Source organism: Dermatophagoides farinae, chromosome 4 (genome assembly GCF_024713945.1).
Source record: "Dermatophagoides farinae isolate YC_2012a chromosome 4, ASM2471394v1, whole genome shotgun sequence".
NCBI lineage: Eukaryota > Metazoa > Arthropoda > Arachnida > Sarcoptiformes > Pyroglyphidae > Dermatophagoides > Dermatophagoides farinae.
Window position 1 is genome coordinate 4,247,829 of NC_134680.1, and position 495,813 is coordinate 4,743,641.

General features: G+C 30.2%; 103 protein-coding genes, 2 long non-coding RNA genes and 1 other non-coding gene across 151 annotated transcripts; 51 read left to right on the forward strand and 55 right to left on the reverse strand.

The window, feature by feature from the left end:
• Nucleotides 1-874: 874 nt before the first annotated feature.
• LOC124490906 (uncharacterized) lies at nucleotides 875-5,949 on the forward strand. Of its 6 annotated transcripts, none has more exons than XM_075730717.1 (9): nucleotides 875-1,298; nucleotides 1,443-1,818; nucleotides 2,952-3,078; nucleotides 3,451-3,525; nucleotides 3,765-4,096; nucleotides 4,245-4,340; nucleotides 4,837-4,908; nucleotides 5,002-5,120; nucleotides 5,176-5,949. In XM_075730717.1, the coding sequence occupies exons 3-9, from the start codon at nucleotides 3,059-3,061 to the stop codon at nucleotides 5,536-5,538; spliced, it is 1,077 nt and encodes a 358-aa protein (XP_075586832.1). In that variant the 5' UTR covers nucleotides 875-1,298; nucleotides 1,443-1,818; nucleotides 2,952-3,058; the 3' UTR covers nucleotides 5,539-5,949. The 6 variants fall into 6 exon arrangements, with proteins under 6 accessions (XP_075586832.1, XP_075586831.1, XP_046909438.1 ...); XM_075730716.1 differs by having other exon boundaries at nucleotides 881-1,298; nucleotides 1,443-1,603; XM_075730718.1 differs by having other exon boundaries at nucleotides 1,116-1,351; nucleotides 1,443-1,603.
• LOC124500271 (uncharacterized) lies at nucleotides 5,878-10,188 on the reverse strand. 3 transcript variants are annotated; one of them, XM_047064327.2, is made up of 5 exons: nucleotides 9,955-10,188; nucleotides 9,465-9,754; nucleotides 9,222-9,355; nucleotides 8,381-8,596; nucleotides 5,878-8,318 (listed from the first exon to the last, which is right to left on the reverse strand). In XM_047064327.2, exons 2-5 carry the CDS (start codon nucleotides 9,500-9,502, stop codon nucleotides 6,160-6,162), a joined length of 2,547 nt encoding a protein of 848 aa, XP_046920283.2. In that variant the 5' UTR covers nucleotides 9,503-9,754; nucleotides 9,955-10,188; the 3' UTR covers nucleotides 5,878-6,159. The 3 variants fall into 3 exon arrangements, with proteins under 3 accessions (XP_046920283.2, XP_075586828.1, XP_075586829.1); XM_075730713.1 differs by having other exon boundaries at nucleotides 9,444-9,754; XM_075730714.1 differs by lacking the exons at nucleotides 9,222-9,355; nucleotides 9,465-9,754; nucleotides 9,955-10,188 and adding an exon at nucleotides 8,666-8,868.
• Nucleotides 10,189-10,389: 201 nt separating this feature from the next.
• Nucleotides 10,390-12,886, forward strand: LOC124500272 (RCC1 and BTB domain-containing protein 1). The gene is made up of 5 exons (XM_075730715.1): nucleotides 10,390-10,432; nucleotides 10,558-10,601; nucleotides 10,655-10,914; nucleotides 10,980-11,112; nucleotides 11,191-12,886. Exon 5 carries the CDS (start codon nucleotides 11,590-11,592, stop codon nucleotides 12,841-12,843), a length of 1,254 nt encoding a protein of 417 aa, XP_075586830.1. The 5' UTR covers nucleotides 10,390-10,432; nucleotides 10,558-10,601; nucleotides 10,655-10,914; nucleotides 10,980-11,112; nucleotides 11,191-11,589; the 3' UTR covers nucleotides 12,844-12,886.
• LOC124500270 (uncharacterized) lies at nucleotides 12,870-17,922 on the reverse strand. Its single transcript, XM_047064326.2, has 4 exons — nucleotides 16,443-17,922; nucleotides 15,904-16,383; nucleotides 13,786-15,843; nucleotides 12,870-13,715 (listed from the first exon to the last, which is right to left on the reverse strand). Exons 1-4 carry the CDS (start codon nucleotides 17,497-17,499, stop codon nucleotides 13,039-13,041), a joined length of 4,272 nt encoding a protein of 1,423 aa, XP_046920282.1. The 5' UTR covers nucleotides 17,500-17,922; the 3' UTR covers nucleotides 12,870-13,038.
• A 1,336-nt stretch (nucleotides 17,923-19,258) lies between these two features.
• Tom7 (Translocase of outer membrane 7) lies at nucleotides 19,259-19,780 on the forward strand. The gene is made up of 2 exons (XM_075730721.1): nucleotides 19,259-19,543; nucleotides 19,615-19,780. The coding sequence occupies exons 1-2, from the start codon at nucleotides 19,374-19,376 to the stop codon at nucleotides 19,625-19,627; spliced, it is 183 nt and encodes a 60-aa protein (XP_075586836.1). The 5' UTR covers nucleotides 19,259-19,373; the 3' UTR covers nucleotides 19,628-19,780.
• A 28-nt stretch (nucleotides 19,781-19,808) lies between these two features.
• Nucleotides 19,809-20,348, reverse strand: LOC124491274 (uncharacterized). Its single transcript, XM_047053910.2, has one exon. It carries the CDS (start codon nucleotides 20,346-20,348, stop codon nucleotides 19,809-19,811), a length of 540 nt encoding a protein of 179 aa, XP_046909866.2.
• A 666-nt stretch (nucleotides 20,349-21,014) lies between these two features.
• Nucleotides 21,015-21,876, forward strand: LOC124491273 (SRR1-like protein). Its single transcript, XM_075730720.1, has 2 exons — nucleotides 21,015-21,735; nucleotides 21,806-21,876. The coding sequence occupies exons 1-2, from the start codon at nucleotides 21,078-21,080 to the stop codon at nucleotides 21,874-21,876; spliced, it is 729 nt and encodes a 242-aa protein (XP_075586835.1). The 5' UTR covers nucleotides 21,015-21,077.
• A 203-nt stretch (nucleotides 21,877-22,079) lies between these two features.
• Nucleotides 22,080-23,907, forward strand: LOC124500448 (glutamate receptor ionotropic, kainate 4). The gene is made up of 4 exons (XM_047064523.2): nucleotides 22,080-22,344; nucleotides 22,443-22,622; nucleotides 22,696-23,214; nucleotides 23,290-23,907. The coding sequence occupies exons 1-4, from the start codon at nucleotides 22,294-22,296 to the stop codon at nucleotides 23,827-23,829; spliced, it is 1,290 nt and encodes a 429-aa protein (XP_046920479.1). The 5' UTR covers nucleotides 22,080-22,293; the 3' UTR covers nucleotides 23,830-23,907.
• Nucleotides 23,832-34,161, reverse strand: LOC124500447 (uncharacterized). The gene is made up of 5 exons (XM_047064522.2): nucleotides 30,309-34,161; nucleotides 27,631-30,245; nucleotides 27,470-27,555; nucleotides 27,002-27,339; nucleotides 23,832-26,932 (listed from the first exon to the last, which is right to left on the reverse strand). The coding sequence occupies exons 1-5, from the start codon at nucleotides 33,514-33,516 to the stop codon at nucleotides 24,141-24,143; spliced, it is 9,039 nt and encodes a 3,012-aa protein (XP_046920478.2). The 5' UTR covers nucleotides 33,517-34,161; the 3' UTR covers nucleotides 23,832-24,140.
• Nucleotides 34,162-41,892: 7,731 nt separating this feature from the next.
• LOC124491038 (guanine nucleotide-binding protein G(q) subunit alpha) lies at nucleotides 41,893-52,656 on the forward strand. The gene is made up of 9 exons (XM_075730722.1): nucleotides 41,893-43,812; nucleotides 43,879-45,641; nucleotides 49,835-50,019; nucleotides 50,087-50,241; nucleotides 50,302-50,430; nucleotides 50,506-50,635; nucleotides 50,708-50,861; nucleotides 50,929-51,036; nucleotides 51,108-52,656. Exons 2-9 carry the CDS (start codon nucleotides 45,524-45,526, stop codon nucleotides 51,188-51,190), a joined length of 1,062 nt encoding a protein of 353 aa, XP_075586837.1. The 5' UTR covers nucleotides 41,893-43,812; nucleotides 43,879-45,523; the 3' UTR covers nucleotides 51,191-52,656.
• Nucleotides 52,657-53,945: 1,289 nt separating this feature from the next.
• On the forward strand, nucleotides 53,946-55,645 carry LOC124491039 (WD repeat-containing protein SL1-17). The gene is made up of 5 exons (XM_047053632.2): nucleotides 53,946-54,223; nucleotides 54,279-54,415; nucleotides 54,486-54,816; nucleotides 54,874-55,154; nucleotides 55,254-55,645. Exons 1-5 carry the CDS (start codon nucleotides 54,221-54,223, stop codon nucleotides 55,417-55,419), a joined length of 918 nt encoding a protein of 305 aa, XP_046909588.1. The 5' UTR covers nucleotides 53,946-54,220; the 3' UTR covers nucleotides 55,420-55,645.
• Nucleotides 55,427-57,551, reverse strand: Hdc (histidine decarboxylase). The gene is made up of 2 exons (XM_047053629.2): nucleotides 55,632-57,551; nucleotides 55,427-55,554 (listed from the first exon to the last, which is right to left on the reverse strand). Exons 1-2 carry the CDS (start codon nucleotides 57,457-57,459, stop codon nucleotides 55,481-55,483), a joined length of 1,902 nt encoding a protein of 633 aa, XP_046909585.1. The 5' UTR covers nucleotides 57,460-57,551; the 3' UTR covers nucleotides 55,427-55,480.
• Nucleotides 57,552-57,722: 171 nt separating this feature from the next.
• On the reverse strand, nucleotides 57,723-59,862 carry AIF (Apoptosis inducing factor). The gene is made up of 2 exons (XM_047053630.2): nucleotides 58,613-59,862; nucleotides 57,723-58,544 (listed from the first exon to the last, which is right to left on the reverse strand). The coding sequence occupies exons 1-2, from the start codon at nucleotides 59,673-59,675 to the stop codon at nucleotides 57,835-57,837; spliced, it is 1,773 nt and encodes a 590-aa protein (XP_046909586.2). The 5' UTR covers nucleotides 59,676-59,862; the 3' UTR covers nucleotides 57,723-57,834.
• A 139-nt stretch (nucleotides 59,863-60,001) lies between these two features.
• hgo (homogentisate 1,2-dioxygenase) lies at nucleotides 60,002-61,728 on the forward strand. Its single transcript, XM_047053563.2, has 2 exons — nucleotides 60,002-60,256; nucleotides 60,312-61,728. The coding sequence occupies exons 1-2, from the start codon at nucleotides 60,236-60,238 to the stop codon at nucleotides 61,602-61,604; spliced, it is 1,314 nt and encodes a 437-aa protein (XP_046909519.2). The 5' UTR covers nucleotides 60,002-60,235; the 3' UTR covers nucleotides 61,605-61,728.
• On the reverse strand, nucleotides 61,606-62,050 carry LOC142597502 (uncharacterized). Its single transcript, XM_075730723.1, has one exon. The coding sequence runs from the start codon at nucleotides 61,951-61,953 to the stop codon at nucleotides 61,726-61,728; it is 228 nt and encodes a 75-aa protein (XP_075586838.1). The 5' UTR covers nucleotides 61,954-62,050; the 3' UTR covers nucleotides 61,606-61,725.
• A 47-nt stretch (nucleotides 62,051-62,097) lies between these two features.
• On the forward strand, nucleotides 62,098-65,483 carry LOC124491093 (E3 ubiquitin-protein ligase AMFR). The gene is made up of 3 exons (XM_047053705.2): nucleotides 62,098-63,800; nucleotides 63,876-64,618; nucleotides 64,674-65,483. The coding sequence occupies exons 1-3, from the start codon at nucleotides 62,616-62,618 to the stop codon at nucleotides 64,774-64,776; spliced, it is 2,031 nt and encodes a 676-aa protein (XP_046909661.2). The 5' UTR covers nucleotides 62,098-62,615; the 3' UTR covers nucleotides 64,777-65,483.
• Nucleotides 65,484-66,707: 1,224 nt separating this feature from the next.
• Nucleotides 66,708-77,864, reverse strand: LOC124490257 (uncharacterized). The gene is made up of 4 exons (XM_075730515.1): nucleotides 76,970-77,864; nucleotides 69,740-71,555; nucleotides 68,105-68,164; nucleotides 66,708-67,499 (listed from the first exon to the last, which is right to left on the reverse strand). Exons 1-4 carry the CDS (start codon nucleotides 77,699-77,701, stop codon nucleotides 67,162-67,164), a joined length of 2,946 nt encoding a protein of 981 aa, XP_075586630.1. The 5' UTR covers nucleotides 77,702-77,864; the 3' UTR covers nucleotides 66,708-67,161.
• A 28,427-nt stretch (nucleotides 77,865-106,291) lies between these two features.
• On the forward strand, nucleotides 106,292-107,577 carry tau (microtubule-associated protein tau). Its single transcript, XM_047052730.2, has 4 exons — nucleotides 106,292-106,869; nucleotides 106,953-107,054; nucleotides 107,139-107,228; nucleotides 107,300-107,577. The coding sequence occupies exons 1-4, from the start codon at nucleotides 106,785-106,787 to the stop codon at nucleotides 107,575-107,577; spliced, it is 555 nt and encodes a 184-aa protein (XP_046908686.2). The 5' UTR covers nucleotides 106,292-106,784.
• A 1-nt stretch (nucleotide 107,578) lies between these two features.
• On the reverse strand, nucleotides 107,579-110,920 carry LOC124490506 (uncharacterized). Of its 2 annotated transcripts, none has more exons than XM_047053026.2 (10): nucleotides 110,350-110,920; nucleotides 110,130-110,247; nucleotides 109,890-110,053; nucleotides 109,792-109,825; nucleotides 109,573-109,709; nucleotides 108,965-109,503; nucleotides 108,308-108,897; nucleotides 108,066-108,247; nucleotides 107,920-107,997; nucleotides 107,579-107,823 (listed from the first exon to the last, which is right to left on the reverse strand). In XM_047053026.2, exons 1-10 carry the CDS (start codon nucleotides 110,431-110,433, stop codon nucleotides 107,689-107,691), a joined length of 2,061 nt encoding a protein of 686 aa, XP_046908982.1. In that variant the 5' UTR covers nucleotides 110,434-110,920; the 3' UTR covers nucleotides 107,579-107,688. The 2 variants fall into 2 exon arrangements, with proteins under 2 accessions (XP_046908982.1, XP_075586679.1); XM_075730564.1 differs by having other exon boundaries at nucleotides 109,890-110,046; nucleotides 110,126-110,247; nucleotides 110,350-110,728.
• A 211-nt stretch (nucleotides 110,921-111,131) lies between these two features.
• Nucleotides 111,132-120,327, reverse strand: LOC124490503 (M13 family metallopeptidase neprilysin 3). Of its 3 annotated transcripts, XM_075730724.1 has the most exons (15): nucleotides 119,970-120,327; nucleotides 119,545-119,891; nucleotides 118,777-119,489; nucleotides 118,606-118,707; nucleotides 118,396-118,521; nucleotides 116,753-117,198; nucleotides 116,476-116,666; nucleotides 116,275-116,407; nucleotides 112,590-112,792; nucleotides 112,413-112,502; nucleotides 112,266-112,338; nucleotides 112,167-112,189; nucleotides 112,015-112,108; nucleotides 111,741-111,934; nucleotides 111,132-111,650 (listed from the first exon to the last, which is right to left on the reverse strand). In XM_075730724.1, exons 1-15 carry the CDS (start codon nucleotides 120,043-120,045, stop codon nucleotides 111,375-111,377), a joined length of 3,087 nt encoding a protein of 1,028 aa, XP_075586839.1. In that variant the 5' UTR covers nucleotides 120,046-120,327; the 3' UTR covers nucleotides 111,132-111,374. The 3 variants fall into 3 exon arrangements, with proteins under 3 accessions (XP_075586839.1, XP_046908980.2, XP_046908979.2); XM_047053024.2 differs by lacking the exons at nucleotides 116,275-116,407; nucleotides 116,476-116,666; nucleotides 116,753-117,198; ... (3 more) ...; nucleotides 119,545-119,891; nucleotides 119,970-120,327 and adding exons at nucleotides 113,069-113,637; nucleotides 113,701-113,822; nucleotides 113,886-114,092; nucleotides 114,167-115,449 and having other exon boundaries at nucleotides 112,590-112,989; XM_047053023.2 differs by lacking the exons at nucleotides 116,275-116,407; nucleotides 116,476-116,666; nucleotides 116,753-117,198; ... (3 more) ...; nucleotides 119,545-119,891; nucleotides 119,970-120,327 and adding exons at nucleotides 113,069-113,637; nucleotides 113,701-113,825; nucleotides 113,886-114,092; nucleotides 114,167-115,448 and having other exon boundaries at nucleotides 112,590-112,989.
• On the forward strand, nucleotides 117,232-118,450 carry LOC124490509 (immunoglobulin domain-containing protein oig-4-like). The gene is made up of 5 exons (XM_047053030.2): nucleotides 117,232-117,772; nucleotides 117,840-117,937; nucleotides 118,011-118,068; nucleotides 118,151-118,252; nucleotides 118,312-118,450. The coding sequence occupies exons 1-5, from the start codon at nucleotides 117,575-117,577 to the stop codon at nucleotides 118,360-118,362; spliced, it is 507 nt and encodes a 168-aa protein (XP_046908986.2). The 5' UTR covers nucleotides 117,232-117,574; the 3' UTR covers nucleotides 118,363-118,450.
• Nucleotides 120,328-120,559: 232 nt separating the features above from the next.
• On the reverse strand, nucleotides 120,560-123,181 carry LOC124490507 (L-sorbose 1-dehydrogenase). The gene is made up of 5 exons (XM_047053028.2): nucleotides 122,527-123,181; nucleotides 122,090-122,446; nucleotides 121,461-122,036; nucleotides 120,994-121,392; nucleotides 120,560-120,912 (listed from the first exon to the last, which is right to left on the reverse strand). Exons 1-5 carry the CDS (start codon nucleotides 122,831-122,833, stop codon nucleotides 120,722-120,724), a joined length of 1,830 nt encoding a protein of 609 aa, XP_046908984.1. The 5' UTR covers nucleotides 122,834-123,181; the 3' UTR covers nucleotides 120,560-120,721.
• Nucleotides 123,182-123,308: 127 nt separating this feature from the next.
• On the reverse strand, nucleotides 123,309-135,646 carry LOC124490508 (guanine nucleotide-binding protein subunit beta-1). Of its 5 annotated transcripts, XM_075730728.1 has the most exons (10): nucleotides 134,434-135,646; nucleotides 134,194-134,380; nucleotides 132,806-132,877; nucleotides 129,095-129,973; nucleotides 127,417-127,562; nucleotides 127,018-127,311; nucleotides 126,826-126,955; nucleotides 126,679-126,750; nucleotides 126,404-126,620; nucleotides 123,309-126,316 (listed from the first exon to the last, which is right to left on the reverse strand). In XM_075730728.1, the coding sequence occupies exons 4-10, from the start codon at nucleotides 129,149-129,151 to the stop codon at nucleotides 126,210-126,212; spliced, it is 1,023 nt and encodes a 340-aa protein (XP_075586843.1). In that variant the 5' UTR covers nucleotides 129,152-129,973; nucleotides 132,806-132,877; nucleotides 134,194-134,380; nucleotides 134,434-135,646; the 3' UTR covers nucleotides 123,309-126,209. The 5 variants fall into 5 exon arrangements, with proteins under 5 accessions (XP_075586843.1, XP_075586846.1, XP_075586845.1 ...); XM_075730731.1 differs by lacking the exon at nucleotides 134,194-134,380 and having other exon boundaries at nucleotides 135,024-135,646; XM_075730730.1 differs by lacking the exons at nucleotides 134,194-134,380; nucleotides 134,434-135,646 and adding an exon at nucleotides 133,359-133,443.
• A 1,715-nt stretch (nucleotides 135,647-137,361) lies between these two features.
• Nucleotides 137,362-140,615, reverse strand: LOC124490135 (protein tyrosine phosphatase non-receptor type corkscrew). Of its 5 annotated transcripts, none has more exons than XM_075730727.1 (7): nucleotides 140,190-140,615; nucleotides 140,070-140,132; nucleotides 139,256-139,988; nucleotides 139,082-139,178; nucleotides 138,896-138,988; nucleotides 138,169-138,821; nucleotides 137,362-138,113 (listed from the first exon to the last, which is right to left on the reverse strand). In XM_075730727.1, the coding sequence occupies exons 2-7, from the start codon at nucleotides 140,099-140,101 to the stop codon at nucleotides 137,778-137,780; spliced, it is 1,944 nt and encodes a 647-aa protein (XP_075586842.1). In that variant the 5' UTR covers nucleotides 140,102-140,132; nucleotides 140,190-140,615; the 3' UTR covers nucleotides 137,362-137,777. The 5 variants fall into 5 exon arrangements, with proteins under 5 accessions (XP_075586842.1, XP_046908552.1, XP_046908553.1 ...); XM_047052596.2 differs by having other exon boundaries at nucleotides 138,169-138,828; nucleotides 138,900-138,988; nucleotides 140,190-140,613; XM_047052597.2 differs by having other exon boundaries at nucleotides 138,169-138,828; nucleotides 138,900-138,988; nucleotides 140,070-140,141; nucleotides 140,190-140,613.
• A 346-nt stretch (nucleotides 140,616-140,961) lies between these two features.
• Nucleotides 140,962-142,870, reverse strand: LOC124500545 (Cell division cycle 42). Its single transcript, XM_047064629.2, has 5 exons — nucleotides 142,343-142,870; nucleotides 142,121-142,277; nucleotides 141,838-142,020; nucleotides 141,567-141,764; nucleotides 140,962-141,490 (listed from the first exon to the last, which is right to left on the reverse strand). Exons 2-5 carry the CDS (start codon nucleotides 142,223-142,225, stop codon nucleotides 141,401-141,403), a joined length of 576 nt encoding a protein of 191 aa, XP_046920585.1. The 5' UTR covers nucleotides 142,226-142,277; nucleotides 142,343-142,870; the 3' UTR covers nucleotides 140,962-141,400.
• A 182-nt stretch (nucleotides 142,871-143,052) lies between these two features.
• On the forward strand, nucleotides 143,053-146,257 carry Wdr33 (WD repeat domain 33). Its single transcript, XM_047052731.2, has 7 exons — nucleotides 143,053-143,541; nucleotides 143,611-143,811; nucleotides 143,867-144,018; nucleotides 144,090-144,314; nucleotides 144,401-144,634; nucleotides 144,712-144,822; nucleotides 144,896-146,257. The coding sequence occupies exons 1-7, from the start codon at nucleotides 143,260-143,262 to the stop codon at nucleotides 146,001-146,003; spliced, it is 2,313 nt and encodes a 770-aa protein (XP_046908687.2). The 5' UTR covers nucleotides 143,053-143,259; the 3' UTR covers nucleotides 146,004-146,257.
• Nucleotides 146,258-146,410: 153 nt separating this feature from the next.
• Nucleotides 146,411-149,055, forward strand: Pgd (phosphogluconate dehydrogenase). The gene is made up of 5 exons (XM_047064634.2): nucleotides 146,411-147,136; nucleotides 147,198-147,273; nucleotides 147,378-148,070; nucleotides 148,128-148,322; nucleotides 148,382-149,055. The coding sequence occupies exons 1-5, from the start codon at nucleotides 147,120-147,122 to the stop codon at nucleotides 148,856-148,858; spliced, it is 1,458 nt and encodes a 485-aa protein (XP_046920590.1). The 5' UTR covers nucleotides 146,411-147,119; the 3' UTR covers nucleotides 148,859-149,055.
• Nucleotides 149,056-149,239: 184 nt separating this feature from the next.
• LOC124500548 (uncharacterized) lies at nucleotides 149,240-151,335 on the forward strand. The gene is made up of 4 exons (XM_047064633.2): nucleotides 149,240-149,483; nucleotides 149,554-150,956; nucleotides 151,030-151,153; nucleotides 151,211-151,335. The coding sequence occupies exons 1-4, from the start codon at nucleotides 149,447-149,449 to the stop codon at nucleotides 151,255-151,257; spliced, it is 1,611 nt and encodes a 536-aa protein (XP_046920589.1). The 5' UTR covers nucleotides 149,240-149,446; the 3' UTR covers nucleotides 151,258-151,335.
• Ost48 (dolichyl-diphosphooligosaccharide--protein glycosyltransferase non-catalytic subunit Ost48) lies at nucleotides 151,272-153,049 on the reverse strand. The gene is made up of 4 exons (XM_047064635.2): nucleotides 152,805-153,049; nucleotides 152,623-152,733; nucleotides 152,172-152,554; nucleotides 151,272-152,103 (listed from the first exon to the last, which is right to left on the reverse strand). The coding sequence occupies exons 1-4, from the start codon at nucleotides 152,938-152,940 to the stop codon at nucleotides 151,417-151,419; spliced, it is 1,317 nt and encodes a 438-aa protein (XP_046920591.1). The 5' UTR covers nucleotides 152,941-153,049; the 3' UTR covers nucleotides 151,272-151,416.
• ND-75 (NADH dehydrogenase (ubiquinone) 75 kDa subunit) lies at nucleotides 153,049-155,803 on the forward strand. Its single transcript, XM_047064630.2, has 5 exons — nucleotides 153,049-153,510; nucleotides 153,598-154,032; nucleotides 154,101-154,472; nucleotides 154,540-155,159; nucleotides 155,224-155,803. Exons 1-5 carry the CDS (start codon nucleotides 153,186-153,188, stop codon nucleotides 155,710-155,712), a joined length of 2,241 nt encoding a protein of 746 aa, XP_046920586.1. The 5' UTR covers nucleotides 153,049-153,185; the 3' UTR covers nucleotides 155,713-155,803.
• On the reverse strand, nucleotides 155,771-156,623 carry LOC124500553 (uncharacterized). Its single transcript, XM_047064638.2, has 3 exons — nucleotides 156,454-156,623; nucleotides 156,241-156,378; nucleotides 155,771-156,166 (listed from the first exon to the last, which is right to left on the reverse strand). Exons 1-3 carry the CDS (start codon nucleotides 156,527-156,529, stop codon nucleotides 155,934-155,936), a joined length of 447 nt encoding a protein of 148 aa, XP_046920594.1. The 5' UTR covers nucleotides 156,530-156,623; the 3' UTR covers nucleotides 155,771-155,933.
• A 531-nt stretch (nucleotides 156,624-157,154) lies between these two features.
• On the reverse strand, nucleotides 157,155-161,953 carry wap (DDB1 and CUL4 associated factor wap). The gene is made up of 4 exons (XM_047064636.2): nucleotides 161,091-161,953; nucleotides 160,819-161,022; nucleotides 160,242-160,758; nucleotides 157,155-160,169 (listed from the first exon to the last, which is right to left on the reverse strand). The coding sequence occupies exons 1-4, from the start codon at nucleotides 161,307-161,309 to the stop codon at nucleotides 159,997-159,999; spliced, it is 1,113 nt and encodes a 370-aa protein (XP_046920592.1). The 5' UTR covers nucleotides 161,310-161,953; the 3' UTR covers nucleotides 157,155-159,996.
• Nucleotides 157,336-159,594, forward strand: Nprl3 (GATOR complex protein Nprl3). The gene has a single exon (XM_047064632.2). The coding sequence runs from the start codon at nucleotides 157,336-157,338 to the stop codon at nucleotides 159,475-159,477; it is 2,142 nt and encodes a 713-aa protein (XP_046920588.1). The 3' UTR covers nucleotides 159,478-159,594.
• Nucleotides 161,954-162,125: 172 nt separating the features above from the next.
• On the reverse strand, nucleotides 162,126-163,412 carry RpS27 (ribosomal protein S27). The gene is made up of 3 exons (XM_047064637.2): nucleotides 163,244-163,412; nucleotides 162,672-162,780; nucleotides 162,126-162,578 (listed from the first exon to the last, which is right to left on the reverse strand). The coding sequence occupies exons 1-3, from the start codon at nucleotides 163,247-163,249 to the stop codon at nucleotides 162,439-162,441; spliced, it is 255 nt and encodes an 84-aa protein (XP_046920593.1). The 5' UTR covers nucleotides 163,250-163,412; the 3' UTR covers nucleotides 162,126-162,438.
• Nucleotides 163,413-163,435: 23 nt separating this feature from the next.
• Nucleotides 163,436-166,576, forward strand: LOC124490130 (RING finger protein 145). Its single transcript, XM_047052591.2, has 5 exons — nucleotides 163,436-163,545; nucleotides 163,628-164,474; nucleotides 164,546-164,824; nucleotides 164,884-164,960; nucleotides 165,021-166,576. The coding sequence occupies exons 2-5, from the start codon at nucleotides 164,279-164,281 to the stop codon at nucleotides 166,419-166,421; spliced, it is 1,953 nt and encodes a 650-aa protein (XP_046908547.1). The 5' UTR covers nucleotides 163,436-163,545; nucleotides 163,628-164,278; the 3' UTR covers nucleotides 166,422-166,576.
• Nucleotides 166,577-166,657: 81 nt separating this feature from the next.
• Crk (Crk proto-oncogene, adaptor protein) lies at nucleotides 166,658-168,488 on the forward strand. The gene is made up of 5 exons (XM_047052592.2): nucleotides 166,658-166,960; nucleotides 167,044-167,320; nucleotides 167,382-167,561; nucleotides 167,641-168,111; nucleotides 168,178-168,488. Exons 1-5 carry the CDS (start codon nucleotides 166,929-166,931, stop codon nucleotides 168,295-168,297), a joined length of 1,080 nt encoding a protein of 359 aa, XP_046908548.1. The 5' UTR covers nucleotides 166,658-166,928; the 3' UTR covers nucleotides 168,298-168,488.
• A 270-nt stretch (nucleotides 168,489-168,758) lies between these two features.
• On the forward strand, nucleotides 168,759-170,717 carry LOC124490956 (cell division cycle protein 20 homolog). The gene is made up of 2 exons (XM_047053543.2): nucleotides 168,759-169,246; nucleotides 169,305-170,717. The coding sequence occupies exons 1-2, from the start codon at nucleotides 168,923-168,925 to the stop codon at nucleotides 170,568-170,570; spliced, it is 1,590 nt and encodes a 529-aa protein (XP_046909499.1). The 5' UTR covers nucleotides 168,759-168,922; the 3' UTR covers nucleotides 170,571-170,717.
• Nucleotides 170,665-171,350, reverse strand: LOC124490957 (uncharacterized). Its single transcript, XM_047053545.2, has one exon. The coding sequence runs from the start codon at nucleotides 171,294-171,296 to the stop codon at nucleotides 170,727-170,729; it is 570 nt and encodes a 189-aa protein (XP_046909501.1). The 5' UTR covers nucleotides 171,297-171,350; the 3' UTR covers nucleotides 170,665-170,726.
• An 11,241-nt stretch (nucleotides 171,351-182,591) lies between these two features.
• Nucleotides 182,592-186,785, reverse strand: LOC124491188 (uncharacterized). Its single transcript, XM_047053814.2, has 8 exons — nucleotides 186,260-186,785; nucleotides 186,109-186,183; nucleotides 185,488-186,021; nucleotides 185,220-185,411; nucleotides 184,908-185,124; nucleotides 184,544-184,643; nucleotides 183,803-184,432; nucleotides 182,592-183,171 (listed from the first exon to the last, which is right to left on the reverse strand). Exons 1-8 carry the CDS (start codon nucleotides 186,314-186,316, stop codon nucleotides 182,838-182,840), a joined length of 2,139 nt encoding a protein of 712 aa, XP_046909770.2. The 5' UTR covers nucleotides 186,317-186,785; the 3' UTR covers nucleotides 182,592-182,837.
• A 338-nt stretch (nucleotides 186,786-187,123) lies between these two features.
• LOC124490183 (uncharacterized) lies at nucleotides 187,124-196,157 on the forward strand. 2 transcript variants are annotated; one of them, XM_075730736.1, is made up of 7 exons: nucleotides 187,124-187,490; nucleotides 188,689-189,393; nucleotides 189,457-191,345; nucleotides 191,442-191,954; nucleotides 192,018-192,203; nucleotides 192,262-194,749; nucleotides 194,824-196,157. In XM_075730736.1, the coding sequence occupies exons 2-7, from the start codon at nucleotides 188,742-188,744 to the stop codon at nucleotides 195,462-195,464; spliced, it is 6,369 nt and encodes a 2,122-aa protein (XP_075586851.1). In that variant the 5' UTR covers nucleotides 187,124-187,490; nucleotides 188,689-188,741; the 3' UTR covers nucleotides 195,465-196,157. The 2 variants fall into 2 exon arrangements, with proteins under 2 accessions (XP_075586851.1, XP_075586850.1); XM_075730735.1 differs by lacking the exon at nucleotides 187,124-187,490 and having other exon boundaries at nucleotides 188,158-189,393.
• A 5,561-nt stretch (nucleotides 196,158-201,718) lies between these two features.
• Nucleotides 201,719-204,038, forward strand: LOC124500442 (uncharacterized). The gene is made up of 4 exons (XM_075730544.1): nucleotides 201,719-202,141; nucleotides 202,246-202,384; nucleotides 202,487-202,892; nucleotides 202,985-204,038. Exons 3-4 carry the CDS (start codon nucleotides 202,811-202,813, stop codon nucleotides 203,794-203,796), a joined length of 894 nt encoding a protein of 297 aa, XP_075586659.1. The 5' UTR covers nucleotides 201,719-202,141; nucleotides 202,246-202,384; nucleotides 202,487-202,810; the 3' UTR covers nucleotides 203,797-204,038.
• Nucleotides 204,039-204,740: 702 nt separating this feature from the next.
• On the forward strand, nucleotides 204,741-206,847 carry LOC124500541 (uncharacterized). Its single transcript, XM_047064626.2, has 2 exons — nucleotides 204,741-205,029; nucleotides 205,092-206,847. The coding sequence occupies exons 1-2, from the start codon at nucleotides 204,918-204,920 to the stop codon at nucleotides 206,702-206,704; spliced, it is 1,725 nt and encodes a 574-aa protein (XP_046920582.2). The 5' UTR covers nucleotides 204,741-204,917; the 3' UTR covers nucleotides 206,705-206,847.
• A 1,853-nt stretch (nucleotides 206,848-208,700) lies between these two features.
• On the forward strand, nucleotides 208,701-210,286 carry LOC124500469 (uncharacterized). The gene is made up of 2 exons (XM_047064543.2): nucleotides 208,701-209,373; nucleotides 209,435-210,286. Exons 1-2 carry the CDS (start codon nucleotides 208,935-208,937, stop codon nucleotides 209,752-209,754), a joined length of 759 nt encoding a protein of 252 aa, XP_046920499.2. The 5' UTR covers nucleotides 208,701-208,934; the 3' UTR covers nucleotides 209,755-210,286.
• Nucleotides 210,165-211,282, reverse strand: LOC124490261 (uncharacterized). The gene is made up of 2 exons (XM_075730566.1): nucleotides 211,149-211,282; nucleotides 210,165-210,993 (listed from the first exon to the last, which is right to left on the reverse strand). Exons 1-2 carry the CDS (start codon nucleotides 211,249-211,251, stop codon nucleotides 210,476-210,478), a joined length of 621 nt encoding a protein of 206 aa, XP_075586681.1. The 5' UTR covers nucleotides 211,252-211,282; the 3' UTR covers nucleotides 210,165-210,475.
• Nucleotides 211,283-211,666: 384 nt separating this feature from the next.
• Nucleotides 211,667-233,100, reverse strand: LOC124490262 (uncharacterized). 7 transcript variants are annotated; one of them, XM_075730738.1, is made up of 6 exons: nucleotides 221,891-222,370; nucleotides 220,294-221,803; nucleotides 219,672-220,078; nucleotides 218,308-219,474; nucleotides 217,891-217,930; nucleotides 213,412-213,718 (listed from the first exon to the last, which is right to left on the reverse strand). In XM_075730738.1, exons 2-6 carry the CDS (start codon nucleotides 221,760-221,762, stop codon nucleotides 213,559-213,561), a joined length of 3,243 nt encoding a protein of 1,080 aa, XP_075586853.1. In that variant the 5' UTR covers nucleotides 221,763-221,803; nucleotides 221,891-222,370; the 3' UTR covers nucleotides 213,412-213,558. The 7 variants fall into 7 exon arrangements, with proteins under 7 accessions (XP_075586852.1, XP_075586854.1, XP_075586853.1 ...); XM_075730741.1 differs by lacking the exon at nucleotides 213,412-213,718 and adding an exon at nucleotides 214,976-215,069 and having other exon boundaries at nucleotides 217,891-217,927; XM_075730737.1 differs by lacking the exons at nucleotides 217,891-217,930; nucleotides 221,891-222,370 and adding an exon at nucleotides 232,606-233,100 and having other exon boundaries at nucleotides 211,667-213,718.
• Nucleotides 233,101-233,694: 594 nt separating this feature from the next.
• On the reverse strand, nucleotides 233,695-239,211 carry LOC124490678 (uncharacterized). The gene is made up of 5 exons (XM_047053218.2): nucleotides 237,167-239,211; nucleotides 236,187-237,099; nucleotides 235,646-236,122; nucleotides 234,296-235,586; nucleotides 233,695-234,227 (listed from the first exon to the last, which is right to left on the reverse strand). The coding sequence occupies exons 1-5, from the start codon at nucleotides 237,695-237,697 to the stop codon at nucleotides 234,011-234,013; spliced, it is 3,429 nt and encodes a 1,142-aa protein (XP_046909174.1). The 5' UTR covers nucleotides 237,698-239,211; the 3' UTR covers nucleotides 233,695-234,010.
• A 4,339-nt stretch (nucleotides 239,212-243,550) lies between these two features.
• Nucleotides 243,551-249,013, reverse strand: LOC124490679 (ATP-dependent RNA helicase DDX42). The gene is made up of 5 exons (XM_075730744.1): nucleotides 248,191-249,013; nucleotides 245,963-246,304; nucleotides 245,107-245,869; nucleotides 244,885-245,032; nucleotides 243,551-244,802 (listed from the first exon to the last, which is right to left on the reverse strand). The coding sequence occupies exons 1-5, from the start codon at nucleotides 248,916-248,918 to the stop codon at nucleotides 243,742-243,744; spliced, it is 3,042 nt and encodes a 1,013-aa protein (XP_075586859.1). The 5' UTR covers nucleotides 248,919-249,013; the 3' UTR covers nucleotides 243,551-243,741.
• On the forward strand, nucleotides 246,421-248,978 carry Rtca (RNA 3'-terminal phosphate cyclase). Its single transcript, XM_047053222.2, has 2 exons — nucleotides 246,421-246,783; nucleotides 246,841-248,978. Exons 1-2 carry the CDS (start codon nucleotides 246,440-246,442, stop codon nucleotides 247,670-247,672), a joined length of 1,176 nt encoding a protein of 391 aa, XP_046909178.1. The 5' UTR covers nucleotides 246,421-246,439; the 3' UTR covers nucleotides 247,673-248,978.
• Nucleotides 249,014-250,127: 1,114 nt separating the features above from the next.
• On the forward strand, nucleotides 250,128-250,884 carry LOC124490682 (uncharacterized). The gene is made up of 2 exons (XM_047053223.2): nucleotides 250,128-250,414; nucleotides 250,479-250,884. The coding sequence occupies exons 1-2, from the start codon at nucleotides 250,215-250,217 to the stop codon at nucleotides 250,696-250,698; spliced, it is 420 nt and encodes a 139-aa protein (XP_046909179.1). The 5' UTR covers nucleotides 250,128-250,214; the 3' UTR covers nucleotides 250,699-250,884.
• Nucleotides 250,782-253,213, reverse strand: LOC124490680 (gastrulation defective protein 1 homolog). The gene is made up of 2 exons (XM_047053221.2): nucleotides 252,535-253,213; nucleotides 250,782-252,468 (listed from the first exon to the last, which is right to left on the reverse strand). The coding sequence occupies exons 1-2, from the start codon at nucleotides 253,127-253,129 to the stop codon at nucleotides 250,880-250,882; spliced, it is 2,184 nt and encodes a 727-aa protein (XP_046909177.1). The 5' UTR covers nucleotides 253,130-253,213; the 3' UTR covers nucleotides 250,782-250,879.
• A 363-nt stretch (nucleotides 253,214-253,576) lies between these two features.
• On the forward strand, nucleotides 253,577-256,423 carry LOC124490878 (deubiquitinase DESI2). Its single transcript, XM_047053443.2, has 6 exons — nucleotides 253,577-254,098; nucleotides 254,164-254,505; nucleotides 254,581-254,653; nucleotides 254,788-254,884; nucleotides 254,953-255,094; nucleotides 255,153-256,423. Exons 2-6 carry the CDS (start codon nucleotides 254,467-254,469, stop codon nucleotides 255,726-255,728), a joined length of 927 nt encoding a protein of 308 aa, XP_046909399.1. The 5' UTR covers nucleotides 253,577-254,098; nucleotides 254,164-254,466; the 3' UTR covers nucleotides 255,729-256,423.
• Nucleotides 256,392-257,980, reverse strand: LOC124490877 (tubulin-specific chaperone E). The gene is made up of 2 exons (XM_047053442.2): nucleotides 257,238-257,980; nucleotides 256,392-257,160 (listed from the first exon to the last, which is right to left on the reverse strand). Exons 1-2 carry the CDS (start codon nucleotides 257,903-257,905, stop codon nucleotides 256,425-256,427), a joined length of 1,404 nt encoding a protein of 467 aa, XP_046909398.1. The 5' UTR covers nucleotides 257,906-257,980; the 3' UTR covers nucleotides 256,392-256,424.
• A 305-nt stretch (nucleotides 257,981-258,285) lies between these two features.
• Nucleotides 258,286-259,742, forward strand: LOC124500601 (uncharacterized). 2 transcript variants are annotated; one of them, XM_047064692.2, is made up of 3 exons: nucleotides 258,286-258,606; nucleotides 258,665-259,198; nucleotides 259,274-259,742. In XM_047064692.2, exons 1-3 carry the CDS (start codon nucleotides 258,456-258,458, stop codon nucleotides 259,627-259,629), a joined length of 1,041 nt encoding a protein of 346 aa, XP_046920648.1. In that variant the 5' UTR covers nucleotides 258,286-258,455; the 3' UTR covers nucleotides 259,630-259,742. The 2 variants fall into 2 exon arrangements, with proteins under 2 accessions (XP_046920648.1, XP_046920647.1); XM_047064691.2 differs by having other exon boundaries at nucleotides 258,359-258,606; nucleotides 258,659-259,198.
• A 1,828-nt stretch (nucleotides 259,743-261,570) lies between these two features.
• LOC124490360 (tubulin beta-4B chain) lies at nucleotides 261,571-264,371 on the forward strand. The gene is made up of 4 exons (XM_047052837.2): nucleotides 261,571-262,394; nucleotides 262,525-262,956; nucleotides 263,044-263,877; nucleotides 263,946-264,371. Exons 2-4 carry the CDS (start codon nucleotides 262,632-262,634, stop codon nucleotides 264,125-264,127), a joined length of 1,341 nt encoding a protein of 446 aa, XP_046908793.1. The 5' UTR covers nucleotides 261,571-262,394; nucleotides 262,525-262,631; the 3' UTR covers nucleotides 264,128-264,371.
• Nucleotides 264,372-266,876: 2,505 nt separating this feature from the next.
• Nucleotides 266,877-275,530, reverse strand: Sptz (zinc finger FYVE-type containing 26 spastizin). Its single transcript, XM_075730636.1, has 3 exons — nucleotides 270,107-275,530; nucleotides 267,847-270,045; nucleotides 266,877-267,700 (listed from the first exon to the last, which is right to left on the reverse strand). The coding sequence occupies exons 1-3, from the start codon at nucleotides 275,438-275,440 to the stop codon at nucleotides 267,050-267,052; spliced, it is 8,184 nt and encodes a 2,727-aa protein (XP_075586751.1). The 5' UTR covers nucleotides 275,441-275,530; the 3' UTR covers nucleotides 266,877-267,049.
• A 365-nt stretch (nucleotides 275,531-275,895) lies between these two features.
• Nucleotides 275,896-276,082, reverse strand: TRNAL-CAA (transfer RNA leucine (anticodon CAA)). Its single transcript has 2 exons — nucleotides 276,044-276,082; nucleotides 275,896-275,941 (listed from the first exon to the last, which is right to left on the reverse strand). It is a non-coding gene; the product is annotated as a tRNA-Leu (tRNA).
• Nucleotides 276,083-276,544: 462 nt separating this feature from the next.
• LOC124489819 (uncharacterized) lies at nucleotides 276,545-278,535 on the reverse strand. The gene is made up of 3 exons (XM_047052210.2): nucleotides 277,999-278,535; nucleotides 277,213-277,896; nucleotides 276,545-277,158 (listed from the first exon to the last, which is right to left on the reverse strand). Exons 1-3 carry the CDS (start codon nucleotides 278,314-278,316, stop codon nucleotides 276,763-276,765), a joined length of 1,398 nt encoding a protein of 465 aa, XP_046908166.1. The 5' UTR covers nucleotides 278,317-278,535; the 3' UTR covers nucleotides 276,545-276,762.
• A 1,064-nt stretch (nucleotides 278,536-279,599) lies between these two features.
• sip3 (septin interacting protein 3) lies at nucleotides 279,600-282,592 on the reverse strand. The gene is made up of 5 exons (XM_047052984.2): nucleotides 282,106-282,592; nucleotides 281,741-282,035; nucleotides 281,567-281,670; nucleotides 281,259-281,485; nucleotides 279,600-281,191 (listed from the first exon to the last, which is right to left on the reverse strand). Exons 1-5 carry the CDS (start codon nucleotides 282,247-282,249, stop codon nucleotides 279,880-279,882), a joined length of 2,082 nt encoding a protein of 693 aa, XP_046908940.2. The 5' UTR covers nucleotides 282,250-282,592; the 3' UTR covers nucleotides 279,600-279,879.
• Nucleotides 282,593-282,632: 40 nt separating this feature from the next.
• Alg13 (Alg13 UDP-N-acetylglucosaminyltransferase subunit) lies at nucleotides 282,633-283,553 on the forward strand. Its single transcript, XM_047053012.2, has 2 exons — nucleotides 282,633-282,850; nucleotides 282,917-283,553. The coding sequence occupies exons 1-2, from the start codon at nucleotides 282,758-282,760 to the stop codon at nucleotides 283,346-283,348; spliced, it is 525 nt and encodes a 174-aa protein (XP_046908968.2). The 5' UTR covers nucleotides 282,633-282,757; the 3' UTR covers nucleotides 283,349-283,553.
• Cog3 (conserved oligomeric Golgi complex subunit 3) lies at nucleotides 283,295-286,401 on the reverse strand. The gene is made up of 9 exons (XM_047052983.2): nucleotides 286,160-286,401; nucleotides 286,022-286,093; nucleotides 285,882-285,943; nucleotides 285,233-285,808; nucleotides 284,473-285,176; nucleotides 284,329-284,414; nucleotides 284,047-284,257; nucleotides 283,568-283,977; nucleotides 283,295-283,480 (listed from the first exon to the last, which is right to left on the reverse strand). Exons 1-9 carry the CDS (start codon nucleotides 286,274-286,276, stop codon nucleotides 283,382-283,384), a joined length of 2,337 nt encoding a protein of 778 aa, XP_046908939.1. The 5' UTR covers nucleotides 286,277-286,401; the 3' UTR covers nucleotides 283,295-283,381.
• Nucleotides 286,402-286,484: 83 nt separating this feature from the next.
• bai (Transmembrane emp24 domain-containing protein bai) lies at nucleotides 286,485-289,303 on the reverse strand. Its single transcript, XM_047053010.2, has 3 exons — nucleotides 288,845-289,303; nucleotides 288,447-288,768; nucleotides 286,485-288,351 (listed from the first exon to the last, which is right to left on the reverse strand). The coding sequence occupies exons 1-3, from the start codon at nucleotides 289,043-289,045 to the stop codon at nucleotides 288,230-288,232; spliced, it is 645 nt and encodes a 214-aa protein (XP_046908966.2). The 5' UTR covers nucleotides 289,046-289,303; the 3' UTR covers nucleotides 286,485-288,229.
• Nucleotides 286,632-288,046, forward strand: AP-1mu (adaptor protein complex 1, mu subunit). Its single transcript, XM_047052998.2, is given in 2 exon segments — nucleotides 286,632-287,483; nucleotides 287,485-288,046. Coding segments are annotated over 2 exon segments (1,275 nt in total). The 3' UTR covers nucleotides 287,908-288,046.
• Nucleotides 289,304-289,384: 81 nt separating the features above from the next.
• On the forward strand, nucleotides 289,385-289,847 carry Dpm3 (Dolichyl-phosphate mannosyltransferase subunit 3). The gene has a single exon (XM_047053013.2). The coding sequence runs from the start codon at nucleotides 289,572-289,574 to the stop codon at nucleotides 289,845-289,847; it is 276 nt and encodes a 91-aa protein (XP_046908969.1). The 5' UTR covers nucleotides 289,385-289,571.
• LOC124490263 (uncharacterized) lies at nucleotides 289,833-297,056 on the reverse strand. 2 transcript variants are annotated; one of them, XM_075730638.1, is made up of 4 exons: nucleotides 296,702-297,056; nucleotides 292,931-296,625; nucleotides 290,625-292,866; nucleotides 289,833-290,543 (listed from the first exon to the last, which is right to left on the reverse strand). In XM_075730638.1, the coding sequence occupies exons 1-4, from the start codon at nucleotides 296,904-296,906 to the stop codon at nucleotides 290,038-290,040; spliced, it is 6,648 nt and encodes a 2,215-aa protein (XP_075586753.1). In that variant the 5' UTR covers nucleotides 296,907-297,056; the 3' UTR covers nucleotides 289,833-290,037. The 2 variants fall into 2 exon arrangements, with proteins under 2 accessions (XP_075586753.1, XP_075586752.1); XM_075730637.1 differs by having other exon boundaries at nucleotides 289,833-290,570.
• Nucleotides 297,057-297,189: 133 nt separating this feature from the next.
• Nucleotides 297,190-298,092, reverse strand: LOC124490489 (uncharacterized). Its single transcript, XM_047053009.2, has 2 exons — nucleotides 297,821-298,092; nucleotides 297,190-297,749 (listed from the first exon to the last, which is right to left on the reverse strand). The coding sequence occupies exons 1-2, from the start codon at nucleotides 298,002-298,004 to the stop codon at nucleotides 297,262-297,264; spliced, it is 672 nt and encodes a 223-aa protein (XP_046908965.2). The 5' UTR covers nucleotides 298,005-298,092; the 3' UTR covers nucleotides 297,190-297,261.
• A 155-nt stretch (nucleotides 298,093-298,247) lies between these two features.
• Nucleotides 298,248-299,487, reverse strand: LOC124490481 (uncharacterized). Its single transcript, XM_047053000.2, has 2 exons — nucleotides 299,436-299,487; nucleotides 298,248-299,355 (listed from the first exon to the last, which is right to left on the reverse strand). The coding sequence occupies exons 1-2, from the start codon at nucleotides 299,449-299,451 to the stop codon at nucleotides 298,250-298,252; spliced, it is 1,122 nt and encodes a 373-aa protein (XP_046908956.1). The 5' UTR covers nucleotides 299,452-299,487; the 3' UTR covers nucleotides 298,248-298,249.
• Nucleotides 299,488-300,184: 697 nt separating this feature from the next.
• P32 (complement C1q binding protein P32) lies at nucleotides 300,185-301,361 on the forward strand. The gene has a single exon (XM_047053008.2). The coding sequence runs from the start codon at nucleotides 300,346-300,348 to the stop codon at nucleotides 301,102-301,104; it is 759 nt and encodes a 252-aa protein (XP_046908964.2). The 5' UTR covers nucleotides 300,185-300,345; the 3' UTR covers nucleotides 301,105-301,361.
• Nucleotides 300,206-303,076, reverse strand: LOC124490484 (putative E3 ubiquitin-protein ligase RNF144A-A). Of its 2 annotated transcripts, none has more exons than XM_047053003.2 (4): nucleotides 302,922-303,076; nucleotides 302,549-302,810; nucleotides 302,026-302,451; nucleotides 300,206-301,968 (listed from the first exon to the last, which is right to left on the reverse strand). In XM_047053003.2, exons 1-4 carry the CDS (start codon nucleotides 302,939-302,941, stop codon nucleotides 301,450-301,452), a joined length of 1,227 nt encoding a protein of 408 aa, XP_046908959.2. In that variant the 5' UTR covers nucleotides 302,942-303,076; the 3' UTR covers nucleotides 300,206-301,449. The 2 variants fall into 2 exon arrangements, with proteins under 2 accessions (XP_046908959.2, XP_075586761.1); XM_075730646.1 differs by having other exon boundaries at nucleotides 302,549-302,862.
• Nucleotides 303,077-303,459: 383 nt separating this feature from the next.
• Nucleotides 303,460-306,394, forward strand: LOC124490482 (uncharacterized). Its single transcript, XM_047053001.2, has 4 exons — nucleotides 303,460-305,043; nucleotides 305,115-305,348; nucleotides 305,438-305,587; nucleotides 305,657-306,394. Exons 1-4 carry the CDS (start codon nucleotides 304,477-304,479, stop codon nucleotides 306,119-306,121), a joined length of 1,416 nt encoding a protein of 471 aa, XP_046908957.2. The 5' UTR covers nucleotides 303,460-304,476; the 3' UTR covers nucleotides 306,122-306,394.
• Nucleotides 306,158-308,013, reverse strand: LOC124490474 (ectonucleoside triphosphate diphosphohydrolase 5). The gene has a single exon (XM_047052992.2). It carries the CDS (start codon nucleotides 308,011-308,013, stop codon nucleotides 306,637-306,639), a length of 1,377 nt encoding a protein of 458 aa, XP_046908948.2. The 3' UTR covers nucleotides 306,158-306,636.
• Nucleotides 308,014-309,361: 1,348 nt separating this feature from the next.
• LOC124490487 (very long chain fatty acid elongase 7) lies at nucleotides 309,362-313,581 on the forward strand. 3 transcript variants are annotated; one of them, XM_075730648.1, is made up of 2 exons: nucleotides 309,362-310,163; nucleotides 312,495-313,581. In XM_075730648.1, exon 2 carries the CDS (start codon nucleotides 312,580-312,582, stop codon nucleotides 313,474-313,476), a length of 897 nt encoding a protein of 298 aa, XP_075586763.1. In that variant the 5' UTR covers nucleotides 309,362-310,163; nucleotides 312,495-312,579; the 3' UTR covers nucleotides 313,477-313,581. The 3 variants fall into 3 exon arrangements, with proteins under 3 accessions (XP_075586763.1, XP_046908963.2, XP_075586765.1); XM_047053007.2 differs by having other exon boundaries at nucleotides 312,537-313,581; XM_075730650.1 differs by lacking the exon at nucleotides 309,362-310,163 and adding an exon at nucleotides 310,533-310,544 and having other exon boundaries at nucleotides 312,537-313,581.
• On the forward strand, nucleotides 311,391-312,398 carry LOC124490264 (very long chain fatty acid elongase 4-like). Its single transcript, XM_047052735.2, has one exon. It carries the CDS (start codon nucleotides 311,580-311,582, stop codon nucleotides 312,396-312,398), a length of 819 nt encoding a protein of 272 aa, XP_046908691.2. The 5' UTR covers nucleotides 311,391-311,579.
• Nucleotides 313,582-313,990: 409 nt separating the features above from the next.
• Nucleotides 313,991-315,560, forward strand: LOC124490485 (ATPase ASNA1 homolog). Its single transcript, XM_047053004.2, has 2 exons — nucleotides 313,991-314,180; nucleotides 314,266-315,560. The coding sequence occupies exon 2, from the start codon at nucleotides 314,286-314,288 to the stop codon at nucleotides 315,309-315,311; it is 1,026 nt and encodes a 341-aa protein (XP_046908960.1). The 5' UTR covers nucleotides 313,991-314,180; nucleotides 314,266-314,285; the 3' UTR covers nucleotides 315,312-315,560.
• On the reverse strand, nucleotides 314,266-317,900 carry LOC124490471 (uncharacterized). 2 transcript variants are annotated; one of them, XM_047052990.2, is made up of 4 exons: nucleotides 317,585-317,659; nucleotides 316,647-317,396; nucleotides 315,726-316,575; nucleotides 314,266-315,655 (listed from the first exon to the last, which is right to left on the reverse strand). In XM_047052990.2, the coding sequence occupies exons 2-4, from the start codon at nucleotides 317,378-317,380 to the stop codon at nucleotides 315,605-315,607; spliced, it is 1,635 nt and encodes a 544-aa protein (XP_046908946.1). In that variant the 5' UTR covers nucleotides 317,381-317,396; nucleotides 317,585-317,659; the 3' UTR covers nucleotides 314,266-315,604. The 2 variants fall into 2 exon arrangements, with proteins under 2 accessions (XP_046908946.1, XP_046908945.1); XM_047052989.2 differs by having other exon boundaries at nucleotides 316,647-317,900.
• Nucleotides 317,901-317,943: 43 nt separating this feature from the next.
• LOC124490468 (uncharacterized) lies at nucleotides 317,944-320,976 on the reverse strand. Its single transcript, XM_047052985.2, has 3 exons — nucleotides 320,061-320,976; nucleotides 318,981-319,987; nucleotides 317,944-318,918 (listed from the first exon to the last, which is right to left on the reverse strand). Exons 1-3 carry the CDS (start codon nucleotides 320,545-320,547, stop codon nucleotides 318,376-318,378), a joined length of 2,037 nt encoding a protein of 678 aa, XP_046908941.1. The 5' UTR covers nucleotides 320,548-320,976; the 3' UTR covers nucleotides 317,944-318,375.
• Nucleotides 320,977-321,164: 188 nt separating this feature from the next.
• On the reverse strand, nucleotides 321,165-323,217 carry LOC124490473 (bifunctional peptidase and arginyl-hydroxylase JMJD5). Its single transcript, XM_047052991.2, has 2 exons — nucleotides 322,980-323,217; nucleotides 321,165-322,914 (listed from the first exon to the last, which is right to left on the reverse strand). Exons 1-2 carry the CDS (start codon nucleotides 322,998-323,000, stop codon nucleotides 321,349-321,351), a joined length of 1,587 nt encoding a protein of 528 aa, XP_046908947.1. The 5' UTR covers nucleotides 323,001-323,217; the 3' UTR covers nucleotides 321,165-321,348.
• A 1,212-nt stretch (nucleotides 323,218-324,429) lies between these two features.
• On the forward strand, nucleotides 324,430-327,991 carry LOC124490477 (sialin). The gene is made up of 4 exons (XM_047052996.2): nucleotides 324,430-324,518; nucleotides 326,562-326,717; nucleotides 326,777-327,283; nucleotides 327,341-327,991. The coding sequence occupies exons 1-4, from the start codon at nucleotides 324,474-324,476 to the stop codon at nucleotides 327,989-327,991; spliced, it is 1,359 nt and encodes a 452-aa protein (XP_046908952.1). The 5' UTR covers nucleotides 324,430-324,473.
• On the reverse strand, nucleotides 327,456-328,197 carry LOC142597491 (uncharacterized). The gene is made up of 3 exons (XR_012832209.1): nucleotides 328,083-328,197; nucleotides 327,736-327,959; nucleotides 327,456-327,672 (listed from the first exon to the last, which is right to left on the reverse strand). It is a non-coding gene; the product is annotated as an uncharacterized LOC142597491 (long non-coding RNA).
• A 166-nt stretch (nucleotides 328,198-328,363) lies between these two features.
• On the forward strand, nucleotides 328,364-331,799 carry LOC124490265 (sialin). 6 transcript variants are annotated; one of them, XM_075730642.1, is made up of 6 exons: nucleotides 328,364-328,445; nucleotides 328,518-328,662; nucleotides 328,763-329,084; nucleotides 329,343-330,111; nucleotides 330,187-330,693; nucleotides 330,756-331,799. In XM_075730642.1, the coding sequence occupies exons 4-6, from the start codon at nucleotides 329,908-329,910 to the stop codon at nucleotides 331,545-331,547; spliced, it is 1,503 nt and encodes a 500-aa protein (XP_075586757.1). In that variant the 5' UTR covers nucleotides 328,364-328,445; nucleotides 328,518-328,662; nucleotides 328,763-329,084; nucleotides 329,343-329,907; the 3' UTR covers nucleotides 331,548-331,799. The 6 variants fall into 6 exon arrangements, with proteins under 6 accessions (XP_075586757.1, XP_046908692.2, XP_075586758.1 ...); XM_075730645.1 differs by having other exon boundaries at nucleotides 328,405-328,662; nucleotides 329,343-329,486; nucleotides 329,784-330,111; XM_075730644.1 differs by having other exon boundaries at nucleotides 328,424-328,662; nucleotides 328,763-329,624; nucleotides 329,784-330,111.
• LOC142597492 (uncharacterized) lies at nucleotides 331,676-333,819 on the reverse strand. The gene is made up of 4 exons (XR_012832210.1): nucleotides 333,556-333,819; nucleotides 333,178-333,479; nucleotides 332,242-333,109; nucleotides 331,676-332,114 (listed from the first exon to the last, which is right to left on the reverse strand). It is a non-coding gene; the product is annotated as an uncharacterized LOC142597492 (long non-coding RNA).
• LOC124490476 (putative transporter slc-17.2) lies at nucleotides 332,155-333,950 on the forward strand. Its single transcript, XM_047052995.2, has 3 exons — nucleotides 332,155-332,512; nucleotides 332,573-333,082; nucleotides 333,161-333,950. The coding sequence occupies exons 1-3, from the start codon at nucleotides 332,312-332,314 to the stop codon at nucleotides 333,809-333,811; spliced, it is 1,362 nt and encodes a 453-aa protein (XP_046908951.1). The 5' UTR covers nucleotides 332,155-332,311; the 3' UTR covers nucleotides 333,812-333,950.
• A 161-nt stretch (nucleotides 333,951-334,111) lies between these two features.
• LOC124490478 (sialin) lies at nucleotides 334,112-335,943 on the forward strand. Its single transcript, XM_047052997.2, has 3 exons — nucleotides 334,112-334,563; nucleotides 334,623-335,132; nucleotides 335,193-335,943. Exons 1-3 carry the CDS (start codon nucleotides 334,387-334,389, stop codon nucleotides 335,853-335,855), a joined length of 1,350 nt encoding a protein of 449 aa, XP_046908953.1. The 5' UTR covers nucleotides 334,112-334,386; the 3' UTR covers nucleotides 335,856-335,943.
• A 6,929-nt stretch (nucleotides 335,944-342,872) lies between these two features.
• LOC124490491 (uncharacterized) lies at nucleotides 342,873-356,327 on the forward strand. The gene is made up of 3 exons (XM_075730640.1): nucleotides 342,873-345,904; nucleotides 354,362-355,342; nucleotides 355,408-356,327. Exons 1-3 carry the CDS (start codon nucleotides 343,273-343,275, stop codon nucleotides 355,833-355,835), a joined length of 4,041 nt encoding a protein of 1,346 aa, XP_075586755.1. The 5' UTR covers nucleotides 342,873-343,272; the 3' UTR covers nucleotides 355,836-356,327.
• Nucleotides 348,025-350,638, forward strand: LOC124490469 (uncharacterized). Its single transcript, XM_047052987.2, has 3 exons — nucleotides 348,025-348,114; nucleotides 348,185-348,740; nucleotides 348,964-350,638. The coding sequence occupies exons 2-3, from the start codon at nucleotides 348,263-348,265 to the stop codon at nucleotides 350,178-350,180; spliced, it is 1,695 nt and encodes a 564-aa protein (XP_046908943.2). The 5' UTR covers nucleotides 348,025-348,114; nucleotides 348,185-348,262; the 3' UTR covers nucleotides 350,181-350,638.
• Nucleotides 351,537-352,785, forward strand: LOC124490480 (uncharacterized). The gene is made up of 2 exons (XM_075730647.1): nucleotides 351,537-352,062; nucleotides 352,109-352,785. Exons 1-2 carry the CDS (start codon nucleotides 351,597-351,599, stop codon nucleotides 352,717-352,719), a joined length of 1,077 nt encoding a protein of 358 aa, XP_075586762.1. The 5' UTR covers nucleotides 351,537-351,596; the 3' UTR covers nucleotides 352,720-352,785.
• A 714-nt stretch (nucleotides 356,328-357,041) lies between the features above and the next one.
• On the reverse strand, nucleotides 357,042-359,585 carry Aasdh (Aminoadipate-semialdehyde dehydrogenase). Its single transcript, XM_047052981.2, has 2 exons — nucleotides 357,390-359,585; nucleotides 357,042-357,318 (listed from the first exon to the last, which is right to left on the reverse strand). The coding sequence occupies exons 1-2, from the start codon at nucleotides 359,583-359,585 to the stop codon at nucleotides 357,187-357,189; spliced, it is 2,328 nt and encodes a 775-aa protein (XP_046908937.2). The 3' UTR covers nucleotides 357,042-357,186.
• A 139-nt stretch (nucleotides 359,586-359,724) lies between these two features.
• On the forward strand, nucleotides 359,725-362,090 carry Ilk (integrin linked kinase). The gene is made up of 4 exons (XM_047052993.2): nucleotides 359,725-360,033; nucleotides 360,226-360,561; nucleotides 360,660-361,551; nucleotides 361,635-362,090. The coding sequence occupies exons 2-4, from the start codon at nucleotides 360,473-360,475 to the stop codon at nucleotides 362,013-362,015; spliced, it is 1,362 nt and encodes a 453-aa protein (XP_046908949.1). The 5' UTR covers nucleotides 359,725-360,033; nucleotides 360,226-360,472; the 3' UTR covers nucleotides 362,016-362,090.
• A 201-nt stretch (nucleotides 362,091-362,291) lies between these two features.
• Nucleotides 362,292-363,443, reverse strand: MED7 (mediator complex subunit 7). The gene is made up of 2 exons (XM_047053006.2): nucleotides 362,908-363,443; nucleotides 362,292-362,838 (listed from the first exon to the last, which is right to left on the reverse strand). Exons 1-2 carry the CDS (start codon nucleotides 363,328-363,330, stop codon nucleotides 362,383-362,385), a joined length of 879 nt encoding a protein of 292 aa, XP_046908962.1. The 5' UTR covers nucleotides 363,331-363,443; the 3' UTR covers nucleotides 362,292-362,382.
• Nucleotides 363,444-363,548: 105 nt separating this feature from the next.
• LOC124490470 (uncharacterized) lies at nucleotides 363,549-366,743 on the reverse strand. Its single transcript, XM_047052988.2, has 3 exons — nucleotides 365,692-366,743; nucleotides 364,911-365,633; nucleotides 363,549-364,831 (listed from the first exon to the last, which is right to left on the reverse strand). Exons 1-3 carry the CDS (start codon nucleotides 366,287-366,289, stop codon nucleotides 363,771-363,773), a joined length of 2,382 nt encoding a protein of 793 aa, XP_046908944.2. The 5' UTR covers nucleotides 366,290-366,743; the 3' UTR covers nucleotides 363,549-363,770.
• Nucleotides 366,744-367,642: 899 nt separating this feature from the next.
• On the reverse strand, nucleotides 367,643-369,116 carry LOC124490495 (uncharacterized). The gene is made up of 2 exons (XM_047053014.2): nucleotides 368,206-369,116; nucleotides 367,643-368,144 (listed from the first exon to the last, which is right to left on the reverse strand). Exons 1-2 carry the CDS (start codon nucleotides 368,392-368,394, stop codon nucleotides 367,794-367,796), a joined length of 540 nt encoding a protein of 179 aa, XP_046908970.2. The 5' UTR covers nucleotides 368,395-369,116; the 3' UTR covers nucleotides 367,643-367,793.
• On the reverse strand, nucleotides 368,677-377,258 carry Dap160 (dynamin associated protein 160). 3 transcript variants are annotated; one of them, XM_047052979.2, is made up of 10 exons: nucleotides 376,896-377,258; nucleotides 376,192-376,805; nucleotides 373,708-376,083; nucleotides 373,502-373,630; nucleotides 373,059-373,434; nucleotides 372,779-373,003; nucleotides 370,586-370,989; nucleotides 370,411-370,517; nucleotides 369,381-370,339; nucleotides 368,677-369,316 (listed from the first exon to the last, which is right to left on the reverse strand). In XM_047052979.2, the coding sequence occupies exons 2-10, from the start codon at nucleotides 376,495-376,497 to the stop codon at nucleotides 368,784-368,786; spliced, it is 5,415 nt and encodes a 1,804-aa protein (XP_046908935.1). In that variant the 5' UTR covers nucleotides 376,498-376,805; nucleotides 376,896-377,258; the 3' UTR covers nucleotides 368,677-368,783. The 3 variants fall into 3 exon arrangements, with proteins under 3 accessions (XP_046908935.1, XP_046908936.1, XP_075586754.1); XM_075730639.1 differs by lacking the exon at nucleotides 368,677-369,316 and having other exon boundaries at nucleotides 369,444-369,670; nucleotides 369,727-370,339; XM_047052980.2 differs by lacking the exon at nucleotides 373,502-373,630 and having other exon boundaries at nucleotides 376,896-377,256.
• A 176-nt stretch (nucleotides 377,259-377,434) lies between these two features.
• LOC124490496 (uncharacterized) lies at nucleotides 377,435-378,391 on the forward strand. The gene is made up of 3 exons (XM_075729969.1): nucleotides 377,435-377,568; nucleotides 377,638-377,881; nucleotides 378,319-378,391. The coding sequence occupies exons 1-3, from the start codon at nucleotides 377,481-377,483 to the stop codon at nucleotides 378,389-378,391; spliced, it is 405 nt and encodes a 134-aa protein (XP_075586084.1). The 5' UTR covers nucleotides 377,435-377,480.
• Nucleotides 378,392-379,951: 1,560 nt separating this feature from the next.
• On the forward strand, nucleotides 379,952-385,466 carry LOC124490854 (ATP-dependent translocase ABCB1). Of its 2 annotated transcripts, none has more exons than XM_047053417.2 (9): nucleotides 379,952-380,271; nucleotides 380,331-380,687; nucleotides 380,793-381,202; nucleotides 381,276-381,447; nucleotides 381,512-383,326; nucleotides 383,390-383,694; nucleotides 383,753-383,893; nucleotides 383,966-384,461; nucleotides 384,545-385,466. In XM_047053417.2, exons 2-9 carry the CDS (start codon nucleotides 380,646-380,648, stop codon nucleotides 385,091-385,093), a joined length of 3,930 nt encoding a protein of 1,309 aa, XP_046909373.2. In that variant the 5' UTR covers nucleotides 379,952-380,271; nucleotides 380,331-380,645; the 3' UTR covers nucleotides 385,094-385,466. The 2 variants fall into 2 exon arrangements, with proteins under 2 accessions (XP_046909373.2, XP_075586767.1); XM_075730652.1 differs by having other exon boundaries at nucleotides 379,983-380,109.
• Nucleotides 385,467-387,761: 2,295 nt separating this feature from the next.
• On the reverse strand, nucleotides 387,762-397,319 carry LOC124500654 (protein still life, isoform SIF type 1). Its single transcript, XM_075730651.1, has 13 exons — nucleotides 396,008-397,319; nucleotides 395,376-395,916; nucleotides 394,743-395,299; nucleotides 392,627-394,669; nucleotides 392,446-392,555; nucleotides 391,927-392,378; nucleotides 391,734-391,846; nucleotides 391,536-391,673; nucleotides 390,324-391,470; nucleotides 390,018-390,258; nucleotides 389,777-389,949; nucleotides 389,229-389,560; nucleotides 387,762-389,162 (listed from the first exon to the last, which is right to left on the reverse strand). Exons 1-13 carry the CDS (start codon nucleotides 396,022-396,024, stop codon nucleotides 388,697-388,699), a joined length of 6,330 nt encoding a protein of 2,109 aa, XP_075586766.1. The 5' UTR covers nucleotides 396,025-397,319; the 3' UTR covers nucleotides 387,762-388,696.
• A 2,520-nt stretch (nucleotides 397,320-399,839) lies between these two features.
• On the reverse strand, nucleotides 399,840-401,953 carry LOC124490590 (cytochrome P450 3A56). Its single transcript, XM_047053114.2, is given in 4 exon segments — nucleotides 399,840-400,653; nucleotides 400,655-401,032; nucleotides 401,034-401,419; nucleotides 401,495-401,953. Coding segments are annotated over 4 exon segments (1,647 nt in total). The 5' UTR covers nucleotides 401,892-401,953; the 3' UTR covers nucleotides 399,840-400,167.
• Nucleotides 401,954-402,464: 511 nt separating this feature from the next.
• LOC124490588 (Na(+)/citrate cotransporter) lies at nucleotides 402,465-405,769 on the reverse strand. Its single transcript, XM_047053113.2, has 6 exons — nucleotides 404,089-405,769; nucleotides 403,863-403,976; nucleotides 403,709-403,789; nucleotides 403,340-403,634; nucleotides 402,950-403,252; nucleotides 402,465-402,885 (listed from the first exon to the last, which is right to left on the reverse strand). Exons 1-6 carry the CDS (start codon nucleotides 404,907-404,909, stop codon nucleotides 402,625-402,627), a joined length of 1,875 nt encoding a protein of 624 aa, XP_046909069.1. The 5' UTR covers nucleotides 404,910-405,769; the 3' UTR covers nucleotides 402,465-402,624.
• Nucleotides 405,770-409,209: 3,440 nt separating this feature from the next.
• Nucleotides 409,210-415,661, forward strand: LOC124491224 (uncharacterized). Of its 6 annotated transcripts, XM_075730656.1 has the most exons (9): nucleotides 409,721-410,208; nucleotides 410,488-410,755; nucleotides 411,333-412,301; nucleotides 412,366-412,752; nucleotides 412,835-412,931; nucleotides 412,982-413,675; nucleotides 413,747-414,263; nucleotides 414,367-414,509; nucleotides 414,614-415,661. In XM_075730656.1, the coding sequence occupies exons 3-9, from the start codon at nucleotides 411,569-411,571 to the stop codon at nucleotides 415,085-415,087; spliced, it is 3,045 nt and encodes a 1,014-aa protein (XP_075586771.1). In that variant the 5' UTR covers nucleotides 409,721-410,208; nucleotides 410,488-410,755; nucleotides 411,333-411,568; the 3' UTR covers nucleotides 415,088-415,661. The 6 variants fall into 6 exon arrangements, with proteins under 6 accessions (XP_075586768.1, XP_075586770.1, XP_075586772.1 ...); XM_075730653.1 differs by lacking the exon at nucleotides 410,488-410,755 and having other exon boundaries at nucleotides 409,210-410,208; XM_075730655.1 differs by lacking the exons at nucleotides 409,721-410,208; nucleotides 410,488-410,755 and adding an exon at nucleotides 409,210-409,348.
• A 1,946-nt stretch (nucleotides 415,662-417,607) lies between these two features.
• LOC124490268 (uncharacterized) lies at nucleotides 417,608-420,218 on the reverse strand. The gene has a single exon (XM_075730500.1). It carries the CDS (start codon nucleotides 420,126-420,128, stop codon nucleotides 418,629-418,631), a length of 1,500 nt encoding a protein of 499 aa, XP_075586615.1. The 5' UTR covers nucleotides 420,129-420,218; the 3' UTR covers nucleotides 417,608-418,628.
• A 1,208-nt stretch (nucleotides 420,219-421,426) lies between these two features.
• On the forward strand, nucleotides 421,427-424,524 carry LOC124490660 (amine oxidase [flavin-containing] B). The gene is made up of 5 exons (XM_047053196.2): nucleotides 421,427-422,464; nucleotides 422,531-422,766; nucleotides 422,835-423,643; nucleotides 423,727-424,087; nucleotides 424,150-424,524. Exons 1-5 carry the CDS (start codon nucleotides 422,392-422,394, stop codon nucleotides 424,330-424,332), a joined length of 1,662 nt encoding a protein of 553 aa, XP_046909152.1. The 5' UTR covers nucleotides 421,427-422,391; the 3' UTR covers nucleotides 424,333-424,524.
• Nucleotides 424,525-424,670: 146 nt separating this feature from the next.
• On the forward strand, nucleotides 424,671-426,754 carry LOC124490661 (amine oxidase [flavin-containing] B). The gene is made up of 3 exons (XM_047053199.2): nucleotides 424,671-424,828; nucleotides 424,913-425,154; nucleotides 425,236-426,754. Exons 1-3 carry the CDS (start codon nucleotides 424,774-424,776, stop codon nucleotides 426,568-426,570), a joined length of 1,632 nt encoding a protein of 543 aa, XP_046909155.1. The 5' UTR covers nucleotides 424,671-424,773; the 3' UTR covers nucleotides 426,571-426,754.
• On the reverse strand, nucleotides 426,593-432,983 carry Ptpmeg (protein tyrosine phosphatase Meg). The gene is made up of 9 exons (XM_075730658.1): nucleotides 431,829-432,983; nucleotides 431,516-431,752; nucleotides 431,117-431,432; nucleotides 430,688-430,896; nucleotides 430,422-430,610; nucleotides 428,001-430,353; nucleotides 427,837-427,936; nucleotides 427,368-427,766; nucleotides 426,593-427,306 (listed from the first exon to the last, which is right to left on the reverse strand). Exons 1-9 carry the CDS (start codon nucleotides 432,132-432,134, stop codon nucleotides 427,027-427,029), a joined length of 4,389 nt encoding a protein of 1,462 aa, XP_075586773.1. The 5' UTR covers nucleotides 432,135-432,983; the 3' UTR covers nucleotides 426,593-427,026.
• Nucleotides 432,984-433,370: 387 nt separating this feature from the next.
• Nucleotides 433,371-434,468, reverse strand: LOC124491134 (ATP synthase subunit s, mitochondrial). Its single transcript, XM_047053749.2, has 3 exons — nucleotides 434,306-434,468; nucleotides 433,857-434,243; nucleotides 433,371-433,784 (listed from the first exon to the last, which is right to left on the reverse strand). Exons 1-3 carry the CDS (start codon nucleotides 434,401-434,403, stop codon nucleotides 433,673-433,675), a joined length of 597 nt encoding a protein of 198 aa, XP_046909705.1. The 5' UTR covers nucleotides 434,404-434,468; the 3' UTR covers nucleotides 433,371-433,672.
• Nucleotides 434,469-438,919: 4,451 nt separating this feature from the next.
• Nucleotides 438,920-444,576, forward strand: LOC124491196 (protein obstructor-E). The gene is made up of 5 exons (XM_047053822.2): nucleotides 438,920-439,380; nucleotides 442,270-442,503; nucleotides 443,041-443,229; nucleotides 443,622-443,784; nucleotides 443,947-444,576. The coding sequence occupies exons 1-5, from the start codon at nucleotides 439,320-439,322 to the stop codon at nucleotides 444,104-444,106; spliced, it is 807 nt and encodes a 268-aa protein (XP_046909778.1). The 5' UTR covers nucleotides 438,920-439,319; the 3' UTR covers nucleotides 444,107-444,576.
• Nucleotides 443,949-450,871, reverse strand: LOC142597493 (uncharacterized). The gene is made up of 4 exons (XM_075730661.1): nucleotides 450,651-450,871; nucleotides 449,405-450,557; nucleotides 449,058-449,344; nucleotides 443,949-445,867 (listed from the first exon to the last, which is right to left on the reverse strand). Exons 2-4 carry the CDS (start codon nucleotides 449,658-449,660, stop codon nucleotides 445,226-445,228), a joined length of 1,185 nt encoding a protein of 394 aa, XP_075586776.1. The 5' UTR covers nucleotides 449,661-450,557; nucleotides 450,651-450,871; the 3' UTR covers nucleotides 443,949-445,225.
• A 1,315-nt stretch (nucleotides 450,872-452,186) lies between these two features.
• LOC124490925 (uncharacterized) lies at nucleotides 452,187-488,640 on the reverse strand. 2 transcript variants are annotated; one of them, XM_075730659.1, is made up of 15 exons: nucleotides 487,717-488,640; nucleotides 484,742-486,070; nucleotides 474,057-474,569; nucleotides 469,247-469,540; nucleotides 466,103-466,408; nucleotides 465,325-465,810; nucleotides 465,170-465,265; nucleotides 464,604-464,936; nucleotides 464,303-464,362; nucleotides 464,095-464,237; nucleotides 463,406-463,559; nucleotides 455,146-455,201; nucleotides 453,091-453,608; nucleotides 452,399-452,431; nucleotides 452,187-452,281 (listed from the first exon to the last, which is right to left on the reverse strand). In XM_075730659.1, the coding sequence occupies exons 2-13, from the start codon at nucleotides 485,397-485,399 to the stop codon at nucleotides 453,144-453,146; spliced, it is 3,564 nt and encodes a 1,187-aa protein (XP_075586774.1). In that variant the 5' UTR covers nucleotides 485,400-486,070; nucleotides 487,717-488,640; the 3' UTR covers nucleotides 452,187-452,281; nucleotides 452,399-452,431; nucleotides 453,091-453,143. The 2 variants fall into 2 exon arrangements, with proteins under 2 accessions (XP_075586774.1, XP_075586775.1); XM_075730660.1 differs by lacking the exons at nucleotides 452,187-452,281; nucleotides 452,399-452,431; nucleotides 453,091-453,608; nucleotides 455,146-455,201 and adding an exon at nucleotides 459,798-460,159.
• Nucleotides 455,613-459,666, forward strand: LOC124490924 (protein argonaute-2). Its single transcript, XM_047053507.2, has 4 exons — nucleotides 455,613-455,972; nucleotides 456,035-458,320; nucleotides 458,379-459,079; nucleotides 459,146-459,666. The coding sequence occupies exons 1-4, from the start codon at nucleotides 455,834-455,836 to the stop codon at nucleotides 459,461-459,463; spliced, it is 3,444 nt and encodes a 1,147-aa protein (XP_046909463.1). The 5' UTR covers nucleotides 455,613-455,833; the 3' UTR covers nucleotides 459,464-459,666.
• Nucleotides 488,641-495,813: the final 7,173 nt, after the last annotated feature.

The window sequence follows — 495,813 nt, forward strand, 5'->3', positions numbered from 1 at the left end:
AAAATTTTGAAAAATACAATCATCATCATCATCATCATTATTCATTGCAAAAAAAACACTAATGTGGCAAATATGTTAATAAAAGTGGAAAAAAAAATAAAATCACGGAAAAAACCTGTATGAATTCTTGTTGTTTTCATTTTGGGCCGCAAAAAAAAAATTTATTCTCTCCAAAATGACATCTCATGTATGTTCAGTGCAAAATGGGAATAAAAAAGAATTTCAAATAAGAATCAAAAATAGCTTGCCAAAATAACATATGAAAGAAAAATTTCTAAATAACCGACTGACTGATTATATGATTGGCTGAATACATTTATTCGTTTTTTTTCTACAATCATCATCATCAATGACATATTATTTTGGCATCAATTTGTCAACAACAACAACAACGACCCGAAAATGGAATATAACTAATCTATCTATTGCAGTAGTCAGCATTTGTCTAGTAGTATGTGTGTGTGCGTGTGTGTGTGTGTGTAGCAACCTGCAGCCAACCGAATCGTCAATGAGGGGGGGGGGGAAAAAGTAAAACAACAAATTAATGAATGAATGAATTTGACAAAAATTCAATGAAAAAAAATAACTGTAAAAACAGATTAATAATAAACAAAACTGTATCGAATAAAAATGAATGAAAGATTCTGTCTTTTTTTTTACTCTTCAACAAATAAATCGCTGATAGTGGTATAAAAATTTAAAGTCATCATGATGATGATGATCACACACACACACACACACAGACACTTCACCCCTCAACCAGTATTTTGTATCCACAAAATCATCAAAAATTCACGTTTTTTTTTCTCTATTTTGGCTTCCCCCTTTTTTTTCATTCATCCATTTATTCATCATCATCCAAACACCACCCCACACACACACACATACATACACACAAGAATTCACAAGACATCAACATCATCGACAACTACCTAAACTATTTCAGTTGATTTTTACATTTTTTTTCTTGTTTGTTTGTTTGTTTCGAATTCTTATTTGTTTTTGTTTTTTTTTTTTTTTTTTTTTTTTTGGTTATGTTATTGGTTAACATCCAAAACAGAAATAACTGAACAACAACAACAACAACAAAAAACAGGGCAAAAAAAAATGCAAAAAAAACAACTGCTGTTAGGTCACAAGTTATATTCACACACACACACACACACATTCAAATGTTGTAAACGAAAAAAAAACAGACAAAATACACATTTGCTTGGATACAAAAGAATTGAATATTTGTTCAAGGGGAATAATCATCATTATCAACATTTTTTTGAAAGTCATTCATTCATATAGTAGTAAGTTTCTTTTTTTTCTGAATATTTATTTTTTCCCAAAAATAATTAAATAGGTAATCGATTCCCATTCAATATCCGGTGGTGGTGGAAACTATTTTCACTTTTTTTGTTTTGTTTTGTTTTGTTTTGTTTGTGTATATGTAGGTGTTTTTGTTTCGCATGATTCGATTTGTTTTTTTTGTTCTATTTAAATTGTGATCAATTAATTAATTAAACGACTAATTAAAAATTGAAGAACAATTTTAATTTTGTGAATTTTTTTTTATCAACAAAATAATATCAACTATATAGTGTTTTTGTCGTGTGTAAGTGTGTTTTTGTGTGTGTGTGTGTGTGTGTGTATAATTGGCTATTTTGTTCCAAACAACAACACATTCCCATTCTATTGTTCCACCGTTATTATCCATTGAATCCAGCTCCAGAATCCATTCAAAATTGATTCATCCACAAACAGCACCTATTTCCTATTGCTTTTTTTAATGTTTTCATTTTCTCACAATCGTTTCATTCGTGGCTAGAGGTGTGTATGGCTTGTTTGTTTTTTTTTTGTTTGGAAATATCATTCATGTAAAAATTTGTTGGCTTCTCAAATGTGCTATTTTTTTACATAAACATTTCATTATAATAAACTCAAGAATCCATCAAAAAAAAAATCCAGAACTCCAAGTAATAGAATAATTCACAAAATGAGTGGGGTTAGGTAGATATAGAAATCGAATCTTTAATCTAATCATGACTGAATATATTCATAAAGTGAATATATATGAAATCAAATCATGAAAGTAGTGTGAATTGGATTTTTGTTTTCTTTTACATTTATTTTTTTATCCAGATATTTTTTTTTTTGATGGATGGCATTTTCTTTTTCTGGTTTGTCATCCAGTGTTTTTTTTTCATTTGGTTCTGTTTTTCATTTACCATATCTCTCTCTCTCTCTCTCTCTGTGTGTGTTTTCCAATCTCATTTACATGATTACATGATTATGAAAAAATTACTAAAATCCAATAAATTTTTTACATTCCCCAAAAAATTATTCATGATTTTTTTTTCTGTTACATTTGGCGTCATAAAGGTTGTTCAGAATGTAAATCCTTTTTTTTCACATTCATTATCAATTTATGTATTTCTAAGAGTGTAGAATTTTGAAAAACATTCGAAAAAAAGCAATCCATATTTTTGGTGTTCATACTACTTTTTCCTTATACAATTCACCGAATATTTGCCTAAATGTCTAAATTCGAATCTATCTATGTATGTATATATATAGTGTTTATGTTTCATCATCACCATCATATTGTTTATATAATATTCAATCCATTTGCAATCAATCCTAGCAATATTTTTACACGTTTTAAGCTTTTTTTTTAAATTTATTTATCCTTTCATCGAATGTTTGCGTGTCTTACTCGACGACGACGACGACGATGATCATCATTTCAAAGTCGACGATCAATTTCAATTTTCGTTGTTCTGTAAATCCAATTGTTTGAATTTTTTCTTTTCACATCTTCTCTCCCCTAGATTATGTGATTGAAAATAGTAATATCGAATGATTTATATATATGTTTAAATTGAATTGAATCTTTTCTTTTTTTTATTGAAAATTTGTTTCATGTTGTTTTCTTTATTTTTCATTTTTGTTTGTTCAAATAGATAGTTCTCATCTAGATTATTATCGTCTTTATCAACAACAACAACAACAACAACATCATCATCATCACTAAACCCTCTCTCTCTCTCTCTCTCTCTATCGAACAGAAATGGCGAAATTCAATATCAAGTAAGTGTTGTCAACAAAAGCAGAATGTTTTTATTTATAAAAAAAAAATAATCCGATGAATGAATGTATGTGGAATTCCAAGTATTGACAACGTATAATTCAAATTTACGGCCGGAAATGTTAAAATAAAAAAAAAGATTTCAATCATATCTAATAGAATCATACATATATCATATTTCATAAATAATATTCGATATTGTAATATTGAAGAGATTGAAAATATTATCGGCAAAAATCGGATTTTGTTGTTGTTGATTTTTTTTGTGAAAACAAAAAATTTATCTGCTAGTTTTGTTTTGATTAAATTGAATTAAATTCAAAAGAAAACATGTATCAAATATTGATCATCATCATTTATTATTATTATTATAGGGAGATGCACATTTTTGGCATGGGTAATCCATTGCTTGACATTACGGCGACAGTTGATAATGCTTTTCTTGAAAAGTAAGAATTTTTTTTATCATTAAATTAAATTACTATCATTAAATAGAACAAGAATTGATGCTGACACGTCGAAGATGAGCTCGTTAATTCTTGTTGTTTGTTTATACAATGCAAGTACTTTTATTTGCAAAGTTTAAACCGGGTTATTTTGAAAAAAGTTTACTCACACACTAAACGACATAATGAATTAGCAGAATAGGATGTTATGAATTTTTTTTTGTTTTTTTCCACAAATATAGATATGGATTACCGAAAAATTCGGCCATATTAGCCGAAGCTAAACATGAACCGATGTATGAAGAGGTAATTAATAAATATGAGATTGAATATTCAGCAGGTGGTGCAACACAGAATACGATGCGGTATTGTCAATGGGTTGTTGGTAAAAATCTACAATTAACAACATTTATCGGTGCCGTTGGTAATGATTATTTTGGTAAAATAATGGAACAAAAAGCCAAAGATGATGGTGTTAATGTACATTATCAAAAAGTTGATGATGCTCTTACCGGTACCTGTGCCGTATTGCTTAATAATAATGGCAAATATCGTTCACTTTGTGCTTATCTTGGTATTTATTATTCTCAATTATTATTTGTCCAAATATTCATACGAAATTCTTTATCTTTCCCATTTTATTATGTTTCATCTTCCGACAAACGGCATTTTTCTGGTGTTCATCTTATTTTCAAAATATATTCCATTTCATTTCATTTTAGGTGCTTGTAAAAAATTCGATAAACATTTTCTTCTATCCAATTCGGTATTTGTGGAAAAGGCTAAACTTTATTACATTAGTGGTCATATGTTGCCAGGTAAATATGCTTTTTGTGTGTGTGTGTGTGTGTGTATTTGTTCACCTTTGAAGAAAATTTTGTTTTTTTTCTGTTTGTTGATATCTAATAACATTGACAGTTTATAGTTGAAATGACGTGAATCGAAAACCATTAACCATTATTTTTTTTTCTTCCAAATTTATTAAGATAAATTAAAAATTGACCATTTCTTTGAAATGAAAGGGCGATGATGTTGTGTTGAATTGAAAATATAAATAATTAAAGTTTTTGACGTTTCATTTTTTTTCTTGAATTCTGATCAAATAACAATGGGTGTAACTCAAAGTTTATTTCATAAAATAAACAGTGAAGAAGAAAAATTGTTTACCATGGTATACCAATGTCAATGTAAATGTTAAGTGTGTTTGCGTGTGTTCGTGTTATATGGTGAATTTGAGAAAAAAGGAAGGAAAATTCAGGAAATATTTTTTTAAAATTCTTAACGAAAATCTTTTTTTTCATTTATTTAAAATAGTATCACATGAAAGTTGTATGCATATTGCACAACATTCAATGGATTGGGGTAAAGATTTTTTCTTCAATCTAGGTATGTATAATAATAAGAATGAAAATAAATTCCAATTTCTATTCACTTTTTATCTTCTTTCTCACCTTTTTTTTTCTTTATCAATCAATTTAGCTGCTCCATATGTAACACAAAAATGTCAAAAAGAATTGGAAAAATTAATGACATATGTTGATTTTTTCTTTGCCAATCTGGATGAAGCCCTTGCATTTGCCACAATGAAAGGATACACTGTAAGTTATTCTGATGAATATTTTTGTTTAAAATTACATTTTCATTTATTACTAGACAAAAGATCCGAAAGAAATCGCCAAACTTATTGCTAAAGAACCGAAACAAAAATACAATAATCCACGCATACCAAGCCAATATAAAGCTGGCCGTGTTGTTGTCATTACACAATCGGAAAATCCGGTCATCATGTTTAAATCCGATTGGTCCGATGTAAAAGAATTCCCCGTACCACAATTATCAGAAAAGGAATTAAAAGATACAAATGGTGCTGGTGATGCATTTACCGGTGGTTTTTTGGCCATGTATATTTGGGGTAAACCATTGGAACAATGTATTAATTGCGCTATTTATTGTGCAACTGAATGTGTTAAACAACAAGGCTGTACATTGCCTAAAACCATGTCTTATAAATTCTGAACAAACTAAATCAACAAGATATATATAAGATTAAGATTATGATTGACCGTAACCAAAAAAACAAAACAAAAAAAATGGTATCTAATATCTAAATCGTAACTAAATTCGAATATATCCATGACCCCACCCAAATGTTTATCAAGACCAATACAAAAAAAATAAATGAATGATTCCCATTACCCATTGATAAAAATGGAAATAACCAGTTTCCTCAAAAGATATAAAAACAATCAATTTTATCAGTCCATCAGATGAACGCACCACTTATTACACAGACACCAAATGAATCGTACATTTGATTGATAATCTTAAACGTTAATCAAAAAAGACGAAAAAGAGTTCAATGGACAATGATTTCTATATTTAATTACACGTTGTTGTGAATGAATAAAAAAAAGTCGAAAAAACATATGATGATTTGTGTTGTAATTAATTGAATTGTGTAAATTATTAAAACACACACATGTGGTCAGATTGAAATGATAATAATGAAAAAAAAATGTTTGACATTATTATATATGACAAAATAATATAATACAAAATTATCATCATCATCATCATCATTGATGATGAAATCAAATCAAGGTTAGGTTATTTTTTGGTTTGATGATCGATTTGTAATCAATTCGTAATCCATTCATAATGATTGAACCGATTCAATTGTTTCAGAAAATTCGATGTCAATTGCAATAAACGATTTAATCGTATCAATTCTTCTTGTGTTTTTGAACGTGGCCTTTGAAATAATCGACTATGTTGATGTGGCTGTTCCATTGGTCGTAATATTTCTGATAATGTTATTATCTCTTTCGATATACGATCACGATATTGTTCGAGTGCTAATAATAATCCATGTTGAATATTTCGTCGTTCATTCGAAATTTGACAACGATAATGATTTAAACGAAACATTCGTTGCCATAATGTATGTATATGTTGTGGTAATAATTGTGACCATTGTGATTCGATACGTTGTTCATCATTATCCATATCGAATGAATGTGACCACCGATCACAAGGTTTTATTTGTGTATTCCAACCTTCATTATTGGATGGCCAGAAACGCATCCAAAACGGTATGTTCGATGGTCGACCATTTGATTGTGTTGGATTACGCGAAGGTATCGTTTTGGACGGACCAATTGTCGTCATCGTTTTGGTGGAAATCGTTGGCATCATTGTTGTTGTTTTTGTAGCCGTCGTTGTGGATTGATCCCAATCTGAGACGGTTGAAGCCGATGATGATGATTGGTCAGTTTTGGCAACAGGTGAAACTGTTGTCATCGGTACTCGTTCTTCTACTGATGGTGATACCATAGTTGTCGATAAAGTAGTTGTTGGCTCTTCTGTTTCCATTATGACTGGAGCTTCTGTTGTTGTTGTCGATATTGTAATTATTTCGACCTTATTAGTTGTAGGTTGTTCATTAGCTCTTGATTCATTGTCACCTTCGATTACAGATATTTCAGTTGTTGTAGGAATCGAATCTGTCGCTAGTTCTGTAAGAATCGATTGTGTCGTAGTTGTGGTCGATGAAATAGGTTCCAACGGTGATGTTACATCCGGTTCTTCCATTAACCGAGTGGTCATTCCCATATCGATGGTATGTGAAGAAATGGCTTGATCGGTAATAAACTCTTGATCCACTTCTTCATTAGCCATAGTTGTCACCGTCTCAGTTATTGACATTTCATCTTCCGGTGCAATTACAGTCGAAGAATCGACACCATTATTCTGATCAAATGATGGAGGCATTTGTCGATCAATATCAAGACTGTTTATCTCTGTTTTTGGTTCCACATCTTTTGACATTGATGTCGTTGATGCTGGTGATTGAGTAGAAAATGCTGTTGCTGGTTGTTCGTAATTTGTTGTTCCATCCATTCCCGAAGTAGTCGTTATGAGAGTTGTGACTTCATCGACCGGTGTCGCCGTCGTCGTTACAGTCGAATATGGTGGCATTTCCGTATCCATGCGTAATTCTGTTGTCGTTTGCATTGGGAAAGGTGTCGTGGTCATCAAGTTAAAATCTGTGATCAATGAATTTTCAGTTGTAGTAATCGGAGCTTGTAGTTCTGTAGTTTCATCTATTGAATTGACCGTGGTCATTGATTCGGGAGATAATGTCGAGATTTCCGAAGTCGCTGTCCGTTCTATGGTTTGAGTAGTAGTTATATCAAAAACATTCATCGTAGTTGATTCTTGTTCATCTTCAGTCGATGATGATTTATCATCAGATGAGGTGATTGAGATATCGGTCGAAATCGATGAAGTTGATGAACTTGATAGCTCAGTAGTATCCATAGTAGATTCAGAACTGGAAATACCAGCATCACTCATGGTTGTCATTTGATCATCGATCATCGTAGTCGTAGAATCATTAATCGGTTCAGGTGTTGATGATGATGATGGTCCAGGTACATTCTCTGTTATTGTCATTACGGATTCCTGATCAACCGTCGTAGATGGCATCAAAGTCCATGATTCTTCCATGACAGTAGAGATTGTACTTGGCAATGTTGTCATTGGAATTTCAAAATCAACTGATGAATCTGTTCTATCCACTGGTGGTAATGATGATGATTCAGTAGTGGAATAATCAGGCGTTAGATTATCAACATCAAATGATGGAGTATTCGATTCTTCAGTTGTACTTGCTACTGTCGATGACTGCTGCTCAACATCAGTCGATGGAATTGAATTTTCATTTCGATCTTCAACGGAAATAATAATCGATGATTCTGTTGTCGATGTCGATGATGGCAAAGTTGGATTTGAATCTAATGTATAATAGAAATGATTATAATTATTTTTAAGATTAAGATTTTTTAGAAAAACATACAAGATTCCATCGGAAACGAAGTCAAAGTTGTCAATGAAGTCGAAATAGTAGTGGTAGTAGTAGTAGTTAGCTCTTCATCCGGAATAGGTAATTCGACACGTTGTCCCAAAGAACGAACATCGATTTGATCGATATTGGATTCTTCGGCATCATCATAATTCTCATTATTATTATCTGAATCGATGACAAAATGTTCTTGTTCATTTATCGTAAACACTGTGAAAAAGAAAAAATAGGATTAGAATGGAAAAAGATTTTCTCACAAAAATGTTTCAATAAACCTACATGGAAATGTGACTGAAAAATTAATGAAAAAAACATTGACAATAAAGATGACAACAAAAAATTGATTCATAGCTGAAGAATAAGATAAACGAAATCAAAGAAACATGTGAAATAGAATTCCCTAATCGATCGGTTGAAAATTGAATACGAAGAAATTAGGATTTCAACTGTGTGTTTGTGTGAGTGTTAGCGTGTTTTCACTGGTTATGGTCCAAGTAATAATGGAAAATCCAAACAAAAAAAAATGTAATGATCATAATTTATATATATGAAAAAAAAACTTGTTTCTTGTGGTTTTTTTTCAGCCACTAAATAATCATTACTCATCATAATTATTGAAAGTGAACAAAAAAAAAATTTTTATTCTCATCGGTATTGTTAATTGTATTGACCAGTGTACACAAAGGTCATTTCAAAAATGTGTAAAAAGAGGTAAGAATATCAAATAATAAAAAAGGTGGATCATACCAGGCACACACTCAAACACAGGGTTTCAACATAATTATCAATGTTAAAAAAGGTATTTGGTTTTTTTTGTTTGAACATTTTTACTTACCAAAATTTATTAAAATTATTTTGATCGACCATAAAAATATGGCCATCAATATGGCCAATTGTATAAAATGTATTAATCGCATGAATGTTTGATAACGAAATTCAACACCAAAACGGTATCGTTGTAGTTTTGGCCTTTTTTTGTTGTTGTTGAAAACCGGAAAAAAATAGAAAAACAAATAAACAAAAAAAAAAACAGGCAATTAGAACATGATGCTTATACTTTTTAAAAATGATGATTTACAATGGAACCAGAATAAATTTAAAACGTGAAAACATCATTTTTTTTCGTTTTTCTTATGAGTTTCAATTGGAAAGTAATGACGAGAAAAAAGAAAACCAAAAAAGCTATTAATTATTGTTATATTGTATATGTGACCGTGGTCGTTGTTGCGATGATAATTATAGATTTTCACTTTGAAATTTCAGTCTAAAATATCGTCGTTGTCATCGAAGTCTTAATGACAGGAGTATTAATGTGGTGTTTATATTATTATATTATCCCCCTTTTTTCCAAATGTCACCAAACGAAGCCTGAAGCCAAAGATTTTGCCATTCATTTCGACATTTTTTTATTTTTCCAAACATTAACAGGTAAATTAAACGTAAAGAAAAGGGGAAAAAAAGAAAAATTAATTATCAATCAATCAATCAATCAATAAGAGAAATAAAATCATCAAGGCAAGGATAATTGTGTCACAAACACACACACACACACAGTTATTATTACTTACCCATAAATAATATTGATGATCAATTAAAATTCGATAATATGATAAATTAATTGAGAATTGTGCGAATTAATCACAATGGACCAAGGTCAATTATCATCAAAATATCCATAAATTGATGGAACATGTTCCACATATGACATATTCTCTATATAAACATTCGAAAATTCGAATCTTTTTCTATCTATCTAATTGATGTGATGAATTGGAAATTTAACAAAAATAAAAACAAAGTTAAAATTAATTTTGTTCTGTTTTTCTTCGTTGTTTTTGTCTTTGTTTGTCCAAAGTTGACCATGATTATGATGATGATAATTGTTGAACTTTTTGTTCACATTTTTGACACACACACACACAACAATAATGTTGAACTTTGTCGATTTGGTTGTTGTTTTTTTTTCTGTTCATCTCTCTCTCTCCCTCTCTCAATGTGTGTGTGTCTGTGTGTAATTCTTTGATTCTGATCGAGAAATTTTTCAAGGTATGTTTATTATGTTTATTTATGGAAAATAATTCGTTCCGCTTTTCGAATGTTGTTGTTGCTGTTGTTGTTGTTAATTAACTTGTGGTTTATTTTCTTATTCTTTTGTTTTTTCTTTTCCATAGTTTTTTTTTTTGGTTTTACTATTCATGCGAAAAATATTCACATGGTATGACATTGACAATATAATCAGATATATAAATCAATATCGATTTTTTGAAGGGCAAAAATGTCGAAGGCGTTTTTTAACAGATGATTATCATCATCATCATAAACATAATGATGATGATAAAGTTGAAATAAAAAAAAGAGAAATTTTTATGGACATGACCTTGACATTGAACATTATTATCCATTATTCCCATTTATTGACCAAAGTTTTCAAAATGATGATAATGATTTTTCGGGACATCGACTTTAAAAAAAAGCGCGAACACAAAAAACACAGCACGACAACAACAACAACAACAATCAAAAAAACCGTAAGCCATAAATTATTTGTCAAATTATACCTGTCACATTTTTTTTTGTTTTTGTTTTTTCATAGACAAATAGATAATTATTCTGAGATTTGTAAGAAGAAAAAAAATATTGATTGACATATCTCCGGAACTGATTGACTGATGACCCGAATTTTGATGGACAAAAGAAAAAAGATCCTATCTATAGAATCTGAAAATGTGATAAACTTTGATATTTTGTTCGTTTTATATTTGTAATATAATAGAATTTTTTTTTCTCTTTCACAATAATAATAGGGATTGTAAATGTTGGTATTTGGCCAAGACCAACTTTTCCAATGATTTGTGGCAATATGTGTGAATATACATTTGAATGGAATTCACGACGACAACATATGAATTGATGATGATGATGATGACGAAATAATATATAAGGAGCAAGGCAAAAAGATTATTCTTTTCGTTGTTGTTGACATTGAATGAATAAATGAATGAATGAATTGTAGAACAAATCTTTTACTCTTTTTTTGCCAGAAAATATTCTATATGCTAAAAATGACTGTTTGTTTTTGATTGTTATTCTGGTGATAATGTCACAGAATTTCACAATGATATTCTTCTATTGTCATTTAATCTTTTGTTTTCATTCATTCATTCATTCATAGTTTTCATCATTTTTAAATTTATTCCTTAAAAATGCCCTCAAATATGGAACCATCAACTAAATATCATCATACAACTATGGCCATATGGAAACAAGAATTTGAAACCTTTTCGACAGATTTCATTCATACAATTCAAGCATTTTGTCGTATACATTATCGAAATGATTGTGAACAAGATTGTCATCTTGGTTATATTATACATACAAAACATAAACGAACATTTATTTTTGGTGAAACATTATGTCGTTGGCTTTCATTACGTTATGATGATCCTTGTGAACTGCAAGAATTACGTACGTTGAATGGAAAAATTATCAAACAAGTTGATTATGGTCTTGATTTTTTTGTTATACTCACCACTGATGGTTGTGTATATCTGGCCAGTTCTGATCCATATTGGGAAACTGATCGACAACTCAAATGGATTGACACCGGTTCCAATCATATTGAACAGATTGCCTGTGGACATGAACATTTACTTTTATTACGTTCTGATCAACGATTAATGGCTATGGGTTGGAATGGCCTAGGTCAAACAACCGGTACGGCTGAACATTCACATCGATCATTAGTTTATACTGGATTAGAAAATGTAAAAAAAATTGCTTGTGGTTGGGCACATTCATTAGCATTAACCTATACGGGTAGAGTATATTCATGGGGCCTTAATGAATCTGGTCGTTTAGGATTGAATGATGAAATTAATCGTAATACACCCAATCTTATTGAATTCGAGTGTGATGAACAATCATATCAAATTAAGGATTTTGTTGCCGGTGCTGCACATACATTATTCCTGATGGAAAACGGTACTGTATATGGTTGTGGATGGAATGATAATGGTGAGCTTGGATCACCTGATTTTGATCAATACGAATTATCACCAATACGATTACCGATTGAAAATGTAAAAGCCATCGCAACCGGTTGGTCATATCGTTTTACGATTGCATTCACTAACGATCATCAATGTTATGTATGGGGTGAGCTAGGACAAGACACAATGGGTACAATTAGATTATATCATCCAACAAAAATTATACCCAATCTATTATCATCATCATCATCGTGGTCATTTTCAGCCATATCATCACTTTATTTTAATCCACCATTGACATTTGGTTGGTGTCAACGTTACACAATGAATAAACTAAAAGTTAAACAACCAAATTTTAATAATAAATATTCACAACAACGTATTGAATGTGATCCTGAACATGATTATGTTAATATGATGGTCAAACGTTTTTCAATCACATCTGATCATTCATTAACATTTCCTTAGAGATAGAAAAAAATAATAAAAATTGATTTGAAAAAATTTTAAATTTAAGTTATTATTGTAATCCATGAGTTAGAGAGTGAGAGAGAGAGATAGAAAAAATTGAAAATATGAGTAAAAAAAATGAATCATCATCATTTGATATATAATGTAAAAATGACTAGCAATGTGTACAATGTAAACATTTTTTGTTTTGTTTCATAATCGAATCGTTACAAAATCATCCGATGTTGATGCGGAAGACGATGATGCGGAATATGAAGATGTTGATGGCATTTTACATAACAATTTTTCTTTATGATAACATTGTATACGTTGTACACGGCTACGACGGCTATTCATTGGATTTGATTTGATTATTAATAACCATAATGCTAAACAATGATAAAATATGGCCAATATGACCAACATGGCTATACCATAAAGGAAATTTTCCATCGTATTTGGTATCATTAGCTGATAAAGAATGGATTGAATTTCATGTTCAAGACAGCGTTCACCACCATAGATTAGCCAAAAATCTGATTGATTAACGAAACGTAATATGGAAAAATATGATAATAATCGTTGAAAATAATTAAGCTGTTCAATTGGATTGAATGCATTTGAAAACATTAAAAATGTTGAAACAAATGATGCTAGACATAGTATCATTAATATAAAATGGCCATTTGTAATTAATGCAACTAAATGGCCAATTGCTTGAAAACTTATTGATGCCAATAATAGGATTAAAACTTGCCAACAATAATAATGATGTACAGAAACGATTGAATAGATATCGGTTACATAGACGAATGCCATTATGATTGGAATTAATGTTATGGTTTCGAATAGAAATTTCTGTAAATAGAATACACCACAACTATACCATCCTATGGTGAATGGGGAAAAAAATTCGTTAATATAATAAATTATTTAAAATTCGATCATCATCCCACTTACCATTATGATGTTCATTAAGAAAATATTTTAATTCATTTATAAATGTAAACATTGTTTGCATTGATAATGCTAATGTAAATAGAATCGGTACATATGCAATATAATAAATTGAATTGATAATCTGTTTTTCTTCACGAATTTTATCTGCTGTTCGATTCGCTGAACAATAGGCAAGAAAATCATCTTCAAGATTAAGACAACCACTTGGTTGATTTATATTCGAATTGAAGAAAACCACTAATGATGTACCGATTGCCATATAGATGAATATAAAAACTAACCATTCTTTCCATTGATGTCTGATGATATAATGTAAATAACGTTGTGATAGAATCCACATGGAATATAATGAAAAACGAATACGATTAAATTGTACACCATCCGGTATGGCAATCGTGTCCGTTTGAATATCTGTTTGACGAATCAATTTTTCACTTCGTTCAGCCATTTGTTGGACAATAGGATTATTACCACCAGTGCAGGAATATTTTATTAATTGTTCAATTGGAAAACGATCTCGACCACATTCAGGTACGGATATTTGATCAAGATATTCTTTGATTCGTTCGGGTTTTCCTGAATAAATACATAGGCCATCACGGGCGAGTACATAACAATGATGAAACATCATTAATAATTCGGTATTTGGTTGATGGATACTGGCAACAATACAAATATCTGGATGACGATTAACTAAATTATCTAAAGTTTGAACAACAAGTCGAGCTGAATTTGAATCCAATCCACTGGTAGGTTCATCAATACAGATCAGGTTCGGCATCTGTATCGATGTTAATTCAAGGGCAAGCGCTAAACGTTTACGTTGACCACCGGAACAATGTTGTACCATTGTATCAACAGTATCGGTTAAATCAAGTTCATTGAGTATTTTCATAGTCAATTTTTCATGATCAACAAATGTTTGATCACCAGCACCATCGAGATTTTTCATATGACAATTCTTTAGTCTTGATGCATAGATTAAAATTTGTCCAACAGTAAGGCCAGGCATTAGATGTCCAGATACTTCTTGTGTAATGAAACAAGTACGAATTGGTACATATTTACTCATATGAAATTCTGTCGAATCGGCTAATCGTGTTTTCATACGGCCATTCAATACTTTAAGCAATGATGTTTTACCCGAACCAGATGTACCCATTAATGCATTTATCGTACCGAATTGTAGCTGGCCGTTAAGATTTTTCAATATTAATCGTTTTGATCGATTAATCGATGACGATGTCTCATCATCCGACGGTACAGGTCGATTTTCATAGATTGATTGAGTTGCAAATACTGATAATGATCTCCATCCAATAATATGACGACCGCGTAAAAATTGTTGTCGATGATTATAGATGTTTTTCCCATTTATATGAGATCGATCAAGAATTGTTTGCTCTTTTTCATTTTGATTATCATCCACATGATCATAATCAATTGGAATGGAATGAGCGAAACGTTTTTGTCTTTCAGATTTCTGTACAATACGTTTATCGATGAATGTAAATCGTAAATACATTAAAATGAATGCAGCAATACGTAAAGCCGTAATATTCAATGATGAAGGCAAAAGATTTGCGTAAATGTTATCTGGATCAATATTGAAATCGTGTAACATATATGAATATTCTGATTCTGTGTCACAACGATCAATACCATAGAATGCAAATAGAACACCATCGGCTAGATAACGGATTCCTAAACAATGTGATATGATCATCAACCATGGTTTATCCATTATTTCCAATGTAATTGAAATGCCATTCATCAAAATCATATTTGAAAATACTAATTGTAGACAAATGGTCATTATTTGCATATTATCCATGAATACAAGAGCGGCTAATTGACCATATGATTGAAGATAAACCATTAGAAACCAGTAATAGAGGATAAAATGTCCAATACGATTCCAATTAAAATGATAATCATCGATGATAAAATAACCGCCGGTAAAATATATGACCATTGTTGAATTGAAAATTAATGTGCTCATCTGAGCTAATTGTCCGAATTGAAATGCAAAGAAAAATGTTGATAAACTATACCAGCCTATGTAGAAAATTAAAAAAGATTAGGGTTACGTAAATCATTTTATCTACATTTTTTTACCATTTCGATGTTCATTAATAAAAACTTTTAGCAATTCAACAAGAAAAACGGCACTAAAACCAATGGCAGAAGCGGAAATGAGTATGAATAGAACCTGTTGATATACGATATAGGTGCCGGTAAGTATACCATCTTCTAATTCATCTTGACATGTACGATTATAGCCATCAGGATCATGTGGTCGACAACCATTTGGTAAAACCATATCACTATTAGTGGCGAATCCAGCAAAAAAGACAAATAATGAATTCGCAAAAAGCATGTACAATAATTTTCTTATATCAACGATGAATATAAGTTGTAAAAGACGATACATTTGAATACAAAGATCATCTAAATTGAATGATTTTGTATGTCTAGGCATTCCGTTCGGTACTTGTACAAGATGTTCAATCATCGAATCATCATTCATCATTATCATTTCATGATTAGTTTGTTCAAGGGTATTGTTCGCTAATTCACGAACTTTTGCGTTGATACCTATTTTTAAATTTAAATTTTTTAGATTCTGAATTTAGAAAAAATCACAATAAACTTACCATTCGAAGCAATGCGAAGAAATTCTTCAATAGGTGAACGATCATCATCCATTTCCAATTGTAATGTTTGCAGTAGATATGAACGCATTAGATTTGGTTCACCCGAATAAATACAAACACCACCTTTAGCTAATATATAAAGATGATCGAATAACATTAAAATTTCCGAACTGGGTGCATGTATTGAGACCATTATTGTCAAGGAATTATTCAATGATAATCGTCGTAAACATTGCATGACTAATAATGCAGCTTCACTATCCAAACCGGTGGTTGGTTCATCAACGAATAAAAATGGTGGCTTTGATTCCAATGACATTAATTCCTGTGCAATGGCTACACGACGTTGTTCACCACCGGAACATTGTTCAAATTTTGTTTCCAGTACTCTTGAATCGAGCATTAATTCTTCCAACACCTGGCGAATATGTTGCCCGGCTTGATGACGTTGTCCGAATGGATTTTTAAAACGAAATGCATAATAAAGTAATTCTTTGACAGTGAATGAACCAAAAACTATTTCATGTACTGATTGTGGTATCGATCCTACTAATGTCATTTGCCGTTTATTTGCCATAGTACATCGTTGATCAATTATTGAACGATTTAAATAGATTTCCGTATCGGATGTTATGTTTGATTTGGAAACATTACCGGTTAAACATTTTATCAGTGAAGTTTTTCCTGCACCACTTGGTCCCAATAATGCATTCAATGAATTTTCACGTAATGAACCATTCAAACGTCTGAGGATAATTTTACGACGACGACGTGGCCAACCAATCCATGATGATCGATCACCGCCACTGCCATCATCATCAATATACCATTCATTCACTTCATAACGAAGATTTTTCCACCATAATGCAATCGGTTTTCGATTAATATCTGATGATTGTGTAACTGGTTGTTTTGGAACGCCATTTTCATTCAATATGAATGTTGTGTTAATATAGTATGATGATGATGATGATGATGATGAAGATGATGATGATGATCGTTGTTGATCTTCCAGTTCCTTCGATATCATTGTTGTTTTGTTGTTATTTTTCATCATTGGCACGTTTTTGGTGATTGATTGAAAATTGACTTGAATTTTTTTTTATGGCACATAAACAACCACCCACACATGCACACACACACTGAATAAATGAGTGATCACAAATGTTTATGTTGTATTTGTTGACTTTTGTGAAAAAAAAACAATTGATTCAATGTATTTGTGGATTTTTTTTGGTCATTCTTATGGGCATATGGAATCTTCTTCTTGGTCGTCGTCTTGTTTATATCTTATGAGGACCATAGGAAAAAAACTTTGTTGTATTTTGTTAGTAGTAGTGGCATTCAAATTTTTTCAAAAAAAAAAAAAAAAAAAGAAAAGACCGGATTTGTCACTGGTGATCGAATGATGATCGAATCGAATCGAACCAAACAAACAAACAAACGAACACATACACACACACACACACACACACACACACACACACACACACACACACATAGCAACAAATGTAAAGTTCAAATGAAAAAACCAAAGAAAAAAAATGGAAAAAAAACGGAAAAAAATTTAATGTTATGACCTCTTATTGTTATCAGTCATGGCATATAATGAGGATAATTATTTATATTCTGACAAAAAACAAATCAAAATGCCAAATACACATAAATAAATAACCAAAAAAAAAAAATTGAAACAACATTTAACGATGATAAACAACAACAACGACAACGATAGACTTTCAATCTAATCTAATCGAATTGAAACAAAAATCGAATGTTTCAAAGAAAAAAATAGTGAACGAAAAAAAAAATTGCTCCAAAGAGGAAAAAGAAAGAAAGAAAAATGAAAAAAAACAACAAACTCGACTCTCATCCGTTATCCAATTGGACGAAGAAGAAAAAAAATAGTTTCTCTTTTCATGAAAAAACAAAAATTTCATTTTTTAATTCATTATTTTTTCTTCTTCTTCAAATAATCTCCATCATCATCATCATCATTATCATCATCATATGCAATGAGTAAAAAAAAGGAAAGAGAGATTATATTCACATATTTTCAGTGTATGGCTATTCACCTTTTTTTTCATCTTATGATCATCATCATCATCATGATTATTATGGTAAAAAGAATGAAAAAAAATGGAAAAATGAAAATATTTATCATCATCAATAATATATGAGGAAATGATGGTTCCAGAAATGTTCAACAAGTGGTGGCTACATGTTAGGACAACAGCAACAGGTTTTCCTGCTTAATTTTTTTTTTTTTGTATGAAACAGCAGTTTGTTCCATTCAATTTCATTGGTTCGTTTAATGTTTGTTTGTTCGAACACATTAGGATCATCATTGAAGTTGGATCCTTCCTGATATATAGTATTTTTTTTTTTTTTTTTTTGATCTTTGCTTTTTCTCTTTGTCGTTTTTTTTCTTCTCAAATCTAGCATCCTTGAATTGAGCTTTGAGTTTTCAAGTGAACTTGTTGTTGATCACAATGTTTTTTTTTTTTTTGTTTGATCGTTCATAAGAAACAAACACTGTTGTTTCAGGAATAATTTTTGTCCTTTTTTCAAAAAAAATTAAAAAAAATGACCATTAAAAAGATAATGAACTTTACGCACACGAAGAAATAAACCTTGAATCGAGTACTTTTTTTTGATTAGATAGAAAAAAAATTCTTTAAATCACGAATGGATAATTGAAATGCGAATGGCGAAAAAAATATATATTTTTAGAAATTGAAATTGAAAAAAAAATTCCCCGGAAAACTAAAACTTGATGTAAATTCTAACTGGGAAAATTTTCGGAAAAATGTTTCATACTCGCAAACATATCATACACGCTTGAAGTTCGAATCAAGTTGAATTTTTGGATTTGAATTTTTCTTTAATCAGTTTCATTAAATTTCACATTGAAATCGACATTTAAAAACGATGCAATTAAATTTTCAAATGGAACCGGAACCTACCGGTGCACGTGCTCGATTGAATAATGTTCTCAAAGTTTGTCGTGTTGTTTATCAATATGGTTTCATTCCATATGTAATCTATTTGGGTATTAAAAAAGGTTCTGATCCTGGTTTGCCCGAAATCACTCTTCGAAGGTAATCGATGATAATGATTAATTGATTGATAATTTAATTTTTAAAATGAATTTTCTATTTTATCTATACAGTGTTTTGTGGTAACGAATTTGGTACTTATCCGAGAAAAACAAACAAAAAAAAACAATTCTTTTTGGATTTCCATTATGAACAATTTTTCTTTGAATAATTTCTGTTAGTTATAATAATAATCATATGTGTATCATAATTACAAAAATAAATAGAAATACACTGATATAATTGAAATTTGAAAATTACTATTTGATCATTCGTTCATTTTTTGTTTATATACAATTAACAATTTATCTGGCATATCATCTAATTTCATTTCTAATCGTTTCAATTGCCAACCATCATTATCATGACAATCAGCATTACCATCGTTATTGTTGTTGGTCTTATTTTCTATTCGATATTCTGCTTCGATATGTAATGCACCATTTCGTTTGGTTCCATGAAATGGTAACCAAAAATCTGCATGATTCGTACCAACACGATTACGTTGTTTATCCACTAGATTTGGTGGTTGTATTTTCAGTGGTTCACCCACTAATCTTAATGCTGCTTCATTACGATTTACTTGTTCGATGGCCATCGTACAGAATGGCCGTTTTAATATAGAATATTGGGTATATTTAAGTGCAACAATACATATTGTTGAACCTATCACACCGATAGCCGATGCTGTAATTACATAACGATTTAATGGTAAACGTAGCAGAAATCTAATCATATTTATGGAATTATCGATTTTTTTTTTTTTTCTCGATCTCGATGATTCCGAAATCCAACTAAATACACACATTTAAAGCCGGCAATGTTGAAATGGAAAAACACAGCCACACGACCACACGTTTTTTTTGCTTTCCTCTTGTTGTGTTTGCTCGCTCGCTCTTTGTTCATTCTCACGTTGGATTTTTTTCATTTTGCCGATTTTTTTCTTTTTTTTTTTGGTAATAACTTTATTTTCTATATCCCCCGTATCTTGGTTGGTTCCCATCTTTGAAAGTACTAAAGGGAAACCGTTTTCCCTCTTTTCAAGAGATTCAATTATGCGTGCCAAGTGGCGTAAAAAACGTATGCGACGTTTGAAACGTAAACGTAGGAAGATGAGGGAAAGGTCCAAGTAGACTGGTGGCATCTCCACATCGATCATCATTCTTGAATCTTATGATTCCAGAATTCCATTGATCCAAAACCCCTTAAACCTTTGTATTTTTTCTCTTTCAGTTCAAAAATTTATTTTCAATTTCAAAATTTAAAAAACCACAAAATTTCAATTATCAAAATTTTTTGAAACTTTTTTGTTTCATTACTATTGAATTTTCTTACAATCTTTCTGTGTTTTTGTTTGAAAATTCGCATTTTTTTCCGATGAATAAAAAAATTTTAAAATGGTTCATATTGAACCAAAAAAAAAAAACTTTTTTCGATTTATTGGATATAAATAGTGTGGTTGACTCGGTAGAAATATCCATTCGAATGAATCACGTGAGTTCTGTTCCAAAAAAAACAGAATAAAAAATTTTGCACCATGAATTTAAACATGGAAGATGATGGCTTTAAATTGGTTAAAAATCGTCGCCGTAAACGTTATAAAAAATCTATCGATACAATCAGACATGAATACATGAATGATATTGGTACACTGAATCTAAATAGTAAAAATGATATTGTCGAAAAAATCCAAAAATGTTTGTATGAAATATCGTTTTTTGTAAAAATTTTTGATACTAATCTGAAAGAAATTATTGCGTCTCATCACCATCATGATAATCGTCCATCCCGTATCGATCAGATTGTCTGTTTTGGCTTGGGTAATTTTACCCGTTCACGATCATCGTTATATCAATTTGCCTTACTCAAACATTTAATGGAACATGACGAATTCATTCATCCTTCAGCCAAATTCATAATCTATGATCCAATATTTACAGAATTTGAACGAAACATATTGAAATCGTTTGGATTTCAAATACTTCAAAATAATAATAATTGTCGTTATACGATTAATCGGTCATCATCTTCAAATGAATCAATTATATTATTTTTTATGCCACATATGGATTATAATCATTATTATAATGTATTGGATTGTAATCGAGAAAATATCGATCATATTATTATATTTGGTAATAGTTTTGATAATTGTATGAATGAAACATATTTCACTGAATATTCGACAGATTTACGTCGATTTCTTCAGCAAATCGGTTCCAAAAAATTAAAACTGATTGAACATCATTTATTTGGTAATAAAAATGATCATTTTTATAATGAAATTTTCTATCGTCAATCATTACAACGACTTTTTTTCATCTCAAAAACAATGATTCCTTCTGCGTCACACAAGAATTAAGTTGTTTTATATTCACTATATAATTTAATAAATGAACAACAACAACAACAATAACAACGATAACAAAAAACAAGAAATCTGAATAATTATTATTCTATCATCGATTGTAAGTTTATTTATTGGATTGAATATTCGAATCATATGACTGATATGTAAGGAATTTTTTTCTTTTGATAGATAATGTAAAATTATTTTGAATTGCCGGATAAATCAATCAATCAATTTTTTTCTAATATTCTTTTTGTTACATATTTTTTTTGTTTGACAGCATATCGATTTATTTTCTTTTTTTTTTTTGGTCGCTTGAAAAATCATTCAATAGATTTTGATTATATGATGAAACATAATAGTTTTTTTTTTTGGCTAATGTGAAGAAATATGAATATTTTTCATGATGAAATCTTTGCTTTTGAATCGTACACTTACGATTGCCTATTCGAATGTAAGTGATTTCTTTTTCGAATCGAAATTATATTATTATTATAATTTTTAATACTTGAATTGTAAAATGAAATTGAAATTGTTTTTTTTTCTGTATAGACACTACCATATACGGGAATTAATCATGATCATCATCATATTGGAATTGAATATGAACTATTGAAAACATTGGCCAATATATTTCAATTTAAAATGATTTTCATTGATTGTGAAAATGATTATGGTATCAGACAATCTGATGGAAATTGGACCGGTATGATGGGCAAAATATTTAATCATGTAAATTATTGAAAAATGAAAGTTTATCTGTGAATGTGATTGTTATTTATTTTTAATTTTTTTTCGTACATAGGAAGCTGATATCGCTATCGGTGGTATCGTCGTTACATATGATCGAATATTATCAATGCCATTTTTATATCCACATTGGATTGATAGCCTTACATTCAGTACGACAATTCCACATAAACGTGTTCCGTTGGGTCTTTTTTTTCAGCCATTCACACCGATTGTTTGGCTATGTCTTTTCATTTCGTTAATATTGTTTCCAGTATTGAATCTATGTTATCAACATCCACCATATGATAATTATGCTTATAATCTTTTTTGGATCAATCTTTGTTTATTATTACGACAACCATATAATGGATTGCGATCACGATTAAATTTATCATCAAAAATGACCACAATTATATGGATGATATCATTGATAATGTTGGCAAATATTTATTCATCATATCTTTGTTCAAAATTTACCATACCCGATTATAATATGATTGATACGACAGATAAATTAGCCGATGAATGTGATGATAATCGTATTACACCAATGTTAACAATGAAAACGATGGTATATTCCCTGTTTAAAACGGTAAAAATGTTCGAAAAATTTTTTAATTAATTTCATAGCTAATTATTTTCATTTGTGGATAAAAATTCCAAAAAGGATTCATCGATTCGAACAATCAGATCTGTAGCGAGAATATTACGTGGAATTATGGATCAATCCGAAGGTGAACGATTAATTATTGATCAAACACAAAAAGAACGATATGCCCTAATATCATCATATGATCGGATAAAATTCAGCGAATTAAAATTTGGACCAAAATCATTCTATCTACCATCACCAAGTGGTGACAGTTCATTTTTTCCATTAATTGTTAGTTTTCCTGTACGATTACCCAACGATTATATTGAACCATTTGAAATATGGATAATGCGTATTACATCATCTGGTCTGATGGAATGTTGGAAAAATCGATTAACAATAGCCACACGACAATCACTCATTATGAATAGAAATATTAAACATTTCAATTCACAAATGGACAAGAATATCAATACCAATACGAATAAAGATTTTAATCTCAATCATTTTGAACGTCTTGTTCAATTATTTCTTCTGTGCATAATAACATCATTTATCATTTTTATGAATGAAATTTTTGTTTATCGACTAAAAATTTTAATCAAATCGCTGTGATATTGATAGAAAAAATTTGTTTTCTTTTAATTTGCCAATACAAGATTATACAATACAAATAAATTATTACAAAAAAATGTTTTTTTTTCTGTCACAAAAATTCGGCAAAATGTTAACCTATAGAGATAGCAGCGTTGATTTAGATGAAATCAAACGACGATATGTATATTTCATAATAGAAAGATAAAAAAAAGATAGAAAAAAGTGAGGAATAAAAAAAATTATGAACGGAAATGTTCCATTATTGTGCGGATATTAAAAAAAATGAAAACTGAAAGAGGCACAAATTTAAAAAAAATCAATGAATTAATTCAATGAAATAAGAGACTAGATGTAGTTCCAGTGGTTGATAATGTTGTTAATGGAGATGATTGTGACTGTGGCGGAGGAAGATTTGAATTCGAATGAACCATCATCGATGATGTTTGATCCATAATAATATTATTATTATCGACCACGGTATTTTGATTGTTATTGTTCAACATTGAATCAGTAAATTGTTGTTGTAAACTTCGTGGTAATGAATTAGATTTCGTACGATTCAATTCTAACGATGGAGGACGATGATTACCAGGTATTTCATCCAAAATCAATGATGATAGGCCATTATTATTACTAATAGCTGCGGTAGTTGTATTGGAATTATTATTAATTTCAATGCCAATAATTGGTGCAGGCCTTGATGTAGTCGTTTGCTGTGATAATGGTGTTGGTGATGAAAGTAAAAGATTTTCAAATTCCAGACCATCTAATGTAGTAAAATGAGCATTACTAGTAGTTGAAGGTGGAATTGTTGGTGGAGGAGGTGGTGGTCGTTCAATTGGTGGTCCAGGATCAATAGTTTGATTTACAATAGGTTGTTTAGCTACTATTGGTATGATTGGTGGTGTTGAACAAGATGAACGTCCACCACCATTAGAAACTATTGTATTATTATTGGTAGCTGCCGAAATTGATGATGATTTTTTCATCGGACGTTGTGGTAAAGCAGGAGGCGGTGGTGGTGGTGGTGGTGGTGTTGCTGGAGGTCCAATACTACTCGGACGATATCTACCGGAATTCAAAGAATTCGAACGATCTAATGTCGAACCAGAAGATCGTGGTGGTAATGGTGGTGGCGATAAAGTGGTAATGACATTTATATCATCATTATTATCACCATCGACAATTGATTCAATTAGATTTCCTTTATGACCATTGTTATTATTATTGTATAATGACATAGCTATTGCTGACGATGGTATCGAAAATGAACGATTAATTCGATTGGATAATTGATGTGGCTGAACACCATCGATCATATCGATAGAAGCTGCACCGGTTGCTGTATGGCGATTCGGATGATCATTAACATTAACATCACAATAATCCATACTATCATCCACTGAACTTTCATTATCAGGCAATAAATTACAAAGATCAAGATCAGTATACTGTGGTACGGAATAAATACTATCTTCGATTGGTGGCTGTTTTACAATCAATCGTGGTCGATGTTCAACATTAGAATTGTGACGTTTAATAACAACTGGATGTTGTTGTTGTTGTTGTTCACTAATGATAGATGATGAAGTCGGCGGCAATGGTGGTAATGGTTTATTCTTTAAAGATTTTGTTCCCGGTGATTGATGATTATAAGGTGGTTGAGACGGTGGTTGCGATAGTGGTGGTGTACGCAATGATAAACGATCATGATGATGTTGATGGCTGTGGTGTTGGTGATGATTATTATTAGGATGGTGGGAATGATTTGATTGTGACAACGTGGATGGATGGGCAATGATTGCCGTTGCTGTTGTTAATGATGAATTTGATGAAAGTGATGATGTGTCCGATGATGATGATTGCGATGATATCTCACCAATGCTTACATTATCCGAATGATTCGTACGTTGTGGTATAGGTGGTAATGGTTGTGATAATATTGATGGTCTGTGGTGATTTGATGCATTATTAGGACACCATAACAATGCTTGTGATGTTTCAATATTTGCCTGGTGTACAGTGGTACGCATTGTTGAGAATCGTTCCAAAAGTCTAGTATGTAATGGCCGAACTGCTGTCGGTGCTAATCGACCATGAAGCTGTAGACCAGATTCAACTAATTGAATCTGTTGTGCAATACGATCTTTTAGACGGGTTACATTTGTTGCTTGATCCGGATTTGCTGAAAGAAATTCTGATCCAAGAAACGCTTCAATATATTTGGCAACACCACCATTAACAGCTGCATCCAATATGCCTTGTAAACGCATCGATAATGGTGCAATTGATTCGGGTCGATTAGCAGATTCTTGTCCCCCACCGCCATAAGTGTGAATTAATTTGGATAGTTCAGAATTTTTATTCTCGATAGTTTCACAGGCATTTTCGATCGGCGATAAATATGAGACTAATGTGCTTGTCACTTTAAACATACGTAACATTCCTGGCAATGATTGTTCTGTCGTATAGATAGTTCGTTCAATCCATAATGATTTAAATTCATTATTCGGATCGAATGGTCCACGTTGAATTGGACGATCTTGACTGAATTGTCGTACGGAATTTGTTTGGTAATATTTTAATACTTGATGATCGACCGGACCAAATAAATCGGCCGATATGGGTAATTCAGGTATTGGTTTCACCGAAAATATCTGTATATATTGACATTTTGATTCGGTGATATTTTCATCGGTCGGTATAACTTTTGTCAATAATTGAGCATCAGGAAATTCTCGTTGAATGCGATGGGTAAATGATGAGATTTTTTCAAATTCTAGACCACGAAATATGAATGTAGAATTCTGTAGAAATGATGGAAATTTTAATCCATAAAATGACACACGAAAATATTCATTATCAGGTCGATGTTCGGTGAGTATTTTGTCCAATAATTCAGCATTTCGTTTCAATATGGCCGATAATTTTCGATATTTGAAATTACGTTCATAAACCTGTTGTAATTCTTTACAAACACGAATACCTTCTTCCCAGCAATGACCTTTTTCAAAATAATTTAACATTGTATGACAAAGTGATTCTTTACGTGATGATTCTGTTGACCATGTTAATTGATCAGCTTGTAATTTCAAAGTGAAACCGGCTTCAGCATAATTGCCTAATGTGAATAATAAAAAAAATTGATTGATCATAGTTGTTTTTAAAATAAAATCCTAAACACACATACCAAGTAAGGTGTGTATATTGGCCAATTTTTCCAAATATCTTGACATGATTGTCTTACGATTCATTGAATCAATATCATCCAAACAGAAACGTAATAATGTATATGTACAGATCAAAAGACGATCATTACAGCCGATATCGGGATCTATACAGTTTTTTTGTGATGATTTTGTTGATGGCGATGATGAAGACATTGTGACGTTTGTAGGTGACGAAAATTCACGTTTCAATTCATTATTATAATCAATTAATAATGTTAAAAATCTGGATACAGATCGAACTAGTTTTAATCCATCCACCGACCAAACTGGTTTTTGTACATCAATCATGTCCGTTAAACTAATGAAAATAAATCAAAATAAAAAAGCAATGGACGGTAATCAAGTAAAAGATTTAAAAAAAATATCATGTTAAATAAATCAAAATGTTTAATTAGTTTTTCGTTTGATTCAGCTATTCACAAACTTACATTTGAGTGAATAACTCTTTGAATTGTTGATCACATTCAATTCGGTGAGCGACGACATCCAATTTATCCAGGAGAGCAGCTTCAACCTGATAGAAAAGAATGAATGTTGAATAAATCAAAAAAAGACATTTGAAGAAAAAAAGAAATAGCGGTGGATATACCTGTTTAAAATTAGCATTAGCCATATAATCAACCATTAACATATCGTAGAAAATCGGTATCGTAGCATAGCGAAGTTCCGATTCCGGTATCAATGTTACATCAACAAATGGTCCAACTAGATTTGGTATGAATGTTATTTTAAACGGTCCAATTAGTTCCCAACAGGAAACTAATTCCAATCCCATTACGATACGCATATCGCAACCATATACATCCAATATGAAACGTTTTTTTGCCCATAACGATACCGATGATACGAATGGCGCCGACGACGATGGTGATGATGATGATTGTTCTAATTGTAATCGTGGCTGGGTTAGAAATGCAATGGCTAATTTAAAATACATTCGCCATATTGTTTCATCAAAATGTTCATGGCCAAGAAATTTTTTACACATAACAGTTGTACGTAACATTGTAAGAGAATGTAACATAATACGATTGATGGCCATTTTGATTTCAAGCCAATTATCCGAAAAATAATATAATGCATTAAGAAAGACGGCGAACAGATTTAATAATAATTCTTTACATTGAATTGTTGTCCGTTTTTCAAATAATTTTTCAAAATGTTTTGCTGACATATAATCGAATAGTACCATTAAACATATTATCATTGATCCAAGATAATCATTCATTTCTGTAGATGATATGTCCATTTGATTATGACCAGTTATTCTTGTAAATCGATGATGATGATGATTGTGATGATGATCAATTAGTAAATGATCAAATGATGTTGGTACAATACCTATCAATTCGATTATATGTTCAACAATCGATTCGACAGCACCGAATGATAACATTTCAATTTCTCGTTCATTCGTATGACGTTGCTGTCCTCCGACGACACCAGCACAACGTACAAGACATGGATCAAATTTTTCAGAATTATCAATTAAAAATGTAACAATATCACGAAGAATATTTAGAGAATATTTGGATTCTCCGATACAAATATTCAACATTCGTATGTACGTGTCCAATAATTCTAATCGTGCTTCATCGTCAATCATCCATATGTATGGATATTTAATCGATTGTTGTAGTAATGATAATTTTGCATTAATAATTGTTGATGTTTTCTTTTTCATCGCTGTTGGTGTTGATGAATTTGTTGGCGTTACCGATGATGATGATGATGATGATAATGAACCGGAGGGTGAAAAACATTCGGATAAACGATTATTTGTTGATGATGATGTTGTTGTCATGGAATGATTGTTAAATTGAACTAATGATTGAATTAATTTTGCCATTTCAAATGGTTGAAGAATTTGTGATAAAAAATCAAATGCATTTGGCATAGAATTTAATGCTGCTTCCTGTATGGCAACAATTAAATAATCATCTGATGACTTACATTTACTATTAAGTAATCGTTGAATTGTTTCAAAAAGTGAAAGTAATTCCATTTTGAATTGATCATCACTTTGTAGTACGGAATTTTCGATTATTAAATTATCCGTTATGGATGCACGAGTATAAAGAATTCTGGATTGAACAATAATTTTCAATATCCAATCTAGAACCGATAAACAACGTAAAATGAATTCTAAATCACGTTTCGTAACGATTGTCGATGATGATGTTGATGATAAATCGATAGAAGATGATCGTTCATTATTCGTGTGTTGTATGGAAACAATGACCATTTCAACAGAACGTCGTACACAGGCAATCAAACCCGTATATACTAATGGAGCTGAAAATTGTTTTTCAATATATTTTTCCAATGCTGAACGATAGGATACAAATTTTGGATCATTAAGTGTTTTGAAAAAATCGATTAATACACGAAAAATTAATAATATTCGTGATGATGATGATCCAGATGAATTATTTAAATTGACAATATTGGTAGCCGTATTGGTGGTTGTTGTGGTCATCGTAAATAAAGCAAATAATGCATCAAGAATATCTTCAAGAAATTTTACCATTTCTTCACCTGGAACACGACTCAATCGTTGCAATGAATCAAATACCTGATCCAATGGTAATGATGACCATTTTAATAATGATAAAATATCGGAATTTTGTGTCAATTTAGAAGAAATTAATGCTGTTTTTACATGAAACATTTCTTTTGATGAACGAGAATTCAATAATGATTGAGTCGATAATGATGATAATGACGTGGTAGTGGTGGTTGTCGTTGTTGAATTCAATGATAATAAACTTTGTGAATTCATTGATCCTTTACGATCTTTTAGATGATTTGGACCCCATGGAATTTGTTGCAGATAGAAATGGCTATCATCAATTTTACGTTCATTATCACATTTATAGATATATAATTCATGTTCACCATCCGAAAGACATGCACCATTTTGATCGGCTAATGGTAAAAATGCGAATCCAAGAAATTTACGTTCACGTTCTCTCGATGAACAATGGCAAAATGTAAAACGTAAATGTGCCATTTCAAATTGTTCCAATGGTACATTCACCTTTAAATGTTCAAACCATTTTGGTGAATTTTGATGATATTGTATATGCGAACGATAAATAGTAACCGGATCGGCATTGATACCCGAACTAATTGCACGTTCTTGCATACCATTTTCAGTGATAAGACAAACGGATACTTCAATATTTTTGGCTATTGTTTTACCTTGAAAAAAGAAAAGATAAATTGATAAAAAAATTAAAGGAATTCAGAATAAAAGATAAATACCTCCTTTCTCGAATTCAGCCGATTCTAATGTTAGATAGAAATCATTACGAAAATGACCGGCTGTAATTAGATCACCAAAACAACGTTTCTGTATCAGAACAAAATTATACGGCGTGGTGACTTCTGTCACTACCGATGAACGGCCGGAAAGATTCGATTTTTGATTATGCGTCAATAGCAGATAATCGGCCAATGATAATGTCGGATAATGTTGAATATTTGAATTATTTTTCAACTGTACATTATTTGTATTATTGATCATTAATTCACTGATAAATTTTGCACTAACAATCAATTGATAGGAATTTGTTGCCAGCATTGACAATTTTGAGATCGATGAATTCTGTTGTGATGATATTGATGAAGAAGAAGTTAATGATAATGATGACGACGACGATGATGATGATGATGAATGGCCAATCGAAAGGGCATGTACATTTTGACGATTATGTTTTAATAATGATTCAAGTATCGATACAGTAAGATCACCTTCATACAATCGTACTGTTAATGGTAACAGCATTGATTCATCGGAAAATAGTATCCTAAATAATAATGATTCATTCTGAAATAATTCCGGTGATGGCCGTATTTCTTTATCACGGCTAACCAATTCTAATAATGGTATCACAGCAAAACCAACCGAACGTTTAAATGAATGTGTCATTGCTGTCTGTTGTTGCGATGATGATGAATCAATGGATGATGAATCGGGTGTTGTTGTTTTGCAATCACCATTACCACTATTATTATTGTTATTGTTCGAATTACTAGAAAATGAATTCGATACAAACGATGTAAGTGATGAAAGTGAATTTGATGCTGCTGCAGCAGCTGATGATCCAATCGAACTGGCCGTGGATATTGTATGGAAAACCGATTGACCAGTTGTTGATAACGAAGTCGATAAAACGGATTTACTCACACTATTACGGCCATTATCATTGGTTAATGTGCGGCTAAAACGCCAAACTTGTATGATTAGATAATAATTTGATGCATCTGAATGTTGTGATGAATTTTGATGATGAAATGAATGATGATGATGGCCATGTGTAGAACTAAGATTTTGTGGTGTTCGTTTGGAAAGAACATCAAGAAATAATGCTCGATTCATATGATTAACAGAATTTCGACTTGATGATGAGGAAGATGGTAAACGATAACAGAATTTTTCGGTCAATACTTCATAATTGGCAGTATTTGTCGACGAAGAATTCATCATCATTGTGGTCGACGACGTTGTTAATGTTGATGATGCTGTTGTTGAATCCGAATGATTCATTTGATTATGGTTATTATATCGTACTAGATATATTTCAATCTGTATTTGATCCGAATCTATGGTATGATGACCATTTCCATTGGATGTTGAGCCATTACCAGTCGCTGTATTGGAAATGGCAAAATTAGCATCACGTATCGTGAACAATAGATGACGACGAAATTTCCTAATCAAATTATTTGAATTTGCATTTGTTGTCGTCGTCGGCGTATTCTTTGGTGTTGTTGTTGCTGTCGGTGTTACAAATGATGAAAATGAATGCCGTTGTTGATTAATTGATGTCGTTATATTGGAACGAAATTTCTGATTAAAACAACGATTAATTTGATTATAATAATCAAGTATTCGCGGTAGATATTTGCATTGATCTTTTCTAGTTGGATAATAAGGGAAAAATTTTGTACGTTGTTTGATTCGTTCATTTGAAACAAGTGATTGACGATCATCGGCATGGAATGTTAGAAAATTGATATCAATTTGAAATTGATTTAGTTTTGATGTTTGTTGCTGAAGGATAGTTGTACCATGTGTAAAACTGGGCATTATATCCATAGCAAGATGCTGATTTCCTTGATTTAATTTACTTAAAATACGTTCATATAAATCTTCAAGATTTGAATCCAACATTGTCATTGTTGTAGAGGTGGTAATATTTTTTATCGACTCAATTGAATTATTTGATGATATTGTATGTTGATGACCATCATCGCTGGTAATATCATCATTACAACCATGGCCATGATCATTGTGATTATCACCGCCATCAATATCATCATTATCATTATCATCGTGATCTTCATCAAGATAAAGTCTTGCGAATGGGTCTTTTGGATCGGAATTTATTTTCAACATTTGATTACGACGACGACGCCATAATGTTGGTGCTAGATCACGACCTAATGTTGTCGATATTAATTCGAATAATTCATAGATAAGATTTCGTACGATTAAAAATTTTTCCATATTCACATTTTGACGATAATAAGTTCTAATGAGTATATGATACCATTCACGTAATGTACGTATCACCTGTAGATATAATGGATCTAATAATGTATAATAATAGAATGTCATTGGATTAATATTATTATGATGATGACCGGATTGGATACGATATTGACGATAATCATCGAATACATGAACATAACTGGCCGGAAATATACCCAATTGCTGCTGATGATGATGTTGTTTGCTAGTAGTAACATCATCATATGGACGAAAACCACGATACCATTGATGGCCATAATATTCAACAATAATAACGATATCACCTAATAATAATGGTAGATATCGATTTTTTCCATCTTTCGATGATGATGATGATGATGATGAATGCTTAGGTTGGAAATTATATATGGCTATACCAACCAGTTCCGGTTCTATTAATGACCATTTATTATGATGATGATGATGACTATTATTATCCATCATTTCGGTGGATGATGATGATCTATGATGGTCAATCGTATTGAACAATGATGATGAAGAGGTACTAACAAAACTTGTATATCGTCTTCGACGTAATCGTTGAAAGTTATCATGTATAAATGATTTATTATTATTACAATTCTTCATTGTTTGATTGACTACCATTGATGATGATGATGATGTATGAGATTTGCCATTCATAATTGAAATATTATTATCCAGATGATAATAATGATAATTTCGAAATATTGTCTGTTGATTTGTCATAGATTTAGATGATGATGATGGAAAACATTGTTGTTGTTGTTGTGGTTGATCAATAATTGATAAATTTGTCAATTGATTTAAATTGATTGAATTCATTGAATGATGTCGATTATGATGATTTGTTGTTGGTGGTTTATTATTATTACTAGTATTCATCATCATCATTTGATTATGTAAAATCGATGTATTGTTGATCGATGACGACGACGATGACGAATTCATCATCATTATTCATATACATTGGATCATATGATATTGTTATTATTATCGACCAGAAAAAATGAAAAAATGGCACAAGTTTATGTTGTTGTTTTTTTACTTCTCAGAAGTAGAAGCTGTCAATTGTAAATAGTTTCCATCATTTGAATTTGAATTGATGATGATGGTGATCAATCTATGTATTTTCCACATTCACAATAAATATAGCCTAGAAACCGAGAGCAGAAAATGAAAAGAAAAAATTTTTTTAGATTGAAATCAAAAATGTTATTGAAAAATCACCAGACACACAGGCACATAGCATAGTGATTACGGGATAATCTCAAATCACACACACACACACACAAACAACCAGAGGATAACGGAAAGAGAGAGAGAGAGACAGAGACAGAAAAAACTGAAAAAATTATGAGAGCAAACGGCAGCAAGTAGATGCAGAAAAAATATTTCAAAAGATTTGAAACTCTCTTTCAATCAATCAGTTATTTAGAAAATGGTCAATATGTACGGAGATGTTTAGGGTGTATGATGTGTACCAAAATATCAATGAATTCAAATCCAATAAAAAAAAAAAAGAAACAAAACAAAAAAAACGATTCATCAAATGACACAATTTACCTACAACAGAAACAACAACAACAATAACAACAAAAGAAAAGAGAAAATAAAAAAAAACGATCAATGGATCAATGTTTCGATCACCACCATTTGTTGATTATTATTATCATCATCATCGATCAATTTTTAGACAAAAAAAAATTCGACAATAATTATTAAAAAGTGTTTATACGATGCAAAATGTCTTTTTTTCCTATTTATCTCATAACCTTCTAACCTAACCTGAACACTCTACCTATTTTGACATTTTTTATTTTTATTTTTCTTATACAACTAATTCAGATTCTCATCAAAAAAAAGCTCAAAAGAAAAAAATCAAGGATTGCCAGATAAACAAAACAGAAAAAAATCATCATCACAGAGAGTGAGAGAGAGAGAAAAAAAAAGAAATATGAGATGAGTTAATAAAACAACAACAACAACTGTCAAATTATTACAACCAAAAGAAAAATTTAGTTAAAGATGCTTGACATTAAATATGTGCGTGTGTGTGCATAATAGCTACTATAGTACCTACTAAACTAAATAACAAATATAATACAATTTTGAATGAAAAAGAAAATAAAAAAAAATGCATAATATTTTCAACTGAAATGAAATAAATTGCTTATGTAATAATAATAATAATGAGATAATCATCATTACGCTTTATGCTTGAAAATTACATTTCAATGATGCATGTATGATTTTATAAGGTTAAAAAAAAAATTTTTCACATACACAATACTTGCAATGGCATACCTTAACCCTGTTTATCATTATATGGATGCTGATGATGATGATGATTGCATCCCGGACAATGATATAAACAAACCGAGAAAGAGAACAAGAAGGGAAGGAAAATAAGTGAACAAAAAAAAAAATGAATTTCAACATCTTTGTCAATCCATATAGAGTTCATTCAATCAGGTGACATTCATTCTCATGTTCTAATAATCTTTCATCTGACTGATTCATTAATAATTTTATCTCAGTGATGATGGTGATGATGATAAATTGAATAAAAGAAAAATCTGAAATGAGAGATAGATAGATAGATAGATAGATACACACAAACATAGAGAGAATTAAATTAACCTGTTTGTATTAAATGTGTGTAATATGGGTGATAAAGCATGAATAAACAAAATCAAAACAAAACAAAAAGATGAATGAAAAATTAATGTAAATAAATGGATGACCACATGTCGTGTGTATCCACCACCATTATGTATGAACAAAAAAAATATTTTAATACAATGTCACAACCTACTTATAACCAAAAAAATGGGGGAAAAACTGGACACGGTTACATACGCTCAATTCAAAACTGTTTGCATAATTGGCTATTTTTGGAAGCATACATTTCACATTCAAATTATTAAAAAAAGTATGACAAAAGATACCTGGGAGTTGAGAAAATTGAAGATGAGAATGAGAATAATGGATGATGATGAATTCCTACTATTTATGTGGTTATTGTTGTTGAGGTTTGTGTTATAATTGATGATGATGATGATCTGTTCAGCTTGCTGCTTATTTGATATTTATCATTTATTGTTAGTAGGTGTGTGTGTGTGTGTACGTGTGATGATTATGATTATATGATAATAACGGTGGTTGCAATTAAATTTTTCTTTTGATTCGTCAAAATTCAAGGTTGTTTTCAGAGATGCGATTTTCAAAAATAAAAATGATGATAATCAAAGTTATATTATAATAAACGCTGAATGGATGAATTGAAAGAATGAAAAAAAACACCGTTAGAATAATTCGTGATTTGATTGAAATTGAAAATGAAGAATTTTTTTTCTTATCAAAGCTTCATTGAAACAAATTGAGATCATTGTGTGTGTGTGTGTGTTTTGGAACCAGAAAAAAAAGTGAAAAAAATCATAAAAAAAACAATCACAAAAAATCTATTTCAAAAAATTAATGGATACGATTTTTTTAAAAAAAAGTCAAAATAGACAATGTTTGTTTACCTCAAATGTTGTTGCTGTTCCAAATGGAACGATCAATTCATTCATTCGATTCGATTGTTTTGATTCCTGTCTGTCTGTCTGTCTGTCTGTCTATCTGTCCAACAGTATATGCAGATATTCATCATGCATACATGCATGCTTTTATGAAAAGCTCACACACACACACACAAACAATACACTCGAATAAAAAGAGAGGGAGGAGGAATGTATGAATGAACCTTACCACTAGCATTCGAATTTGAATCTCTATTCTTTTTCATTCTACTCATAATACTCTCTTTTTTTTCTATCAAATTTTTTTTTGTTCGTGTTGGACACAATGTATGCACAAAATGGACAATGTATGGTCAACACAAAATAACATTACGATTAGGTTCTATTTGATGTTATTGTAGATTCTGATAATTTGAAAAAAGTCCGTAAATACGTCGAACATTGTGACCAAACCCAATCTTTTATATCTAGCAACAATCAACAGAGTATTCGATGATGATTGGTTTATTTCGACTCGTCCAAGATTTTGTGTGTGTTTGTGTGTGAAATAAGATCGATTTAGGATGGGTACGATTTAGTTGTAATGATGGTGGTCATCATTTCCAATAACCCCCCACATTCAATAATAACATCACATCATTTATCGCATCGAAAAAAAATCGCAGCATCATCAATTTTAGGATTGATTTTTAAAGTTTGAATTTTTCACTTAATATCAATCAAATCAAAAAATGATACGAAGAATTTTTTTGTCTAAAAAAATTTTTAAAAAGTAAATGAGATTTGTCATCGCTAGATGGTAGCACATTATTTGTAATGAAAATTTTGCAAATATTTTTACTCACTTTCATCATCGATAGATGGCGGTATAAGGGTGGAACGAAAAAAAAATTTCAATCATGATTTTTAAAAAGTTATATATGATCACGATTATTTAAGGCAAGATTAACAAGTTATTGTCATTTTTTGCAAAAAAAAAATTCTCAATTCTCATTCATACGAAATGATAAGAAAAAATAAAGAAAATTCAATGAATAAGAATCATCATCATTTTGGAACCCGGATATTTTTCAAGGCCAAACAGAGAGGCCAATCATCCATCACCAAAGTGTTGATTTGTAAATGAAAATCTAACATTGCATAAAATGTTAAAATTTTTCGTTGAATTTGGATTCTTTGATTCTTCTAAATAAACAAAACAAAACAAAAAAATACTAGATTTTTTTTAAATATTTTTTCAAGAAAAAAAATGTATTTTATTCCAACAAATCCATATAGAGTTCCATGGCGAATGAGAATTCTGATATCTGGGCTCACAATGTAAATTCAGGGCTACCGACCTCGATCACAATTCAATTCAGTCACAGTCAGGGCCGGCCCAGGCGCCTGTGCAGACTGTGCACCGCACAAGGCCTCGCGCTACTGAAGGCCTCGCGCTGCCGGAGGCAGCGCGGTTCCGGAAACAGCTCGCAGTCCCAAAAGCCTCGCAGTTCCAAGAGCCTCGTAGTACTAAGAGCCTCGCAGTTCCAAGAGCCTCGTAGTACTAAGAGCCTCGCGGTTCCAAAAGCCTCGCGGTTCCGAATTTTGGATGATTTAATAAAATGAAAATGTTTTTTGTTTTGATACATTTGAATATTATGGTAATCCTGAATCAAAAACATGTACTTCATCTAGTCAAATATCTATTAATAGTTGTGCGAATTGTTTGTAGTGGAACCAATATAGGAAAAATAAATAAACAAACAATGTCGATGGCTAAATATCTAACCTAGTAAGTGATAAATCATCAAAGGAAAATGAATAATGAATGCATTGCCTGACTTCTTTAAGATGGATTTATCAATAATTCCAAATTAAACCGATTTTCAATGGATCATGGATCATTTATCCCAAAAATTTGGTGACGAATAGGGTATGCACAATCCCGTTTGTTCACCAGTCGCCTCATAATTTAAATTCTTGTCTAAAATTCTAAAATCACAAATCAAAAAATTGACTGATTGATTGATTATTTAAATTGGAGAAACAATTAAATGAAAAAAATGTTGTGTCGACAAATTTCCAACAATCAACATCATAAGCGATTCCAGAAAAAAGAAGTACAGTTGATTCTGTTGAATCAATATTCAAACAATTGGAATATATAAAACAACTTTCAGAAGAAATACTGGAAATCTTAGAAAAAGATTATTCGTTGGCGAAGCAAAAATATCCAAAGGATGATGATCCTTTTAAAGCTGAAAGCCAAAGAAAGATAAATGAAATGACCAGTTCAAAATCGAGAAAATAACAAGTCCAAACTAACACGACCAGTTCAGAATCGAGAAAATAACAAGTCCAAACTAACACGACCAGTTCAGAATCAAGAAAATAACAAGTCCAAACTAACACGACCAGTTCAGAATCGAGAAAATAACAAGTCCAAACTAACACGACCAGTTCAGAATCAAGAAAATAACAAGTCCAAACTAACACGACCAGTTCAGAATCGAGAAAATAACAAGTCCAAACTAACACGACCAGTTCAGAATCGAGAAAATGACAAATGTCCAAACTAACACGACCAGTTCAGAATCAAGAAAATGACAAATGTCCCAACTAACACGACCTGTTGAGAATCGAGAAAATGACAAATGTCCAAACTAACACGACCAGTTCAGAATCGAGAAAATAACATGTCCAACCTAACACGACCTGTTCAGAATTGGGAAAGTAATCAATAAAGCATTGTCAACCAATTCTGAACTGGTCGTGTTAGGTTGGATTTGCCATTTTCTCGATTCTGAACTGGTCGTGTTAGTTTGGACATTTGTCATTTTCTCGATTCTAGTAAATCTTTGAAAGAACAACTCTTTTGCTATGCACTGGTGAAATATGTGTGTATGTATTTTTGATTTAAATGAAATAAAAAGATTAAATGTACGTATACGTATTTAACCCATTCACGACCAAGCGTCACACATGTGTGAGGCTCAAATTTTCCACCATCTCAAATACATTTATCGAGAGCCACAAATAATCTTTTAAAGAGCCGCAGGTTGGCCGTTGGTTGCGGTTGGTTGGTTGGTTATAGTGATTTAGAATCAAAAATGACACAAAAATCTTAATGCACTTCAGAATAGAGATTGAAAAATTCTTAAAACAATTTCCTTTGTTGAACGATCATGGCAATAGTTTTACTTGGATTGAATGATTGGTAATGTTATTAATTTCATGAATCTGAAATTTTCAACGCATTTTATAATCAATTTATAGAAAGTCCAAATAAAATCTAAAATAACCAAAATAGAGTCGAGGTGACATTACTGATTCGAATGACGTTGATGATTTGATGATCATTAGAAAAAATTTAAATTGATTGATACAAGCTTTTGGAAATTTTTTCGGTCATAAATTGCTGCACAGACTTTATGAACGATCGCAGTTTTTTGCCAGTTGTTTTTTAGCGCGCTTCAAATTAACAATCAAGATTTTTAACGCTTCAAATTTTTTTTAAGCAATCATTTTTTGAAAATTCCTTAATTTTTTTAAGGCCTCGCGTTTTTCAAGTTGACTTTGCACAAGGCCTCGCGATTTTCCGGGCCGGCCCTGGTCACAGTCTATGTCTGGCTCTAATGCTTCTGATGATTCTGTTGCTGTCGCTGTTGTTGTTGTTGTTGTTGTGGATGATGATTTGACCTAATTATTCGTCGTTGTCGAAATATATTTTTTTCCCGGAGAAAACGATAACAACAACAACAACAACGAAAGTGAGAAAGAAAAAAAAATTCTGGAAGCTTTTGGAACAACGAACCCGGCCGAAGTTCACATCCGGCCTTTGAATGTATGTGTGTGTGTGAGTGTGTGGTGACACAACCACCACCATCATCAGGCCTAGATGTAATTCGGAGGAAAAAAAAACTTCGATGAAGAAGTGGTGGCTGTAGTTCTTCAATCATCCAACAACTTTGAGAAAATTGGCCCGCCAAAAAAAGAAAAATAAAAATATAGCTAAAAACTGGATCAAGAGCAGCTGTGTGTGTGTGTGTGTGTATGTGTCTTATTTTCCTATAGGCAAGCTAGGAAGAAAAAAAAATTTTCAAGTGAAAAATTTGTACGAATATTGAGAGCAACATCGGTCATTGGGTCAGGCATCCATACACGCATACACAGTGGAAATAAAAAGAATAAATATATTCTTGTTGCACATGATGATGATGATGAAATAACGTGTGTGTCTACCATACACAGATATCGTATTCGTACAAATTCGTTATTACCGATCCAAAAAAGAACAGAAATTATAAATGTGTTATATAGGAAATCGATATATATATGCCATGATGTGATGATGGTTGGATCAATCGACTAATGATGATGATAGTGGTAGCGGTAGTAGCGATGGTAGTGGTAAGAATTTTTTTTTGTATCTTGGGTTGGGTATTGTTGTTATATTAGAAAAAAAAATGAGAGATGCCAGATGGATCCCTGGAAGTCGTGTCTATCAATGTGTATCATTTATTGTGGCTGCCACACCCAAAATTACACACATTCACACACAGATGTGTGGAGTTGGTTTTTGGGGGAAAAGAATCTAAATCCAAACCTTTAACACTCACATCACACACCTTCGGTTTTTTTGCCGATTTTTTTCGTTTGGTTTTCATCTCATAAAAATATTCTAGGGTACAGTGCACTGTGTGTGTGTGTGTGTAATTGTTACAAATATTGTGTGATCCAGATGGCGTAATTCCATGAGTGAATATTTGTTTTTTGTTTCTTGAAAATCAAAGATCGATAACGAATGATGATGATCGATTCTTGACCAGAATTCTGATTGGTTTCAATTCTCAACAACCCTCAACAAAAAAAATATATTCAGAACGCCCGCCCTTTTTGTTATGAAAAAAAATTCATTTCAATCAAATAAAAATTGAAATCGATAAAACAAAAAAAGGGGTTCCGATTTAGAATAATTTTTTTATTATTATTTTTGATCAAATAATTTTCACCACTCACACCTCTCCTCTCGCGTCATACATTGACTGTAACATCTTTTTTTTCATAAAATAAATATATGATGATCCATGAATCATTATCGAATCAAACTATTCAATCCAATTTTTGAATCACTTCTAAAAACGTAACGAAATCTATGTAAGGAGTATAGAATTGTCGGCATGAATTGCGGTAGTGATGGGGGCCAAAAAAAAAAATGCATAGTGGCATCCTTTGATGAGGATGTAATGTGATCGCATGATGGTGATGATGATGATGCTAGCTATAATACATACATATAATACATACATGCGTTTCATTATATTCTATCGATAATATTTGGTAGTAGTGGTATTAATAGATGAAAAAAGAGAATGGGATGTATCATTGTCATCATCAATCAGATTAAATCGAACATATAATATTCTGCATATTATTATTATGCATATAATACACAAAGCGGTACAAGTAACACACACACACACACACATTATTTATTTGAACCCAAAAAATATTCACTCAAAACATCATCTCGTTGTCGTCGTAACCAAAAAAATCTTTATACACACATTCTGGCCACAAGACTTTTCCTCGTTTGTTTTTTTGTTTTTTTTTATCAACGTCGTCCGTTCAAAAGAATTCTATTATTCTTGTGTGTGATGTATTAGCTACTACCATCACTACTACTACTAGCATTAGTATTTCCACTACTACCGGGAAGTAATCGATGCTTCTACTAATAGTTAGCACATACTGTTATTATTCTCGAAAGGAAAAAAATTATTTAGTAGTGGTAAATCTAAATGAGATTCTCTTTTCAATTTCATTTGGTTGTTGTTGTATGAACATCATCATTATCAACATCAAAAGCAGTAGCATCCATTCGTTTTTTTTAAATATAAAAAACAACAACAACAATTTTTTTTCTGGAAGCATTTATGGATGATGTGTAAAGAACCACACACACACACACACACACACACACATACCACAAATATTGTAAAATAAGAGAAATCCTATGAGAGAGAGAGAGAGAGAGAGAGAGACAGAAAAAAACGCTCCCTCTCTCTCAACTAACTCAACTCACTAATTTACTCACATCATACGGTTTTTTTTCTACTTTCTCTCTCATGTATTCTTTACCCAAAAAAAAAAGAAATAAAGAAAAAAATTATCCAAATGAAAAAAAAACAGCAGAAAAAAATTCTCAAACCGAAAAATAGATAAATAAATAAATATAATTTCCGACGAGTTCATTATCATTCGAATTTTGTTTTCCTATTTCTTTTTTATTGGTTTTGTTTTGTGTATCTTTTCATCCAAAAACAAAAAAAAAATATTCATAATTTTCTTCTACTATCCATGCTTAATTTTCTAATGTAAAATATTCTTGATGATTGAATATCAATGTGTGAATCAACTGGTCAATCAAGCAACGGAAACATAAAGGCAGAAGAAAAAAAAATTCAACGAGATTCAAAAAAAACATCATTTTCAAATCAAATCATCAATTTGATCAATCAACGTTTGTTATTCATAATTCAAAAAAAAATAAATAATAAATCAACAACAACAATCTCATCACATCATACAAAAAAAACACGTTTCAATTTCATCGATTGTTTTTTTAAAGTGATAACCGTCGAATCATCAATTTTTTTTTTTTGAAAAAAAAATTCTGGTCGATTTTTCTCACAGCAACAGCATTCTCTCTCTCACACACTTTTTGATCCATGAAATGAAAAATTGTTTCTTGTTTCAAAAAAATCAATCCTGGATGATAATGATGATGATAATGACAAGAATTTGAAGAGAAAAAAAAGAAAAAAAAATTTTATGAAAAAAAGTGACAGTGTGTGCGTGTGTGTGTGTGAGAGAGAGAGAGTGTGTGTGTGCGAAAAGCGAGTGTTGTTGTTGTTGTTGTTGTTGGGTGATGAGCAAATGTGTGTTGGGTGAGAGATAGTGGGTGTGTGTGTCTTTGTTTGTTTGTTTGGTGGGTGTGTGCGTAAATGAGGAAATATGTTTATACACACACACCATTGATGATTGAATGATGATGATGATGATGGATGATTTCCTTGTATATGTTTGTGGGTGGTGATGAAAAGGGTTTTCAACAAATGATTCGAATTTCAATTTGTTGTAGTCATCGCTAACATCGTCCAGCAGAATTTAATCGAATGTTTTTTTTTTTTGAAAAAAAGTGACCGAAATTTTTTTTTATTTTAATGTTTGACCTTTGAGGTCAAAAATCTGTATATTGTTTTTTTTTCGATTTCAATTTTCATCAACAACAATCAGTGGATGTATATTTTAAAAAGTTGAATATTGTTTAAAAAAAAAATAGTTGAAAACTGTTGCTGATTATGAGAAATGTTGTTTTTTTTTGTGAATTTTGTCATCAATCATCATCATTCTGATTAAATTTGATTCGTGATTGTATCAATTTATGCGATAAAAAAAAAACAAAAAACAATTCAAAAATTGATTTAAAATAATCATCATCATCATCATCATCAACAACAATCTATAATAAACCCTCTGCCATCTACTATAATTTAATGATGGATCTACAACACTGCCAATGATAATGACAACAATAAATGAAATAATAATAATAATTTTTTAATGAAAAACAACAACAACAACAACAACAAAATCAAAGAAAACATTTCCTTTAAAATAAAAAATATTCATCATCTGATCACATATATGATCATCATCATCAGTATAAATAATTTGAAGCCAAAAAGTTTGTATAATTGTTAATTTATTGTTTTTGCAAATTTAAACAAAAAATTTTTCAATTTGTCCACAGGTTCAATCTATCTGAAGAAGAAGAAGAAAAAAAAAATCACAGTATTGTAACATCATTGTCGCCATTATTTTTGGTATTGATTGATTCTTTTTTTATTTCATCGAAATAATTATCATCATTCATTCATTCAAAATTACTATTGATTCAACTCGTTCACTGCCTATATATATCTATTATTATTATCATCCAATTATTTAATCTCAAAAAAAAAATTAATTTAATCAACGGATAAAAATAATAATAATAATAATTACTGTTGCCATCGTTGAAGCAGAATTGATTTTTTTTTCTTCAATCCCTTCAATTTTGGGCCAATTTTCATCATCATAACACGAATTATCCAAAATTGAAGAAATCCAACAAGTTTTTTTTTCTGGTTTGATTGGTCCATTCATATTCAACATTATATATTCTATATATACGTATAAATTCGATATATCTTCGATTGTGGAGCTAAAAATAACCGGTTGAATATATATTATCCGAAAAAAGATATATTCTTTTGTTCTTATCTCTGTGCGTGTGTATGGATTAATTGATTGGATTTTTGGTTTCAAAAATCAGTGTGGGTGTTGTGTGTGTATTTTCTTGTATCTTATTCAATTGCTTCCTCCCTTCTATATATATACATATTATATTCGATTACAACCAACCAAACACCCACACTCATTGGTCATCATTCTGTTTTATGAAAAGAATTTTGTGCAATTTTTTTTCGATTTCAATTTTTTGTGATTAAAAAGAAGAAAGAAGAAAAATTCATCATCATCACACACATGTTGCAATTAAAATAATTCAAACAAAAAAAAATTAATTTGAAAATTAATCAACCGACCTATCAATATCAGTAAAGTTTTCATTATTCTCTTCATCACACACACTCCAATAACGACGACCATTTTCCCGTCCAGAACAATAGCAAAAATAGAAAAATTTTTGCCAGAAAAAAAAGAATTGTAGAATCTTCTTAGGTGCCAACAAAAAAACCATATAGCCACATAACCATAACAACAACAGACGACGACTATTTCATTCATTCAATCAAAGTGAAATCCGAAATAAAATATTTTTTTCGACAATAATAACAACAACAAATATATCATATATATGATTCAACTCATCATTGGAGAAGAGAAAAAAAATCATTTGTTTTATCATTGATTTAAATTTTTTAAAATATTAGGAAAAATTCAATTATTCGCATTGAAACAACAACAACAGCAACAAAAATCATACAACGAAAACAGCGACAACAACCTACGACTACTACTTTACTAGCCATCCGAAATTCTTTTCATTTTTTTTTTTTTTGTAAACAACAAAAAATCTTTTGAATATATTGTTATTATACACCTTTTTTTAGACATAATCAACCAATCAACAAAACAAAACAAAACATTGGCATTGAATCTTGCATCATTTATATATCATTGATCGATAATCCAAGATTATTTTTTTTCTTTTTTTTCAAATTTCTTCAATTATTTTTTTTTCTCATTCATTTTGGTTGTACAACCGTGTGTTCGTTTTTATGATTCTCGTCCGGCGTCTTAAAAAATAATAAGACGCGTCAGTGACGAGTAATCATTAAAACAAACGATCCGAAAGGATATAAAAAAAAACCGCAACCACGGGTATTACAGTGATGGCGTGCTGTCTGAGCGAAGAGGCGAAAGAACAGAAAAGGATTAATCAAGAAATTGAACGTCAACTTCGCAAAGACAAGCGAGATGCTCGTCGTGAGCTCAAATTATTATTACTTGGTATGTTTTATTTTTTTTTGTTAGTTTTGATTTGATTTGTTTTTCTTTTTTTTTGATTCAAAAAAAATAAATAAGACTGAAAGACTTTTTTCGAGTTGGGGTGTGTGTGTGTGTGTGTGTGTGCGGTTGGTTGGTTTAGCATTAGCAATAGAACAAAAAAAAAACAAAAAAAAATTCCAAATTCTTTTCAATTTATTCACTCATTCATTCGGTTAGTTAGTCAGCCAGTTTTTCGATCTTTGTATATCGCCCATTTGCCCATTTATTAGTATTATTATTGATGGTTAAAGTTTTTTGGCGCCCACTACATCAATGACCTCAATTCCATACACACACACACAGAGAGAGAGAGAGAATGGTACACAGACTCAGAATCAAAAAAAAACGCAATGTTTATGTGTTTGTGTGTGGTTTATTGTAAATATTCTTTATTTGGGGGTTTCTTGGATTTTATTCGTTCTTTTTTTTGCTTAAAGTATTCGGGTCGATGTGTTTGTGCCATAGTTTAACTAGAAATATAGGAAAAAAAAATACAAAGAACGGCCTGAGTGTGGGGGCGAAAGAAAAGTGGCAGTACAATGTGTGTATAGGTCCCGATTTTTCTTATTCCCATTTTTTTTCCTATTTCAATGTGTGTTGTATGTGTTTTTTAAATGTATTTCTTTATGGCCAGAATCCCAGAATCCATGATGATGATGATGTGGATTCAGGATAGAAAATAATTTTTAATTTAAAAAAAAGGTGACTGAAGATGCTTTTCATAGTCTTTTTAGGGTTTTTTTCCTGGGAAAAAATTGTAATTAATTTATTGTTGTCCATTTTGACATTGATTTTGATGATAATGATGATGTGTGCTTTGTGTGTTTGATTTTTTTAGTGTCACATGTTTTGTCAATCAAATTAAATTAAATTAAATCATAAAACACGAACAAAAAAATTTTTCTTTTTCCCTGTCATTATTTGAAAAAAAATATCGAATGGTTATTGATTGATTGTTTTTTTTTCTCTCTGATCTTTGATCTTTCATCATTTAAATTGATTGATTGATCAATATAGAGATTTAGATATACAATTTTTGTTGCAGGCCCATTATCCGGGTATTTTTTTCACAGGATAAGTCTTCCCCTTTTCACATTATGTTGTAATGATAGAATTGTTGCTGGACCTAAGCTTGTCGTTGATGGTGATGATGTTGGATGCTAGAATTAGGTTAAATTTTCCTAATTTTTTTCTCTCTTTCTCTCGTACCTTTCATTGAAGTGAAGACAAAAGTTTTAAATTTTTCTATTTTAATTTTAATTTATACTTTATTCGAAATGATAAGATAAAAACTTTGTATTTTCATTTTGTTTTTTTTTCATTTTTTTTGTGTGTGTGTTTAAGACGAATGGTAGGTGTATTATGGAAGCAATGAAAAATAATTTCTCTTTTCTTATTTAGGTCATTGTGCGATTGTTTACCAAAAAAAAAACTACAATACAACCATCTGTCAATGATTCAAAATTAATAAAAAAATTTTTTTTTTTTTTTGAATAATCGACAAAAACATTATATAATCCTAGAAGAAAAAACTTGAAAACAGAAAAAAAATTCAAAATATTCAAATAAGAAAAATTATTATTAATAATTGATGAATTTGGTAGTGATGTTGGTGTGTGAAAATGATGGTAGTAGTCAAAAATAAAATTTTTTTTGTGATTTTTATAATGATTGTGTTGTTGTTACCTCGACAATGTCACGATCAATGTACAAATCGATGATGAGAATATTTCCATCATACATCCATTCATCTATCTAACTAGCTAACCATTCAGGTACAAATTATTATCCGCCTTCTATCATAGATTTTTTCAATGAAAAAAAGTAAAAGTGACAAAAAAGGTGTGTGTCTACAGTCTGTTTGTGTGTGTGTGTGTGTGTGTGACTAGATATTTTTTTCAATTATTTTCCATCCTGTTGTTGTTGTTGTTTGGATTTCAAGTTGAAAATGATGATAGTGGTTATTCATTTAACATTTAAATTTGTTTTTTTTTCGATAGAATAGTAATATTCAGGGTTTTTCCTCTTTTAATCTCTCTCTCGCTCTCGCTCTTACTCATTATCTCTTCCTCAAATGTTTTACTACGACATCAGTAATAAAAAAAACTTTTTTTTTGTCAATTCTTTCCAATTTTCAATTTGTCAATTGGTTTTTTATATCTGTTTGTTTTACTTGGGATATAGTTGGAGATATAGAGGTTAATAATAATTTTGAAGGATTCCTTTGATTTTTTTTTCTTCTTGCAATTTAGAGAAATATACATCATCAGATTAAAGTTTATCTTTTAACCGATTTACTTATTATCACATTTTTTCTTTTCTTTATCTTTGTTCCATTTTCCACAGTTGTGGCTGTTGGTAATTTTGATTGATTGATTGATATGTGTGTGAATTGAAATCGGTTTTTTGGTTTTATTTTTGTTTTCACCATATTTATACAAACCTTGAATATCAAACATCATACACATACAAATCGAGAGACAGGCATTATCTATCTATCTATGTATATATAGGTAAATATAATGAATCCTCATACATAAAGCACCTGTAGGATTTTTTTTGTGTGTTTTTCTTGTCCTGGGATACGCTGATGACGACTATTTTTGTTGGTACATTTTTTTTGTTGTTGTCTACATTTATAATGTATATATTGGAATTGACATTTTCAAACAAAACAAAAAAAATGATTTATGATCTGCTTGTTATTTGGTTTTTATCGGTTGATTGTTGTCGTTAATCTCTGATAATTTTTTGTTTTTCATTTGAATGAAAAAAAACCTAATAAATTGACTTGTACATTCAAAAAACTTTGATTGATTTTTTTTGGCTTTACGATTTTTTAAGATTTTTATTTCATTTTGTTTTGCTTTTTTTTTGTTTTTGCGATTTTTCTATTGTCAATCATTTCGTTTTTTTTTTTCGTTGAAGAGAAAGTTTTAATTTGATCCATTCAATCCTGTCGATAATGTTGTTGATGATTGAATTTGTTTGGTATTTTTTTTTCGCTTTAAATTTCCTCCATAAACACGCGCAGGCCACACATTTATTTTGTTTTTTGTTTTATTAATCTCGACAAAATCTTTAAAGATTTAAATCTATTGTTAGGTTAGTGGAATAGATTTGTTTTGTGTTTATAGTAATATTTTTTTTTCTCTTTTTTTTCACTATTTTGATGTTTATTTCATTTTACATACAATTTTTTTCTCTGTTTCTGCGTGTGTGTTTGTGGAAATGAAATTAACAAAAAAAAAATTTAAAAACACCAGGAATCTCTTTATTTTTAATGGTGAAATATATAAAATAATGTTTATAAATGGGTAGTAGTATGTAGGAAATTTTTTTTTGTTGTTGTTGAAATAATTTTCAAATCTAAAAACTAGCTACACACACACACACCAGACACTTGTAGAGCTCGATTCTTTCTCTCTGTGTGTGTGTATGTGTATGTTGAATGTGAATCTATACGTTATACAATATATATACATATCTTTGATTGATTGATTGAATCTAATTAACAAATAGCTAAACTCAACAAGAAAATGTTGTTTAGTTAGTTGATTGTTGGATTTGTTGGGCTTGTGTGTATACTGTTGTAATGGTTGTGTTTTTTGGTTGGATTCTATATTCTGGATATTGATGTTTGTGTGTTGGCAGACATGCAGAAAACAAACATTCGTGATGAATTTGAAAAAAAAATTAAAAATTCTATATGATCAATATCATAGTAATTTATTTTTCAACCTAGTATGAGAATTTCAAAACACAAAAAAAATGAGAAAAATTCAGAAAGAAAAGATGCTTTTTTCCCTTTTGTCTCTCTCTATATATATTCAATAGATGTATAAATAAATCTTTGAATGTTTTGATAGATTGCCAAACAAAGGTGAAGAATAAAACTGGAAAGAACGAGTTAAAATGTTTCTCATTTGAATGGTTTCATGGGGGGGGGGCAGGAACGGTAAATGTGGAATTAACGAAAAAAAACTAGAAAGAGAGAGCGAGAAAGATGTACATTTATTTTTATCGTTTTTTTCGGATAGTGATTACTAATAATTTGGAACATTTATATGATCAACAAGTTTGTGTCGAATTGATTGATTGATTGGATTTTTGTTTTTTTTCTTCTTAATTATCTTATTATCCACAAAACATAGGTACCGGAGAATCCGGTAAAAGCACATTCATCAAACAGATGCGTATCATACATGGATCAGGATATTCGGATGAAGATAAAAAAGGTTTTATTAAATTGGTCTTTCAGAACATATTTATGGCCATGCAAAGTATGATCAAAGCGATGGATATGCTCAAAATACCTTATAAAGATAGTAAAAATATTGTATGTTATTTTTTTTCTTGATAAAATGTGTGGTTATTAACAAAAATGTTTTATTTTCAAATTCAAGGAAAACGCCGATCTAGTACGTTCTGTTGATTATGAAACAGTGACCACATTTGATAGTCCATATGTTGAAGCAATCAAATGTTTATGGGCCGATACTGGTATACAAGAATGTTTTGATAGAAGAAGAGAATATCAGCTCACCGATTCTGCCAAATAGTAAGTGTGCTACTTTTGATTTTTTTTTTTTTGGATTGATTGATTTGTTTTTTTTCCTAGCTATTTGAGCGACATTGATCGAATTGCCGCACCAGATTATTTGCCTACTCAACAAGATATTCTGCGTGTCAGAGTGCCTACTACTGGCATCATAGAATACCCTTTTGATCTTGATTCGATTATATTCCGGTTTGTTTGAAATTGATATTTTTTTTTTTAATTACAATTAATCAATTAATTTGGTAAATACATGTTTATATATAGGATGGTCGATGTGGGTGGCCAGCGATCCGAAAGAAGAAAATGGATCCACTGTTTTGAAAATGTAACCTCAATTATTTTTTTAGTCGCCTTAAGTGAATATGATCAAATTTTATTCGAATCTGATAATGAGGTATGTATTTTTTTGGATTATTGTTTTTGTTTTTTTTCCTAAAATTTAATTCTGTTTTTTTCTCTTTATCAGAACCGAATGGAGGAATCGAAAGCATTGTTCAAGACCATAATAACATATCCATGGTTTCAGAACTCCTCCGTAATATTATTTCTAAATAAAAAAGATTTATTGGAAGAAAAAATTATGTATTCACATTTAGTTGATTACTTTCCCGAATATGATGGTAAAGTGTTTGATTTGATATTGATTCTCTAACACTAATTGATTAATTGATTTTAACAAATATATAGGTCCAAAAAAGGATCCATTACATGCCAGAGAATTTATATTAAAAATGTTTGTCGATCTCAATCCGGACAGTGAGAAAATAATTTATTCTCATTTTACCTGTGCAACAGGTATGTAAATTTTATTCATTTCATTGTATTATTAATATTTTTTCTCTCAATGATGATAATAATAATAATAGATACGGAAAATATTCGATTCGTTTTTGCTGCTGTGAAAGATACAATATTACAGTCAAATTTAAAAGAGTATAATTTGGTCTAACTAATTAAACTATAACAACGAGAACAATGACAACCGATAACAACAACCGAAAATCGACAACAACAACAACAACAACACATCTATGGACATTGATCACACACACACAAACAAACAAAAGTTATCTTTTTCACACGATATACACACACACACACACAAGACAAAACCAAACCAAAACAATTTGTTTTTCCTTTGTTAGAAAGTTGTCCTTTTTCTATGTTGTTTGTTTGTTTCTGTGTGTGTGTGAGTTAGAGAGAGAGAGAGAGAGACATCTTTGGTTTATGTGTATGTATATGGTGCTGCAATTTTTTTTCATTCTAATTACCGGTTATTAAGTGAAAGAAGATGAAGAAGAATATAGTGATGATGATGGAAAATGAAATTTTTTTTTCATGTTGTTGAAATATGTTTATAAGTGACTGTGTGTATGTGTATGTATTATATATGTAATACAGAAATATTCAAATTTTGGCCAAAACAAAAACCATCCATCACCATCATTATCATCAACGACGTCAACATCAGCAATCGAATCTATCGAATTCGGATCGATTTTATACATAGGAATTATATTATTATTATAAAATTTAAAAATTAAATTATTTGCATACAGACACATACACACACACACACCAATCACAGCAGCAGGAACGAATGAAAAAAAAGTAATTGAACAAAAAATTCTTTCCAGCAAAAAAACCTGTGTGTATGTGTGTGTGGGTGGGTGGAAAACCAGAATGAAACAAAAAAAAGAAAATTTCTTTCGATGGTTTTTTTTTGATACAAACAAAAATTTTTTTTATTATTATTATTAATTACTACTACTACAACATTATATACAAAAAAAAATCGACATTATTCCCCCAAAGAAGAGAAGATGAAAAAGAAAACTAAAAAAAAACCTGATCATAATTTCACAATTCATGAATCATCCACGATTCTTCTATCCATCACATCATTACATCATCATCGCCATCATCATCATCATCCGTGACAACTACATTCTTCGCAACCACCACTAACAACAATAACAACACATTTCACAACCATCCATTTTCTCATTTATGATTCAATTCATTTCGATTTTTTTTCTTCTTCTTCTCTCATTCTTTACATTTAATAAATTTTCATTCATTCATCATCATTGTACAAATTGTCGAAATGTTTTTTTTTTTGTGGGTGGAATGAAAAAACAACACACACACACACATACACGAATCATTGAACCAAATCCAACCAACAAAAAAAAAAGAAATTATTTCATTTTATCAAGATAAAATATGAGAGAAAAAAAAACACTTTTGAATTCTGTTCATGCAACAAGTGTACGACCACAACAACAACAACAACAAAATACATACATGCATACATGAATCTGCAGAATTTTTCTTGTAGTTTTTATTGTGAAAAACAATTTTTTTTTGTTTGTTTCGTTTTCGTCGTTGACAATATTTAAATTAGCCCGAAAATATTTGGAATATTCTTCATCATCATTACATTATCATTTTTTTTCCAATCCATATATATTATACAGGTAGATGAATGAAAATTAGTGAAATATAAAAAAAAACAAACAAACACCAATGTAATACTGATAACTCTGTTCAACAAAAAAAAAATCTATTGGAAGTAGTCAACAATATACATATAGATGATGAACATCTTTTTTTTAGCATCTTTTCTTCAGCACACACACACACACCTGACGGGCAAAGACAGAATCTGTTAGCCGAATTTTTTTCCCGTTATTTTGCGAAAAAAAATCAGCGATATAATTATTAATAATGAAAATCAAAAAATTGAAAAACAAAACAGATTAATGATGATGATTCTTGTTGTTTTTGTTTTTTTTTCTGGATTATTCATTTTCCTGCAATCACATGATACAAACACAATAATAAGCCAACAACAACAACAATGCCATCACACCTACGCAATATATATATTAATTAATTATAAGAATTTTTATTCACCAAAAACAATACAAAACAAAACAAAACATTGTCATTTATTTTTTATTCGTTTTCTCCGGTTTTTTCCTGTTATCTCATCGTCATTTTTGGTTGTTGTCATCTATATTTTTTTTTGTGTTTTGTTCTTGTTCATCATCGTGACCACCACCTACATCATCATCACACACACACACACATACACCCACTGATCATTCAAAATTTGTTTGTTTGTTTTCATTTTTTTTTTTGTTTTGTTCGTTCGTTCAATTTTTCTAATTTTTTTTATCGTTCGTTTCAATGACCCATCATCATCTGACCAACGGATTATTGTTGTTGTTGTTTGTAAATTGTTTTGAAATCAAAAAAAAACGAAAAAAATCGAGAAAAACAAGAATTTTTTTTCGAAAAATTAAATCATTCAAATGTGACATACAAGCCCACACATACATACAATTTTGAAAACAAAAACAAACAAAAATAAAAACACCGGACAGGATTATGTATTTTTTTCGCTGATTTATTCATTCATTTGTTTCACATCGATGGAGTGATTGATTGATTCGAATCAATCGTTTATGATTTGCCCAAATTATTTTGACAAATTGATGATACACACACACACACACAAATGATACAGCCAACAAACGCCCATACACACCCGAAAACATAAAAAATCGTCTCTCTTTCTTTCTCTTGAATCTTGTTCCATATATACATTATATTCTTGCTATTTATATATATACTATACATATTGATTATATGATGAATTGATGAAATATATAAATATTCGATACAAAAAAAGAGACAATTTTTCATTATTTTAATTCTCATGATTTGTTTGTCTGTCTGTTTGTTTGTTGAGCAATTTTTTCTAAAACAATTTTTCAAATTTTTTTTTCGTTTGAATTTTTCCTTTTCATACATAACGACATCTATGGAAATTTCGTGGAATATGTCACAGAATCATCACGTGATCAAATGTTTGCATGCATTTTGCGGTTCATGAGCAAATTGATAATTTTTGAAATTTCCATTTTGGGATTATATTGATTTATTGATTGATTGATCATCATTTTGAATAATGGTAACTATTTCAAATTTGTTGAAAGAATTTTTATTCAAAATTTTTTCTTATTTAGGTATTCAAATTGATTTATACACATGAGAATGCTCATGATGATTCAATTTGGTCAATATCATGGGGTAAAAGTGAAACAGATAATGTTGAACATATTGTTACTGGCAGCCTTGATGATACTGTAAAAGCATGGAAAATGTAATTTTATCAAATAATTTGATTGTAATTTTCAAAAATTTCAATTAATCAATCCATCAATTGTTTACAGTGATCAAGATGATAATATGGATTTACAATATATATTCGAAGGCCATTCATTGGGTGTTGTATCGGTGGATATCAATCATAATGGAACGATTGCTGCATCCAATTCATTGGATAGTATTATACGTTTATATAATCTTGATTCGGGTGATCAAATTTTAAGTATTGATGCTGGTCCAGTCAATGCATGGACAGTGGTATTTGCACCAAATTCTGAATTTCTAGCCACATGTACACAATCGGGTAAAATTGTTCTGTATAATACGACAACGGGTGAAAAATATAATAATAAAGAATTGGATTCCACCGGAAAATTTACCATGTGTATTGCCATTGTAAGTATATTTGTTTATTTACCTTGATGTATCTCACCATTTTCATCTGTGTTATAGCGAAAAGATTCGAAACAGATTGCCGGTGGTGCTATCGATGGTATGATAAAATTATATGATGTTGAAACGGGTAAAATAATGACCACATTAGAAGGTCATGCAATGCCCATACGTTCATTAGCATTTTCACCCGATGGTAAATATCTAATATCCGGTTCGGATGATTGTCACGTGAAAGTGTATGAAGTGAAAACTGGCGAATTATTGGCCACACTTTCTGGTCATGGTTCAGCCATTCTAAATGTTGCCTTTTCACCCGATAACAAACATTTTGCATCAAGGTAATTTATTTTTTTATTTTGAAATTTAATTTTAATTATAATTAATAATTTAACATTTTTTCATGATTTAATTAAATACCTATATATTATGATTATTAGTTCATCGGATAAAACGGTAAAAATCTGGGATATAGATACTAAACAATGTTTGCATACATTGGAACAACATAAAGATCAAGTTTGGGGAATTAAATTCAATCCTAATGGTACTAGATTAGCATCGGTTTCCGAAGATAAATCCATCTGTATCTATAGTTGTGCATGATAAATGAATAGAAAATTCGATAATTCCAATTCCAACGTCATTTTACCATCATCATCATCTATCAAATTCGATTTAATTCATCTTGACTTTTGCTCATCTCATCCGGTTCATTTTGATTTTCCTGTATTGAATCGGCTAAATATTATTTATTGATTTAAAAAAAACATTTAATCATTTAAAAATTTGATTCATTAATGAAAAATAAAACAAACCTGATGAAACAGAATGTGTTTTAATTTTTGTTTCCATATTTAAACGATTTATATTCTGTTTATCAACCGTTGCTATAATCGAATCGATAAGATCGATACGTGAATCAAGACTATGTTGTTTATCGGTCAACATTAAACCCTTTATACGACGTCGTAATGCTGGTCCTGATTGCTGATTTCTATTTGAATCATGCATATGTTTAAAATGTTTTACATAATCATTGGCCATATCTTGATTATCGAAAATGGCCATAAAACTAGCGTTAATAATTTTTGGTGTACGTGGACAATTTGATAGTAATAAACTAGTACCGAACGCTGGTGATTTCTTTTTAATCTGTCCCAATGGCACACGTATAGAAGTGCCAATGTATCCCGTATGTTCGGGTGCAAATGATTTCAATACAATTGTTGCCATCTCTTTAATGAGATACCAATCACGTTGTATGTCAGATAATTCGGTAGCGTTCGATGTTACCGTAAAGCGGATGACATATGTACCTTTCAATGATGCCGGTACACAATGTAATTTGCCGCTAGAATTTAATTTTTTCAATAACATTTCCGTCAATTGATTATGACCTTTCAAACGGAATACGACCATACCAAGATGACGTTTGGCTGGAATTTCAAATCTTTGATCCATTTTGATTAGCTCTTCGAATGCCATCGCTAGACGAACACCTTTACGGACGTGATTCTGTAATCCTTTCACGCCATAATTACGTATAACAAACCATAATTTTAATGCACGAAATCGTTTACTTAACGGGATTTGCCAATGCATAAAATCTACAGCTAGACCAGTGTTTTCATGTTTCAAATATAAAGGATCAACATTAAATGTTCGATGTAATGATCCACTATTTTTCACCCACATTGCCGTACAATCAAAATGAACCATCATCCATTTTGATGGATTGAATGCAATACTTTGTGTCATTTCGATACCGATCATCCATGTACGAAATTCGGGACAAATGAATGCTGTACCAGCATATGCTGCATCCACATGTATCCATATGTTTTCTTCATTTGCAATTGGGCCTAATTCTTTAAGATTATCGAATGCACAAGCACCGGTTGTACCAAGTGTAGCACATAGAAAAAATGGGATTAAACCATCTTCTTTATCATGACGGATTGTATCGATTAATTTATCACCACGTAATGAACAATCATCATCCGTTTCGATAAAATGCATTTTAACCAAACCTATAAGACCGGCTTTTTCCACTGACGAATGTGCCTGATCAGAACAATAGGCAACTAAACGGCTATTAATGTATGCATCATCCAATGAATCATCATCGAATTCTTCTTTAATTCGCCGAATCATTTCGGTACGAGCTGCTAATAATGCAACGAATGTTGCTTCCGATGCTGTTGTCTGTATTACACCACCACCGTTACCATTTGATTGGCTATGTAGAAATTCATCGGGTAAACCAATCATTTGTCCAAGCCAATCCATGACGATAATTTCCAATTCCGTACAAGCTGGACATGAAGCCCATGTAAAACCTAATGCATTGATAGCATTGGCCAACATATCGCCCAATAATGAAGCCGGACAATTAAGAGCGGGAAAATATGCATGCATATATGGTGATTGCCAATGAGTGATACCGGGCATAATGATACGTTCAACATCACTGAAAATATCGTTCCAATTTTCGCCATCAATCGGTGCCGAATCGGGTAGTAAATTTTTCATATAACCAGGTTTTACATCGGGAAACACACGCCGTGTACGTATGGTCATCAAATAATTGGCAATATAATCAACCAATTCTTTGCCATGTTTACGAAAATCTTCCCAATTCATATCGCCAATCACTTATCAGTGCGATTATTAACGATCCAAACACCTTCTTCAGACGATGATCACAAACCAAATGAAATGCCAAAATAAAAATAATCCATTTCTCACCATCACCACTGGATCTTATTGCATTTTTTCGAAGGAAATCCATTGGGATTTATTCATTTTCGAGCAGAGAATCATTCATTTTTCGAGAATTAAATGAAAATTCAATTATCTACACACGATACATTAATTAATATTGACACATAAACATTATATATCAATTTTGGGTTCAATTTTTTTTCTTTCATTCAAATTTTTTTTTAAATCAATTACAATTTAACATGGTTGCGTCATTTCACAACAACAAAAGCAAAAATCATTAATTCATTTACATTATTTAGAATTTTCATCGACATCCATTGCTGATAATGATGATGATGTTAATGATGGATAAAGAGCAAATAATCGTGCCACATCATTTAGATCTTTCGCTTTCATACCATCATACAATACTCTACGTGCTATATGCATATTATCTACATCGAATATATTCCATAATATAATACCAACGATGGTTTTATCTTTCAAATAGAATAATACACCTCTTTCATGTTTATATTGTTCATCATCATTTGGATCAGATTTGGCAAACATTGCAAATGTTGGTAATTTTGAATCAATCATACCGATCGCTTCGAAACCAATATCAGCACCTAAATCTGACCAAAATCTTGCATTATGTGAATATGGTTTTCCTGGTTTACCACCATTGCTTGCATTATCACCGGCTAATCGCCCCGTATAAATGGCATTATCATGATGACAATCTCTTCGACGACCATGTTTTTTATCATAAAAACTAACCACATCACCGGCCGCCCAAATATTTGATTGTATTTGTAGTTCAGAATTGGCTATCAAACCACCATTGATTGGATCGATTTCGAATCCGGCTGATTTAGCAATATCGATGTTTGGTTCTGAACCAATATCAACAATACAAATATCTGTATTCAATGTCTGGCCATTAGTTAGTTTCAGTGATAGCTGATCTTTATCCATTTTGACATCATCAATTCGAACATTCGATATAACATTCACATCTAATTGTTAATAATTAAGAATGAAATTAATTAAAAATGAACAGAAAAAAACTTTAGAAATTCAATACTTTCATCTTTAATTCGATCTGTACACCAATGGCTTAGATAGACAGGTAACACTTCATTCAATACACCATCCTGTTCGAATATATGATTAATTTGGACATTTGATTTTAATTTTTTTGCTCGTTCCGTTAATGAAAATGCTAATTCACTGGCAGTGAATCCATTACCAATAAGTGTTAACGACTTTATTTTCGGTAATAATTCATTTAATTGTTGATAATTTTCTGGATAACGATATAGAATTATTTTCTTTTCAATTTGTGGTTGTTGTTCACTAGCTTGTTCAAAACATTTCAAATTTTTCGGTTTTGTTCCTGTTGCTATGATACATTTATCATATTTAATTATTTGGCCATTATCAAGATATGCTTGTTGATTAGCTACATCTAAACGATTAATTTTATGGAATTTTACTACGGAAATACCACCATGTGATGCTGAATTGAATTCATTTAATGGTAAATAGAATTCTTCATGTTCAAAATAGATACTTCGTTCTTTACCATTATATTGTTTAAAACTTAATTTATCATCTAAACCGCTGAACCAAAGTTCCTTTGTCAATGGTGTACGTGTATATGGATAATGATTCTCTTCAGTTATGATCAGTACACGAGCTGTAGGATCATTACCACGAATTGTACGTGCGGCAGAAAATCCACTCGGCCCACCACCAATAATCAAATATGGTACTGTTTCAGGAAGATTTTCAATCAATTGTAGACTACTATCAATAGATGATTTATCGATATCTTTCTCTTGTTTCTGTGAAACATTTGTGTTATTCGTTAGTTTAGCATCTGTATTCGATTTTGAACGATACAACCACAGATATGATGGTACACCGATCACAAGTGAACCAGCGGCTATCCATTTAAATATCAAACTAGAATTAATATTCGAATGTTGTTGTGGTGGTGGTGGTGGTGATGGTGATGGTGTTGAGAATGTTCGCCCATGGGCATTAATTAATTGTCGATGTCGTGGATGATGATGATGATTGTAATGAATAATATTTCTATGAGCATTCGTCGTGATAAATTTCCAAGATTTTCGAAATAACATTATTTTTATTTGTTGAATATATCAATTAAAAAAATAATTTGCAATCAAACAAAAAAAAAACGAAAAAACAAGACAAGAGATACAATCACATGTGACAATTGCAAATCGATTTCGCCACCATCTATCGACAATCATTACGAATGAATGTCAAGGATGTGTGTATGTGAATTCGAAAAAGAAATTATCATCATCATCATTTATCATTATTATTATTATTTCTTGAAAACAAAAAATCAATCATGATTAAATGAAATTGATAAAGATTAAAAGATTCAAATGACATTCTTGGAGATATACCTTCGATGATGATTATGTTTTTCTTAAACATCGATGTAATAAATTTTTCTTCTCAAATTACTAATTCACTTTCTATAATTTCTTCAAGGACAATGTCAGATGATTATGATGTTTAGGAACAGGTTTTTTTTATCACCATTTCATCAATAATAACAACAACAGCAGAAAAATTCCTTTACTTTAGAATAAAAATTACATTTTATTTAATTGCCATCATTTTGATTTTGTTATTTTTTAGGCACAGCAGTAAAGAAAGAAAAAAAATGAGCTTTCTAAATTTGAAGGTTTGAATTGATATCTGACAATTGCATATTTTAATATCATTTGTTATCGGTTTAGTATAAATCGGGATTCGGTAATGAATTCCGTAGTGAAGATCCACGATGTCCCGGTTCATTACCTGAATTGCAGAATAATCCACAAGTTTGTCCATACAAACTTTATTCCGAACAATTATCTGGTTCAGCATTTACGGCACCACGTGAAACAAATAAACGTACATGGTTTTATCGTATCCGTCCTTCGGTACTTCATCAACCATTTCGTCCATATGAACAATCGAATGTACGATCCGATTGGAATAATGTGGCACAAACACCAAATCAATTACGATGGAAACCATTTCCGATACCAATGTCGGATAAAAATGTTGATTTTGTCGATGGACTGAACACCATTTGTGGTGGTGGAGATTCAAGTTCACGAAATGGTATGGCCGTACATGTTTACACTGCAAATGATTCGATGAAAAATCGTTGTTTCCATAATTCGGATGGTGATTTCCTTTTGGTTCCACAGCTTGGCACACTTTATATTCGAACAGAATTTGGTAAAATGACCGTTTCACCGAATGAAATCTGTGTCATTCAACAGGGTATGAAATTTTCGGTAGACATAACCGAACCAAGTCGTGGTTATGTATTAGAAGTGTTTGATGGTCATTTCATTCTGCCTAATCTTGGTCCAATTGGTGCCAATGGCTTGGCTAATCCAAGACATTTTTTGACACCAGTTGCTTATTATGAGGATAAAGATCATATCAAATTTGAGGTTATCAACAAATATTGTGGCAATCTTTTCGTGGCACAAATGGAACATAACCCATTTGATGTTGTTGCTTGGTACGGTAATTATGTACCGTATAAATATGACCTATCCAAATTTATGGTCATCAATACGGTTTCATATGATCATGCTGATCCATCGATTTTCACTGTTCTGACATGTCCATCAACAAAACCGGGTGTTGCCATAGCTGATTTTGTTATATTTCCACCACGATGGTCTGTGGCAACCGATACTTTTCGGCCACCATATTATCACCGTAATTGTATGAGTGAATTTATGGGTTTAATCCATGGTTCATATGAAGCTAAAGAGGAAGGATTTCGTGCCGGTGGTGCTAGCCTTCATTCAATGATGACGCCGCATGGTCCGGATAATGATTGTTTCATCAAAGCTACCCAAGATAAATTGGAACCAACACGTGTAGCTGATGGTACAATGGCATTCATGTTTGAAAGTTCATTACAATTACGGCTAACCGATTGGGCATTGAATTTTGGAAGATTGGATGAAGATTATTATAAATGTTGGTCTGGACTTCAAAAACATTTTGATGGTCAAAAATGAATCAATTACAAAATCATTTTATTCAAGCAATATTTTCCAACAACAAAAAAAAACGATTTAAATCTTTGACTAACCCAAAATTACAATTACAATAATAAATTGAAATAAATTTAATCATTAATCATTTGTTGTTCGATTCATTCATTGATTGTTCAATAATCAATAATTCTTCAAATTCTTCTTGCCGTTTTCGCATAATTTCATCATTAACAGTGAATGGTTTGATTTTTTTACGCCATTCATAAAGTATTGGAGCATAGAAACTTGGATGATTGAATATAATGAATGATGATAATGGTAATGTTATGTAGATACCAATTTTTGTCACCTCTAAAATCCAATGTCCCATGATTTTAAGATTTTAAATTTTGATTTTCATAAAAAGGATCAATTCAATGATGATAATCATAAGATGTTTATATGAAAATATTTTTTTCGGGTGACTATTCCAGTAGATATAGTCGAATAAGGGTATTTTATGTGTGCTTGTGTTTGTGTGATGCGTTGATTTGTGTGTTGTATATGTGCATGTATTCATCATTATGCGTACGTAACTTTTGTCCTTTTCAATACAGTATAATAAAAAAAACAACAAAAAAAAATTTATCAACGAAATAATGTCAAAGATTATTTTTTTTTGATGAAATGAAATGAATTAATTTTTTTCTTTCTTCTTTGTCATCATCACCATGTTTACCAGAGAAAAAATTTTTCATTTTTATACATTGTGACCATGACTCAATATAATCACCAACATAATCATTGGAAAACATTCGATCGAATAATATATTGAAGTGATGTGAATCGATAAAGAATTTGTGATCGATTGTTTGTTTGTTTTTGAATCGACCTTTTGAAAAAAACCAAATCAATTATATCGAATTCAAATTGAATTTTAATTTTATTTTTTCATCATTGAAACAAAAAAAAACAATTATTGTTATTGGAAAGAAATAATTTGACTATCATCATCATCATCATCATTATCATCATCGACAAAAAAATTTCAAAATGCCAAATTTTTTGGACGCACCGGAAATATTACCATTGCCTAGTTTGCAAACATATGCAAGCATAAGTTTTTTATTACTTAGCTGTGCCATTTATTATGCATTTCAAGTGTCCTCCGAACCGGATTGGAAATTAAATGAATTTTTATTCATACAATCAGCTGTTGATAATAATAATAATAGTAATAATACTCATCATCATACGGATTCAAATGTTGTTAATGGTAATATTATCGTATCGAATACAACAACAACAAATATTATAATAACCAATGATGGTATTAAAGATCATCTTAATCAGAATAATGGAACGATCGAATTATCATATGGTACAACAGCAAATAATTATACATTACGTAATGCATTCATTGAATCATTATTTCGATATCCAAATGATTCAATTACATTGAATGAATTATTAAAGAATCAACGTTTTGTTACATTATTGAATGTAACATATATTATGATACATGAACCACTTTGCGTATGGACATTGATCAATATGAGCTATTGTTTATTGATATTATTCGGAAAATTAATACAAAAATTAGTATTTGGTGATCTTCGTGCATCCGAGCAGCAATTATTACGGGATAAATTTTGGAATTTTTTACTTTATAAATTCATATTCGTATTTAGCGTTATCAATGTACAATATATGGATGAATTAATATTATGGTGTGCATGGTTTTCCGTACTTGGTTTCATGTTTTTATTGACAAATCTTTGTAAAGAACGTTATAGTTTTCTAGCCAATACACCAACAATTTCAAGATTTGAACATATAAAATTACTTACATTACTTGTGTCGATATTGATGTCAACATTACCATTATTCATTATTGGTGTTATTGTCGGTAATCACACAAGTTTAAGTATCGGCGCATTTCTCATCTGTGAAGTATCGATAATTTCATTACGTTCATTGCAATGTCTTATATTGTATATCATACATTTATGCGATTTACGGCGTGATTCAATATGGGAAAAACGTACGGCAATCATCTATTATATAGAGCTTATATTTGATCTATCCGTACTGTCAATCGATTTTTGTCATCATATCCATATGCTTTCATCCGGTAATATCATTTTATCCGTATCAAGTGTTGTCATATTGATACAATTACGTTCAATATTTACCGATATTATTCGTCGTTTAAAAAAACATCGTAATTATCTCCAGGTAATGAACATTTTTCATATAATTTTATCCATGATTACTGATTTTTTTTTATTTTTTTTCGTTTCTGTTAAATAGGTTTTGAATTTGATGGAAGAGAATTTCCCAACAGCCACACGTGATGAATTAACCGATGAGAATAATGATTGCGCAATATGTTGGGATCGTATGGAGAATGCAAGGCGATTACCTTGTGGCCATTTTTTTCATACTGCTTGTCTTAGATCATGGCTGGAACAGGATACAAGTTGTCCAACATGTCGCCATTCATTACGACAACGTGATCAAAATCGATCATCTTCAACAGCTATTGATGGTCGTTCGGGTGGTACTATGGCTGGCGTTGGTGTTGGTGGTAATGTTCAAAATATAGCTGGAGGTACCGGTTTTGAAGATTTAGCAAACATCGCCAATCTTGCCGGCCTTCGTCCTGGTAATACACGATTCTTTCATTTTGATGGTTCACGTTATGCAACATGGTTACCATCATTTTCGGTGGAAGTTACCAGGCCAAACATAATGGATATAAATATCAATGCATCAGTTACACGAAATGAACAAGCATTTCCAGATTATTTGCAACAACCACAGCAACAGATTGATTATATGGGACAACAAGTGTTGGAATGGTTTCCTCAATTTTCTCTTACATCAATATTGGATGATCTTCGTAATACTCGATCAGTTGAGCTTACTATTGAAAATATTCTTGATGGAAGATTAAGGCCGATCACATCAACAACAAATACTACTAATAATTTGTCATCAACGGCACAATTAAATTCACAAATGAATCAAAATAATAATCTAGAAAATAATATGTAAGTGTTTTGATAACCTCAATTGAATATATCTAATTATTTTAAATTATTACAGTTTATCTGAAAATCGACAAAATGTAGAAGAATCGGAATCGGATGATGATGATGATGATGATTTGATTGAAATAATCAATAATGATGGTGATAATAATAATTAGCTCAACAAAACAGCATCATCATAGAATTTATGAAGAAAAAATAACAATCAATAATAGGATAAATGATGATAGATCTGATCTTGTCTATCTAATATGTGAATTATTAATGATCTAATATGCTTTTTCTCTTCTGAATCATCCCAAATCAAGACCGAAGATTTTTGTTTTTTCTTTTATTTTTTTTGTTTCTCGTTCTTTAATCATCGTCGTCTAAAATGTCGAAACAAACCACTATTAATTTGTTGATTTTCTTAACGGTTTATTTTTTCATCACTTTCTCTCTGTCTCTCAATATTTTATCGACACTTAAACAAACAAACAAACGGTCGATTTTATCCCATTCATCCTATTGATTCGATTAGATCGAAAAAAAAACCAATTCATTAAGTTTGTTCACAACAACACCACCGCCTATCACATATATCTGTGCAAATTTTCACCAAAAAAAATTTTCTTTTCACCAACAATGATAATGATAAGGATGGATGGTGGTCAGATTTGTTTTTATTTTTTTTTTCATTTCTTTTTCAAATGAACGAAATCAAAAAAAAAAAAAAACCAAAAACAAAAACAAATCAATTGCAATTGGAATCTTCTTTTTCATAATTTTTTAAATAGAAAATATTCTTTATCACATTTGTAAATATATTGATCTATATATTTTATTTGATATATAATTCACTAAATAAATGTATGGTTGATATTTACATTGAATTTTTTAATTTTTCTTTTACGAAATAATTGATTGTGTTGTGTGTATAATTTTTCCATAAATTGAATTCGAATTTCGAATTATATGTGAATCAATCCATTCACCAACAACAGATGGCGTTATCGTTGTCGTCGATTGAATTTTCATTTGCATTTCAAGAATTTTGTTCTCGTGATGTTGAATGATGATGTTGATGATGTGTGATGTTTACGACAAATCAAATCAATAATAATAATAATAATCTCACATTGACCATTTATGTAATGTGTATGTGTGTATGTGAATTTTTCATCATCATCATCATTCGATTAAATCGGCCATCAAATGTCATACACACACATACACACAGTGACTATGTCATCATCATCATCATCATCATAATTATTATCACTTGAAAGGATACACAGAAGCCATTATCATAATGATCATCATAAAATCATAGCTACCACATGTATAAAAAAAAAATTACAAATGACATGATCACACACACATATACACACGCATTATAGTTAATTTTTTTTTTCGTTTTATTTTTTATCCATCCATTTATATATAAATGATGATGATGATCATCATTTAAACAACATAACGCCAACACAGAATTTTTTTTTTACTTGTTTTGTCGATTAATTCACAATTTTAACTCTGAAAATTGCGTGCGTGTGTTTGAGTGTGTGTGTGTGTGTTTTAGTGTTTGACTGTCACACAGATTTATTTTTTTGTGTGTTCTATATAATTTGATGGGTAAAAATTTTGATGAGATTGATTATCATATTTATCATTGACATTTCCCATAATAATGATAATTAGAATTCGTTCCAGGTACAATCATCATCATCATCATCACTACAATATTATGAATGAGAAATTTTTTTTTTCAAATTCATTGATGGTGGTCTTTTTTGTTTGTTGTTCATGGATTCCGATTTTATATGTGCATATTTCCTTTGTGAAATGATGAATTTTTTTTTTCTTTCGTTATAGTGTTTCAATGACTGATTAATTTTGACGCCCATTTGATGGTAGACATAAAAACCGAAACACGCTCACACACACACACACACACTGAACTTACCAACATAAACATACCAAAAAAAAAAAAAAAACATTGGGAGTGATGCGTGTGCGCATCATTTTTTTTTATTTTTGTTCATTTAAAAATAAAATTCTCAATTATTATAGTGCTACACACACACAATATTGGGCGTGTTATTTTTAATTAATAATGAGTGATTTGTGGGTGTGTATATGTTTTTTTTTTTAAATTGAAATTGAAATTCTTTATATATTTACAAATAATCAAATAATAAATCTGTGAAAAAAAAATCATATACCATTGAAATACAGAATGAAATTTTTTTTTTCAAATTGAGTATTGCTCATAGGTTATGTATTGTGTCATTGGTGATGATTGATTTGTGTGATGGTAGGTGTGTGTGTGTGTGTCAAAAAAATTATTATCAAAATCTGATGATGAGAAATTTGTTGAAATGATTAATGTGAAAAAAAATACTGTTCACTGTATGTGTGTGTCTGTGTGTGGGTGTGTGCGTGCAAAAAATAAATCAGTACGTCATTTGTGTGTGTGTAGGCGCCATGTTAATTGGTTTTTATTGATGTGATAAAATATTTACAAATTCTTTACAGAAAAAATAAAAATAAAAATCAATTAATTAATGTGTTGCAACAATTGACATATTATTCAAATTATTTGTAATCATTGATCCTGCTACATGATGATGATGAAGATGATGATGATGATGATGTGTTTGTTGTTGATGTTGATGATTTTGATGTTGTGGTTGTTGTTGTTGTTGTTGTTGTTTATGTGGTTTAGGCATATGTCTTTTCATATGTAATGCTAAATGATCAGAACGTGCAAATGAACGTTCACAAACTTTACATTGAAATGGTTTAGCACCAGTATGTTTACGATAATGGCGTGTTAATTCATCCGATCGTGCAAAACGCCATTGACATTCAGGCCATTGACATCTATATGGTTTTTCACCTGTTTTTTGTTTCATGAATGAAAAAAAACGATAACGATATTAAAGAGATGGAAAAAAATAAAATTACATATTAATTATTAATCACTGGTCAATCAAAAAAAAATTTCATTCACAAAAAAAATTCATCATTATGATATTATGATTGCCAAAGGCACTGGATTCGAGTACCATGAATGAATGAAACCAGAGAGAGAGAGGTGAATCTGTATACGACAACGATGATCATATATTCACTAATTGCTATCAAATCATTTTTTTTCATTCTAGCTCAATCAAAACGATCGATCATCACTATTGAAGAATGAAAAAATAAATGATATTCACGCGTCACTACTACTACTACTAGGTTTTTTTTCTTAGATAACCAAATGTGTCTAGATTCATTTTTTTCTTCTTCTTAATTCATCTTTTTTTTCATATCTAGATTATCTAGATGCAATTTCCGGTTATGATTAGCTGATATTAATGATGTATTTTTTTTGTGTGTGTCTAGTGTTTTTTTTTTATCGAAAAAAAACCGGATTTCAACCTTGAAAATCTGGTTTATCCATTTATTTTTTGTTTTGTTTTGGTAATATTGAAAGGATTGATGATTAAAACTTACCTGTATGTATTCGTTGATGGGCTTTCAGATGTGAACTTTTTGTATAAACTTTTGTACAACCTAGAAGTAAGGAATAAAATTAAAAAAAAATTAGAAATTTAGACACACACACACATTCTTTCAGTTTTCATTCTTAAAAATTTTTTTTCCCTTCGATTTCAAGAATGAAAAAAACAAAAACAAAGAAATAATAAAAAAAAACTATACATCCAATTACCAAAAAAAAAAAAAAAAAAAAAAAAAATGTGTCATCATCTCAAAATGGCCATCATTCATTTTTACATTTATAAATTTGCTATTTTTTCATTCATGATGATATATTACTTGTGTGTGTGTGTGTGTTAAACACATATAGTCATCATCAAATACAGGATGGTCAAAATTCTTTTTTTTGGTCTTGATGATGATGATAATGTGGTGCTAAATAATCTTGACAATAATAATAATAATTATCTTATAATGCCTATTTAATGACATTGCTACTGCTACTACTATTACTACTACTACTACTAAATTGAAATAAATTCCAAATGACAAATGAAAAGAAAAATTACAAAGTTTAAAAAAGAAAAATTCCAATTAACTTGTTATTATCTGGGTTGTTGTTGTCATTGTTTTTATGTTGATGATGATGATGATGATGAACATCATCAACGATAATTATACAGCTAATGAATGATCTTTGTAATCATCATCTTTAAATGATAATGATGAAAACAAACAAAAAAAACAAACAGAAAAAACAAAAAGAAAACGAAGGAAGCGCTAAATGATCTTTTCTTTTCTGAATTGAAATAAATGAAATAAAAAAAAAATACAACAAACAAATAATAAAAACATCAATTTTCTACACGCAATACATTCCTATCATTCCATTGATCATGATGACATGTTTTCATGTCATTGATGATCATGATGATGATGATGATGAGAACAACAACAAAACAAAACAATTAAATTCCATTACATTAATTAAGTAATGAGCTTCTCTTTCTCTCTTCATGCATACATAGAGAATAATGTTTATGTGTGTGTGTGTGTGTGTGTAGCTATTACAAAAATTTTGGAAACAACAGCAAATTATTGAAATGACAAATTGTCGTGTGTGTGTGATGTTTCTGTGTGATCAAAAATAGAGAGAAAAAAAAGATCTCAAAGTGATGAATAAATAAATTCAGATCTTTCCGGTCATTTTGGAACGGAAAAACTGACTATTTTGGTCAGTGATGTGTGTGTGTGTTGTTGTTGTTTATCATTCTTATCACTTGATTGACCGACTAGGTAAATGTCATCTGAAACACACAGCTGCCCAAATCAATAATAATAATAATCATCATCATCATGATGGTCCGAAATCTAGTTAATGTACCCGGTTTTTGTTGTTGTCGTCTACAAACTACGTACAAAAAACGATGACAACCAATAAAAAAAATTATTTCCGATCACACCAACAGACAAACAATGGAAAGCAATCCGTAACATTCACTTTCCCAAACTTTTTTTTTATTGTTTCCCAAACCATTATAAATGACCGTATTTCGGGTAACACAACACGAGAGAATGTTTCATGGTCAATCACATTATATTATTCTCTTTTCTTTATGCTACTAATGCTGCTATAAAATACCTACTAACCTGGATAATCACAACGGTGTATACGACGTTTTTCTAGTTCAGGATTATTTCGTCGATTATATCTTGGCTGTGGTGTTATTATAATTGTTGTTGGTGATGTATTTTCTATATTAAATCTTGATCCTGGAACACCGTTGGTACTACTACTACTACTACTACCACTTGTTGCTGTAGTAGATAATATACCGGACGTACCGGCACCAAACATTCGATGAGAAAGTGCTTTGACCGATGATGATGATGATGATTGCCCGGTACCTTGTTGCCGTTGATTACCGTTCACTATTGTTGTTCGTATTGCTGCTGTTGTACCATTTCGATTCAGGTGTACCGTTTTTGATTTTTCTGTTATTGTTGTTTTCGTTGTTATTTTCGCCGCTGCTGCTTCTGTTGTTGTGGTAGTAGTATTTGTTGAACTCGAATTACGAGACGTTGATGAGGATGGAATTGAGGACACTTGAGAAGGAGAAGAAGAAGAAGAAGAAGAAAATTGGGCCAACACAACCGTATTTTTCACACAGTTATTATCCATATGATATGCAGGTGAAATCGTTTGATTACTATTGTTAATCGTGTGAACCGACAATGATGGTGATGTTGATTTATTCAATTGGTGATGAATGGATTGTTGATTATGATTATTCGTTGTTTGTGTTGTAGTTGATGTTGATGTTGATGATGATGATGATGATGCTGATGAACCTGGTGAACCTGGTTCTGAACTAGGTGGTGTTGGTGGCATATATCTTGATGTTGTTGTTGTTGTTGTTGATGGTGATGATGATGATGATGACGATGATGATAATGATAACTGTGATTTAATTGACGATGTTGGTGTTGAAAATGTATTTGTATACATTGATGTTGTTGTTATTGTTGTTCCAAATGATGATGATCCATATTGTTGTTGATTATAACCGGATATATCTGATGATGATGATGATGATGTTGATGCTTCAATTGGATAATGTTGTTGTTGATGATGGTGATGTTGATATATTGTCGTATCTGTTGATCCAGTATCATTATTCCAATTAGTCGCAATTCCATATCCAGTAATATTATTTGTAATTGATGATGATGATGATAATGATAATGGATAACTACTACTACTACTAGTAGTTGTTGTTGTACGTGGATTTCCATTCATCATTAATGATTGTTGATGCTGTTGTTGATTGAGATGATTATGATGATGATGATGATGTTGGTTACCAATTGTTTGAACAAATTGTTCATACGATGATGATGGATTGGATTCAATCGATAAAATTGGATTCATTATAGCCGTTGATGGTGACATAATCATCATATTATTTGTTACTGTTGTTGGTGGCGGTAGTGGTGGTTGCATAAAATTATTATTATCATAAATATATGTGGCTGATGATTCAATATTAGCATTATCTAATATTTGTGCTTTAAAATGCATTGAATCCGGTGTGTTTGTTGTGGTAGTGGTGGCAGTTGCAAATGTTGATGGTTGTTGCTGTTGTTGTTGTTGTTGTTGTTGATAACCAACATTTGAATTATTATTCGTTGAACGATGATCCATATTGACCGATATTGATATTGATAATGATGATTTCTGTTGCTGTTGTTGTTGTTGATTATCATTATTATTATCATTAAAATGATTATTATAATTAGAATCGATTGATTTCGGTGATGATGATGATGATGATTTTGATGATGATTGTTCAATATAATTTATTGGCTGTTGCTGCTGTTGTTGAGGATGATGATGATGATGAAAACTAGACAATGTTTGTTGCTGTTGCTGTTGCTGCTGCAATGAAATTGTTGGCTGTTTTTCCTAAATGTCATAAAAAAACAACAGAAAATAAATAAATAAATAAAAAAAGAATTCACATGTTTAATTATCATTTCCAATCAAGCAACAAGAAAAAAAACCGAGAAAATTTTCGGAATTTTTTTTCCTTGCAAATCAAATTTTATGTGAGGGCCAAAAAAAAAATCGTTTAGATAACCTTTGATTTTGATCAGCGTGTGTGTGTGTGTGTGTGTGTGTGTGTGTGTGTGTGTGTGTGTGTGTGTGTGTGTGTGTGTGTGTGTGTGTGTGTGTGTGTGTGTGTGTGTGTGTGTGTGTGTGTGTAATAATAATTAATCGATGATTGGCGCGAATGAATTGATAATTTATAAACGTTCATAAATCCTCTTGACACACACACACACGCACACATGGTGGGTTATAATTAGTGTTTGATGTTGTAGGATGGATGGATGGATTTTTTTTGCGATGAAAAAAAATTGGAAAATTACGATCAACAACAAAAAAAAGGTGATGATAAGTCTATTTGGTGGTGGTCACCATCATTCAATTCAATCATTCGATCAGATCGAAAATCCGAAAAAAAAATCGAACTGGAATTCAATCAATGAACCCCCTCTCTCTCTCTCTCTCTCTCTCTCTCTCTCTCTCTCTCTCTCTCTCTCTCTCTCGCTGACATTGACACCGCTCTTTCGCGCACACATATATTGATAGCCAAAAAGCCGTAGGGCAAACATTAAAGATTTTTTTTAGAACCAAAAAAAAAACAAGAAAAAGAAAAAATTAATGTCCAAAATTGATGCATTCCTGATGATAATGATTGGAATGATGAAATTTATTCTGTTTTTTTTTCTACCGAATTTTTTTTCGAAATTCTTTCTTCTTTTTTCATTATCATCATTGAATGATATTGGCATAATTGGAAAACCACACAGTCTGTGGTCCACACACAGATAAAATGAAATGAATGAATGGAAAAAAATGGCAAAAAAAAAATTTTTTTGATCATCATCAGAAGCTCAACAGACCATACATAGATCAATATTTGACACAATTTATTGACCTTGTGAATTTTGATTTTTTTTTCTGTACCAAACATTCATCAATTTGCCACATATGTCAGTCGGTCAACAAATTGATAGAAAGAGAGAGGTCCAAAGTTCTCATCATCATCATCATCTTGACATTTCAACACCACAGGCCTAAAACTTTTTTTTTTTTTTTTTGATTAAAGTCAATCATCACCACCGGAACCGACGATAACAAAATAACAAGTGGGAAAAAAGTCGGAAAAAATTTTTTTGACCTAGCTTGCGCAACCAACACCTCTTTTTTGAAGCACAAGAGAAAAAAAAATTCAAATTCCAAATTAATCTTTCAACAACAAAAACAACAACAACGAACCGGAAAAAAATGGATGCACATTTTGCATAATAATGAATCATGGATTAACGCATTGATCTAGATTTATAAAATGTGGAAACAAAGTAGTCATGGTTATGAATAAAATGGAAAAAAAAGTCAAAATATTTAGACACACACATACACACACACGTATATATACATTTTGTATACAAAAACGGATTTTAAGCTTAAAATCAAATCAAATGATCATGCAAGGCCTCATGTTAAGCTCATGATTTATTAGGTTTAATGATAATGATGATGATGATGATGATGATGACGATGGAAATGTTTCTGTCAATTTCCTTCTTTATTATTTTCCATAATAATAATAATATCTCACCAAAAAAAAAAAAAAAAAAAAAAAAAAATTACGAAATATCATTTTCACTTACAGCCAAGCATAGCTTGCTTGACACATTGCTACGCCGGTGAATTTTTTCCCTGAAAAAAAACTTGCTACTTTTATATATATGCTTTCGGCCATTTTAGTTTATTATTATGACCAGAAAAAAATTGCGATAATAAATTAAAATGAATGACCAACAACAACAACAACAGCAACAACAACCATGATAATCCGGGCAAATTTTTCTCATTTGTATTGCCTGTTATGTTATGTTATGTGTGATTGAATGTGAATTATTCAAAATAATTCATGACACTTTATGAGTGTGTGTGTGTGTGTGTGTGTGTGCGTATACTTCGTAATTTGATAAACAACATCCGAATTTTTTTTTTTTTAGTTCGATCTCTCTTTTTCTTTCTTGCAATGTACGTAATTTTAATTATGAACCTGAAATATAAATTTCATTACAGTATAGTGATTTACTGGCTCTTTAGTTTTTTTTTCAAAGTAAAATAAAGCCAAAAAATACGAGATGTGAGTTTTCAAATATTTATGATTTTTTTTTTGTTACTTTGAAGGATCTGTATATGGATGGAGGGTAGATAGTTCATCCATTTGCTGTATGTGTGTGTTTATTTGATTATTAATTGATGATTAGTTTATTCATTGTTGACTTAACGTTGTTGTTGTTAATACACACAAAAATTTTATCATTTGTTACGCGAGCTAAATAGTAAAATAAACATTTATGTTATGTTATCCCAGTGCGCGCACACACACACACACAAGTAAAACTTCCGGTCTCGATTTGACCTTTTTTTTCGCTGTTGTTGTCCGTTTTTTTTATGTTTAATTGTTCCATCCTGTAAAACCGATTTTCTTTCTCATTTTTTTTTATTTGGTTGTTGTGTTTGTTATTATTTCTTCACGACGACAACAAAAAATATGAAGAGAAAAAAAAGGTAGGTGTAATGATCATTCATAATGATGATGATGATGATGATGAGAATTATTTTTATTTCGTGATCATCTTTTCTATCTTCTTGAACACCTTTTTTGATTGTAGTAAAACCAAAAAAAAAAAAAAAAAAAAATACTTACAGCATGCGTAACACTTGACGATGTTACGCATGCTGTAAATATATACACGAAAGAACTATCATCAATGCAATTAAAAAACAAACATTCAATTTTTGATCAAATACTTGTTGCTTATTTTGTTGAATAACAAGTAAAGCAAGCAACACTTGTATATGTAATGTGTGTGTGTATGTGTATGAATGAGCATCATCATCATATGTTGTCTTAAGATGAATTTGACAACCCCCTCGGATCATCATCATCATTAATGATCTTGATCTTGATCTTTCTTGACCTTTTTTGTTGTTGTTGTTTCAAATAAGGACATAATGGAAACAAAAAAAAAGTGTGTGTATAAGAATAATAATTTTTTTTGCTGATAAATAAATAAATAAAAGTCATTGATATTTTCAAATTTAAATTACATTTTTTCTTGTTTTGTTTTGTTTAAAATTGTTTACTAATTTTTCTTAAGAAAAAAAACAGAAAAAAAACAACAAATTGCTCAACAGACTACAAGTGTGTGTGTGTTTAGTAATTTAAATGTGGAAAATTTGAAATAAAACAAAACAAGACAAAAAAATTACTGGTTTCAGTTTTTTTTTCTTTGGTGAAATTGGTATTGTCAATTATTTTATGACCATTACGGACCTGTCAAACTCTTTTTCTTTTCTTTGGGTCTTTGGATTTTCGCCCAAAGGAATAATTTTTGTTTTTCATATAGAGATAGAGAGAAAGAGAGAAAGAGCCACAAACAATTGAAGAATTTCATGTTTATAATCAATTTATATGTTGCAAAAAACACAACACACAACGATGACGAATTATGCTAATTTCTTTTTTTTTATAATCATTGTATAATTGTAATTTCAATAACAATTAAACAATTCACAATACTGTTGATCTATATGGTACCAATAATTTTTTTTTTTTTTTGGTGCAATTCGAATGTATTGAATCGTATTTTTTTTATGATTCTCTATTGCTCTTTCTCAATACCATGTTGAATGATTTGAAAATTATTTATTTATAATAAAATATAATGGTCATTTTGATTGCTACACACACATATGCACACGCACACACAGGGTAAAATCACATTCACATGAAATGACTTTATGGCTTTTTTTCAATGAAAAGTTAATGTTATATAACTTTGCATAATAATAATAATAATAATAAGTTCAGTGTGTGTGTGTATGTGTGTGTTCGTTGTGTGTATAGGTAGTAGGAAAATTCCTGAATACAAATAATGAAATGATACAGCCACACGGCCACATCAAATTCTCTTTCAGCATCATATATGAACAGCAACAAGTGTTTGAAATGGAAAAAAAACTAAAAAAAAAACAGAAAAAAAACTGAACGAAATTCAGAACACTGTGTGCCGGCTATGGTATAGGTCTTTTTTTTATTGCCCGAATTTATTGAATTAGTGAAAATTCCATTCCATAAGTGTCAATATTCTAACAAAAAAAAATGAGCAATAATTGTAACACGATGATCATGATAATAATAATCATCATCATGATGATCATCTGCAATGATGATGATCCATGTTGATGATGATAATTAGAAAATTGTACGATTTTTTTTATATTTATTTATTTTGTCTTGTTTGTTTGTTTTTTTTTATGTTTTGTTCGTCATTTTACAACATGTTACTATATTTACATGTATACATGTATATTGTAAACGGACAAAAATAATCAAAAGAAAAAAAAAACAAATATAAATAAATAGAAGAGTGATAAAATCAAACACGAATTTCACTAGTTGTTGTTTCGTTATTTTTATCAAATATTCCATATCAGAAATGATAGTTGTACATAAATAAATAGAAAAAATGAACTTGAAGAATGTGAATTTTTTTTGTGATGAGAAAAGAATTTTTTTTTTCTGAAATGGCCTGAATCAGTGAAAAAAAACATACACATATAAAAACCAGGACCAAATATTTGATTTTGTTTTTTTTTCTTTTCCAAATTTTTTCCAAATCTAATAAAATATGGCTAGAATTTTTTTTTTCTTATAATTATGTAGACATAGACAATGTGGTGTTTTTTTTGTCCACCAATCTAATATCAATGATAATACTGTAAAACACAAGCACACAAAGATTTGTCAGATTGATAATTCTGTTTAAAAAAAAAATTTATTGGTGCTTTATGTACATTCTACATGTAAATGGTGGGCGTATTTGCGTGTGTGTGTGTGTGTGTGTGTGTTTGATAAATGGTTATAATCAAAAAAAAAACCGATAATTAACCAACGAAAAAAAAACAAAATTTCAAACAACAACAAGAAAACCAACAATTAAGAAATTTAACTATGAAATATATCATGATAGGTTATAATTATAAACTTTATTGTTCAAACAATTTTGTTTTTTTTTTTGAACTTTTTCTTCGATTCCTTTATTCAAAGTTTTTGTTTTGGTTGTTGTTGTTGTTGTTGATCAACATATTATTATCGAATTTGCATGCCATTTATATGTTGTCGTTGTGGTAAAAGAAGAGTGGTATCTTCTCTTTTCGACATTTTTAAATTTTTTTTTTTTTTTTGCTCTTAACAATAACAATAATAATAATAATCGTACAGTTACCTCAATAATATTGTTCATTGTGGTCGTTGGTGATATTGTTGATGACCATAATGAATTTGGTGAAATACTTGCATTATATGGATGATGATGATGTTGGTGATGGGTTTGTTGATATGGATTAAAATGATGATGTTGATGTGGATGATGATGATGATGATGATGATTATAATGATGATTATTATTAGTATGTTGATGATTATAAATATGATGATGATGATATGGATGCTGTTGTTGATGATGTTGAAGTTGATTATGGCGATTATTTGTCATTGTCATTATTGTTGTTGCAGTGGCTGTACAATCTGGTACAATTTGATCAGCTTCATCCGTTATTGATGAACGATATGATAATGGTGAAAATGATGCTGATGATGATGATTCATTTATTTCTGATTTTATAATTGGTAAATTATTACCATTTATAAAATATGGTGACAATGATGATGATGATGATTGTGTTGTTATAATTGTATCGTTATTATTTATTATTGGTGGTGGTGATGATGATGGTGGTGTAGTCGTTGTTGTTGTTGTTGTTGTTTGATTATTATGATAATGATGATTATTATGATGATGGTGAATAGAATGATTGTCCATCATTGTCATTAGCATCATTTTATTCATTAATTTTGAATTATTATTATTATTATTATTATTACTGTTGCTGTTGTTGGTAGAATAATTTTGTAATGACGATGATGATGAAAACAAATGATCATATAGAATGGACATTTCAATCTGGTCAATAACACAATACACTTGATTATGGAATCAAATATATCACACACACACACTTACACTGATTATGTCTTGTGATTTCTGATGTTGCAAAAAAAATTTCGATTTTTTTTTGTTTGTTTGTTTGTTAAACAAATCAAAATCAAAATAACCTGTTGTGAACAACTGATGAACTGAACTGAATGACCGATACGAATCGACAGACTGGCTGGCTTGATGGCTAGTTTGCTGGCTGAATATTATATCAATGAATGTGTGTGTGTAATATTTTTACATTTTTGATTCCACACACATTGTGTGTGAGAGAGAGACAATATAATACTCTATGTGCGCAGATGCGCACAAAATAATGATGGTGATGATTATAAACAACCTACAAAACAGCAATACATTATAATATATATATTCGAATAGTCTCCGCCTCTAGAAACCACCTTAACACCGCCTTTTCTTTAAGAAAATGTTCAAATAGATTTCCATCTATTCTTCATACTATGGTTTTTTGAGTAGCTGGATTCTTTTTTCAACAATTTGTATTTGAATGTATGGAAATATGATACTTCTGATTCACTCACTTGGTTGGAATTCAATCTCTCAATTGATTTGTATGATAAAATTCTTATATTGAAGAATTATCGGTGGTTATGTTTTTTTTTTGTAATCACATTATAATGATGATGATGATGATGGTATGAAATGTCGCCAATTTTTTTAATTTGAAATTAAATTGTGGACAATTGGATTGTTGTACATACAAACAACCATACAAAGGGGCGGATTTGGCAACCCCTTTCAAAGTAATAAGATAATGATTGATTTGATTGTTGGAAATTAACCAGAAGAAATTAAAAAGATTTATCTTTGGCCAGAGAAAAAAAAATACTTGATTCGATCATCATTTAATTGATTAACCAAAATAAAGAAAGAATCATCAATATCAATGAGAATTGACTAAATCTAAATCCATAAAATGATTACCGAAGGCCATTTTATTTCATTTCATTCATTCATAGCTTTATCATCATTACATTACATTATTGTGATGTAATATTGTTGTCCAATTCAATGTTGTTCAATCGATTAAATAAAAAGAGGAAAAAATGATTGAACATTATCATCATCAGCTAGCATTATAAATGTAAAAAAAATGTTTAATTATGCATATACATTACATCGCTATCGTCAAGTAAACATCGATCCATTATGTTTTTTTTCTTTGTTGTTTTACGTTTTTTTGTGTGTGTGCCCTCTTTTAATGATTTATATTTGTAGCTTGTTTGTTTATTCATTTTTCATTCACTTTTTGTTATTTGTTATTTATTTATATTTATATTCAATCGGCAATTAAAAAATGCTCAACGATTTTTTTTTGTTTTTCTCTCTCTCTCTCTCTCTCTTAATCCATTGATGACTTTATCCTCATTTGTCCAAAATTTTTTTTATTGTGATTAATTCATTTTGTTTTTACAAACACACACACACATACAAATCAATTGTGTGTTGTTTTTTTAAATTTTCATTGCTTAAAGGCATTCAAATCAATCATCAATGATGATGATGATGATGATGATTATCAATGGAAGTGGAAATATTTTGTTAATTTTTTTTTTGTTTGAATTTAAATTGAGATGAAAATAATGTTTATATAAAAAAACGGAAATAAAATTACCGTACATTCATGAGGGACAAAACAAAATTATCGTGATAGAATCGATGTTTTGTTTTTGAAATTTTTTTGGATAGCAACAACAACAACAACAACAGGTGTTTGTTGTGTATAGCCTTCATTTGATCATAATCGAGAATGGTTAATTATAAAAATCCATGTACAGAATAGAAATTTAATAGTTGAAATTTAATTCAGATTTGTTGTTGTTGTTGTTGTTGTTACATCTGCCCATTCAAAATTCATTGCCAATTTGTTGTTGTTACGTTTGCCAATGATGATAATGATGAATAAAATCAGTTATAACTCACCTGTCATTTTTTGTTGTTGTTGTTGTTGTAGTTATATGCACGGATACTATTTATAACTCATCTTTTTTTTCTGGCATCATAATGAAAAATTCATATTTTTGATGAGGAGAAGAAAATTTCATTTCATTTGATACAAAATTATTATATAGGTTTGTAGATGATAATTACTATTAATATAATTGCAATTAATCAAAATGTTTATCTGTAAAATGGGGAAAAAATCGATATTATTGATTGAATCCAATGCATTGATCGTTCATTGAAGAAAAATTAGTTTTTACGATAAATTTTGGACACACAAAATCCAAAGAAAAACTTGATTTAGTTGTGTATGGAACCTTCTGTAGTGATTATTGGATTAGTTTTCCAAGTTTCATTTTTTTTAGCTGACAAGTTTCACATAAATTTTGTTGTTTTATGATGAAAAAAAAGGCCGAAAAACAACAACAACAACGAAGATGATGATAATCCGGTTGTAGTTGTTGTTATTATTATTGTAGTGGATTGACCATCATCAATATATATCGACATTATTATACATATAATACACACATGTCATGCAATTTAATATTTTTTTTGTTCATAAAATAAAAAACTTGTTGTTGTTGTTGTTTGTATCCATTCATTCATTCATTCATTCTCATCCAAACTATATAATTATTATTATACATATAAAGGCCATAACAAAATGAATAGCTAAAGATTTTTCTTTTTTTTTCTCATAAGCATCTATGGCTTTTTTTTAAAAATGATGATGATCATCATCATCTAATAAGATCCATACATCGTTATTTCAAATGAATTCTTCTTCATCGTCTTGTTGTTGTTGTTGTTTAATGTTGTACAACAACATCATTGTTGTTGTTCTTTTGTTACCTGGTTATTATTATTATCATGATGATGATGATTATGATTATCATCATGATAATAATAATAATGATGATGATCGGGTATAGGATAGATATATATGATCCAGAATGAATGAATTAATGTAGATAATGTTTTTATTTTGTCCATTCAATGATGATTTGTTCTTTGTGCTGTGTGTGCGTGTGTGTGTGTGCAGATCTAGATCTAATGACGATGATGATGATGATGATTATGATTACTGTGTATATGAATGGTTACTATGATTATATTAGCTGCCATGTTTATAATGATGATGAGCCTATAATTCATAATCATTGCAACAACAACAAAAAATGAAAGAAAATTCTGTTTAAACAAAAGTGAACAATTTGGCTCTGTGTATTGTGTATGTTTATTTATGTTATATTTTGTTGTTGTTGTTTTTTTTTCGTTGAAATACAGACAAGATCATCATTTTAAGTTTGTTGAGGCTTTCGCTTATGAGATGCTGGTCGAAAATGTTTGATCCATTTATTCATACAAATCCGAATATAGCACACAAACACACACACACACAAACATCAATTTATTCTCGGGTTAAAAATGGAGGTTTTGTGATAATTTGTAATTTCAAGAAAATTAGTTTGACCTATTTCAATCTTCAACCCGTTTGATTTTTTTTGGGGGGGGGGGATTTTATTCAATTTTTGATTAATTCAACGATATATAATAATTTAAAACATTCGATACGCTTGTTGAATATTCTTTTTTTTTTGATTAATTTATTCACATTTTAAAAAACGGTAACAATAATTTACACGAATGATCCATAGGCTCCATAAAGTCTCGTTATTCATAGACACCTTTCTCTAATGTTTGGCAAATTTATTGAAGCAAAACAAAGCAATTCAAGAAGCAAGTCGTGTGGCCATCATTCTATTCCAATGACACACACACACACACAATGGTTTGTCACTTGTTCATTTTCATTTTCATTCACACGAATCGATTATATTCAAAAGTGAAAAAAAAATATTTTTCACTTTGAATAAAATTTTTCTGATTTCAAACAGATGAAAATGGAAAGAAATATTCAATTCCTTTCTCTAATATATGACAGTTTTTCATTTTCCAAATATTAGCCTGTCATTGCACAAACACACACACACACACACGTACACTAACAACATTTAACCCGGTTTTAGGTGACAAGTACAAGGACAATCGTTGTTGTCGTTGTTGTTGTTCAATTCCACTTGATCCACTTGTGGTGGTACCGTTTACGCGGTTAGGTTTTTTTTTCTTTAAACTGGTCAGTGTTGTTTATTATTAGGTAGTTATTCAAGTCAATCACATCAGAGTTGAAAATAAAAATAAAAAATGTTGTTTCTTCACCTTAGGAGGGCCAAATATATATACACTGTGTTTTTTCCAGTAATTTATGAACCCAATGATCCAAAATAATAACCGAACATAAATTCCATACTATTTCACTTTTTTTTGTACATTCTTCATTCATTTTTTTTTCATGGTCATCGTTACGGTGGCTATTGTGGTGTGTGTGTGTGTGTGTGTGTGTGTTTGTGGGGTTAAATTGTCTTTTCCAATTGTTCTCTAGAGATTTTTTTTTATTTCTTCCTCTTTCTTTTCATTTCAATTCTCTGATTGATTTCGAATCGGAATAAACTTTCGTATTCGTTTGTATAATTTTAGTTGTTTTTTTTCTCTCTCTCTCTCCATTTTCAATTCGGAACTGATTGATCAATGCACAAAAAAAATGTTGTGGAAAATGACCATTTATTTTGTAAGAATTGTGTCATATGCTTTTTTATCAATGGACAAAAAATTCGTACGTGTCAACTGAATTATATGTGATTAGATGAGTTAGATCTCTTTGCGTGCGTTGTTGTTATTGTTTGTCGAATTTCGGTTGTATTATTATAATTATTAATTGCTCAATGTATAGTCGCGCAAGCTTGCGTGGCCTTGTTTTTTCATTTTTTTTTTGTTTTTGTTTTTGTTTGTTTCGAATGAATGTTTCCACCAAAAAAAAAAAAAATTGCAAAATAATTATCAATACTACATATAAACAGAATCAACTTTAAAAGAAAAAAAAATTCATTAACCAAGGTAGACCGTAAATATTACAATCGTATAAATGAAATAAGTATTGCACCGAATCGAATAGAAAACAAATTATTAATCACAACCACCAACACACGCTTTATTTATTGTGTGGTCACAATTTGTTCACAATATCCTATGTAGAAACGTAGAGAGATAGGGAAAAAAAATTAATGAACCTTTTCACTATAGTGATTAATTAGATCATGAGATAGTATTCTCTATGATCGGTAGAAATTCGGTAAAGAAAGAGAGAAAGAGAGAGAGAGGGGAGGGGTACACAATACGGTACAAACAATTAATTTTTTTTTCATTTCATTCTTTTATGTCCGTCATTGAACAACAACAACAACAACAAAGAAAGAAAGAAACAGAATGATGATCAGTATCTGATGATTTGTTATCGGTTTATGTATTCGTGTATTGATAATGGTCTATGAAATGAAATGAAACCCCTCAAAGCCCAAAAACTTGTAATTGGATTCCAAAAGAAAAAAAAATGTAGGCGGAGTATTTGTGTGTGTGTGTGTGTGTCCTACAGGATGTTCATTGTTGATCATGATGATGATGATGATGAACTTGACAGAGTGGTGTTTACGTTAAAGGATTTTTTTTTTTTTTTTTTGATAAATTAAGAATCATTAATAGAGAAAAAAATAGATAATCTTGATGATACAACAACAACAACAAAAAATGAATTAAAAGAGTTAAATGTACTATATAACAAGAACAAAAAAAAATGGTGATCATTTTGCCAACAAATTAGTATTTAATTATAAGTGAATATATAAAATAATAATTATATTTCTTTGTTTTCTTTTTTTTTCAATGAATGAATTAAGTTGAAAAACATTTAAAAAAAAAATCTTACAGCATGATAATAAAATGATAATGATGGTCAAAAATAGCGTTCTCTCTCTCACTCTGTCTTTGGTTAATTATTATCATCATCATTAATCGAAATTAATTCTTCGTCAAGATGATTTTTCGAAGAAAAACAAGTAGAAGGATAAAAAGAATGTTGTATTAATTAATCCTGATGATGATGGTGATGGTCAAAAAAAAAAATGCTATATCAACGTGTGATATATTATTGTGATGTTGGTTGATTATTTCATTCTCCGGTTCTTTGAAATCATCATCATCATCATTGCAAATGATCATAATATGTTGAACCAAACCGGATCAGAAAGAATATTGAATTTTTTTTTTCTTTCTTTTAATTGATTCAATGTCTTTTGATGGCGGCAATAAACAACAGCAACAATAATAACACAATATATAGAACAAAAACAAATGATGAAATTGAAATTGTAATCGATAATAATAATAAAAATGATGATGATGGTGATGGTGATGGTGATGATGATGATGACGATGGATAAAAGATTTTTGATAGCTCAACAGCATTTTTTTTGTTGTTGTTGAAAATTTTTCTTGGCTGCTGATTATTTTATAGTTCAGACATAGCATTATCACCATATGATATGGATTTTTTTTCCCCATTTTCAATCATATTTCATCTTACATCATCATCATCAAAGTAATAATTAGAATAGCGAAAAAAAAATCAAGTCAAAAACAACAATAAGAACAATAGATCAGCATTGGCAGCCTAATTACATATCGTTTTTTTTTCGATGATGATGATGAAAAATTCTTTGTTTTTACTGCATGCAAAATTGGCCCATATGATAATTTGTGTATCCATCATCATCATCATCATCATCGTGTTTTTTTTTATTAATCACAGTGGATAAAACACACTTGTTGCACAATATCAACACATCCGAATTCTTGAAGCGATTTACACAATTGATTGAATGAAACAACAAAATGATTTGAAATCAGATTTAGTGGGGGGTGGGGGACGAAAAAAAATATTCAAATTAATTTTCAAGTGTATGTCCATGTCCATGTGTGTGTGTGTGTGATTGAAATACCAAATCATAATAATCTTTGACCTTTAAGATTTTCTATAATCATAAACAATATATATACAAAATTGAAATGAATTCAAGTCAGGATTTTTAGGAAAATAATAATGTTCAGTGACATTTACAATGGAAAAAAAAATTTGCTTTTTTTTGTAATCGATCAATCAATCAACGCTGCGCACACTGTGCGGAGACATCATCATCATCATCATCATCGTTTTGAGAATCAATTTTCTTTTGGAATTTTTGTTTTTTTTTTGTTTTTTTTATTGTTGTTGTTGATTACTTTGAAATTTTTTTTTTCATAAATAATAACCTGCTTAATATTCTTCTCACATTTACACAGACACAGACGCACAGACACACACACACACACATGATATACAGGTAAATTGAAATGAAATAAAAACATGAAAATCATTTCATTACATCATCAACTTTCATAATAAATAATCAGTTTATGTAGTTAATTATTTCAACTTTTTTTCGTCTGTGTGTGTGTGTGTATTTGAGTGATTTTGTAAAAAATTTTTAAGCTCAATTTTTTTTTTGATTTCAATTCCTAAAAGCAATGATGTGGATGTGCTTTATGATGATGATTTTTTTTTTGTTTCGTTTTAATGTGATCAACATCATCATTTTTTTTCAATCAAAAAGAAATTGACAAGAAATATTTCGAAAACTTGAAATAGAAAATGAAATGAAATGCAATTATTGTTGTTGTTCATCATACATACATACATCTATGTTTGTATGTAAATGGATCACTAGATCAATGTTATTATTGTTAACCTATGAGGCTATGAACGATTACCTTTAATTGTGAATTGAAACAAAAATAACAACAACAACAACAACAAACGAAAAACGAAAATGAAATATCGTATAGAGTGTGTGTATGTATAGATATTATAATTATAGTCATTGAACTTTACCATTTTTTTTTCAATTTTATACATACACATGTGTCTCGAAGTGTTGTTGTTGTTGTTGTTGTTACATTATATACACAGGTCCGGTTTGTTGAAATTAAAAAAAAAATATACAATTTTCCATCTATCTAGATCAGTTATCGCGTTCGCGTTGTTGTTTTATACAAATTGTTTGGTTATTTTTTTTTCAGCTCGCGCTGTTTTCCATCATCATCAGAAAGAAAGAGAATAGGTGATGAACCAGATGATGAATTTTCTTGTTTGTTGGGGGGTGGGCATTGGTGGTTTTTTTCGCTGATTGCTTGGTGTTAGTGTAAACGCAAAACAATTAGAAGATCGATGTGTAATCATTGTGGAATGGAAAAAATAAATCATCAAAATTTTGGTTTTTTTTTTGATTGACTTGCTGATTCGTTGTTGTTGTTGTTGCGGATGAACCGGACATTTGTTGTTGATGATGATTCTGGAACGGTTTGAAGCAAAAAAAAATTTATGAATAAAAAAAACAAACTAAATGGGTGTGTGTATGTGGTTGGTTGGTTGATTGTTAGCATAATGATGATTGCCTCGAATAAATACACATTATGAAACCATTTAAATGATGATACCAGATGTTTGAAATCAAATGATGATCTATTTGATGATCCAGTTCCCACACACACACACACACACATTTGATCGGAATTGATTTAATTTCATTTCAAATCACCGGATGCTGAAAATCAAATCACACAGAAATTCACATGAACATCATCATCATTGTCAATTAATCATCAGATAGGGAAAAAAAATCCTTGCTGATGATTTGAATTTATTCATATTCACAAAATGGGTACTCATCATCATCATCATCATCATCATAATGATCAAACGGGCCCAAAACATGATGATTATGATGATGATGACAATTCTCAATTCAGGTCAAAACAGTGGAACAGACAGATCAAACAAATTCATGACATTTTTGTTTGTTTAGAATTTTAAAGAAATTTATAAAATTTTATTCCATCAACAATAATGACAATAATTATGATGATGATGATGATAGACGAATGAATTTTTAATGAGAAATAATTTTACAAATGAGAGAATAGAGAAAAAAAACTCGAACGAATTCGATTTGTTTTTAATTATGTGTGATGATGATCATCATCTTTGTAATCATCATCAGATGATGATGATGATGACTGTTTAAGATTTAAAATTGAATGAATTTTTTATAAAATGTTTTAAAATTCATTTTCAAAAATTAAATGTTAAACTTTTCTTTTAAATTGGATTTTCAGCCATTTTTTTTCCACTGCCCAATATTTATGATAATGATAGGGTTGTCTAATTCGTTGTTATTGACGTTACCTTATTATTATCAATTATGTAAGTTTCAAAAAAAAACAAAAAAAAAATTTATTTCATCTAATAATTGAAATTCGTCAATTCCATATATTTGATTGTTACACATAATCCTTTCTCGTGCATTTTAAAAAAGTGTAAGAAAATCATATGTTACATGGGGGATGGTTCCAAAAATTTCCAAGAATCATTCTTCTTGGAAATTTTCTCGACACACACACACAAAATTACATTATGAAATGATTGATCCAATTTCTCTCTCTCTCTTTTGCCAATTTCGTTATATTTACCGTATGTTGTGTTATCATCATTGTATTTTATAAACCCAGAACTCCTGATGCTATTTTTAATTGGAAAAAAAAATTTTTTTGGTGATAAAAGCAATAGATGTAAGCAGATCATCATCATGCAGAGAACGAGGAATTGGCATTTTTTTTTGTTTTCATTAAATTGTCAATTATACATATGATTCACATTTGGTGGTTATTGAATGATGGGAGCTTATTTTCAATTTATCATTGATTTACAAATACATTTTTTATATATCGATGATAACCGATGATGACCGATGTGTTTTTTTTTTTTTTTTAGATGTCGAGGTCGTCTTTTTTCCTTATGGTGGGTAATCAATCTATCTTGATTACCATTTAGAGGTATGTTGTAGCTTGTAGTTGTTGTATTAATTTGTTCGAACAAATGTTTTGACAACAACAACAATGAACCGAATTTTACGTACGGTAAATGTAATGTAAGAATTTGGCAAATTTTTTTTGTTCTTCTTTCATGGCCATTGATATTATTAGTTAGTAAACTGCTGTGTTGTTGTTGTTGTTGTTAGTTAACATATTTGACCTCTACTCGATTACGCAAAAATAACAAAAAAAAACAGCATGTATCCATCACTATCGCGGATTTTGTTTGTTATCGCTGATGGTGATGATCAGTTGTTGTTGTTGTTGTTGTTTTAAATTTAACTTTATGAAATGATCCATTGGAAACATACAAACATTATGATGACCATCCATCCATCTATCTATCTATTTTGGGTTCTATCCTGGTGGTGTTGAAATATTGTATGCTGTTTTGGCTAAAAATAATTCATTTTTTTTGTTGTTATTTTTTCAACAACAACCACAATAATAATAATGAAATGATGAACAACGGTGTGTTCAGTCATCGTTATTTTTTTTCTTTTCTTTTCTTATTAATCGATCAAAAATATGATCAAACTAATATTGATACCCCCTCTCTCTTTCTCTCGATAGTTCATCTATGATGATGATGATGATTGGTCACCATAGGTGGCCACAATTAACAACAACAACAACAACATTTCGATGATCATCGTATGTAATCTTTTGTATTATCGTTTTGTATTATCGATCAGATTGATCGATTTTTTTTTGTCAATCTCTTTCCACACTATTACTACTGTTTCCATCATCCGTTTATTTGATGATGATAATGCTCTTGAATATTATTGAGTTATTTGATTTTTTTTTTTGGTTTTTTTTCTTGATTGTTAAAAGAATTTTTATTTTTGTCCATGTTTATTCCATATATCCAATGAACCAATTCTGATTGATCCAAATCTATCATTCAATTGAATCGTGGTTAAATGAACAAAAGATGGGCTTTATTTTGCCTTCAATTGATAGATCGATAGATGTTTGACTGGCTTATTAGCTGGTTGGTTGGCTGGTTAGCTGGTTGGTTGGTTGGACACGCGACCTAAAGTCACGATTTTTTTTCTGGCCATTTTTTCCGATTCGGTTTTTTTTTTGTTTTTTGTTTTTCCACTTTGTCGGTCCGATCAAATCGAATAGAGGAAAAAAAGAAAGAAAAAGAAAAAAAAGGTCAAATTCAATTTGTAACACTTGGCGATTCTTATTCTTTATTGTGGAAAAAAACGTGATCTTGTGTGTGTGTGTGTGTGTTGTTTTTTGATTCAAAAAAAAAAAAATTACGCAAACATTACTTTGTGGTTTTTTCTCTTCTTCTGATGATTGCTATAAATAAATTCATTCATTAAAACCAAAACCAAAGCCAAACAAAAAAAAAATGAAGATTTCATTTTTATGAATGAATCAATTCCAAAAAAGCAACAACAAAATTATTGTAATTCGATTGCGTAGGTTTTCGATCTTATATCCAATATACTTTGGCTTTTGTTTTTAAGTTTTTGGCCAAAAAACAAAATTTACATTTTTTTTCACACACACCCACAAAGAGAAATTTTTTCTTTTTCTTCTGAAGTCTTAATTATTTTTTTTTCGTTAAAGAAATGAAAAAAAAGTCAAATTCTGATTGAAGATGTCCCATGGATTGTGTTGTGTGTGTTTATTTTTTTTTTTTTTTTTGGCATAATATAAACAAACTGGTATTGAGATTTATTACACACCTTACCGTACTTGTTTTATTTGCAAATTTATTTTTTTTTACGAAATTTTCCGATATCATTATCATAGATTGGCCAAGTATGTCGTCGTTCGTCGTCATCGTGCCACACGAACGAATTGACGATGACGATTTACGACGACAAGTGAAATTTGATATCAATGAAATGGTGATCAAAAAAAGAAAGAAAGAAAGAAAGAATTTTATGCGAATTTTTATTTTCCATTCATTCATTGAATTTATTTACGTTGAATTTTTTTTTTTTTTTTGAGGAAACCTGTATCGGTGTGTGTGTGTGTGTGTGTTGATTTGCAATTAATTAACACTAAATCTGGTTTGATGACCGATTATGTTGATGATGATGATGGTGACGACGATAATGATGGCTATAGTGTCATAAATGTTGTTGGTCATTTCAATTTCATAACAACAAACACATGTATTATCTTTGTAGTTGATCTTACAATCAATTTTTAGCTGATTTAAAATCATTTATCAGTTTTTATTGATAAATGACAATTTTATATGTCACAAGTTGCTATTTATTATTATTATTTTTTTGATTGTTTTGGAAAGAAAAGGAATTTTTTCTTTAAAAAAATGTCATAAAAATCCAATTCCAAGTGTAATTGATTCAGGTGTTCAATTATTTGTTCCATGGTCTATTTTTATCCTATGGGCCACACACACACACACACTTGGAAATGTCCCTTTCAACGAAAACATTGTAAAACACACACTAGGGTCCAAAACCAAATGTATTTTGGGTTCAAACCCGAAAAAATAAAGTCCAATTTAGATGGCAAAAGAATAAATACAGAAATGTGATTGATGATGATGATGTTTAAATTCTAAACAACAACCATCAATTTCATTGAATCGAAATTGATTATGGTCGATTCGATCAAGTGAACATTTGACCTAAACATTTTAATCCATAAAAAACAACAACAACAACAAAAGTCTATAATTTAATATCAATTTATAAACTAAGAAAAACCAAAGAATAATTTTCGTTTGAAACAAACAGAACAACAAAAAAAAATTTGTTGTAATTTGATCATCATCATCGTCATCATCAAGGTGAAGGTTAAATGATCAGTCGTTCAGCAAACATACATACATAATAATAATTGATGTCACAGAATTTTTTTTTTGCTTTGAGTCTTGACCTTTTAATTGTAGCCTGAGTGTGGAAATGAATGGAAATGAAAAATACGAGGTCGATTTGTGGTTTTTAATTTTTTTTTTACACACAAACAATTCAAGTAAGTTAGTATATTTTTCTACAGCCGGAAGGCGAAATGTTATGTCGAGTAAAAAAAATGAATTTCAATTCAATGATGATAACTTCTTGGTTGTGGTTGTGGTGGTGGTGATGGCCATATGTTATGCCCGATGGATGCGGACACGCGCAAAAATTTTTTCATCATTGCTAGTCATGTCCTCGAGACAAATAAATTCCACAATACCATTTATTAAATGAATCGTTAATAATAATGATAATAAATCGTCTTCTGACATTTGACATTCCTTGCAAATGCGAACGTTTTTTCTATCTACTATTTATTTCATTCCAAACCAGGAATCTTTATCAATTTTTTTTCTTGTAAAAAAATCAAAAACATCAAAATAAATGTGTAGAGAATTGAAATTTAAAGGATTATGCCATTGAAAATGATCAATCAATCAATCAATTGATGATTCAAAAAATAATGATGAATATCGATATAGGATGATTCGAATGAAAGAATAAAAAAAATTAGCATTAAAAAATAATTAAAAAAACGCGCAGGACCATTGATTAGATTCAAAATGGAAAAAAAACTTTAAATTATAATTAACATGAACAAAAAAAAATGTTTGATTCTCTCATTCGATTTGATTTGATTCGATTTCGATTTGATTGATGATGTTAACAACCTGAAACAACAACCTATATCAATGTGTGTGTGTGTTTGTGCTATTGAACATTTATTATATAATGGCAAATATGTCATTGATCTTCAAATGATGATGATCACCATCATCATCATCATTACTATCGTTGATCATCAAGAGCATCATCATCATCATCAACTTCAATGTTATTTGAAAGGTATCCACTTGAATACAACATTTTTTTTCGTTTTGGTTTTTATTATTCTATTACTATACCCAACCATACTAGATATATAACATTTGATGATGATATTTCTTTCTGATCGATGATCATGATCATCATCATCATCATCAAACGTTTGAACACTTTTCATTCATTCATTTATGTAAAACAACAACAACATCGACGACGACGAATGAAAAAAAATATCTTTTAATTGTATTGAAATAAAAAAAATGAAATCATCATCATCATCAAGTGTAATGACGATGGCATTAATTATGTTTGGCCATTTTTTGATGATGGTGTTTTTAGATATTATTTTTCGAATTTTGAACAACAAAAAAAAAAAATTTTCAAGGATGACTCTTGACTTTTGGCAAGAGAATAATAATCTACCAATTTTCAATGATCATTGAATAATGATGATGATGATGATGATGATGGGTACAAATGAAAACAGAAAAAAAGCAATTTGAAATTTTTTACTACTGGCTACTATTTGCTACTACTGCTACTACTACGAATGATATTTATCGGAAATTCTTCTATTCAAAACAATACATACATCAACAACAACAACAAAATGATCAGTAATTATTTGATCAATTTTTTTCTGAAAAGGGGGAGGAGGAAGGGGATTCATTTTTAAATTCAATGAATGAATGAATGAATGAATGATTCCAGTCATTTTCACATATCATTTCATCATCTTGAAGAATTTGATTTGAAAAAAAAAATTTCATTCAGAAAAAAAACTGATTCTTTCTATGACACATACATCATCAATAGTGATGATGGTGAATATGAATAAATTCATAATTTTCATATTCAAAAAAAAAAAAAAATGAAAAAAAACAAAATAAAGTTTCCAATTCATTCCATTCCATAATAATAATTAACCTAATATATGACAAACAAACTTGTACACATGTTATACACACACACACACACACGTCAAAATAGAAACAAAAAAACACACCTGCATAATATAGAATTCCATAGAATAAAAACTAAAAAAAAAAAAAAATTTCAAAATCACTACCATCATCATCGATATATTGACCTTAGGTATGATGATGGTTTTTCTGAATCATTTTATTCGTTTCAAGTTTAGTCAAGAATGAATGAATGAATTGCTACAGCAGCCTGCGGCATAAATAAGCTTGTACATAGATACATCGATGATGATGATGATCGAAAATTTTCGCTTTCAATATCCGACCATCATCATCATCATCATGTGTAACTATCAGTTGATGAATTTCAGTTTTAGTTTTTCGTATTTGCCATTTAAGGAAACGTACTTTTGATCAATGATGATGCTGGCCAGAGGCATTGATGATGTTTTAACTTTCCTCATATCACATTGGCCCCATTGGTTTCTTTCCTTCTCTCTCTCTCTCATCAAACATCATCATCCGATCAAAATGATTTTTTTCCAATAAGCGTTAATGAATTTGTATGAATTTCTTTCTTTTTTTTAATAAAGAATCCAAAGTTTTCAGCTGTTTTTTTTTCTTTAGCTTCCGATTGTGCACCATCAACGCACACACACTCATACATACCATCATTATCATCGTCGTACTACGTCGTGATCATCATTATGATGGCAGGTCATTTTATTTCATTCATCAAAAACAAAACAAAAAAAATTTAGGTTTGGAAAAAAAACCGAAGCAAAAGTAAAAGACAAAAGAAAAAATTGAATGAAATTCTTATCTAGAACCTTGTTGTTATTTTTGATTATTAACAACAACAACAACAACAACATTGTCTTAATTCAATTCAACAGAGAGAGAAAGAGAGATAAATGTGAATATTCATAACACATTAATAAACAAAATTCAGTAGCAGGTTGAATAAATGTTTCTCTCTGTGTGTGTGTGTGTGTTTTATGGGCACGTTTCTCGTGTATTTATGTGATGATGATGATCATCATCATCAGTGTATTATATAAAAAAAATGTATGCATATCTTGTATGTATGTTTATGCATAAATAAGTGTGTCTGTGTATGTAACGAAGGTAGCCAAAGCAAATCATTTTCATTGGAATTTATGAATGAATGAATGAAATGGAATGGAATGGGAAAAAAAACAAACAAATAGTTCAAAGATGGGGAAAAAAATACACTGAATGAATAAGATCATATCGAGAAAAAGTGTGAGTGGACGATGATGATGTTTACTTTTAAATTTGAAATAAAATTTCAAGAATTTTTTTTTCTATTTGAAAACAAAAAATATTTCTGAACAGTGGAGAGGAGATATCATTTTTTCTTTTTTTACGTAATGCAAAAAAAAAGTTTAATGATCCATTCGAAATATCTGTGTGTTTGTTTGTTTGTTCATTTGTTCAATCTCATATCACAAGGGTCAATATTCATTTAGGTTTTTATTTTCATTGAAAAAATTTTCATTTTTTGTTTTTGATATTCATTAATCAGATCATAGATGATTGGAACGTTGAATAGAATGTGAGAGAAAAAAAATGTTCAAATGAAAATGTCATATCGGTAAACATTTGTCTTTTTTTTTCTTTTCGAAATTCACGCCACATTGACACATTGGTAAAATGTCACCTTTTTTTCATCATTCAAATGTATAATCAAAACATCTACGATGATGATGATGATGATGATGATAAATGGTTACATTTAAAAAAATAAAAAAAACATTCCTACATCATTTTGGCCATGATGATCGTTATGGATATATATATAAATATAAAGTCGATTAGCTACCGTCGTCGTATTTATCGATATAATGATAAAGATGTGTATTTAAAAGTAATCTTAAAATATTTTTGTTCCGGCCATTTTCATACATTTGTCAATGGTTGTTTTTTTTCTCTTTCATTCATTCAATTCAATTCAATTCACACATTTATCGATCAATAATGGCTATATGGTATACTTTGTCACTTGTCAAGATTATCATTTTGATAAGATTCGATGATGTCACATTTAAGAATTTGTCACATTTTGTCAAAATAATGTTGTCCTCGAACAAAAAAAAAAACGATTTTGATGTATGAAAATAAATTTTTTTTCCTTTAAAAATTTAAAAAATTTCATTTTTTTGTTGTTGTTGTTGTTATTGTTGACTTTGCGTGTTTGTCAGATATGTCAGATCAATGGTCATCAGTATTGTAGTAATTTATTGTTGATGGTCAACAAATGATGATGATGATGATCAATTGCACGAATTTGTAATTAGAAAAAAAAACTAATAATTAGCCATACCAAAAAAAAAAAAAAAAAAACAATGGTCATCTTCATTATCATCATGATGATGAAAATTGTTGTGACAAACAAATGAATTGAATTCATTGACAGAATTTGTCTTTAGTAAATGTCAACAAAATCGTCGTCATCATCATCATCTAATTATGGATCATGTTATGTTGAAAACAATGAAAAATGATGGAGAGAATCGCGTGTATTCACATCATTATAGTTTGTTGGAAATTTTTTTATTTTTTTTTAATATTCAAATTTTCATTTTTTTTTCTCTTTAATTTTGTGTTTTTGTTTGTTTCAAATGCCTATAATTCATCAACAATTCTTTATTGCTCACGAGAAAAAAAAATTAAAAACGTTACAAGTGCACGAATACCATTTGTGTGTCTTCTTCGTTTTGTTGTTGTTGTTGTTGTGTTTACCATTTTCTCCCTTGGAAAATAGAAAAATCAATAAATCAATCAATTTACACCAAAAAAAATAAAATAAAATAAAATTTGACATCAATCGTGCCGAGTTTCCATTTTTTTTTCTTCCATTCAATTTTAGCTAAATTCACAATGTTAGCAACAAAAACAACAACAACAACACCGAAAAAGCAAGCCGCCATTTACAATTAATGACATAAAATGAATATAGATAAATGAAACGAAAACATTAAAAAAAATCTTATGAATGAATGAATGGATTTGTGAACTGAACATGAATCGGGTCACGATCAACGGAAATATGGTTGTTCAATAAAAAAATGATGATAATTAAGAATAAATTAATTATATTAATGATTCTTATTCGATTAGGCTCAAATTGATTTGATTTGATTCGTTTGTGTTGTGTGTTTGTTTGTGTCCACATATTTATTGCCACATACGATACCATATCAGTCGAATGTGCGATATGGAAATCACGAATTTCATCATTTTTTTTGTGCTGTAAAAAAAATTGATTTTTTTTTCAAATTCCAAATCAAAAGAAACAAATTTCAGAAAAAAAATGGTTTCGTTTGTATCATTTGATTTCTAATGATTGACGATGGTGGTGATGATGATGATTAAAATGAATGGAATTTTAATGTCGTTATATGCAAATTAGATTTCAAATTTTTTTTCTTTGCTTCCACAATGAAAAAAAACTGACCAGATTCTTTTTTTCTTTTTTTTTCGTACAATAATTGGTCTGTCGGTTATGTTTATAATATAATGCTATATATGTTGTTCGCGTGTATCTGCTTGTCCATTCATTTATTTTACATTTAACCATTGTGAATATATATGCAGTGTAATTTGCATATTTTGTTTTACATCATTTTTTTTTTGTTTTGTCCTGTTTAGGGGCTGTTGTTTTTACATAGATAGTTTGGCAACATACACACACACACACACACTTGTCTTACAATCTGACTTGAAAATTTTTCTACTTTTTTCAGTTTTGTTTCAAGTTAACAAACCAAAAAAAACGAAAAAACCTGAAAACAAAAATTCTTTAAATGCCAATTTAATTTGACATTTGACGGTTTTACAAAACTTGCAAATACACCAATTCATTCATTCAAAAAAAACTTCGAATAATAACCAACAAATAATAATGATTATGAAGACGTCGATCATTTTCATTATTTTTTTTGTTGTTGTTGATCTAAATTGATAGAATTCAAACAGAACAAAGACAACAAGTGTATGATATACACACACACACACACACGTAAAATATATTTGGACATCAATATGACGATTGAAGGGGAAACAACAACAACAACAACAACAAAAAACTTTACTTGTCAATTAATTGTCTATCATGTAGATATATAGTTAATTTCAAGCCTATCTATCGGTCTATCTATTGAACAACAACAACAACGATCAATCGGATGGATGGATCAATTGATGGCCAATCAAATTTAGTTTTTTTTTCGTTTTTGTTTTCAACAAACATTCAATCATTTTTTTTGTGTGCGTGATTCACCAAACTATTTTTTTCGCCCATTTTAAAAAAAAAATTATTATAATGATGATGATGATTGGGCCGAAAAATAAAAAACTAACCAAACCAATTGATCGATCGAATGCATCATCGTTGTGAGATGACCAAGCCATACATATATTATGTACATTTTTTTATGGAAATTTTTTTTTGTTTATCGATCAAAATCATGATGATGATGATGATGATGATGGCAAATTATGAAAATTCCAACTACAAACTCTTTATGTTCATTAATCCCAAAAAAAAAAAATTTTTTTTGTTCTTGTTCTTGTTTGACGATCAAAATCAAATTAACATAACATTCAAAAAAAAAAAAATAATTGGTTCACAGGAAATTCAATACATCTTTAACAAAAACGAAAAAAAAATTATGAACAAAATTCATCAATCTCGGGCGCCATTCACGTTTTTTTTTTGATCAATCATCATTCAAATAATCAATCGACCAAAAAAAAAAAAAAAAAATGATTTAATAATAATCAATCGATTGGCCGAACTGGCTGGCTGTCGGCTATATATATTTAGACATCAACACTAATGTAATTTTCAAACAAAACAAAAAAAAATCGATTGGAATTTTTTCTTTTTTTTTCAATAAAACATTCGCTCACACAAACACACACACACAGATCTTATCAAAAAATGACATTTATCCAAAAGAAAAAAAAGTGATATGAAACCAGAAAAAAATACCAGCCATAAAGATAAATACTGTTTATGATCATCTGGGTTTTTATTTCTTTTTTTTCCAATTCAAATTCAGTTTTTTTTCTGTTTTGTTTTGTTTATTTGTTCAAGTGGTGGTGCTAATTGATTCATCGATCGCTAGAGAGAGAGAGAGAGAGAGAGAGAGAGAGAGAGAGAGAACACACACACATGATGATAATTCACTCACTCACTCTCTCTCTCTCTCTCTCTCTCTCTCTCTATGCCTCATTCTTACTCTCATCCACACCCAGAAAATCGTTTTCATTTCATGACACAATAACCGGATTGATTATTTTTATGAATGAAAATTGATGAAAATACCTTTAGCTGATTGAAAATAAAAATGGAAAACAAAAACAAAACGGAAAAAAATATCCAAATGATTTAATCATTGAAAGATCAAAAGTAATGAAGATATCATCAAAAATAGACAAAACGGACACACACACGTACAAACCAAACGGATCAATTTCAAAGTCAAATTTGTCACATTAAATGGTGATTTTTTTTTTGCTGTTGTTGACAATTTTCATTTTAGCGTATACACACACTCACACACACACACACCTTGGAAATTTATTGTATTTTTCTCTTGTGGAATTCATTTAAATTTCAAATTGAATTTAATTGAACAAATTTATCGATTATTCCAATTGATTATACAAGGACCATAGAATGGAATATGGAATAATTATGAGAGAAAAAAATTCACAACAACAGGGTGTGTCACGTTGTCATCATCATCGTTTTTATTCGAAATTCATTAGAAGAAAAAAAAAACATATTCAGCATCCAAATTGGCTACAAGTTTTGTTTTTTATCTTGTCTCTAAATTGATTAAATCAATGATGATCTGTTCTAGTTATTCTTACACACAAGGAACCGGACAAACTTTCATTGAAAATAATTTTTTTCCTTCTGACCTGATATTATTCTTGCTGTTGTTGTTGTTGTTGTTGTTATTTCTGCCATTGATCATAAGTTAAGTTAAAATATAAAGGTCATCCTATATTTAAGGAGAATATTCATCATATATTTCACAGATCAAGTTCCGTTTATATTAACAAAAAAAATTATTTAAACATCAGTTGTTCATTGTTGTATAATAATCTGATGATGAGTAAAATGATTGATCTTTTTCTTCTTTCTCCATTTGCTTACTATATATATGTGCTATGCTATGGATGGATGGATAGATCATCATCATCATCATCGTCATCATAATCATCGTTATAATAATAAAAATTGGAATCATTGACAACAACAACAACAACAATGATGATGATGAAACCCCTCGACCAACTCTATACAGTGAACCTTTTTTTTTGTTTTTACAAAAATCAATGTTTTAATACTGCCACGTTCTATAGTGGAAAAGTCCAAATACATGTTTGGGGTCAAATAGTTGGTACGCTCACTCTCTTTGTATGTGTGTGTGTGTGTGTGTATGTATAACATTTAGATTTTCTAAGGTGTGACGCTGATAATTGACGCTCAATGATGATGATGATAGTCGATCGTTGATTGTTGATTGTTAAGGTGAATCTTTTACCTTTAATTTTTTTTTGTTTCATAATTTTTTTTTTTTTTTTGATGGCATCGATCACTACGTCGATAATGTACGCGTATACATACATGAACCAAATGTACGACTAATGGTGAATTACATTTTCATCATCATCATCATCATCATCAAATCCTGATAGAAAATGCGATTTTTTTTTCTGTCTGTTACGATAATGAAACAATTGAAAAAATGAATGAATGAATGAATTTTTGTGCCGCTGCTGCTGCTGCCTCCATATATTACTTGATCATTGAATGTTTTTTTTCGTTTCATTTTATTGGAAAAATGATTACAATTTATTTATTATTAATATTAATCATCAAAAAAAAATTCGGTATAATTTTTATGTAGATATAATGATTATAAGCCATTATTATTGCGAATTATTACATGATCATGATGACGATGATGATGATGATGATGATATGATGATGACCATCACATCGAACACACACACATACACAATAGAAAAATATGACAAATTATCATCATCATCATTTATTGTTGTTGTATTGTCCATATAATCTTTGATATGATTGAACAAGTAAAAAATAAAAATCAGCAGCAGCAGCAGCAGCTCGATTAAATGAACAAGAAAAAAAAACACAATGGAAATATATTTATTAATATTAATTATTATTATGGATTTTGATCGTTTATAAAATAATCTACAAAGGTAATTTTTCTTGTTATCATCATCATCATCATCATCGTCGTCGTCGTCATAGTCGTGGTTGTTATACAAAAGATTTCGTTTTTTTTTTCGTTTTATTTTGAAACAGATTATTTGGGGATATGGCAGATATATATATAAAAAAATGGTAATATTTTTTTGGGCCATTGTTTTAAGCATTCATTCATTCATTCATTCATTCATTCATTTTTTTTGTTTTGTTTTGTCTGAATAACAATTGAAATTGATCAATCAATTGATCTGGCAATTCATTTGTTTTTTTTCTCATTTGATTTCATTCGATTCGAAAGAAGAAGAAAAAGAAAAAAAACGATTGAAAAGATTATGAAATTTCGATTGTTTTATATAAATATTTTTTCCAAGTCAATAGGTCACAAACCACGTTAGATGGCCGATATTATTTATGTTGCGAACAAAAAAAAAAAAAAAAAATTTCGATCCACAGCATTAATTATTTTCAGTCGATTATTACATCATCATCATCGCACATAAAGAACAAGAAAGAAAAAAATCCCAAAAAAAAAACATTTAACCCAGAAACCTGTTTCTCAGACTTTTACTTTTTTTTACTATTTCGTTATATAAAATATGGATGCTAAAACCCACACAGCCACCGCCACCACCACCATTGGTATTTTGATTTGATCAACTTTCTGAGCACTTATAAATATTTTTTTTCCATTGTTCCAGAAACTTATCCTCCCACCACCACGACCGCTACCACCGCCACCAAAACCACCATCACCATAATATTGAATAAAAGTTGAAGAAGAAAAAAAAACTTTCTCACACTCTAAATACTGTTATTAAAGCAGCGGTAAAACTAGGTCTCTTTCCACAATTATCAACATCATATCCGTTCATTTTTAGCACGTGTTGCAATAACACTGTTACACACATAGACAGAAAAAAAACGGTACCCAATGATCACGAGAAGGAAACGAATACGACAGTTAACATACACACACACACACACATTTATGTAGTATACAATGAGAGTGAGAGAGGAAAAAAAATGAAAAATTTGTCTACTTGAACCGTTTATAATCGTTGCCGTGTGATATAAATCGTACCGCACACTGAACACACACAAGTTAATCTGGATTTGTTATGTGAGAAAATTTATGCAACATATACACACCGGCACATAAACATACAGGCAGACAGAGGCACCGTTTTCGTTTTTTTTTTCTTACAATCAAAAATCATAGATCACGAATTATGATAAAGAGAGTGAATGAGCATTACGCACTTGATGATTGTGTCTGTTTGTTTGTTTGTCTGCAATAATCAGCAAGTAAAGTAGAGTAGTAAAGAATGACATACACACACACACACACACAGGATGCATGTTTGGTTTATAATTGAATGAATGAATGGAAAAAAAACAGGAAAAGCAAATTACAATGGATGTGTTTCTGTATAATGATAATGATGATGAAATAATAGTGAGAGTAAAAAATTTTTTTTTTTTTTTTTGATTCATTAAAAAAAATTTGGATCAGCCACTGATGAGGATTAAGGGGGAAAAAAACGGAAATTGTAGTTGTTGTTGTTGTGGTTTGGAAAAATTTCGGGCATTTTGATGACTTTCTCACTTGATTATTATCATCCATTCACTGATGATACTGATGATGATGATGATGATAAAATTCCTCCTTGTTGTTTCATTTGAACGGTGAATTTCATTTCCATTTTAGATTAATTCCATTTTACTTGAAGATTACAAATCAATGATGGATAAAGAAATTTGCAATTCCAACCAAAAAAAAATGATGATGAATTCAGCCTTGATTATCAATTTAATTTATTTTTAAATAAATATGAAATAAAATAAAGTCCAGGCTTTCAAAATAATTCAATTTACACTTAAATATTTGATTAAAAAAAATGGAAATGAAAAACACACACACACTGCTATTTACCAAACCAGGTCAATATGAAATTATATACCAATTTATTATATATATATCGGGTTGTTACAAATTAAATGCTTCATATGGACACAAAATGAGTTCCAAACACACACACACACACACACACACAAGAAAACAAATTATGGGTCATCATAATCATCATCATTATTATTACATGGTAATCGAATATAATTTTCTTTCAAAATAAAAATAATAATAATTTACGGAAAGAAAAACTGAATATAATTTCTAAACGAAAAAAAAAATTATATATGCAAAATTATGACCGATTTTTTTTTATTGTTGATGGTATTAGCAGCCCATATTTGACAGTTTATGAATTTTTTTTTCATCATCATCATCATCATCATTGTGTTTGACATATAAATATTATATTTTACACACACAAAACACATAAACAGCAATTATGCATACACAAATACCACATCAACATCATCATCATCGAGATGATTATGATGGCTTTTAGGTCAATCATTCATTCAGTCAATTTTTTTTCAATTTCTTTTTTTTTATTTTTTTTTAAATGTTCATTTTACCATATTTTAAAAAACCGTATCGGAATCGATCATAAACGAACAACAACGAACGAAAAACAAAACAAAAAAATCAACAGGTAAACAGCAACAGTTGTCGATTGGATTTTTTTTTCGTATTTTTTTTTGTTTTGTTTTAAAAATGATCCATAGAAATAAAATGAACAAGAAAAATATGTTTTTTACAGCTAAAAAAAAACAATGGATCGCCGCCAATCATCATCTTCATCATCATCATCATCATCACAACAATAGCGTAGGCCAAAGAGACAAATGTTTTGCTGCTGTTGTTCATGATGATAATGATGGTCAATTTACTTATGGTTCGTCATCATCATCATCATCATCATCAACTTATTATTACCGATTATTGTTGAAATGTTATGTTTCTCGATTTTTTTTCACGTTGTTGTTGTTGTTGTTGTTGTTATAGTTATTGTAAAGCACACATTTTTTTTGGCACATTATAAAGTCAATTTTACTATGGAAATAAACACACACTGGTCAATAATACAATAATCAGTGTGTGTGTGTGTGTGTGTGTGTGTGTCTACATTCAGAATGATTGGCAATTATGTGTGTGTGTGTGTGCTATACGTCCGAATTGGTTTTTTTTCTGGAAAAAAATGATTTTCAAATGATTCTTGAAAATTGTTTTTTTCTCTTTCTCTTCGTTGATGATAATGATAATGATGATGATCATCATTAAAAAAAACCTATATATCGATATTTTCAATGATAAACCATCATTATGTCATCATTAATTTCATTCATTCTTTTGATTGAAGAAAAAAGAATTTTGTATGAATGATGAAAATGTTCAGATTTTTGTTTTTGTTTTATTGGTAAATTTTTTTTCTCGAATCGAAATTATCCAAATTTGATTCGTCAATTCGTTACGTTTTTTTTTCTATAGAATTCATTCATTTTTTTTATTCATTCAATCAAATTATCATTTCATTTCAAATAAAAAGAAAAATGCTAACAACGACAATTATAATAAGAAATTATACAGGGACCAAAGATAATTGTCGTTGATGATGATGGTGGTGGTAGCTGTGAATGCTGAATGGATGGATGGATGGATGGAATAGTTGGCCCCAAATGCCGCAATTATCCATTTACAAGAATCAATGTCATTTATCCATGTATGTTGTTGTTGTCGAAATCGATCAATTTGTTGTCAATTACAATTTCTTCTTTTTTTTTTGTTGTCGTGCCAATCTCAACATGCTGGTAGTAGTGAATTGAAATGGTTCATCATCATATGTTTTGTTTGTACATTTGTTTGTTTATAATAATCGTTTTTAAACGTTGTTTAACAAAAAAAAAGAAAAAAAGAAAACGAACAAATAACAAATAATAATGCCCGGAACTTGAATTGAATTTGTTTCTGTTTTTTCTTGAAAACATTTGAAAATGAAAAAAAATCATTATTAGCTAAGTGGATTATTTATCAGTGTATGAATTGTATTACAAAATACTGTTTTTTTTCAAATGTTTCCATATGGTTTTATCATTTACTACACACCCCGTACCATTGATGACCATGGTCAATTTTTTTTTGTACAATTTAATTCATTCATCGACCAATGACCATCGACCCTACATGTATTTTTTTTTATTGACTTGTTTGTCGAATCGAAACAGGATAGAAATGAATATGAGAACAAATTAGATCATTGATTGATTTTTTTTCTCTCTCTCTCTTTACTTTTATACTGACTTTCCCAACAAGAAGCCAAACAATTCAATCAAAATAAATAATAATAATAATAATAGTAGTGTTTAGTTACAACAACAACCATTGAAAGATTATTGAACTAAAGTGAATCTAATACAATTTGTTTTTAACCATAGGATATTACCCCTTTTTTCAAAAGTAATACCACCACCACCACAACTCCATGTGAAATCAAGGTAAACATCTGCCCCTGTATTTTTGAGTTTCATTTTGAGACAAAAACACCACCACCATCAACAACAACAAGAATGACCCGATCAAATTCAATTTCAAGTCATCATCATCATCATCATCATTTTTTTTCTTATGATGACAATCCAAAAGAAAAACCAAATTAAAGATATCTATTATCCAAAAAAAAGTTATATGAAACTTTGGTCATGGTGGTGGTGGTGGTCGGTGTGTGGTTCGTGCACCCAAGAATGAATAAGAAAAAAAACGAAAGATTTTGAAACATTTTATACGATTATGAACACGGGTATCGCAAAGAGAACAAATTAGCTACATGAATGAACATTTGAACTGACCGGCTTATTTTTTTTTCTTCTTTACTGAACAACAACAATAAAAAACGGTCAATGGACCGGTACATAATCGAATGAGATGAGATGAGATGAAATGACCTTTGAAAAACAAATTTTTTTTTTTTAGACTTTTGAATTAAACTGATAAATGGGTGTGTGTTTGTTCGTTCGTTCGTTCGTTTGTTGGTTTGATTCATCAATCCATCAGATCGATGAAGATTATTATTATTGATACGCGCTCCAAAGATGATATCCGGTAGTACCACCACCACCACTAAGAAAAAAGGGTCAACTTGGAAAAAAAATGTTTGCTACATTCGATACAATCGAGCAAAGACAAAAAAAAAACAAAACAAAACAAATCCATTATTGATTATTATGACAAGCTTTGTGTGGTCAATTTTGTATTGTCCACACAAAGATGTCAGAAAATGAATTTAAATGAATGAAAAATGATTTGTTTGTTTGTTTGGTTTCTATAAAAAAATATGATTTTTTTTTCATTTTGAAATTTGATATGATTTTTTTTACTCTTTGTCTGTGTGTGTGTGTTTGATTATAAACCAAAAAGATACACTATTTGATTGTATTTGAAAATGAATGAATGACAAACCAATCGATAGATAGATTGATAGATTTAACCCGTTCGATTACACATTGTATTTATGTATGTTTGTTTGTCTAGAAGATTGTTTTTTTTCATTTTCGTAGACTATCCTTTTCCGTTCTGGATATATTAATATATATGAAGATATGTTGTTGATTTTTTTACCCGTTCGGTAAAAAAAAACAACGACAACAACACGTGCAAATATTAAATACAGGTCTTTAAACACACACACACACACACACGAACCCGGGATACGAAAGGGTAGAAAAATGACTACAACAACAATAAAAAAAATAACTTACAAGGTGACCACAACCACCACCTACACAATGGACACATAGTCTCTCTCTCTCTCTCTCTCTCTCTCTCTCTCTCTGTGTGTGTATGTTATTATTTGATTGAACAGCAAACTTGTCATCAAATTGGTGTTGATTATAACAAATGATTTTGTCAAAAAAAATATGAAACTTTGTGTGTGTGAGTGTGTGTGAACAATATTAGATTTTGATTGAGTGTATCTTTTTTTTCTATCAATGATATTTGATTTTTTGATCAATTTTGTGTACTGTTTTCATAGTGGAAATGGGAAAAAAAACTTTTTCATAACGGGAACAAGAGTGAGAGGTCAATCACACACACACAGACAAAGACATTTACATATATATATTATTGATTGAAAACACACACAGGAAAACGATGAAATGCGATATGTCCAATACGTGGACATTGAATTTTTTTTTTTTTTTTGAATAAATTCAAAATCAATCGATCAATCAAATTGGGAAATGAAAAAATATGAATTTTTTTAGTTTTGTTTTGTTTTCGTTGTTGTTGTTGTTGTTATTGTTGTTATTGTTTCTTTTTTGATCTTTATCAGCCTGTTGTTGTTTTTGTTGTTTCATCTTTATTATTTATAAAAATTGATTCGACAATAAAAAAAACATGTGGTCAATATTCTTTGTCGTTTTTTTTGGTAAAGGTCAAAGGATTTTTTTTTCATTGGTTTTCCATGTGTGTTTTATCAATCGAATTATTTTTATAATATTTATTTTTCTGTTCTGTACACATTGATCGCCATCTATGTTTCTGAATTTAAACTAATATGGATTTTCGAAATTTTTGTTGCATAAAAAAAAACATTTTTTGAGGAAAAAAATCAAAAAAAAGATCCATAGAAACGATGATTGATCTATGATAATCATATCACAAATATATGAACAACAATTAATGACTTGTTGAAAAATCCATTTTGATCCATTATGATGATTGACTTCTTGTTTTGTTTTGTTTTTTTTTCTAACATAACTGATTGTATAAAGTCTGTAATCATATTTTTTTCCCCATTTTCACTATGGTTAATAATAATGGAGATGAACAAAGTTATTGTGCAAAAAATAAGTGCTTCTACTACACTGACAATGGATATCGATCAATAAAATTAAGGATTGGCATACGATTCATTTATTTACCACCATCATCCACCCACACACACACACACACACCAAGATCATTAGCGACATTTTTTTCTGGTTATCTATATAATTTTTTTTCTTGTTTGTCGATTCTGGATCGCTATATAACCCCATGTAGTGGATTGTTTTTTTGCCTATGCTTATCAATTTTCATCTCATATGTTTTTACTGTTTTGTTGTTGTTGTTGTTATGATCACTGCAGATGGTGAAAATAAAACAAAACAAAACAAAACAAAAACAAGAACCAAAAAGACAGAAAAAAACGATTAACTTTTATGATTAAACATTATCATTCATTAAGATAATTATTTCAGCTCAAATTCTTTTTTGTTCGCGTGCAATAGAAATTCTTTTCGTTGAAATACCAAAGCCTTTAAAAAGTTAAACAAACCAAATGTCGAAAAAAATGTCAACTCCAGTTAGTCCGGGTATCAGTCATTCCAGTTTAAACAGTAATGATAGTCAATCAACAGATAAAAGTATGTTAAAGGTTTTCCATTTCAAATTTAATTTTTTTTTTCATCTTTTATTCCATGTTGAATTGAATCAATTGGAAAATTAGAAATGCCAATCAACAAAGTGACCGTCGGTACTGCTAAAGGACCTAATATAAAGAATGTTAAATCCAAAATTGGTTCATTAAATAATGTCCGTCATAAACCGGGTATTTATTTATTCATTTTCAATGTTTGTTTATATCAAGAATAATTAATGAATTCAATTTAAATTTTTGGCTAAAACAACAAAGCTGGAGGCGATAAAAAGATTGAATCACAAAAATTAAAATGGGAAACAAAATCCAGAATCGGTTCATTGGATAATGCTACACATAAACCTCGTAAGTTTATCTGTGAATAAATAAATAAATAAACAGAAATTGAAAATTCAAAATCCATTCCATCAATATAGAAGGCGGAAATGTTCGTGTTGTGACACAAAAATTAGATTGGAAAGTACAATCAAAAGTTGGTTCACTAGACAATGTTAAACATGTACCCGGTGGTGGTAATGTACGAATTTTTGATGAAAAATATTCGACCACCACCAATTCAATAAAATCGGGAGAAACAACGCCGGCAACAACAGCAACAGCACCACAAATCAATAACAATAATAATCCAATAGATGATCTGTTACGAGAAACAAATGAAAAGCTCACATTGAATAATAACAATAATCATCATTGAATTTCGCAATGGAAAAAATGTTTTTTTTATTCAAATTTTTTTTTCGATAAAAAAATATTAACTATTTGGCAATTATCCAAAGATCATCAAACATTTGAATCACCATTATCGTCACTTTTTATCATTCAATGTATCTGAATTGGATTTCTCTGCAGCCGTATCGGAATCTTTTTTCATTTTTTCAATCAATAATCGTTTACGTTGTTTTAATATGATTGCCAATGTATCCATTTTTGATGGTTTTACCTAATTTTCAATAATGCACAAAGAATAAATGGAAAAAGAATTTTTTTTTTAGTTAATGATACATCATTATCATTCTTAATTAATGTGCCATATTACCATGTTTTTCAATAATAATAAATTACTCCAAAGACGTTGTATAAGAAAATCATTTGCAATGTTCATTGGAATATTTGCCTTATTTGAATATGAAAGAAAAAAAAATTATCGATGGATTTCTTTATCAACAACAAACACATGCATACCCGAAGTTCATTTTTATTCCAATGGAATAGATTACAACGAATCTCTTTGATTTGAAATAAATTTTCAACAAAATTTATCAATTCTGGTGGAAATTCTTTGAATGTTAAAAACATTGATAAATCTTCACCGGTGAAATTATTTTCATTTTTACCATTATATCTTGACATGAATTCATCGTGATCTAAATGATAAAACATAAATTATTCAAAATTCATAAATTGAATCGACGAAATCAATTTACTTTTTGTTTTATCCGTTTGTCCCATAATCATTGGATTTTTGAAACGATCATTCAATTCCTGTTCAATTGTATCATAGGTATTGATAGAAAATTGTGATAAACTAATCAATGATGTTGAACATAATGATGATGATGTGGATATTTTATCATCCACAAATGATTCTGATTGTTGTTGTTGTTGTTGTTGCTTGTTTATTTCAATTTTTGGCGATTGTATAATGGTAAACGATGGTGGTGTTGATGGTGACGGTGTTAATGGTGGTGGTGGTGGCGGTGGTGATGGCACAATTTTCATCTTAATTTCCATTGGTTTATTATTTTTGAAGGAATTTTTTTTCTCAATATGTAATCTTTGACGATTTGTCGGTGATAATGATGATGAATGTCTACGAATAATTTCTGAATAGACATGATAATTTCCATCCTCTCGGTGTGTAGTATTGTTCAATTTATTAGCTGCCGTCATCGTCTTCATCATTGGTGATTCAATTTCAACAACAATCGTATTTGGTACATATGCTATTTGACCAAGAGAATTTCTTGCTTTCCACCATTTACGTGAATCATCAAGTATTTCTAGGATTTCACCTCTGGTGATATATAATACATAATAGTGCGAATTTTTTTTTTACAATTTCAAAAATGTCTAAAACAAACCTTGTTACAGTTAGCTCTTTATTATTATTAGCTGTACGTGGAAATTGTACACGTACAATTTTCGTAGCATTCCGTGATTGTAATTCAGCTAGCCATTCCATTTGTACAACATTGATTGTTTGTTGATCATTACTATTACCATTGTTATTAATATTATTATGATCAACCATTGTCAATGATAATGATGGTGATGATGGTAATTGATCATCTTGTTCAATCGAACCGATTGGTGATGACAATGGCCGATTACCATGTTGTTGCTGTTGATGATGATGATGATGATAATGAGCAATGATTCGAGGATTATTATCACCATTAGTATGTTGATCTTCATAATCACTATCATCATCAAAACTAGTTGGACTACGAGATTTATTTGGAATAGATGACGATCGTGCTGTAATGATTTCCTCTTGATCCATATCGATTTCAGTAGCCATCAATGTTGGTATTATTATTCCCAATAATTCTGGTTCAGTGATGGCCGGTGTCCAACCATCATTAAATATCGGTTGAAATGGGCTTGTCATACGAATATGCTTTATAATTTAAAAAATTTCCAATCAAATAATCATTGTGAATTTTTTCATTATACAGAATAATCTAACCTTAACTGATTTTCTCCAATTATCACCAAGTGAACGCCAAAGATCACATTCTATACTTGTACAACAATTTAATAAAAATTCGATAGCATCCGGACTCAAGTATGGAATTTCAACTAAAGATGGATCCATTGGTGGCTCTATATTGGTGATAATTATAGAATTAGAATTTTCAAAAGAATGTAGAATTCAAATTTAAATTTTTTTTCTTTGAACACATACCATTTTCATGTGCAGCTTGTATTATAATGGCAAGCTATATTTATTTGAAACATATATTTAATTCAATGTTAATTTATTACATCACTATCTCTACTTACAGGTGTGAAAAGGAAATGTACCAATTCCGGTGCATTTGGATCATGTATACAGCCATTTAATTTAGCTAATAAATTAAATGCCAATTTAAATTTGGAAAGAATTTCAAAAAATTCCTCATCACATGAACCAGGTGCATATTTGGTTAGAAATCCATCACTAGATCCTTTGGTTATTAGATAATTGATAAATAACAACAATGAAATTTCAAATAAAGAAACAACAAGATGATGATGACTGACCTCCACGTTTATGATGATTACGTTTTTGTAATTTTCTTTGTTGTAATCGTGAAATGAATGTTTCGATATCATCAAAACAATGATTCAATATGGATACATAACGTTCATTCGAATAGTTCTATGTGAGTGTTTAGTCAAACAAACAAACAAAAATCATATCATTATTATTATTCAACAACAACAACAACAAAAAACACTTCACCAAATGGATTAATTTTACCTCATTTATTTTATTTGTTCGATGATGATGATGAGGATGATGATGATGACGATGATGATGACGATGGCTTTGTGGTGATGACATTTCTTGACAATGTTGTTTTCACTAATTCACGTTCATCAAATGAACTTGAAAATCTGATCGTGAATCAATATCGTGTACAATTAATGTACCGGATGTTCAAGTGGATATGGATATAAACTATGAATCAAATTGTTTGAAGCTCCAAACGACAAAAACAGAAATAAATTTAAAAAAAAAAAAAATTTTTTTGATTAAAATCAATTAATCTACATCGATGAGAGGATAGTTATCATGTGATCATACTAAGAAACAAAAAAAGAGAAATATGTCTCCAAAAAAAAGTGATCTACTTGAAACCAATGAAATTAAACTATCGACATATAATATAACCAATATATAAGTGTGTAGGCGACACTCTTATCACTTAAGGATCAATTTTTTTTCTGGGATTATTTGGATCTAACTAACTAAATAACTCAATGTTTTACTCATTTCTCTCTCTCTCTCTCTACCACCGCATTTTCACTCTTCAAATAACAACGGCAAGAACAAAAAAATTTAATTATATTAAAATGTACAACATACCACAGACATAGCTTGTGGTGATGGAAAAATATTTTTGAAAATATTTCCATTTCTCTCTATCCGGTTATAATAATAACAAACGGGTAAAAAAAACGTTGACATTTATGTTTAAATGATTACATCTCGATCACATCATGTTTAATTTTCATTCATTTTGATTAAAATTAAATGAATTTTTTTTGGCAAATTTTTTTTTATTGATTCGAATATCTTTTCATTTGGGCAATTTATTATAGTATATTGGGCAATCAAATTTTGGAACATTTTGGCCATTTTTTTTCTTCATTCAAAAAAAAAAAAAAAAATGTTTGATGTTTTTTGTTGTTGTTGTTGTTGTGTGTATGTGAACAAAAGTTGGCAAATAATAATGATAATCAAATATTTTATGAATAAAATATGAATGAATGACTGAATGATCACCAAATATTACATTTTTCTTTAGGATTCATTGACGATCCAATTGGACAATTGAATGCTTGAGAAAATTGTGGTGAATTTGATAATGTTCCAATGACACGATATTGTGATGGTGTATGTGGATCATTACGAATCTGAATCTTTAATGCTTCAGGTGTATTGATTGAACACCATACTTGTGCGAAACCAATGAAAAATAATTGATTCTGTGTGAAATTCAATCCAGGCAATTGGAAACCATTTTCACCATTTTGTTGTGACCATTTTGTGAAGGCCTAATTAATTTTTTTTAAAAAAATAGAAATTAGTTATAAATTAGCATTTGGAGAAAATTGTTGTCAATATTATCAATAATGGATTCTCACATGGAAAGCAGAAGTAAGACCACCATTATCGGCTACATTTTCGCCAAGTGTTTGTTTTCCATTTACATGATCATTTGCAATCATATATTTTGAATATTGTTCTTGAAAACATTTCATTCGTTCTTTGAATTTTAATATCGTACCATGTTGCCACCATTCATGTAGATTTCCTTTTTTATCATATTCTCTACCCTCTTTTCACAAGAACAAAGAACAAAGAAAAAAATATTTTCAATATTTAAGCAAAATTAAACTAAAAATCATTAGTCCTTACGATCATCGAATGCATGTGTCAATTCATGACCCATCACAACACCCATAGCACCAAAATTGAGCGATTTTGGTCGATTAACATCATAAAATGGTGGCTATAATGAGAAATAACAAAAAAATTATTTGATTAAAATTTTCATCAATTACGATTACCTGTAGAATGCCGGCTGGAAAAGCTTGATGAATAAATGAATGGACAGACAAAAAAAATAATCAAAAACAATTCAATTTTAAATTAAATTTGATTTTTACCGATTTGATTTTTAGTTGGAGCATAATATGCATTAACAACGGGCGGTGCCATATCCCATTCGCTTTTATTTGTCTGATTTCGAAGCCAAAAAAAAGGAAAAAATAATGAAAATTGAATTCTCCACTACTAATAATCGATCTACTTACCGGTTTATCAATCTTTTTAATATATTCATTTAGCAGAAAAATATTTGCATTAATGCTATTCTTAAAATACTGATCATCTTTAACTATCAACTAAGGTTTTTGTTTTTGAAGAAAAAAAAACATTAGATTTGAAATTGAAAATAAAAATTTTCTATTCATTCATTCATTCAAACTTACATCTTTGTAGCGTTTATTTAATTTTTTTTCATTAAGTATAAAATCTGGAAAACCAATCATATCGGTAATGGCATCTGCTTTTTCCATTGCCAATTCTAATGTTTGTCGATCCATCCATGTTAAATTTTCCAGATGTTCTTTGAATGCATCTTTGATCTGTTGTATCATGATTTTACTTTCATTTTTTGATTCACCACGAAATGCTGAGTGTACAAATATTGAACCGACAGCGAAACCAAGTACCGAACTTGTATCACCAATACAATAACGCCATTGACTTGAGCTACCTTCGGAACCGATTAAAACCTGTGTAAATGTTTTGGCTGCATCACGAAATGGTTTCGATAGATATGTAACCATTGGTTGTACTACTGACCAAACTACCGTATTGACTAGGATTCTGCGATTTATTTTATTTTATTTTTTTTTTTTTTGATTTGAAATTAGTAATTTGATTAGCTTTTTTTCACAACACTCACGTTTTATTATCATTATCACTTAAATGTTGTTCGATTAGTTCGGATAGATTACCAAAAAATTCGGGTGAATATACAACGATAGGTTCTTTTTCCGTAATTTCACGTTTAATAGGTGCAAATGCTTCCTTGAAATAGGCTATCCAATCGATGAATGGAGCCAATTTATTCAGATCACTCAATTGCATTTTATGATAGGTTTTTTGATCATCACGTAAATCTTCCGGTGGTATCAATATTTTCGATACTTGTCTTTCGAATTCCATTACACGTTTCATCTGTTCATGTGTCGTTGTTTCATCGCCACCCAACAGAACACCCACTTTAGTCATAAAATCTAAATATGCTATAATTACTTCATCATTATCTGTTTTATTCAGATAATAATCTCTTGGCATAATAAAGCTGCCTTGCTGTAGATTCAATACATTTTTGGTGGAATCTTTTTCATCCGCACTAACTGACCATTCGAATAGGCCACCACGATTATAACGATTATGCATTAATGTTAATTTACTTTGTAAACTCCATGCTTCAACATCGAATCCACCGCTAATATTCCAGCCGCCAATCTGTATTTTTTTCAAATAAAAATCAAATGGAAATTTATATTGCAAAAAAACAACAAAACATACCAAATCAATAAATTCTTGCATCGGTTTAGCCTTTAATGTTTCAATCACTTTAGTACGATCCATACATGAATCATAATATATTTTGGCTTTTCGTTCAGCATCACTAAATTTACGTTTTTTATCTTCTGAAAAATGGATAATTATCATGATTAATTGAAATAGAACGGAACAAAAAAAAAACTTACCAAGAACATTTTTCAATATAAGTTGATTATCTTGTGTTAATTTTCCAAACGTTCCCCATGATGCATGACCATCTGGTAATGGATTCTTTTTGATCCAACCACCACATGCATAATGATAGAAATCATCACAAGGATTTACATTCTCATCCAATGAATCAATAATTGAACTGGCGATCGAAATGCATTTCGGTTTAAGGCATAATAAAGCTAATGAAGAATTCAAATAAAAAAAAAATATATGTTTAAAAATAATATTAACAAAATTAAAGAAAAAAACTTACAATTTTCATTAGTCAAATGTACTTGAAGAATAGGATTCGGTTGTAATAATAATATTAATGCCAAAACAAATATAATTAATGCCAATAATATGATTGCAAAAAATGAGATCCTTTCAAATTGTGTCATACGTAGCCAAAAATTTCGTTTATTACCAAAAACATTTGATGTCGTTATGAATGATATTGAATAATTTTCATTTAAATTACTACTACTCGTATTATTATTATTATTATTATTATTGTTGTTGTTGTTATTGTTGGCGGTGGCTAATGATGGAACATTCATATCATTCGATGATGGTGATGATAATAAATTCTGAGATCGTAAATTGGTGATATTTGCGAATGGATCATTCAATGCAACAGATGATGATGTTGATTCTTCATGTTGTATTAATTGTAAATTATTTGAAAAATGTGGATTACCAATACTAGTTACATTACGTGGAAACATTATATTTATTGAATCATTATTATTATTCATAATTGATTCACCACCATCGTCTAATAATTCTTCACGATGATATCCGGTAACCGGTTTTAATTGTAATGTTGCCATGTTGTTCGCCAATTTGATTTTAATTTTTGATTTTGATGATAATGAATGAGAAATTTAAATTAAAGCTTTATTATTATTAAACAAAAAAAAACAACAGTAATCAATCAATTAATTGATTGATCATTGATGAAAATAGAATGACGATTAGAATCAAATTGAATGCAATTGATAAAGTGATCCATTTTTTCTTCTTTTGGTTTGTTCGTTCGTTCGTTCGTTTGTTCTTTTTTAGTCAATTTTATTTTGGTATTCGATGTCGATGATGATAAATATATGGCCAAAAGTGAGAGAGAGAATATTTGGAATGTTTCGTATATTTTATAAATAATGACTAGCTTCGAGTAATCAAAAAAATTGAGAATTGAGAATTCAAAAAAAATGGTCGAGTATTTTGTAGAAAAAATTATTCGGTCATTTTCATCATCGTTGTTGTTGTTGTTGTCATCGTTGTCAATACAAAAACAAAACAAATCAACAAATATGCATTTGATCGATTGAATGATGATGAAAATTAAAAACAAAAACAAAACGCCCCAGAAAAAAATCTAAAAATTAAAAAAAAACAAACAAACAAACAAAAAAACGTAGTGCCCAGATATTCTTCGAAAAAAAACATTCGAAAAATGGCATGTATCATTATGTGATAGTCAACATTTTTTTTTTGGCTGCTACCGCTGCTGCCTGGACAAAAAAAAAGAAGATAAAGCTCCACATTTTGTTCAATAGTGGTTTTTCTCAATTTTTGGATGTATATGTGTGGATGTGGAATGGAATTCAGCGATTATAAATGTATATGCGCGTCGAATTTATCGCAACACACCAACAAACGGTTGATGATGGTGGTGGTGGTGGTGGTGGTTTATGAATTACGATTGATTATATATAATATACGCGTGTGTGTATGTGTGCATGATGCCTCATTTTTGCTATATAAACTTTTCAAATGGAAAAAAAAATTTATATATAGATCTTCGGTTCACATATCTATAACGGGTTGGTTTCACAAATCACAATAATTTTGAAATTATGAAAAGAATTGCGCTAAAAAAATACGAATGAAATTGATCAATGTTTTTCGTTTATTGATAAATATATGTAGGTGTGCGTATGTGTTGTTTGATGAAAAAAAATTCGTGATTTAAAGACGACTAGCAGTAGTGTGTAGTAATGTATCGATTAGATTTTTTTAAAAAAAATACATCATGACATTTTTATGGCCGGAAATAACATTGAAACAAGAGCTTTCTATTTATTGGATTGTCTTTTTTTTAGAGAAAATTTTTTTTTGTTCTTATCAGATTATTCAGATTATTTGGATATTATGGATCAACAAATGATACCATAATATAACGAACACCTTTAGTTACTGTCAAGCCTTCATGATAATGTGTCAATCGTCCAGGATGTAATAATGACCAACCAAGACGAAGATTAGTAACTGAACAATTTTGTCGTACAAATCGACAACCACCACCCTAAATTGAATGAGAAAAATAAAATTAAATTGAAGCAAACTACCAATCAAACAAACACACACACACACACACACATACCTCATAATCGATTCTTGGTCTATTCAATGCAATATTCACCGTATAGGTGGATGAATCATGATGTGGCCGTAGAAAAGCTTGTTCATTTGGATGATAACGAACAACAAAATTCATTATTGCTTTTGGTGGCTGGTTGGATAAAAACGAGACGATAATGATTAATCAGAACAAGAAATCATCATATAAACAATACATACATCATGATAATAACCAATAAATATTTTTTCCTGTACTGGACGGATATATTCACGTAGGAAATAAAGCCAATGTTGTTCTAGACCAACTTGATTCATATGAATATCAACGGTAGGTACATTTTCATAGCCACCAGCTAATCGTGGATCCTGATTTTTTCCCGCTGACCATTGTCCATGATTTTCCATGATTTCTATTTTCATTAGAAGAATGAATCAAGAATCAAGAATTATTGCCAGAAAAAAACAAATATCAAAATTCGCAATATGAAAAACAAACCAATTAAATGACGACAAAATGTTGGCGTTACAATTGGAAACCAATAAACATCTGGACATGGTTGTTCAATAATTGTTTCATCAAGTAGATTTGTAGAATAATTTTCATGTATATAACGTTTACGCCATTCATATTCATTCGTATAAATTTCATAAAATTCTGGATGTTTCAACGATACATCCATTGTGTCCATCTGAGCAAGATGACCATAATCCTTAAGATTTGTGACATACATAAATATACCATTATCACGTAATACTTGACAGAAATACATATCGGCATCGAATGATTTTTCATCATCATTATCATCATTTTTATGCTGTTGATGATTTCGATATGATAATGGTCGATGATTATTATTTTCATTGGCCGAAAGATTTTCCAAATTTAGTAATGAAGATTTGATTAGATAAGCGGTCGATATGAATGGTACGTTCCAGATTCCTCTACCGTGAACAGGAAAAGAAAAATAAATGAAGAAAAAAAAAATTGAAAAATTATTGTTCTGCGCATACAATGGATTGTGAATGAATGGAATGAAACAATAATAAAAACGAAGAATTGAATCGTCGGTTTGTTTGTATTGAATAGAATCGAATAATAATAATAGAATAATTTGATCAGGGGTTATATAGCTTTGAAAATGTCAAAAAATTATCAGATAAAATAAATAACCTTAAAACACACACAATCCAAACAAGCAACAACAAAAACAACAAAAAACAACCGAAACAAACATGACCACAAACACACACAGGGAATTATTATTTCAGCCATTTTATCATTCAACAATAATTGATTTTTTCAATAGCAATAATAATAATGATGATGGTGATGATTTCGAAAAATAAAACTTTTTGGCTATGTTTAATAATCATCATAATCATCATAATACAGGATTGTTGTGTTGATGGACGTCGTGGAAAAAGTAGCCGTCGACGTAAAATGCGTAAACAAAATTCAAAATTATTATTTCATAATACCAATTCTAAACGTGCTGATTATTATATGAATGCTGATGTATGTATGTTGTTTGATTTAATTTTTAAAAAAAAAATTTTCAATTTCATTACAAACAAACACACAGGGTGCACAGATAATACGATCATCACATTTTGATTATGAATTCTATCTTGGCCATAAAATTATATTCATTTGTGTGGCAACCGGTGATCCGTTACCAACGTAAATATATAGATATAAACGATTGAAATGAATCGAATGATCATTCACATTCATTCATTTATCTTTTATATAGAATCACATGGTTCAAAGATGGAATCGAAATAGATAATAGTTTTAATAATTATCTACATGTAAGTGTTATCATCTATAAATTGTTTGTTTGTTTTTGTTTTTAATTCAACATTTGATTATTTCATTCTCTTTTTTTTCTAGATAAATGAATGGAAATTTGGTAAAGAAAAAGAAGCACAGATTAAAAGTAAATTGGAAATTGATCCAGCAAGACAAATGGATTCCGGTACATATGAATGTATGGTAAGTTTAGTAAACAAACAAGCAAACTACACATGTTAATTTTTTTCAAAATTAAAAAGGCTAATAATAAATATGCAGTGGATAGAAAAAATTTTAAAGCCGATTTTTGAAAAAAAAACAAGTGGCCACCACAGCAAACTTACCTTCGTTCATTTTTAATAATCTGAACATAATCATGTGAACGTGAATAATAGCCATCATTGGTGATTGTTCCCCAGAAATTGGACCAATATTCTTTTGGACGTACCAACATTGATGCAATAATTGATCTATATAAAATGATAAAAAAAAAATTATTTTCGATTTGAAAACATAATCCAAACAAAACTAGAAAAAAACCCCGATTGAATTACCGATTGGCTTCGATTAGATCACGAAGTGTACGACTATTGGTTAATCGAGCATCACTATCGACGACAAATAGATAATCACAATTGACACGTGTGCATTCATCACTAATAAATTGAAAATAAATTTTTTAAATTAGATTAAACAAAACAAAACGAAAATGTAAATAATCTTACAGATAATTATTACGTAGTTGCCATTCTTTAGCCTGTTTATTTTCCACATATCGTATATCATGATAATAGTTACGAAAATTTTCCATCAATTTATCAATTTGTTCATTATGATAATCATTTGTTGATTGTATGAACAATGTAATACGATGTTTATAATAATCTAATGATGTTAAATATTCAAGAAATTCTGGAAAAAATGGTGTTGGTTTCAATATGGTGATGGCCATTAAAACATGAGGATAATCATCATGATCAATGTGATCCAAATTAATTCGTTGTTCATTTTCATCACATGAAATACAACCAATTGCCGGATGCCATGATTTAGCTAGATAATTTCCCAAAGAATTTAATGGAATTTTACTTGCACCATTTCCATGTACAATAATTGGATATGTTTGTGTGATTTTGTTGAATAAAAATGCATCAGCATTTTTGGGATTATCAACAATATTTGATCCTTGATTGAAACGAATTTCAACATCACTGATTTCACCATTTAGATTTTGAAATAATTGTGAATTTCTATCCAATTTTATACCGATTTTTTCACGATATTTTTTATCAAGATAAATTTTCGTATAAAATAATTGATCATCATCATCATCATTAATATCTTTGGCTAGCTGAATGATTCTATAGAGATCGGATGCAAAACCGATAAAACCACCAGAATTTAGATAACGTTTATCATCGGTTTTAGGATATAAAGTCTATAATTAATGGAATTATTAGAATTTTAATTTAATTCGTTGAAAAAAAACATACAGCTAATGATATGTCGGGCCAACAATATTTTTCCGATGAAAATACAACGTTTGCCTTGAATGTATTGAATTTCTTAATGATTTCATCACCATTACCATTGATGATAACATCGTAACTATCGGTGAATAGTATGAGATGATCATCTCTATCTTGTACCGATTCTAGATATTGCCGTAATAATCGTATTTTCTGTCCACCACCAGGTCTTCGAACTACATCACCACCTTTCCATGGTTGATTTAGACCAAGCAATTCTAATTTCAATCCGTAAACCTGAATTGAACGATTAAAACGTTCAAAACCATCGGTACTACGTGTGGCGACCGATACGACAATCAAATCTTTTACTATCAATCAATTAAATGGATGAAAGAATGGAAAAAATTAATCACGGATTAATCGATTAATTGATTAATGATGATTACCATTTTTTGTCGAACAAAATCCTAGCAACGAAACAAATATAACAAACAATGTAATGAATGTTTGTATTTTATTCATAATGTGAAATCTTTGTCAAATTTCAATTGAATAATTGACTAGAATTCAGTTTTTGGGCAAAAAAAAACATGGAAACAATGACGACAACTATGATGTATGATGATTTGATGGTTAAAAAAAAAGTTGGACATCGTCGTGGTAACGACACCGCCTAACTTTTATAATAAGACATGTGTTTTGTTTACATTATCATCAAGAAATCAAGATTCGAACCGAAGAAAAAACATGCATGCATTCATGCATGCTTACATAAAACAACAACAACAACAACAACGAAAGCTTTGTATAAACGACACACATATGTAGCCAAGTTTATATATATAGATATCGAGAGACTCACACAATTATTGTCGAATCGTCAAACTATCAAATGATATCATAGTGAATACCCAGTACCAGTACCACCACCCATTTATTATATTATAAACACATATGGTGATTTTTTTGTTTACCATCCATTGAAATTCAATATATGAAATCAATTAAAACAAATGAAATAAATAAACATCCGTAATTTTAGTTGATTTGTTTTTTTTCTTTATTATTACTTATTTGATAAGTCTCTAATCAAATGGGTGTGTTTTATCTGTCGAAATACATATAGTATATTCTAGGAGTTTGAAACAGTTTGAAAAAAACTCCAAGGTTCCAGAAAACATAACTATCATGTTCATCATCAACGTGCATCTTGTTGAATAAAATCTACACCACGTTCGGCAATCATCATAGTTGCAGCATTCGTATTGGCATTGACAATTTTTGGCATGATTGATGCATCGATCACACGAAGATTATTTACTCCACGTACACGTAAATGTTCATCAACACAAGCACCAGTATCACTAGAATTACCCATACGGCAGGAGGCTGGTTATTTTTATTTTTTGTTAAAATGAAAAGAAATTATTTCAATTTTTTTGTAATCAAAAAAAAAAAAAAAAAACTTACAAGTAGGATGAAAAGCAGTGAGCGTAAGTGTTTGTGCATGGCAAGCTAAATATGTATAGCATTTGTAATAGGGTTTATCAGGACAAAATTGACATCCAGGTATTGAACGTGGATATATTCGAGCATATTGACGGAAAAATGGTTGTTCCATCATTTCCATACCAGCACTCATAGTATCAACAACAACGGCTAGATCATGTAGATCGCCATAATAATTAGGATCAATAAGTGGTGCATCAAATGGATTTCGTGATTGAAGTCGTACAGATCCACGACTTCGTGTAAGAGTAAATGCATATAGTACGAAAAAATGTCTAGGATCACCAGCCATTGGTTGAAAATATTCTGCCCATGCATCTGGATCTTGAAAATATCCGGTAATTGTTGTCACATTTTCGGCTATATAAAAGCATCAATGAAAAAATTACTTATTATGTTCAACGATTTTAATATCGTTGCAAACTTACGAATTCGATTGATCAAAGTGGCCATAATGCCGTCTGGCCAATCTGGTACATCATTAAGTTTTGATGAATGGAATGCCATTACGATAGGTACTTGTGTGATAGGACCAGAATTATTAACATAATAATCGTATAAATTCTGTACAGTCAGAACATTATTGATATCTCGACCATATTGAATAAGATTTTCATCAGTGGTCAAATAATCGACCGGTGTGAAAAGATGATCTTGTAGTCCTTGACCAACCGGTAGATCCACTTGTACCGGTATACCTAGATCGGTAAGATGTTGTCGTGGACCAATACCAGACAACATCAAAACCTGCGGTGTATTTATGACACCAGCGGTAAGTATCACCTCTTGATTGGCATAAACTTGATATGTTTGATTATTACGAACAAATTCAATACCATATGCTTCTAATTGATTAGTATTGGTATTGTTTCGCAAAAGAATTCGGGTACAATGACTACGTACTAATACGTGTAGATTATTACGGCCAATTGCTGGTACAATAAATGCGTTCGATGTTGAATGACGTGTATGATTCTGTATCGTAATTGTTTGTTGAATCAGTGCTATTTGAATTAATACGAGTTATTACGATACGATCCAAAACTATTAAACTTACTTGTGCCTAATTGATTTGGTCCATTTACATCGGTATATGGTAGACCTTGAAGATTCCAACCTTCCATATATTTCAATAGAATTGGATCAGGATTCGGTGGTGATGAAACTTCAACCTGACCTCTGGTAGAATGATAATTTGGTGCAGCCTCTACATAGCGTCTATTCGTATTGTTTTCGGTACGCTGAAAATATGGCAGAACATTTTCAAATGACCATTCTTGCAGACCATAATAATTGGCCCAATAATCAAAATCATGACGATTACCACGATTGTAGATGTTAAAATTGATCGTATGTGAGCCACCAACTACTCGGCCACGTGGAAACACCATTTGACGATTCCGGAAAGCAAAAGCTATGATAGCAAAAAAAAAAAAAAAATGAATTGATTTGAATAAAAAAAATTGAAAAATCTAAATTAATAATAAAACTGACCAGCATTAGCCTGTGGTACGGTATTATATCCCCAATCGAATTCACCGGTTTCAATATTCCAAGCTTCAACGGGCATATCAGTGATAACCGATGCTGGACCACCGGATTCTATTAATAATACCGTAGTTGATGGATTCTCCGTCAATCGACCGGCAATCAATGAACCGCATGTACCGGCACCAACAATAATATAATCATATGTAGTATTCCATTGTGTACGGCTACCAACATTATTATGGATCATTTGCCGTTGAAGGACAATGATGGCAACTGTCAATAATTGAAATGTCAACGATGGTGTAGACATTTTGTTTGTGTGTGTCTGAGTAAATGCGGATACCAGACAAACTAACAAACAATTTTTTCAAAATGCAACAGGTTTATATATATTTATTATGGAAGTCTACCTACCATCATGATTATCATTGATAGCATATATATTGTGTGATGAATTGAAATTTAAAATTTAGTTAAAATTTAAATAATCGAAATTAACATGTTGCTGTTTTTTTAATGCTGAAAATAAATAATTTATAGATAAATAAAATGATGGTAACCCTTATAAATATATATGCGGTGATCATCATTATCATTGGATGCACTTTTGAAACAATCGCACAAAATCAAATTTTGATTCCAATTTTTCGAACAACTATTTACACCTGACGACGACGACGACAACGACAACGATGAATTTGAATTCGAATTTTGGCAAAATTTTCAAATTGAAATGATAAATAAATGAAAAAAAATTATCGATTAACAAATGTTTTTGTTTCTGATTTGGTTTTGAGAAAAAATTTTTTTTTAATTATTATTATATTTATATAATATAATATTTATAAAACACACTACAATGTTGTATGTTTGATGTTTTGGTAATAATAATTGGTTTATTGTTGTTGTTGTTGTCGAATGAATTGGGTTGACCATCTTTTTTTCTGTTTTGTTTTGTTTCGTTTTTTGTTTCTTTTGGTGTTGTGAATATGAAAATTCCAAAATAAAAAGAAAAGAAATTTTCTCATTGATTTTGGTTTTTGTTTTTTTTTGTTTGTTTGTTTGTTTTCATATACTTTTCATAATTTTATTTTTTTTGTGTGTGTGTATGCAAAGGGGTGATGGGTGTGTGTGTGTGTGTGTGTGAGTGTGTATCAATGGCTGATGATGATGATTATGATGGTTGATGGCAATGATAATGTTGATGTTTTGTCGTTGTTGTTGATTACATTGCACTAACACACATACACAGAATCAATAAACACCGAGGTTGATAGTGATTTTTTCTCATTGATGACTATTGCTTAATCGTTTTTTTTCTTTAATTTTCTTTGGTCCAAAATAACATCGTAGACAACAGCTGTAGTGATTTGTATGTGTGTGTGTGTGTCTAATATAATTCTGGAATTCGGAAACGTTTATTATGAAAAAAACGGGACAAAACAAAAAAGGAAATAAATTAAACACAAACCACGGGCCCAACTGCACATCTGAAAATTGTTAAATCTTGCATGTCTTTATCTGTGTATGTGTGTGTGTGTGTGTGTGAGGGGGGTGGGTGATTGGAAGAGTGATTAAGGAAGGGCAAACAAGAATTTTGAAAAAAATGTTTCCGGAAATAATGAAAGCAAAAAAAATTTATCAGAAAATTTGAAAAGCGAAAAAAAGTACCTAAATTTTTCTTTGTTTTTTTTCTTTTGTTGAAGATGAAAGAAAGTGTGGATGTGGAAAAAAAATGATGGTCAATCATCATCATCATTCAATCATTCATTATCATCATCAATATCATCATCATCGATTGCTGAATGGTTGTGGTTTGGATCATCATATAATAATAATAATCATAGAATATATGTAGAAAATCAATCAAAATTTATATAAGAATTGGCTAGTAATTGTAAGTGGGTGTGTGTCATGGTGTGAGTGTCACACATGATGATTCAAATGATGATGATGATGATGATGTGGTTGAATGAAAAGAATCATTTTTGGGGTTGATCATTATTATTTTTTTCGACAAATAATAAATGTGTGAATGTAACATTGGTGTTTTTGTTTGTTTAAATTACAAATATCCATTAAATTATAATCTGAATCGATGTGGTTGACAATGGTTTTTTTTTGTAGCTGTTGTTGTTGTTGCGGTTGTTTGGACATTGGACACCCACACACACACACACAGAGAATCATGCCTGCCAAGTTATGTAATTAGATTTATGAATGAATTTTTTTTTTTGAAAAAAAAAATCAGGGAGTAATGATATCATCAATAATATAGAAACGGAAACGTGGGGTGAGAAATATACACAGAAATGATGATGATGATGATGGAAAACAAAACAGAACGGCAGAAACGGTTGAGAATAGGTAGCGGTTATGTTGAATTTTTTTTTTTTGAAACAAAATTTTGAAATAATGTGCGATTGTGTGGGTGGGTGGGTGTTTGGATGGCGATGGTGTGGGAGGCATTTGAAATGTTACAATTCAAAAACAGTGTGTTTATTGTTTGTGTGTGGAAATCGATTATTTATTTGATAATTATTTATAATTGACTTTTTTTTTTGCTGGTTGGTTGGTGTAAATCATTTATCATCATTGTATATATAATGAGTGTTTTTCATTTATTTAAATTAGCCTGCAATATATAATGAAAAATGATAAAGAAATTTTGTGTAAGCAAAGCAATCATCAAGATAGAATGAATGAATGAATGAATGGAAACAGAACAATGAAAAGATGCAAAAAAAGAAAAAAGAATTTGAGAAAACAAAAATTTAAAAAAAACAAACAAACAAAACAAACAAAAAAAATTATCATGTATATATAAAAAAAGTGTTCACAAAACATGTGTGTGTGTGTGTGTGTAGGTGTGTGGTGGGCGTGTGAATGGTCACAATTGAATTGGTCAGCAGGTTTTTTTGCATGTGAAAAAAGAGGGGTGGTAGTATTCCAAAGAAAAAAAAAATTTCTTTGGAATTATTTGAAATGAAAAACAAAAACAAAAACATTTCAATTATTCTTGTTTTAATAATAATTTCCAAATTTAATTCCATTTTGTTTTTTTTCTGTTTTGAATTGAATTGATCGGATTTGAATGTATATAAATGATGATGATGATGATGATGATGATGATGATGTATATAAAATGCATTCATGAATAATAATAATGATGGCCCGATAATTAATCGGAGAGGATTTTTTATTTTTCATTGGATCGGCTTGATTTTTTTTTTCTCAGAAACACTTTCGCATTTTTTTTCAATTTTGTTTCAGGTGGCTTTTTTAAACATTTTTCTTCTGATGAATTATAAATGATGCTGATGATGATTTTCATTTCAGGAAGATAGCAGGCGATGGCGGCGACGATGGTGAGGTTGGGTAGGTGTGGTTGATGCGTAATTGGTAGTAGTAATAGTAGCAATTGTTGTTGTTGTTGTTGTTGCTGTTTCATTTCCACTTCTGTTTTTTTTTCAAAAACATTCATTGAATCAATTTTATAATAGATCAAATGTGGTAATGTGGTGTATGTGTGTGTGTGTCATGTGGTCCAATAGTATATTCGTATATAATAATTATAATGGTAATTCAATAAGAAAGAGAATAGAGAGAGAGAGAGAGAAAGAGAGACAAGTAAAGAGAAAGAGAGAGAGATGTGTATGTATGTGTGTTTATTTGGTGAATAATACTCAGTTCCATATTTTCAGGAAACTATCCCATGATCCGGTTGCTACGGCCATACCATCTTCGGTAACACCTAAACATGATACTCTATTATCATGTCCAGCTAGAACACCTAGAAATATATATGAATGGAATAAAATTAGTTTTGAAATAATTTCGTGTGTGTGTGCGTGTGTGATGATGATGATGATAAACATACCGGCACGTTCAGCTTTCATTGAATCCCAAACATTACAATTGAAATCATCATAACCAGCTAATAATAGACGACCAGATTTTGAGAAAGCAACTGATGTGATTCCGCAGATAATATTATCATGTGAATACATGGCAAGCTCTTGATCGGCTCGTATATCGAATAGACGACATGTTGCATCATCGGAACCGGTTGCAAATGCATAACCGTTCGGGAAAAACTATTTAAAAATTCATTGATTATTGGAAATATACAAAATTTTTGGATATAAAACTTACAGTGACGGCATTTATATCAGATTCATGACCGGGAAATGTTTGCTTACACATTCCGTCACGAATATCCCAAAGCTATTGAAATCAGCAAAAACAACCATACATTCCATACATTAGATAAAAACAATGAAAATAAATACAATTTCATACCTTAGCTGATGCATCACAAGCACCAGATACAAATGTTCGCATATCAGGTGCAAGTGATAATGACATTACGTCACCTGTATGGCCAGTGAATGAAGTACATTGTTGACCGGTTTCGATATCCCAAAGAGCGCTTCATAAATTATAAATCAAGTATCAGTAATTTATATGGAAATGGAATATTATAAAACATACCATGTCATATCGCCAGAGCTAGTGACAATTTGGTTATCATCAAGAAATCGACAACATGAAAGATAGCCAGTATGGCCAGGCAGTTCACGGCTAACTCGTACATTTCCTTCACGAGTTTTAAGACTGTAGATTGAACAAATGTTATCGAGACCACCGCAAGCAACATAGGAACCGGATGGTGCATATGCACATGTCATAACCCAACTAGATCTTAATGGAATTGCATGTACTTTATTGGTTGTATAGGCATCCCAAACTATTAATTTGCCATCTTGTGATGCAGAGACCAGATATCTAATTAAAAACAATAAAAAAAAACACAAAACAAAAATCAATAAACGATAATCAATTGAACTAATCATTGTTTTGTTTTTCTGTTATCCAGAATTACAAACAAACCTTGAATCAGATCCCCAATGCATCGCATATATTTTAGCCAAATGGCCACGTAATGTTCTTCTGGTACGCATTTGTATACGACCAACTGGTTCCATGTTTGTGTTGGCCTGTACCAATGAGGTATCACATGCGGCCTTACGTGCATCCTATATTTTTTATTCATAAATATAAGGTGTTAATAACGTAATAATAAAACATAAACAAAAACAAAATAAAACAAATTTCTAATTGAATTAATCATATTCTGTATCTTGTTTTTTTTCTAAGAACAACACATGACAATCCATCCATCCATCCAAAAAAACCAATCATTTCCTATTTACATTTGATGATAATAAATATACCAGACCAGATACAACGACAGGTCAACTCTGGTTATTGTCACACACACACACACACACACATACAACCGTTGTTTTTACTATATTATATCAAGATTCTAACCTCAAAGAAGCGATAAAATATTTTTTATGTTTCGAGGACATTATGACGTCATCATCATCAACCAACATTCGAATTTGGCCTGGAACTTCCAACAACAAAAAAAAACATAAATAACATAGAAAAAAAACGACTACCACATCATCAAACTAATAGATAGTGGAATTGTCGAATGTTATTCGACGACGACGACGACCTAACCATTCCAAACAAAAAAAAAGTTCCTGAAACGAAATGATCCATGATTCTATATAACTAAAATAATGGATTATTTGAAAAACCAGCTTGACGTCGACATCACACACACACACACATACACAAAGAAACGACAACAAAAACAACAAACATTGGGAAAGAAGAAAAACCTAAAGGTGATGGAACACAACCACCACCACCACCACCACCATCTTCATCAGTATGGTTTCGTTTGAAAATTTCGTTGTCGTTTTTTTTTTCGTTTGTTTGCCCCAAACACACAATCTACATTCCATTTGTGAAAAGGTTATTTTTTTTCTTATATTTTTCAATCGTTGTTATTAATGCTTAGTTGTTTGCTTGTACTAAAAAAAAAAAAAAAAACAAAACACACACATCAATCTCTCTATCTTCATTCATCTCAGTTCACAATTTTAGTTTCACTATAACTTTCTTTTTTTAATATAAAATGCACTTCAAATCACTGAGAAAAAATAAGAGAGAGAAACAAATTCCATAAAGGAATACACAACACACACACACACAAGGATATTACCGTTATAGTTATAGTGGATAAATTGGATAGATGAATGAATGATGTTGGGGGCCACTTACACACATGAATGAATGACTTATTCTATTCTACGATGATTTAAATTGAATTCGTCATATATCAATAATCAATAATAATCCAATAAGTCAATGATCAATGATATTTTCAATTTTTCTAATGTTTCATAGAATGATGAGAGACAGGTCAATCGATCGATAAAGATGACGAAAAATTATTCATCGTCATAGTCGATCATTCATTCATTCATTCATTCATCTTATCAATCAAATTAAAGATAGATAATATAGAATATTTTTCAATTGGATACCTTGCCTAGGATTTATAAATAATTTTGACAATAATATAAAGAATATACCAGATTCTTTCTTTCTTTTTATAAATAGAAAAAAGATTCTACAATACACACAAAAGAATACAAATGAGGAAAAACAAACAAACACCCATATAATGATAATAATAAATACTTACTCTGATTGCATTTTTTAATGTTTCAGCTTCTTGACGTAAACTGTCTAATTCATTCATTTTTGTTGGTTGTTGTGGTTATTATATATTATTATATATTTTATTTTATATATATTTTCGGTAAAAGAAATTGATCTGGTTTGTTGTATATAAGAGAAAAAGAGAAAAAAAATTGGCTGGTTGGCTGGCTTTTTTTTATTTGTTGATTCAATGATGACGATGATTCAATATGATGAAAATATGATGGCGGGTTTTTTTTAAAAAAATGAATTTTCAAAATTTTGAAAATATCGCACAAAATGATGATATAATTATGTGTAAGTGTGTGTGTGTGTCTGTGTATGTGTGAGTGTAGTTGATTATGATGATGAAGATGATGATGATGACAAAACAAAACGATTCACTTATATGTTGTTGTTGTTGTTTGACCAGAGCATGAAAAGAATTTAATTATCAATTTCAATTTTTGGTGCAAAAACCCAAGAATTAAAACAGCAATTATAATGTTTATGATGATGATAATAACGAGGATATCGAATTCAACAAGGGTTTGTATACAGAGAAAAAACGAATGGAAAAAATTATTTCGTTGTAGTTGAATTTTTGGGAATAAAATCTGGGTTTTACAATTTTTTGCTGCTGCTGTTGTTGAAATTTGAACACACTTTTACAAATAATCAATTGATTAATTAATTAATTATTTTTTTAAAAAGGTATGAATGAATGAAAAGTTGGCAATCCCGTCAAAAAAAACCATAAATTAATTCCAAAGATTTCCAAAAAAAAAAAATTCTTTCTTTGTTTTTCTTCTTTTTCCACGTTTCAAGAATCCAATGAATCGTAATGATGATGATGATGATGAATTAATTATTAATCCTTCAACTAGAAAAATAAAAATAAAAAGAGAAAGAAAAATTAGAATCAAGAATTCAATAAAAAAAAATTTCAAAATAAAAGCAGAACAAAACACACACACACACATCATCCATGAACATTTTTTTTCTGTTTGTTATTGACAAAATACATGATCATTGACCATAGTACCTTTGGTGTGTGCACCTTCTATCATCACTTGGTTTTTTATTGAAGCAATTTTTTTCCAATGTTGGTTTTAATACAAGAAAAACAAAGTAAAATAAAATGGCAGCCTTGTGTATGGATGTGATGAAGATGATGATGATGATTAATCAAAACAACACTAATAATAAGGCACGGTATTTACAAAAACAACAACAACAACAATAATAATAAATTTGGTTCTTCTTTTTTTCCCATATTCTTTTCCACACAAATGAAAAACATGAGAAGAATCTAAAATTTCAAATAAATCAATCAATCAAGGAATGTTGAAGGAAAAAGTGTTTGACCAAATCAATTTGGCAATGATAATTTGTAGATTTTAAAATTCAAGGTATGTATGTAATAATATATATATTGTTTACGTGACTAAACGAAACAAAAAAAAACGGCACATTTAATGCAGTTGAAAACAAAAATTGAAAATGACCAATCAGGATTCAATCAAACAAACCACCATCACCGATACCGATACATTAATATTAAACAAACACCAGAAACACACACACACACACAGACAATCAAACACAGACCACGGAACACCGCTAAGAATAACCAGAATCACTATCGAAAATTTTTACAAAAAAAAAAATCCTCATCAAAAAAAAAAAAAAAAAAAAATAAGAATTTCGACAAGACAATTCAGTTTTAGTCAATATTTTTCATGTGTGATGGAGAAGAGAAAATTCACCAAAAAAAAAAAAAAACACCCAGCAAATATTAGGAGTATTAGTAAGGAAAAAAAACCAAACCAAACTAAACCAGCACAAACACATTTAAATTTGCTCGCTCTCTCTCTCTGGTCTACGACATAGATGAACGAAAAAAATAGGGCAAAATTTTTCTAAAAATAGCAGCAATACTTGATGATAATGATGAAAATGAAGAACAACAAACAGCAACACAAAATATATAAAAAAAACTCAAGCAAAAAAATGAAAATGAACCAGAATGAAATGATCCATAGAATAAAATTGAACTAGGTGGAATATAAGGAGGAGGAGAAAATGATCACAACACACACATTCAAAAAGGTCCACCAATTCATAGTTTTGGTCTACAGAATCTGGTTGTTTTTATTTCAACTGTGGTAGCAGTAGTAAAAGTCAATGTTTATATTCTAAACACACACACAAGAATTGAAGAATTTTTACACAAAAATATATATTGTACCACTACTACTAAAATCAAAATTTAACAATGATGATTATGTGCGCCGACTTGATAAATAATGGAAAAAGTATAGAATTGAAAACACTTCTCACTTTTTATTCTTTAGATATGTTCCTGGATCGGGTCTGTAAACTGTGTTTATATATATGATTGAGTGGTGGTGTGGTAGTAGTGGTGATGGTGATAAATCGGTGGTAATCGGATCAGGCCAATGGTCGCAGACCATTTGGGGTTATTGATGTTTTTTTTCATTAATAGTCGTCATCGTCATCGTCTCATTTATTTTATTTTTTCCATTATTATTATCGTAGTTGTTGTTGTTGTTGTTTTTTTTGTTACAAGAATTTGGGTTAAAGATTTTCAACACAAAAACTTTTCATGTCAAGAAAAACTATACTATTACATATAATATATACAGAACATCATTTAACACTAAATCTAAAAAAAACACACATCTAGCCAAAATCTCATACAAATGAGACGGTTCCATTTTCTCACCCAAGCCCCACATTAAAACACCACAACTTTTCACATATATTCTCTATATTTCATCACACACACACACACACAGATATACAATATTAACATCTTCTAATTTTCGGGTTTAAAAGAGTTCAACCATTCGATTCATTCAGTAAAAAAAAACTCAGAGGCCTGAGAAAAAATAGAGAATTTTAAAAGAGAATAAAAGCAAACTAACAAATTTTTTTTCTTTTGGATCAAATTGCTTTATTTTTTTTTGTCGTTTTGTTTTGTTTTTTTGCTGAATTGAATGATGCTAATCATAATAATCATTCAATAGTGTAATTCTTCTTTCGATTGAATATATATGATGAATCAGCAGAATGTATATAAATACACACACAAACACACACACATTCAGATATTCATTCATCATTTACAAACTAACTGAATGAGAATGAATGATTCATTGTCATTTATTCTGAAAAGAATAAAAAAAGAGAAATTTAAACTGTTACCATAATTAGTTACCTATAGAAAAAGAAATAAGATATTCTTATTATTCTTTTTTTTCATATATACAATCTTTATATTCCAATGAGACCCTATTTCTCAATCATCATTTTTCATTCGATGCTAAAAAGAATTTTTTACCGGCTCTCCATCTGGTGCTTGTTAACGGTAACAACAGATATATTATGTATACACCTATTATTATATTGATTCATGGTTTTTTTTTGGAAAATCCATGTAAAAACTGAATATTTGGTCAATAAAAACAAACAAAACCGAAAAATTAAAAACATCTGAATCGTTTTTTCTTCTCTCACCACAAGTATATTGAAATTCAAAACGGTTTCTGGTTATTAAATTAACCAAAAAAAATTGACCAAAAATAAAATACTACAACACAAAAACACACACACACACAACCCACTCATATTGAATTTGAATACGGTGAAAAAAGGTAAATAATAATTCAAATTAACACAGAGAGCTTACCTGTTATGTTGGTGAATATTGTATCAAATGTAGATTCTATTCCATTATTTTTTCTTTGATGATTTGTCAATTCTATTAATGGAAAAAGATGAGAATTAATGTTGGAATTAATAAACAAAACACACACACACACACACACACAAAAACAAACGCAAAACGAATTTTAGATCAATCACAGAATCTCATCAGCACAACAAATAAATGAAAAATTTTCATAATTTTTTACATTCGATTTTTTTTTCTTTTGATTTTGTTTTAATTGTTATTGTTTCAATATTCAATCAATCAATCAATCAAAAAAATTTTTTATTGTATGAATAGATGGATGTTTAGGTTTTTTATTAGAAAAATTAATTTTTGCACATCTCACTCATTATTTTCATCATTATCATTGAGCACAAAACACACACACACACACACATAAACTTCTCTGAGCAACAAAAGCATAAATATTATCTAGGTTATTATAAAAGTACTGTCGTTTTTTTCACAAAAATTTATACACAAAAAAACGACAGTACTTTTCTAATAATCTTTTCTAATACATACATACACATTATATACATAGCTTTCGCGGTTAGCTATAGCTTTTTGTGTGGCTACGTGCTTCTTCTGCATACACACACACACACACACTCATTCACTCACTCATTCGCTCATCATCATCATCATCTTACGAAAAAAAAAATCAAAAAATCAATTGACTCGTTTTTTTCAAAAAAAAAAAAAAAAAAAGAAGTGAAATGAAAGTAAAAACAAAAAATTTCATTTCACTCTTGTGTTTAAGCCGCTTGTTTGTCATTATTTTATACACACGATATATTTTATCGTTTATATCATCTTTAACATACATACATACATACATACCAACAATCCATCTATCCAATTACGTTATTCATTCATTCATTCACATTTATACAACACACACACACACACATATGATGATGATCATCATCATCATTTACTATAACATATATTCAATTTTTTTTCTTTGTAGATTCAGATTTCATTCGAAGTTGATTCAATCTTTCAATTTCATTAGTTGCATTTTTTCTCTCTGTGTGTGTGTGTGTTTATTTTATTCTTAGAGCAATTTTTTTTTTGGATGCTACTTCTTTACGATGTTTTTTCTCCTTCTTCTTTTTCAATTAATTTAGTTCTTGTTCTTTTTTTTCTGTTCACTTGTTAATATTGATGATCGATCAAAGAAAGAGAGAGAATGACAATTTTTTTTTCATCGTGGTGAATTTGTCGTTCGATCAGTCGATCAATCGATGTTTATTATTTTGTTGTTATGGTTAAAAATTTTTTTCCACATTTTATATTAAACACACATATGTGCTAAAGTTTATTACTTATATTTAAATTGAGTTAAAAATTCGACTTACGAATAAATTCGAGTTACAAACATTCTTCTGGATCGTAATTAGAGTTTCCATTGTATATGTGATTAATGCAAAATGACATTTGGCGATTCGTTGGTTATGTGAGATCAATAATAATAATAATTCTTTTTTATTTTTCGATAATCAATGATGACCAACAATAAATATCAAATATGTTCATTTATATAGCCTTAAATAAGAATCTTATCAAATAAAATTATGATCCAGAATTGAAAAATATACCTTTTGTTTTTTTTTCTCTGTTCAATTCATTTGAAGTTAATTACACATACAAGAATTGAAAATCGATTTTCATACACAAAATTAATGATGAATTTGAACAAACAAATTACCCTAAAACATCATATAATCATTGATAATGAAGACATTTCCAAACACACACACACACATTTATGATGATATCACATCAATATTTGTGTGTGTATTGGTGAGCACATTCGATATATACCAGAAAAAAAAGACAGATACAGATAGACTCTCACAAACACAGGATATCCACAAACAAAAACAATACATAAACCGACCAAACACACATCACACCACACGACAATCAGCCAGTTAGTTAGTTAGTTAGTTAGTTAGTCGTCTCTTTTTTCTATGTATTTTCAGTCACAATTTTTTAACAAGTCGACAGATTAAAAAAAAATTATTATTGATGCACTTCATCATCATCATCAACAGATATATTAACATTAATACAAGCAGCACACACACTTACACAGACTGTTAATTCAATCATCAAAATCAAATACATATACACAAACACACACACAAACGAATCGAATCGATGAGGCCAAAAAATTTTTACATACAAAACTAAAATGAATTCAAAAAAAAAATGATGATTATGATGATGATGATGATGATGATGGTGGTGGTGGTGGTGGTGGAATGAGGTTCGAAATGATCGCTAATCACTGAAATGTGTTGTCGTCGTCGTCGTCGTCTTCATCGATGTTTTTGGCTGATGATAATTGAAACAAGAATGGTGTATAAGAAGTGGAAAAAAATTTATTTATTTATTTATTAAATCGACAAAAAAGAAAAAATTTTTTTTTTTGAAGAATATTAAATTCAGAATGATGATGATGATGATGAACAGGATTCAGAGATCCAACAACACAACATTAACCAGCAAGATTAAACATTATACAAAACACACACACACACATACAGAGAGAGAGAGAGAGAGAGAGACAGACAGACAGACGTTCGATTCTTTCAGGATTCTTTTTTTTTTTAGTTTCAGACTTCAGGTTCCACTTTTTTGCTTTTTTTGCTCAATTTTTTTTCATCTCTTCATTCGATTCTTGTTTTTGGCTTTTGCCAGGCAGAAAAAAAATTGAGGGGTTTTATGTTATTATTATATTCTGGTCGTACATCATCGTCATTATCAACAGTGCTTTTTTTCTGGTTCGGGGCAAAAAAAAAAGAAAATACAAATACCTAAATTGATCATGGAATCAAACAACGATATGATGGTTGATGATAAATGGGTAGTGGTGGTGGTGGCGGCGGCGTTGATAGCAGTAGCAACATCAACACCAACACCAAAACATCAGCAATGAAAATGAGAGTGATCAGAAAAAAAAGATGCAAGGATTCCAGAAAACCAGAAAACAAAAAAATATCAAATAGTAGTAGCAGCATTAATCAATGAAGGAAGAGGAAGTAGAAATAGTGGTTGATGATAATGATGATGAGGATGAGGAGAAAGAAGAAGAAATCTGTTATCTATTTTTTATATTTGATACCACTGCCACAATTTTATCTATCCGGTATTTTTTTTTTTTTTTTTTTGAAAATTTTCTGAACACTATATAGCTTCTGATGGCACACTCACAGATCCAAGTTATTTCTGGTTATTATTTTTTATATAGAAGTTTTTTTTTATTGGAAGTGGGGAACAATAGGAAAAAAAATCGATAATCATCCTCCTCAATCCATTTAACTGTACCACCACCACCACTTCCAGTAGTTATATGATCAGAGTATTTACATATATTACAAAATAGTATAGTTGATGATGCAGTCCATTGGACTGCATGAATGGGATTGATGTTATGGTTTTTGGTCCAGACCAAAAAAAAAAAAAAAATCTTTCTGGTATCATTTTATTGGTAGTGGTAATTATATCAATTCAAGCAAAAAACACATCAGACAGCAGACGGGCGTCTCCTTGCATCCATAAATACCCAAAATGTAATGTGTGTATATAGAATACCAAATAGGATAAAAAAAACCAGAAACAAACTTGGAATGATGATCATCATCATCATCAATGGTTGGGCAGAAAAAAATGTTATATAGAATCGAAACATTTTTTTTGTGAGAAACACTGCACTTTTTTTCATCAGAAAAAAAAATGGAAAATTTACCGGCAATCTATACATTTTGGTAGCAGTAACATAACATTTACTTCACTAAATGTATGGAATGGATCGTTCGTTCGATTGTGGACGATTTTCATTGCGGGTCGCGCAAGCACATAAATGTTTGGGCGTCGTCGTCGTCATTGTTATTTTTTCAATATTTTCAAGTTTTGATAATTACTACTACTCTATTTTTTTCTGACCAAAAAAAAAATTTGACAAATATATCGGATGATGATGATGATGATGATGGAACACCAGAAGAGAAAAAAAAAGTTCGTCTGTACCATAGTCAAAATGAAAAAAAATAGCGTCTGTTGTTTTTTTTGTTGTGATCTGGTGTTATATATGCAGGTTGAATGAGACACACACACACACACACTCTTATATACATCAAACACATTTTGATTTTTTTCCAAACAAAATGTTGATCCATTCATATTCGGGTGGTTGTGTAGTGTGGAGCCCAATCGGACGATCGATCGATCAATCGGATGTAAAATAAAAATGATTCATTCATATGATAAATTCATACATTGTTGGTACATTATATAAGAAAAATCAACTGCCAAACCCATTATAACCCATTATTATTGGTGAAGAAATGAGCTTATTCTGTTGGAATAATCCTTTGAATTGTTGAATATTAATGATCACAATGATTTCTGTTTTCATTGAATTGAATTTCCATAATTTATATGAATTTGATGATATTACATAACCAATCAAAAAAAAAGAATTCATAAATACTTGGAAAACTTGGAAAAAAACAACAATATATTGTTTATCACAGCTTTATTTATTTCAATCTTAAATTTTCGAAAAAAAACAAACAACAAAAAAAAAAACTGAATTTAAATTTTGAACGATATGAATAGAATTTTTTTCTGTTTTTTTTGTTTTTAGTCGCTTGAATAATAATAATAATAATATATTCCTATGATGATGATGATGATGATGACAATGGACAAATTATTTGTTTTCATTTTGAATGAATAAACGTGTGTTTTGGACCCAATAAAAAGGTTTCCATTTCAAATATTTATATAATTAGATGAATAAATTTTCAATAAAAAAAACATAATAAGCAACAATTTTTTTTGGAGAATCAAAATAAGCACAAAACATTATTAATAATAATAACGATGATGATGATGATAAATTTCATCCAATTTTCAATCAATTTTTCTTCTCTCAAGTTTCATTCGTCGAACTTGATCCATATGGACAATCATTTGTTAAACGATTAAGTCTAGGCGGTATTGGTGGACGTTGTAATTCTATCTGACTGCTACAACTTTTATTTTGTTGTTGTTGAATTGTTGTTGATAAATTCGATGATGATGATGTTGTTGATGTCGATGATGATAATGGTATGATCATTGCATTAGCATTATTATTATTATTATTATTCATTACGGTTGATGCTGCAGTTGCAGCCGTAGCCGGTATACCATAACTAGTAAATTTATCGCCAACTTCATTTGTATATTTTATATTCGTATATTCACGACCAGCTTGTAAACTTTTCTGTAAGTAAAAAAAAAATTGAAATCAAAAATATGACACAAATATGTTCACTTACATGTTCAGCCTGAATCCTTTGCTGCAGCGTATTCACATAATGTTGTACGGCTAGATAAACAAATTTATATTGGGCAATCGTTTGTACCATACCGGAACGTTTTGTACGTACTATCTGTATAGTGCGTTGTATATCGATCTCACAATCCAAACCATGATGATTAATCTGATCGATTAATATATCGATAACAATAAATGTTCCAGTACGACCAATACCGGCACTACAATGTACAATGATTGGTCCAGAATCCGGTATTGATTCTTGTTTACAATTAACTTCATGTAGAAAATTCAATACACAACCAGGATCGGATGGTACACCATGATCAGGCCATGCCATAAAATGATAATGATAAACAATTCGTGAATCCTTTTCATTATCATCATAATGGATACGAAATTCACGTAACGTATGATGTAACATTGTCTTTTCTGATATTGTCTTAACGGATATCTTTCCATATCGCATTGATTGATCTTTATCCGGCCAATATCGTACACATTTTGGTTTACTACGTTCAATTTCTTTTGTTGTCATAACAATAATATAACATTTTTCATGCCAAACCATTGACCAGAAATCATTTTTCGTATTCGCTAATGGTCCCTGTGTTGCAATGTAAACTTTTTTACTCGGTTGATTTGTTAATTCATCTTCCACCTTTTTTTGAATGAATGAATGAATGATAAGATTTAGATCAAACAGAAAAAAAATTTGCTACTCATACAAACCTGTATATAATTGGCGTTAATATAGTCGGAAGCGGGATCATTTCCATCATCATTTGAAACATCTTTCAATGTGACTCGGGTACGATCGACTAAATTAATTAATTGATAGAAAAAAATCAATCAATCAATCAGAATAGTGAAACAGAAATTATAATTAAAATTTTTCACTCAATTATAATTACATGGTAATATATTTTTATATCGATTTTTATTTCGATTTTCCGATTGTTCACCGGCTTTCCGGGAATAAAGATGTTTACATGCTTGTTGTTGTAAATACTAAAATGTAAACAAAAAAAAATAAACAATCAGAATTCGGAATCGATTATTTAAACGAATTACAATGTAGAACATACTTCAAATTCTTCCCAGAATCCCGTTTTCCTCTCACGATCTTTACGATCACAACCATCTTCTTTTGATAGAATTTTTACACGATTTTCAATTGTTGATGCAGTGATTTTTGTTGCATTTAATGGTGAACGTAAATTCACTACGGTACCGGATGTTTCAACTATTGGATTACGTTTACAATATTCAATAAGATCGGTTAATGAATCAAATTTTTCACCACCACCAAAATCATATTTTGATTGTTGACAATAGATTTTTACATGTGATACTTTATCATCAATTCGAACGGCCAATACATAATCACCCGGTTTTCTTGATGTACGTACAAGAAAACTACCATTTTTTCCCTTTTCAAGTATCTGTCTTTCAGCTTCTTGTGGTGATATGTTACCATGAAACCAACGTTCAAATGTTGGATCTTCCGAGATCAATGGATATTTTAATTTAAATATACGATTACGATTATTACGTTCACGTATTTGATCAGGATTTTGCATATAATGATGTACTAATTCAACTAATGAGGCAAATTTTTCACCACCATATAGATCATAAAGATCATCTTCAGTATTCTGTATTTTAATATGTGTAACGGCGCTATCACTTAATACAGAAAGGGTAAAATCACCTGGATGTGAACTACTTGGACGTACTAAAAAACTACCATCAACACCACGATCGACAAGCATTTTTTCCGCCGATACACGATCAATGTTTGGATGAAACCATCGGCCTCTGAGAAAATAAATTGAAAATGACAAAAAAAAAATAAAATACATTCGAATCGAACATTTCGAAATAGAGAACGAATCATACCTTGAATTAATCAACGGCATTGTCATCGGCATTCCAAGTAATTATTGTGATAAAAAAAAATAACTAGACAAACTTTAAATTTAATTCAAAATTGATTCACAATAAAAAAAATCAGCATACACTGTTTTCAATAGATTATTTCAATCGATAATGGTGACGATGAAATGAAGCTCACAAAAAAGAATACACATTATCATTCTGTTGCTCTCTGATATCATCGATTAGTGGAACATTTTTAATTTAAAAATATATTTTGTAGTGTGTTCTTCAACGATTTTTTATTTTTCATAAAAATCACACACACAAATCGTATAATAATAAAAATCGTTGAAAAAGAGAGAAAGGATAAAAAAAATCGCTAAATATTTCGGAAAGATTCTTTTGGCTCACTATACTGTTGAATTGGTTGGTTGGTTGGTTGGTTGCGCTGAATTATACAAACAACACACACACACACATTCCGACAGTGTATCTCTGTGTGAAGTTATTAAAAAAAAATGATAAAACTCACACTCAAATACACACGATTATAATCAATAAAAAATACAATCTTTCATCAACATTATACGAAACCGTTACGGCCATCTTTTGGTCAAAAAAGCAAATTGAATTTCGAATCAAAATAATTCAGTTCTGGTGATTTTGGCAAAAAACAAAAAAAAAAAAAAAAAACAAAGAAAAAACTCAATAATTAAAAAATCAAAATTTTTTTTCTTTTCTTTTTTTTTCATCATAGAAAAAAAATTCATCCATTATAATAATAATTAGAAGAAAAAATATGATTAATCAATCAATTGATTGATAAATAAAATGGGAAAAAAAATTCACAAATACACACCCGCACACACATACACACACAATTGTGATAAATATAGAATGAAAAATTTTGGAATTAAAAAAAAAAATTTTTTTTTTAGAAAAAAAAATCCATTCAGCCCATCAAAGGAAAAAAAATTTGTTTTTCTTATTAAAAAAAAATTGCTATACAAAAAGTTTCGCTGATTTGATTTGTTGATTGTTGGCTGTTGTTGTTGTTGTTGGTTGTTTGTTGTTGTTGCTGTGTATAACCGAAAAAATCGGATTTTTTGTTTTGTTTTATAAATATAATTATTATAGTAAAAAAAAATTTGTTCAATCGACGTGGATAATAAGAGAGAAAATTTTCAAAAAGAGATTGTTTTTCTTTTTTTTTTGTTTCTGAAAAAAACGACGATAAATAGATAAAATGCTGTCATTGTTTTGATTTGATTTTTCAATTCTGATAAATCATTTATTCCTGTTTTATTTTTATTTTTTTTTGTTGAATTCTGTCTCTAGTGGAGAAGAAATTTTTAGATTATGGTACATTTTCGTTTACGTTTTGGTTGTGGTGGTTCCAATGCGGCCAAAATTGCCTCATCAAATACATTTTTTAATCCTCTCTAATGTTTCAGTGGCCAAAAAAAAAAAAAAAAAATGTTAATCTTGGTAAAAGATCAAATCTTATTCAATTCTTACCTGTGTCAATGCTGAACATTCAACATATTTAACCGCTTTTAATTCTTTGGCCAATTTTTCACCAGCTTCCGGTGTAATTGGTTTCTGTTTATTTTTCGATAATTTTTCTATTGTTGATGCTTCATCACGTAGATCGATTTGTGTACCAACTAATAAAAATGGTGTTTTCTGGCAATGATGTGTTATCTCCGGTACCCACTATTATTAAATGAAAAATCATTCATCATTAAATACAATTAAGAAATCAATCAATGATTATTAATATACATACTTTTTCACGAACATTTTCAAACGATGATGGTGATACAACAGAAAAACAGACAAGAAATACATCGGTTTGTGGATAGCTTAATGGACGTAAACGATCATAATCTTCTTGACCGGCCGTATCGAATAAACCTAATGTATATGGTTCACCACCAATCATAACGGTGACGGCATAATTATCGAAAACCTATAATAAATTATATATATGGTGGATTCGTAATTCGATACAAAATCGAAAAAATTGATTTAGACAAAAAAAAAATTCTTCAATTTTATTTTCTACTTACTGTAGGCACATATTCAGAAGGGAATTTATTTGTTGTATATGAGATGAGCAAACATGTTTTACCAACAGCACCATCACCAACAACAACACATTTAATTGTCTGCATTTTTCTTCTGCTTTTTTATTTTTGATTTGATTTTATTCACCGAGTTAAAATCCTGAAAAAAAACAAATCAGATTAATAACCTGTTACACAAATACAATCATTAGTAAATAAACTTACCTGTGGAAAAATGGGTTATATAGAAAAAAAAATCTAAAATTTCACGAACCGGAATGGAATTCCAAAAAAAATGGCAACGAATGAACACCGTTTTGAATGATTTTCGAATATTATCGGGCCGTTGATCTCGGGCGATGGATCAATAAACAATTAGATTTGATTGAAATAATTAAAAAAATTATTATTGAATGATGATTTATAAATCAAAAATCAATCAATCGATGATGATCAAATATGAAAAAAAACTCAGATTTTTGAAATATAATAATAAACAAGCGTCATAAAGATATAGATAGTTGATTGTGATGATTATATGTTTGATGGCAATGAATGGTTATCTCGTTATCTTGTCTTATTTTAAGGATGAAATTTTTTTTTCAATTTTCAATCAATTTAGAATGATGTATATAAAAAAAGAATCATCTTCATTAGAAAAAAAACCACAATCATCTATTGATCATCAATCAATAATAAATTAACATCAGCAAATGAGCACTCACTCACACACACACATACACACACAATAGTGATAGAGCACCATACATCAAACAGGAGAAACAAGGGGCATCTAACGCCATCTATCGATCGGCTCAATGTATTTTCAAAAAAAGTTTTTTTTTTGTTGGGCGTTCTTTTATCATTTTGACGTTAGAATCATAAATTCTGAGTGATGATGATGATATCACAAATCACAGAGCGTAACGTCATTTATGGACATTACATCGAATGTCAGATGATGCTGTACATATCGCACACACACACATTTGATTCATTTGATTCTGTTTTGTTTTCATTTGTTTTTTTTTCTAATAATTTCATTATGACGCTTGTGTTTAATTAATTTTTATTATTAATAATTTCAATTAAGTTATTCACGATTCCTTTCATCGATTTTTCTTGTGATATATTCAATCATAATGAGCAACACATACCGTAATCCGAATCCTGTCAACATAACAAATACTAAAACAACATCATTTGTTAAACCACAGACAAGTTTCTATACGTTTCAACCACGGCCACCTGTACCATCACCATTTCAAAATGCTGAATTTGATGGAAAACGTCTACGTAAAGCGGTTGCACGTAAAACAGTTGATTATAATTCCTCGATTGTAAAAATGTTAGAATCACGTATTTGGCAACGAGATCCACGTGATTATCGTGCCATACAACCCGATGTTGCTTATTATACTGAGGTATGAAAAAAATTTGTGATTGATTGATTGCATCATTTACATAATGATAATTATCATGTATAATTATAGATTGTTCCACCAATGTATATGCAAAATAATGCAGCCAATTGTATAACAACAAAATTTGTTCGTACATCAACGAACAAAATGCGTTGCCCAATATTCTGTGTATTATGGACACCAGAAGGTCGTCGGCTAATAACCGGATCATCCAGTGGTGAATTTACCCTTTGGAATGGCCTAACATTTAATTTCGAAACTATTCTACAGGTAAACTAGATTATTATTAACAATACAAATTTCTTTCAAAAATACTCTATCCTAGGCTCATGATACGACCGTCAAAGTAATGGTATGGTCAAGAAATGATTCCTGGATGGTCACTGGCGATCAAAATGGCTATGTTAAATATTGGCAAAGTAATATGAATAATGTGAAAATGTTTCAAGCACATAAGGAACCTGTTAGAGCCATTAGGTAAGTTCAGTGGTTTTAAGGAAACATTAAAAAAACTAACTTTTTCTAATTAACTGTTGTTTTTTGAATAGTTTTTGTCCAACTGATACAAAATTCGCTACATGTTCCGATGATGGAACCATACGAATATGGGATTTTTTTCGTTGTTTCGAAGAAAGAATCCTACGTGGTCATGGTGCCGATGTTAAAGGTGTCGATTGGCATCCAACCAAAGCATTGATTGCATCTGGTAGTAAAGATAGCCAACAGCCAGTAAAATTATGGGATCCAAAAAGTGGACAAAGTTTAGCTACATTGTAATTATCTAAATCTATTCTTTCATGAATGTTATTTTATTAAAATAAATTTTAAACAATCCATTCGTTTTCCCTTTATATGATAGACATGCACATAAAAATACAGTAACCGATGTAAAATGGAATCATAATGGTAATTGGCTTTTAACATCATCACGTGATCATCTTATTAAAATCTATGATATTCGAAATATGACAAATGAAATGCAAACATTTCGTGGCCATAAAAAAGAGGTTAGCTGTCTAGCATGGCATCCAATACATGAAGGTCTATTCGCTAGCGGTGGTTCGGATGGTTCTATATTATTCTGGCTTGTTGGGTAATTTGTGTTGTAACCTTCTTTATACCATTTTTGTCCATTCATATCTGATAATTTTTTTCCCCATTTGATTCCAGAACCGATAAAGAAATTGGTTGCATGGAAAATGCACATGAATCAATCGTATGGTCATTAAGTTGGCATCCATTAGGTCATATTCTAACTTCTGGATCTAATGATCATACATGGTATGCAATAGTATTGCATTGTATGAATTCCAAATTCTTAATTTGTTTTTTTTTCTTTGTTTAATCATTACAGTAAATTTTGGACTAGAAATCGTCCAGGCGATAAAATGCGTGATCGATATAATCTTAATCTATTACCTAAAGGTGTTGAAGAATGTGAAGATGGTGATGATCTTTCCTCATACATTCCGGGTATGGGTTTTAATGATATTGGTGGTTGTAAAAATGATGAAGAAGAAATTGGTCCTATAATACCTGGTTTTGGTTTCGAACGATCCGATGAATTGGAAATGGCCACTACAGCTACAGCAACGGCAACTATTCCATCAAATGAATCAGCATTATCATCATCTCATCAACAACCAACTACTAGTGGAACAGGAAATGATAATATCACTAGTAATAATCAACAAAAATCAAATAAAAGTCATCATCATAATCATCAACGAACAAAGGAACGTAAACAACCATATTCAAAACCGATACCGAAAAAATTCCAACAACAATGGAATAATATGGAAAATATGAAAAATAATAATTCCAATTTACATCGTAATAATCATCATCACCCTAATCAACAACAGCAGCACCAACACCAACAACAACTGCAGAATAATTCTAATGAAAATAATATGGCACCAATGACAAACACATATAATCATTTTAATAATAATCATCATCATCAACAACATCATGATCAATATGGTCAGCAACAGCAACAAACTCAATTTGATGGCTACAATAATAATAATAATAATAATCTATATCCGCCCGGTAATCATCCGGATACAATGTATCAACAGCAACAACAATCGAACAAACAATATGGTCAACAACAGCCACCACCACCATCATATTTTAATGGTCATGATCAACAACAACAGCAGCCGTTTTCAACAAATCCGGAAGTATATGGTCACCATCATCATCATCAACAACAACAACAGCAGCCATATTATAATAATTCACAACAACAGCAAAATTGTTATCAAAATTTTCAACAACAGCAGCAGACGCAACCGATGCCACCTCCACAACAACAAACTTACCATGTAAATCCATCATCATCATCATCATACGGAAATGAATCACATAATGATAGTGATTTACGATTTAATAATCAATATAATCATCATCAATCTGACCATCAACAACATACAAATGATCAATCAAGAAATTGAAAATCATCTAAAAAAACATGAATGAATTCTTGTGTATAAATGTTAACAAATATATATTTATAATATATTATTAGCAGTATCATATTCATCCATCTGTAATTTATCATCATCATCATCATCATCATCATTTTTTTTGTTCCATAAATTGTATAAATATATTGATCTTATCTGAATTTGATCAAATATTTTTTTTTTCGTTGTTATAACAAAATGAATTTTTCTTATGAATCTTTTGAATAAATTCTTGCATGAAATTGCGATCGATCGTTACTAATGTCTATTATAATAAACAAAAAATAAATGATAAATAGAATATTCATGACAACGAACAGAACGAAAAAAAAACTTGCATAAATTTTGAATCTGAATCTTTGAAAAAACAATAAACTTTAAAAAATGTCATCATCATACACATACATGGTTACCGACAACAACGACTATAAATTTTTTTTTTCAAACTTTAAATTACAGCTGTACTATATATTCAACAAAAAAAAAGAACCATCAAACTGGATTTTCATCCTGATCATCATTATCGAATTAGAGTTTCGTAAAGGTAAAAAATAAATTTCAAAGAAAATCATCTTCATTGTCATCGAGAAATGATACGCCTTTTTGTGGTAAGGTTCATTATATCATCATATTATGAATCAAGAAAAAATGAAATATAATCTATAAAAACGGATTGCCACTAGCAACCAACCAACCGAACTAACAAACAAACAAAATCAACAAATTTTTTTTCTTTCTTCTCTCTTCGTTTTCGACAATGGTAAACTTTGATCGTTAAATCGACGAACGGCATTTTTTTTCTTGTTGTTGTCGCTTATTATTCAATTAATAATTTCTCAATGTCAGCAACAACGACGAAAACGATGATGATGATGATAAGAAGAAGTATATGTGACACACAGACACACTTCAACAATATTTTCTGATAATAAGAGTCACTGTCAATTGTTAGCTCGACTCGAGTTGTTGTGTGACGTTTGATTTTTTTTCCTATCCTGATCAATTTGACGCTATAAAGTTATTTTAAAGATTTTTTCTTTTAAATTTACTGTACACATCAATTCTATTTGAAGTAAATTAATTTACCAGAAGTATTGAATAATAATGGCTTGTGAAGGAACGTAAGTTATTATTATTTTTTTTTTTTGATTTTACCGTTATTCATTTTTCAATTCAATTAAGTGCCGATATTGCATTGATTGGTTTGGCTGTCATGGGACAGAATCTTATTCTTAATATGGCCGATCATGGATTTACGGTTTGTCCAATTTTTGTTTTGTTTTGTTTTGTTTTATTTTGTTTGTTTTAAATTTCACAATTGTTAATTTTTTCTGTTTTTTTTATCAATCAATTGATTGATAGGTTTGTGCATTCAATCGTACCACATCGAAGGTCGATGATTTTCTTGCTAATGAAGCAAAAGGAAAAAGTATTGTCGGTGCACATAGCCTTGAGGAAATGGTGTTGAAATTACAAAAACCCCGAAAAATAATTCTTCTTGTCAAGGCTGGATCAGCTGTTGATTCATTCATCGAACAATTGATACCATTATTGGAGCCAGGTGATATCATAATTGATGGTGGTAATTCCGAATATACGGATACACAACGTCGTTGTGAATATCTTCGATCAAAAGATTTATTGTTCGTTGGTTCGGGTGTAAGTGGCGGTGAAGAAGGTGCACGATATGGACCATCATTGATGCCCGGTGGTCACGTTGAAGCATGGCCACATATTAAAACAATTTTCCAAAGTATATCGGCTAAAGCGGATGATGAACCATGTTGTGATTGGGTCGGTGATAATGGTGCCGGACATTTTGTCAAAATGGTTCATAATGGTATTGAATATGGTGATATGCAAATAATTTGTGAAGCATATCATTTGATGAAAAATGTTCTCGGTTTATCGCATGATGAGATGGGCGATATTTTTGATGAATGGAATAAAGGTGAATTGAATTCATTTTTGATCGAAATCACCCGTGACATAATGCGATATAAGGATACGGATGGACAGCCATTGGTGGAAAAAATTTTGGATTCAGCTGGACAGGTAAGGTTATTTTACAACACACAGTTCTTACTAATCGTGGTTGCAATGAATCATCAGAAAGGAACCGGTAAGTGGACGGCCATATCGGCGTTGGATTTTGGTGTACCGGTTACATTGATTGGTGAATCAGTGTTTGCACGTTGTTTATCATCGCTGAAAGATGAACGTATGGCTGCAAGCCAACAACTTTCCGGGCCATCAACAACAGAATTTAATGGTGATAAAACGGCATTCATTGAGGATATTCGTAAGGTATGATAAAAACAGACATCTTGTTTTGTTTTTCAGTAAATTTGATCATTTTTATCCAGGCATTGTATGCATCGAAAATTGTATCCTATGCTCAAGGTTTCATGTTGTTACGTGAAGCTGCAGTCAAATTCAATTGGAATCTAAATTATGGTGGTATTGCATTGATGTGGCGTGGTGGTTGCATTATTCGTTCGGTATTTTTGGGCAACATTAAAAAAGCGTTCGATAATAATGCCGAACTACAGAATCTTATGATGGATGATTTTTTCCGCGAAGAAATTGGTAAATGTCAGGATTCTTGGCGTAATGTTATTGCTACAGCTGTAAAGATTGGTATACCGACACCGGCATTTTCAACTGCTCTTGCTTTTTATGATGGTTATCGGTCATCACAATTGCCGGCTAATTTGATTCAAGCTCAACGTGATTATTTTGGTGCTCATACCTATCAATTGATCGATAATCCTGGTACATTTATCCATACTAATTGGACTGGTAAAGGTGGTAATGTTTCATCATCAACATATAATGCTTGAGTGATCAATCAATAATGAGCATTGAACACTAAAAACAAAAACAAAACATGGTGATGGTTCAAATTATTATATTATAATTAATCATGCATGTGTGTTTTAATCGTTAATTTCAATTTAAAATTTTTTATTTTAACAAAAATCTATTTTATTGAATTGATTTGAGAAAAAAAAATTAAAATTAATTAAAATTTCATAAATTCGTCAATTACGCCATCTATTGGCTGTTGTTTTTCATTCGAAATGAAAATCCTATATCATTTGGGGTGTTAGTCTCAATGACATATTGTGTATCATTGTGTATCCGAATGTATCAATTATCGCCTATTCAGACTGTAAACCATTTTTGTTTGAAATCGTTATCGTTTGTTTTGTCATGCATGCATGCATTATTTTTTTTCTGTTGAATTTGTGACTAAATTGTAAACACAGAAAAATGATTCATTAAATCAATTTGATGATGAAATTTTATAAATTTAAATTCAATCACCATCATCATTTTTTTCTTGTTTTTGTATACTGATCTCATCTGTTGGATTTTTGTGTGTATTTGCCATTTTCAAAAAAAAAAAAAAAAATTCAAAATAAATCATGTCAAATCAACCGAGAAGCAATGAATTGAATCGAGGTAAATTGTATATTCCAAAATTTTTGAAATATTTCAAAAAAATGATTGTCAATTTTTTTTGTTATCTAAGCCAACAATTATCAATCAAGAAGCAATCATAATTCATATCGTAAACGTCGTTTTGTTTCATTACCGATGGAATTTCATGAATCGTGTTTAAATTATTGTGGTAAAAAACGACGAAATACTTCAAACATGACCATGGTACCTGCTTCACATCTATTAATGGGTGGTGTAAATTTTCAGGATCCATTAAATTTAAAAAGTAATAAAACGAATGATGATCAATCTAACATTTCTGGAAACAACCACGACAATACTAACAAAATAGATCGTTCACCAGATAATTCTAAAGAAATGGTCAATGTTTTGATACCATCAAATCTACAAGATCCGTTGAATCTAACACATTCGGATTGTCCGAAAGAATCAGATCTAATATCGGCCGATTCCATAACGAATAAAAGTACAAGTGGTGGTGGCATCATCATTAATCACAATCATAATCCTCATTGTAATAAAAGACAACGAACATCATCCGAAAGTGAAATTCATCGCCAAATGTCGTTACCTTCAACATCAAAAACATCATCAGCTATGATTAAAGATGATTCCTGTCTTAATCATCATTGTTATCATAATATACAGTCATCATCTTCATTAATTCAATCATCATCAACAACGACAACATCGAAAACGATTCGAAAACCACCATTATTACAACGATGTTCATCGAAAGATTGTTGTACACATAATAATAATAATAATAATCACCATAAAAGATATACGAATAATATTTGTGATACAAATTTTCGATCAGATCGATCAAAACAACCATTAAATCATTCACATCAACAACCACAACAACAACATCCGGATTCTATAAAATCGAATACGAAACAACAGAAACAAAAAGAACGTTTTCAATATGGAAATTATAATCGTTATTATGGATATCGAACAATGGAAAATGACGAAGATCCTCGAATTGGATTATTTCGTCCGGAATGGTTCACGGATAAAGATGTTCTCGATATTGGTTGCAATGTTGGTCAAGTTACCATGAAGATAGCACAGAATTTTCATCCGAACAAAATTATCGGTATCGATATTGATCAATCATTGATAAAGGTAGCCAAAAAAAATGTTCGACAAATTGTTACGAAAAAAATTATAGAAAAGGAAAAATTTGATTCATTACCAAACGTGGATGATGAAACTGTTAATGATTTTCCAAATAATGTAAATTTTGTTCAAGTTAATTATGTTCCAACATCGGATGATAAACTTGAATATCAAAAACCTGAATATGATTGTATCCTATGTTTGAGTGTTACAAAATGGATTCATCTAAATTGGGGTGATGCTGCTCTTAAACGTGCATTTCGTCGAATGTTTCTACAATTACGTCCCGGTGGTTCACTCATACTTGAACCACAACCATGGTCTTCGTATAAGAAAGCTAAAATGAGTGTAAGTCAATTTTTTTTTAATTTTGGAAATTTGAAATTAACTCCTAATGAATTTTGAATCCATTATTATTTAGGCAAAATTACGGGAAAATTTTCGTTCGATTCGTTTTAAACCGGAACATTTTCATGAATTTCTACTCAAAGATGTTGGCTTTAAAAGCTGTGAATTATTGGGCACGCCTGCACATAATCAAAAAGGTAATAATCATGATTATGAAAAAAAAATTCTAATAATTCCGTTGATATTCCCCATAGGTTTTCAAAGGCCAATTTATTTGTATAAGAAAAAAATGGAAAACTGATACATGTGTAAAAATTTTGTTTTTCAAAGATTTTTTTTATTGAGATTATAAGATTAATTATAAAAAAGTGAAGAGAAAAAGGAAATTTACAAATATCAGGCCTGTATTTGTGTGTGTGTGTTTGTGTTCAATCTGTTGTTTTTGTCGTCGAATCATCGACTAATCTGACTTAGTTTTCATTGTTGGTTCACGGAAATAAAGAAATACAAAACTAAATAGAAAAACACTGAACATCATTGAAAAGGCGCTAAAATAATATGGATATGCTGATATAATGAAACGTTCATATTGTGTATGCTGTAATGGACGTACAGAAACCTGTGTTGATGAATAAAGATTTGTATAGCCAACACGTTTATAATCGACAATAAATTTATAAACACCATAAACATCTGGTATACGAAATCGAGCAACATATTCATTATTTTCTTTTCGCAATGTTTGCCGTATAAATGGATCGATACGAACAAATTCCATTTGTATATCATTGGCATCGAATGGTATCCATTTACCATTTTTATCGAATATTTCAATCATAGCCCAATATTCAACATCATCCATAATTGTATAGGAATCATTTTCATTGGTACCGGTTTTAAAATGTTTAACCGAACTGACACGTAGGACACCTTGTTCTTTGAATACCCAACCTGATAAGGAAAGTGCCAATTGTTCATTGCCAGATTTATCATATTGTCGAACATTCGGTGAACCAGCGATTTTAATCGGTGATTGAAAGAAATTATCACTGAAAAAATCAAGTGAACCGACAAAAACGACACGTGCATTGTTTCGTGCTTGTAATGCCGATATAAGAATGGTATTTTTGCCAACAACATGTGGATACTGTTTTTGTATAATTAAAATGCATTATTTATAATTTGAATAACAATTTCAAATAACAAATTTCTTACCTCAGTTATTTCTTTTAATGGGTTATGCGAATAACATGTTGATGTTCCTTTAAGGACATCTAAAACCAATGTATTTTTCGGATCGGAAATCATACCAATGCCACGGAACAAAATCGGATTAATACGGGATCGGTCACCGACAATAGTTGGTGCATCGATTAAATCTTCAGTGCCGACAACGATAAGCGTATGCATATCATCATCGGTAGCATCATAATTAAAATGATCGATTACTTGTGCACCTTCTTCATCGATTTCTAAACCACATTCAACGGCCAATTCACGTATAGCATCGCCAACATTTTCATTGGCAGCTACTAATAAATTACCACCATTATCAATAAATTCGGTAATTGCTTGTGTATTGATATTGCCACCAAATTCTATTGTTTTTATTGGGGAAAATTCCGATCAAAACAAAATAAGCGAAAATAAATAAATTCACATATACCTTCGGCTGATGGTGAAAACAGAATCAGATGCTGATATAATGGTGTACCATATTTAGTTAACGATAATGTAGCATCATCGGCCAAACGAAATGTAAGATCAAATCCTCTATCTAATTAATATATAATTTTCAATAAGAACAAATTGATCATCAAGAAAAAAAAATCAAAATCAATAGAATACCTTGTAATGATTTAAAGAAAATGGAATGTGTTTCTTTTATGGATAAATGATCCAACAATACTAACACTGAACCATTGGCCACAGATAATCGAACAAAACATAGGAGAAACAATGAAATTGGTAGTATCATTTTCATAACAATTTTTTTACAATGAATTTTTTAAAATAAAAAAAAAATATTAAACAATTAAAAAGCGGTGGAAACAATCAGACTGAAAAACCGACGTGTAAATTCTTTTGGCATGACGATACTATTCATATAATACATACATAACAAGAGGTCACCTGAATGAATTGAGAATTGTTTTGATTTTTTTAGTTTTTTCTCTTTGTTTCATCTTCTTCATCGGCAACAACAACATTGATCAGAAAATCGAAATAATGTTTAAATTAATTCGAAATAATCAGAACTCTATTATCGTAAATCATCTTCGAAAGGCTATTAAATCATCATCAGGTACAGCCATTATTAATCAATCACAAACACGAACATTATCCGATTTGGTTGAAGTTTTTATTGATGATCAATCGGTTAAAGTTGAACCGGGTACTACCGTTCTAGAAGCTTGTGCTCGTGTTGGTATTGAAATACCGAGATTTTGTTATCATGAACGTTTATCGATTGCCGGAAATTGTCGAATGTGTTTGGTTGAAGTGGAAAAAAGTCTTAAACCTGTAGCATCATGTGCTATGCCTGTAATGCCTGGTAAATTTATTTTTTCTTAAAAATTATAGAATTTTTTTCATGAATACAAATCCTTGATTTATTCATTTCATTTTTTTTTATTTGCAGGTATGAAAATTAAACCGAATTCTGAATTTTCTAAAAAAGCTCGTGAAAGTGTTATGGAATTTATACTTTTGAATCATCCATTGGATTGTCCGATTTGTGATCAAGGTGGTGAATGTGATCTTCAAGATCAATCAATGGCATATGGATCAGATCGATCACGATTACGTATCGATTTGGATGAGAAACGTGCGGTTGAAGATAAAAATATTGGCCCATTAGTGCGTACGATTATGACACGATGTATTCAATGTACACGCTGTGTACGATTTATGAATGAAATTGGTGGCTGTCCAGATTTGGGCACAACTGGTCGTGGTACTGATATGCAAATTGGTACCTATTTAGAAAATGTTACTATGCTCAGTGAATTATCCGGTAATATTGTCGATATTTGTCCGGTTGGTGCGTTAACATCGAAACCATATACATTTACTGGTGAGTGTTTTATTTAATATCAATAAAAAAATGTTTATCATGAAATTGAAATTTTCATCTATATTTAGGACGTCCTTGGGAATTACGACGTTATGATTCAATCGATATTTTCGATGCTGTCGGTTCGAACATTAGTGTTTGTCAAAGATCAGGTGATCTCTTGCGTATTATTCCTCGTTTACATGAAGATATCAATGAAGAATGGTTAGCGGATAAATCACGTCATGCACCGATCGATGGATTGAAAACACAACGCCTAACAACACCAATGTTACGGCCATCATCTAATTCACATCTACAGGAATGTGATTGGGAAGATGCATTGATTTCATTATCACAAGCAATCGATCATTGTGATGCACAAAGGCTAGTTGCCATTGTTGGTCCACATACCGATGCCGAAACAATGGTGGCTGTTAAAGATTTCTTCAACAGCATGGGTACTACAATTTAATGATCATCACTTTCTATTTATTTTAATTAATCCAAATGTTTTAATTTCTTTAGATTCTGATAATCTATATGTACACGTTGATTCAAAATTTGATACGACAATTTTCCCAAAATCATCGGATTTGAATTTCCGTTCAAATTACCTGTTCAATACGGGCATAGCCGCATTAGAAGATGCCGATTTCCTATTAATCATTGGTTCGAATGTACGCTATGAAGCTCCATTGGTTAATCATCGGATTCGAAAAGCATGGCGACAAAGTACATTGATTGATATTGCATTTGTTGGACCGAAAAATCTTGATCTATCCTATGATTATACATGGCTTGGTGATGATCTGAATACATTGAATCAAATTTATTCGGAAACACACCCTGTTGTGAAAAAATTGAAAGCGGCCAAAAAACCAGTCATCATTCTGGGACAACAGATTTTAAAATCCGAAAATTCAAATGATTCAATCTATTCGGCTGTAAAATCTATTAGTGAAAAATTTAATGCCGATTTTAACATACTTCATGCAAACGCATCACAAGTTGCTGCATTCGATTTAGGTTTTAAACCAAGTTTCGAAATGAATTTAGAAGATAATAATCGGCCAACGGTCATGTGGTTGTTTGGCGTAGATGATGCCGGTCTTCAAATACCGAAAAATTGTTTTGTCGTTTATCAGGTAATTGATTGACTATTTTGCTATTTTTGTATTTATTTGATCATTTCCTTTCATCATAATAAAGGGGCATAATGGTGACATTGGTGCAAATCAAGCAGATTTAGTTTTACCGGGTGCTGCTTATACTGAAAAACAAGGCGTCTATGTTAATATGGAAGGACGTGCACAACAAACATTGGCCGCAATAACACCACCATTAATGGCTAGAAATGATTGGTATATTGTTCGTGCCGTATCGGAAATATCAAATCGAACATTACCATATGAAAATCTTTCGGGCATTCGTCAACGTATGTCACAATTAGTACCAAGCCTTACGGATTTCAATAAAAATATTCAACCCATTGCGATTCAACCACCATCATTATCAACACGATCGACAATTAAATCCGAAACAATGAAAATATTATCAAATAAAAAATTGACGCCCATGATGAAAGAATTGGCCGATTATTATCAAACAGATATTATTTCACGTTCATCATCTACAATGGCCAAATGTGTACAAGCCGTACAAAAAGAGGTGATCAAACGGCAACGACAACAACAATAATGATAATGATAATTAATTTAGATGATGTTGATAAACAAATTGAATATAGAATAATAAATAAAGTTCTTCGTTTCTTTCTTTCTATTTTCAATTGAATTGGTATTTTGGTCTTTGTAAAACTAATTAATTATTACAAAATATGAATGAAAGAAAAAATCAATCGAATATCGGCTATCTGGATTTTTCGATGAATGTTGATTTCGTTGTTTTTGTTTTCTGGGTTAACCATTATTCAAATGAATACCATCTTTATCTAATTCATTTAGAATCGTTGTACGTGCAGTATTAAAATCGAATGGCGGTATTGAACTATCACCCATAAACATATTTAATAACATATTAATGAATGACATAACACGACGACCAATACGTGATAGAAAGGAATTTCCTTGACCACCATTATCAACATATTCAACAGTACCATCTTCACGTACGATTGCAGTTCGCTCATCAACTATTAGAAATGAGAAAATAATAAGAACCCGAATTCAAAATAAAATAAAATAAAAATTTTCTTCAAGTACTTACATCCAAACATTCTCTTAATCATATCGATTATCGTATGAATCATACTTCGTGTTGGATGTTGATCATCTCTGAAACTATCTGTATCGACAGTTTCGAATGCACCACCATCATCCCGAACTGTTCTTGGTGCTCCATTTCCTTTTTCGGATTCCCAGCAACAACAACAAAAACATTAGTTCATTCATGTTAGGTTTTTTCGGAAATACATCTTACCCGTATGTAGAATGGCCAACAAAATGATCGCAAACAATGATAACCACAATGTAATAGTCGGATTAATTGGCGACATTTTCAATTCGATTGATTTTTAAAATCTAAAATGAAACGCTTGAATCATTTTGCATGGTTAATTTATAGCCTTTATCAATTATGATGGAATTATCAGTTTTTAAACTTGTTTTGTCTTTGTCTTTCTTCTTGATTCGATTATTTTTCCATTGTCGCATCAAGGCCATGAAGATGATGATGAATATATTTACCATGGTTGAACTGTTTTGAAAATGAGTTATTCTCACGTATTCTTCTTTCGGGTTGAAAAATATTATTAAAAAGTGACGAAACGAAAGGGAAAAAAATTGCAATCAACCATACCAAACGAAAATTCCTAAGCATTCATCAAAATAATTCAACAATCGTTAATTAAACATTTTTCATCATCATCATAATCATCAACAATGATTCACTATAATAATTATTATTTGATGACAAATTTAATTGCATAGTTCGAAACGATTCTACGGACTCGATAAATGGATTCTTGTTGATTGGATGTCTTGTGTTTTGTGTGTGTGATTTCATTTGATGTGTTCGAAATTCAAATTTCAAAAAAAAAACATTTACGATTTGGTACATTCACATAACCCATAACTCTCATGGTATGTAGCAAAACAACAAAAAAAAGCTGAAGATTAATTAAATTTTGTTGATGTCGTCATTGTTGTTGTTGTTGTTGTTTTGAATGATCAAAACAAATTATTAAATTTTTTTTTTATTCCAGAGCCAAAAGAATTTATTGATTTACTGCTACTGGTTGTTGTTGACAATTGTTAAACCTATTTGTTTTTTTTCTGATGACAATTATATAATGATAAAATAATGATGATAAATTCAGTGGATGATTTATCACGATTAAACGTATCGGATGAGACAACACCATTGGGTGTATTTCTTGTTAAATCCGATAGTACCGAAGAGAAATTATTGTTTCGTTTCCCGTATGTGATGATTGATGAACCGATTCCATCCATACAATATAATCAAAATCAATATGCATTGATTATACCACAGGATAATAATAATATAACCAATCTAAATAATCGTACGACGAATATTCTGAATGATTCAACAACAACACAACAACAAAGTTCACTATTACCCGCATATACTGAATTGACAAGTTCATCCATTTCAATTGATAATAATGATAAAGTGGAGATAACCAAAGTTATCGGTCTTACAGATTCAGCATTTTCCAATCTATTTGGCGCTGTCAAACGTAAATTATGTGATCAAAAATTTGAACTTAAAGTAGATAATGTTCGTTTTGTTGGCCATCCAATGCTTGTGGATAAACATTGTTTTCATATTGTATTTGCATTGAAAGCTGATGCTCAACATGATATTGTTAAATCATATCATGAATTAAGTCAACATATTGCCATTTCATTACGATCGGAAGAGAAACGATGTAAATATTTTACCAAACAAAGTAAGATAATGATATCATGTCATGATGAGATTAGTGTACCATCGATGGCCGGCGATCATCATCATCCAAGTGGTGAAAATGCTAAACAATCATCGTCAACAACAGCACAACTTTCACCATATAAATTAATATTGGATAAATGTCAATTAGCCAATGAATTAAAGGAAATATTTTTACAATTATGTAACGAAGGAATCGTACAGTTAAAAATGAATCAATGGATTAATCTAAATTTTTGTCTTCCACAAAAAGTACATCGGCGATTAATGGAATCACCATTAGCACCACCGATTACACCTGCTAACATACAGTTATGTTTGAAAAAACTACGTCCATATCATACATTCTTATTGTTAATTGAAATGGATTGTCTGCTACAATCGTTACCGCAAGATGTATCACCATCATTCGTTCGTTTAATTCGGGTATCAAATCCATTGAAAAATCTATTGGAATTATCGGCCGATGCCGATATTACATTATCACAAGTGTTCAATATTGTTGCCGAACTTGTATATTGGGGTAAAGCGACCATAATATTTCCATTATGTGAATCAAACCATTATATGCTTCATCCATCGGCTTCGACAGCTATCGATTCTCGTTTCATCGCTGAATTTCAGCAACAATTTCCCTGTGAATCATTATTGCGAATTATGTCGAAATTTTCGTTGGGCGTATCGCTTAGTCAATTTAAAAATCCAATGAATAGTGCCGATCAGGAATGTAAATTCGTGCGTATGATCGTATGGATGTTACGTAAACGGCTATTACTTCAATTACATATGTATGTTTTATTCCTTCCATTATCGAATGAATCACCATCATCATCGTCATCATCATCATCGGTGACCATCAACACTTCGTCGTCGTCGATGATGATTAATAAAGATAATCATAATAATCGATTAATCCATAATAACGAACAACAGCAAACGGAACCGATCCTATTATCCGATCAAATATCGATAACAAATAGTAGTTCCTGTCCGACAAGTGATACATGTTCACCACCATCAATAGCTGCTAGTCCAATTTCATCATCCAATATGATGATGACAGCAACAACAATGCGAATGGCTATTATAAAAGAATTAAATGAAACATCACCATCATCTATGATGAATGATCAACATTTAAATTCGAATCAACAACCACTGCCTCCACCACCACCACCATCGTTAATCGTTTCTAATCCTTCCACAATACCTTCGGATACCATTCCAATCACTGATCAATCATCATTTAAAGAATCATCTGAATTAATATTAAAATCAATAAGATTAAATGATGATGAAATTCAACAGGTATTAGCCGTACCAGCAGCCGATAATATTGATGATATACGTTTATTTGCTAAATTAGTACCATATTTTGATGGACATCATCATATTGAAGATATTATGTATTATGAAAATCTTCGCCGTAGTCATATAATAACATTGATTGATAAATTTCGTGATGTACTCATTGTTTGCCATTATGAAGATACAACAGTGGCTGAATTATTACCATATAATACATTATGATGTATTATTTTAAATTATAATTAAAATTATTTTTAATGTTTTTTTTCATAATAATTATATTATTAGATATAATTGATTGTAAAATAAAAAAATTGATTTTTTTTTGTTGTAAAAAAACTGATCATCAATATAATTAATGAACATGCAAATTAAGATTATTATATCAAAAAAAAAAAAAAATTAATAACCGGATACAATGGAAAATGATTGAGTGAAAAAGAGTGACAATCACCGAAACCACAATGTGTTAATCCCAATAAAACAAAAATTTGAGAAATTGAAGAATATGTAGAATGAGATAGTAGAAGTAGACTAGCTATATAAGCGATATATATACTTTGCAGGTTATTAGATGAATGAAATGTGGGTAATTAAGTAAATAAATAAATTTAGAATGATAATAATCGATATAGTGGATTTTTGATTTTTTTTTTGGATTTTCATCATATCATCATATCATGTATGGTCGTCTATTTACAAAAAAACTGTCTTTTTTTCTTGCTATTGTTATCGTTATTTTCATACACGAAGAATTTCGAGACAATTATTATAACAGATTGCAATCCAATCCGGTTGTGCTAATGACCATTGTATCTGATTGATTTCACCATCAGCCTGATAGGCTAATATTGGATCTTCAATTGTACGTGGTAATTGTTGTAGATCCCATATCAAAGCTTGATGATCATCGCCTGTAAGGAATTCATTTGAATTAGTTATGGAAAACACATTAATTAAAACAATAGTAGAAAAAAAATACTGACCAGCAGTACAAATATGACTGGCTGAATGTGGTGCCCATGAAATACCATCGATAAAACCACGATGATTTTTCAAACGTGCTGTCGGTGTACAAGGTGCACGTATATCGATAATGATTACTTCGTTAGAATCTAATGCAAATGTAGCCAATAGATAGGAATTTTGTTTACTCCATGCTAATCGCAATAATGGTAAATGTTGTGGATCTTCATAAATAATGGTTGAATGTTCAAGATGACGAAGATCGAACATACGAACCGAACCATCCGCACCAACCGATGCAAATATATCACGTCCACCACCAGCACCACTGAATGCAATATCATATACTTCTTTATCATGGGCAATTAATTGTGTTTTCACCTGACCGGAAAGAACATTTGTACGACCAATGGCTTGACCGGTTTCTAGACCCCAAATCGTACATGTAGTATCGATACTTGATGTTCCAATTAGATTTGGATCAGCTTCATTCCAATCGAAGGATGTAAGTGGTGCACAAAAATCGCTATTTTTATTCTATGGGAAAAAATTATTTTATAGCTAATGATCAGCGATTGATATTGAATTAATACATACATTATTGAGTAAACATTCCATTGTGGATTCATTATCCTGATTTAATCTCCAGATACGAAGATAATCCCCACTTGTAGCCAATAGATCGGGTAGATTTGCTTTCATATCTGGAATCCACATTATTTTTGTTGTTGGATATGGATGATCAAAAGTAGTTTTGGCCATAAATTCGGATGAACTTTCATCAAGTGTTACGATTTGGACCTGAATGAATTTGAAAACCAATAAATCAATCACTCAATAAAATTCAAATGAAGTGAAATCACACCTACTTTGTTATTATATTCTTCAATATAAGAACCGATTGCTAAACGAAAACGTTTATCATGTCGTACCGACCAGCTCATCGCATATATTGTCCATGGTGCAACATATTTATAGATTTCTTTACGTTTTAATTGTCCAGATGATGTTGATGATGATGTTGATCCGGTGGTAGTAGTAGTTCCTGATCCAGGAACCGATGTATGTACAGCCATTTTTTCATTCATTCAATTCAATTGATCAACAAACGACAATTCAATATTCGAGGAATATTTAGAATATTATTATTGTGTGTGTGTGTGGACACAACAACAACAAAAAAAACGCGAGAAAGAAAAAAGACCACCAACAAAGCAACACAAAAACGAATGAACTTTAGTCATTCAAAATGAATTTGGATATTGACCAATGTGACCAACCACCATCAACATCATCACCAACAACAAAAACAACAATCAAGTCATAAAGTTCATATGATTTGGTATCATCAACCACATACACACATACACACACATCACATAGACCGAGACAGACACACCTACATTCAATAATTTCAATAGTTTATCATCGATAACAACAACAATATTATACACCCGATATATCTGAAGAAAGCTGAGCATCAAACAAAAAAAAGGTGAAAAAATTTGGTCAACCATACAAAACTAAAACCAACACACACACGTAATTGTGTAAATTATTATATTGTGTGTATGCTCATCATTCTACACACACACACACTGGTTTTAGTTGGCATGATTCAGACGACGAAGATTGTATAGCCGTGTGGCCAGAAATTTTTTTTTTACTTTTTTTCATTCATTCATTCGTGGCTGGCTCTTTTTTCTCATCATTACAATTCACAATTCAATTCAACGAATTCCTTTGAATAGTGGTGGTGGTGGTGTTGGTGGTTGGTATGCATACAAATATATGTTTGTTATTGCACACTCAAACACAATCTCAAGTGATACGTTAACAAAACTGAAACCAAGATTTCATTTTTGGGAAAAAAATTCTGAGAACCAAAAAAAAAATAATACAAATTTTTTTAAATTTTTTTTAATCAAAATTTATTTTTTCCATTTTTTTTTGTTCAAAAGATGTTTATGAGTATGAATGTGAAAAATAAAAATATCATAAGATCAAATGATGGTTATGATGTATGTGGTGGTTGTGGATTGTTTGATAAATAAAATTAGAATTAGAATAAAAAAAATTACAATTCATCTTACAATCACGGCCATCATATACATTCATGCATCTTGTTGTGGGGATTGATGTTCTCTTAGGTTTCTTTTTCAAAAAAAATTTTTTTTTTTCACAAACATTACAAAAAAAACATATATATATGTTAGTTTAATGTTGTTTTTTTCGAAAACTACAACCATCCCTTAGTCGTGCTTTACCACCGGTCGGTGTACAAAGTATTGTTGAACATCCTTTACATGGAATAACCGTTTGTGCATGGCTAAACAATGTGGTTATCTTTAGACATCCTAGTAAATTATTATTATTGTCATAGATGGACAAAATGATAAAATTCAATTAAAATAATGAATCATCATGATCAATAGCAGTAAAACACTTACCTGGACATTTGACATCCATAAAATAGCTATTTGGATGTTGTACCAAACGTTTAAGTTTACAACGGCGACGTTCTTCATCGGCACTGGGATGAAGTAAATCTTTAGCAAGCTATTTTATATAGGCAAATTAGAAAAAAAACATTAATCAATCATTTGTATTCGAATTGAATGTTTGAAAGATTTCATTTTCATATCATAAAGGAAACAATTCATCATTAGATTAATATAGAAAAAATATTGAAACAAAAAAAAAGATATACAATCTTAGAAGATTCAGAAAAATTCAGCTACAGCCAAAATCAGCTCCAAATCATCAATATTTAATTAAAAATGTATATAAAATGCTCGATATGGCACATCAATCAATCAATCAAAGAGAAAAATGGAAATCATTTAGAATTTCCATTTTGTCGTTGGCCTCGCGGTTTTGCATTGGTGTCTGTGTTTACCAAAATATCTGGTCAAATTTTACCAATCGAATTTAAATTTTTTTTCCCAATTCAATCACAGAAAAAAACCACTAGATAGAAGCCAAAAAATTTATGAAATTATTTGTAAAAATTTTTACTTACAGGCATTGTTTTTCGTGAAATTAAATTAAAACGTGGTTTATTTGGAAACGTGTCTACACAGTAACGAAACCAAAAAGGAAAAGAAAGAAATTGAATGCGGTGTGCTTCAACGTGTGGCTTTCGTATAATTGACTCTCTCTCTCTCTCGCATACACACACACACACAAATATATAAAAACACACACACAACACAAACAAGCATGCAGCAGCGCTGCTGTTTCCGTTGTTGTGTTTATTCATAACAAACGTTAAATATTTTGAAAATTTCAAATTTTCATCAAAAGATGACATTACTAAACCTGGTAATTATTATTGTTGTTGTTGTTGTTGTTTATCATTTTTTTTTGTATCTATGTGTTCGTTTTTCATTTTCATGGTTACCAGAAAAAAAAACAAAACAAATCAAATCAAATGATTGGTGAAAAATAATTTGAATCCAAAAACAAAAAGAAAAAAATCGCCTTATTTATCAAAGAACGACCACTATATATTATCAAGGTGATATTTTTTTTTAATGTATCATTTGTTGTCGCTGTCTATTTGCTGTTTATTTATTTTGTAAACATTACACAACAAAGTATTTGTCAAACAAATACTTGTGACGATATTCTTTTTACAAACAAACAACAAAGTGTTTTTGGAAACGAATTAAATTAAAGAATTTTATTGTGAAAAAAAAATATAACAAAAAAACACAGTGAAATTTTTTTTCTTGTTAATGAATTGCACATATAACATCATCAATAAACTCAAACAGCCAGTTACATAATTATTTGTCATCATCATCATCATCATAACTTTGAATTGAATTAATGAATGATCATGGAAATCAATCAATCGTTGTATGTTTGTCAATTGGAAATTTTTTTTCCCTACACACACACACAAACACATACAAACGAAATAATCATCTTGATATGATATGAGAGTGTGTCTGATGATCAAAAATATAATAAAATAATTAATCAACAAAAAAAAATTTAAACGACGAAGCTTGCAATTTTTTTTGATGAAAACAAACAAACAAACAAAAAAATGAATTCATTCAAGAATCATTCACGATCGCCAACAACAACAACAACAATAAAAATCGATATGAAACGAATGGAAAAAGCATTGATAGCCTTATTACGAATGCCTGGCCTATTTCTTATCGATAATTATTTTAAATATTTCAATTATAATTGGTCAATACGACATCGTGATTGGAATCTTTTGCTATCACATTTCGGTATGTTGGTAAACAAAAAATGGAATTTTTATTTTTATTGAAATTAATTTTTGAATTTCTTTTTTTTCAAGCTTTACTAAATGGTTTCCTTTTATTATTGTTACCGTTATCATATCTAAAACGTTATTATATTCATCTAATTTGTTGGATAACATTTGTATATCTATCACGAACATTATTCTTTATTGATCATCATTTGGTTCCACAATTGGTGGCTACATCATCATCATCATCGATTATTGCTGTTGATGATGATGAAGCTCGGAATATCTTGATATTCATTGTTCATTTTGTATTTGATTTAATCATATTGTCTATATTTAAAGCGCCAAAAAAACTTTATCAAATCGGTATGTAATCAGTATTGATTGATTTTTGAGATGATTTTTTTGTTTTTTTTCTTAATTAGGTTTTGTTGGATATGGCATCATGGCCATTATTTATGCCACTGACCAACGTACCATTGGTGGTGTGGGTTGGCTAAAAGTAATGTTTGAATAAATGTCCAATTCATTCTTTTTCAATTTATTTTTTTCATTATTGTAGATACTGGATACAATGTCCTACGGTATTGGTAGTTTTACATTGCTTAATTATTTTTTCAAACATACACCATTGTTTCTGATCGATATGAAAACATTGGCCATGGATATTATACGTTTGGCTAAAAATGAAGGTTTCCATACATTATATTGGCAAACATTCGAACAAATATTTGTACCATTTCATTTTTTTCTATTCTGGACATTGACAATTTTAACAAAAATTTATTATCTACAAATGTTTGCTACAACAGTCAACGACAATCAAAATGATCATCTTGAATGGATACCATTATTATTAAATAGTGTTAGCTCCATATTCATTAGTCCGGTATCATTATTATCAACATCGATTACTGTAGCATATATTTCATGTTTCATATTGAATACGATAAAATTATATTTAAGTGGCGGTACTGATTACCAAAATCATAATCAACAACAACATCATCATCATCATCCAATAGCTGCTTATCGTGATCATAATGGCTGGGAAGAAGGTATGACAACAATGTTATTGACAACAATAACAGCATTCACAGATATGAATGAAAATACACGTATGGCCGTCATGGTAATCATATCGTTTGTAGTGATATCAAGTCTATTACAATCAATATTGGAAATATCCGAACCGGTCATATTATCATTGAATATGAATCATAATATAAATCGTATACATCATCTAAAAGTATTGTTATTATGTGCCTTTTTATTCATATTCCCATTGTATGTGACAAATGTTTATGCAAAAATATTTCCAGCCAATTTTTGGATTGCTGTCGTTTTCTCCACTAGTCTTTTGATATCGGCACGTGTATTAGATCTAATCATTATACATTGTTTATTTTGGTGGGATTCATGTCGTACAGAATCATGGGAATATTTGGATGAAATCATTTATTTTGCACGATCATTCACAAAATTTATTGAATTTATCATATCAATAAGTGTGGTTATTGTAGGCATATGGGAAGCATTGAATAATCGTTCGAATATATTGAATGCAACCATATTGATAATGCATGGTTATTATAATGTATGGCAACGTATTAATCATGGTATGAATAGCTATAATCGTCGAAGACAAGCAAATCGTATTGTTGATCAGTTATGTTTGGTGGAAAACGTAGAACAATTGAATAAATATGATGATTTATGTTCAATTTGTTATAGTGAAATGAAATTAATGAAAAGTTCAATGGTCATCGTTATAACCGATTGTAAACATTTATTTCATCGAAAATGTATTAAAAAATGGTTAGCCATTCAAAATCGTTGTCCATTGTGTTCGACACAGATTGAAGAAGCAGACAAATCTGTCAATCAATCGATTGATTCACCAACAGCAGCAACAACAATGGAACAATCATTTGTTGAAGAAATTAAATCTGAAAACAATTGATTCGAATCAAAATATAATCGACTCATGGTCATCATCTGTTATCATAAATATGATTTTTTTTTGTAAATTTTTTTGCCTTATTTTTTTATGTAAATAAAGTTATGGACCGTAATAATGAGATGAGATAAATAAATAAAACAGAATTTTTAAGAAAACGAATCATGATTTCATATGTGGATTTAAATGAACAACCGATAGATGGCATCATGATGATGGGTATGCGCCCATTGATTTTCATGTTTTATTAACACATAATAAAACGTTCTTTTTTTTGTTGATCTGTTGTTTGTTTTACGACGAGGTTTATTATCATCAAAATTGCCACTGTGTGTCGTCGTTTATTTTTTGTTGTCATCATTTTGGTTTATCGATTGATTGATTCATTCATTCATTCATCTATCTAAGTGTCACTAATGTAGTTAATTGATTCATTTCATTGAAATTCCTGTGATTTATTTGATCATATTGCAAATTTTTTGAAAAATTGACCAAAACAAATAGAAAAAAATGACCACATTTGATCCATATGACCAGAATAGGTATATTTTGTTTTTATTAATTTTTAAAATTCTTTTTATTAATAATTTTATTTTTAATCATTTTGATCAATCAATCAATTTAGCTGGTTTTTCGGCCAATTAACACGTAATCAAGCGATTGAAATATTAGAATTTGAACGTGATAAAGGAGTGTTTCTCGTTCGTTATAGCCATTCAGTGGCTGGTGATCTTGTATTATCTGTTAGTGAAGAGAATAAGATTAGCCATTACATAATCAATAAGATTGATGTGAATGGTGAATCAAAATTTAAGATTGGTGAAAATACATTTCATGATATGCCTAGTTTGCTTACCTATTATAAACATCATTATCTGGATACAACAGCATTAATTCGTGCGGTATGTGTTTTTATTTTCAATTCTTATTTTTTTTTCTTATAAATCGATACGATGTTTTCAGGCCAAAAAGAAACTCGAATATGTACGTGCCAAATTTGATTTTCTTGGTAAAGATAAAGAAGATTTGCCATTTAAAAAGAATGAAATATTAACAATCATATCGAAAGAAGAGGATCAATGGTGGCGTGCACGTAATGAACGTGGTCAAATCGGTAGCATACCAGTGCCTTATGTTGAATCGGTAAAAAAAATTATTTTGTTTTGATTCAAGTTTAAACATTTAATTGTTTGTTTTTTTTGTCTCATTGGATGTTGTGTAGATCGATGAAGAAGAATATCTAAGTGAAAAAGAAAAATTTGATGAATCATCTTCGGAATTTGATGGGAAAAATATCACCAACATTAATAGCATCAATGATATGATGATGACGAATAATCATCATCATAATAATCGCCATAGTAATGAACTATCTAGTCTTGAGCCGCCGCCAACATTATCATCATCCGCATCATCATCATTATCAACGACGACAACATCAATGATGGATCCATCATTGAATACAAATAACAGTAATCTTGTACCAATTCAACAAGAATCATCATTATTACTATCTTCAACAAATAATGATAGTAACCAAAAAATTGACAACCAACAACAGCAACAAACGAATATTTCATTTAATAATAATAAGAAATCTACCACTAATATGAATCGAAAATTACCGGCCAAAGCGATTGTCATACAGCAAAGGATACCTAATGCTTATGATAAAAAGGCGCTTAAACTTGAGGTTTGTGAAATTGGAATGATTGATTGAGTGAATGATTTTTTTTTCTTGCTTGTTCGAAAAAAATAGAAAGGTGACATTATTACCGTAACGAATACGAATCTAAATGGCCAATGGGAAGGCGAATTAAATGGCAGACAAGGACATTTTCCGTTTAATTATATCAAATTTTTAGATGAAGATCAATGAAACACCAATACATACACACACACACACACACACTCACACGAAACATTGAAACGAAATCTAACAAAATTGACCCAACTAAACTGACTGTCACATTTGATCCAATTTCATTACCATAATAATAACCTTATTTAAATTATTAGATTCAATAAAATGAAATCATTATTATTCTTTTATTTTTTAAACAACAAAAATTCCATTTAGTGGCCAAAAATAAATCATTAAAACGAAAAAAAAACTAAATTTTTATGATTTTTTTTCAAATTTTTAAAACCAAAAATTCTATCCATCTACTAAACAATCGATTTAATCGCGATACAAAATCGAAATGATTGTTATAGCCAATCAATGTAACGTATTTAAATAATGGGCGTGTCTTTTCATACACACACACACACATACATACACAGTGAGAAACAACACACACACAAACGTTTAAAAGTCCAACGTTTTTTTTTTCGATTGCCAAACGAAAATTAAAAAAAAACCATTTTTATTATCATTCTATATTCGCTGCGATTGTTATCATACACAAGTTTTTTTTGTAATAAATCACATCATCATCATTATATCTTGACCACGATTGATTGTTTGTTTGATTGGCAACTATAATCAATCAATCATCATCATGGATAAATCCACCAATATCCTGAGCAATCAATTAGAGAATCTATCATTGAATATTTCAAATATTTCATCACTATCATTTAATCGATCGATGAAAAATGTTAAAACGCCGATTAAATCATTGAAATTGACTAATGCACAAACATCATATACGCCTGGTAGTGGCCGTAAAACACCAAATCGTCAACAACATCATCATCATGGTAAAGAAAATAAGAAATCATCAAATAAGAATGGTAATAAAATATCACCGAAAACACCTATAAATGGTGATCGTTTTATACCGGATCGTTCGGCTATGAATTTTGAAATAATTCATTATTTGGTAATATTTACTATTTTTTTTTATTCAAAAACATTAATCAATTTCATTACAAATTTAGGTTACAAATCATGATGACAATTCGAATAATAGTAATAATGTACCGGGAGATAATTCGACAAAACAAATGGATAAAATAATTGGAGCCGATTTGGCCAATTATCGAATATTAGCACTTAATAATGGAGGACCAAAACCACCAGAAGGCTATTTAAATGATAAAAAAGTCGTTTATTCGTGTACGAAATCATCATCGAAAACAAAATCAGCAAGATATATTTCAAAACAACCTGAACGAATATTGGATGCACCGGATGTTTTAAATGATTATTATCTGCAATTAATCGATTGGAATAGTTCAAATATATTGGCTGTTGCATTGAATAATGAAGTATATCTATGGAATGCAATGGACGGTAGTATTGTACATCTATTAGCATTGGATGAACCGGATTATATTTCATCATTATCATGGGTGAATAATAATGATACACATCTGGCTGTCGGTCTTAGTACTGGTGTCACACAGATTTGGGATGTAAACAAATCACAACGTTTACGTAATCTAACAAATTCATCTTCTAGAGTCAGTTGTATGTCATGGAATAATCATGTCCTAAGTAATGGTACTAAAGATGGTGAAATATTCAATCATGATGTCCGTATTGCCACAAGTCGAATTGGTACATTCCGTGCTCATACGTTGGAAATTTGTGGCTTAAAATGGTCACCAAATGGCCAATTATTAGCAAGCGGTGGTAATGATAATATCGTTAACATATGGCCAAATTGTTTTATGGGTCAAAATAATTCTGATACAACAAATGATTCAGAGCAACCATTATTTCAGATTATACAACATCAAGCTGCTGTAAAAGCATTATCATGGTGTCCATGGCGTAATAATTGTCTTGCAAGCGGTGGTGGTACTAATGATCGTATGATACGTATATGGAATACATCGAATGGTCAATGTATGTATTCGGTTGATACACGATCCCAAGTATCTGCTATATTATGGTCCGAACAATATCGTGAACTAATATCATCACATGGTTTTGCTAATAATGAATTAATCATATGGAAATATCCACAATTTACACGTGTTACTGAATTACTTGGACATACTGCTCGTGTACTTTGTATGGCGATGAGTGCTGATGGCTCAACAGTTGTTTCATTAGGTGCTGATGAAACATTACGATTCTGGGATTGTTTTCAATCCGATTCGGTAAAAAAGAAACGGCAAAAGAATACAAAAAAGTTAACTGATTTTCAACAACAGGAAAATATAATGTCCAATGTTAGTGCATTTCATATTCGATGAAATTTTTAATTTGAATAATTTTTCTTTCAACTTTCATTAATCATTCAATCATTGTAACACATACACACGTACAAACGCGACTTGTATTTTTAGATTCATTTTTAATTTCAATTTTTTTCAAAATAAAGATTTTATATTCAAAAAAAATTTTTATCATCAACAAAAATGACATGCACCAAGACATGAAAATGCCCATGTACAGAATAATGTGACAAAATGTGTAATATGAAACATAATTGAATTAAGGCTATTCTGTTGCCAATAATCAGTATTCATTTTCATAGTCAACAGAATGGACAATAAAATTGCAAATATGAATGTATAGTACATTTTAACATGATAAACACCATAAAAACCGAGACCAATCAACAACATTGTTGACATGACAAATACTAATGGTACTGAACGATTACCACTATGACGATGTTGTTGTTTACGATCTTCTAGATATTTTAGATCTTCAGTATAGATATGCAATGACATGAATATCATGATGAATAGGAATACTAGAATTACCCAACGTAATGATCGTAATGTATGACCATTTGATGATCCACCAAAATGATCATCATCGGAAATATTCTTTGATCGTTGTTTTCGGCTCGATCTATTTGATCGACTATCATCATAATCATCGTCATCATCATCATCATCGTTATCGAATGGAACCAATGCCGATGCAAACATTCCAAGTCTATTCAATCGATTACCAGCTTGTCGTAACATTTTTTTTCTCCTTTTACTTTGAAATAGTCAATGTTTTTCTATCAAAATTCAATTCATTATATATTTGTGGAATGTTTTTTTTTCGTTGTTGTTTCTGTTGTACGTAAAATTTAATTTAGTTTACTTTGCACATTCATAACGATAGATGGCAAAAAGGGAACAAAAAAAATATTTCTTGTTACCCTTGGAACAACAAAACGGATCGAAATAGTCAACCTATTTGGACATATCCGTTTTCATAAACATATGAAACATAATTCGATTTAGAATTTGAGAATTTCATGATTCAATCATCAAGAAAAAAATCTTCGAACATAATGTATGTGTGTGTGTGTAAGCCATAGAAGATGAAGAAAAGAAAGAAAAAAAACTGAAAACACAAGGAATCATTTCACGAATCCTAACAAGTGTGATTGTGTTTTATCGAAGAAGAAAAAGAATTGTTCGTGTTTGACATGAAGACGACTATTCTGTATGTTTCCAACTTGAATTCTCAATTTTAACTGTGTGTGAGTATTATTTCAACTTATTATTCGAATGATGAAAAAGTTCATGATTTTTCCGTGTTTGAATTGAAAATGTCGTCGGTCCAATCATTCACTGATCAACAACTGGATTGAATAATGGGAGAGAGAGAAAAAAAAGCATAGATTTAATTAAAAAAAACATTCATTTTGCGTTTGCGAAAATCGGATCCACGAAAAAAAAAATCCAAAATCCAGAATATTTCAAATTTATTCTGATTGAATTCTTTCTCATTACTTACTATTCTAATATCAACAAAAAAAAAACAAAACAAAACAAACCAACGAAAAAAAAAGACATTGGTAAACGCGCCGAGATTCAGAAAGATGAATGTCAAAAAAATATCTCCACAAAACACAAAATCAGAATTTTTCATTTTCAAACATCACACATACACATACACAAATCGGTAATTTATATTTGATTCTGATTTCTCATATGTCTCGCCAATATCCAAAATCGTGAGCTAATCGGATGTTAATGAAAAAAAAAATTCTAACAGCTTATCAAACACATCGTTTCATTTGCTTTTCGGGTTAATCCTATTCGTATGTTTTGGACCGGGCATTCGATTTTATTTTTGTTGCAATGTATCCAAATCGGTCAAAACAAAACAAAACAAAAAAAAATGGTAAGTTATATTTATACAATTACAAAATGCCAGCATGTTAAGGCTTAACACAAATTTTCCAATTAACACATCATCATTATACAACAGCCGAACCGATATTCTTTTGCCCTCTCCGTGTTTTTTTTTTGTTCAACAATTTTGTTTCGTTTTTTTTCGAAACAGATTACTACTTTTGATGCTGAATCTTTTTTTTTTTTTTTTTGCTGCGGAGATCCATAAGGTCATAAGCCAGTATCGTTTTATCATTTTCCTACCTACTGTGTGTTTATATGTGTGGGATTCGAAAAGATTATTTTTGTTTTCAGTGGCTTATAAACCACATAACATCGGTACATTCACACACACACACAAACACATCATGTATTGATTATTACAAATAGTAGTTCAATGTTTGATTAGACATTTTAGATTGATTAATTAATTAGAAGAAAATAAAAAAAAATAACCGACCTAGTGTTAATAATAGATCGAAGAATCCAAAAATGGCTTTATCATTTCCGATTTTTTTTTCGTACATTATCGATGCAAATAACATTGGAATCTATTTTGAATATGATGATGATGATGTGCGTGTATCCAAGCCACAATGAACCATTTTTTGTTGTTGTTGATCTATTTTTGTGATAAATATAAAAATAGACATTTATAATAATAATAATAATAATAATAATGGTTTTATTTGGAAAGACCTCTAGAACTAGAAAAATACACTAGAGGTACGTAAATGAAGAAAGATATAATAAGAGTAGTACAAAAATGAAAAAGAGAAAATAAAAAATCAAAATAACAAAAAAAAAAAAAAAAAAAAAGAAGATAATAATGAAATATTCACAATAATAGCATAAAAAAAAGAAATTTTTATATAAAAAAAATATAACGTAGGGTTATTAATGCGGGGGGAGTATTTTATAAGCATCGGTCATGTATTCTAGCAAGTACTGGAAATTCTTCTTATTCATTTCCAGTGACTTGAGACTCCCAATCCTGGCTTCAACTAACGCTCTTGAGTTGAAAGTGGCTGGACATTGTAAAAGAACGTGTTCAGCCGTCTGCCGTTCTCCACAGATGCATCGGTCCGACGAATGTATTTTTCTCCTTTCTAAGTAAGCTGCGAATCTTCCATGCCCAGTGAGGAACTGAGTTTGGACGTAGTTTGGCAGGAAGTGGCAGTTCCTTCTGTCTTCTATGGAAGGGAAGAAAGCGGCAGTAGTTCTACCCTTAATAGCAGTTTTCCATGCTATGTTCCAGTCCTTAGTCATTATAAGCTTTAGGAATCGTAGTCCATAAGATATCGGATCTAAATGATAATATATCGACTCTCCTTTCGTGGCTTCCTTAGCGAGCTGGTCCGCCATTTCATTTCCAGCATTGCCAACATGGGCTTTTACCCAGATGATGCAAATATGGATTCCAGCTGTCTGTATGGATTTCTGGATATTCAGAGCTAGTGCATCGGAAGTGTTCCTACTACACACAGCTTTAATGGCCGCTTGAGAGTCGCAGTGGATTCTAGCGTCGAAATTTTTATCGATACACCATTCTGTAGCCGATAGTATGGCCAGCAGCTCAGCTTGGAAAACAGAACATTCGTTGGCCAAGCGTTTCTTGTCGATGTGTATGACGAGGTCGTTCCTTAGTGCTACGAAGGCGCAGCCAGTCTGTTCTTCCAACTTGGAGCCATCGGTGAAAATATTAATTTGGTGGGGGCGTCGGCAGTTTGTAACGGAGAAGTTAGTAGTGAGTGCTGGATGTGGCCTATAGCTGAAGGGTGCTCTAAGTTGGAATGTTATTTGAGAAAGATGTTCGTTGTCTGGTATTCCTTTCTTGAGGAGATATCTGCTGGAGCAATAACGAATTTTCAGGTCGATTGGCTCAATGTTAGCTAGAACTAGAGCTGCTTCGGCTGAGATCGACTTGTAACCTTTAATAATGGAAATGGCGAAGGATCTTTGGATTGATAGAAGTTTGGCGCGTTTAGTTTTAAGATCAAGGATGCTATTCCATGAGGAGCAGGAGTAAGTGAGGATAGGTTCGATAGCAGATATGTAGATGGTTCTTAGAACGTCGGAGGATAGACCCCATTCCTTCCCTGTTGTCCTTAGTATTTGATGGTACAATCGTCGTGACTTATTTGCGATAAGGTCGAGATGTTGGTTCCATTTGTTCTTATTCTCGATGATAACACCCAGGTATTTCATGTGTTTCACTATTTCGATTTTGGTACCTTTCATCTGGATATCTATTTCTCTTGTTTTCCTTTTCTTGGTGATGAGCATTGCTTGCGTTTTCCTAGGGTTGAATTCAATTTTGTTGTTTTCGCCCCATTTAGCTATTTTCTCTAGAGCTTTGTTGGTCCGATCCTCGCATATGTTAAGATTTTCATGAGAAACAACAAGGAAGGCGTCGTCCGCAAAGGCTTGAAGGTAGCAACCGGTCGGTAGATGCAGTTTGAGAAGATTATCGTAAAGAATATTCCATAATAAAGGGGAGCATTTGGCTCCTTGTGGACAACCACGGCTCAGTAGTTTTTCGGCTGATTCCCCACATATTGTGAGTTTAGCTTTCCTGTTTGAGAAATAGCTTCTGAATATATTGATAATGTTTTTGGGGATATTAAGATCGATGAGTGATAGAATTATTAGAGACCACCATGCTGAGTCGAATGCTCCCGCAACATCGAGAGAGACGAATAATCCATATTTGTTGTTGGTCAGAATTTCTTTTCGATGTGAAATGATTATGTTGATAGCATCTTCCGTCGATCGTTGTGGTCTGAAGCCATATTGATGGTCGGATAGGCCAGTAGGATGTTGATATGTCCAGAATAGAAGACGTTTGTATAGAAGCTTTTCTAGGATTTTTCCCATAACGGATAATAGACTAATCGGCCGGAAAGCTTTGGCGGTTTGCAGATTCGAGCCAGGTTTAGGGATTACTTTGACGGTAGATACTTTCCATCTGTCCGGAAATGTGCCTAGCTTTAGACAGGCATTGTAGATGTTTAGGAATAAGGTGGGGAAGAGATTGTTGAGATGTTTGATGATGTTGGCGGAAATTCCGTCTTCACCAGGGCTTTTATTGTCGTTTTCGGTTAGAATAGCATCATATACTTCTTCTGTGGTAAATGGGACGTCGTTCGACGTTGATTGAGGATATTGAGCGGATGTGGAGATGAGAGATTGATCATGATTGTCGGGTGGGTCGTCGGGAAAGAATTTGTTGAGCAAATGACTAGCTGTTTCTATTGGCGTATTTGTCCATCCGTTGTCGGTTTTTATTGTTTTTAGGCTTTGATTGAGATTTTTTGGAGTTTTACACCATTTGTATACTTGTTTCCAGACGGAAGAGCTGTCCTGCACGGAGAAGAACTGTCTGATGGAATTTCTTTTGGTCATAATTAGTTGATTTTTGTATTCTTTGAGGCAGGCTATGTAATGGTTGAGGTAGGCTTCTTTGAGAAACTGGTTGTTCGATCGTTTCCATTTTCTTCTTAATCTTTTGCATTGTTGATGTTTCAATTTAAGTTCTTCATTGTACCAGTAGATAACACGTTTTCCGGGTTTGTTGGGAGGTAGCGTGCGTTTGCATATTGTTATTACGGTGTTGGTCATTAAAAATAGACATTTAGAATGTATATAAAAATAAAAATATGATGTAAGATCAAAACAAGTGCCGTATTGGCAGTGTATCTTTTATTAATAATAATAATAATAATAATGTAAGATCAAAGAAAAAAAAAATTTTTTGTCATAAATTAGATCAAACCATCATACGAACATACATTTAATGTTCTTACCCTTGTCCACTTTGTTTGTTTGTTTATTCGAGGTTCAATTCTTCAATATACGACTCGATATAAGAATATATTCGCGAATATATGATTGAACCGGAAATGTTTGATGTCATTTTTTCGTTCGTTTATTCGATCATAATATAAACATTTTATATCATCGATTATTATTATTTTTCACACCGTGTACAAATAACAATCATAAATTATATAATTGATGAACACATTATATATGATGATGTACTTATGTGCTTATTATATATTTAGCCTGCATTAAACTATTAATAGTGATAAAAAAAAAAATTTTCCGGAATTAAATTGAGCCATTTCATTGATGATAATATGATTCATAAATGGCTATCCCGATGATTAATTAAAAATATTTTCAAGTTTTTTTTTGAAAAAACAAAAAAAAATTCAATGTGAAGATGTTGATTTTGTCAATGTTTGATTAAAAATCTTCAAAAATTGATTTCAACAATGGTGATGATGATGGCCACTCAATTCGATTATTATTATTATTATCATAATTACAAACTTTTTTCGATTACATCGTATTGTTCAAGTTTGCATTCACAGGAATGCAAAAAAAAAACTAGAAACAAATAATTCTCAACACACACACACACACACACACATGATTATGATAATAATAATAACAATAATGATCAGGTCATTAAACCGTCGAATATATTTTGACCATAACACAGACAGACAGACAGACAGATATAATATTGTCATTCATATATAATGTAATATCGATTGTTTGAATTTTTTTAATTTTTTTTTTCCAAAATCGAATTAATTAAATTGAAATGAATAATAAAATAATCATAATAATGACGATCATCATATCCATTTGAGAGAGAGAGAGAGAGAGAGAGAGAGAGAGAGAGAGAGAGAGAGAGAGAGAGAGAGAGAGAGAGAGAGAGAGAGAGAGAGAGAGAGAGAGAGAGAGAGAGAGAGAGAGAGAGAGAGAGAGAGAGAGAGAGAGAGAGAGAGAGAGAGAGAGAGAGAGAGAGAGAGAGAGAGAGAGAGAGAGAGAGAGAGAGAGAGAGAATGGGCAGTGAAATGAAAAACATCGATCTGATGAATTGTGAAACTTGTGAATCAAATAATTTTTTTTTTTTTTTTTTTTGATTATTTATTATGGCTTCCAATTATTGTAAATTGTGTATGCAATGTCACCACCACCACCACCACCATCATCATCATCATTGTAACAATGATCATGAACATTGGATGCTATAATAAACATTGAATGACTGTTTTGAAATTTTATATTATCCACATTTGGCAGGACATCATCATGATCATCATCATTTGATGTTTTTTTTCCGAGCATCTGGTTTCTGTATTTATATATTTATTATATTTTTTTCCCCTCGTTATTTCATATTTGCATTCACAAAGAAATGCTGTGGCAACCAGTGTGTGTGTGTGTGTGTATGTTTGTTAAGTTAGTTAGTTAGTTTTTGATGTTGTTGTTCATTTTTTTTCCACTTTATCTCACTTATCAGATAGATGAATCTTACCCCATGTGTGTCTGTGTGTGTGTGTGTATGTGTTCCAGGATCGATTATCGGTACATGATGATGATGATGGCCCCCTGATGACGAATTGAATCAATGACGAATAAAGTAAAACACACACACACATCCAGAACGCCAGTTGTCGTTCTATTCATTGATGTGATGTTGTTACACCATAAATTCTCGATTTACACACATGCTCAGTTTTTTAAAATTCTGTTTCTGGTTCGAATTTCTGTACAGACAGACCGACCAACCGACCGACCGATTGGATTGATTCAAATTTCAAATATATTATCATGTTGTGTGTTTGTGTATGCGGTATATATTGGAATCTCGAATATATGCAACAACAACGACGACGACGACGACGAGAAAAAAGGCTGGAACCTAAATCTATCAAATGAAAAAAAAAATAGAAAAAACCAAATAACGGGAGTATCCAACAGTGCGATTATCCTATCCTATAGCAGTGAAACAAGTGAAAGTAAGCAAGCAACAGCGAATATATCTGAATGGTAATGATGATGATGATGATGATGATGATAATGGCTATGGCGGGTAATAGAAAAATTGTAAGTATAAGCTTCATCATTTATTGAAACAAATAATCCATTTTCATATCCCGTTTTCATTTTTCGTCGTCGTCGTTGTCGTCGGGTTCAACAGATAGATGTGCGTGTATCTGTGTGTAATAATCGTTTTATTTTTCTTTGGTCATTTTTGGTAAAGTTACGTTATTTTTTTTCGATTTAATGTTTCTACATAGCTTATTTGTGTGTTGTATCGTTTTTTTTTTGTTTGTTTTTTTTTGGTGGTTCCGTTTTCCGTTCACAATATATTCTGTTTCGTGTATTTCCATTATATGTTTGATGTGTTGTGGTTGTATGTATGATTTACATCACCATTCAACTTTAAACTTTATCATGAATGTCACGTGAATGTGTCATGATTATGATCTGGTTATGTGTATGTATGTGTGTGTGTAATCACAATAATCGTCGTCGCCATCATCATCATCATCGTTACCGGATTTATTCGAATTCGAATATTTTTTTTTTTCGTTTAAATTTCTTGGAATTATTCTTTTGGTAAGTATCCTTTCACCAATAATCTTTCAGATTTTTTTTCCATTTTTTCTTAAAAATTAGGTTATCGATGAAATATTGAAAATCTTTTCGAATACCACTGAATTTTTGTTCGGATGATTCTTGATTATTATAAGATGATGATAATGAATGCTGGTGGTGGTGGTGGTTGTGGTGGACCGATAGTGTGTATTCTCAATCTAGTAACAGTGGATAAACAAAAAATAAAAATAATTAAATAATCAAAAATGGATTGTTATTGCTTGAGAATACACGTCATCGATCTTAAACCAGTTGCAACATATTCGTTTATTAATTTATCTATTACTCATCATCATCATCATCACGATCACATTCAACAACAACAGAATAATCAATCAAATCGATTGATACAATCAAAATCATCATCATCGTCATCACCATGAGAGGATAATCCACCAATAGATAGAAATCACAATAATCCACAACTGATGATGTTATGAAATGTTTGATTGATTTATCAATCATCGTTGATGCTAACAACAAATTTCATTCACATTAATTCCGGTATGTCATTGATTTAATCCCAATGATTTGTCATTTTTTTCCCATTCTCTCCTTTTCTTTTATCTCTTGGGACAATTTTTTTCATATTCTCATCCATCGATTTATGTGTTTGTATGTTCTGTTTATTTATTTATTTTTTTTTTTTTTTGATTATGAAAATTTTTTCCTCTTTCTGTGTCGATAAATCGATAAATCGAATAATTTTTTTTTTTTTGATTTCGATTTACATACACCTCCCATGAAGGTTGCTGCTTTTTTTTATCATCTTTCTCCTTTCCCATTTGGGATTCGAAATTTTCAAATCAAAAAAAAAAAAAAAAAAAAAAAATTCGAATCCACTCTCAAATCAAATCAAGAGCTTATGATTTCAATAAAAAACAAAAAAAAATTGTTAATAACTGAAAGCGGAAAGCATGACCGAAAAAAAATCACTTTTCCAGGTACCAGAAAAAATTTTTTTTTTTTTTCGATGACCTTTATCTTTATTGGATTTAATTTTTTTTTGTTTGTTTGAAGTCTTTTTTATCTGTCAACAAAATATCAACTTTACAATGGCTCAATTGATTGGTCAAAAAAGATTAAATGTAAATGTGGAATTGATCGATTGTCAAACATTGAATCGAATCGAATAGTAGAGATGAATGAATGAAAAATTCATCATTATGAATACAAAACACTACTGTTGAGTAAACAACAACAACTACAACAACAGTAACAAAAGAAAAACTTTCCAAATGATGATGATGATGATAATGATGGAGTTGAAATTGATCTGAACATTTTCAATTGTAAACAAAAAAAAATGTATTATCATTGTCAATTTTTATAGCCAGTAATGATTGCAATGATGATGGACAACACCCTGGAATTTTTTTTCCCATTTCTGAATCGCTTGGAATACTAATCTCGATACAAATGATGATCATTTGTAAGATTTTTTTTTCAAAAAATTTTCCATTGAGAAATCTACTAATCAAAGATAAAAATTCCAAGAAAAAAAAATCCAGTCAAAGCCACCAGTCATTTTAACTAATTGCCACCATCATCATCATCAACAACAACAACTACAACAATAATCATGATGATCGTCAGGATAACAATGAAATTTAAATGGTTAAATATTCTAATTAGCTTGTTTTTCTTTTCTATGCAATGTATGTATTATCCTACTTGAAAAAAGAATGAAATGTTTGAATGAAAATTTGAATGGAATTCGAATTTTTTTCTTTTACTTTTAATGTTTGAATTCAAATAACGGATTATTGTATATACCATCCTCAAATGGCAATGATGATGAATCGAAGAAACAAAAAAAAAGCAATTAGCGTGTACAATGATGTGTTTGTGTGTGTCATCTTTTCGCCCAAAAAAAACCCTAAAATAATAAGAAAAACAAAAACTGATTGATTTAGATTGATTCTCATCATCATCGTTTTGTTAATGAATGAAATACGGTTTATGTTTGTACAGAAAAAAAAGAACAAGAAAAAAAAATTCTAACTCTCTCTCTCTCTCTCTCTTTCGCTTTCATTCTTACTTTCTATCTATATTTATGTCAAAGTAAAAATAACCTTTTCATAATAATAATAATAAGAGCACGTATCTTATTTGATTCTTTAAAAGAAACGAAACGAATGAAAAAAAAATTGAAGTACAATCCAACAACTTCATCATCATCATCATCATCATCATCGTCATCATTTGTAGGATTTAATCAAATCACATTTTGCCCAAAATCAGATCAAACCCCATCAATCTAAGAATTTTTTTTTTGGTTTTTGTGATTCAATTCCAAATAAAGTTCCAATACGAACGAATACTACCGATCTGCTGTTATACGATGATGAGCTAATTTAATTCATTTACAATATTCAATTCTCTCTCTCTCTCTGCAATTTATTGATTCTGTATGATGGTGATGGGTGGTTGGATGGGGGCGATGAAATGATGAAAAACCACCATCACCACCCCCACCACAAAAAAAAGAGTTCTACAATCCAAGGTAATGATTATAAACGCACCAAATAATATCCAGCTGAGAGATGGAAAGATAGCAAGCAAGTACAACAACAGATTCGACGACATTTTGAACAACAACAACAAATCTCACTGTTTAATAATTCTAAATTTTATGATGATTAGGTGTTTGTGATCATATCATCGATGATGAATCGAAAAAAAAAGAATTTTGTGGCTGTTTTAATCATCACATCACCATCGGTTCAATATCTATTATCCAGGTTTTTTTTTATTGATGAAGATGACGATGATATATGCACACTTTAATCACTACATATAATCAAGTAATATATCACACATTCAACCGATAATCAGATTTTTTTTACTTGATTTTCATTCTTTTTTTCATTTTCATTTTATTGTCATTTATTAGTTAAAAAGTACACACAGGCACACACGCGTTCATATTGAATCATGGCATCCTAAATACCAAATTTTCCAACTGCGAAATGAACCATCAATTAGTTTTTTTTCCGTTGTTGTTGTTGTTGTTGTTGGGGTGTTTGTTTAAGTCAACAACCAACCAACCAACCAGCCAAACCACAAGATATTGTTGGATTCTTTCTTTTTTTTTATTTCATTCGATTCGATTCGATTTTTTTTTTTTTTTTGCTCTAAACACACACGAAACGCCAACAATTTGACATTCGAATCAAAATGAATCATTGAAAGGAACGTTTTTGATTATTTTATTACAGCATCATCATCATCATCATCATAATAATAATAGGTTTGTGAGATATAGTGTGACAAACTTTGTTGCTTATCATCACATACTCACATAATAATAATAATAATAAAGTGTGTGTGTGTATGTGTGTGTGAATGGCATCAAAGATTTCAATTTTCTATTAGATTAAATCTGGTTTACTACTAAATTTGGATATCATTCGTTTTGTTTGTGTGTGGAGGGTAATAGTAAGTAGTGGGGAGGCTGGCTGGTTCATTTGATGAAATTTTCATCATTCATTCATAAAGTATGGTGTGTGGGATATTGATGATGCCATAAACAATTGTTTGAATGACAGATTTAGAAATTTTTTTTTCTACTGCTCATTTCATTTTCATTTCAATTGACAATTTGTCATTATTAAATCATGATGATGATGATGATGATGATATCGATTGATTAAACAAATGATTGATTTATAAGACCACAGGTCATAAATGAAAATTATTTATTTATTTACAAGTAAGTAACTTTTAAAATTTAAAATTTCAATATATAATATATATATTTATCACAATACATATGTATTTTATCTTCTTTTTTTGTTGTTGCTTTGTTGTAGTTATTGTTTTTTCCAGGGTTTTTGTTTTTTTTTTTGGCATCCATTTCATAACAACAACAACGTAAGATAAACAGGAAACAAAAAAAAATAATAGGAGTATTATATGATAGAGAATGGATCAAATGATTGATAAAGCTCGTATTGAAATGAAAATGGTGATGAAGATTATTGGATGATGGCTGAAAATGATCGATATACAACAACGACAACCATTATTTGATATATTGGTGATCGAATATGATGATGATGCTGGACGTATATCAACTTGACCAAGATTTGATTCCACTAAACCGGCAAATAATTTTGTATTGATCAATTTATTATTAATCAATTGATGATATTGATAATCATTATTTGATCGGGTTCGATGATGATGATGATGATGAGGGTGATGGTGATCGAATCGATGTCGTGTGGATGGTAATATTATGTCCATCATCATATTTGTCTGACTGGTATCATATCATCGTACATACAAACAAAAGAAAAAAACAACAACAAAAATGAATGAAAAAGGTAAATATTGAATCATGAACCCATAAGAATGGAATGAATTTGACAAATTGATTATATTCTGCTGTCATTATTATTACAAACTACATTTCATAAAATACTCATATATATCCAATGGCAATGTCAATATATGTTTGTCATCGTATCTATGTATTCTAAACCAAAAGATTCTATAAACACAGACACACACATATTCTTCGTACTTTCTTGCTCCTGGATCATCAATTATAAATGCAAAAAAATGAACCCTCACCATCTCATATCATCATCATCAAATCATCATTTGGCATAAATCTTATCGCCGGCCAATAAATGTAATTGGATCGATATATACACACACACACCGAAACATACACATGTTACTAGTTCAAACATAAGCACATGGCCATCATTCTTAATATCTAATTTATGCTAATACAACATACTGATAGAAACTGATATGTCCGCTTGACCATAGCACCCTTGTGTATCTCTATGTTTGTATGTTTGGTTGGTTGGTCATTAGATGGATGGTCATTTCGCAATACATAATTAATAAGTAGAACTTATTAATGGAATATTGACACTTACTTTTGATTATGATTAGGCCATTGATGATGAATATTATTATTATTGTAAAATAATGATGATAAATCATTGTTGTTGGTTATGGGAATAGCAGCAGAAGCAGCAATTGGATAACGAATATCACCGAATGAATGTTGCTGTTGCGGATGCAGCTGATTATTCGATTGTCTCATCATCATCATCGTCATCAACATTGTTTGATTATTATTATTATCATTGTGAGTATTATATGATGCTGGATATTGATTCGAATCTTTATTCCAATTGATGTTACTGCTGCTGCTACTACTGACCATATTCATCATCGGCCATTGAATCTTTTGATTTGAATCTTTAAACAACACATTAGTTGCCGGTAAGTATGATGATCTAATAGGATCTATGGATTTCCAATTTGTTGTTTTCGATAACGATGGATGATGATAATGATGGAACCATGATGATGGTAAACGATGTATCGATTCAGATGAAATAGGATAGATTAATGTCTCTTCGGATTGTTGTTGTTGATCATGTTGATTAATAACATGCGCTCCATTATTCATAAATTTAGTTCGGCGGCCAGACGATGATTCAACATTAGATGATATTGATGTTGTTGTTTTTGTTGTGGTAATGGTAGGATCACAAATCCTTTATCATAAAATTTATAATTCATAAATGACAAAATGATGGATTAATCAACGATGAAAAAAAAAGATGGAAACACTTCATCAACAGAATTGAATGGAATTATATACTTACAATGATTGTTTTTGTTGTCGATCATCATTAATATGTACAATTTCAAGTCCATTATGATCTTTCATCAGTTCGATTATTGAATCATTACCAAGAAAATGGCCTTGAATAACAATAACCGATGGCCATTTTATTTTGGGAAAAGGGTAGGTTGTTGGTTCGTAAATAAAAATAACACAGGAAATCCAAATGAATGGGAATGAGAAAAAAGAAACAAAATTAAAAATATGGAAATGACAAAAAAAAAGATTGAAAGTTATTCAAAGAAAAAGTTTTATTAATTTATGCAAATCAATCAATCCAAGATTGGCAAAGATTTTGAATAATTTGGAACGAGTAATATATTATTGAGTATATGAATACTAACCGGCACCAAATACAAAAAAGAAACTTTCTTTTGGATTTGATTTCAATAGTTCTAATACACGTTGACTCATACGTTTATTTCGTTTCAATATGATTTCGAAACGGAAATAATTTTCAATATTTTTCGAAAATGATTCATTATCATCGTCTTCATCATTATTGCCAGATGATATCGATGATGATAATGTTGATGATGAACGATTTTTAAGTATTGGAATCTGTAAAGAAAAAGATTATTTTAAACATAGAAAATAAAATATTCACAACCACACTAAGATTATCATCATCAACATTATTAAAGCATTATAATTACATTTGCTGAATCTTCATTGAAAAGTGCTTCATTAAGATTACCACAATTATAATGACGTATCATGTCATCGGTTGTATGATTTGAACGTAAATAACCACGACGTATATGTTCATGTTGTAATAATGTTTGATTCAATGCATATAATACCTGTGTTGTATTTAGATAATTTAATGTTTTACATTGTTCTTTGGCCTAAGATACAGAAAAACAAAAAGTAAAAATTTAATTAGAAATTAGATTCTGAAAAACACACACAAACACCACTTACATTTTCCACTGATCCGATAGATTTTTTCAATTTTTTTGCTTTTTGATAGAAAAATGAATCCAATACGGTTATACCTTTAGATTTTATATCATTTTCGGTCAATGAATTTAACATGATCATCACCCATATCGGACGTTTACGTTCCCAATTCAATGTAATGGCCGTATATAATGTATTGGAGTTAAGGCCACGTGATTTTTGTTCCTGAGTAATCCAATGAGACATTTTAAATTTAACATAACGTAGATGTCGTTGTAACCGATGATAAAGATCAATCGGTATTATATCACTAAGACGAATGCCAGGTGGTAATAGTTGACATTGTGTTAATGATAATAATGTTTCTGCATTCATTAGATCTAATTCGAAAATAATATGTTGGCTATGACGAAATGCTGATTTTGCTTTACTTGGTACATAATTCCATACTTTTGTATATGGTGCATGTATTGTACCGAAAAAATAAGATGGTGGTGATGGTTTTGAGCGTTCAATTTTCCAGAAAAATGAAAATGACTCATTCTTATCACATTGCTATATATGAGAAAGAAATAAAAATGAAAACTTTCAATAAATAACATTACACAGTACCAATCAATCAATTTAAAAGAACACACATACAAGACATTCTTTATCGATCATACGTCGACATTCCATATTCGATATGATTATAGCTAATAATAATAATAATGTTGCCTGTGGAACACAAAAGAAAGAAAAATACCTGTTAATCTAAAACAAAAAATCATTCATCAAATTTGATCATACTTACAAATAGAAATAAATGTCTACATAAAAATATGTTAACATTATTGAGAAACATTTTCATCTTTCTTCAAAGTCAAATTTTGTATTGAAAACTTATGAATGAGTATTTTCTTTCGGGCGAAGAAAAGATGATTTTGGCACATGTATTCGAATCGATTATTCTTCAATGATATTTTCATCACATACATCATGATGATAAACGTGATTGATTAGGTAATTCTTTTAACTTTCACCACCTTTGAACCATGCGAATGATGACCGAATTGGCACAATTACGATGTGATTACGTAATAAAAGCTTGTTATTAGACGATCATTTTTTTGGATGATTAAACATATTGATTACATTATCGAAATGATATTGATCAATTTTGATGATAAATTCTTGATATATATCATTTATAATCAGAACAAGAAAATAAAATAAAATCAAAACACATATAATCCATTCACATGCATGAGTGTTACGTAAAAAATAAGAATCCAAAACTAAAAAAAAAAAAATTCTTCTGCTCGACACTATTTTCACCCGAATAGGTCCGAATTTTTTTTTTACCTTTAAAATTTTTTATTTCATTTAGGCGCGCATCTTGAGCGAAATTTTCTTTGTTTCTACAAGAAAAAACAATTTTACGTAAGAATTTGAAAACATTTCAACTTGTTCACAGCATATATTCGAACCTATGAGAGATTGTTATGTGTGTGTGTGTATGTGAATAAAATGATCAGAATATCAAATGAATTTGAGAACGAGTTTTTTTTTGAATTTTATTTCCTTGCGTAACATCCTCTATGTACGGTTCGGTTAATGTGCCAATTTTTTTTTCATTCTAATTTTTTTTTTGTTTTTGTTTTCATTTTTTTTCACCACATTTTTTCTCTCGTTTTTCGTGTTGGTGTGTGTGTGTGTGTGAATTTTATTTACGAATAACGTCAGATTATTTTTTTTCTAAAAAAAAAAAATAATTTAATTGAAAAATCAACAACAAATCAATATGATTGTATAATGTAATGGTGATTGATCAGGCGGATTTCCTCGATCATGATGATGATCAAATTGAATGTTTTTTTGTGTGTGTGTGTGTGTCTATTTGTATGATATGTATTCAACCAGTTATTTAATGAAAAAAAGGTCGTCAACCGTAATCAACGTCATATATAAATCATCATTATTTTATTGAAAAACTAACCTAACCTGGTTGCTCAGAGTAAAAAAAAAACTTAATAACTATTCAGGTAAATATAAATAAATGTTTTCAATTTTCATGAACAACAACATTGATCAAGCTAAAAATGAGAGCAATTTTTTTTTCATAGTAAAAGCATAAAAAAAACGAAACAAAAAAAGAGTGATAGAAGTAGAGGTAACGGAACTTGACATTCGAAACAAACAAACAAGATTTATTCATTCATTCATTTTATATATTATTTTTTAAAATCCAAAGAAAAAACAAAACAATCACGATTCGCTCATCATCGAATCGTCTTTTTTTTTATCTTGTCAAACAGCAAAAAAAACGAGATCTCTGTGTGTCAAATTATTATATATACAAGTTTTAATTTCGATCGATTCAAAAATGATGAAAAAAAAACAAAATAAAAAAAAAATTCATGTAATAAACCTGAATTTTGATTTTGACGATGTTCATTGTTTTGATTGGCTTCAAAATAAAAAAAAACAAATCGTTACTATTGCTATTGCTGCTGCTACGGCGACAAACGGTAATTCTTTCGTTTGTTCATTCAATTGTGGCGTAATAAATAATAATAATAAACATCGATCAAACAGGTTTTTTTTCTTCTGTTGCAGCAAAGTTTTTTTTTAATTTCCATCGTCGTCATTTATTCCATTACATTATACTCTTTCAATTTTTTTTTTGAAATCATTTTCTCAATCTTTTTTTTTGCTTTGGCTTTAAATGATTTCCTTTTATATTATTATTATTTTAATTCTAACGTTATGTTTTTTTTTCTCTTCCAACAACCAGCAACAACAGGCAATCATCATCATTTTTTTTGTTGTTCTTTGTAGCCACAATCATTTTACGATTTTATGCTGTTTTGTGAATTTTTTTTTTTTTTTGGTCTAAATTATGAAGCGTCATATTAATAGAGTTAGATAGAGGGAGAGAGAGAGAGAGAGCTATTCGTCTTCTTTTGATGATGATGATAACTATGTCATCGACCAATGTTATAACGTTGTTTTGCTGACCATTTATTGTCTTCGTTGTTGTTGTTGTTTGTTGTTGTTTTTATTTCTCTCTCTATCCCGTCTCTTTTTATCTCTTGGCTCGTTTGCTCGCCTATCTGTTTTTTTTTTGTTATTTGTCTTAACTAACAAAACTAAAATCTGTTATGATTGAACAAGAATAATTAATTAATTTTTTTTTCGTTTGTTTGTTGTTTATTTTACAATTTCCGTTTCAATTTACAGTCATATATGATAATAATAATAATAATGTCAACAATTAGAATGATAATCGATTGATGATTATGATGAAGATAATGGATATGATGGAAATGGAATCAACAAACAATGATAATGATAATCAATTAATAGAACAATCAATCACCACTAGTCATGATGATCATATGAAACCAACAAAAAGTGATAATGTTGATGATGATGATGATGATGAAAAAATTTGTACAAAAATTGTTGAATTTGAATTACCGACAATCATTGATGATGATGATGATGATGAAGAGGAAGAAACAACAACCACCACCACCACAACCAAAACAAATGATCAATTATTATTTATACAGGAAATAACTAATCCACCGAATGTACGATTATCACCATCATCATCATTACCATTGCCAATGATGAAAACGACGACAATATTTTTAAATTCTAAACATACTGATAATGATCCATTTATTTGTGAACCAGAAGATGAAATTGATGATGACCAAGATGATGATGATGATGGTGATCATACGAAATTTATGATTCCAAATACCGATCTTATCATGGATCATGATGATGATAATCACGATGATGGTGATGTTAATGATCAAGATGAAACAAAAACGTCAACAGCATCATTATATAATGCTCAAAATGATGAAAAAAAACGTCTTCGTTTGGAAGATTTTATGCGACAGATAATTACACAGATTAATACAAGTACCGGTAAATATTTTGTCATTTTTTTTCATTTGTTTCGATTAATCGAAAATTTGTTCCATTTTGTAGAGAAAATATGGCCAAATCTTTTATTGGATTTTACGAAAAATTTTTCCGAATTAAATATACCTACATATGTGTTACAGCATTCGACATCGTCAACATCAACCGATTGTTCATCATCATTTGGAACCAACACCAGCAATATGATTGATCATCCAGCAACAGTTATTATGCAAAACAATAATGATACAATAATCAATCATCAAATTAATAATGATTTAGATAAAACCACCAGTATGGCAAGCAATCCGAATCGTTTGGTATCGAATTCTGATCAAGATTTACTTATGGATATTTTAAACATTGCAATCAGTTCATTATCAATGCCACAAACCGACCGACGAGTATTTGCCTGTCAATTATTGCTCAATATACATGATTGTCTTACAATGGATACAATTGAAACAAAAGTGATGCCATTGCTTAGTGAATTAATTACATACGAACAAACAACATCGGTACGATTTACGTTTTGTTTTGTATTAGCCAATTATGCAAGACGTGTTGAATTCGAATATTTTGAATCGAATATTTTTCCATTGTTTGAAAAATTATCAATCATTGCATTGGACAATTATAATTCGAATTCTCAACAACAACAGCAACAACATTATTCACTTTGTACATCAACAACAATTTGTTTTGCATTACTTGATTCATTGACATCGCTGTTATCTTATTTACTTCATTTTAATCAGATTTCAATGAAAAAACCAAAGAACAAATCCACTGATTCTTGTGATAACGACGAAGATGATGGTGAAACAATGGTGAAAATGTTTGATAATACTACAAATAATAATGATGATTATCATACCATCGAACAGTGTGATCCATTAAATGAATCAAATTCTTCGCCAGATGAACAACATCATGATTCCAGTAATATGAATAATAATGTATTGAAATTTATTCTTCATCGATTCATACCATTATTGAAAAAAACCCTTCAAAGAATGTTAGATTTTATTGATCAATATCGGTCAATGTCGATTAAAATTGAACAAGATTTATTCAATTGTTTTCTACATTGGCGTGATCAAATTGGTACACACGATTCAATCACACAAACATTATTTTCACATTACCAAAGCCTAGTACTTTTCATACTCATTTTACGTGATTATGTGAATAATAATAATTCTAATGGAAATAATAATAATAATCACTGTGATTCAAATGATCGACAATTTATGACCGAAATGATTGATCGTGATCATTGGTATCTTGATTTTTATTATCGTCTTTGTGCATTTCATTATGTTCTTCCAACACCAACACCACAGTCGTCATCATCATCATCTCATCCGGCGAAAACATTGTCTATGAATGATGTATCATCTTCTTATTCGATTCAACCACCACCGTCCACTTTGATTGATCAATCGACAAATTCAATTTTAACCAAAATTAATCTCATGGATTTGGGTAAAAATAATTCCAACAACAATACAACTATGGCTCAATCATCATTATCAACGCAACAGCAGCAGCAGCAACAACAACAACAACAACAAAATTTTATCGGCAGATATCAAGTTACAAATGTTGATGGTAATATAATGAATATGAAAACATTACCATCACCACCGATATCGATATCACCATTACCACAACCACCATCACAATCATTGTCGTCGTCATCATCCTCCCCGGCAACAACTTCGATTCTACAACAACATTTACAACAGCAATTAAATTTTGAAACAAATTCCGGTAGTAGTACATCGGTAGCGGCAACTGTGGCTACAAATGTAACCATACAGAATAATGATTTTAGTATTGGCTCAACACAATATACATTCACATCGAATGCATTGAATAATTTGGATATATTTGGTTTTTTTCGTTATAAAACGATTGCCTGCAAAATAATATTAGTCTCATTAGTTCCGGTAAGTTTAATTATGATGATGATTATGAATCGAATCAAATCAAATTAATTGTTGCTATTGTTTTGATTTTATTTCATTATTATTTTCGAATTCTAGGCAATTTCCGACTTATATGATATAGCGAAAAATTCCAATCTATTATCGGGTAAGCAATCAACGAAACCAACAGCTCATCATCTGCAGTTACGATCAAGAAAAAGTCTAAGACTTAAATCAGGACAACCATCACGATTGCCGGTTCCGGTTTCATTGTCATCATCAAACAACAACGAATCAATCAAAGACGAAGAAGAAGATATAACCGATCATTCAATATCATCCGAATCAGGTTCTGAATCATTGAAAATTGAACGTCAAGAAAAAGAATTGATTGAATCACGTTTGATTGACATATTGAATACATTATCGATTGATAATAATTACGAAATAGCAATGAAGATGTCAAATATTATTGAAAAATTGGTTGAACGTTTTACCGAACCAATACGGTTATATTCGCTGTTAACCAATATATTACAATCACAGAATTTCGATGTCATCGCACAGATAATTCGTAATTTTGTTCATGTATTTACATCCATGTTGAGTTCATCACAAATTACTGCTCAGGTATCACTTTTTATTATTTGAAATTTTTATCTAATGTAAAATTTATTCATTTTATCATCATAGACGGATACGATTATTGAATATGTGGTTGATACATTCATGCGTTCGGAAACGTATCTAAGTACGAAACCAAAATGGCGTCTACATATCCAATATTTTGATGTCATGTTTCGTCTATCACGTATTATACCGGTTGATGTTGTTAAACGATTAATAATTCCACGATTATTATTACGATTTAGTACAACGGTTTGTATTTGTGATTTTTTGTTATTTAATCAAATTATTTATTTATATCATTTAATAGCGTCCAATACCTTGTCGACAAGCAATTGCTCGTTGTCTTATAATGGTCTATTTGGAAAATTTTGCTCAACATGATTTTGAAAAGTATTGTTCCAATAATGGTCAACAATCGACAGTGAACACTGCCAATAATAGCACACGCACTAGCCCATCTAATCAAATGATGACATCTTACCCTTTACGTTTTGATGATTTATCACAAACTGCCTATTTATCATTTGATTTATTTAATTGGTTAGATCGTAATCTAAAACAATCGCAACGATATCAGGATCGTCAAATATATGTAGATATGTTAGCCATATTTGTACGGCTTTTATTTCGTGATTCAATTGAATGGCGCGAATCATTGCCAAATCATTATCTGGTCGATCTAGTAGAACATTGTCCATCGTTAATGGATTGGTCAGAATTATCATATCGATTCTCGAAACGATATCGACTGAATCTTAAGGAATTACATTCATCACAATTTTTTGCAATGTTAATGATACAACGTTATCGATTATTACATCAGCTCACCGAATTAGCCACTAAAGATCGTGTGTCAACCATTCGTACTAGTGCTTGTATTGTCCTTTATACATTGTTACAATGTGCTAATCATTGGGTGGTGAATCACTTACATCAAATACCAATCACATCGATCAATGATTGTTGCATTCCTAAAACTAATATGACTGTTGGTCTTAACATTTCTGCTGGTGGTGGTAGTGATAGTGATCATTCACATCATCAACTGACTGAGATGATAATGGATTATTATGATACATATATGGACAACGCTACGATTATATCGGATCACAATGATCTAAATAGCTATAATTCAATAGCTTATTTTACATCCGAACAGCTATATCTACGCCGGCAATATGAACAGGATCGTATTGTATTGGAAGAATTACATAAGGTGTATACATTAGTCGATGATATAAGACTGGATTTTAGCCTTAATTATTATCAATTACGTAATAAACGAAAAAAACCACGTAAACAACTACAACAACGTGATGAAATGATTCCATCGCCTACGCCTTCAATAACATCAATTGATTCAAGTGTAATCGAATTGATAAACGAATTGATGTTATCGGTTGAGAATGATGTGAACTCTTCTTATCTAGTGGCGAAGGAAAAGGATGATGGTGGTATTTTAAAACAAGTAATAGAACGTACACCTGAATTATTACCAGAAGAAGATGAAGGTATTGATCTAGTTAATGATTCATCGGTATTAATTACCGATGATTCAGCTACATCCTCGACATTATCATCTCCAACAATCGATACAACCACAACATCATCATTGGACACTGCCAATAATCAATCAGCGGAGGCTGAATCGCCATCATCATCATCATCACCGTCGATTACAAGCCGTGGATTGATTTATCTTGCCAACGTTGATGAATTGGTTGCTGATTCGAATGAATTGAGTTCTATAAGCCATACAACAGTTGCAGAATCTTCATTGCCAACTGGTAATAATAGAAATAGCCTTAACAGCATTAAATCTTCAAATCTCAATTCATTACATTGTAGTCCCAAAAAACGAAAATCCCCGAAACATCATGAACAACAAACTATAAATCATAGATCGGCATCGAATTTATCAATTGAAAAACATCTAAATACCATCATCAAACATAATAGTAACATTCAGCAGCCAAATGTGCCATCAATGATTTCTGCCAAAACAAATTCATCATCTGTGAATAAATCTGGTTATAAAGGGAACCATCAAGGTATTATTCCTTGCCATAATAATAATAAACTCGGTGTTTCATCATCTTCAAAAAAGAAGACATCGATTCTCACTAGCCATCATCATCAACAACAATCAAATCGTAATAATAATGGTATTGCTTTGCTGCCAACACCAACAAACACTACTAATGTTGCTCATTGTGGTGGATCAAAAGTTCCGGTATTAAGTAATCGTAGCAATAATAATTATCATCATCAGACTACAGCTAACAACAACAGAGCTTTATTACAACATGGATCAAACATAACGAATAATAATAATAATATAACACCTAACACTGCCAATTGTACTGCATCATCAATGTCGCAACCGTCATCACCTTATCCTGGATATTGTTTTCGAATCGTTTATCCACAAACTGGACGATCACTTTCAAACAATATTCAAGCAACAAATTCTTCGGCTCAATTTTATTCAGGTTCAATTGGACAAGCAGCTCATGTTCCGCATCACAATATACCGTCATCATTATCTAGTCCTGGTATTAATAATAATAATAATAATGATAGCGTATATCAACAACAACAACAACACTATAATCCTCATAATTATCATCATAATTTACAGAATAAAATTCCAGCAAAAATTAATTCAGCTACAATACCATATAGAGCTATTTCACATCCCCATCATCAGCATCAAAATCATCATCCACAGGCTGGCCTTTTACATCAGCCATCACAAACAAAATCATCATCATCAAAATGGCATAATCATAATTGTAAGTAATGTATGTGTTTGTGTGTTTATGAATCTTTATAATGTGATCGTGTTTTTTCTTTATATTTTGCTTAGCTTCCAACTTAACTATGTATCAACAACATCATCAACGATCAATGTCGGTACCGCCACCATCAGTCAATACCGGTCATACATCATCATCATCATCATCGAATATTCATCATTATTCTGCACAAAATCCATCAATGATGATGAATGTGAAGAAAAAATTATTCAAAAATTCTGGTTCAACAAATTCATCATCATCGGCTGTAAAAATTGGTGGTAGTTATCAGTCGAATACAAACATTAGCAATCATAATAATCATCGTCATCATCAATCAAATGTTTTGAATAGTAATGTAATTAACATTAACATAATAAGTTCCTCTTCATCATCATCCAATTCCTCACCTATTGCATCGAATTCAAAAAATAATTTTGTTCGTGTTAAAAAATTTAAAAATCGAACAAATAATGAATCATCATCATCATCATTGATTAAATCCAATAATGGTAATAAATTGTTATTGAATAATAACATGAAAAACATAATGAACAAAAATGAATCAATGATGGAAACCGATGCTGATGATGATCATAAAAATAATAATAATAATGATGATGATGATGATGACGGCAATGATGAAACATCAATAGTTTGCAATACAACAACAAATGAATTACAACCAGATTCATCAACTATTGATGAATGATAAATTATGATGATGATGTGTGTATGATGATGATTCACCTTAAGGATGAAAAAAATGGCCACATCATCATTTTTACACACTGACCATTTTTTTGTTAGTTTTACAAAAACAAATTACAATTACGATTCAACCAAAAAAAAAAAAAAAAAAAAAACAATTACTGACCCTTCCACACATACCCATTTTACAGCCATTATAATAGCTATTCTTATAGATTTTATTTGATTGTTTAATCTTTTTTTTTCCTAGTTTTAAAATTTTTTAATTATTTTATAGTTTTTTTTCTAGTTCTTCCATTTCCATTTGCTCACACATCATATAAATATCCATTACAACAACATATAGATACAGGTTTTTTTTCCTCTGATTGATTAATTATAATAAATTGAAATTAAATTGTTTAACAAATTTTTTTTTCATATCTTAATGATTATATATCTTATTGTTGATGATACTTTTTTTTATTTAATTTTTTTTTCTCTTTAAATTCTTTAAAAAAATTCTTTATATACAAACAAATGAAAGAGATTCTATTTGTTAATTTATCATGATGATTTTTATATTCTTTATTCTTTATTATTATAGCCAAATTTGATGTACATTGATTTTTTCAATTTCATATATATATTTAATTTATTATTATTCCAATCTATACAATCAAACAAAACAAAAAAATAAATTTTTTTCCAATTATAACTATTTAGCCTTTGATCAATTTCATTTGGCTGATTCAATATTGTACATTGATCCATTTGATATATTTCTTATATGCATTTAAATATGTAAATTTTATGCATAGATACTTAAGCAAATGTTTTCCACTTGACTTTTGTTCAAAAATTTTTTTTTCAATTTGAGTTCTCTTAACACTATGTGATAACATGATGATCATCATTGATTGATTGACGTCAATTTGATTTTATATGGAAACCGGATTCAAATATGGGCCCTATTTGACAGATGATTGATTCCATATTTATGAGAAATAAAAAAAATTCATTTCTCATAAAAAAAATGTACCAATTGGTGCTTATTGATTCTGCAGATATATTAAACCTAGATTAGAAAAAAAATTGACAAAATATCAAAATCCAAATCAAATAAAAATCAATTTAATCATGTGATTTACCCATGAATAGAACATAGACATATTTGATTGATTTATATTTCGATCGAGGGAGTCATCATAATAAACCTTGAGTTTTTAGTGTCGACATACTTGACATGACTCGATTTTGAGTATAAATGAAAGCATTTTTTTTGCCTCGAAAAAAATAATTTGATTGATCGATGGATTGATTGCATCTCCATGCTCTCTCTCTCTCTCTCTCTCTCTCTCTCTCTCTCTCTCTCTCTCTCTCTCTCTCTCTCTCTCTCTCTCTCTTTGTCATTTGTACAACGAGTGAATGGTTTCAATTGAAAAATTATCTCAACAACACATATTGTCGGTTACTATTAAAGAATTAGTCAAACTTGAATAACAATATTTTAATTAATTAAATTCAAAGCAAATAAGCTTCCAAATATATATGAATATTAATTTAAATTCAATTACAATTACGATTGTATGATTGTTGTTAAAAACCAACTTCAACACTCCCCCGTTTTGACAAAATCATACAATGGCAAATTCTCGACAAAAGATATAAGATTCTTTCGACTTAACGGTTTTGTTAAAACGTCCGCCAACTGTGCATCGGAAGATATCCACTGTATAGACATCAAACCACGCTGGATTAAATCACGAACCATTAGAAACTTAATGTTGATATGTCGCAATTTTAGAGAAATATTCTCAGCCAATAGTTGTTTCACCGCAGCTTGATTATCACAATTAATGACTGGTTTATCGATTAGGATTTCCAAATTTTCGAGAACATTTAAGACGAAACGGACATCCTTTGAACAAACAGACACAGAGATGAATTCGGCTTCTGCTGTATTGTCGATGACGCATTTCTGCAATTTTGTTTTCCATATAATCGGGCCACCATATAAAACTATATGACCAGTTGTTGTTCGATTATTTTCTTTTTCTCCTGCTAAATCAGCATCAGAATAAGCTACACATTTCAGATTATCACCACCAAGTATAATCCCATAATGTCTAGTGCCAGATAAATATCGCCACACACGTTTCAACATCTTAACATGAATATCTGTTGTTTTATCAGCAAAACGTGCCAACAAAGAAACACAAAATGCTATATCTGGTCTCGTTTTGCAAGAAAGATATAACAAGGCACCAATTGCTTGTCTATAAGGGTAAGCCATATTCGATGACGATTGTTGATACGGATCGATTCCAGCAGCAAGAGGAGTATCAACTTTTCTGCTATCAGCCATATTAAACATTTTCAATTTTCCAATGAGATAATCATATTGATAAAGCATGATCGTCTTCGATAAATGATTTCTAGTATAATTAATGCCAAGATATTTACAAGAATCGACCGAACGTATCTCAAAGATCTGACCAATTTCTTCAAATAAACTTTTCACTTTTCCAGGTATATTCGAAGCCAAAAGAGCATCGTCGACGTATAAACATAACATCGTAAATTCATTGTCCTTCTTAATAAAATATAAACAAGGATCAAATGTTGATGAACGAAATCCCAAAGATATAATTGCTTCATCAAACTTCCGATTCCAGCTACGTGGACTTTGTCGAAGACCATATAAACCTTTCTTCAACAGACAAACACGTCCAGTTTTATCATCATATCCTAACGGTTGATCGATATATACAGTTTCATAAATATCACCATTGAGAAAAGCATTGGAACAATCGAACTGTATTAAATCCATATCCCAAGATGCCACTAGCGAAAAGAATAAACGAATCACATCCATTTGAGCAACAGGAGCATAAATATCTAAAGAATCTGAGTATTGCTCAAAACCACGAGCCACCAAACGGGCTTTGTATCTTCCATCGTCCTTGATTGTAAAGATCCACTTCACAGTTATAATCGGTTCATTATCTGGTTTATCAACTAACTGCCATGTCTGATGTTTAATTAATTGATTATATTCTTTATCCATTGCTTCTCGCCATTTTTCTGATTCATCACTATTAATAGCCTCATTGAACGTAGATGGTTCATAGCGTGCCACACACACACCAACAATTGAACGACCAGGAAGAACACGTAATGACTGAAGACGTTCTTCACTTTGTTGGAATAAACGATTTTTAGCACCAATTGGTCGGCCAGGACCACGAAAATTAGAATCAGGTTGATTTGGAACATCATCATCACGAGAATCAACAAAAGAAATAACAGTGTTTGATTCACTTTCACAATTGTTTATAGTCGATTTGTTGACATCGAAACCAATGGGCTGAACAACACATTTAGGTTTTTCATCGAAATCTACAGATGAACATAATTCAACACGACGTGCACCAGAAACATAAACACGATATATTGTTTGACCTTCGTATCCAATCATTCGAACAAACTTTGATTTAGCATCAAATTTGTTATTTCGATTTTTATTCAAAGCTTGGCCTTCCGAACCAAAAATACGAAGATTTGAGACATCAGGTTTTATACCAAAATACTTTTCATACGGTATTTCATTACGAGAATTCAAAACCAGATTCATCAAATAAGCCGAACAATTAACAGCTTCATCCCATAAAAAACGGGGTAGATCAGTCGATAATAACATTGAAATTGCGTGATCCATCAGTGTACGCATAGCACGTTCGCATCGACCATTCTGTTGTGGTGTATTTACAGATGCTTTTTCATGAATAATTCCATGACCACTTAAATAATTCTGAAACAACTCAGAACGAAATTCTGTGCCCATGTCAGTTCGAATGCATAAAACGTTATTTCCGGTTTCCAGTTTAATTTCATTGACAATACACTTGAACTTATCAAGTGTTTGATCACGAGACTTCATAAAAGCCACCTTCACAAACCTCGATCTATGATCAACAGCCAAAAGGAAATATCGATTACCATGGATAGAAACATCAGTGTAACCACCAATGTCCAAATGCAACTTCGAACCAGGCAAAATATGTGGATTATCAGATTCAATATGATGCGAAATATCTGTCAACTTTCCAATCTTACATGGCGTACAATAATCAATATCATTGTTTAAACTATTCGGTATGCCATCAACTAGTTTCTGTTTGAACATTTTACCAATTGTATTCGTTGAAAAATGACCAAATCTTTCATGCCATTTAGCCATCGAATTTACAGCAACATTCACAATATTTTTCGAAGAAGAAACATCAATTCTAATTCGTAATTCAATAATGTTCAGGTATTCTGTGCTCCATTCACCAATAAGAATCGGAACTTCTTTGTGATAAATCGTAATACCATCATTGTTTGTCACACTTCTAACATTCTCCCGTCTACAAATTTTACCAATCGCAATAAGATTGAATGGTTGGCCAGCTACGTAATAGACATCTCTTATTACCATTGGAACCCAACTTTTTCCATTAAACAATTGACATTTCATATCACCTTGTTCAGGACCATTGACCACACCACTCATCGTTATAATTTGATGACTTGTTTTACGAATATTAGATAACAACGATCTATCGTTCACAATATGATTGGACGCACCACAATCAGCTAAAAACTTCACCGAAGACACAGAGACCAAAGACAACGAAGATGACACATTCGAAGATAACTGATTCATATGACAATCAATATCAGAAATCTTAACAACAGCACTCAAACTTGCAAGTTTATTTTCATTGCTCGGTTTGACTTCATTGTTCTGTTGACCACTTTTAGAATCGTTCATTTTCTTTCGGCAAAATTTTTCAATATGACCTTTAATTTTACAATAATAGCAAGTTCCATTAAATTTCTTCTTGTTCAACAATGTAGAAGAATTATTCGATTTAATTGTTGCGGCCAAAGACGTATTTTGAGCAGAAAATTTCAAATTTTTCTCTCTCTCGAATCTCAATAATTCGGATTCAAACTGTTTATCACTCATATAATCAGTTTCTGATCTTCCGCCATTATAGATGTCAACCATTTTGCACATCTCATCATATTCAGCGGGTAAAATAGCTCGAACTTTTGAATTAATAAAATAACTTGGCAGCTTAATATTTTTATCAGCAAAAGCTGCAAATAATTGCCGTAACTTAGCAAATAAACCTTGAATCGAGCCTTCAAACTTGATTGTATTGAAATCACGTAATATCTCCCAAGCAGACTTAGCACCTGGACCACGATATTTTCTGTCCAATTCACTAATCATTTCTTTAGGATTATTACATTCCATAATACTTTCTAAATCTTCATTAGAAATCGACAATCGTATGATATTTTTAACCTTTGCGATACGACCTTTTTCTTCTTTTGTTATAGCTACATCGCCATCATTACGTATGTACTTAAAATCTTTAACAAAATCATCGAGGTCTAGCGCTTCCAGAGCATCCAATAGAGTAACATACCATTGTCTATATGTTACTTCGCCCAGTTTAAGGGTCTTAACAACATTAAATTCTTTATTGGACATTGTCGTAAAAATAAATATCGATACGGTAAAAATATGATGATAACACAAGAGTAAAAATAACAAGAATGACTAAGCACAAAGAAAACGAAACGTTAATTCGTAAGCAATACTAGGCCCATAACCTATTAAAGAATTAGTCAAACTTGAATAACAATATTTTAATTAATTAAATTCAAAGCAAATAAGCTTCCAAATATATATGAATATTAATTTAAATTCAATTACAATTACGATTGTATGATTGTTGTTAAAAACCAACTTCAACAGTTACCATCACCACCACAACGATAATTACCATATTATGCATGGATCATCATCGTGAATATGGTGTCTTCATATACACTACATTTCATTATTATTTGTCATCGAATTATTGTCGATAAAAATATCAATTAAAGAAAAAAAAATCAGAAGAATTTCCACTCTTCCTGTTCTTAGTAACAAGATTTGGATCAAAATAGCTAAAAAGAATTACACACACACGAGTGCCAAGATGACAGAGTTCATCGATATGTATCGATTTTTATTACTATAATAAGAAAAATTGATCAAATCGATAAGATTGCTTGATTGTTTGATTGATTGCAGATAACGTGACAATTATGTTATTTTATTTTTCGATTATGTACAAATCCACTCACTTTCAAAGTATGGTGATTGATTTTTTTTTCTTTTTATTTTTTGGCTTCAATATATAAATATGATCGACCAGATTGGTTGTTTTTAGTCAAAAAAAAAAAAAAAAAAAAACACAACAACAACAACAAAGAAGAAGACATTAAACTTGATTGAATGACTTATGTTAAATGACAATTTAGTTGGTGCGTTTCTGTCAAGTCACCACCAACAATCTTCATCATCATCATCATTCTCATTATTGACAATTGAATAAATTGAATTGAATTTTCACCTTATCTTGGTTTGGCGGTCATCATTATCAACATCATCAACATTGATCAACACAAAAAAAAGACAAACTTACGAAACGATTTTCCCGGTTATTTGTTTGATTGTGTGGCCGCCATCAGGAAGATTATACAAAATTTTATTCTTATAAAATACGTACAAAAATCATTCAATTCACTATTTCACTACCGTATTTTTTATACATTTCATCATCATCATTATCATCATCAATAAGGAAAAGGGTAATTAATTGGTTGTGTTTATCTTATGCTTTTTAGAAATAATTAATGTCTTTTTTTGTTGTTGTTTTATTTTTCCGTAAAAATCTAATTATTATTATCATTAGAAAACAATCTGATGTGATAAACCTATTATTTTCGATTGATTATTATTATTATTATTTGTGTTCATTCATTTTGTCTTTAAAATACAACTTTAACGCCAACAACGACGACGACGACAAGAGAACATTTTAAGATAAAAACGTGATTATTGTCATTTGTTAAGTTTTTATTTATTTTTTTATTTGATGATTGTTTCGTTGTATTTTTCATTTATGTATTTTCTTCGATCAAAATTATCATTAGTCATCATTGAGAATGTCTTATATTGATATTTTAGTAGATATTGTCCACCACCATCACCATCATTATCATCATCATCATCATCAATTGCATGAAACATCGATACTTTTGTTTGCATGGACATTTTCATAATTTATATATAGTGAATCAATTTTCATCATCATTCGTGTCATTGGTTCCATTGTGTTTTTTTTTCTGATATTTTTCTGAACCAAAAACAAGACTTCTTTTTTTTGTCAATCGTTTTATTCCTGTTTTATTTTTTTTTCTTCGTCTTCTGGTTGATTGTTCGATTTTTTTTCCTTTTTGAATTATTTGACAACAACAATGAAAAACACTGTCAGCCAAATGTCTCAATCTCCACTTTATCATCGAATTACGCAAAAAATTTTGGTCATTGGACCATCAGGTTCGTTCAGCTTTATTTTTTTGTTTGTTTGATTGAAAAAAAATCGAATCTTATTGATTACCTGTAAAAACATATATTATTTCTATAATTAGGTTGTGGTAAAACCAGTTTGATTGAATCAATTTTAAGCTGCACAAATTGTCCATATCAATATCATCGACAACAATCATTAGAAAATAATTGTGAAAATAATGAAATCACCGCCACCAACAAAAACAACAACACCAACACCACCGTCAATAACAATATTATTAAACAATGTTGCTATTCACAAACAGTACAATTTCGTGAAATTGAAATTCAATTAAAAGTATTCGAACGTACTTGTAATGGCCAATTGGATCGATCAACAATACAACCATATTATCATAGTTTGGATGCTATAATCGGTGTTTATGATTGGACAAATTATCAACAATCATTTCATCAGATGCGTGATGCATTAGATTCAATATTGGCACTTTATAATAATGATGATGATCAACAACAACGGCCAACAGTATTCGTTTTGGGCAATGTACGTGATCATCGTCGTTGTCGTCAATGTGGTCCTTGTCGTGAGGTCAAAGAATATGTTGAACAAATCGGTGCAATACAATTATTTAATTATTGTTATTCATCACGACATATCAAAGCATTTCATCATGTATTCATGTTGAATATTTATCGTCAACATTTTTGTCAACAATTAACCGAAACATTTGAGAAAGCAATTAATAATTGTCGTAAACATGTATATCATCAGATGGATTCATCATATCAATCATCCACATTATCATCATTATCGAATCTTAAAAATCTATTTAAACGAATTAAAATTCCTAATTACCACCACCACCATCATCACCACCACCACAACCATCATCATCATAATCATCATCATCACAGTGCATTACAGGCATAAGCCATGTAAACATTTTTTTTTTATTTTTTCATATTTTTAAAACTATTATCCCTGTATTTTCTTTCTTCTTTTTTTTTTGTCAACAAATATCTATCATATCATCTAACGGTAATTTTCTTTAGCAAAACATAATCTATTAATTTTATTTTATATCCTCAACACATACATATACCACCATTGTATTTTCTTTCAATCATTTTCCCATTCCATTTAATTTAATAAATAAATTATTTATTCTGAAATATTTTTTCCCTTTTCCGGAATCATTATCATTAACATTATGATTATGATTATGATTATGATTATTGGCTTTGCGCTTTCCTCGATCGTTAAATGTGAATAATTATTATTATCAAATATATTACATCAACCATTGTATATGGATATAGTTTATAGAAAAAAAGTGAAAATTGTTCATCGATCGATCGATTTGACAATTTTGTCTTTGTTGTTGTTGTTGTTGCTGTTTTTTTTATGGTAATGATGATGATGATGATGATGATGACAAGCAACAAAATTATTGTTGTTGTTGTGTTTGGTGAATAAAATAAAAATTACTTTTTAACCTGACGACACCATCAGCTTCAACAAGAAAAAAAAAAGATTCGGTCTGATAGGTTTGTGTCTCTCTCACATTTGTTTAATTTGAATTTATTTTATCTTTTTTTTCTTTAGATCACAGTGGTGATAATCAACAAAATAGAAAATTGAAAAAGAAAAAAAAATCTTTGACTTGAATAACCGAAATATAACCGTTATTATATTATACAATAAGGTAAAATACGAATTATATAATAATATAGTCGAATGTGAAACATATATCGTTCGAAGGGAGAGGAATGGATAAGATAATAAATAAAGAAACGGGAAACACACAAATTGAATCACAAAATGAAAGGTTGTGGTAAAAACAACAACAACAACAACAATAACAAAACTGTTCAAACTGTTGTTGATTTCGTTTCCTTGGTATAAAAATTCGGCGTCACCAATATACCTTGATCAGATCTTTTATTTTTTTTTTCTTCAATATCCAGATCATCATCATTCTTCTGATTCAAATATCGATATATCGATTGTTAGGTTGTGTTTTGTGTGTGTGTGTGTGTGTTTGATAAAAAATGCATTCGTTATATCCATTGATTAATTCCATGTTTGTCTTATTGTTGTTGATGACAATTGTCTTATTGATGGTAATTGTCGATGCACATCATGAAGTAATTCATCCAAAAGGTTGATTTCGGTTTTTTTTTTGAAAATTTGAAATTAAAAAAAATCATTTTTTTTGTTTTCAGGAAATTCCATTATCTATGATGAAAGAGCGATACCATTTGTGGATAATTTTGATTTCAAACGTATTCCACAATCATTATCATCATCATCATCATCATCATCGATGAGGGATAATCAAAATCCGACCATTGTTATGTCGGAATCCGGATCACATTCTTCATCATCATATCCAAAATCAATTAATGATAAAATTAAATCCGTTCTTGTCACTAGTGCTACATCGGAAACAGCTGATCGTGAACGTTTCTATCAACAAGTGATACCAAAATTAACATCAATGATATTCAGTACAAGACCATCGATATTGAATAATAATGAAGAAACTGTTGTACAATATCGTAGTCCAACGGTTACAAAAATGTTACCATCGAATTATCCACCACCAACTGTTCCAACTATAAGACTGAATTCACTCAATCCATCGCATCGATCAATGCCATCAACGTCGACAATGACCAAACGAATGATTGATCCAAAAACAATGCAAATAATAACCAATTTACCACCACAACAACAACAGCCATGGCGACCAATGCAAAGTAAACAGAAACGTGTTCATAAAAAATTACCAATAATAACAGCAACAACACCTATACCATTATCATTATCATCATCGCCATCACCACCACGTGAAACATATATGACATTATCGTTTGAAGAATCATCATCCAAAGATGAACCAAAAACTTATTCATCAAATGAATCACGTTATTATCTTCAACAACAACATCGACAACAACACTATGGTCGTAAAGCAAAAGAACCTTTATCATCATCAATGATGAATAATCCTAAACGAAATACACAACAACGTCAACAAGGTCGTCGTTCAATAATGACATCATCAATGCCTAATAGTAAAGTTATGACCTATTATCAACAATCATTTCGTTCTACGGATCCAATGAATTCATCATCAGGTTCAATATTGAAAGAATCAAATGAACAACAACCGCATCGATCATCATTTAAATCATCAAGACATCAATCATCATCGCCACCACAATCATCAATGGCATTAACATTTCATGATCCAAATGGAGCAATAATACGATCATCACAAGCATCATCATCATCATCATCGATGAAATTAAATCAACCAACAACAATAGATGATCAACAATTTGATTGGAAAAAATCTATCTCAAAATATGCAAAAGAATTTGGTTTTGAAACACCATTTTGGAATCAAATGGATACATCTAATGGTGCGAATGATGATGAATATGACAGTGGTAGTAGTAGTAGTAATAATAATAATAATATGGATAATGATAATCATAGTGATAATGATATTTATTCACGACAACCAAGTATTAGTACAATTTCATTTGCCAATGATGTTGATAGCTATTATGGCAGTAGATCACCATTAAGATCTGGTCATTTTATTCAAAATGATGAATCATCAAATGATAATGATAATAATAATAATAACAGAATGATGACATTATCGAATTATCCAATTCCAGCGGATTTGTTTTCAGGTAAAACTAATGCACATCAGAATCATGGTGAATCATCATTATCATCATCATCACAGACATTCAAAGATGAAATTGATCAATTATTAAATCAATTCTATGGTCAACATTCACATCGATCATCATCATAATCATCGATTTGAATGTTTTAGTTTGTTTGCTCATCCATTTATGAGGCCAATATTCATTATCATATTGAACATGTGTGTGTTTTCAAATATTTTTCCAATATCAAAATGATTAAAAATTGATTTTTTTTTCTGTTTTGTTCTCACTCAATCACTCATTACCGCTTTTTTATTAATTTAATTTCGAAAATAGAAACATTTCGCCAAAATTAATTAATGTAATTAATTAATTAATTAATTAATTAACTGATTTGAAACAATCGATAATTAGCGACATTGGAGAGTGTAACAACAGTACGCGGTCTAATTGATCTATATATCTAATAAATGAGAGAAAGCAACAATTGTTTTTGGTTCACACACACACACACACACATCACAGCTAGTTCACGATTGAAAATGTTGAGTAAAAACGGGTGACCTATTTAATGGTAAATTGGATCGGTCGGTTATTAGTCACCCCACAGACGACGACCCACACATACACAAAATCGTCGGATAAGTTTGATTATTGTTAAACCAGTTGAACCCTACTAAAACCAAATCATATAACCACCATCAGCCACCCACATCCGCCAACATCTAGATATAACCCGACCATTTTAACCCGGTCTTTGATTTATACATAATAACCAAGCCCTTTCGATCCTTTTGAACCGCCCGTAACACCCTCACCCATCATCGGTAACCAGGTTACCTCTTTTTTCGTTGCCGTTGTTGTTTCTCCCTTTCATTTTGTATAAAAATCGGGTTACGCAAAAACCTTTCAAAACGGAACAATTGAATAATAGACATGAAATAAGGGTAAATATTTGACGATAGGGCGTTTGAGATATTTGTCCTAGTTAGGGTTCATGATCTTGTTCACCTTGGTTGACCTCCTTTAGCCCCGATGACCTAGCTGCACATTGTTTGTGTGTGTGTGTGTTTGGTACATCAACATAAACAATACCACAAAGTGATGGTGGTGATGGCAGCTACCGCTCTGAAGATCATTGGGGTTAGGGTCACATACATCCAGTGCAGCATTGAATGATTTTTATACGTGTGTTATGTATGAAACGAGGTCAGGTCATCCTTGACTAAAAATACTTGAGGGTTTTTTTTTCTCGATTCAATAAAATAGACATGTAGAAAATGAATCGAATCCATGGATGCTGTTTTGATATGTATATTACCATTACCATCGGTAATAATAATCAAGTGGCACTCGTAATAAAACGTACGAACATTAAAAAAAACACGTATTTTTCCATACATAGCCGATTGAGTGTTTTGATCCATCAATGTTTGTTGATGATAATAATGATAATGAGGATGACAAACACATGTTGTGTTTAAAAAAAACAGAAAAAACCAATCATGTGATCATCAATATAAAAATCGCAAAAAAAATCATTAGATCAAATCAACACAAAAAAACAAAAAACTTGATCAAATTCAATGAAATCAATTTATTTATGGATTACAAGTTGTTTTCCAAAAAAATAACAAAAATAAAAAAAATTGTAATCAATCAATCAATCATTAAAAAAAGAGTGCTATTTTTTTGTTGGAAGAAACAAAACAAGACAAAAAATTTCCAAATAGAATCCATTAAATTTTGGAATGAAGGATCGAATGTTTGAAATTGGTTCGAAAATGAATGAATAAATTGATGATTGTAATTGAAATAATATAATTAGATTCGAATGAATGATTTGTGGTTAATAATATATTATCATAATAATGATGGACAATAAAATATTGATTGACGATTTATTTTCGAGAAAAAACTTAATCTCCAAAACAAAATAAAAACCAACAATAATAATGATAATAATATACAATCGATTATTATCTTGCGATTGATCGATTCATTCGAAATCCATTCATTCAATTCGTTCCATATTCATTAACGACGTTCGATTCGAATGTTTATGTTTATGTTGATAATGGTGAGAGATGGTGGAAGAAGGTCGAACTTAGTGTATACGAAGCAAAAAAAACAAAATTTGCCATTTCTTGTTGTCGTCATCGATGGTTATAATCAAGTTTTTTTTCTACTTTTTGTCACAACATTTTCTTGTGCAATCAAGCAAACACATACATTCATATACAAACGAAAAAAAAATAGAACTAGCTCGATTAATCACGGATTGTATCAAATTCATTTATTCATTCGTTTGCCATCATTTTTGAATGATTAAAACAAAATAATCTCATCATCATTATCATCATTGATAAAACATAGATGAAAATGTATAAAATAATTTCACTGTCGTTATTATTGTTTATCGCTGCCGTACAATTAACCAATGGTCAAATATGTGCTCGTATGGGCCGTCATCTTCTTCAACATCAATGTGTTTTAACACCTGAAGGTACGGAAGGACCATATTATCTACCATATCATCTTGTACGTAGTGATATACGTGAAAATCGTCCCGGATTAACATTTAAATTAAAATTTACAATTACGGATATAACTAAATGTGAACCGATTAAAAATGTTACTATCGATATTTGGCAATCTGATGCATTGGGTACATATTCATCGTATACGAAAAATTCAGCAACAACTGTACCTAAATCTGTATTACATGCCGATCCAACAGATAATACAACATTTTTACGTGGAGTACAGATGACCGATGAAAATGGTCAAGTAGAATTTATGACAGTATTTCCTGGTAAGTTTCTTTATTTTGCAAATATAAATTGCCAATTTAATTAATTTGATTAATTTGTCAGGACAATATGCATTCCGCACACCACATATACACCTACAAGCCCATGTAAACGGAACAACCGTCCATGTAGCACAATTATATTTTGAAAATATAATGAATAATCGTATTGCCCGATTTAGTCCATATAAACAACGTGTTAATAAAGAAATACGTAATGAAGATGATTATATTTTCCGTCGTGATAATGGTGATGCAACAATTATACATAATATACAACCATTGGATGGTAGACGTTTATCACGTGGTCTTAAAGGTGAAATGATTATCGGTATTAATCCAACACATGAATCATCATCCGCTTTACATGGACGACAAGAATGAATGAATGATGGCCATTCAAAATTATCGTTTCGAAACGTATTCATTGTTTTCTGGATCAATGAATGAATAAATGAAAAGTGGTATATCATTTTTGAATCATTAAGCCGTATAACCAACCAACAATGAAAAATAATGAAAACAAACAGACAATCCAAACAAAACAAAGCAGATTATAATTGGCACCAATTATAATTTATATCCTATCCTTGTACCTATTCCGATATTGTTTTTCTTTCTCACACTAACCACACACACACACACACACACACACACACATTCACTTCAAGATTTAATCAAATATTTTAGCCCCAAAGCTTAAATACCAATAGCCTTGTTGTTATCGTTAATCAATGTTGTATCATTCAATATTTCACAATCAGATAATTTTTGAAACAAGTTTACACAAAATGTTTTTATTTTCTTTTCAATGAACAAAACGAACAAAAAAAAACTGACAATAATACAATATCCATAAATGAATTAAATGTAAAAGGAAAAAAATGAAATAAATAAATATTTTCAACAAAAAAAATATAATAATTTTAAATCTCATTCATTGAAAACAAACAAAACAACGACGAAGGGCAGCAGCAAGAGGCGCCACAATAATCAATGTTAAATATTTAAAAATTTTAAATCGATTAATTAACCGCATTCAATGATGATAGATGGCTCCACCAATATAACTTTTGTATATTTATTGCCGACGTTCGATTATACGTCATTTTATCTTATCCAACATTCCATCAACATCGAATTTTGGTATAGAAATTTCCGGTATTGATAAATCTTTTTTCATTTCTTTTTCATCACCAACACCACCATAACTATTATCGTTACCATAATTATTTTCAACCATGCCATTATCATCGGATTTCGTAATGCCTTCATGAACGCTCATAATTTCTTTTTCTAATCCTTTACCAAAATCCATATTTTTTACTGGTATATCGACACTGAATTTAATCGAATCATTTTCTTTTTCAGTTTTTTTGGGTGGTGGTGGCGGTGCTTGATGATGATAGGTAATAATCTGTCGTTTCATTGGTGGTGAATAATGGTCAAATTTGAAGCCACCATCATCATCAAAATTGTATTTATGTCCACCATGACGATTTGGTCCATAATTATCATTGTCATAATATGATTTGGATATTTTGGGAAAATGTTGTTCATGATAAACATAGCTACGTGCTGGATGATGAATTTCGGTTTTATATCCAAAACTTTTTGGTGATCCTATTATATTGAAATTAAGAGGAGATTATTGATCGAGCTAAAAATAACAAAAACAAAAACATTCGAATATTTGACAAAAACATCATCATCATCATCATCCGATCATCCGATCATCATCATTAATCATTCATCAAAATTTTCACACATATACCTACCATAATGTTGTTGATAATAACAATTTACATAAACAATGAAAAATTGAATGGCAATTATAGCCATAAACAAAGATAAATAATAGAAAGCCATCATCACATACATACACACACTTTTTACAACAACCAAAATACAAGTGAACAAATATCTTAAATATTAGCTTGGTGTTTTATACTCGCCTCGTTGTCGTCCAAAGTCAATGAAACCAAAATCAAAACAAAACAAAACAAATCAAATAAAAAAAAAGAAAGAGAAAATCTAGTTCAAGATTAACTAACACTCATTCACACTATACACCCATATCCGGTAAATCATGGCCCGAACCTTATGGCTTGTTGTTGTTGTTGTTTTTGCGAAATTCAAAAAAAAACAAAAACAAAACACACACACACGTTTCCTTCGGCCACCTTAAAAACATGATCAGGTTTTTTTTGTTTACCTTCAAAATCGATTATTATTGACACATCGAATTTTTATTTAGTGCATTATTTTTGTATGCAGAAAATATTTTCGTTTTGTTTGTTTAATTGACATTGTCGTGCAAAAAAAAATTAGATTCATGCAGCAAAAAAAAAATGAATGAATGAATGAAGAAAATCCACAGATTTCAAAATCGGATCCAAAAAAAAAAAATTGTGAATGTGTTCTATGTGTGTGTGTGTGTGTGTTTAAATGAAAATTTACAAGCGAAAAAAATGTTTTTTTTTGCACCATTTATATCATTATGATTATGATTATTATTCATTGTGTGTGTGTGTGTGTGTGTGTGGTGATTATTATATTTATTATAATCGTTTATCTTGTTGGATTTTGTTATATTTATATATGTTGCATATATATTTGGCTTGTGGCAATATTTATGTGTATGTGTGTGTGTGTGTGTAAAATTTTTTGGCCACAAAAAAAAATGTTACAAATTTCTTTTTTCAGTGATCTGAAATTATATAATGTGATGTAAATGATGTATATTTGTAAATACAAACATTCGGAATTATTTATTGGTACACGCAAACACACACACAAAAAAAATCGATCGAACAATTTGATTTGAATCGATTCGTGTGCACGTCTTTTGTGTGTGTGTGTTTGTATGTCATAATGACAGAAATATATGATACATTAAATGACAAAATGATGTTCATTCATTGATTCATTCATTTTTTTTTTGGATCAATAATTGGATCGGTGATTTGTTTTTTTTTTGTTTTTTTTCTGCAAAAGAGAATTCGGGTTCATTTTGGCACAATCTTTGCTCTTTGTGTTTATTGTGATGTTTATGATGAATCAAGATATGATAATGTATAAGTGGTCTTGTGAAGTGTTTTCTCTATTTCTTGTAAGATGATGTAAATGAATGTAAAATAAAACAAACAAACAATAAAAAAAATAAAAAAAAACAAAAAGGAAAAAAATAAGATTTTTTTTTTATTTGAAAAAACAAGGCCCATTTCTGTCTGTATAAACACAACAACAACGACAATGAAAAGAAAATGGAAATTTTTATTTGGATTTAAATATTTGTGTGTTTAGAAAATTCATAATGATGATGATGATGATGATGTTTTGCATGTTGATGATTGGGGGTGATGGCTGGTTGTTTGGCGATCATCATCATCATCGATCCGTTGTCGATTGATTGAAGCTTGATTTCGAAGAAATCGAATCGAATTCGAATGTGGAATTTTTTTATTTTACTTTTTTTTGTGCCCATTTCGGTCATCATTATTATCGATGACTGTGTGTGTTGGACCATTTGGGAATGATGATGTTGGTGGTTGAATGACTCCCTGGAGGCAGTTAATATAGCCGATTCAATGATCATGATTATGATGATGATTCGATTACATGCAATCGTGATAACTTCGATTTTTTTTTCTTCTTTTTTTGCATTTCATTTCTTTATTTCGATATCTATGATTTTTTTTATTCGTTCAATAATGTTGGCCGCGATAATATTTGAAATTGGGCTGCTGTTGTTGTTGTTGCTGTCCATTCAATGATGTCGTTGTTTGTTGTTGTTGATTGGATTTACCATTTCGTATATCGAATTGACCAAAATAGAATCCAATCTGATGATGAGGATGATGATTCATGATTGATGATGAATGATGATTGTGATGATGAGTTACATCATTTGTTGTTGGACTAATCAATTGTGGTGTTGGTGGCATATGACCGATTGGTGTGATTAGACCGGATCCAGTTGGTGTTGATGGTACCGGTGGTAATGATGGATGATATGAACCAGATTTTGGACCTGGATAATAATGACGATGATTGACACCAAAATTTGAAGCCGTATAACAGGATTGACGCCATGATGAACGTGATGATTGTTGTTGTGTTGTGGGGGTTGTATTTGTTACAATGGACGTGATGGCCATTGTAGTCGAATTGTTGTTCATCATAGAATCAATTGCTGTTGTCGTTGTTGTTGTTGTCGATGATAACGGTGGAGGTAATGGAGGTGGTTGTAGATAGAAAAAACCACCACCTGCATTTCGTGGCTGCAATAATTGTGTTAATATGTTCGATGATGATGATTGTGATTGTGATAGTATGGCCGTAGGATCTATAGGAAAGAAATCGAATCAAAAAAAAAATTAATAAATATGGAATCCATAGAATTCATGCAAGCAGAAGAAATGATAATCAAAAATGAAAAAAAAACGAAATTGAAAATCCAAATCGAGTAGAAACCAAACCGAGTAGAAAAAGTTTCATAAAGTTATAATAATAATGCTGACTGACTGATATATTAACAGTAGTAGCAGCAGCAGCAATGTGGCTTTGGCCAGAAAAAAACGCATGAAAATGGAACGCATCATTAATCTTGATTGTAAATTAATTTGCTCCATATTTTTCGTTTATAAAGATCAAAATCAATATGATGATGATGATTCTAACATTATCAAAATATCGTTTTCATTCGGAAATGAAAAAAAAACATCTGAAAACAAAAACAAAAAAAAACCAAACCCATGTGTGTGTAAGCCGACATAAGTTGAAATAGTATATTCGTTAAGAGAGATAAGAAGAATAATGGAATGTGTAAGAAAAAAGAATGAAGAAAAAAAAATTATGAAAAACAAAAAATGAAAATTTAATACAAAAAACAGAATTTCTGCTTGTGTTATATAACATCCAGCTATCAGTCGTTGTCGTCTATTTTCATTTAATCCCAAGTGTGATGTGTGTATGTAGGGGGTATGAATATCATGATGTTCCTGTTTTATCAAATATAATATATGAAACAAACACGAAATAAAACAAAACAAAAAAAAAACTAACTGGAACTAATCCACCATAGCTTAACTACTAGCCACCATTGGCAATATAATAATAACACATACATTTGATGAAATCGAAAGTTTGTTTGGTTCGGTCATCATCATAAAATAATAAATGTTCTTTTTTGTATGAACAACAACAACAACAACAAACAACACTATGTATATTGAGGGGAAAAGGAATTCATTTCGAATACATTTTTTTTTTAGTGTTGGTCGAATTTTTATCGAATGATGATGATGATGATGATTCGAATCGTGAATGGTAAATAACAATCATGATACCAATGATTCACGGACATTTGTCTTTACTTACTGAATAGTTCAATGGTTATATAATGGAATTTGCAATTGTCCATAGGAATCATCAATGAATCAAAAATGGATATTTTGAAAATTCCAGATGTTGTTTTCTAATGTTTATTCCATTACAACAAAGAATTCAAATTATTATAAACGAATTATTATAGATATATATATGAAAACAAATATCCATGAGCAAGCAAGAATCATATAATGATTATGATTATGATTATGATGATTATCGTGTTGTGGTCAATATATTTTTATCCAAATACAACAATAAGAACAGCTTTACTTGGTTATCGTCATGGATCAACATCATTTGTAATTCTGCAATCAGAAAAAAGAAATCTTTAGCTCAGAACAAATAAGAAGAAAAAAAAATTCATTCACATAAATTAAGCCATTGTTTGGTTAGATTCTATGAATTCTGTAAATCCATGGCATGTGTGTGAACCAGAAAAGAAAAAGACATTTTGCCAACTTTTTGTTTTGTCACAGCAAATGACATTGGACATTGGTGTAAACAATGTTCGTTTTTTGTTGTTTTCATTGTGATTGCTATTGGAACCAAATCTAATCATCCACCAACAACAAATAATATTCAATGGGAACGTCGACCCAGAAAATTTTTTTTTTGTGTTCAGTTTGAAATAAAAAAAAAAAATTCCAATAATAACCAACAAAGATAGAGTTTTCTGGCTAATCACTGGGCGTTGGCGTGGATATCCACATTCGGAATCGTATTATTATGGTGGTGGTGGTGGTTGTTCTCTGGGTGAAATATTTATTGTACCTCGTTACAAATATATTTTGTTCCAATTTTCCCGTTTCACCGCCATGTATCAGCAATATTTTTTCGACTCTTTTCACACACACACACACACACACACGCAAATATTATGTGGCTTGGTGTTTTGATTTAATTTCAATTGTCAACCAGAAAAAAAAGTGGAACATAACAAAATAAAGAATGTGAAAAAAATGTGACATTATTTTCACTATCTGGTTATGTACAGAATTATGGACGCTTTTTTCAGCAGGGGAGGGGGATATTTCACTTATAAATTCAGTTATAAAAATTTGATTGTTCACCCAACACCAAAAAGTTGTTGTCCGATATGTGAAATGATGATCACACACACACACATCATCATCATCATTTCATCTAAAATTAAAAACAAAACAAAAAATTTTCCAATATAAATTATTGAGCCGTGAAACATGACTGAAGTGAAAATTAATTATCTTTTTTTTTCATTTCCATTCATTTTCAATTCTTGTACATTTTTGTTATGATATTGCATTTCGCTTTTTGCTATATTGGATGTATGAAAACTTGTTTGGAAATAAAGTTTTCGAATAATAATAATAAAATTCTGTTAGAGATTTTTTTTCTGATTAAACCCGTTCATCAGTCCATTGGTTATTATTATTATCATAAACTTTTTTTTTCGTTGTTGGCCAGTTTTCTTTTCTTTTCTTTTCTTTTCATCATACGGAAATGTAATTTCCACAACGAAATTTCCAAAAGAAAAATCAATTTCGATTAATTTTTTTTGTTTCGCTGCTGTTGTCGGCATTGTTATAATTAGTTTGATGATTCGGCATCAATAATTTTCTCATTTTTTTTCTTTTTTGATTTTTGTTTTGTTTGAACATTGTTGAAACAAACACATTGCATTCATTCAATTGTAATCATCATCATAATGGTAGCGGCGATACTTGAAAGTAGACAATAGAACAACAACAACAACTACAACAATAAAAAAACAGTATTCATTTATTGAATATAAAATGTGAATATTTTGTCAATCATTGTCATGATTGATCATCGAGTATTGATGATGATGATGATGATGATGATAATGCGGCATTAATAATGCCGCATCTTTTTTGTTGTTGTTGCTGTTTTCTCACATCCGACCTATTCGAACGAATAATAATAAAGGTTAATTGAATTATGGAATCGGCATGATCATGATTGATCGATCGATCAATCAATCATGATCAAGATGATTATGATTATGATGATGATGGACTATGGTAGCATCATCATCATTGTATCATAGAAAACGAAACAAAAAAAAAACAAATTTTTTCTTATGAAAACCAAAATGGATCGATTATATGTATATAGCCATTTCTATTGATACACTTCCTTATTTATCATCATCATCATCAACTACATCGACAATACTGGGTCCACAAATTTGAATCAATCAAACTTTGACCATTTTTTTCCTTTTTATTTGTTGGTTACGCTTGTCTGTCATCATCATCAAGATCGCATAACTAAATCAAAATTTTAAATGAATTGAATGAATACCATGTATAAAAAATGTAAATGTCAAAAAAAAAGAAATAATAACGAAATAAAAAAATCAGTCCACACAAAAGGTACTAGATCTACTCATTAGAAGATTGACATATTGGCTAAACACACACCATATCCTTCCATCATTAACATCAACAACAATACAACGATGACGACGTGAAAGAAATGCAATATTTTGGGTGTGGATAGTTAGTTAGTCGTCCGTCTTTTAAACAAAAAAAAAAATTCTATGCATGCCAATCAGCGTCAAAGAGATAGATGGCTGACATTTGTCTAAAAAAAAGTTTGACGACGTCATCATCATCATGATCATCAATTTGAAAAAAAGGTTGTTCCTGGAATAATCTAAATATAGGTTTCGATGGTCAATCAAGGTTTTTTCTTTTCTATTTGGCCACCAAAATAGAATATAGATTTCGTTTTTTCGTTATCCATATGTTTGTGTATGCATGTGGATAATATCGATAGTCGTCGAATGTTGATAATTGTTTCATCCCCATCATTGCTGCTGCTACATTGTTGAATAATAATTTTCTTTTCTTTCTTGGCTAACTATTTCCATCCATCCATAGAGTGTTCATTCGAAAATGAATTTTGACAATATAATCATCTTCATCGTCGTCATCCATTAAAAATAGATCTCAATTTCATTCAAAATCGGCCAAAAAACAAAAACGAAAAAAAAGAAAAGAATAACGTTACTGTTCATTTCGTTTGAATGGCGTCCAATTTCGCTGGATATTTTTTTCATTTCTTCTTCTCCTCCTAACTCAGAAAAAAGAAACATAAACACAACAAGGGGTTTCAACTTACAAAACAATGTGAAGTAATTTGAATTGTTGTTGAATTTCTTCTTCGTTGTTATAAGGTGAAAAAAATATAAAGAAAAGAACAAAGAAAAAGAAAAATAATTGGTGTTCAATTGAATCGAAATAAAAATGTATGAATGAATCGAATGACGATGCGTATTTGTGTATTTGCGAATATTATAAGGAAGCCAAAGCCAATCAAAATAACAAACAAAAGCCGGATACTATTGGATGGATATCGATTACTACTATAAACACAAAACAAGAAGCCCTTCTAATCAAAAAAAACATATATCACACACACACACATATATAAGTAAATCAAATAAATCGACAATTATGAAGCATAAAAAAGCAGAAGCCACATAAAATAAGCAATCATCATTGATGATGAATATAAGCAAATCATTTCACAACATACCATTCGGTGATTTAATTGGCTGCTGTTGTAAACCATTCATTAATGTTGGACGTTTGGTTTTTGGTATGGACGGTGCACGTGTCTGGTGATCCGATGCTGATGATGAATCATGATTGGAATTATTCTCACTAATTGGACTAGTTTTTGAACAACCATCATCATTTGATGATGACGTTGCCGTTGTCGTTGCTGTTGTTGTTGTTGTCATTGCTAAAGTTGATGTTGTAAATATATTTGATAAATTTGAATAATTTGGATCTTCATCATCATCATCATCATCACTGATATCATTATCGTTGTTGTCACCATCATTATTGCCGGTTGATTCTTTCATTTTTTGTTCATTCATTGAATTCGGTTGTTGTTGCTGTATTTGTTGAAAATTAGCATTGAATATAGCATGACTACTAAAACTATTCGACATTGATCGTGATTGGTAATTATTATTATTATTATTACTGTTGTTGGCAGTTAATGTTGTTGATGTTGTTCCAATACCACCATCATTTGGACTTGTTGTCAATGATGTATCGGTTCCATGAATATTGTAATTAAATTTTTGATATAAATGATGATATGCTGCAGTAGCCCCCGGTGTTATTGAACCATGTGATGATCGATTATTATTATTATTATGACCATGATTACCACCAATAACAGTACCAATCGATGTACGATATGCATATGATGATTGTTTATTATTATTCATCATTGATGCTTTCATATTACCAGATAATGAACCACTTTTTAGATGTAAAAATGATTGTGGACCACAATATATTGATGGTGATGAACCAATCGATAATTGATCAATTCCAGGGATTCCAGCCATAACAGCATGATGGTGACCATCATTACCACCACCACCACCGGAACCATCATCATCATCACCATTGACACCAAAATGATGACCACCACTACTGCGGCCACCAACAGCTGCTAATTGTCGTCCTTTCGGTAAGAACATTATCATAAAAATCATTGTTGCATTAGCCACAATACCGAATGCTGTAAAACCATCACGATAATGTGGTGTACTGGTCATTGTACCGGTTGTCCATACAAACCAAACAAATATCTGTAATATGGCTACAATACCAAGAAATAAGGCTTCACCATGATTTTCACGATAACCACGTATGCGGAATGTCATCACGGCTAAAATGGCTTTACAAAAAAAAACCAAAACAAAATGAAAAAATTAATTCAATTCGAACAAAATCAACCGAATTTGATCAATTGCCATCACACATACACGTGACCACTTAAGGTAATTGAATAAAGGTATATAATTCCGAAATTTCACGTTTGATCAAATTCGAGTGGTCATCATCATCATCATCATCAAAAAGAATTTCACTTACCAATTAATAATATAATATAACATAATGACCATAGTAAATGTTGTGTGGAATGATCACAACGATATACAGCTTGACCGAAACCATCCCAATAATCGATAACTAATGTTGAACGTGAAAATGCTAACCATTGTACATCAATAGCCACTTGTGTTGCAATAATAAAAAATAATAATAATGCCTGATATTCGGCACTAAGATAAACGCCTTGATGTAATGATAATAGGAATACCGTTTTCACTAATAATGCTGCATATACAATGGCAAAACTAATACCCAAACCAGAACGTATCATTGTACAGGTTAACCATGATGATTTCGGTACAAATGTAAGGCCCATTGCTGAACATAGGAATAGACCAAGTAATAACATTTGACCTAAGAATAGATGACGTCTAGATGGACATGTGCTATAGATCGATATAAAAAAAAATAAAAAGTTTATGAAGAAATCAATCGAAAAATACAAATAGTGTAAGTGATGTCAGTGTGTATGATGTAATAGTAAATGGTAATTACAATTTAATTGAATTAAATAAACATCAATCAATCAATCAATCAGGGTGTGTTTGTGTATGTTTCGGATCATTGTTTTTTTTATTTGTTTTTTTTTTGAAAAACTTACCGGCAAGCTCGATATATGACAAAACATTCGAATGCAATAATGACCAACATATTCAATGTTGATAATGCAATAATTGGTGCAACCCATTGTTCATCTTTAAGTTCAAATGTTATATTTGTTCGTAATAATATATTTCCATAACTTTTGGATAATAAATTTTTTTCATTATTATTTTTCAATTTATCATCATCATCGCTGTTGATAGTGGTAGTATTATTTGATGATGACATGATCATCATATCTGAACCAAACAATAGAATGGATGATGTTTGATTCGATGCTGTTGTTGATGATGATGATGGGTCCATCATAATCATCGATGATGATGAACGTTTAGGTGGAATATAAACAGGCCTTAACCATTGTGATAGATCATTCTGTTGATCAGCATCATCAGGTAGCCTATGATTATTAATCATTGATGTTGGCCGCTGTTGTGGTTGTGAATATCGTAATGCAGTTATGTTATTTTTATCCATTTTTGTATGATTTTGACTATTATTTACATGAAAATCGTTATTATTGTTGGGCGTTATCAATGATAAACTATGCTGATGATCATTGATATGATGTTGGCCATTGATTATGGTCATCATCATTTTCGATGATGATGATGGTCGATGATGACGAACAAGACTAGAAGAAGAAGAACTTTGACCACCGCCATTTATTCGATTATTATTAGAAACAGCAGTAGCAGCAGAAGTTCCAGTAGAAGCAGTATTGGTTATATTTTGATTCAATGCCATAAGAAATTGTTCAACCTGAGCATCAGATAATTTATCTTGAGCATAAAAATATTCTGTTGTTGATACCGATGATGATGATGATGATTGTAATGGTAATGATAATGGTCGAACATTAGTTCGATTGGAAGACAATGATGCTAGATCCATCATCATCATCGTTGATGGTGATGATATTGGATGATTATCAGTATCAGTATCAGTATTATTATTATTAGCCATGGCCATCATCATCATAGACATCGTTATCATTATCATATAGAATAATGATATGCAGGATTTCATATGAAATAACAATGATGATGATGACATGATCATCCGGTATAATAATATGCAATTTATATGTTTTTGTTGTTTAACACTTTGACATCTGATTGTTGTTGCTATATATTTGGTTATCCATTCATCATCATCATCATCATAGTTCATCTTGTTCCATTTGTTGTTGTTGTTGTTGTTGTCATTATCATTATATGGTCTGATCATTATTGTTGTTGGTGCTGTTGTTGATCTCACACTTTTTGGCCATAATAATGATGATGATTGATTGTAACGTTGTTGATGATATTTGGCCATTGATGATGATGGGCAATAACAAATGGACATTGCATTATCATCATCATCATCATCAGATTGATGTTGTCCATGATTTCGATATCTATTTAAATTTCTTCGTTCATCGTTATCATCATCATCGATTATTATTGAATTCATTATCAACATTCCTTGGAAAAATCCATAGACGACAGTAACGATTTATATAGCTATAAATATAGTTGAATCAATAAAGAAAGAAAAAAAAATAAATAAATAAATAGAAAATAAACAAAAATTGATAAAATAAAAATAACCTCACGGGTATACATCATCCACCTTTATAACCACATAACGGGTTAATGATAATGATGATGATGATGATGATATTCTAAATCCGGTTCATAGCCCAGATATCAACAAAATTTTGACAGTTCAAGAAAAAGTCAAAAATAACCGTGTAAATGTAAATGTAAATGGCCATCAGGCTCACCCAGGCACACACACACACACACACACACACACACATATATACATAAATAATCGTGAAAATTGAATTTGAATCAAGAGAAAAAAAAATTTCAGTCATAAAAATAAAATCCAAAATCAGCAACTAACAAAGAATTTCATTTTTTTTTTTTGAAACGGAAAAACTAAAAGTTTTTGAAAAAAAATTCTGAAAAAATAGATAAAATTCAACACAAATGTTCGCATACACACACACACATGCTTAAAGTATGTAAATTGAAAATTTATTGATTCTTTTTCATGTTGAATAAAACAGAAAAAAATAAAACTGCAGTGTATTTTTTTGTTTGCCAGAAAAAAAATAACAAAACAAAAACTCAAACAAGATAACCAGGAAAAGTCAAACAAAAACAGATTGTTTGTTAGTATACTACTGCTTTTTTTTCTCAGTGAAACAAATTGAATATTTCATCATCATCATCATCGTCGTCGTCGTCGTCGTCATTTGTTCAGAAAACAATGAGGAAAAAAATTGATGCAGAAGCTTGAAAATGAAAAACAGCTCTTCTGCACAACAGAAAGCAAAAGCAAAAAATTTCAACCCAAAAATAGTAAAGAAAAAACGTCTTTGACTGAGATTTGAAGTAATGAAAAAGAAAAAAAAATGTAATCAATATAATCGACCAAAAAAAAAAAAAAAAAAAAAAAAAAAAAAACACTGCTACACTAGATACAGAAGCACAACATAAAAGCCTAAAATACAATGGATGGATTTTAATACTGATTCATTTTTTTCTTCTATATTCATATAGATCAACTATAGCTACTTGTTTTTGTTGTTGTTGTTGTTGTTGGTATTTAACTCTTATCTATATGGATCCACATACATTCCATGTGAAAGCTTCATAATAATAATCGTTATTATTATTTACCATAAGCATCAATTGAATCGTGAAAATAGAGAGAGAGAGAGAGAGAGAGAGAAAAAAAAATAATTTGCTTTGAATGTATATAGAATATGACAAACAAACAAACAAAGTGATTGAAAAATTGTATTCAAATTTGTCAAAATAGAAAAAAAAACAAGAAACATTAAAAAGAATTGAAATCAATGAATTGATTTGACTTTTTGTTGCTGCTGATCTTAATGAGCTATGAGGATTTTTTTTGCGGAGCATCTTTGAATTGGAGGAAAGATTTAATTTAATTTTTTTTTTCATCCAAGGGAGTGCTAACCTTCTCTCTTCTTTTTTCTTTGTTCGATCCAAACAAACAATCAAACCAAGCAGCAAACGAAAAAAAAAATTGCTCCATTTTCAATGAAATGTTAAATTTAAATTTGTAACAAAATTTTTTCGATCCTCTAACTTCCACTATCTCATTCTCTCTCTCTCTCTCTCTCTCTCTCTCTCTCTCTCTCTCTTTCGAGAAAAAAAAAGATTCACAAAAGTCAAGCCACTTGAAAACATTATAACCTGATTCTCAAAGGGTGCCATCATATAACAAACGCAGCACACACACACACACACACACACTACATTTCATTGAATGGACTTAAATCTTTTGGGAATTCCAACAATGAAATGAATATTATGAACTACCAACGGCGACGATGATCAGAAGAGAAAAAAAATGCTCATAATATTTTTGGAATCAGCTCATTTTTACGATAAAATGGACATCATCATAATACTACACACCAAACGAGGACGACGACGATAACGATAACGTGAGTGTGTCGTAATTAAATATTATCTGGTTTTATTGGTATATATGAAAATTGAATGCAATGAAAATTGAAGGAGAGAAAATTAAATTTAATTCAATTTAATATCGCTCTATTTCTATTCCATCCACCATTGTTGAATGGCCAGAATAATACTGGAAGTGGAAAAAATTGGCCAGTTAATTCAATGCTAAAAAACAAAGATAACGCACACACAGACACACACACACAGAGGCAAAAACGTATTTTACGTATATCCTGTACATAATATATATAAATAAAAGCTTAACTTCTAACGTTGAGTTGATTTTTTTAGATCTCATCATCATTTGATCAATGATGCTATATGGAATTTGATTTAGATTTGAAACAATTGGTTTTTTTTTCAGCAAATTCTCTGTAAATGGTAATCATTAGTAATTGGTCCCATTAGAATAGCAATAGAATTAAAAGGCTGTAGCAAAAAAAAAAAACATTGTCATCATTATCATGATGATGATGATAATTATCAAATTGAAATGAATTCAAATTAGTCGAACAAACAGCAGCAGAAATGCAAAGAAACTAGACAAAACCTAGGATTTTTTTTCGAAAGATTCTTCAAACAATTCTATTAAATTCTTAATTGGAAAAAAAATCTAAAGAGAAAGAAATGTCCAAAAAAAAACATTCTGGAAAATTTTTCTTATTTAAAACTGTTATCTTTAAGTTTTATCTTCTTTCTTTCTATCCAACCGAAAGCTTTGAAATTTAACGAGGTCACACAGAACACATTTATAACATTAAAGTTATTATATATATTCTCACATAAAATAAGTGTTTGTGAACAAAAAAAGTTGGTTGCCAAGCGGATTAAATGGTCAAACAAACAATGAAACAGAACAGATAGAAACATACAGACACATTTAATTGAAAATCCAAATATACAATATATATATATAAGTTGGCAACCATTGTATGATACAAAGAATCTCAAACACAAACAGAAATCTTATTCATTCAACATCAATTTGGTGATTCAAAAATGATTGTGAATGAATTGTGAAAAAAAAAGATTTAGAAACGCATGAATGATGATGTTGATGATGATGATGATGATGATGACAATGATGTTTAAAAATCAATGTGAAATTCTATTCTCAACGAACATAAACCTGATGAAACTTTGAAAATCGGAAATTGGTTTTTTTTTCGTTGCCTGTGCAAGAAAGAAAGAAAAAGGATTTAGGATTATTATTATTTTACATACACTATTAGAGATACCCAAAAACACAAACACACACACACATACAATACAATGATCTAAGGACTAATTCCCGAACTAACATATAGTACCGTATTCTATTCTATTCAGCTGGGAAATCATCCTCATCTGCAGTCCATTTTGTTTATAAATGATGATGAATGAATGAATGAATGAATGGAAAAGTTTTCGGAAACCTGGTTGGCTTCAAAATGAAAGAATTAATGAATGAATATCGACTTTAATGTGTGGCTGGCTTCATTCATTCATTATATTCAAATGTTGAACATGTAAATTACTTTTTGTTGTTGTTGTTGTTGTTGTTTCAGAAACATCACATACCACACACATAAAGGAATTCCTTTTGGGTAAGCAAAAGACATTCACAAAAGGATTAAATCAACGCTTCTTTTCTCGCAATGTACCATCATCATCATATACATAATTAATCAAAAAAGCCCGCTAGCTTTTAATTCTTTTTCACACATACACACTAAAAAGAAACAGACAAAAGGGTTATATTGGATGTGACGGTAGCGAGAAAAAAAACAACAACAAATGTAAACTATGAAAGTGTTATGTATGGAGACGTCATATAATTTGAAATAATTTGTCGTTTTCATAATAAAAGCACATCAGACACATAAAGTAAAGAAAATTAATTAACACAATCGGGAACATCACAAACACACAAAGAAAAAAAAACAATTAACGATTTACATTCATTTATATACTTGGGTGTGTGTGTGTGTGTGTGTGTGTGTGATTGTGTAATTAATAAATAAATGAAAAAAGAAAAAACCAAAGTGAAAGATTATCAAATATTAATTTGTTTGAATAATGATGTTGAATGCAATCATTAACAGTATAGAGTCAAAGCCAGTGACCGTGATGGAACGAAAGGGTTGGTTGGTTGGCAAGCGAAGAAAAAAACCACAATTTTTTCTCGGAAAATCAAAATCAAAATTACCACTCACACACACAAAGTTCTCCCATTGGAGAATCACATACTGTGATTGTTGTGAAAACACATAAAAAAATAATAACCGAAAAACAAAACAAGAAAAAAATTCCGGATCATCGACCATTCCATACACACACACACATGTTCGATCGAAGTTCAATTTCGTAATTGATTTATATTGAAAACCAAAAGGAATTCGCCTTTTTTGGCTTGGTACACATCATAGGCCCTTTGCAACAATTTCATAGAAATCGTTTATCTAATTGTTCCATAATTACATTTCCTTTTTTTCGCTATCGATACTCGTAAAAAAAAGAAATCGAATTTGGATTTAGAATTCTCTGACCACCACCACCACCACCATCACCATTACATAAGTATGATTGTCGTTTGGGTAGTTATTCATTCAATCAATATATAAGAATGAATGAATGGCTTCTGTTTTTTTTGTTATTATTTATGGACTTTTTGACTCTGTCTGTCCAACTGTTTGTATGTATGTATCTTGAATAACCGTGGAATTGGAATTGGGTAATATATTTCTCGGAAACAAGAACAACAACAAACACCAATTCCAAAAAGCAAGAAAAAATGTTGAATGTTATTTGTCATGTCATACATGTATGGTGTGTGTGCGTGTGTGTGTGTGTCGACAAACTTTATATGTAATAACTAACCAAACAAACAACAACAATATATACAGCTCGGTATGATGATGATGATGATGATGAGCATCATCATTCAGATTCTACGGGATTGTATAAGTGTCGGGCAATTAATCATACGAATAACAACAACAACGAAATACAAGTATGCGAAAGAAATTGGAAAACTACCACCACCACGATTATCATCATCCGCCCTCAATTCACATTTTTATTTATTTTCTGGAATGGCACATTCAGATATGTTGTATTTAGTTTGAAAAAAAGAAAACTTTTTTTCTGTAGATAAATAAATAGTTGGGGACAGAAAAAAAAAGATTTCAAGTTTTAAGGAAAAATGATTTTGGCTTCTACTTTTTTTCCATTCAATTCTCAAATCAGCAATGATCTGCTACTGTTGATGGAAATTGTGCAAAAGTGAAAACTTTAACATTTGACACAAGAAGAAGTGAAAAAACGTGCAATGGTTAAAAAAAGTTCCACGAAATCAAACACACAAATTGATGATGATGATGATGATGATGAGACCAAAAAAAATGTGATCACGAAAAAAAAGAATTCTATGAAGAAAAAGAATACTGAGATATCAATCACTGACAACAAAAACACACACAACAACTTAAGGAAAGAGAATATTATTATAAAATAAAAAAAAACACAAACCCCTCTAACCAACCCCAGAATCCAGAATTACGATGATGATTACGTTGAAAGAAAAAACAACGAAAAAACAAGATTTAAGATCCAGAAAAAAAAGAAAAAAAGTGGAAAATTGGATGCAAATTGCTGCAAAGATTGAAGATTGTTTAGAAATGGAAAAATTCATGCATGCATGCTTGGTTGCTTATTTGCTTGCACATCCCAAAACCAATGAAAAAATATATGTTGCCTAGCAATACGCGCATCAATGTTTGAATGTTGAAACACGGGACAGAGAGAAAAAATAGAATATACACAGAATATACACAGTAAAAAGTCATCAACCCGAAGAATAGATACATTTGATTACACATACACATGCACACACGTGTCATCACCGGGAACATTATCCGGGGATGGGATGTTGCTGCTCATGAAAAAAAAACAGACCCATGTTGAAGAATTTTCGTCACATACATAACAATACATACACACATTTTTGGAACATTGATGACATATACCTTATCTAAATATAAGAAACAAAAATTGAATACCAATATGATACAACGACCACGACGACTACGACAATCAACATTTATTTTTTTTGTTTGGAACAACAAATTATCATTATGATAATTATTATTTCCTATTCTATCGAATGTCACTCAGAGATCTAAACAACAACAATTGTTGTATATGGAAAACCAACAAAATCGATATTGATAAAAATAAAATGGACATTTTTTGAAACTTGAAAAAGACAACTATTATTATTATTATCATCATCATCATCTTCAAATGAAACAACCACGCACACAAAATCATCATCATCGAATGTGGATGTCATTATTATTATTATATTACTATTACTATAACCGAAAAATAGTAAATCACACTGAAACCTAATGGCTATTATCTTGCCTGTAAGTAGTAAGTAATAGTAGTCAATAATATTCGCTGTGTCAATATATACCATTATCGGGTAAACATTTTATCTTTGGAAAAAATGAATTGTTATTTTATTCAAAAAAAATGATGATGATTCCAATCGGTTAGAATCTTTTTTTCACCAGAATAATTTTCGAAACACTGCAAATATCGATGCTCGATAGAAAAAAAACGGGGTAGATATTACAAATCGATATTTTTTTCAAAGTAAAAAAATATATTCTTAAATATACCACACACACAGATGTCGCCGTTTGTTATCATATCATATATGATGTTTGTGGCAAAAATATGCCGTACACACAACAACAACAATAGAGAAATTCGGAAATCAATTTTCGGTGTATGGTAGATTTTTAGTGGTTTTTTCATTTCTCTTATACAGAAAAAAGAAGAATTATCGAAAATCAAAAAAAAAACTAAACAAAATGTTTAACTCACAAGTAGAACGTGCCTAGAATCTTTGTGTATTAGTCGTGGATGGATTGATTTCAATTCCAATTTTGAATTTTTTTCCTTCTTCAAAAGCAGATTCCCACATATATATTGTATAGTGGCATTTAATATGAATAAATCAATCAATAAAAAAACAAAATCGAAATCAATGAAAATAAAAAAAAACGATGTTCACATGTCAATGTGCAATAAGCGAGTCATTTTTTTGTACAAAAACATTTTTAGATCATTTCACATTACAATAATTTGAATAATAATAAATAAAGTTCTATATAATTCGATCATTGAGCATTAATTTACAACAAAATAAATTGCGTTGAAATGAAATTCATACCTGTCTGTGTGTCTGTGCATATTTAACACGCCGGAGGCAAGAACAAAAGCATAGTCTTGCTGGGAAACCAGGGCAGACACGTAGCGCCTGACCACGGCTTGTTTCAAATATATGAATTACATTTGTATCACGTTTCATCATTATGACTTTACAACAACAACAACAAACAAACAAACAAACAAACACATTTCATTTATTCATTCATTCAGACATTTACAGTTACATACAGACAAAAACAAACAAGCGGATGTTCCATGAGTAAGAGTAACGCATTTTTTTAACTTTTTACTATGGATGATGATTTATCACATCCAACATATACACAATCAAAATCAACCAGCAAGCTGGCAAAAAAAAAGAAAAAAATCTAAATCAATCCTGGCCAAAGACCTTTTTTCTCATTGTTCTTTTTTTTGGTTCTTCTCTCTTTCGCATCCAAAAAAAAAAAAAAAAACAATTGGGAGCCAGATGGTCGGGCAAGACCAAACACCAAGCACACCACACGACCCAAGAATAGAATCAAAGAAAGGAAAATAAAATATCCAAAAAACAAACATACAACTTGTCTATGTGTGTGTGTGTGTGTGATACGTGAACAATATGGTGATGAGATCATATCACACACTATATGCTACTATACACAAGACAGGAACCAAAAAAAACGATGATGCTTATTTTTAATGCTTAAAAATTGATTCTAAACACACACACACACACAAGGGTAGATATCAAAGAATATTATATACATTGTGTCTCTATATTTAAACATATCCACATCAATATCATCATCATATATTGGATACAAATGTCGCAGACACACAAACACACACACAGAGGGGTGAAAATGATATTTTCAATTTGGGTTATACCTTTTTTTGATGATGGTAAAAGTAAAAAAAAAATATTAGATGGATAGAGAACGTGATTTCGGAGAAAAAACGTAAAAACCACCCTCAATGATGATCAATTAGGGCCCACGATACACACACACATACACACATGCATTGACTTATGTAACTTTTTCAATGAAGACAAATGATGATGATTATCACTATGGAGAAATGAATTGAAAAAAATTGATGTTTTTTTCTGAGGTTAATGTTGTTATACAACGAAAACAACGATATGCATAACAGAGATAAATCCATTTAATAAATTGAACTTTATATATAAATGCTACCCATATTCTAAACACCCACACACACACGCATAAAAACATTAAGCCACGTGGCTATATCTGATCACTAACCGATGTTGATTAAGAAAATTTAACCCATCACATAACATGTATCACTACTACTACTAATAAATAATTCAATTCAATGTTGATTAGAATCTCACAGAATTCCAATCATACTAACGAATTTAGATACCTGATTGACATTGAATACAACTGACATCTGACACATTGTATGGTGTTGTGGTATGATGTGTTTATTTTTAGAGAGAAAAAAATGAAAAAAATAATCTTTTTATTTTCAAAATTAAATTCGATACGAATCAAACATATATACAAAAATACTCAATAATGGTTGTCAAACGACCAAAAAAAATGAATCGAATCTTTTTATAAAAAAATCTTGAAACTTCAAATCAAGGTGACATGCATTTTTATTTTTAAATGTGCTTTTGCTTTCGCTCTCTCTCTCCCTCTCTCTGATCAGCAGCTTGTTTTTTGAACTTGCTTGCTTTGAGGTCTAAATTTATATTTTAAAAAAATAAACGAAATTAATACGCATAACCAGGTCGGATAAATTGAACAGAAAAAAACTAACCTTCTAAACTAACTATAAAACTAAAAGAAATCCAGTTATATTTGGTTATCAACATATGATGGATGGAGATGATCTAATTGATTAGCCATAGGTCAAAATGTTCAAATCCAAATTCAGCTTTGAATGGTTTACAAAAAAAAATCAACAAAAACTAGACAGCAGCAGCAATTATGAAAATTTTTGTTTTTCATTAACCAGAAAAAATTTCAATTATGACAGGTGACATATCATTCATCGTTAATTTATCATTATTATTGATAAACGGTGTTCAGGTCAAGCTAATTAGATTATTATATTTGGTAAAATAGTTATTATTATTGAAAAAAGGTCAAACATTTATTTTTATTATAAATTAATGATCATCATCATTAGTGATGGCCGTTTAATTATTACACATTGCATAAGAGTTTTACAAAGACAGAGAAAAACAAAAACAAGGATTTTTTTTCTCAATTTAATGTAATCAAATTGAGAAAAAAAAATCTTATTTTTTCCTCTTTATGGGAAATAAAATCCACCCAAAATTAAACAACTATAGATAAAAAAAAACTCCTACATTTTTTTTCTCATCTATAGACACACGCACACACACAGACCTATTGCAATCATGAATGACCAAATAAAAATTTCGATTGGCCCCTTAGGTGGCCATAGGTCCTAAAATTGGTAAACAACAACAAATAACGAAAAATGTTTGGAAATAATCAGATAATAATGCTCAATGTATGATAGGATGTATAATTATAATCAAATATTGGTCAACTACATCGTTGTATGGCGAAAAAGAAAATGTTAATGTAATTTTAACAATTGGAAAAAACATTGAACAATTTAACAAAAAAAAAAACAGAAAAAATGGCCCAGTGAATATAAAAGATTTTTAATCCAGATTTGATGATGTAACAAGATGGTTTTTGTTGTTGTTGTTATTGTTCAATCACAATACAAAATGTATCAATCACATTTTGATCTCCAATCGATTATCGATTGGATGTATTATTATATTTGATAATCATTACACGTTTAAAGCTCACGAATTATCATCATAAATAACAAATTCGAGGGATGGGGAAAAAAACGACAACAACAACAACAAAAACCATTTGATGATCCAGACAGATCTAATTTGATCAAAAAACTAAATATCAGTTTTGTTGCTGTCTGTGTCTGTGTATGTAGGCAAATTATATTAATCTTGTGTTTGTTTTAAATTGATCAATGATTAGTCTTTTTCAAGAGGAAAATCTATAATTACAGGAAATAAAAGTGTTGATTCACACACACACACATTATATAACGAGTAGACACAATCGTAGGTCGTTCACAATCTTCATAATCTCAATCGCCTTGAACCACAGATAGACAGATAGACAGACGAAGAAAGATCAATCCATCATACACCTGTCTTCCTGAAATGATGATGATGAGCATTCTTGATAACCATCATCATCAAGAATCAAACATGAACAAAAAATGAAATGAATCTGTTTATGACAGCAGGCCCCCTAGGGCCAAACATTCGAAAAAAATTTTCCGATTCAAACAATAATCAATCAACCGTTATGATCATGATGATGATGATGAAGGTGAAGAAAAAAGAAAACAATAATATAATGATGATGATGATGAAAAAGTTTTCATTTTCAGGATTAATGAATCATTTGCGTGATGATTACATTGCAACATTGTGAACAACAATAATAATAAAAAAATTAGGAACATGAACTTTATCATCATATCATTATCGTAGTCGTCGTCGTCGTCGTCGTATTCATGAACACTTCGCATTTTATTTTCAAGGATCAAACACTTACCTTATTTATTGAAATTGTTGATCCAGAAATAAAAATCGTTCGTTTTGATAAATTCGATTCGGCTATTTTCAAATAAACAAACACACAGGTTGATTCCGTTCATTCTTTTCTCATGATGATAATTATCAATCCGTTTTTTATTGTTCAAATCATTTCAGTTCCGGTAACAATAAAAACAGAAACACTCAAACACTAATAAAGTAGTTTGACATTTGAAATTCTCAATGAAGACGACAGTTCCAGAGACCACACAATTATTATAAATTGTTTGTTTCACAAGACTTTTTCGTTACAACTGATGAATTTATGTCAAACACCAAAAAAAAACGTTGTTGATGAAATGAAGATATTTCCTTTTTGCTGTTGTTGTTGCTGGGCTTTTCGGTTTGAAAATGATTCAAACAGGATCACAAAACACTCTCTCTGTGTGTGCATGTGTTGTTGTTCACAAAAGAAGATCATAGATTTCATCATCTTCATCATTCGACGCTTGCGTTCGTTGATTCGTTTTCTCTTTATAATTCTTTTTTATAGAAACCTTTTTTGGCCACTTTTTTTTCTCATTCAATTCACTCTCTCTCTCTCTTTCTTTGATTGCTCTTGTTATTTGGTGTCTAACTGTCGTTGTAGTCGTCGTCGTCGCCGTTTATAGACCATATTCATTCGCTTGTTAGTTGATGGTGCGCACATCTATTATATCATCAAAATGAAAAAATCGAATTGAATTCGAAAAATAAAAATAAAATCACACATTACATTATAGAGAGATAAACTGGTTAAATATAAAACTCTTGAAAGAGAAACGTTATTGAAAAAAGTTGTTATTGTTGTTGTTGTTGTTGTTGTTGCTGCTGCTGCTGATAATGATGATGATGATGATGTCGATCCAGTTGTTTAAAGATCATCCAATTGGATCGGATTTTGATCTGAACTTTTGACACTGTTGAAAATTACCCATCGATTGTTTGGTCATTCGATATTCAAAAACACTCGAAAATTCGAAGGAATCATCATAACGATCATTTTGACTGCCATCTAGTGAGTTGAAACGAGACGAATCATTTTTCGAATGAAAAATAAATTTTTGAATTTTGTTCTTTTGTTTTTAAAATTTGATTTTAATTTATTTGATTTTCTTTATCAGTTTGATTATTTATGAATAACAGGTGTTTTTTTCCTGTGTGTGTGTGTGTGTGTGTGATTTTTGGTGGTAATAATGATGATACAGAATAATCCATCATCAACAACAACAATAAGCAATAGAATAAAATCTGAAATCGTTGTCAAATCAAAGATAGAAAGAGACATTGAGACATAACAACCAGAAACAAGAGAGAGAGAGAGAGAGGAATACTGAGAGATTTGCCAGAAAATTATTATAATAATGAATGATTATTATCGTAGATCAATTTAATTGCGGATTGATTGTTGTAGCAAAATGACATGGTGGCCTATCCGAATAATCCGTATTATCTTTAGTTAATTGATCGGATTCACAACGAAAATCGGGCATAGCTGTTTCCGGTAAAACAATACGATCATATGAATATGATGCAACTAGATTTGTTGTTGTATGATTTGATGATGTACTATTCAATATGTTTGTATAGCCAGAAGGTCGCCTATACGTGTTTTTTTTATAAAACAGAAATCAATCCAAAATCAATGTTCTTATAATAATGATACTTACCATGATTTGATACGAATACAAACAGATCGAATCCATTTATAAAGAGAAAATTCGGAAACACCGGGATAAAAACCAGGATTTGTATGGCCAATAATCCAAGCAAATAAAATGAACATTATTATTGTAATCATTGCATAATGCCATGCAATAATAAACATGAGTAATAATTTAATGATAGCTGCAATCAATACGATCCATCGATTCATTAGTCGTAGATACCAGACTTCTTGTTTACAAGCAATTTCAGATAATTCCGGATCCGGCATTAATAAACGTTCACATTGATCATTGTTCATTGATGATGGTTGCTGTTCACCACCACCATCACCACCACCATCATCATCATTATCATCATCATTTGTATTTGCTATTAATCGTGTGCTTGAACCGATATTACGAAATAGACTTGATGATGATGCGGCATGTGATGATGATTGTTGATTAATTTCATCATCACCAACTTCAGCGGTACCCATCATGACAGAATCATCATCATCATTGATGTTACCATCATCATCATCGTCTTCCTCATCCGAATTGCTAACGGCAGCCATTAATTGTCGAATTGTTTTTGGTTTTGTTACTTTTGTTTTACTTTTTATTGATGATGATTGTGATCGTTCTTTAGTAGATTGCTTAACCGTACCAGTTGATTTAATCGATGATCCACTTGGACAACCACCTTCATTATCACTATCACTACTTTGAGTACTTTGTCTTCGTTTTATTTTTATATGTTGTGTTATACTTTGTATTGAACCATAACCGGCAAGATGTTGTTGCTGTTGTTGTAATGATGAAAATGATGGTGATAATGGTGGTTGTTGTCCACCACTATTACCACCTGAAAGTGATGCCGATAATGAAACAGTGTCTTCGGCTGGCTGTCGACAACGTTTAATCGATGATGATGATGATGATAATGACAATAATTGTCTTTGTCCAGTTGTTGTTGGTGCTGTTGATTTAGTTTGTTCAGAAATAATGTCACCTGATGATTGTATTATCATCTTAGTGCCATGATCACCAGCAGCCACAGCATCATCATCACAACCACCACCACCGAATGTACCAGAATCGGAAGATTTAAGTTGTGAAGCAATCTGCATAAATCGTTTTTCACGTTGTATTTGTATATCGAATGTCATTGCCATTGAAAAATATGCATATTCAATGGCTGCATATGTTAATAGGTATGGTATGGTTACAATCGGTGCTAAAACATTAATACCACCGATCATAAGAAAACCAATAGTGACTAAGACGAACAACATTAATGCATTGATTGGAACTAAATGATGATGGATAATAAAACGAACATTAGGAATATTCATTATGATGAAAACTTACTATTGTTTGGTCCATTTCCGCGTGCAAAACATCGTACAATTGGTACAGAATGAAGCTCTTGTGCCAGATTTTGCATAATTCTTGGTGCCGTATACATTGAACCAAGACCCGATGAAATGGTTGACATATAGAGACCAAAAGCGAAAAAAATACCCACAGCTGATGCATGTTGAGCTATAGCAAAATCATTCAATAATGCAATACGTGAACAGCATAATGATAATCCAAGAATGAACAATGCATGTACACCATAACTAGATAAGATAGCCATTAATGATCCAGCCGGTATTGATTTGGTTGGTCGTTCCAGATCTGAACCCATATTTACACCAGCCATAACACCGATTGTTGCTGGAAAAAATACACCAACAGTTTCGAATAATTGTCGCCAAAATATCCAATGATTTGGATTCGACCATGAATGTGGTGGAATATTTTCGATAAAATGTTCTTCACTTGGTTTAATTGGGCCATATCCTATTGGATTGAGAAGGATTTTTTTTATCATAAATTGATAATAAATTTTTCAAAAAATAATTACCATAATCAGCGTGCTCATGAAAAAGTCCGGTAGAAAAATCACCAACAGCAGCTACTAATGCTAAGAATAGTAATGTTTGTAGACGAAATAACCAACGAACACCGACAATATTGATGAAAAACAATATGAATATCAATATAATAGAAACAATTTGAAATGATTCTGGATTCAATATTAATTGAGTATTTGATGTTCCACTGGAAGATGATTGTTTTTGCTGTTGTTCCAGAATATCGATCCTTAATAATCTTGCTATTGTGCGTGCTAATGATGGCTGTTCAATGATCGATATGTTTGATGATGTTAATAATGATGATGACGGTGTTGATGGTGATAATGATGGCATAAATTCATTCGATGACATCATCAATTGACGACGTATGAAAATAGCACATAATTGTACAAATGCTTCACTAAATCCGGTTACATGTAATGCACAGGATACAGCCTGTCCAATACAATAAACCAACGAGATGGCACCACCTATACGTGATCCTAGAACAGTGGCCACTAAAATATGTACATTTGCCCGTGCCGTTGCTACTGAACGTGTGTATTCCGGATCGAAACGTTGTTGTTGTTGACTTGATATTGCCTGATTATTGAATTGTTTGAATGGTGTTAAACCGGATGTTTGTGCAGCCGTTACAGCAGCACATCGTTCCATAATACCGATTGCTGCTAACAATGATATAGTATTGAATAGTAGACAGGCAAACACAATGGCCAATGATAATGGTACACCTTCATTTCCGACCATCCAACCTAAACGTAGAAAACTAATAACACCAAATAAATGGACAACGGTAGTAACGAATACACCATTCCATGTTCCAAATAGAACTGGTCCATGTGTTTCGGTACCAAGAAGAAATTCTGATTGCCACCAATGTTGTCGAGAGAACCCTGATTGCTATATTTTGGTTGAATGATGATTCAATGATTGATCAATAGACAACAACTGATAATGGTGAGCCTACCTTTTCATGATCATCGTAAAGCTCATTATAACCAGATCCGATCGTCGTCGCCGTCGTACCGTTTGTTCGTTGGCCAAATGAAAGAACTCTTTGTAAAATTGATCTACCACCTGTGATCTGTTCATCATTATTCGATCGTTGACGTTCAGTGGTCGTATTTGTACTAGTACCATCACTATGCTGTTGTTCACTACTGCCAGCTTTTTTAGTATCAGATTTTTTTGTCGATCGTATTGATGGAAGATTTAGATCCGGTGATTCAAAATCATCATAATCTTGTGCAGGCATTCCCAATGAAATGGAATCATGACCAGAAGCACCTTGTCTATCATTATCATCATCATCATCATATGTTGATGATAATAAACGATTTGATTCGCATGTTGATCGTAATGAACCGGTTCGTATAGCAGCCGATTTTGATGGTGATACTGCTGTTGCTTTTGTTGGTGATTTCGAAGATTTTGTTGATGTTCGTGAACTAAGACGATTTTTTGCATTTGAAATAATTTTTGATATTTTTTTCGGCATTTTATTTATTCAATAATGTTTTGTTTTGCATTTACAGTTATTATCCATCAAACGATTGTCGTTACATTATTTCTATCATAATGGTATGGCATATATTTATGGAAGAAAAATTATAATAAATAATAATGGCCAAAATCATAAAAATTGGCTTTCTCCCTCTTGTCGTTGCTGTTGCTGTGGCAATGTTGAGGATTGATATTGGATTCCATATGGAAATGAAACAGTGTCGACAACTAACCAAACATGCAAAAAAAATATCAATAGAACAGATGGTCCATTTTGTTGGTCATATTTTTTTACATTAATAATTTATAATTCTGAATGCATGAATGAATAAATGAATGAATGAGTGAAACAAACAAACAACAAATTTAAATGGAAGAAAAATTGACTGACGAAAAAAATAACATTCTATGTGAAGAAGATTTTATAATTTATGATGTTGATGATGATGAGATATTGTTGTCCATGGACAACACACAACAACAACAACAACAACAACAACCGACTGACTGTCCGATGAAAACAAATACAAAAACAAAAAACAAAAAACCACCAGACAATCAATAACCAAGTGGAAAGAAACTTTTCTTTTCCAACAACAGAATATTCGTTCCTGTATTCTCAGATATGATCCATAATCATTGTCTACTTTGTTGTTGTTGTTGTTGTTGTAAATGTTAAATTTCTTTTTTGAATAAAAATTGCATTTATCGCCTCTTTCTATCTCTGTGTGTATGAAAAAAAAAACAATTCAGGTCGATAATAATTATGCTGTCATCGTCGTTGTTGTTGTTGTTGTCGTCATTGTTTTTGTTGTTGTTGTTGTGTGTGTGTATGTATGTGAATATGGAATTCGAATTGTTTGTTATGATGATTTGAATCGATTTGATGTGAATAAAAACAAAACCACCACATACCACATAACCACTGTGTATGTACTTGAATACTGCACTAAAAAAAACAAAACAAAACAAAAAGAAAGAAAAACACTGCAACACAGAAATATTTTTCTGGTATGTCGAGTTGGAACTTGATGATGATGATGATGACGATAAAACCGGTGATAGGTTCCAAAATAGAGAGAGAGAGAGAGTAGGCGGACAGGTTCCAAAATGATTCGATCCAACTGGTATGTATCGTTTGGTTGTTGTATATCAAACACACACACACACATAAACACCAGAAATAAAGCAGCAGTAACTACATTTTGGAGCATGTCCACATATATGCATCATCATTATCCAGATAGAGAATGCGGCCTGAAAAGCAAAAGCAAAAGCAAAAAAAAAAAATTCTTGTTGCTTAGAACTTTGGCATTCTATCTCTATCTCTCTTTCTTTTTTGTAGATACAAAATGATAATTGAATGAATGAATGAATGCCATACATCCAGATATGTTGTTGATGTTATTGCTGGTGATATATATATAGGATTTTGGGATTTATACTGTAGCTGGTTAATCAAAAATGAACAAAAAAAAGGGCCACGGTTACAAATTGGATTCGTTTTTTCTGTGTGTGTGTGAGATAGAGATAGAAAGAGAAAGAGAAAGAGAAAGTGATTATTTATTATATTTTATTATTATTATTGTTGTTATATCAACAACACAAACACTTAACATTGGTCTTACAAAGAAAAACGTTAAAATTGTGTTTATGTTTTTTTTCTATTTAAATCGATCAAAATAAAAGAAAGAATCGGAATGATAATGTACTTGGATTCTTTGATTCGTTTGTTCGTTTGTTGTTTCTGTTGTCATTGAAAAGAATTTGATCGAATTTGATTGGATTTGATATGTTTTGCATTTCAATTTTTTTTCTTCTTTCAATCAATATGTTTATCGGATTGTGTTGATTGTTAATACCGTTGATGGATGGATTGATTGTAATTGAATTGAGTGTATTTTATTCAATAGCATCATTCGTCATATAATAACATGATTTTTTTTTGTTTGTTTGTTTGTTTGGTTGGTAAATATTTATCTATATGCACATTTTGCCTTAAAATGGCCATTTGTGTACATGCCAGAAATAATACAAATAACACATATATAACACAATATATTACAAATTGATACTGATTTGGCAATTTCATGGAATCAAACGGCAATATATTGATGATGATAATGATGATGATGTAAACTTGATTAAATTCCGGATACGTTATTATTAAATGTTGTTACTGATAATAATAATAATCGGATCTGATTCGAAAGAAATTTTCATCATTTCGATTCGTTTATCATTCTTTGATGGAATGGTTGGAAATTCATTATTAGAAATGAAAAAAAAATCAAATGTACAAGTACGTACACACAAGCACACACACATATATGGAGCAGATGCACAATTGGAATAAAAAATAACTTCCGGTTTTTTTTGAAACATAATTTATTCGTAGTTTTATATGGAAATTTATCGAATTGAATTGAATTTTTTTTTCATTCTGAGACCGTAGGGAAGGTTACCATTGTGTGGTTTTTTTTTCGAACATTTTTAAATTTTTAATGTTCGAATAGTGTGTGTGTGTGTGTGTATATATAGCCGGGGCAACTATTTTACACCAATTACTGATGACAACAACATTACCGAATTCTCTTTGGTGGCAACATAAATTTATCCTGTTTAATCCCTCGTTAAATTTATATCATTATCATGAGTTCTTTATCGAAATGAAATGATCAAGATGGAAAAGTAGAGAAAAAAAACTAAACTAAAAAAATTCATTAAGAGACCTAGAGATCAAAAAAAAGCGTAAATCAATTTAGCTTGAACAAAAAAAAAAAAAAAAAAAAAAAAACGAAAAACTTTTCATCATATCAAGAGAAAAGTCTCTTTAATATCAAGAACTTTGTCTTTGTGTGTATGTTCATCAACATGGAATGAAATGAATTGAAAAAAATGGCTAATAACATGAACTTTTTAATTATAGTTAATTAAAAAAAAACCAATATTGTGGTGGTGTGGTTGTTGGTTGGTGGTGATTTTTTCCCTGTTTAATGTGTTGTTGTTGTTTATCGAATTAGACCAGCAAAATATCCAATCATTACTACAAACAATTCGAATGCAAACATTGCTGTCCAAAATTGTTTTGGATTCTTATTATGCCATTCATCCATCTGTCTGTATATTGATTCTAATTTTTCTAATAATTTATCACTTAATGATGGTGATGATTTTTTTTCGTTTCTGTTTGCTGTTTTACTAGAATTTTTTGCTAACGATATAACACCACCAACCGTTATATCACTGATAATAGCCAACCAGTTTGCTGTTGTTTTTGTTGTTGTTGTTGTTGTTGTTGTTGTTGCTGCTGTTGTCATTTTTGTTGTCATTATTGTTGATGTTGTTGTTATTTTTGTTGTTGGTCTTTTTGTTTTCATTGTTATTGCTCTTGTTGCTTTTGTGGCTCTTGTTTTCATTGTTATTTTTTTTAACTTTGTGACTTTTGATGATGATGATGATGATGATGGTGATAATGATGATGACGATGATGATGGTGATAATGATGATGACGATGATGATGATGATTGATTAAAATAAAAATAATCAATAGATTTACCTTCGATAAATATTATCAAAGTGGTCGAAATGATTAAAATATAGAGAAATAATAATAAATCACATTGTTGTTTATGGCCCATTTCTTAATTCTCAAATCGATAATTTGGTCACGAAAATTTGCGAATGGCATGAAATATGGAACAAAAAAAAAATTTCCTCTCTTTTTTTTCTCCAACCAATTTCGTTTCATTTTATTTCATTTGGCACGAGAGAGAAAAAGTGAACGGAAAAAAAATTCTCGAATTCAAATGAAATTCAATTCAAACCTGCCCCTTTTTTTTCCTATGAACAATTGAATCAATGAATGAAGACCAGAAACAAAACAGAAAAAAGTTTTTTTTCCTTCTCAACATACCGAATTTCATTTTATTGAGGCTTCTTCAATAGAAAATCGCCAAGAATTATTATTATTATGATTACTATTTCCACTTGATAATCAAAATCGAAACTTTTTAAAAAAAACATTCAAAACAATTTATCATGCCCGATGGGTGAATTTTTTATTTACAACGAACGAAACGAAAACGAATCACATACACACACACACACATACACAAAACAAAAACAATGACCAAAAATTCGATCGAATGACGTAATTGCTATATTCTCGACAAAAATTATCATCCATATATAAAGAAAAAAACAACCACTTCAATATATAAAGTAATTATAATTATCTAGAATTGGTAAATGAAAAAATGGCCACCGAATATAATGATTATACAGATTTTTATCATAGAAATGCATTTATTCGGAAACATTATAGATAAATAGTGTGTTTGATCCAAGTAAGCAAGCAAACAAAACAAACAAAAAAAATTTGAAATCATCAAAAAAACGAAATGAAATAATCCAGATTCAATTCACACCACCACCACCACCACCATCACCATATTCATTGAAAACATCAAACGAATCGGCCTGGAACCACGAATATCCGAAAGCCTTATGTCCGAAACATCAAGCGACGACAAATGAATAACATATATTAGATTTGGGAAAAAGTCGTGTCGTTTTTTTGTATAACATTTTGGAATGAGTGTCACAAAAAATCGGTAAAGGTTTCGACATCGTGTATGGCCTCGATTCATTCTTCGATGACCATACTTTATTTCAAAAATAAATTTTTTCCAACTTTGACCACCGGAAGTGGTGTCCGGCCTCTGTTTTTCGACCCATTAAAAAACAAAATTTTAGCCATTTTGATTTTTGCTCGTGGTGACCTCGACCAAAGAGTTAAAATTCATCTGACCACTCAATGCAAATTCCACATGTCCTGGGAGTTGAAAAAAATTATGGGCGTAATTCTTCCTCAACTCATCCGTTTTCAAGGGCGGATCAAAATCCGGTCGGCCGCTATCAACATTCAATATAGACTGCTAGCAATTTCAATGGGCAATGCCATTGGGAGAGTGGCTGACGGCACATGAATTGCATGGTCGGTTATGCGATTTTCAAAATTTGAAAAAATTTGGAATTTTTAGTAAACCAAATTTTTTTGTTGACTTTTTGGTTAGCGGAAAACGTGTCGTGCGATAATTGATTAAAATTTTTTAAAAATTTCATTTTGACGCATATTTTTCCTAAGGCTGAATAACACAGTGGCTGATAGCGGCCGACCGGATTTTGATCCGCCCTTGAAAACGGATGAGTTGAGGAAGAATTACGCCCATAATTTTTTTCAACTCCCAGGACATGTGGAATTTGCATTGAGTGGTCAGATGAATTTTAACTCTTTGGTCAAGGTCACCACGAGCAAAAATCAAAATGGCTAAAATTTCGTTTTTTAATGGGTCGAAAAACAGAGGCCGGACACCACTTCCGGTGGTCAAAGTTGGAAAAAATTTATTTTTGAAATAAAGTATGGTCATCGAAGAATGAATCGAGGCCATACACGATGTCGAAACCTTTACCGATTTTTTGTGACACTCATTCCAAAATGTTATACAAAAAAACGACACGACTTTTTCCCAAATCTAATATATATAACATTCGAAATCAAGGCCATCAGGCTGTCTTGTTGCAGTTAGTCTTCCGAGAAGAATTCAATTACCATTTTTTTTTTGCCATTCTCAACAATAAACCAGAAAACTGGTGTTTTTGTTATCTGAATAATTCATCGGCTCATCACACAACCACAACAATTACCATTACTATGATAATCATTTATTCATTTTGTTTTCATGCATTTTTTCTTCCCCATTGGTCCAATTGTATCGTGTCAAGAAGAAATATCAACCAGCCAAAATTTAACTAAACAAAATGAAAATGACAAACATCAGAATTGTTTGGTGAGAAAAAAAAATTATAATCATAATGATGATAATATAATATATATAAAATATTGCGCATATGGTGGATTAAATACATTTTTGTTTTCAAATATTATATAATCAAACGAAAAAACGAACAAAAAAAACAAACGCTCGTATAGAGGTAGAAGCATTATCTTGAATAATTGATTTTTTCTTCTTTCACTTAACCCCAACGACTTTTTTTATTTTTTCCTTCCGTTTTTTGTTCTTGGCTTGTTGTTGTTGATGATGATGATGATGATGATGACTTATTCCAAGATGTTTCATCACTTGCAGCTTTAAATTGTGAACGAAATTGTGCTTTATATGCTGCACGCATTAATGATATTCGATCACCACCACCACCACTAACGTTGGATGATTGTTGCTGTTTAATTGTTGGATTATGTTGAATCTGTTCGACTATTGATCTGGATGATGGAATAAATGGTGCTGATGATATTTGTGTAGCCATTGTTGTCGTTGACGATGATAATGATGAATTTAAATCAGATTTACCAAATCCTAAACCAAATTTAGGTCTTCTACTGCTACCACCACCACCACTACCAACAATTGATGATAATCGACGAGGATCACCTTGTTTAAATCGAGATTTACGAAACCATTGTGATTGCATAGCCAAATTCATCAGATCATCCGAAACTATTTGATTAGCTGATTCCAAATTCCGTACAAGATGACCGACCATTTCTTTATCTTTTTCCGTAACTAATGTATAGGCAATACCTTGTTCACCAGCACGACCAGTACGACCAATACGATGTGTATGTGTATCAATATCTAATGCTAGATCATAATTAATTACTGTTCGTATATGCGATATATCAAGACCACGTGCAGCAACATCGGTTGCAATTAGTACATCGGATTCTTTACGTTTAAATCCGGTGATCACCTTATTACGATCCAATTGATTCATATCACCATGTAATAATAATGGCTGATGATTTGTTTTCGATGCTAAATTTCCACATAATTCTTGTGCATTTGCTTTTTTCGTTACGAATATTAATACCGAACCTTGTGATGTAAATTGAACGAGATTCTGTACAAGCCATTCCCATTTTTGTGACGTACCATGTTTAAATACATGAACAATTTGCTGTACATCTTGATTAGCTTCACCAACACCATCACCTTGTACGATACGAATCGGATCATTTAGAACATCTCGAGCTAATTTTTCAATTTTTTTCTTAAATGTTGCCGAAAACATTAAAGCTATATGTGTGGAATAATTAAAAAGAAAAAACAGAATGTAATTAATATGAATCCAATAAATAAACGCTAGATTCGAAATTACTTTGACGATCCGGACGAACTTGATTACAGATGGATCGTACTTGTGGTTCGAAACCCATATCGAACATACGATCAGCTTCATCCAAAACCAGATATGTTACCCTTAATAGATTTGTAGCTTTCATTTTGATAAAATCAATCATACGACCCTATTTTCAAATGAATAAATCATTTTATAAAATCTAATTCATCAATGATAATGAGTGATAATAAGTTTTCTTACCGGTGTAGCAACAACAATATCAGCACCTTGTTCTAGATCTTTTGATTGTTCATATTTGGAACCACCACCATAAGCACAAAGTACTCGTATACCATATGGTTTGGCAAATTTTTTTCCTTCCTGATAGATTTGTTGTGATAATTCTCTGGTCGGAGCCAGAATCAATCCGATCGGTCCATCACCTGGTTTCAATTCTGACTGATCCATTATGTGCATCAATAATGGCCATAGATATGCAGCCGTTTTTCCTGAACCAGTTTTTGCAATACCGATCACATCACGACCACTTAATGCAGTCGGTATTGCTTGTGCTTGTATGGGTGTCGGTTGTGTGAATTCCATTTTTCGTATCAATTTCATTAATGGTTCATCAAAACCAAAATGAGCAAAACTTGAACATGGCTTCGGTGGTGAAGGTCCCGATACACGTATGCCTAATTTACGACGTAATTCCTGGCATTCAACAACTGTTAATTTAGCAATTTCTTCATGTTCTTGATAGAAATTTTTTTCAAATGGTTGATAATCAATTTGTGAATGATAGACCATTGGAAGTGGATCAATCATTTTTTTTGTCGACGTTACAATTGGATTACCATCATCATCGTATTCGATTTGATTATCAGTGGCATTGGCATTGGTTTCACCCCCTTCATCATCACTATCACCAGCGAATGTACCAACTCCAGCCATTGGATTTGATTCCATGTATTTATAATATGATTCTTCCAGATCTTCTTCTTCGATATCTTGTCGAACTCCTTTCACCTTGGCCATGGATTTTTTCATGGAAGCTGATGATGATTTACTCGAATCGGATGACGATGGTTTGTTTGTGGGTTGTTGTTGTTGTTGGGATGATATTTTATTTTTTGTTTTGTTCGCTTTTTGTTGTTCACATTTATTCAATTCAGCCATGAATGCATCTAATGGATCTTCTTCCTCATCATCATCATTACCATCGTTTTTAGCTGGACTTTTAGATGGCTGATGGTGACCATCATCATCTTCATGTTCAAAATATTCATCTTCAAAATCACCGAATTTTGGTCGACGACTAAATTGAGTGCCCGAATTGATTCGTGCTTCGAATCGTGCACGAGCTTGTGATGCATTTGCATGAACATCTTCAAAACGAGTATATGATTGGCGTTGATTGAGATTTTTGGGTGGTGGAACTGATCGAAAATCTCTAGACGTCATTTTGGATGGAAAATACAGAATTTTTCAAAACGAATGACAGAATAATCAGCTGTCAAAATACAGAATTTTCGGCTATTGTTACAGTCAATGGTCATGTTGATGTGCATGTCGTCATCCACGTGTGTGTGTTATGATCAATATTATCTGCCGATTTCGTCACTTTAGCTCTAAAATTGTAAGGAATATGGATAAAGAATATCGTCAAATCGATGGTAGCCATTTAGAAGGTGGTGGACAAATTCTACGTAATGCTACCGTATTGAGTAGCCTATTGAATATACCGATTGAAGTGGTAAATATTCGTGCAGGTCGTCCACGGCCCGGTTTAGCAGCTCAACATCTTCATGGTCTTTATTTAGCACGTGATATAACGAATGGTGAATTATTAAATGCCGAAATCGGATCAACAATCATCCGATATAGACCGATGAAAATTATGGCCGGAACCTATAAAACTGACATACGTACTGCAGGGTTTGTTGTTTTGAATTTTCAAAACAATTCTTTTTGTAATTCATCATATAATTACAGGAGCATAACATTAATTCTCCAAACAGCTATACCTTTATTACTTTATGCTAATAGTCCATCAACGATCGAATTTCGTGGTGGTGGTACACATGTTCCATTTGCTCCGTTTGTTAATTTTTTTACCGATATTCTACCTGATTATCTTCCATTTATGAATCAAATTCAAATTCATTGTGATAGATATGGTTTCTATCCACAAGGTGGTGGTCATGTATCTTGTCAGATTAATCCCGCTAATCTAACAACACCATTACCCTTACAACCAATTGAACAAATAGATTTTGGTCAATTGATTGAAATTGATGGTTTTGTATTGATCTCCGGACAAATTCGACGACCAATTGCCGAAGCAAATATTCGTTCAGCGATGCAAATTTTTGATAATCAACAACAAATCATCGACAATAAAGATCGGATAAAAATCACCATCAATGAATGTCGTGCACGAAACGATGCTTTAGCTGTGATGTTCACAGCTCGTACAACAACCAATTGTCATCTATCCGTATCCAATTTAGCATCACGACGGAATGAAATGAATTCTGATAATTATGGAAAACAAGTTGCCGAAAAACTTTGCCATCAATTGCAGCAAAAATGTTGTGTTGATGAATATGTTCAAGATCAATTGATCATTTATATGGCATTAGCCGCCGGTACAAGTCGAATTATTACCGGTGAAATAACAATGCATACACATACAGCCATTTGGATTACTGAACAACTTACTGGTGTTGAATTCATAATTAAACCATTAAAATCGAATAATTTATTAAATATGATTGAATGCAAAGGAATCGCTTATATGCCTGAAACATTTTATCCATCTTGATTGATCATCAAGATTCAAGTTGTAAAAATAAAAATTTCATTTATTTTTCAACAAATATAATAATAATAATAAGAACATTTAATTTTCATTTGGATGACATTTATTTCATCTATATAGTTTATTAATAAAAAAAACATAGCCATTTCTCACTTTAAAAAAAATCCAATTGAAAACGATAACAAGAATATAACAATTATTAAGCATTTTTAAAATATCAGGATAAACTTTGTTTTCGTTTCTTATTTTTGTTGTTATTATTATTATTGATCATATCATCATCATCATCATCCGTTTCAATCAATGAATTCAATGATTTGAATAATGAACTATAGTCTGGGGTAATTGTTTCTTGTGGATTCGAATTTATATAATGAACATTAGCATTTTGTTTCTGTGAATCATGAATATACGGACTATATGGATGTTCAATTCTTGAGGGCGAAATTTCAAATTTTCTATCAAATTGATGATGGTTATGATTAACAGAATTTGTAGATTGATTCAATAATGATGATGATGACGATGATGATGACGATAATGATGATGACGATAATGATGATGATGATGATGAGGAAAATGAAAAGGATAAATTTGAATAATCATCGAATGATGTCCAATCATCATTACTATTATTGAATTCATCATCATCATAATCATCGTCCATACGATATGATATTCGATCCGGTGAAGGCTGATGGTGATGGTCTGATCGTTGTTGTTGTTGTTTTTGCTCAACATTATCTTCACCATCTTCGTATTCATCAATCTCATTGAATGATGATGATGATGATCGATCATTTGTAAATGAATCCATTGTACAGGTTTCATTCGATGATGATGATGAAGAATTTGTTCGTGAATTTTCACGATTAATCGGTTGATAATCCTTAGTGTTTGATAATGAAAACCAACGACGTTTAACCGGTTTTATATAATTAAGTTTATTACAACTTTTACGTAGAAAATTTAAAACTTTTTTATCAAAATATGCTTTAATCGTTTTTTGTTTAATGAATTTTTTCGAATTCGGTACAATTTTTATACGATTTTTACCAAATTGTATTTTATGTACCATTTGCCAATCGATAAATGATACCTGATCAATAATTGATGATCGTGATGACGTACGCATTCGTTTCTTTTGCACAGTAACATAACATCTATTAATTGAAACACGCATTAATGATTTTTTATCTTTGGTATGGCCATTATAATGCATAGTTGGAACTTTTTTGACAGCATGCATGATGATGATCAAACATTGAGCAAATGCTGGTTTGAACAAAAAAAAATGAAATGAAAGATTGAATGAACGAAATTGTTTTCGTTTTTATTTGCAAACCCCCTCCCCCAGTGACAGACGAAATTGAGATGATTTTTCTGTTCTACATAGAAAAAAAACCGTGTGTCAAGTTTAAATTATTTTTTTTTATCAAACATTGAAAATGATTACCGGTCAACAGTATAGATGGCGGTCAAGATTGACTTTGTTTAAAGGTAAAATTAACCATTCATACGGTTATCTGGAAATGGTGGCGCATTTCTGTAATCCAAGTTTCGGGGAGGGTAAGGATTGAGAATCGACGATCAATGGGGATTACTGGATAGCGTTGCGTCTATGTTGATCCGGCGTCCACACTAAGCACGGCGTCAATATGGGTAATAACGGGTAGCCGATGTTGTCCAGGTTGGCCAATAATGAGGAGTGGAATGGCTCAGAGTGGAAACACCACAGGCAAAAACTCCCGCGTCGTTCGGTAGTGGGATTGCGCCAGTGAATAGAATGCCGCTGTTCAGCCCATTTGATACGTTGGGACCTTTTCTTTTTTATTATTTTTATTTTTTATTTTTATTTTTTGATTTTTCGATTTTATCCCTTCATTATGATCGTACAAATTATGATTAATCAGCTGAAATTGGGGTTAAAAATATAGATAAAAATGTTTGCTTACTGGTTTGTTTGTCGACAGATGGCGTTATATTTTTTTTTAAATTTTTTCATTTTCAATTATCAAACGTTCCCATCAAATGTTTAAATTTTCTTTTTTTTTCTTTCTATTGTCGATCGATTTGAAATATCCGATCCACAATCGAAAAAAAGAAAACAAACAAAACCAAAAAAAAAAAAAAAAAATGAGAAAATCGGTATAGACCATCATCGGGTATTCACATTATACAATCGATAACATAATTGATATTTGCATATTATTTACGGGAACAAAAAAATTTTTTTTACACAGATCGAGATTGGTCAAAGTTTTGTTTTTGTTTTTGTTTTATTTTGTTGTTGATGAAATATTTAGTTAGTGTCCGAAAAGAAAAAAAATATCCAGGAAGAATTCATTGGATTGTGCTACCATAATGAAAAGTGAAATTTCACCATAATTGTTAGAGTAGTAAAGAGAATTTCGAAAGCGTATAAATACTGATGGTTTGTTCATTTATTTATTCATACATTACAAATTTCATCACCATTACATATTCAAAACCAAGCAACCAAAAAAAAAAAAAAAAAAAATAAATAAATAAATAATCAAACAAAATGCGTTCGACAGTATTAGCCATCACTATAATGACCATAATGGTCATCATAATGTCATCATCATCTGGTCCTTTTGGTCAACAATCATCATCATCATTTGTTGAAGCTGGTCAAAAGAAAAAAATGCGTTTAGCAATGGCATTAATACATTTATTAAGTCGTCGTAATAAAGTTGTTGTTCCATTTCCTGTACCAATACCGTAAGTATGATTCAATTATTATTAAATCAAATCTTTTAATTTTAACAACCAAAATCAAAAACAGTGTTGAAAAGGAGAAAAAATGCTATCATGTACAAAAAGAATATGTTCCTGTCTATTATGATGAAAAGAAATATGATTCCTATGGCGGCGGTGGTTATGATCATGTAATGGCATCTACAAACAAACATGGTGATTCCTATTCACATGATCATAATAGTATTGGTCATACATCTGGTGATGATTATTATGGTGCTGGTGGTGGTGGCAGTTCAGGATATTAATTTTAAATTCGAATTTGAATATTTTTTTTTTATATATAACGTAAATTCATTACTTGCGCTGGACGCTTTAATAGATAATAATGTTATGTTATTAAATGATTTTATTTACAAGAGAAAAAAAAATGATAATAAAGAATAAAATTCACAAAATGAATTTATCGAAATTCAAAATTTTTACAAATCAAACAGGAATGTGTTTACGTTTTTTTGCCATTGGTTCATCGTCATCAGTCTTACGATCATCATCATCATTATTACTGTTACTATCTATATCTATTGCTGCATCGGCAGATGCAAATATTGTTTTTGGTTGATTTTGTTGATAAGCTGGTGTAACCCAATAAGGATTTTCTTCCGCATCTTTTGCATGTCGTAATAATGCATCACGTGGATCTTCATTATCATCAATTTTTGCACGCACACCAAGATTACGTGCTATAAATGATGCAAATGTTTTGCCTGCTGCAGCTATACGTCCACCGGAACCAGATCCAGTGATCGGTAATTCAGGTCTACGTGATTTAATTGGATCTTTACGATCTTTCAACATTTGTACATAATGTGATTTTCGTCGTTCTTGTTTGAATAATGGTAATGCATGTGGTGTTATTATTGTTGGTTGTGCCATTGTAAACACTTCTTTACGTTTACGTTTTTGTCGATATGAACATAGTAATGCACCACGAATTGAATATTTTAGATCATAATACATCTGTATAGAACCATCCGATCCACTGGTGACAATTTGATTCAATTTCGGATGCCATATGGAACGAATATTTGATGATGATGATCGACCATCAATTTTCTGTAACAAATCAAATGTTGATGTTGAATAAAAATGTAGTTGACCACATTCAATATTTGAACCATTATCCCGTTCATCACAACTAGTTGCAGTAATAAGATAACGATCATCCGGTGAAAATGCACAATCAGTTTGTGCATATCGATTTGTTAAACCGGTCGTCCATTCATGTAATGGCTCAGAACGTTGTCGTCCAAATGGTCGTGATTGTCGTACCATACGCATATCCCATAATTTCATTGTATTATCCGTTGAACGTGTTGCCATCGTCATACCATTATAGCCAAACATTAATGATGACATATCAGTAGAATGTTGATGAGCATCACGAATCAAATGAGCAGTATTGACAAATGATTTACGTGTATCCCACATCTGTACACTACCATCATCACAGCCTAATGCAATTAAATCACCCATTGTTGAACTGAATGCACAAACGTTTGGCTGTGTCCGTAAACCATGTTGTGATCGTGGACGCATCAATGAACGATGTTGTCGTAGATTAACTTGTGAATCCCACAAACGACATGTACCATCATTTGAACAGGTTGCAAATATGTTTCTTTCCATTGGATGCCAACATCCCGAATTCAGCATGGCAATATGACCTTTTGTATTTTTCATATCGGAAATATATTGATCACCTTTAATTGTTTCAGCCTTCACATAACCATCACGATCAATTAATTTGGCCACGCATGATCCAGAAACGACCAGAATAAATTCACCATTTGAAGAAAATTCCAAATGTTTAATCGAATGTGAATGGCAAGGTGTAATTGTTCGAAATGATTTTAGTGTGGAATCCATACCGCCAAAATCCCAGAATTTTATCTCATAATCAATACCACCAGAAACTAAACGAGCACCATTTGGATCTAATGCTAATGCCGTTACAGATTTTCCACCATGTTTTAATTCAATTTCATGCGATATGGGTAATACTGAATATCGATTATCTATGATAAAAATTAAAAAAAACGATTAGGATCAAAAGTAATCATTTTTTTTCAAAATTTTATTACCATCATTGAGATCATATTGACCATCGTCATCATCATCACCATCATTGTTGTCTTTGATTTTCACTGAATTATCTTCTTCTTGGTTAAATCCAGGAGGCAATGGTGGACCTATGAAATCATCATCTTCGTCGTCGTCATCATCATCATTATCATCATCATCATTTGTTGATATTTGAGGTTTAGATGAACATTTATTATTGTCACTATCATCATCATCATTATCATCATCATCATCGCTTGAATTCGTAGTTCTAACCGTTGATGAATCATGTTCTTTACCATCAGTACGTAATTTTTCATAAAATTTTCCCATCATTTCTTCAATATCAAATTTACGTGCCGTTTTTGTTTGCATTACTTGTGGTTGTTTTGTTTTATTTATTTCATCATCATTATCATCACCAGTAACATTTGATTTAATTGTCGATTTATGATGGGTTTCTGTTTTGACTATCTTTGTTGGTTTTTTTGGACCAAAAGTACCGAAACCCATTACTTTCATCATTTCGTCATTATCACCATTATCATCGTTATTCAATGGTTTTTCCGTAGATATTTTTGGCTTCATTGCCATTTTAAATTTTATTTGGTTCATTTTTCTTTTTTTTCCCCAAAAAAAATTTATTTACAGCTTGTTCACAACATAAACAACAACACACACACAGAATTACATCATTCCAATGATCATAAGTAATGCCATCTGATGTCTAAAAACCAGAGAAAAAACATTTAAAAATTATCTTCAATTTCCGGACCTATTTTTTTTCTCCCCATTAATCATCATTTAATGATCGATTTGTTTGTGTTTGTATTTGTATCTGTCATTGATTGATTAATTTAGTTATAATTGTATTGACATTCCAATGCAATGACATCGATTTAACGAAAAAAATAGACAAATTTCTCCACATGTGATTAGATTATTTTTATATTTAATCTATATCTGTTTCATCAATCAATCGATCAAGCAATAAAAAAAAAATAAAAAACAAACAAACACTACAATCGATTATAAAAGGAATGAAATAAACTATTTTTTTTAATTACAATTTATTATGCGACTGAAAGAAAAAAAAACATTTGAGAAAACAAAAAAATCATTTTTCCAATGAAGAATTGAAAGAAAAAAAAATTAATCGATAACGCCATTTTTGTACGGCTGCGCGTTCTGTGTTAATCATTTTACAGTTGTTTTTTTTTGGAGAATTCGTATTCAGTTCATGTCAGATTGTTGTTGTCGTCGTTGTTGTTGTTGTTGAGTGGCTCTAAAATCCAATTCTTCAAACGATTTGTGTTCAATATATTGAAAAAATAATTTATTGTTATTTTCATCGATCTCTGGGTATTTTTTTTTAATTATTATCTTCGAATAAAATATATTGAACCATCCCGAGAACAACAACAACAAAATATTTAGATGGTTCTATATCTCTATAATTAATTGTGTTCAATGAAGAATGAATGATTTTTTTTCCATTTCAATCAATAATGATGATTCCTATTAGTAGTTAGGTCTTTCTATCTATATTTTTTTTTTCATCAGAATTCATTAAATAAAATACAGGTAATTTTGTTTTCTGATTGATGATTTTTTTTAGTGATTTTCTTTTTTTTTGCGATGTGATATAGATTTCATTAAATCTCATTCACTTTGACGAAGATGATGACGATAAACATCAAAAGCCTTTGCACATAGATTGCCTTATTTTATTTTTGGCAAATGAATGCCAATATCATCATCATCATCATTCAATATTATCGTATTTGATTTATCAAGATTTAAACCAGCTGTTTTTTCAGCCATACACATTCGAACAAACAAATAAAAATTCAATTTCAAACGCATTAATTGATATTTCATTGTGACGAAGAAATATTTCCTTGCTGTTCTTAGGTTTGTTTCTACAAATATCATCAATTCATTCAAAAAAAATGGCACAGCAACCTGTATATCTTAACGTTTATGATATGGTATGTTGAATGTATTTCTTTCATTTTTTTATCCCTTTTTGATTTCTAAAATAATTTTATTTAATTAATCAAAAGGCTGCAATCAATCAGTATTCATCATCATTGGGTATCGGTATTTATCATACGGGCGTTGAAATCTATGATTCAGGTATGTGTACTACAATCCTTGATTTGATTTGATTTGATTTGAATCTAATCAATGAATCATATGTTTAATTTTCCCTCTATATTTTGTTGCCAAAAATGATACTTTAAACATAATTATCATCATAATTTAATCAGAATATGCATATGGTGGACATCCGTTTGATTTTTCCGGTATTTTTGAAATTGAACCTAAAGATGTGATTGCATTGGGTGAAGAAACTTTTAAATTCAAGTAATAATGTTATATTGAACATGAAAAGAAATCAAGTATTTACTTTTTTACTTGACAAAAAAAAATAGGAAATCACTTTTAATTGGCCATACAGATTTTCAACGTGAAGATGTACGACAAATTGTCAAAGAGATGGGCAAAGAATTTAAAGGAGATAAATACCATTTATTACATAAGAATTGTAACCATTTTTCTGATCATTTTCTAAAAGTATGTTTTTCTGTTTATTTTCCAAAGTTATTGAAATTTAAAATTTAATCTTTTTTAGTATTTATGTGGTAAACCACTGCCACCATGGATTAATCGATTAGCCTATCTAAGTACTTGTGTGCCATTTTTGGAACGTTGTATACCGAAAGAATTTCTAATACCAATTGCATTAGAAAATAGTATACGTGGTGATGATAATAATGATAATGACGATGATGATGATGTTTGTGGTTATCGACCTGATGGCGATAGCGGTGGTGGCGGTAATGATGATGATGATGATGATGAACATATTCTAAAACAATCAACATCATCAACTACATCATCGACATCAACATCATCATCGAATTGTTTTTCACCAATATCCAGATCACCATCCAAAAGCCAAACATCATCATCATCATGTCAACAACGGCGACAAAGACGAACAAATTTAGTGAATAATTTTTCCACAACAAATAATAATGATGATTATGATGATGTTGATGATGGAAAAAATAATCATCATCATCCATCCACTATATCGTCATCATCATCAAGTACTTCCAATCTATTGAATTTAGAAACGATACGCACAAAAAATTCACCAAGATTAGATCGTCCTAATCGGCCATTTTCCAATTTAAAACGATGATGAAAAATCATTTTTCATTCAAACTCTTTAGGATTACATTACATAAACATTACCTATTACACAAAACAAAAATTGTGCGCCTTGTATCTTCATCATCATCATTACATTATTCATCTTTTTATATATAAAAACATATAGAATTTGTGCGACAAACAACTTTTTTCCTATTTCATTTGTTCCTGTTGATTTTTTTTGTGAATCGATATCATCATCCACAATGATAATACAAACCGCCTATACCCATTTATAACACCTTGGACAATTGATGAAAAAACTATTCGATAGCCTGGAAAACAACAACAACAACAACAACAAAGAAAAATTCTGCCCATAAGTGCTTTTTTTTGTAAATCATCATTACGTAATTTGAAAAAAAATATTCAAGAAACAAAAACAAAATGTTCAACAAATTGCCATATAGATAAACTCGGACAAGCAACAGTTACAATCGATTCGACAACATTTATTTGTGCCAAATTAATCTTTTTTTCTGTTTTATGGGAAAGAATGTTTTGAAAAATTTGAGAGCAACGGATGAAAGAAAAAATCCAACATTTAACCATCACTATTACTGTTACTAATGATTGCCTGTATAGAAAATATGTCTTTTTTTTGTGTCAAATTTAATTAATTAATTAATTAATTAATTGATTGATTTAATGAATAAATAAATAAAAAAATATTTATTATTATAATTCAATGTTTGTTGTTTCTTTGTACAAAAATACCGATACTATCATCGATAGGATATGTACAAACATCATTACGATCTTCCATCAATTCTGAATATGAATCATCATTAATTGAACGAACATTTAGTTCAAATTCTTCAAATATATCCATACGTAATAAACGTTTTAACATAAATTTAAGATTTGTTACTTTCATTGTTTTTGGAATCTGTTTTCGAAGAAATCTCCGTGATGAATCTGGATTTTGTTCATCATGAATATTTATGGTAAGAAAATTTTGTTGAATTTGTTCTTGTTTTGTTAATTTTTTCTCAACAATTGGTTCACCAAATTTGTTAAGAATGTCTAGAAAACATGGATTTTCATCCAGAAATTTTTGCCGATTTAAAGGATCTTTACATTGTTCCAGATAATCGAGATAAATCATTCGAAGATAATATTTTTCAGCATCATCACGGGTTTCTTTTTTCACTGGTTCACGATCTAATTTTTCTAAACGTTTGATAAGTGCTAAAATGAAATTAAAATTGTGATAATACGGATTCGTATCGAATAATGGATTTCGTTTCAGTAATAATGTTGTTAGTGATGGTAGTTTATTCAATTCGGCTATCGAAAGCCAATCATCGATTTGATTATATGAAAGATCAAGATAACGAAGATTTGAAAAAAGATTCTCATCATCATGTTTGAATCGTATCAAACTAATTCGACAATTTGGTAATTCAAGTGTTTCCAATCTAAAAATGAGAAAAAATTTTGTAGATAAAATTAATTCGATTAATCCTTTTTTTGGATTTTTGGTAACAAAAATTACCTTGACAATTTTCCAAGCTTTTGAATTTCATTCCAATCGGTTATAGGATTTTTTGATAAACTAAGAAATTTTAAATTTCTAAATTGATTATCATTTAGAATCTGTATGGTTTGAATTTGATTTACGAATAAACTCATTCGCTGTATTGATGGCCATAATTTTGAACATTGAAGTATTGCATTCCAATCATAATGAAGATCACCAAGAACAATTAGCTTCAATCGAATGAATCGATCACCAATTTGGATAATTTCTTCATCACTTGGTGGCATCAATGGATTCGATGATAATACTAATTCTTCAAGTATCGGTGTCATTTCAACAATCTTGGCAATATCTAGCCAATTGGTTAGTTGATTGTTAGCTAAATATAATGAGTGAGTTTTGGATAATTGAAATTGATGATTATTCAAATCATCGTGCTCATCATATGGCCGATCAACATTTTGGTCAGATAGATCAATGTATCGTAAATTGCTAAGATTTTTTAATCGATTTTTAATTTTTTCCATACCAACCAATTGACAAACACGTCGATGTCCATCCAATTGTGGTAGTTCAAGAATATTGACTGTTGATTCATTATCATTATCATTATCATCATCATCATCATCATCATCACAGTATTTCGAATATAAAGCATTAATGAATGATTTTCGGGAATTCATTATTTAATGAAAAAAAATTATCTTAAATCACAAATAAAATCCACAAAAAAACAGTTGTCAATAACAACACATGACAAAAATCTTCGAATTGATTTAGAACTAATAAAGCCATCGACAGATGGCATTATTATTGTTCTAGAAAAATTTAAAGAATTCGAAATCATATATATTCACCGGAATATTATCAATCAAACTAATTCTAGGAATCAGGAACATTAACACCCAACAACGGTTATTGGATGATTATCTTTGTTATCATCAATTGGTTTTTGGCTTGTGAATTAATCAATCTGATTGTATCTGACAATGATGATGATTCCAAGAAATTAAAACATTTTTTTTTCTCTTCTCATTTGATTGGTCACCATGACAATCACATCAGTCGATATGTGATAAGGTTTCATTATTTTCTTCTGCTCTTTTTCTTTTGCTCAGCTTTTGTCAATTTGACCAATTATTACCACATACCACATCATCATCATCATCATCGTGTTCACTCAATGTATATATCTTGCTCATAATTGTAGTAATCTTTTAATAGCAACAAATTATGATTCAAATACGATTAAAAATGGTGGAAAATGAACAACCATTACGTGAATTTTTTATCGATTCATATCGACGAAGAATACTAACGGATTGCGTAATTTATTGTCATTGTTTGAATGATTCGAATCATAATGATGATGAGAATAACAAAAGTAAGTTTTTAATATTGATCGGTTAATTATTCGAATGAAATATGAATTCAAGTTTTAGCAATAAATTATGATCCATCATCAACGGAAACTTTGAACTTGAATCAGGAGGAAAAATTTGAAATTACCCATAATGAAAAATATCAGGAATTTCATTGTCATCGTTTAATATTGTCAACATATTCAACATTTTTTCGTCATTATTTTTGTCATCATAACGATAGTAATCAATCACAACGATCGACATCAATTTTTATCGATCTATCCGCATCGATTATGGCTGATCTATTGAAAATTATCTATTATGGTTCGATTACAATTGTTGATGAAGAAAGAAAAAATGAAATAATGGCCGCTGCAATGAAACTAGGTGTTTCAGACAATCTAATTATTGGTGGTGATCAGATTAAAATTGAAAATCAAGAATCAATTAATAAATCTTTAATAGATCATCAATCATCATCAACAAAAATGATGATCGGTAATCATTTCCTTAAGAAACGTTTATTAACTAATGATAATGATTCTGAAGATGATCAAGATCATCATCATCATCATCATCAGGGAACATCGATGAATAATAAGTATTATAAATGTATGTGTGTATCAATAATAATTGAGATATATTTCTTAAAAAATTAATGAATTTTTTTGTTCTTCACAAATACAGTTGACTCATCGAGCATTGTTGGACCATCAATACATAATCGAAAACAGCAATTAAATCCTTCGATTGTTCCATCATCTATTAAAACGACAACAACAACGATGATGCCTACAGTTTCAATGCCAATGATAACCAATACAATAATGTCGACCAATAAAAACAACAACAACAGCGGCAATAATACAAATAGTAATCAAACAAAACGAATTGGAGATAAAACAACAACATCAGTAGCAACCGTGACAACAACAAACGATACGACAACAACAACAACAACAACAATGTACATTTGTCAACATTGTCAAAAACAATACAATTATGAAATTTCATTGAAAAAACATATTAAAAGTGCACATTAAATGAAAAACCCACAAACAACAACAACAACAACAACAACAAATAATGATAATAGATTAAATTAACAAATCTTCAAGGGGGTGGAATGAAAACAAAAATAAAAATTTCTCTCACTCTCTCTCTCTCTCTCTCTTTTATTGTTTGCGACAAACGCATTTTGACCCAAATTTTCATTTCGAAACAAAAAAAAAAATAAACATTTATTCATTCATTTCTCATCATCACCATTACCATAAAAAAATTTTTTTGAAATGAACAAAAATGGCCATGTTCCTCTCTCTCTTAGTGTGTGTGCGTGTTTTCGATTATATAATCACAAACACGGTAACAATATGGATAATTTCATTTGGCTTGTGACGAAAGTGTAAAGGTGTGTGTGACATCAATGAAGAGGTGTCTATGAGACACGAGTTTGTTTTTTTTTTTTTTTTTTGTTCTCAATTTCATAAATGGTAGTATATCATTTTTTTTTCTTGTTCGTTCAAATGTTTTTAAAATGAAAAACACTTTTTTTTCTGGCCGACACAAACAAAAATCTGATCACATCTATTATCAATTATGCCATAAATGGGGATTTTGGAACAAAAATGGAAAAATTTTTTTTTTCGAGCATAAAAAAAACATTCGAAAAAGAAACAATTTTAAATCACACGCATGCGTACAATTCTATATTCGAATGTAATTATTGATTCGTTTTGTTTTCTCCTTTTCTCACCATTGTTGTTTGTTTGGTTTTTTTTGAATTGACCGAAAATCAAGGAATGAAAAAAAGTCTTTGAAATCCCAAATGGTTACCATGGATTTTATATTCGTCATCGGTTGTTGTTGTTGTTTATGTTTTGTGTTTTTGCATTAATTACTATATATATGTTGGATATTCGGATACCGATTATTTCATTGCAAATGGAACAACAACCAAAAACAACGACAAAATTTATTGTCATTAAGAAATTTCTGGGGAAAAAAAAGAATTGCAATACACAAAATGTTCCAATAGACGAATCAACAACAACCCTAAATCAAGAAAAACAAATACAAATGAAACCATGATATATTTGGGCGTATTTGATCATCATCATATATTGTATGGTGTAATTATTCATTCGAAATACGGTAGTAGTGGTGGTTATATGAACACTTGAATGTATGAATCATAAATGGCTTCTCATTCATTTACTCATTTATTTCATTGAGGAAATTATTTAAATTTTCATCAAAAAAAAACATCATTATAACAAAACAAAACAAAAAAACGTTCGAATCGAATGTTATTATTGTTTGTGTATCACCTGCGCGAACAGGTAAATCATAAATTGATCACGAATGAGCATTTCAATGATGATGATCAAATGAAATGAAATAATTTACCATATCATCATATATGTCCATGAAATTAATATATGTGAGAGGAGTGTTCTCTAGAATGAAAATGACAACAAAAGAAAAAAACAGACAATCAGATCAGTCAATCAAACAGCCAAAAATCATCCTAATCATCATCAGACGAAAAAATATTTTTTTTTGTCGGATATGATATTTGACAGAAAAAAAATCCTAATGATAACAAATAAATCACAGGTACAAATCCACCTTTTTCATTTTTTTCTCGTTTAATCAACCAACAGATTTCCAACCCGATCATAGAAACCATTACCATCATCATCATCATCATCATTATTTTTTTGTCATCCAAGAGGATTTAATTATCAAACTAGATTTATTTTTTTTCCACTGAAAAATTTGTTACAACAAAACAAAAATAAAACACACATTATTATTATCCATTGGCGGCATAAATGTGTTGTAATAAATTATGTGACCGGGGCATTTATTATTATCAGGATTATCCTGTTTCTATTTACACACAATCATTAACATCCTAGATGAAAATGGTACAAACAAACAAAAAAAAAATTCGATAAATTGATTTCGTCCTTCACACAAACACACCCAATTAATTTATTAATCTCACACATAGTGGTATGGTCATAAAATAAAAAATAAGAATATTTTTCAAAAAAAATTTACAAATTCTTCAACTGACCATCATGGTTATTTTGAAGAATCCCCAAAAAAATTAACTCTATTTGCCAAGCCCTGTTTGTATTTGTATTCGTATTCATTATTTTCTTCTTTTGTCATGATCAAAAAGCACATTTTTTTTTTTGTTGTAGCAGCAATGCGGTAATTCAAACGTGTGTGTGTGTGTCTGTCTATGACTCATCCAAACGAATATCTATCTGTCTGTCCATCAAATATGCTGACACGCCCATTTTTCATGAAATAAAGCCGTTGGATTTTTTTTTTTGCGCGCGCATAATACTGCAGTAGTTGTCAAAGTAATAATTTTTTTTTTTTTGAAGACAGTGTCTCCACCAATCTTAATTGTATTCAATCAATGTGAACCACTACTATTTACTACTACTGCCACCGCACTAACTATTAACAATTGTAGTGTAATAAATTCAATTTCGAACACACACGCATACACACACACACACACACACACAAACAATGAGAGCGGCCAACAACAACAACCAAACGTTCATTTATAACCGTCATTTCCTTCAAGCACACCGCTTATAACAAAAAAAGTTTTTTTTTATTTTCTCGAACGTTGAATTTTTGCACTGGTTTTTTTTTCTCCAAATCGCGGTATCTTTCCATTTGCTCTGAAAATCTTTTTTTTCTATATTCATTTTACGATTTCAGTAGCGAGTGAACGAATCATCATCATTCATCCATTGTCAATTCACGATTAAAATCGGTTAGTTATTTTTTTTTGTTTTGGAGGTTAAAATCAGATCGATCATTGCTTTTTATACCTCGTCATCATTACTATTTTTTTCTATGATTTGATCTTTTTTTCTGTTTTTTTTTGATCTAAAATAATATAGTTGCCTATTTGATAAATATCATATACATCACATTTGTTGACCGTCTTTTTTGATTCGATTGTCATCTTCATTTTCATATACGTTAATCACCGAAAAAAGTATACAATATGCGTGAAATTGTGCACATTCAAGCCGGCCAATGTGGTAATCAAATTGGTTCGAAATTCTGGGAAGTAATCTCTGATGAACATGGTATCGATCCAAGCGGCTCATATCGTGGAGATAGTGATTTACAATTGGAACGCATTAATGTCTATTATAATGAAGCTTCTAATGGTAAATATGTGCCACGTGCCGTCCTGGTTGATCTTGAGCCCGGCACCATGGATTCAGTTCGTTCAGGTCCATTTGGACATCTTTTCCGACCTGACAATTTTGTTTTCGGCCAAAGTGGTGCCGGTAACAATTGGGCAAAAGGACATTACACTGAAGGTAAGAATTTTTTTTCCCATTACCATTCATTACTATAATTACGTCATCACTTTATTTTTTCCCATCATATAAATCTTATTAAATTAGGTGCTGAACTTGTAGACTCTGTTCTTGATGTTGTCCGTAAAGAGGCCGAAGGTTGCGATTGTCTTCAAGGTTTCCAAATGACTCATTCATTGGGTGGTGGTACCGGATCTGGTATGGGTACATTGCTCATCTCAAAAATCCGTGAAGAATATCCTGATCGTATTATGAACACATTTTCGGTTGTTCCATCACCAAAAGTATCTGATACCGTTGTTGAACCGTACAATGCAACACTGTCCGTTCATCAATTAGTCGAAAATACTGATGAAACATTCTGCATTGATAATGAAGCTTTGTATGACATTTGTTTCCGAACATTGAAATTGACCACACCCACCTATGGTGATCTAAATCATTTGGTCTCTGTAACCATGTCTGGTGTGACTACGTGTCTTCGATTCCCTGGTCAATTGAATGCTGATCTCCGAAAATTGGCCGTTAACATGGTTCCGTTTCCACGTTTGCACTTTTTTATGCCTGGCTTTGCTCCGTTAACATCGCGTGGTTCACAATTGTATCGTGCATTGACTGTGCCAGAATTGACCCAACAGATGTTCGATTCTAAAAACATGATGGCTGCTTGCGATCCACGACACGGTCGTTATTTGACTGTCGCTGCCATCTTCCGTGGCCGTATGTCAATGAAAGAAGTTGATGAACAAATGTTGAACGTACAGAACAAGAACAGTTCATACTTTGTTGAATGGATACCAAACAATGTAAAAACTGCCGTTTGCGATATTCCACCACGAGGTCTAAAAATGTCAGCCACATTTATTGGTAATTCAACTGCCATACAAGAATTATTCCGTCGTATCTCTGAACAATTTACCGGTATGTTTTTAATTTAATAACATAATGATGAGTATATTCTGTGATTTTAATAATTTGTTTTCAAATAGCTATGTTCCGACGAAAAGCTTTCTTGCATTGGTATACTGGTGAAGGTATGGATGAAATGGAATTCACCGAAGCTGAATCAAACATGAATGATTTGGTCAGTGAATATCAGCAATACCAAGAAGCTACTGCTGAAGATGAAGGTGAATTTGAAGAGGAAGAAGATCCACAACAGGATGCTTAAAAATATCCAACACACACACAGAATACACATAACAAATACAAACATTTGTTTGAAAAATTAAATTATATATTTAAAAAAACGAATTCCTCAAATTTCCAGTATAACATTCTTGAATATGATTCTGACACATAAACACAGTTTTTTTTAGTACATCAGCACCACTCACATAAACAACAAACATTCATTTTCATTTTTAATTGATGATTTCATTTTTAAAATAAAAAAAAACTGGAAAAAATCAAAAGGTTTAAAAATCTGGAACTTTTGTAAACCGTTAAAAAATAATGCAAACACCGTATTCATTATGATTTATCCACAATATATTTGATTGATTAATTTCCATTATTTTCGTTTTTCCTTTTTTAACCAACACACATTCATTTCATTTCTTACATTGATGATTATTTCTTATTAATTGACAATTGACAATAAATAATGATTTCATTTTTCAAAAATCAAAAGGAAAAAATTAAGTTCAATTCAATTCCATATGATTTGAAAAAATTCGGTTCGAATGTTTTTTTTTTCATGAATTTCCAAATTCCAAAATTGATGATGATGTTGTACATATATGAAATGATGATGACTTAATTTTCATCTTTTTGATGATGTTGAGATCATAATAATGAAAATGGTTTTAAAAATTATTAGATTCATCATTGTTAATCGATTTTAATGTTTATTTCTACTATAAAGTAATCGTGACCACCACCACTACCATCATCATAATGGCCGAACATTTTTTTTATATAATTTGCAATAAGAAATTGTGACCATCATCATCATCATAATAATAATTATGTATCCACGATGATGATGATGATAATGATTGTAAAAAAAAACAAAATGGTTACCCTACTTCTAGTTAATGTTTTCCTCTTTTTTTTATTTAGTTCTTTCTTTCTTTTTAAATTCAATACCACCAGACTAACAACGGCTATAGTCAAATGTTAATTTTGATCATCATCATCATCATCGTCGTCGTCGTCGTCGAAGTTGAATGATGTTGATGATGGTTGACGATATATAAAAATAGATACATTTTCCATGTATTATCACAACTATAATATTTATATAATACTTGTGTGTATGTCAATTCAATTCATTCATTGGGAATTTGTTGCTTCTTGTTGTTGTGTATACATACAAAATGGTGTCTAAATGTGGTAGCCAGAAAAAAAATTGTATGAATGAATGAAACGATCATCATCATTATTCGTTAGTTTGGTTGGTTGGTTGTAGTATTTTGATTGATTGATTCAACCAAAACAACGACAACAACAACAAGAGGAAAATACTAATAATAATGATGATGAAATCAACTAATATAATGATGATGATAAAATTTCATACAACAAAATTGAATGTATTCCAAAATAATAGTAGAGGATTATATTAGCTATATAAAAAAAAATTCGATACATTACAATCGATATTTGAAAAGCTAAACTTTTTTTTGTTAAACAAAACGAAAACAAACGACATGATGATCACATTCATACATACACACACACACACTCATACAATGATTGATTGTTTTCATTGATCATATAATCAATCATGATGATGATGATGATCTGCAGAAAATTGATTGTACAATAACAACAACAACAAAAAAATTTTTTTTTTGGCCAATATTTTTTAACCTCGAAAAACAATAATACGAAATCGAATGTGAACAAAACATTCATTCATTCTATTAATAAAATTTCATTCATTCGATCGAATGTAATGTGTGAGTGTGTTCTCGATGGCTACAATGAGAAATGAATTGAATTTTTCTTCTTTTCTCGCCATAAAATACTTGAAAATTTTTTGTTTAAAAAAAACAAAAATCATCATCATAATCATCATCATCTCATTTTCGAATGTCCAAAGTTTTTTGACTGTTGCTGCTGTTGATGTTATGGAAATTCTCATCATAGTATAGTTAGTTAGTTTGTTGTTTGCGGTAATTTCCATGCTGATTATTATTATTATTATTATTATTACCATCACATACAAGTTTGTACGCCAACGCCTTTATGTAGAGTATATATTTTATATAATGCAGCAGTACTGTGTAGTTTGGTACCATTTTTTTTCTTGTTGCCAATTGCTAATATGACTGGCCAGCCTCAACAATCAGAGTAAAAGAAAAAAAATGGGGAAGCAATAGGAGAAAAAAAATAGCCCGAATAAATTTCAACAGACAGAAAATTATTACGAAGACGGCAATTGTGTGATGACAACAATCCACTAAATATAAATGGATGGATGGATGGATGGTTGGTTGAGGTCAGTGGACTTGTCGTCGTCGTCGTCTCCTTCGTTGTTGTAGTCACTGAATTTTACCCGATTCTGACATGAATGAACAAAAAAAAGGTATAAACGTATGGCACATTCGAATGGGTTTGTTGTTTGTGGAAAGCCGGTAGTCGTCGTCGTTGTTGTCGTTGTTGATGATGATGATGATAATGTCGAATCTCATTTTAGATAACGAAAATATTATCATCAATCGATGATTATTATCAATCAATCAAGCTATAGATTAATAATTATTTTCACTTATTTTGGCACAAGTTTCGGGTTTCAAATGTTTGTTTGAATAGAATAGAATATATAACAACAATGAACAATATCAATATGTTCAGCATGAATGAACATTGATTGATTGATTCTAACCATTTTTCCGGAACGATAAAATCGATAAATGAGTTTCGAATGAATGAATTGAAAAAAACGGGACACACTCGACATGAGACAACTTATTATTTGATTTCATCTTTAATAATATAAAATATATTTTTTTGATCTCAATCTTGATAAAAAAAAATATTTATAAAATTCAATATATAAAAAAAATTAATTGATTTTTTCTTTTTGATCACAGCTTTGTATTTGTTTGTTGAAGATGGAGATTCGGAATGGATAAACTCACATTCAAACCAGCGAATTCTTTTTCAACCACATTTCACAGATTTTTACATAATGTTGATCATTAATAGCACGAGCGGCCATTAATACGTTTTCAATATTATCGGCATGTCCCAATTGTGCGGCTAATAGATAAGCCAATTTTAATTTACCCACCTGTAGATAGGCATCAATACGACGATTATCATCAATGATTAATTTGATTATCGATTCTTTTAATTCGGATAATTTTAAACGTGTTAATCCGGCTATTATAGCTGTCGTATCATGTTGTTGTATATTTGATAGACGAATAACGACTGTCATGATTGATTCGACAAAATGAAGGCAATCAAAGATTATGTCATCCGTAGATAATTGACGATTATTGATTGCTGTCTGCTGATGGGCATCAGCTGACATTTTTTCCATCGAATGATTCTTATTGTCATTATTATTACTATTATCATCATCATCATTATTATCCTTATTATGGAGGATGACAAAATCATCATCGATCATCGTAGTCGTTGATGATGACCATGTTGATTGAATGAAAGACATTAACTGTTTTAAATCATTACAAATTTTTTTAACATTCGAATTTCTTTCTAAATGTTGAGCAATCAAAAACAATGTGGCCATTCGAAATATTAGCTCTCCATTTAGATGATGATCCTAACAGTAAAAAAAATAAAAAATCAAACCATAAATGAATAAAAAGTTAAACATTTTCAACCTACGAGTCATAAAGACACGGATGATGCATTAACAATTATTAGCCGAATAAATTAAAAAAAAATTCAAATCCAGACAACACATACCTGTATAATACGTAATGCACAACGAAATCCATCTTCAATATCAACATTATCAGCATCATCATCAACTTTAGCTAGATTTTCATTTCGGTTAACTGTGGTGACCGAAATTGTGTTGGATGAAATGTTTTTCTGACCATAATATAATATAACAAAAGCTGTGATTAAACTTTTCCTTATCGGATCATGTTCCAATAATGTAGGTGGATATGGTAATCGTAACGTCATCATTTTGATCGATTCCAAATGAGAAAATTGTTGTTGTTCTTGTAGAATTTGTCGTTGTAAATGGGCCAATGCATATGAAGATAATATAAGCGATGTGGATGATGATCGATTTCGTGGATAATTTGATAATATTGATGTTTTAAAATAATTTTCCAAATCATCAATATTATCGGTGATTGTAATGGCAACAGGAAAATGAATTTTTCTTCGTCTAAATCGTCGTAATATATCGATTTGTAATTCAATCAAACGAATTTGTTTATATACATCTTTTTTATCCACCGATAGACAGCCACGTTTCAGACGGATAAAATCGATATTATGTAGATACATATTACAATAATCTCGTGCCTTTTCCAGATGTGAAAGACGATGAAAAAGTAAATCAAAACTATTCAAATCATTCGAAAGGTCATTATTATTGTCATTGTAATAATAATCATTCGATGACGATGTTCGTTGTTGATGATTGATAGACGATGATGGTGATAGAAAAAAATGATTAATCTGCGTAATGGCAGCACGTAAATAATCAGTCATAAAAACTTGGACACGATAAAGTGTATGAAATGATTCATTATGATTAAGATATTTACAAATATGTATCAATGATGAACCAAGTTGTTGTTGTTTTGGATCGGCAATACGAATGGCTGCAAACAATTCGCTTAAATGGCCATTTACCTGTGCTGGAATAAATATTTTCTTCAAGAAATTATTCACAATATTTGATTTTGTTTCTTTAACATTCGATGTTGATGATGATGATGATGACGATGAAGGTTGTCGTAAAAATGAATCAATAGCTTCTTTCCAATAAAAATGACTAACATAGAATTGTAGTTGGTCATCTTTTGATCCATATGTTTCAAGATAATAAACAATTTCTTGTAATATTCGTGGTTTTAGCTGTTGATTTACCAATGTCGATATATTTGTGTTGATTTTGGAAGATGATGATAAAGCCAAGGTTGGTGTATCGCTAAAGAAATCAAATTGACCAAAAATAATTCGTGAACATTTATCGTTGATAGGAATCGATGTTAAACTAGTCGAATTAACCGATACCAATGTTTCAATGATCATACGTAATGTTTTCTGTACTTCGGAAAATCTTTTCAGCTGATCAAAATAACGACCGAATTTTTGTCGTGCTTCAGCAAAATGAAAATATTTCAACGAAATCAATGCCCATGATTTCCAGATCGACGACGATTCATTGCCATATTTTTTTGCTATATCAATGGTCAATTCAAATCGTTCAGCTTCAAGTAATTTTTCCTGTAATTTTTGTATATTATTATTCAATACGTATCCAATCATTTCTTTACTTCCAAAATTTGAATTAATCAACATTCGTATCACATCTAATCGATCTAGATACCGATTCAGTTGTTCAATTCCAGTTGATGCGGAAGATGATGATGATGATGGCGATGGTGATGAATAATTATTTGAATTATTAATTGAATGATGATCATCCATACTGCCAGTACAATCACCTTCGAATGCAACACGTGTTGAAATCAATAATGAACGTATCATTTCAATCAATAATGTTGAATCAACATTATGTGATGAAATTGTTTCAATTAATGGTGCACAGATTTTATCGATTATAAATTTACAGCTTTTTGTTTTGTTTGAATGTAAACGTAGTATAGCTAAACATAGTGATACACTTGGACTAGATTCATAGACAAATTCTGTACGACGATTTTGATTATGTGAATCATCTACGATCGATAATTTCCATTGTGTACGACGATTCGAATTCAATGGTTGTGATGATTGTCGATCCAATGAATTTGTACTAATCTTACGATTTTTATTTGTTTTTGTTGACCAATTAAAACAATCATCACAGACACGTACAGGAATGTTTGGATTAATTTCAACAATAAGAATTGAATTTGATGAACAACCATTACAAACAATACGACCACAACGTCGACAATGATGACGACGATTTATCTATGAAAAAAATTCAGAAAATTCATTAAAAACAAAACAGGCAAAATTCAGATGGTCATACCATTCCAAAACGAACAATTTGACATAGCATACAATGCGTTTTAGATGTATCCGAAACCCATTGATCTTTCGATGGAATCGTTTGTGGTATGAAAAATGGTTGAACATTTTTTCCGGTCATCATGGAAGAATCCGATGATATTATTGTCATATCTGAACCATCAAATGAATTTGAATCATATAATTCAATATAAACAGATTTTTGTGCATATTTTTCCACTAATTCATCGGCACATATCAATTTATATTGGTTAATAATTCGATCTAATGATTCAATTTCACTATTCATTAATAATTGTTCAACCAATAATAATGGTATTGGTATTAAATCAAGATAATCTGGTTGCATTTTTCGGCTCAATAATTTAACCATTTCAATACCTAAACGATGACGTTCATATTGATTAATTATAATATAGCTTCCACATTTACGATGATATTGAATCAGGAAATCAATAAGAAATGTTCGAAGATCAAGATTTTCCGATTGATTCAGTATTTTTTCTGCCATAATAATCACATTATTCGATTTGGGATCATCCAAAAACATCTGAAATAATCGTTTCAATGGTATATAATCATTTGTTTCACTATATGCATATATTAACAATTCGATCAATAAATCGGCTGTATCATTTTCGAAACCACGAATTTCAAACCAATCGATTGCCAATGAATAACGTTTTCGTGTTTTAATTATGGTCAATACATCGATTGATTTGAGATTGTTTCTCGCGGATTTCCATGATTTCAATCCAGTTAATTGTCCAACGGATGCATAGAATTCAATTTGTTTCAACATTATTGTCAATTTAGATTTACCTTCCGATGCATCGATACCATAATTTAATTCATCATCGCGAATATTTTGTAAACCTAATCGAATCAATCGAGTAGCATAAAATGTTTGTTCATAAATTTCAAACGAATCCAATAGGCAAAGAATTAATTCGGCTTTCATACGTGGATCACGATGAATTTTGAAAACGTATTTTGCATCTTCTTTGATGAATGCTAAACATGCTAGGATTGCATTCTGGAATATTTGAAAACTTGTATAGAAATGACCGGAAAGTGGTGGAAAATCCGCTGGTATTTGTGGCGATGTTTGATCAGCGATCGATGAGAAATCTTCGATCAATCGAAATAGACGATAAACTTGAAGATAATTTCCGGATGCGGAATAATGTTCAAGCGTTTTGATGACAACATTTTGACCGGCTGGAATTTGAGCATAAAAAGCGAGCAATAATGATGATTTTCGTAGATCATTACAATGAAAATTTTTTCGGATCAAATCCAACCATCGATGTAATGGTGATTCACCAAACAACTGTAGATTTGATCCAATATTATTAGTAATGTTGGAAATATGTGAATCATCAATCCAATTGAGTAGGCGAAGAATTTCAACTAAAATTGGACATTTACTATGAAAATAATTCAAAACATCTTGATTAATGATTGGTTGAAAATCAATCAAATCATTCATATCGGCTGATGGATCACAATGTTCATCCGAAAAATAATCATTAATAACAATATTATTATCATTCAATTTAGTACGGAAAGCTTGTGCACCTTGAAAATATAATTTAATCAATTCAGAAATTGATGGTTGACATAATTCAGTGATGGTAAATTCAATCGATGATTGTGGTAAAAATGTACTTGGTATGGTTGGACAGAACACTGAACATAGTACACCGATTAAATTGACTTTCATCACCTGTGCTAGATCATCGATAATTTTCGGTGATATTTTACTTTTTATCACCATTGAACATAATATAGCGGATGGACTTTGTTTCAGTATGGAAAAATTCGATGATGAACAAATAATTGATGTATCGATTGTTGTATGTTTATCAATAGATCGAATATCTCGTTTTCGACATTCGACTAATGCATTATTCACTTTACAAACATATTGATATAATGCTTTCATATATTGATATTTACCCAATGGACAATTGGCCATTAATTGATCATAAATATGATTCAATTCATTTGATTCTGTTTGATTAATTTCATTTTGATTGGTATTTAAGAAAAGATCTGGATCTTCAATGATTTGATGTTCAAGTTTGATCAATAATGATTGAAATCGACAATACCATTTACATAGTTCGGTTTGTGTCCGTATCATTTCGACAAATGATCGGATATCCAAAAAAGACGATAATGTTAATGATTTTTCTAGAAATTCATTCAATGAAAACTGACTAATATCCAGATGTTGTCCGAGATTTGTTATAAATTTTTGTACATCATGAACAAAATTTTCTACCTTTTCCGGTAGGATTTTTCTATTCTGCCCATAATCGGATGATGGTGATTGTTCGAATTGTGCAAATAGATTATTATTATGTATGAATACCGATTCAAGAATCGATTGTGCAATCTCCATCGATGGACTTGATGATAGTGCATAATCTAACATGAAAACAATTTTCGTTTCCATTTCAATTGTATCCATTTTCATTAACATTTCATATAATAATGATTGTATACGTGATGAACGAATACCAAACGTTGTTATATCATCAATATTCAATAATCTGGTTGTATTATTACTATTATTGTTGTTGTTGTTGTTGTTGTTGTTTTGACTATTTGTTTTATTATTATTTTGATGATCATTATCATCATCAGCATCACCGATATGATACGGTTGTTGATAATTGATCGTAGAATGATTATCGAATTGTAGTTGAACATTACAAATTTGTTGATGAAATTCGACAAAATAATCCAACAATTGTAGCTCTTTATATGGCTTAGAATTTCGTAATTCATTGGCAAATAATTCGGCAATCTGTCTTGAACTATCGAGACGATTTTCCATCAATGTATAACATAATAATTGTGTATATGATGCAAGCATACAGGAAATTAATGATGTATCACGATTTGAATATTGTTTATAATCATTATCACTATTTGTTGATACGGAATAATGACGATTCATACCATTCATTCGTTGTTGTTGTTGCTGTTGCTGTTGATCAGCAGATAATCCAGAATGAATTGGTGATGATTGTAATTGATCAATCATTGTAGTGATTGTCGATGATGATGACGATGATGATGTTTGCCGGAAAAATGCCGGTCGTATTACATCGTAACGGAATCGTGCATCACTTACATATTTAAGTAAACGAGATATTCGTATTTTAAATTTTTCACGCCATTGTGTATCATCATCATCATCGTCATTAATGTTGTTGTTGTTGTTATTTGTTGATTGTAACGATGATGAAGAACGATGATAATGTCGATTAAATAGATCGGAATTTGTTTTATATAACATTGTTTCGAGAACTTTAAGTAATTTTGGTATAAGCCAATTTGGACAGATAAAATTTGCCATAGAAAAATTATTCATCGATTTGGCCATTGTTGTTGATTTGTGACGAATTTTTGGACTAGAATTACTATTTGTACCATATGGTGATTCAAATGATGTTTGTTGTGGTGGTGAAATTGTTTCATCCAAATAATCTTCATCATCAGATTGATGATTATCGTTATTATTGCTATTTTTGATATCATTTTTTGTTAAAAATAATAAACTGAATAGATTTTCCATTATTTCCATACGAAATTCAATCATATCAATATCTTGTAATAGACATTGTAATCGATTTGAAATGTCTATGATAAATTTTTCACCAAATGTATTGGATGAATTACGATCATTAATGAAAAATATACAGAATAAAACTAAACGAATGACAATAAATCCTTTAAGAATGATGGCAATATTACAATCAAAACGATTGATTAGATCACAAATATAATCACAGGTAATATCTGCATTGATTGAAATTGTATCGATTGATGATTGATCATTATTATTATTGGGAAATTTTAGATGAAAAAAATTATTATTTGATAAAATTTTCAATGGTGATGTACCGGTCATTAGACCAGCAATTATTTCCAAACGAAATGTTGAACGTTCATTATTATTATGATTGTTATTATTCAATGAACACCAATCAGCAAATTTGAATACAAAATCCAATTTATTCATAATACGTAAGAAACATTCATCTTTATTATTACGGAATTGTTCTTGATGAAGATTATTATACTGATGATTCAAACGATTAAACAATGAACATAGATTTGATTCATTTTTATCGATTTGATCTTGCATTCGATATACATCTTCATAATTATTAATAATTTGATATAATGATAAAATTGATAGAATAATTTTTGATTTTAACGGTAATTTTAATGATACATCATCTTCATTTTCATCATTACATTGTTTTTGATTGATGTAATTGAAATCGATAAATTCACGTAGAAAATGTTTACGATCTTCAACGGCCAATAGAAAACATTGTTTTAGATTGAAAAATGTTTCAACCATCGTAGAATGGTTTGAGCCATTGTCAAATTGTCGTTGTCTTGTATGACTTGTATCGGAAATGAATCGTATAAATCGTTTACTATTAGCAAATAATCCATATGAATATAGAGACATAAGATCCGAATCTGATTGATCCATTAATTTGGTTGACGTTGACGTTGTTGTTGTTTTCAATGGTCGTAAACAATCGATAACTTGTTTGATTAGATTATCATCATTATATACAGAATCAGGACATCGAAGTAATATCTTCATCATTAATTCTTTGTTCTGATTTTTTAACGTATGTATCAATGCTTGTGAATAGATTTTTTCGAATACATTCGACTGTGATTTCGAACGATCATTATAAACATTGGCTAAAATATTGCATACAATAGAAGTGGTTATTGGATCTTGATACAATGAATTTCGTAGTTTTATACATAATGATTGCACAATTTCACCATCTTCAGCCAATGATTCATCTGCTATTGTTAAACGTCGATAAAAATCCGATGCATATGGATGTAATCTAGTTAGCCTTGACGAACAAATCATTGTTAAATTAACAAAATTTTCATCTGCTAATAATCGAACTTTTCTATTAAGATCCGTACTTGATATGACATTATCCAGATTTGATTGTGAATGGAAAAATTTTCTCACCATCAAATGTATGAGCCATAGTTTATTTGCATCGGAATTTGTTTCAAATAAATAAACAAAATAGCTTAGTAAACTATTAATATGATTACGATATTGTTTATCAAACATTAATAATGTTGATCCATTCGATTCATTGTCGATGTTGATGTGAACATTTTTGATGAAATTTTCAATAGCAATTTCATTGACAAACGTATAGTTACCAATTTTAGTTGCCAATTCAATCTGTTGTTGTAATTGTGTTAATATTTTATCCACTGAAATTGCCCGAAATACGGGCTGAATTATTGGTTGATCCATATGAAGATGAAAAATTTTTAAAATATTTAAAAAATTTAAAATTCATTACAGAACAAACCAAACCAAACAATGATGATTTGAGACGATTCGAATGTTTGTGTTTGCAAACAAAAATATTATTATTATCATTATAATTGTTCGTCTGTATCCACACAATCCGTATCGTTTGGGTGTATTTTTTTCACTTTTTCTTCTCAACTACTACCACCAATGGGCGTTATTGAATGAATGAATCATTCAAAATACAAATGTATCGAAGCAACATGAAAAATGAAAAAAAAAATGTTGTCTGGTAAACTTCACAACATCAATTTATAATAAATTGCTGCACATAAGTTGACATTTCGCCAATGCACACACACACAAATTTAGAGCGCACAACAATCCGAAAGTCAAGTTTACAGGTCAAAACTTGAGACGATTTATAGTGTTTGTTTGCAAAATCCAAAAAAAAATGTCAGAAGTGGGATTCGAACCCACGCCAACATACGTTGACTGGAAAGCACACATTTTGAAACGGAAGTTCAAATGCGTTTTTGGACGTTTCGATGATAGAATGCGTATTAAACGCGCACCATCCGAAAGTCAAGTTTACACGTTAAACTTGAGTCCAGCGCCTTAGACCAACTCGGCCATCCTGACTTATCACCACAGCGGAAGTAGAAACCCCCAAACTGCGGTGATATAATTAAAGAGGAAGTATTGGCCATAAGCTTTGATTGGGGAAAATTGAAAAAATTGGTTTTGATTCATATCCACCACCATTGAAAAAATATAGGTTGTTGGTTTTTAAAGTGTTAATGAAGAGTTTTTTTTTGATGGCATTTAAAGTGTTAATAAGGTTATTCAAAAAGTTTTGTCTTTTTTATCTTCCATTGTACAAACGCTTATTATGGGAGTCTATGGAAAAATGGCATATGTTCAGGAGACAGAATTTTTCGAATGATGTATACTTTTTTTTCATTTAACATTGTAGTCTATGGAAATAACATTGCAGTCTATGGCATTAGCATTATGTCTATGGCAACTTTTGTGACGTTGGATAGCATTAGAATCGATGATGAGATAGAAATGTCATCACAATCATTTGGATATATACTCGAATTTAATGAAAGAAAAATATTTATTCAATCAATTCTCGAGGAGGTATGTTGTGTGTATTCTCGATGTTCTCTCTTGTTGTCTGTTCGTTGTACGAGTGTTTAGATGTTTTTTTTTGATTTCGATCGATTCGAATTTGGCGATTTAAAAAAAATATTATTATATGTATTGTTCATTATTATTGTGTAGAAATGTTTCCATTTCATTTTCATTTATTATTTTTATTCTACTACAACCAACGGAAATATAACATAGGTATTTATTCCGCAAAGATTTTCACCCCGTTTCATGCGGAAAAATCCCTTGTCTCCCCATCCGGTTCCCCAACTATTCTTAACGATCCATGCTTTTTCATCCCAGCCAACAATAACTATTGCATGATTGGTTTTCTTTTCACATTTCTTATTTTTATAAACACCTTTTTTTAGATTTTTCATACTACCCAAATCATCAGCATTGATTGTACTATAAACTGGGCCAAATTCTTGTATGATATATTGAATTTCCTGATCAGATAGTTGTTCCGTTTTACCATCCACTGTAACATATTTACCACGTACACAATAATCATCAATGACGGCAACACGATTCTTTTTCGATGCTTTACAGTTTCCATCCTGCAATATTAAACAATTAAACTTAATATAATCACATCATGCTTTGATTTTTACCTTTGATTCATATGGATATGATGCTTCATCAGTTATACCATCAGCTTCAAGCAAATAATTAAATGAATCGACTGCCGTACCACCTTTACAGCCAGTTTTTTTCGCACAATCCACCAGTTCTTGTTCACTTAGATCAAAACTTTTATTTTTGGTTAATCCATTGATAAGATATGCACTTTCCAGTATAGATGTCGATACAAATGCCCAACAACTACCGCATTTATTCTGAAATTTCGGTTCAGTAACCATACCTTTTTGACGCCAATCAAATTTTTTTGGTAATTTATCACGTTTTTTCACTTTACATTCATCGGCAACTTCAATAGCACGTTTTAAACGTATATTTCTGTTGCCATTATTATTACCACGATTTCGATTTCCACCACCACCACCGGATAATGGATTTAATGAACCTAACAGATTCGATGATGATGGTCGATTACCAGAGGATTTTTTCTGCTTACGATTATTATATTCATTATCAATGTTATCGGATATTTTTTCACCCAATAATGTTTTATATTCTTTTTCATCCCAATCGGATAACTGTGTTAAACCAAGCTGATATTCACCAATATCCAATGCGCAGGATAGCGTATAATTAGCAATCTCCATCATTGAATCAAATAGATTTTTCATACGTTTCGGTAATTGTTTTACATCAAAATTTTCTGGGAAATTTTTCTATAAAAAAAAAATTTGAAAAGCACAGAATTTACCAAAAAAAAGAGAAAAAAAATTTTTAAGAAATTCTTGAAGAAAAGAAAAGAAAACAAAAACACTTACATAAAATGTTTGAAGTGTTGTCATTAGATTCTGATTGAAAAAATTATATTCCTCATCACGTACGGACATATCATAACATTCTTTAATTTTATCCAAACTTAATTTCGATAATGATGGAAATAATTTCGAAAATGTTTCATTCGATTGTAGATTGACTCCGGAAAGAAATTGTGTCACTTGATTGGTATTTTTGCCCAATGTATCCATAATTTTCTGTTGACTTGGTGTTAATTTACGAATAATACCGGTACCGGGCAATTGACAATGACAAACAATGGCTACCGTAGCCATTATTATTATGAATTGTTTTATTATCATTTTTGTTTGTTTGTTTGTCTTAGAAATAAAATAAAATTCACTGATAATGAAAATTGTTGCCAATTAATCTACATGAATGAAGGACAGAATTTCAAATGATCATCGATGATGATGATCAATCTGGAAAAAAAAATTTTGTTGATTCAATTTTATCGTCGATTTGAAAAGAACAAAAAAAAACCTGTTGTGAGCAACAACTCTTAAACAAACATTTCCTTTATTAATTCCATTCATTTGAGATCATAATCTTGATGACAAAAAATAGAAAATTTTCAATTTTTATTTTCAATGACATTGAATTTTTTTTTCTCTCCTTCATATATTCATCATCCAATAAATTATCATCATTGGAAATTTTTTCAAAAAAAAAAAAAAAAAAATGTATTGCGACTCATTCGATTCGAATGTGATTCAAATATGCTGTTGTTGGTTGCAATCGAATAACAACAACAACAACAACAACAACAACAAAAAATGAATCGCCATCGAATGAAAATATTGAAATGATTATTTTTTATCTTGTTGTTATCGCAATGTATTTATTGTAAATTTTTCATTTCAAAAAAAAAAAAAAAAATTAATAGAATACTGGTTGTTGTTGTTAATTGTTAATGATAATGATAATATGCTGTTAACAGTGACCATGAATGAATGAATCGGTTTTTTTTCACCTATGTCTACTATTAAACTATTATATTCTATTCCTTGATTGTCGTCTATTCATTGATGATATTCTGGTATTAGTACCACCAACAACCATTGTTGATGATGATGATCGACGATGTTGATGATGACGATTACGATCTTTGATTAATAATCGTACAACATAGATGATCATTGATGCACCGATTAGAATGACAATTACCATTAATATTATAATCCATAATGGTAATGATCGATTTATAATTTCAGGTGTTGTTGAATGTTCTGTTTTACTATCATCCGATAGTTGTATTAGATGTTGAGATAGACTTGTCGCTACTGTTGCCACTGTTGCTGTTTCGTTGTTTTTCATTTCTTCTTTTCAACAAAAAAAAATTTGTAAAAAAAAAAATTTTTAAAAATCAAACAAAAAACCAAAAACAAAAAAAAATTCAGAATCACGTTATGAAAAATGAAAGAAAACAGGCTTTTTTGTACAGGCATTTTTTGAAACTTGTTTTTCAACTTTTAATCCAAAAATCAACAACAGTGCAAAAAAAATCGAATTTTTAATCAATTTCATTTGTTTCTGTCCAAAAAAAAAAACATTCCATATTCTCGATTGAAACGAACAAACAAACAAAAAAAAACAAAATTTTATTCGTATAAATCAATTATAGCATTACTCATAGAAGAAAGATGGGTGTGTTACAAATTGAATAAATATAAATTTCAGTGGCCAAACAGCAACAGCAACAACAACAACAACAAACGATTATTGATGAATGATGAAGATGATGATAATCACCAATAGGAGAATTATAAACAAAAAAAGGAGTGTTCGAAAAAAAAGAATTATCCAAACATTTCGAATAATTCAAATCACAACAATGAATGGTGGTGTATATGCATGGAAATTGATCAATCATTACGATGGCCACGGTGATTATCATCATTATCATTATTATCATCAAAGTTTAATGTATAAATATTCTTTGTAAATCTTTGTAATCGACGTTGACGTATCAATTCTTCTTGATCATTATTATTGCCATTATTATTATGATTATTATTATCATCATTATCATCAAGATTATCACCACCAACATTATGATGATGTGAGATTACTGTAGGTCTTGATGATGATGATGATGATTGTTGAGCAGATGGACTAGAGATATTATTTATTGGTGACTTAATTTCAGTCGATGTTTTTGATGAGGATTCTAGATTGGGCCGCTCTTTTTGTTGTTCAGCAACAGCATCAGTGGAAGTAGTCTGTGTACCAATCGAATTTTGTATTGGACAATTCAATATAACACAATTATATTGCTGTAATCGTATCATTGCGGCAGTAATTAACGTTTTAACATCCATTAAACATTTAATTCTTGCTTCTAATTGTTGTCGTGTTTGTCCTTCTAAATATCGTAATTCATCATCAGAAAATCCTTGTAATAATGTTTCAATCGGAATCTGTGGCATTGAAAATGGTGGTGATTGTAAAAATGGAAATACAGTTGCCGGTATCGATGATGATCCAGCAATATTTGTACTTTCATTATTCATATTATCAAACATTGTTGTTGTTGATGGACCTCCTACTCCTGTTGTCGAATTATTAGCTGATTGTTGTTGTGTTGTTCCTGTCGTCGTTTGTTGTTGTTGATTACCATTATTTGATTGTTGTTGTTCACGCCGTTGTTGCTGGCCAAAAAATTGTTGAAATTGTTGAAATAACAACGGATGTGTAAATGGTGGTAATGGTGGAAATGGAATTTGTCCATTTGCTTGTTGTTGTGGTGGTGGTGGTTGAGTTTGTTGCCGTTGTTGTTGTTGATTGTTATTATTTGTTAATGGCGTTTGTGAATTACCTGGTGGCTGATTCGGATTATTATTATTATTATTATTCTGAAAAATACCAGCCGCAACTCCAATATCACCGGCAGCGGCTGCTGCCTGTTGTTGTTCTTGATTAACACGTAAAACATCCATACGACATGTTGGACATGTTTGTTGTCGTTGAAACCATGATCGTAAACATGAAATATGAAATATATGATTGCATGGAAGTTTTTTACAACTACCATTGCCTAACATATTTTCACGACAAATAATACAAACATTATCGGAATTTTCAATATCTTGAGCAGTTGCATTCGGATAAAAGGCATTCATATTACGTATAGCACGACGAGACATGATAACATCATTGAATGCTTTTTTAAAGTTTCTATTTTTTCAAAAAAAAGTATAAGACATTGATATTAATATTTATATGAATGAATTATTTGACATACCTGATTGCCAAATACAGTGGCCTGATTGAAAATAATGGAAATGTATGTATTTTCATCATTATAAAAATGAATATAACATAAAGGGTAATCTTCAGAAAACCCATAATTAATTCCGTATACAATAGATAGATTGCCTTATCTTCCCATGGATTTTCATTGTAAAGGTCGAAAAAATGTAGAATATATTTCATTGATATATTCAATATGATTGCGAATAATATTGCATACTATTTATATGATTTTGTTTAAAAAAAATAAATGGATTGAGTTAGATTGAAAAATGGAACAGGGTTATAGAATAGTATTACCTCGAAACCAAAAACAAGTTGTACGGATGCACCTTTCGAAAGTGTACTATGATAGGCCATATAGACAAATATTGTATTCAATATACCGAGTATTGATAATAATGCTATATTGATGAGAATCGAGAAAAAAATTTTTTGGTAAAAAATTTTCTTGAAAAAACAACAAATACTTACAAACAACACGTATATGAAAAAATACGGATATATTAGGACTACGTTCCATATAATCGACACGATCTTCGGCCAACCAATGAAAACATTTAAGAAATAATAATAATGTAAACAAGGCAACGAATTTTGGTGAAAGATCATCACGAAACACGGTAAATGCTAGACAGGTTTCCGTTACCGCATACCATGAACGTTCGATTAGATGTTCAATTTCGGCCGTACGTAATTGACCGAAAAATATTTTACCAAGTAATTTTCCAATCAACATGACAAGTATTAATCCTTGTAGATAGATTATCTATGTGTTAGTATGTGGGAATCCAATAATCAATAACCATAATCAACAAACAAACACAACCATTACTTACACCCATCGATGCATTCGATTTAGTTATATAAACCACAGATGGATAGAATTGTTGTTTCTGATAATAGGCATTCGTTATGACCAATGATGATAATACACCACTGATGACAAATAAAAATGATGATTCAGTAAATGATATTGGCATCTTGATATTTTATTATTTATTTATTTCTATTTATTGACAATATTCACAGTTGAATCAAATCGAATCACACAATCGAAAAAGATCGAGGAAAACAAAAAAACATTCAAAAACAATATACAGATTCAATCGATGAAATTAATGAATTTCCAAATGGAAAAAAAATTCGAATCAAATGATTGATTCAATTTGGAAATTCGTAAAACAAAATTTTTTAATTCAATTCACCAGAATTATTGTTGTTGTTGTTGTTGTTGTTGAAAGTTGACGTGTCTCACAATTGTGGCAGCAGCAGCATCATCATCATCATCATCATCAGCAGCAGCAGCAGCAGCAGCGGCAGCAGCTGAAAGTTGATAAAACAGAAAATTTTTCCGAGAAATTTTTCTTCAAAGAAAAATTTTTTTTGTTTATGAAATTCATTTTTTAATTTTGCAATATTGCAATAAAAATAATTAACCGATTATTAGATTATTCGGACAATTTTTCATAGTCATCAACAACAAAAAAAATGAAAGAAAAATTTCAAAAAATTTTCATCACAGTCGGTACGACACGATTTGATCGATTAATCGAATCATTATTATTGCCCAATGTTATTTCGGTAATTATTATTAGCCACAATTAATTGATCTATTTATTTATTGATTTTCATCATTAATCATCATAGGCATTACATGAAATCGGTTGTGAACAATTAACCATTCAATATGGTCGTTATCATGATTTGGATCAATTAAATCTATTTCAAATGTTACCCGGTATAAAAGTCAATGTATTTGATTATAGTAAAACATTTTCTAATCATATCCATGATGCTGATCTCGTTATTGGTCATGCTGGTGCCGGTACCGTATTGGAAGTACTTCGTATGAATAAACCATTATTAATCGTCATCAATGGTGATCTTATGGATAATCATCAACAAGAATTAGCCGATGAATTGGTGGAAAATAATTATGTAAAATGTACGGATATTGAAAATTTTGTTCAAACATTACGAAAATTTGAAACAAAAAATCTACAACAATTTCCACAACATGATCCATTATTGTTTCGAAATTTTATTCAAAATTTATCCACAATGGAAATAAAATCATAATTGATCACAAGAAAAAAGAAAATAACCACCCGTTTAAACGGTTAATAAACCAGGTAGATCCGAACGTTCAAATGTGGGAAATTTTGATTGTAATATTCGTGATAATTGTTCGAATAATTCCTGTATTTTATTCTAATATATAAATTATTATTTAATAAAACAAAAAAAAGTTATTAATTTACAATAAAATCAAATCAAACTACAACTATAGCAACTTACATTGATTTGTTTGAAAATGATGGCTTCAGTTTCCACATTAGCCAGATATAATGACATTGATTTGGCTAATGATTCTTTCCGATCAAGATATGATTGTATTGATTCCTGTAGTTTTAATTTCAACTGTTCCAACTGTATTTCCGATGGTGTCGGTGAAGGTTGTTGTTGATTAGCCGTAAAATCAAATTTAGTATTCACAATAAAATTACGAACGTCGGCCGTCAAATATTCATAACTGAACATAATAAATTCTTCACATTTTTCTTTAATCTTATTATCAACAGCTTTTTGTGAATCGATAACTTTTTCACTAACTTGTGGAGAACTTTCAAATATTAATTTCAATAATGCATTATTCGTTGTTAATGAAAATAGATTCTCGCGTTTCTGTAGAAGATCAATGACGGCAGCTATGGTGGAATGAAAAAGAAAACAAAATTTTGAATAATGATAAACAACAACAATAAAAGAAAACTAACTTTTAGTTCGTGTAAAATCTAAATACACTTCTTTGATTGATGTATCAATTTGAAATGGTGTTATTTGTTCACGAATGATTAACAGATATTTAATGATAAATAGATAACCATCGATTGGACCTTTTCGTTGTTTAATCTGTAATAATGCCGATTCTAATGATTCGATACAGGCAAGTAATACTTCTTGTGAAAGACCTTGAAATGTCAATTTCTTTTAAATAATAAATAATTAAAAAATCATAATTTTGGACTGGATAGAAATTCATTCAACTAAAAACTTACATCCAAAGATCGATACAATTTGGAGAGACACATTATTGAGCTTCGAACTGTTGGATACCACATACCATGTAGATCAACAATGGCACCTAAATATCGAGATGATTATGATGATTTGAATTTCAAAATCAATAAAAATAAACTTACGGCTTGAAACAGTTCTGGATGATTCAGATGGATGATGATAACCACGAACAAAACTTATATCTGATATGGATGATATGATCGAACTAACCGAATCGGAACGTTTCATTACACCTGTAGATGATTTACTCGTTTGTTCTTGTTCATTTGTATTATTCTGGACGTTATTTGTTTCAAGTGTTTCCGAAATTGATTTCATCATTTCCAATTTTTCTGGATATGCAAGATCACCACTTGCCGGTGAATAATTGAGAATATTCTTTTCAACATGAACATTACATCGATAAACAAGACGTTCCTGTGTATCCTGTAGTAATTGTTGCATCGCCTTAACAAATGATTCTAATTCATCTTGATGTAAATTCTCTTCAATAAATTCAAATTTAATTAATGAACAAATTTCCGATAATGATTCCAGATGTTCCAGATGAATAATAATCGGTCGAAGTTTATCATATAATGACATACAAAGTTGATCAAGAAATTCACCTAAAGAATGATCAACTTGAGTGAAAAATTGAAAATATAGCTGATATTCATCACGACAAATATGTGTATAAAGTTTAGCCGATGATCGTATTAATGAACAAAAATTACGGCCAGATGTTTGAATCATTTCATCCATGGCCAATGTAAGCACCGGTGTAATTAATGAATCACGAATTTGAAAATAACATTGATGACAATCGTTAAGAAATTGATTGAATCTGGAAAATAACATTTTAAAACAAAATTATTTTTATTACATACAAATGAAACATACGTTTCCGATTGTTTGGTACGATTTTCAATTTGTTGCATCAATGTTTTAATACGATGTGCATTTAACTGAAATTTTCCATAATACAATGTAAAAACTGATTCATTCGATGTTAATACGGTATCATTTTCAGGCATCACCTGTGTTTCCGTTTGTTTCAATGTATTGATAACATGTGTACGTATTGTATTTAATGCTGATGTTTGAAATCGACGATAATCGATAAGATATTTATTGGCTTCAAGATAGTTATCAATATTGGTCGACATAAATTCAATACATTCATCAAGACGATGTAACAATGGTATTAATGATTCATTCAATGTTAACATTGTTGGTGATGAGAATTTTTTCGACATTGTTTCTAAATCTTCAAAATATGATAGCTTTTCATTGATGGCTTCAATAGCAACAAGTAAATTTTGCTGTTGCTGTAGCAATGTATCACAGGAACTATAAAATGATTTTGTTTTATCAATAACTGATGAATATTCTTCATCCAATCGATTTAGGCTGGCTAAAATTTCGCCAACTAATTCGGTTAACTGCATACATAATCGGTGATGTTCGTTAATTTTTCTGAACCAAAAAAAACAAACAAAAAAACAAATCTTGATTATCATAAAAAATGTTCATAGAACCTGATACATACCTAAATCGTTCATCACTTTGAATATGAATTTCATTCTCTAGATCGTTATATCTTTTGTAAAACTTTTTTTGAGTGAAGGAGGAGAAAAAGTCAAAAATTATTGCGACAAACAAAAAAATTAAATTTTCTTTCTCACTCACATCTTGTACATTGTCGAATGATGTACGGTTCTTTTCCGATTCATCAGTTTTAAGTTTATCGCCATCATTATCCTTTTCAAATGAAACAATCAATTATTAATCATCGAGCCAAAATATTAAATTTCAATCCAAAAAAACCTTAATTAAATCGATTAATCTATCGATAAATTTCTGTTGATTAGTCGATAAAGGTGCTAATGAATCGGCATCATCACGTTCCCAACGATCGAGAAAATTGGAATTCATTTTGACCATAATTATCCCGCCATAAATATGAAATGAAAATCAATTTTGATCAATCAATCAATTACGAATTTCACTAAAAATCACATATATTCTGTTATCAAAATGATACGTGTTTTAAACACACTATTTCGACCTTTACGAGCGAACACACCCGATGTTTATTTTTATACAGAAATTTTTGTACACGAAAAAAGCCGAAAATTTTACTACTCGTATTATTACAGCTGTAACCTGATGATTTATTCTGATCAATTTGTTTTTTTTTGGATCAATCAACAGATAAATTATGTTCAATTAGATTTCATTGTTAATAATTTCATATTATCATTGATTAAAAACATACGTTACGGTTACATCAGCCATCATGTCAGCGTCAGCAATCTATTTTCTGGATCTTAAAGGCAAGGTCCTAATATCTCGAAATTATCGTGGTGATACCGATATGAATATTATCGATAAATTCATGGCATTAGTCGTCGAACGTGAAGAGGAAAGTTCATTGAATCCTATTATTCGTTATCAGGATGCAACATTTATGTACATAAAATTTAATAATTTGTACATTGTTGTGACAACAAAAAAAAATGCCAACGTAGCTTTAGTGTTTTCATTTCTACATAAAATTGTTGCCGTATTTTCCGAATATTTCAAAGAATTAGAAGAAGAAAGTATTCGTGATAATTTCGTGCTTATCTACGAACTATTGGATGAAATGATGGATTTTGGTTATCCACAAATAACTGATGGTAAAATTCTACAAGAATATATTACACAAGAAAGTCATAAGATGGAGATAGCACCGAAAGTACCGATGGCTGTAACAAACGCCGTTTCATGGCGTACAGAAGGTATTCGTTATCGTAAAAATGAAGTTTTTCTTGATGTTATCGAATCGGTTAATCTATTGGCTAATGCAAGTCAAGCAATATTGAATAGTGAAATTATTGGATCAATTAAAATGCGTGTCTATCTATCCGGTATGCCGGAATTACGACTTGGCCTTAATGATAAAGTTTTATTCGAAAGTACTGGCCGTGGTAAAAGTAAATCAGTCGAATTAGAAGATGTAAAATTTCATCAATGTGTTCGTTTATCACGATTTGAAAATGATCGTACTATTTCATTCATACCGCCAGATGGTGAATTTGAACTAATGTCTTATCGATTAAATACGGCATCAAGTGTAAAACCATTAATATGGATCGAATCAAATATTCGATCGTCATGCACATTCACGTGTAGAGATTATGGTCAAAGCAAAAAGTCAATTTAAACGTCGATCAACAGCTAATAATGTTGAGATTATTATACCAGTACCTGCGGATGCTGATTCACCAAAATTTAAAACATCTATCGGTACGGTACGATATACACCCGAAGTGAACAGTATGGTATGGACGATAAAATCATTTCCAGGTGGTAAAGAATATCTAATGCGTGCACATTTTGGATTGCCATCGGTTAGTGGTGATGAAATTGAAGGCCGACCACCGATACATGTTAAATTTGAAATACCATATTTTACAACATCAGGCATACAAGTTCGATATTTGAAAATAATTGAAAAAAGTGGCTATCAAGCATTACCATGGGTTCGTTATATAACACAGAATGGTGATTATCAATTACGAACTAATTGATGAATTCGATGTTTTCATTTTTTTTCACAAAAAAATCAACAAATATAACATTCCTTTGTAATTGACAGCCACCATCATTCAATTTGATTTGATTAAAAAGTAAAAAAAAATCAATTAAAATTTTTTAAATATAAAAAAACTTTCTCAACATTTTATTGTTTTGATGTTCTTCTCTATTTCTTTCTTATTTTCTTCACCATTTTAAGTATTGTAATGAAATACCAATGAAAATCGAATATAAAATGTACAAATCTACAAAATAGTTGTTTTCATTTGATTTCGATTATGATCCAAAAAAAATCCCAAAAGTTGTTCAGTGGTATTAATCAATCAATTTCTTAGCTTTGAAAAATTGTCGTAGATAAATAATTTGCCAGATAGCTAAACCAAGAAGACATAACATTGAAAATATGCTCAAATAGAATATTCGAGCATTTGTTGATTCTGTTGATCAAAGAGAAAAAAAAGAAGTAAATTCATATATTAGAGAATAGAATAGAATAGAAGATAAATAAATAAATATAAATTCATTCATTTACCATTCGTATCGCGCATAGCTTGTTCACGTTTTTTCATATAATCAAAATCGCCAATAATTGCTGCAGATAAATCATCCAATTTTTGTAATTCCAGCTCTAATGGTTTCAATTTCGAGATGGCTGCAACTTGATCATAATTTTTTGCTTCAATACCATGTTTCATTTCGATATGTACTTCACGTGCTTGTGGCATTTGATGTGCCGCTTGTAGATATGATATGAAACAAAAATCAAATATATCATCTTCATCCGAATTAACAGCGAATATTCCTTTATCAATATTTTCACGATTAAAAGCGGCATGTCCTTTCGTATCTGTTATCTATTATAAAATATTTAATCGACAATTATAAAGAAATTCAAATTATCAATCAATCAAACGATCGAGATTTACATACAATTAAATCGGTTCGAACACCAGGTGAATCACTTAATGAATAATTACCAGTAACCAGAACATCTTTACGCATCTCTTCTTTTAGACATCTTTTTGTATTCGGTTGCAGAAGAAATCGTATTGAATGACCAAATGGACAATTTATGGCCATTATAGTGAACAGAACACTAATGATGACCAGATTTTTATTCATTTTAATCATATAGGATCGTCTCGTTTTTTTATTTTGATGACTATATAAAAAAAAAATTTAGTTAGAATAAATTCTGTCCACGATCAACGATATATCATCGATGATACATCGAATCGGTTGAATTTGATTGCAGATTATTTTTTTTTCACAATTTTACAATTTGTGACACCACCAATGTGTATGTTATGTTTTGAGTGCAAATGTGGCAAGATTTTTTATTTTAATAATAATAAAATTTTGCTATTTCACTTAATGCTGACGTTACGTAAAAAAAAAAAAGAAATACCGGTGCTGCCGCTTTAATATTATTGAGGATCAATGTGGATTATCCATGATGCATAGATGGCAGCACTTACAGTGATGATTGTTTATTCATCTGTGTGTGTTGGATAACATTTTCGTTTTGAGAATTGATTGATTCATTTTTTGCTAAAAAAAAAATTCATTCAAAAATTTTTATGTATTGTTAAATTTGAATTTCGAAAAAAATTTATATCGCGGGAAAACAATAAAATAGAACAACGAATAAAAAAAAATGACACGTCTTGGTAAAACATTAGTACTCGGTGTATGTTTAATCGGTCTTTGGTTACGGTTATTGATGATGAAAGAAGCTGAAACATATTTATCCCGAATTCATATACAATTAATGCCCATCTATACAATCATTTTATTCGGTATCATTTCAGCTTTAATTGTTCTTTATCGTACATTCACATTTAATGGCTGTCCCGAAGCTTATGAAGAATTAAAAGCCGAAATTAAAGATGCTAAAAATGATCTTAAACAAAAAGGATTTGAATTTAAATGAATGACAAACAAAATTTTTTATTTTTTTTATATCTTTCAAATGTAAATGCATCATATGTTTGTTTTGATTTTGTTCATAATGAATTAAATTTTTTTTTCTGAAAAATGAATATGATTATCACAAATGTGTGTGTGTGTGTGTGTATGTGAATGAGCAAAAAAAAAATTCAAGTCAATGAATCATTAAACTATTAGAATCGAAAATTTCTACGATTACGATTGATACCACGACGGATATTGGTACCACCACTACCACGTGGTCTTGGTAATCCACGAATATTCTGCTGTGGTGATGGCTGCTGTTGCTGCTGCTGTTGAGCTTGTTGCTGTGTAATTCGCATTCGATGACCATGTTGTATGATATTACCACGATGTATGGCCGACGTTTGTTGTCGTTGTGGATTATCCGTCCATAATACAGGTTTTCGTTGAATTCGTGGATGATGCGGCTGTTGTTGTGATGATTGTTGTGGTTGCGATGATGATGATGATGATGGAGTGATCGATTCGGTTGGTTGTTGTTGTTGATGTACGGGAGTTGTCGATGATGAACTTTGCGATGTAATAATCGATTCGGAAACTTTGGTCGTTGATGATGATTGTGAACCTTGTGCAATATTTATATTAGATGATGATCTAGCTGAACATGTTTGTTGATTCATTCCGGTTGTTGGTTTATCATTACTATCATCGGTAGCTGTTGATATAGTAGTAGTCGCAGTGGCTAAATCATTTAAATCATTTTTAATCATTTGAAAAAATGAAAAAGTTTACTTACCACAATTATTATTATTATTATTATTACCAGAAGTTGCTGCTGTTGATGATGATGAACCTGGATGTGATGAACTAACTTCCGATATACCACTATTATTTTCAATCGATTGTTTCGAACTTGTTTGCTGCTGTTGTTGTTGATCATGATCATCATGATCATCATCATCGTCATCATCACTATCCAAATCAATAACTTCAATTTTCTTTCCGTCATTTTCTTCTGGTTCTTCTTCTTCATCTTCATCAATATCACTACCATCATCATCTTCTTCATCAATCTCCTCATCTTCACCTTCAAGTATGGATTCATCACATTCTTCTTCCTCATCTTCATCATCAACATCACCATGGCCTTCATCCACTTCTTCATCCGATTGTTGCTGATGACTTGTTATATTATCCTCTTCGGCTGATTCTTCATCATCGGCCAATTCTTCTTCCTCATCTTCAATAATTTGTTCATCATCATCTTCTTCATCCGCTTCTATTACATCATCTATCTCATTATTAGAAGGGTGATGTTCTTGATCGATAACTAATTCACTTTCAACTTCTCCATCTTCGTCATCTTGATTAGCCTCATCATCATCTTCATTGTCGGTCATTTCTTTTGCTTGTGATTCAGTATCATCATGAAAATCATCGTCGTCAACATTATTATCATCTTCTTCTTGTGATTCCATTAAAGCAAATTCTTCATCTTCATCATCATCAGCAATATCATTACTATCGTTATCATCATCACCGATGGCAATGTTTCCACCACTTGATACATTCGATTGAGCTGTAATTTTTGATCGTTTTGTATTATAACCACTACTTGATGGTTCATCAAATGATGTATTTTGTAATGGTCGTTTATTTGATCCAGATGTTGATGTTGAAGTTGATGCTACTTCCGTAACCGTAGAATCTTCAACCGGCTCAGATATATGATGATGATGAGATTGTTGTGTTGTTGTTGCTGCCATAATATTACCCGATGAACTAACAGATGATGTTGATAGTGCAGCAGCAATAGCCGAACCAGAACTAACAGTTGATATGGCTTGTGTTTGCGGTTGAACCGTTGCTTGTGGTAATGATGTTGAAGATAATGAAGAATTTGTTTCTTTCATTGTTTGACCAAATACCTGGCCAAAACGGGAATTTGATGCAATAGATTTGGTCATCGGTTTAATGCTAACCGTTGGTGTTGATTTGCTTGGATTGTTGGAGAAAACCAACGTAATCGATGATGATGATGATAATGATGAGGATGTTGATGGTTGTTGTTGAGGTAACACTGAATGTCTAACCGGTGGTATTGCCGATGTGGTTATGCCGGATGATGTTGTTTTACCACTATTACCCATAGCAATAGTTGTTGTTGTTGCAGGTGCGGCCATTGTTGTCGTTACCATTGAATCCTTAACCATTGTTGATGGACCAACAACAACTGATTGAGTACTCGTTGTTGATGATCCGGTTCCTGTAACCAATAATTGTTGTGAGGATTTCAATTGTAATGTTAAATCTTCAATCTGCTTATTTGCTGTTTGCAAATCTTTTCGTTTTTGCATCATTTGTTGATCATATTCACTACGTAATTGTTCAAAATCAGTTTCCAATTTATTCATTTTCGTTCGAAGTTCTTCCAGATTTTTCGCCAATGTTTCTTTCTCTTTCAAAAGCGTCGATTTTTCCATACTTAGATCGGATATTCGTTGTTTAGCTTGTTGAGCAATTTTCTTGGCAATCTCTTCCTTATCCGATGCATGTTTTTTATATGATTCATTTTCTTTATTCAATCGTTGTATATCATTTCGTAATGATTCAATTGCTTGTTGTTGTTGTTTTTGTTGGGATTGATCAACATTCGTCGATGAAGCTGTTGCCATATCAACAATTGGATCACATTGAACATCTTTATCAATCATTTTAGTGGACACAACAGCAGAAGCGGTAGATGTTGCTGTTGTGGCCATTGTCGTCGAAGTTGTTGTTGCTATTGTATTTTTAATCTTACCAATTTCAGCCTTATATTTTCGTGCCAATGATCGTAACTGTGCATTAACATTCTGAAGATTGGCATTTTCATTACGTGTTTTCTGATATTCTTTACACATATTCTGTTCCTGTTCCATGGTTTTCTTCAGTTGTTGTCGTATATTGTTCAATTCTTGTTCATTCTGTGACAACATTCGTGTCTTATTTTCCAGTTCATTTTTTACCTTTAACAATTCGGCATTATTCATTTGAATCTAAAAACAGAAAAAATTATTTCAAATTTTGAAACAAACAAAAAATTAAAAAAAAAATTCTTACCTGTTTACTCAACGATGTTTTTTCCGTCATCAATCGTTTCACACTATCGGCATCAAAATTTCGAAGCTGTTGCGATAGACTCTGTGCTTTTGCCTTCCAATTGTCCAGATCTTTTCGTAATAATTCCACTTGAACTGCTTCGGCTTCATTTTTTTGATTCAAATTTTGTAATGATTTTTCTTTTGTTTCTAGCGTTTGAAGTTTTCCCATTAGTTCCTGACATTTACGTTCCAATTGATTTACTTGTGTTTTAAATTGAATATTATTTTCACGTAATATTGGTACCATTTGTGCATTGGCAACAATCTCTTTGAATTCATTCGATGTATTCAATCGTTGTGATGATTGTCGTTCCATTTCGAGCATTGATTTCAGCTTATCAATTTCAGTACGATAATTATCCAATTCAATTCGGATCTGTTGATTATCATCGGTTAATTTGGATATTTCCAATTGTAGACCAGATTTTTCTTCACGCAAAAATTTTACCACTGAAAGTAGGCGGGTAGCCGATTCTTTTTGCTGTTGTTCATCCGCCATAAACAATGTGGAATTATTTTGTAATGCAATAATCTGATTGTTCATCTGTTCCAATTGATTAAATAGGCTATCATTCACCTGTTCTAAAGAACCACATTTCATCTGTAATTTTTCACATTCTTGTTGCAACGTTTTCCGTGCACTATCGATCGATTCAAAATTTAAACGATATTCATCACGTAATCGTGATAGTTCTGATTCCTGTGCGGCCAATTGTTGTTGTGAATGATCAAATTTTGTTTGTAATTCGAAAATTATTCTAGAATCTTCATTACGTTGTTGTAATACAGAATCATATTCTTGTTTAGCTTTATCGGCAATGATTGTTTGTAAATGCATTTCATTCAATGAATCATGTTCATTTTGATGTGATTTTTCCAATGCTTGTTGCAATTCATTCAATTCTTTACGCAATTTTTCCGTTTGTCTACCATAATTATCGGCATTTGTTTTTAGTTGCGCAATTTCCGCATCTTTTTCGGCCACAATTTTTTCATATTTTTCCTTTAGATTCTGTAGATCTTCATTCAATTGTGTTATAATCGTTAATTTGGATTGAATTTCATCATCAATATTTTGTTTCATTTGTTGACTATTTTCGATAGCTTTATTTAGATTTTCCACCAATGATTGATTTGTTGATTCTAATGTTGAACATTTTTCTTCTGAATTTGTTAATTTTCCACGAAGAATTTTTATCTCATCTTGTGCCATTTGTAATTCTTTTTTATTTGATGATGAAAATGAACTGCCACCAACACCACCACCAATTGAAACATTCATTTCATCATTAATATCCATCATCGTTTCCGTTTGTGATTGAGACTGTTGTTGCTGCTGTGATATTGTCGTTGGTTGTTGTTGCTGTTGTTGAGATTTTATTTTCAAATCAAAATTTTCTTGCTGTAATTGAAGATATTTTTGTCGTTCTTTATTCAATTGTTCTTGTAGGCTATGTAATCGTGTGGAAAAGCTTTCAATGGTTTCTTTCCATTTATCTTCTTGTTTCTGCACCTTTTCACGATAATAACCAATTTCCTGTTCAAAACGTTCAATTTGTTGCTGTTGTCGTCGTACGGTATCGCTTTCAACTTTAACACAATTTTCCTGCATCACCTTCATTGATTCAACCAATGACATCTGTGTACGTATCTCACCTGTTAATCGTTCATTTTCTTTGGCCAGATAATCTAGCTGACTTTTCAGCTGTGTTGATTCGGCACGACAAAATTCCAAGTTATTATTTTTTGATCGAACATTTTCATTCAATGAATCAATCTGATTCTGTAATGTGATCACGTTTTTCTCTAGATTTTCAACCAAACTATTCAATTTAATATTACGTTCACGTAAAAGTGCATTTTCATCTTGAATTTTTTCCATTGTTAAATTTACTTCATGCATATAGGATTTTTGATTCTGTAATTCGGTAGTCAACCGTGATAAATCACTTTTGATCGTTGAATTTTCTTGTATCAATTGATTCTTATCCATTTCTAAGCGTCTTGTATCATCCAGATTTTTCTGTCGTAACGTTTCCAAATTATCGACATATTTTTCCAATTTCATTTTCAATTCTTTATTCTCGGTGAATATTTCGATTGTATCGAATTCGGCTGAATAATTTGGATTGATTAAACGTTTTTGCTTTTTAGTCATTTCAATAATTTCATTTTTCTGCTGTAATTCTGCATGTAATGATTTCATTTTTGTCTGCAATGTTTCTAATTCAGCTTTTAATTCACCAATACGTTCATCACCATCATTATTTTCACCAATTTTTCGGCTATTCGTTAGTTCATCATTCATTTCATGTAACAATGTTAATAGGTGACGATTTTTTTCTTGTAAATCTTGTATATCTTTGAATTGTATCAGACCATTTGGAATGTTTGATTGTTGCGGTTGTTGCATTGAATCATTCATCTGATGATCATCGAATACCTGAAATCCTTTAGCTTCTTGAATGGCTTTCATTAGATGTACAATCTGTATGCTTAAATCTTGGGTTTCCTGTTGATAACGTTTTAGTTCACGTTTCAACGTATTTATCATCTGCGTATCTTTATCTTTTTCGGCCATAAATTTATCTTTTTCCATCAATAATTGCATCAATTCTTCCTGCAATTTTTGATAATTCTGTTCAATCAATTCATATTCATGAATATTTTTATATAGTAATGGCCTTTCTTCATCCATTCGTTCATTCATGTCTTTTAGTTCTTTTTCCAAACGCATATTATTGGCCACAACACGTGTCAATTCTTGTTTGGTACGTATTAATTCATCATAAAGATCGGATAGATTGACAGCATTATTTAGTTTACGATTCGTTTCGGTTGCATATGGGAAATGTTTCTCAAATTCTTTTTCCACAGCTGTTTTATTGAATTCATTCAGATGACAACGTGCATTGTCCAATTCATTCAATAATTTTTGTCTTTCATCTTCAAGCTCTTTCACATCTTTCATATAGTTTTCTTTCATCGATTCAAATTGTAATTCCAATTCATTATGTGCTTCCAATCCTTTCTGCAACAATTCACGTAGTTCAGCAATACATTCATCTTTTTGTCGTGATTCTTTTTCCTTTTCATCATTATTCTTATTCAACAGGTTAATAATTTCATTTTGTGCTTCAGTCTCTTTATTATATGTACTTTCCAATTTTGTACAATGAATCTGCAATTCCAACAGCTTATTTGACAATTCTTCATTTTTCACATCTTTTGATTCGTTCAATTTTTTCAATCGATTTATCTCCAACTTCATATTGGCTATTTCATCCGTTTGATCTTCAATCTTTAGATTGGCCGCCAATAATTTCTCATTGTTTTCTTTACGAACATTAAGTAATTCTTGTGTTTTATTCTCCAATTCTTCATTCAATAATTTCAATTGATTTTGGTAGAGATTTTTTTCCTCTTTAAAACGATTGTCCATAAAACGTAATCGAATTTCATTTAATGATGAATTCATCGAATGTTCCATTGTGGACGGATCATTCGAATGTTGTGATGATTGTAGCGTGTCTTTTAGGCTTGTTATTTCGACATTTTTTTGTTTTAATAATTCGAAAATTTCAATTTTTTCACCACTAAGCTTCTGTACTTCACCGACAAGATTTTCATGTTCTTTTTTAAGATTATCACGACCTTTGAGAATATCAACAATTTTATTGATCAAACAAAAATGGATCAAATAAGAAAAAAAAAGCAAACACACACTTACCTTGAAGAATTTCATAATATTCATGACGAGATTTTTGCAGATCATTTTCAGTTTCTTGTAATTGTTGTTTAATTTTATCGATAAATTCTTTTTGCATCGAATTCTGTAGATTTAGATTTTGTATTTCACGTTCCATTGCAAAACGATCATCACGGTTTTCGAAACCACCTCCACCGCCACTGGTATTATTGTTGGTAAATGACATGATTAAAATTTAGTGATAATAGCAGGCAAAATGTTGAACATTTTCAAATACGAATGAAAACGAAAAAAAAAACAAAATTGAAATTGCTCATCCAACAACAAAAAAAAATCGTTTCAAAAAACTAGCATGTGAAACACTCACGAAACAAACGAAAAATTCTCAACAGCCGCAACATTTAGCTACTATCGACCGAAACATATCGATTGTATCGTATTCTGTCCATTTCATACAATTTAAAAAATTTTTTTTTTTTTGAAATTCGAAAGATTCGATCATCTTTTAGTTTTATTCTACAAGATTTTTTTTTTATTATTATTATAGATTGATTAGATAAGATATTTAACAACAAAAAAAATTATTTATCAGTAATTTCTTCGGTTTTTTTAGATTTTTTACTCTTAAATCCTGATTCAATCGTTTCGATTGTTGTATCTTCATCAACATCATAATCACGTTTAACAAATAATTGTATCTCTTTATCATCTTTATCGATGGCCGTAAATACATCCACATATTCGATGAGATTTTTTATATCCACTTCTGATAGTTGATAATGGGCTGCAATTTCTTCGATTGTATGTTTATCTTGTTTATGGCTAAGTATTATGTCCAAAATATCTAATACGGTAATTTTATCAACAGGCATTTGTTCCGGTTTATAAAATACGTATGGTAATGGTGCACCGAATCTTTCTTTTGGTAATATTTGTTGACGTTTTAATTGTTCTTCTTCACTACCGAATTGTGGTTCAGGATTTTTATCGAATGCATCCACTTTAACCGATTTTAAACGATCAACAAGATTTTCATTTTTAGCATTTGCTTGTTTGAATAAACTATTGTCTATATAAAGTGAGAGAAAGAAGAATTCATTTATTATCATGATGATAATCTAATTAATCAAGCATAATTACCTTTTTTTGATTCATCAACCAATTTCTGTGTGGTTTCATGCCATGGTGCACGTTTTGGTTGTTGATCAATTTTTCGATGTGCACGATTTTCAACATTAAATTTCTGTACAGGTTTTCGAACGGTTTTGATGAATAAACTTTTTAGTCCTTCACCAATAACACGATATAGTTTATCGATATTCATATCGTATTCGTATCAAATTAATGAGAAAAAAAAATCAATGATCAAAAATTCAATAAAACAAAAAAATTCTCGATCAAATTGGATGTGCTAAAACTATACAAACAATTCCACCTTGTTGGGTTAAATTAGTCGTCGAATTCTGAAATTTTTTTTTTTGGTATTCGAAAAATTCTGAAAAAAAATTCTACTTCCTATTTTAAAATATTTTTTAAAAAATGTGATTCATTCTTCTTCATAATGATTAATTATTGATAAACATGATAATATTCATATCGATCTGTATCGATAAGTTTAGTCTTATTATAGCATAGTAAATTTCGTATTTGATTACGATAATCATCGCTGAGTAGCCAATCCATTTGTTGATCACAAATCAATGGACATCCATACATATCGATAATATTCTGTCTGTTTTCCAATAGAAATGTTTCGAAAACATTTTGTTTCAATGTTTTTAACATTAGATTACAATGACCATAATCACCAAGATATAATATTACACGTCTTCTATTACCACCATCGAATGCATTCGGTTCAAAACTATCCGTATGTAGATCATTTCCACTTAGATAGATACGTAATTCATGCCGTGATGGTCGTTGAAAATGAAATGCATATGAACTAATATGTGTGATACGATTATTTTTCAGATCAATTTCTTCCAATTTAGTTGCACGATAAAATGCTTTCGAATTTATTCGAATTAATTGGCCACGTTGTTCTGGATTATAGAATCGTATGATTTTAACATCAGTAAATTTACTGAATGCTTTATATGGTAATGTTTGCATTGAATGTGATTGAAATTCTAATACATGAAGATTTTTCAATAAACTTAATGCTTTGAATGTTTTTCGTTTCCAGTGTGTATTATCGCTCAGGCTTGTAGTATTCAGATAAATATTTCGAACGAATAATCGACTTTGATTACCGAATGCATATTCATTGATATACAATAATTTTGGACAATTTTGTAGGTAAATATTTTCAAAATAAATATTTGCAAATAAATTATTTTCCAACGATTCTAATTCCATATCAATCATATAGAACCATTTGAATTTTTGAAAATAATTGCCATTGCCATTGCCATTGTTGTTGTGATTATTGTTAGGATGGATTTGTTGAAAAATTTGTCGTAATTGTGTCATTCGATTACCAATACAAGTGATCACTGATGAATGACATTCACTTGTTATTAGATTCGGATCATTACATTCAACGGTTTTGGCACCATATTTTGGCATAAAATTACAAAAACATGGATATAATATTTCATATGATGGACATATTTCAATCATACTACCAAAAACGATTGAAACGCAAGCCAATAATAAAAGTAATGATAATTCTATAAAAAAAATTGAATCAAAATCATTTTGCGGAATAAAAATACTACAGTTTTTAAATATTTTTTTTTTCAATACTTACGACCGTCGAAAAACATTTTTCCTTTCAATCAAAAATGAACGACAATTCCGAACCATTCACGAATCGAATTCGAATGATTCGTAAAATTCTCATTCATTTTTCATTTGTCACTAAATTCATTTTTCATTTTGATCATGCCCAAATCCACCTATTTTCAACATCATCGATTGGTTGTCGTGATTCAACGTTGGTGGTGGTGGTGGTATGTACGGAATTTCCTAGGCCAAATTAGATCGAAAAAAAATTATGGTGAATGTAAAGAATTTTTTTTTGTTGTTGTTTTTAACAAACTACCGTGAATGATTCTTCCGTAACGTAATTTTCTTTTTCTCCAGAACGCTGATGATGATGATAAGAATGATAATAATACCGTTCATGATGGCCATAATCATCGATTATTGATTATTATAATAATTACGATGAAAGTGATCGAATCGAATGTGACGCCCAATCATTCGTTTTTTTTTTTTGGTGAAACAAAAATCAAATTCGAAACCATTCATTATCTGAGGCGGGGCCATTCACTTTTTTCACATATAATATTTCTTAAATCATTATATCAATAATTTGACGAACTTCTTCATCAATCTGAAAGGAAAAGTTTGTATTTTACGAATCTCAAATTCTCGGACGCAGAATCGAAAGAGAGAGAGAAAGAGCATTAAAAAATTGTTTTTTTTTGTATTATTCATCACCATCAGATGGCGTAAGAAGGAATCTTTTCAGCAAAAAAGAAAAGACTGCGCATTCATGCGACCATGTGCTTCATGATATCATGAAAGCCACACCGAACATTTTTTTTCGAAGACAACCAACACGCTGAACCAGATTTCCATTATTCAATTTAAAAATTTTCTATTTTTCTCAAATTTTCTTTGATCCAAATTAATTATTATTATTATCATTTGAAATGTTTTTTAAAAGTAACGTATTGTCCATGGTTGGACGTCAATTTACACGTAAATCATTTATTCATACTGTTTCTATGATTCGGCAACCATTACCGGCAATGATTTCATCATCATCAAAATATTTGATTCAGAAGCAGCAGCAGCAACAACAACAACAACAACGGTCATTTGTATCAAATGTATCGTTGAATAAACGTGAACAAGAGCTAACGGATTTTCTTGCTTCCGAAATTGATCTTGAACGTGAATCGCAGAAAAAACCGTTGCCAAAAATGTCCGATTGGACCATAACCAATACCGGTAGCGATATTGTTTTGTTTAAAAAATTTAACAATGAAGAAATTACGATTAAAGCAAATGTTTGCTATTCAGTGGATGCCGCTAATCCGGATGCTGATAATGGACAAATGGTTTGTAAGCCTGAATTTGCTATTGAAATTAAAAAAGGTGATTCTATTCTTGGCCTAAATTGTTCATTCATGCAAGATGATGAAAATGTTGATGACGGTGCACAACGTTTAGAAGATGATTTTCAAATCAATGAAATATCAATTTATGAAGGTGAATTTCAAAAAAGTAGCTATGCTATTTCAGGTGAAGTAATCGATGGTAATCTTTATGATCTTCTCATGAATGTATTGGAAGGACGTGGTATTGATCAACAATTTGCTAAAAAACTTATCGAATATTCAACAATTTATGAACATAATCTATATGTTGGTCTATTGGAAAATATGAAAAAATTTTTCTCAAATTGAAACAACAACAACAACAAAAAACATTCGATTCAAATTCGAAAATAGATAACACCACACTACTGTTTCAATATTTTTCTGTCATAGATTTTCTTTATTTTTTTTTCAATAATTTTTTTTCACTTTTCAAGTTTTTTTTCCTGTAGATTACAATTCTCATTGATTGATTGATTGTTGTAGATGAGATTATGTTTCACCACAACCACCATTATTTTTATTACATATAATCATTGAAAATTAAAAAAAAAATTTCTCTATCATAATCAATTGACAGTTTGAATTGAAAATTTCAACAACAAAAAACAAATTTCAAATAAACATCAACGGGTAAAATATGAGGAACCGGTATCATGATGTTGACGATGATGATGATGATGATGATGAATTTTTACGATGATGTTGTTGTCGTCGTCGTCGTTGTCGACGTTGACGACCAAAACAACAGCAACAACAATAATTATAAAGATGACATTTTTTCGTCAATACACATGGTAACAATGCAATAATAACCGGTGATGCCAATAACATTAAAATACTGATACCTAAACAAATACTAATGGTTTGTGCACGATTAAAAAATATCGATAAACGTGAATGTCCAAGTTTATTTTTACATGGTCCAGAATCATAATGAAATAAAAGAAAATCATTATCCAATGATTGTAAACAATGCCAACAGAATACATGGCAACAATTACGGCAGGAAATCTGTGCACAGCCACCTTCCCGCTGTATAAGATAATGACAATTTGGACATCGTTTTATATCGAATTCATTCAATATTGAATTATCTGGATCACGACAATCATGGTGGCTATTTTCATCCGATAATCTTGATGAACAGGAAGCACAGGATATTTTTGAGCACTGAAAAAAACCAACAGAAATTAATTTTTTGTTTTTGCAAACATTACTACTACTTACATTTGGACATTTCAGGATTAGGATGGGCTTTTTTTGTTTCTCAACACCGTTTTCATTTCCATTGCCAGTATCGTTGTCTACATTAGTTTCTTCAATTTTCAATTGAATCAATAGAGATTTCATCAAACCATTGTTGTTGATATCATCACCATCATTATTATTATTATTATTATCGAATATTTGCTCACAAAATGGACATTGTAATTGATTATTGTTATTGATAATGGCCGAATTATTATCACCATTTATTTGTAAACATTTATTTTTAGTGAATAATGTTTGAATTTTTTGTCGATAATATTCATTGGTGATAATATCATTAATTTCATCGATCGATATCGATTGTTTACGTAAACATTTATATGATGGACAATAGATACGAAAATGGCCATTATCGATCATGAATTGAAAATAACGATCCAGACACTTTGTGGTGGATGAAAAAAAAAATAAATAAAGAATATATTTTCAAAAACATTCAATGATTCGAACACCATCACCAACAAAGTCGATATATAGATACCTGTATGCAGAATGTACATGAACAAAATGTCATTGAATACATTTGATCGGCTTGTAGTTCATCTAAACATATTCCACAGGTTTTTAATAGATTTTTATTTTTATTATCATCGATAATATTATCGGTTACGATATGATTATCACCATCATTATCATCAACGCTACCATCATCGTCGCCATCATCATCATCATCATAAATATCATTATCATTATTTTTATCCATTCGTTTCTTTTTCTTTGTTAATTTATTGATTAAAAATATGCTTCAATTCAATGGAATAATTTGAATAATAACCAATATAATTAACAGAATTACTAATAAATTTAATCAAAAAAACAAAAAGAATGTGATGAATTATATCAATCACACTTACTGTTTTTTCATTGATTGCATGATTGATAGAAAATTGCCAGGAAAAAAATGAACTTATTCAAATAGGAATTTCATGGCAAAAAAAATTGGAGAAAATGGAAAAATTAATTTCGATACAAGAAATATAAACAAAATCAAATGATTAACAACTGGAAAAAAAAGGTAAACAAAGCGATTCTGTCAAAATATTTTTGGCAAAATTAATGATAAACAATCAACATCACAAACACATACACAGAAAGAGATAGAGAGAGAGACAGAGACAGAGAAAGAGATTCTTTCATTTGAAAAGCAACATTCAATAATAAATAATAGTTGACGACAGAATTCTTTGAATTTCAATTCATTTTTTTTTCTTTGCCATTGGGATAAATATAATGATATAGATAGATATATAGAGCCAATAACCAGACAAGAATCCTGCTACATGATTCTCGAGTCGACGCTGAAACGTTATCGGTATTATAATTATTATATATAGAATATTTTCGTGTCATCATCGTGAATGAAAAACTAACAATGAAAAAAAAAATGTATGCAGAAACGACCTTCGAACACTAAAATGTTCATTGTTTTTTTTTCACTTTTTCTTCGTATTTTTTTTTTGTCGATGATGATGAATCAAAACCCGATGATAATTGATATGGCCATATGATAATTTCCATCAATAGTTTATCACAATGACAGTCATGACTGAGCTTGTTTGAAATTATTATGATATTGGAATTTTTATTGAACCACATTTTTGATATTGAAAAAACAAACAAAAAAAAACTGAAAAAAATTATTAGCATACATTTTTTTCGTTTGATTTGTCCCCATTTTTTTTTTAAATAATTGGTACAACAATTTTTTTTTTAGTAGTTCCTGTTTCCGAAAGAAAAAAAAACGAACCAATTAATTGATTGCGAATCTTGGCCATTTCTTTTACATTGATGAGATATCTTATCTTATTTGATCAAATCAACAATTTGGTTAATGTTTTTTAGGTCTTATATTTCTGTGAAAAATGAAAAAGAAATAATTTTACTTTGGTCATCCACCACCACCACCACCACCATCAATCACATGATAAAATGTGTAATGTAGACAAACTGGTTGTGGATGAAAAAAAAATAACAAAAATTTCTCCTGTTGAATAATTTTTTTTTTCATATCAAAATTTAGAGATGGCTGCAAAGGATGATCATGATGATGTCGTCAATCAAGGCCAAATGATTGATTTTTTTTCTATTTGCTTTTTGGGTTATAAAAAAAAAATTGTCCAACAAAAAACCACCACCAAAAAAAAAAATCTAGTTTTTATTTTCCCACACAATTTTTACGGAAATTATTATTATCATCATATGACCAACTTGTTTCGGTTTTTTTTGGCCTTAAAAACAAATAAAAAAAAGTTGTTCCGTTAGATTAGATTCTCTATAATGTTGTTGATGTAAATAGAACGCAAATTACCTGGAGCAAAATAAAAGATTTTTTTCCTGGTCATTCATTTCGAATCTTGGTCACATACACACTCACACCATCATTTTGAAATATTCACAGACAAAAATTATATGATGATGTTGATTAAAAAATATTCGATTCGTCGATGGTGGTCATCATCGTTGTTGTTGTTGTTGATAATTATTCAATTGACAAATATTATCAATGGATCATCGTCATCGTCATCTTCATCATCAACCAGCTCAGATGAAACGTTCAATCACCATGGACAAGCATCATGGAATTTTACACAATGGTGGAATGTACGAACCGATGATAATACACAACTATATAATGAACCGGTTGTATTTCAAGAACCAGCCAAATATCTACAACAATATGGTGATTTTGAACGTTTTGGTCAAGTTGATTATCGACCATTAGGTTCATCGACTGCTACAAGTACATCGATAATGATTGGTACAAATGTTTTCCATATTGATCCAACATTCAGCCCAATTACATCTATCGATGTATTGAATTCAACGATTCGACAATTTTTCTCTCGTTCACGACATTGGTCCGATGATAAAATATATCTTCGTGATTTACGTGAAGCATTGAAGGATAAATTTCTTAGCTATGGTTTAAAAACAGCATTTCATGTATTCAAAACGGAATATACACAAGATAAAATGGTAAAATAAAAAAAATTTCATATATGAATTTTAAAATTTTTTTTACCTGAAAATAAAAAAAAAATTAACAGAAACGACAAACAGCAACAAACATTATTGCCATATTACCGGGAAAATATCGTGGAACACCGAAAGATGAAATCTATTTGATTGGTGCCCATTATGATACGGTACGTCGATCACCCGGTATCGATGATAATGGTTCTGGTTCAGCTGCCGTTCTTGAAATGGCTCGTCTTCTTACTAGACATAAATGCTATTTTAACAAGACAATCATTTTCACATTGTTCGATCTGGAAGAAGAGGTAAATATTTAGCATCTATTGTATTTGATTTATTACTGAAAATTGATCAATTTTGATTTAAAAATTATTTCATCAATATATACAACAAGTATCTAAAAGGTAGTAAATATTTTGTACAACAATATCTAATACCGACGGAAATACGTAAAAATCAAGCCAAATTTAATGGTGCATATATTATGGACATGTTATTGGCATACAATACAACAGAATCCAGCCAATCATTACGTGATTTTTGGGTAAATATTTTCAAATAATAATTTTTTTTTCACTTCCATATCTATAATTAAAATCGTTCACAATCATAGCCAACATTACCGGCATTTGTTGAAGAGATTCAAGATGCTGGATCAAGAGGAAATTTCATGACTGCATGGTCAAGACGAAATATTGATCAAGATCTTTTCTTTTTCTTGGAAAAAAATTGGAAAAATAAACAAATTTATCCATTGAAATTGATGGATCCACCATTACCGACACTAAGTCATGAAGTATCAAAAAATTGGTCAAAATATTCAAAATATGGTACATTTGCACGTAGTGATCATGCAAGTTTTTGGTATCCAATTGAACGTGATACAACATTTCGTTCAATATTACTCAGTGATCTTGGACCATGGCGTAAAGATATGAGTTTCCATTATCATCGTTATGGTGATGATGAAAGATGGTTACGGTATGAAAATCTTCGATTCATGAAAAACACAATCGATAGTTTATTGGCAACCATAATCGATATTGGTGATGGTTATTGTTTTGCGCAAAAAATTTAAAAAAAAATAACCAAAAAAAAATCAAAAACAATTAATTATAATTAAGAAATTTTAATTTAATAATTTATTCATTCATTTATAACTGAAAACTAAAATAATTTTCTATAACATTTCCACATTGATCATGAATCATTGTTGTTCAAATCACAGGAAAAACAAAAACAAAAAAAAATAGGAACCAAGAAACAAAATTCATGTTTTGTGTATGTGTAAATATAATTTACGAAATTAATTGAATTGATGATGATGATGATGAATAAACGAAAGAAAAAACCAGTGAATTAACAAATAAATTAAATGTCATTGTTGATTGTTGATGATGATGATTGATAATTATCTCATTTGTCAATATTTCATATAGATATCAATTGTGGAGCCATCTGGATGGTTATGATCGATTTGTTGTTGTTGTTGTTAGGTTAAAATGAAAAAATGCACTAAATAAATATACTTATTATCACAGATTTAAATCCGAATCGAATGAGTGAGTAAATTTGAAATTTGAAAAAAAATGTTTAATGATGAAAAAGATTAATAGCAGCACCAAGTGCCCAGCTAATTTCAATTCCATTAATTTTTTTCACCAACATTATATCTTTTGTCATCGGTATTCCAAGGCCATAATGAAGATAGCAAGCAATATAGGTTAAATCGACGCAAAGAAATGGATTCTGTCGCCGTATCCGGATCATACCACGGCAAACATTTTCGGCGTAAAGAAAAAAATCACCAACACGTACACGACCACTATCGTTACGTATTACTTTGATATCTTTCATACGATCATAAAAATATGATATTGCATATATTTCCCGATGTTGAAGCTCTTCTGGCCTATCAATATTGGCATCAATAACAAAATGTTCAACACGTGATAAACATTCGAACCATGTACGTTGACCATCACCATCATTATTATATTGAATATGAAAAACAATCTGATCCTGTTGCCAATGATATGTTTCATTATGTAGAATTTTAAAACAAGGACTACGTATCCAATATTCATGATGATGATTATATTCTGTTTTGATTGATGATGATTTTGAATGATCAATATCATTAGCCAGAATTGAACGACGTGCTGACATCAGACCAAGACCTAGATATGAATGTGTATAGATAAATTCCTGTTCACCTTCAATATTTCTTTGTACAATATATTGATGTGATCGAATCAATGTATTCATATTATATGTAGAAAATGTTATCTGTGTTGAGCCACCACCCAAATCCAACGTAGCAATTGATTCATTAATTTTATGAAGTTTATGTAGCAGAAAATTTACCGTATACCATGCAAAAAGACCTTCATCATTTTCTTCGAGCATCGTAACAGAATCATCATCAACTTTAAATGGTAACGATCGAAATTGTTGATGTACATGTTGAAGAATACGATTAGCATCACGATTCGAAAGTAAACGTAATCCGGCTGTTGCTTTCAATATGATTGGTGTTCGATCGGCAAGAAAACCAGGTACAATATCCAATGCTTTACCAATTAATGGTCGAAGATTTTTGGACAATTCCGTTAGATTATGATGAAATGATGATAGACCCGGTGTTGTGTGGAAAAAATCTTCACGTTCCAATAGAATTCGTTGTTGTTTAATATCAAAATTAATTTCGAATGCAAATATATGGATACGTGTTCCGGTACTACCACCATCAAGAATGATGACAAAATTCTGATCTTTAATCATATCTTTAGTCGATTCAATTGGATGTCGTATTAATTGTGTTCCATAATATTTTGAATTAAACGAAATAAACGGCCCAGTAATCGATAAGGCCGTTATCAATATGAATAGAATATATAATTGTTTTGTCATCATTTTCGTTATGAATGTCATCATCGTCGTCGTTGTTGCTAATTTCATATTGTTCATGATTTATTCACATTCGTCGATGAAAAAAAATAATAATGTGTTTAACCTGAGGTTCGATTAGTAAATTTCGATTTTTTCTTTTCGTTTATTTGAATGATACACACAATTCCAAAAAAAAATTGATTAACTGTATATCAAATTACAGTGCAATTTCATTTTATCAAATTCAAATTCCCAATCGACATTTATATGGAAGAAAAAAAAATTGTGATAATCAATTCATCATGATAAAATTAAATGAAAAAAAAGAAATCAAAAAGTAACCAAAACTTACCGGTTTTGTTTATCAATCAAATCTTTTTTTTCTCTTTGTTATATCATCATCATCATCAAATATTTGATTACCCCAAATTGATTGTTTGATCATCATTGATCATACATTTATATTTTATGACATTATATTCACTTTAATTAATGATTCAAAGAAAAATTAGAATGGTCCGACGAAATTATCATCAACAACAACAAACAATAAATAATCCGGTCTAAGTCGGTGTGTTTGTTTACTAATTTGGCTCTATCAAACCGCTATGAAAGGCGCATGTGCGAATCGAAACGAAAAAAAATACGCTCGATTCGAATTTTGGGAAAAAAAGGCGGGCATCTCGTTATTTATGTTCGTTGAAAGTTTTATGTATATTCAATTATCATATCAACCATGAAGAATTTTGAATATTTTGTTTCTCGATAATGAAAATGAATTTTACGATTAAATTTTCCATTAACATTCATGACAATGAAATATCGAAATCTATATCACGCGAAACGAAATGAAAAATCGATTCTAATCATAAACAAAAGTGGAACCTACCGTAACACCGTCCGTCTATCTTACCTGAATTTATTATTATTGTGGTTGTTGTAAGCAACGTTTTTGTTTTTAGTTTTTATTTTCTATTTTTATCCATGATCTTCGATTCATTCATGGAAAAAAGAAACCGAGTATTCTCTCTCTCTCTTGCTTACATTGGGAACAAATTTGAATTTTTTTTCAATAAGCAAAACCCACAAAAGAAAGAGAGAGAGAGAGAAAAAAAAAGATGGCAATCACATCTATAATCATTCGAACGAAAGGTAAAAAAAATTTGACACGGGAATAAAACCGATCCAAGATGATGAAAAGAGAAAATGATTGAATACAATAGAAATTCGACTCTTCTTTTTTTTTTTTTTTTGTTTCATTGGTTTTCTTTTCTCTCTCTCTCTCTCTCTTTCTCGCGTTTTTTTCGTTTCACATCTTCAAGCTTGAAACCGTGGTTGATGATTTTTCGATAAAAATAATAAAATGGGAATGAGAATGGTGGTATATTCACCATTTGTATATATGAATTTTTTGTCTTTTTTTTCTCGAACAACATCGACATTTTTTGTTTTTTGTTCTTCACATATAAATTCATAGCTTGACGTCGAGTTGTTTTTTTTTTATTTCAAAATATTTCTATTTTTCTCCGTTGTTATTGTTGCTGTTTGGCTGTTCGGTAACCTATTTCGGGTCAAGTTTCGAGTTTGACGAATAATTTTTTTTTTTTCATCGATCGGATTTCATTTTCCATATTTGCAATAGACGACAAACGAATCATCGTCATCAAACGCACACACACACACACACACATTTAAATAAGTGAGCAAATAGAAATTTTCTTAAGTGAAAAATTTTTTAGGTGTTTTGTTTGGTGTGATATAAAAGCAACATAAAACCGAAATCCAGACCAAATTGATAAACTAAAAACGACAGAAAAACGAATTTCAAATTGAAATTGAATTGAATCACAGCAAAAAAAACAAATTTTTTTTCCACCGGTTAACAGTAATTTTTTTTTCTTCGTTCAAATAAATGATGAAGATGGTGTTGCGTTGATCGTATGATTTGTTAAAGAAGAAGAAAAGAAAAAAAAATAATTTAAATAAATTCCAAAAACCAGTTGAACCAGAAAAAAACAACGGTCAACAAGCAAAAAAGAAAACATCGTGAACTTTAATCTTCGTTCGAATCACTACACGAATAGACGTTCGATTCGAATCTTTTTTTTTTTGCTGTTATTATTGTTCACGTTTGATCGAAAATCAATCAATTTTTCATCAATCAATTAATCTTACCCCATTTTTTTCTGCGTGTTCATTTTCTTCTTCATCATCTTTGTTCATAAGTGGTAAGTGATAATTTTTTTTTCTTGTAGAAAAAAAACAAATTTTTTTTTCATTAGACAATGATTGATTTTTAATCATTGTCAATATTTATACAATAATCAATAATAATATCCTGGTTTCATTGTTTTTTCCTCTTCTTCTTTTTTTTCAATCATTGTTCGTTATATTTAACTGTGAAAATTGATTCGTTGCCGTCATCGTCATCATTTATTGTCTGTTCTATATTGTATATCTTTTTTTCGGTCAACAATATATCGATATATTTGTTGACATGATACATACACATGAATCCATGATGATGACAGACATTCATTCATTCATTATGTCATTTATCATCAAACAAACATTTGTTTTTTGTCATCATACTGTGTGCCTTTGAGTGTGTACGTGTGATTGTTTATTGATTTATTTTTTTTACATTTTATTTCAATTGTTCAGAAATTTTTTTTCTTCATCTGTTTTCCCTCTTCTGTATATTGATTGATCTATATATAAATTTAGTGCACATGAACAACAATGGAATGGCCACAATTAATGATTCTATGAACACGAATAACCGAGGGAGGGAATATATGTCATCATTTGTCTGTGTCCATTGTGTGACACATGAATTTATTTTCCTTTGTCGTGTGTCATGAATTCATTATATCAAATCTAATTCATTCATCATCAATCAGAAGCTGCAAAGAAAACAATCAAATGTAGATGTGTGGCTATTGTCTCTATACATCAACAACAACAATTCTAAAAACACATAAATCGTAATTCAATGCTGGTCAAATCCTTAGAACATGATTGGATTAAATTTTTTTTTCTTTGGATTTTTTTCAATTTTCATCATGTCTAAATAGATGATAGGTTGTAGATGTTTTGATAATCTTTAACAGTTTGTGTGGGTTTGTATATATATGTCATAACAGGTGAACAGCTTATAAAGCTTATCTTTCGTGATTTGAATTGATTTTTTTTTCTTTTGAAAATTGTCCAACTTGTCATTACATCATGGTCATACTCTCATTTATTAATATGATGTGTGTGTGACCGTTATTTTTTTCGAGAAAAAACAAGCAAAATTTCTAAGTAAAAAAAAAGAAAGACAAGGAAATTTGAATGGGCATTTTTCTTGGTGAAAAATTTCCTCAAAATTTATTTGATTTTCAAATTTTCTTCAATTAATTTCTGGTGAAACAATGTTGACATTATATTTCAATCTGAATACATTGGTCAAACACAAATCAAATAAAATTGAAATTTCCTCGTTTTTCGATCATATACTCTGAATATATGGTGATGATATTTTTCAATTTTGAGCATCATTTTGTTTTTCTTTTGGATTTGAATTTCACCTTTTTTTTCGTTCGTTCGTTCACTTGTTTTTCAACTGTTTCAATTTATTCTCCAATAATTATTCTGAAATAATGTATCTATTGAAAAATATTTCCTATGGAATCTGGTATTGTTTACATCAATATTGGATCGATGCATCCGATCCACGTATCAATCATCTACCATTGTTTGAAGGTGGTCCCGAAATTGTTCTATTAATTTTAGCAACATATTTATTATTTGTCAAAATAATTGGTCCATGGTGGATGTATGATCGTAAACCATATGATGTATTCATACCAATGTTATTATATGATATTATTATGGCCATAATTAATGCGGTAATATTTCTATCAATCATTGTGAATCATATTGATTATGGTCAAAGATTTTTACAATTTAAATTTCCCGATCCAAATGACCATTCGGAACGTACAATATCAGAAATTAATAATGGCTATCTATGTTATCTAACACGTTTGGCCGATCTATTGGATACGGTGTTTTTTGTTCTACGAAAAAAACAACAACAAATTACATTTTTACATATTTATCATCATACATTAGTACCATTGATCGGTTGGATGGCATTGAAGATAGCACCACAGGCACCGGTTATCATATTATTCTTAATGCTTAATTCATTCATCCACGCTGTTATGTATACATATTATGCATTAGCTGCATTCGGTAATCATTTACGTCGTTATCTTTGGTGGAAAAAATATATTACCCAATTACAATTAATACAATTTACCATCTGTGGTATCTATGGTATATTGATGGTATTCCTGGCCGAAGGTTTTCCAAAATTTCTTTTCTGGTTAGGTTTTGCACAGAATCCATTCTTTTTCTATATGTTTTATGATTTTTATCGAAAATCTTATCACAACAAGAAAAAACATCTTTGAATCGTTGAATTTAACAAAAAAAAATTAATTTTTTGTTTTCAAATAGAAAAAAAAATCCTTCGTTTAGATTAAATAAAAATCCATTGTTTTTTACAGCTTTTGTTTTTGTTTTATTTTCTGATATTTTTTTTTTTTTAGTTTTGAAAAAAATTCTAGGAATTTTTTTTCTCAACAAAAATAAATGGACATAATGATGATAATCAAACGAATATGGAATGGATTCTGGTATTGTTTTCATGATTATTGGATAGAAGCAGCTGATCCACGAACCCGCCATTTTCCATTAATTGAATCGGGACCTGAACCAGTAATCATTATATTATTGATCTATCTATTATTTGTTAAATTAATTGGACCATGGTTCATGCGTGATCGACCACCATTCATTCTACGGATACCAATGTTAATCTACAATATTAGTATGGTCATTATTAATTTATTTTTATTCACATTCATCACAAGCCGTATTGATTATGGGAGACGTTTTTTAAATTTTAAATTTCCCGATGTTAATGATTTTACACCAGAAACAATATATGAAATTCGTATCGGTTATATTTGCTATCTAACACGTTGGGCCGATCTATTGGATACGGTGTTTTTTGTCCTGCGGAAAAAACAACAACAAATTACATTTTTACATATTTATCATCATACATTAGTACCATTAATTGGTTGGATGACAGTGAAAATTGCACCACAAGCACCGGTTGTTGGATTATTTCTTATGTTAAATACATTTATACATTCAATAATGTATTTATATTATGCATTAGCAGCATTCGGGCCAGAAATACAGAAATATCTTTGGTGGAAAAAATATATAACACAATTACAATTATTACAATTTACAATCTGTGGTATTTATGGTATTATTATGGTATTCTTACAAGAAGGTTTTCCACCTGGCCTATTTTGGCTAGGTTTTGCACAGAATCCATTCTTTTTCTATATGTTTTATGAATTTTATCAAAAATCTTATCGTAAAAAACAATTACAACAACAACAACAACAGGAACAAAAACAACGACAATTTGATTTAGCCAATAATAAAAATGTACATGAAAAGATTCATTAAAACAAACAAACAAACAAAACAAGACACACACAAACACACACACATAAAAAACTAATTGTTTTTCATATATATTATTTTTATTTGAATAAACTGTTGTATTTTGTTGTTGTTGTTGTCGTTTTTTTCGTTGATGATTTTTCTCATCTATTAATTTGGAGTGGTTAAATAAGCGACGAAAGTTGCCCCAGAAAAAAAAACACAAATGATAACAACAAAAAAAAATCATTTTGTTTTCTCTTTAACAGGTATTTGTGAAAATTGTCAAATTTTCGCCATTTCTTCAATAAATATTGCAAATGATGAAATGGAAAATTTTTTAATTTTTGTAGATGAAAAACACAAATTTTTCATTCGCGCTTCACATTTGAACGTTCGAATTAAAATATACACGTTGCAATACACTTGGTTTACTCTGTACTATGCATCAATTTTAACACCAATCGACCTGGTATTGATGAAATAGACGACCAATATATAAAATACCATTCATTTTTCTTTCACTTGTTTTTACAATGGTCATCGTCATCGTTTTTCTCACATGTACATCTATCGTTTTTTTCTGGATGATTAAATGTTTCATTGAGTGTTGTTTTTATTGATCATCGGCAAATCACGATCTTTATGATTGTGTGGCTTCATCCAGAAAAAAAAGTGCTAGCTGAAAAGGAAAAAAATCTTGAATTTCTTGTTCGAGAGTGTTCGACGTAAGTATTGCTCAAATAATAAAATATTCTTGTTTTGATTCGAAATTAATTGGTTTCCATTTTTTTTGTTTTGTTGATGAAATAGTTTTGTGTTTATCGAGAATAATGGATGCCGGTGATGAAATTCTTGAACCATTAGAGCCATCCATACGGAATATAATCGAACAGAAAACATTAAAATGGATATTTGTCGGTGGTAAAGGTGGTGTTGGTAAAACAACTTGTTCATGTTCATTATCCGTACAATTAGCTAAAGTTCGTGAAAGCGTATTGATCATATCGACTGATCCGGCACATAACATAAGTGATGCATTCAATCAGAAATTTTCTAAAGTACCAACATTGGTCAACGGATTTACCAATCTATATGCAATGGAAATTGATCCAAATCTTGGTACCGAACAATTGCCGGATGATTTTTTTCAACAAGATGATCCCATGCGTTCAGCAAGAGGTATCATTAAAGATCTTTTAGGTTCATTTCCCGGTATCGATGAAGCGATGTCATATGGTGAAGTAATGAAATTAGTAAAATCAATGAACTATGATGTTGTTGTATTCGATACGGCACCAACTGGACATACACTTCGTTTGTTAACATTTCCAACAATTGTAGAAAAAAGTTTAGGTAGTTTTATGCGAATCAAATCACAATTTAGTTCAATGTTTAGTTCATTATCGACAATGTTTGGTTTACAAAGTAATTCAGGTGAAATGATTAATACAAAAATTGAAGAATTATTACCAATCATAAAGACTATTAATGAACAGTTCAAAAATCCTGAACAAACCACATTTGTTTGTGTTTGTATTGCTGAATTTCTATCACTATATGAAACTGAACGTTTAGTACAAGAATTAACGAAAATGAATATCGACACGCATAATATTATTGTCAATCAATTGATCATGTATCCGAATGGTCAACCAATCAATTGTAATGTATGCCGTGCAAGAATTCGTATACAACAAAAATATCTAAATCAAATTGAAGAATTATATGAAGATTTTCATGTTACAAAATTACCATTATTAGATGATGAAGTACGTGGACCGGAACGTGTTATTTCATTTAGTAAAAATCTAATCGAACCATATGATCCATCATCATCAAGTGGTCATTCATCTTAATGTTCATCATCAGCACAACAGCCTCTTTCCAGCTATCACCCAATAATTTTTATTTGAATGAAAGTAAATTTGATTGATTTTTTTTTTTTTGTCAATTTATCGATATTTAATTGGTCAACAAAAATTTTTTAAGATGATTTTTTTTTGCTGTTTTAAAATGAATAAAACTAAATTAATTATTGACTTTCTTTTTTTGGATTGTCATTTAAAAAAAACATTAACATGAAAACACTACGATTCTATCTTGAGATATTTGAGATTTGATGGAAATTTTTTCTTGTTAGAATCCCCATTTATGAACTTTCAAGAATGACCGAAAAATAGGTAATTATTGCCGTTAACATCTGGATAGAATTTGACAGAAAACAGAATTTAAAAAAAAAATTTAAATTGATTCTGAAAAAATATTCTTACACTTGATATAAGACCACTGGTTAATACGAATGAATCCAATATTGTTAAACCGGTCGTTGTATTCGATATACGTTGCATGAATAATGTTGATTGTAATTGAACGCTTTCTGGTAAATTATCAAATTTATTAACACCATGCATTGCATAATATGGTTCATGTGCTTTCGTAGTGATCTGTGCCGATAATACTGAAACATAATAGACCTGGAATAGATCACCAACCATCATTATTGCAGCTAATAATAATCTTCCTTGAGGAGTATATTTTGTTGAAAATATTATCTGATAAGATACGAAACAAATATGTGGTGCAAATATCATATAGAATATGAATAGATAAAATTTAAGATGTTTGTTTGCATGTTTAACCATTTCACCGACATTATAATGTTTTATAATTAGACCGCTTAGCTGTTCAGGTTTCGTATGAACAGAACGATCACTCAATACAGCATATTCTAGATCACGTTTAATTTCATCATAACGAATATGTATTGCATGACAGATTATAAAATGATGACCTAATGCTGTCCAATTGATTATCATCGTTAAACATCCAATTATGAGTGTGAATATAAACCATATAAAATGTATTATAATAGCTATTTGACCATGATTATCATTGGTGAATAAACGATAACCGATGTCAGTTTTAAATGAAATGAATGACAAACTAACAATTATTACAACTGTACCAATCAAGGATATTTTGATGAATAATTTTGCCCACCATAATGCCGATTTCATTCGTTGTCGAAATTCTGGTTCAATATCTTTATTCACATAATAAGATGTTTCCGTGTATAAACCATCAAACTTGATGAGCCATTTACGCATTTGATTACGTTTTCTTATTTTTGTTTAATTGTAGAGAATTTAAAATGAATTAATATGAAAAATAAATATTAGAGAATTAGTTACCGTGTGATCCAAAAGTAGCAAAAAGTTGCATTCAATACCCAGCAAAATCCGAATAAATGTAATGATAAAAGATCTACATGTGTACCGAATGCTATGAGTATATCACCCACATACAAACTAATCAATTGCTCATGTTCATCATCAATTTTTTCATCACAATAAATTATCCAACCAATACAGAAAATCTGATTGATTAACAGCACGGTCAATAATAAACGCCAGAAAATGATAGAGAATCGTTTTGAATCACCATTGATACGCATATTTGGACGATCAATACATTCTTCAATGGTTTTTAATTGACCACCATCTTTTGGTAGAAATTCACGTTCGAAAAGATTGAATCCAATCATTCGTGCCAATGATTCCAATTGCCAAAGATAATCATGAAAATATTGAAAATCAACTGTGGATTGTGAACTACGAAATAATGAATTGAAATTTCCATATTTTTGTATCGATTTCTGTTTGATTGTTTGATTATTTGTATCGTCTAACGTAAGTGAATCCATTGAATTATGATACCATGTTCGATATGGATGATTACGATCACCAACAACACCACCATTATGATGATTTGGAAATATTCGATTCCGTTGTGTTTGTGACATTTTTGTGGTGGTTTTTTTTCGATTTTTTTTCACTTTTATAATACTGGATGCCCAATGTCCATTGAACTTTATTTTCTTGCCAAATTTTTTGGCATTAAATCTTCTTATTAGACGGTTGAACATTCAACAATCATCATTGCTTTGACCATAGAATAAAAGATCGAGAACATTACCGTATGAAGTTGTCAACAACAATATATGTGAAAAATCAAAAAAAAAAAAAAAAACATAAAAAAAATTCAGAAAAAAATCCAAAATAATCGATCCAAATTGTGTCGACTTTTTATGATTGAAAGACAAAATAAAAAAAAACAATACAATACGTACTTGTGGACAACAGAATATATTATCATAATCATAATAATAATAAATAAATTTGAAAAAAGAATTTGTCTTGGTTTGATTCATATTTTGAATCGATATTGTTGAAACATAATAATAATAATAATCATAACAATGTTGATTTTCATATACATTACTATATAAAAGAAAAAATTTTGCACATAATTTCTATTGAACACGCAATTTATCATATCATCATCATCATCATTATATTATGAATTCTTCGGAAACATATTGTTTTCGGCAAAAAAATATGAATATGAATTTCATACAATTTCCGACTATTTCCATTTATTGAATATAACAAAATTATTTATTCAACAAAAAAAATCAATTCCATTATAAAAAAGAAAAAAAAATCTTTATTTTTTTTTTATTTTTACCACAAAAAAAAGAATCGGAAAAAAAACAGCTGATCATCAAAATCATTGATCAATATTATCATATTCATATTTTAAAATGGTTCAGAATATATTTTTTTTCATTTAGAAAATATAATGAAAATGTGATATAGATGAATGTGTGATGATGATCATGAAAAATTATCATTATTGTTGTTGTTGTTGTTATGATAAGATTATTCAAAACAAACGGAAATAATAATAATAATAATAATAATAATGAGAGGGAAATGAAATGTAAAATAAAAAAAAGCAAATATAGAGATACTTTTGAATTGATGCGATGTGAAATTAATGATAATAAATTTTTTGAATATGCAAAAGATTCGGGCCATTATATCATCAGACTGGTTGTGTTTCTATCCATTAATAATATCAATATCGTCGATTACGTTTTCCATAGTTACCATTATCATTTCCGTCACCATGATTCATTCCAGATTGTTGTTGTTGTTGTTGTTGCTGAGATGGTGGTTGTGGACCATATAACTGTGGTGGTGGAACACCATTATACGGCACAATCGGTACCGGTTGTCTTGATGGTGGTTGTTGCATTTGTCCTGGATGTCCACCAGGATGATGACCAGGTAGGGGTGGTGGTGGTACACCACCATAAGGATGAAGATGATGATGACTCATTTGTGGATGTTGGGGTGGAGGTTGCTGCTGCTGTTGTTGATGATGTGGCGGTGGTATACCACCATAATGATGATTTACATGTTGATGGCCATAAGGATTTGTTGGACCATGTTGTGGTGGCGGTGGCGGTCCAATCATTCCGGCCATTGGATTGGCTCCACTCATTTGCGATGGATGTGGTGGTGGTTGAACTGGTTGTGGAGGTTGTGATGGACCATTACCAACATTACTACCGGGCATCATTTGAGATTGTTGTTGTCCATAGACCTGAGAATCCATCTAATGAAAAACAAAGGGATATATGTTTTTCTAAACATCGAAAAATAAATGTTAAAACTTACATGTTGCCCCATCGGATCCATCTGACGTAAGGATTGCTCTTGACGTTCCAACATCTGATGTAATGTGGTTACTTGTTGTCGTAGATCACTTTCCTGTCGTCGTAGCATATTCACATCATTTGGTGTATGCTGTTGTTGACCACCCATCAATTGTTCTTCCTGTTGTCGAAGAACATTTTCATGATGTCGACGCATTTCTTCACGTTGTCGTTCATAATCTTGCCGTGTATCACGTTCAACATTCATATGTTGTATTTGTGATTCCATTCGTTGTAATTGTTCTCGTAATCGTTTGGTTTCCTCTTCCAAACGAAAATATTCCATTTGTACAATGAAATTTTCACGTTTCTGTTGCATTTCTGTTTCGAATGCTTGTCTTCGTTCGGATTCATGTTGCATGAATTCTTTCCATTTTTTCGCTAATTCATTTTCCACTGTATTCTGTTCGGAGAATCGTGGACCAATTTCACGTTCACGACGATAATCCGATTGATATAGAATATTTTTTTCCGGTACACCTTCTTCTTCGTCACGTGATTCCAATGATGTTGCAATACAAGGTAATGGTGATGCCGTCAATAATAGACATTCATTTTGACATTTTTTTATCGCTGCTTGTGCTGATGATTTACGGGCAAATTCAATAATACCTTCATTTAATGAACGGCCACGATCATCGGCAACAACAATGGCACGTTCAATTGGACCAAATGTACTAAATGCATATTGTAATAATTCATTCGAAACACATGGCGGTATATTCGTCACTTTGATCGCAGCAGCATGAGCAGCAAGACGTACACGTAATGTACGGCCTTCGAATGGTTTACCATCCAATGCATTTTTTGCATTCTCTGCATTAATACGTGTATCCATCTTAATGAATGCAAATTGATTTCCTTTACCAATGAATATTTCGGATGTTTGTCCAAATTCCGAGAATAATTTACGTAGTGCTTCTTCTGTTGCTGTGGATGGTAGATTGGCTACGAATAAACGACATCTTCCTATTGATGATGACATGAATGGATGTTTACATCATCATTAGTAGAAAAAAACATTAAATATAAATAATCAAACCTGTAAATGTTTGGGTTGATGAATCCTGTGGTGGAAATTCATAAATTGGCTGTCCAGTTAAACGAGGACCAATCATTTGTGGCTGTGATGATGGTAGACCATTATAATTTAATGATGATTGATCACCATCTTGATTATGATGATAATTATTATTCAATTTACGTTTCTTATTCTGTTGTTGTTGTTGTTTATTCTGTGATTGTTGTTGTTGATTATCCGATGATTGCTGTTGTTGTTGTTGTGATCCAAGATCAGAATCGGATTTCATTTTTGAAAACATTTTATTACCACCATCACTACCACTTCTTGTATTATCATTATTGTTATTATTTCGAGCAGATGGTGGACGATTATTATCCATTGTTGAACGGATATTAATTTTAATATTCGATGATGATCCAGTGGATGATTGTTGATTCGTTGTATTCGACTTTACCACCGGTGTGGATGGTGCTGATGAAGATGTTTTCACTTCGGCCATCATCATTGATTATCAATTCAATGATGATGATGATGATGATCATCAATTACTAATTATTCAAAATTTTAAATTATCTTATGGATAACAACAACAATGCTACTAAAAAAAAATTCTTGAATTTCAGAATATTGATGAACACACACACACACACACAGACACACGAGCACATATATATACAGACAATGGATTTCAATTCAATAATACCACATCAATTCTATATAATCACATAACAAACCGGTCAACATATATGCAAACAGAAATAAATAAGAATCACCCGACAAAAAAAAATATTCCAACATCCAAAAGATAAAAGACCCAATATGTGATAATGATGACAACAAAAAACGTGTATTTGAGTGTATCAAGATAGATAACCCGAACAAAAAAAAAAAACTATACATCTACATCTACACATAAGAACTCAAATACAGCTGTATCAGTTTATTATGGTCATAGTATTAGTAGTAGTGGTATAAGTGGATATTATTACCATTATTCTAAAATCGATAACAATGGCGGATCACTATCATTGTATACTGCTACCATGTATTCACAGAAATTATAAGAGTTATGATGGAAAATTAAAAAAAAAAAAAAAGAATTCTGGTTTTGACACGCATGCGTTGAAAGAAAAAAGAATTTTTTTTTTAAATTTTTTAAAAATTTCAAAAATAAAATAAAATTCATTTTGTTAGAAAAAAAATCCATATCATTAAAATATAAATCATGATTGACTTAGATAAACTAGATCATCGGTGGTAAAAAAAAACTAAGATCAAAATCAAAAACTTCATTGATTTCAAATCATCATGACCACCAATAATTGATGGAAAAACTATCGTTATGTGACCGAACAAAATGCCACCAATTTTTCGGTATGAATAATATATCACCTTCGGTAAGGAAACAATCAAAAATGAGATTTGAATCAATATTTTTGAATTCAGGAAATAATTCATCATCCACATTTTCAAAATCCACTTGTGATGTATTCCAAAGTAATGAATCTTTAGCATTTGGATAGATCTGTTCATCCGGTGTTTTTGGTGAATAAAGACGAATATATTTTGTGCCAATCACTTGCAAAAAGAAATTATTTCGACCATCAAAATGTAATGGTGAAACAGTACCGGCCGGTCCAAACCAGGCATTAATTTCAAAATTTATGGCCGAATTTAGTTCATGATCATCGCCATCACCATCACCATCATCGGTTGATTCACTGATAGCACAATAAATCGGTACATCAATATCACGATATAGATCTAGAATCTGATCAAATAGATTATGTTGAGCCATATAGCCAATTGGTTTTGAATGTTGAAAAATCCATCTTTCCATGAATTCATAAATGAACATAATTTTCTGTGACCAATCATCAGATGTGTATTTGGATCCTATTTCTACCGGCACACGACGAAATGCCATCTTTTGTAGTAAATATTTTAATGTCCATTTTCGTTCATTCAAACATGGCCAATCACTGAAACCACGTTTAATAATGAATGGACGATTTTCACGTAAAAATTTTTGTTGAAATTCTTGCATTTCTAGCTGATGATCAATAGTTTCGATTGGAAAACGAAGCATATCAATAGGGAAATATAAATTATTTGTTGTAAATTTTTCATCCACCATATTATTCCATTGTTTCCATTTTAAATTCAATTCAATCGATAAATTCGGTGATAATCGATCAAGTATGTTGACCAATACTTGATGTGAAATTGAAGCCATTCTGGCGAGCAATCGATTTCGTAGATCTGGACTCATAATAAGACCATCATCCAATAGTTTCAAAGCATCGACAAGTAAATCGATAATGTTTTTCGATGGAATTTGTATCGCTGACAATGTTAATAATGATTGTAGCCATTTATGATATGCATAAATCATACGTGAAAATACTGAAACATTTGCCCACATTCCGGTATGTATTTCTTCCCATAATTTATCCGTAACAATGATCGAGCTTCGTAATGCTAAATCATATTGTGATCCTCTGGAATTATCGAAACCAATATCATTGGTATCTTGAAATGGTTTGAAAAAATCAAGAAATCTTTTCTCAGTTATATTCATAAAATCTGAAATCACTTTTCCCACATATTCTTCGGTAAAATTATGTACATTTTTCAATATTGAATCCGATGCCATTAATTCGGTATTGATTTCTGTAGCCATAAGAATTGATTGCCAACTATGACTTTTATTGTCTGATTCAACATGACAAAATCTATGACCATATATCGTTTCAAATTGATGTATAGATTCAGTCACAATTAAACGTATTATGAATATTTGAATAGAACGATCGGGTAATTGTGTGGCACCGTTGACGACATTTTTATCCACAAATTCAACAATAGATAGCTAATTGAATTGAATAATTAAGATAATTTTTTAATGCCAAAAAAAATCACATCAACAAAACAAACCTCCTGTTCGGTGTCCATCATGGCAACGACAAATGATCATTTCAATGATCACACACACACACACACAGACACACAAACGATGCTCAAACCAACAAAATGTCGATTCAATGATCATCGGTTATATCGGCGCTTGATTTAAAAAAAATTGTTCAAATTACCAACCTTTATGTTATAATGACCCCTTTTTTTGGGGGGCAGACTTTATACACTCAAAATGAGTTTCGAAAGTCAAAGAAAATCAAAATGGGAGGAGCTTAAATAAACGACAGCTGACTATTTTTTTTTCATGCACAATAACATATTATTTGAACGGTTATAATTTCAAATGCTCAAATTTCGCTCCAAATTTTGTCAACAACAAGTATTTCATTGCAAAGCTAAAAGTATGATGAAAAAAAATGATAGAAGATAATGGAAATGCTTAAAAAGTTTTTCAAGATTTTTTAAAACATCAAAAATTCATCTATTTGATTAATGTTAAAATGAAAACATTAATAGAACTATATTTTAATACGAATATTAGAATTTTTCTGAATATACCAATTTTGAATGCATATAAAAATATTGTACTGTATTAACATTCAATTTTAAAATAAAGTAAACAGAATTTTAACAATTAAAGATGAAGAAAGGAGAATGGCTAAAGATTGATAATAGCAAAATTGAACAAGAATCTGAAGATTAATCCACATTCATAATATTTATTTTAAATTAAATTTTCATTTAAAGAGAAAATTTTCTCTTAAAAAAATCAAAGATATGTTTTCATCATCAAATGATGAGTTAAAAAGAGACCGTAGAATCTTCATCTAATGAAACAATACGATTAAATGAAATTTCGAAAACATTGTTTGAAGAAGAAATTGAATATTGTTGAAATATATTGAATTCTGCCAACAAAATGTATAAATTAATCAAAAAAAAAAAAAAAAAAAAATGAAAAAAATAAATAAAATAACAAAGTAAATTTTAGCAGGTATATTGCAAAAATTACACACACACACATGTAGAAAATGCCATAAAATCATTGTGATGTTAAAAATTGTAAAAAAAAATTTACAACGTGAATCGTATGATTCCTTAATCAATTGAATTTGATTTTTTTTCTTATTTGATATAATTGATGAATGATGATGATTTAGTCATTCCATTTATCTTTCTTTCTCTTCTCGTATATGGGGTCATAAATTGTTATCGTTGTCGATGTGTTGATCATTGATTGGAACCAAAAAGAGAGATATGTAACAGAAAATTTATAGTCATCATTATCAGTTTTCAATGAGAAAGAAAAAAAAATCAAAGAATTTTTTTCCCGTTTGTTGTTGTTTTATAACGATTAATCAAATTGATAATGTCAATGTAGTGAAATGAATGAATGATGAAAATCTGGATGGAAATTGTTTGAAAACTCATCGTTATTGTAATAAAACAACTTACTTAGACTGGGTGTTGGCAATTTTTTTTTGTTTGTTCTGTTTTTGAGAATAAAGAATTATGTTAACAATACAGCGAAAATGGATAATTTCAATGTTAGGAATATATTCCTGTGGTCAGGGCCGGCCCGGAAAATCGCGAGGCCTTGTGCAAAGTCAACTTGAAAAACGCGAGGCCTTAAAAAAATTAAGGAATTTTCAAAAAATGATTGCTTAAAAAAAATTTGAAGCGTTAAAAATCTTGATTGTTAATTTGAAGCGCGCTAAAAAACAACTGGCAAAAAACTGCGATCGTTCATAAAGTCTGTGCAGCAATTTATGACCGAAAAAATTTCCAAAAGCTTGTATCAATCAATTTAAATTTTTTCTAATGATCATCAAATCATCAACGTCATTCGAATCAGTAATGTCACCTCGACTCTATTTTGGTTATTTTAGATTTTATTTGGACTTTCTATAAATTGATTATAAAATGCGTTGAAAATTTCAGATTCATGAAATTAATAACATTACCAATCATTCAATCCAAGTAAAACTATTGCCATGATCGTTCAACAAAGGAAATTGTTTTAAGAATTTTTCAATCTCTATTCTGAAGTGCATTAAGATTTTTGTGTCATTTTTGATTCTAAATCACTATAACCAACCAACCAACCGCAACCAACGGCCAACCTGCGGCTCTTTAAAAGATTATTTGTGGCTCTCGATAAATGTATTTGAGATGGTGGAAAATTTGAGCCTCACACATGTGTGACGCTTGGTCGTGAATGGGTTAAATACGTATACGTACATTTAATCTTTTTATTTCATTTAAATCAAAAATACATACACACATATTTCACCAGTGCATAGCAAAAGAGTTGTTCTTTCAAAGATTTACTAGAATCGAGAAAATGACAAGTCCAACCTAACACGACCAGTTCAGAATCGAGAAAATGGCAAATCCAACCTAACACGACCAGTTCAGAATTGGTTGACAATGCTTTATTGATTACTTTCCCAATTCTGAACAGGTCGTGTTAGGTTGGACATGTTATTTTCTCGATTCTGAACTGGTCGTGTTAGTTTGGACATTTGTCATTTTCTCGATTCTCAACAGGTCGTGTTAGTTGGAAATTTGTCAATCAAAGAATTTTCTTTCTGAACTGGTCGTGTTGTTTGGACTTGTTATTTTCTCGATTCTGAACTGGTCGTGTTAGTTTGGACTTGTTATTTTCTTGATTCTGAACTGGTCGTGTTAGTTTGGACTTGTTATTTTCTCGATTCTGAACTGGTCGTGTTAGTTTGGACTTGTTATTTTCTCGATTTTGAACTGGTCATTTCATTTATCTTTCTTTGGCTTTCAGCTTTAAAAGGATCATCATCCTTTGGATATTTTTGCTTCGCCAACGAATAATCTTTTTCTAAGATTTCCAGTATTTCTTCTGAAAGTTGTTTTATATATTCCAATTGTTTGAATATTGATTCAACAGAATCAACTGTACTTCTTTTTTCTGGAATCGCTTATGATGTTGATTGTTGGAAATTTGTCGACACAACATTTTTTTCATTTAATTGTTTCTCCAATTTAAATAATCAATCAATCAGTCAATTTTTTGATTTGTGATTTTAGAATTTTAGACAAGAATTTAAATTATGAGGCGACTGGTGAACAAACGGGATTGTGCATACCCTATTCGTCACCAAATTTTTGGGATAAATGATCCATGATCCATTGAAAATCGGTTTAATTTGGAATTATTGATAAATCCATCTTAAAGAAGTCAGGCAATGCATTCATTATTCATTTTCCTTTGATGATTTATCACTTACTAGGTTAGATATTTAGCCATCGACATTGTTTGTTTATTTATTTTTCCTATATTGGTTCCACTACAAACAATTCGCACAACTATTAATAGATATTTGACTAGATGAAGTACATGTTTTTGATTCAGGATTACCATAATATTCAAATGTATCAAAACAAAAAACATTTTCATTTTATTAAATCATCCAAAATTCGGAACCGCGAGGCTTTTGGAACCGCGAGGCTCTTAGTACTACGAGGCTCTTGGAACTGCGAGGCTCTTAGTACTACGAGGCTCTTGGAACTGCGAGGCTTTTGGGACTGCGAGCTGTTTGTTAGGCCATCAGTAGCGCGATAGTCTATTCCTGTGGTCTAATGTATGTAGTTCGTGCAGGTATTAGTGTGGCAATGGTTCGCATGACAATGGTGAAGAATGAAAATGATAATTTAAGTAACAGCAGCAGCAGCAGTATTTCATCAAATGCACCAACATTTGATTGGAATGAAACTTTACAGGTATGGTTTTGGATGTTTTTTTTTGATATATTATTATCGTAATTTGTTGTATCACATAGGGTATTATATTGGGTGGTATATTCTATCTATATTGGATTGTACCAACAATTGTTGGCAGTTTAATCGAACGTTATGGTGCCAAATGGTTTGCATTTATCGGTGTTATTGGGCCTTGTATTTTGACGGCAATTACACCATGGATTGCTACCGTAAATGTTTATCTTTTAATTGTTGTCATGATTTTGGTTGGTGTTACACAGGCATTTACATATCCGGCATTATTTCACCTATATGTACGATGGTTTCCACCAGAAGAACTTTCAAAAGCTAATTCAGGTATACAAGTTGGTGCATCACTTGGTGGTATCATAATATATTCAATTGGTGGTTATCTTTGTGAAACAACAATTGGTTGGCCATTAGTATTCTATGTTAGTGCTGCAACGCATATCCCATGGTTATTTCTTTGGCTTTATTTTGGTTCCGATCATCCGGATAAACATATGGATAATGATATTAATATGAAATCATCATCATCATCATCGATGATGAATGAAAATCAAAAGGTTCGTGAATTCTAATGAATTCAATTTCCAAAAATAATTTGACAAACAAAAAAATAGAATAAAAAAATACGCACACCGTGGTTAGCGATACTTAAATCCGGTGCTGTATGGTCATCACAATTAAGCAAATTTGCCTGTTCATATGGTTTCTATATGTTAATGAGTAAAATACCTGCATATTTGGACCGTTTATATAATATTAATATCGTTGATAATGGTTTTATCTGTGCAGCTGCTTTTGCTAGTTATGGCCTATCGTGTTTCATTGCACCATACATATCGAATTGGATGATCGATCGTTTGAATATATCGGTATTGACGACAAGAAAATTATTCCAAGCCGTTGCCATGTTAATACCATGTATATGTCTATTGGCCATTACATTTGTCTATGATAAAACAATAATGATTATATTATTAATAATGGCAATGTTAAGCTATGGTTTTTTTACCGGTGGTGAATGGACAATGATTTCGGAATATGCACCAAATTTTGTCGGTGTTGTTAGCGGTTTTATACACATCCTTGGTTTTATGTCGGGATTTTTAGCACCATATATTGTCGGCGTGATATTGGATTCAAATATTGGTGATGAACGTTTCAAATGGAATGTTGCATTTTGGATCAGCGCAGCATTATATTTTATCGGTTATTTGGCATTCTGGTTTCTATGCACTGTTGAACAGCAAAATTGGGATAAAATATAATAAATTTTTTTCGTTTTATGCAAATGATGATAAATAAATAGATAAAAAATTGTAATAAAATTTTTTTTCACAGAAAAAACAATTATCTTACAATGTCTAACTATAATTATGTAATAAAAAAACCTAAACACATTCTTATAATTCAAATAAATAAATTCAAAAATAAAAAAGTTTCCGAACACGATTCGAATCAGCTGTATTCATGTGAATTCGAACATGCGCCAAAAGAAGTAACAAAGAAAACATTTTGGGAGGAGCTTAATTTTTTCCGACAAAAAAAAGGGGGGACCATTATTTTGAGTGTGTAGCGCAGATGAATAGACAAAGTTCAAAAAGACACAATTCATATTGGAAAAGTATCCATAAATCATCATTGTATAAATTTGAATAGAATTGTTTTTTTTGTTTGTTTCATAATAGAATGCAAGAATCCATTGCTTTAAAAAAAAATTCTGTATGTCCAAAATAACAATAACAACAACAAAATGATAATGTTAATGATGAAATCTTCACTTTTACCATTTAGAATTGTTGTTGATAATGTTGTTATTTTTAGAATTTTTTCTTTCATTTTGACATCATCCGATGTTGTTCATGTTCGGATATGATAAAGATGATGAATAACAGATTCTTTTTGTTTTCTAATTCAACGATTCGTTTTCTAAAAAAAGGTATATAGTATTTTTGTTCTTTTTAATCCATGAATCTAATGACCTTTATGGATTTTGTTTTTTTTTTTTTTTTTTTTTTTTTTTTTTTTTTGATTAAAAGAACAAAAAACTGGGTACAAAATTAATGTCGTTCATTCGAATTATTTCCAATTGAGAAAGATATTTGATTTTCTCTCTTTGTAAAGATGATCGCTCTGAAAAAAAGAGAAAATGAACAAGAAAAATCCCGGATATTAATCAACGAGGATTTATTTTCCTTAATTTATACGTATGATGAATTTTTTTTGCCATCTCCAAAATATAATTCGATCTGTCGATTTTCATTGAAATCGATCGACAAGCAATTCGAATATTTGTAAAAGCCAGAGAGAAAAAAAAATATCACGAATTCTATAACTGATTCAGTTTTTTTTTTCATTTCGGTGAGTTTATAATATGCGTTTTTGTTTTGTTTTGTTTTGTTTTTTATTCGTCACACACTAAAAAACAAAACCAAAACAACAACAACAACAACAAGATCAACATTCGAAAAAAACATTTTCTCATAGTCATTCGTCATCAATACCATACAACAAATCATAATCATAATTACAGAGCTCTTTTTTTTCTCCTTTTTTCGACATAAAAAAATAATAATCATTAAATCATTTTATTAATCATCATCATATTACATTAAACAGGAAAATTAATTGAGCTACATCATCATCATCATTCGACAACAAACATCATCAATTAATAATATACAGAGAAGAAAAAAAAAGATACATCCTTCTCATCATTTAATACATACAATAATTGATGTCATTATCAATGAAAGAACGAAAGTAAGATAGAGAGAGAGAGAAAGAAAAAAAAATCATCCGATCCAGAAATTTGTTATAAAATACATTGATACAAACACGATCAAATGTGAATATCCATAAATGGATCATCATTTTTTTTTAAATTATGATCTCAGAACGGTTTGTGGTTCGGTTTTTTTTCTTTGATCTTTTGACAAAAAAAATTTTTTTTTTTTATACGACGATGAATTTTCTTTTCTTTTTTTTCTGGATGATATTTATAAGATCATGATCATATAATTTATATGTTTGAATTTGATTGTGATATTGTCATCATAGCCATCGCGATCATCATCATCATCATCACAGAGAAAACAAAGAAAAAACGACATAACTCTACCTGATTGATTTGAATTCGAACATCGAATTGTGTGTTTGTGTGTGTGTGAACGAATAAACAAAAATGACGGCCATTCGTTTACGATTTGCCATCGCAATACTTGGCTCATATGCATGTTCATTAGTTTATATGCATCGTTCCGGTATTAGTGTGGCTGTTGTTGCAATGACCAAAAAACCTGAAAATCATATTATATCATCATTATCGTTTGCCAATTCAACCGAACAAAATTTAAAACCCGAATTTGAATGGAGTGAAACATTACAGGTAATTATTATTATTAATTGTTCGATTTTGACAATTTGATTTTGATTGAATTTTTTTTCATTTTTGAAAATACAGGGTGTAATACTTGGTGCACAATTTTATCTATATATTTTTGTACCAACATTAGCTGGTAGAGCTACCGATGCTATTGGCGGTAAATGGATTGCATTCTTTGGTGCACTCGGCCCCTGTATACTAGCTATGCTTACACCTGTGATGACCGAATTAGGTGGTGCATGGGCATTAATCATTAATCGTATTCTAGTCGGTGGTTTTCATGGTGTTACATATGCAGCAATGTTTTCATTGTATGTTAAATGGTTTCCCATACAAGAATTATCAACGGCTAATTCTGGTCTAATATTTGGTGGTTCAATTGGTTCAACGATTATGTCGGCATTAGCTGGTTATATTGCACAATATTGGTCATGGCAAGCTGTTTTCTATGTCATTGCATTGTTTCATTTACCATTTTTAATTTTATGGTTTATATTTTCGACAAATGAACCGAATACCAATCGTTTTCTATCGAATGAAGAACGTGTTTATATTCAACAAAATGTTCAAGAAAAAGTTATTTCGGTAATTTTTGTTCATTTTTTAAACTTTCATTTTCATCTTTCTTCTGTTTTTTTTAATAATAGAAAAAAATCAAAGCACCATGGTTAAAAATGATATTTTCTGTACCGGTTATCTGTTCATTAATAACGAAAATGTGTTCCGGTTTTGGTTATTTCCTGATGATCACCAAAATGCCAGCATATCTTGAAAATGTATTTAGTATTGAATTATTTAAAAATGGTTGGGTTTATGCTGGCACAAATCTGGCCAATGGTTTGGCCAGTTTATTAGCACCAACTATAGCAAATTTATTGATTAACCGTCTTAAAATACGACGATTGATTGTAAGAAAAATATTTCAATCAATTGCATTATTTGGACCGGCACTTTGTCTGGGATTGATACCGGCATTTGGTACACAACCGAATCCAGTGATTGCAATGCTTATAATGGCAATGATGTTATATGGATTTTTTAGTGCCGGTGAATGGACAATAATATCGGAATATGCACCAAATTTTGCCGGTACCGTATTTGGTATGGCAAATATTTTAGCATTTGCTATGGGTGTTGTTGCACCATATATTGTTGGCGTACTGTTGGATGATAAAAATTCTGGCGGTGATAGACAACAATGGAATAAAGTATTTTACATATCGGTCATTATTTATGTAATCGGTGGACTTACATTTTTAATATTCGCTACTGATCAACAACAATCATGGGATCGTGATGCAATAGTAGCCGTTATGGATGATTATGATGAAGAAAAATCCAGAATACGTCATCATAATGATAAACAAAATAAATTCAGTATTCATAATAATAACAGTGATGATCTTGAAGATAAAACATCAACATCGACAACATCTTAAAGAAAAAAAATGTAAAATTGTAAATTTACAACTACTACTACAATTGTCTCGTAATTTTTTTTTCTAAAAATTCCATTGTAATTATTCCGATATTAATTGATCGAAAAAAAATGAAAAAAAAAACAAAGTTCATTTTAGCAAGTACAATTTTTAAATATCATCACCTGAAACACACACATACAGAAAATGCCATAAAATCATTGTGATGTGAAAAATTGAAGAAAGAAAAAATAAAAATAACTTTACAACGGGTTTCATATGACTAATTAATTAATTGAACTTTGATTTTTTTTCTACATTTATAATTGTTAATGAATGGTGATGATGATTATGATTATGGTCATTATTTAGTTATTCCATTTATATTTGTCTGTCTTCTCGTCTTGGGTCATAAATTGTTGTTGTTGTTGTTGATCATTAATTGGAACCTAAATGAGAGATATATAGTAGATAATTTTTAGTTGTCATTGTCAGTTTCCAATGACGATACTTGTAAAAAAATGATGATGATTCTAATTACATTGGTGATGATGATGGAAAAGAAATCAAAGAATTTTTGTCCGTTTGCTGTTGTTTTATAACGATTAATAATCAAATTAATAATGTCAATGTAGTGAAATGAATGAATGATAAAAATTTGGATAGAAATTGTTTGAAAACTCGTCGTTGTCGTTCTTGTAATAAAATCACTTACCCATTTTTTTTCTCTAAATGCGTGTCGGCAAATTTTTTGTTTGTTTGTTTTTTTTAAAGAATATAGTATTATGTTGACAATACAAAGAAAATGGATAATTTCAATGTTAGGAATGTATTCCTGTGGTCTAATGTATGCAATTCGTGCAGGTATCGGTGTAGCAATGGTTCGTATGACAATGGTGAAGAATGAAAATGATAATTCAAGTAACAGCAGCAGCAGCAGTATTTCATCAAATGTACCAACATTTGATTGGAATGAAACTTTACAGGTATGGTTTTGGATGTTTCTTTTTTGATGTATTATTATCGTAATTTTTTGTATCACATAGGGTATAATATTGGGTGGTATATTCTATCTATATTGGATTGTACCAACAATTGTTGGTAGTTTAATCGAACGTTATGGTGCCAAATGGTTTGCATTGATTGGTGTTATTGGTCCTTGTATTTTGACGGCAATTACACCATGGATTGCTACCGTAAATGTTTATCTTTTAATTGTTGTCATGATTTTGGTTGGTGCTACACAAGGTTTCACTTATCCATCATTATTTCATCTATATGTACGTTGGTTTCCACCAGAAGAACTTTCAAAAGCTAATTCAGGAATACAAGTTGGTCAATCAATTGGTGGCACATTAATCTATCTGATTGGCGGTTTTCTATGCGAAACATCAGTCGGTTGGCCATTGATTTTTTATGTTGAAGCAGCATTTCATTTACCATGGATATTTTTATGGCTATATTTTGGTTCAGATCATCCGGATAATCATACGAATATTGATATAAATATGAAATCATCATCGTCATCGATGATAAATGGAATCGAAAATCAAAAGGTTAGTGAATTCTAATGAATTCAATGTCTAGAAATAATTTGACAAACAAAAAAAAATACATAATACATAAAAAAATAGGATAAAAAAATACGCACACCATGGTTAGCGATACTCAAATCCGGAGCTGTATGGTCATCACTATTAAGTAAATTTGCATGTTCATATGGTTTCTATATGTTTTTGAGTAAAATACCCGCATATTTGGACAGTGAATATAATGTTAGTATCGTTGATAATGGTTTTATCTGTGGAGCTGCTTTCGGTAGTTATGGCCTATTTTGTTTCATTGCACCATACATATCGAATTGGATGATCGATCGTTTGAATATATCGGTATTGACGACAAGAAAATTATTTCAAGCGATTGCCATGTTAATACCTTGTATATGTTTATTGGCTATTACATTTATCAATGATAAAACAATAATGATTATATTATTAATAATGGCAATGTTAAGCTATGGTTTTTTTACCGGTGGTGAATGGACAATGATTTCGGAATATGCACCAAATTTTGTCGGTGTTGTTAGCGGTTTTACACACATCCTTGGTTTTATAGCCGGATTTTTAGCACCATATATTGTCGGCATGATATTGGATTCAAATATTGGTGATGAACGTTTTAAATGGAATGTTGCATTCTGGATTAGTGCAGCATTATATTTCATCGGTTATTTGGCATTCTGGTTTCTAGCCACTGTTGAACAACAATATTGGGATGAAATCTAATAAAATTTTTTTTCTGTTTTATGGAAATAATAATAATAAATAAATGAAAAATTGAAGGAAAATTTTTGATTTCGTCAACAAAAATCATAATTACCTTTCAATGTCCAACTATAATTATGTAATAAAAAAATTAAACATATGCTTGATGCGTATTTTTTTTTTTTTTTTTTTTTTTTTTTTTTTTTTTTTTTTTTGGTCATCAATTTTATTATCAAGGATTTGTTTGTTGTGTTTTTAGTAGTTTTAATTTGAATATGTAAGAAAACTTTGATCAATACAATTCCAATGAAATAATTTAATAAGATCTTTATGATGATGATGGCAAGTAGAATTATTATGGATCATAATTAAATTATATTAAATGATGATTATCACTTATTATGGTTAGAAACACTTTGACTTACAATCGTTTATCACCATTAAAATATTTGTTATGAATTACAGAAAACGGAATTGCCAAAATGAAAAACCCTTTTTATATACGAATAGACATTGTTCGTTCGCATCATTTATGATTTGTGAATGTATGATTCAACACAAACAGCGATAATAATAATAATAAATAAATCGGAAAAATGATTGCTCGAAAATGGATTATATCATTATTGGGAATATATTCTTGTGCATTAATGTTTGCTCAACGTGCCGGTTTCAGTGTGGCTATGGTTCGTATGACCAGTAAATTATCATTTGATAATCTAACTGAATCCGGTAATAGACCACCACATTTTGATTGGAATGAAACATTACAGGTTTGTTGTTGATAGTGATGTCAAAAATTTGAAAATTTCTTGATAATCATCTTACACAGGGTGTTATATTAGGTTCTTCATTCTATCTTTATTGGATCATTCCCACTATTGTTGGTAGTTTTACGGAAAAATATGGTGGCAAATGGTTTGCGTTTGTTGGGGTATTCATTCCATGCATAATGACAGTGATGACACCATGGGCAGCGGCAATTAATGTTGGAACATTGATTACCATACAGATTATTGTCGGTTTTACACAGGCATTTACATATCCGGCATTATTTCATCTTTATGTACAATGGTTTCCACCGGAACAACGATCAAAAGCAAATTCCGGTATACAGATTGGTGTATCACTTGGTAGTAGCATAATATATTTGATTGGCGGTTATCTTTGTGAAACAACAATCGGTTGGCCTTTAGTATTCTATGTTAGTGCTGCAATGCATGTACCATGGTTATTTCTTTGGCTTTATTTTGGCGCTGATCGACCAAATGAACAATCAAAATTATTGGATGATAATGAACAATTTGAAAAAAGAAAAGATGGAGAAAAACCAAAATTAAATGTTAGTTTTAGGTTTTTGATTTTTGATCATTTTCTAAATAAATGAATTTTTCTTTCGTAGAAAAAAATTCAAACACCATGGCTACAGATAGCAACATCACCGGCCGTTTGGACATCCGTTGCAACAAAATCGGCTGGTTCATATGGATTTTTTATGTTTCTTAGTAAATTACCAACATTTTTAAATTCCGTTTATCATATTGAAATCATCTATAATGGATTTATAAATGCAGCTGCTTCATTAGCCTATGGTATTACTTGTTTTCTTGCACCATATATTTGCAATTATATGATTGAAAAACGATGGTTCAATAGATCATTGGTCATAAGAAAATTATCACAAACAATAGCCATGATTACACCAGCAATATGTTTGCTATTAATTACCATATTTAAAGATGAGAATGATCGAAATATTGTCATTGTATTATTGATCATAGCAATGTTTGGTTATGGTTTTATTACCGGTGGTGAATGGACAATGGTATCGGATTTTGCACCAAATTTTGTCGGCACTGTAAGCGGTGTAACACTTATGCTTGGTTTTATCAATGGTATACTTGCTCCATATATTGTCGGTATTGTATTGGATTCAAACATGGCACCAACATTATTACAACGATGGCATATTGCATTCTGTATATCGGCTATATATTACATTATTGCATTGATAATATTCCTTATATTCGGTACGGATGAACAACAATATTGGGATGTTATCTAAAAAAAGAAAAAAAATTGAATGATAAAAATTTAAATTTAAGCAAAAAAAAAATCGAAAATCATTAAATAAAAAAGAAAAAAACGGGTAATCCTTTCTCTCTATAGTATATCACTCTCCTTCTTTAGATAATCAATATGATGATGAAAAGAAAATCAAAAAAACTGGTTTCTCTTTAACATTTCGATGATGATGATGATGATTTGTCGAGGTCATCCGTATGTATGATCGAACGGGAGAAATCGGGCAAAGGACAAGGAATTATATAGAAAAACAGATTTTCAAAAACAGGATTGTTGTTGTTTTCAGTTGTTATTGTTCATTGTAATAGATACACACAGGTAACATTTAAATTTTTTTTTTCAAATATGTCATTTTTTTCCATATGTTTAATTTCATTATGTTATTTATATTTTGTATACACACACAGGTAAATTATGATTAATTTAAGATTAATAAAAGATTAATTATGATTTTCTTTTTCGTTTGCAATACATCTATTTGTCTGTGAGTGTGTGTATCATCTATGTAATACATCACAATAATTAATATGCATGTAACAAGTAAAAAAAAATTCAATTTCAATGAATGCAATGCAGATAATTTACCTGGTTTTTTTGTATAGGATACAATGATTAAAACAAATGTACAATAAATGAATATGGTGAAATTTTGAATCGAGTTGAAAGAATAACGGTTTGAATAATGGTTTTCAATGATGATGATGATGATGATGATGATGATGATGATTACATTATTCTTATCAACCGATTTTTTTCCAATCATGGTTATGGTCGATTGAATTTGGTTCAACCATGTGATGGAAATTTGTTGACATTTTTTTTCATCACAACAATAGTGGTGTTAATTCTCTTTTTTTTTGCTTGTTTTTGTTGTTGTTATTGTTGTACCTGTTGGTGGATTGATCCGTTCGAATGAATTTAGATCAAAAAAAAAAAAAAAAAAAAACGCAAGAAAACAGTTAAGCTGAAATGTCTTTTTTTTTTTTTTTTTTTGGTTTGATAAACCTTGAAATTTGAAAAATCAAAAAAATTCGAATGGAAAAGTTGGCGAGAGAGGGGCAAGAAATAAGAAAATATAAATCCCGAACAAAGATTGCGCCATCTAGTTTTTTTTCTGGTTCATTCATTCAAATGCAGATATAAATCATTTACCCGATTATAGATTTGTGTATATCCCGCGTTGTCCAAATGAGATAAAACATTTGCCAAACAATTCAAAAATATTCAACGGTCATCAGAAAAAAAAATTCAATGAAAAAAATTGTATTCGGTAACGAATGAAACGGAAAAAAACGGTTCAACACTCAAAAAAACGACGCGTTTGGTGATTTCATTTGGAACATTTATTTATTCATTCGAAAAAAAAAAATTTTTTTTTTGTTCATCACGCATGCTTCAATAGAATGAATGAATGATATGTCTATCTCGTTCGAATGTTTTATTTTCAATATATATTTGTGTTTACCGGATATCTTCGTTTGAATGTCGACAAAAAAAAACAAACTATTCATACCGAAATCTTTTTTCTATTATTCTTGTCACATTCTGAACAACAAAAATGTATCCGTGAAATAAATATCCGAATTATAATGATGATGATGGTGATGAAAAAAAACAAAAGAAAGAATTATTTTTTTCTATGAATAAATTAAAGCTTTTGGGCTTGTCGTTTTTGATGATGATGATGATCATTACCATCATCAACAATTACCGATTGTAGTGTGCACATTTATACAAGTTACGCCTGTAAAATCTCAACCACACACACAAATATACAAATTATTATGATCATAATAATCAACATACACTGCTGTTGTTGAATACAGGGTGTTTTGTCATTTGTCAAAAAATTCTTTACAATTTTATCGATCACCTTGTATCGGTAATAATAATGTTGGGTAGGTTCTTTTTTTTCGTTTGTGTTCAGATTTTTTTTATATATCTCTCTCTTTATGGGAGAGACTGTTTTTTTCTCGTTTTTAGAAATAGGTTCAAACCCATTATCAGTTTGGTATAAAGGGTTGGTGATGATGGTGGTGGATTCGATCCATGATGATGATGATGATGGAAATGGTACATACACATAATTAATGGACTTGACGATCAAAACTACTTCCAACCGTACCAGATTAATCCTGGATGAACAAACGAAAAAAAATTTGAATTAGTTTGACCAACCAAACAATGGTCAACCATCCATCCACCACCCCCCATTTTTCTAGTATCAACCATTCAACTGCTAACCAAACGCCGCGTTGGTGGTGGCGGATGTGTGTGAATTTATTTTTAAGATTTGATGATTTTTATATCCAAAAAAAAAATTCTTTTTTCTCACACAGTTTTTTTTTGCTAGTAATTTTGGTACTGGTTTTTTAGAGATAGAGAGAGAAATTGTGACAAAAACGAAACAATTCTATACATACAGGATTGGGTAATGAGTGAATGAGTGAGAATGAGAAAGACATACACACACACACACAAAGACATATAGCATGGATGGAACGACGATAGACCCAAATATATTATGGACATGTATGTGTGTGTGTGTGTGTGTACAAGGCCTAGCTAACTCTGTGTATAGTAGTGTAGATATAGCATCACAAAAAAAAAATAAAACAAGTGTTTAGTTGACGGAAGTATATACCCTTATTTTGTATTTTTTTTTTTTTTTTTTTTTTTTTTTGGTGCTCTCTTTTTCGATCACAAACATATATAAATACAATTGGGACTTACATTGGTGAATGAATTCTGATGGCTGATGAAATGATGTTGTTGATGGTAACCAGAAATCATGGTGAAAATTTCAACTTTGAAATTCTTGTTTGAATTGAAATTTTTTTTTTTATACTAGTTGGTACTTTGTTTTCATCAAATTATAATTGTAAAACAAATACAATGATGATGAAATGAGAGAAATTGAAAAAAATATCCGAAAAAAAGACACAATAAAAATCATAAAATTATAAGGACATGAATATATGTCAAATGAATTGGACAATGTACTTATAATTGTGAAATTGTTTGTATATAATTTTTACAACAAACAAAAAATACAATACATTGAAGAATAGCCCAAAGATGATGGAAATCAAAAAAAAAGATGACAGCTACTATACCACTTCTCAGTAGCTGGTCAGTTGATGATTCCAGGATCTCTCAAGAGATTCAAAAATGCGTTGTTGTTGTTATGATTCGATATTCAAACAATCAAAAAAAAAAATGATTTTTTGTTGTTTGAGATTATTCGTCAAAATTGTTGAAATTCTATCCAGAATTCATTTTTTTTTACATTTTTTTGACTAGAACCATTCCATTGTTCAATTAATGATGAATAAATAAATCAATGGCCAACAAAAAAAATTGATTATTCATTCAATTGATTTGGACAATGATGACAAATAATAATCATTGAATTTTGAATAAATCTTGCATTGAATGGATGAATGTTTGAATTGTTCAAAGTTGATGATGATAATGGTCACGTTTCGGTCATACGAACAATAAAATGAATGATGATGATAATGTTTTCGTTTTTTTTTTTTTTTTTTGGTTGAATAAACAATTGTCATCGCTATCGTTATCGTCATCATTGTTGGAAAAAAGTGAGGAAGATGTTCCAATTGGATTTTTTCTTTTTCCAAATAACGATGTTGACAACAACAACAGCGACAACAAAAACGATAATGGCCAATATTGTAAGAAGGTATTTTATTCGATAATCATCATCATCGATAGATTCGTTCGAAAAAGAGACTATATTGATACAACTTTTTTTTAGATAGATTGAAATAGCTGATTTTGTTTTTTGGGTGACAATTTCCTTCCTTTCTTTTTTTTTATCAGTGATATAAAAACAATAGATAATCCCATTGAACAACAATAGTAATGTGTATTATACCTACTACCGTAACTACCGTAATTTCCCGAATCGATAAGATCCACATATAATATATTCTTTATTTATAAAAATCACAGACCTCATTAACCTACGGGTTATATGAACAATTTGGGAATTTTTAATCATAAATCTCTTTCTCTCATTGTATGTGAAAAAAATGTCCCAATAGTGTGTGGTGATCATGATGATGAAAAAAAAATCTCAACATTTTTTCCCCCCTATCTCTTTTGTAGCTTGTGCATTTATGTTGTGTTGTGTTCTCTTTCTCTCTATCGTTGTCGTTCTTTATAACCACCACTATCCTTCATCATCATCAATGTTTGAAAACATCACGAATCTCACATACGAAAAAAAAAATATTCGAGCAAAAAAAAAACCAAGTTGAAAGAGAACAACAGCAACAAAACACATAAAATGATGATGAACAATGGGCTTGTGGGCGTGTGTGTAAGTAAGTTTTTTTTGTTTTGTTGTAAATATGGAGATGGGTATAGATTTCAATGATAAACTGTGTGATTGATTGATTTGATAAAAAAATGATGATGACATAAATATAGAAGAGTTCCATTTATACGATGTCTATCATCAAATTTGAGAAAATTATTTTCATTTTCATTTTTATTGATTATTTTTGATTTTTGATTGAAATTTTTTTTTTTTTTATTCCATAAAGATTTTTATTCAATCATCATCAAGATAATATATAAATAACAAAAGAAAAAAAACAAGACATAATTAGGTACATATAGTTGGCTAAATTTTTACCAAAAAACACCCAAATAACATACGGACATATAACATTCGAATTTCACGAATTGTTGTTGATGATGATGATCATCATCGTTCGTCGTAGTTGTAGTCGTCGGTCACATATAAAACACACATACACACACACACTCGATAGAAAGATGAGTGGTGGAAAAAAAAACTACAGCCATTCTTCGATTTCTATGATCATCAGCAATTTTTTTTTCTTTGACAATTTAATGTTTAAAAATTGATGATTATTTATCCACAAACAACAACAATGAACAGTAATCTTATTTTTTTTCTTTTTTTTTGTTTACTTGCTCTTCCCTATCCAAATTATCCACAAAATCCATCAATGTTTTTTTTATGGCTGATTATGTAGTTTTTTTTCTACATTTCTTTCGAATGAAAATTATCATTTTTTTGCTTTGTTTTGTTGTTGTTGTTGTTGTTGCTGTGTTATTTTCACAAAGAGTGATTAGATTAAAGTTTTTGTACAGAATGTGCATGTGTGTGTCCGTGTCCGTTTTTAAAAAAAAAAATTCCAAGATTCCATTATCGAATTTTAATTTTTAATTTTAAATGGTGGATATTTTATTTGTTGTTCCACACCAGGATCTAAACCAAAAAAAAAAAAAAAATAGAAAAAAGCTGCAATCGAGCGAATCCACATATATACAAGAGCTTAATTTTCCCATCAGAGTCGACTCGATTTGATGAATTTAGGCTTTTTTTTTGGATAGTTTGATATAGAAGAGAATGTGAATTTGTACATGGAAAGAAAGCGATAGAAATGTTGCTGTATTTATTGTTACAGGGGATTGTCTCGATTTTTTTTGTTTTGTTTTGTTTTATTTTTCAATCCAATGATGATTGAAAGATCCAAATGGTGGTGATCGAATCTGAATTTTAGATCATTTCTTGAATCATTTTATATAACATATATCTAATTTGGTATGATAATCAAAGGATGGTGATCAAAAAAAAAAAATCAATCTTTTGCTAATTTTAATGTCAGTGTAGGAAAAAAAACAAACAAACAACGTAATATAATTTTTTTGGTGTAAAAAACAGAGAGAGAGAGAGAGAGGCATAAATGACGAAAGTCGATTTTTTGCATTTCTTGTTCGGAAAATCCCAGACCTATCGATACATTTGTTTAAATGGCTAATAGTGGTTAAAATTTTATGGACGACACAACATTTTCATGTTCATATATAGCCGCACATATAAAAACGGCAGTATTCCTGTCATCCTGAATCGAGTTTGTTGTTGTGAGCAGTCTTTTTTTTTTTTTTTTTTTTGTTATCCATTCAATGATGAATGCTGTTCCAAAAAAAAAAAGTATTCCACTATTATATGTACTACTACCATTTCTTATGTTCTTTTTATGAATAATAATAATATGTGTACGGATATCCAGTACATGTACATTGACTATTATCATACACACGCATACACACATTATCCTTGGATACTGTTGTAGTAGTGGTATATAGTTATGGTATTGTTAATCATGTGAAGTGAGAGAGAGAGAGAGATAGAGAGAAACATATAGAGATACAGTGCTGATTGTATGTGACTATAAGAAGACAAAATTATCCATGATTGTCTCATTTGATATTTGTCCATTCAATTGAATGCATGTCGCGAGTTTTTTTTTTTGTTGGAAAAATTTTCATTTTTTTTCTTTCATATTTTACCTTCAACATATTGGCTGGTGGCTTCAGAATCTCATACACACACACACACAATTTTCTCTCCTGTTTGTGTATGTTTTATAATATATAAAATTACACGAAGCCTTACTCTTTTTTCTCATCTCTCATCGCTTCTTCCAATTTTTGTATTTCAAGAACGTGTGTGTGTGCGTGTGGCGCCAACCCAAAATCAAACTAAAATAAACAATATAAACCAATCGTGCGTCGTTTTTTTTATCCACATCATTTAAATTTGAATTTTTCAAAAACAAAAAAATCCGCGAAAATCGGATTGTTATTGTTATTGTTATTGTGGTGGTGTTGGTGGCACAAGCGCACAAATACAAATTTCAAAATGATTTATTTTGATTTTTTTTTTTTTTTTTTTTGGTTCAAAATGAAAAACATCATTTTGAAGTGATCAAGTTTTTATCATCATCATCATCATCATTGTAATTATTATAATTCTGACTTTTACATCCACACACACATCGATCGACAAAAAAACTAAAGAAAATTGTAATCAATCCAAAAGTAAATTCATCAATACGATTTCAAAACTTGAAGATATAATTTCATTAAACAGGAAGAATTTTAATATTCAATCAATCTCATTATCTCACTCTCTGGATTTTGAAGCAACCATTTCTGATGTAATTATTAATATAAGCTTCCATATAATTTAATTCTTAAAAAAAAAACATAACACACACACATCAAATATAAGCAGCGTGCGCGTATAATTTTTTTTTCCTCAATCATTCACTTATATTTGTTTCGAACAATCCAAGATTGTTTTCCTTTCTTTTTTCATCATTATTCGATTTTTACATACAACACAACAAATACAATATATATATTTAGCTACGTATAGTTTATTTTTCAAAAAAAAAAAAATCATATTTGATGATTAAATCATAATTAATAATAATAATAATTAGAAAAAATTTCAAAACACATACACTTTTGTAAACAAATGTTCTTTTTTTTCTGGATTGAATTTTTTTTAATATAAAACAAAATAAAAAGAAACCATAATCGTGGTTCAAATGTTATTCCTAATGGACATAGAAAACATAATACCAGCATCTGTACAACAACCAATAAATACACCTCTTCCGCCTCCATCATTATCATCCGCATCATCATCGTCATCCGTATCATCATCATCTTCATCATCATCATCGGTTTCATCATATAGATTACAGAAGCAACAACAACAAAAGATTAGCAACAAATTGTTGGCTAAATCATCATCATTATCCTGTCGCAAATTATCAACAATGACAATTTCGACAACTAAGCAACATCAAACCTATGGTAACAATAACAACAATGACAACAATGTTGCCTGTTTAATGACCAATTATGATGTTGATAAAATAACAGACGATAATGATCATTATCATCATCATGAAGTAATATATCATCATCCACATCCACATCATCATCATATCCAGGATACGAATAAATCTACACTTCCAAAATCATTAACAACAGCTGTAAGAAATCAGAATTTGGACCAGCAACAACAACAACAACATATACAAACAAATGTAGTGAATAATAATGGTTCACCATTTAAATTTAATCGTACAACTTGTTCACCATATAAATTGAATAATCAATATCAAACAAATTGTTGTGGAAATCATAACCTGAATCATAATCATAATCATCAACAGCAGCAACAACAACAACTACACCAGCAACCTTATCGTTCATCATATCATCATTATAATAATCGATACTTTAATAATAATAACAATAGTCAATCAAATAAGTTACAATATCGAAGAATCAATAATTGTTCACCAATATTTTCATCATCATCATCAGCAACATCAACAGCAGCAGCGAAAACATTGTTATCTGTTAATAAGAATCTTCAACATCATTCACATCATAATCTAAATATTAATAATGGTGAGCCATCATTCATTCATACGAAACAAACAAATTCATCACAATCATATCACAAATGTTGTGAATGTACAAATTCAGCTGCTACTGCTACTGCTGCCATTTCTGTTCCTAAAAAATCTAATGCCATTAAACGTAATTATTCAATGATGTTGAATAATACAAATAGTTTAATAAGCCAAAATCATAAGCACAATAATCAGAACCAGAATAGTAGCCAACAAAGTGATAATCTAGTTATCAATACTGGTATTTGCCCATTTATTCGCAACAACCAAAACAAAAATAATCGTAATAATGGTCAGAAGAAAAAATGTCGTAATCGTTCGAAACGTCGCCGTAAACGTTCATTTAAATGGTATAAATCAAATATTATTGATGATGATGATAATATCGTTGGCCAATGCAGTAATAGCTATAGTCCTGATGAACAAAATATTGCTGATGATTGTGACGATGACGGTGATGATGACAATAGTAATAGTCGAGGTCGTTGTGCAAGAAAACAAATGCGTTGGACCGAATGTAATGCAGGTGAAGTAACCAGATTGCATAGGAATTGTGTACAGAATGGTCAACCATTAGCGCCATATAATACAACACAATTCATTATGAATGAACATTCAAAAGAGATTGATTTCGAAGCATTAAGTGGTCAAATACAACAGATGAGACAATCAAAACAAGATCGTATACAGAATAATAATAATCATCAAGATATTGATTCGGGTAATCATTCAGAACATCAACATGAACAACAAAAACAACAGCAACAACAATCATCATTATCATCATTAAATGAAGATTATTATAGCTCACCGGAAGATGAATCTTATTTTCTTGAACAACAATTTCATGAAGCATATGATACAATGCATGCTGAACGTTTGAATTCAATGTCAAAAAGTGATCTATTAAAAGAATATCTATCAATGGAAAAAGAATTGGAAATATTGAAACAACAACCGCCACAGCAACGGCAACATCCACAACAAAACGAAAAACGTAATTCACCAAAATCATCATCAACAAGTGGTGGTTGTGTTGTTGGTAGTGGTGATGATATCATCGATCGAACCGGAACAAGTGACATTTATGGTGGATCACAACGACAACGACATTGTCAATCATGTTGTATAAATGAAAAGATTTATGAAGAAAACAAATGTCTAAGGAAATTATTACGACAATTATATAGTCGATATAATAGCCTTAAATATTGTATAAATTATGTTCAAAATCATAGTCATCATCAACATCATCATAATTTACATTCTACAAATAATGATAATGGTGATACAAATTCGATCACTACCAATGATGAAAAACAACAATCAACAACAATTGAACATCAACAAGATTATCAATTATCTAGTGAAATGTATTATTCAATTGAAAAATATCTAAATCAAATATCACCAAATCATAAAGGTGATAATAATAATGATGACAATAATGATAATGGTAGTGATGGTCATAATAATGATGTTGATGATGGTGTTGTTGTTGTTGGCAATTCATCATCGAAACGAATTGTGTCCGATATAGATATGGATGATGATGATGATGATTGTCTAACTAAATCTTCAAATGATGATGATATGACTAATTCATCTTCATCCTCATCATCATCAACGAGTAATTCATCATCGTCGTCATCAAGAAGTTCAGATTATTCTGATGGTTCATCATCATCGTCATCCACAACATCTTCATCATCATCATCAACGGAAACATCAAATTCTGCATCATCTTCTTGTATATTAGGATTAGATATGATCTCTAAATCATCTCATTTATCATCAACAACAACAACAACATCATCGATTGTCAAAATAGTGGAAAATTTAATTTCCGTTGTCGTAAATGAAAATCAACAACAAAAACAGCAGCAGCAGCCTCAGCCATTGGAAACAAAACAAAAGGAAGAACATCATGAACAAGGTAATAAACCCCCCAACAGAGAAAAATGAATGAATGTGCGATCAAATCGAATTTGATAAAGTGAAATTTTTTTTTCTAAAAAATCAAAATATGAATGATTGAAAAAAAAATAAAAACTACAATTATATTATTATGATTATGATACCACCAACCAACCATTGTTGTTTTTCAAAAAAAAAACCATTTTATTTAAATTTCATTCTGTTTTGGCTTTGTTGTTGTTGCTGTTCATTTATTTTATTTCCTTTTTTCATACAAAAATTTTTTTTTTTACAACAATCATTCTCAACTAAATCAACTTGTAAAAAAAATATACAACAACAACAAAACACACGTTCGGAAATTGCCAAAAAGGAAGCGAACACACACAACACACACATCATATACACACATTTACACGAATAAAAAAAATAAAATTTACAGAATATGAAACGTTTGTCTGTTTTTTTTTTGTTCCAAAAAAAAAATTCATTAATTGATCTATTAATTTCAAACAATTATAGGTGAATGATAATAATAAGTGTGTAAAAGAGAAGCCATTTGATTGGAATTTTTTTTTTGTCTGGATGGAAACTAGAATTCGAATCGAATCATCAAATGTGTCCACTGTGTGTGTGTGTGTCTGTCTGTGTCGATCATCATCATTATCATCATTATTCACCTATATTACATCATATATACCGTTTGTTTTATGTGATGTGATTTACGATGTTTGTGTGTGTGTGTGTGTTTCAATTGGCGGCTATCTGTATTATTCATCTCAAAATTTGTGTTTTCTTTTCCATTTTGTCAAAGCTAAATTATTTTTTTCTTTTTTTTTAAATAATTTTTTTGTGTTTGTATGTTCATCATATGTATTTAAAACCTACCTTGTTTTGTGTACGAGAATCACACATATATGGACACACATAAGTTGATTGAAATCCAGTGATGTTTCTTCAAACTGGTAATTTATTTCTTTAGCATTTTGTGAATGTATGGTTGCATGTTGTGATGATCACAACTCCGATTTTTTTTAGACAACACAATGATTCATAATGAAAAATGTGTGTTTTTTTTGTTTTGTTTTTTATTCACATGAAATTTTTATCTAAAAAAAAATCAAGGTGAATCGATTATAATGCATAGTGAAATTAGATAAGGATTAGAATCAAAATGAATATAATAATTACAGGTATATCGAATGTTGTTTTTTTTTTTTGGTTCCGGTCGAAATGATCACAACAATTTTTTCGTTTTTACTTATTTGAATTTTGCCAATAACGATGACAAATGGAATAATAATTATTATTCCATAATGAAAGATGATTCGATATTTAAGTGGTGTGTGTTTAACAAAGGTTATTCATTTTTTTTTTTTTTTTTTTTTTTTTTTTTTTTTGGTGAAAAAATTGTCATGTGAAAAGTTCATTTGATTATTGAGAATTGTGAAGCAATTTGTGTGTTAATTATTAATGGATGATGATTAAACAAACAAAAATAACAAAAATTTTGTCGAAAAACAAAACAAAACAGACACCCACATATACATACACACATTCATTGTGATCAAATCTGTGATAAATACACACACACACACACACATATCAATGTTTGTAATATGTTGTCATTTTTGTTTATTTGTTTTTTTCGTTCAAGAATGAAAAAATCGATAATGATGATATTCACTGTGATATTTCTAATTAATTAAAGAGATCAATTTTTATTTTATTTTTTTTTCACAAAATTTTCATGTTTGTTTCGAACATTCAAAAAAAAAAATTCCATTCACGCATGTGCCACATTTATTTCAATCACGTCACGTCATCTATTGACTTGGCTGTGATATATTCGAAACAGAAAAAAAAAGTTTTCGAAAAAAAACTTTGAGAAAAAAAAAGAAATTTTTTCGAAAACATTTTTTCCTTTGTCCACACAATATGTTTCTCTCTCTCTCTCTCTCTCTCTCTCTCGAGCAGCAGGCAAGCACGCACAAAACACAAACATAATCGAATTTCATATTCATTCTCCATTTTGTTTTCCAAGTCGTATCATTTTCATTTTTTTTTATCACCAACTAATTCTAAAAATTTCCTCTTTTTTTCTCATTTATAGATTTTCGTTTAATCGCATTCAACATTTATTTTTTGATTAATTGAGCAAATTAATCATCATTTTATATATAATAATATAATGAGAACAATAATGAGTGCAAGTGCATCAACTGCTAGTTCAAGTCCAGATGCAACTGATCATCAATCGTCGCAACAACAATCACGTGGACGACAATCCTCGTCATCATCATCTAATAATAATGATGGTAATAGTGTTAGTGATACTAATCAAAATGGATTAATTTATGAAGCCGGTCAGAAAATCTATTGTACTCATGAAAACAATATTTATGAAGCACGTATATTAAAAACGGCCATACGTGAAAATATACCGCAATATTTCGTACATTATCATGGATGGAGCAAAAATTGGGATGAATGGGTTGTCGATGATCGTATTTTGCAAATCAATGACGAAAATCTTGTTAAATATGAAGAATCATGTAAACGACGAAATTCTCGACGTAATCGTCGTAGTGGTGGTGGTGGTGATAATAGACGATCATTATCAACAGTGACCAATTCTGCATTCAATAATTCGGACAGTGTTTCAAATGGTATTTGATTCTTTTTTATTGCATTTTTTTTTTTTTTTTTTTTTTTTTTTTTTTTTGGTTTGCTTTTGTCAATTATTACCATTGTATCCATTAATATATCCTGTCATCTTTAAAATTTGATAATAATGTGTGTTCTGTTTACATTTTGATAATTTATTCATTAAAATTATGAATGATGATATAATTTTTGACAATCTTATTTGCTTTTTTCTTAAAATTCTAGCTCCACGAAAATCAACAACGGCAACGACTGCATCATCATCATCAGCATCATCATCATCATCATCGTCGTCGGTGGTGGTGGTAACAACAACAACAACACCATCATCATCCATAGCTAATCAGGATTTGATGGATGAAAAATCTGCTCGTCGTAAACGTAAACGTACATCACGATCAACATATGTTACCGAAGAGGATCATAAATTGATTAATGAAAAACCTAAAATTAAGATTCCAATGAAATTAAGTGAAATATTAATGGAAGATTATTTACAAATTTATTTCAAACGAAAAATTCTTCAACTTGTCGATTTGAAAAAAACGGCACAAAATTTACTTGATGATTATCTGGCTGATCGTATACAACAAGAATCAGAATCATCATCATCATCATCATCGACACATCAATCGTCGTTGGAAAAAAAATTCACTAATCTTGATCCACCATTAAATTTTACAATCAATCCATTTTCATCAAATTTACGTTTCGATAATATCGAAATGAATACACGTAAAAGTTGTTGTGAAGAATATGTTAAAAATATTCGTATCTATTTCAATACAGTATTACCAACACATTTATTATTCAATATTGAACGATTACAATATCTGGAAATTATTAGTAATCCTAATCATGATATCAGTAATAATCAACAGGACAATAATAATACTAATAATCAATCAAACGAATCACTGGACACAACAACAACAACAACAACAATGCCAAAAATGAGATCTCGTAAAAATTCCGATTCAATTGTGATTAAAAATTCAAAATCAATTAAAACCTCATCATCAACCAAGACAACAACATCGACTACTACTACTACTGTTAAAGATAGTAATAATCATAATCAATCAAAAGAACCGATCGAAATCTATTCACCAATACATTTATTACGATTATTCACAAAGCTTGGATCATATTTACAATATTATTATTGTGATAAAAATTTTTTCCGTCTATTGAATCTTTTCAATGATGATTTTTTCGATTTCTGTATGGATAATTATGATGAATATTTTGGTGATGATAATCTACATTATTATGAACCGAAATCCGATTATATTGAACGTTCGGCTAATATATCATCAATAACTATGGCCAAACAACAGCAAACTGAACATTCATCAATTATTGATGGACAATCATCATCATCCTTGTTGATCGATGGTGATGATAATAGTTCAACAAATGAAAATATGAATCAAGATTAAATATATTATTATACGGTTATGAATGTGGAGAAAAAATAGATAGCATAAATTCATAAATAACGTTACATGCAAATTTTTAGATAATATGATTTTGAGATCCAGATGAGAAAAATGATGATAATGAATTGAGGAAGGAAGAACAAAATAAAAGAGAGAAAAAAAACCTGTCCTGTGATGACCTCGAAAGACATGATGATGATGATGAAAAAATTAAAAATATAAATTACAAACAAATCATCATCATCATCATCAACGATAATTGTGTGTGATGGTGATCCTCTTACACATACATACATACACATACACACACACACACACACAAAGGTTTATTTTTCAATATTTACTACATTTTATTGGTGTTCATTTAAAATGATTTTGATCTGATAATAAATATAAAATTTAATGAATTTTTTTTTTGGACAACAACGCGTTGACGAAAAAAAATTTGCCAATTTCAATCAAGATTTCTTTTTTTCACCTACGTTTATTATCATGTTCCATTTGGGAAATTTTTCTTTTCGTACACTTGAATGGTGGATCGAGTAATTTGTAGTCGTCGTCGTCGTTATTTTCATTGTTATTCGCTTGGTAAATGATGAATACATGTGTGTGAATGAACTTTCGAATGCCACATGATCATTACAACAACAACAACAAAAACAGCAAAAAGACTGGTGACCTTCGAAGATATATGCAAATTTAAATGGTGATACTAATAATTGATTAATGGGTAAAAAGAAATAAAAAAAATCGAATCATTGTTGTGTATTTTATTTGTGAATTTGTTCGCACACACACGCACAAATACCCTTCATTTGCCTGTACAAATTCGAATGCCAAATGATTCATTGTTCATAATAATGTGAACCACAATTATCAATCATCAATCTGGATTAAATAATCATTCAATCAATTTGGAAAATTACCATCAATTTATCGTTATGTGATCATCATCGTCATTAAAATGATATATTTAAAAAAAACAAACAAACAAATTGATATGGCGGCCTTAATTATGCAACATTTTCGTTTTGTTTGTCGAAATGTTTGTTATTTGATGGAATTTTTTTTTTGTTTTCACCTCGTTTGCATTACCAGTTTGAATGAGATAAACTATAGTAATCATATATTTAAATTTAATTATCAAATATAATTGATTAATAATCATAATCAAATTGTTTAATTTTTATAATAATTACAGATAAATATACTGCAATCGAATCGAATGTAAAATGTGATTTGAATAAAAAAAATCATACACAAAATTCAAATTATATCGATATTATATCAAAAAAGCATTGTGGTGATAAACATTGATTGATTGATAATTGTAATCATGGTATATGGCTCCAGATTGATTTTTGTTTGTTTTCTGGATTGCATTGAAATGTTTAGCAGCAGTTTCGATTGAAAAAAATGATGAATTCAACTTTGCCATTGATCGCCATCATTATTGTTGGAACATTATGTATTGTTTCGGCACAACAACAGCAACAACAACAACAACAACAACAGAATGCCTGGGCACAAGGATCACAAGATTTGATACGTAGTTTTTCTACCCATAATAGTAACAATAATAATCAAAATTCGAATCAACGTCGAAAAAATCAACGTCCATTAAACGTCGATGATCAAAATGATCGTTTTGGTGGTAGTGGTCGCAATAGACATGGTTCATCATCATCATCATCATCATCCGATACGGATGCAACCTGTAATCTTAATTATCAATTTGATTATTTTGTATTGGCAATACAATGGCCATCATCATTTTGTTTGGAAAAACAACGATGTAATCATACAATTGCCCAACAACATAAATGGTTAATACATGGCTTATGGCCAAATCAATATCCACAACAAGCGATTGGTAGACGAAATCGTCGTTACAGTAACATTGATTGATGATCAAAAACAACAGAAACGACAACAACAATCAAAAAAATATGGTTCTGGATCGAACAATCCTAATTCGGCTGCTGCTACTGCTGAATATTGTTGTGGCCCAAAATATGATCAATCAATAATGCATCAAGGAAATCTTTATAATGAATTATTAGAAAAATGGCCAACACTACATCCGGGTAATTATCATCATGGATTCTGGAAACATGAATGGGAAAAACATGGTACATGTGCACGTAATGTACGGCCATTAAAAAATCAACGAAAATATTTCGAAACAATTCTTGGACTTTATAATCGATTCAATTTATCGACAACATCTTTTCAGAATGGTCAACATTATGATAAAGGTGATGTTCATCGTAATCTACGAAAAAATATCGGTGATTATAAAATTCGTCTTGAATGTTCATTAGTCGATGATTATTTTTCACGTCAAAAACGACAACAACAACAACAAAACCGTAATCGAAATCAAAATCGAGAACGGAACCAATCAAATAACAATGGCGACGGTAGCCAAATATCCGTATTCAGTGAGATACATATCTGTCTGAATAAAACATTACATCCGATCGATTGTATACGACGTGATGATTATCAATGTAGAAATCGAATTCTATTTCCATAGGATTTGGAATTTTCAACAAAAAAAAATTTAAAATATGAGAAAAAATAAATCTTTTTCTTCTTCACAGATTTCAATGTTTCGTAAAACAATATATATTCGGGATGGATCAAATCTGCGTAAATAAGAAAAATAAATAAATATTTTTTGGGTCAGCAAATAATGGATTCATAACCACGAACGAACGAATTCATCATCATTTTATTTTGTCTAATGTATGTGTGTGTGATTCGCATACAAATTTTTTTCAATTTTCATCATTGATTTAAATCTCTTGAGGAAATTTTGTTGTTGTTGTTATTGTTGTCATTCGAATTGAATTTAGCAATCATTTCACACCTCTTTTTGTTTGTTTTATTTTGTGATTTTTTTCTTTGTCTTCTCGGCAAACACTCACACATACAGCACAAAAACATTCGATGAACGATGCGAAAAATGAATTTCCGTTTTTTTCATGAATATTGATTCAATATTGAAAAATATTATGGATGGATATTTGTTTCATCGTCGTCGAATGGAAATTAATGATCAACAGTGATATTCATTCTAATACCGAATCAAACTTTTTTTTGGTTCGATAATCTTGATAATTTATTAACCAGATTTGAAATCACATTTGAATTGAATAAAATATCGGAAATCTGACGGAAAAAATGATTCAATTTTTTTCAAAATTGAAAACAAAATTTCTAATTATTACATACCCAAAGGGAAAAAAATGCTGGAGATTGAGAAATGAAAATCGATCAATCATCAGCTGATCATTTTAGGCCATTCCATTCATTTGATTATTTATTAACCGATTTCCGATCCATCATTATGAACAATTCATTTTTCGTTGTTGTTATCAAGTTTTCTAAGAAAGAATGGTTTTTTTTTTGAAATTCGAATCATAATGAAAAATTTCCCCGGGAATTGTTCTGGACAAAATTGAATGAAGAAATAGTTTTGGAAAAAATATGCGCGAAAAAAAAAATTTTCCTCCATGCATATTTGGGGGTGATGTGTGCGTGTATATTTGTTGTTTACATATAGGCGGTATAAAATGATTATATTTTGGGGGAGAGGAAAAATGAATCCAGATGTTGATGTTATGTTGTTGCTATACAATCCTGGTGATAATGATATATATTCTCGACACATAAATTTTTGATTCATAATTCATGTAATCGATAATAATAATCTATGATTTGTAAATCGATCAACCAAGAATTTGTACCAAACTATTCGAAAAAAAAATTCAACACAACAATTCAATTGAGCATTCAATTAATCTAACTACTCACTACTAAATCTAATCATCAACACAAAGGTAATTGTGAATCGATTTTGGAGAAAAAATATAAAATTATAAAAAAAGAAAAATTTATTTTCCAATACATAGAATTTCGAATGGAAACAATGATGACAACCACTCAATATCATTCTCATCATCAACATCATAATAATCATCGAAATGTATACCAATCACAACATGAACAGCAACAACAACAACAACAGCAGCAGCAACAACAACAACAAATCTCGACACAATCATCAGCATCGATTGGATCATTAATATCTTCATCACCGACAACGGTTTTAAGCCAATTATCATCGTCTGTATCATCAGCTTGTAGTGGCCACCAAATTATACATTTGTCAGCATCATCACCATCATCATCATCTTCATCAAACATATTGAAACCAAAAGTTCAAACACAAATAATGGATAATAATAATAATAACAGTATACAGATGGAATTACAAATATTACAACGGGAAAATCAAAAATTAGCCTCAATCACTAGATTATGTATACATCTAGTCGATCGTTGTCGTACATTGAATAAAACGAAACAATTTATTGAAGATTTATCACGTCTTGGTATATTGATCGATGAATTTAACCATTGTAATACGAAAAAGAATAGTCAATTGCCGACATTCGGTAATTCTGGTCTTGTTTTTGATGGTCATAATACAACGACAACGGTTGGACGTGGAACAAAGTCTTCGGCTAATACTTCTTCGAATAATATTAATAATCAGTCAACAACAGCAACAGCAACGATGATTACGACTAATAATAATAATAGTAATACTTCAGGTGGTGGTATTGGCACAAATGTATATTTAATACCAATACAAATGGGTCCCAATCAACAAGGACCACAACAATATCAATTAATTCAAACAACAAATGATACAACATTGATTAGTCCCTCTGGAATATCTTCGAAATCAAAAGGAAAAGGTAAAAAAGGATCATCTACAACGTCGATGGCGGCAGCGGGCACAACGACAACTACAACGGCATTAATGATGATGGATCCAAATAGTTTGAATATATCAACACCACAACAACAACAAAATCATCAACAACAACAACAATCAATACTATTCAAAAAATTGACTGAATCTGGCCAATTACAATTAATCGATTCAACAATGTTGATACCACAACAACAACAAACATCGACGAATAATCAACAACAACAAAATCATCATCAACAGATAAGCATTCCAATGAATATGACAACGGCATCAGGTGGTGATCAAACATCAACGATATTCTCAATAATACAACAGAATCAAAATATTGACCAATCAAATATTGAGAATAATAATACGGGAAATATTAAACGTAAGTTAAATAGATTAAAATAAGTAATTTATTAAATTTTTATGATTTATGATTTATTTAAATAGTTATATCACATACGATTGGAAATTCTCAAACATCAACAACATCTACTACGACCACCAATATAACCGGTCAATCATCATCATCATCATCGCCACCAACAACATCAACTGGTGCTGGTAATCAAAAAGTGTTCAAATGTGTCATTTGTGACAAAATATTTGCTAATGCATATAATCTAAATCGTCATAATAAATCACATAGCGGTTTTCAGCCATACGTTTGTGATTATCCGGCTTGTTCAAAACGATTCAATTATAATTATCATCTAAAAAGACATATGGAAACACATACTGGAGCACGACCATTCGTATGTACATGGCCAGATTGTGATCAACGCTTTAATCGTAAATATAATCTTAATCGTCATCTATGGATACATGCAGAGAATAAGAATAAAATTCAACATCATCAACAACAACAACAACAGTAACTCGGTTACGATAATGATGGAAGATTATTTAAAGAAATGAGTGAATACAAAAAAAAAGAACATTCACCAAACACACCCACACAAATAGAATTAATATATTATTCTATCGATTCCAATCATTTATGACTATTTTCATTTTTTGGCCATCTTTTTTCATCATCCTAAAAATTTGTAAATAATAACTACAAACTAAAAACAATAAGCACAAGGTATATACATAATTATTGGACTATTCCCGTTCTCTCTCGCCATAACTTGTCATCATCATTATCATTATATTATCGATATATGATTTGCATTGCTGTTTTTAAAACTACACACACACACACACACACAAACATTTCTCTTGTATATTTTATTCGAATAATAAATTATTCAAATTCTAAAAAGTTGAAAAAAATAAATCCATACATACAGTTTTTATTTATTTTAAAATTTTTTCTTTTGGTTTTATATATATCGATTAATTAAACAATTTCTTTAAGAGATAAACAATGAACATATGAATCACGACAACCAATCAATAATGATTGATGTTCAGCATAATAAACTGGTGTGGAAAATATTTCGGCTTCAAAATGATTAAAACCATTGATTGGAACGGATTGTCTATCATTCAAATTGATGAGATGAATTTTTCCATTTGTTTCGATTGCTAATAATAAATGTTTGTATTCGGATAGGCAAATAATATCGGCATAAACATTCGATTCAGTTTTGTATATCCAATCAGGTTGCGTAGAATTTAATTGAGCACATACAATCGAACAACCATTTGTTCCAATGATGATTCGAATATTTTCATCATCATCATCATCTGGGACTAGACATGGTGATGAAAATATTGGACTTTTTTCCATACACAATTCCCATTTTAGATCACCATTTGATAATGATATGGCAATCAATCTTGAATCGATCATTCCAACAATCAAATTATCTTTGAAAATTTTTGGTGTTGAAAAAATTGGCAGATTAGATTGATTACGTTTCCATCGTTGTTCACCACCATTCAAATGATAACAACCGATCGTTCCATTCAATGTACAAACAGCTACAAACCAATCATTACATTTTTGATCATACCAAATTACTGGACTACTAAAAATTGGTGATTGATTTACGTTTATTTTCCATCGGATATAACCGTTTGATTGTTGCCAACAATATAGATTATGATCAAAAGAACCGCATAGAATTAATTCACTAATCAAACTGGAAATCGACGAAAATAAGATTGGTGAACATTTGATTTGATCACCAGTTTTTGATTCCCAAATTATTCGTCCAGATTTCAAATGAAAAGCTCGAATTGAGCCCGAATAATCAACCAACAAAGACAAGATTATTATCAGTACTGACAACGGGATTTGCTTCGATACGATTCGTAATTCTTTGTGACCATTGTAATTGTGTAATGATTTTTTTGATCTTCATAAAAAGCATTGATTAATCCTGAATGAGATGTACATATCATCATTGTCTATATCATTCGAAAAGAAAAATGTGATTAATTGATTTCAGATTGCAGAGAAAAATCTTAATATTACAAACATTTGAATTGAATGGAAAAATCAATGGCGATGAATCCACACATTGTTCCATAAAATATGACCATAAATGTTCGATTCGAAAAGATGAATAACAAATCGGAATGTGAACAATAGTTTTCGAAGATTTATCAATACAATCGACTGAATATTTGTTTGATTTTTGACGTTTTTTACTCATTTTACATGTTGTTGTTTCGAGCGTACCGACAATATTATCGACAATTTGATCGATTGTATGGATGAATAATGAGGTATAAATATTTTCATTATAAAATGAAAATAAATCTTCAATTCTTGTTGCAATTTCGATTGCCATCATTGAATCGATACCATAAACATTCAATGGTTTATCGGTTTTTATTTCCATCTTTAATACATTTGAAATAATCGATTGAATTTCATTGGTTATGAGATCATTTGAACAATTAGGTAATTGTGTTGGATCCAAATTTTGTCTTAGTTTACTATTATCTAATTTATAATTTTGATTCAAACAAACAATTTTTGTTGAATCAATCAAATGTATTCGAAATGGTATTTTTGAATAATTTTTTCGAATAAATAATCCAATTTTTTGTCTAATATTATCAATATTCTGTTTGCAGTGATCATCATCAATTTTAGTTGGACATATGGTTATGATAACATCAATAAATTGAAGATTACCTTTCCATTCACCTTGTTTGATATGGCAATTTTGAATGAAAAAATCATGACTATCATTATTAGATTGGCCAAATTCCAAAAGTAATGATTGTTCAATGGCACGTAAATGACATTTGATGCCATTTAATTTAATGAAATTATTATTAGAACTTTTTCTTCGATCAAAATAAAAATTATGATTATTATCAATCGATTGACCATAATCATTTGTCATCAATTTTGAATACATACTCCATCCTTTTTCGGTTTCGAATATTAAACATTTTCTCACGATACTTTCCAATATTATTTCATTCGATTGGTTCATATATACATCAGTATTGAGTAATGGCCGACCTATAATTGGAATGTCCATACACGAGGAACTCAATGAATCATCATCAATTTTAAACATTGAAGCCCAGACACTCATTTCGCTTAGGCCATAAAGATTACGAAATTCAATTGGATAATTTTGAAACATTTTCAAATGACTACGATTAGGACATATTTCACCACCAAAATTTACGTAACGCAGTCGAATTGATGATGTGTCTTGAAAATTTTTGAACAAATAATATTGGATTCGATACCAAAGCGATGGTGTTATTGTCATATAATTGACATTAAATTGAAAAATAATTTTGGCAAAATTTTCCCAGACATTCTTCACACAATTATCCGTTATGATTATATGACAAAATGATGATAATGCTACGAAAATATCACAGATAGATGGATCAAATGAAAACGGTGAACATATCAGAACGACATCATCGCTATTAAGCTTGAATTCGTCACAAAAATCTAGAACATTTCGTTGAATTGATGCATGTGGAACAAAAATGGTTTTATTTGAAACAATTAAATTTGTTGTTGTATCATTCGATAATTGACATTGATTCGTAGTACCAGATGTATTGATTAGATAGGAAATGTTTAATATCTGAAATTCTTTGCTGTTATCGTCATCATGATTATCGAATGATAATTTATTCAGATAAACAACAAAATCATCGATGATATTATCGATGACAATGTAATCATCGATGGAATGCAAAATTTGTTGAAGTTCTTGACTTCGATATCGATGTGTGATCAGAATATTTGTCAGGAGTGATATTGATTTGAATTGTTCGATATTTTTCGATAATGTTGCTCGATCCGATACAAAGTAGAATGGCAATTTGAGTATATTAGCAACCAACATGAACACTGGTGTCCATACATTACAATCACCAAAAATGACTAATGTTGGTCGAATTTTAATTGAAATTTTTTTCGAATCATCAATTAAAACATCTGCTGGTATTCGTATGGGTTCCAAATTCAAATTAAATTTGATCAATCGATCACAAATACGTCGACAAGAATCGATAAGATTTGAATAGGAAATCGTAACAATATTAGCATCCAAATCAATGAATGTAATTGCAGATTTTGATAATAAATTTTCATCAACATCAACCACTGTGGTGTTTGAATCAACTAATTGAACAAATTTATTGTTCAGTAAAAGATTTAGAACATTATAATCATTATTGGGGTCCATTTTTTTGTTTTATCTCTTCTTTTTCATTGGAATCTTGTACACAATCCATTTGTATTCGTTTCATTATTTGAATTTTTGTTTTCTTTTTAACAGGTTAGGTTAGGTTAACTGTGTGTGATACTCTGTTCGTTCCTATTCAAAAACAATGTAATTTTTTGGACCAAAAAAAATTGGTTAAATCCAGATTCAAATTAAAAGAAAAAAATAATGTAAATCTATAACTATGACGACGACTACGATGATGATGATGATGATGACAAGATTGTTGATTGTGAAGTTGTGTGTTTGTGTGTGGGTGGAAATATATCTTGCCAGACTTCAAAATTGAGCGAATTAAACGATCTCTTCATCGTATATTTACAGAAGACAACATCAAATACAAACACACACACACACACACACACCCAGAAAAATCAAGTATCCATAAATAGAAATCGAGGTTTATATGGTAAGTGGATTCACTTTTCATTTAGAAAAGATTTGTTTGTTTGTTATTTTAGTTTTTTTTCGCCTACGATTGCCACAATTTTTTTTGCCTTAAAAATTTCTGTTTTGATGATCACAGCCAGAAAGAGAGAAAGAAACAAAAAAAAATCTCATTCTCTTTTTTTCCCACTTCTTTTCATTTTTGTTATTTTAGAATAATAATGATAAATAACTATGCAGCTTCCACAAATTTGGCCACAAAAAAAATAATTTCACCATTTTTTTGACACCATTTTAATGTTCACTCGGAAGTTGTAAAAAGTTGTGTGTGTGTTTCAAAGTTTTTCAACGATCAAAATTTTCCATTTTTTTACTGAAGCGAATTTTTTAAATATTTTTTTTAAAATTGTTTGGAACTGTACCGGAAATTCATCGACCAATCAAAAACAAATAAACGGATCATGGACGATATATTTCATTGGTGTAAAGATGGTAATGCATTATTGGTTCGTGTATGGTTGGATGATATTGCCAATGATATGAATCAAGGGTATGTGAATGAACATTTATTATTATTTTTATGTGATAAACGGATGAAATAATTTTCGTACTTTTCCCTTGGTTCATCTCATCATTATCATCTAACAGTGATGATCATGGATTCTCACCGCTTCATTGGGCAGCATTTTCTGGCCATCTTCCAATCGTTGAAATGTTGATCGCTAAAGGTGCACGATTAAATGCAACAAATATGGGTGATGATACGGCATTACATTTGGCTTCAGCTCATGGTCATCGTGATGTAGTGAATTTGTTGATTAAAAATCGTGCAGATTATAACCTATTGAATGAACATGGTAATACACCACTTCATTATGCATGTTTTTGGGGCTATAAAGATGTTGCCGAAGATTTAATCAACGCTGGTGCAATATGCAATATTGCCAATAAATATGGCGAAATTCCATTCGATAAATGTAAGGGAATGCTTCGCGAAGATCTTGAACAATTGGCTATGCGAAATGGACAAGATTTATCGAGAAAATTTCCATACAAAGACCAAGCTTGGTATGGTACGACCAAACGTTCACGTGATGCAACTTTATCCCGATTTGCCGGATTAAAACTAGAGGAATTATTGTTAAAACAAAAAATGGCTACAACAGCATCGGGTGAAACATGGCATGGTATATGGCAACGAAATAAAACGGAAATTTGTGCCAAATTTTTAGCCGTTTCGGGTGAAATGTCTTCAAGAATACCACGTGATTTTGCTGAAGAATATCCACGTTTGAGGATTTTCTCTCACCCGAATGTTTTACCCGTTATCGGTTGTGTTAATTCACCACCAAATCTGGTCGTTGTTAATCAATGGATGCCATATGGTTCATTATATAAAGTTCTACATGAAGGTTCACCAATTGTTGTTGATACACAGCGTGCATTACAATTTGCCATTGATATTGCACGTGGAATGTCATTTCTACATACATTAAATCCCTTGATACCGCGTTTCTACCTCTCATCCAAACATATTATGGTATGTCATTATTGTATTTCATTATTTATTTTTTTTTTTTTGGTTCAAAAATTAATTTAAATTTATTTTAATCTAACATATAGATCGATGAAGATCTAACTGCCCGTATTAATATGGCGGATGCAAAATTTTCATTTCAAGAAAAAAATAAATTCTATAATCCTGGTTGGATGTCACCGGAAGCATTACAGAAAAAACATAGTGAAATCAATATAGCCAAATCGGATATGTGGTCATTTGCAATATTATTATGGGAATTAGCAACCAGACAGGTACCATTTGCTGAATTTCCACCAATGGAAATTGGTATGAAAATTGCATTAGAAGCATTACGTGTATCAATACCACCAGGTATATCACCACAGATGGCAAGATTAATAAAAATCTGTATGAATGAAGATCCAGGTAAACGGCCATCATTCGATCAGATTATACCAATATTGGAAAAGATGCGATTATCATGAGAATTTTTCATCAATTTTTTTCGAAAATCATCAGACTGTCCCCGGTGTACCAAAACAAAAAAAAATACAAACAAACCATACAAGCAATGATGTGTTCAGAACCAAGCCATTGTTAAAAGAGTATTACTCACGGTAAAAAAATCACAGATGCCATACATACTTAATCAATCAATCAATTATCCCATCTTCATACATGACGCACATGCCTTTCACTCGATTTATTATTATTTTGATTTTTTGAAAAAATTTTTAATTTTAAAAAATTTGATGATGGAATTTATAAAATGAATTACGATTATTATTATTTTATGTACACAGAAAAAAAAGAAGTTGATTAATGAAATGTTATCATTTATAATAATAATAATCAGAATTGTTCATCAATTAGATCACACATGAATGCATCTAATTCAGTCATTTTAGATATTGCTGATTGTCTAAATGGATGGCCTATATCGCCACCACCATCATCATTATTATCATCATCATCATCATCGTCAATCAATTTTTTCATTGGATCATGACTATTAATATTACCACCATTAGTTAATATAGATGATAAATCATCATTCATCATTGATGATGATGATGATGATGGATTCCTGTTTGATTGAAAATTTTCGGGCAATGTTTCTTGTAATAGATTATTAATATCTTTGTCTTTTATATTTTGTATGGCCGTACGAATAATATCTTGTATACGTTCAATTTGTTTCGATAATTTGATCGTCGTTTCTTCACGTTGTTTCTTTTGCATCTTTAAACATACACGTATCGATTCACGTGCTTGATGTGGCCTTAATTCATTGATTAAATGATGCATCTGAAAATGTACATAGGAATTATAATTAAAAGATATGACAATCGTTTATTTTTATTGGTAAAATCTTACCGTTATAAATAACAATTGAAGATCGTTACATTTTTCTTCACGTTTATGTGTATCCGGACAGCGGATAAGAACATCGATTAGATCCAAAAAATTGACCAAAATTGATGCATTAATTTTTTTCAACTCTCGTTTATGATCATATTCTCTTGGATATAAACGACGAAGACCTTGTGATTCTAATGATCGTATAATCGTATCATCAATAGTAATATTTTGACCAAACATAAGATAGGAACCAGGTGCGAATGGTTTTGGTGGTAACGGTGTACAACGATTACGAACATTAATGTCAGTAAATTGTTTTATATAACGCATCGGTGGTAATGGATAAAATGATGATATTGATGCCTGTTGATCAGCATTATTCGAAGCTGTTGCCTGATCAAAAGATGGTTTTACATCTAGATTATCGTCCATATTCATCGTGATGGGTTGTTGAATTGTTGTTTTACAATAATTATCGAAAATATTAGTGACAAATTGTAAATTCTTCAATACACACACACACACAAATATACAGCCAGCAACAACAACACAAGCACAACGAATCCATTCGAATGAATGATATTGTTACATATATTTGAATCGATACTATCGAATTGTATCGTTCGTTACTTCGATAGCAGAAAAAATTCAAACTCTTAATTCGTTGCAAAATGAAAAAAAAATTTATTAATCATCAGTTTCGTTTAATTTCACAAGTAATTAAAAAATCTATTTAGATTAATGAAATAAACTAAATTAATATATTGAAAATTAGATGATCAAAGGAATCAAAAATGTCGAGAATGAACGAACGATCGAATGAAAGTTTAAAAAAAATGAGAATCAAATTTGAAGATCATTCAACAATGCAGTGGATTTTAGAAATAATTTTCAGTCAAATGTTGTTGCAATTGATTGGATGCAGAATTTTGCGTTTGATTTGGATTATTTGCCTGTTGTTGTTGCGTATTTGGATTATTATTAGCTGCCGATTGTTGTGGTGATGATAATTGTTGTTGTTGATTGCTCGCCTCCATAATCATTGTTTGGGCAGCAGTTTGTGCTTGTTGTACAACAATTGAATCATTATCACCATTTCCGTTGCCACCATTATTATGGGAACTACCATTGTTGGAATTGTTACCACTACCGGAAACATGTTGTTGTTGTGCGGCTAAATTTGCTGCAGCAGTAGCAGCTACAACAGCTGCTGCCGCTGTCTGTTGTGAATAATTTTGTTGTTGCTGTTGTATCTGTCGCTGTAATTGATTCAATTGATTCTGTAATAATTGTGGATCAGTAATCGATTGATTCATTCGATGGCCATGTTGCTGTTGTTGAGGATGCTGATGTGAATGATTTGATGGTGATTTAGCCGAAGATTGTGTTTGTGATATTATCTGTTGTTGTTGTTGAACGAGAACTAAATTCTGCTGTTGACCATTACTTCCAGATTGTTGTTGCTGCTGTTGATGATGATGACTTTGATTCTGACTAAGATTTGTACCAATATTTTGTTGGCCATTTAGTTTATTCGATGATGATCGACTATTATTATTATTATTTGATGACGATGAAGATGTTGATGATATTGTACTCGAAGTTTGTTGTAGCTGTTGCGAATTATTATTGCCACTATTATAATTATTATTATTAATATTAATATTGTTATTATTATGTGTTTTTTGATGATTACGTAAATCTTCTGAACGTGAATAACGTTTTGGACATCCCGGATAATTACATGGATATGGTTTTTCACCGGTATGTGTATTCATATGTCGCCGTAGATGATAATTATCATTAAAACGTTTATCACAATTAGGCCATTGACACATGTATGGCCTTTCACCGGAATGTGAATAATTATGGCGATTCAATTTATAGCTTGTTGGAAATGTTTTTAAACATGTTTCACATTTATATGGCCGTTCCATTCCTATAGGTAAAGATAATTAATCAATATTTTCATCAATCAAAAAAAAAAAAAAAATTTACAGAACTTCGGAACAACTTACGTTTTAAATCATTCGGAGATTTTGTTGATTGCTGTTGATGTTGTGAAATGTTATGAATTTGATGTTGATGTTGCTGCTGCTGATGATGACCATGCTGTTGATGGTGTTGTTGTTGAAGATGATCTACATTAAATTGTCCAATTGATGGAAAAATTTTTGATGATTGATGTGATAGATTAGCCAATGATGATTGCTGATGCTGTTGTTGTTGTTGATGATGATTTGGATGTGATCTTGTTGTATTTGTTAAATATTGTTTCGTAGATGATAATGTTGATTCATTCGATTGATGCATTTTCATTGAAGATGATGATGTTTTATTCATTTGATGAATTTTTCCTGATGATGATGATTGAATCGATTGTTTTAAACATTGATTATTATTCTGTAATTCAATACTAAGTAGTCGTTTTTTTGATTCGACAATCTTTTGATTCATTGTTTCAATCTGTCTATAAAGCTGTGTATTTAATTGGGTTTCTTGTTCCTCTTCGATTCTTGCATTCAATAATGATGATTGCAACATACTATAAATATATTCATTATCTAAATTAGCCACATTAATATATGGCTCTAGATCGGTGAAACAGATCCACGAAAATTCCAATAATAATTGATAATCGGCGAATGAATTTCGTAGCTTATATAAAACATTGAATATTAATAATGATATTAAAAATACATTATTCTCTTTGATATTGACCAATGAAAATGTCGTTCCCTCTGTATGTACAAATACAAAAGAGTTATTTTCATTAAATTAAAATTTCATCATCATTACCGTTTGTTGTTGTCGATGGAAATAATTCATAGATAAAACTTTTATCCAAATAAAATTGCAACATCCAATCACGTATAAGTAATATTAACATCTGTACATGTTGTGATGATTGTTGTTGTTGTTGTATGATGGTTGTTGTTGTTGTTGTTGTTTCCAGATCATTATTCTCCAATTTAATACGTAATAGATTATTATTTTCAATAAATTCAATCAATACATTTATCTGTTGTAGATAAAGAACATTTTGATTATTCAATTTTAATTGCTGCTGCTGTTGTTGTTGTTGTATGCCCAAAACAACACCATCATTATTATTATTATTATCACCATTAGCATTAATAAGCAATGAATTTGGCCGAAAATACTGTTCAAATTTTGATATAATAAAACCTAAACGTGGAATTGCTGACAAATCAATCAATGTTTGTGGTTCTTTAAATAATAAAAATTCTATTGATTGTTGTTGTTGTTGTTGATGATGATTGGAAGATCCAAAAAAATTATCTTGTTGGTGTTGTTGTTGTCGATTAGTTCTATATGTTGTGAATGAATTGATCAATTTAAGTATGGCTTGTTTATGAATATTTTGTATGGCCATTTCTTGAATTCAATAAATGATGATGATTCGGCTAAACCGAAAAAAAATAATAAACAAACATACATAAACTAACAACAGATGATTGACATTCAATAGGCCATTATTGTCATCGAGACATTGGTCTCGATATAATTGTTGACAGATTATCCATTTCCGTCATTTGGATTGATGGAATTTGTTTTTTCTTTCTAATTTTTTTTTCGTCTTCAATTACACACAACAATACATGTGGTTTATATTCACTTATATTACATTTCATTGTTAGCCATTAGTTGATTATTATATCATCATTTATTTATTGATTGGAAAATTTTAACCAATCAAATTGTATATTTATTGATTGATTGATGATGAGTGATATGATAAAAATATATATCAAGGAGAAAATCATCAAAACAAAAAACCAAGAAAAAAAATCACTGGTGAAAGAGAGAGAGGGAGAAAAAAAATCCCACCAGGATCCGTCCATGACCAACGTGATCAACGGGAGTGAACAAATTTGTTTTTTGTTAATTTTTTTTTGTAGCAAAAAAAATTATCTTTATTTATTTTTTCCAAAGAAAATTTAATAAAGATGACGTGTCATATCGTTGATTGCCAAATTTCATAAATAAATTAATCAATCAATCATTATCATTTCATTTTGATTTTAATAGTCAAGTTTGTAATTCAAAAAATTTGAAAACTTGAAACTCAGTCATTGACTCACCAACCGTACAACGATTTCCTTTTTAAAATTAATTCGATAATGATGGAAAAACCTGAAGAATATGAGAGAATCTTTTTGATTACTTTGGCCACTCTCTATATCGTTTATCTTTTCTTCATATATTTTCTTCGACAAACATACATACGAATTCAAAGATTCGGACGTCGTTGGTTACCATGGCCAAAATTATCGATTCCAGTATCTATTGTTTTAACATTATTTATTATGTTATATTTTAAACAAGATCATTCAAATCGTGGTCATCATCATCATCATCATTATGATGAAAACAATCCATTATGGCAATATAAGTATCGTGAATTTTTAGATTTTGTCTTTGATCATACATTGGGTGGATCACCGATTACACCAAGACATACAGATGATCATATTGTTTATCTTTATTATGGTACATTAATCCTATTGTTAATCATTTCATTCTATATCTATTCGATTCGATTCTTTCTTGATCATCATATATATGGTTTTTTTATGTTTATTGTTGCATTATCCCTAGTTTATTTCCCTATTCATGAAATCAGTGAAAAGTATAGTTCGATTCAATATATTGATGAATCAAATCAAATACAAGTAAAACCACATATTATAATCAAAATATTAGCCACAATGATTCTTGTATATCATATTGTTACAAGATTGTTTAATACTTTTACATTTTTTCTACGTATGATTGTACAATTTTTTCTATTTTCATCAATGATCATTATTGTATTGGCAATTATTGGCCATTTATATGAAAATATTCAAGAAATGAATGAATCAAAAATTTAAATCCTATTGTAAATCTAAATTGAATGGTTCATTAATAAAATTATCACTTGAATCACTTGTAAATGAATCATTATCGAAAAATTCGTCACCATCGTCTTCATATGATTTGCCATTCGAAATTGGTAAATGATTATTCAAAGATGTTAATGTTGTTTGTTGTGGCCAATTTTGATGAACACCGTGACCACCACCACCACCATCGTTATTTTTATCATGTTTTGATGGAAATAATTCAACAGCACCGATTGGTAACCAACGATTTTGACATTGACTTTGTCGTTGTAATTGATTTTCCAATAGACCGGTTAAACGATTTATTTCGAAACAACGTTCGTTCGGTAATTTTGAATCATTCTGGATTCAGAAAAAAACTTGATTTTTGATCGAAAATATGTAAAAAACAAAAAATACATACGACATCGATTGTTGATTGAAATTTGCCGGTAATAGTGGCAAATTGAATTTTCGAATTTTGATAAGTTGATAACGTACACGATGAAGAGGATGATGATGATGATCGTTTCGGTAAAACATTTGAATTATCATTATTCGATGATGATTCTAATTGTTGAAAAAATTCAAGTTTTTCACAAAATTTTTCCATTTTTCAACATTCATCAATTTGCCGAATTCAATATTTGAAATGGTGAATGATTTTTTTTGTTGTTGTTGTTGTTGAAAATTGTCGTCGCTCTAATCAACCACATTATTATTCATATAATTACAATGATGATCAAGCGATTTATAATAACAAAAATTTTGTGATGAATCAAAATTCAAATTTTTCAATGTTTTTAGCACATGAATTAATTTGACGAAAAAAATTGGAACAAATGAAATTAGGCCGAAATGATATGCTCTAAATTCGAAGCTGCCAAATGGGTTTCATGGGTAAATTTTTTTTTTTGACTTTTAATTTATCAATAATAAAAAAATAATATTCTATATACATAGGAACTGAAAAAAAATGGAATGTTTTGTGTTCGTTTTAATTTAGCTGTTGTTGTATAAAAGAAATTTATATTTAATCAATAATGATGGTCGACAATGTTGATGGCTATGATCGAAAAGATTTATAAAACGTTCCTGATTTTGTGGTGCATGTAACTGAATATTTTGTGTCATAGTACCACCTATCGAACGACTTTCATCTAATAAATTCCGTAATAATAATCGTCTTTCACCTAGACAACGACGTGGCTCGAATGGATTAACATCTGAACAACGTATTAATAGATAATCATCAAGATTATAAAGTAATAATTTTGTATCATGATTCCATTCAACACGGCATGGACCTCCAAATGAAGATATTTTTATTGCTGCTGCTGGTGATAGTGGCCGATGTTCCGATTTTAGATTATTAAGATTATTCGTACTAAGACTAAGACTACTCATTCGATTGAATGAATTATTTTTCTGTAAAAAATTTCTTTTCGGACATGTAATAATAGATGTTTGAAATGTTGCCGTTATATGATCCCAATCATGACCAATAGAAATCTGTATTTGTACATTGATTTCGGCTGTAGAATTTTTTTTAAAAGGTTAGGATTATTTTTTCAAACAAAAAAAATTCCATAAACTTACGATTAATGGTATAGATTTGTACAGCTTCAACAACGGTTATGAATAGACTACCACATGGTTTACCCACCGATATGATATTGTTTCGATTCAATTTGGACAATATATCTTTATATATTTGCTGTGCACGATATATATCATTCAACCAATTTGTACAATCATTCGCTGAATGTGAACGTAGATTTAGATAACGTTTTTCATGTTTAAAATAAAGCCGAAATAAAAATGGATTCAATTGTGATTCGAAACCGATTAGATCGGCCATTTGAAATCGATCCAAAAACATTGGTTTTCTATAAAGTGTATATGTAGCTGAATAGGCACTTTTTGTTTGAAAAAAATTTGTTACATTTCTTAATTTCAGGCCACTTTTATCCGGTGTTGCAAGCATAAAAAAATCATTGAATAAAAATCCAACCAATACTCTGGATGATGGACTTTTGATTAAAATACCCGTACGTATTAATGTACGTGGCCCAAGAAATTGTGTTTCCGAATTAAAATCAATAGATCGTCGCAATGTTTTTGCCGGTATCCGTACATGTTGCTGTATCCAATGAAGTTTATCAAAATTATCCGTTTTTCGACAAGTTTCATTTAGATCGATACAGAATTTTCGAGCAAATTCCAATGTTTTTTGACAATCATTATAATCACCATGATTAGGTGGTGTATGATGAAGAATTTTTTCGATTAACAATGGATACTTTGTTATCCTTTGCATCGGTTTAATCAGATAGGAACTTAATGGCAAATGTGATTTCGTCTCGATCGAAATCTGTCGTAATAGATTTTCAAACGTACGATTCATTTCAATCATATTCTGTAGCCGTACGGATGCTTGTATTTGATTTGAGAAAAATTTTCTATAATTTGGCTGCATTCGTTCCAGATAATGATGAAATAGATCACAGAAATTAAAATCACGATTCATTGATTCTTGTAAACGTTGACTTAGATCTCTACAAGTGTGATGAAATTTAGAAAAAAAAAATTCAAAAACAATTTTTTTTTTTGCAAAATAGAAACTTACTGAAAAAACATTCGATTAATATCATAAATATCTTTAAAATGATTGAAAATTAATTCAAAATCTTTTACGTCAATCAATTGACTTTGTTCGATACGATCTATATAATTCTATGTTATTTATGAATGAATGAATTTCGATTAATCGTTGTCAATTTAAAAATGAGAAAAATATTTACCTCGATGACAAAATATAAATCTTTTATATAATCATGTTCAGTGCTGATTAGTTCAAAAATTAAATTCTGTCGTTTTTCACACGAATTTTCCACATGATTTACATTATTTTGATGAATGGTTGATTTCAAAGTATCACTATTATTACTACCGGTGTTTGATTTGATTTCATCAGATGAATCATCATCAAAAGAATCATCATCATCATTATTATTATGAAATGGAAGAATCTGTGGTTTCTCTGATTTTGACATTTGGCCATTTTCATTATATTCATCATCAAATGAATCATCATCATCATCGAATGAATCATCATCAACATCATGACCATAATTATCATCATGATGATTTATAAACTGATCATCATTACAAGTCATAGTAGGCAATGAATAACGCCAATGTTTATCTGTTGAACGGGCGTATGGAAAAAGAAAAATTCTTCAATAAGCAATTGAATTGAGCAAAAAAAAATGGAAAAGATTTTAAAGGAAAGTATCTTTTTTTTACATTTTTGAAAATTAAGAGAAAAAAAATTTATGACCAATTTCATCAGCAAACTAAATTAAAGAACCTGGTGAAATCAAACAAGATAGAAGAGCAAATAAAATCTCTCGAAAAATTTTCTTTCGTTTTTTTTCATTCATTTGTATTCGGTGTGTGTGTGTTTGTGTGATTCTGTAACATTGTTATTAATTGATTGATTGATTGGAAAACGATTTATTCAAAATTCACAAATAGACATACGACACAAATACACACACACCCATATATATAAATATAACGTAATAAAATAATTAAAATCAATAAAATCAACGGGCTAATTAATAATTTTCTCGTGTTTTGTGTGTGTAATAAAAATTTTCATGATTTGAGTAATATAAAAAAAAATTTTCGAGATTCTAATTTTACACATCTACTTTTCGAGATAGAATTTGCGTATGGTTATTGTTGTTTGTTTGTGTGTGTGTGGGTGTTTGTGTGTATGGAAAAAAATTCATTTAAAAGCATCATCAAAATTGGCAAAAAATGTATCATTTCCAATTGATAATCCGGTATTATTTATGTTGTTGTTGTTGGTGTAATTCATAGTTGTTGATACCGTGTTTTTGTTGACCATTTCTGATGATGGTTTAAATTGTTGTTGTTGATCATTAAAACAATCAAACGGTGATGATGTTGTTCGTGTTGTTGATGATGTGAAATGACCATTCGTATTGAAAGCATCCATAGTAGTAGGAACAGCAGCAACATTAATAGGATTGGCAGAAATTGTTGAAGCTGGAGAATTTGAGAAAGCAGATGTAGAAGAAATGGAATTTGCGGAAATAGTAACAGAAGTAGTAGTAGTAGTGACAGAATTGAATGGATCAAAAACTAAAGATAAAATAAATATTTCATGAAACATAAACAGGTGAAAACATTGAGAACACATATTTTAAAAACACAAAAGACAAAATGAAGAGAACGAGAACAAAAAAAAGAGAAAAGGTGAAAAAAATCAAAATTTTTCGAAAAAAAGGACAAAAACATAAGTAGAATAAGCCGAAAATTATTTTAAGACATAAACCGCGAAATGAAATGGGAAAAAACAAGAAGCGAGCAAAAAACAAAATGCTCACATTTTCACGCACACACACACATATTGCAATGAACATTGAACATTGTGTTTTTTTTGTATCGGATGTGTTTAGGTGATGGTTGGTGGGTGTGTTCATATGTCTGTTGGTTTTGAAAATTGTGTTTATTTATTAAACATTAATTATTATGGGTTTGTGTATGAGAGAGAGAGAGAGAGATTTTAAATTGCCAATAATTTATCTAATAACACATTACGAACCCAAATTCTTAGCGAAACAGAAAAGCCCAAACAGATTAAATGATTATGTATTGTAAAGTGTGTGAGTTAATCAGAAAATTGATTAGTTATTATGATAGAAAGAGAGATAATAGATAATAAGAATTGAATATTATGAGAAGTACACTCTGTTGTTAAATGGAAATTTGAAATATTCAGGATAGAAATTGGAAAGATAGATAGATAATAATTAATCAATTAAATAATTAATTAGAAAAATTAATTAGATGTCTAATGTCTATATGTTAATAAATTAATTCTAATTTAAAACAAAAAGAAAAATAAGAAATTTCTTGGAAAATCGAACGTAATATTAAAAAAAAAATTTATCAAAACTTACATGATGCTAAATTCGAATCCGATGATTTTGTCACACCATTCGATGTTGATGTTGATAACACTTGAACATGATTCGAAGGAAATAAGCCGATTGCATCCGTACGAATATTATGACCACGCCACCATGTTGGATCAGTTTTACTTAAAACACGTATAATATCATCTTTTTCAAAACTAATTTCATCCTCACGTTGCGCATTGAATGCATATAAAGCTTGTACACGTTCTGGTAACGAATAGTTTATAATTTAGATTTTTTTTTAAGAATTCAAATAACTTACCGAGTTCAACTTCATCATTCGGCTGTTTAAATGAGGATGATGGTTCATTAGTTGTCGAAAGATTTGTTGTTGATGTTCCAGTTGCTGTAGCAGCAGCAGCAGAAGCTGATGTACCACCAACACCACCACCTAATGGTTTAACATATGAAGCCGGAAACCAACCAACTTGTTTCTTTTTTCCTTTCGCTTGTAATTCACCTTCCCACCATCCTGTTTGTGTTTTCTTTCGAACCTGTATTAATTGTCCAATTTCTAATGATAATTGTTCGGGACCGGTAGCTGTATATGCAGCAACTGCTTGTACAATTTCCTGTTTTTTTGCCTTAGATTTTTTCGATGGTTTCGGAGAATCGATAATTGATTCCGATTCTTTACGCTATGGAAAATAACAAAAAAAAAGTTAAATTTTGAAATGAAAAAACCAGATAAAAAGCTATAAATACATCAAGTGGTTGATGGGCGGCTTTGGCCGAAGAAGTTGAAGCAGCAGCAACAGCAGCAGTATTAGTATCATTAACGGAAGCATTAGGGTTAGTTGTCGATTTTGTTTTTGTTTCAGAAGCACAAATTTTCTTTGAAATCAAATATTGTTTTTTAGGTTAATTTATTTTTGAAAAAAATAAGAAAAATTTTATTCATGAAAACTTACCAAAATTTCTGCCGGATCAGCTGGTCCAACAAAATTCGATGGAAATATTCCACGGCGATTATCATCCACTTTACCTGTATTACGATCAACAATGATACCAGTCCACCAATCACCATCTTGTTTTTCCACTTTAATCAATTCATTAACATCGAAACCAAGATCACCAGGTTCAACTGATTCGAATGCAAATAAGCTAACATAATACTGTGATGATGATGGTATTGATGTATCACCAATGCCACTTGTAGTATCAACAACACTGGAGGATGATGAAGTAATTTGAATATAACTTTCAGGAAACCAACCAGATCCAATCACATGACCATCATTCGAATCTAATAGATCGCCAAAAAACCATGAATCTTGTTGTTGTGTTATGCGAAGATGATCATCTTTATTGAATGATAAATGGCCAGTTTCTGTTGATGACCAATCATATAATGCAATTGCTTCACGTACAATATCTTGTCCGATGGTCGTTGCTGTTGTTGTAGCCACAGCCGTTGCTGTTTGTTGTTGTTGTTCTTCATTACCATCATCATCCAATATGGCATAATCTTTTGGAAACCAACCAATTTTACCATTAATCTCACCGGAAAGCCACCCTTCTTCCGAACAAGCACTTGTATCAACCATAATTAAATCACCCGGTTTAATGGTAATTTCATCCGAATTTCTTGCATCAAATTCAAATACACAACGATAACGAAATTTTGTTCGTATTGTTGTTGTATTCGTTGCGTTGACCGTTGCTACATTTTGATTGGACCATTGATCGCCACCAGCAACACTTTTATCTTCAGTTGTTCCGGTTTGTGATGGCCATTCAAAATTTGTTGGTACCTCCTGTCCCCATGCAACATCTGAATCGGCAGCATATTTTGATGATGCTTTACCATCACGAACTTTTTCCGCTTCCACACGTTTATCTTCTAATTGTTCAGCAAATTTCGATGCTTTACGTCGTTTCTCTTGATACAATTGTTTCAATCGTTCCAATTCTTGTTTACTATTCAACACATCTTCTTTTTTCGTTTTATATTCCTCTTGCATACGTTCTAATTGTGATCGTAGCTGATTCAACTGTGATTGTTTTGCCTGTAAAATCGATGCAAATGATGTAAGCTGTTGTTCGGCATTAACACCATTACTTGTTGCATTGGCTATCAATGATTTTAATTGTGCTGCCAATTGTACTTTTTCCTGTTCAACTAATAATTGCTTTTCAGTCAATGATTTCATCTGCCCTTTAATTTGTGTTTGTTTGGCCAATGCTTGATCACGTTTTACACGCATTCCATCGATTTCGGATTTAATACGTACCACACGATCACGTGATGTTTGCGCTAATTTTTTCGATTCCGATAATTGTTTATCAATCTGTTCATGTTCCAATATAAGCACTTTACGACGTGATTTCAATTTCTGTACTTCTTCCATTAATCGACTTCGTTGAGTTAATAATTCTGATCGTCGTGCCTGTTCCAATTCTCGTTGTCTTTGTCGTTCCATTTCTTTACGAGCCAATTCTCGTACCTCTTGTTGTCGACGTTTCTGTTCTTCACGTTCTAATTCTTGTTCACGTAATTTTTGCCGCTGTAATTCCAATTCTTCTTGCCGTCGACGTTCAGCTTCTAAACGTTCTTTTTCTTTACGTGCATTCTCTTCCCGTTCTTTACGTTCACGTTCTTCACGTGCACGACGTTCTTGTTCCTGTAATGCAGCACGGCGGCGATCCAATTCAGCTTGTCCTTTTTCATAATTTTCACGACGTTTATCTTCAAAACTACTTTTACTTGCCGTACTTAGATCATTATGTTCGGAAGAAGGATCATCCAATGACGATGCATGTGATAATGTACCACTACCACTACGACGATATGATGGAGGAATTAGATCGGCGGGTAATTTTGCCGGTAATGATTCTTGACGTTTGGCTTTATCAACCAGATGCATAGCCAACACAAATTCTTCACATGTTAATCGTCCATCGGTATCAACATCGGAAAGATTCCATATCTGTGCCAAAGTTGTTTGCGGTAATTTCGATTCTAATAGAATATTACGTGCTTGAATACCGGTAAGAAAACCGGTACGTTGACGATCATGAGAATTGAACATTTGAGTATATTTCAATTTAATTGGCTGCGGTATAGCCCATTCGGCCACATTTGCCGTCGGTGATGGAGCAGATTTTGTCATTGCAGGTTTCATCTGTTGTACACTATTCGATGGACTCATACCAACTGTTGTTGTTGGTTTCATAACCATTGTGGACGAGTGTTGTTGGGAGTTAACCATAACATTATTTATTAGTTCAGATGATGACGATGATGAATTGAATGCTGCAAATGGTGGTGGTGGTTCAACCAAAACCTATCATTTTTTTTGTTTGTTTGAAAACAATGCAAAAGAATAATTGATTGATTGATTATTAATGAAATGCGATGATGTAAACACATGCACACAACACACTGGACAAACCTTTAATGATTGTGGTAGAACCGTTGGCAATTCAACGCCCTTTAATTTCAATGCAATCAAATGTAATGCAATACAAAATTCATTTATATCCATACGGCCATCGGCATCAACATCGGATAGATTCCAGATATGTGCCAATATTTGTGGCGATAATTTTGATTGTAACATAAGTTCACGTGCCTGTTGTCCGCTGACAAAATCACCGGCCGGACATATTTTCTTAAATTGTTGTTCATATTTAGCTTTTTGATCCGGTGATATAACAAATAATGATGATTCAGATGTTGGAGATTTTAATGTGGTCATTGATTACTGGAGTGTGGTGTGGACTGATTTTTCGAGCTAATACAAAAAAAATTTGCTCACTTGTTTTTTGACTGAAAAAACAAATCCGATCTTTTTTTGTCAAGGAGAATTATACATTTGTTGTTTTTTTACAATGATGTTGTAGGTTTTGTTTTTTCTATGTATGTTCATATGATGACACATTCGATGACAAGACAGATTAGTTTGTGATTTAATTTTTTTTTATATATTTTTCAATGACCAAAATTTTGTCATTCTTCCTACATTACCATTTATCATCACTATTTTATTATGATGATCATAAAAATCTAGCGATTTTAAAATTAAAAAAAAAGACAAAAATTTACAGATAGAATGAACAGAAATGAAAAAAAATTTGCAAATTTTATTTCACTTACCACAAATGAATTTTAGACTAGAATTTTGTAAATTCAATTCATCCAATTCTCAATATTTTAGCCGATTTTTTTATTTATTTTGGAATTTTTTATCGTTTTTGTTGTCAAAATTTTCGGTCTTTATTAATCAATTTTTTATTCAATCTTGTTTACAGACTATCAAATATGTATGGAAAGAAGAAAAGGACACGTAAAGAAGAAAACAAGCAAGCTCAATGACTTTTTCTGGAGAATGTGGAGAAAGAAAAAATATGGAACCAAAAAAAAAAAAAAAAATAAAAAATAAAATCGGCTATATATGACATCCGATAAAAAAAATGGTAAAACACTTGGCATTTTCTTGTTTTTTTTCTGGTCGATCTGGTTGGTTGGATAGATTGCTCACAATTTTAGCAATATAACATTTAAAACCGTAATGCCATCTAGTATCGTCTCGACAAAACAGTAATGTTCTATTTTTGAATTTTCGAATTTATTAATAAGGTTTTTTCATTAGGTAATAATCAGTAAAAAAATATATCGTGTAAATTCGAAATTTTATTTTTATTTTCAATTTTTGTTTGTATTTGTTAATCAACATGAATCATGGATAATTCCGATCAAATTGATGATCTTGAATATGCGATTAAAGTGATTATTGAAGAAGATGAACAACAATTATTCCGGGATACAGGTTAGTGTGTGTGTGTGTGTGTGATTTCATCATCAAAATTATTAAAAAAAAATTTTTTTTTCTCTATAGCGTTACGAATTCATAAAGATATTGAAAATTTATTATCAAACAATGATGATGATGATGATGAGAAATCGAATAATAATGATAATGATGATCATTATTCAAATCATTGTAATCAAAAAATCGAAATGATCCGATGGTTAAATGAATCATCGATAATGAAAACAACAAAACAACCATTATCGTCATCATCATCATCCCGGTTAAGTATTTGGAATAAAGATCCAATGGTTATAGCGCATATGATGAAGTATAAAAACAACAACAACAACAGCGAAATCAATGAACCGGTTCAACAGCAACAACAAATTCCGGTGATAAATTCAATGATTATCAATGATATTCATGATGATGATCATCAATCGAATGATGAACAAAAAGAATCAAATGATTTTAATCAATTTAATTTAATAATGGATCGTATGATATTGTCACGTTTAGAGAATGATCAACGTGTTGATTTTTATTCCAATAATTATAATCAGAATCAAAATTTTGATCAAAATCATATCGATTATTTATTCAATGAATATTTTCATTTTTGTTTGATCGAATTACAACTATTTGAAAAAGAAATTGATTATTCAATATTGAAACAATCAAATAAAATGAAATCGATTGGTAATGGACATCAACAACAAGTTCAAAGTCTAAATCATCAATCATCAAAATGGCCCATATCATTAGATGGCAATCACCAACAACAAATAAATCCCAATCAATTACATTTATTCATATGGAATCTATTCAATTTACATGAAAAATTATCATCATTTTATAGCTGTCAGAATAATAATGATTCAAGTCCATCACTATTGCCGTCATCATCATCATTGTCATCGATAATCAATAATGAAATAGATAATTTATCAACAATAATAATAAGAACGATTACCGTTTGGTATGAAATTGTTGAAAAGATTAAGGATAATTTTGTCAAACAAAATTCAACAACCAATTGTTTCGATGATGATCCTATAATGAATGCCGAACAAATTAATCAATTAAAACGACAACAAATTGTACAATTGAAATTATTATGGCAATTAACACGTCAAATACGTCTTTTACATTGGACTTATGATTTTTAAACTTTTTTTTTCTTTTTTTTTTATTTAATTCAATAAAATAAAAGTGTTATACATTTTTTTAAAAAAAGACAAATATACATGAAACATGAAATTTGCAAATCAAATTGAATTGTTGAACTGCAAATGGAATGTTTTTTTTTGTGTAACAAACATATTCATGCAGTTATACATTATTCATGTGTATGGAATGGTGAGAAGGTAACTCATATAACTTTTTTTTATTATTTTCTTTTTTTAATATTAGATGGTACCTGATTTGTATGCACTGATGAGTGATCGGCAAATATCATCATCATACATATATATCTCTACAAACAAATTCAATTTTGTTTAAAAAATAACGGACCAAAAATATTTTTACATGATTATGAAATGTCTGCTATTGTGGCCTTTAAAGAGATATATTTTCAGACTGTACCATACATGGATACTATTTTCATTTTGCTAAAATGTTGCAAACAAACATTGAAAAAAAAGATTAGAATATGCATTAGAATATAAAAATTCCATTAGTTTTAAGAATCATACATTTATCTATAATTCAAATCCATTGTCCTTTGTTCCAACAAATGAAGTGAAAAAAAATTATTTTCACTCACAATTTTTTTTGACCATTTATAGTTGATAATACGGTTTTATCATCATCAAATCTACTATACGATAATAAAACAACATACATCTTTGTTAAGGGCCGATCAAAGATCTGTTGAAATTAAAAAAAGAAAAATTTACATATATTAAAAACAATTCAAATATATCATAATGATTGATGATGATATGGTTATTTCGAATTTTTGTTACCTGGATGCGATGGAAGTTTTTTTTTTGTTTCTTTGCTCATTAGTAATAGTTGTTCAACACGGTCGAAACATCCATGTGGAAATACACAAAAATTCGATTCTATTTCAACTTATGTAGATGATGATGATGATGATTTAAATTGATATAAATATTACACACAGGTAAATATAGTATTGTAAAAAAAAAAATTTAATTATTATATGATTTTATTGGATTTCTTCTAATTGTTTTTTTTTTCTTTTTTTTTATTGATTACGAGATCACAAAAAATACACGCAATATTTATCAGTGAAATAAAAACGATGTTATAAAAACATTACTTAAAGTTCCATCGGGTCCATCGACAACAACAACAACAACAACAACAAAAAATAATAAACGGTATCTTAGTCAAGGTTGTAAATAAAATAAAATGGTTTTTTTTTCTTGGTTGGATTACATATCATCCACAGCCATACCATTGATGATTGACAATGATTGACAAACCATACAAAAAAAAAATTTAAATTCAAATCGTTAATGAATTAGCATGAAAATTGATTAACCGTAATAATAAACTCACATAATCATCATCATCATCATCATCGTAATTTTTTGTTAAAAACATTTCAAATTTTTTTTTCTGCGAATAAAACTTTTTTTTTATTTTTGCTGACAATTTAAAATGTTGATGATGGCGGTGACCATAATCATCATCATCATATGATTATGATGATTATGATTGGTTTGATGAATATCTAGAAAAATCGTAATTATGGGTTTATTTTTAATTTTATTTATATATTTTTTTTTTTATTTTTTTGGTAGAAATAAAAGCCACAATCTCAAAATGATTGTCATTCGATTTTTCGGTTTGTTGCTGTTCATATGGTAGTTTGATCTACCCATTTCATTATGATTTTAGCTCCGTATAAAACAATAAGATATTATCATCATCGTCATCATCGAAATCAGAATAATAATAATAATAGAATTTTCAATTATTTTGTTTACAATCTCACCATCATCATCATCATTATCATCATTCATATTAATATTCGATAATTAATTGAATTAATCAAAGTACAACAGAATATAATTCCATCTATATACTGTTCATCATCATTATTATAATCATCAAAGATGAAGGATTCTAATAAATCATCAGCATCTTTAGGACAAATCGTAAGCTTGGATAATAAATAAAAAAAAAAGAATTCCCAAAATTCTTGAATTGAAAAAAATAAATAAACAATTTTTTTTTCTTTTTTTTAACCAAAAAAAAAACAGTTAAAATATGTTAAATATATGGATTATTTACTCATATTAATCGGTTCATTTGGATCATTTCTATGTTCATTAACATGGCCTGGTTTAACAATTACATTCGGTAAAACGGTCGATATTTTTGTCAATTATGAATATTGGTATCATAATGATCGTGTGATGAATAAAAATGAAACATATATTGAACAACGACAACAAGAATATATGAATGAAGTATGGAAATATTCTGGTTTGACCGGTGCCGTATGTATAATGTATATTGTTGGTAATTTTATATCGATATATTCATTTCAAATACTTTCATTGCGTTTAACACGTAATGTGAAACGATTATATTTTCAATCAATTCTGAAACAAGAAATTGCATGGTTTGATTGTCAAAAATCCGGTGAATTTGCATCAACAATATCCAAGTGAGTTTTTTTGTTTTTTTTTTTTTTTTTGGAATCATTTATTTTCTATTCTATTTATTTTTGTTGAAAATAGTGATTTTAAAAAATTTGAACAAGCATTCAATGAAAATCTAGCACTTTTAATCTATCAATCATTCGCCAGTGTATGTCATTTAATATTGGGAATTTATTATGGATGGAAATTATCATTGGTCATCATGTCTGTAGCTCCAATCATGATCATTTCATCGATCACAATGACAAAGGTATTTTGATTTTGATTTTTTTTACATTCTATTTATTCATTTATATTTGATTTTGGTTGAAAAGTTTCAAACATATTTTGCACAAAAAGAGTTACAAGCACATTCTGCAGCCAGTTCAGTAGCTGAAGAAGCAATTTCAGCCATACGAACAGTGTTTGCATTCGGTGGACAGGAGAAAGAACGACAACGTTATGAATCAATGCTAAAACCGGGTATGATATTGGCTTGTAAAAGAAATTTTGTTACCGGTTTAGGTATGGCATTACATTGGACAATAATCTATATTGCACTTGGTTTGGGTATATGGTATGGTGTACGTTTAATCATTAGTGTTGATGATATTTATACGATCGGTGATGTTGTCATTGTATTCTGGGGCGTGACTGGATGTGCCTTTTCTATTGGTTATGCTGCACCATTTTATGAATCATTTCAAATTGGTAAAACATCAGCAAAAAATATATTCGATGTTATTGAACGACGATCAGAAATTGATACATCAAAAAATTTTGTTGGAAAAAAATTGCCAAAAGATTATAAAACCGATATTGAATTTCGTAACGTACATTTTAGCTATCCATTACGTCCGAGTGTGAAAATTCTTAATGGTTTAAATTTAAAAATTAATTCCGGTGAAATTGTTGCATTTGTTGGAACCTCTGGTTGTGGAAAGTCGACAACCATACAGCTTATACAACGTTTCTATGATGTTAAAGATGGTGTGGTTATGTTGGATAATCATGATATTCGCCATTTAAATGTTGGTTGGTTACGTGCACAATTAGGTGTCGTTGGACAGGAACCAGTATTGTTTGATACATCAATTGAAGAAAATATTCGTATGGGTATGCCAATCGATCAGATGGACAATGTAACCATTGAAGATATTGAACAAGCTGCAATAGCAGCTAATGCACACGAATTTATCAGTAAATTACCGGACAAATATAAAACATATGTTGGTGATCGTGGTACCCAACTATCTGGTGGTCAAAAACAACGCATCGCTATTGCACGGGCATTAATTTCTCGTCCGAAAATTCTTCTATTGGATGAAGCAACATCGGCATTGGATTTACAAAGTGAACATATTGTACAGGCTGCCCTTGATCGTGCAAGCCAGAACCGCACGACGATCATTATAGCCCATCGATTATCAACAATTATCAATGCTAATCGTATATTCTACATTGATAAAGGACAAGTTGTCGAACAAGGTACACATCAATCATTGATGGAATTGGAAGGAAAATATTATTCACTTGTACAAGCACAACAGATACAACAACAAACAATGAATGAAACGAAAAAACTTAAAACAATTGAACAATTACAAAATTCTGATATAGTAATAACGAAACGTCGATTAAGTAAACGATTTTCCAGTGAAATATCTCTTGGTAAAGGTCAATCGGTTACACCAATCGATGATGATGATGATCCAATTGTTAATCAAGAAGATTTTAAAAAATTGAAAAAATTCTCACATATGCGTCTATTACGATTGATATGGTTGGATAAAACATTTTTCACTATTGCATTCATAACGGCATTGATTTATGGTACATCAACACCGGTTTATGCATTAATATTCGGCGAATTTGTAGCGATTTTTGCCGAAAGTAAAGATGATGATTTTCTAATGACACAAACACTTTATTATACATATGCATTCATTGGCCTGGCTATCGGTATATTTATCTGTTGTACTACACAGATTACATTATTCGGTATTGTTGGCGAAAAACTTACCAATCGTCTTCGTAAGATGGCATATTCAGCCATTTTAGATCAAGAGGTTGCCTATTTTGATGAACAAAATAATAGTGCCGGTGCATTATGCGCCCGATTAGGTAATGATGCTGCCAATGTTCAAGGGGTATGTTACGGTTTGTTTTAATTGACAAAATTATTTGCTAACTGATTGAAAATATTTATTCAGGCCACCGGTTTACGTATATCAATGATGTGTCAGGCAATATCAACAGTCATATTTTCCATTGCAATGGGTTTCTATTTTAATTGGCGTCTATCATTAGTATCATTAGCATTAATGCCAATTGTTGCATTTGCATCGGTGGTTAGTTCATCAATTTATTCACAACAGGCAACAAAAGATGGTGTTACGGCAGAAAAATCCAGTAAAACAGCAATTGAAGTAATGAATTCAATACGTACGGTTGTATCACTGCATAAAGAAGATTATTTCTACGATATTTTCGATCATACATTGACCGAAAGTTATATGTAATATGAATGATTATTTCATTTTCATATGATTAATCGATTCGTTTGTTTGTTACAGAAATGCTCGAATGAAATGTCTTTACAAATCAGTTGTTATTGCATTTGCAATGGGTGCACCATTTTTTGCTTATACAGTTAATTTTGCTTACGGTGGCTATCTAATACGTGATGGTCTACTTGCATCTGGTGATTTTTTCAAGTAAGTAGCCTCTGTGCATGAGAATTTAATTTTCCTAATTTTTAAATTAATCATCAAATATCTCCATAAAAGAATTGCCGAATCCGTTATATTCGGTGCAATGGTTGTTGGACAATCGGCCGTATTATCATCAGATTTTGCTAAAGCAAAATTAGCCGCTATGAATATATTCAATTTGATCGATTCAACACCATCATTAATGGACGTGAATAATAATAATAATAATAATAACGGCATTATCAATAATAATCGAAAGAATCATAATGAAATTTATACGAACATCAATGGTGATAGTAGTGATAAAAATTTCCAGCTAATAAGAATGTCAACAAATGGATCAAAAAAACAGTTAATCAATCAAAAACTAATGGAACGATCCAAAGGAAATATTTTATTCCGTGGTGTACATTTTAGCTATCCATCTAGGCCAAATTCACAAATACTTAATGGTCTTTCATTCAAAGCTATGCAAGGACAAACAGTCGCATTGGTTGGTTCCAGTGGTTGCGGAAAGTCAACATCCATACAATTATTGGAACGTTTTTATGATTGTAATACCGGTCGTGTGGTATGTATTTTCGGTTGTTTTTGTTTTTCTCGTCTTTCGTTCGTTGAATCAAATAATGAATTTTTCTCTTCCTCAACCGATAGTTGTTAGATGATAAAAATATCAATGAAATCGATATCGATTGGTTACGATCACAGATATCATTAGTACAACAGGAACCAATCTTGTTTAGTTATTCCATTCGTGATAATATTGCCTATGGTGATAATAGCCGTTCGGTAACGGATGAAGAAATTTATCGTGTAGCCAAAATGGCCAATGTACATGATTTTATTAATCAATTACCACAAGGATATCAGACACCAGTAGGTTCAAAAGGTGGTACACAACTATCCGGTGGCCAAAAACAACGTATCGCTATTGCACGAGCATTGATTCGTGATCCACCAATATTATTATTGGATGAAGCAACATCAGCATTGGATACAGAATCCGAACAAATCGTACAACAAGCATTGGATGAGGCATCAAAAGATCGTACTTGTTTAGTTATAGCACATCGTTTAAAAACAATTGTCAATTCGGATAAAATTATTGTCATTGATCGTGGCCAAAATGTTGAAGAAGGTACACATGAAGAATTATTATCACGACAAGGACATTATTGGCGTCTATATAATCAAACACCATGAGAATTTTTCAATATTGATTGATTGATTGATTGGAAAATTTTTTTTTTTTTTTTTGGTAAATTAATAATTGAAATATGTATACAAGTAAGATTTTCTGAGATAAAATTTTCATTTTTTTTTAAATTTTAATTTTTTAAATAATAATTATAATTAATAATAATCATCATATATAATGTATGTATGTATGTATAAGAAGCGAGAGCGAATGTTTTTTGTGGATTATTATTGTTAATTTTATTTTTCATTTTCATTGTATTTTTTCTGTTGTTGTTGTTGTTGTTGTTGTTTTTGAGTTGTTGTTGTTGTTGTCGTTGTTATTGTTCATTTATGATGATGTGACAATAATGGCCAATAATGTTTCATGAGAAAGAAAGAGAGAGAGAAGGAAAAAAATTTGAAAATTTGTTTTGAACAAACAAACAAATCAACAAATCAACGAATCAATCATTATCGAATATCGAATTTTTTGTTTGTTTTTTTTTTGCATAAACAAGATAATTAATCAATGTCCATGTTGTTGTAGCCGATGATGATGATGATGATGATAACTTTGTGTTAAAATCTTTGAACATCAATGAATGAATATACAGCATTATTACACATTTAGTTGTATATATCATATACATATATAATAATTAAAACAGACAGAAATCAAAACAGATAGAAATTTTGATAATCATTAATTTTTGGAATTTTCTTTTTTTTTCAAAGTTATCAAGAAAAAAAATTTACGATTAATTATCATATTATGATAATAATATGGTGATGATGATGATGATGATTATAGATAATAGATAACTCTATTTTTACTATCTATAAATAAGCTTGTGTGTGTGTGTGTGTGTGTGCAGGGTAATATTTTTTTTTTTTTTTTTTTTGTTCATAAATATTTATAAGAATAAGAATATATGACGGCAACTATGATGATGATGATGATGAATAAAAAAAAATCAACAGGAAAAACAACATATTATTCCAAAATTCATGTTTCATACACACACACACACCCATCTACCCATAAATTCTGTATATAGAATGGATATCTTCTATATTTTTGGACAATGTTCGGATTCCATTCTATATATATATGTAATATGTAAGAATTCAAGATCGAGCACCACATCAAAAAAAAAACTAAATGAAAAATATATGTGATGATATAGTTATGGACCCGGTATAGTCAAAAACTATTGTCCACCATTCACATTTGAAATTCTCGTTTTCGATTCATTTTCACTTTTTGTTTCTTTGTTTCTTCATCGAGAAGTGGATTCTGAATGAACGGAAATTCTCCAAACAAAAATAAAAACAAAAACAAAAATAAAAAAAACAAACCAAAAAGGTAATCATCATGTATTGAAAACAGAAAATGAACAAACAAAATACAGATCAACTTCCGTGCCGGAATTTCCGGCCAATTCGTTTTTTTTTGTTCTTTTAGGCTCTGTTATTGTTTTTTGGTGGTTTACATCTAATGATAATGATGAGTAACAATAGAACAAAAGACAAAAAAACCGGAATTAAATTGGAATGGGCAATGGAATAATGAAAATAATTTCTTATATTCATATATCAATATCAAAAAAAAAATGATCATGACAAACATTCGAATTTTTTTTTCATCCCAACATGTTCATAAAGAACGTACAGTAAATGGACATTATTCTTTTTTCTTTGGAAAGTTATAAAAAAATGATGATAATGGTGATGATATTTGAACAATTTTATTTCCGAATCAAATAAAAAAAACATTCATCAATAAGCGATTATCGAGAAAAAAAAATCCAATAAAATCGTCAAATGTCATTTTGTATCCATGTTTGACCAAGGGGGATGTGTGAATGAATGGGGTGAACCAAAAAAAAAAAAAAAGAAAAAAGAAAAAATCGAAATTCAAAATTGAAAATTCAATGCGAAAAAAAAGTAAATAAATTTTTCACATTAACCAGTCTGTTTTCATCATTGTTGATGTTTATTTTTTTCGGCAAAAAAAAAGAAAAAAGTTTGATTTCAAAGTTTGTCACACAAACCAGCCGCCGGTGAGGCTCGAGTCCAAAAAAAGTCCAATCATTTTGTTGAATGAGATTAAAAGATTTCTCATTCATTCCCTGCATCTCTAATATCGAATGATGTGGAAAAACTTTTTTTTCGTCTTTCTCTCTCTCTCTCTCTCTCTCTCTCACTTACTCTCCGGAAATCATTCATTTTTGGCATTCGAATATGTGATGATACTCGATATAAGTTGAAAAGAAATTGAAAAAAAAAGTTTTTTTTTCGAAAATCGATTTCTTTTTCTGCCACATATTCTCAACTCCAATCATTTTTTGATATTGATCAGAAATAGCAAAAAAAAAAGTTGATCAGAAAAAGTTTTTCATTGTGCTTGTATGTTGTGTATTTATGTTTTTTTCGAATGAAAATGAACGAATTTTGAAAACAAAAAATTTCAAAGAAAAAAATCGAATCAATTTTTACGAATTCGAATTCTGTAATGATTGGTTGGTGGTGTTGTTTTAAATGAACATTGGTGCATTTGATCATTGAGAAGGGATGTGTTGGTGGTGTATGTATGTGCACGTGGCCATAATCAATCATTGAATCATTTTTAACACACAAACACACCCACACACCCACACACATACTTGTATACATTTGTGTTGGTGTATAATAATAATATTTTCATTTCCGGAATTTCCGTCAAATAAATTGAGCAACAACAACAACAAAAAAATAATGAAAATGAAATGTAACGATTGAATGAAATATAATGTTAAGAAAATCAATGAGTGAGAAAAAAAGTGTTCGATGAAATGAATGAATGAATGATTCTGGAACGATAATGACAAGCAAATGTATTTTTTTTGAAAATGAATCTGGGAATCAGACCAGAAAAAAGAGAAAGAATTTGTTTGGAAAAAAAAGTTGAGCATCAAGAATTGAATCAATAATGATGATGATGATGATGAAAAGATCGATATATCGATCGAACATTTTGAAGCAGTGATGACACTTTTTGGAATCATTCAAAAATACGAATCGTATGTGTTTCTGGTAAATGGAGTTATTTTGTTTGAGAAAAAAAAATATAATAATAATAATGATGATGATGATACGAAAAAAAGAAGCGAAAAAAAATCCATTTGTTATCCTTAATTGGTATAATAATAATAATAATAATTAGAGTTGATTGATGATTTCATCAATGGCCAATCGGTGATATATATAGTATAATAATAATAATAATGATAATGATGAGATAAAATAATTTGAGCAAATTTTTTTTGTTTGTTTGTTGTTGAAAATTTTCTTTTGTTTTGCAATAATCTTTTTCATTCCTTCTTCATTTATGCATTTTTTAATGTTATTGATGATGTTGTTGTTGTTGAAAAAATGTTTTTGTATAATAAAGATGAAAACTGATAAATCTTTTTCTAATTTTTTTTAAAACAGGTATATATTACTGATTAAAAAACGAGAGATGTGATGATTTAAAAACACATCGTGTAGAATTTTATCAATCCTCATCATCATCATTATCATCATCATAATGTAAATAAACACATAATTCACACACACACAGAAACACATATATTGAATTCAGAATTAATGAGATGTTGTTGAGCTTGAATCTTGTCGCATAGTTGTTGTTGTTGTTGTTAATTGTTCTTTAGGTTGTCGTTGATGATGACCTAATGCAATTTCTTTACCACATAAACCACAAGGCACTTTATGATGATGATGATGATGATGTTGGTGATGTTGGTGTTGATGATGTTGATGTTGATCATCATTTTTTTGTTGTTGTTGAACATTTGATTTCATCATCAACATTCCTTTCGATGATGATGACATTCGATTTTTTGCCGATGTTGTTGTTGTTGCTGAATCGGATGATTTATTTTTTGATTGTTGTTTATCATTATTATGACGAAATTTTCCAGTTGATCCAATCGCAGCAGCTGCTGATGATGATGATAATGATATATTAACAGTAACATTCATACGACGTACATCTTCACGGATAATTTGCCGTATAACACGAAGAAATTCATTACGTTCATCACTTGTTCTGTGGTAATCAATAAAGAATTTGAAAATAAAAAATCGATTTAAAAAAACAAACCAACAAACTTACTTATTACTTAAACGATAAATCTTTTCCGAACGTTTACCGGCATTCATTTTCAATTGTATCAATTCCCATTTATAATCCGTTTCATTTGATGATTGATCATTCTGTGGACATGCACGTACTTGTACTTCAATCACAGGTATTAATACCTGATGGCGAATTATTTCCACATCAATCGATTTGGCTGTTGGCATTCGTTTCCGTTGTCGTATTGTTTCTTTGCATAGAAATACAACACATTGACTGAAAACAAAACAAATTGAACTCCATTCAACACCTTTACGACAATTTTTGCCCAAAAATTCCATTGAATTTATCCAATCAACATTTCCATACTGGTATTATTATTGAATGCAAAAGCCAATATTTTTTTTTTTTTTGTTGGAATATTAAGCATGAAGCAGAAAATGACATTGAAATTGTTCATCATTATTATTCGGCAGCCACATGATTACATAAGCGTTTATATATAATAAGTAATAGCATCAGTAGGAATTAGAATTAAGCAAAAAATGAATTTGAAATTTTTAAAAATGAAAACTTGAACTTACATGTTTCAATGCCGGTGGTGATAGATCAACAATATGTCCATTCTGTCCTAATGTATTAATCGCTGCAGGACCATTCGTATTAGTGGCCATACGTGTATGATTACGTGCTAAATGTTCAAAAATAGCACCATATTCTTCTTGTATACGTTGCATTTCATTTATATGTTCGGCAACTATTAAATTTTCATTTTAATTAATCAATCTATTCAATTCAATTCAATTCAATCAAAAAATGGCTTACCTTTTTCCAGATCTTTAATTGCATCTTCTAATTTGGAATAATTTGCCGTCCCTTTCGAACATAATGCCTTCATTTGTCCCAATAATAGTGGATATTTTAATACACGTTGTATTGGTCGTATTAGATATGATTCTAATGATTGTGATATCTGACCATTAGATTGTTTCTGTAACCATTCGTGTACGGCCGTTTTTTCCTGTGCCATTAATTTAACTGCACGTGCATGTGAGGCACAAAATGTCTATGAATGAATAAATAAGAATTTAAATTTTTTTTCTAATAAATCAAAAGACAATTTTTACTCACTGAATAATCTCGAAAATTTTTTGAATGTTTAGCAAAACAATCGGCAATATAACCAACACCCAATTCATTGACAGTTGGTTCTTGTTGTTGATTATTACCACCAGAAGTAGTAGTGAATGTTTGACATTTTTTCAATAATAATTCACAATCACCAAGGATATGTTCACCAACTTCAGTCAATTCTGAACGGAATTCATTCTGTGCATCAATCACTTTTAAAATTGATCCGAATAATACTTTTATATCGGTTACTGTAAGAAAATTATTCTGTGATAATGGCTCAAGATATAATTCCACTAATTGTTTTAATGATTGACAGAAATTCATTTCAGTATCCAATAATTCACGTATTAATTTTTCCATATGTTTTATACTGGTACTGGCATTATTCGATGATAATTGTGATGATGCCGATGATAATGATGTAGAAATTGATGGCAATGGTGGTAGTGGCAGTTGTTGTTGCTGTTGTTGTGATTGTTGTTGACCACCAATTTCACCGGTTAAATCAACATGGCATTGATTTAATGCCGATTGTATTGCTTCACTTAATGGTGGACCAGTATCGGTAATCAATAATTGTTGACAATCTATATCGCTAACAATTTGTTCATCACTAATCATTGTTTGTTGTAATAATTGTTGTAAATGTTGATTGTCTTGTGATGGACTGGTTGTTGTTATTGCTGCTGTTGCATTAGCTAATGAAATATAGCGATCATCATCACCTTGATGATCATAACTATCGGCTGTTGCTAATAATGCACCGGTTGTTGAATCAGTTATCGATGATTGTTGCTGTTGTTGATGAATCACATTCATTGATGTTAAATTTTCGGATGTAGGTAGAAAATGATCTACTTTTGGTACAATATATTTCGATAATTGTATATCCGATAATATTAGCTGTGAAAAATCTGTACTAGGTGGTGGTGGACATACTAATGATTCGATTAGATCATCTGTTACTGATGGTGTTTTTTCATTATCAAAACTTGATCCACCACCAACACCACTACCACCACCAGGATGTGCTAATAATTGTTGTTGGGTTATTACCGGTTGTAATGTTTTACCTGCTATATCATTTGATGGCTGTACTTTTAATATGGCTTGTCCTTGTGTAGGAACATCTAAACGTGCTGATCTTTTTTTTCCAGAAAAAAATTAATTTGTAAAAAAAATTAATAATGATTAAATCATCACACTAACCTTATCATAAGACAAAGTGTAAGCTCTTCCTGTAGGATCGATTCAACAAACATCATATCCAATTCTTGTACTAATGCACCATTGATGACCATTATTTCATCATGACGACAAAGACCATGCATTGCGGCAATTGAATTTCTAAGAATCACATCAGAATTAAAAGAATTGAAAGATTCAAACTTAAAACTTTAAACTTACGGTTCAACACGCATAACGAATACACGAAGAATATTTTGATATAACTCTGATTCGACTGAAAATCCGAATAGCATTTCATTTGATTCTCGAACTAAATCAATAGTGAATAGAAGCTATATGGATTGTAAGAAAAAAAATTTTCCACATAAAATAAATATAATTGAAATAATTAACCAGAAAAAAATCCTTTTACCTTTGGCGTAATCATTAATGTATGATTAGAATAATTGGCAACAAGATCATTACGATACAATATTGTACCGGTTTCTGAGCAACGGAGAAAATATTCACGTGATTCAGGACCAGGACCAAATATATCGGATAATAATTGTTCACTAATCCATGTTTGTGGCACTTCCATAGTACGTTGTTCACCAGTCATCAATATGATTGTTAATTGTACACGTGATAATGGTGTTACATTTCCAGTTGTTGTTGTCGTTGTCGGTTGACCATCAATAATTACTGGTGTTGTACGCTGATGATTAGGTGAATAATGCATTTCACGATGCAATACTATAGCCGAATCATTTGAAGGTGGTATAACGGGTGAAATAGAACCACCACCACCACTACCACCAAAAGAATTTTGTCGATGTAATGATTTTTCTACACTGGTTTGTGAATTTTTGGCACAATTGAATGCTATTTAAATGGAAATATTTTAAATATATTAATTTTGAACGATAATGAAACGAATAAATCTGCTTACCATGAAGTGATGATACAGTAAATACACCGATACGATTCAATTGAGCTTTCGTACGTCTTGATGATTGTGATAATAATGTCTTTGGGTTTGGTCCTTCATCATTGGTTAGGCTAATTATTTGAATATGATAGAATTTCATAAATTTTTTATTTAAAATCAAACAACAAAACAATCTACTTACGCAGCAAAATATGATTTCAAACGAAATATCTCAATTCGATTACGTTCAATTTTCTCCTCCACCATAAATACATGATTAATTAGCTGTTGTTTTTGTTTCTCATCCGTACAACATGTTAATAATATTTCAGCTTCCTGTCGTTGTTGATAATCTTGTTCAACAAATTGTTCAATACGTTGATATTGTTCAACAAGATAATGTGATATTGTACAACGACCAGAATTTCGTGCAATTTGTGCAGCACAAGCTGTATGTATTACCTGTATCCATTGATCACGTTCAGGTAAAGAGGTAGCATCAAATAGATAGGCATCACCGAATGAAGTTGAAAGACAGAATACATTGTCACGACGTGGATGTTCCGGTACCGGTTGTACTAGACACTCATCAACAAATATTAAATGTTTTGGTGTTAATTCACTTGTACTTGATTGGCCACTTTTTGGCTGTTGCTGTTGTCCAGTTGATTGATGTTGTTGTTCAACATTTTGTGTTGGATTCACCATATTTGCATCACAACTATAGAATAATAATGTTGTTCCTTTTAGACAAACCCAATAACCTTTCCAGCCACGTTTACGTGCCAATTCTAGACTATGTCGTTTACGTATAAGCCATTTTTTAACGGATAAAAAACCCGATTTTCGTACCGAACCAAGACATTCAAATGAAATGGCAACAGTTGATGATGATGATGATTGTGAATGATGTCTTGATTGATGTCGAGGATTTAATTGTGTTTTAGGTGATGGTTGATGATGTGTATGTGTGGTATGATGATGATTGATTAAATAACGATCACTACCGGTAGCAGCAGCCGAACAAGCGATAATATCTTCATCATCTGAAATAGCCGTTGTTAATGATGCACGATCATCATCAGATATTTCTGATGATGTTAAATAACCGGCAGCTAAACGATCCCATGATTGATATTGTTGTTGCTGCTGTTGTTGTAATTGATGATGATGATAAGCAGATGATGCTTGTGCTAATGAGCTTGCAAATGAAGGCAAAAATGGTAATTGACCATCGATTGACATTGTATCAAATTGTGGTATTGGTGAACGAACACCAGCACCATGTAATGAACCAGGTCCACCATATAGATTTGCTGCCGATGCAATACGATGTAATGATTGTGTTGATTGTGATTGATAACGTTTCTCTTCGGCACGTATCAATGTCAATTCATGTTGTACTTCACGCATTAGATTTGCAACATCATCCATTGATTCTTTTAATAATGTTTCAAATGTTTCCAAGGCATCATTATTGGTACCACCAGTACCACCGGTTGAATCACCACCATGTAATAATCGACGACGTAATTCACGTTCATATTCTTCTAATTGAGCAGCTGAAGGCCGATGATCATTATCGATTAGATCACGATTATTAGAATTATCTCTTATTGGTATTGTTGGTGATGAATCGGTCAAATCAACACATTGCATACGTTCTAATGAGCGTCGTCGTCCTTCTAATGATCGATGAGTACGATCACGACGTGTTTCATTATTATCTATACTATTACCGATTGTACCGGAAACCAATGATTTTGGCCGTGTTGATGTACGTTTTTGTTGTTGTTGTTGTGAAATATTTGTTGGGGCTGTTCCTGTTGTTTCCACTAAATCATCTGTTGTTGTTGCTGTCGATACTAATTGCTGTGTTTGTGATGCTTGAGCTTGTGATTGTGGACGACTTGATGGTTGCTGTTGTTGCTGATCCTGGATACCTTGTTGTTGATCTTGCTGTTGTTGTTGAATTTGTTTACCGCTACTATGAACTATTGCTTTTTGATGCTGTATCTGAATATAGCCACCATTCTGTATGGAAGTTGGATAATTATCCGCTTGTTGATGACCACTACCGGTCATTTGAATACGTTGTGATTGTTGATTACTTTCCATCGGTTGTACACGACTATGACGATGTGATGATGATGCTGCTGGTCCCAATGTACGAGATAATTGTTGACTAGGTGTTGTTGAAACACGATTTCTATAATGTTCATCAATCGAACGTTGATGTGCACTACTAAATAAATAAATTTTTCAAAAAAACCAAAATTCAGAATTCAATTTCAAGAAAACAAAAAAAAAAAACATACCGATAATATTGTTGTTGACGTTCATGCTGACGACGTACTAATGAACCATCAGATCTAGATGATTGAGTTGTACCACCACTATCTTGACGAGTAAAATTTGCATAACGTATACGGCCATTTCTTTGTTTATGTAACATTTCGGCCGTTAAACAATCACATGTACATTGAGGTTGTTGTTGTTGTTGTTGACCATAAGCTTGTTGTTGCAATTGTTCAACTTGTTGTTGCTGTAATCGCCGTTTTGATGGTGAATTTGGTGTCGATATGGCAGTACGATTAGAATAATATTTTGTTGTTAAATGTGCACCAGAACCAGCTTTACTTTGACGTCCATGCGGTTGTTGTTGTTGTTGTTGTTGTGTTGATTGATGTGTAGATGATTCATCTTGATTACCACCACCAGTACCAGTAGCAGCAGCACGAAGGCTATAGGAAGATTCGGCACGTTTTGGTCCAGAACCGGTCTGTAATTGTACTGTACCAGATTGTATACATTCACGAAATGCACGTGCATCAGCTGGTGATGTAAAATTCAGACCCCATGTATCACCCGAAACCTAAAAAAATAATTGAATCAATAGATTAATGTTGTTGATGATGATGATGATGATGATAGTGGTTCCATTTACATACATTATCTTTCCAATAGATAAAACAACTGGATGCTTGTCCCAATTTATTTGATTGTAGCCAACAATCTAATACTTTTTCAACACGTGAATTAAATGCAGTGATATGATAACGACCATTTATGAATGAAACAGTAACAGGTACAAGATCATCGCTAACTTGATTCCAACGTACAGCACCGGATGATGCTGATACATGGAATACTTCAGCCCATAATCGTAATATATGATTTGAACGACCAGCATTTAATATGTTGGACATTGGTGCACCATGATGACTAGCGGTGCCAACACCACCACCGCCGCCGCCGCCACCACCACTCCCAGATACGATAGCAACACCACCACCACCACTAGATGATAAAACCTGGTGATAATGATGTGCGTATTGCTGTGAACGAGCCACGTTTGAACCGGTAATACCAATTGTTGTTGCTGATGATGATGATGTACCACCGCCGCCACCTGTACTACTTGATGTTGGATGATGATGATGATGATGTCCTGCTACAGCTGATGATGGTTTGCCATTACAATTGGCACATCTTTATTATAATACAATAATAATAATATGATGATGACCAGGAGGAAATGGAATTATAAAAAGAAAATTAAAATTATTCAAATAAAACTTACGATATCTTATTACCCATTTGGGCATACAAAGATCAACAACAATCGTGAATGGTTTATTGATTTTTGTTTTTTGTTGCTGTTATTGTGGTATAGCTAAATTTATTTATTTATCAATCAATAAACAAACATCGATCACACACACATATAAAGAGTCGAATAATTATTATTTTTTTTTTTGGACCGGTTGGTTGGTTGGAAACATATAACACATTGGCACAATAGCCGAAACAAACAAGAAAAAAATGACTCAAAATGAATGATTGAGAGAAGAAATCACTTGAAAATGATTAAGTGTAGGAGTGTAGCATTGCACTTTTGTTTTCATTAAAATTATCCATTTGATTTGAGAAAAAAAAATCAAATTGACGTCGATGCATGGTCCACTCATCGATCGATTGTTTGATCGAAGACAAACCATCATCGAAGATCCCAAAAAAAAAGGTGGTGAATAGCAAATTACACGTAATACATTAGTTAACACATATTCATAAAGAAGAAAATGATTCAAAAAAAAACTTGAACCAAAAAACACACTAAACAACAATTGATAATCACGACAGATCATTCAACTATGAGAATTTAAACAAAACAAAAAAACATTTGACATTTTGTGTGATTTGATGTATAATTTTTTTTTTTTTTGAGGGCATCAATTTCGACCTAAAAAAAGATTTTGAATTTGATTCATTCGATTCATGTACACAAACACGAGTAGAATTCAATGATGAGTGATGAAATTGGTTTTAATTTTTTTTTCATTTTATTTTGATTTTGATATTGGAAAAAAAATCGAATATTGAAGCAAAAAATGAAGAGAAGAAGACGAAAAAACAGTAAAACGGGGAAACACCAATCAATCAATCAAACATCAACATCAACAACAACAACAACAACAACAACGACAACGACGACGACGACGAAATGAGAATAGATTGATGAATTTGATGAGAAGAAAAAAAAAGCTGATGTTATTTCGTGATTCTTGTCATTAGATTATTTTTTTTTCTTCATTTACTCGTTTCGGTTATAGTGAAAAAAAAACCTAGAACCCGAACGAAAGAATCTGATTCGAATGTCCGAATTTTTTTTTCTTCTTCTTCTTTATTTAGTGATGATGGTATTTCTCTTTGGAGTGTTTTTTTTTCTATTTCACATTCTATATTTTTTCAATACAGTGGTGGTGGGTGGTGGTATAACGTTTTTTTTTTTTTTTTTTTTTTGTTGGAACGGTAGGTATGATTGTTTTTTATAGAGACAAATGTCCTAGTTGATGCTATTTCTATTATCAAAAAAAAAATGTGAGTTTGTGTTACTTCTACCACCCATCCATTTAGATGTTCCAGAATGATGATGATATGTGAAGGAGTCAAAGGATGCTCAAACAAACAAACATACACACACACACATACACATATACACAACTCTTGAAACTATTTCTGGAACCAGTAAAAAAAAAGAAAAAGAAAAACTCATTGAATTTCAAGAATGAATGTCTATGTGAATAATGGAATCTACACACACACACACAGATGATGCGGCTGTTTATGACACATAACATCCAAAAACCACCACCACCACCACCACAACTAACAACTAACAACAAACGTGGAGCTTGAAGAAGAAGAATAAGAATCTAATATAGTTCAGAGCGGCCAACAACATCAACAACAAAACAAAACAAAAAAAAAATATAAAAAAATTCAAGAATCAATGGTAATGTGTAGTAGCAAAAAAAAAAAAGAATTATATATTGAAAAAAAAACCGAATTCGAACGACGCAGCATCAGTAGTAAATATAATAGATAAATAATAATAACAGAAAGAATAACAACAACAACAACAAAAAGTAAGCATCAAACATTCAGAGTATTTATACGCACGATTATTTTATATATTAATATATCATATCATAATTTTCATTTCATCATTTGTTTATTTGCCCATTATATATTTTAGATATAGATGTGTTGATGATAAATTCTGATTTGGCATTCTGTTTTTGTTTTGTTTTGTTTTTATTTTTCTATTATCAAATCGGAACAAATATAGTGATTGAAAATCAATATAAAATTGTCCATATAATTTTTGCATTATATGATTTTATATTATATACATTATTATGGCCATTATTACTTAGGAATCATATAATCATGATGATTACACAATGATGATGATGATGATAATGGTCGTGATCATAAAAAAAAATGAGCATCAGCAATAACCCGAATACCCCCGGTTATTGGTTTTCATTCATTCATGGAATAAAATTTTTTTCCGGTTTTTTTCACACAATTGTGTGAAATAATATAAAAATTGAAACTGCCGACGTAATAATATATATATATTGGTATATAATGTATGAATGAATAGATTCTGTTCCAAGCAGATAAAGATTATGTGATTGAGAAAAGAAATGAAAAAAGGCAGTAGTAGTAGTAGTAGTAGTAGTAGTAGTAGTAAAATCAAATTCCAAGATTGAAAGAATTTCTAGTTTGTTTTTATTTCATCTTTGAAAATAAAGATTTCATTGCTAATCAAAAATAAAAAGAGGGAGATAATAGCTAGAAAAAGAAGGCAAGATTTTTTTTTTAATAATCTCAACCAACTATAGTGACTAACTGGAACTGTTTTTGGGCCAAAATCTTCGAGATTCATAAACAAAATTTCGTTTTCGGTTTCTTTTTTTTCTGGGGCTGATTTTTTTTTATCAGAAAAAAAAAGAAAAAAAAATTAAATGAATGAATCCTGATTTTGAATTACAGAAAAAAAAATCTATAGGCCAGGGACGTTTTTTTTTCTCGTAGTCAAGTTTTAACCACTACCGCCGTGTTGCGTTATTTGTTGGATACACATAACATAATACACAGACAGGTTCATGGCCCATTGAAGAGATGTTATATAATATACTTATTACGGATTCTGTGTGTGTCTGTTTGTTGACGCATGCACATTACTGAATATTCGGGTGAACGAGAATTTCATTTTTTTTTTTTTTTTTTTTTGCCGCATCATGTTAAGTTTTTATCCATACAATATATTGGATGATGTGTTTTTTTGCTTAAAAATGTGATGGTGGTGGTGGTGGTGGTAGTGGCGGTGGTTGGCTACAGTAGCAGCATTTATAGAATTGAAAATGATCAATTTTAGCAGTTTAAAATTGAGATGGTGTTCCGGCTTTTTTATTTTTATTTTTTAGCAAATAAAAAAATTTTCATCTCAAAATCTTCAAAAAAAAAAAAAAATTATTTGGTACTTTGTTCGTGTGTGCGCGGTTGTAATGATCATCATCATCATCATCATCATCATCCATTGATGATTACATTATGGTCATGAATTTTCCATTCATTCAAGTTCAAGATTCTTATAGTCTGTTCATAACAATCCTCTACATTACACACACACAGAGAATAGGCAGAATTTTTTTTTGTCGGCCAGAATTTTTAAACTTTTTTTTTACTTTTTGAAAAATTTATTGAGAAAAGAATTTTTTAGCAAACAAACAAACAAACAAACGACGACAACAACAACAACAAAATTCGGTTAAAGAATATTTGTCCGGAATTTGAACGAATCGTTGTGTGTGTGTGTGTGTGTGATAACCACGAAATTTTTTTTTCCATCAAATTTTATAATTTCAGAATATTTTTCAATCCAATTGTTGTTCTTGTTGTTGTTGTTGTTGTTGGATCATCGTCATCATCATCAATGAAATTCCATCGTGTATTCTTTTCTTTTTTTTGCTAAAATGAAATTAAATGAATCTCATTGGAGAATGGAAATTCGTTACATGAAAAAAAACAATTTGTAACAAAAAATGAAATAAAGATTGTTATTTTGTCGTCGGAATTCTAAACATGATTTTTTTTATTCATTTTGAAATATCAAATTGATGTGTGTGTGTGTAGATTTTTTTTCATTTTGTTGTTGTTGTTGTTGTCGATTTAAAACTTTAACCATTGATTAAATTTATATTTTGACATTCAATCGATTATTGAATGGGAATTTCCGTTTTTGTTTTCGCTCTTACATTCATCATTATTTTGGCTGTTTTGTTGGTATGGGCTATGTTTTCTACCTGTTGATTAATGAAACAGTTGATTTTTTGAAAGAAAAAACATGAATAAACTAAAAATGATCATTTTTTTTGAATGATAAAAAATTCAAATTTTTGTCACACGAAGTCTGATATTTTTCAATGGATGTATGATTACTGTTGGACAACAAAGTTTCAATAATCCAGTATTTGAATCTGTTTCAGGATTATTTTCATCAATCAAATCAAAACGATAATGTCGCAATAATGCTGTAATAACGGCTCTTGATTCAGATATGGCTAAATTGCCGCCGATACAATTACGTGGACCACTACCAAATGCTTGAAATGCGGTATTCTTTACTGATGTTACCACACCAGGTATAGGTAGATCTTGTCGATATGGATCAAAATGATTTGGTCGAGGCCAATATTTTTCATTATGATGTAATGACCATGTAGGCACCATAATGGTCATTTCTTTTGTGATCGTTAGATTTAAACTTTCAATAAAACATTCATCAACACCAGTTTCTAATCGTCGTGTTATGAATGAAATAACCGGTGGATATAGCCGTAATGATTCATACCAGATACGATCCAATAATTCCTTGGCGATTCTGATCAAATTGACAATAATCATCATTTTTATCATTATCAAAATTTGTCATTATTTGTTCACGTAATTTTTCTTGCCATTCTGGATATTTAGCTAAAAGATATAATGTAAATGATAATCCAGTGGCAGTGGTTTCATAACCAGCCAACAATATGACCACTGCATTACCGATTAGCTGTTGTTCATCGATATTACCCAATTCTTGTTGTTCGATCATAAAATCCAACATGTTTACTTTACGTTTTTTTCGTTCATCATCATCATCATTATGATTATTTCGATTTTGTTTATCAAAATGATTACGAATTTTTTCTTGATAATATTTAGCAATCTCTTCATGAAGATTATCCGTGATTGTTCGTAATAATTTTCCCATTACCAAACATGTAGTATAAAAATTTAAACAACCTTGAAAATATTGGAAAATATTCAATAATTCGAAGATTTGGATTCTCTGTTTTTTGCATAAAATCAACAACCATTTGACGAAATTCTGAATAATCATCATGTACATCAGTATCATTCATATTGAATGCTAAACGACATATCACATCCAATGTAATTGAATTCATATGTTGTGTAATATTCAATTGATTATCATTATCATTATCATTATTATTGATTTTCGATAATTTTTTTTCCATAGAATCTAATAACCGTTTTACAGACAAATTGATTGCCTGACGAGTTGAATCCATTGCGATTTTATGTGCCGTAAATGGTGGCGTTAGTACTCGACGTGAATGACGCCATGATTTATCTATTACGATGAATCGATTAATTTATGAAAATTAATTAAAAAATTCAAATTAAATTAAAATCAAATCAATCATGCCTTTTAGATGTAATAATGATGATTTAAATGGTTCTAATTCGATATTACTTTTTTGACGATTAGGAAATTTTGATCCTTGTTTAACGAGTAATTCCTGTACAGCATCACGATCATTAATCACTAATATTGGACAATCACAATGAAAAAAGCCAAAACATTGACCATATTGTTGACACCATTTATTCAATGTTTCATATGGATTTTGTTGATATTCTTGTAGATTACCAAACCAAAATGATGATTGTGGATATGGTATCGATTGTTTATGAAAACAATCGAATCGATTCCATTTAAAATGTAACCATTTTAATAATGAAATTAATGAATAAATTATCATTGATAATAATATCCATTGTAATAGGATTAATGTCGATATATTTATTGTTGGTATGATCATTGTTTTTTTTTCTAAAATGTTAAATTGAACCTATTTTCTATTGAACACTAATAGTACAATTACAACACTAAATAATTTACAATTTAATGGAAATTAAACCAGTTTTATTTCCATCATTTTTTATTTCACATTTGATGATAAGATATATGCTATCAACATACATACACTATTAGCAAATAATTTATCAATTTCGTTTTTGTTTTATCATCATCATCATCATCATTTTCAATCAAGTGGCTTAAACCTTGTAAACCTAGATTTCATTTTGAACATACACACACACACACACACACACACGTACACACAATCAATTTACAATCTTAATTTGTTTTTGTCAGATATTTATGACAAGATAACGAAAAATCGAAATTATCAATCCACATGCGTTGTTGTTGTTGTTGTTGTCATGGAGAATCGTTAGACATGTTGTCCATATTGTCCTTTAATGAACATCTCATATTATTATCATTCAAATTTCCGTTTCTGTAAACAACGGTAACAACAACGGACAATTTCCGAATTCAATGAGCATCATTTCTGTTGTCAATTATTTTGACCCAAAAACACAATTGATTATGTATGTACGACGTGTGTGCATATAAAAGTTTATTATGATTCAATTATCATGTTTTATTTTGTTGTCAATTTATCATGATGCGGCACGATGAATGAATGAATGAATGAATAGATGATGATCACAAAATTGAAATTAAAATTGTTCTAAAAAAACCTATTATTCTGTGGTGATGATTGTAGTAGTGGTGGTGGTACTATTATCGAATACACCCAATGGATAGATGAGATCCATATTATGATGATTGAAATTTGAATGAAAATTTTGTACAATTTCATCATTATCATCAATGTTGTTGTTGTTGATTAATGTCCATAATGGATTTGAATCATCGATGGCAAAATAAAAATTACCAAAAAGCCATGTATTGAGCAATAACATTGATATGGATATAATTTTAGCAATTAAACCGGGAATAATCTAAGGATAATCGAAAGAAAAAAATTGAAATTGAAATTTAATTAATTCAAAAATTTTCACTAACCATATCTTTGATCGACATTTTAGCATGATAAAATATCAATGTATTCGACGTAGTACCAACCGGTGATATGAATGCATATGCACATGATGCTGTTAATGGTAGAATAATTTTCAATGGATTTATTTGAAGATTTTCCGATAATTTTATTGCTACAGGTATCATTATACTGGCAGTAGCGGATGTACGCATCACTTCAATAACCATATTGGCTATGATTGATATGAATCCAATTAAAGTCGATACAGGTAGAATGGTGCCCAGCCGAGATAAATGCATACCGACCAATTTAGAAAGACCAGAAGACTTATTTTGATGATTTGTTAAAGAAATAGAAAAAAAACAGAATCGTTATATGGTACATGAATAAAAATGACATCATTATTATTATACCTCAACAGCATCGGCTAATGCAAATCCACCACCACGTATGATAAGTACACTCCATTCTAATTTTGTTTGCATTGTATGCCAATCCAATAATGCATCTTGTTGTAGATTTGGATTCCATTGTGGACGATTTGGTATTAGAAACAAAATTATTACACATAATATAGCTGCTGATGCTAATTTTGGTGTCCGTTGTACGGGAAACAATTGTGACCAACCGGGTAATAATGGTGGTTTATAGAATGTATATAATAGAATCATAAAAATGAATACAATAACAACGGCCCATTCATGAAAACTATAGTTTTAAGAAAACGAAAAAAAAAACAAAACATTATCCCAATTGTATAAAATCAATTTCATTTCAATTACGTCATTGATCCAAGACGATGATATTTTTCTGTAATATGTTTACGTAGAAATAATTGTCGTTTTCGGGATATTGATACATTTCTGTGTTGCAATAAAAAAAAAGAAAGAAAAACACCATTTGATTTTTTATTTCTTATTTCAACTACAAAAATACCTGAAATAAATTGTTGAAAATATAAACCAAACAGCCAAACATATAATGATGCTAACCGGTGTTGAAAATAATAGATAGCTTGCATAATCAACTGGATCTTGATTATGATAATGACTAAATTTAATGGTTTATTATTTTTGTTGTGAAAATGATAAAATAGAAATTTCCGTAAATTATAGAAAAATAATAAATAAATAAAGAAAATTTCCGGAAAATATGAACCTACTTTTCTAGAATATCTTTCATAATAAGATTTGGTCCATTCGATGTTAATGTGCTGACACCACCGATTGTTGCTGAATATGCAATACAAAGATAGAATAATTTACAGATTTGTTCTTTTCGGGCCATTAATTTGATTAATTCTTCTTCATCATCGGAATTGTCAATTTTATTATTATCATTATCGATTTTTACATCAATTCTATCATCATCATTATCATTATCATTATGGCAACAACAACAGACAGCGTTTCCATTGGTCTTTTGGTCATTCTGTTTTTGTTCATTACGTATTGAATCGATTGATGCAAAAATATTGCGAAATATTTCATCCATAATCGGTAACATCATTGCAACGGTTGCAGTGGATACGATCCACATAGAAAAAAACATTGTTGTCATCATAAAACCTAATAACATCCATTGAAATTGTGTCTGACAACTGGACAATACTTTTAATGCTATACGTTGATGAAAATTTGATTTTTCAATTGCTAATGCTAATGTTAAACAGCCAAGAAATAGCATATTATTTGCACGAAGATATGCACCGCATGCAATTTCTGTGGTTGCTAATCCTAACAATGGTAACATTACAATCGGTAACATTGATGTTATTGGTAATGGTATCGGATTCAATGACCATAATATGGCCATTACAATGATTAAATATAAACATTTCAATTCATCTGTTGATTGTTCATTGATAACCAATATTGGTAATAATAATAATGGTGTTAATATTAGCGATAAATTTGGCATGAATCGTATAAAATGATTTAGATGATCAAATATTATTTGGATTGATGATTTCGATGATGACATTATTCTGCTCTATGTATCTTCAAGATGTTGACATTTAAAAAATGAAACCAAAAAAAAAGAAATGGTGATTAATGATGATGTGAGAAAATTGAATAAAATTCAAAACAGACACGAAAAAAAAGATGTTGAAGAACCAACGAACAGCAACAACAAGAGAATTTATGTGACAAATGAGCCACAATGAAATGAAATGTGATTTGTGAAAAAAATTATTTATAAAGACTTTTTTGTTTTGATTCTGAATCTTTAGAAAAATGTTGAAAATGATGAATGATCCAAATGATTCGGCCGTACATATGATGATGATGACGTTGATGGAATCGTTTTTTTTTCTGGCTTTTTTGAAAACAAGAATCTGGAAAATTATGCAAATTATAAAATGAAATGGCCGATTGTCAGAACTTTAGAGTATCACAACAATAAACTCATTGGGAGAGAAAAATATTTGATAATTTCGAAATGTCGAACTCGATGATGATGATTGTGGTGAATCGATTTTGTTCTTTTTTTTCTGCTTATAATTTATTTAATCCCGAATTTTTTTTTATCACAATTTATGATTTCATTGACATTTATCATTGATTATTGACGCATGATTGAAATGATGTTGATGATGATGATGATGATGATGGAAATAAATGTAAAATTTGTCACGAATCGATTCGTTGTTGGTCATTTTTGTTATCGTTTTCGGCCGATCATATGTAGATCATCATTACGGGCGTGATTTTCTACGACATAGAATCATGTCATGGAGACGATGACATTGAAATATTGCAATAAAAATTTTCGAATAAATAAATTTGTGAAAAAAAATTGATTAAACAAATGAATGAATTTTGAACAGCAACAACAATGGCAATCAAATTCAATCGAATTTATTCATTCAATCTATTACTGATTAGCCGATTTTTTCTTTTACCAAAAAAAATACACACACACACAATATCGATTGATTGATTTTTATCATTATATATAAAGATACATTGATCCTGTATTATTCGATTTTTTTCAGTTGATTATCATATGTCTTATTTGATATATACATGTTTTATTTTCGAATATATAAAGAAATTAATCAATTTTTTTTGTTGCGTTACCATGGTCGGTAATTTGGTAACAATTTTATTTTTTTTTCTTTCTTTTAATTTTCTTTTCCATGTCAATGTGTATGTATCGATTATTTATCTGTCATTGATTGATTTCGATTTTTGTTCATCACAATATTATTTATCAATTGATGTCTATAGATCATATTAACACATATTGGTATTATTGGCAAATTTTTTCTGTTTTCTATGCATTTCGAATTGGAAATATTTTTTTTTTCTTTTTTTACATTCGATTTTTACTGTATCGTTATGATGGTATCGATTGTATCGATTGTTTTGATTCGAATTTTTTTTTTTGATTCTCGCGCTCTTACCAAAAAAAAAAATAATTTTCTTTCTGATTATTTGTTTGTTTTTTAATTCTTGAGAAAAAAATGTTTTTCAAATGAAATTGGGTTTTTTTTTCTGTGTTGAAGATTTTTTTCCATCATTCAATTCAAAAGAATTATTCAACAAAAAAATTGACAGAATGCATAAAAAAACTGATAAAAACACAAAATTGATAGCCAATCCTTTTCAAAAAAAAAAAAAAAAAAAATTTCGCATTCGTTTGTTGGTTGTTGGTACATTGAATATATATTTATCATCACCAATAATAATAATTTTTGTTTGATTTTATCCCTGTTTTTTTTCTCTGTTTAACTGGAAACCCAAATGGATTGCACATCTATCGTACATTGATCATAATCATCATCATCATCACCACTGGTTAAATTTATGATTCTTCATTTATCATGAATGATGAAAATAAATGCGACAACAACAACAACAAAAAAAAATGATTTATCAAACAAACAAACGAAAAAAAAACAACAACAACAACAACAACTTTATATTTGATGATGATGACGATTTTTGAAAAAAAAATAAATGACGTTTGTTTTTGTTGTTTATTTTTTGTTGTTGTTGTTAATGTTTTTTTTCTTCTAGTTATCCAAAAGAAAAACAAAAAAAAACCAAGCCGCTTATCATCATTCTTTCAATGAGAAAAAAAATAAACAAAAAAAAAATTTTTGATTACGAGATATTCCTGTGAAATCATACAATCACAAGGGTGATGATCAATGATTTTTAAGAAACCAATTTTTTTTTTTTTTTGATTCCAAACAACAATTTCAATTTCAATTCAATGGAAAAAAAAATAGTTTGTCACCCCCAATTCAGGATTTTATTTTCAATGATCGAATCGAATGATTTAAAACGTTCGAAATGTTGTAGGTTCAAAAACATCGTTACAAATTTTTTTTTATTTTAAATATACTTTAAGTACATCCATTGATAATGGCGAATATTTATGCTGGAATATTTTTCTTCCATTTCAATGAAATTTTATAACAGGAAAAAAAAATCGATCACTATCATCGCCATCGCCATCATCATTATTGGTTTATTTGATGTTAGCATTCATGGTCAATGATGATCATCATCATCATTATCATTGCCATCATATGTGCAATGACAGCGACGACAACGATAAGAATGATAAGAATTTTTTTTTTCTTCTTCTTCTTCTTTTTCAAATTTCCAATGAAGGATATTTGAATGTTATTACCTTCGTATTTTTTTTCTCCATTTTCTTGAAATATTTTTTTTCTTGACGTTTTTTTTTGTTAAATTTCGGTTTCATGTTTGGAATGTTTTATTGTTTTGTTGTTGTCAGGTGTTATTTGTTTATTTATTTATCTGCGGCAAAAAAACAAAAACAAAAATAATATTGAAATTCGCAATATATGCATCTCTCTCTATCATCATATGTTTCCAGATTTCGATGTACTGGAGAAAAAAAAAATTATCGGTCATTTGTTTGTTACTGCGAATTGTGGGTTATTTTATTTCCATTGACTTGTGATAAATTTCAACAACAAAAACATGATTGAATGATGATAAAGTCGAAAAAGAATACACACACACACACAGCATTTTTTTAACACCTTTTTTCTGGAAAAAAACCAAGAAAAAAAAGACCATCGATCGATTGATGATTTTCATTTATTTACTCAAGAATTTCAATGCAAGAATAAATATTCTGGCCGGTATAATCCACACATATTCTGTAGATCGAATGAATGAATGAATGAAAAAAAAAATTATCAAATTATCAATCCATTAATTGATTCATTCATTTGAAATTCAGAAAGGTAACGAAGAAAAAAAAATAAATATTGACCATGATCATAATTTGCGTTGATAAACGAATTTGTCTTGGATTTCTTCCTTTTAATGTAATTGTTTTGTATATTTTGTATAAAGGATTGATTGATCAATGATTAAGCAAGAATTTTTTGTTTTTTCATTTCATTTCAAATTCAAATCATTAACCATTAATTATTATGATGATGATGAAAAACTGATCAAATCAAATCGAAAATAACGTCAATCAATCAATAATCGCCATCATTATCAAATTGTATGAAACTTTTGCTTATCTGTTTTCGTCAAACGTAGAAAAAAAAAGACAGAAATCTTCAAAATTCAAAATTTCCATTTATGTCCAAATAGGATCTCCCTCTCTCTCTCATACTCTGTGTGTTCAAAATATTCGATTGGTTTTTCGTTCTTGTCTTATGTTGAATACAAAAACCTGTTTCATCTGCGATATGTGTGACCATCACGCACACACACACACACACACACACAAACGCACTCACACACACACACACACATCAACATGATGACCATCATCATGATGATCATCACTTTCTCCTTGTTTTGTTTAGTTCGACGGGGGGCCACCAAACGAAAAACGAAAAAAAAAATACGTTTTGTAATTGATGATGATGTGAAACACGTAAAGAAAAATAAGAAAAGAAAAAAAATTGCAAACAATAATGATTACGAAAAAAATAAAGGTAGCTATTGAAGATGTAAATAATATAATTCATCCATACAGCTCTTTGGGATTTTGATTTAGATCAATTTTGGATATGGGCCAGCCACAAATCGATACATACCAAATCATATCTAAGCTTTTTTTTTTGGGTTTTCAGCCCAAAACATTTTATCATGCGTATAGTGTGTGTGTGTGTGTGTGTATGACCAATGCAACAAGTTTGGTAACTTTTTTTCATTCAATGATCCAATGATCATCATCATCATGTATTTATATATTTTCTTCAATGTAAAAGCGGCTTCGGCATTATAATTATTAAAAGAAAGATGTATATAAAAAAAAAAACTAAAATCAAACCAGAGATATGATGATGCAGAAAAATAAAAATCATATTTATTGATGATGAGATTGATTTATTTTCACATCTCTCAAAGTGTATTTTGTCTGAACAAATTTTGTTCATTCAATATAATCATCAGCATCGACAACGACAACAAGTAAGATTTTCTTTCATTTCATTTCATTTTTTTTTTTTTTTTTTTTTTGTTATTAAAAATCAAGTTGTTTTTTTTTGTTCGTTTGATAATTTGTAAAACGGGAAAAAATTTTTTTTTTTTTTTCTTGAAATGAAAAAGAGAATCTGTATATATTGTATAACACTCGTACACTCGTACACACATTGACTAAGTGGTAGTATAACACAAAACGAACGAGGGAAAGTTTTCAACGAAATCCACATACACACACACACACACACACTGATAGAGTCCAGTGAAAAATCTTTACAGCCGCTTTTTTCTTTTACAAGACTTTCTCTTTTATTTTCATTCATCATCATTTAAAAACATAGAGAGAAAGACAAAATTTTCACAAACAAACAAACAAAAAAAATCCATCATCATCATCATCATCATCATCACCAACTTGAAAAAAAAGGACTGGATCATCGTCGTTCTACGTTATTATCATCGTCATCGCCAACATTCACCATCATCATGAATCTTTATTGGAAGGGAAAAATCTGAAAATTTTTTCAACATTTCTTCAATGTTTTTTTTTAAAAAAAAAAGAAAGAAAAGAAAAGAAAAAACCAATTTACCAATCAACGTTCCATTCGTCTCAACAGCAGACTTTCTCTTTCTTTTGGCTTTGGTCTGGTCTTTTTCTCTCTTCATTTTTTTTTCTTTGCTTATGTTCCATAATGTAGTAAACAACGAAAACTAAAACGAATACGACGACAACAACAAGGAAATTTTTTTTCCCAAATTTCGGGATTTCTATTTCACTATTTCATTTCATCATTTGTTGTTTGTTGCCAATTGGATAATTTTTTTTTGTTCATTTCTGCTCCCGAAAAGTAAGTTTATGTTGTTGTTTTTGTGTGTGTGTGTGGGTTTGGTAAAAAACAACAAGTGAATTTTGTTTTGACTATTCGAATTTATCTGGTTTCACTATAGTGATATCTGTGTATGTGTGTGATAATATCGATTGTTGTTCCGTTGTGCAATTCTTTATCATATTGATAAAAATAATGGTCAATGGCCAAAATTTGTCAATATGTGTGATTAATTATTCTAATTTAGTCATTAAATCAAATCTTCAATCATCATCATCATGAACAACAATTTTTGTTTAGTTTTATTTTAGTAAATTTCTGTTTATCATGATTACCATCATTTCATATCTAAATACCGGAAACCTAATGTCCACATTAAAAAATATCGTTATAATAAGCCACCAATCAATTGAATGAAAAATAAATAAAATTCAAAAGCGGAAATACTCTCCAACAGGAAAGATTGATTTCCTCCTCGTTTACTGTTTGTGGTGTGTGTGTGTGTGCTGTACGTGTGGACATCCGGTGCAGTTTTCAACCAATAAAGCCGTCACAATTGTCATAAATGGTAAAAAAATTAAAAAAAAAGACATTCGAAATCAGAGAAACAAACCAAATTTATTGATTATCCTTCAAATTGATTTACGATTGATATTGTTGTATCTAAAATCATAATCATCATCAGTATCATCATCATTCCAATGATCATCAATCAATTCAGAAAGAAAAACAGAAATTTTTATCTTTACTTCTTGATTCAATATAATTTCTGGGTGACCATGAATTTTATTTTTCAAAAAAATTAATCTAGATGTGTGTCTGCCTTTTTCTTTTTCCATGTTGGTGTGTACTTTTTTTCTGTAATTCCATTCAATTTGATTCAATTAATTTGATATGATTTTTTTGCGTGTTATTAACAACAACAGCAACAGCAACAATAATAATAAACAACAAACAACCAAAGAGAAATTTGCTTCTCACCATTCATAATGATGATCATCATCATTGAGCAGCAAAAAAAACCAAATAGCTAATAGAAACCGATTAGTTCGATGAAAAATTCTTGATGATCGTTGTTGTTGTTGTTGTTGCTGTTGCTGTTTGAATTAATTAACTGTGTGTGTTTGTATTTTATCGATATCCAGATCTTTGTTAATTAAATATTCCGTGAAGATATTGAAATATTGAATATTAATGTGTTATTTTATGTGATACATTATCAGACTTGTACCAATAAAAAAAATCTGTAAAATTCGAAGAAAAAACTTCTTTTCAACATTTAAGCATTCATTCATTCATTCATCATTGCTTCGGCATTCAAAACGGATTTTTGGAATAATTTTTTTTTGTTTTTGTTTTTTTAATCGTTTAAAAATTTACAATGAAATCGACAAAATTATTATCATCATTGTTAATCATAACATTGATGATTATATCGATGATGATGATGATCGATGCTAATAATCGAAGAATTCGTTCATCACCGTCTTTACATAGAATAAGCCGATCATCATCAAAAACAGATGATAAAACTGATGATATTTTAACAACGACAACTTTGGATGAAATTCATCTTGACGATGGAGAAGATCATAATCATCATCATCATCATGATGAAAAACCTGTTGATAGTACCGAAATGGGAGAATTATCTCGATCATCAAGACAAGTATCAACATCGACAACAACATTTCCAACAACAATTGAAATGAATTCTTCGGATGAATCATCATCGGAACCTGAAAAATCGAAATCAACTGCTGCTGCTGACGAAGAAGATGAAGATGAAGATGATCCATGGGCCGATGTTGATGATGATGATGAAACAATGTTAAAATCCGGTAAATTGAATATTGTTGATCAAATGAGACAGCTACGTGAACAAGGCCGTTATATACCATATGAATTGACAACAAATCATATGAATGAAACAATATCACGTGTTGTTTCGGCATATGAAATTTTGGATCAATATTATTTACCATCAAGAGAAACATGGGAAAAATTACTTGGTCTAGTCACTGGTTTAGATGTAACCGTACAACCGGAATGTTTTGCATCCTATTTTCAAGGTGTTAGCGGTTTTCGTGGCTATGAAACATGGGCATATCGATGTATGTATTATTTTTGCAATGTCATTTTGTTTATCCAATGGCTATTTTTTTGACCAAACTATAGTTTTGGATGTACGTGGAAGATTTCCCGAATCCGGTACATTACATGGAAAATTTTCCAGTTTTGGTGAATGGGATGAATGTTTTGAATTGGAATCACCACAGAGTTCTTCAACCGGTTTAACTGTAAAATCACAATATTGTATGTTGGAAGTGAAAATACCTTATCCAGTTGTAAATAATTTGGAGGAATTGAAACAAGTGGTCGATGTTAATCATCCATGGTTTATGAAAATGAAAAAATATCTACGAAATTTTCGTCTACACAACCTGTTTACGCCATATAAATTGATTGAATTACTTCAGATGACCAATGGTACAATTTATCGTGCTGGCCTTTGTATACCACATCTTTGTAAACAATATGAAATTGAAAATCTTATACAAAATTGTAAGTTTCATGCCATTAGCTCTGCATGTGTGTGTGTGTGATTGGATTTAAATTTTAATTTATTTCATTCCTTCAATCACAGTAACTTATCCAATTTTTCGTATGCCATTACAATTGGGACCTAAATGTTATAAAATTGATGATCCAGTTAAATTTAAGCCACATCAACTTGTTGCTGCGTAAGTTTTTTCTTGTGTGTGTATTCCTAATTTTGATTTTCCATTTATAGAACATTGATCACAGCATTGGTTGCATTCGTCATACTTTGTACAATCATTGAATTCTACAATATTAATTATGATCGTACAACAGCAAAGAATAATCTAAAACTTGGAAATGTTATGTTTCAACATGATTTGATTATGAAACCGAATTTATTTCTTTATTCATTCTCAATGATTACAAATAGTCGTAGTTTATTGAAACATTCACGTTTTAGTTCATTAGATTCGATGAAATTTTTATTCATGATCTATATACATCTTTATAATTATTTCAATCTACAATCAACAATTGGCTTTGTTTCATTGAAACGTATATTCACAACATATCCGGCATTAGCAATGCGTAGTGATCGTTATACTTGGTTCCGTACAACATTACCATTTGAACCGATATTTATAATTAGTGGCCTAGTGGTTGGTTTTAATATTCATCAAAAATTGAAAGGATCATTCACAAAGAATAATTATCTACTTTATGTTGCACGTTTATGGGCACAATTTGCTGCTACTTATATTGGTTCAGTGTTTTTCATCTATCTATTACCGGTTATGAATCGTGCACCAGTATGGGAAAATGGAATGTCATGGTTAGATGGTTGTCTTAATCCACAAATTGTATTGAATGGATTATTATTCATTTCAAATTATAATGTACAAATGGGTTCAATGGGTGGCCGTCATTCACCAATATTACCGATGGTAAGTTACATTCCACATTCAATTATTTTGTTGTTTTTGTTGATTTATACGAAATTTTTCATTAAATCTAGTGTAATCCACCAACATGGATGACATCTGCATTAATACAATTATTGGTTATTGCACCGATAATTGTTTATATTGCCTATCAGCTAAGCAAACGTGGTGCATACATTTTTTTCATGTCAATCATAATTATTGGTTTTCTAATGAATTTATTACCATTCATTGTGTTTGGTATAAAACCGGATGTACATTTTCTGGAATTTGAAACCCTATATGAAACAATACTATCACATTCATGGTATCGTTATGGAACGCAAGCTTATATCGGTTGTTTTCTAATGGGCATCATGGCTGGCTATCTTCTAGTCGATTTTAAAATATTATTACGTTTTGAAATTGAAACCACTGTATTGGTTGTTTCATTCATATTGATACAGATATCGATAGCAGTGAACAATGTATTCTGGCGTCTAGATCGACCACCATCATTGATATTATCATTAACATGGTATACATTGATACGTTTCCTTGGTTCAGTTGGTTTTACCGGTATATTCTTTTTGATTGCATCGAATCGTTGTAGTAAGTGTAAAACAATTTCAAAAAAAAGAACGAAAACTTGAAAAAAAACAATGCTCAAACGATTCATCATTTGTTTTTTTTCTTTGTTCTTTTGTTTCAATAGGTTTATTCAATCGACTCTTAGATTGGTCACCATTACGATCAATCTCTCGTCTTGCTTATTCATATTTTATGGTACATATATTGATCGTTTTCTATCGTATATTCTCCACTAAAGATGTCCAATCAATGACCGATTCAATGATGGTAAATATAAATGTTCCGAGAATGCCATCGATTCTTGATTTTTTTTTATATTGACCCTAATGACTGAATTAATGATTATTTTTGTTTTGTTTTTATTTTTTTAGTTGCAAAATTTTGCCATCGATGTTATGTTCACATTATTACTTGCATATCTATTCTATTGTATGGTAGAATGTCCATGTGTGAACATATTGAATTGGAGTCAAGGAAAAATATTTTTCGATGTTGAACATGTACAACAATCATCGAATGAAAAATCAACAACAATGATGATGATGACGAATGGTGGTGATGGCCATTTACACATTAACAATAATATATCAACAGCAACAACCGGTTCATTAGATCAATTGGCAACAACACAACAACAACAAGATAAATCATCAGCATTAAAGAATGTGACCAATAATAATAATAACATTGGCTATACAAATAATGCATATGTTAGTAATGGAGATTTATCATCATCATCAACATCATCTTCGTCGACACCACCACCACCATCCATTAATAAAAATAATAATGGTGATGATCAACAACAACCAATTCAATCTAAAGAAGATGTTGAAAAATGTTAACATTAAATCAACACATAAACAAAGAATCCATTGAATCAGCGTGTGTGTGTGTGAATGAATCAATAACATCATCATCATCGTCATCATCATCATTATCATAGAATTGAAATACCAAAAAAAAAAAAAAAATACGATGAAATCCAAAATGTAGCAAAACAACTAGAAAGCAAACAAAAAAATTGTGATCACAAAATCAATATATTGTCATAATTATATAATTACACATTCTGAAAAGAACAAAAAAAAATTATTATTTCGATTCTTTTCGATTAATTAATAATAATAATAAAAAAAATTTTTTTTTCCGTCACATTTCAAAAAAAAGATAATTTTCTCGTTCTCATTGTATTTGTTGTATAAGCAGTTTGACAACCAATTACCTATTTTCAGAAAAAAAATCCATTTCCATTTCCATTCTATTCCTTTTCATTTATTATTTATTTTTCGGATAAAAATTTTGTAACAATAAGTTTCAATTTCAAACAAACAAACAAAAAAAAGAAATAAATTGTGATTCTTGGCTGATTGGTTTCTCATTGGAAACTATTCCGACAGGAATTGTTGGCTTTCATTATTTCGAATGTTTATTTTGTTTTTGTTTTTGTTTTTTTTGTAATGAGGTTGACCATTTGTTTGTTTGTCATCATCATCAATAGAAAGACAATGTCGTTATTTTGTTTGATTGTTCCGTCATTAAATGTAATTATTATTATTATTATTATTATTATCACATCGTCATCATACAATTGAATTCGATTTTTAATGAAAGGTAATTATTCAAATCAATTGTGATCGTATTTCTTTACATTCAATCATTCATTCATTTTTTAAAAAAAAACCCGAGAATTCAATTCTTTTTGTTTATTGTCATTGAAAGTGATGGGAATTGAAGAAAAAAAATAGACAGAAATTACTGGCCATAACAATTGTGATTGTTTTGGGGAAACTTTTTTTTGTTTGTTTGTTTGTTTGTCAGTAAAAAAAAATTCATTGAATTTGATCAGAATTTTTTTTTCATCGAATTTAATCGGTTAATCAATCAATCAATCATATTGATCATGTCGATCGATCAACAACTCTGATTTGATCGAACAATTGACCAATTGATATATCAATGATGATCATCATTGTCAACACACACAGAGGGAAAGTTTTTTTTGTTTCAGAATCGAATAAAAATCCAAAGTTTCAAAAAAGTAGCCATCACAGATTTATGTGGACAAGTTTCAGATATCATTTTTCATCATACAGTTAAAATTAACGACATTATAAACTACTGTGTGTGTGTGTGTATGTGTGTGTAATTGGGTAAAGAAAAAAAAAGTAACATGAAACTATTGCAGAGAGAGAGAGAGAAAATGAACAAGAAACTTGGTAAAAACTTTGCCAAAATCAAACAACACATGAATGAATGAATGAATGACATTCATACACACACACACTAACTGACACTGGACATTTGTTTATTTCGCTGGTTCTAGAAACCACATGATTTTTTTGTTGTTGTTGTTGTTGTTTTTGTTTTTGCTTTCTGACACTTCTTTTCGTGTTTGACAATATGAACATTTTTTTTTTGAAGATATATTTGCATGAATGCAATACTATGACATTTGTTATTGTTTGCTGTAGAATAAAATCAGAATATGAACCACTTTATGAACAGTTAGTGATGATGATGATGATGATGGCCATCCAATGGTCATTCAGTCAGTCATATATAGTGACCAGAATTGAAATTGGATCATCATTTTTTGTTGTTGTTGTTGTTGTTGTTCAGTGTGATTATGTCAACATAAATTATGTTTGTACAATAGATAAAGAGAAATTTTTTTTTATCCTCACCATCAATTTCAGTTTATTTTCATTTCATTTCATTTTCTTTAAGGATTCATCTTCACCCCATACACATATGGTGCATGGATTTAGTGAATGCAGTAATAACAACAACAACAACAACAACAACAAAAATATTCTCTCGGTCAACTTGAATGTGAAACAACAACAACAACAACAACAATAATAATAATAACGACGACTAGAAACGCTGTAAAAGACGAAAAAATAAAAACAGAATCCTGAAAATGGATCATCATATTATATATGATGAGTGAAAAAAAAACTGAATCCAGAAAATCTTTTTATTCGACCCATGTTATGATTTTTTTTTTTGTTCTTTCTTTCTATGCCGATCATCATCATTTGTAATATGTGAGCGTATAGATTTATGATGCGTAAATACCATGACTGTTAGTTAGGCTGCCCACCACCACCAACAATCGTATATACACGAATATAATAGAATGGCAGTATCCGGCATGTTCAAGAAAATATTAATTGAAAAAAAAAGATTGAAAATTTATCATTTTCCAAGATGAATGAATGAATGAATGATGATGTGAAATTTAAATGAAATTATTTTTCGGAAATTTATTTTCCATTGAATGAAAAAAAAATGATGAAATTATTGATTTTTTATTTTTTCTTGATTTAACAAACTGTTCGTTTATCATATATCATCATCATCATCATCATCAGCATCATCATTTTTGGAATTCTGATGGATCGAAAGATGATGATACTGGTGATGATGACGATGAGGTTGACAGGTTGGAACGCCCATTTTTCAACAACAACAACAACACAAAAAGGACCGCCCGCTTCGAGAATATTATACCAAGAAAATAAAAAATAAAAAAAAACGAAACGAAAATATCGAATGTCAAGCTATTTTTTTTTTGTTTCAAAATATATAATGTCTCTGGATGTGTGGATACAATATAACAGCAATTATTATTATGATCATCTTTATTATCACCAACAACAACAACATCAACATCATCATTATTATTATTATTTTCACGAGAATCCACCCACACACACACACACATAGAGAGAGAGAGAGAGATAGACAGAAAAAAAACACTTGGCATGTTCAAGAATATAATAATGTTTGTGGTATAACGATATTGAGATGAAAATCAAAAAAAAAAAGAAAAAAAAATGAAGAATGAAAAAAAAATTCTGTTAATCTATATAATTCTTGTGTGTGTGTGTGGTATGTTTTTTGTTGTTGTTGTTGTTGTATACATAGTGTATTGTGTATTGTTTGTTGTTTTGTCATGAGAGATAGAGGATATTGGAGAATTCCTATGGGTTTTTGTTTGTTTGTTTGTCGGTTGTATACGAGATGATGATGATGATGTGAAAAATTCTTATTGTTATTGTTTCTTGCCATGTTTTTTTCTTTGTTTTTTTTTGTTTGTTGGATTATAAAAAAGATAAGTCTCTTGATCGCAGGATATTAACCGTATAAAATTTATTATATTTGTATTATTGATATTAATGTAATGATGATGATGATGATGATGACCGTCATATCGGTGAAAGATACCGGGTGTGTGGAACGAAAATTTTTTCTTAATATCGGTATACTCATTTCCTGAAAGTAATTAACAGTAAAAAAAACACACACACATAGTGATAAAAAAACATCTTCAATAACAACAACAACAACAACAACTACGAAAAAAGAAAACAATGTTTAAATATCGGTTGTTTCAATCATAAATGCATGATTAAAATGAACGGTCGTTGGATCAGGATATTGTTGTTTTAATTGAACAATCGAATGACATGGATGTTGTAGTTGTTGTTGTTGTCGATTATCAACATTCGAATCGGATGTTTGTGAGTCTAATAAATTCAACGATCTTGTGTCGCCATCTGTCGTCGAATGAGTCAATAATAAATTTGATTCATTATTGTTATTATTTTGATTCTGATGATTATTATTAAATGTTAATCGTGGTTGATTTGATCGATTATTATTATCATGATGATGATTTAAATTACTAAATGAAAAAAATCGATCAAATATTGATGATGACGTTGTTGCTGCTGCTGCTGCTGCTGTTGTTGATGATGATGATGATGATTTTAATGCAGAATTTTGTCGAGAAAATTTTGAATTCCATACAAATGATGATGATCGTATATCATCATCATCTTCATCATAATCATCATCGTCAAGAATATTCTTTTGTGATGATTGTTTTGGTTGTCGAAAATGACGACGTCGATGATGTGGATGATTATAATGTAAATATCGTTGTAGATAACATTTTTGATAACAAAACCATATGATTATGATTGAAAACAAAATAATCCATATGAATAAATTTATCGATAATAAATAGATTAATTTTCTAATGTCATCATCGATTATGATTGTATTATGATTATTATTATTTTGATGTAAAAAATCTAATTCACCATCATTTTCATATGATATTATAGATTTAGTTTGATTATTTTTGTCATCACTATTATTATTACTATGTTCACAAACGACCAAAAATGCATCCGAACAGGTTACATCATACCAACGGCCAAATAATAAATCCTGTTTTTCTGAACTCATTACAACACAATAATGTTTTGAATTTAGATTATTTGGTTCATTTGGTGCCCAATATGTAAATGATGACCAATGATTATTATCATCATCATCATCATCATTATTATTATTATCACCTGATGATGATGAATTATTAAGTCGATATAATGGACGACGATTATTTAGCCACATAAAATGTGTAGAATTTTTTCGTATTAAACTAAGCCATATTGAAAATTTTAGTTCAAGTTTTTCGAATAAATATGATCGAAGAAATCGTGTTTCATCAATCGAATCGATTTGTAATAGATGTGAATGATGATAACGTTCACAGATATTGATTGCTTCATGTATATTGGCACCGATCATATCATTATGAAAGAAATAACATTTATTCTTGAATGATATCCAGCCATCATCACAATAATGATGATTCAAAGTTTGATTATTCATCATCTTCATCATCATCATACGTGCATTACGTTGATGATCTATTTCAGTTTCAGTTAAAATTAATTCTTCACCATCATCATCATCATCATCGAATGATGATGTTTGATTGAAATTTTGTTTCATAATTATCGAATCAAATTGAATGAAAAACATCAATATTAAAAATATCACAATATTTAGACGCTTCATCATTATATAATCGTTATTTTTGTTGTGTTTTCTTTGTAAACTTTATAACATTTGATATTGATTTAAACGAGAAATTCAATTCGCATGAATATGTTCAATGTGTTGAAGAATAATAATCATGTGTATATATAGACAGCCAGAAATGTCGAATTTGAAATGAAAAAATTTTTTTTTTTTTGATGTCATTTCCTGTCATTGATGTTGTTGAACATGAAAAAAAAATATTTATCGTCAAATAAAATCGACAACGAAAAAAAAAATCAAAATAAACGGAAACATAAATGCCATACTATTGTTGTTGTTGTTGTTGTTGTTGCCGAATCCGTTTGTTGTTGTTATAATAATAACGGATAACAGCAACAACCAAAAAGGATTTAAATATATGCTAATTATTACAATGATGAAAAAATATTCGAATTTTTTTTTTTTTTTACTGAAGTTCGACCGTCTATATCGACTTGGTTGTGTTGTTGTTGTTGATGTTGAAATTATGATAAAGAAATCAAATCAAAATGATTGAAGATGATGATGATAATGATCTTGTCATATTCCGTTTCCGTTTTTTTTTCGTTTGTTCATTCATTCTTGATCACTATCGATTGTCATCATTATCAATAATAATGGTAATTTGATTTGATTTGATTTGGTGATGATAAGAAACCCGGATTTGTGAATTGAAATTCTTTTCTCTCATTTTTTTTTTTTTTTGCTGATTAATCATTGTTGTTGTTGCTGCTGCTGCAGTTGCTCACATCAATTATTATTTCATCACAGAATTTAGAAATGAATTTCAAATTCAAATTTTTTACATTTAATTTTATTCAATTCAGCATTCATTGTCAGCAAAAAAAACCGATATATGTCATATTAAAGAAAAAAATGAAAATTAAAAATTATTGAAATCGACAACAACAACAACAACAACAATAATAATGTAATATAAAAATAGAACAGAATTTGGCGTTGTTAAAATTATCCATTGTTGTTGAAATAGAATACATTTATTCTTTTTGTTTTCATTTCTCGAATTTTGATATTATTATTATTCTCATTATTCTGGATATATAAAAATGGAAATCATCATTTTGCGTTATTTTTTTTAAGAAAAAAAAATTCTTTTTTATTTTCATTATTTTCTTGAACAAAAGACAAAAATGACTACTACTGCTAGATGTTGATGATGATCATATCTCATTTGGCCTATAGAATAAAAACATCAATTGCCGTCGACATCAACAATAAAAGAAAAAAAATTGGATCGTTTTTTTTTTGTTTTCTTCAATTCGATCCAATGCTAGTGTGTGTGTGTGATAATTTTATTTATGATTTTTGGCACAATTTTTCTTCAATATTTTTTTCATATCTTGATCGTTTGGCTTTAATTTATTTATTTTTTTTCTTTTGCCAGATAAAAAATAGGGTACCCATTATCATCATCATCGTCATTTGAATTGTGTCGCTCCAGAAATCTGTATTCATTTTTGCTTCATCATCATCATCATCATCATCATCGTTGTTTTTCATCCTTGTTAATTTCAATTTTTAATCATTTTTCTTGGAAACAGAGATAGAGATTAAAAAAATACAGATTTTTTGTAATTTTCAACAACCATACAAACAAACCATTTAATCGCTTCAGGAACAATCGAGAATGTTTGGATAATATAAATATTGATATGGCTACAATGATGATGAATGGAAAATTAACCAAGAAGATAAGATTGATTTTTATATACTTGAATGGAAATATTTTTGGCCACTTGATGGCATTTAAAAATTGTTATTTTTTCCTGTTTCCCAAAAATCCTCCGATGAATCCTCATTGATGAAGTGTGGGTGGATGGATGATGAAGATAATTTTTCATAATGAATGAAATGGTATACGTGATGATAGTGTATCGATGAAATACTTCGAATGTATGAAAAAAAATTTTCGATAAGATGATGATTGTGTGTGTGTGTGTGTAAAATGTCATCAACCATTGACACAAACATTTTGATATCAGTCATTGGCGGCATGACACAATAATAATAATAAGGTCTCTTATGGATTCAAATAATGTACATTCGGATGTGTATAAATATATCAGCCAAGATTTGGTAATCATCATTATCATTCAGATACTTGATTTGATTCAAACCATACCTGATCAAGCAATCATCACTATAGTTCTTGTCTTACGAATTCTATAATCTAATAAAACCGAATTATTTTTTTCCGTATAAACACGGGCAATAGTGAAATTGAATTTATGCAAAAAAGAAAATGCCAGTTGTCAATGAATGTACGAATGATTCCGATAGATATAACGTAGCCATTATTGGTGCTGGCCTAAGTGGTATGTAAATTATATTGAATTTGATTGATTGATTCTTATGTAATCAACATTATTTATCACTATTAGGCCTATATGCAGCCAATATCCTCAATGATTATGGTATCACAAATTATTGTGTTCTTGAAGCACGTGATCGTATTGGTGGTCGTTTGTTGACTAAAAAAGATCCAAAAGTTGGCTGGGTTGATCTTGGTGGATCATATGTTGGACCAAGTCAACATTATATACAGAAATTGATCCAAAAACTTGGCATTGAAACCTATAAGATTGATGTTACAGGTAAAAGTGTCTATCTGAATCAGGTAAGAATCGGATTTTTTTTTTTGATCAACAAGTTATAATTGATCATTATTTTTTTTCCTTCTGATAGAAACGACGTTATTTACACAATGGTAATGAATTACCATCATTATCAAATAAATTGGTCGAACTAGAAATTCGTCATGTATTGAAATTAATGGATGAAATGAGTGAACAATTACCACGTGATGAACCATGGAAACATCCACAGGCAATCGAATGGGATCGACAAACATTTGGACAATTTTTGGATAAACATTGTTGGTCACAAGAGGCAAAAGATTTTATTGCAATCTATATTGGTTGTTGTACATCATGTGAAGCATATGAACAATCATTATTATGGTCATTATGGTACATACGACAATGTGATGGATTGGATATAATGTATAATATTGAAAATTCGGCACAAGATTCCAAACTAGTTGGTGGTACACAACAAATTTGTCAACAACTTTTACAGCGGATCGGTGTGGATAAAGTTAAATTATCTAAACCAGTCACCCAGATCATTATGGAAAATAAACAACAACAACAATCTGAATCTAAATCTTTGATACGAATTAAAACTTTGGATGGTGAATGTTTGAAATGTAATTATATTATAATGGCAATTCCACCTGTATTGGTACAAAAAATTCATTTCAATCCATCATTACCACCGGTTTATAGTCAAATGTTACAGAAATTTACAATGGGATCAGCAATCAAATGTATTGTTTATTATAAGGAACAATTTTGGCGTAATGATCAACAACAACAACAACAGCCATCATTAAATGGTAATATGTTGATTAATTGTCCACAGCCATGTGATGGACCAATTACATATACGGTTGATGATACTAAACCAGATGGTAGCTATCCGGCGATTGTTGGGTATGTTATTATTAATTAATATTTATTAAACTGTTGATGAAATATTTTTTTTTCTTCAAATCATCATTTTATCATCATGTAAGATTTATTATTGGTGATCGTGCACGTGATATGCTTGAACGTAGCCGAGAAGAACGTCTTCATTATATATGCCAAAGTTATTCACGTGCATTTGATTCGAAAAAAGCATTACAACCAATACATTATGAGGAACAAAATTGGATGGCTGAACAATATACTGGTGGATGTTTTACTGGTTTAGGTGCACCTGGATTTCTTACCAATTATGGTCTATTATTGAAACAACCATTATTTGATTGTATATTTCCAGCCGGTACGGAAACATCAACACATTGGGCAGGTTTTATGGACGGTGCATTACAATCAGGTGAACGTGCTGCATTTGAAGTTTTGTCACGATTAAATTGTAATATTAAAATTGAGGTATGATCAATTTTCTTAGAAATTTTTTGATTTTTTTAAGCTCATACAAGTCTATCCAATAGAAACCATTGATACGTGTGAAAAAATTTACTCAAAATAATTGTGGCCAACAAAATTTAAATTCAACGGATTTCAACTACACAAATCGAACAAATTTTCCATCCCTATCCATCAATCAATTGATCACATGGTCTAGCTTGTTGGTTGCTTTTTTCGGTGTTTTTCTTGGAATGGCAGCATTCTAATGATAATAATCATCAACATATAATTAGTAAAGCATGATTGGCATGAAAAACAATTTTTTTTTTCATTATTTTCGATATTCAAAATTATTTGTACTGTATACAGTACATCATTTACTGATGATAATCATAATTCGCTAAAAACAAATTAATTATCAATTAATAAAAATGAACAAAACAAATATGACATCCAAATATCAATTACGTTTGTTTTTCTTCGTTTTTTGTTTCGAAAAATCCACACATTTTATCTTATCTCCGGTGATGATGTGTGGCACACATTGTGTGCATCGCATGCGTTTATCAATGGATTATTATTCGATAAATCATCTGTCATTTGTGCGACCTTTTTTTTGGTTTGTCTACACAGCTCATTTGAATTATAATCAATACAGTTAATTTTGAAATTCAATAATTGTGTTTCTATATTGACAAGCAACAACAATGCCGTCTGACATGATGATCTATGATGTAATCGTAATTGGTGGTGGTTTAAGTGGTATGTGTTTTTATTATTCTTTGATTTATGAAATTTTCTTGATCAAATCAATTTGGATCGATTCATTTTTTATTTTATTTTCAGGTCTTAGCGCTGCTAAATTACTTGCCGAACGAAATGATGATTTAAATGTGGCTGTACTTGAAGCACGTGATCGTGTAGGTGGCCGTACATTTACCGTACAAAATGACAAAGTTAAATGGGTTGATCTAGGTGGTGCATATGTTGGCCGTGGTCAAAATCATCTTTTACGATTGATTAAAGAATTTAATCTTAAATTATACAATGTTAATGAAGTTGAAAATATTGTCTTTTATAATCAAAAAGTAATTTACAATTCATCGATCACTAAATTTCAAGAGAATTAATCATTTTATTATATTATTATTTCCCTTTCCCTACCGTAGAAAAATCAAAGAAATTTATTTCATTTTGATGAAATACCCAACATGGGTATATTGGCTAAATTAGATTTTTATTATATAATGCGATTAATGGATCAGATGGGCGAACAGATACCGGCGGATGAACCATGGAAAGCAACCAATGCTGAACAATGGGATCAGATGACATTCAAAGAATTTATTCAAAAAAATGTTTGGTCAATAGATATACAGAATTTTATGAAAATATTCATTGGTACATGTGTGACCAATGAAATGTATGAATCATCATTATTATGGTTTCTCTGGTATGTTAAACAATGTGGTGGAACAAGATCAATATTTTCAACCACATATGGTGGACAAGAATTCAAAATACATGGTGGTACAAATCAGATTTCTGATTGTATAGCCAATAGTATTGGCCGTGATCGTATCCATCTTAATGAACCGGTACATTATCTTGAACAATCGGCTGATCATGTTCTATTACGAACCATTGCTGGACATGAATTTCGTGCACGTTATGTTATAATGGCATTAGCACCAACATTACAACAGAAAATTCATTATCAACCACCATTACCACCAATGCGTAATCAATTGATTCAACGGGCACCAATGGGTTCCGTTCTTAAATGTATTGTTTATTATCGTAAACGTTTCTGGATCGATCATAATATGTGCGGAAGTTTAGTCATTTTTGGTGAAAATGATATTGAATGTCCTATAACGTATACATTGGATGATTCGAAACCGGATGGAACATGTCCAGCAATTATTGGATTTATGCCAGCTGATCGTGCAAGAAAACTATTGGATTTAACTAAAGAAGAACGATTAAAATTAATTTGTCAATGTTATTCAAAAGGATTCGCATGCGATGATGCACTTGATCCAATTCATTATGAAGAACAAAATTGGATGGCCGAACAATATTCTGGTGGTTGTTATACGATGGTCTGTGCACCAGGATTTCTTACCCGTTATGGACCATATTTACGTCGACCAATTGGTCGTATTTATTTTGCCGGAACCGAAACAGCATGGGATTGGTCAGGCTATATGAACGGCGCCATACAATCGGGTGAACACACCGCACTTGAAATTCTTGCCAAAATGGGTCGAATATCGCCATTAGAAATTAATGTTTCAGAGCCAGTATCGAAGGAATATCCACCCGTAATCATTCCAGCTACATGGATCGAACGTAATGGACCATCAGCACGTTCATTTATAGCCGGTGTTTCATTGACAACAATTGCTGCCACAATGTTTACCGTTTATTTCGGTTGGAAACGATGGGAATTTAATCAATATTGGCAACAATATATATCGCATTATATTATTGATTATTGATTTTTAATTGGAAATCAAAAAGTTTAAATTTCAAATATTTATAATCATTATTATTATTATTATTATTATTATGAAATACATTTTTGTAGTAGAAAAAGTAAATGAAAAAAATGGTGAAAAATTGTTCTAATTTACAGTGTCAATAACACAATTGATGATGTCGATAATAATAATACTTGATTTCGAATGTTTTGTTTGGACCGTCGTTGAGTTGAGAATACGAACGTGAAAAATGGACAAATGCAAGAAAAAATGTTACACATCATCATCGTCGATCATTTGAGAAAAAAAAGTTAAGATTAAAAAATTTGATTTGAACTAGAATGTTGGTCAAAAAAAATCCAATGGAATAGGACTGTTGATTAAATTCTTAATCATCAGCCCTTGGTAATATATCTTGTATGGAAATGGCACTGGTAGTAATAGAATCCTTAGTCATGATTAATCATTATCGAGCTAAGATAATGGTTTAGTTTCATCACCATCTGCATCTTTTTTTGTAACCATATCTGAATCAGTGATTTTATATTGATCCAATGGTCGTACAATATGATCACGAAATACACGATGTAATGCTTCACAAACGAAACGAAACTGTGTCGATGTTTGTATGAGCATCGCACGTTGATTACGCATAATTCGAACCAATTCTAATGGATAAACCGGTTGATTAGCTTCGATCAGACAGATTCCCGTTTCCATTAATATTAGTACACCGGTACGTCCGATTCCAGCACTGTTTGTAGAAAGTTTTATTAGTAAAAAGAAAATTGATAAAAATAATTCTTGTAATTTACCTGCAATGTACAATGACAGGTGATTCGGGTGCTTTTTGGCGAAGGTCACGAACTTTGAAAATAAGTTTCAGAAAATCGGTATCATCATCAGGCACACCTTGATCAGGCCATGCTAAATATTGTAAATGTGTTATATAATGTGTATTCTTATTTTCTGGATCAATCAATTTAAAACGACGTTCCAGAAAAGCACCACGATCTTGACAATCTTCAAGTGTCAAATCCAATAGATCATTCACAATCATTGTTTGACCTTCATCAGGCCAATATTTAAAACATTTTTTTCGGCCATCTTCGATCAATGGTGTAACCATGACGATTAATGTTGATCGTTGTTCCCAAACCATTTGCCAAAAATCACTAGTAGTACGTTTAAGTGGTCCCTGAGTTGCGATATATCTGTTAAAGTTTATAAAAAAAAATCCTTAAAATTAGAAAAAAAACAAATTCTTAAGAGACCAAAACAAACCTATTGACTACATTACTGGCTTCAACTTTCATTGTTACAAATGAAGCATTTATATAATCACCAGTATTACATTCATTCAATATGACACGTGTTGAATCGTCTAAATTGTGAAGAAAAATGGAATTTCGTAGTAGTTAATAATAATCATCATAAACAATACATACATGGTGCAATATCAAGATAACGATTTTTCGGCACATTATCCAACAGCCGTGCTATCGTTATTGTTTCATCTTCATTACGACGTGGTAGATATTCAAATTGTATGATTAATAAATCACCTTGTAGACCTTCATGTAAAAGATTCATTGAAGTATCCAATAATGATGCTCCTCCTCCTGAAGATGTATGCTCTACTTTCATACCATTATCGTCATCATCATCATCATCATCACCGGATTCTTCGGGATTAACATCATCAACAAACGGTGATGGTGAAAATGATTGCTGTTGTTCAGAATGAAATGTTTTCGATGAAATAGAATAATTTACCGGTGTATAATGAAATGGTGATTGTCGTGGATCACAATGATTATTATGATCAACTGTGTCTATCGATTCATTTGGACATTGACAAGGTTTATAACAAACAATCGGAAGTACCGATAATACAAGTTTAGCTTCTGGACCACTATCTTTAGTAGATCGTATTAACTGTACAACTTGTTCATGTTTTAAACCGGATACTTCTACTCCATTGATAGCTAATACTTGATCACCTTCATGTAATTTTGGTTCAGCATAATCGGCCGGTGTATTTGGTAATATACGTGATACCAATATTACCCGACAATCTTGATCATGGCCACCTTTTACATTGAAACCAAAACGACCTTGTTCATCTGGTTTCATTGTAACGGTCACAGCATGAATTGGTGAATCTGTATCAGATGATGGATCTGGTATAATAGATTGATTGATTGTACCATCATCATCATCATCATCATTATTATTAGGCATAGCTGCTGCTGCATCATCATATAATTCTTCAATTAATTCATGTATGGGCAGATCAAAATCAAATGTCGGTTGTTGTTGTTTATCCATTAAACTATTATTACCTTCATTATCTGTATCATTATCATTAGGTAATTGAATATCTTCAGTTATTGTTGATGTTTGGCTTGTTTCAGTAATGGCGGCAGCATCTTTATTATTATTATTATCATCACCTAATATCGTACCATTTGTTAATGAACCAATTGTTTTATCCGATGATGTTGTCGATATTGAATCAATAAATGGTAATGAGATCAATGTGGATGGTGTAAATGCTGTTGTTGTCGTAAATGTTGTCGATGTCGTTGTTGAAATTTTAGCCTGATCACCAACAGTGGAACCACCAATAGTTATGATTGTTGTTGATGGATCAATTATCGATTTTCCATCATCATCATCATTATTGCTATTAAAGATTTTTAATTTTTTATTATTATCTTTGGTCAATATTTTCATGTTATTGTTTGAGGTTGTAATGGTGGCAGCACTTTTATCACAACAAACTTTTTGATCATTGAGATCATTGGTTCCATTTTCCAATTCTAATTTTACTAATTGTTGTTGTTCAACATTATCCATTGGATTTAATGGCATAAATGATGATTCTATTGATGATGTCGATGTAGATGATGATGATGAAGAAATAAATTGAAATCCTTGTGAATGATGATTAGAATGACTAGTATTATTATTATTAATGATTGTATTTTCCGATTGTTTTTTCAAATGTTTTTGATGATGATGATTATTATTATTATGAATAAGATGACCAGATGATGATGATGATGATAATACTGATTTTGTAATTATTGATTTTGTCGTTGTTAATAAATCATTATCATTTTTAGCTGTTGTTGTAGCTAATGTTTTTGCTTTCTTTTCATTCATCATTATTATTTTTTTGTTTGTTGATGATGATGGCCCCAATAATGATGATGCTGATGATGATGATAATGAACCAGAACCGGTTGATTCCATTGATGATAACGCTGTTGGTGAATGTTTTCGTTGTTGTTGATGTTGTGATTGAAGATGATGATTCGATGTTGATGATGTACGTTCTTTCATCATACAACCATTCGTTACTGCTGCTGTTGTTGTTGTTGTTGTGGTACCACCATCCATTGTTGATAATTTAAGATTAACAATATGTTTCTGTGCATCCATTATTTTTGTTTTTTGTTGTTGATCATTACCATTTGTTGTTATTATTGGTGTTGCCGATGATTTTATTATCGATGATGATGCTGGCATCGTTGCATTACGTCCAGTATTACGAATAAATATACGTTCTGTACGTGTTAAACGACGACGATTCTCTTCAATTGTTTGAAATTCTGTTTTACCACTATAACGAAATTTTGAACCCAATGAAAAGAAAAAGAAGAATTTTTTCGTCAATGGTTTTGGTGTATGTAAACGAAAAAATGTATGCTGTTCAACACAAGATTTCCACAATGATTTACATGCACGATATGAACATAGATTGAATCCGATTAAATTATCAAATCGTTCGGTCTGTAGGATAATGATAAACAACAAAATTGTTATAAAATCATCATCAATCAATGTATGTGTATACTTACGCCTTCATGTTTTAATTGAATAAAAAAACATCGTCGTTTGAAAGAGATTTTGACAATTTTAGCCCATGAAAACATGTTAATTTTTCGATATTTTTGTTGTTGAACACTATCATCGCCATTATTATTAATTTTATATATAGTTAAACCGTTTGATGAAACACCAATTTTTATGTCTAGATTATCACAATCCTGAAAAAAACAATAAAAGAAAAAATTCTCAAATTATTCAGTTTTCACTAAATGATTTATGTCAATTAATTACATACCTTAGCATTATGTAAATCAACACCATATAATTCTAAATGTTTTGCTTCTTCAAGATAATTACATTCAGCATCAGCCGGTGTCTGTCCCTGATGTAAACGATGTAATGATTCAACTTTGCGACAAAATTCATCCGTTTGATTAGGTATAAAACGAAATTCATTCGAATATCCTGGCCTATGTTCATCTTCACAATAATCACCCAATTCAGCTATTTAAAAAAAAAATAAAATAAAATTTGTGCACATTATTATAATGGGAAAGGAAATTGGATTTGGTGTGTAGGGGAGAAAAAAAACCAAAAAAAAAAAAAAAAAAAAAATTTTTGTTTTGTTTATGAAAATGATGAATATATTGTCACAGGGAAATATTGTGCGTAACTCTCATGATTGAAAAAAAAACAGGAAAAAAAATATTTAAAATTGACATACATTGTAAAACATAACTAGCCAATGTGGCCATGATAGAATCCTGTTCTTCTTCATGTTGTCGTTGTTTTTGTCCGGAATTGTTTCCATCATTCATTGTTGTTGTTGTTATTGTTGTTGTTGTTGTTGATGATGATGATTGACATAATTGACCAGCTAATATATCTTTACGTATTTGTAGATAAAAATGATAACGTGTATATTCTTCTAATAAACGTGTCATTTCTGTTACATAGAATTTAACACGAAAATGTAATAGATATGGTTGTTGACAGAAACGCATCTGTTTACGTATTTTTTTCGTTGGATCAAGCCATTTCTATTTTTTTTTTTTTTTAATAATAAATGTTTTAATTAATTAGTCGATCGAATGAAAAAAAAACAAAGATTCATCATACTTACATTATATACAATTGTTCTTTTATTCATCATCATTGGACTATTACAATTCAATGTTATACCAGCATCATTTAAATCTTGTTGTGGTTGTTGTTGTTGATTAACACTTGATTGTGATGACGATGATGATGATGATGATGAACGAAATATTTCCGTAAATTGTAATGCAAAATATTCACGTTCAATCAATTCTAGATGACGAAATACGGCATCCATTAATTCTTCACCTTTTGCGGCACGCTAATTGATTAATTAATAAATATTAATTCGATTTTTAATTTTTTTTTCATATTCTCAATTTATTCATGTTACTTACATCAATTTCAAATATATGTTCAGTATCATCAAGAAAATGTACAATACATTTTATTGTTTCAGGTATCGGTACAATTGTACGACCGGTAATCAATGCGGATAGATTTGAAAAACGTCCACCAAAATTATTCGGTGATGATAATAATGATTGTGATAATGATGGATCATTTTCATTCTGATGTTGTTGTTGTTGTTGTTGTAATGATGATGATGATTGTTGTTGTTGTTGTTGACGCATACCACTTGCAATTTCATTTGCATGTACATTATATGTACCAGATAGTATGGATATAAATTTTCTTGACATTGTGTGTAAGTAAAAAAATAAACAAAAATGGAATATACTAGAAATAATGGAATTCAAGAATATTCTTTTGTGTGTGTGTGAGAGAGAGTCGAATGTGGAATGTGGGTGTATTTTTTTTTTTTGTTTTGGTTACAAATAAATGGGCAGAATAAATTTTAAATTCGACATCTGATTATTTGGTTTATTTGTTGAGCACACAAATATTCAAGAATTTGAATTTGATTCCTTTTCTTACTAAAATTTAATATATTTCATTTATATCAAGTGTATGATTGAATCGGTTTCAAGGTTTTATAAAAACATGAAAAAAAAAAATTCAGAATCATCACATATTATTAAGAATCAATTCTCAAATAAACAACCATGGATTGGCTGAATATAAACACATATTATAAATGAGAGAAAATGATGGTGAAAATAAAAAAACATTAAAGAGATCAGAACCGTCAGCTTTGTTCCATGATGATGATGATCATTATTTCTTTTATAAGCGGTTAATCTCTCTCTCTCTTTCTTAACAATGATTATAATCAATCACCAATCATCATCATTATCTGTGGATATTTTTTTTTTTGTACAGATAAGTTTCGGGTAATATCTGGATACAACATTATAAACAACAACAACAACATAATCGTCGTCGACAATAAATTGTAATTTATTTTTTTTTTTTTTTTAACTAGTGGCGACACATTAAATCGGTTTTCTATCCTCTTTACTCTTCTTTTTTTTTTCTTGGTCGCTGTCAGTTTGAACCAAACACACAACCAGCGAAAAAAAAATGCGAGCATATAGGCTGGTTATTAATATGTGTGTGTGTGTGTGTGTGTGGGCAAGGCGTGTATTGTTTATATGTTGTAAATGTTTTTATTTGTAAGAAAGAAAAATGAAAAAAAAATTCAACAAAAATAAATCTAAACCCAATTCATACGTTGAAAGTTATAGTGTGCGGTAATTTTTATTAATATTTTCTAATTTTTTCGAAATCTTTTTATAAATGTTGTGATGAAATCAATTTTTGTTTCGGTTAATAACCAATGAAAAACAATCGAATTAAATGATGATTTTTAACCAATTTTTTTCCATTCAAATCGAACAATTATGATGATTAGGATTTTTTTTTAACAAACTGCTGAAAGCTCGTCATGTTGAAATAGTCGACTATCGTATTGATGATTTGTCTGTCTTTTTCTTTGAATTTTTTTTTCTTTTGATTTATTACACGATTTTTGATCATTTTTCTTTTTGCTTGTTGCAGGTCTATTTATATTGTTTGAAACACACAAACCGATAATAAAATGGCAATGGAACTGAGTTATGTACCACCGGTATCGGCACCAATGGTACCATATCTAAGTTTGATATCCATATCGTTTGGATTGTTTTTTATCGCCTGGTTTTTCATACTGGAAGTGACAAATAAATCACGAAATATTCTAAAAGAATTATTCATATCATCATTGTCATCATTGTTTATTGGTTTTGGTGTTGTTTTCCTAATGTTAACCACACGGATTTATATATGATAATGATATCCATCAATTCCATTCGATACGGCATGATGGATGTAATGATTTTTTCAATATTCCATGGCATATTGTTCGATTGTCGACCGAAGGCAAATTTTCCAATTTCAAATGTTGAAGTGATCTTTTTATGATAATAAGAATTGAATAAACAAAAAATTATTATTTTAAATTTTCGAAAAAAAACATAATCTACCTTAATTCTTTCAATGCTTGAATACCAATATCGGTTACATTGTAACAATTTCTTATTTCCAAATGTCGTAGTTGATCAAGCTGATATTCACACAACATTATCAATGCTTTATCATTCAGATATTTTGTTTCATTGAATATGATTCGTGACAAGTGTTTCAATTGGCGAAGATATTCAAATCCAACATAATTAATACTTGATTCAGTGGCATCGATACCAATTATATGATTGCCACAAAATTCATTCGGCTTGGTCATTAATCGTTCATAATCATTAAAATTATGAGAATCAATTTGTGATGACCATATAACCGAAGCACCATTTCTTATTAACCATTCTGCTGCAGCTCGATCTGGTCCTAATTCTTCGATTTTTTTCCTATCAACTCTGGTTCGATATATATGATTAAAAATCAATCGAAAAAATTTGAATTAAAATTCCAGACTTACGCGTTGAAAATATTATTTAGCCAATAAAATAAATGTCTAGAATTCGATGATGATGTTTGTAATGATAATGGTGTTAATCTGAGAAATTTCGAAATCATTGAAAGCGTTGGATAAATCAAAAATCAAATGTGTGTACAAACAATTCTCAACATGTAACCTTCAATGCCTCGAGCACTAACAAAGGTGTTTTCTATGTAAAAATATTGGGCCACATTTTTCAACTAATTTCTCAATACGATAGATGGTGCCACATTATCCATTATTGGAAATTGGTTTTTTTTTTCTTCATTCAATACATTTACCGGATATCGATGTTGACCGATTTTTTGTCGTTGTTTTTATTATTGGTGTTGTTTTTCAAACAAGAAGATCCTTTAATGATAATATAAATTCCATCAAAATGATTTGATCTAGATCCCATTATATATACCAAAGGAAAAGGGGAATAAATTGATCTGATGGCCGGAATTCGATTATTCTCTTGGTGCCATCAAAAGTAATTATCGACTAAATGGACCAAAACTAAATGTCATAATCATTTAGTTGTCATGCAGTAGTAGTAGTAGTCTCATTCACATCGATATTTTGATTCTTTTTTTTGTTTTTATTTTGTGTTGTTGTTTTTCATTCCTTTCGTTGACAAAAAAAAATAAAGAAAATCAAGATGTCCACAATGAACAAATAATGGATATATACAGATAGGGCTAATGAATAATGGATGGTGTGATTAGGTGACAAATAATTTCAATTTTCAATTCGATTCATCTTGGGTCATAGTTGTGTAACGCACTCACACACACACATTGACTGACATGAATAAATTATTTAATTTTACAAAAAAAAAATTCGATTCGTAAACATTTAAATCACACAAACATTGTAAAAGTCAAAAAGTGTGTCAAATATTTCGCTTTTGAAACTTTTTTCCAAAGAAAATATACAGCACTGCAATGTAAATATTTTCTCATCTTGGTACGTGAAGAATCGATGAAACATGATAAACAATCAAATCAAATCAATCAATCACACAATTGATCGACAATCAATTGTTGATTTCATTTTCAAAAAAAAGTTTCAACAGAACAGAAAAGAGAACTTTTTCCGGATATTTTCCATATGATGTAGAACAATATAAACAGGAAAAAAAATTAAAAGTCCTTGAAAGATTTTCACACACAAACACACCGAAACCGAAACAAACAAACAAATAAAAAAAATTCGAATATTGACAACTATTTCTATATCGGCCAATGTGATAATGTGTGGTGTATATAGGTGAACTATATCAATGATCAATTGCTTGTTCCGATTCATTCGATTTCTTTATTTATCATTTTTCACAATAATTCCTGCTGACTATTCAATGGTCATTCCAAAGTAAAGTACAGAAAAAAAAATTCGAATGAATAAAAATAGTTTTGATGTAGACCATTAAAGTTTTCTGGAACAAAATTTTTCCATTGGTTTTATCTATAGATAGATAGGATGATGATGATGATGATGATGATGGACTTTTTTTTTGGACAAAAGATTCACTTACTGATATGGAGAATGGGACAAAAATTTTTTTTTTTTTTTTTCGTCACTATTTCGACTCTTGTAACCAGGAAAAGAAAATGTGAACACACGAAAAAAAAAATAACAAATGATCTTCATTGTGGAACATCAATTCTTTTTTCCATTTGAATTCATTCATTCATTCAATGGTGAGAATGATTAATTATGTGGTAAGTGTGTGTGTGTGTGTGTGTGTGTGTGTCTATGTTGTTTGTTTATTGTTGATTTTTTTTTATTTTATTTTTATTTTTTTTTTTTTTTTTTTTTTTGATTTCATCGAAAAGTAAACACAAATTGAATATATCGAGTAAAGTAAAATAAAAAAAAAAAGTTCAATTTTAAGGCGGCAAACGCAGCAGCAATCATTGTGTTTTACTATTGACTTTTTTTTACTTCTTTGAATTTATGAATTTTCAGTTTGTTTTTTTTCTTGTTGTTGATGATGATGATGATGATAATTATGCAAATGATGATGACCTCAATGTCTGTGGATGTGGATGATGGCTAGATTTTTTTTTTTTTTTTTTTTGGTATTAAACAATATAACCACCAGTCTTTTCTCCTTTTTTTGCTTGTTGAATAATAACCGGACTAATCTCTCTTTGTGTGTGTGTGTGTGTGTGAGTATTTGGGACAAATTTAGATATCTGTTTCTCTCTAACTTTTTACATTATTTAGGTTTAAAATTTCAGTTGTTGCTGATGTGTTCAATATAGCCAAAATTCAAAGTTAAAATACACGTTACGTTGTTTTCGTTTTCATTCATGTGTGATGATAGACTGAAATAAATCATGGCTAAATGTCATGATAAAGATGATAATTTTTTTTTTATTAAAATGAATTTTATGGTCATCGTACTGGACACAAGAGAAAAAGGAATTATCGACCGACCGACCGACTGATCGAGTTTTGTTGTTGAACTGAACATCCACCGACCGACCTCCTTAAGGCTAAAGATAGATTCTCATCGAAATGGTTCATTTTTTTATATATATTTTTAATCATTATCATCATCATCATCATGATCATAATCATCGAAATTCGGATTATCTGAATGTATGTTTTATGTATTGGATGATAAAAAAAAATTGTGGAATGGACACCATGGTACAGACAAAGAAATAAAAACAGTGTAGAAAAAAAAACTAGACTAGATTATCCAGCAACAGCATGAACAAATTTTTTTATTGTTGTTGTTGTTGTTAATAATTAAGAATGTATGTCATTCCAATACCATACAATGCCAATCATAATGAGAATCTCCATATTTTGATTGATTGATTGATTGTTTGAACAATGAATAAAATAACAAAAAAAAGTTCATTTATTTGCATAAATAAAAAAATTAATTGGCCACCACCATCATCATCATGATGATGATCATCATTAATAATGACATGTTAATGTATGGCAAAAATTCCACATGGTTTCCAACTATTTTTATTTATTCGGGCCTATTGAAATCGAAATGATGATGTTGAATAATTATTGATGATGATAACCGACTTTTTTTTGTTTTTTTCCGTTGAAAGAAAAAAAATGATTGATAATAATAGGGAAGGAGGGAAAAAAAGAAGTGAATGATGAATGAATTGGATCAAGTCATACACCTGGAATATGGAAAATAAAAAATTCGAGAAAAATCATTTACTGAATGACAAGAAAATTGAACGTTTGTTTTTTGTTTTGTTTGAATCATTTTCCAATTTTCCACTATTTCGACAAACTAAATTCAGACATCCACACACACACACACACACACAGGTAATAAATTCAGATAATCTACGATTGATTTATATCCGATAATTTACCATTTGTATACATATGATAAAAAAAAATTGACAACCAATACAAAAGTGAAAAAAAATAAAGCTTTGAATCACACGAATACACAGAGAAAAAAAATCCAAAAATAGAACAAAGTTCATCAACTCTCTCTCTCTCTCTCTCTCTCTCTCTCTCTCTCTCTCTCTCTCTCTCTCATGGTCCATTCATTTATTCGCCATTCATTCATTGATATCTCATCATCAGATGGATACAAGACCGAAGAAAAAAATGAAAATCAAAATCAACTTTCAATTTACCAAGCAAAGTAACAGAAAAAAACGCCTTAATTGGAAACGGATTAAATTAGCAAAAAAAAACATTTTTTTCGTCCACCTTCGTCTTTACCTTTGGCAATAAATAAATAAATAAATAAAGTGCAATGATTCTTCACTTGTTTTTCTGTCTGTGTGTGTTTGAGTAACTCCACCAAAAAAAAAAACGAGAAACGATGAAGAAAGAAAATCAAATTTTTTTTTTTGTTTTTCTCCATCATTTCCAAACATGGTGAGATAAAGGTGTGCGTGTGTTCTACTTTATCAAAATGACAAATGTCAAAAAAAAATCGTCTTCATAGATTCAGTTATAAGATAAAAGTTTAAAATGGCCAAATATTTCTCATCATCATCATCATCATCATCATCATGATGTATTAGGCTTATTGTAGGTCAATAGCCAAGCGTTTTTGTTTTGTTTTGTTTTGTTTCCATACTGTTTTTTTTTCATTCATTATCTTTGACCGAAAAAAAATTTTTCTTTTCATTTGCCTCTTTAATCTTGTTTTGAATTAAAAATGGCCGACACAATGGATGGTGGATGGCCGAGTTTTGTTTTTTTTTTTTTTTTTTTTTTTTTTTTTTTTTTTTTTTTTTGATGGCTTTTTGTTCATACGCCCGAATCATATGGATAATGTCGATGATGATGATGATTGTGGACCAAGATTAGCCAGATTGGAAAAAAAAGAAACTAGTCTTTTCTTTTCTTTTTCAAGACTTGTTTCTTCATTTTCATTACTCTTAGTTTTCTAGTTTCTCTCGGAGAAGAAGAAGAAAATTCTTCAAAAAAAATCACGAAAATTGAAACCAAAAAAAAAACAGAAAATGGCCAATAAAAAAAGAGAGAAAAATTCTCATTAGAGATTCCAAACAAGAAAAACAAACTTTTCTCTTTTTTTCCCATTTTGTCATGTCTAACAGATTCAATGCATGTTGGCCAGACAAAAAAATTCACAGAGACATAGCCAGCAAGAGAGAGAGAGAGAGAGAGAGAATGAGAACAAAAAAATCATTTAAAAATGGCCAAAATTCATTTCAATCTCTAGTTTTTTTGCATTGATATTGAAGAAGATAACTCTTTTTTTTCGGTTATAATTTACGCGGTGTATATGGTGTGTTTTGGTTTTGTTGTTCCAACACCGCCACCAGCATCAGCATCGGCAGCAGCAGCAGTGTATTCATTCAAAATTCTGTTATTTTGTGTTTGTTTGTTTGTATGTTCATTAACCATTGTGACATCATATATTTGTGGTGAAAATTATTGATTGATTGTGAAAAGAAAAAATTTTTTTGAATTTTTCATCAGATTCAGCAAAATAAGACATTTTTTTTTTGTGTTTTGTGTTTTTGTTTCAAATATGAAATTCTACATAGCGACAACATTTTCATTGGCCATAATACTTGGTGAAGCACAATTGGGTATGTGTGTTTTAGTATTTTACATGACCAATGGTGATTGAGAACGATGAGATTGATGGTATTAATTAATTAATTAATTGATAATGAATGGATGGATGGATGAAAATAGCCACATTGTTTGTTTGTTTTTGGTCATTGTTTATTATCGTGGTTAAACAACTACTACAACATCTGGATAGGCTAGAGATTTAATTTTCACCACTATCAGTAATAATAATCACAATTTAACCGCCGTCACAACAACCAAATCAATCATGAACGATGAAAACAAAACCAAAAAAAAAAAAAAAAAAAATCAGAGAAAAAAGCTCGTTTAACCCCGTTTAACCATATCTATTTTTTTTTCTTCTTATTTTCATTTTAATTACCAATGTCAATGATGATGATGATGATGATGATGATGATGATGACGGTATAATTTCGTTTTATTTTCGGTAATGGCCCCAGAAAAAAATAAATGAGAATCGACCCAAAAAATATAAGAAAAAAAGTGTGAGAGAAAAAAAAACGGTTGACATCAAAAATGATAACGAAATTCGGTTGTTGTTGTTGTTTTTTTTTTGTTTCTTTCAAAATAAATAACTACCATAAAGTAAAGATTTGACTGTGAAATAATAATGCGAATGAAATGAACCAAAAAAAACGGAGAAGAAGAAAAAAAAAATCCAAGTCATGTTAGATGAAATTCTGATAAAAAGAAATGTATTAAGACAACAACAACAACAACAACAACGACGACGATGATGGCGATGGTGAATGATGATAATGTTTCCGAAAACTAAAAACAACAACAACAACAACAACAGGATGGCTGAAAATAGTGCAGGAAAATTCCGGACATTTTTCATTTCTTCCCTCCGCCTCACCATCACCACCACCAACAAAGACCCTCCCTCCTCATATTCACAATCATTTAGTGGTGGTATGAAGAAAAAAAATATCTAAGAGATCAGAGATCAGAAATAAACACATAAACATACACACACACACACATACATTATCAAATATATATTGGAAACCATTCATTTTTATGAACATAATAGTGTATATATGCTAAAGTGTTGAATGAATGAACTCTTAGAGTCACATTTCCATAGTTCCATCAATTCTTTTTGGGTTCTAGATCCAAAAATGTGTGTTGCAGAATAATTAGCCCATTCTTGACGACACACACACACACACACTCATACACACACTAACAGATCATTAACAGGCCCATTTTTATTCTCAATTTGTTTTTTTGTTTTTTTGATAGAAAAATATAAAAAGAGGATGATGGGTTAGTGTTTTATTCTGACTGGGGGCTGATTATATTGTGTAGAGAAATAGAAATTTGTCCAATAATTTTCCAATGTGAATCGAACAAAAAAAAATAGAAAAAATTTCCATAATGAACACACACACACAGATTTCCGAGGGGCTATTTCATGAAAAAAAGAGGAATGAATATTCTTTTTCATTCTTTCATTTTCCCCTTTCCTGCAACACTCATTCATCCATTCAGACGATGTAAAAGCAAAAAAAAAGAAGAAAGAAAGAAAAAATGACGATAAAACGATTCGGTCGTTAGTTAGAACCAACAACAAATGAATGAAAAAAAAGAAGAAGAAAGTTTCTATAGAGAAAACGAAATAAAATAAATAAACTTTCGATCTCAAATGTTGAATGATCATGATCATCATCATGATCATCATAAACATTAAATATACGGACAAACATCATCATTTCTATGATGATGTTGATGTGAAACTTATGTTGTTTTTCGTTATTGTCGTCATTTTGATATTCAGATCTAAAGAGAGAAAGAGTGTGTGTGTGTGTGTGTGTGTGTGTGTGTTGTGTGTTTGATGTGTAATTACACCAACCAACACACTAGTTTTGGTGACTTTTTTTATAACGACAAAAAAAAGAATATTCAAAGATCGATTGTTCAATCGATCGATATGATGATGATGATGATGTTCTGCCGTCGTCGTTTTTTTCCGTTTTATCAAATCCCGATGATGATCAGCAGCCACATTCAAACAACAACAACAACAACAACAACCAGACACACACACTCAAAAGTAATCGCATCTTGTTTGTTTGGTTTTTTTTACTGATAATTTTTTTTCCTCTTTGCGTCAATTAATGAATCGTAAATTTAATACTTGTAATGTGTGTGTGTGTGTGTGCATGTGGCTAATCATCAAAATAATAATCGGGCCAAAAAAAAAGTTGAAGAAAAAAAAAATTTTTTTAAACATCCTGACTGATTACAAAAAAAGGGTTAATGTTCATTTTTTTTTCATCACGATTTCCTTTGATGCTCCGCACACACACACACACACACACACACTCGGATGTATATATAACACACAGACACTTTATTTTGGTAATAATTTCTACCACCACACATGACAAGCAATAATAAAGAGTGATTTTTTGTTTTGTTTTGTTTTGTTTACAAATCTAATATATTTAAAGATGAAAATGAATGAATATATGAATATAGCTGGAAAAATAAATAGATAGAATGATGATGATGATGATGATGATTTATTTTTTTTTCATCTTCATCCTCAAGGGAGACCAACAGAAAAATTCGGAAACGGAAATGATGATGATGATGATGATGATGATATGAAAAAAGATATATCAACTAAATCATTCATTCATCATTTGAATATCGAAGATTTTAGTTTTTTAATGTGTTTGAAAGTTGTTTCAAAATGAATGTTGTGAACTTGTGAACTTTTTCTGTCTGTTTGTTTGTTTTTGTTTAAAGATTTTTTAGCCATCAAATAATTGATCATCGAATTTGATGAAACTGACCGTTGGCCTAATTTTTTTTCTATTATTCATCGTTTTTTTTTTTTTTTTGTTTTTGTTTTTTTTTTCGTTTCATAGGATCAACACAAGCACGTGCTGGACCAAATGCACAACAGTTATGTAAAAATGGCAAACGTACAATGTTTCCACATGAAGAATATTGCGATTATTATTATGAATGCATTAATGGTGAAGCTATTGTACAGACATGTCCAAATGGTTTAGCATTTGCTGGCCATCAAAAAGGATTGAATAGTAATTGCGATTATCCACATCGTGTTGGCTGTCCAGATGGTTCACGTGTTATGGGTCGTAAGTGTTATATTTATTTATTTATTAATTAATTAATAGAGAGAGAGAAAAAAAACAAACAGATTTTTTTTTTTTTGCACACCAAAAACCAACGATAATTATCAATTAGTTCATGATTAACACGCACACACAAACAGCTGTCACGAGCAAAATCATTAACAAACACCACCCAATATTATCATCATCATCATCATCATAATCAGCAGCCATTAGCCATTCAACTAAATGAAATTAACTTTTAATAGGCCAAATAGGGAAAAATTTGAATTACCACACACACACACCCAGCCACACAAAAGTTATTTCAAAAAAAAAAAAAAAACAAAACAAAAAATGTTACATAAAATGTTAAATGTTTTTTTTCGTCTTTTTTTTTATCCACAACCACCGCCCATTCACACCCGAAATCAAAAAAATGAAACCGAATGGAATTTGTTTCAATTGTATATAAATATCGGCTATTATTATTATTATTATTATTACCATAATGATGATAATAATGACAATTTTTGTTGTTGTTGTTGTTTTTATATCAAGAACAACCAATATCTAGTGAAAACTGTCATTGGCAGTATGGTGTATTTCCACATGCAACATCATGTACAAGATATTGGCATTGTTGGAATGGTACGGCAACCATACAACAATGTCCATTCTCATTACTTTATAATGATGCTGTACATGCTTGTGATTGGCCAGATAATGTACCCGATTGTCAAAAACATCGTAAGTATAGTATTTTTGTTTAATTTTCATTTTCATTTTTTTGTTTGTTGTTTGATTCCATTATATATATTTTTATTATGTTGATTAAAAACCACCAAAAAAAAAAAAAAAAAATGTTGCTGTGTGTCCATTGTCGATCGTTGTAGTGTTGTGGTGAATGTCAGTCGGTCGGTCGGTCAGTTTTCATATTTTGCAAGAAAGAAAAAATCAATTTAAGAAAATTAATAGATTTTTTTTTTCGTCGTTTGATGATGGACTGTCGTTTTTTTTTGGTTGTTGTTGTTGTTGTTGACTTTTTTTTCTTATATGCATGAAAATTGGATACCATACACCATTTAATTTGTTTTTGTTTTTGTTTGACAATTTTTCTCGTTTTTTTTCATCACAATTAGCAATTTGTAAGGATACACCAAATGGTGCCGTACCAATTGAAAAAAGCTGTGTACGTTATTGGCTATGTGTTGGTGGCTATCCACGTTTACAACGTTGTCCAGCTGGTTTAGCATTGAATACCAATACATTTAAATGTGAATTAGCACAAACAGTACCAGGATGGTAAGTTTTTTTTATTGTTTTCAAACTTTAGATTATCATTTAGAATTCATTCTATATAAATCGTTAATATTGTTGCATATGCATGATCAATTGTTTGATTTTTTTTCTTTCCAATTTTAATTATCAATTTTGTTTTTGTTTTTTTATTTCATAAACAAACAGTGAACCACCACCAACAACACCACAACCAGATGATGATGATGAATTAAAATCTGGTGGCAATGAAAATGGTGGACAAAATTCACGTCCACCACAATCAAACGGTGCATTACCACAACAATTTCGTCCATCACAATCGGGTGTACGATTAGTTGGCCGTTAAATGACGGAAAAAAAAACATCCATATTCAAACAATCGAAAAAAAACAGGAAGAAACAAAAACCAATCACACACACACACACATACACACACAGCAGAAAAAAAGGACCAGAACTCACCAAGACCAGAGGTTTTGATCTCCGAAATTTTTGTTTTCTTAAAGTAAAAAAAAAAAATATATGGATCGTTTTCTCTATCCAGCCAAAAAAAAAAGAAAAAAAATCAAATTGAAATGTCCAATAAGACAAATGACCACGTCCATTACTACAATCACTGCCATTTCAATCATATAAAATCACAATGATCATCATCATCATCATCATCATCATCATTATAAAATCATCACATTTCATTCATTCATTCGTTCAGCATACACAAGAAAAAAAAACAAATTTCACTCAAAAATTTTCATTAAAAAAAATTAAATTTTTTTTCAAATCGATGATTAAAAAATAAAAATTTTTTTTTATTGATTTTTTTACACATTCCATTAATCAATCAATGCCAAATTTAAAAATCAAAATACAAAGCTCGGATATGTGTGTGTGTGTGTTTATTGGGTACAATGATTATGGTACATAACTCAAATATATAAATGTTGATGGACAGAATGTATATATATGGACATTATGATCATTATTATTTATATGAACGGAAAAAATTGCTTTAATTTCGATGATATCTAATATCTCAAACTATAATCGAATGTAAAAAGAAAAAAAAACAAAAACAAATCTTATTACTATTCATCAACACCATCATGACAATTATCAATTTGACAATCATCATGTTCAATCGATTGCAATTCATAATAATCATAATAATTCTGTATATAGCCTAAAGGCTTGTTGTAGTACCAAATTGATCGATGGATTGATAATAGTACATTCTACAAAATCAATAGGAAAAACAAAAAACAAAAACAAAACAAAACAAATATCCTCTTTATGGAAAACTAATAATAGAAAATAACTAAATATTGTGAGCAATTCAAGCATTTCTTAATACGATGGCTATTTGTATGTATGTGTCATGGCCATTTCCTTTTTTTTCTAAAATCGTTTCCTGTATGATGATTATTTACAGAGAATATAAATATTATAATAATATACAATCGTATTATTATATTTCATCATCTTCATTTAATGTTGCCAATGAAGATGGATTAATTATTGATGATATTGTTGTCGTTGCTGCTGCTGTTGTCGTTGTTGTTGATGATGATAATACCGGTAAACTTTGAATAATTTGTACACGTTTTGTTGCTGTTGTCGATGATAATGATGATCGATAATTATTGTTATCATTATTAATATAGATATTTGGTTCCATAAATGAAACCTTTGGTGTTGTTGTTTTTGTTGCAGCTGTAGTTGTTACGATTGTTGATGTTGATGGTGTCAAAATCATTGATTCTGAAGATATGATTGTATTTAATCGATAATCATGACAATGTTGTCCACTTTCCATGCCAGAATATATAGTAGCAGCAGCAGCATTAGCAGAATTGATTGCCGGTTGTATTTCATAGTTGGCACTACCATCCTCATTATTATTATCATTATCACCATAATGTATGGGTGTAAAACTAATTTGATATGTACCAGCAGTAGCCATTATTGGATCAGTAATAGTCATATGTGACAATAATGATGATGATGATAATGATGCTATTGATGATAGCGGTTGTTGTGGTTGTGGTGATGTTGACGAATCAATAGTTAATTGTTCTAATGTATCAGGTAATAGATGGACATTTGTTATCTATATAAAGTAAAATAACAATTAATTAAGTAAGTCAAACAGATAAAAAATCAGCAAAAAAAATAATGAATAAAAAAGGAAATGAAATCAACAAGAAAGAAAGAAAAAATGAAAAAAAAGAAATTTTAGATTTTGAAATTAACTTCCATACAACAAACAAACACACACACACTTTTTTCACTTCAATACTTTTTAAAACTCTTTTTATGATAGAGAATTGAAAATGACAACCAAAATCCAATCGATATATCCAGGCGTTATACTCACACACATACAACAGATTTTTTTTCAGTAATCATTAAATTGGACACCTGATTCACAAGTATTGAAATCCTAAAAGTTAACTAATAGAAAAACAGTGTGTGTGTGTGAAGTGAAGAAATCCAGAATTGGCAACCTACATATTACTTTGGTTGGTTTGCACTATAGTGTAATGTAATAATGGTTTTAAGATGTAGAAAAAAAAACTTTTTCTCCTTGCATGTGTGTTGTCCGTTAATTCTTTTATCTTATTTTTTCAAGTTTTCAATTTTCATTCACTTTCTAATCCATGTTCCAATTTCGGGATCATAGAATTTCACTTTCAGAGAGAGAGAGAAAAAAAACAAAATTTCACATTTTCAAATTATTTTAAACTTTATTTACACACATGTTGTTTTTCACTAAATGAATCGAGAATCGAATGAATGAATAATGGTAAAAAAAAATTTTTCATCAAAATCAATTTCAATTTGTAAGGGGGTAGAGAGGGAGAAAAAATCAACACAAAAATTTTTTTTTCTTTGAACAATATCCTGGAAAAGAAACAGAAAATCTTGCCAGAAAAAAATGAATTCAATAATGATGATGATGATGATTGGAGATTCCATTTATCCAAAAAAAAAAAAATTTCATTCCATTTTTTTCCTTTTCAACATGCCTCGAACGACTTATTGATGACAAATATATAAATGGATTTTAAATTAAATGAAAGAAAAAAAAACAAAATTAATGATAAATGGCTACTACTATCCGTTGGCCGACAAAGTAAATAAGAAAATATTTTTCATAAAACCCATTGAAGCTTGTCGAAAGATTTTTTTTTTTTGCAGAAAAAAAGAGTGAAAATTCGAAACAAATTTTCACTGTTTTTTTGTTGTTGTTGTTGTTGGCGGTGGAAAAAGATTCTTAAAATGTTTTTTTTTCGTTCGTTTTTATAAATCCTATCCTATGTGAAATAAAAGAAGCTTTTTTTTCATTCTTTTCAAATACATCTCATTGAAATGAATGAACGAGATTTTGAATCAGACGAGAAAAAAAAACTCAACAACAGTTAAATAAATGGAAAAGCTTCACTATATGTTGTAGGCGGAAAACTTGATAAAAAAAATAATAATGGCTCAAGCTCATCATAATCATCATCATCATCAGATGTGGATAACCAGATTGGCTCATCAAAATGTAATGAAGAAAAAAAAGGGCAAAATCTAAAGAAAGCTACTTTTTAGAATATATTTAAGAGATTCAAAAAAGATTAAATAATTAGATTTTTTGCTTGGAAAAAAATTCTTGGCCAAGTGTGATCGAATTAGAGCATTGGAGGATTTAGCCTCGAATGTTTGCGAAACAAGAGACGAAAAAAAAATCAAAATTTCATTTAAAATTTTTCTTCCATTGAAAAAGAAAAGAATTCTTTTTTTTCGGATCCATATCATCATCATATATAAATGGAGATGTGAAATGAGATATATTAAAAAAAAGGTTTAGAAAAAAAAGAAAAGAAAAAGCCATTCTTGGATTTTATCAAAAGGAGAAAAAAAATTTAAAATGATAATTATCATTCAGACACACATATAAAGCACATAACGTGAAAAAAAGTGGGCAAAAAAAATCTACAAAGATCCAGGATCGAGATAAGGCAAAGATTAATTAATTTGTGAATACACAAAAATAAAGGCCAAACATCACAGACACATACACACACACAGAATTTTTTTTAAAAATAAACCAGCATGAAAATTAAAATAATCAACTTTTTTTTGGATCGTTTGTCAACAAAAAAAAACGACCGAGATACTATTATCAGAGAATAAAAAAGAAATTTCTCATTCAACACCATTCTCTCTCTGTTGTTAATGAAATTTTTTTTACTTTAGAAATCTTTTTTTTTCTTCTTTTTTTTTGTAAACCAAATAATAATGTTTCTGTCACTGGTTGTCATTTAGAAAATCTCAAAAACAAAAAAAACGGGTGTAATGATTATTATAATTATTTTCTATGACAGCAAACACACAGAGACTTTGAGTTTTGCAATCATCATCATTCAATATAATTTTCTATATATGTAAAAAAGGGGGTTTATTTCAGCAAAAACAAATCCAAATCCATTTCCATTCGAAAATAGAGACTTTGAGTTTTGCAATCATCATCATTCAATATAATTTTCTATATATGTAAAAAAGGGGGTTTATTTCAGCAAAAACAAATCCAAATCCATTTCCATTCGAAAATAGAAAAAAAATTCATTCATATTTGATCAGGTCAATATGCCCGGTGATATATAAAAATATAAATTAATAAATTAATAATTTACATTCCATTCAATCAATCAATAATGATGATAGAGTATTTGTAAATGAAAATAACATATGTTATGTAATTGACTGGCTGAAATTTTGTGTTTGCGATCAAACAAAATTAGCCAAAGAATAAACATTGAACAAGAAAATTGAAATTAATTATGAATATGATGATAAACATGATTACATTTAGCAAGCCACAGCAAGGAGAAGCTAGTAAAAAAAACATAAGCGTCATAATAAATAGGAAATGAACGTATGTTTTCTTTTGACAATCAAATCAAATCAAATTAGATTTAGGAAAAAAAAATTACCAATGGTTAAATATGACTGACAGATGTTTGTGTGTGTGTGTCGACTTTGTTGGAATTTTTTGAAAAAATTCATAAAACTTTTTTCACTTTTCGCTCTCTTTTCTCTTTTTTCAAAACGGAAAATTAAAAAAAAAGTTTCATCAAATGAAATCAAATCATAAACCGGTATTTGTATTCGATGTTACAAACATACAGAATGTGATAACCAATGATTGTGAATGCAGTGGAAACAATGGTTGATCAACCAACACGCGAATTTGTAACGTCACTGGTCCGAAGGGTTAAAATTAATTAATTAAACAAAAAAACCATCCTTACCTGTTGATGTGAAAGTACATATTGTAATTGTTTATCAAATGATGATGATGATTCTGATTCTGATGATGATTGTATTAGATGTCCATGCTGTTGATTGTGATGTGAGTGATGATTATGATTATATGAATGATGATGATGATCATTACTTGATTGGCTATCATTTATTGTAGTTAATTCATATGGAAATTCATATCTTTGTTGTTGTTGCAACTGTTGATGATGGTGATGATGATGATGGTCATTGGATGTGATGGCTAGATAATGACCATTAGATTCATTATTATAATCTTTTAAGAAAAAAAAATAAATGAAAAAAATTAATTTGATCCTAGAACACACAAACATACATTTCAAATGATGATGTGTATGATGATGACCATCAATCACATTGACATAATCATTCATCGCTATCGAAGATGATGATGGTGTAGTGGCCATTGGTGTAGATGATGCTGCCATTAATTCATTACAAATATTATTATCACCATCATTGGTAGTCGTTTTGATTAAATGATATGTTGTTGTAGCGGCGGCAGCAGCAGCAGAATTATTTGCATCAACTGATATTGATGGCTGAAATTCATTTTGATTCATCATCATCATCAATTTTGTTTTGGATCGATCATTGTTGTTACTGTTGTGGTTTGTAAGATGGTGATGTTGATTGTAACCATTTTCTGGTAGCTGTTGTTGTTGTTGTTGCTGTGATTCATTAATTTTATCATTGATTTTGTTGTTGTTGTTGTTAGATGATTGATGCTGTTGCTGCTGTTGTTGTTGATGATGATTTCCGTTTACGCCAATAGATGAAAATAATCATTATGAATGATATAATTGCTAGAATTATGATTAAACCACCCATCAATATGGTTAATTCGACAAAATCTTCACCAACAACCATTGCTAAACGACGATTCTGTGAACGATGGCCACCAATTGTCGATGATTGTGATGCAGCTGTATCACCATTACCACCACCAATAACACCATTATCATTCAAAATAATTAGACGACCATTTAAACTTTGTTCATCAGCTGATGCTGCATATAAAGGATTTGTCGGTTGTTGTTGATGATGGCGATTTTTATTCCTAAAATTTTGCATCTGTTGTTGTTGTTGTTGTTGTTGATATTGTAATATGGATAAAGTATGAAATGTTTTTCGTAATGATTTTCGACTTCGACCTAAATGATTTTTTGCCCATAATAATAAACGATAATGAGTATTCGGTTCAAGGTTATTTAGTTGAAAATAATTATTGCTGATGTTGGCAAATATTCGTCCATCATTCGGTTGTTTTGGATCGATACGATCATCATCATCATGACCATCAACATAACCGCTAAACTCATCATCAGAAGTTAATGAATGTTTCGTGGACCATAACCGTATCGTAAATGATTGTTCATGGCCATAATTAAAACCAGGATTCCATCGTAAAAATGCTTGTTGATGTGTTAGATTTAGAATTTGTAAATTTTTTGGACTTTCTGGATAGCCTATAAAAAGATCGAAATAAATAGATTGAAATTTTTGTGTAAACAAACAGAAAAGAATGTTTGTTGTTCATTATAAAATATTAAATAGCATACTTTTTCGAACCAATTCAAATCGTTGATGATCATTACCAAATTCATTATTAACCATACATTCATATATACCATAATCATTATTATCGAGATGACGAATAATTAATTCACTTGTATGATGATAATTTTTAATTATCATTTCCGTTTCCAATGCTGATGATGTGGACGACGATTCAGAGGATGATGGAAAAATCACTCGATATTTATCACTATTAATCAGCATCATTGATGTTTGTTGTTGTTGTTTTTTTGGAATTTCATCACTATCAGCATTATTATTATTATTGTTATTGTGATCATCATCATCATCATCATCATCATTAACAGTAGTGAATCGTGTCCAATTGAAATAAACATTTGTCGGATATGCCAATGCTGAGCAGACAAATTTTACCGATTGTTGTTCACCATTATTTGCAGCTATTTTCCTTAAATTATATGGTACAAATATTCTTGGCCGATGTCGAATACGTATGGCTATTGAACGGCTATCATTCATTGTATGACATGTATAAATACCGGAATCAACAAAGTTTACTTGATTTATTGCCAATTCAGAATGTATGGATAAACTATTATTATTATTATTATAATGACTATAGTTTGGATGTTGTTGTTGATGATGATTGTTTGCTGCTGAATTTGCTATTTGCTTGGAATTCTTTTTCGATAAAACTGTTTGTGTTACATTTGAACGTGACCAATCGATAAACATATCGCTTGAATGTAAATTTGAATTAATTAAAAAATTATAATCATCATCATCAGCATTCATATCATCGTAGAGGTAAGGTATATCCACAGAATGATGTTGTGTATGATGATAATGATAATGATCATTAGATAAAGGCCAATAATTGATTGATTTCGATTGCTGATGTTGATGTCGAATATTATGAATTTGTAAGCGTTGTAAATGTTCACTGAAAAATTGTTTCGTCCAACGAATTATTGACGATGGATTACCATCATTTACATCACATTCAATACGAAAATTTCGATCATTATTTTCAATTAATTCGATTATTTCAATCGCGGTACTGTTATCCATTTGGATACGGTGATTTATGGTTGATGATTGATTGGTAGTGTTGGTCATCACAGACGTTTTTCTAGGCACTACAACTCTAATCTTATCGATAGAAGAAATGGCTACAAAAAAATAGTTGGGATTCGGATAAATTGAAAAAAAGAAAATTTTTAAATAATTTTTAACAACTTACTTCGTATGAATAACCGTATGAACATTAATGAATAACCGATAGAATTTTCTGCACGTAAAACATAAAGGCCATAATCATTTCGTGTTACATTATACATATCGATCAATATGCTATGATTATCCACTGATAATTGCCAATGCCATTGTGATGGTATTAATTCCAGATAATCTTGAATATTTTCCCATTTTAAATTTTCTAATAAAAAATCCGATCGTTGATTAGCGATTAATAATCGATCTAATTGAAGATTATTATCAGCATCATCATGTTTCGATGTTGATATTTTTCTCATAATACGATTCATACGTATCGAATTCGATATAGGATTTGATCGTAACAATATTTGTAGCTGAAAATTTTCTCGTTCATTCAATTCGATTGTTTCGATTGTTTTCAAAAATTTTGGCTTATCTTTTATGTTCCAAGGACATGAAATGAAGAAAAAAAGAAATGAAAATTAATTTACATTTAATCCAAAAAAAGAAATTTTATTTATGTGCTTCAAACAAAAAAAATTAAGTTACTTACAATGAACATTTAATATTCTATCTGATCGTATGGCTTTTTTATCCATATATAATTCGGTAATACCAGAATATACACGGGATTTTTTTCCAACAGTATGATGATGATGTTTGATTTATTTGCAAAATATGGTTTTTCATTCACGCATTATTATTTATCATCATTGTTTATGGCCATTGGGTGGTGTTGGATAATAAAAAAAAATGAACCACAACAGTGTGTGGTGATTATGAATCACAACAGTAAATACAGTGACAAAAAGTGAAGATTTTTTTTCGGTTAATAATAATCACCCGTCGTCCAACGGAGAATGAATTAAAGATGCAACAAGCCATGAGAGATAGAGTATCCATAAGATTCACAAAAAAAAGACATTAATTTCTATTTAGGATTTAAGATTATAATATACAGGGTGTAGTGTAATGATCATCTTAAGAAAGCTAGATAAATTTGCTTCATTCATCCATTCTTTCTTTTTTTTTTTTTTTTTTTTTTTTTTTTTTTTTTTTTTTTGAAAAAACCATGGTAAATTAATTCGAATGAATTTATGATGTTTTTTTTCTTCGTTTCTATTTCCACCACTTGTGTATGTGTAGTGTTGATTTTGTGCCTCAGTTTAATTTAATTTTTTTTTTGACATTTTTTTTTATTGTTCACACAATTCAATTTTTTTAAAATCTATTTTTGACACTTACCGTGATTTGTAATCAAAGGATTATTAGCAATACATGCCAATTGTGTTTGATCATCATTTGCATTTCACACGAAATATGTAGATGATTTTATTCGATAATGCTATCGGTGATGATGATGAATGAAAATTTGATATACTCATGTTATTATCATAAGGTCGAAATAGATTCAAATGTTCATGTTGTTGTCGTCGACAATTCGTTCGATATAAAATGCCACCCTTTTTATCATCATTCAATTGTTGATGTTCATTGTTTTGTTTATAATTTATCAACGCTGATGGATCAATTTCATCATAATCATTGTCGATAGCAAACATTTGCCGGTATGATATGGTTTCAATGTGAATATCATTATTATTATTATTATTATTGTGGACATCTTGTTGTTGATCATCGACATCACCATTGCCATCATCATCAGTCATGATCATTCTATTACCATCATCATGATTATTTGTTTTTAACAATGTTAACGTCGAACATGGATTACTTGGACTTGATGTACATTCAATCTTAATCTATATAATATATTCGATACGAGAAAAAAACAAAAAAAAACATACAAGAAAACATCGACATAAGAAAAAAAATTGATTATAGGGTATGTATGATATATTCGATGTAAAAAGTAATTTTTCTTCTCTGAAATCAGAGAATCACGAAACAAACACTCGCTTACACACACACACACACACACACACCGTCACTGATTTATATATCAACACAAACAACATCAATCAATCGATAGATCGATATGCAATCAATCGTTATTTTTATTTTCATCTTCATCATAACATAAAATGATAAATGGATTTTTTCCACCATATAAAACAGTAATACACACACACACACACACACACACAAGAAAAACCGATGATGATTTGGAACATTGGGATCATATATTCTTTATTTATATGTGATGATTTGATTTTTGTTCCAATTATCGAAACGAATATTATATGATACAAAATGCAGCAACAACAACAACAACAAAAAGTAAACAACAATCAACATCATCAGAATATTACATGATTGATTCATTTATTCGATAATATAAATCGAATAATAATGTAATGATATTTTTAGTTATTATTATTAACGAAACAACAGTATCTCTAGATATACATATATACCGATGAGAAAAAAATCGAATATATTTCTATCTATCTATATCTGGCTATTTATATCCGCAATGTACATTTGTTACATTTTATTGTATCGAAATAGTAATTTTTGCAAAACTTTTTTTTCTGTTTTTTGTTTTGTTTTGTTTTTACACAAAATTAGCCTAATTGAAGAATGGTATCGTTTTTTTTTCATTTCATTGTTTTTCTTTGGAATTGATTGGAAAAACTTTTTTTGTGTTACCAAGAAATTTTTACACTGACCATCATCATGTTGTTTTGTTCTGAAAGGATGCGTGAAAAAAAAACTAATTAAACAACTCATTTCGTAACAACGATAACTTTTAAAAACCGGACTAACTAACTAATAAAATTTGTTGTGTCGTTTATCGTGATAATCAAAAAAAAAAAAAAAAAAATCCTCATTCAATATGGTTTCTAAACCAAAACAGAAAAAATAAAACGGTATTCGATTCTGGGAACAAATAATAGAATTAAAAGGAATCAGATACATTGTTGATCAAAGATGGAAAGAAAAAAATCTTCATCCATATGACAATTTTTTTTGTTGTTGTTGTTGTGTAATTCCAAATTATCGATCGAATTTGCTCATCATTCGATTCGATCATCGATGATGATTTAATCCTGATCCAAAAAAAAAAATGTCATTGTCAATAACAACCATAATGATGCTGATGATGATCATATCTATCGGTATTCATTGAGAATGGAAAAAAATTGGTTATTTGGACCATAAAGAAAAAAAATTCGAATGTTTTTTTATTCTTGAATGGATCAAGAATCACACACACTGTGTATATAATAATAATAATAACTGAATTAATTCTATAAGTAAGATAAAAAAAAACTAAAGGCTATTCCATCTCTCTACCATTCTTTCTTCATTCTTTGCTTGTATTCTGAAACTTACTGTATCATTTTCCTTAATGAACTTTGGAAACGTGATGTTTAGCTGATCCGGTGGAACTAATCACGATGATGATGATGATGATGTTGTGTGTATCCAGTCCAGTCCAGTCCAATTTGTTTGTTGTTGTTGTTGTTGTTATTTTTTTTTAGTTTTATTTATAAATTTCAGTGATAATAATGGTTTCAGGTTTTTATTTTTCATGGCCATCCATCCACAAATTTTGTTGCCATATATTGTAAAATAAAATGAAAAAAAAATTTAAAATAAAAAAAATTAAAAAATTCAGAAAACAAAAATTACAAATTACAAATTCAAATTCAAATATATATTGAAAAAATAAAAAATTGCCCTTAGATGGCATGATTGGCGTTTCCGTACGTCATCTATGAATATGTTTACAAAAAAAAAAAATTTTGTTCGATGTTATCATTGTTCGGAAATGCGTGAGTATTGCATGAATAAATGTTATAAAAACATCATCACACAACGCATGACTTCTCACTTTTTTTTCATGTTTTTTTTTCGCTAACCACATTTTCCAAAAATTCGAACTTTCATTTTTTCATTTTTGTTTCGTTGATTTTCGATTTTCTAAAACGTATTAATACAATTTCATCAATTCAAATTCATTTTCGATTAAATTCTGTTGATTTTTTTTTGTGAAATTAAAAGTATATAATACTACAAAATGAGTTCACGTGGACGATCACGTGCACGTTCCGGTTTTCGTGGTATGGCCAGTTCTTCTGGTCAACCATCACAACGAGAACAATTAGAATCTAAAGAAGAAGAAACTCGTTCACGAATGTCTGAATTATCAATTCAAGGTATTTTGAGCGTTTTTCCTTATAATTTCTCCAATTTTTTTTAAATTGATGATTATCCCTAGAACAAAGTGATAGAACCATACAAGAACTTCAATCGACAAGAATCTCTTCAGTTGTTTCTGGTGAAGAAAAAGATGATTATCGCTCCAGTAGTCGACGCGATGATGAACGTGAACGAAGTTATGGTGAACGTGGTACCGGACGTGGAAGTGGATATGGCGAACGAGAAAGCTATGGTGAACGGGGTACCGGACGCGGAGCTGGATACGGCGACCGTGGTGGCGAACGCGAAAGCTATGGTGAACGAGGTACCGGACGCGGAGCTGGATACGGCGACCGTGGTGGCGAACGCGAAAGCTATGGTGAACGAGGTACCGGACGCGGAGCTGGATACGGCGACCGTGGTGGCGAACGCGAAAGCTATGGTGAACGAGGTACCGGACGCGGAGCTGGATACGGCGACCGTGGTGGCGAACGCGAAAGCTATGGTGAACGAGGTACCGGACGCGGAGCTGGATACGGCGACCGTGGTGGCGAACGCGAAAGCTATGGTGAACGGGGTACCGGACGCGGAGCTGGATACGGCGACCGTGGTGGCGAACGCGAAAGCTATGGTGAACGGGGTACCGGACGCGGAGCTGGATACGGCGACCGTGGTGGCGAACGCGAAAGCTATGGTGAACGAGGTACCGGACGCGGAAGTGGATATGGCAGCCGTGGTGGCGAACGCGAAAGAAGTGGATATAGTGACCGTGGAAGAATTGGTTCCGGTACTCGTGGTATAAGCAGTGGTGCTGGTGGTGATCGTATGGCACCGCGAAACTTTACATCATATCCGGAATCCGAAGCGTATGACATTGTATTGCCCAACGAAATTGAACATGGCGTCAAAGGACGTAAAATTGAACTATTGGCTAATTACATGCGAATCAGTATAAAGCCGACCATGGTCTATCATTATAACATTGATTTCAATTTCAAAGATGATGAAGAACGTGTCGCAATCAATGCTAATAATGAACGGAAGCAAAAATATTTTGCTAATAATGCTTTAGAATTGGTTACTCGATTTATTGAAATAAACGATGAAAAAATGAGACAATTAAATGAATTTGTCTATGATATTGGAAAGAATATCTACACTACTAAAGAAATAGATTTAAACGAATTGACCAAGAATTTCGAAGCTAATATTGGTGGTCAAAGAAAACGATTTGTTGCCAAAATTGTCAATGTACAAAAAATTGATTTAACACAAATTGTGGACTTTTATGAAGGCCGTACATCGGAAGCACCACAAGTGATCATACATTTTCTTGAATTATTAATACAAAATGTATCCTTGTCAAAATTTCATCCTCATCGACGTAATTTATTCGATATTGAATCCGGTGTTATCCGTAGCCCAAAAAATTTTGTTAAATTTGTACAAGGTTTTAGTACGGCCGTACATTTAACCGAAATGGGACCATCGTTGAATCTACATCTAAAAACATCATGTATGATTTCATTGGAAGCTGATACATTATTACAATTAGTGGCCATGATTTCCGAAGGTCGTGATCCGCAACATTTAAATCCAAATGAAATTGAAAATATTAGCAAAATTATTCGTGGATTAGCAGTGAATACTGATTATACTGGCCGTAAACAAAAATATATAGTGAAAGCGTTTGCAGCACGACGACCACATGAAGTAACATTTATGATGAAAAAGAATGGCACTGATGAAGAAACACCCATTTCTGTTCATGATTATTTTCTCACGAAATATAGAATATCAGTGAAAGATTATCCGGTCGTTCAAATGTGTGGTAAACGTGATACAGTCATTCCATTGGAACTAATTTATTTGGTAGAGAAACAATTTTTGAACAATTCAAAAATCGATTCCATCATACAGAATGAATTATTACGTACGGCCACTCATAAACCATTGATTTATTTCAATCATTTATCACGATTTACACAAGAAATTGTCAAAAGTAATCCGGAACGAATGGCTCAATTTGGTACTGATCTTTCACCAAAACCTGTTCGCTTTTGTGGCCGTGTTTTGGATGAACCACGTGTACGTGGTGGCAACCGTAATGAACGTTTTGCATCGGCTTCTGTAGCTAGATGGGCATTCTTTAGCTTTGACGAGAAATTCGGTGAACGCGATGTGGATAGTATTGTATTAGAATTGAAACAAACAGGTAATCGTTTTGGTATGAATTTATCGAATTGCATTGAAAAACAAGTGGTGCCAATCGATAATCGAAGTCTGGATGTGGTAAAAAATGTTTTTGCAAACATTTTGAAAAAATTGCCCAATCTTAACTTGTTGTTTGTAGCATTGCCTCACAGTAAGTGTGTCTGATAATTTGATTTGATTGATTTATATTTTTTCTATTTTCAATCTAGTTCCATTCTTGTACAATGCTGTCAAACATTTTGGTGATCAAAAATTCGGTATTGTCACACAATGTTTGTCCGTAATGAAGGCTAAACGACGTAATCGTGGTTATATTGAGAATCTTTTGCTTAAAGTTAATGGAAAACTTAATGGTCAAAATAGCTTTATTGAACGCCAAGATCTTCAATCGTTATCAATTGACCATACTAAAACTATGGCCATTGGTGTTGATGTTAATCATCCGAGTTACACGGAAAAAGTCCAAAGTTCAATTGCTTGTGCAATTGGAAGCTATGACCATGAATTCACCCGTTATTCGGCCAGTGTACGTGTTCAAAAACGTGAAAAAGAAGAAATGATCTATGTACTTGAAGAAATGGTTGATGAATTGTTGGATGAATATGAAAAGCGTAACAAATATTTACCGGAGAATTTTGTCATTTTTCGTGATGGTGTTTCCGATGGACAATTTAAATATGCTGAAAATGAAATCAATCAAATTCGTACAGCTATACGACGACGAACAAAAACTGGCAAATTGGTGTATATTGTCACACAGAAAGGTCATCAAACTCGATTCGTATTGCAAAATCCAAGCGGTTCGGCTGATCGTCCGGTATATAATGTACCACCAGGTACTGTTGTCGATCATACAATTACCGATCCAACCAAATGTATGTTCTTCATGAATTCACATTTCTCATCATTGGTAAGTGAAAATTCAAATATCGATTTTATATATATTTCACGTTTTTTAATACAACAACAACCATAGGGAACATCACGTCCAATGAAATACGTCGTGTTACATAATGATTATGAACGACGAAAAATGAACATGGATGATTTGGAGAAACTTTGTTTCTATCTATGTCATAATTGTACTCGTTTTCGTGGACCAATTGCAATGCCCGTTCCGGTTCGTTATGCTGATCTTTGTGCTTATCGTTCAAAATTGCATTTGGAAGCACAACATGCTAGTAAAAATATACCGGCCGAAAGTCAAGAAGAATTTGAACGTCATGTCATTTCACAATTGAATAAATTGGTGAAATTGAATGATAAGATCAAAAATTCACTTTTCTATTGTTAAACAAACATATATGTATGATTCACATCTAACAAAAACAAAAAAAATCTACAATACACGATTATCATCTTTATAATTATCACATTCATATATTCATATATTCATATATTGTCTTATTATCATATAACAAATGTTTGGAAAAAATATTTCAGAATATATATTTCGGTTCAATTAATTTAATAAACTCTAATAAATGTTTGCAAAACGAGAATCGATCCAACCATCAAACTGACCCATATCAAAAAAAAAAAAAAAATCTGGGTGTTTTTCTTCATACACCCACCACCGGAACCAAAAAAAAAAAAGAATTTTCATACAGATGTTTATGATGGAATAATGATTTTGATAAATTGATGAGAATTGAATCGAATTCGGTTTTTTCGTTTCGTTTCCAAAGAAAATTCAATTAATCAATTTTTTTTTTTGGTTTAGCTTTCAAAAAAGAAATGACAAAGTTGTTTTTTCTTTCTTGATTGTCTGTCGACTGAGATTGAATTTTTTTACGTTCGACTTTGTAAGTTGAATTTTTTTCGATGTTTTTCTCTTTGATTTTTGATTGTTTGAAAAATGTGATTCCGGTTTTCTTTTTTTTTTTGGCTCAAACCAAACCAACAATCATTGTCGACAACAACAACAAATCGATGATCGATATTTCGAGAAAATAAAGAAAAAAAACAGAAATCAAAATGGGCTATCAATCTAAGTGGAAAAAAGAAAGAAAAAGAAAAAAAAAATTCAAGGAAAATTTCTTTATGATCGAAACTTTTTTCTTTTTCCCATCTCCATCATCATCATCATCATCATCATCCGTGTAATGACATTCGCACACACACATACACACAAACACGAAACGCCCCCCCATTTGGTTATATAACATAATCAAATCATCATCATCATCGGTGGAACAAATATAAAAGTCAGTCTTTCAAAAATACACACACACACACACACACACAAATATTGAAGAAAGTTATTAGTATAGTGAAGTATGTACAGTCAAATCACAACCAATCATACAACCATCATCATCATCATCATCGAAATTTACCCGAGAAAAAAAAATCAAACTTGTTTAGTGAAAACCAAACAAGTCAATTTATCTTTCCGGTAATTCATCTTGTTGTTGTTGCGGCCGAATCAAAAAAAAAAAAAAAACGAATCAATCGAATTGTTGGTCAGACTTGGATTTTTCTATTTTCTATTTTTTTTCAAGCATCATCATCATCATCATCACAGACGACGACAAAAACTATAATGTGTTGTCAGATGGAGAAATGAATTTTTTTTTGTTTTGTTTACAAACCAAAACATCAACAATGAAGAGAAATAGAAAAAAAAAATTCTTCTCAATCATTCTACAAATAAAATTAGAAACCATAGATTTCAATTCGTTAGTTTTGAAAATTTTCTTGTTCTTTTTTTCGGGCCCATTTAATTTCGGGTCCTCGTCATCGTCGTCATCATCATCATCATCGGGACATATAAATGAGCAAATAGCGTGTGTGTGTGTGTGTTTCAAATCAAGTGATCCATGAAGCGAAAATGAAATGAAATGAAATGAAACAAGCACAAAAAAACAGGGAAAAATCAAATTTCTTAAATGATGAAAACAAAAGACAAATTTCTTCATAAATGATGAGTGATGAGTGTCCACATGGGCAACATTCATTTCAATTGCAAACAAAAAAAAACAAACCCGAAACCGAAACCAAATCAACTGAACACAATTAATTTTTTGGTTGTTGACCTAAACTGTCCAAAACATACAGTGTGTCGAAAACTATGAAAAGTCAATTAAATTTTGGCCATCAAAAATTTTTTTTCGGTTTCGTTTTTTTTTTTGAATGAATGAATGATGATGATGATGATGATGAAGAGAAAGGAAGAAAAAAAAATTGTTTCATATTCTAGTGTTTCGATTCTTTTTTTTTCTTTGATCAAAATGCCTGAAGCTATTAAAGTCGATTGAATCAGAATTGTGAGCAAAAAAAAAAAGACAATAACCTCGGAATCAATAAGATTTGTGAACAAATTGCTCATCGGAAATTTGTAAAAAAAAAATTCTATTTTTGATCGATAAATTTCAATGGAATTCGCGAATCTATCTATTATTACGAATTTATTTTGAATCAAAAAAAAAACAAAACAAAATAACGACTCAATTGAAACAATTATGACAGTGGAGAATTTCTTTGCACTGATAATAAAAATTCGATCATCTGACAAGATTTGTATCTACCACTTTTTATTTTTTTTTTTTTTGCCAGTCTTTATGTGTAATCCTCCGCTATGCCAATTAATGGGAATGTGTTCCAAATCATGTCATTTTTCTGTTATTGCTATCATTATAAAATTGGACATATAAAAGTGGGAAAATCAAGTTGAAATAGTCATAGCGATTAAAGGAAATTTTCTCAGGAAAAAAAACATTCTGGAAATTTTTCTATTAGTGTTACACAATGGTGAAAATGTTCCAATTTTTTTTCAATTGTGAATTCTTCATTTTAAATTCAATTTTGAAAATTTTTTCTTTACTGACTGTTAGAAAAAAAAATTATTGCCAAAAGATACGAAAAACGGAAATCGAACAAAATGGCTGTTTTTTGGCAACAGAATCGGAAATCACTTGATTTTTAATTGCACGAAAATCTTAAAAAAAACGAACGAATGAACGAACGAAAATAGAATGCCGGAAAAAGCTCGTCTTTGCTTTAAATTAAACTGAACGACTTTAACGAAAAATTCATTTTATGTATGTCAAACGTAAAATGGAATGGAAAAAAAAATTTTCAATCATCTAATTGCATTCAATATCAAGGAATTTGGTAAAGAATTTATGTTTCATTTCATTTCATTTTGTTCATTTGTTCTTGGAACCAAAATGATAATAAAATTGACATTCATATTTATGAATGAGTCAAAAAAAATAGATAAAAACAACACAACAGTAAAAAACAAAAATTTCTGTAAACATAAATTGACAAACATTTTCATTTTTATTATTGAAAGAGAAAGAAAATCAATTTCAACAGAAAAAGAAAGAAAGAAAGGTCAAAAGAAATCGTCCAAGAAATCTGATCGAACATGAATGAGTGAGTGAGTGAGTATGAACCCTCAAAGGTTGAAATGGTATCAAAACATTCTAAATGGAAATAGAAACTAATTGACTTTGAAAATGCAATTAAAATTTTCTTTTGTTTTCACTTTTGCCATCATTATCATTATCATCATCGCCATCATCATCATCATTTTTTTCGTTTATTTGTTGTTATTGTTGTTGTTGTTGTTGTTGTAAACAATCAAGATTACGTTTAGCAATATTTATAGCTGTTCTATTGCTGTTTCTGCTGATTCTGTTGGTACAATGTTACGATTGACTGGCTACGAATTTAATGAATGGAAAACCATCATCATCAACAAGGCAAAAAAAAATTTAAAACATTCAAGAGAACAAAAAAAAAATTCAATGAAAATGAAAATCACTTTGTTGAAACCCTTTTTTTTCACCCATATTCTATATTTCATTGCCCAATCTTTCATGAACTACTACTAACTGATATACTAACTATAGTTAATTCCAGTTAATAGAAGCCATTTATGGAACAAACAGCAACAGCAGCAACAGAAATGAAACCGAAATCAAATGGAGCAAATTGTTATTACTATTACTATTATTATATATATCGTATAAATAAAATCTCCCGAAACAAATGAACAAAGAAAAAAAAATTAGATAGATTTGGCCCAACGATAACAAGTAAAGGAGAAAGCGATAATACAGCACACACACACACACACACACACAAACATCACACATAGGGTAGAATGTGAATGTTTTTGTGTATTAAATAGATAGAATGGAAATAGATAGAATAGATAGATAGATAGATATAGAAAATGAACATGAAACAAAAGAAAAAAAAATTCGTTTAAACATTAACTTACATATTACATGAAGCGTAAAGAAAACTTCATATGGCTTTTCCAACGATGGATGTACGACGTGACAACGAAATATTTGACCATGATCATTGGAAGTTGGACGTAATACAAGTTCACTATTAATACCAGTACCGGTTGTTGTTGCTAAAGCGGATATCTTTTTTTTCAGAATCAAATTGAATGGTGGTGAATGGCGAAACGAGAGAGAGAGAAAAAAAAATGTAATGGACAAACATTGTGAGAAAGAAAAAGAATTGGAAATCGAATAAAATAAATGATGAACAACGAAAATTTAGTGCAAACAAGAATTCACAATTCTCTTTGTTAGCTTTTTTTTGGGTTAACAATAACAATGGTAATAGAAAACAGAAACAAAAGAATATTCTGGCCATTGATCTTTTTTTTCTTTGTTTTTTTTTGGTGATAACTAAAAACTAACTAATAGAAGCTATTTGTTGTTAGTTGTTGTAGTTTGTTTCCATTGATGGTTATTTGTCAATTTGACCGATAAATAATTGCTATAATTCAATATAAAAAACATTAACAACAGCAACAACATTGTCTGATGTCATTATTGCTTGTAGTTGTTTGAAATTGAATTCAGAAATGAATTTTTTTCCCTATCAATTCGACGTAAATAAATGTTTTATGGATGTTGTTCCTGATTCATAGGAATGTGGGTTAATTCATACCTCACGATCATTTTGATTCAACCAGATTAAATTGGCACGTGGATTACCACCATAACAAACACATTTACATTTAAATATTTCACCAACAAAAACGGTTACTTGGCCATTTTTAACGCCAAGTAAAATGGGCATTTCTGGTGGATCTTTGTGTGTGAGAAAAAAAAGAGAAAATGAAAAATAAGATTTTTTCACATTACGCAAAACTTACAAATCACATTGATTTGATGAGTTGTAGATAATGTTTCGAATTTTCCATTCGTTGAATAGGCTACATATTGATTCGATTGAGTTCAATTTGAATTTAAAACGACAATGATGATGATGATGATGATGATGATGATGACATCGATGTGTTGTCGTCAATCGATCAATCGATAGTGGAACGATGAATAAGAGAAGTTAGATATTGAGAATAAAAAAAAATGGAAAAAAGTTGAGCCCATAAGAGAGAGAAAGTGTCATTTAAATTTTAATCGATCATCATCATCATCATCATCATCGATACTTACCAATACAAGCTATATTACGTATATTTGGTTCTTTATTATTGATCACAATTGTTATATTTGATCGTAATGTCCAGCTTTGATGATCATGTTTGATCATGTGAACATAATTATTATTATTATTATTATTACCAACATTGTTGATTATTGATCGTTGTTGTTGATTATGGCCATTATTATTAACATGACCATCATGATGATCATGTTCATCATTATTATTATTATTATAATAATCATCTGAATCAACTTCTTTACCATCGATAAGCCAACGTATTTTTGATTCATTCGGTTGATGTGATACAGGATGTGCATTACATTCTAATGTTATTGGTGTTCCTATATTCGAATATTCCAACATTCATGATGGCCATTCATTTTGATTTCCAGCATCCCGTACAAAAAAAAATTGATCCAATCAACCGTAAACATGTTATCATCAGCCATTGAATGTCCATGAATAAATTCGAGTGCAAAAAATTTTTTTTTATTATCGATGGAAGGCAAGTAAGCAAGCAAAAAGAAAAAAAAATAACAGTCAATAAACACGTAACGTAAAAAAAATGACAAACCTTGTTGTTGCCGTTGTTGTTGTTGTTGTTGTTGCGAACCATCATCTGATAATAGCACTTCGGTTGGACCATCAATATGAATTTGTGTGGGAAACACTGGATAGATTTTTTTTCGTTTAAATTTCAATTAATTTAAAAAAAAAATCATTACTTACAAAATACATTCAATGTAATCGATTCCTGTAATGGTATGGCTGTCAAACTATTCATCACTTGACATGTATATTGTGCTTGATTATCATTATGATCAACAATAATTGATAATGTATTGAACACTTCATGATGGCCATTTTGTTGTTGTTGTGACATAATTATTGTGTATGTACGATCAATTTCAATACCATTACGATACCAAATGATTGTCGGTGGTGGATAACCATTGATCGAAGTACATTTAAGATTTAATTTTTCCTGATAATTAACAATATCACCATTTTTATAGCCATCTATCACAGGTGATGATGGTTGTCTATAAATATTGATCAATGCCATTGCACGTAATGGTTTCGATAAACCATTATGTTCAGCTTGACAACGATATTCTTCATCAATTTTTGGATATAAAATTAAACTTGATTCAATCGAATAAATTGTATGACGATTTGATAGCAATGTTTTCGATACAGTCGTTTTTGCCGCTTCTAATTTTCGTGTCATCCAAAAATTTAATTAGAAAGAGAGAGAAATACAGAAAAAAATGAACCAATAATCAATTATTTGGTAAAAAAAAGGTCAACAACAAAAAAAAATGGCTACAAGGCATTCAAGAATGAATGAAATAGAAATAGAAAAGAGTTTTAATGATCTTGAAACTTTTTTTTTGTCGGTGGCCACGAATAAAACTTAGTGAAAGTGGGATGAAGAATCAATCAACAATTAAGATGTGTAGGGGTGGGGGGCGAATAGTTTTCAACATTCGAATGAACAACTTACCAGGCAATAATTCAATATTTTTTCTATACCATTTTAATCTTGGTGGTGGTTTAGCATATGGTACCGTACATACGATAATAATCTTTTCACCTTCATATGCATCAACCATAAATATTGATGATGAATTATGATTTGATGATAATGTAAAAGGGCTATTCAATTCAGATTGATGATAATGATGATTGGACGAAATATTCGATGATGACGATAATAATGGACGAAATGCAACTCCAACACCACCACCAGCACCACCATTTGGATTGTCAAATGAACGTGTAGAATTTATATAGATCACTTTTGGTGGCACTAAATTTAAAAATTCAAGAAGAACAAAAAAAAATATAAAAATAGACAAACACGTCATTTATGAACAGAATCAAAAATTCGAACGAGTATTAAAAAAAAGGCTTTGTTCTTGTTGCTGTTGTTTTGTTTTAATTCATTTACTATCATCATGATGTTCAACTTTTGGCTCATTTGATTTCATTCATTCATTATTATTTCATTTTGTTTTTATTTATTTATTATTTGTTTCACTTCATTTTTCTTGTTCATTTCATTTTCTTCATTAAAGTGCACATATAACCAAGAAAAAAAAGGATGAAGTATGTTACCAAAAAAAACGCATAAATTCTGGATTTATTTCTTGATGTTCAAGTGCGTGTGTATGTTCCACACAATGAAAAATCACAAGTAACATATGTTTTTGTTGCGGATCAAAAGAATTTTATTCTTGTTTCTGTTTGTTTTTCTCAACATCATCACCATCCTCATGACCCAGAATAAAACTTTATGATCAAAATCAACTGCAACAACAAAAACAGCAACAACAATAACAACAACAACAGTTGTCGATATTGTAAAATGGTTTGATTCGAATTTCGTAACTCTTTTCTCATGGCGTTTTCGTAATGTTTTTTCTTCCCAATATATTCATCATATCTTTGTGTTTTTTTTGTGGATCTCAAAAATCTCACCATGAAAAACAGGAAACAAAACGAGAAAAAATCATTCATTCATTTAGAACTCTATTTCATCATCATCATCATCACCATCATCAATGTAATTGTCAGTGCAGAATGAAGAATTTAATTTATATTTATACATTTTTGTTTTGTTATCTTGGAAACAATTTCGCTACATAGAGAGCCATCACCATCATCATCATCAAATGAATTCAGTATTCATCCTGAAGAATTTTTTTTCCAGTCTCATTTCTTAATTCTTTTTGCTGTGATTCATTTTGGTACATTTAGAATTTTTGGAATTGTTTTTTTTTTGTATGTGAATGGCACGCGTTTCTTTCACGATGGTGATGACAACAACAAATGTTCGTTTTTTTTTATCCCAGATTCTGGATTGTGATGATGATGATTATGACGTTTTTTTTCTGGGTTCTTGTTTTTTTTCTCTGGTATCTTGCGGATGACTTGATATGAAGCAAGCATTTTTTTGTTTTGTTTTGGCTGGTTGAACTATGTAAGATGACAATCGAATGAAACACGAAGAAAAAGAAAGAATGTTTCTTCTTCGTTTCAGAAGAACAATTCTTTTCTTTTGGCTAAACGAATGAATGAATAAATGATAAATGGCCATAGAAATTGTTTCCGATTTGCTTTTTTGTTTTGTTTTGTTTTGCAGATTCTGTTTTCTAGCCGAGAATTTCTTGATTATCGTCTATCTTTGGTTGTTTTTGTGTGTGTGTATGTTTGTATGTGTAGTATGGAAACGATTTCGATCCGGTTGACATTCGGTCATCCGGATCAAGATATTATTTTTTTTTTGTTTCTTTCAAGTTTAAAATTCAGTGGTTATTGTGGCGATGATTGTGGACAATTCATAAATATGGTAACACAATAATAATGGTAATATATTGACAATCGAATTCGATTCTAATATTTACAGCCAACTTTTCCATCTTGAAAAAACAACAACAAAAGAGATGATGATAAAAAAGGAAAACTCAATTATCAAAATACATTTATTTCCTACTTTTGGATCATCATAGAAAAATAGACAAACAGAACAGATAAACAAACAGAATAAAAAAAATGGAATCTTTATTCCAGTCACCAGTCCATTTATATTCGGTCCAAAGGATCCATTGGCCTCCACTAACTAAACTATCATTGAGAACAGGCCAACTGAACTACAACAACGATGATGATGGTGACAGCGATATGTTGACACCGAACAAACAAAATAAAAACCTCGACAACGATTGAATCTCAAAAGATCTAAGAAATAGCAGCAAAAAAAAAAAAAAAAATTCACGAAAAATGAACAAAGATAATCAACGAAAAAAAAATGAGAATTTTTATCAACAACAACAACAACAACAACTGCAGCGAAAAAAAAATCTCTTCAAAACATCAATTGGACCAGAAAAAAAATGAAAAGAAAATTTTTATTGATTTCTAAAGAACTGGCCACAAACCTAAAAATCATCATCATCAAAATCATCAAAATTAAAATTGAAATCGATTGATTGAATCACGTTACATTGTTATTATGAAGATGATGTTGTGTTTCTGTAAAGTGTGTGTATGTGTGTGTGTATATTGGTAGTGATGTCATTTGTGGATTTTTATCATCATCATCATCATTGTCATCATATTCTACTTTGAGAATGTTTGTGTAAATATCTTCAATTTTTTTTTTTCACTCTATACACACACAAAAAAAAATATTTCGACACTTGAATGATGAAAACGGAAATGGGAAAAACTGAGTGTGTGTGTGTAGATTTCCTGTGAATGTGTGTGTGTGTGTTTTTGTTGTTATTGAAAATAATATTTGTACTACAATTAAATGATTTGTCTGTTCCAACATGATCCAAAACGACGAGTGAAAGAAAAAAAAACAAACAAATCGATGATGAGTGAATAAAGAGCGAAATAAAAAAAAAATCTCGAATCACAACCCGAGAATAAAAACAAACAAAACAAAAAAAATTTTATTTTTTAAAATTTTAGTCACGCCCAACCATTATTGACATAACAACAACGTCAACAACAACAACAACAAAAAATTCTTACGAAAAGAATAAACATTCCATACTTTTACAGTTGTTGTGGATGGATCATTTAAATTTTTTTTTCTTATTTGAACAAACAAACAAAAAAATGAACAACTACTACTTACTGATAAGATGTAGATGAGCTGCAGCACGAATTGGCTGTTTATTACTATTTCCATTTGAATTCTGTTGTTGTTGTTGATGATGATGATGATGATTATCATTATTATTATTATTATTATGATGATGATGATGGTTATTATTATCGGTCATTGTTGATGATGAGGCACTTGTCGTTTGACATTCAAATTCAGCTTCATCATCCAATTGTACATTCTGTATATGTAGATTATATGTTCGTAATGTTTGATTTACATACATTATATAACGATCATGTCCCGGTATGATTGCTTCATAACCTAAAAATATGTAAGTGAATAAAATGAAATGAAATGAAAAAAAAATTGTTATCATCATTATATTATTACATATGAAAGTCATGAATATTTGTTTGAATAAAATAAACTAAAAAAAAAATTTCGTTTTTTTGTTGTTGTTGGAACAAAACACGCCTTTTTTAAAAAAATTCCATTTTGCTATTCATTGTTCAATGTGTGCAAGTTTATTATTATTATTATGTAACATTTTTACAGAGAATGTGGGATATGTACCTTTGATGAATTGTGGAAAATTTTTTTTTTCATAATGATTGTGATGTGAATTTTTTGGGAAAAAAATTTTTGTTGTTGTTGTTATTTTCTGGAATATGATTATCACACACCCACACCCACCCACATTTTTTCCATTCTTTTCTATTCTATTCGATCAAATCGATAACATTATCATCATTTGAAATGTTTATTTTTTTGTTGTTGTTGTTGTTATTTCATTCCATTTCATTATGTTTTCATTATGAATATACCAGAAATTTCATTTGAAATTATAAAATAATGATGACGATGAAAAGAATTGGATACATTCTTTTATCTTTTATCATGTGTTCACCACCATTATCATATAAATAAATACAATTCTTTATTGTTCATTTTTTGTGGGTGTAGGCGGGATGGACGAATGAGTACCAGTGTAGGTGTGGTTTGGGAATGTTTTTTGTTGTTGTTGTTGTTGTTTAAAATTTGAAAAACTAGAACAACATTATTATCAAAATGAAATGAAATTTTTTTTTTCATTTTGCAAAATTTTAAATTTTCCATTTTCCATTTTTTTTTTTGCTCATCATCATTAATATTCCATGTATTGAATGTGTTGAAAATTGAATTTTTGTTGTTTCAAGAATTAATTTTTATTATTTCAAAACAAAACAAACCAGTAAGCCGGTAAATCCAACTATCAAGACGTTGAGGTTTTGGTTTTGTCCGTAATAAACAGAAGCAAATGAAACAAAACAAAACAAAACAAAAAAAGAAATTCTTAAATGTATAACATGTCAAGAATTTAATCCAAAATGATCCATATGATTTCTATTTCTATCTCCTGGACAGAATAACCGAGAACGTTGAAGATGGAAAAAAAATAAAATAAAATTCCCGGTTTAACATAGCTCATAAATCATTTCTTATTTCGTATACGAAAAAAAAGACACGAAAAATCGGAAAAGATTAAAGTTTTTTTTGTTCCATTTTTCCGTATCAAAAATTTCAATTCCATTTCATTTAATGATTTCATTATAAACAGTTCAAAGATTCGAATGTTTTTTTCGATGATGATAATGATGATGATGATTCAAATCATTCATTAATTCATCTAGATAGAAAATCATTCATAGATAACGGTCTAGAATTGGTGAAATCATCATCATCATCATCATCATCATTTCTTTTCTCTCTTGAATTCTTTCAATGCCAAAAACCGAGAAAATTTTTCATCGTCATTCAAAATGATTATATTAAACAAGTGAGAAATCTCTTTTCTATTTGCCGAGCCGAAAATCATTCTGGATTCTAACTATAAGAATCAAGAAACAGAATGGAAAAAAAACGAAAACGAAAAATTCAAACTTTAATTGAATACACCAAACCATCACCACCACCACCAGTGTAGTAGCAGTGAAGAGAAAAGAGGGAGAGAGAAGAAAAAAATTTTAAGAAACATAAATCATTGTCGTATATATGACACATTGGAAGAAAAATAACCTAATTTTGGAGCATTTTTTTTTGAATACATAAAAAAATTTTTTTTTGGATGTTTAACTGTGTGTGGTACATGAATATATGGAATGGAAACGATCAAGAAAAAAAATACTGGCTTTAAAAATAGGCTAAACACTGTAGTGGCAGCGGTTGTGATGGTGGTGGTGGTGGTGGTAGTGATGGGGAGTTTTGAATAACCCAAAGTAAAGAAAAAAAAATAAATTTCTTTTATGCATAATTGATTGATGATGATGATGATGACCGTAACACACAGACACACACACACACACAAACAAGAATTTTTTTTCTGGATCATCAGAACCGGAATTGGTTTGCCAGAATGAGAAAAAAAAATTAATTATGTATTCGAATCACATCATTCACAAGAGAGAGAGAGAGAGAGAGAGAAAAACGATGATGATGACGACCAAAACTGAATAAAATAAAATAAAAAAAAAAACAGAGACAACCACTATAAATGGAATACTAACGAATTGATCGCGAAATAATAATAATGAGGATGATGATGATGGAAGTATGGACTATTTGACAATAAAGAGAGAGAGAGAATAGCGCTGAAAAAAACCTTAAACGCTAATGATGACAATGACTACAAATTGGATTGGTGGTGATGGTGGTGGTGGTGGTAGTGATGGTGGTGGACAAACAAGATCGTGTTGTACCAATTTGCATTAGACATTTGTTTATTTGTTTGTATTCATTGTCATTGTAGTCGTTGTTTATGAAATTCATGATGATGTTTATCCATGTGATCAAATTTATTGATGAAATTGAATGAATCATGGAAAAAAATAGAGCCGCCGCCGCAAAAAAAAATTCAAATTCTCAGCCAAATAAATGAGAAATTGGTTAAAAGTTTTTCGCTCTGTTTTTATTTCGTTGTTGTTGTTGTTGTTTCATTTATGAAACACAATCATAATGACCATATTCATAATGATGATAAAATATGGCCACCACACACACAAAAAACCGACCACGATCATCATCATTATTTATTATTATAAAACATCCATAATGATGATCATAATTAAATCCATATATGGATATGAAACAAAACAAAACCACTACTAGTGGGTAATTAAGAAAATGGAAAAATTTCTTTGAAATGATTGCCTATCATCATCTTTGTTTTTTTGTTTTTGTTTGAAAACAATGACAAACGGATATAAATGTGGACATTAAACCAATCAGATCATCAAGTAACCGGAAGAGGACAAGAAAAAAAAACATGAAAATGACATTCAATTTGGTTATTCGTGATAATTCGGACCAATTTTTTTTTCGTTGATACAAAAAAAAATTACACTAATCATTTTGAATATATGATGATTGTTAAATTGGATATGAAATAAAATGAATAAAAAACCGGAAATGTAATATTCGTATCACAAGTGGTGAAAAAAAACATCAACAACAACAGCAACCGGAACCATCAATGGTCAACCACAGTTTTTTTTTTCGTTCATTCATTCATTCATTCATTTTGTGTGCTGTAAAATGAATTCAAATTCATTCAAAAGTTTTCCAACTAAAATTGCCGTCATGATTGCCAACCAAATTTGGTAATGGCCATTTTTTTTCTTTCTTTTCTTTTCTGGTTTCATCATCATCATCATTATCATCAATGGAAATTGATTTTCCTTGTTGTTGTTGTTGTTGTTGTTGTTGCTGTTGTTGTTGTTGTTGTTATTGTTAAAAAGCAACAACTTTTAGTTAAATTAAGAAAATTTGTTTCAATAAGAATTTCAATGATAATAATGAAAAAAAAAAAAAAACACCAGGAGAACATATCGATCTAATATGGATAGAATTTTATTGAATTGTAGTGAATAATGAAAACAAAATGAATCAATGAAACATATCGAAATAATGAGTTGTATACACACACACATACAAAAATGTAAAAAAAAAACATTGAAATGTGATAATCGATACCAAATAAAACAAGATAAAAAAAACGAAACGAAAATTCTGTTTCAACCAACAAACAACCAAAATTAACACGCACACAGACACACAGAGAGAGAGAAAACGATTGTCGATTACAATCATCATCAATGAATGAATGAATCGATGGATCCAATGATGATGATTGCTGCCTATTCTTTTTTTTTTGTTTCACAATGAAAATTAATACTGTTTGTTTGTTTGTTTGCTTGTTTTGTTCTATTCTGTTGTATGGGTGGTATGTGTGAGGCGTCAAAAATGTTGTTGTTCACCAAAAAAAAAAAAAAAAAAAAAAAAAACATGAAACAACAAATTTTTTTTATGGAATAACCAGAGCAAGAAAAAAAAAGTTTCATTTTACATGGATAACAATGATAAGGCAAGGCAAGTTTGTTGTGTGTGTTCATGTGTGTTCATGTGTGGGTATGTAACACATCATTTTTTTTTCTCTCATCCTAATCATCATCATCATCATAATAATCAACCATAAATTTGATGTGAAAAGAGAAAAAACCGCAACCGAAACAAAAAAAAATTAGATAAACGACGATCAAAATGAAGAAACCTAAAAAAAAACACAAAACTAAAAAAAAAATTCATGTTGATTGTGATGATGATCATAATGGAAAATGATGATGATGATGATGATGATGTGTTTGCAAGTCTCATTGTAATCATGATGATCATCATTAAACCACAATGGTGGATGGCATATCCAAATCAATTAGAGCTAAATGAAAAAAATTGCATTTGGATAATGATGAAATTTTTTTTCGCTTTTTTGTTAGAAAGAAAAAAAATCTTATTTTTCACTTACCCAAAAGAAAACCATCTTTAGACCATTGTACTGGACCATAATTATCGATATCTGGATTAATTTGGCACTTTAATTCAGTATTATCACCTTCAATCACATAAACATCAGTTGGTTTAATACGAAAATAATGATCTATTATTGATTCTGGTTGTTTTGAATGTTTTTGTTGTTGTTGCTGCTGTTGTTGTTGTTTCTGCTGTTGTTGTTGTTGTTTAACATTATTTGAATATTTTTTCATTGAATTATATGATGATATTAAACTCGATGATGATGATGATGTTAATGCTGCAGCTGATGGTTGTGATTTTAGTTTTGATATTAAATGAATGGATGATGATGATGGCGTTGATGTTGCATTAATTATTGATTTTGATGATGATGATGATGATGATGATGATGATGATATGATAATAATGATGAATAATAATGTGTAGAATAATTGTCTATAAAGCCATCTATAGCCAATTAGATTGAATATCATAAAACATAATCGAAGCCAATAAAGCCAATTTCCTATTATGGAATAATAATAATAAAAAAATCATCAGTAATCATCATGATCTCAATTCAAAACTAGACAAAATTCAAATTTTTTTTTCTCAACTTTTATTTTTAGAATATTCCCATAATAATAATAATAATAATAATAATAATGACAAACAGCAAAAAAAGGTAAATTTACATTTTGATATCTGTGTATGTGCGTTTGTGATGTAATTCTGTTTCATTACTTTTCTATATTCTGTATTCATTTTATTCAACCAAAAAAAAAACTTATTCTCATATATTCAAGTAATCAAATGACGGCAATGGCTTTATGAACTTTATTTCTTACTCTTTTTTTTCTGTTCATATTTTTTCACACCCACAGAAATATCTAACTTCACTAGATCGTTTTCTAACTAAAAACTAGAAAAAAAAATTCAAGAAAATCGAAAAATAAATGATGTGAAAATGAATTCATTTTTTGTTCGGTTTGCATTTCACACACACAAAAAAAAATCAGTGATGATGATGATGATCATCATCATTGACAATCATTGATAATGTTCGTTTTCTTGAAATGAAAAAAAACGACGAAACGACGATGAAAAATTCAGTAACGATTCAATGATGATGATCTTTGGAACACGTTTGAACATTTGAAAAATCATCATCAGACCAATAATAATCATCATAATAAAAACGGTTTTCTCATATATTCATATGAATATGATAATAACATAGTGATACCGTTTTGTTGTTCAATTTCCATCATCATCATCATCATCGTCATCTATGATTATGATTGATATTTCTTTTCGGATCATGTAAAAGAGATAATCAAAAAGAGAACATACAAACAAACAACAAAATGATGAAAGCAATGGTGAATTTGGATTCAACCAAAAAAAAAAGAGAAAAAGAAGAAATCGGATTGTTGTTATTATTGTGCAATAATAATAATAATAATAAAGAATGACAACGACAACGAAAATTCTACATTCTATATATATATGGTGGATAGATTCTTTTTCTGTATTCATATTTTATCAAAAAATAATCACGATGATGATGAATAAGAAAAAAAAAGATCCATGAATGAATATGGCGACAATCTTTTTGCCTATTCTTTATTCTTGAAATGGAAACTTTATTCACAAATGAAATGTATGGGGGGAGAAATGAACCTAATGATTGTATTCAGATAGATAGATAGATTTTCTCTCTTTTTATATTTATATTATATTATATGACCCTAACGAATCTTTTTTTTTTTTTTTTTTGGTTTTGGCTTATTTTTTTTCATTCACTAATGGAGAATATGGATGAAAAAAAAAACTTTCTTGAATAATAATATTAGGAATGATTTGATATGATGATTATCATGAGAATGATGATAATCGGGTCGTCATCATCATCATCATCGTCGTCGTCGTCGTCGTATGGTTGAAAAGATGAAATGTTTTTCGTTCTGTTTGGATATTTTGGTTTTCAACAAGAAAAAAAAGAAAGAAAAAAGAAAGGATTCCAGTTATCAGAAACTCTAGAGAGCCAGAGAAAGAATCATTATAAAATGTCTGGAATGATGATTCTTCTCCTTCTTTTTTTTCTATCCAAGAATTCTCATTCACAGATTTTATTGTTGATAATGATGATGAAGATGATGAAATTTTCAACCAAAAAAAGGGTATATCCAAAGTCAAGTGTTTTTTTGTTAGAATCAGAATGAAACAATGAATCAAAAAAAAGGTGAAATTCTTTCTTTATTTTCTACAATTTCTGAATATTTAGTTTGTGAGAATAGAGAAACCTATTGGATTTTGTTGATTTTTTTTGTTTTGATCATGCACTACTACCACCATCAAATATCTAATGATCCAATTCAAATATCGATCATCATTCCTTGAATCCTGAAGAAAATCGATTGGCTGCACACACACACACATATATATATATGTATACACACAGAATGAATGTAACGTAAGAATCCGGAAAAAAAAGAAATGAAAAAAACCCGTAATAATAATAATCTTTTGGATTCTGGAACATTTTTGTTTCATTTCATTGCTGGAAAAATTTTTCCTTTTTTCTTTCATTCATTGTATATGTTGCTACACGCAATAAATTTTTTTTCTCTTTGAATATTCAAAAAAAAAATTGAAAATAACGAGCATTCGACACAACAATGAATGATGATAACGACGACGACGACGATTACATTCAAAATACAAATATTTGTTAGTGAACAACAATAACAACAAAAATGGAAAAAAAACCAAAATGAAAAAGATATGCAAAGAAGAAGAAGAAAAAAAAAATTGTTCATTCATTCATTCATTCGATGGATTTTTTCACTGTAAAATTTAAATTTAAATTTAACAACAACAACAACAAAAAAAAAACAAATTCTCTCTCCCCTTTTGTATATATAAATGAAATGTGAGCAATGTAAAAAAAAATGAAATCAAATCAAACGAACGTACAGCCAATTATTATTACTGTTGATAATATCAAATCGACAAATAATGTATTCCGGAGAAATTGACAATGAATGGAGAAAAGAATCCTAAAAAAAAAATTTCATATTGTAAACATATACCGGAATATATATTAGATGAGATTCGTATCCGTATCCGTTTTTTTTCGTCCTTAAAAATTACATTCATTCAACAATATTATTTTGTCACTAAGAGTAAAGTTTTTTGATTTTTTTTCTTTCTTTTCATCCGTAAAATTATTATCATTATCGTCATCATCATCATTATTTTGTGGTGAATGGATGGGTGTTTTTTGGAACTAACAAAAAAAAAACTTTGCCTTCAAGGAATCATATCAGTTGTTTTCACTGTTTCATTTTCATTTTAACTTTGTACAAACAAACAAACATTTATAGAAATGAAAAAAAAATAAATAAATAAAAAACATTCGTCATCGAATGAATGTATTTTGTACGACCAAAAAAAAAAAATTGACACCAAAAAACCACCACCACCATCATCATCATGAGTTCTTAGAAAGAAAAGGCTCGTTTCTTGATGCTGGTAAATAAATTCTCTTGAGAGAATGAAAATGATCATATTGTGTTAAGAAATAAGCCAAAAGTAAAAAAAATTCCCATTCTCGATCCAAAATGCACAATGAAAAAGAAAACTTGTCAGTCAAATTAATCTCTTTTCTCATTCACACGAGATTTTCTGATGTCCCTCCCCCCCAAAAAAAACAGCAACAAATTCTCTCTTTTTTTCCAATATAAACATTATCTTTCACTATGCTGAACATACACACACACACACACACACATGATTTTTTTCTAAGAATTGAAAACAAAAAATATCAGACCATATGGACCAACGTTTTCATATATAAATAAAGGTTATATTAATTAAAATAAATTTGCTTCATCATTGCTTGTTAGTTGTTTGTAGTTGTCGTAGATTATAGTCTAGATTTTTTTTGCTTGTAAATTTCCGGAGAAATTTCATTTTTAGGAAATTTTCCATCAATTCAAAAAAAAAAATCGAAATGAAACAAATCAATCGATGAATCATCGAATGGCTATAACTTATTTATCGTTTATGTGTGTGTGTGTGTGTGTGTGTGTGTGTGTGTGTTTTGAACCAAAAATCCGATTTAGATTCAATTTTGGCACCATATTTTACAGACAAAAATGAATGAAGAAATAAATCCTATTAACAAATTGTATTTGAAAATCTAAATCTATTTACAATCTGTTATTGAAACCACCCGTTATTATGTAATGAGAAAAAAGGTGTTGAAAATTTTGGTTCCAAAAAAAAAAAAAAAATCTTGTGCATCACATTCTTGATTACCTGGCGGCTATACATTGAAATTGATCAAAGTGAAATTCAAATGTACACTGCATATGTTCGTTTTTTTTTTGGTGGTCAAGAAATATTGAATTTTCAAGAAAATTTTTTTTTTCTAAAACCAGGAAATAAATAAAATTGTGCTATAGCAGTCAATTCAAGTGTGAAAATGTCTCCACATTATTCTTGAATTATTCTTGAAGTAGAATTTAATTATAAATATAGAGATTATTTACCCCCACCACACACACACACACACACATAAAATTTGACCTATCTGAATTGAAAATTCTGCGAAGACAAGCAATTTGTTTTGTTTTTTGTTTTTGTTTCTATTTGAAAATGTCAAATATTAATTGGGCTATCCATTAACACCATTACCATTCGATTTATAAATACAGATCACGAAATGGATATAATAATAATATTTCAAACTCTAAAAAGAAAAAAAATGACAAAAAAAACCATACCTAAAATGAAATTGAATTTTATGAAACATAATCTGAACACAACACAACACGTATAATAATCACAAATCAATTGTCCATGGAAATGTTCCTGAAAACAGCTGCTACTGCTTCATCACAATCGGATACAGTTGAAATGGAAAAAAACATCACCATTTCTACTCATGTTTGTACAAATCAGATGTCGTTTTTAAAGGTTGTAAAAATTCTAATTTGTTTTTATTTTTGTTAGTGAAGATTATCATTATCTGAAGAAAAAAAACATCTAGCCTTTATGAATTCCAAAAATGGCCCATCTCGGACATTCAATGATGATGACAATCAGATCAGAAACTGCCCCCAGTCCCCTCACAAAAAAAACGATCAAATACGTGATTCTTATGCTTAATGTGTGCGTGCGTGTGTTTGGTGTTTAATGATTAAAATTATCAATGGAATATAAATATTATTATTATTATACTATATTCGAACCACAAGTTCATGGTAGGATATTTTTTCCCATTCTGATCCATGATTATCATCATCATCATCATCGATGATCACTACTACTTATTATTGATCAACGATGATGATGATTAGTTGATTGAATATCAATCCATTCGTAATTCATTCGTTTTTCTCTCATCGATTATTATTGATTGCTTCCTGAGATATGATGATGATGAGGCCGTGATTTGTCTGTGGATGTGGCCAAAAAATGAATTCATTTTTTGGAAACAATGTGATAGACAAAAATTTGCTAGCCACACATCATTATATATTATTCCCAATGGTCAAATAACTTTTGTCAGAATTATTTTTATTTTCCAAATTCAAATTCAAAAGGATTTTTGTTTTGTTTTACTTTTTTTGACGTTTAAAACTCTTTATTCTCTTTCGCATTGATTAAGCCTTTAATTTTCCGACTGAATTCTCGTTATAATAATAATTAGCTTGCTGTTGAAAGATAGTGAGATAGAGATAACAAAACAAAAGAAAAGAATCTATTTTCACACACACACACACATGCACATTCCTTCATTTTGGATGTTAATTCATCATTCATTTCGTGCTATTTGGGTGGATCTCGGTTAGTTCAACAAGAAAAAAAAATTGAATGGAATCGATTACAAATGAAGAATCTCTGAAACTGAGCATGAATAAGAAAAAGTTAATCAATTTTTTTTTCATTTTGTCACATGAAATTCTGCATAAAATTCATTACCACTTCTTATACCAAAAAAAAAGTTTTATATCCACACACATACACACACAGAATAATCATCAGAATCATAAAATGAAAACAAAAAGACAAAAAAAAATCAACGACAATAGAAACAAAAAAGGGACATAATTAATTCAAATTAGAAATCATTTCCATTGTATACATGCATATATGCCGGCATTCTAAATTCATTGATATTGATATTTTTTTTTCTTGGTTGCTCTCCCTTTCCCTACCCCCCAAACATTTTGGCCATTTGCGATTCATCATTATTATTCAAAAGAGGAAAAGAAAATTTAAATAATTGATTAATTAAACCAAACGAAACAAAAAGACAATGATAATGATGAAAATCTGGTTTTTTTTCTCTTGAAATCGGTTATAAAGGGTGAAATGAACATCTTTAGAACAAAATGGACCATGGTTGAATAGGCAACCAAAATTCCATTCCATTTAATAGTTTGATAATAAAAGACTGAAACTTGATAAAAAAAAAAGAAAAAAACAATACAACAACAATGAGAGAATCGAAAATAATAATAAAGAATGAATGAATATCATCACAGTTAACGATAGCGACGTGATATATGGTTCCATAAAGAATTGTATTGAATCAAGAAAATAATAAACCGGTGGCCATTCATTATCTAGCATTCTAGTTTTTATCAATAGTAACAACAGCAATAACAAATGATTAGATCATATCCGATCAGATCAGATCAGATCCAAATCAAATATACAATGGGTGTGTGTAATTTGTATGTATGTGTGTGTGTGTTTGTGTTCAGATTGGAACATCAATGAGCAATGGAAAAATTACCGGAAATAGAACAAACAAACAGATAAAAAATTATTCTGCCCCATTCTGGCTGGTTATTTTATGGCTTTTTCTTACTATTCAATTTTATCCATCGCAATCAATCCAATGATATATAACAGATACTTGAATTTGGTTCACTATTACAACTACAACATTTATGGAATTTTAATGTAATAAAATAATATTTACTGGAGCAAAAATAAACGAAAAAAAAATTATGATTATTGTAGCCATCATCAGACATGAATTTCCGTAATACATACATACACACATACACACACACACACACAGACATACTATCATGATGATGATCATCATTGAATATGGATAACGGTAAACATGCATTATAACCATATATTTAATCGACTATGACGATGATGATGATGACTGGTGGGTGGTGATTAAAATCGTCCAAATCCAAAAAATTTTTTTATTTTATTTCCAGTAAAGCCATATTCTGTATATCAGCTAGCTATAGCTCAATCAAGTTAGGTTATGGTTATCGTCAAATTGAACTGAAAAAAAAATCAAAACATAAAATCGAAAAAATTCTTCAAAAATGCATCCATTTTGTTTTATATTTTTGGAATTGCCAATCTACATGAAAACAAAATTTCTTCTCTCCAAATGGTTTTCACACCATCACATCATATTCTGGCAATTTACTTTTCCAAAACCAATTGGTTGATTTTGATTTATTGATTTTTTTCTGTTCATCGTTTTTTTTCTAAAAAAACGATATTTGTTTGTTGTTGTTGTTTTTTTTTGAAAAGGAACAATGTTTTAATGGTAGCCGATCATCACAAAAAAAAACAACAACAAATGGATGGTTTTCTGTACACCATTGGTTTTAATGATCATCATGATTCATCCATTTTGGAACATCATCATCCATATATATAAAACTTTCAAACAATGGGATTTTTTTTTGCGAGAAATTTGAGAGAGAGAGAAAAAAAAATTCAAATAACCAAAAATTCGATAACCAAAAGATTACGTCATTTATGAATACACAAAAGTTTTTCAAATGAATAGGAAAAGAAGATGGATGGATAAAGTTTTTTTTCACTGTTTTTTTTTCAAAGAATTTAGATCGTTTTATAGAATTTTTTTTTCATTCTCATACCGAAAGAACAAAAAAAAACTCCAAACATACACACACACACACATAGAATGTATAGACACGCCCAATAATGAAATATCATGAACAAAAAAAAAATCATTTACATAATCTAACATTGAATATAATCATCGTCATTTTCACACACACATACACACACACACCATCTGTTCTTTCACTTTCTGTGTTTCTCATCTGGTTTTGACTGACTATTCAAATGAATGTGGAAAAAAGAAAAAGATTCTCATCATCATCATCATCATCATTTCTGGATCGGAGAAGAAATTGAAAACAAAAAATTTGAATTTTGTGAATCGTGGATGCGAAAAAAAAGAAGAAAAATATAAATTATTTAGTGCAATATCATCATCACCAACCATCATTATCTTTATTCATTCAATTTGATTTGATTTTACTGAAAAACAACAACAACAACAACAACAACGACAGCAACAACAACAGCGAATTTTCTTTTCTTCTTTTTTGTTTAAAATGAAATTCAAAGATTCTTGAAATTGAGAACAACGAATGGAATGGTAAAAACAAAGGAAAACAAAACAAAGAATAAAAACTTTTTTTTTTATTTCAACCAATTTCTCAATTTCAAAATAAATTTGAATCTCTTTTCTTTTCTTTCCTATTTTTTTTATGAATTACTTTGAACTTTGATTTTTTTTTCTTTTTCTTCTTCTTTTTTTTTATTTGATCTTTTGAAAATGGAATGATTGAACAAATATACAGATAGATAGATAGATAGTGGTAGATGTGCGAAAAAATTGCCTGTATGGTTTGTGTTCCCAGTGGAAATTTTTTTTTCTTTTCTTTTTAGTTTTTTCCTATACCTATTCATCATTGATGATTCATGATCAAAATGATGTAATGATTATTTATAAGAGAATATTCCAGACAAACAAATAAAAAAAAAATCGAAAATTCTTAATTTAAAACCAAATCAACATCAACATCGATTGATTGTTTGCTGGTGTTAAAATAGCCACTTTTTATTATTATTATTTTTTTTTTTTTGTTTGCTTGGTTATAAATTTAAATTAATGACACTGATAATGAAATGATACATTGTATTTGGACAACCTTTTTGAAATTAATTTAAAAATCATTTCACTATTGACGAGAAAAAAAAACGTAAGAAATGATGATGATGATGATGATGATGATATGATTCAAGATTGATTCACATGAACAAATTTACAAACAAAATCAGAATATAAATCATGTACATACACAGAAAAAAAAGACTTTTCTGTCTATTTAGAAACTATTGAAATCATCATCATCATCATCATGTGATGATCATCATTATAGAAAGTAAAAAAAAAATGTTCGCTTTGGGAATATTCTGCCTAGCTCACCATGTGTCTGTGTCTATGTGCTTTTCATTCATTCATTCATTCATTGAATCGAAATTCATTTCACATCATTTACATCAACGAGTTTTTTTTCTGTCCATTGACTCATCATCATTGTTATATTGTATACGAAAAAAAACAAAAGAAAAGAAAAACAAAATGATCTTGAATCACATTGGAGATAATAATGATGATGATGATACAATTGATGCAACAGACACACACACACACACACACACACACACTCACAAGACAAAATTAGAATGAATTTCGATTTTGATTGAGAAAATCTGATTGAAAATGAATTAAGTGAATTGAATTGAATAAATGGTAATAAAAGTGTTCATTATTCAATATAGGAAAATGTGAATTGAAAATATTTTGATCAACAATCAGCAAAAAAAAGAAAAAGAAAAAACTATCGATAGTATCGATTTGAGTATAATCATTATTTCCTGCTAAAAGTGTTAAAAGTATTTCATCATGTGATGATCAGGATAATTAAGAAAATAGATAGATTCAAATGTGTGAATTCAGCATAATAAGTTTTTTTTTTCATTGAAATTTTTAATATTTTAAAATTTTCATTCCAAGATAGCTTACATAGCAAATGAGAAATGAAGAAAGAAAAATCTTTTTTTTTGCCATAATGAATTGAATGAAAAAAAGAGAAAATTCACTTTGATTGTGTGACAATTGAAATGGATGCAAAAAAAGAGAGAGAAAATTTCATTATTCAAAATCATCATCATCATCATTGCAGCAATAAAATTCACTTCACACACACACACACACACACACAGATGGTTAAATGGGTTGCCATTTTATTTTAACCAAACGACAAAACAAATTGAACCCAAGTGTGAAATTAGTCTCTCTCTCTCTCTCTCTCTCTCTCTCTCTCTCTCTCTCTCTCTCTCTCTCTCTCTCTCTCTCTCTCTCTCTCTCTCTCTCTCTCTCTCTCTCTCTCTCTCTCTCTCTCTCTCTCTCTCTCTCTCTCTCTCTCTCTCTCTCTCTCTCTGTGTGGCAAAAAATGTAAGTTCATTTAAATATAATTTGGTGAATTACCCAGGCCCAGCTTGCGTACATTCAAAATAAAATCTCGTTTTCATCTCATTATATAAAATCGACACGATGATGGTGAAATTTGAAAAATTTCATTTTCATTTTTATACCGGAAAAAAAATTTATCCATCCATTTATTTGAAAAACAAAACAAAACAAAACAAAAAAAATTGTCCACATAAATCGGTAAACCGTAAAATTTTTTTCCATTTGTTTGTTCAGTTTCCAGACCAAATGAATATTACAAGTCAACAAACTTTTAATAATAAAAATCATTTGATTGTCGGACGAATAAAAAAAAAAAAGTTTCTCTTGACTATCAGCACACTTACCATGATTATGATGAGATTCAGATTGATGAAACCTGCATGAACCATGTGTTGTCGAAATAGTTGATGATGGCCATAATGATAATGATCTTCTTCGGGTTGTTGTTGTTGTTGTTGATGATGATGATGTTATTGTTGTTGGTTTTTGTTCTAGTTCATCATCATCATCATCATCATCACAATAATCACTGTTCGTGACGAATCTGGCAACAAACGGATCCATTATTCTTTGTTGTTGTTTTACGTTTTTATGATGTTCATCATCATCATCATCATCAATAGAATGGAGATGATGATGGTCAATATGTTTAATAGTTTTATAATAACCACCAGAATCAGATTCAATACAACAACAACAACTACTACTATTACTACTAAACATGGAAACTTTTGTTGTACCAGAATTTATATTATTCAAAGAATAATGTAAAAAATTACCAATACTTGAATATGGAAATTGACATTGTTTATATTGATAACATTGTTGTTGTTTATGATGTTTTTTCATATAAAAAAACATTGAATGATCGATGACATTCATCATTATCATGTTTTCATTATTGTTGTTGTCATCATCATCATCATCATTATCATCGTTAAATGTTGTCCATATTGGTGGTCGTTGTTGTCGTTTTTGATGGTATGTTAATGTTTTCATCATTTACAATAGCAAACACATTTTCAATCATAATGATGATGATGATGATGGAGCTGATAAAAAACTTTTGCTTCTTTTTTTTCGCGATTCAGATTCTGGAACAGAAAAAACTTAATAAAAGATCAAAGACATCGGCTGCTACTATTGTTGTTGAGTGTGTGTGTGTGTGAAAGGGAGAGAGAGAGAGAGGAAAAAAAATTTGCCTAAAAATTACACACACACAAACACACACACATTAATTGAATATATATGGAATTATCGATTCTTGTTGTCGGTTACATTATTGTTGATGATGTCAATATAGTAGTTGACATTAAAGTTGTTGTTGTCATTGTCAAAATAATTGATATTGTTGTTGTTGTTGTTGTTGTTGTTACATTGAAATTTTTTCCACATTTGGACATATTAGTGGACATGGCCACAGAAAAAAAAAACACACACAGACACACACACATCAAAAACGAAGGAGAAAAATTTTCAACAATTTTATATGTCGACAGATATTTATATCTAAATCATATTTTTTGACAAACACACACACAAACACAAAATAGACAGCTGCTGTCGAAAAGAAAATGAATGCAAAAAATCCAAAAAGGACAAGAATTTGAAAATGTTTTCAATATATACGACACAATTATTAATTCTGTAACTGTTTACTGTTGTTGTTGTCGCTGTTGTCGTCGAAGAATGTTGTGAACATCACGATGACGATGATGACATAATGAATGAAAAGAAAAAGACAAAAATTAAAATTCAATTCAAGTTAATTAATTGTAATGAAAGTAAATGAATAATGAACTGGAATGGGACGAAAAAAAAATTAGCATCAATCACAATTGGCCAAAAAAAAAACCAACCCAGACAACAGCCAAAAACATTGTCAATTAATTTTTATTTTTATTTTTATTTTCGGTTCAGAAATAAACCAATTTCCAAATAAAATTCAATGTCACTCTTGACAACAACAACAACAACGACGACGACAACGAATATACCACGATGATCCAAGAGAAAAAAAAGGATTTTCAAAAAAATATTACTGGGACAACAATGATCAACAACAACAACCAGTCAATCAGTGTGTTATTCATTGTGTGTCTATGTTATTGGATAATTTGGTTTTGATGTAAATTCTGTTATATAATAAATGCATGAATGTTTAATGCATTGAAAATTGAGCTTCACTGCATTGCATTTTCGTATTTTCATCGTTGATCATCATCATCATCATAATTATTTATATATTGATTTGGTTGAAGATTTTTTTTTCTGTTTCTGGTTTTGTTCAGTGCAAAAAAACCAAAAATAAAAAAAAACAGAAAATTCTAGTCTGGAAAAAAGAATATTCTGGAAATTTTTTCTTTTTTTCTACAGTTCAAAAAGTTTTGGAAATAATTCTAAAAAAAAAAATTCTTTCGAACCAATCAAATCAATATTTATTTACATCTGTTTCGTATGAAATATACATGTTTCGAATGTGAATTATGTTTATTAATCGGTTTCAAATCAATTGAATGGCCGACCATCATTTTGGATCAATAAGTTTTCATTTTTTCCCCAGTTATCATCATCATCATCGTTTCAAGAATGAATGGGTTAACATTTGAAAGCTTGCAAACATTCGGTTTGTTTGTTTGTTTGTTTCGGCCAGTTGTTTCAAAAGATTCACAACAACCACCACCACCAACAACAACAACAAAATTATTGTCGAACACGAAAAAAAAACTGGCTAATGGTTCTCAAAGTTTTTTTTTTTGCTTTCTGAAGATTGAAAAAAAACATGAAATCGATTAAGCACAATGATGATGATGATGATGATGGTAAATGATGGATGAAATAAAATTTATGATGCTCAAAAATTTCGTTGTTATTGTATCGGAATGATATCGATCCATTTTGGTCAATGAAAAACACAAGCAAACTATTACATAACACACACACACACACAGTGTCACACACACCAACAACAACAATAATGATGAAAAACAGAAAAAACAAATTCATCGATGATGATGATCGCAGTTGTTGTCGACATTTTTTGTTTCATTCTTAGGAAACAAAAAAAAATAAGTAAAGAATTTCAAGTTGAATCATGAAATGGAATCGAAATAATGATTCTTACAAAATCAATGTTTTTCCTTTTTCACTGTTTAGTATATGGGAAAGATTTTTGGAAATTTTCTCTAGAATTTTCTTACTACTAGCAAAAGATTAGTCAATTTATTTTATTTCAAAAATTCATTAGACAAAATTTCTGAGAAAAAAAGATGGAAATTTCGTAGAATTTTTTTTTTGAAAAAAAATAATGATTACCCACCAACCACCACAACAAATCACGGCAAAAATTCAAGTAGATATACACACACAGAGACACTCTTGTAAGTTTTTTTTCTGTTCATCTCTTCCTGTCAACGTCTGGATATTGAATGAACATCATCATCATCATATGATGATGTTGTTGTTGTTGTTGGCGTTTCTTATTTGAAAATTGAATTGTGCAGCACAATTCTTTTTTTTCTCCACAGAATAACTGTAAGCAGCCAAAAAAAAAGAATTCAGTTCAAGATCGATTGTGTGTGTGTGTGTGCCGACATCGGTTTGTGACATCAATCAGATTTTTTTTTCTTATTTCATTTCATTGTTCGCTGATCAATGAACTGTTGAGACACACACATATACAGTGGTGAATGTAGATGATGATGAGATGAATATAGAGATTTTTTTTTCTTTTGGATAACAAATGATCATTTGCTATTGTTGTTGTTGTTGTTGTTGATCAATACGGTTTGTTGATGATGATTATAATGAATTATCGATTTTTTTTCAATTTTTTTGTTGATCGATTTTGTTTTTTTTTCGTTTCGTTTTTTTTTGGGGGGGGCGAGAATGAAGTAGATGAAAAATGAAATGAAAAAAAATACTAAGAAATCATCATCATCATCATGTCAATGATGTATGGCAAAGATTTCCAATCATCATCAAAATCTTTGGTTGTATTATATTATATATGTGTAAAGATTCGAACGATTCGAAAGATTTATTTATTCATTCATTCATTTGTCGTTGTTGTTATTGTTGTTCAGACACGCCCATTTGATCACATTTCATCGATCCACAAATACACACATACACACACACACCGATAGTGTTGATGATAATAATTAGATAGATAAATGGATAACACAGAATTGACATAGATTCTTTTGCGATAATCATCAAAAAAAAAAATATTCTGTTATCTATTCAGATTGGATTCTGAAACACGAATGATGAAAAAAATGTTCAAGAAAAAAAAAATTTTTTTTTGCCGCCCTGCCTATTCACATCGATGAAAGAATTCGAAAAAAAATAATAATTGTAGTAGTAGCACTAGTAGTAACTAGCCACATTTCAATACTTCGCAAACATTCATTATGCTACTACTATAGTGATGCTATTCTCACAACGAAAAGAATCTGCTAACAGCATATAAAATAGATAAACAATGATGTTTATATTATATATATAGTAATTTGAATTTTTTATGCATCAATGGAACAAAAAATTGTATCTAAATATATGACAAGACTGTACATCATCTCATAATATTATCCACCCCCGCCAAAAAAAAAGCTAAAATCTCAATGAAAATAATACACACACACACCCACACACAAATATGGCATATTCGTTTTTCGTTGATTTGATGTATTTTGGTTCTGGTCAAGCCAAATACAGATAATGTGATCAAATGAAATTAAATAAACGATCAATCATCAAAATAAACATCGATTTGATATAACAATAATAAAATATATTGACAAAGACATAATACCTTATAATAATAATAATAATAATAATATAATATATCCATCCGTAGATACAATGACAGTTACAATGATGAATGTGAAAAAATATGTCGTTATTATTGTGATGACAATTTGGAACCGTAGACCAGTGAGAGAGAGAGAGAGAGAGAAAAAAAAATAGATGAATATGCATAGAAAGAAGAGGAAAACAAACAAATCTAAGCAGATGAGAAAAAAAATGAAATGAAATGAAATGTAAAGAGAAATGATATGATGTGATGATGAGTTGATAATCCGACAAAAAAGATTTTTTTTCCTGTTTATTGTTTGTTTATTTGTCATTTGTAAATTCTTTGGAATTGGATTTTTTTCTTGTTTGATTGGTTTCCAATAATATTCAAATTCTGACAGGAAAATTTGAATATTGTCTAATTGTCCATTATGGAGAGTTATATTTTTTTTCTCTATAAATCGATAAATTATCTGTTTATCACTTATCATCGTTATTGATTGATTGATTGATTAATTATTAATATGAGAGAAAAGTGGAAAAAATCGATTCCTTTATTATTGGGTCGATTGATGGATTTTATTTTTCTAAACAACCGCTTACCCCATTTAAGCATAAAAAATGACATGACATTAATTCATTGACAAAAAAAACATCATCATCAACAACAACAACAACAACAACGATGACAGAAAGAAACAAAGTGACTAATTGATTTTTCGAGTTCCATTTGCATTCATCTTGTTTTCAATTGAAGAAAATTTTTTTTTCGCGCACAATCATCATCCACATGAAACACGATGACACATTTGATTCTTTTTTTTTCTTGTTTCAATTTGATTAAATTCGTAAATGGAATCTGTTGTAACATAACCGATGTAACATTAAGGCATTTGAAGAGAAGACCATGGAAAAAAATTCTAAAAGAAAAATCAGCCATCCAAAAAGTGAGGCAAACAGGAGCACCAAAAAAAAATTTCAATTCCGTAGCCATCGGGTTAAAAGATTTCAGATTTTTTTTTCTCAGTTGTCGTAGTTGCTGCTGCTGCTGCTGCTCATTACCATTATTCATGATTCTGAGATTTTATTTTTTCGGAAATTTTCAAAGAAAAAAAAATTAAAAGTCGATTTATTTTTATGTCACCCGGAAAAGTTTCTTAAAATTCATTCAAACACAAAACAAGAATAATGTGAATATAGAATCATCCATTCAATAACGATCGATAATGAAAATGAAACAAATTTTTTTTCTTTGCCTACAAAAGATGAATCAAAGAAAAAAGTGAAACTTTTTTTCTTTATCCTATTGAAATTTACATAATCTATGTTACACTTTCACAGTTTGATTTTTACAGAAAAAAAATGTAACAAACAAACACTGGGGTGGGGAAAAAAATCCATCAAATTATGCAATTTCTTGATTCATTTATCCATTGAATTCCAATGATGAGTAGAGAAAAAAAGTCATTAGTAAAATTAAGTCATCAAACGTTTGTGATTGGCATACACACAGAGAGAGAGAGAGAGAGAGAGAGAGAGAGAGAGAGAGAGAGACGAATCCATTTCATTCTGGTGGTCCATTACTGATGAATTTCACAGGAATTTTTTTTTCTCCCTCTCTCTATCTCTCTGGCTTTTTTCTTTCTCAAGAATTTGCCCATAAGATGGATTCCATATAGTTTACATTATAATTAGAGATTTACATTTCCAGAAATTCAAATTTTAATCCATTCATTCAGTCAAGTTAAAATTAGTGAGAGATAAAAAAAAATTTTCATTATATGAGAAAAAGTTTCCCGCAACTATTTATCAATGTTTTTCCCGGGAAAATTTCTCTACAAAAAAAAAATTTTTTTTCCCATTGTTCTGTATATATTTAAGCTCATATAAAGACCATAATGATTATAATCATCTTATGCTGTGATTACTATAGTAAAGAATTTCTTCGTGATTTATGACCAGTATGATGATGATATTTTTTTTTTTTTTATTATCTTCATGAACTACATTGCCCGAATACTGTATTGTAATAAACATTTGAAACATTAACAAAAAAAAAACAAAAACAACGACAAATATAAAATAAAAAACAAACTTGTAACCCATATGTAACACACATACACACACACAGAGAGAGAAAAAACATATAGATATTAAGCCTAAAGAAAATGGTCATACAACGGGACAGAACCAGAAGAAAAAAACTTTTAAAGATTCTTCAGTAGAAATAGGACAAACAAACAGAAAAAAAAAGTTTTCCAAATAATTTTACCGACTATTTTTTTTTTACTATTTCAATTCTTTCTCACGTTTGTTATTTTCATTGCATTTTATTCTTGTTTAATGTTGCTGTTGTTGTTGTCAATGTTGTTGTTGTTGTTGGATTCTAGAATTTTGAATGAAAATGGGACCCACAGAATAAAAATTGAACCATTTTCTTTGGACAAAGTGAAAGTGAAAGTGAAAGCGAATGAAAATAAAAAGGCAGGCCAGAAATTTCATAAGATCACAATAAGAAAATGAAATCCAATAATTTCTGTTCAATTCATTTTTATTTCCATTGATCAACCATGACTGACATAATATCTTGAGGGTATACAATCTTATTTGGTCAGTGAATGTGTGTGTGTGTGTGTGTGTGTGTGTGTGTGTGTGTGTGTGTGTGTGTGTGTTGGCTTCTATCCAAAAAATAAAATAGCCTGTTTCTTGGTTGTCCAAAAAAAAGTTTCTTTTGGAAAAAAATTGCCGGGAAATTTCCCATTTTTCATTTGATAATAATAATGACAAATTGATGGTGATGACAACTTCATTTATGATAATTGTCATTACCATGCCATACCATTCAATTTAAGATGAAGTATAGAAAGAGAATTAGCGCTGTGTGACGAATAAATTTGCAAATGTAAATTGAATTGTTTTTTTTTGTTGTATTCTGCTTTTTTTTTGTTATAAGTTTTGAAATATGAAACATGTCTACTGCTGCTACTAAAGGAAATAGAAAAAGATTTTATAATTGAATCTATCCATTCTATTGGAATACATTTTGAATTCACGTATTCAGAATTGCAAATTTGTTTTGTTTCCATTTTTTTGCATATTTATTTTTCGAATGAAAATTAAATTCAACCAAGAAAACAAAAATAACCACCAGAATGATTGTCACAAATAAACTTCATCATCATGGTGGTGGTGATGATGATGGTGATTGTCATTGGGAGAGAGAGAGAGAGAGAGAGAGAGAGAGAGAGAGAGAGAGAGAGAGAGAGAGAGAGAGAGAGAGAGAGAGAGAGAGAGAGAGAGAGAGAGAGAGAGAGAGAGGGAGAGAGAGAGAGAGAGAGAGAGAGAGAGAGAGAGAGAGAGAGAGAGAGAGAGAGAGAGAGAGAGAGAGAGAAAAACCAGAAAAATTTTCCATTTTTTTCCCCCATATAGGACCCTGTTTCACACACCATGTTTCTGTAACCATTTTTGATCAATTAATTCAACCAGTTTTTTATTTTTACCCAAACAACGCGAAAACAAGAGATGTATGCAATGTAGAACAAAAATTTTATCCATTAGGATCTGTACACACAAATGAAGATGAAGATGATGAAGGTTTCGAGCAATGAAAAAAAAAAATTTTTTTTTTGTTCCTCATCTAATGTGAAACTCGTATACGATTCGATTCGTGTATGGAATACTAAATCTGTGATCAAACCAAGCAAACACCAAAAATACAAATAGCCAACAAAATGGGGAAACAAAAATAATAAATGAATGAATGAATGGATGGCCGAAAAGAAAAACGATGGCCATGAAGTTCTATCCATATACAACGTATGATTCAAGATTTTGTTTGTTTGTGCGTCATTAATTCAATTCGATTCAATTTTTTTTGTTGTTGTTGTTGTTGTTGTTGGTAACAATCAACGCATATAATAATCACACATCCAGGATGGATAAATGTTTTCAAACAGAAAAAAAACAAATTTAAATTCAGAAAACGGATAATAAACGAAAAAAAAATGAATAAAGATACAAGAATCTTTCCTGTCACACACACACACCTCTCTTATCTAGGATAAGAAACTAGACGTTAATTAGTTCCACACACACACACACATACACACATGGAAAACAATTGGACATTTTGGACAGCTAAAGAAAACGAATCTAGAATCTAGAAAAGTCATGGAAAAAATAAACTGAACACACACACACAATAATAATGAATTCTCAATGGAATTTTAAAAGCATCGTTTTTTTTATTCTTCAAAAAAAAAAACAAACAAACAAATGAAAACAAAAAAAACCGAAAATGCTTTTTTTTGCTGCAAAATGGTGATGAGAAAAAGATATACTTTGCCGTCCGTTCCATCCATCCATCCATCCATCCGGTATCGTAGTTAGAATTCCGGTTATAAAATGATGATGATGATGGTAGTGGTGGTGGTGGTGGCTAACAAACAAGCAAACAACAAACAGTTTTCCTCAGAGACACAATCATGCAGAGGGGATTTTCCATCTTTAAAGATGACTGAAAATCTCTAAGAAACATAAAACATTTGTCTCTCTCAAAAAATATAAACGGTAAGCAAAAAAAAAAATTTTTTTTTTGCCATTGATTCTGGAGAATCTTAAACAACAACAACATTGTGATTCTGGATTCTTTATCCATTTGGAGAGGAGGGGATGATCATGATCATGATCATCATCATCGAAAATTCAGGTTTTGGAATTGGCCTTAATGGATCAATTAGGAACGATTTTTTTTTGCCAAAACAGAAAAAAAGACATAATAATAATCATCATCATAATAATAATTCTGGACTATTTTGACATTTCCATAGAAGCCATTTTTTTGGATCCGAATTGGTATCGATTTAGGTTGTTTTTTTTTTTGCTTTATCTAATCTTGTCCACAATTTTAGTGGTGGTTTGAAAATTCTTGCAAACTTTTTGAAAATTTTTGTCAAGTTTGTAGAATTTTTTAAAAAAAAATTGCCAGAATTGAAATTAAACAGAATTGATTTTTTTTCTCATCATCACAAGAAACTTTTCGGATGGGGGGGGAAAACATCTTAATCATTTACATTTTTTTTTCTTCCTCACTGTCTTCATGATTCGTTTGATCGATTTTTGTCTGAAAGAAGTTATGAAATTTGATAAATTTCTTACATTAATGATGATGATGATTGAAAAAGAATGTGATGAAGAAAAGTGAAAAAAAAATTTTCGAAATCAAAAGATAATAAATTATTGTCGTCTTTCAATCATTGAATTTTTTTTTTTTTTTTGATTTAAAAGAATTGAAACATTAAAATTTAAATCGACGAATCGGAATTTGGAAAAGTTTCTTCATAGACACACACACACAAACAATCATCATCATTTATGGTCAAATTTCAATCTTTGATTATTTGGTGCATCGTATCTTTTTTTTTGTTGGACAAACTAAATTGTAATGATAATGATGATGATCTCATATTTCTACAGAGAATTTCGAAATCTATGTATGACCAAATCGGTTTGGAATTTGATATTATTCTATACACACACAATAGGAATGAAAATTAATAAAAAAAAAATTTTTTCTCGTTTTGTTGCTTGTTTTTTTTCGGTACATCAGAAATCATTAAGAATGCCGTACTGATTCCCACACACACACACTCACACACACGCATTCCGTCCTTGGATTGACATTTAAAATGACATTTTCCTATTTTCTGTATGTGTCGAATTTCAGAATTTTTTTTGCTTTGTTTTCGTTTGATTAAATTAATTATTTTTAATTTGTTACATTACATTACATTACACAGACAGGCAGACAGATAGAATAAATGGCCAATTGATATAATGTAAATATGAATAATTCTCTGTCGTTTTTTTTTGTGGGAGGGGGAGGGGAGGTGAGGAATAATTTCGGTTTTTAACCGGAAAATTTCACCAGAATAACATGCACGTATAATAGCAATTATGAAGAATGAAACAAAATTTGTTCATTTAATGACGACGGTAAATTTTATTTTTAGGTTTGGAAAAAAAACCAGAATCACAATATGATGGTTTTTGGTTGTTCGGGTAAATTCGCTTGGGATTTCATCATCATCATACACCATTAGATGGTTTTCATTTCTATTAAGTACACGGGGTAACAATAATCGGTTAATGATCGAGATGAATTTTTTTTTTGTTTCTTCTCTTCTTCTTTTTTTTGTGTCGGTGAAAACCGGTTTTTATTTTTTTTTGCTTTCACCGGATCATAAATTCAAATTTTGTTTCGGTTGTTGTTTCTGGTGATTATTTGAAAAGAAAATGACATTTTTTTCCGCTTGTTTTCTGTTTCGGTTTCTGTTTTTTTTCTGATTTTTTCAGATTTTTCCATTGTATTGCATTTCATTCATCCATGTCATTTCAATTCGATTGTCAATATATTGGAATTTATGGTTCATCGAACAGAACAAAAAAAAAATCCGGAAACTTTGACATTCGAACTTACACACAGTGACAGTGGTATGTATTGGTGGCAACAAAGGATTTCCAATTTTACCAATTCAATCCAGTTCAATCAATCAATTTTTAAAAAGTCAAATAAAATTCAAAACACATGGATCAAATTGAATCGAAAAACTTTTTC

Excerpts from the sequence above, each read along its gene's own strand:
- Crk (XM_047052592.2), top strand. The coding sequence starts at position 166,929 with ATGACCACATTTGATCCATATGACCAGAATAG. Across the intron at positions 167,321-167,381 it reads CAACAGCATTAATTCGTGCG|GCCAAAAAGAAACTCGAATA; the intron begins GTATGTGTTTTT and ends CGATGTTTTCAG. Across the intron at positions 167,562-167,640 it reads CAGTGCCTTATGTTGAATCG|ATCGATGAAGAAGAATATCT; the intron begins GTAAAAAAAATT and ends GATGTTGTGTAG.
- LOC124490509 (XM_047053030.2), top strand. The coding sequence starts at position 117,575 with ATGATGATGGTGATGATTTCGAAAAATAAAACTTTTTGGCTATGTTTA. Across the intron at positions 117,773-117,839 it reads ATTATTATATGAATGCTGAT|GGTGCACAGATAATACGATC; the intron begins GTATGTATGTTG and ends ACAAACACACAG. Across the intron at positions 117,938-118,010 it reads ACCGGTGATCCGTTACCAAC|AATCACATGGTTCAAAGATG; the intron begins GTAAATATATAG and ends TCTTTTATATAG.
- LOC124490473 (XM_047052991.2), bottom strand. The coding sequence starts at position 323,000 with ATGATGGACACCGAACAGGAG. Across the intron at positions 322,915-322,979 it reads TGATGGACACCGAACAGGAG|CTATCTATTGTTGAATTTGT; the intron begins GTTTGTTTTGTT and ends CAATTCAATTAG.
- LOC124490507 (XM_047053028.2), bottom strand. The coding sequence starts at position 122,833 with ATGTCTACACCATCGTTGACATTTCAATTATTGACAGTTGCCATCATT. Across the intron at positions 122,447-122,526 it reads CGTACCACAGGCTAATGCTG|CTTTTGCTTTCCGGAATCGT; the intron begins GTCAGTTTTATT and ends TTGCTATCATAG. Across the intron at positions 120,913-120,993 it reads CACTGCTTTTCATCCTACTT|CCTCCTGCCGTATGGGTAAT; the intron begins GTAAGTTTTTTT and ends AAAAATAACCAG.
- LOC124490480 (XM_075730647.1), top strand. The coding sequence starts at position 351,597 with ATGATGAATTCAACTTTGCCATTGATCGCCATCATTATTGTTGGAACA. Across the intron at positions 352,063-352,108 it reads ACAAGCGATTGGTAGACGAA|GACAACAACAATCAAAAAAA; the intron begins ATCGTCGTTACA and ends AACAACAGAAAC.
- AIF (XM_047053630.2), bottom strand. The coding sequence starts at position 59,675 with ATGTTATTTCGAAAATCTTGGAAATTTATCACGACGAATGCTCATAGA. Across the intron at positions 58,545-58,612 it reads AGATCGAATTAAAGATGAAA|ATGTGAATGTTATATCGAAT; the intron begins GTATTGAATTTC and ends ATTAACAATTAG.
- LOC124500447 (XM_047064522.2), bottom strand. The coding sequence starts at position 33,516 with ATGATGATGAATTCGTCATCGTCGTCGTCATCGATCAACAATACATCG. Across the intron at positions 30,246-30,308 it reads GGCTGAATTCGAGAAAGGAG|GTAAAACAATAGCCAAAAAT; the intron begins GTATTTATCTTT and ends TCTTTTTTCAAG. Across the intron at positions 26,933-27,001 it reads CAATATACACACCTTACTTG|GCAATTATGCTGAAGCCGGT; the intron begins GTATGTGTGTTT and ends TATTCACATTAG.
- RpS27 (XM_047064637.2), bottom strand. Across the intron at positions 162,579-162,671 it reads TATGGATGTCAAATGTCCAG|GATGTCTAAAGATAACCACA; the intron begins GTAAGTGTTTTA and ends ATAATTTACTAG.
- tau (XM_047052730.2), top strand. The coding sequence starts at position 106,785 with ATGTCGAAAAAAATGTCAACTCCAGTTAGTCCGGGTATCAGTCATTCC. Across the intron at positions 107,055-107,138 it reads TAATGTCCGTCATAAACCGG|CTGGAGGCGATAAAAAGATT; the intron begins GTATTTATTTAT and ends AAAACAACAAAG. Across the intron at positions 107,229-107,299 it reads TAATGCTACACATAAACCTC|AAGGCGGAAATGTTCGTGTT; the intron begins GTAAGTTTATCT and ends CCATCAATATAG.
- LOC124500548 (XM_047064633.2), top strand. The coding sequence starts at position 149,447 with ATGTCAAATCAACCGAGAAGCAATGAATTGAATCGAG. Across the intron at positions 150,957-151,029 it reads ATAAGAAAGCTAAAATGAGT|GCAAAATTACGGGAAAATTT; the intron begins GTAAGTCAATTT and ends ATTATTATTTAG. Across the intron at positions 151,154-151,210 it reads GCCTGCACATAATCAAAAAG|GTTTTCAAAGGCCAATTTAT; the intron begins GTAATAATCATG and ends TATTCCCCATAG.
- Hdc (XM_047053629.2), bottom strand. The coding sequence starts at position 57,459 with ATGAATTGGGAAGATTTTCGTAAACATGGCAAAGAATTGGTTGATTAT. Across the intron at positions 55,555-55,631 it reads AACACATTCTGTTTCATCAG|CCGATTCAATACAGGAAAAT; the intron begins GTTTGTTTTATT and ends AATAATATTTAG.
- LOC124490470 (XM_047052988.2), bottom strand. The coding sequence starts at position 366,289 with ATGGCCATACAAAATATTCATAAACAAGCCATACTTAAATTGATCAAT. Across the intron at positions 365,634-365,691 it reads TCCATCGACAACAACAAACG|AGGGAACGACATTTTCATTG; the intron begins GTAATGATGATG and ends TTGTACATACAG. Across the intron at positions 364,832-364,910 it reads ATCTCCGAATGATTTAAAAC|GAATGGAACGGCCATATAAA; the intron begins GTAAGTTGTTCC and ends CTTTACCTATAG.
- LOC124490678 (XM_047053218.2), bottom strand. The coding sequence starts at position 237,697 with ATGCCGAAAAAAATATCAAAAATTATTTCAAATGCAAAAAATCGTCTT. Across the intron at positions 237,100-237,166 it reads TTTACGATGATCATGAAAAG|CAATCAGGGTTCTCTCGACA; the intron begins GTAGGCTCACCA and ends ACCAAAATATAG. Across the intron at positions 236,123-236,186 it reads TCATGAGCACGCTGATTATG|GATATGGCCCAATTAAACCA; the intron begins GTAATTATTTTT and ends TCAATCCAATAG.
- Rtca (XM_047053222.2), top strand. The coding sequence starts at position 246,440 with ATGATCAATATTATCTGCCGATTTCGTCACTTTAGCTCTAAAATTGTA. Across the intron at positions 246,784-246,840 it reads ACTGACATACGTACTGCAGG|GAGCATAACATTAATTCTCC; the intron begins GTTTGTTGTTTT and ends ATATAATTACAG.
- LOC124500654 (XM_075730651.1), bottom strand. Across the intron at positions 392,379-392,445 it reads TACTGTATCATCACTTCATG|CATTCAATTGTGCCAAAAAT; the intron begins GTAAGCAGATTT and ends CCATTTAAATAG. Across the intron at positions 389,163-389,228 it reads ATTTATCGTTTAAGTAATAA|AACAAGTGATGAACGTAATG; the intron begins GTAAGTTTGTTG and ends TGATTACCACAG.
- LOC124490924 (XM_047053507.2), top strand. The coding sequence starts at position 455,834 with ATGAGTTCACGTGGACGATCACGTGCACGTTCCGGTTTTCGTGGTATG. Across the intron at positions 455,973-456,034 it reads GTCTGAATTATCAATTCAAG|AACAAAGTGATAGAACCATA; the intron begins GTATTTTGAGCG and ends GATTATCCCTAG. Across the intron at positions 458,321-458,378 it reads GTTTGTAGCATTGCCTCACA|TTCCATTCTTGTACAATGCT; the intron begins GTAAGTGTGTCT and ends TTTTCAATCTAG.
- LOC124490265 (XM_047052736.2), top strand. The coding sequence starts at position 329,908 with ATGACGGCCATTCGTTTACGATTTGCCATCGCAATACTTGGCTCATAT. Across the intron at positions 330,112-330,186 it reads AATGGAGTGAAACATTACAG|GGTGTAATACTTGGTGCACA; the intron begins GTAATTATTATT and ends TTGAAAATACAG. Across the intron at positions 330,694-330,755 it reads TTCAAGAAAAAGTTATTTCG|AAAAAAATCAAAGCACCATG; the intron begins GTAATTTTTGTT and ends TTTTAATAATAG.
- LOC124490268 (XM_075730500.1), bottom strand. The coding sequence starts at position 420,128 with ATGATGAAGCGTCTAAATATTGTGATATTTTTAATATTGATGTTTTTC.
- LOC124500272 (XM_075730715.1), top strand. The coding sequence starts at position 11,590 with ATGCCCTCAAATATGGAACCATCAACTAAATATCATCATACAACTATG.
- LOC124491093 (XM_047053705.2), top strand. The coding sequence starts at position 62,616 with ATGCCAAATTTTTTGGACGCACCGGAAATATTACCATTGCCTAGTTTG. Across the intron at positions 63,801-63,875 it reads AACATCGTAATTATCTCCAG|GTTTTGAATTTGATGGAAGA; the intron begins GTAATGAACATT and ends TCTGTTAAATAG. Across the intron at positions 64,619-64,673 it reads AATAATCTAGAAAATAATAT|TTTATCTGAAAATCGACAAA; the intron begins GTAAGTGTTTTG and ends AAATTATTACAG.
- LOC124500442 (XM_075730544.1), top strand. The coding sequence starts at position 202,811 with ATGAAAAACACTGTCAGCCAAATGTCTCAATCTCCACTTTATCATCGA. Across the intron at positions 202,893-202,984 it reads TTTGGTCATTGGACCATCAG|GTTGTGGTAAAACCAGTTTG; the intron begins GTTCGTTCAGCT and ends TTCTATAATTAG.
- LOC124500270 (XM_047064326.2), bottom strand. The coding sequence starts at position 17,499 with ATGATGAAAAATAACAACAAAACAACAATGATATCGAAGGAACTGGAA. Across the intron at positions 15,844-15,903 it reads TATTAATGAACATCGAAATG|GCTGGTATAGTTTATCAACA; the intron begins GTAAAAAAATGT and ends TTTTCTACATAG. Across the intron at positions 13,716-13,785 it reads TCTTAATGAACATCATAATG|GATGGTATAGTTGTGGTGTA; the intron begins GTAAGTGGGATG and ends CATTCACCATAG.
- Tom7 (XM_075730721.1), top strand. The coding sequence starts at position 19,374 with ATGCAATTAAATTTTCAAATGGAACCGGAACCTACCGGTGCACGTGCT.
- LOC124490906 (XM_075730717.1), top strand. The coding sequence starts at position 3,059 with ATGGCGAAATTCAATATCAA. Across the intron at positions 3,526-3,764 it reads GATAATGCTTTTCTTGAAAA|ATATGGATTACCGAAAAATT; the intron begins GTAAGAATTTTT and ends CCACAAATATAG. Across the intron at positions 5,121-5,175 it reads CCACAATGAAAGGATACACT|ACAAAAGATCCGAAAGAAAT; the intron begins GTAAGTTATTCT and ends ATTTATTACTAG.
- LOC124490588 (XM_047053113.2), bottom strand. The coding sequence starts at position 404,909 with ATGTCATCATCGAAATCATCAATCCAAATAATATTTGATCATCTAAAT. Across the intron at positions 403,977-404,088 it reads ATGAAAGATATTCTAGAAAA|TCATTATCATAATCAAGATC; the intron begins GTAGGTTCATAT and ends CATTAAATTTAG. Across the intron at positions 403,635-403,708 it reads CATCGTCTTGGATCAATGAC|TTTTCATGAATGGGCCGTTG; the intron begins GTAATTGAAATG and ends TTAAAACTATAG.
- Wdr33 (XM_047052731.2), top strand. The coding sequence starts at position 143,260 with ATGAGCAACACATACCGTAATCCGAATCCTGTCAACATAACAAATACT. Across the intron at positions 143,812-143,866 it reads ATTTCGAAACTATTCTACAG|GCTCATGATACGACCGTCAA; the intron begins GTAAACTAGATT and ends ACTCTATCCTAG. Across the intron at positions 144,823-144,895 it reads GGATCTAATGATCATACATG|TAAATTTTGGACTAGAAATC; the intron begins GTATGCAATAGT and ends TAATCATTACAG.
- LOC124490471 (XM_047052989.2), bottom strand. The coding sequence starts at position 317,380 with ATGTTCAACCGTCTAATAAGAAGATTTAATGCCAAAAAATTTGGCAAG. Across the intron at positions 316,576-316,646 it reads TGCTACTTTTGGATCACACG|AAAACGTAATCAAATGCGTA; the intron begins GTAACTAATTCT and ends AACAAAAATAAG. Across the intron at positions 315,656-315,725 it reads CCAGTGGTCTTATATCAAGT|ATGTTAACGGCAATAATTAC; the intron begins GTAAGAATATTT and ends AATTCTATCCAG.
- LOC124500545 (XM_047064629.2), bottom strand. The coding sequence starts at position 142,225 with ATGCAGACAATTAAATGTGTTGTTGTTGGTGATGGTGCTGTTGGTAAA. Across the intron at positions 142,021-142,120 it reads CTTCTGAATATGTGCCTACA|GTTTTCGATAATTATGCCGT; the intron begins GTAAGTAGAAAA and ends AATTTATTATAG. Across the intron at positions 141,765-141,837 it reads TTGAAAATGTTCGTGAAAAA|TGGGTACCGGAGATAACACA; the intron begins GTATGTATATTA and ends ATTTAATAATAG.
- LOC124491196 (XM_047053822.2), top strand. The coding sequence starts at position 439,320 with ATGAAATTCTACATAGCGACAACATTTTCATTGGCCATAATACTTGGT. Across the intron at positions 439,381-442,269 it reads ACTTGGTGAAGCACAATTGG|GATCAACACAAGCACGTGCT; the intron begins GTATGTGTGTTT and ends TTCGTTTCATAG. Across the intron at positions 443,230-443,621 it reads ACCCGATTGTCAAAAACATC|CAATTTGTAAGGATACACCA; the intron begins GTAAGTATAGTA and ends CATCACAATTAG.
- Nprl3 (XM_047064632.2), top strand. The coding sequence starts at position 157,336 with ATGATGATAAATTCAGTGGATGATTTATCACGATTAAACGTATCGGAT.
- ND-75 (XM_047064630.2), top strand. The coding sequence starts at position 153,186 with ATGTTTAAATTAATTCGAAATAATCAGAACTCTATTATCGTAAATCAT. Across the intron at positions 153,511-153,597 it reads TGCTATGCCTGTAATGCCTG|GTATGAAAATTAAACCGAAT; the intron begins GTAAATTTATTT and ends TTTTATTTGCAG. Across the intron at positions 154,473-154,539 it reads AGATTTCTTCAACAGCATGG|ATTCTGATAATCTATATGTA; the intron begins GTACTACAATTT and ends TAATTTCTTTAG.
- bai (XM_047053010.2), bottom strand. The coding sequence starts at position 289,045 with ATGATTAAAATGAATAAAAATCTGGTCATCATTAGTGTTCTGTTCACT. Across the intron at positions 288,769-288,844 it reads GTGTTCGAACCGATTTAATT|ATAACAGATACGAAAGGACA; the intron begins GTATGTAAATCT and ends ATTTTATAATAG. Across the intron at positions 288,352-288,446 it reads AGCTATGCGCGATACGAATG|AATCAACAAATGCTCGAATA; the intron begins GTAAATGAATGA and ends TTTGATCAACAG.
- Aasdh (XM_047052981.2), bottom strand. The coding sequence starts at position 359,585 with ATGGACCCCAATAATGATTATAATGTTCTAAATCTTTTACTGAACAAT. Across the intron at positions 357,319-357,389 it reads TTTTTCCATTCAATTCAAAT|ACAATGATGATATGTACATC; the intron begins GTTTGTAATATT and ends CGAATGATATAG.
- LOC124491038 (XM_075730722.1), top strand. The coding sequence starts at position 45,524 with ATGGCGTGCTGTCTGAGCGAAGAGGCGAAAGAACAGAAAAGGATTAAT. Across the intron at positions 50,242-50,301 it reads CTCACCGATTCTGCCAAATA|CTATTTGAGCGACATTGATC; the intron begins GTAAGTGTGCTA and ends TTTTTTTCCTAG. Across the intron at positions 50,862-50,928 it reads TTACTTTCCCGAATATGATG|GTCCAAAAAAGGATCCATTA; the intron begins GTAAAGTGTTTG and ends ACAAATATATAG.
- LOC124490484 (XM_047053003.2), bottom strand. The coding sequence starts at position 302,941 with ATGCAATCAATGAAAAAACA. Across the intron at positions 302,811-302,921 it reads ATGCAATCAATGAAAAAACA|CATATTTTTAATCAATAAAT; the intron begins GTAAGTGTGATT and ends ATTGAATTGAAG. Across the intron at positions 302,452-302,548 it reads CATGTACATTCTGCATACAG|TGTCTGGATCGTTATTTTCA; the intron begins GTATCTATATAT and ends TCCACCACAAAG.
- Dap160 (XM_047052979.2), bottom strand. The coding sequence starts at position 376,497 with ATGACCACATTAAAATCTCCAACATCTGAATCATCATTATTTGTTATA. Across the intron at positions 376,084-376,191 it reads TTCTACCACAATCATTAAAG|GTTTTGGTTGAACCACCACC; the intron begins GTTTGTCCAGTG and ends AAAAAATGATAG. Across the intron at positions 373,004-373,058 it reads GAATGATGAAGTTGAACTCG|AACGTGTACAAGCTTTATAT; the intron begins GTAAGTTATTTG and ends ATTCGTTACCAG.
- LOC124490925 (XM_075730659.1), bottom strand. The coding sequence starts at position 485,399 with ATGATGAAAACATTAACATACCATCAAAAACGACAACAACGACCACCA. Across the intron at positions 474,570-484,741 it reads TGAATCTCATCATAATCATG|GAAATTGGCTTTATTGGCTT; the intron begins GTAAGTGTGCTG and ends ATTCCATAATAG. Across the intron at positions 465,266-465,324 it reads GATTACATTGAATGTATTTT|TGTTTCCCACACAAATTCAT; the intron begins GTAAGTAATGAT and ends AAATCTATCCAG.
- LOC124490183 (XM_075730736.1), top strand. The coding sequence starts at position 188,742 with ATGATTATGATGAAGATAATGGATATGATGGAAATGGAATCAACAAAC. Across the intron at positions 191,346-191,441 it reads TATTAGTCTCATTAGTTCCG|GCAATTTCCGACTTATATGA; the intron begins GTAAGTTTAATT and ends TTCGAATTCTAG. Across the intron at positions 191,955-192,017 it reads CATCACAAATTACTGCTCAG|ACGGATACGATTATTGAATA; the intron begins GTATCACTTTTT and ends TTATCATCATAG.
- LOC124491224 (XM_075730657.1), top strand. The coding sequence starts at position 409,251 with ATGATGAGATTGATTTATTTTCACATCTCTCAAAGTGTATTTTGTCTG. Across the intron at positions 412,932-412,981 it reads CCACATCAACTTGTTGCTGC|AACATTGATCACAGCATTGG; the intron begins GTAAGTTTTTTC and ends TTCCATTTATAG. Across the intron at positions 414,264-414,366 it reads GATTGCATCGAATCGTTGTA|GTTTATTCAATCGACTCTTA; the intron begins GTAAGTGTAAAA and ends TTGTTTCAATAG.
- sip3 (XM_047052984.2), bottom strand. The coding sequence starts at position 282,249 with ATGCCAATATCATTTACTGAATCATCATTTTTATTTGTCATCAGTGGT. Across the intron at positions 282,036-282,105 it reads AATCGAATGCATCGATGGGT|ATAATCTATCTACAAGGATT; the intron begins GTAAGTAATGGT and ends ACTAACACATAG. Across the intron at positions 281,671-281,740 it reads TTTTCATATACGTGTTGTTT|CATTATTATCAATACTCGGT; the intron begins GTAAGTATTTGT and ends TCATCAATATAG.
- LOC124490477 (XM_047052996.2), top strand. The coding sequence starts at position 324,474 with ATGTTAACAATACAGCGAAAATGGATAATTTCAATGTTAGGAATA. Across the intron at positions 324,519-326,561 it reads TAATTTCAATGTTAGGAATA|TATTCCTGTGGTCTAATGTA; the intron begins TATTCCTGTGGT and ends AGCGCGATAGTC. Across the intron at positions 326,718-326,776 it reads ATTGGAATGAAACTTTACAG|GGTATTATATTGGGTGGTAT; the intron begins GTATGGTTTTGG and ends TGTATCACATAG.
- LOC124490495 (XM_047053014.2), bottom strand. The coding sequence starts at position 368,394 with ATGGAAAAATTTTGTGAAAAACTTGAATTTTTTCAACAATTAGAATCA. Across the intron at positions 368,145-368,205 it reads TTCAATCAACAATCGATGTC|AATGATTCAAAATTACCGAA; the intron begins GTATGTATTTTT and ends TTCTGAATCCAG.
- LOC142597502 (XM_075730723.1), bottom strand. The coding sequence starts at position 61,953 with ATGGGACATTGGATTTTAGAGGTGACAAAAATTGGTATCTACATAACA.
- LOC124490491 (XM_075730640.1), top strand. The coding sequence starts at position 343,273 with ATGTTATTCCTAATGGACATAGAAAACATAATACCAGCATCTGTACAA. Across the intron at positions 345,905-354,361 it reads AAATTCTGCATCATCTTCTT|CATCATCACCATCATCATCA; the intron begins GTATATTAGGAT and ends TACATTTGTCAG. Across the intron at positions 355,343-355,407 it reads TAATACGGGAAATATTAAAC|TTATATCACATACGATTGGA; the intron begins GTAAGTTAAATA and ends TTATTTAAATAG.
- LOC124490661 (XM_047053199.2), top strand. The coding sequence starts at position 424,774 with ATGCCGTCTGACATGATGATCTATGATGTAATCGTAATTGGTGGTGGT. Across the intron at positions 424,829-424,912 it reads AATTGGTGGTGGTTTAAGTG|GTCTTAGCGCTGCTAAATTA; the intron begins GTATGTGTTTTT and ends TTTTATTTTCAG. Across the intron at positions 425,155-425,235 it reads TTGTCTTTTATAATCAAAAA|AAAAATCAAAGAAATTTATT; the intron begins GTAATTTACAAT and ends TCCCTACCGTAG.
- LOC124500553 (XM_047064638.2), bottom strand. The coding sequence starts at position 156,529 with ATGTCGCCAATTAATCCGACTATTACATTGTGGTTATCATTGTTTGCG. Across the intron at positions 156,379-156,453 it reads GTTGGCCATTCTACATACGG|GAAATGGAGCACCAAGAACA; the intron begins GTAAGATGTATT and ends AATCCGAAAAAG. Across the intron at positions 156,167-156,240 it reads GATTAAGAGAATGTTTGGAT|TTGATGAGCGAACTGCAATC; the intron begins GTAAGTACTTGA and ends CATTTCTAATAG.
- LOC124490503 (XM_075730724.1), bottom strand. The coding sequence starts at position 120,045 with ATGAATAAAATACAAACATTCATTACATTGTTTGTTATATTTGTTTCG. Across the intron at positions 116,667-116,752 it reads ATTTTGTCGTCATTTAATTG|AAATCATGGAAAATCATGGA; the intron begins GTTTGTTTTTCA and ends TAATGAAAATAG. Across the intron at positions 111,935-112,014 it reads GACACATGCATTCGATGATC|AGGGTAGAGAATATGATAAA; the intron begins GTAAGGACTAAT and ends TCTTGTGAAAAG.
- LOC124500271 (XM_047064327.2), bottom strand. The coding sequence starts at position 9,502 with ATGATGTTTTCACGTTTTAAATTTATTCTGGTTCCATT. Across the intron at positions 9,356-9,464 it reads AAATTTATTCTGGTTCCATT|GCCAAAACTACAACGATACC; the intron begins GTAAATCATCAT and ends CAACAAAAAAAG. Across the intron at positions 8,319-8,380 it reads TTCGTTTCCGATGGAATCTT|ATTCAAATCCAACTTTGCCA; the intron begins GTATGTTTTTCT and ends ATTATACATTAG.
- Alg13 (XM_047053012.2), top strand. The coding sequence starts at position 282,758 with ATGAAAGAAAAATTTCAAAAAATTTTCATCACAGTCGGTACGACACGA. Across the intron at positions 282,851-282,916 it reads TATTGCCCAATGTTATTTCG|GCATTACATGAAATCGGTTG; the intron begins GTAATTATTATT and ends TAATCATCATAG.
- LOC124490878 (XM_047053443.2), top strand. The coding sequence starts at position 254,467 with ATGGCACAGCAACCTGTATATCTTAACGTTTATGATATG. Across the intron at positions 254,506-254,580 it reads ATCTTAACGTTTATGATATG|GCTGCAATCAATCAGTATTC; the intron begins GTATGTTGAATG and ends ATTAATCAAAAG. Across the intron at positions 255,095-255,152 it reads TTTCTGATCATTTTCTAAAA|TATTTATGTGGTAAACCACT; the intron begins GTATGTTTTTCT and ends AATCTTTTTTAG.
- LOC124490508 (XM_075730731.1), bottom strand. The coding sequence starts at position 129,151 with ATGAATGAATTAGACAGTTTACGTCAAGAAGCTGAAACATTAAAAAAT. Across the intron at positions 127,312-127,416 it reads CATTGGGGATCTGATTCAAG|ATATCTGGTCTCTGCATCAC; the intron begins GTTTGTTTGTAA and ends GTTTTTAATTAG. Across the intron at positions 126,956-127,017 it reads AGCTCTGGCGATATGACATG|CGCTCTTTGGGATATCGAAA; the intron begins GTATGTTTTATA and ends TAATTTATGAAG.
- Dpm3 (XM_047053013.2), top strand. The coding sequence starts at position 289,572 with ATGACACGTCTTGGTAAAACATTAGTACTCGGTGTATGTTTAATCGGT.
- hgo (XM_047053563.2), top strand. The coding sequence starts at position 60,236 with ATGAGCTTTCTAAATTTGAAG. Across the intron at positions 60,257-60,311 it reads TGAGCTTTCTAAATTTGAAG|TATAAATCGGGATTCGGTAA; the intron begins GTTTGAATTGAT and ends TTATCGGTTTAG.
- Ilk (XM_047052993.2), top strand. The coding sequence starts at position 360,473 with ATGGACGATATATTTCATTGGTGTAAAGATGGTAATGCATTATTGGTT. Across the intron at positions 360,562-360,659 it reads GCCAATGATATGAATCAAGG|TGATGATCATGGATTCTCAC; the intron begins GTATGTGAATGA and ends ATCATCTAACAG. Across the intron at positions 361,552-361,634 it reads TCTCATCCAAACATATTATG|ATCGATGAAGATCTAACTGC; the intron begins GTATGTCATTAT and ends TCTAACATATAG.
- MED7 (XM_047053006.2), bottom strand. The coding sequence starts at position 363,330 with ATGAATATGGACGATAATCTAGATGTAAAACCATCTTTTGATCAGGCA. Across the intron at positions 362,839-362,907 it reads TTCAATTGTTATTTATAACG|ATGCATCATTTAATCAATGA; the intron begins GTAAGATTTTAC and ends GTACATTTTCAG.
- LOC124490476 (XM_047052995.2), top strand. The coding sequence starts at position 332,312 with ATGTTGACAATACAAAGAAAATGGATAATTTCAATGTTAGGAATGTAT. Across the intron at positions 332,513-332,572 it reads ATTGGAATGAAACTTTACAG|GGTATAATATTGGGTGGTAT; the intron begins GTATGGTTTTGG and ends TGTATCACATAG. Across the intron at positions 333,083-333,160 it reads ATGGAATCGAAAATCAAAAG|GATAAAAAAATACGCACACC; the intron begins GTTAGTGAATTC and ends ATAAAAAAATAG.
- LOC124489819 (XM_047052210.2), bottom strand. The coding sequence starts at position 278,316 with ATGATAATAAAACAATTCATAATAATAATGGCTACGGTAGCCATTGTT. Across the intron at positions 277,897-277,998 it reads CAACACTTCAAACATTTTAT|AAAAATTTCCCAGAAAATTT; the intron begins GTAAGTGTTTTT and ends TTTTTTTTATAG. Across the intron at positions 277,159-277,212 it reads CATATCCATATGAATCAAAG|GATGGAAACTGTAAAGCATC; the intron begins GTAAAAATCAAA and ends TTAATATTGCAG.
- LOC124490956 (XM_047053543.2), top strand. The coding sequence starts at position 168,923 with ATGGATAAATCCACCAATATCCTGAGCAATCAATTAGAGAATCTATCA. Across the intron at positions 169,247-169,304 it reads TTGAAATAATTCATTATTTG|GTTACAAATCATGATGACAA; the intron begins GTAATATTTACT and ends TTACAAATTTAG.
- LOC124490130 (XM_047052591.2), top strand. The coding sequence starts at position 164,279 with ATGAATTCATTCAAGAATCATTCACGATCGCCAACAACAACAACAACA. Across the intron at positions 164,475-164,545 it reads TCTTTTGCTATCACATTTCG|CTTTACTAAATGGTTTCCTT; the intron begins GTATGTTGGTAA and ends TTTTTTTTCAAG. Across the intron at positions 164,961-165,020 it reads GTGGTGTGGGTTGGCTAAAA|ATACTGGATACAATGTCCTA; the intron begins GTAATGTTTGAA and ends TCATTATTGTAG.
- LOC124491039 (XM_047053632.2), top strand. Across the intron at positions 54,416-54,485 it reads ACTGTAAAAGCATGGAAAAT|TGATCAAGATGATAATATGG; the intron begins GTAATTTTATCA and ends AATTGTTTACAG. Across the intron at positions 54,817-54,873 it reads TTACCATGTGTATTGCCATT|CGAAAAGATTCGAAACAGAT; the intron begins GTAAGTATATTT and ends TCTGTGTTATAG.
- wap (XM_047064636.2), bottom strand. The coding sequence starts at position 161,309 with ATGAATGAAAAAATGGCTGTACATACATCGGTTCCTGGATCAGGAACT. Across the intron at positions 161,023-161,090 it reads TTGAAGAATATAATAACAAA|GTCCAAATCGTAACACTTGA; the intron begins GTAGGTGTGATT and ends AAATTCATTCAG. Across the intron at positions 160,759-160,818 it reads TGGAATGTTTACTCAATAAT|AATAAAAATAGCGATTTTTG; the intron begins GTATGTATTAAT and ends TTTTTCCCATAG.
- LOC124490680 (XM_047053221.2), bottom strand. The coding sequence starts at position 253,129 with ATGAACCAAATAAAATTTAAAATGGCAATGAAGCCAAAAATATCTACG. Across the intron at positions 252,469-252,534 it reads TCAATATGATCTCAATGATG|ATAATCGATATTCAGTATTA; the intron begins GTAATAAAATTT and ends TTTTTATCATAG.
- LOC124500448 (XM_047064523.2), top strand. The coding sequence starts at position 22,294 with ATGATGAAATCTTTGCTTTTGAATCGTACACTTACGATTGCCTATTCG. Across the intron at positions 22,345-22,442 it reads TTACGATTGCCTATTCGAAT|ACACTACCATATACGGGAAT; the intron begins GTAAGTGATTTC and ends TTTTCTGTATAG. Across the intron at positions 23,215-23,289 it reads TATATTCCCTGTTTAAAACG|GATTCATCGATTCGAACAAT; the intron begins GTAAAAATGTTC and ends AATTCCAAAAAG.
- LOC142597493 (XM_075730661.1), bottom strand. The coding sequence starts at position 449,660 with ATGATGATGATGAATCAAAATGAATTTCAGCCATCAATATCAGTTGAT. Across the intron at positions 449,345-449,404 it reads TACACATCATCATTTGAAAT|ATTATAATAATGAATCTAAT; the intron begins GTATGTTTGTGT and ends TTTTCTTAAAAG. Across the intron at positions 445,868-449,057 it reads ATGTACTTTCACATCAACAG|ATAACAAATGTCCATCTATT; the intron begins GTAAGGATGGTT and ends TACTTTATATAG.
- LOC124490469 (XM_047052987.2), top strand. The coding sequence starts at position 348,263 with ATGAGAACAATAATGAGTGCAAGTGCATCAACTGCTAGTTCAAGTCCA. Across the intron at positions 348,741-348,963 it reads TTCGGACAGTGTTTCAAATG|CTCCACGAAAATCAACAACG; the intron begins GTATTTGATTCT and ends TTAAAATTCTAG.
- LOC124500469 (XM_047064543.2), top strand. The coding sequence starts at position 208,935 with ATGAAAATGTATAAAATAATTTCACTGTCGTTATTATTGTTTATCGCT. Across the intron at positions 209,374-209,434 it reads ATTTATGACAGTATTTCCTG|GACAATATGCATTCCGCACA; the intron begins GTAAGTTTCTTT and ends TTAATTTGTCAG.
- Ost48 (XM_047064635.2), bottom strand. The coding sequence starts at position 152,940 with ATGAAAATGATACTACCAATTTCATTGTTTCTCCTATGTTTTGTTCGA. Across the intron at positions 152,734-152,804 it reads TTTCTTTAAATCATTACAAG|ATAGAGGATTTGATCTTACA; the intron begins GTATTCTATTGA and ends TATATTAATTAG. Across the intron at positions 152,555-152,622 it reads GTTTTCACCATCAGCCGAAG|AATTTGGTGGCAATATCAAT; the intron begins GTATATGTGAAT and ends TAAAAACAATAG.
- LOC124491134 (XM_047053749.2), bottom strand. The coding sequence starts at position 434,403 with ATGATTTCGAAATTTCTCAGATTAACACCATTATCATTACAAACATCA. Across the intron at positions 434,244-434,305 it reads CTAAATAATATTTTCAACGC|AGTTGATAGGAAAAAAATCG; the intron begins GTAAGTCTGGAA and ends ATATCGAACCAG. Across the intron at positions 433,785-433,856 it reads CAAGCATTGAAAGAATTAAG|ATCACTTCAACATTTGAAAT; the intron begins GTAGATTATGTT and ends TATCATAAAAAG.
- LOC124490468 (XM_047052985.2), bottom strand. The coding sequence starts at position 320,547 with ATGATGATGGCCGAAGTGAAAACATCTTCATCAGCACCATCCACACCG. Across the intron at positions 319,988-320,060 it reads ATCAACCCAAACATTTACAG|GAAGATGTCGTTTATTCGTA; the intron begins GTTTGATTATTT and ends CATCATCAATAG. Across the intron at positions 318,919-318,980 it reads TGGATCCGATGGGGCAACAT|ATGGATTCTCAGGTCTATGG; the intron begins GTAAGTTTTAAC and ends GTTTTTCATTAG.
- LOC124491273 (XM_075730720.1), top strand. The coding sequence starts at position 21,078 with ATGAATTTAAACATGGAAGATGATGGCTTTAAATTGGTTAAAAATCGT. Across the intron at positions 21,736-21,805 it reads TGAATATTCGACAGATTTAC|TGATCATTTTTATAATGAAA; the intron begins GTCGATTTCTTC and ends TGGTAATAAAAA.
- LOC124490478 (XM_047052997.2), top strand. The coding sequence starts at position 334,387 with ATGATTGCTCGAAAATGGATTATATCATTATTGGGAATATATTCTTGT. Across the intron at positions 334,564-334,622 it reads ATTGGAATGAAACATTACAG|GGTGTTATATTAGGTTCTTC; the intron begins GTTTGTTGTTGA and ends CATCTTACACAG. Across the intron at positions 335,133-335,192 it reads GAGAAAAACCAAAATTAAAT|AAAAAAATTCAAACACCATG; the intron begins GTTAGTTTTAGG and ends TTTCTTTCGTAG.
- Sptz (XM_075730636.1), bottom strand. The coding sequence starts at position 275,440 with ATGGATCAACCAATAATTCAGCCCGTATTTCGGGCAATTTCAGTGGAT. Across the intron at positions 270,046-270,106 it reads AAATTGTTCGTTTTGGAATG|ATAAATCGTCGTCATCATTG; the intron begins GTATGACCATCT and ends TTTTTTTCATAG. Across the intron at positions 267,701-267,846 it reads GTGCATTACGTATTATACAG|GATCATCATCTAAATGGAGA; the intron begins GTATGTGTTGTC and ends TTTTACTGTTAG.
- LOC124490489 (XM_047053009.2), bottom strand. The coding sequence starts at position 298,004 with ATGAATATCGATAAACTATATCGTGTTATTGGTGAAGGACTAAAAAGT. Across the intron at positions 297,750-297,820 it reads GGTTGATGAATCAAAAAAAG|ACAATAGTTTATTCAAACAA; the intron begins GTAATTATGCTT and ends CACTTTATATAG.
- Ptpmeg (XM_075730658.1), bottom strand. The coding sequence starts at position 432,134 with ATGTCAAGAAAATTTATATCCATACTATCTGGTACATATAATGTACAT. Across the intron at positions 430,611-430,687 it reads TTGATTTACATAATGCTAAG|GATTGTGATAATCTAGACAT; the intron begins GTATGTAATTAA and ends TGTTTTTTTCAG. Across the intron at positions 427,767-427,836 it reads GCCAGTAATGTAGTCAATAG|ATATATCGCAACTCAGGGAC; the intron begins GTTTGTTTTGGT and ends AAACTTTAACAG.
- LOC124490660 (XM_047053196.2), top strand. The coding sequence starts at position 422,392 with ATGCCAGTTGTCAATGAATGTACGAATGATTCCGATAGATATAACGTA. Across the intron at positions 422,767-422,834 it reads AAAGTGTCTATCTGAATCAG|AAACGACGTTATTTACACAA; the intron begins GTAAGAATCGGA and ends TCCTTCTGATAG. Across the intron at positions 423,644-423,726 it reads AGCTATCCGGCGATTGTTGG|ATTTATTATTGGTGATCGTG; the intron begins GTATGTTATTAT and ends TCATCATGTAAG.
- LOC124490261 (XM_075730566.1), bottom strand. The coding sequence starts at position 211,251 with ATGTATGTGATGATGGCTTTCTATTATTTATCTTTGTTTATGGCTATA. Across the intron at positions 210,994-211,148 it reads TTATTATCAACAACATTATG|GATCACCAAAAAGTTTTGGA; the intron begins GTAGGTATATGT and ends TCAATATAATAG.
- LOC124491188 (XM_047053814.2), bottom strand. The coding sequence starts at position 186,316 with ATGAAAATGTTTCTCAATAATGTTAACATATTTTTATGTAGACATTTA. Across the intron at positions 184,644-184,907 it reads CTTTTTTGTATTTGGTGCCG|GCCATTTTCTTGGTAATGAT; the intron begins GTTAGTATTCAT and ends TTGTTATTCAAG. Across the intron at positions 184,433-184,543 it reads CGACAACAAAAACAATCATT|GATTTGTGATCCTACCATTA; the intron begins GTAAGTATATAA and ends TTTATGATAAAG.
- LOC124491274 (XM_047053910.2), bottom strand. The coding sequence starts at position 20,348 with ATGTGTGTATTTAGTTGGATTTCGGAATCATCGAGATCGAGAAAAAAA.
- LOC124490496 (XM_075729969.1), top strand. The coding sequence starts at position 377,481 with ATGGATAATTCCGATCAAATTGATGATCTTGAATATGCGATTAAAGTG. Across the intron at positions 377,569-377,637 it reads ACAATTATTCCGGGATACAG|CGTTACGAATTCATAAAGAT; the intron begins GTTAGTGTGTGT and ends TTTTCTCTATAG. Across the intron at positions 377,882-378,318 it reads GTTATAGCGCATATGATGAA|ATGGCAATCACCAACAACAA; the intron begins GTATAAAAACAA and ends CCATATCATTAG.
- LOC124490679 (XM_075730744.1), bottom strand. The coding sequence starts at position 248,918 with ATGCATGCTGTCAAAAAAGTTCCAACTATGCATTATAATGGCCATACC. Across the intron at positions 245,870-245,962 it reads ACAAAAAATAAAATATCATC|AGGAGTTCGACAAGATATCG; the intron begins CCAACAACAACA and ends GGCCAAGGTGAA. Across the intron at positions 245,033-245,106 it reads ATATTGTTGTTGCTACACCG|GGTCGTATGATTGATTTTAT; the intron begins GTAAGAAAACTT and ends ATTTGAAAATAG.
- Pgd (XM_047064634.2), top strand. Across the intron at positions 147,274-147,377 it reads TGGCCGATCATGGATTTACG|GTTTGTGCATTCAATCGTAC; the intron begins GTTTGTCCAATT and ends ATTGATTGATAG. Across the intron at positions 148,071-148,127 it reads TTTTGGATTCAGCTGGACAG|AAAGGAACCGGTAAGTGGAC; the intron begins GTAAGGTTATTT and ends ATGAATCATCAG.
- LOC124490487 (XM_075730648.1), top strand. The coding sequence starts at position 312,580 with ATGGACATAATGATGATAATCAAACGAATATGGAATGGATTCTGGTAT.
- LOC124490262 (XM_075730737.1), bottom strand. The coding sequence starts at position 221,762 with ATGTTGATAATGAATTCAATAATAATCGATGATGATGATAACGATGAA. Across the intron at positions 220,079-220,293 it reads GTCATATATCGAGCTTGCCG|CACATGTCCATCTAGACGTC; the intron begins GTAAGTTTTTCA and ends ATCGATCTATAG. Across the intron at positions 219,475-219,671 it reads TTATATTATATTATTAATTG|CCATTTTAGCCGTGATGACA; the intron begins GTAAGTGAAATT and ends TTTTTTGTAAAG.
- LOC124490482 (XM_047053001.2), top strand. The coding sequence starts at position 304,477 with ATGATGATGTTGATTAAAAAATATTCGATTCGTCGATGGTGGTCATCA. Across the intron at positions 305,044-305,114 it reads AATATACACAAGATAAAATG|AAACGACAAACAGCAACAAA; the intron begins GTAAAATAAAAA and ends AAAAATTAACAG. Across the intron at positions 305,588-305,656 it reads AATCATTACGTGATTTTTGG|CCAACATTACCGGCATTTGT; the intron begins GTAAATATTTTC and ends TCACAATCATAG.
- LOC124490257 (XM_075730515.1), bottom strand. The coding sequence starts at position 77,701 with ATGTCCATTCTATATGATCATTTGTTTTCATCATCATCGTCATTACAA. Across the intron at positions 71,556-76,969 it reads CAATGAACAATATTATTGAG|GAAAAACAGCCAACAATTTC; the intron begins GTAACTGTACGA and ends TATGACATTTAG. Across the intron at positions 67,500-68,104 it reads CCATCAACGAATACATACAG|GTGAAAAACCATATAGATGT; the intron begins GTAAGTTTTAAT and ends AACAAAAAACAG.
- LOC124490263 (XM_075730637.1), bottom strand. The coding sequence starts at position 296,906 with ATGTCATTTACCAACAATAATACCAGTGGCGGTGGAGGTGGTTTCGAA. Across the intron at positions 292,867-292,930 it reads AAACATCGTTGAGTAAACAG|ATTCAAATGAATAATGCCGA; the intron begins GTAAGAATTTTT and ends TTCTGTTTTTAG. Across the intron at positions 290,571-290,624 it reads TAATAATAATAATAATTGTG|CCACTGCGACTACTACTATA; the intron begins GTAAGTAAACTT and ends TAAATGATTTAG.
- LOC124490957 (XM_047053545.2), bottom strand. The coding sequence starts at position 171,296 with ATGTTACGACAAGCTGGTAATCGATTGAATAGACTTGGAATGTTTGCA.
- LOC124490877 (XM_047053442.2), bottom strand. The coding sequence starts at position 257,905 with ATGAATTCCCGAAAATCATTCATTAATGCTTTATATTCGAAATACTGT. Across the intron at positions 257,161-257,237 it reads AAGCTTGGAAAATTGTCAAG|ATTGGAAACACTTGAATTAC; the intron begins GTAATTTTTGTT and ends TCTCATTTTTAG.
- LOC124490135 (XM_075730725.1), bottom strand. The coding sequence starts at position 140,101 with ATGCCGATGACAATGCCGTTGATTAATTCAAG. Across the intron at positions 139,989-140,069 it reads ATGCCGTTGATTAATTCAAG|AGGCCGATGGTTTCATCCAA; the intron begins GTATGATTCGTT and ends TTATTTTCTCAG. Across the intron at positions 138,114-138,168 it reads AAAGGATTCAGGCTGAACAT|AAAAGTTTACAAGCTGGTCG; the intron begins GTAAGTGAACAT and ends TTTTACTTACAG.
- LOC124490854 (XM_047053417.2), top strand. The coding sequence starts at position 380,646 with ATGAAGGATTCTAATAAATCATCAGCATCTTTAGGACAAATC. Across the intron at positions 381,448-381,511 it reads CATCGATCACAATGACAAAG|TTTCAAACATATTTTGCACA; the intron begins GTATTTTGATTT and ends TTGGTTGAAAAG. Across the intron at positions 383,695-383,752 it reads ACATTGACCGAAAGTTATAT|AAATGCTCGAATGAAATGTC; the intron begins GTAATATGAATG and ends TGTTTGTTACAG.
- Cog3 (XM_047052983.2), bottom strand. The coding sequence starts at position 286,276 with ATGGTCAAAATGAATTCCAATTTTCTCGATCGTTGGGAACGTGATGAT. Across the intron at positions 285,177-285,232 it reads CGTACCAAACAATCGGAAAC|ATTCAATCAATTTCTTAACG; the intron begins GTATGTTTCATT and ends GTTATTTTCCAG. Across the intron at positions 283,978-284,046 it reads AGATTTTACACGAACTAAAA|CTGCCGTCATTGATCTTCTA; the intron begins GTTAGTTTTCTT and ends ATTCCACCATAG.
- LOC124490485 (XM_047053004.2), top strand. The coding sequence starts at position 314,286 with ATGGATGCCGGTGATGAAATTCTTGAACCATTAGAGCCATCCATACGG.
- LOC124490360 (XM_047052837.2), top strand. The coding sequence starts at position 262,632 with ATGCGTGAAATTGTGCACATTCAAGCCGGCCAATGTGGTAATCAAATT. Across the intron at positions 262,957-263,043 it reads AAAAGGACATTACACTGAAG|GTGCTGAACTTGTAGACTCT; the intron begins GTAAGAATTTTT and ends TTATTAAATTAG. Across the intron at positions 263,878-263,945 it reads TATCTCTGAACAATTTACCG|CTATGTTCCGACGAAAAGCT; the intron begins GTATGTTTTTAA and ends GTTTTCAAATAG.
- P32 (XM_047053008.2), top strand. The coding sequence starts at position 300,346 with ATGTTTTTTAAAAGTAACGTATTGTCCATGGTTGGACGTCAATTTACA.
- LOC124490506 (XM_047053026.2), bottom strand. The coding sequence starts at position 110,433 with ATGTCATCACCACAAAGCCATCGTCATCATCATCGTCATCATCATCAT. Across the intron at positions 109,710-109,791 it reads ACAAGCTGCACATGAAAATG|AGCCACCAATGGATCCATCT; the intron begins GTATGTGTTCAA and ends TCACCAATATAG. Across the intron at positions 108,898-108,964 it reads AAAGAGCTAACTGTAACAAG|AGGTGAAATCCTAGAAATAC; the intron begins GTTTGTTTTAGA and ends ATATATCACCAG.
- LOC124490474 (XM_047052992.2), bottom strand. The coding sequence starts at position 308,013 with ATGAACAATATGAAATTAGCAACAACGACGACGATGATGACATTCATA.
- LOC124500541 (XM_047064626.2), top strand. The coding sequence starts at position 204,918 with ATGCATTCGTTATATCCATTGATTAATTCCATGTTTGTCTTATTGTTG. Across the intron at positions 205,030-205,091 it reads TGAAGTAATTCATCCAAAAG|GAAATTCCATTATCTATGAT; the intron begins GTTGATTTCGGT and ends TTTTGTTTTCAG.
- LOC124500601 (XM_047064691.2), top strand. The coding sequence starts at position 258,456 with ATGATTCAAATACGATTAAAAATGGTGGAAAATGAACAACCATTACGT. Across the intron at positions 258,607-258,658 it reads TGATGATGAGAATAACAAAA|TTTTAGCAATAAATTATGAT; the intron begins GTAAGTTTTTAA and ends TATGAATTCAAG. Across the intron at positions 259,199-259,273 it reads GAATAATAAGTATTATAAAT|TTGACTCATCGAGCATTGTT; the intron begins GTATGTGTGTAT and ends TCACAAATACAG.
- LOC124490682 (XM_047053223.2), top strand. The coding sequence starts at position 250,215 with ATGCGTTCGACAGTATTAGCCATCACTATAATGACCATAATGGTCATC. Across the intron at positions 250,415-250,478 it reads CCATTTCCTGTACCAATACC|TGTTGAAAAGGAGAAAAAAT; the intron begins GTAAGTATGATT and ends AATCAAAAACAG.
- LOC124490264 (XM_047052735.2), top strand. The coding sequence starts at position 311,580 with ATGTATCTATTGAAAAATATTTCCTATGGAATCTGGTATTGTTTACAT.